Below are 554,693 nucleotides of genomic sequence, written 5' to 3'. Positions count from 1 at the left end.
GTGATTTCGTTGAAAACCAATTTCGATGTTGACACACAGGTAACATTAACCCATGAAAGCCCGACACCAAAAAGTGTCCCGATGTTCCAGCAAAATAAAAACCAAAACTAAGGGAATATTGCGAAAAGCCGAGACCCAAAATAACTGGCAGTCAAACTGGCTGAACCTTTCGATGAAACTGAGCCGCAAAATTGCTTTTTAATGCCACACCGCCGTTCGCCAATTGGAGTGAGTGAAAAGCACACATCGCTGCATCTCCCTCGCTCCCCCTCCCCCTCCCACTCCATTGCCTAATTTCCGCTGCCAGGCATCCGAACTAAGCCATCAGATCAATGGAAAACTATGTCAGCAGAACGGATTTTTGTGTGCTTAAATTCTGTGCTTCTGCACTTCTGGAGGGTATGAACTATTTCGGGAAAAGCATGCTTTTGGGGTAAATGAAAAATAACATTATAAAGCACTTATTTGCTCCTTTGTTTGATTCATATTTGATAATTGTAATTCATCAGCGCGGATTTCATTCATTTGCTGCTTCATTCGCTTGTGTAGGGTATTCAAGCAATCGGTCTGTCCATGTCCTACATAGGTTTCCGCTCAGTTTTCGCTGACTTTGTACTGATGCCGTGAAAAGCGGGCTTAAAAATATTGACTCTGGTGAAAGTTGCCAGCCATCAAGAGCAATTAGAAAATTGAATAAAGGATTGCGGACATGTGACTAGAAGGTGCGTGCCATTGAAAACGGAATTATGGGAACTAGAACTCGAACTCGGCTCGGCAAGTTTCAAGTTCTCCGACATTTTGGCATTTTAGCATCTCAGCATCTCAGCATTTCTGTATTTCGGCATTTCAACATTTTGGAATCTGCCGGGCAGTCATAAAGCCCAGGAAACATGGCCATGGTCTTCATGCCGGCTCAACACTGACAGGTGTAAATTGCCGAGGCTTAACAAAAGCCACTGCGAAGCTTTCAGTAAACAGGAGGAGCAGGATGTACTGGATGTCCTTGGTGTGCGTTTAATTAATTTGACAACACACCCACCCCCTCCCTTCATCCATGAAGCTCGGACTTATCCACCGCTCGCCTCTTCACTAAAACTCTCCAGGAACGTCACTTAATTAATTTGCCTGCTTGCCGGCTGTCCATCAGTCCGCCTCTCCGTGTGCACTTAATGCCGGAAGTTGAAGAAATACGGCCGTATTCGGGGCTCCCTGGCTAAATTTCATCACATTGCCCTGCATAACATGGCCGAAAAGGCAAAGATCTCGGATCTCGGCCTGTGTGTGCGGTGTGTGTAAATCAATCAAAACGCTTCCGCCGGGGCAGGTTGACTACCACAGTGGCAAGCACTCTGTTTATGGGGAATCTCATGCGAAAGTCTAAGGAGCTTACAACGCCCCGAAAATGTTTACGCATTTTTAACCCATTATGTGCCATGTTCCCCTTGCTCGCCGAGCTTCCTCGCGTCGATCTAAGCCGCTTTTTGCCGCTTTTTCTGCGTTTTGTGCTCCACCACCCATCACCCATCAGCCTTTCCTAATGTCCGTATATCTAACTGCGAGCGAGTGTGAGTGATGCCGACAAACTCATTAGAAGCCAAAGGCAAGTCATAAATTTACAAACAGTCCAGAGACCAAACCGAAGCCAAATAGCAACTCTGGAACCCCTTTCCCCACACAGCTCATCCTTCGTGCTCCGTGGATCTGTGTGTGCCTTGTGCCTTGTGGCACGTGGAAGTGCTGTTAAAGCCAACTTCCCCAAACTGTCAGACTCGGAGACTTGAGGTTGAAGAAGGGCCCAGGCATCCTGCCAGTGTTCCTGATTGAAGGCTAACGATAGGCGAAACTATGGCAAACCTGCGGACTCGACCACACTGGCAAGAAATATATGGAAATATTCAATCAATACAAGAACAGACTTTATTATAAATCATTATTTCGCTATTACCCATTAAGTCTGTAAACATGCCCCACATCCTCAGCCTCGACTTAATTAATGGCTGGCAGAGAACAGAACGCATCACAGAGGATTATCCCATCCCACCGGGAACTCCCCCATATCGAAATGTCTTCATTGATGGCGCGGTGTTGGGAAATCACTTCGCTGCACTAAAATCCTATTAAGTCCGCGGATCTGCAGGGCAGCAACAAAGGCGGTGGCAAGAGCATTAGTCAAGTATTTTTTAGCCATTTTTGGCTCACGGAAAATGCAAATTAGTCAGCCCAAACGTCGAATGGCATTCGAGTGCTCGTATAATGAATGCAACTCGTTGTTGCGTAGCTTTCTGGATTCTGGAGTATTTCGAGGAGGTTTAACCGCTGAGTGGGTTGCATTTCCAGCGGCGGCGAAGTGCACGAAAGCCAAGCCATTTGAAATTTAAAACCAACAACGCAGCATTGCAGCATTGCAGCATCGCAGCATCGACTACGCATAACTTACCTCCTCGGTTAAGTGGCAGTGCCAAAAGCTTTTCTTTTTCCCAGTTTCCCTGCGCGGCTGCCTGTCAAATCGTCAGCTCATGGAAATGTTTTATTCCGGCGGCGAGCGTGTGCAATGTGCGTTGTGATTTGATCAGCTGAGAATGGTGTATGGTGTGTGGTGTTTGGTGTGCGTGGGTGGCATTTGACTCAGGATCTGGATGTGGATGTGGCTCAGTCTTGGCACTCTGCCACTAATGATTATGGCAGCTGGCAGCTCCAGTCCTGGCCCCATTGATGGCCTGCATCCACATCCACATCCACCACGAGATGCAGTCGCAAAACGATGGCGAAACAAGTGAGTTTCGAGTGTTTACTGAGCTCGGATGAATGCGATTTTGGGTGGGCGGAAGTGCCAAGTCCGGTGAGTCAGGTCGGGAATTCTGACTTTGGTTGTATAAAACTTTTCAGTTTTCCTCATTTATGTGTGTTTTATATCGAGTTGTTTATTCTGACTCGGTAATAAAGCGCTAGCTTTTATTTTCGGCTGCACAAAAGCTTGATTAACAAATATCAGCAAGGCGAATGCATTTCTCGAGTACCTGCAGGTATGAAGATATATTTTTGGAAATTCTTGCTTAGCTCTTTAAGTATCTGTTCCCTGTCAACTTACACAACTAAGCCGCTAATCCAACACCCTTCCTGTTTTCCCAAAGCCCCCAAGCTGACCCAATTGGCCAAGCTCAGCAGGTTGCGGCACTTGCCCCGCATCCACAAGATACTCGAATACTATATTTCTCCACTGCGAGTTTCTTTCAGCTGCCGGCTGATTCTTCTGCTGGCTGCTTCAGAAATTACATTAAACATACTTTTATTTAATTCTCGCTTTGCAGCCACCCTCTTGACCATCAACCCACTGTTGCCTGTGGTCGTACACGCTGCAGTGCAGTTCTCATAATTTATTAAATTGCAAGTCCTCCTCCACTTCGGGCTTACTATCTCTAGCCCTGAGACCATCCAGCTCACTTTTGCGGCTTCTCGGCCAGCTTGGATCCCCAGTCCCCATCTCCAGTTCTCGTCGGGAATCGCATTAGCTGCAATTAATTAAGTTTCGCACTGGCCATTTGCAGTGGCCCCAGTGGCTGTGTGTGTGGAGCAAATTAACAGTTCATAAATATCGCACATGAAGTCGTAAATAGTTGGGATGAGTCAGTGATTTGGGTGCTTTAAGATAGAGGCTTCTATGCAGAGGTTAAGCTAAACGGAACGATAAGAGACGAGCACTGGAATAGTAGCCATATAATAATTTTAGTTTAGAGCGATTTTTCAATCCAAGACAATCTCCTAAGCGAACTCTGCTCTCTCCATAAGGCGATCATGAGTTTCCAATATTCTGGTTTTCAGAGAGGGCTTATGCTGTTTATAAACCTCAAACATGCCGCACAAATCACGTATTTGTCAAAAAACAAACTGCAAACTAGGAAAACAAATTGCCAAAAAATGTGAAAAACACGCCCAAATAATAAGCCAATGCCTGGGGCCAAATCCCAATGCAAAGCCGAGTTTGAGTCGCTGCACTCGCATCCGCATCAGCATCAGCATTCGAGTGTAGCTCACATTGTCACCTGGCGAAGCCCGGCGATGGTGAATGTCAATTGTTCGCCTCTGGGAACGGGGACTTAGGTCTGAGGACCAAGGACCAAGGACCAAGGACCAAGGGCCGTGGACCGAGCACCAAGGACCCTAAACGGAGGAATGCGGAGAAGTATGTGCCGTGGGGTGGAACACTCAACAAATTGCATGTCAACAGCTCTGGCACAAACGTCAGCGCATTGTGGCCCGACAGGATTATCCCCTGGTGCACCTACAGTGCAGCTCGATCCGGGATTAGGGATGACAAAAAAGGGAGCTTGGTAAAGGGTCTAGTGGTTTTGCAAAGGAAGAAGACCATTTGTGTGTTCCCCATCGGCGGCAAGTAGAAAATAATTACCCAGAGATTCAATCGAGCTGGTAATTCTGTGTTTCCCTATTTCCGCGCAGCTGATGCCTCTTTGTCATCATCATTTGATGACCACTCGAAAATGCTTTGTATACGGATTCCCATTTTTACGAGCTGTCCGAAAACGGAGATGTCAACAGGCTGTACTCATAAATTATTTGAGAGGCCGGAGGAGCACCAAAAAATTAATTGATATCAGTTGGAGTTTGGAGTTTATCGCTCGGAACTTGCAGTTTTTTCTATTATTTCGTTTCTGGAAGCCCTAAGTTCACCGTTAGCGAGTGAAACTAATTAAGTTTCCACAGTTTCATTTTGGTAGTCGGTCGGTGCATTCGGTTTACACTTTTATGGCTTTATTTACGACCTTTCCTCGTTGGCCTGTGAAGAACGAATTGTGTGAGTTTTCCTCGCAACTTCTTTTTAATGTATTTTAATACTAATTACCACACGATCCACTCGTTCCCACCTTTGTCCCTTGCCCATCGTGTCTGTATATCTGCCCACTACCAATTTTTAGTTTACGACTCTTCACATTTTAATGGCCATCGCCACAATCCGTTAAGAGTTGGAATTTTATTTCTCGTAAAAGAAATACAATTTGAGCATCATTAAACGAAAAATGGTTGCCTGCACCAATTTCGTTTCTTAATATTTTTTCAAACACCTGAACAACTGACTCCCAACGTCGGCTTCTAATCATCCCCAAGAAACTTTGGTCTAAGACAGGTTTTTCACTATCTGTCCAACTTGAGTACAATTTTATGGTTCATTTGGTGAAAGATTTGTTTGTTGTTACTTATTGCACTTAATGCGGCGTATCAAAAATGCGAGGGAAAGGAGAAAATTGGATTCTTGTAAAATGAACCTGTTAGCCAGAAGATTTTGAATGGAAAAGTGGAAAAGAGAGTGTTTTTAATGGGCTGTGATTGTTCTGCTTGAAAAGTGGTTCTTTAGTTTTGGTTGAACCAAATTCTTACGGTCTAACTAATCAATCTTGGGTTGAATGGAAATGAAAGAAATTCAAAGCAAATGGGGCTTTAAGTTTTATATTAGTTAAGTGTGAAATGGCAGGGTTCGAAAGAAATTGGGTCGAAATCAAATGGTACTAAAAAGACGTACCTAAAAGAGATACAAAGATATCAAATTTAAACAGAAATGTTACCTAATCAATCACTCACTTAATCGGTTGGAAAACTGTGTCAGGACATCTAGTAAAACTTCTTTAGTTTGTCAAATATGTGCGCTTAACTTTTGCCCGACTAATTATGTAAGACACCTTGCACCATATTTTAATGTAATTTTGACAATTACTAATTTCCACACACCCCGCCCTGCCACTTATCCCAAAATCCTGCAACAAGCTTTGTTGGTTTGGGGAAATTGTGATGGAAAGGGGGGAAAAAGTGCGGAGCCACAAAACCAAATTACTGGCAATTAGTTGACACCAACCCAGCCAGCCAGCCAGCCAGCCAGCCAACTTTCTGTGACAGCTTGCTGGCGGCTAATCTGGGAGGAGCTTTGGACAATTATTTATGGGAACCCACTGGTGGGAGCTGTGACTGTGACTCGGATTTATGAGGGGAGAAGTCAGACAAGTGCATTTTATGTGATTAACTTTTTATCAAATCCGTTCAGGGCAGCCAGCTGCTAAAACACACGACTTGCAATTGCAATTGCAAACGCAATTTTTGCACTTTGCACTTTGCCCGCCGCCCTTGAGTCCTTCGTCCTTCGTTCTGCATCCTTCATCCTTCTGAGTGTTCCCGAGGGAGCTTTTGGCGAATGTTATTCTAAATATGCGTTTATTTATTTACGCTGTGGCCCAGGATGCACACACAGTTGCGGTATGATGTTGCCAGCTGCTCCTCGGCAACCCATCGCCTCCCACGCGTCCTGTTTGCACAATTTTCTGCTCCAAATCATTTTGCTGGGGCAACTGTTGCATCCTCTTTTGGCTGGAGATTTGGCAGTGGAGTGGAGTGGAGTGGATGCGGGCGGATGACATGTTTGCAATTAAGGAAACTCTTAACTAAACGACAATGGCAAACGGATGACACACACACTCCCAGACTCTGAGCTGGCGAAACAGCCGACTCTGGCCAGGATGTATCCACAGGATCCCCAGGATCCCCAGGATCCCCTTGGAGCCGAAAGCTGCCCTCGGTTCGGATGGAATTGTTAACTCGGAAATTATGCCATCTAGAATGAATGTTGACAAATTGTTCTGGCCATCTCCTGCTAGTTGTAATGCTAAGTTATTTTGCATTTGTTTAATATTATGCCTGCGCAAATATTTGTTTTCAGATTGGAAACATTGAGGATAAGGATTGTTTTGCCATTAGCACGCAGTTTTTAACATGGATCAACCCATGTTAAGGGAAAATGTCCACCCACGCTTCATATTCTCAAATTTTCGACGTCTGGTATCAGTCTTTTAAATCGTATATTTTTGCTGACCGGATAAGCCCAACTCCGTGTGGTTAATCCTTATCAGCGACCACATTGTGTCCTGCAAGGCCGATCCCTGCGCCTTTCCCACCCTGCGAGGTCCTTGCCGTTCTGCAGGCTCAGATAACATTTAAAGTGCATTGCGAAAATTGAACTTGACTTTGGTTTTGTGCCCGTTCGCAGGGTCGATGGATCGAAGGATCGAAGGGGTCCTGCCTGTCGCAGGACTGCTGACTAAACACCCAAACACACACGCACAGACTAACACAATTACGGACTCTGATTTTCGGGCTGTCATTTGTTAGAGGTCCTTATCGTGATGCCAACGCCCCGCTCCGAGATGCCTTGAAGCACGCATTAAAAGTGCGTTTTTCGGCCGGGAAGTGATGTGTTTGGCAATCGCAGAGGACAGGACTCGCCAAACACACGAATATCCTGCCGCTGCTCGGATGCACGCCGCATGCTGCTTGCTGCTTGCTGCTTGCTGCATGATGCACGCTTTTATCCTGCATCTGACACTTAACACTTGAGTGGAGATCCTGGCAGTCCATTAGGGGAGTCCTCGACCCCCCCGACCCCTGCGAACCCCACTCTGGCGGCAATATGCTTATCGAGGCAGTAACACAACAATTATTGTTATTATTGCTTGGGAACTGCAGCATATCTCGAGTTTGAGAAACGACACGACTCACCCTCGACCGAATCCTCACTCTAAGTATTTCCCCTCGATGTGATTTTTGATTTGTGATTTGTGCATTCGATTTCATTTGAGTGGACAATCGAATTATGATGCCCAGCGTTTGCGTGGTTTTCCCCATTGTTCAGCCACCGATTTCCGAGGTACGCGCGTTCCCAGCCGTTTTTTATGGCCTCTGCGGCTGCTCATTTGTTGCGGACACGTTTTGGTCTCCTGAATTCAACTGCGATTCAAAGTGTTATTCCCATTGCGTACTCACACGACATCTTGTGCAGCTCAGGATAATGCCGTGAAGTACGCAGGCTACCCTTCGAATGGACGCCTCTGAGTGGCAACTTCCTTCGCCGCAACTTCTTCATCACCAGCCACATCAGTTTACTCCTCAATTCACCGCTGACGTCTGCGCCTGGTGTGTTATTTTAATATTTCCCTGAGATTTTTTATCAATGGAAAGATTTTTCTGGTGGTGATTTTTCAGTTTGTTGATTGTGGTAAGCTGCTTTTAATAGAGTTCACTGAATTAAAATGTAAACTGAAGAATTACTGCATTAAAAGATAAGGTTACCCGACAAAAATGTTAATGTGAAGAATTATTTTAGTAGTGGCGATGAAAAATGCAAGAAGAGAAAACGCCATAGTCCAGTTTCCTGACTTTCAGTGCGATTTTTACTCCACGAGTAAAGGCTATCAAGAGTATAAAGTATAAAGAGTATATATAGCAAATTCGTGTGCTTGAATATGGTTTTAACATTACTGCGTGGCTCGTGTGAAATACCTCATGAAATATCCCAAGAAATGGGCAAAAACTCTATACTTTTCTGGAGGTTCAGCTTCAAATTAGCACCCGATTGTAAATATGTTTGAATAATTTTTAATGCTGTGATATACAGAAGGGAAAGCGGATGCTGCCCTATTCTTGCATTATTTTCAAGGTTCTTTCAGCACATGCTGTTCGTGTGTCGCATCAATAGGGTTCCTTTCCTGAGTTATATCCCCAAGTCCACATCCTGGATTGGATTCCCTGGTGCTGCAGCCGTGTGCATTCGCCCGGGATGCTAATTTCTTGGACAAGCCTAAGCCGATCCACGTCGGCTTAATGTCGATTACACAATCGACTGGCAGGCTACGAGCTTGGGTGCCGGCTTGGCTCCGACTTGTTTGAACTGCAGTCGCCCCTCTTTTGGGAATCGAGAATCAAGAATCGAGAGTTGAGAGTCGGGAATCGGCAGTTCCTCGTATTGTTTGGCCAACGTCGCGCGTCGTTTCAGGAAAAGGTGCATTGGGTTTTCTGGAGACTGTTTGCGAGTCTCGGGATGCGATGCTCGATCTTTGTTTGCTTACTTTAGCGATGTGCTCGGAGAAGTGTGGCCAGTGCAGTTTTACAATCTGAGAATCAACAACTGCAGCATCCAAATATCCAAATATCGTGGTTTCTGTTTGTCCTACGCCCCGAGCCTCGGCTGCCTTTATCCGTTTGCCATAATCAAACATGGAATGCCATCGAATGGAATGGAAAGGAATGGAATGGCTGTGAAGGAGAAGTCTTGGGCTGCATGTGCCACCAGCGACTTCAAAGCGAAGTGCCGATCCAAACCTGCTAGTTTGGATTTCTGGATTTCAGTATTCTGGTTGTTTAATTTTCTCGTTAACACCGAGCTCTTTAATGGACTCCGGGCCGAGGGACTCAAGGGGTAGATTGGCCTTTAGCTGGTTATCCAGCGCTATAAATCAATAATTAAATATTTTGGTCGACGGTGGTCGATTCACTGGAACGTGTGAAAATCCTTTGGTAATGTAAACAGAATAATATTTTTCCGATTTCCAATAAACGCATGCATTGGCAGTGCAAACAAAAACAAATACACATTTTCGACGCTCGAGGGGGTTGCACTTCGAAGGGTGGCAGGCACACTGCTAGAAATAACACACATAAAAGTAAACTATTTTCGTAATTCAGTCAATTACTGGTTTACAACTGTTTAATGAACAATCTGCTTTCTGGTGAATGTAATGCATGTATGTTAAATGCCTCTATTTCTGACTATACATTGTGAAACGTAAATTTTCTCTGCATGCATCTTAATATATTCCTCAATAAGTCGTCGGTCTCAGCAAACAAAGCAAATGATTGCGTTTTATGACGTTTAATGGCCTTCGGTAAATGCAAAGTCCCCTCTGGACATTCGATGATTGCACTCACTAATTTCCGTCCCACACTCCCACACTTCCCACTCCAGTAGTCGAAATCTCCGAGTTGCCTGACTCGGAAATTTGCGAATTTTGAATTTTGATTAGAGATTAAATTGTCTCTGGCGATTAGCATCCAATCGTTCGCTCTGCTCGCTGAGCACTGTGCAAACAAGCGTATGTTTGCATTATCTTCCCGAACGCAATCGACTTCCACCCTCTCCGCAGCCCCTGGGAACGCCGATGAGCTGCACAGTGGTCAATCCACCACCGTTGGGCGGCAAAAACTGCAAAACTGGGAAACTGCAACCGGCAGCCAGCGGCGAACATCGTGCTTCGTTTGATTTAGTTTGAGCTCATTAATTTTGCGGTTAACATTTTCCCTGCGCGATGCGGTACACTTGCAAATGTACGGCTTATTGGTTCGGGAATGTTTTCGATCTCCTGCATAAGAAGGCAAATCAAGTCTTTCCACCTCCCATTTCACTTGTGGGTTATCATTAGTACCTCACAATGGATTTGTTACCATTTTCAGTACTCTTGCTAGTTCAAAGACTTGGCTTAGTTATTCTTGTACATACTCATTTAATTATAGGTTTCTCTTATTAGGGGCTATCAAAGTCGCCCACGTGCGATCATCCCACCGCACATCCCTGATTAAGGGGAATGCATCAACCCGGACACTCGCCGCCTGCTGACGTCCCCAGATAAATGCGGTGCGGAGGGCTTATGAATATAATCCTTAAATTATTGCAGCAACAACAGCGGAAGAGCAAGTTTTGCGCAAAACGGAACAGAATAAGAACGCAACTATTACGTGTGAATAAGCCACGACCAGGCAACACCCCTGCATCCTGAATCCTGGATGGATGGATGGATGGATGGATGGATGGGATCCGGAACCAGGACTCGGAATACAGAATACAGAACCCCGAAACGTGAGCCTGAACCCCCGCGAACCTCGTGTCCCGGCAATTATGAGCAACAATTATGAGTGGGAATGCGCTCTTGATTAGCTTTTTGGGATGCGGCCAAAGGGACAATGGCCGCCATTATCCTGCACATTTACCGCACTATGGACACACATCACATGCCGATATTTTTGCAACGCTCTTACCTCGTCTAATTGATGCGGTCGTTGGGTATTTGGGTTTCAGTTTTTGGTCCTCCGTTGATGACATCGCCGGTCGACGGGCCACGCCCACTGCCACCCCACACACATCATCATAATGGAGGGCGGACAATTATGCGGCAATTAAAAGAGCTCAAACGTGGAAAACGATTTGAGTCCGCGCATAATGGTAGAAAAATATCGCAAACATTCAGCAAGTAATGGCCGCAAGTTGAGCTATCCTTGCACACACACAAACACACACTCGCACACTCGCTGCGTTTGTCAATCAGCATTAAAAATCAATAGAGCTCATATCCTGGATGCAGAGCGTGGCTCCAGGACAACACGGAAAACACGGCTGGGCGACAACATTTGGGCAATCATGCTCCAGGCCCCGAGGATTATGAGCGTAAATTAACCCTTATTGCAAAATATATGCGACAGTTGATTGACAGGCAAATGACAGGACGCATAAAATACATAGCTCCGAAAACAGAGCCCAAGAATTTCGGCTGGCGCAAGGGAAGTTTTTCACTTTTGATTTGATAGAACTCGATGTACATGTGTCCTACACGACACTTAGTAGCGGCTTATTGCTGTTTAGACTCCCGATTGTCAGCCAGGAAATGCAGAATTCAAAATATTGGTGACACAATAGCATTTGGTAGGGAGTTTCGAGGGGCCTTGGTGTAGCAAATTGAAATTGACATGATGTTGAAGCAGTGGAAGTAATATTGTTATTCGCTCAAATTTGATTGTACGAAATGAAAAGGGTCTTATGCAATCTCATTTCTATATATTATGCTCGGTTCTGTTTGCAATGGAAAACCTTAATCTAAGTTAATGAACTAATTGAAATTGCCTTCTTTGATTCTATTCGAACTAGTAAATTTGAATTTTACTATCAAACACATACAACCACCGAATATTAAGTTATCGAATAGCAAATGAATGGCATATGTTCAGCCTGACACCTCGTTTAATTGCAATGTTTTATTCAAATGACAATGCCACTTTCTTCACCTTTCTATCCGTGCCATATATTTAGATACTATATACATATACATATAGCAGACTCTAAACCTTTTCATTTCCCCCACCCGAGACCATTGCAACTTTCACACTTTTCGGGAAACACAAGCCAAGTCAGCATTAACACGATCTTAATGAAGTGTTTCTTTTTAATTTTCTGCATAATATTAAAATTAATTTCAGAGACCGATACCATTGATAACTCCATTTCAGCCAGCCCAAGCCAACAAACCAATTTGGGATTGGGACATTTTGTAGATTAGAGAAACTGAGAAAACCCAAACGGATTAAGACATTTGAAAGTGGTAGGAAAAGCAAACGAGTTGAGATTAGAACAGCTGCCAGACAATAGTGTCACATTTGGAGCCCACATATTTCTGGTCTCGGACGTGGACATGGGATCTTTGCTCCGACTAATAAAGGTAACCAGAAATTAACATATTCCCAGCTCCCATGCATTGATTGCTGCAACTTATCAGCAGCTAATCATCAGCATGCGGCCGTAGACCTGATAGATCTGATATCTCAGCACCTAATTTCCTCGGGTAGCCAGATGCGAGTTCTTTTGACTGCTGTTGTCTGTTTCCCGCCGCGATACATTTTCACGGCCCTTTGTTTGGGCCCAAAGCGAACGGAGGTGGAGCCGCTGATGGAGGCCCATGGCTGGGAGCATGGACAACCCACTGTGAGCGAAGGCACTTGCACTCCGTGTGAGCTGGAAAGCAGCTTTTAATTAAGAGGAAAGAACGAATCTGAATCCGATTCAGACTGCACCTCCACCTCCAAATCGAATGGAATGAATGCGCAGGTGTTCAGCGGGAGACTCCCTTTACGGATCGACACCTACGGTTTCACAGCTCGTTGTGTGTGAATCTGTTCGGGTTACATAATCGGACGCGGGCTGCTTTTATAAATAGCTCAATTATGTTCCTAATAATACCGATAATTCCCTAAGGAGCCTCGGCCTACGCCCACCAAACTGATATTAAGCCGCTTTCAGATTTCAGGTTTCTGCTTTTCTGAAATGCACTCGGAATCGGCTGCTTAGAATGCAAATGAAGTGGCTGATTGGTTTTGGTCTGCCTCTTAGTCATGGTCTTGGGATCTATCTCCGGTTTTAGCCCGCAATTATCGAACTCAAGCAGGCACTTAAGTAGGCTTTGGCTTAGGATAGAATTCCTTTTCCGCAGATCCTCTAATTAGTAAAGAGAGCGCCTTCGCACTGCACTGACCATCGCAGTACCTGATCCTTCCTCAGGTTCTGCAGCCGCCTAATCCCTCTTGGCTTGTCTGCAATTATGCTCTTGAATTTTCTTTAGAATTTTCCTACTTGATTTTCTGCGGTGTTTATTCGATTTTCACTGGCCCGAAACCACCTCCTCGCACTCCTCCATTAACTTCTTATATTTTCTTCTATTTCTCGAGCGCATTAACAATGAGCAGGCAAATTTTCCTGCCGTTTTCTTTGCTTCCGGCTTCGAGTCGCTGGCTGATATACTTTGAAGCTTCGAAGATGGCATTTCACGCCAGTTGCCAGGCATCGTAATAAATTAATATTTAAGCCAGTTCAAATGTGCATATTATTAACATATCGTGCCATTTTAAGCCTAATATTGAAAATACCTTGCTAAAAATTGTTATTGAGTGAGACAAACTGAAGTGATTTCCCATTGCACTGCCGTCATCTCTAATTCATGACTTCCATCATCCAAAGGCAGTTCGCAATATATTCCTATTCTTATTCCAAGACATAATTAAGCGGCGCGGAAAAAATGTTTCCAGCCTCGGGGCAATTCGCATCTTGTTCCGTTCTGGTTGCTTTGGATTCGATTCGTTTGGATTCGCGGCGGTCCCGTGGGTAAATTGATATTCCTGTCATTGCTGTAATGATTTCTGCTTCCTGCGGCAGGAATCGCGGTCCGGCGATTGCCGTGTGCCGTATGCCGTGTATCCTGGCGCATCCTGCCTGCGGTTTGTCGTTTTTTTCTATCCGCGACAGGATATTGAATTAAAGAAAGGCAAACATTTTCTTCGAGATTACACATCGACGAGGCCATTGATAGCACAGCCAAGCATTTAATTGAGTTATTAGACGGACGATGAACAAAGCGAGGGAAATGGGAGGAAGAACCGAGAATAAGGACATAAATTAAAAATGTAAGAGGAGCAGACATCGCAGACTAACCAGGCTGTTGATGAGGATGAGCTGTCGTCTCCTTCGGCGGAACAGAGAAGAGGGGACCGGGGGAACATTTGTAGGACACATGTTAGACGAAAGAACCGCCAAGATAAGAAGAAAGGACCTGAGGCCAGCAGGATAGCAGGCAGTCAGATGCGCTCCTGTCAACAGGATATGCCCGAGTGGCGAGAGAACATTTCACACCTCACAATGCAACAATGCAACAATGCGGCAGTGCCACAAAGGGCGGACCAGCACAGGATATCAGCTGCTGCCGCAGTCCCTGTTGAAAATTGAGATACGAAAGGAGGAGCTGGCACCGCAAAGGAATCACGGGAAAAGAAGGAGTTGACAGCACAAATGAAAAGTCAGCCTCGGTTTCGGTTGATCGATGGGCCATGATTGAGCAGAAGCCAAGAAGCCGCATGACTCCGTTCACTTTAAACCATAATCGCAGATTTGAGAGTCGTCCAAAGTCCGCCCCCGATGATCGATGGCAGGAGGTGTGAACAAGGAGCTGCCACTCCCACAACAATTTCCCCGTCCCTGGAGATTGACTGCTCCTGCTCCTGCTCCTGGTGCTCCTGCTGCTGCTGCTCATTTGGTACGTGATTCGACCGCAAACGGTTTTGTGCAAATTTCCAGGGAACTCGCTCAGATCCAGATACAAATGCCGAGGCAGAAACAGATACAGATACAGAAACATAGACATAGACAGAAACCGAAACAGAAACAGGCTTGCCCGGCAATTGGAGCGCCAGAAACTAATTAAATTTATAGAATTAGACAACAGACCGCCGACGGCTGTGCAACAGAAGCGTTGTGGGATTCAATACCCTGTTCAACGCCAGCTCCTCCTTCTCCTTCTCCTCCTCATCGCATTGCTCATTATTCCGGACAAGTGTGCCTGGGCCAAGTGAAGCTACAATTGAAGAGGGATTCCGATGAGAATAGCATGATGATGGAGTGATGGATCGGAATATGTAAGTCGGTGTGCGCTAGCTAACAATTAAATGGGAGAAATGTCGCAAATTTTATTAATTCTGAGATATCTATCAAGAGAAATACATAGGCTTAATTTCATCAATATCATTTTGAAACCCCTATAAACGATTATCCTATATAAGGAATATATATGTAATATATACCAATAACTACATAAGAATTATGTATATTTTTCGAACGCAATACTATACCCCTCAAAGCCAAACTAATTAGCCCATTCCCAAGCATTGCCAAAAATTTGATTGAGCTGCAATTATGTGTTGAGGTCTTGATGGGCTCAGTGGGGATCCACAAAGGAAGTGCATAGGCAGCCCATATAGGCCAATATCCTGTGGATATATTAAATTAATTACAAAACGAATTCCGAATGGATAATGAAATTTCTCTGTGGTCATTACCGGACATGCTGGGCATGCACAAAACGGAGCCACAAATGTGGCCAAAGTGAAACAAAGTAGCCGCCGGGGCGCAAGGAGCCAAGTGGACAACGGACAATGGTCAAAGGGACAAGGATTCGGAATACGGGAATACAGGGATACACGAGCGCATTGCCGGCGCATAAATCAATGGAGGATGGACAGGAGCAGAAGGAAATGGGAGCTGCCGAAAAAATACACCCAGAAATCGTTGAATTCGTGGCAGGAGGACAGATGTGGGCATGTGAGTGGAATTGAAAATGAGAGCGCAAGGACTCCGGCTCCAGGACTCAAGAACTGGACTCTGGACTCTGGACTCCGGACTGCGGACTCTGGCTTGTCATATGCGACGACTCCCTTTCGCTGTCTTCAATGGCGCGTAAAAACAAAGGACTGCGTTCGGAGGTCAACCCTCTTGGAAAAGGTAACCTCACCGGATTTACTTTGCCGCCAGGACATCTTAAGGATTTAACGTGCCTTGCCGCCCCAATTCCAATTCCAGGCCAAAGCCAACGCCAACCGGCAGCAGGAAGAATGAATTGTGAACGGGCAATAGATTTTTCATGTTTGGGATTTGTGTCCTTCTGTGTGTGTGTGTGTGTGTGTGTGTGTGTGAGTATGAGGGTCCCCGAAGTCTTATTCTAGTGCAGTTGACATTTAATATGGCATTATCCCTGCGCCGCTAAGTTATAAATAATGTTACATTTGCCATTAAAAACATAAAAAACAACGTGCAATAGACCAGCCGAGAGCTTAACCCAAGCCCAAGTCCAAGAAGGACTCATCCTTCTGCCGGGTACCCCAAAATTTCACCCTCAGTTGCTCGCCGGTCATCATGGAAAGGAAATCTTGTTAAAACTGCCATGTATGAGTATTGTGCCATGTGTGCTGGCAAAATCGATGGGTACGGCCGGAAAAGGACTTTAAAAGTGAATTATTCGCTTATCAAAGAGGGGAGTAACATATTTTGAATGTCCTGCGCCCCAGGGGGAAGTAGAGCTAGGTTAAATATGGCTTCCTCTCTGCATGTGATACTACAACCAAGATTTTATCATCGAAGTCATGAAGCTTGTGGTTAAAAGAAAAATTACATAACCAATTTCGAATCTCCACATAATTTCTGCAATCTCTGCATCTTGACGGTGCCAAATGTAATTTGTATACTCAACCCAAATGTATCCAAATCAAACCCTAAGTAGTAATGGCCAACATCCTGGGGAAATCCGACCCCAAAATATTCCAAATATTGTGTTTCCATCTGCAAGTGAAATAAGTGTTACTGTGAAAATCGATTTAATATGCTTTGCGTAATATTTAGTTCCTCGTTTGCTTCTGTCACCATACAATTTACGAGGAGCGGGTCCAGAAAATTTCGAGTGTCCACAAGTAAAGGGATCTGGATCGCCTGACAGGCGTGTGATGGCAACTGCCCACACAGGGATCTTAATGAGCTGCTGATGAGGAACCGTGGGAGGAGCAGGGGATCGGGAACTGGGAACTGGGAACTGGAAACTGGGAACCTAGTTGCTGATGAGACTGGGACGGGATGTGCGCTATCCAATTGCCTCGGGTCCGCTGACACATTTAAATATAAACACGAGACTTTAGGCCGCATCCAATTTCGCTGCCGAGCAGAGCACGACCTTGCAACGCGCGGAAACTGTTGCCACGCATCCGCCAGTTGGCACTGCAGGGGCATAAAATGAGATGGCCTGGGAAATCAAGTGTCGGGTAACAGGCGCGGCGCACACACACATAAACACACTTGATGACGCCACGCAAAAGGACGCACGAGCACATGTGCAACTGGAGCCTGCGTCGCGATGCCAGGAGACGCCACGCGGTTGCACTTAGAGAAATCGTGTTGGAAAAGGTATAAAATGAATGTGCATAATAAATATATATCTGAACTAAGCTATACTACACAAGTAAGTATTTAGCAACAGGTTTATCTGGGAATTTTTCAGCATTTTGTTTGCACTTGATTTCCTCAGTGCTCGCTTGATTTTTTGGGTATAGTGTTGCACTCTCTCATTACGAAGTGACAACAGGCAACGACTTGTGATTAGTAGCGTGTCCTGGGGGACATGGTCCTAAGGACCATGAAAACAAACAACACAGCTGCCGGGACACACACAGATTTGCCTCGATGTCCGGAGAACATGGGCTCTTGCACATGGGCTGAGATTAAGTTGTTCGATTGCAGAGAAATCAAAGCAGCGGAACTAAAGCTTCGCCAGCATCCTTCTGTCGGGGCCGTGACCAGGCCATTGATAAAAATGTTGTAATAAAAGGACCAAGGACCGACCAAGGCGAGCGGAAGACAGGGCTACCTGGCCAGGACAAAGCCAGCTCCCTGTCCATGGCGAATCGCTGGCAGGATGTGAGGTCCTGCCCTTGGCAGATGCGCCGGCACATTTTGCATTGTGGCTGATAAAGGAAAGTCAGCCGAGGCGAAATAAAATACAAGTTCCCAGTTCTCTCGTGATTTTCAAGCTCAATCGCTTTACAATCTTTAAGCTTCAGCTGCAGCTCTCTGATTAAGCATTCAATTTCTGCCCAACTCCAGCTGACGCCCCGAACCCTTGCGGCCCAAATCGATTGGCCATTCAAGTCGCACCATAAAACCAAATTATTCGCAATTCCACCGCAATTCTGCAATTGGCGGCTTGCGGCCGCGAGCGGCAACAAGAATGATTATGGCTAAATCAACAGAGGAGCGCAGTTCCACACATGAAACGGTAGCCATGAAGCCACTGACAACATCATCATAAGACGAACTCCCCGGCAAACGAGCGTTTCGGGGCACAGGGATCCTCGCCAGACGCTGCCTAATTGCCAACCGCGTAATCAAAAGGCAGTGCAAGACTTTCCATGCCGAATGCTCTTCCAAGGGGTATGTGGGTATGGGAAAGGGATATGAGCCATATCCGAAAAAACAACGATTGCAATCTAAGATATATATATTGTATACAAAATTTTTAAAACACATATTCCATTTAAAATAATATTTAATAACAAGACTAGTGCACAGCATTCCGACTTATACTCGTAGGCTGCTCATTTGATCATCCAAATATTTAGTAACATTTCTCTATTTCATAGAGCATCCGCATTCCATAACATGCGTGGTACATCTCCTCGCGGTCTACCTTGTTATTTGTCTTTTGCAGTTAACTGGTCCTCGCTGAGCCACATGAACATCAGTGGCCCTGGAGCCAATTTCGTGGTAAAATTCATTTGTTAACAATTTCGCTTCGTTCATTTCATTTCATTTCATTTCGTTCGTTTTGTTGTCTTTTTGTTTTCGGTTGCGTTGCGTTTGGATTTGGGACTGGTTATGGACTGGGCTCGACTGGTGGGGGAATGGGTTTGGTCTTATATGGTGGCTGCTGGCTGCTGGTTGTTGGCGCGGCGCCTAATTACAGGGTGCCTGTGGTTCGGTTCCCGGGGTGCCGGTCGCAATGCCGATGCCGTTCGTGTGTCCTGGCTGCTGCATGTAAAACCCGCCGTATTAAGACATCAACTTTAATGAGCAACACTAACGCAGTAATTGCGGGCCGTTGTGGGCGTGGTCGGTACAGTTTTGCTGGCTGCTTTGGTTTCCCCCTGTGACGATCGTGTTTCCATTCTTTTCTCTCATTCGTGGTCTCTGCCTTTTTTTGGGCTAAAAGTTCCGGCAGGTGGGCCATCGGTCTGCTGACTACCTTCACTTTTTCGGTGGCTCCTAATTTTGGGTAGAACCCGATCTGCACCGGAGCAGCTGGACTGGAGAAGTAGCGCACCAGAAAACGCCTCTTATTTTTCAACTCTGATCAGCGAAGGCTGCCATCTAATTAAGTAAATTGTGCGTTTTACATATGTTTCCCGGTGCCACTAATTTTTATGACTTTTTAATCGAAAACAATAAAAATACTGTTGGCCAAGAGCGCTGAATATTTGGTATGCCTCAGCCGCATTTATGATAACTTTACGCTTGGCTGAATGGAATTTAAATTTAAGTCATTCCAGAGGTCCTTTGTTAGTGGGCGATAGGCGGTGAAGGTATTTTGGGGAATGCCATCTGGCAGGAGCAGGTGAAGGGTTCTTCCAGGGAGGTCTTTATTATGAGCCACAAAGGACTCAATAAAGGGCATGCAAATGAACTGGAGATGTTAAGAGGAGTAGATAAAAATAATCAATTAACACATCCATTTTATATTGAATGTTCAAAATATGCTCAAAATGCGATTGAATTTTTAATAACTAAAATTCCACTGCTGCAACTCAGCGCGATAACGTTTAAAGTTATTTCGCAGCTATTTAATAATCACTGCCATATTAATAGAATCATTCCCATTCCGATGCATTCACTCATATTTCACCGCACACATGTCTCAATCGAGTCGTTAATCAATTCTCGTGCACCGAAATGCGAAACAAAAACATTCCAAATTCAATTGCAAATTATGCATTTATTATTAACAATTGTTGTCTGATTGCCGTCGAGCAGGGAGCCTCGTCCATGGACCACCCACCACCTACCACCCATCACCCACCACCCAGTCATTACCATCAATTTCCAGCCCCAAGGGCAGTGGACAAGGTTCGGGTTTTGGCACATGGGTCATTTGTGTGCATTTGTTTTCAGGGTGTCCCCGGCTGGATCCTGCTGGCCAGGACATTGCTTATCCTGCCCGGCAGCCGTTGATTTTTCCAGCTTCCTCTGCAGCTCGCCATACACTCAAAATTTTAGCTAATCAAAGAGTAATAATAAACTATACATTTTTTATAGAGATTTCAAGCATTAATTCTTTTTCAACCAAGAACTAATAGTGTAAACGCCGCTTAGATTATATGGAACTTTATAAAATGAGGGGTACATTATGCTACATCTACATACAGCCAAATATTCTTGTTAGATCTCTCCCATTTCTTTTAGTGCACATCTCTTCGTTTTCGGGCCATAGCTCCTTCCACCGAAGTTTGGCATTTGCCAAACATTTGCATATGGGACCAACTGTTTTGAATATTGAAAGCAGACAACCAACTGCTGGGGTGGAGCGGGGGGTTTGGGGCAGCTGGGGGCTGCGGTGATTGCGTGTGGCAGGGTTAACAGAGTTGCCAATGCAATCGTGGAAAAGTGCCATGCATTTATGCAATTTTCACCGACTTGGCTTGCTGCTCGAAAGCCACTCAAATGCCATGGCAGAGCACTCCATCAAGTGCAGCTGCAACCCCCTTCGTGCAACCCCCTGCGGCACCACCACGCCCCTGTCATAATCAAATTGTATTGAACATTTGCAGTTAGCTGATTCTGCTGTGCTGTGGCTCCTTTATTCATGTGATTGGACTTGGCCAAAGCCCTGGAAATGCAGCTTGCAGTGGGTGTACATACACGTACATACACGTTGATATTGATTCACTCATTCACCATTCACTCATTCAGTCGGTGAATGAGTTTCTATAGAGGTGTTCTTACACACAGACGTGCGGCTATCAGCTCCTATGATTGGCAGCCTTTGGCTTATAGAATGGAATAGGGCGGCGTACAAATAAAACTTATTTCGATTTTCTGTGAGCGAGATAAAAATGTGGAAAATGTTTTAGTGCTTCTAATAAAATAACTAATCTGATCACGTCGCTGCTGCTGCTGCTGGTGATGCTCCTCCAGGATAATAGTCAGCTGCCATTGCCACAAGTTATTACACATCCCTTCGAGGAGGATTATTCCGGGCGGAAGGTGAAGCATATGCAAAGCAGCTGAGTGAAAATGCAGTTGGAGCGGCACCCAGGGAAATTGGGTGGCCATGGGCTGAAATGGGGCCATGGGTATGGGGATATGAATGGGAATGGGGTTGCCAGGGGATTACCGTGCATATGGGAGTGCGGGACAGGAATAAATTGCGAGCGGAGCCGGATATAGTTCATTAGCATGCCATCTATGCAAAAGCTAAGATATTAAGTTGCCACTAGAGCAACGGATTAGCAGGCAACATGGGTGTGTGAAATGGGCTTAAATATTTTCGGCAGTGTTTACATTGGCAAGGATCATAGGTTTACGGCAGATTATTGCAGGTTTTTCGGGGGTTTTCAACGTATTATGCGAGCTAGCGGCTCGGGAAATAGTTTTCCGAAAAAATTTTGGAAGGGGGAGCATACATAAATCTAATATACACCCCAATTCAATTATAAAAGGTTCTACGCTCTGTTAAACGTCGCTCAATTCGACTGAGCCAAATTTGTTGTCAGGCAAGGAAAAACAGCAAATAAAGTTCTCCTCCACAACGACAGCTGTCAAAACAGGTAAGAAATTGGAAAAAATACGAAAATACGAAAAAGAAGCGACCACAGAAAGGCTTCAATTAACGCAGAGCCCCACAAGAGGGGTAGTCTATTTTAAACATCATATGACACGTTTATTTCCCCACTCTATCTGGATGAATGACCCCATTTCTCCTCTGCTTGGACCCCTTTTGCCCCATGGACAAGTGACAGAGCCTTCCATTAGCGTCATTTTTGGTGCTGGAAGCTCCCGTTGCCAACGTCTGAGCGTTTGAACGGAGTGAGTGTGGAATTTGGCAAACAATTTGCTAAAAAACGTTTTTCTAAAAGCAAAATGAGGGGGGTTTTATGGGGCACATGTTGCGAGTGCAGAACATTTGACAACTGAGTGGCAACTCCTTCTCGTACTCCTTCTGCGGCTGCATTTAGCTGTCAGAAGCGAAAGCCGAGCAACAAAAGCAAGAGCTGTGTAAAAACGAATGAGGCAGCCACGGCATTAGGCCCCACCCACCCCACTGCCACCCACACACAACACACACCACGCATCACACCCCCACCCCCACCCCGATTTCAAGAGTGACAGCTCAAGTGAAAAAAATGCTTGCTCCGTGCCAAAATACTCCTGGGATCGTGTGCAGCCCAAGGATCGGGCCAATGGAGAGGTGGTAAGGTGGGGAGGTGGGGGGTGTACTAAAAAGTTGCGGCCTCAGAATGCATGAAAATTCATATGCCACAAGAAATGTATTATTATGTGGGAAACAATCGTCTGTGCTCCTGACAGGGCAACTGTCGACATTTGTTAAAGTTTTCCCAATTTCTGTTTGCCTTGGCTGCCTCTCCTCTGCACTGCAATTCAGTTGTCACTTTGACAGCTCACGCAAAGGTTGATGGACGCCAGTATCGAGGGTAGAACTTCCCTCACTTTTCTGAGTTTCCACTGAGTTCCCTGAGTTCCCTGAGTTATTGGCAGGCATGAAACGGAAGTCGGACTAAGACCAATCGGTCGTCATGGCTCAGGAGATTGGACAAACAAAGTAATACACTCTGGTCTGAAATTAATTTGAGTCAATTTAGAGATTAGAGGGGGAAATCTGCTATGCAAGCTTCAATAGAAAGTGAATCCCTTTCAGCCGCATCTCATATAAAATAGGGCTGTAATTCGCATGCAAACGTAACCATGAACATTTCGAAAATTACCGATTTGAATCCTTAATCCTTATGCTTGAAAACATCCCCACAATAGATTGCGTCTAAGTTTTACTATCGAATTTACACTCATAAAACCGCAAAACTTTAAACGCCACTCCCCACGTAAGCTAATAGAATGCCATTTAGATTCAATTTGTAACAATATCTGCAAAAATATTTGACCATGTAAGTACATATAGATGTATTGCTACTCGATTTCAGAGCGTTGAATTTTAAATATTCCGCCCGCTCGCTCATTCGATTTATTTAGTGCTGCAAAAGGGCTCGGAAAAGTGAGTTAAAAACAGAATTGAAAGGCAAAATCGAAATCAAAACTGAAAGCCAGCAGCAGACATTTGAATAAATGTGCAGCAGCCAACAAAAAATCACACAAATTGAAATATTGAATTATTATTGCTTGCATGGGGTCCCCCCCTCTCCCAATGAATCGCAACCCCCCTAAACCCATCACCCCTAACATATTGTTGGAAAACAGATTTATGGCATTTGCCAAATAAACAGAAAAGTCGAGTGCGCATTGAGTGACTCACAGGATATTCACGTGGAGCAGAGCCTGGAAAATGGTGAGAGGTGGTCGCAAATTTATACAGTAGAGTCAATATTTTTAAAATATTGTTTGCTGTCTTTTGTGTTGGTGCGTGCAAACAAAAAGGAATTTTATTTTCAAATTTATTAGGAATTTCTACGTTGGCCATTTCCATTCCCCGAGTGCGACTTTTCCGCTTTCCCCCTCAGTTGCAGTTACCACTTCCGCATTTGCTTTTATGCAATCTAACGCTGCTTTTGAAGTGCTTGCTTCAAATACAGCCAGTCGAAACCGAAAAAAAACCAAAAAAAAAGTGGAAAAAGCCAGAAAAGCGGAAATAAAATGAACAAATAGCAAATGGAAAACAAACAAAAGTACTAGCTAAAAGCATATAAAAATGGCTGTGGCGGCTGATTTTTTATTTCGGTTTTCGCTTCTGCTTCTTTTTGCCATAAATAAAATCTTGCCGGCAAAGTGAAGGAGTGAAAAAGCGGGCGGCACATCGTCTGTTTCGGTCGTGAATTAAGATTAATTAAACTAACGGTAACTGTAGCTGTAACTGTAGCTGCAACTGTAAACTGAAAAACTAAGCTACATGGCTGCCGCCCCCCATGTGTGAGTGTGTGCGCCAAGTGCCAGTGTGTGTGTGTGTGTGGGTGTGGGTGTGTGCGTGTTTGTATGGCAAGTGCACGAAATAAATGTTTATTTATATGCCGCGGCGCAGCGGAAATTGCAATGCGAGTCCGTCGAGTTGCCGAAACCGTAAGCGAATACAAAATGGCGCCCATAACGGTGCATGGGGTATTGCCTTCCCCACGCTGCCACGCCCCCTCCGTGCACCGCCCCCGCCACAGCTGCCATACAAATGTAAATTGCAGTTAGGTTTTTGCTTATGAGAATATATGGCAAACCGAATGGAAATTGCGTTTTATCAGAGCTCTCAGCTGGAAACACTTTCAGATACAGTATCTGTATCTTATCTGTGGCAGCGATCTGCGGATTCATCGCGACCCACATGTGGTATACGTGATGTAGAACTAACTCAGATTGGAGGAGATAAAAGGCAGGATCAACGAAGCTTCCCCAGCACCAATTTATCTGCACTGAAGGTTATTCATCAATAATCATATCTTTAGTATGACACAGTGGTGAATATTCATAGGCTAGTATTTATTGCTTGCAATTTGGATTACGTGTTGAGTTCTTGCAACTGAGGGAAAACTGAAAGTGCTGTGTATACCATTTCGATCCAGATCCACCTCAAAGCTTCTTTATCCGACCAATAATATCTCCATTTTGGTGTCGCCTCCAGTTGCCACGGTGCTCTATTGCTTTAGCCTAGATTCCGTGCGATTCAACCATTATCCTGCTGGCGACTCCTTTGTGTAGCCTTGCAGCCTTGTCGCTTATTTGTGGCCCGGATATAGAAACATGCAACGGAAATGCAAGAAACAGTGGCCGCTGGGAGGCCAACTGGCCTGGGGAGTTGGGGATACGGGGATACATGGATACCAGGATACCAGAATACTAGGCGGCAAGGTAGGTGGGAGGCATGTTTATGGCACACAGAGTCGCATTTGCGGAGCTGTGAAAATTTATTGTACAATTTTCTGTGGAAATACCAAAGAGACCCCAAAACAAACGAGAGCACCAGAGCAACAGGAATGAATTTAAGAGCAGGAATTCGAATAAATTTAAGAAGACTTTGGGCGCTACAAAAAATGAGTGCATCAATGTTCCTACTGAATTGGGACATTCTGTATTTTTAAAGAACTAACGTGCAATTTCTTAATTAAATATCAGTGTTATATATTCTACTTTTTACTTAGGCAACTCGTATATTTTCATGGTTACCTGCACAACCAAAAATTCCTGTGTCATTCTCCATTCATAATTAGTTAGCCCATTCTACTCCTCGGATTCCTTTCGCATTTTTCAGTCCCTGAAACCTTCCATCTTGCATTCCCAGCCAACGTACTCATCCAACATTCCGCAGACCCATACTTCATTAGGGTCCTGTCCATCCACCCCTCCCCTCCCCACCCCGCATCCGTGTGAGTGTGAGGAATGCAAGTGAAACCCTTTAAGTACTCATATTATTTGCACATTCCAACCGAAAATGAGAGAGAAAAGGAAAAGAAAGGAAATGCGAAAAATGAAAACTTAACAAAAAAATAGGTGGCCAGTGGGTGGTGATAGTGGGTGGTGAGGGGAAAAGGAGCAAACGAACCAAGTCAAGTGCTGTTATTCATAGCGCACTCACACTCAGATGCCAACAAATTGCTAAAAGGTAACGGTAACGGTAGCCAAACAAAACCAGCACACACATGTAGCCCCTCCTCACCACCCACTCAACCGCCGAGGCCCCCTCCCCAACCACCCCTCATCCACTCGCGAGTCAGGTCCACGCTCATGTCCTTGACAATCAATTCCCCGCGCACTCAATTAAAAATATGCACAGTGGGCTGCATACGATAGAGCCCCACACGAACTCGCACTCGTACACTGAGAGAATAAGCCACCAACATGAAAGCCATCAGAGCATCCCATTTGAAGAGGCAGCGATAAGGTATAATTTAAAACAAGTTATAATAGGTCAACATAAGAAACTTATATTTTATTCAATACATTCAACAATAGAATTTATTTATGGCATTATTATTTTTAGGATATCCTTTACTTTTAGTCTATATCTGTATGTATATTATTTTAATTTTTGCAACCTAATAAGCGAATGTCTACAATTGGATTTGAATAATAAATATTATAGAAATAATTGTTTTGCGTAATAGAACATTCAATCAATACGGTTTGTGTCACCCATTTTTGTACAGTGCACACCCACGCACACACACAAGTCGACTGCCGTGGGGGTTTTAGGTGCACAGGGGGTGGGGGGCTGTAGTAACTGGTGGTGTGGTTGCTCTGCTGCTGACTGCATATGAATGAATATTCGAGCATTCGCATTCATGCATTCTTTTTTCTCTCTGCAAAGCGTTTTTCTGTTGCTTCCCGCATAAAAGTTCATCAGCGAGAATATTGGCGGGAAGAAGGAGAAAAAAGGAAAGTCTCCAATGTCGGATATTTGTATATTTGAATTATGCGGGGCGGGCATATCAGCTGGGGCATATGCTTTGGCTTAGTTCTAGTTAAAAGCATGTTGAATTATATTACGATCGCACTCTTTTAAGCCTCATATAAATGAGATTCCCTGTATGTTAAGTGCAAGAAAAATACAAGTTTTAAGTAAGTAAAGTCAGATAGTAGTACAACACCAATATTACAAATAACGATTAATCACATGAATTTGCACAATGAAGTAACACATTTTTCAGTGGTCGAGTGTTTCGAAAAGAGTATTCAGCTGTTGCCATTATCCTGGGCCCTGTGTCTCTCCTTGTTGCAATATTCCCGCCACATTCCGCCGAGCACGTAAGCGCGCTTGTATCTGTGTGTGTGCGGTGTACGAATGGGGGTCTCGGTGTGCGTTTTGTATGTGTTTGGATTTGAGCATCCTTGGAGTAATAGTTTTCCACGGTTTATAATTCCGGGCTTCCCCCAATTCGCAGCCCCAACTCCCAACTCAAGCCCCACGAGCGCAGGGATATTTATTATTTACAGGAGTTTTTCCCGCATGCAGCTTTCTTTTAGTTCACTTTATGTTCTTGGCGTTTTCCTCGCCTTGGTTTTATTTCCTTTCGCTCGGTTTTGTTCGCCCGCTGTCTGCTGCCTGCTGATGATTTGTTTGCCAGTGTGTGTGGTGGCCATATAAATATTAAAAATATTGCACAACAAATTCCCCCCTTCCCCCCGCGCCCTTCACGCGGCGTCTCTGCTTAAGCGGGAATAAAAATCGCGGTTAATAAATTTTTAAAAAGTGTGGCAACTTCGTGGAATGGAAAATAATAATTTAGAGGAAGACAGCACTACCTTTCGCTGGGCAAACACAATGCACAAAGGCAGAGCGAGGGGGGGAGCGGCAGGGGGAAGTACGCATAAAAAGATAATAACAAAAGTGTGTGGCACTGGTGACCCCGATCTTCTAACGGAATGGCCACCAGCAGCACCGCAGGAAACCAGATATTTACATCTGTATGGGTGGCAAGGGTTTTTCTCGTAATGGCGCTTTTTCCGTTTTAATACATATATGTACATTTATCGCTTTGGCGTCCTGCAAAGGGAGAGGAATTTATGTATTAACAACATTTTGAAAACTGCCTTTAATCTTCAAACATTTTCCTAAGCAAGCGGATCAAAGGCGATGCATCAGATGTTTTCCTTGAAGTCGCTCATTTGCATACTTAAATCTTAAATGCGATCATGGTCGCAATTGTTTTGTGAAACTTTTCCTTACTTTGCCGCCCCTGATTCAATTTATTTAAGCTGCAAAAATGCCTTCCGCTGGCGCTAATTAAAATAAACAGACAGTGTGCACTTCGCTGGAAGGCAGCTGGGGAATTAAGGACCCGTTGCATGTCTGATGAGTTGACAGGACGGCGGATAAGTTCGGTGGAAAATGTTTTTTATTTGTGTATTTTTATCTCCGCTTTGATTGACGACGCTTCAAATGATTTTACACGCACGAGCGGCAGGAACAACAAAGGAAACAAAATAAATAAGGAAAAACTGGGCAAAAAAAAGGAGCGGGGAAAGCGTTGAAGCAACAAGGAACCTGCTGCAAGGATAATGCGTATACGCTGTGTGCCTTTTTGCGCTAGTGTTTGCACAAGGCGCTGGCAAGCCTTTCGCTTTACAGTCTTCACTTTTCCAGGACTCGAATCCTGTTTGTCCTGCGACGAGTGTGCGTGCCGCCAGTCGCGTGTCTGCTCAGTTGGGACTGCTGAAAAGTTAATCCTTTGCCCGCCGAAATCACGGCCATCGAGTGTTTGCTCTACCAACTCCGGCCAGGCAGGATATTCCCTTAATCCTGCCACTTGATCACCAGCTGCCGGCGCGTTTCAAGTCCCCAATCGACAATCCTTTGCGCCATAGGTAGTCTCGCCAGTCTATTAAGTGGGCCTGGCCATAATTCACAACACTTTCGGTCCATCAAGGACGAGGGGGCTGCAGAGCGTCCAGCTGGGGCCAGCATAAGGCGCATTTCGCAAACACAATGCGAATATATATTATTATTATGCAAATTTTATTATTTTTATGATAAACCGCAAAATTTTCAATGGCTCGCCCCATAAACACAAACAGCAACAGTGGAGCGATCCCAAAAGCCCGCATATTCGCCCAGTTGGGCGCACATTTTTGGCATTTTTATGACTCATTGAGTCGATTACTATAGTGCTTGGCTATCTTTATATATACTCGTATATATATATGTACGAAAGATATATTTTCGCTCGTAGTGAACTGCCTGACTTTTAGGCAAATGAACTCCCTCTGCCGCTTCATCGGACGCCTTACAAAATCTAGAGTGTTTTTTGGCCACTTGAATCGCTTATAGAGCGGATAGTGCTGGCTTAAGGGTATCTTAGTGGATGGATCAACAAATGGTAATGAGGAGATGGGAGTGCTCCAAAACTGGAGCAAGAAGTAAGATATGAGCTTAAGCTGGCTTCAAATTATAGATGCTAGGAATTATGTATACTGCGAGGTAACTTAAGCCCTTTATTCTAGAAATCTTCGAACGATGTGAAAGTTTATTTAAACCAAATGAACAATAATAGTTGAAAAATAGGTAAAAACTAAGCCTTTGAGATTTGTGCAAATTGGTTTTAGTTTACTTCATCGAAATAGGCAAAAAATGTACTCTTCTTTCAAAGAAGCTCGAATAAAACGCCGTATTAAACGTAAGCCAATAAAATCCCAGGCAAAATCAAATCAAAGAATACTTCATAATGGAAATATAAATCCCAGCCAGCAGAGATAAATTGTAAAGAAAATCGTAAATACAAATCCAAGGCAATACGCCACGATGCATGATCTATGGAAATTCATTTCGTTTAGCTGCATTAACAATATTTTGCCAAAGACAACGGGATGCCACTTATTTGCCTAGACGAACATTTTTTTGTGGGGATGGATGCCAAGAAAACATGGCCAACAAATAAATTCACGGCGAGCAAATAAAAATGAGAAATCCCCAAATATGTGTGGGCCAAAAGTAATACGCATAGAAATAAAAAAAGAAGTCTCAAAGTTCCCTTTCCCCTCATTTGCTTTTTGTCGGCTCTTCCTTCGTTTCGAGGGGATATTTATTTAAATTTTGATTTAAGGACATCATCAAAACATTTTTTACGTTACATAAATTTTTGCCTGTTGCCCTTCCGCCCGTCAGCTTTTTTTTTGCTTTTTGTTCGCATTTCGCTTTTCGCTTCGGCAGTCTGGCTGTTAACTTTTCATTTCGTAAAATGGACCACAAAATTTGTACTACAAGTTGTCCCAACTTGAGCATATTTTGTTTTATTTCTTTCTTACTTTTTATTGTTCTTGTCATAATAAAAATTGTTGCTGCTTACATTCCTTGTCCGCTTTATCCTGGGGCAAGACAAATTAAAGACATCAAAAATTATAAGGCGTAAAAATTCCCCAAATTTGTTTTTGCAGCCATCTAAAGCTGCGAACTTGCCACGCACAAAGCGGATGGGTAAAGAGAATGAAAGTAGTTTGACCACAAGAAGTTTGCCAAATTGAAAATGGAATTTCGGTTTTTCTTTCTCATTTTTTCATTTTTTTCGAAAAACAAAGTTAAAGTTTCCTCTGCCGTGCGGGAATCGTTGATGGGATTTCTAAAGCGGATTTGCAGGCAACGGGAAAGCGGGCATGTGTGAGAGCAGTGAAAGCAGCGAGAGCAGCACTTTTCGCCCGGAAAAGCGAAATACGGAAAATTCTTACTCGCAATAGAGACGTCATCAGCAAGGTGTGCGCACCGCACAGTGGGCAACTTTGATTGGGTCCTTTACATAAGCGTTTAATCCTATTTCGCGGTGAAATGCATAAATAGACAAAAGGGGGATGCTTAATGCCCGAAAACCCCAGCATATGGACGACCGACAGCCACTAGGAGAGGGTTCCAAAAAAAAAAAAGAAAAAGATGCAGACGGCGGACGGAAAAGTCCGACTGCAAATGCAATTTTCATGTCACGTAGCATTCGGCTTTCGGTGGGAGGTAGGGAGGGTGGGATAGGTGCGGGGTTGCTAAGCGGTCATAGCCGTATAAAAATGTATTTAAACTAAAGCCCGACAATCATTTAATGCAACATGACAGTAAGTAAGTTGTTGCCCTCACTCCGCTCGCTTCTGGCGCTGACAACTTTCCACAATGCAACCCTTAAAAAAACACACACACGCACACACACACACACACACAAGAGTTGGCTCAGGATTAAATACGCTTAATGCGCAAAATTAAAGGCATAAATGTATGCATGAGGATGCTCCCTTCCCTTCACTTCCCTCCCCTTCCCTTACCTATTTATTTGTCTGTTGAAACCGCAGTCCGTTCTTCAAAGGCCACAACTCATGCGCTTTAGGGCATTTAACTTGAACTTACCTCTGGCCGCCGCCATTCGGTTCACTTTGGGCTCGGCTGAATTTATTGTGCATAAAAGCCAAATTCGTGGGCATAATTTCCCGGGTCCTGCTCACGAACACTTTGAAACACACACCCACACACACACAGATGTAGTGGAGGCTTAAGCAAATATTAAATACATTAAAACTGACATGCGAGGTCGAGTCAAATGAGTAAACAAAACTCAATGCGAGTTGTACTCAGATTCAAGCCACTTAAATGGACTTTGATGTGGCATTCCGCCAACTTTCAGTCTGAGGATTACCCAAGGACCCCAGGCCATCTGGGGCTTAACAATTAAAACGGGTGGGAAGCCACGGCTAAAAGCAAAAAGGTAGTTAAAGTAGAGAGGGCCCATGTCCTGCAAGCAACCCTGAGTTGGAGCTCTCCTATTAAAAACCCGTGGTGAGTCACTTACTCTGAGATGGGCCAAGGTACTGATTAATCCGATAAGTCACGCGAGGATCACTTTGCTGCATCGAGTTTAGCTGACTCACGGGTATGTGATAGTCGATACGCGGTGGTTTCATTTGATAGTGTGTATTCATAATGCAAGCCCTCGAACATTTAACTCTTATAGGATTTCGTACTTAAGGATTGTTTCGTACTCGTGACACTCCAAATACTATTTACGTTTTACTTCCCCCATTTTTGAGCTTCAAAAGAATAAAAAACTAATAGGTGGATTTTTAGCACCTGTAACTTTTCCACTTCGCATTCCAAAACCCTCTGCTCGCTGCGCTTCTGAATAAGTGCATTCATCCGACCACTTAGCGAAGAACTATTCGCCCGCTTAATAGCTACACAATGCAATCTTTTCATTGGCATTTTCCAATCAATTGCATTTCGCTGATAGTGGCAGTTAGCGAAGCTGGCGTTGCCATCAAACTGGCAAACTATCAACCACCCAAGCGGCAAATCCGCAGCCAGCATATGCGACTGTTCCCGGTGATGGCAAAATTGGTGAAAATGGTGAAAATGGCGAAAAACCCACAGAGTCATTATTCGCGGCGTTCATGGTGGACAGGAATCCGGAGACAGAACAGAACGGAACAGAATTCGCGGCACTTAAAATGGTTAAAATACAAAGCGATAAATACGCCACCGACTGAGGCATTAAACCATATGCCTGCGATAGGGCCGGAATGTCCTGATCCTGATCGAGGGGGAGGGATGCACGGGTCGCGTTTCGGGATTTGCAATTCTACCCCTCGCGTAATTGTAATTAATTTCCTGTGATTTTAGTTTGTAGCTGAACCGAATGGACTCACCCTGTGTCCCGCCATCCAGAGCAACAGCCCAGTTCCGCATCGACGTCAACGCGGCTGTAGGTCCTTCGTGCTGGGTCCTTGGTCCTTGCTGTTCGCTTTTAATCGTCAATCGATAAATTTGCGTTAACTGTCAGCAGTCCGTTGTTGCGCTGCTTTGGCGATTTATTTTTTGCTGGTCGGGAGTCCCGCTGCTGCGCTCATTTAATGCGATTAGGTTTAATGGCCAGTCTCGGATTCAGCTGGATTGTTGCTTTTTACCCCGACAGCAGCAGGACATTCGCCCTGTTCGGCACTTAAAACTACTTATTAGCCCTCCATAAAATCGCCTTAGACTAATTGGCAATGATTGATTTGGGGACTTTGGCTTTGGCTTTGGCCAGCTGGCAAGCGGCGAAGAGACCGAGGGACGTCCACTAATTTGACTCAAGTCCCGGGCAAAATATGTTTTTAATATGCAAAAACTTTTAGCCAAATGGCTTTTAACTGTCATTAGGCAACTGTTGCCCGAGCGGAGCCAAAGCCAGAAAATGGCCAATGAAATTTTTATGACCCACCAACATTTTGTTTTCACGTATCCCCCAAAAACGACATCATGTGCCAGCTGTTCGCCAGCTCACTACTTTCAGGGCCACCGCCCAACTGGTGTATATGTATGTGAAAACTGAGGACGGGGTTGGGTTTAGCTCGGTTTAGCTCTGGAGGAGCTCTGGAGGAGCTTCCAGGAGACACACACAACAACTAACAAATAACGCTTAAAAGTGGCTCGCCTCACCTGGCCAGCATCCTTTGGTGTCCTCGTTTCTCTCCGGTCTCTAAAATACTTTTTAATTTTATCAGCAGCACACAGAAGCGTTTACATGGCAAATGAATCGATGCAGGCGGAGAAAATGGGCACGAATTGGGCGAGCTCTAATTAATTTATTATTAATGATACAACTTTAGGGCTGCAAGGACATGAGTGTGTACCCAAATAATTTATCTATGTCTTGAACATATTACTATGTAAATTGAGTTATGTTCTACAGACAGCTAATAAAGCTGCTTGGCGCTTGCTGCTAAGTAGGAATTTATTTATAGGAAGCTATTGGTATTAGCAATGTATTATATTATATACCTTCAATTTTTCCCAGTGCTGCTAAATAGGTGTACGGAACGTGCCCGACAAGCTAGCCTCGTACTTTGTCATCAGAGCGTCATCTGGTGAGTTCTCCTCTCCTGAGTTCTCCTCGCCACTAAACCGACATTACCTATTGGAAAAGTGGCCAACTAATCAACGAGCATTTCGCTGGCATTTCATTATCATTCGCCCGACGTTGAATCCCCATTAGCCCCACTCCGACCGATCCTTTCCGCCCTGGGGACCACAAAAATGGCAGCAGTTGGCTCCCGGACCAGCTCAGCATCGCAATGCTCCTTTTGGCTTCGTTGCATTGGAATTTTAATTTGGTTTCATTTCGGTTTAGGGCAGCTGTTGCAGCAGGACGAAGGACAAGGGACGAAGGACGTGCGACACCGAGGACCAACAAGTTGACCAAGATTTAATTGCATTTTGAGTGGCCGGCAATTAATAATTTATGAAAGCAAAAAGCGCAAGAGTGCAGGGAAAAGTTGCTAAAGTTTTTAATAATTTGCGCTTGATTTTGTTTGTATGTGTGGTAGCTGTATGCTGTAGCATAAAGCAAATAAAGTGTTAAGGGGTGTATTTCCAGGGGTTGGGTTGCAAGTTGCAAGGTATTTTTCTGCCAGCCAGGCTGCAAGGTATTGCTTTCGGGAGGGTTGCCATTGCTGACAAACCGCAGCGAATTGCTAAACACGTGCCCCTTTTTCTGTTTTTCTGGTCGCACAAAGCACCCTGAATGGGGCAATGAAAAATTGTAAATTGAACAAGCTGCTGTGGAGTGGGGGGAGGGGAGCGGAGGTGAGGGGCAGGGTATATAGGCGGAAATGGCCGAAGCTTGAGGGTGCAGGGTGTGGCAAGAAGCACGTGCAAAAATGCGTTAAAATTGCGCATTCAACATTTGAACGCAAACACAAACGCAATTAAGCGCGGCGTCAGTGTAATGAAAGTGTCTGGCGGAGGGCAGCCACCCAACCACCCAACCACCCAACCACCCACTGCTTAAACGCCCGCCAAGGCAACGGAAGCGGAAATAACGCAACAGCCTCAGGACGAGCCCAGTGTGCAGTGTCCAGGACGAAGACGAAGCCTCTGGAGGATGTACTTCGTTGATGGTCAGTGCGTGCGAATGCATCGCTCCTGGTTTGCTTGTCATGGGCTTAGGAAATGGAAATGGTTCGGAGACTACGCATGAAGGGCTCTTCCAGGGCTTGCAGGTATATACTTTTGATGAACGGTTGGCACCAAGCTCTCTCTAACTATTTTAGTAAGTAGATTTAGTAAAGCTTAGTAGAAAAGCTAAAGATTTTTCAATTTGTGCAACTCACTTCTTGAGGGTATTGTTATGAATCAAACAAGATGATAGATTATTAGATGATATCAGTACAAAATGTACATCATTCCCTGGGTATCTATAGGTCTAGACTCTCTTCTTAAGGTGCACGTCCTGTTTAGCTAACATTGGCCTACCAAATTGTGATGTGCTGTTGTGTTTTCATTGCTTCTGGATGTTGGGCGTTGGATGGTGGGTGGTGGGTGGTGGGTGATGGGTGGTTGGAAGGTGGCCTGGCTGGTTGGCCAGACGAACCGGTCAGCGCGGTTTTGTAAAACGTTTAATTGCAATTTGAAAAGCAACCTTCAAGGCCCGGCTGGGGCACACAAGGGTTGCTGCTGATGCTGCCGTTGCTGTGTCCAGGATTTATTGCTTTTGGGTCTATTGCAGTTTCCCCCCACCACACCCTCCACACCCTCAGCACACCCAGCACACCCATAACAGCCATAAAACCCCGAAAAGCCCCGTCAGCAGCCTCCACTTGTTGGGGAGCGAGTGTCTGAGCATGGCGACTGCAATTGAGGAATTTCATTTTGAAACATTTAATTTCCAACGTGCAACCCTTGCCGGCGGACTGGGGATTGGATTAAGGGCCAGGGGGGCTGTTGCTGATAGCCGGAAACGGATATGGGGTCGAGCCTTTCACTCGGCCCGTCTCCTGCTCGCCGCTTGTTTAACATATGTTTTCATTTGCAATGCAAAGTTTAATAATTGACCATTCTTTGGGGTTGCTTTTTGCCAACGGCAGTGTAAGTGCACTGTCGGAATGGGGCAGAGTTCCATGTGCGAGGTGTGTAATTGCCAGATCGCTGGAAATGCTTGATTTTTTCCTGAAAAGTGCTTCTGGGCTCGTGACAAATGAGCCACCGAACAGAATCCTTCGAGGGTTGGGAACGTGAGCTGAGGTTGAGAAGATCTTGTGAATGGGTAAATTGCTACATCGCTGCTTTCATTAAGGTAACAATTTGGAAAATAATGAGCTTTTCACTGGGGTGGCTTTTATTTGCTTGCCTTTGGGGATGTTTTTCACAAGAGTGACGTAAAATTTCTATTAAATACTTTTTTACATTTTATCAGAAAAATGTGTAATGGTTTTTCAAAATACTTATCAATGAATTTGAAGCCAAGTTCACGTTCCTTTAAGTTATGATCTTAAGCACATAAAAAGCCCTTAAATGCTAAACTTTGGTAAGAAAAACAAAGCACAAAAGAGCCATAAACCTTCATTATTAATGCCCAACGATATCAGTTCTTTCGTTCCATTTCGGCCATAAAAAATTTACAATATTTCTCGTGCCAATTTCATTACAAAGCAAGCGTTAATTTCCATTATTCCTTCTTTTTCTGATTGTCATTGTTGTCCTTTGCAATTTGTGGCCGTTATTTGCCCAGCTCCTTTCGGTCATTTTTAAACCTGATTACATGCTAACACAAAATATAACCCTCGTCCTCAGGCGGCAGCTTTCACGCGGCTTTTTTCAATTTGTGTCGCGAAAAAATACGGAAAGGAGGAAAAACTCATTCAACTGTGACATTTTGTGTTTTGTTTTGTCATGCCCCTTTTTTTTGGGGCATTTTTCTGTATTTTTGAATAATTAATATATGTATATCTTTGGATAAAACATATTTGCCATGAAGAATGGGTAATGCAAATAAATGTTTTGGGGTGAGATTATGCTTTGCGTTGGGGAAAAAGTTACTGAGTCGACTTGAAAAACGTTCTATTTGATTATCAATTTTATATTATATGTTTATTTCACAATAAAAACAATTAGAGTTATTAAAATGACGTAAAAGGCGTCTTTATTTTATCTTGATCTGAACTGAATGTATAATATATAGTATAATGTATAGTGGTATCTTCCAAAGTTCTACAGAAACATACCAAGCTTGAACCTTCATTATTTCTTTTCGTAGATTCCATTTGACGTTTGGAAACTAATGCTTGTTTAGAGTATTCCAAATTCCATTAGAAACACGAATTTATGGAATAACCCTAAAACTGTCAAAACCAGCGAAGCCTGCTCTCCTCATTGTCATTGTCCTCGTCCTTGTTGTCATTATAAATGTGCGCTCATTTGCCTTAAATAACCAGGACTTTTGTGCACCACTAAATTAGGCAGCGTGCCTCTCTGGTTCCCTATCCCGAGTTCCAAGCCACCGAACCCCATCCACTGCCAACGTCGTTGACCTTTTGGCCATCAAGTGGAACCAGATGATGGACAAGCGTGAAAGGGTTTCGAGTCGAGGGGCAGGCGCCAGAAAATGTTGACAGCTGTTTGTTCGGAATTAGTCAGCGATGTCGGGTCGGAGCGGAGATGACAACACACTCTGGCTATAAGCCGGCGACATATCTTAGCCATGTTAACAGGCGCGAGGGCGAACCCTTTAACCCCTTTTGGTGCGACACGGCGACCTCTTCATTAGGGTTCAAATCTATTTCGATCCACATGGCTAGAAATGCAACATGATTTCTCTTTTAATTTAGGTCCATTAGTATAGCTCACTTTCAAATTGGAAATCAGTTGTGGCTTGATCAATAGTAAAGTGCTTTACTGGATTTAAATTACTCCTGCAAGTGTGACCCGCCAGATCCCTGCCCCTCGCTTTTATTGCGTTTTAATTTGGCTTGTCCTTGTCTGTGAGGCATGCAAGGACATGCATCCAGGATGTGGTCAATATACATAGGTGGGTGGGTGTTGGGCCCGAAATGTAGCATGTTGTCGGCCTGTCAAAGGCCACTCACGAACCGCCCCCGCACTTGAGGGAAAGTCAAACATGACGGAGCCAACGAGTGGACAAGGACACTGACACCGGCAATGGCACAAGGACTCCCCCTAAAGCCGTGCATCCATGCACAGGATGCAATGGCATATTGCAATTAGTTGGAGGTCCAAGTGGTTGGCGAGACTTGCGGCATGTGTGGAGGGCTAATAAGCTGGGTGGCGGGGATTCCCGCCATCCCGACAGCCCTCCGGCCTGTTATCCTTTTGCCTGGACACACACACACTCAGACGAATTTCCGTAATAACCGTCTGCAGCTTAAAGTAATTAGAACGCCATTTTCATGGGCTCCTTTGCAAGACTGCCCCGGACTCGCCTGCACTTCCGGCTGACCCTCCCATAAATTCATTGGCGCAACTTAAGCCGACTCCTTGCTGCTGCTACTGTCCCGAAATACATAAAAGGACACCCATAAATGCGCAGCTTAAAGCCAAGAGGATTCCAGCCGGCGACTCTCTGGATACTCGAATGCAGCGCGTGAGGGGAGCTTAAACCTGGGTGGAGCTCGGAGTCCTTCCAGCCAGGACCTCGACAGGACCCAGCTGCATTATTACGGTCAAAGTAAATTTATGTGCGCTGTTAATTGAATGCTGCGCTGCCTGCGCGGGGTCAGGACCTCGAGTATCCTCCTGATCCTCATATTGCCGGGCTCTTGCGCTCGCCTTACTTTGCATAAGTCCGAAATTTATTTACAAAAAATAACGAATGCTAAGATGGCTGATTACCGAAGCGGGGATACCCTATCCACGGTCAGAGTTTAACCCTTTCAAAGTGGCTTACAACTGAGAGTGGGATGGAAACAGAATGCAATGTTAGTTCTTGCAGATCAAGAAATTAACTATTAATGTCTTATGTAGTTCGGGGACCATAACTATTATTTTCATTTAAGTAAACTATGATTCAACCCATATGCTTGGCCGATGCAGTAGTATGCCCCAGAAGGGATATTGGTAAATGCACGCAAATATTGCAATGGCGAGGCCATTGTCATGGCGACGGTCGCCTATAAGGAGGAGGCCGCTCTTTGTTGGCCATTTTTCATACATTATAATCAGAAAGGATAATGTTAACGCCGACAGCAGCGATGAAGACCACAGGCGGAGCAGACGCCGCAGCCCAATTATGGAGAACTTTATTACTTGCTGACCTTAAATGATATTTTAAACAATAAAATTTAATTTGTGAAAATTTAAAAGGTTGCTCGCAGTCTCTGCTATGTTCGATTGAGCACCTAACGGCGACTACATCTCAACTAAAGTAATTTTTCCCATATTCCTTCAGGCACTATTGAAAATACTCCAAGCGTAAGCCATAAAGCAATTTTATTGCCGGACTCTTGGCAGCAGGAAAACCAGAAGTCGAGCGAAGAAAATCTCGAGCGGCGCGGCGGCGAAGACAACAATTCCCCCAGAAACATTCCCCACATGCCAAACTATTTGATAATTAAGTAGATGCGCGACCTCGAGGAGCATAAATCACTTAATTAACTTGACGACACTTCCAGACAGGCTGCCAAGGGGAAACGCCACGAATGCATCCTTGAAAGTATTCCAAATATCTGAAAAGAAAATAAAAATACGGCCCTACAACCGTGGCTCTCGCATCCAAAGACTGAGAATCAATGCGAAAGCAGCGGCAGAAAAACTATCAAAACTGAAGACAGCCCACTGGGGAGCCATCAATTCATCAAAATGCTGGGCTCTATAAATAGTGCTGGTGAACTTCGATAAAATGCCAAAAGTTCTCTACACAGCGGCACTTCAAAGCCTTGTCGCTGGTGGGAAAGCAAATCAACAATGACAGCGGTCCTACAAAGGCAGTATTCTATATATACCCATGTAACTAAAAAAACAATGCAAGTTTTCTTAAATAATATATTCAAAATATACAAATGATGCACACAAAAAAAAAATCTAATACCTATGTTATACCTATGCTTGTATCTACTTTATAAAAGAAATAAAGAAGGATTACATGTATAAAAGATTTTATTTGAGAATTTATTCAGTGCGGCCATAGGATCAGAAACAGGGGAAATATTTGCTGATCGCGGCACTCGAAAATGTCAACGACTTCCTCTGCCCCCATCACGATCATCAGTGGACCTCATTACCACGCCCATTTGGTGTTGCCACCAATGAGCGGTAGCCAAAAAAAGATTGAAGTACAAAATGCGAGGAAAGCGGCGGCATCCATCCGTGGCACCTTCACTTCTTCCCATGCCTCATGGAGTGAACTCAACTCTTCCTGGGGGCAGGCACGCCCACTTTTCCAAGTGATCGCCACCGTTTCAGCCATGTGTCTCATCTGGCTGGCCGCGATATTTTCTTCTTTTTTTTTTGTGTGAACAGCGGCAAGTGGGCGTGGCAAGAGACGCCCCCATCCCCACAGCATCCACACATAAATAACGAAAGTTGTTGACAGTCTGTGGCACTGAAAAATATCATTAAAAGTGTATAAAATAAACGACTGCAATGATTTACTGGACAGCGAAATCTGAATATACTGGAGGTACTGAACGTATGCATGATTTTGTATTGGATAACTTCAAAATTTGTTTAAACTATTAGGGTAAAGTGGAAAGCACATCCAAAATAAAAAAAAACATATTTAATAATCAAGCTTATCAAAATCGTTGTGTCTCACCTATTCAAAAATATTTACATCACTTGCATCGCTAACAATAAATCTAATCTATTTCTTGGGAAACCTTTTTCTGAATTTCACAGCAATGACAACGGAATCGCCTCCGATTCAGTGGGCCACGTTGTAAGCTAATCCCGGCCTGAAAGTGACAAAGCCAACGCCTTCAGACAATGAAATTTGCGAGCCGGGAAAATTGAAATGAGGATGAGAATGAAAATGAAAATTCAAGAACTTGTTCACATCCCACGCGATGCTACTGTCAGATTGCTTGATTCCCTGATTCCTTGTCCCTGGATCCTTATCCCGGTTCCCAGAAAAACCACCCAATGGAACAACCACCCACTTTCTCGCACTTTTCGAGATCCCAAGTCTGTGGCTGACACCCGAATGGAAGCAGCCACCCGAATCTGCCTCCTATGCCGAATTTATCTACATATAAACAAATATTTTTCTTAAATATGACAACATTTTCAGGGGGCGTGTCAATGGAAATTTGGGGGCGTCGTAGAAGTGTGTGTTGAAATTGAGTTTTCTAAACTTTCTCCCATCTCCCTTGCGCACACGGGGTACAGTACATACGCTGATTTGCCTTCGTTGTTCTTGGCTGGGCGCTTTTCTGGGGGCGTAAGTGTGTGTGTCCTCTGGGATGGGGGCGTGGTCGTGTGTGTGCCCCGCTGTCATTGCCTGTTTTGCAGTTGACATTGAGTGGCGAACGGAGCCCATCAATGATATGCAGGCTGATGAGTTGTCGTTGTTGCTGCTCATGATAATGATAATGCCGAGTGTGTCTGGGTGCTTTGAGTGCCTGTTTACACGATGCTTATGGGTGTGGGAGTTGTTGTTTCTGGTTATTTTTTTCACTTTTGGGGGGTTTTTGAGGAGAGCAAGCCAGGGGGTTGCTACGAAAAATATTTAATAAAATGCCGGTAGAATTTAATTAGATTTTAATTGCATTTGCTACCGGAGCGGAGTGACAACAGCCAGCTTCGGCAAATTGCCGCTTCTATCGAGGAATCTGTTTTTGAGTGATGATTGCCTGGGGGTGGATAGATAGATGTTCGTACGTTCGTATGAGGGTGGTATTATGATGTATTGTGTTATTAATAAGGTATAAACGTCAATGGAATTAATTCCAATTTGAGTTTGCGTCACAACACAAGACTTGCATCAAATCAACTAGATTGTGTGTGTGAAGAAAAGTAATCAGTTAATCTAGACACGAAATGAAAATGAAAAAATATGGAATGAAGAAAGTGGCAGTGAGCAACATTGGTAGATATGAAATTTTAACATTTTTAATATTTTTTAATTCACTGTACTTATTAGCTTTTTTAAAGAAACCTCTACCTACATTCATCACAATTACTTACCGCAGCAAACATTTTTCATTAGCATTAACACTGGAGAACCTTTTCATCTCTGCCTCCCTAGATTGAGTTAAATATTGCTGCCATTGTTCAACTCCTTTTGATCTCATTAACAGAGACCGAAGCAAAAGTAACTCTTTAAATCTTCTGGAAGACAATTCTTCGGTGGAAATCTTTTTAAGCCAATTACGGATGCTCCGTTTCAAGGCGTTTCGAATCGGAAGTGATGCAAACACGAACAAAACTACAAAAATTCTTCGTGATCGAAATCATCATTTGTGATCTCCTTTGAGCTCCGCACACCTTTTGCCCTTTTGCCGCACGACTTTAATCGCTGCCGAGTCATCAAACGAGGTGCAACGGAGATGACACCTTGGAAAATTGGAATCAGAATGCCGAAAGGGTGACTTGGGGCTATAAGGGAATCGGTCAATTTAACACAATGATATAACGAGCTGAACTTGAAATGTAATAATGCGCTTACCCCGCACTTCAGGTGCAGGGAATAAACGCGGTGTTCACTTATTAAGTCGTTACCTCAATTAGATGAGGAAGTACTGCACATGTGGGTCCTTCACGATAAGATCATCCACGCACGAGGGTATGGCTTACTAATTTCCTTTTAATTACTACTTTCCAACGAGTTGTTGTGAGCTGCGCAACCAAAACTCTTCTGCAATTACTCGTCGACCGCCGGAGGATGGGTGTTATCATCCACTGGATGTCCGGGGATGTCTTTCCGTTGTCGACTTTGCCTTAATAAATATTCAGAAATTAGCAACGAACAAATCTTGTGCAAGTTTTTGGCATTAACACCTTTCAATCTGGCCGCGTTGCGTACAAGATTGCGAATATCACAAAACGAATTGGAAGTCATAACAGTAGAACTCACAACATGCGAATTCTTTTTAATTCTTTTTGTTTTTCATATATTACAGAAATAGCTCACATATAAGGCATTTTAACTAGTTGAGCTAACTACTCTGTTATCTGAAAACGACTTTAATGATTATTTGAGCCCGATATATCCACCATAGCCGGCCAACACTGTACTCGGCCCCCTCGGCGAGCACGCAGGAAATGTCACGACATCCAGCAGAAACGCATCGCAGGAGACTTCAGGTTTTTGCGAGCAGCAGTTGGTTTTCGCACTGCACTTTTGAATATGCATAAAAAATTGGTATTAAAACGTCGCATGTAAGACATTAATCAGCTGGCAAAGTGGCAGCAGCCAGCAGCCAACAGTCGGCAGACAGAAGTGGCTCAATGCGGTGGCTAGGTGAAGTCAGTGAGCAGCAAGTTGAGCGCTTGCATCATGCGCTTGATTAATCTGCATTTCCCCCCCACTCGCAGCACCAACCCCCCCTTCCCCCTCCCCCTGTATCCAAAATCTGCGAAAATCTGCGCATAAGCAGCTTGACTCTTGCCAGATTGGATGCAATGGAGGTGGAGGCAATCCTACCCAGCCCAGCCCAATCCACTGCATCCACCACACTTCGCTCGGCTACGCTGGTTGTGTCGGGGTTTATTTTTGAGTGCCCACACAGCGCGAAGTGCGACCGCAACTCTTTGGCCGAACAATAAATTCACATTAAGGAGCAACAAAAAAACGAGAAGAAATCTACAAGAAAAGTTTGTTTCATTAAAAGCATTAGATGGTTTGCTCCCCAAGAGCAGAGACAGCGAGACAGAGCCATCAGAGCCATACAATAATTTTGCATGCCTGGTGGCTATACGAATAATACGAATGTGCCTGTTGATTGTTTTTAGCATCTGTAGCATTGAGTGATGAGAATCCTCCCCGCCCCTGGCATCTTGCATCTCCAACCCGATTCCCATTCCCATCAGGGGCACATATACACATGGCCCTGCAGTCTGGGGCCCTGCCACAAATATTTCCCCCACAATACTCAGCTGGATCTGTGCCATCGGGCTTTTCATTTGCGTATGCGGGGAGATTTTCCAAAACATTTACAATCCTCAAGATCTCACGGAGGCCTAATGTTTATCGAAAGCAGCGAACTGCTGGAGTTTTTAAGGAAAGCAAATTGAACATTTGATGCTCTTACAGAACTCACATCACTTGATAGAAAAGATCTTGTTTAATAGTTAAAGACTTTCTTTACTTAATATCTCAGGTATTTACCCTATTTTTGTAGTAGTTTTAAAGGTGTACCTATAGACTTTTGTATTCAACTTTTCTTTTTTGACTTATACTAAGCCGAAACTGCGCAACATACCCTTTCCTCGGGCAAAGGAAAAACTTTCAACACAGCAGACATTGGCTAGATTTCGATACCGCAACTCAAGTGGCCAGACTTTGACTACTCGGCGGGTAAATGCAGCGCATAATTCACAATGAGTGATTCTTAAATTGTCCATTAAGATAATTTTTATGGTAGAGCGAGTCCGGTGGGGGAATGGGGAAATCGTGGCAGTAGTCGACGACTGCGGTTGCAAGTTGCAACATCCCCATCTCGCAAAGTTGGCTCCTTCGTTTATCAATTAGGGCGGCAAACACGCGGCTGGGCCGCTCGCTAATTATCAGTAAAATGCCTACACATGGCAAATGCGGATTTCTTCGGTGCTGGTCCAAATTTAGCAATGTGCCTAAGTGCAGCCCATGGATGTGTGGATGCGTTCCGAGACTGCGTCATGCTCGACAATTTTTCACGCTTTTCCTGTGCCTGTTCTCTCCGATTTTCCGACTATACATACCTCTCCCCGCAAAGAAAAGACAAAGGAGCCCCAGACTGCGGGCCCCAAGTTTGCCGGCCTATGATTGATGTGCAGTTGATGACTATATAACTTTGTATGATTTCTGGGGAGCAGGCTTGGTTTTGTAGGTGGACGCGTGTTTAATTAGTTTGGCTTCTTCTGTGGTTTTCGGGCAGTCGGGGAAGGCAGAGTGCTCTGCTCATTTGCCCGGCGTTAAAAATGTTGAATAATTGAAATTTCTCGGAATTTTTCATTACTAGTCGAGCGGGATGAAGCGTTCGAGCGGAGTAATAGTTGTTTTTGTGGTCGCGTTGCTGTCTTTGGTTTTTCTAAAAGCATTTTCCCCGAGTTCCTTTTTCGGGAGACGAATTTCGTTGGAAAGTGAATTCGGTGAGGTTTCCTGTTTAAAAATTAGTGATTGTGACTAATTATGCTGTCGTTGCCAAACTCACATAATTAGTGGGATTTGCTTGTGGAGTAATTTGCTTTGATGTGGAGGGCGCTGGATCTGAAAATACTTGTCTGCCTAGAAGCACATGTGTTACAAATAAAATATATAAAATACCTTTCTATCGATTAATACTTACTTATGTATACTTTGTATTTAAGAAAGAAATATTTTGTGTTCAAAGCTATAAATTGCCAATCGGGTTGTTGCAGGACTTCCTGAAACTCTCAACTCCTCAGGCCTTCATCAATATTTGTCCCCAATTGTCAAAGCCGCCTAAATGAGTTGACCGAAAAGTTTAAAGCTGATCAAAAGGCTTCCTGCACTTTGTCTCCGGTTGCATTTGACGGTCAGGTCACGTACAGCGTGTCATCGCTGAGCGGCTGCCAGCCAAATTGGCTACAGTAAAGCATCCGCCGCATTATCTTCATCTTCATCACGGTCCAAATGGTGGAGTTCCAAAACCAAAACCAAAAACGGGGCGCCCACAATTACGTTTGAGAACTACAAACTGCAAACTGCACATTGCAAATGGTCGGAAAGGTTTGTGCAATTTTTCTATTGAATTCTCGCCGAGAGCTTTGCCGCTGGAGTGGATTCGCCGCCACCCGTTGCTCCTTTTCTCAGCTTGTCTCCACTTGCCTCCTGGCCGGCAGCGAGGCACGTGCTCGGAATCCTAAGGAATCCTAAGGAATCCCAAGGACCAAGGACTCGGAACGAACGCAACGACGGCAACAATGTGGCAGATACTTCTACTTCTTCTACTCCGGTTGCCAGTTGGAGAGCTCAAGCATTATGATTGATAAGTTCGTTTTGTGAATTTTTCATAAATTAGGCAACAGCTGCACCGTCGAGGGGTGGCGACCCATCATCGAGTGCCCAATCGTGCGCCATTTGTCTATTTTAATTAAAGGAACTCGCGCTGATCGCCTTCTCGTCCTCATTGTCCTTCATCCAGGATCCCCGTTAATCCTGGCTCCATCATTGTGGCGCCCTTTGTTTGGCATCACGCACGTCTGGCTTCCTTTCGCCTGTTAATCAGTTGTTAAGCGGTGTGGGAAGTGAAATTTTAATAAGAGCCTCAACATAAATCAAATCTGCTCCTCTGTCCGGCAGATGGCGCTGCTCCATTGAGGAGGAGAGATTCCGCTGTGATTGGCAACTCGTTTCCATTGGCCAGTGCAATTACTTAATTATTCTTCCACTAGTTTGGGATAATAAGCGTGTGTGAGCGATGAACAAAAGCGATGTTCACAATGTACACAAGCTCAATATTTTTGTAAATACGTATACTTAATAAAAATATTTAAGAATTCATGTCTTAAGAACATGGCTTTAATTTATACTTGTACCTCTTATGACCTACTATTAAATCGCATTTACAGAGCCACCCCCTAGTTTCCGCCCTACCACAGGATTCCCTTTGAGCGGCAACCACACGGCAGCGACTTTGAAGGGATTCATATTCTCGCATTTGCAAATAATTAAGTGCCATGGCGGGGCAATTTAAATCGCGTGCTGTCCGAATGAATTAAGGCACATGAAGACATCAAGACATGAAAACCGAGATGGAGACATCGGCTAACCCCAACAGAAGTGTCCTACCATATTCCCCCACTTATTAGCAACAACGTAATCTGAATGCGAAATCAAGTCGCAGTGCACAGTCCACAATATCAGTTGACAACTGTCGACGGTCGTCTGGCAGGCATTTAAACGCTTGTCAAAATTATATAAACTGCTGTCAGAAGTGCCGGCGGGAACTAGGGAACTTTTTCCGCCACGGTCTTCTTTAAAGTGCAGCAGTGCACTGAGCCAAAAACTAACTAAAGATGTAAAGACTAAAGCGTAACTACAGCATTTCATTCAGAAACTAAACCTGTTCTGGGAATCTGTTCTTTTCATAACTACATAGCTGACAATTGGTTGGCTGCTGATTGGGAAAGTGTTCATCATATCAGATTTTATCACACTTATTTTCTGAGTGCAGGAATACGTACTGGACCTGCAGTCGGAACTCGTCTCCGTTTCTGTGGCAATTAATGCGAATTTCGACATCATAATTAAAGTGCATGGTGACGACGCTGGGTCTCGTCTTGCGACCGGGTCCATTATACTTAATGAGTGAACTGAACTGAGCCAGAGGACCAAACCATACTGCACCATATTCCCTATATTCCCTTCCCAGCCAGACCAGATCAGAACAGAACAGAACTGAACAGACCAGACCAGCAGAAGTAGAGCGGGCCAGACCGGTCCCAGACCCATTCATTCACTTTTGATATTTGCATATTTTCACATGTCATTCGGCTTTTTGGCATTTCTTTTCCGTCTTTTGTGCGAATGCAATTGCAGTTGCTGTCTGAGGCGAGATCTTCATGCGGGAAGTGAGAGTGGCCCAGGAGGCAGGAGGCAGGAGGCAGGAGCAGGAAGGAGGGGAATCCCCACTGCTGCATCGCATAATTAGCCGCAGACTTTTGCCGCTTGACAAACTCTTTGAAGAGCTTCCCCGTCCGCAGACACGTGTGCATCTCCCAGGGATTTCACTGTTCACTGTTCACTGTTTGGCTTATTTATTGTGGGATGTCTTAATTTATGAACGACTGTCAGGGCCCTGAGACTTTCCATCCGTTTGTTTGCGATGGCGAAAAAGATCGGCAAAAGACAAACGGATCCATTCATTGCACCCGTATGACTCAACTTGCCAACCTAACCAATTCGACTCCTTGGGCTGTGATTCATTCGCACTGGGAGTATCCGAAAGTATTGTTCCTCAATCGCGATAAGCAATAAGCTTTATCTCCGGCATTTGGCATTCAAAATTTATGACTTGCAAAATGCTTTTGGCCTCGGCTAAGTTCGCACTGCTCAGCCCTCAAGTGCAATCAAATAATTGTAATCTCTTTTAAATTGCAGTTAAGTTCTACTTCCACTTCTACTTTCCCACCACCCACCACCCACGCCCACTTGATTATGCTGATGAGCACGTAGCTGTGGCACAAAATGCACTTCTGGTTGCTCCAAAGAAGAGTGCTTGGCAAACTGAGTTTTTCGGCAATCTTAATTAGAGTAGATAAAGCTGATGGCTTTCGGTGCTTTTCCGGTTTGGATTTATTTGCCCAATTCGATTATAAGTAAGTGTTGGTCAGCGAAGCGCGGGGCAACTTCAAAGTAATGCTTAATTCAAAAAGTTTTCAAAGTGCGTTTTTAAGGAAGCTGTTGAGAGCGTGACAGTTGAACCAGATTGAAAGCGCATTTAGATTCAAAATGTGCAACTCTTTAAGAAGCTCAGTTCCTTAAGGTTTTTTGTATGCTATGTACTACTTTAAACTACTACGTACTATTGAACTAAAAACGTAATTACATGCTTTTTTCTACATTTATTTCTTTAGGTATTCATACTGTTGATCATATTTACATTATATAGAACACTACTTATACTTTATAACTGAGTGCACTATCCAACGCTAGAAGATTTCCCGAGAAGTGATCTGGTCTGCGGAAAGCCCTCGGTGGAACGCACTTGATAAATTGTTTACTTTGAAATTAATTACCCCGCTCATTGTTTTCTTGGCCGACGGAAGTTGCTGCCATTGTCCGCCAGGGAGCGCTGTGTTGGCCACGTTAGCCGAACTCCATTGTGCTGCATAAATCAAGTTCGCAGCGCCCTTAGCAGCACTTTCAACACTTTGGCGGCCCTAGCCAGTCGGCTCACATTTATGGTCAGTACCCCCCTCCCAACTATTTTTTGTATGGCCCGCCGATCGTGGCAATAAAATTGCATTTAATTACACGAGTGCAGTGGCTTAAGTGGGCGAAAGGGGGCGAAAAGGGGGTGGGGATGTGGCATGCCGCGTGGGGTTGGCCATTGGGGAATTGGCCTTGGCTTGGAGCCGGGCCAGCTCTTCATTGTTGCGCGCATTTTTGAGCTCATTAAACTGGCTGCAATTGTTGCCATGCGTTGCGTGAGTACTCTGCTGCAGTTTCTGCCCTTTTGTTGCCCGGCAATCAATTTGCAGTCAGCAGTCGACAGTCTGCAGTTTGCAGTTTGCAAAAGTTGCAGAAATGCAAAAACGAAATTATATTTGCGGGGCCCAGGCACATCATTAAAATGCATCGACCTGCAGAACAAACGAGTCAAACACCTCTCGGCATAAAGCTTCGCCAGCATTTGTGAGGAATTTCAGAAATCTCCCAGCATTTCGAAGAGGAAATGGCCCGAGCCGTAGTCCATAATGTTTATAATCAGGTTGTGGCATGCATGAGTTTTCCTTTCTGGAGTTCTGGAAAACAAACTGCGAACAAAGTAATGGGCAATTCCGGCAGAGGTGAGTGCATTCAAAACAAACGACTAGCCCATGGGTCTTAGGAAATATATTATATTTCCAAACCAATTGAAAAAGGCAAACCTATGTATTTAATATTCTTTTTAAACTGAATTGTTGAGAACGTGCCTTGATTGGCAGGCCCGTATAATAATTAAATAGTTCAACCAATTTAGTTTACTCAAATACATATATTTCCTCTCCGATTTCCCAGAGAATTTTAAGTACTGCACCCCTCCGTTGTCAACATGGGACCTTGTTTTGTTTGGCTGATTGACTTTAGCATGCGATTTCCATGTTTTTGCGTAACGCCTCAATGATTGCCAGCAATGGCGTCAGAAGTGGAAATCCATCCCGTAGTTTCGCCAAGATGGCGTGTGGCAGGGCCATAAAAGAGCCTAAACTGCATAAACTGCTTAAACTGCATAAACAACCTAAACAAGCTAAACCTATGGCGATTGTAAAAAGGGCCAGTCACACACTCGCAGCGGCTTTTTCTTGGGAATGCGCTAAATGAGTGCAATAAACCAACTAGAAGGGTCCCCAAGTCATTGTTTATGGCCACGCTTCGCTGAACTTTGGGGGCAGCTTCGATGGGCCGTCTCTTTCTGGCGGCCTGTCTGCGTCTCTTTCCAACTTATCGCTCTCCGATCGCTGGCAAATGGCAACAATCAGCGTCTGGGAATTGCAACTGCAATACTAAAAGCTACATCCACTTCGGCTTGGACCTCAGCCTGTCCGATTTTGTTGCTCTCGAGGAGCGGGAGCAATCAGCGCATTGTCGACAGGTGGAAAACTTCATGGCCAACGAATTGCAGTTGCCATGTTTTAGCCCTTTCACCCTTTCCCTTTTGTCGGGTATTCAGATTTGGGTCATAAATGGTATGGCATTAAAACTCATTTATATATATATTATTATATAAATATAAATAAAAATATATTACATTTTATTATATTGATTTTATCTTATTTGTTCCCTCTGCCTAAATGATCTTTTCTGCTCAGGAAGGGTATTTAAAATTCTGCTGCTCGAATCAATCGTTGTTTTCCGCTTTATTTCGTTGCCGGTGTATTTTGCATGGCCTGGAGCTGATTTCGCTGTTGCCGCAGACTGACAGCCACAGTTGTAACCTTTTTTTCTCTGTGTGTTGACGTGGCCAGTAATTTGTGTTGTTGCTGTTTGTTGGTTGGCTGTCGGCTGAAGGGAAACGCCAGCAGCAACAACAATGGCCACGAACACACATGCAATTTTGGACATTAAAATTTCACACTGCGTTCGCATGTTTGTTTGTTTGTTGGTTTGTTTGTTTGTTTGTTAGCTTGGCTCGGTTGGGTTGGTCGAATGTTTTTTTGCTTTTCGGTCCCTCACATTTTTTTGGTTTTTGGCCAGGGGAGAGCTCCTTTGGCCTGATGCATTTACTGTTTAATTTGGCATGCATTTTGTATCCGCCTTCGTCCTTTCCCAGCAGTTTCTGTTCCTGTTTCTGCTGATGTCGCCTGCCAGGAGCAGCTGACAACAAAATGGCGATAGTGTCATCCAACCCCTGCTCCTTAACCCCTTCTCATTGCACCTGGCTCGAAAAGCGAGGACATCATCGTCATCGTCATCGTCTCCTGTCAACAGCCACGTTTTTGGCCCTTGTGGGCGTGGTCATGAATGGCTGGGGTGGGCAAAAACGGGTTAAACGGGCAGAGGGCACCTTTAATTTGCCTCAAATTTAATTAAGGCATCTCAGCTGCAGCCAACTCGGATGTCGGCGAACACTGGCCGACAGGAAATGGACAGTCTTCACAAATTAACAAACATAGTTTCGAGTAATCTTGTTACACCAAGCTCTTAAAAAGTGCGAACCACTCGAATTCACTTCAATTAACTCGAAACAAATAAATATAGAACGAACGTAATATTTGTAATAATAATATAAATATTTTTTCTTGTTTCCACGATTTTTGACAACATGTTTCCCGGCAACTGTTGCAGAGATATTTTTAATGAAGGATATTTTTAAAGAAGTGAGTGCGCAAGTAAAGAAGTGACCTCACTCCGCTGATAACCTCGCCTAGTTATAAGTATTAATAAAGTCGCACGATTAGCGCAGATTTCAGTCGGTTTTATTTCTTTGAGTCGCGATGAAATCAGCTTCAGCTGCTGTTCTCGTCGCAATCGCTGTGTGCCATTGGTTTTTCCACTTGGGAGAAGCTAAACTGCTTGAGCCAAATTGCGGAATTCGGGCCAAGACGTCGCCTTACCGATCGAGAATTATCGGAGGCAGTGATGTTGATATCTCTTCCCATCCCTGGATGGCCTATCTGCTAAATGAAGTTGGATATTTCTGTTCTGGCACACTCATAACTCATCGTTGGTATACTTGAGACCTCCTCCTTAGCACAGTACTAATAATCCTTACTTCAGAATTCGTCCTGACGGCCGCGCATTGCATTGAATCCTCTTCAAATATGTGAGTAAATCGATCTGCAATTATCGTATCCTGAAATGGAAACTGAAATGCACAACTCTTTCAGAACTGTTCGATTGGGAGGAAGTGAACTTGCACGCAGTTCGGCATCAATGTGCCAAATCCCAGCTGAGGACTACCCGGTGAGCATCGCCATAAAGCATAGGTTCTACACTCGTTCGATTCTGCTGAACGACATCGGCCTAATAAAGCTTGGGAGATCTGCGAAATTTGAAGGTAGCCTATATTTTACAATCCCCACTTGGCTCCAAAGCGAAGAACATGATCCATTTCATTGCCAGACAACATCAGGCCGATCTGCATTATCCTCGACCCGGATATGAGACTCCTGCTGGAGGACGGAATGTCGCTCACGGCCACCGGCTGGGGATTTATGGACAACGGTCTGCCGGCAACAGCTCTCCAGGAAGCCTCCGTCACAGTGATGAATAGGAGCGTATGTAGCGACCAGTATAATATTTCGTTAGCACAGAGCAACCTCTGTGCCGGGAACAGCGAGACCAACACCTGCAACGGCGACTCGGGCGGACCACTTGGAGGTGTGGTGAACTACTACGGGGATCTGCGGTTCGTCCAGTACGGGTTAACAAGCTTTGGAGATCGCAATTGCCGTGCTCCGAGTGTCTATACGGATCTGAGCACCTACTCCGGATGGATAAGCATGGCTGTGAATATATATGGGACATAATTACTGCATAAATAAATTTACAAATAAATTATAAAAAATTACAGATTATACTTTGGGCATTGCAATTCTGCCTGTCTTTTCTTAGGATTTAAAAGAACTCAGAAACAAATGAGCTTCGATTGGTAACTTCATTTCCCGGTAAGTGAATATGAAATAATTAATCTTGATTCCTGGTAATGCTCATATGATTTTACAAATAAACGCCGTTTCAATGAATATATAAGTTCCCCATAACTCGACTGGGTAACTTGATTATCTGATGGATGAATCGGATTATCAGATTGAGGCCAAGGTGCCACCGACTCTTCTGCCCCATGAATAATACTTTATACATTTAGTTCATATTGGAGTTGCTATCTTTAAAAACGCTAAATCCGAGAATGCAAGCGCTTTCACGGATGTACTGAGCATAACTACCACAAATAACCATTTTTATAGAATTTAGATCAGATAATATATTTTCCTGATTTGATCATCCAAATACTTGTTAAGCAGAAGTAAAATGCAGGTAACTCAAACCCTTTTTACTTTTTTTAGCGCTAATTAATTTTCGATATATGGCCGTGAAGCTGTGGTCAAAACGGTGCACCAGCCTGCAATTGAGTTATGGAAAAAAAAAGAACTTACATTTGCTCCAGTTTTGTTGTGAGTGTTAAACCTGAACAGAACTAAGATATAGACGATGTAATCTGGAAAGGATTATGCTACTGTACGAGTAACGAACGCTTTTTAGCAGAATTGCGATGCATTTTATGTTGAAGGGTGGGTAAAAACACTTATGTTTTCTTCAGAAGGATTTCTGAGAATTTTATAATAATAAATAATCTAAATTCCTCATAAGTCCCATAGTTTCAGCGAATAACCAAGTTCCCCATAATCGAGGCCTGATAAGACCGACCTGTGGTCGCTATTAATCCGAACGCATCAGAAATCAGTAGCAAAATGAATGCCGTTCTGTTAGGGTTTACGTGTCTTCTGCTCCCGCTTCTGGGATCGAGTCAATTCCTGGATATGGCCTGTGGGATTCGAGCTCCTAGTCCCGCATCTTCGCGGGCCAAGAATGCAACAATCGCCAGTCTAACTTCGAGTCCCTGGATGGTTTTTCTCCACTCCACTGACGATAGATTCGTTTGTGGCGGAACTTTGATCACAAACCGTAGATAGAGTGTACATATTCGACCAGCAGCTTGTAATTTCTATACTATTTTGCAGGACTCGTGTTAACCGCCGCGCATTGCTTCCTTGATGGAACCCAGCTGTAAGTTTTGAACTAATAAATTATTAGAAATATTTATATATAATATATCATATCCTGCAGAATTGCTCGACTGGGAGAGTATGATAGAGAGGCATCTGACACGTGTCACGATAGTTACTGCACCTATCGAATCGAAGCGTTCGTGGAGAGGGGCTTCAGGCACCGACTATACAGGAAATCGACGATGTCACACGACATAGCCATTCTCCGACTGTACAAAAAGGTGCAGTACACAGGTTGGTATTACTTAGAGGAAACTTAAAATATAAAAATATTCATCTTACCAACACTTTATCCTGCACAGACAACATCAGGCCCATCTGCATTGTAACAGATACCAGGTGGAGGCACTACATCGACTCCTTGGACCCACTGACTGGCACTGGATGGGGCAGGACGGAGTCTGAGGCGGACAGTGGCAAACTGAGGAGCGTCGACTTGGCTCGCAAAAGTCCGGAGGTGTGCCAGAGGTATGCTAAACTAACCCTGACGAGCAACCAGTTTTGCGCTGGCAACGAGTATAGCAATCTGTGCAACGGCGACTCCGGCGGTCCGCTGGGCGCCTTGATCCCATTCGGAAAATCGAAACGCTTCATCCAAGTGGGAATCGCTAGCTTCACGAACCCGCAATGCCTGATGGTCAGCGCTTTCACCGATGTGCTGAGCTATATCGACTGGATCCGCACTGTGCATAACTTCCGCACATAACAACTTGCCTGGAACTTGACATTGGCTTCTTCTTTGAAATAACTCATTGCTATTTATTCAAATAAATAATTGCCTTCCAGAAATGAAGTGTTTTCAGTTTTAATGGCAGCCCCTCAGTTATCATTCTTCAAGTGCCTGATTCACATTTGATTCAACTTCATATTCAATGCTGAATACTCGAGCACTTTTCACGATCTGTTTTCCCTTTTGATTGTGTCTAAGGGAATGCATTACGCTAATTAATTCTTGATATATGGCCGAGAAGCTGTGGCCAAAACGAGGCCACAAGTCTGCAACTGGGCGTAAAAACGACACGTCGGCAATAAAAGGAAGAAATAGCACAAAAAATGTGAGTTACAAAAATGGAGTTTCATTTGGTGCATTTTTTTGTAGATGTACTGACTGCACCATTCCTGCTGGAGCTCTCTGCAAATTCGCGAAGGCAATTAAAATTTAGCAGGCTTTAAAGCTGCGCTGCGGTGACAGATGCCGCGGTGAAACTTTAATGGCAAAACGGGAAATACATATATGAAAAAATATGAAAAAGCCAGCAGGCCGGGAGGAAACGAGGGGGGGAGGGAGCTGGGGAAACAGCGAAAGTGAACAGTTGCCAGGGTCTGGGCGGTGTATCCTGGCAAGGATTCTGCATCTTCAGCCTTAAGTTTTTTATTCCTTTTTGAGTGCCACATGTGTCCCCGCACACAGAGCGCATTCTCCACTCACTCGAAGTATTTTTAAAAATTCAAACAAAATATATTGCAGACTGATTAAAAAATAGTATAAACATTCAAAACTGTGACAAACTATTGTGTAAGTATGCAAATATGTATAAAACATATAAAGGATTCCTATAAAATATTTGCTTTAATATTGAATTATTTAATATTTTTAACATGCAACATAAGCGTATGTTAGTTGGGTCATTTTCAACTAGTATATTACCTAATTCCTAGGCTGATTTCTTGCAGTGCATTTACACACTTGTGGCAACGTATTTCCGACAGGAAACCATTCGCAGCCACCGCCAAAATGTGGCAACAACGCCAGAGACAACGGAGGATAAAGGAAGCTGACTTCCTATTCCTATATGGTATGTACTCCTCCTCGCACTCCACCCCCTCCTCCTGCTCCTAGTACTCCTCTAACCAACTGCTAAACGCACTGAGAACTTTCCCACACACATACACACACACACACATATACTAGATGCCACATTCTGCCGAAGCGAAAGTGCGCGGAAGTAATAAAACATGCGGGCGGCGCGGGGGCTGCAACTTCGCGACGCTTGTTGCACTCGCTGCTGCAATTGTCTGGAAAGTGTTGCGACATTGGCGGTGCCCGAGGAAGAGGGGGTGGTGCAATGGGGGGCAGGAGAAGGGGGGAGCGGTGGGTGGCAGCATTTGTGCTTAAGTGCCGCAATATTTGTAGAGCGGCAAATATTTTCCATGTAATTTATGTCTGCGGTTAGACAAGCATATGGAACCTAAATCATAAGTACGAGTATATGTTTTGGAATCAGGACGCTCAAGACTATACATTTAAGAATCATGCAGACCTACAAATGTATAACAAACTATTAAGCTCACTTAAATTCAATTTAAAATTGTTTTTTTAAACAGAAAATATTTCAAATAAATGGAACCCCATTTTGGAAATGAATCAATCTTTTTTAAAGACATACCTATGCCTATAAATCACACGGTTCTTCCTTTAGGGCGAATAATTTAGGACCTTTGAAATTGGCATCTTGCAACCGATAATTTCCAATGGGGCAACTGCATCAGGTGCTATTCAGCATGGCTTGTGTTGGTGTGTGTTTGCCAAAAATAAAGTAGAAATTAAGTCATCGAGAGTGAAGTTAATGGCTGGCCGCAAGAGTCAGGATACACCTACTGGCTATACGGAGGAGGAGGAGGATCCTGGACATGGACAACAGCTGCCACACAGGCACCTCGAGCACCCCGAGCACCTCGATCCCGATTCCGATCCCGATCTCGATCTAATTTAGGCGTATTAGTTGCCCCGCAACAAAGGGCAGGGTGAACTCGAATGAAGGCAAAGACAATACTTAGACGGACCTTTTGTGCTGCGTTTCGAGGATCCTTGAGCTCTGCGATAAGGCGCTGCTAATGGCTTCATTAGGCTGTGCAGGTTCAAGTGAAGGTTCATCTGGAGGTTCTCATCTGTTTGCCACATGCCGGGAGGCAAGAACACAGCGATCTGTGGATCTCTATGAGGACTTTGAAGTAACCGCAACTGAAGATCCTTCGTCTTGCGTCTGTTTAGATGCAATGCAATGATTACAATTCGTTTTGTAAAATTGCTCAAGAGGCAGCGGCTAATATTTTGGCATCGCTTGAAGAGCATATGAGAAAAACGGGGAAAACGGGACGAAAGGGAAAAGATTTACTCTTAGAAAGAAATTCCCATAAAAAACCTCTGATGATACAAATCAAATTGCCAACTCATAAAGAGCCATAGATGGTTTGAAACATTTAATGTCGGGAAGTTTTTATTACAGTTTTCGTTTTCGTTTTCATTTCCTTTGCTCCTTCAGCTGGGTGAAATGCGCAGGAAATTCACACCTTTTGGCCACAACAAGGGTCTCTGGTCTGATCTTGCCATTTTATAGCCCCCACTTTCGACTTTAATGGGCAGTTTTCTTATGAAAAGAAAATAAAATTGTATATCCACATATACGAAATATAAATACATTATCCAATAAAGATGTGACCCAGCGAAGAAATCATTTAGGGAAAAACGCACAAATTGTGTTTTTGATTTGAGTGAAACGCATTCCTCGACAAGTGTCGTTAAAAATGCTCTCGACTACACCGCACTATAAATGTACGAAGATATAGAAATTTAGACATTTAGAACCGCATTCACCATTTGTATGCAAAAGCAGTGTCCGGGGTCTCGTAAAGCATCGTCTGAATTGAGTGAGTGCACATAAAATGTGTAATCGCCCGGAGTACTTACATGCATAAGAAATGTTTCTTTTGTTTGAAGGGTTTCTTCAACCAAATTTCCCCCTCCATGTGTTGGTCATGTTACTTGATTAGACAGAGCCATCGTTAAAATTGCTCATGAACTTGAATCGTAAAATCGTATATCGGAGCAGATATGTGCAGTCATAGTATTTTGTTTCATAGCCTTATGATCGCTGTTTGGGTTATGAATGGGTTATGGAAATCGAAACTTGAGGCGAAGTGAATGCACTTGTACAAGATACATATATCATATTTCCGTAAGAAAGCAGATGTATCACTTATACATGGTTTTTGTAACAATTCACTATTCTATCTTTATAAAAGTTATAAATCTTATTCACAAATCAATTCGCATAGCAATCAACACTTGCGATCTGAAACTCTTTCTTTCTTCACATAAACGATGGCGTTTCCAGCTTGAAGTCAGATTGCTAGCAAATGTTTTTTTACAAGTTCACACCAAATGTTCACACTTCAAAACAGAAGGCGGTGCATTCTGATTCTAAGCAACAAAAAAAAAGAAAAGGTGTTAGAAATCAAAGAGTTTGGCGCCGCCTTAAAGATGCAAGAAGTAACCAGCCAACGGAGTGGCATGTGTTGGCCACATACATAATTTGGTTGAAGACTCCTTTTATGGCCTTTGATTACACTTCGATGGCCAATAAAACGTTCAGATTCAGCCAAATTAACGACGGGAAGTGCCAACAAAGCCTACAAAGCTGGCACATAATTAGCGTCTTCTGAAAAGTCGGCCTCTTTGAAGTCCTGAAGTTCAGGAGGCGCCACAAAAAAGTACACAATGGTGGGTGAATGAATGTTGTGAAATGAAACCACTGTGGTTGAGATTACAAATTCAACCATTTTTGCATTGCAAATCCCAGTCGATTAATTTGTAATTTCAATCTCTGCTGCATTTGCGCAATGTGTAATGCGTAAAATACCAAAATTCAGTTTAGTGGAAAATTATAAAAATTATATTTCCACATTTTGAATTGCACTCGGCCTATGCCTAATTGAATATTTATCAAATGGATAGTCTGGGGGCCAGTTTATGCAAATAATCACGGCAAATGAGCAGCGAATGCCCGGCATTAAATGAATAAATTGTTGATTTCGATTGGGGAATTCCGGCCGAGGGATTTGGAGTGTAGAAAGGGTATGTAAACTCTCGATGACAGTTTGAGGCTTATACTTGTATTGATTATGGGATGCGTATCGCAAGCCCTTCCAGTATCGCTTTCAGCTGCTGCACATGGATAAGCATCGCAATTAGTCTGTAAATGGTAATTGTTTTCTCGATAAGTTACCTTTCGCCATCTATTCTAGTAGCCAAACTCCCTCGATTACCGAGTGTGTGGATCCAGCTCATTAAAGTGCCGGTCTGTAATGGTTGCAATCTCCTTAAGCGATTTTACATAAGTGTATGTGCCGACAGTAAGTGTGCCTGGCTTTGGTTACCTCTGCCACTTGAGAGTAATTAAGAATCCTTTAACATATTTCCTTATCGCGTTAAATGGCCTGATGATAGAATGGCATGGCAATCATGGCTGGCGCTTGATTAATCTTGGTATACTATTGAAATACTTAATATTAGCTTCTTAAGAGTGATAACACTCTTGGATGGCTTCTTTCTTCACGATCCGTCTTCAGAATGCTCCCAAACACGAAGCAGCACCTGCCTGAATTATCGCAACCTCGTAACTGCTGTGTTTACCTTGACCAGCCCACTCGTTCTCCTCTCTACCAGGAATCCCTTTTACAAACAACGCCCCTTCAAGTGCTCAATTGTGCCAACTCCTTGAATGGCCAGAAGATGGACCAGGAGATGGGGCAGACCCGCCTCTGCTTGGCCAGCTGCTCTGCCACCGACTCCCGTGGCGGAGTCTCCGATCTTAAGCTTAAACTCAGACCAAGCTGCACATTTACCATTGTGAAATCAGCACTGGGAAAAAATGAATAGTATATAAAATATAGTTAAATGACATTAGGCTTATTCTCTTATGAAATAATGGAGGTGCCCTTTTGTGATATCATTTCACTGCCTAATATCAGGTACCTTCATATTCATAACACATTTTTTCATAGCACATGTGTATTTCTCGCAGTGCACCTCCGAAGTCAGAGGCAGAGGCGCAACCCAACGCATTGATGTCGTTTGTCGTCCGTCTGGCTTATCGCCACGCACTTATCTTCCTGGCTGACGACAGGCGGATAATGGTGGCGGGATCGGGAGCGATGGGAACCAGGAATTGGGACTCGGGACTTGGAGTGGGAATGGGAAAGGCAAGGAGGCTTGTGGAGGAGCGAGAAACGCTTGAGCGATCGCTGGCTAGATGCGATCTTCCTGGCGGAGGCTCCTTGGGCATGTTTGTATCTTAATTTCCAGGCGCGCATACGTGGAATTCTCGTGGGTTGTTGTTGTCCGGCGGCGTCTGAGTTACGGGTTGATGGCGCTGAAAGTGACACAAGTCATAAATTCCTTTTGTTGTCCCTTTTTGTTCGGTAATCGTCCTACTTGAATATTTACCTCCGTTTATATCGTTGACAATTTCGCCTGAATGGAGAGCTGAATCAGTTTGGTTTCGGGTTCTGGCTTTTGGGAATGTTCCTCTTATCTGCAATCCATTGCTCAGCGATCTCAGCTCTGAGCTCTGGATGGGATTACCCAAGGCGATCGATCGGTAGCCATGCCAGTGGTTCCTCCTTTGTTTATTTTATTTGTACGTTTTTATTATTTTGTATCTCTGTTCTGAGGATTGTGGTCAATATTTGAATTATGTTTTGGCGCCTCGATCAGACAGGAAGTGAGTCTAATAAAATCAGTTGTGTGGCTTGATGTAGAACTAGGCTTAGTTGTTTGATGGAATAGATTGACTTGTTGGGTAAGATAGCGTGTTTCGGGGTTCGAACGTGAGGGTATCTGAAATTATCCCAGGAACTACTCACCCTGCTTTCGCCCTGAGAAAGAGATACCATTTTATTTATCTTGACGGGAACTGATGGAATGTCGTGTGGTACACATATTTAAATAGATCCCTTCATCGAATCGTCTTTCTCCATTTTCCTTACCCGTCGATCTATGGCTTTGCCTTCGATCATTATTCATATCTACACCCCAGCATCGCACTCATAAATAAGTATAAGCCGGGGAAATGCATCCCATTGGCACCGGCTACTACTACAACTTGTTTACAATATCCAATTACCCCCAGAAAGGCCCCCCGAAGTGACAACCGCACAAAGCAAACAAACACGAATCGATCCCAAGGAGAGATCCCAAGGAGATTCCAGTCGAAGCCTCGCATGCAAGGAGTAGATGTCAACAAGTCGCCTGACTGGCAGCTCAAAAAGTAATTGTCGGGGGGCTGATGCGATGTTGGACCCCGGACTTCACCTGACTACCTTCTATAAATTATGGAGAGCAAGTCCCGAGCCCCAGAGTCCCCATCGCGTGTGTCTGCCGAAGATCACAGACTCCCTCGACTGCTGAGTCCAGCCATCTCACTTATCTGATCATTGAGTGACTGCCTCCAAGTACGCTGAGCTCTCTGTTATCATCTCGGAACCATCTGGGCATCAATAATGTCTTTGTTTAGGACGGCGAGCCTCGTGACAGCTCTACAGGTCCACAGGTACCGTACCGCCCCCTTGCCACGTCCACGTCCACGTCCACGTCCATGTCCCCGGATCTGAACTCCATCTGCGATACTCCGACTTGGCTGGGGAATAAAAATGCAGTGTTGACATTGCGCCATAAAAATAAAAACAATAAGACAGACTTGAGTTCGGTGCGGTTTCCAGGAATTCTAAGGTCTGTGTAGCAATCTGCCGCGCAACTAGCCACTGGGCCTCATCCTACACTGGGAGAATAAGTTTAAAATTAAGAAAAGTATAGTATATGATAGGTTCTACCTTAATAATAACTCAGTTGCAGACATAGCACTTAAAAAGTGATTAGGAACTAACCATTTAGGTGGTTTCGTTGCGTGGAATACATTATTTTGCTCAGTGTACAGCTGGACAGGTGAGCCAAAGGGGGAGGAAGAGCCCTCGTTGCGTCGGTGATAAATGTGAATGTTGACATGTTTGTTTACACAAACTAATTTCTGGCTCCGTCTGCGGAACTCTCGCATCCAACAGTATTACCTCCTATAGATGTATCTGTATCTAATAATCGGTTGCTCTTCTCCCTCGGAGTATGCCTGTCTCTTTCGACATGTAAATTGCTGGGGCTGTCAGGTTTTTCCTTGCTTATTTTCCATTTCCATTTTTCAGCATTCGCGTGTTGTCCTCCGGTTGAAGTTATACTTTTTTTTTTGCACCCTACATGTTGTTGGGGGACTTTGCGTACTCTGGTTTATTAATTCGGGGATTTGGGGAATTAGCTTGGAGAGCGTGCTGGCAGTTGTGTTTTGTTGTTTGTTTGCATTCGAAATGGACATAAAATAAATTTCGCTTCATAAATATGCATAAATTTATGTATCCGAAATAAATATATTTGTCCAAAAATGAAGCCTCATCTCAAGGGGATCAAATGAAGCGCATAAACAAAATTAATTGGACCAGGGACTGTGGCAAAAAAAGAAATGGGGCTGAAAACAAATGAAACAGATTCTGGTCAAATTAATGCAATCAAATGTGAAATTGTATTAGGCCCGAGTGTAACACAGAAACAGTTAACAGTCTTATCAGATTAACTATCTTACTGTGACTATTTTAGTTGGCTTAAAGCAAATTGGCAATTGGCCAAGTCAGTGAATTAATTGAAGGGCCGTTTATTCAATCATCTCACTGAATTGGGGCACTTAAATATGAAATTAGTGTACGATTACAAACAACTTTTGCCACAACCAAAATTAAATATGCATACAATTATTATGCTGTAAAATATTTATTGGCACACCTATAGCTTATGAAAGGATACTTCATAATTGTTGGCCTACCAAATTGAAAAATTAAATTCAATGCGGCTTAATTAGATTTTAGTGGGTCCTGGCTGCTTTGGTTTCCTGATTGCTTAATTCAATCGAAATTGCGGATTGTGGTCCACTTGCAAAACTGTGCGTGTGTGAAATGCAATATCTTTCCAATTTCCGCCACCAACAGACCACAAATGACACAATTACAGCAGCAACTTGTCAAACCATATGGGGCACATATCAAATCAAATGGCAACTCATAGCTGAATAATTGCCACGAGTAGAGAAGCTGCCACTCCGCCAGTTGCGCCTAATTTAGCAAGTGCAATGGCAATCGCAATCGTGGAGGCTGAGAGTCGCAAAACGCCACAAGTGCCGCATAAATGTCTTGTCAAATGATGCGACTTTTTCAAGGAGCAGCCAAGGGCCCAACAGCAAATTGCATTATTAGCTGCAGCCGTAAAATGCCCGGGCCAGGCACCCAAGCCATCATCATTATCATCATCATCATAGTCATCATCGGCATATTCTGAGGATGACTGGAAGACGCGAGGCGGAACCCCTGGATGCCATCCTCCACATCGAGGCCCATTCAGTTTGATGTCTGCCTTTTAACGGGAATGTCATGCAAAATACTTGCAAATACTTTGAATATTCTTTCCGTGCCTCGTCCGCCGCACTCCTCGATTCTTCTTCTGAAGCTTTGACAATTTGCCTCCATTGAGGCCAACAATGGATGCAGTTGGTGAGTGGAGGCTCCAGCTCCATCCACCAAAACTCGATCCCACTGAAGAGCAGCGGGGCATTGTCAACTCATAATTGGTTTGCTCTGATCATAATGGCTGATATCGCGATGGGCAGATGGAACTCCTTAAATTGCAAAGCAAAGCGTTGAAATTACCATTAAAAGGTGATCACACAGTAATGTTTAATAATTTGTAGAAAGTTGTTTAACTGCACTCAAATACCATTAATCGTTAGTCATAAAAGGGATTTTCTTTTTGATAAGACATCATAAACGAAAACCAGCTGCTTAAAATTTGCAAAATCACTTGAAATTCCCCCAAAACCCATTCATCAATCAGTCTGAACCCAAAATTGCACGTGCTGGAACGCACCAATAGGAAACTGAGCAGTTTGGTTCCAAATCCGAATGTAAGCCACCGATAAGCGATGTATACATCCCGTTGTGCCCCCGTGGACTTCGCCCAGAGGAACTGTTCCCTGCTGACCATCAAGTGCATCCTGCAACGACTCAATTTCAATGCAAGACGCAGCGGGGCAGTGGCAGGGAAACTGAGGAAGGTGCCGAGCTGCTCCCTTTGCCCAAAAACCCGCCCGGAGCTAATGACAGGTTATCCACAAGAGATGCAAAAAAGAAACTGGGAAGCTGTTCCGTTCCAGTGGCCAGAGCCGATCGGCAGCTCCTGGCTACCTGCTAACAGCAATTTTCGACCATCGGACCATCGGAGCGGAGGGCTCCTGCTCCTGACGCTGTTGCCAATAAGTGTCTAATGTCTAAATTTCTGTGTAGCCCCGAACTCAATGGGATCTTTAGCTGGAAATTCTCCCCTTGACGGCGAGACTTGAGTTGGTATTTCGATTTTCCTTGTTTTTCCTTTTTTTGCCATTGCATAACCCATAATTACCCAGGGACTGGAAGTCGGATAGAGTGAGTGATGTGATCCGACGCCTTTTGTTTTTCGTATCTTCCTTCTTTTTTTTTTTTGTTGGTTCCCAACTTTTGCCTGGTTTGGCTGGTTTTGGGCGCTGGGCTGCTGGCTGCTTGTCTTGTTTTTCGGGTTTAACAACTAAATTTGAAAATTTGACACAAACAATGTCCGCAGTCGGGACTCTTGACAACGTCTGAGGATGAGGATGAGGATCGAAACTCTCTGCCTCCGGGGAGTCCGATGAATCCGATTCAGAATCAGATTCCGATTCCGCAGTTGGAGCAGGTCTGGGCATATTTAATTAATTTATTTCCATCCGAGAGTCTGGCTGGCGTCGTGCCTGCTTTGAAGTGTTTCGAAATTAATTCGGATCGTCAGATCGCCGAGGATGAGAATCAGAATAAGGATGAGGATGAGGCTGAGGTATAAAGATGAGGATGCCCTAACCGCAGGGGTGCTAAGCACTCCACTCCAATTTCTGACTTTGGACAAAGGCTTCCTGCGAGGCGCGTGATTTCTCGGCTCTACTGCCCATCTGATTCCTCTACACATACGAACATATATGTATTTTTCGATTGAATTTCTCGTGATTAGCACACGAATGAGAGTTGGGTTTTTGGCGGGGGCGTGTCCATGTGTCTTGCTTCCCTGCAGCTGGGATTCATGATCACAGGAGGAGTAAGTATGCGATTGCCTGATATTTATTTGGGTTTGGAGCAGCAGCATAACTCAGGGTTTATTGGTGTTATTTGGTGTGGCGCAGTCTGGCAGGACTCAAGCAGCATTTTTCTGTATTTCATCCAATTTAAATCCAATTAGTTACAAATGTCTAAACGCTCTACAACAACTTAATTGGATCTGCTTTGCATGGGTTTCCTACACTCTGGCTTGTTTCTAAGTGTAACTCAGCTTCAGACGTTTTTATCCTTTGAGTTTTCTAAAAGTGACACTTTTATTCCTTTCGACACAGCACACACTTCCCAAAATTAATCCCTGTCATCTAGAATCCCCAAACTAATGCACCAAACTCCCAAAAAATGATCCCCCTTTGGGTGAGTGAATAAACCCCCATTGTCAGCTTGCACATCTGCTACAGATTATATAATTATACAATTATATTTACATTAAAAATCTGTTGCTTTCAGTAATTTGTTACACAAATCGAGAGAAAACACACAACATCCAGAGCTCATTGAGTTCTGGCGAAGTAAACACATGTTTCTGGGGAATCCACCCCAGCAGAGGACCACGATATGCGGTCCGCGATATGGACTGCAAAACAGTTCTTATTTTGTATTTTCTAAAATTTGTTCTCTCTTTTTTGTTGCTTAATTTTCGAGCGCGTTGACAAAGAACTTTGGACAAACAAACAGGAAACAACGGAGAGCACCTCGATCGCCCCGGGGTGACATTTGTTATGTCAATTCCCCGTGACAGCCATCAATCCAGTATCCAGTTTCCAGTTTCCAGAGTGCGATGTTCGACGGCTGTCAGCGCTTTTCCTCTCGGGGGACCTCCCTGAAAAGATCCCACCTTGTCTTAGGGAACCATGGAAGACCTTATCTTAAGTGCTTCTCCCTGGCTGCGCTGCAAATTGATTTCTGCGGTTGCGAAAATGCATTAGTTCCGTGCGGCATGCCTAATTGCGTCCCTTCCACGAGGGTCTGACTGTACTTACTTCTCCGGGAAACTCACTCAATCATCTTTCAAGCCGTAGCCAGTGCATAATACTGCCAAAAATCGCCACAGGTAACTGTCCACAGTGGCCGGCTACCTGCAACACTCACTACTCAATTGGGAACTGCGAAAATTGTGCGGATTTCGGTTGGGTTTTTCGGCCCATTGTTGCGGTTTTCCCAATGCGGTTGGATATGCAGTAAAATAATATTTTTCTTATTTAATTTTTAACAACTCGGAATTTTCATTTGCTCTTGTCGAATCTGCCACAGCCTTAAATGCTCATCAGACCAACTGTTGTCCTTGTGCCTCCACGTTTCGTGGGATCCTGGCAACACATGTTGTCCTTTTAATTTTTGTTTTGTTTTCCCCGTTTGCTGATGACAATTTCTGTTCTAGTTTTCATGTCTCTGTCTGTCGTTCAGATTGTTATCTTAATGACTATATACCTTTTTGGACGGCAGACCCACCGAATGTTTGGTGAAAAATATTTCATTTCGTATTTTATTTCAACAACTGTTCTGTTCTCGAATCCTTTTGTTTGGCCCACATTTTCCACTTGGCCGAGGATCTTGAAAAGGAACATGTTCAAGTGTTTCAGCGTTTCTAGGGGGTTTTCTTCTGCGCAGTATGGGTTTTCCGGATTGATTTATCAACAGGCTTAATGCAATAATTTGTTTCTAATATGTGGTTTTTAACAGAAGGCAGGTAGTCGAAGTCTGGGACTTTTCGAGTGGTTCTGGCCACCAGATGGAAGAGATCAATTCCGATGATCTCTCCTGCTCATGGCTTAATTCTGCATGGATTAACTTTGAGCAAAAATATTTTTGACTAGATTCCAACTTTCCGGTGACCTGTCTGACTTTTCATGGCGCCTTCTATCCTGGTGGCAGCAATTAAACCCATCACCGAGACACGTTTATGAGGAGCATTGAGCTCCATTGTTTGGCTCTGGGGGCCACACACATGGAGCAACCCATTCAAGGTGTCCGGGAGTGGCGTCATCCATTGACACACACGTACGGATTCAGGAAACCCAAGTTCAGCCCCCAATGGGGAGACGCTCCCTTCAAAAGTTGTGAAGGGGCAAAGCGTTCAAATCCCAAGCTGCAGTTCCCTTCAAGTACTCATTCCCTATCACTCACAGTGCCTCTCACTCATTCATTCATTGCTTTTCATTTGGGTTTTATGCAGGGTACTTCAGAAATAGGGGTATACTGTATAGCAGTATTATACAACCACTATTTATTGTTATTAAAATTATTACTTTCGTGGTGAAATATTATATAATGCTATTTTATAATGCATTAAATGTACTAAATTGAAGGCAAGCAAGTAATGCTTATATTTTTATATTGAAACATATTCATGTGAGGAGTAAAGTACATACAATTTCTTAGTAATGCTGATGAATAAGGGGTATCTGGTAGTCAAAATCCCCAACCATTTCTTTCTCACTTGCTATTACTGTTTTCATTTCGCTTTCAAAACGTGCCTCTTTTTTCCCCTTCGAGCGGCAAAAACTCGACGCACTTTTCCAGTGCGTTTTGACAAACGACTGACATTCATCAGTGTCAGGCCAGCCCCCAACCCCCCACCCTTCATCCGCCGCCCGAGTCCCAGAACAGCCCCCCGTTCCCCCATACCCCCTCATCCACCACCGCATTGCGGAGCCCCAACAAATCAAAGGCGCATTCCAGCCGCACTCCTCCCGTTTTCCCGTTTTTGTGCGAGTGTCTGTCAGAGCATCTGGAGCGCATTAATCGACACATTTTGTATGAGTTGATCAGGCGGCACACAAGGGCAGGGGGGCGGCGGACGGAGGGGCTTGGAGCTCGGGGAGACACTAAAAAAACCAACGCACATCCTGTACAAACGCTTTGAAGCCGCCCCCCAAAAAACGAAGAAAAAAGGGAACCGAAACAAAAAATTATAAAACACTGCCGCATGAGCCGCCGCACAAGCAACTTTTATTATAAACAAACGGGGGCATCCCTACCACCCCCCGCCCTAAGAAGACACTTCGCCCCCCTCTCCCCTCCCTGGCAATCGCGACTTGGAGCGACAGTAAATTTTTGCATGACAAATTGCCGATAAGATCAGCGGCAAGCAGCCAGCGACAACGGCATCACTTCCACTAGCATCCAAAAAAAAGCAAGAAGAACTTTACTTCGTTTTGGATATTCCCATATACCCTTTCCAAGGATAATTGTCAAGCTAATTATTTAAATATATATTTTGGGATTCATTACAAACTTTTCCTTCATAGCTTATCAGTTGACTATATCTACGTATCTCAGCTTAATTTTCCCGATAAATAGGCTTTACATTCGGGAGCTCTGATCTCCTCAATACAATTTTATATATATTTTATAAAAAAATACATTACAACTCTCAAAAATACTTAGAAATGTAGTATTGTAAATATTTTTTTCTAGTTTGCGTGAGATTCTTAGACCTTTGCTTTAAAGGGTAACGCCAAATTAAAGGGCCAGGAAAACTCTCAGCAGTGTGACGAGCGATGAGTGCGAGGTTCTGCTGCCTTGACTTCTTTGGCCATCCATCTATCTCTTTCGGCTCACTGTGTCTTTCTCTTTCTGCGAGTGCTTTGTCGTGACGTCGTGTGCTGTGTGGGGGCTTTTGATGCCGGTGTTTCTGCTGCGTGGTGCGGTGTTTGTTGTTGTTGCTGTTGCACAACGCAAACAATTTGGCTGCAGCTCGTTGATGTACAGTGGTTGGAGGTGCAATGAAAAATTGCATAAGTTGTAAGGTTTATAAATACCAGAGCGCTAAATTATGATTTAGCTCTCCTGCTTTCCATGGTGATACCTTGAAGAGAAGGTAATAGTTCCCTTTAATAAATACGTCGAGATGGCCGCAGTCTTTTTCGAGCACCTTACCCCACTGTGCTGCAAGTACCGCCTATCAGAGGGGCACGTAACCGTTCTTGCCCCGGGCTTTCGATGCAAAAGAAGGGAGCTCGCCTCCGAAGACAAGACTCAAACTGAGCTCAAGCCAAGCGAGTCGCGATTCGCCATTCGCAATTCCTTTTAACGATCGCTCATTTAACGCGTTTTGCTGTGCATCGTGGTTTTGATGAAGACATTGAGCCCCCTCTTTCCCTCCCTTCTCTCCTTTTCGCGATTCCCCCCGCCCCTCTCAGCGTATGCAGGCAAATTGAGACATTAAAAACGCCAGTTTCGCTAGTTTCTTGGGGCTTCGTGATGATCTTCGTGTGGCCAGGAAATTTCACGGTATCAAAAGGGGGAGAAAAATAATATGGGGGCAACCTGGGCGAACGGAAGAAGGAAAGCAGAAACGAAGGGAAATTTAATTAAGGGCGTTTGCATTTCATTTGTTTTCATCGATGCGAGATCCTCGCGAAGTGAATGCCACATCCAGCTGCATCTTATCTGTGGACAGTGGAAGCTGCATTATCCAGGCCCTTTTGGACATCCTCATCCGCGACATAATCATCATCAGTTGGTCATCAATACGCTATCAATGTTTACGCATACATTTAAACTGCATATTAAGTTACGCCACCCTCTGTTACACGGAGAGAAATGGTTGTAGATTTGTTCAGCCTAGGCTTATTAAAATCTTTTTCGGTTTAATTATAAGTTCTATGTATTATCATATATTCGCGTACAAGGAATAGTAATCACCATTAATCTCTGATATATTCAGTATATTCTCCCAGTGCATAAACATAACAAACTCCGAATTCGACTGCCGCCAGCAGATCTCGCCTTGGTCCTCCCTTTCACAGGGCTAGACATTAACAAATGATATTTGATTATGAGACAAATTGTATGAAGCGCCGACAGAGTCTGGATCTGCTCTCTCTTTCTCCGCACATACAGCCATCTCTATCCCTCTCTTATCAGTGGCCGGCTGCTCATCCTCGCACTCCCAGCCTCCTGGGGATCATCAGACACTAGCTGTTTGCTTTTAATTAGGCAGCGTGAAGTGATAGAGGGTGATGGAAGGGGGAGGGGGAGGGCCACGTTAACGAGAATTTATGGGAAATTATTTTTTGTTGTTAATTTTTAATATTTCCCTGATAGCAGCCAGCGCTTTTCCCTCCGTCCCCCATCTTTTGTTTGTCGAACTCCTCGTTTTGTTTGTTATCGCATTAGGAAGGCGACGGGGGCGTGATGCACTCGTATTGCTTTTCTTTGCAATTAAATCAATTAACACTGGCCTGGGTCAAATGCTTGCAACTTGTTCTGCGTTCTCGTTGTGGTCACGAGTGGGTTTTGTGCAATTGAATTGATATTAATGCTGGATTAATATCGCAATAAATCACAAATTAAGTGCAGTGCCCGAGCAAATACAATGATAGTGCATCATTTGAAAGAGAACATGATCGATACATTTATGGTTAATCTTTTTAAATTGTTGCGCAGTTTGCCGTACTGCAAAGAGTTTTCATTTTACATTTAAACTGGTTTTAAATTGGTGTAACGTATTGGCTTAGGTTTCTGTGAATCAACCGATAAGTTAACCAAATTTTCCGAATTTCGTGAAATTTTTCGCCTCACCTTCGAGTGATATACAGCCCTATCTGCTCAGCTTCAAGCCCCAGAACTGTGTGACTAACGCGAATTTGGCTAACCGTAGAACCTTAGGGAGCAAGGCAATCACCTTGCCAGGATCTTGACCTTGACACCTCTGGAGAGGTCGGTGGAAAACCGAAACCAAATCGGAAACCAACTGTTCTAACCGTCGATAATTTGTTTATGCTCGGTCATCCCGGCATTAGATGGATTCCAGAAACCAGCATGCTGGGAGTTGAGATTTACTCAAGGCTGCAGTTTAGCAGCATCTCAAGGTCGTAAATGTGCAAGGGCAATACAAATTGGCAACTAACTGGGCTCGTAGAAAACGGGGACAAGCTAAAACTGTGGGTAGTACCGATGGATTTACGATCTTTGCCACGTCATAAACCATTTGGGCTCTTCTGCGACGAGGCCAAGCAGCTACAATGACAAAGACCAAAGACCATAAAAATCAATTACGACACGTTTGTCCCTCAACTTTGACATGACCATAGAAGCCATAGAGAGCTGTCTTCCCTGCTATTTTCCTTTCCCTTCGACTCCATCTTCATTCTCATCTCCGCTGCTGACTTCGACTCTGACACTGAGGATTTTATGACAACTCATCATAGCGTGACATGCCTCGGATACACAGCATCTAACATCAGCTATTCCATAAAGTCCGTCTATAATTAGTCATTAAAGCGTGCATTGTGATCGCAGAGGAAACGGGTAGGAAGATATCTTGCTCTACGTTCCATCGGAAATCTTGGGTGATTAGATCGGATTGTAGACCTACAGTTCGGATTGTGACAAACAGAAATTTAATTTTAAAGTCACTTTCGGCACAGAGGGAATAGTATCAGACACTTTTAAGATCATACAGCTTAGTTCGGTAGTTCGTAAAGTTATTAATACATATATTATTTTTTAGTTTTTAATGCGTAACATGCCATGCGATGCAATGAGGGCCCAGTTGGGCTGGGGTTCAGTTTGAGTTGCAGTGTGAGGTTCCATTGCGTGCTGCAGATTGCCGTGTAAATTCTCCACGCTACCATTATCTCGGCATCGACAAGTTTACAGCTCAATTGGCGTTAGTTCGTTTCTGGGATAGTTTAGCCACGCCGGATTGAGTTACCAAACTCCGTTTGAGTTCTGGCTGCACATGGGTAGTTTTTTCCTAAATTTTTGGCCAATATCCCGGTGAGTGGGTCAGCGATGCTAATTGGCTGCTAATGACGTCGGTCGACCGTCGATAATTGAGTGTGAACATTTGCCCAGGTACCCGCTCGCGGTCAAGGACATTGGAAATGTTTCCGAATCCCCGAAAATGTCCCGCTGCTAGAGCAGCCTCAAAAACTCTCAGAAAAGTGGTCACGAATCATTCTCGCCCATTAATTCGTTGCGGTAACAAGGTCGAGACGCAAAGCGACCCACCCACCGACCCACAGCTGCTATTGCTGCACTCGGTCCTCTAATTTCAAAAATCCTGCGCCATAAAGTTATATTTAAACATTTTCGAATATCAAACTAAGTCCCAGGGAATCCCCGGCCCCGTTGGGAGCCCAATGCTCATGGCTAATGCCGCTGCCATCGTTGCAAAGGGGAGCCTGCCCCAAAGGGGTGTAATTACCAGCCATAAAAAGCGACCTGACCCGGAGTCGACTGAAGCATGCTTTGGGTATTTTGCGCCTCGACTGCGTCAAAATATTCCAAATATTCTGACATACTCATGAACAGCACGAGGAGTAGCTATGATACACTTGCCAAAAAGGGGCAGCAGTTCAATTGAGCCAATGCAAATTCAATCAATAGCTGGAAACGCAATCTAGAATGAATGGTTCTATGAATGGTTTACCCCAAAATTCATTCCTTATCCAGTTGAATAATGCAACACTGAAGTTCTTTTCCCAGTGCACAATTCTCTAGCTCACCTTGCAACCTCTCGTCAACGCTGTTGGTTACCTTTGACCCCTTTTCCGCGCCAGGATGGATGCTTTAATCAAATTATGCTACTGTAGTGAACGGTGGTGTGGCCTTGCAAGCGGAATTTTCCGCTTTTCGCAGGCCAAACATTTTTGCCAGCGCGGACATCAATTTTAATTATTTGAAGATGGAGCAGGTTTTGCATTTCACACGGCCGAGGTTAAGGTTGCGGTTTAGGAGCTTTTCCGCGGTTTTTGCCCACCCGATTAACGCAGGCTAACCAAAATCTGCTCAAAGAGATTCCCCAGCGCAAGATTTCCCAGGGAAACGAAGCGTCTGCTTCTAAGGCTGCCGCCCCGAAAATAGTTTTGAGGTAACAATTGTTTGTTTGTTTCGCAGTCAAGCATAAACATTTTGTGACAAACAATCAAACAATTTGGCCTTTGATGTTGGATCGGATCCTCTGCTGATTTCTGGCGAAAATCTCCAACCTCAGAGGAGCCGCCGCCTGCGATGTGACTTGGTTTTATGTTTAATTGTGCCAATTGCACAATGAAGTTTTCGGCGTCTTCTGTCCCTTTGTGCACTGGCCTGTGAAAGTGTCCTTTGAGGTTTTGGCTTGTCCTGCGTTTGCTCCCTACCTGTTTGCCCAGCCTTCTGGCCTCAGATAAACGCCGCCCCAGTTGCGATAGTAGAACGATGATGACAATGTCTGAATGTCTCAATCGATCGATGCCCTGTCCCCTGTCGGTATGCCGTCTTTGACCCCAGAATTGAGTTGTCTGAGCGGCAGGTTAAAGGATTACCTGCTTATGTGTCGACCCAAGTCCGTGCGCCCAAGTCAGCACTTTTGCCTCGCCTCGAATGGAGCGGACCATCATTTGTCAGCGGCCCAAGCAGTTCAGACCAAGTCGCCTGTCACCTCCGCTGTGGTGACACCATAATTTCTCGGCTAACTCTGAATTGTGGCCTTAATTGTTTGACTGACTTGTGGAAATGGGTACGGAATCAATGCAAGTTGGCCGGCGATTGTTTATTGACCTTTGAGCCAGCCGACAAAGCCGATCGGCTGGGATGAAACTGCCGTTTAATGGGCTACTTTAGGGCCCACAAAGGATTACGGATGGAGCGCAAGGAGCCGGAGAAGCTGGAGGAGCTGGAGGAGCATGTATAAGGCACCGATAACGTTGCCTAATGAGAAGCGAAGGTGTAGCTGCTACCTTCTTCCTCTGTCCCGACAAAATTAAGGTGATAATCGATAATCAGACTCGAGCCGAGGACAATTAGTCGACGACGACGGACTCAGGTGGCAAATCAATCGCGTCTAATTCATGGATTATTTTGTCTGGCATTTAGGCGAGCGAAATGGAGTGAAAGTGATTGGATGAATGGGAAATCCTGGGTGTTAACGCTAGATATTTCACAGGAATTCCACGATTATGTAAGCAGAAGGTGGAAAGCTGGCTATTGTATGTATAATAGGGTGGAAGGTTTTGTCCCTTAGGCAAAATTCGCTTAATTTATGAAGAAAGTGTTGAGATGCACATGAAACTCCACTCTGTAAAACAACGTAGGTTGATCTAAATAAATTACGAGTACGAAGTAAACAGGCTTCAAATAAGTATGCTCATGAAAGCAATATCAATTACGAACTCCAATTCCATTTTATTTAAAGCAATTAACGCAGCGAGCAAATGCGATTCCATTTCCCCCAAGAGACTTTCACTTTCATATTTCTCGCCACCCCCGCTCGTTTTCTCAAAGGGGGACACACTTTGTGCGAGACTGTCTCAATTTGACACTTTGCAACTTTATTTCGCAGTGCCAGCCCCCCGCTTTGGCCCACCTAGCACCCCTTTTTTTTGGCGGTGCACCCAGCATTTGCCGGTACAATGTAAAGTGCCGTTGGAAAAATGTTCGAAATTTAATTAAACTACGCTACTTGAAGAGTGTTTGCCTTGGCACTTGCAAACAGCCCGTTGCCCCCGCGCGCCCACTTTTCCGCTTTTCCAGCTGTCAGTTTTCCGCCCCCTCAAACCCCCCACCACGACAGCTGTTAAGTGAGCGTTGCCAATTTCTGCATGCGTCACTCAAAAAGCAGCAACACCAACACAAACAGCCAACCAGCCAACAACTCAACTCAACTCTACTGAACTCAACTCTTTTTTTCCGCAGTTCGGCCAGGAACCCCCTGGATTTTTGCCTCTTTTAGCCAATTTGCCGCGCTTTTGTTGTCCAATGCGACAGAAGTGGCAATTTCTAATTAAATTATTCAGTTTTTTGGCCCCGCCAGCAAAAAAGCAAAACCCCAACTTTGATGGCAACCAAAAGGGGGCGGATACCGCTGCGGGTGGCCATCTCACTTGCATTTGAGAGACAGTCCAGCTGTTTGCCAAGTTTCCTTATTTTAATTTGACGCTGCTCAAATTTTTATGAAATGGTTCGCGAATATTTTCCTCGATTGCCTTTCTTCTCTTTGAGTTTCAGAAGTTTTCTTTGTTAAATCTTGGCATCCGTTGCTTAAATTTCTCATGGGTAATATATTCTTGAACATTGCACATGTTTAAGTGTCTGTCAAAAAGTTTCTTAAGCTTTAAATATGCGCTTTTTTTGTGTTACTTAAATATAAAGAAAATATTCAATAGTTGTATATATGTATTGGGCTTAACGTAATAAACTCGAATTTTCTCGCTGCTTAAAGAACTTGAAGCAAACCCACCGCTTAGTCAGCCTGCAAAGGATACCATCATTATATCCTAATTAGATTGCGATATCTAACAATTTCACCGCAATCCGTTTGCAGCACAAAAAAGACTAAAGAAACTTTTCTTATCACATTGCCAAACGGGGGAAAAAAACTGGGAAAAATACGGAAAATTACATTTGAAGGAGAGGTTTTGGGTGTAAGGGTAGAAATGGCGAAATAAAATTGCAGACGCAGTTTGAAATTGAACAACAAAAATGCATTTAGAAAATATGAAAAGAAAGGATGGGGCAAAAAGGGAGGATGCCAAGGATGGAATGGCAGATAGACAGGCAAACTCTGGGTGGAAAATGTGGGTGGAAAATCCAGAGAAGGGCGAACCCACTGCCAGTTGTCAGATGTTGGGCCCGAAAAGTGTTTTCCACTTCTGCTGGCTGTTGTCTCGCCCGGGTGCGAATATTTCCGTTTCCGCATTTGCCAAATATGTTTGCCTTGGACCCTGCCACGCCCTAACCGCCCTAACAGCCCTTACCGCCCCCTCACTCTTGTGAGACAACAAACACTCGCACTTTCGAACTCGCTTCTCTGGATTTGAGGCACAAACTTTTATGGCCATGCATCGCACATAAATGAAAGTTTTCCTTTTTTTGCCCCATCCCGGGTCCTTGTAAAATGTTGCCAAAGTGTCTTGCAAATGGTCATGTCGCAGTCTCATGATGAGGGGAGGTGTTTGCCGGGGAGTTTTATGTTGGTTGCACTTCAGCCCAGGGGTCAGCGGTCACAGGGAGTGGGCGAAATCAAAGCTTTTGTCAGGCAAAACAAGGAGACTGGGTGTGGAAATACTGTAGTCGACTGAAATGGGAACGGAGTTAAATGAGGATAATATGTGGTGGGCCAGCAAGTTTAAGTGCGGCTTAATGTGGTTGTGAATGAAATAAAATTATTCAGGCGCAAAGCACTCATCGCATGGAAATGCTAACCTTCTAACATTACGGTTTCAGGAGAGTATAAAGTAGTTATAAAGTTAAAACAAGTTTTAAATCAAGGCTATATTTAATGTTTTCAATGAATGATGTAAACTATGCCTTCAATTAGTTAGGCGTGCTTGGTTGTTGTTTGGTTACATAGACCCATTCTAAGTGGCAACTATCCATCCAGTTGATTGGCAAACTTCGCTGATGTCGCCGCATATATCTTTCCTGGCCATCGACAACTTCTGCCTCAACTGACATCATTCGACCCGCTGCTGGGTCATAATTCCTCGCACTTCCCGCTCTTTTCCTCACAGAGTGCACTTCAATTACACGCCTGCTCCGCCCTGTAAGTTCTTAACACTTCCTTGCTGGCCAGTCCAAGTCAAGGTGGAGAAGCCCCAGCAAGCCCACATTCACTCCCCCAACTTAACTGGTTGCCCCATTGAGGCTTAATCGTTTAATTGCCTGGCATAATTACGAAATGCAGCTCATCATCGGATTTCAGCTTGATTTCTTTTCACTCCCTCCTTTCGCAGGCTTCTTTTCCGCTTTCTTTTTTCTCCATTTCACGGTAAAGTTGCTCGGATTGCAAATTGACCCCACAACTCTCACTTAAACTCGCCCATTTGACCATCCGCACCCCCCAAATAGTCATCGAGCTAAATTGTCCTGCCGCCTGTGGGCTTTCCCTTGAGTTGGAAAGATAGAAAAGAAGCTGACGGAAAAGGAGCTGGAAAAGTCGGAGGTTCATAACTCACGTCGATCGGAAAAAAGGGGACTCGGGACAATGAGTGTGGGGGGAGGTGGAAAAGCTTATCTAACTGCAACAACTATAATTCGCTTTCAATTGATTTTGTTGGCACTTTTTTCACTCTTCAGCTCAGCACATTTTTCTTCATTGATTTTTCCCTTTTTTGTGTTGGACATTTTCATAAATCGTTGCCATCCCCCAGTGTTTTTCTTTCTCAGGGTGGGGCTTTGACACTTGTTACTGTGTGTTGTCTGTCCAGCCCACACCAGATTTTCCGGCCTGGACAAATGTGCATTAACGCCTTTGACCTGCATTTGCCGCCTTTCCTTTTTTTTTGGGGGTGGCTTTCCTTCGCTGGGGGAGTGATTGAATTTTGGTTGTTTTCGCAAATATCCTTCTGCCTTGTAATGCACAGCTGACAGCTGCTTTTTCTTCATTAGCCAAGTCAACCCTCGGCCGGAAAATAGTCCTCCCCCCATTCAAATGGAAACCCCCTTTTCCTTTTCACTGGCCAACGTCTTTTTTTGCTTCTTTCGGTGGTGATTTTGAGGCGACCTTTTAAATTAGTTTACATGGCTGCTTGTAATGGGTTTTCCTGCGCCTGCTTCACTCAGTTGGCTGGCAACTCTGTTCGATTTGCTGTAATTTCATATGTCTCAGCCACAGGCGGTCTTTGTGGGCGGGTGGCGAAGGGGGCGGGGTCACTGGAATCGGGGGCAATGAACTGTAAGTAGTTTTGTGGGCAAGTGGCCAGTTGGTGCGGCATTATCTGGCGGGTAGAGGTTTATTATTTGTGTTCAACAATTTGCAGCCAACTGAATGATAATTAGGAATCAACTTTCTTATATCTAGCTCACATAAGAATAGCTTGAACTGATTATAAACTTATATATATAAGTATAATTGTAACGTTTGACCTTGATATGTAGAAAAATATACTTAAATTGCCATTAAAGCCCCTAATTCAACACCTTAAACTGGAATCACCAATAGATCAGGCTTTTAGCAGTTGCACACCGCCCATAAACTGCTGCTCTCTGGATTTCTTTGCAGCCAAGTTCGCCATAAATAGCAACTACTTACAGGACATAAAACACACCTCTGTGTGTGCCTGACCCCGAACAATTTATGGCCGCCACGATAGCAGAGTCGCCACAAAGGGGGTTTTGGGGCCGAGTGGCGAGTGGCGAGTGTAATTATCAGCGGCATTAACACCTTTAATTACGGCCAACTGCAGTGTGGAATGTGGGCCAAAACGGGCGAACGCCTACCCATGGCGGGGAAATGGCCAAGGTGGACGTAGTTGAGAGCTGGCTAAAAATGGACCAGCTGAGTATGCAAATCACTCCCCACAACCGAACGCAGGCACTCGCATTAAGGTCGCAGATCGGACAAAACAATAAGGAAGCCCAATGGCCACATGGACATTAGAATAATGCAACAAAAGCGTATCAAGGATATGCATGCGAGTGCAGAGGGCCCCAGGATGCCAGAATGCAAGGATGCCAGGATGAAAGCATGGCAAAGAAAAACCATTGGCAAATATGCTGAAAACTGGACACAGTTGGAGAGATTTTTGGACCAGTTGCGAAAGTCCCCTCGACTCGCCCACAAAAGGTGACACAGTTGGGCGCTGATTTACGAGCCATATATATCTGCAATATATGGGGGACTAACAACTATATAGGTATGTTGCTATCTTTGTAAAGTGCAGAGAAAAAAATCTAAACTAGAAAACCTAACTCATTCAATAAGCAACTAGAACAGATTGCTTTTTGAACTATTGTTGTGTTAGTTCTGAGCCATGAATTGCCGAAAATTGCTGTTATGCGTTTGTGATTTTCTCGATTTACGTTTGTAGCACATTTATTTGCTCAGTGCATCAATGCTGCGTGTGTTTTCCGCTTCTGGTGACTTTGCATATTCCACTTGGGCGGAAATTTATTAGAAGAGGTCGAAAAACTGTAAAGTCATGTGCCGAAGGACGTGCAGGACACACTTGCACACCTCCAGTCGGCAACCTGTCCCCAGCTCCACCCCCTAACCCCTTTCCCCACCCTTTTTCCTACCCCTTTCCCTTTCAACCTTCCGTTTCCCGATCCTGACCGCATATATATGTAGATACATATATCTTACCGCTCTTTGTATCTTCCTGCCACTCATGCATATGCAAATTGCACTGGCTGGCCATGTGACCCAGTTTGATTGTGGGCGTATAGTCATCCAACCCCTCCCCCCCTTTGCCTTTGCCTACGCCTACCCACCACCCCCTCGTCCTTGCCTCGCCAGCACCCACAATTCGTGCCTCGTTTTGTTTGCGTATTTTTCCCCATTTTGTCGCTGGAGTTCGTCCGCCTGCCGTTTCCCATTGTCGATTGTTTTTGCCTGTTGATGTTTTTGCATGACAAACAAAAATTATAATTGCACTTGAAATTGGCACATTGGGGCGGCTTGGGTGCGTTTGTGTTATCTCACACGGGAATTGTGCGAGATCATTCGAGAGATTATTTCAGAGTTTCATTTTCCTGCTTGCTGCATGCCACAAACGGAATGTGTGGAACCTTGAACTACATAGATTGGGAGAACTCTCTACGAAGGTCAGAAAGTTTGTGAGTGATTACGATAAGATATGATAAATAACACTTCCTGTTTTCTTTAGATATGGGTGCAGATAAAATGCATTTTATCTCAAGTTTGCACTGTTCAATGCTAAATCCTTTCCATTGAAGTTCACATATTATACTTTGCAGTTTACAAAAGATATTCGAGTTCTTTAAGACCCAATTAATTTATTGCAATCAATGTCTGTAAACTTCAGTATTTTCGCACAACTATATTATGGTTCCAACAATTTTGTGGAAAAAATAATATTTTTCTCGGACCTAATGAAGTTACAGCAATAAATGTCAATGTGGAGGGCACATGAACAGCTGTAAAGTAAGCAAAATTTCAATTGAAAGGGGAAGTGGATGGTTTGCAGGATATGCAGCCCAATCATTAACAGGACCTCTTTTCAGGGGCAGGGAGTCGGACTCAAACCCAATCTAAACGTATTTATGCAGATGGTTTTGAGCGTTCCGAAACATTTTTGACTGGCTTACTTTTTCCGCACACAGATTCGAATATTCTAATATTCACGTGCGTGTGTGGGTGTCTTTGTGTTTGGGTTTTTGTTGAACACATTTTTCTCCTCTTGCCGTTTTTGGACCGTATCACTTTGACAAACATGCAGATTATCCCGGAATTATTAATTATTGTATCTGCAAACAAGCCTCGCCCTCAGCTGTCTTGTCGTGTGTTCACGTGAGAGGAGCTGATATACATAAAAGAGCATTTTGCATTTTGAATTTTTGGCAACTGGCAAACAGGCTGGCTAATTGGCAGACCACGTGAGATTCGTTATCTAAATTTTACAGGGCAACGTTAAAGAGTTCTTCTGTGAATATTTGCATTTAATAAAACTGCATATGAATTATATTGCACAGGCATAAAGCTACATTTATTTTATAAGTCATTTTTCCATTGTAAAGATGAAATACCAAATTCCTGATTCTAAGAACATTTATACATGTTTTATAAGTTCTGTGTGCCGGCAAATACTTTGAAAACTATTGTACCCACGAGCTACTTTTCAGCACTCGCATTTTCATCCGAAAGATAAATCCAAGCTTATAAGCATTTTTGATCTTTTGCAAAATGTTTGTTTTGGCTGAAGCAAAAGATAGTTTTTATGCATTTTGTATGTACTTATATACATATAAGATATACTTTTAAGTCGCTCTGCTTTTGTATCTTTGGTTTTGGCAATTTCTCAAGAGTGCTGGCAGCCTTTAGGATACTTTTGAGTTTGCATCTTTTTTGCGGTTTTCTTCCAAAAGTTCACCGAGTTTTCCGAATGTGCGTGTGGTCGCCATTTCCCAGCACTTCCCCGCAGTCCTTCCCCCTTCACTGGTCAATCACTTAATGCGCCTTTAATTTGCGTGGCCTTTTCTGCTTTTAAGCCCCAAGTTGCAGGGAATGAGCCGCTAATGTGTTTCGGTTTGCTCCCCGGGAAACAGGCAAAGGCAAACATATCACTTGACGCGCCTAATGAGTCTGGGAGGGGTGGACTTTCCAGGGGGTGGGATTTTCCGAGGGGGGAGCAGCAGGGATATTGCCGTTAGCGACTTTGACTAAGTTGCGGCCAAGAGCATTTGTCGCTGCTGCTGTCGACAAATAACTATTTATAAAGAATTTCCCTCTGTTCTGTAAACAACTTGTGCTTGCACAGAAACAAAAATTAATTAATTATGCTTTATTATAATGAAAGAAAGAAATAATACATTTTCAATGCTGTTTGCTTTTATAAATAATAAATGCTGTTTTATTTATGTTTCTATTTAAACCGAAGTATTAGACCATAAAATATTTTAAAGGAAATTCCTTAAAGTGTAGCCCATTCAGAAGATAGGCCCCAACATTTTCCACTCTCCACCTAATTTTTTCATCTGCTTTCAGCAACTGGCACAATGCAATTGCATTGAAAACAAACAGTTAAGAATGTTTATAAACAAAACATGGAAGGAATGCGGTGGGTGGGAGGCGGACGAGTGGGCGGGTCTGGGGCCAAAGTGGCGCAGAAGGTGAAAGTATAACGATAAACGTAAACAGTAAGTGGAGGTGCGAAAAAAATGCGTAAACACAAATCGCATTGCAACAAAAAAAAAGTGTGCACCAGCCATCAACATGTTGCTAAGGCACCAGCAACTTCTAGAGAGAAAGAGAGCGTGCGAGAGAGCGAGTTCATTTTCGAAGTTCGAAGTTCGAAAGAGAGTTCTTCTTGTGTGATAGTGATATGAAAAATAACACTGAATTTTCATGCCGGCTGCTGTTGTTGTTATTGCACTTTTACATGCAGCAGAAAAACAGCAACAAAGAATAAAAAACCAGGAAAATGCTGAAATTGCTGCCTCCCCCTGTTTTCACCACCACTCCCACCAGACATTGACCTTGATTGTGGTCGTTGTTTTTGTTGCTCTTCTTCACTTGATTGAACGACAAAAAGTTGTTATTTTTGCTTACCGGCAAATAAAAATGAAATCGGATCCCAATATTATAAAGTATAATTTAGTTTCTTTGGGACATTTTCGCATGATGCATTTTTAATGGGCAGGTGCAGTAATTGATACCCTTAGAAAAGTAATTTAACGAGCTTATTATTCGAAAGCCAAATGCTAAATCTGTTTTCAATCAAGAGTCATAATTATTATTGCATGACTCCTTTAAAATCTGCTTTAAGTTGTTGTTTTTTTATAAACTAATGAATTTATTCTCCAAATTTAAGCAACATGTAAGAAAGTTGAGTCATTATTATTCACATTTTTATAATGGGTTTGGCTGGGATCTCAAATACGTTTATGGTGTTCATCGCGTTATCGAGTGTGACATTATCACAGCTAAGGAACTACCTATGTTTTCTCAAAACTTTCCATAAAACACCTTAATGGGCTTGCTAGATAAACAAAACGAGAACAAATAGCAATAACAAACAAGTGTGTCCATGACACTTAAATGTTCTTTTGTGTAACACCTACATTTAATAAGAATTAATAAGAAATTAAAAAATTCTTCATGATGGCTGTTTAACTGTGGGATTTGTGTATCTTTTGGCAAGAGCACGAGTTCAATGACAGGTTTAAAGTTTAAGTGCAAGGTAAACAAATCATAAACATTCCTTGGGTGGAAATAACCGAGCTGAGCAAAGGTAATTAAATAAAAAAATAGGTAAGCAATATTTGAAGTACATTTATTTATGTTTTTCATCGGTGTCGGCAGCAACATGAACAATTTTCCAGCGCCAGCGAATGGCAACTGCAACGAAAATGTGCGAAAATGCCGATTAGAATGAGCCCGAGTGCCCATGAGTTCATCCTCTCTCGGGAGAGTTCATTTCACCGAACTCTCTCGATTCGGTAACCGACGTCGATGTTGCTGTCGTGCTGCTGCCGCTGCAGATGTTGCAGACGTAGCTGCCGTCGTCAGTCACTCGAAACGAATTTGGAATTCAGTTTTTGACTCGACGTCGCAGTAAACGGACGTGTGTGTCTCGCGTGTTGCCACAAGAATCGAAAAGAAAACTCTGAACGGAATACGAGACTTTTTTCAAGATATGTGAATCATTAGTGGATTACTGAAAACGAAAATAAATACCAGCGAATATAATAATCACAAATTACCAGCAAACGATACGCGCGCCGTGCAAACAAATTGTAATAAATATAATACCACAAATATTCTGTGTTGAGTGATACTCCAAAAGTTTGTCAAAAAGCAAAGCGAAATTCGCAAGGCAATACATTGGATTAATAATTGGCTTGAAACCGATTCGATTAGCTAGCAAAAGACAAGCAGAAACAGTTTATCAAACCACTTGACAAATATCCGTTGGACTATAAAAGCAGAAAAGCGGGTAAGTGGGCAGTGAAATGGGGAATGGAAAATGGGAAATCAAACCTGGATATGCCGCAGAGAAATTGAAAACTTTTACGCAGCGGATTAGTTGGCGATTTGGGTTGAGCCCCTGAGCTTCTGTAGGCGAGTGACAATCTTCTTAGCGCAGATGAAGATCAACGGAATTTCCCTTTGATTCGGAAATTCGGAAATTACAACATTTAAATATGTTTAAAGTTCGGTTTTCTAATCTTCGCAGTGGAGTGTGGTGACTAATTGAAACGCACAGAAAAGAGGCCGTAAAAAGTGAGATTTATGGGAGGAAGTTGGGGGCATTATTCAAATAAGCAAGTGAAGGATTATATCCGATCCGATTCGATTCGATTTGATTCAATTCGATTCCAAACAAAATTCCCCGAAAGTGTGCGATGTGTCTATCAAACAGATATGTTTATGCATATAAAATTACAGCCGAGTGATGAGTGAGTTTTGTGGAAGCAGCAGATAGCCGTGCCAGCTATCATAAGTTGTGCCCCGAACTCTGGTGGCGACCCATGCGGCTCCAAGAGAATGTAAACAAATCATCTCTGGGTTTTCGCTGGGGCTGCGGCTTCTTCCGTTCTTCAAAGCGAAGCAGCCGCCAAAGAGCCGGGAAAATAAAGAGGAGAAAAGACTGAGAGGGACCTTTAATTATAACCAAATACTAGTTGAGGCGACACCTTTGTTTACCTGCATTTTCGAGCGCTGTGTTCTTCGGTGTTCCATTCTGTAAATTTGTTTAAATTATTAGCAAGCGCGCAACAAGTGCAGTCAGTCGAAGTTCATTATTTCATTATTTGATTATTATGCCCGATTCTGCGGCGTGTAAATCCATTGGTAAATAAGCAAAGTATCCAAGTATCCCCCGCCTGTCGACGGCGTAACTCATAAATTCACGCAAAATAAAATTTATGCTTCGTTGGGGAGTGGGGGAAGTCGGACAAGAAGATGTACGAAGGATCGCGATAAGATCTGGTCTTAAATGAGTTGTTAAACGGGAATCGTGGCCGCCATGGATATAAATAATAATAACAACTCGATCTGATGTGGCGTGGGCGTCGAAAAGTCCCCGGACAAGTGAACTGCTTGGTCAACTGCGGTCACAATGGTTCTGAACTCTGAATCCAGAATCTCAATCGGTTTGAGTCGTGTGAATCATGTGAATCATGTGAATGGGAAGCATTCTACCTGTTTGGCAAATTGAATTTTAATTCGGAATTGAGTTGTACACATGTCGGCCCTTTTTCACAGGATTTCCGCTTGCTGTTTAGCCTTTTTTCGAATGAAATCCCTCGCCAGAAAGGTAATTAGTATGCCAAGCGTGTGCTCCCTGAAATTTATAAGCCAACTGACTTTCCACCGTAGCTGAAACATAAATTTCAGTAAAAGTGTCTTCTGCTCTAGTGCACAGAACGAAGTATAGGTATAGGTTTTTAACTCGATGTACCAGTGATGAATATTTGAGTGCGAACAACAGTTGCTAAAAATATCTTATTTGCTTTCTGCGGCGAGTCTGCATCAAAGAACTAAGTTCATTGAATAGGGCTACTTATGGCAATTTCTAAGCTACTTACAAGGTAAACTCCGCTCAGACCTCAAACGGAAAGTATCTTATGCAAATAAGTCGCTATATGGAGCACAGAAACAAAACATTGGCGCACGAATATTAAGCAGTAAGAAATTGTAAATTGTAAACACAAAGCAAAATATTTGTTATACGCTTGTAAATTTATCGCGGCAGCAAAGTCCAGCCAAGCAAAGGAAAACGCAGAGGAAAACAGAGGAAAGCGTAGAAAAGCCGGGGAAAATTCAGGAGGCTGTTTTTCACGCTCAGCTGCCCGGCGGCCGAAGAGGAACTGGCAAAAAGGAGGCGAGCTCGAATAACAAAAAAAAAGAACTTTATCGCAGTGCTCGCAGGACATGAATTTCCCTCTCTCCCACTTCTCTTTCAGCCTTAATGCTGAGTGACATTGATGTGACATGCCGTCATCTTGCCTCTCCTATTGCCCTCCAATCTTTGCTTTATTTAAAACTTTTCCTGCCCTCGCTTTTTTCTCGCCCAACGCCTCGGGGGCGTGGCAAGTTCTGTTTGGTTAGTAGAGCACTCACACCTAGTGGGAAACAAGGCAGCTCGGGAACCTGGCCCTCGCAAATAATAAATGATATGTAAACTAAGTCAAAAGTTGCCGTAGGTTGGCTAAATCACAACTGAGGACCAGATCTCAGTAATTTGTGCGTGTGGCCAGGCCCCCAGGCATTTCCACAGATTAAAGATGAAAAACTAGGGAAAACCGGCTTTAATGTAGTTTAAAATCAAAGCCAATAGGCACTTTTACTACAAAATTATATAGTCCACTGATAAAAAGAGTAATTAAATTTAGAATACTTTTGAAATAATTACAGTATCCAGTGCCAGCTAGATAGTACTTATCTGAATCACATAAACCCTCAAAGATTTTGCAACCATTATTCCCGAGGATAATTCCAACTGTCTGCCACATTTGTTCCACTTACGAGTCCGACAATCCCCCGCTGCGAGCTGCGATATCAGTGCCCTAACTATAATGTCTATAATGTCTCAATATGCGAGCCACAAAAAAAAAGTAGAACGAGAACTAGTGTGACAGAGAAAACGGAGATACAAATTCTTACCTGAGCCAGGTTTTCCATGGCCCAGACAACGACGACGCACCCATATCAATTTCCCCTGTGCGACCCAAAACGAATTAAAATTACACATAGACTGGCGGTCAAAAAAGTTGTGAGGGAAACACATACGCATATACCCACACCCTATAGAAGTTACGGATTTCGGAGATCCTTTGCCTTGAATCCGAAGGCCTGTCGCCAATGCCGAAGAACATTTATCATGGCAGCTAATAAATGCGTTTCCCTTACCTGACCGACACGAACCCAATTGCAATTGAGCCATACAGCCTACTGCCTTATAAGTATATAGCAACCCCCGATATGAGGCCTGACTTTTGGGCTGTGTCCATCTAATTTTACTTTTCCATTCTCTCTTTCTTTTTTAACAATTTCCCAATCAAACAATTCAATTATGAAAGTGTATATGTTCGAGCCAGCTGTTCTTGTACTTGAACCGCAATTGTCTTTGTCAAGTACTGGAAGAAGTTCTCCCGGAATAAATCAACTGCGAGTTGAAAGTGCGGAAAGTGAAAGGAGGAAGAAGATGGGAGAAATTGCATTTCTTTTTGGGGAAGAAATGGTGAAATGGAAAACCCTTTAATTGGACTTGAAGTGTTTGAGTTATGATCAGCGGGGCTGGGGAGTTTCTTATCCCGAGCCGATTTGATTCAATTCGATGCCAGAGACAGCTGTCCTCTAAGCATGGCCAGCTTTAAGGCAATTATCCGAGTGGGCCCGGCTTTAAGACAATTATCAAAGTGCTTTTGCCCCTGCCACTGATTTGGGATCCATTCCCATTCGTTCTTATCGAAACGAGTTGCCCACGCTAATTGCCCCCCGAGCTCCTGCACCTGATTGGGTTAGGACTTTGATTTCCATTACGCTTCCTTTTGAGCCTGTCCATAACATTTCCGTTTTACGCTTCACTTAAGTCCGTTTCTTGGCCGAAAGGGAAGAGGAATCGGGATTGGAATAGGGATACGGATGGCATGGCATGGGATGGGATGCAAGCAGTCGACTTAATCTCAAAACAAATCGATTTCGTTGACTGTCTGTCTTGCGTTTGGGTTTTCTCGGGACTCCCTCTGCTTAACTTGGCTCTTTTTCAACACGATTTATTTCATTATTCTCGGCCGTTGGAGTTTTTTCCTTTTTTTTTTAAGTTTTTGTCTGCTCAAGTTAATCACCCAGACCAGACAATTCAATCGATTTTCAAGAGAGCCTAGCAGCGGCCGTAACTAAAGCTTTAAGTTTGGTGAGCGCACATTTTCTTGAAATTCAATCTTGTCTTTGGAGATTTCTTTTCCCGTTTTTATTTGGATTTTACTTTTATTTTCGTCTGATTTCTTTTGTTATTTATTAGTTTGGTCTGCGCTGGACTTCAATTCAATTCAATTTTCTTTACAACATTTCATCTTTGACATGTTTTGTGTGTCCGTCGGACTGTCTGTTTGTCATTGTGTTTATATCCAAGAGCTCCTCCGCCGTTCTCCTCCCGTTTCCTGCCGCTTCGGGCCGTTGTCGTCTTCGTTTTTAATATCTTTTAATCTCCAATGTCAACAGCGGCTTACATTTGATTGCAAGACAACACACACAGATACACCAGCAGATACAGATACAGATACTGTGTGGTATACACACATATACATTTTTTGTAGAGATCTTATCAGGCTGCAGTGCCTCGAATCGAGACTCTCTTCGCCGTTCCTCTCCAGAACTGTCAGCTAATTAAACGAAGCCAACTGGCAACATATGTTGGGAATGGGAATGAGAATAAGATTCAGCCTCAGAACGAGATTCAGAGTCGGCTTCGGGATTCGGATACGGAATTGGAATTGGATTCGGAATCACAATGCCAACCTTGGACTTGGACTACCCCACACAACAGATGGGGAATTCTTGGGCTGTCAGTGCAGCTGAGCTGCGAGACAAGTACCACAAACAGCAGCCCAGTGTTGGAGTTTCGATCAAAACCCCATCCACTCATGTATCTGTATTTGTATCTGTATATGTATGTATCTACCTACTGCGCCTCATAATATATCGGATTGCCACGCAGGACCATCAATCATCCGTCCTAACTCAATTGAACCCCGAAACCTTAACGCCGAAAAAGGTTTCACCAAGTCAACCGTTTTTTCTCAATTATTTTGTCAGCATATGTGTGAAGAAAAAACACAACCGCAGCCAAAAAAAGAAAGGATAATAATAATAGAAGTATTGAAAATAGAAAACTCGCAACACACACGCTGAAAAAACCTGGGGTAAAACAATTGCCAGTGAGTCGACGGAAATCGGGGTGCAAAGGGATAAATATAGCGGAGCTGGCGAGCAAAGTAAATAAAAATAAATAGCAAAAAACGGAAACGCATTAAGGAAAATCAATAAAAATTAACATTTGGCCACAAAGGGGGTGGTGGCGGTGGTGGTGATGTTGCTGGAGGTGCCAGGGGGTGGTTGGGTGGAAGGCCCTTTTGCATTTGATTTTATTCTTCAGTTTGCATTGGCTTACAGCCGTGTGTGCGGGGAGATGGGCAGGATAAGGCCAATTAAAGATAGAAAACCCGGCAATTGTTACGTGCCAGGACATCCATGTGTGAGATAATTAGCACACAAGAGGAGACAAGGCCACATGCTGAGTACTTTTCAACTAACCAGAGTCCCTTTCTCCCTCTTTTCCTATTTTCAGCTACAAGGCCGCCAATGAAGGCTGTCCAGATGACAGCGATCGGGCAGCGAATTTGACACGCACCCAAAAACTTCAAAGCGACTCGCAACCGAACCGGGAAACTCCCTATATAGTTAATCCCCCGCAACCCCGACGATCGAGGAGGTATACCACCTATACCACACCCCACCCCGTCCAGCCGAAATCCGAACACGTACCCAATGTGGAAAATGCTGGATATGATGGAACTGTCCCAAGCAGAGCTCTTCATGTTCGACTGCGACGATTGCTCGGGCACGCCCCTTGCCCCACCGCCCCAGTTCCTCATCCCACCGCCCCCAAGGCCGCCGGCGCTGGCCGAGTTCACGGTGGTGCCACAGGACTGCAACGAGGAGCAGCTGGCCCAGCAGCAATGGGAGAGCGATGTCTGCCAGGCAATGCCGGTAAGTCGGAAAATCTATCAATTAAATTATTAGCATAATAGAACTCAAACTCAGAACATTGCCTAACATGAAAGACACCTTATGAAGTGTTTGCAAATCTCTTGCTATCTGAATTAGTTGAAGCGAAAACATTACTTATTCAAAGCTCGAAACAGTCGCAGTATATACTGCGTACTTATCCGCAGAGTTTTCATTCCTGACCTCCGTTGACAGTTTCTTCCCCAGTGCAGCTTAGGCTGATTATAATTTTGAGGGCGTTGCAAATGGGATTTTCCAACCCGACCCCACGGGTGGATGATTATGCAACCCAAACTAAACCCAACCCCCTTTCGCAGTGGCATAATGAGGCCTGCATTTTGGCACAGCTGTTGAGATTTTCCCCTGCCTGCTGATTTTCCGCTTCCCGAAACGAGTTGCAAGTGATTTGGCTTTTTGTGAGAGGTGTCAGAATTGTATGTTGCCTTATTGAATTATGTGCTGTATGCATATTACAATAACAAAAGCCTTCTTGTCGCTTCTCAAGTGGTGGGTAGTGGCAGTGGGCGTGGCCGGGGGAGTTGATTATGAGCTGGTAGAGCTGAAAATAAATGTTAGCAGTTGAGTAGGCACTCGAAATGCCAGGCGAAGGATGCGATTTGATTTATTGAAGCAAATTTAATGCCACCTGATCGAAAATCTGTTCGATTTGTGTGCTAAGAGGATAATTGCTGTATTACAAATTATTATACGTATTATTTTTGCTGTTCAATAAAGCCCCTGAAGTGCTTGTGTTATTTCAAATCGTATATAAGCATTAGATTTATATGAAATACTACTAGTGTATGGCATTCCAAACTCGTTGACCTCTTTAAGGCCATTAAACTTTAAGTCTGCCACACGAGAGCACAAAAAAGGACTCGATGAAAAATTGCCAACATGCCACGCCCACTCGAACACACGTTGTCCACAATTCGGGTGGCGGCAGGAACCGCAAGGAATCACTTTAAAGCAAAGTGAAACAAATTTCTTTTCGTTTCAAGTCCTTTTGGCCTCCAGTTGCCGGAGCAACAGCTGTTGCGCCTTGGCGTGTTGTTGCTGCCCCCATCATTATAAGGACGAATAAGGACGATGCCCACGATGCTGGCCATCCCCTTGGACTGTGGAAGCCCAGTAACAGTATAACAGTAACAGTTACAGTGGAAATTACAATAACAATGAAAAGTTAAACGGCAGCCACACACAAAAAGGACAACAAGAAGCATTTTTCGGCCGCCAGTCGTCGGCAACATATGGCCCGAAATCAACCCTCAACTTTAAAAGGTTGTCAGCGGTTACAAAGGCAAAAAACAAAATAGATATTTCTATATAATTTTTGGCCTCAGCACGAAAACGGCCAGATAGATAATTTTCCATGTGGAAAAACTGTAACTCGGCACTCGTCTAATCTGGGGCAAGTGTTTGTTTAGGCACTGATGACGATGATGATGATGACGATGGCTGGGGGTAAACTTCTGGTAAAACAAAGATCAAATTCCACATATCAACACCGCAGCGGTCATTGATAAAATTTCACGTGCTCCAAAAGTGGAAAAAAAAGCGACTCCAACCCCCAAATCTTTCAACTCCAAGTGTTTTCCACTTTTCCACTTAATTCTCAACATGATAAATTTAAATAAATATAACCCAAAACGAAAGGCAACCAAAATGGGGAAAAATGTATCCATATAAACCGGATCTGTGTGTGGTCCCCGTCATCTTGGCGCATTTTCTGTGTGTGGGCACTTGAGGCTGTCGCCGTTGATTTATGCTGACAAATCAAATGTTAATGCTAACATGCAGTTTATGTCAGAAAGTGTATCTCACGGCCCTCGTCTATCTGGGAAATCCTATCCTATCCAAAACTCAGCCAGAATATTATTATGGATTTGGGTGTATTTGAGTAATAAGCGTTTAGATCAATGGGGAATTGCAATTCCGCATAAATCGCAGGTAAACACATTAAAATCTCGACGAAATCAGCTTAAAATCAATTTGAGCAACCGAATCAATTTAATGGATTAGCGTTGACGAATAAAATTCAATGGCGGAAAGCTCTGTCGCCCATCAAATTGATAAGTTTATCGGGAATTGTGCCAATTTGGGAGTGTGCGTGTGGATGTGTGTGTAATTGTCAACTGGCAGAAGGAAAAGCGAAGAAAAAAGGCGAGAGAGGAGAAAAGCTTGAAAAAAAATTCGAGGAGGCGAGGAAAAACCTTTAAAAGGCAAGCGGAAGTGGCATCCTCGCCAGACATGCGAAATTAAATTTCCACCAAGAGTGTGCGGGTATGTGGGTGTGTGGGTGTGCGGGTGTGTGAGCGAGCTAAGGAGCAAAAATACTTGACAAGCAGCTTCTGATTTGCTCCAATGGGCGTGGCAGCAAATAATCCTTTTTCCAGCTTTCGCTTCCTTCTTCCTCCTCGCAATATATGTATGTAAGTACATGTATATGTATTTGAACCTCGCCTTTAAGCAGACGAGAAACTGCTGAAGATGATGACAAAGGAGGGTATTTCGGGGGCCGAAGGACATCCAGACTTGGTGTGTAGCAAATAGCATGACATTGATATCAAATGTCGTGAGAATGCGGAATTCCTCAGCTACTTCTTCGTCTATATATAGCTAAATTCTGTTGCCTTTGGCTTTTGTTGTAGTCTGCTTTTGGGCGCTTTGGCTTTTGGTTTCCGACGAGTGGGTGGTGAGTGGGTGAGTAGGTGGCCAAGTGGGTGGTGTTGGCATGGAATGACAAGGCCGTTGTTGTTGCTGCTGCTGTTTAGTGTTGATGTTGTTTACAGTTGACGTAGCCAGACACAGCTGCAGACAGTCGCAAAAATCAGGCAGAGAAAGGGAGCTGAATGAAAAATATTTGTGCGCACAAAAATTGAATTTTCATGTGCGGATAGATGTCCTGTTCAAAAAATATGAAGGCAACTTTTGCTCGAATAAGTACGATATTTATATGGCAAGAGAAAACACAGAGTTTTGCCTTTAAACCTGAAGAAGCTGCCTTAACCAAGTTTACGTTTACATTTAATTTGTAATACAGATGAATTCTCCCCCATCTTCTTGTTGAGCTGCAAGTAACCCGACTGCCTTTTCCATTTTCCGTTGCACTTTTCTACTTTTCCACTACCCCATTATCCATTATCGCCATCTAGCGCCATCTCAGCCACGGCGGCCCAACAAGTTTCGCAACTCATTACACCCCCCGAACATCTTATGGGAATGGGGCTCAATCACGAGCTGTTTCCAAACAATTGCGCTGCCAAGTGGTTACAAAAACCCCGGGGGTTTCAAGGAGCTCCAACGGGGGAGGCGAGGGGTATCCACCAGGTCGATTCTCGATATGCACGTGCAACGAAATCGAAGTTGGTGCGGGGGTGCTAAAAAAAAAAACAGGAGAGGGGAGGGGAGGGGAGGGGAGGGGGAAAAAAGAAATAGAACGCAAAGGCGCCATCCACACATGCATCGCATGTTCGAAAAACTTTTGCCATGTTATCAAAGCAGCCAAGTTCTGGCCTTTGTTGCTGTTGCTGTTGCAAAATAGTTTTCATCCTGCAAGTGGCACGTGCTTGTTGCTGGCTTTTCCTTTTGTCGTGTTTTGATGGTGAAAACTTTTGTGTTTTTCTCATCAGGCACGAAAATGAAAACGCGCTAGTCGTTGACTTTGCGAGCGAAAAGTTGTTAACTTTAAAGTTTCACGAGCGGTGAGAACTTTTCCATAGGTACGCAATACGTATGTATGTACGAGTATGTACAGTATGGCATTGCTATGGGTGGCAGAATTCATTTTGACGACTGATTTTGATGACTTGCCAAACGGTCTGCCCACAATGTTGCTCGAGCTTTTTTATGCACTTTGGGCACACTTAAAGATTTAGGTCAAAGGCAAACATTTCACTTAATGGCCTACTCAAGCCGCCTACCGCCAGCTGCCTCCCGTTTGCCGGTTGCCGCCCTTGAGCCTGGTGATTTTTCACGATTAAAAAGTTGCCACAAGGCCGGAAAAACATTTTCCGCACACACACACACACAAACACACACACCAGCCCACAAAAGCTCACACGCATAAAAGTAAACAACGGTTTGCAGCTTTGGCCGCGTTAATCTCACTTTGCCTTATTCCCGCTTTTTATTTTTATTATTATTATTTTTTCGGGTGGGTGTAAACTTTAAGCCATAATTTTATATTCCGCCCCACCCGACACCCGCCGACTAATGGCTTTTGTTGTCTGCAACTTGAAGGAGGGCTTAATTATTTTATCGGCCAAGTTGTTCTGGATGCACCGAAAGAAAAGAATGCACGCTGTGGCCTTTGAAATTGCACTTTTAAATTACTTGAGCTCACATAATTAATTGGAAGAACTTATCACCATGAGTTGAGGAAATTGATTTTGAAAGTGTATTGAAATAACCTATTTTTCCGAGTGCCTACTGTTTGGCTTTCCCCGTATTCCCTAGGCATAAATCGTTCAAACTCTTATCGTTATCTTTTGCTTACTATGTCTACTCCTTTTTTCCTGCTTTTCTTTATTTAATTTAATTTATGGAATGCCCAGGGGCCAGGCAGTGTGTGTTTTTGAGGGGGAGAGCGAGGGGTGCGTGCTTATTACAAACGGCCTAGATGGAAAGCCTTCAATCATACCGGTGGCACTGCTTATCTGGGCAAACAGCGAGCAACTCTACTTCTTTCTCTTGTTATCGATAATGCGACTCTGTTTACCTTGCCGCTTGTGTTTTTTATGTTTTTTGTATTTGTTGTATTTTTTGTATTGGTTGTATTTTCATTTTATCTTCGGGTTAATCCGTAAGGCAGCTGCTGGAAGCGTTTCGGTGGCAATCGACAACTGTCGCAATGCATATAGCTATACAGTTATTGCCATTGCCCCCGCCTCGCGATTCCAGAAACAAGCTCCACTCCACTCACTCGCTCATTTGTTTGTTTGCCCCCGAAATGGGCAAATGGGCACTACAAATAGGTAAACTCCTCGTAACACATGTATGTATTTTAGATTTATCGATTATCAACGCACGCAGTCACAGTCATAGTCACACACAATGCAGTTCAAAGTTGAGTGGAAAATGTGTGAAGCGTAAGAAATGAAAGCGGGAAATGTTGCCAGGGCGAGACAAAAGGAAATTGTTTCATTTTCTTTGCACCGACAGAGGAATATTGTGTGGCGCAAGTGTGATTACTATAAATTCAATTGGGAGTGTGGCAGAAAAAGAGGGCTAAGTGGTAGGGTATCGAGCGGGGCATGTGCGTACCCACGAAGGCTTTGTAACATTGCTAGCAACAACATTTTTCGAAATACCTTAGAATAATCTTTATTTTTCCGTTCGCTCGTAACGCCCTTGGCAATTCATTAGATCCGACCAAAGCTCCAATGCTCCAAATTCAAATGAATCGAAATGATCGAAGGCAAAGAGAAAAGACTGAGGGAAAAAGTCGTGTCAGGTCTCATTAATCAAATTGATTACGAGCATTTGAGCAGCCCCCTGCCAGATTTCCAGCTTTTGGCGTTGCACTGCACACACATGCCGCACATAATTGTTTAATTTATTATTATTTGTATTTGGTTTTCGCCTCGCTGCGGAGTCGATTTGTCTCTGAATGGGTTTCAAAATACAAATTTCTTCATTTTTATTTGTGTGCGTTCGGCTTGGCGGCAGTGATAAGCGATCCAAATGCGAGCAGCTTTCGGGGATCCCCCTTTCCCCTCTTCACTCCCCCCCTCTCACTCACCATACTCCGCATATTCGATAATTTAAACAATTTCGCCATGTGGCAGAAGGCGGCGGTTGGGCCTCAATATTTTAATGGCTTATCTTGGGGCTAGATGGAAATGCTCTCTTGTAATGCTGTTTGTTTATGCTCTCAATCCGAGTCCGTATTTGTTGCTCCCAATGAAATATGAATAATATTTATATTTGCTGCGAGCGCATGATTAATTACTGCTGCCCAGCTGATAAGCGTTTGAATCGCTTTGTGAGTAGTGAGTGAATGAGTGGCAAGTGCTTCCGCATTTTGCCGCAAACTGTGCCACTCGTGGTCGTGTTTGCGTTGGTTTTTGTGTTTGATGTGGGCAAATAAATCAAAATCGGAAAGTTGGAAAAATGCTTTTAATAAATTAGAGAATGCACAAAATGCATTACGAATTAAAGAGTAACCTACATTCGAAAACAAAGAGTGCCGCCTAAGTACACACACACACACACACTTACATACACGCATGCATACAGTCGCTGGCAAAATTATTTGCACAGCTGTCAAAGTTTGACCCCAATTCCAGTGTTTGGCGAAGCTGCGTCGCTCTCTTTCTCGCTTTCTTTGACTCCCTCTCGCTCGCACAGCCGGTGTCTCATGGCCAAAAAATATTTTCCGTGTTTTTGAATGATTTATGCCGTGTGAGTGTTTGTAACCCGAACGAAAGGTGCATTTGTGGAGGAGTTTTCCCCACTTCTTCGTTTTTTGTCTTTTCACTTTGCCTTTTCCAGTCTCTGCTGACTCTCGGGTCAAACGCCCAACAAAAATAAAATAAAATGTGAAATAAATAAAAATACTTAATGCAAATATTTCACATTCGGCTTATCGTTTTTTGACAGGGACAGGCGAAGGCGGAGACCCGATAGGCAAATGTTTTAGGCCGAAAGATTAGGAAATGTATTTGGATAAATATTCCATATTTAAAACGTTTTGATGTTTGCTAACATTCTTATTCAATTTGCTTTTTTCCCCATCCTATGTTTTTTTATTTCCATAGATAAGCCATTTCCACTTGGTCCTTATCAATCTTTATTCACTTCCCGTATCAACTGATTTCCCTCATTTATTCCCGACTTCATTATTTATTTAGCAACTTTTTTGCATGCCCAAGCATAAATTCAAAGGCAAATTGCCCACCTTATCCCTACTCCAGCTGACCTTAATTTCCCGAGCCTGGTCAAAAGAAACAAAAAAGGAAAATAGTTGAAAAAGGTAATACGCCCACATTGCCGTTCTGAATTTGAGGAAAAGCCAAAGTAACCGAAAGGTTAACAGCACAAGTCGCGTGCGCTGCGCTTTTGTTTGCATTTCGTTAGGCATATTTACGAAAATATTTTCCTCCTTGCCAACAGCTTGGCTTTGGCTTTTCTTTTGGCCGCGCGTTTCGGGCCTTTGTTTATATGCAAAATGGCTTTGTGTTTGAGTTCAGCGTTGATTTACTCACACTCGCACTCAACTTTTACTCTTACTTTTACTAAGACCAACGTTTTCCCCTCTATTTCTTTGCAGATCTTGGATGCCAGCCTGTACAGCAGTCAGTCGTTGGCCACATCGGCCATGATAGCCGTCTTCTCGCTGCTCTTGGTCTTGATTGTGCTCATCTCGTCGCTGTTCGTTTGGAAGTAAGTACACTTAAAGAATTGTAGTCATAGTTGGGGGAATTTAGTCTGATGACCAATAGAAGAAAGCTTTTATTGAGTTCTTAATTGCATCATATGTATAGAATGAGCATTTTAAGCAAGAAATTATAACTGGCTTTACATATTTCTTTCGGTGTCCTGCACAAAAATATCCGCAATGACTCAATTACTTGGCCTGGCCCACACTCGATGATTTTCCCCTGCGAACGCGTTGTGTGGCTTTGTCTTGACTATTACAACGGCTTGTCCCCTTCTGGCAACTATTCTTTTTACCAGTTTTTCTCTTTGGCTTTGCCGCAGTGGAAGCTGCAGACTTTTGAGGCTTTAAAGGAGGCGTTAACCATTGCCTGCAACATGTTGCTCTTTTGCCTTTATGATTTATGTGGCTCCAAGCCGCAGAAGAAAAAATAGAGTTTCCAGTGGTAGATAGCTGAGATGCGATAAAGAGGCGGAGTTGCTGCACTTCATAGGAATTTCTTTCCTCTAGTATTGCACTGAGGCGAAGCTTTCCCAAAATGTTCGTCACGTAACACGTTTAAGTGCAAGCAATTCAGATTTAAAAACAAAGACCCCAAATTCAAACCTAGAAATTACAAGCATAAACATATTTTAGCGCCACCCGAAAAACTTAATCAACTCAGTCAGGCCAGAGGATAATAAATTCCCAGCCAGCGCTGGCAAATAAAATACAGTGCAGGTGAAATCGCGGTAGCTAAAAGTGTTGAGCCGCAAAAATGTTCACGCCGTATAAAAAATGCAAGCAATGCATAAAGATTATGAAACTATATCAAAAAATGTATGCAAACATGTGAAAAATGTGGGAAATAGAAGAAAATAAACCGGAGGAATAAAAACCCATTTGCTAAAGCTGTCGAAACAGGGCTAGCGCGCGAAAGAGACGGGGCCAATGAAGGAAAGAGAACGAAAAAACGCGTTGCCAAACGAAAATTAATGTAGTCTACTTTTGAGCGGAGCCACACTGACCTATATGGCAATGTAAACGTGTGCGTGTGGGCGTTTGGTTGTGTGGCTGTGTGGGTGCACTTAAAACCGAAACTAAATTAAATTGAAATTTTAAATAAATGTTGCTGCAGCAGCTGCAAGAAAAAAGCACGTGAGAAATGGCTCAGGCACACACACAAATCAACTTTTAGTTGGTGGTGGTAAAAAAAAACACAACTCACATGCACAACACACAAGTAAAGATATAAAACAATTTACTTTTACAGTCTCCGCAAAAAAAAAAACCAAAGCAAAACCCCCCAAAAGAAAAAAAACACTCGAAAAAACCCAGTCGGATTGCGAACGAAATGAAATCTGCTGCAGAAATAAACCACAAAAGAGGAGCTGCAGAAAAGGGGGCGAATGAAACGAGTCCTGGACATTGTTTGCATGTAATGCAGTGTGGAAACAGAGCCATGAAAAGCTGGGAAAGCTGGGAAAACTGGAAAAGATTTTTGCACGCACAGCAGAGTAGAAACCAGAACGAGAACGAGTCGGCTAGATAATGGCTATGGGCAAGGCCAAAGCTTTACACCACACTTTTTGCCCAGCCCTTAAAGGGTTAAAGAGGAAAGCGGAAGGTCCTTAAGGATGTGGGATTTCTGGGGAATACTGGGGGATAAGCTCATGGCCCCCGCTCATTAACATCAACAAGTGTTGAAGTTATATGCTCCGAAAAAAGCCCAAGGCTGTCCCAAAATCGATTTTCCTTTCAACAACAATGCGCAACTTGTTCGGCAATATTCATGGGTATCCATGAGAAAAGCAGAGGAGTTATGGCTACAAGCGATTTTCATACATATTCATTAAAGTTTGCTGACCGCACGCACGCACAGTGGGTGGAAAATGGCTGGGAAATTCGGAAGGAGGCGGGAAAGGAGGCGGAGAAGGAGGAAAAACAACACTGACTGTTGTTGTGCTTCATCATTTTTGAGGTTATGCCTCGCCATAACAAAGGCAGCAAAAAACACAGGACAAACGGGCATCTTTATTACATAGTTATCTATGCATGCGTGTGTGTGTGTGTGCCGGTGTGAGTGTGTTTGTGGGTGTGGGTGTTCCAGCTTTAAGTGTCTAACTGACCTCCCCCGGAAAACTGTGTCTGCATCTGTGTGTGTGGGAGTGTGTCTGTGTTCGTGCCATTTTTGTGGCATTTATGATGTGGCACATTATTTTTGCTTTTATGTGTATGCGTGTCCTGGACGCGAGCAGCAGAGAAAAAGGAAATGCTTGGAAAATAAACACACAACTATGAAAAGCCATAAATAAAATAGCAACTAATTTTATTTATTCGAGCTTCGAAGCAAATCAAATAATCATGGTGTCACTGTAAGAAAAAGTCGATGGCTTCGCTTCATGGAATTCCGGATTCTCGTTTTTTTTCATCCCCCCGCTGTGTTGCGCTTAAATTCTTTATAAATAATTAATTAAAATGCCCCGGACAGATTGCCCCCAACCGATTATCGTATAAATTCAAACCATAAATTGCATTTATTATGATGCATTTTGTCCCTTATTTTTTTTTGCGCAACCCCGCTACATTTCCGCTGGTAATTACCTTAATTATTTTAATAAACCGCCAGAGTGTTTTCAGCACTCTCCGATTGCCACACACTTTGATGCAAATGTTTGCATACTGGAACTTTATTAATTACACGAGATTCGAGTGCCACTCATATATATGTATGTATATATGTACATACCAAAAACCATATGCAACACGTGTGCGTGTGGCGGCAAGCGACAAAAAATGATGCTCTTTGAAAAAAAATCTGAAGCCCTTGTTATTAAAATTGTTAACATTGTCGTCAGTTAATAATAATTCAATAAATGTATATGCTTAATTTGTAAGCAAACATTTTCCCCCAAACCTAGTAAATATGCTGGGAAATTATTTGCAAATTTAAGGCCGCAACAAAGTCAAGGCCTCGGCAGAATGTTCATTCATATTAAATGAGCAGGGCAACGCCGAGAACCATGAGAGTAAGAGCTTTGGCAGCATAAACATTGTTGACTGGTAAATAAGTAAAATCAACTTTTTCTGAAGGCGGACTCTTTTTCTCACTCCCTAGTTGACTGCGGTGTATGGACGTTGTTATCAAGTATGCAATAACAAACATAATTTCAGCTGATTACGGCCAGAAGCGTGGCTAAACACGGTTGCCTTGACGATTTCCCATTTAATCAAATGCAACCCGGGTCTTCCAGAGTTGCCAAGTTACTGTGTGACTCACGCCGTCAACAGCTGTTCCTCCTTCCTTCCTCCTTCCTCCTTCCTCCTTCCTCCTTCCTCTCTTCCTGCCCTCGGTAATTTGATGCCTAGTCGGGTCTTGCCCTGCGGTTTTGTCTCTGCGGTCAGTTTGTTTGTTGGCTGGCTGACTGGCTGACTGGCTGGCCGGCCGACTGCAGTGAAATTATGCAATGGTCATTCCGATGGGGCTTTCGAGTGGGGGGCGATGGCAAGGGGGCGGAGCAGACCACCAAAGTGGCGGTGCTGGTTTTGTGGCCGGAGTAAGCAGTCAAATAGCATTTACTTTGACTGCAGTTCAAACGAAATTATTGCCTGGGAAAATGTATTCATTAACTGCGGTCGCCCAAAAATGCAGGAAATAGCTGACCTGCAAACAGAAGCGAAAGTGTTTGCCTATCTTTTTATTTTTAAAGATTTTATTTTAGTTTGGGAAGTACTTTTCTTGATTTTTCAACAGGCACATTAAACTTTCAATTCTTGTGCCAACATGCTGCTTCATTTTCTTTCCACCTTTGCAGTTTTGAGTTTCTGTTTTCCTTGTTTCACTCTCTTTTCCAGCAATTTCCATATCAAAGTATTAACACGCCCGCTTCTGGCAACCATCTCCGCCCTTTTGGAATACCTTGGGAATATTTGCTGTACTGCTCCTTATTCTTTTGCCTATTTCGATTTGGTTTCGTGCCCTTTGTAGTTTTGCTTTTTTACGTGCCGAGCTTTAGTATTTGCAACCCCCAACAGACGCAAGTGTGAGTGTGAGTCTGGAACTTTAGTTCAGAGTTCATAAATAAAAGATTCACTTCTTGCCAGGCAGTAACTCCCTCACACGCACACAATAACATTGTTGCCCATTTCCCCTTCGGTTGCCGGCTACTTTTTATTGTAAATTGCTTATGCCAAAGGAGAAACCCGTGTCTGCTGCTGCCCCCCAAAGGTATTTCGCATCCGCATTTCGCATTTGGCTTAAGCCTCACTTCAACCCCTTTCTGCATATATCGAGCATACAAATGGTTTACTTTCTTGCCAAATTGTACGACACTCTGGGGGATGGCCCCGAGTTGCAAGGCGTCTCTTTATGGCCAGTTGGCCATAACGCTTAGAAATCAAACAAGCCTCTCAAAGGGTTAAGTCAACAGGGCCTGCTGCTCCTCCCTCCACCACTCGCATTCATCCTTGATTTCGTTTTTACGCCTCGTAAGTGAAATGAAATGAAATCAAGAGGCACGGGGACAAAAGTCGAGTGCGGAGTGCCTTGGCTTGTGGCAAGCCACATTATTTAATTTACTTTTAAGAATATTCCAGCAGGCAGACAACTGGCAAGCAGCTCCATCCCCAACCACCCACTTTCATTCCAAGACATCTCCTCCTTGTCTTACTCTCGCCCAAAAGTCAACAAGCTGCTCTTCAGCTGGCTAACATGAAATGTGAGAGGCGCGCGTGTGTGTGCTGTCTATTATATCCTGCAGGGAATCTGGAAAATTATCCACTGCCAAATAGAGTTTGTTAGTCAGCTCAAACATGTAATCTGTAAAAGACCTTAAAAGCTTCATTTTTAATCTTATCAATACGAGCTTACCTAAGCCAGCTATTCAAAACTATAACATTCAATATACTTATGAGCTCCAGCCTTGAATTCAATTTAAAAGTTTTAAGCTCTACAGAAATGTAGTTTAGAAAATCATAGGTAAACAAAAATTCGTATATTCCCCTTCCTTGGCCTCGGGAAATATCCTGAAAGTAGGCAGGCATTTTTAATGTCTTCCCACAATCAGTTTTCACGTGTGCGTCTGTGTTTGTGTTTGTGTTTGTGTTGGCTGAGGGTTTTTACGAGCGACTTCCGTTCTGACATCGCAACATGTTTACCTACAAGACATTACAAGGATGTTTGGGGCTCATCCTTCCCCAGTTACGTGGCGTCAATTTAATTTCACATTTTTCATTATGCTTATGGCTGCACGACGCGTCGGCAGGAGACGTTCCACCGCACTTCGTCTCCTCAAGGCTCTCTGTGTCCTTTGCCAGGGGCAACACTTAATTATGTTCATTATTTGCATGGCACGCGGTTGTCGCTCCTGGGGAATCCCCAGCTTCTCGGGCTCATCATCATTCTGACAAGCCCGACGCTTTGTGCTCATTTAAATTGAATTTTTGGCTGTGAGTGTTTTGTGCTGCTTTGGCATTCTTTATTAATCAAATTGTTTTCGGGCAATTTCGCAAGGAGGCAATAGCCCGGCCTCTGACTTGTTTACCTGACATTTATCAAGCCCGCTCTACACCCTGTTGGTCATTACAAATCGATTTATCTTTGGCTCGGGCCAAGAACTTATGGCTCTATTAGCAGGGAGAGGGGTGGCGAACCTAAAGCAACGCTAAATGTTTGCTAAAGCCGAGCAACATCATCATCATCATCCGTCTTCTTTGGCCATCGTAGAAGCACTTATTAATCGCTTTCTTCTTTCCTTCTCTTGCAGAAACAAGCGGAAGGTGCAGAATCTGCTGCCCTGCAAGACGCCCAACCGCGGCCCCCTCAATGGAGCCATGCCCCTGGGCGGCGGCACTTTGGGATCGGCGCACCACCATCATCATCACGGGATGTACGAGGATCCCGATGCGCACTTGGGCCACCATAGACCCCTGGTGATGCATCGGCATCACCATCACCAGCAGCTGGCGCACCATCATCACTATCAGCAGCATCACTCCGAGGTTAGTATCTCTGGGCCCATTATCCATTATGAAGTACATATCCTTTCTGGAGTTCCCACCCTCGCTCATCAACATCAACTGACAAACATTACGACAATCGCTGTCAAAACATTGCGCAGTCATTGTCTCGCGTTCAGGTTACTGCTCTGTTCTTGATCCTGTCACATGCAATTCAATTGTAAGACGAAACCACATTTCCTTCTCGCCGAGGATATCCCTTTCTGCATATTATTCATTTATGCCCATTGTACGCCTCAATTTACACTTGAACTTGACATGGCACAACTCACAAACGGCGGACATATTCATAAGATATGTGAGAATATGGCGTATCCTGTGCGGCCCCTACTCTCAACCCCTCAGCCCCTCAGTCAGCATAATTTCAGCTCCTTTGTGTGCCTAAATATTTTACGACTCTGACGCCTCGAAGGCTTTTTCTGACCCAAAACGTGTTTTCTTTATGGCGCGCTCACCCTCGGCTTTGTTCCATTTTTTCATATTTTATGCTCGAGTTTTGCGCTTTTCGAGGGACACATCACCCTATATCGTGTATTTTGCCTGACTGAAGTGTGTGTTTATTTTATTGACTGATAAACAGCTCTTATAGAGGTCTTCATATGAACTGGAGGCCTAAGTTTATTTTCAAGTCAATTAGTTTACACCTTTCATTTAAACCATTATCTAGCCTTAGATGCATATCTCGCATCAATTAGTTAGAGTATTTGACCCAGTTTTTAAACTTCAATTGGTGTTAAGAAAAAACCCTTTAACTTTTACTCTCCATGCATTAAATGGGTCGCTTTTGCCTCTCGTTTTTTCCTAAAGCATTTATTATTCATTTTCTCGTGGCATTTTAAACTTCTTTTTTCTGCCTTTGTCAGCTTTGTTCTGTTTCAACAACTGCTTATGCTGCTCGGTTGCCTTCCCTTCGTACTTGCCTACTTGCCTACTTGCCCCTTTTCCTTCCTGCCGCCTTGTCCTGTCACATTTCAAAGTCCTGCCCGAGGGTACATGGCAGTAAAGCGGCTTACCAAGAACAACCTTCTTCTTTCCGCAAGAGGGTTGCAATGCCACACGGAGCACAAAAATGCCACAATGAAGAGCTCAGCATTCGTTTTAAACATTCCCCTTTGGTTTGTTTACTAAGCTTGCAAAGACAATTGCTTGGTTTTCAGAAAGTGCAGGAAAGAACTGCTTTTAATACAAATTTATGATTGCCAGCAATGTGAATATTTTTCGCAGTGCAGCCAAGAAAGTAAAAGTAACGCCAACCGCTTTTCCACACCCCTTTGAAATTCTCTTTTCTTTTACAACATGTATCTAATTTATTTTCCCTTTTTCTCTTACAGCTGCTCCAAGGAAAGAGTATTCACTATCCCAGCGGCTATCCCATGACGCGTTCACCACCGTTTTTGGTCAGCTCCTCACCTGGACCCGATCCCTATCGCTCCAATGACAATGTCTACGAGGAACTGGGACCGGGACGCGTTGATTCCGATGGTGAATCGGAGCCGCCACTGCATTCGGATGATGACTTCGCCGAGGACGAACTATCCCTGCCTGGCGAGTGTAGTTTCCAGAAGGAAACCAATCTGCCAGCGGCAGCCGGTGCCACGCCCTATCACGAGAGGGCGGCGGGCAGCAGCAGCAGTGGCACAGCAGCAGCAGGCGGAGCGGGAGCAACTGGAGCAGCGGCTGCATCCGCGAATCTGCCACAGGGTGTGCAGGAGCGTCACAGTGTTCTGAGCAGTGGTTCCTCGACGGGTCAGGACACCTCCACCGCGACGGCATCCTCTGCTAGCAATAACAATCACAATCACGAGTTGGCATCGGGATCGAGCAATCGCCGCACAGCCCGCACGCGACAAAGTCGCAGCACTCAGGATCAGGATCTCAACAACAGCACCTCCACGGCGGATATCGCTGACCTGGCGCCTTTGTACGACAACCGCAGCAATCTGATGTCCCTGGGCTACGTGGCTCGCTCCACAGCACCGCAATTCTATAACACTTTGGAGCACGAAGTGGAGCGCCGCAATCGGATTAATTCGCAACTCAGCAAGGCCCCAGTTCCCCCGCTATCCACGATTTACAGGGAACGCATCCGCTACCCCCATGCCAGCCAGCAGTATCCATCGAGTGTGGCCAGTGGCCTGATGGCCGCCACGATGAGGGCGAGAACTCAGCCGAGGGTATTGGATCGTCGATTGGCACCACATCAGCACCAGCACCACCGCATCCACGCCGCACCAATGGCCCAGGAGCCATCCTACTGCTACGCGGAGCCCATGTACAATGCCAACTATTACTACGAAAGTGCTGGTGGCGCCCGGCCCTATGCCTCCACCCTACTACCCACTGCCGCCGACTATAGACATCCCTATGGGGACTCCAGTTTTGGCAGCGATTCGGGATACAGTCACCATACCCCAGCCAGCTCGATTGGGCGGCAGGACTATGACGTGGCCGAGCCACAAGTGCTAAGCCAACCGAAACCGAGCAAACTTAGTTCAGCCCTGAACTTCAGTTGGAATCGTAACACCCGGGGCAAGGCCACCAGTGGAGGAGCTATCGCCAAGACCTCGGGAAACAGCAGCAATAGCAGTGCCACCAGCCCAAACAACAACAGCAGCGCCTGCTCCACCGTCACATCCCAATTGGAGAACAACAACACTGCCAGTCTCTCACCAGCGTAGATAAACTGAAACAAAGTATATCCTATGAAATGTCCTTGTAAATAGGGGTTTGATAGCAAACCCTTGTACAGTTAGTCATATCTCTTGATCTAAGCATACTAAATATCAAAACTGTCCTGCGTGTACATCGTCAAAGCAATAGTTATTTAACTTATATGTACTAAACTCGAAGCAGAGAGCCCAAAGTTTCTTGATATTATCTTCGGAGATGATTGCCATAGCACCAAGTTTTCGCTCTGTTTCAAAAGCAAGAACTTGTCGCAAAGCAAAGAACTTATAGGTCCTAAGTGTTTTTCCAATGTGATTGCCAAATTCTACATTATAATACTAAACTTTATTGACACCTGCAAAACAAATTTATAATCTAGTTATATGATAGATATGTCCATAATGTTACTTTTAAGTTTAACTTTAGTTTTGTTTGTTATTTTAGTTTTTAAGTGAAGTATATAAAGAGAGGAGCTCCTACAAAAAATAGTTGCACTGAAGGTCAACAAAAATATACCAAAATATTAAAAAACACAAAATGAAATCAATGAAATGGATTTTTATTTTTTCGAATTTTTTAATTTTCAGTTTCTAATATTATAGGTTTTTAACGGAGCGTTTCATAAAAAAACCGGCCTTCCCAAATATTTTGTAATTTACAGTATACTTTTCGGCGCCGAAATAAATTGGACAACAGTTTTTTTGGCCTGCATACTTTTCAGAGAAACTGTAATGTTAACTGCTTTCAAAGGCTCTGTTAGCAGTACAGTAAAAATAAATATTATTTCTATCTCATGCAGCGCTCTACTTTTTACAAATAGTATGTGTGCAAATTGTACTGTTGATTTAATAGTAACTTTGTTGGATTTTGTTAAGCATGAATGGCAGTATGTATTGCATTTAACCGCGTCCTTTGATTAACGATAACCAAAGGCTCTAAAAAGACTGTTTACATATAAAAGAACAACATATTTTACTTTTTACCGAAACAATAATGTACTGTATAAACTAAATCCTAGTTGGTAAAGCTTTGTAAACTGTATCTTGGTAAGGAATCCATGCAAGAAGCGCAAACGAAAATCAGATAAAACACCCATTAGGTATATCGAGTGAACCATTTTAGCGGGTGCCCTTGTCAATGAATCCCCGCGACATAGAGAACACTTCCTAGGTTGTAACAAAGTTGTAAATAGCAGAAGGGGAGCACTGCCTCCCCCTGCCCACGTAATCGGTAAAAATATCCATATATCCCTATAGTCCCCCAACCCATCATGCCCCCTTGCCCCTTTTGCCCCAGCGATGTGTCAGCGGAAGCGAAATGTTAAATTTTCTTATATGAGCACAATGCAATGTATCCTATAAACCGTAGTCTATACATACATATTCGTACGTAGAGTACACATAGCATAGAATTGAACAAGTCCAGGAGGAGATATGCTTATATTGATAAGGGCCGATCCCTAGACCTCCCCTCCCACGAGTAGCAACTTAAAAGGATTAAAACTTAGCCTAGATTAACTTCTTCAGCCATCAGCCATATGATATGCAATAATTGCTTTAGATCAAGTTCAAGTCGTTGTGATTTTTCGAAAACAGCCTATCAAAATCGTGAATCGTGGTCTCTATAAACAATATAAGGCGTATATATGTATACAGAAACGGTGTGAAAAGACCCAGACATTTAAAATGCAGTAGCACAATCATCGAGCGAGTGACAAAAAATAAACGAACAGCAGCTTACAAGGACTAATCCTAAAATTAACTAGATGTATGTATGGTTAGCAGGCTATAATTTTATACAAAGTAGTATATTATTAAATTCAATGTTTCTCCCCTTTCCAAATGGTTTCCATTAAACTCCATTTCTAAACTATTTTCATTTGAATTTTACATATCAACGATCGTATTTTTGTAATATAGCACACCTGGTTTCTAATACTATCAATATCAGTACAAACACTATATTAAAGACGACTAACTTTTATCCTAAACTTAAACCTTCCAAGCAAACCAAACTCGATAAGAAATTTTCCTCCATCGCAAATTGTACATACGGATGTCAAAATGAAAATGTTGCTGTAGCTCTTCCAAACAAGTAAACAATAATTATAAAATGTTTAAAAAATTCCATAAAAATCTAAGTTAGGCAGCAATCCAAATTACTGTAGGAATGTAAATAATTGTTTTCTTGTTAATTTACTAATAAATTTTGGACAGCATATCAGGCCAATGACTCTACTTGATGATCTTTCGTATACCAAATCTTTTTCTACAGCTTAGATTTTAGACTATGTGGAGATTATTTTCATTTAGATGCAAATGCAAGTGAAATAACTAAAAGGAGCGATTTAATCGAATTTATAATGTTTAATGGCAGTTAATCGAAGCAAACAGAAGTGGAAAAAACTTAAACATCAATATAAATATCAATTAAATTAACAAAATGATTAGCAATTAATTATGCCCCCAGCAACTAGTTAGTTTATACATTTTTTGTAAAACAGATTAAACAATTAGTTACACCTTTTTCTATAAGCAGATATTGATAATAATTAAAAGAAAGAAAAAGAATATCGAAAAACCAATCAAATTATGAATTATAAAAAATGGCGTTTTATTTTCCCTAAGCTCACTGGGGTGGTAATATTCATTAATGGGTCATACCACTTATATGGTACTATTTGATAGCTTTCAGCTTTTAAAGATTATGATTTTCTTGAGTGTCCTGACTACTTTCTCTACCGCAAACCCTTTCTCCGAATAAGACAGCCTCGTGTTAATAGGACGCGTGAATCTGCAACAAATTAAATATGCGCGCGTGAGTTCCGTGGAGAAAATAGGGGAGAAAGTGAGGAAGTACGAGGAGCTGTAAGGCTGAGTTTGTTTTAGCGCTTGTGCATGCAGTTAATGTGCTTATTTTAAAATTTAAATTGGCTTGCGCAGTGCGCACTTGAGTGGCAACTCCTCAAAGGAGTGCGAGTGTTGGGTGGCAGGATGTGTGTGGAGGATGCACACTCCTACAGGACTCGCTTTCATAGAAAGTTTGCACAGCACTTTCTTTTACTTGGGGTTTTGCATAAAGCTCATGGGGTAATTAACAGTCACTTGCAGTGGCGGAAATGAGGAGCGATAGCTGGAGCCAGTGTGGTTGTGGGTCCTGCCAAGGATATATGTAAATGCATACATATACATACGTATGCCAGCCTTAAGAAAACAACTTAATTATTTTCTCAGGGCTGAGAGATGCACTTTGGCAGCAAAGGGAAAGGGAAAGGAGCCGCACTTCTTGAGAGCTGCAAGCTGTTGATAAAAACTAAAAGTCCGCAGTAATTGATCGTATAACGAGACCATTTGAGCTATTTATGTGCAGAGGGAAGATAGTTAGCCGCTGAATCTAAAATAATGTGAATTTTATTTCAAGCTTTATTCGAAACTATTGTCGTGTTCGCACACGTGTGTGTACTTCTGAAATGATACGCGCACACAATGGACCTAAGTAGCCGAATTGTACTCAGCTGATTTGAAGCAATTTAATTAGAATTGCGCCAAGTTCACCTTCAAAAGTATAACGAAACTGACCTAGCCAACAAACATAAATTGCCTGGCATAGGTTGAGTACTTTGCATTAGCATAAAGAATCTTTTAGATACATTTAGAAAACAATTTTAACATGGTAATTACAGGCAATTTAAAAAGGGCCATCATTAGTTAAAAAGTATAAAAAGTTGGAGGCGGAAAGTTAAATTAATGCAAAAATTAAAAATGTTTTCAAATTGTTTTATTTGTCCTCCTAAACAATATGTTACTAGAACTGCAATTAGCTCGGTCTCCTGGAAACCTCAACTCTAGTCTGTGTTAATCAAAAGTTGCAGTGTTCTCTCACTTTTATCCCCGTAGCCCCTCACCTTTCGCCAGCAAGCTCGGAAAGTTATACTGCCAGTTGTGCCGGAGAGCGTTTTGTCATTCATTACAAATTTTCACACATGGCCCAATTAAATTATTTAGCCCCCTACACACGCTCACCCAGAATAGTTTTAATTAAATAATAGATACAAGCTACCTCAGCTGCGAACTCCAGCTGTGGGCGTGGCAATATTCTGCCAGCTGCTAAGGCAATGCTTTTTTCCTCATTTGCTAGTCAACTTTTGGCAGTTGGAAAAGTTTTCGAGGACGAAACGACTCCCGAGACAAAAGCCTATGGCCGAAATACGTTGAATGTGTGTCAACTGTACCACCAGAGTGTTCGGCACATGTTCATCTACCTCTCCCTCTCTCGGTCACTCTCTCTCTCTCTCTCGCACACCCATCCCAAACTCTTTCTAAGGGAGCTTGTAAGGCATTTAAAATTAATGTGCTATGGAGGTGTTTGGGAGCTTACAAGACATGTCGAAGACAAGTCGAGGACATGCAGCCGTTAACATAATCGCTCGATCTAAGAGCCCACTTGTTCCCACCCTCTACATGGCGCTATTCAACACTGTTCGAAGTAGTTGAAAGTTGGCAGTATCAGCACAAGGCATATTTAATTCGAGAGCTGAAGATTTTATTCGCAAAGCTTGCGGTGGGCTTAGCTACATAGATAAAGTTTGCTTTAAAACTGGTTGAAGCTGGTGTTCAACAATGGAAAAGTTGTTACGATATGGGTCAGTGTTGAGCAGTGGGGAAAAAAACAACTCTCTAAATACTTCAGGTGAAAATACTTGCTCATAGCATAAAGTGACGAATTGCTAAGCGTTTATCGAACAATACCAATTCATTGATGGCATTTTCTTGGTAATGAAATGAAAATAAGTAGTATTGTCCTACATTTTGTTTGCTAAACACTCCAACTGTTGCGTGATACAAAGGTCTTATTGCTTATCTATCTGTCCGTTAGATATTGGAGGCACATGTTAGGCAATTATCATTTGTAGGGGATAAAAGTAATTGCGCCACACAATAGCGTTGATAATGCATACGTAAGGGTCACAAGTCTTTTGATATAGACATAGAACATCTAATGATAGGGGATTTATTAAGATAACACAGGATTATTGGGTAATGCGATGTGTTTTTTCACGAATTACCATATATAAAGTATGTAAATAAAGTGCGGCTCCGGTGATTCATTTTATCACAAATAAATCGTGATCACGCACTAATGGGATAGCACTTGATTGATTACCGACGTATGTCAGACAATCACCCAATTACCAACCGTAAAGTATTCACTTCTTCAGTTCTGGATCTGAAGCCGGGTCAGCAGCAACACCTTCACAATGGTGTCCAGTAGCACGCATGCCCTGGGTCTCCTTTGCCTTTTGGTTTTCCTACAAGGAAGTACAACGGCCCAGGCCCAGAGTGATGACTATGTGGCTCTTTGTAACCTGACCAGCAGCATTGCTGTCGATCTTGATCTGGTAAAAGCGTACACAATTTGGTGAATTTGCTAAGACTAACTAGACATTTTGACAAAGTTCTCCGGAATTTGGTGGGAAGTGGCTCGTCAGCCGTCCGACATTGACTTTTGCACCGAGGTTAATATTACAGTGCTAAATACAACCGACAATAATGTCCTGATCGATACCACATACGCCGTATCTCCTGACTACCCGTGGGTTAACCAAACCATGAATGCCACCATCACTGTGGATAATAACAAAGCTGTCCAGGATGGTTTCAACATCAGCTACTGGAACCCACCTGGCTTCACTCCCTATACAGTGTATAAGGTCCTCTACACTGACTACACCGATGTGGCCTTCCTTTGCGGCTATACGAATAAGACCGATAACGGCACGTCATTCGGAATTATCCTTGCTAGGGATCGTACCCCCACCACGGATGCTTTGAATAAACTCGAGGGCCTCGGTTCCAGTATATCGTCCAACTTTTTAAATGGCTCTATGTCAGTAATAACTCAGGGAGAATCGTAAGTTGACATTTTACTATTGCACTCTGGAATTGGCACTGATGGGTATATGCTAGGTGTAATATATTTAAGAACAATTACAGAAAATTGTTAAAAAATTAAATACATTCTGCATTAGTTTGCACTACACTGGTCTCCAATTTATCTTATAGTTTTGTCTTTTTCAGTTGCTACGCACCATCCGGAGCCAGTCCTGCGACCATTATTTCCACACTGTTGATTGTCATGGCTCTTATTCATGGCATTTGTTCTGACCATCAAATAATTTAGATTATGTCATAGAAGGATGATAACAAACAGCGCAAAAAAATTCCACGTTTTCTTTTCTTAAATGTTCTTTAAAATTGCCTTGTATATAATTTCCATGTAAAGCTCAAATAAATAAAAACCTATTCATTATCGATGTAATCAATTATTGGGTTATTATTTTATTAGAAAAGGATTTGGCTAAAATTAAACATGATTTTTTATCGGCGGAACCTTTCGAACTCTTGGGAAGTATTGTTAATTATTAAAAATGTTTTCTTATCAAAACTTGCGCTTCTTTCGCCTCCAGTTTCTGTTTCTGTGCACTCATGTTTTTGTTTTCACAAATGACTCACGGTCTGGCAGCGATAAAGAAATTTAATCCAGCAACGAAGACGTTTCCTCTTCGTATGAATATTTTTTTTAGGATGATAGATCACAAAAATGCTTTGATAATAGGCCCAGTGTGGAGGGCTTCAATTAAATTACTATTTGTTTTTGGTATCTACTCCTAATGATAAGAACACTTACCTTTCTTACAGCATTGACGATCGCAAGAATGGGTAATGATGAGTAATGGGGAATAGTACACCAAATTTCAGACGGGAAGGGAAGTTCGATAAAACTAAAATAGAGTAAGATATCTACAACGTTTGAAAATTCCCAGTCTGCGACGTAATTTAACCACAGAAATTAACCTTAACGTTGAGTCTTCAAATTAAAATAATTTTTATACATGTTTTACACAGAAAATGGTGCAAATTAGTTGTAAAGATCATAAAAGACAATAAAAGTGGAAAGTTTTTATAGAAGTCACTAAGTTTGTTTATACCTATAAGTTAGCCATTTAAGCCATAAAGATAGTAATAAAAATTAAATGAGAACAAATGTACCTATAATGGGGTTTAAATCGATATCGGGTCTACTGAGCACCGAATCTATTTCTGGCCAGCAGATTCACTTCCTGGAAAACCATGTCAAAGGGATTTGCAGGTAAGACAACCTATTGGCCAATGCGCAGGGGAGTTTTCAGTGCAATACCAACACCATATTATTCGTAGAGCCCCGGGGGATTACTCATTCCACGGAGCGATAACAGACGTCAGATGTACGTAAATCGGTGACAGAGCCAGGCGCCCCACAAGTGCAGGCATCGATAATGGCCGCAAAAATATGGGAAAAGATACAGGCCTATAAAAGCCAGTTGCGGATGGGCAGCCAGTTCAGTATTACGACGCACTCGCAGCGAAACGATCGCAGAACCGGTACCTTAGAGCGGAAGATATAGAACACATTTAGACAGTGACATCATGTGCAAAAGTGCGATCATCTTCCTGGCCATCGTGGCCGCCGTTGCCTCCTTCTCGCAGGTTTTGGCCCAAAACGCGCAAAGCTGTGCTCTAGCCACTGGCATAAACTTTAACCAGACCGCTGTGAGTGAAAGGATTGTTTTGTATCATTAAAGTCATAAATAACAATGTAAATGTACAATGCTTACAATGACCTCGGATCTGCTCTAAATGGAATACGTTTCTAGGATACCTAAATTCCGCAAAGGGTTTAACTGTTATACAATCGCGGATGGATAACTACATAACGAAGCCCAAAAATAATTATATTTTCCCATTTAACTATAACAAATGCCAATAATTAACTTAAAAACTTATGTGCGAATTAAAAAATATTAAATGTATTTTCTCCATTTCCAGTTCAGCGGCCAGTGGATCGAGGTGGCCCGCAATCCCGCCTCGAACGTGTCCTGCATTACCCTTAATGTGGCCTTCTGGAACTACAACTACTTGCTGGTCAATGTCAGCCATACGAGCAACGCCGCCTCCACTTTGGTGGACGTCTATGAAACCGCGAACATTACCCTGCAGGCCAACAACGTGGCCGGATACAATGTGAGGCTGGTGAATGGCCAGAAGCAGGAGTACGTCTTCGTGAAGCTGCTGAGCTACGTGAACTCCACCTACCTGGTGGGATGCACTTACACGGATGCCAACAACGCATCTACCAGTGCTGGCTTCATTCTGGGCAGATCCTCCTACACTCCTGAAGGCGTGAAGATTGCCAACAACGATGCCTCTGTGTCCTTCAGCAATTTCCAGAACAACACCTACGGCAATGTCACTCAGTTGGGGTAAGTCCTATTTTAGGCTGCTATATCATAAACCCTAATTATTTCAATGCCTAATAATCTTTCAGTTGCCGTGCCAGTTCCGCCGGACAGACTGTGCCTTTGACCCTGATTTCTGGCTTCCTGGCCTTTGCCCTGTTGCTGATCAAGGCCTAAAGAAGGAGATGTATCCAAGTGCTGCTTTGCCTAGCCACCATAAATGCAAAAAACTAACAATATCCAATCACTTGCCCAAGTTATTGCGTCATTCTCTTTATTTAGTTTGTAGTTGTCTTTAAACACCGCGCTCCAGAATCGAGGCAAGGCAAAACGTTGTCAATAAAAGTAAACCGAAATGGGTGAGGGCCCATTAAAAAAGCCCCCACTGAAACGAAGACAATTCGATAAAGGCCAAGAGACAAGATGAGGTGTCTCAATGCTGTGGTGCAATCAGCGCTTTAATTTGCTGGCAACTTGTTAGAAGGTGTGCGTGATAAGATAAACGTAAACGATAACAAAATATATGGCTGTGCCACCAATTCTCACTAGCCGTCATAGATATTCTATTTTTGCTTTTTTTTTTTGTTTCTCCTCGCTAACTCATAAATCAATCAATGGCCGTGTGTTTACAGGCAAAACCATCCGATACGTTTCGCCACTGATTAATTGATTGCAAAATCACTGCACTGCAAACTACGTTTGTAATTACCACGGTTTAGGGGCACTTTTGTTATCGTTTATTGGTGGGATTTAAGTGGGTTTATCTGTTCGATTTCATGCCCCAATGGGGTTCATTTTGCGATAGAAGGAATATTGGCTTGTTGCTTGACTGACTTTGATATTTACAATAACTTGATAACTTATAGGCCCGATACATTCGAATTCATTCGCGTCTGACAACTATGTCTAAAAAGAATTTCAAATTGATAAGATGGAAAATTACCGAAAGCAACAATCTACAATATTGACAAGTATGATAGATAGTATTGTCAGGTAAATATCAGTTAAAAATCCAGGAAAATATACATAATTTAATGATAGTCTGATATTTACATAAATGTTACTACCATCAATATATTGTGTCGCAGAAACGTTTGAGAGGCACTCAATCCATTCACATACAAACAACTTTCTTTCGAACTAACAAGTGTTGTATCGTACTTGGTACGATGTCCGAAAAGTAGTCAACTATAAGAAGTAGTCAAACCAAAGAATACGAATATTCAGCAGACACTTAATTGTCAAAAAAAGAAAAGCCAGTTGCGAACAGTAGGAGAACTGAGACAACTGAGTTAGCGCACACACTCGATCCTGTGATTTGTTTGCCACCCCGCTGCGGAAAATAAAACACTTAAAGTCCTGGCCAAGTCTCGAATCAGATACAAAATCCTCGGGAGCTTCTGCCTCTTACACACTTATCGAGCTTCGGGCTGGCTGTTGCTGATTTCTTGTTTATTTATTCAGCTCCAACCCAATCAGCCCACCCACACACATCCCGATCCTGATGCAAACAAACCCACACGAATGTAAACACAAGGCCACTAAATCACTGAACACTCTCAGCTTTGGCATTTACACCACCACCCCCATCCCACCCAGCAGTCCATCCACAGGACTACGGTTACTGCTCCTCCTCCTCCTGCTCCTATTCCTGGTCCTTGTCCTTCTGCTCCTGATCCTGCGACTTCTTTTGTTGCTGCGCTTGACCCGCGGCTCCGGGCCCTCTTCTTTTTGGGGTTTGTTTATGTTTATTTGTTGGCACAATTTGGTTACATTGTTTGCTTACAATCTACTCATTGTTTGCTGGATTCGTTGTTGTTCTTAGAATCAAGTTTACATCGATTAGGTAGCAGTAAAATCTGTTGCCAAGAACAACACAAAGAAAGGGCGAAGAAATCTATAAATTTGCATAAAGGCTTAACAGAATTTCACCACCTGAACTACTTAGATACTTTCCAAGACGTCAATGTAGTTTGCAAAATATTATTTCTACTTCTCTACGCTTCTCTAGACAACGGCGAAACATACCTTGAATAGATGCTACATATCTCCATATTTAAGGCATGGCATTCTTACACCTATCCCAGTAGCAGTATTCATGGCATTTTCTGGCAAACAACCAGACAATAATTACACAGTCTCAAGTAGCTAATCATCCAAGAAGCCCTACTCGGCTCAGAGCCGAGACCAATCCCAGACCAAAGTCAACCGCATCAAAGTCAGGGCCCAGAGCTCTTGGTCAAATGCCAGACAAACAAAGGACGCCTCCAATCAATGCTAATAGCAATCGTCCTGCAATATCCTTAAAGTGCTTGGAAAACCGAATGCCAAGCACCACCACACATACTCGCACATTCAATGTAGCCTAAAAGGGCGAGTCGGCCCAGTGTGAGGAGCTGGAGCAGACAAAACTATTAATTAATTTCCCAGTCACTGCAGGCCATCGACTTTGCGACCTGCCACATGCCGCATGTCGTAAGCCGTTGACATTTCAGCCAATACAGTTTTCGCAACTGATTCCCATCTCTGTGGCAAGGTGTGGTAGTTTAACGAATGTGCCAAATGGTATGAGTCTAATTTTTATGGAAGTTAAGGCAGGGAAAACATTTTCTTAGACATTCATTTAGCATGTTTCTTGGCCCTTCGCACTGTGGATATGTATGTAATGGTTGAGCGTGCTGTTATCATATAAATTGAAATCTTAGTCAAGTTTGTGGCACTCAAGTCTCAAGTATTTGGCAGTGGCAATCGTCACTCAAGAGTCGCTGCTCGTAAGCTACTTAGAAACACTGAGAAAGATAATGGTAGCCCTCTGGAAAACCCTATATAATGCACAAACTAGATTGACTCGCAGACAGTGCCCACATAGCAAGAATGCCATACTAAATCAGTGATTTTGTAATTTTGAATCAAAAAAATATTTCTTTATTTATTTTCCTCACTGCCTCATCTTCGCATCGAAACCCAAATTTATGCTGATCTCTGGCCTTTCATCTAAGCGAATCTATTTGCATAGATTTCCCAAAACTTGGCAACAAAAACATGATTCGATTTCCACTCGGCAGCTGATAATACTTCTCAATACGCTCCATGCATCTGTTTATGCTGTGCCACAGGTGGGGGTAATTGAAAGGAGGTCCTCACTCATTTACATTCAATTAACAGTTGTAGACCAGAGCGAATTGCCATCTATGAGATACTCGTATGTCTGGGCATTACTGGGCGAACACCCGTACATATTCATGGACAACAGCAAGGACGTGGTACAAAAAGGGGCAGGTCAGCAAAATATTTGGGAATAAGTTTGGGAATTTGGGTCATCTAGATCTTTATAATACCACGTGCGATCTACGTAAAGGTTATTAAATATTGATTGATTCCCAGTAAAGATAAGTGTATCGAAATAGTAAAACTCAGACGATTTATTAGAGTATTATAAATATTTATTTGTAAATAGTAAACTGATTCATTTAAAACTCCCAATAATCATATCAAAGTAAAATTTAGACGATAACAAATTTATGAGAGTATTATAAATATTTATTTGTAAATAGTATACTTATCAGAACTTATTCATTTAAAACTCCCAATAATCATATTTATTATTATCATATTATTTACTTAAATATTTATTACCCTATTCAGCGCCGCCCATGGGCAATTCACATTTGTACCTAATTTATGCCACACGAACTAAGGGTTTTGTGTAATGGAACTGTGTTTAGTCTTTAGTTGACTTTGGGCTAATGCATAGATAATTACAGGTGCAGAGAAAGTGTCTTACGCATTACATATTCATCAGCCTTTGATGAACTCAAACTTAGAGTTATGAAAAAGGCGTATTAAAGACGCAACTTCGTATATTCCCAGTTCAAACACACTCTTTATTTAAGGTCGAACAATATACGACTTTCACAAAAATATTATCGAAGGTATTCCTTATCGATTTGATTTATTTGATCAACAACTACTTATCACATCATTTTAGTTGCACATTTCCGGAATTCCTCCTCCCATAGTAAAACCACCTCTTGTGCACTTAGGACACACATTATCGCCCTCCTTTATACTGATATCTCACTTCGTTGTCTCAAAAGGCGAACGTGCGAATCCCCTTTTGACAGCTCGTCACATCTGCAATTAAAGCAATTAATTAAGTTGGTTTACCTCATCGCACCAGCCCGCAAATCTCCAACTGTAAAAGAAAACGATAACCCGAAGAAGCGGCTTTCGGAGCACTCACCTTCAACCCATCCCAGAAGCATCATTTTAAATGCCAATTACAGTTGGAGCAGGAGGAAAGGGGAATCAAGGATATAGGATATGGGCTATGGGATATGGGGTATGGGAAAGGTGCTGGCGCAAATTGCTGCAAATCCATGGCGGATGGCTACCATTCTCCAGCACTTTTGCGCTGTTCTGTTCGCCGTCGATTTTACAGCATTTCGTTTCTATGAGAGTGGGCTGTGTTGGCACAGGCATTATTCGTAACGAGCGACATGATCATAAAAATAAACGCAAAATATAACACAAAACGCAAACACAATAATGGCCTGGGAGTGCCTTAGTTTTTATTTCTACACCTGTTTACAAACAAAGCAACAAAGAGAAAGCTCAACGGAGGACGAGCAAATTTGACTGCGCCAGCACGCACACAATTAAATTTCCGGTACAACACCTACATGGGCATCCAGCCCCTCCCTCCCCAGAAAAACCCTCCAAAAACCCTCGAAGCCCCCTCAAAATACACTTTGATTTCCGTGCCAGAGCTTTCACTGTGTGGGTGGGCTAGTGTTAGTGTGTGTGTGCAGCGTGTTTGAGCCATTAAAATTACGCCTAACGGAGTTGCACAAAACACACCCAAAGTCACACACACAAATACACCAACAAAAATTTCTGGGGACTAAAAATCGGTTTTTACACCCATGCACCTGAATTTGCCTACATTTCGTTTGTTTACTTATGATGAGTGGAAAAGGAAGTTGTTTCTGTTTTCGAATACTTAACCCAATCCACTTGAAACTGGGTGCCCATGAAGTTGCCCAAAATATCTCTTTGCTTCAAAGCATAAATTGCCAATTTTCCCGGTGCACAAATAAGAGACCTAAAAATGTGCGAGGCTCACGCGGCGTATGAGTATTTTTTTGACTCACTCTAACTGCTCTAACACGTTTCATTTGAAATCCATGGCACGTTTGTTGGAGCCAACAACACCAGCAGCACCCGGAGACACGGAGCAATTTTCAATATTCCCGACTGCTGGGAGGTTGGAGGTGGATGGTGGGTGTGGCAGGAGGCGGATATAATGCGGCGACGACAATGCCGCCTGAGTTGCTGTCAAAATTGGCAAAAATCGACAAGGCCTCGGCGCTAACTAAAAATCAAAGGCGCCTTTCCCACTTCGATTCCTTGGAGGGCAGCTACGTGTGTGGGCCATAATATTTATGCTGCTGCACAAACACCCAAGCAAACTCGAGAGCTCCTGCAAACTTAGGCACACATACTGGCACACGTGGCGTATGCGTAATATTTGCACGGGATTATTACAGGCTGGCACCCGAGGAGCGCACACGTCGCAGCCCCAATAAAAATTTATACATGTTTATGTATGTGCCTGCACTTAATAATAAAATTTCGTTTAATTTCGAGTTTTGAATTTCATTTTTATGATTCCTTTCGCTTTCATTTTTTGCATTTCTGCCGCTTATTTATTTTTCTTGCCAGGTGTTTGCCGTAACGTGATAAAATTTTAATTATATTTGCTGCAAGGTAGATTGGATATTTATGCTGTTGCTACTTATTGTGAGGTGATTTTAAAAGCATTTTGCGCAGTGTACTGAGCTGCTCGCGGCGTAATTTGATTTACCAAAAAGGCATTAAAAAGAGTGAGCTTGGGTTCTTAAATATAAAATGGTATATGGTTGTCCTACAATAAGAATAACATAGAAAGTTGACTCACCATCTTTAACTGTCTGCTTATCTTTGGCAACTTTTAATTAAAAACTCCTATCGACATTTTCTCGGAACTGTAGGCGAACAGTAAATATATAAAATATATAGATACTGATAAAAAGTGGAGTAATAAAAATATTTCCCGTACCTTAATTAGTAATAACTTGAGGCCAGTGCATACCTTTGCGGAAATGCACTCTGGGCTTATAAAATTCATTAGGGAAAAGCGAAAACATTTGACATTGATGTCGGCTTAGTCTGTCTGAGGAATTCACTGGACAGACGAACTGCCTTGTCTGCCGTCCCGTTTTCTGTTCAGTTCAGTTTTCTGTTCAGTTTTCTGTTTTCCGTCTGAAGTTTGTTTATCTCCCTTTTGGCGTTGCTTAATGGACGCCTGCCAACAGCTGGCAGGACACTTTGAGCAACTCGACATCGCTTGAATCCTGGATCCTGGATGCTGGATGCTGGCTCCTGCGAGTGGAAACATTGTATTCGAGTCAGGTGCGTTGTGAATTTTGCTGCAACAGTCATTATAATAATGCCACAACGAAGTGTGCTCGGAAATAATAATCAAGTTGGTCGTTGGGGGGGGTTAGGTATTTGGGGTGTTGTGGGAGGGAGGATGAGTTGGAACACAGCTGCTGGCACTTGATGGTCTCGTGTAGGTTGTAGACCAGCCAAGGCACTTAAAATTTCATTTAAATATGGACTCCTCGTTGAATGTGCAATCGTGCATTGTTGCACTTCTGCTGGCGCCGTTGCAAGAGCTGCCAAAGCAATAATCGCCTCAAATAATAACTTTAAGTGCATAATTTTATAAGTTCTTGCCGTAATAGCTATTTTGCCTTTCGCCGTACGTGAGTGCATTTGCCTTCGGCTTACCACAAGCCATTATATCTTTAAGTCAAGGCAATGTCTTACAAGATATATTTTTCTTGGCACTCAATTACACTTATTTTAAACTGAAATATTGTTGGTTGTCTAACCTTACCTTGCTCGGAATAAGTTAATAAATATGTTCAATATGAAACTAATTGACACCCATAATAACATTCGCGTTTAAAATTAGCCATTTTGAATTTCCTTAGCCCATCGCATTTGCTTTTAATTGATTTTGTGTAATTGCCGCCATTCAACCAGCAAAAGTTGACCCTTTCGTGAGGTGAAAACTAATTGTTTGCATTTTTCTCTAAAGTATCTTTTTTCATCGTTTTCATAACAAATCGCGAGCCAATTGGCGAATGAGTGAGTGCGAAAACATCCCCAATTTATTTAAATATTTTTGACACGCACTGCACAAATGGCCGGCTCTGATTAAAAACAGATTGGTTCAGATTGGTTTTTTAATAACCTTACTATTCAGGCAATTGGCGTTTTCATATGGCAACAGTAACAGTCGAGCTTTGAATTGCAAATTCGTTTGGTAATCGGTTACAGATATTACTTTAAATGATTTCATTTTACCACGAAGGTATATATACATCTGCCATTTATTACAGGAATTATCTTCTGTATAGTAGAAGAATACTAATAAATTTAAATTAAGATGAAATTATATTTTCAGGGAGTATTCAATTAAAATGCATAATGAAGAGAAATGTAAAGGCTTTTTCAGCTTTAATATTCCCTTTTTCTATCATAGAAAACTTATGACACGCAACAGATATGCAAAAGTTTAAAGTCAATCAAACTTTTTAATTTTCATTTACATTAAAATTATGTTTGCATCTATGTGCCATACCATTTGTTGGTGTCGCTCGACGCTTTTGATACAAAATTTGCATACAACAATTTTTCTCACTTCACTTTCCGAGAAGTTTGCCTTTTTCCATTTGCATAACTCAACATCCAGACAAACAGAAATAAAAGGAAAGTGGAACCTATGGAATAGCATTAAGAGGGAAAGTCACGAAAAGCAAATATGAATCATACGCCATGTGTGGCAAATGCGTTGAAACAAACACTTCAAGTGCAAAGGAAAAATAATTTGCAAGAATAAACAATTACGCGGAAATTATAGAAAAGTTTCACAGATAAAAATATTTGTGATGTAATGTAATGAACGTTTGGGATACATTATTTTAAACATGAAATATGCATTTTATTTTAAAGCAAGAAAACAGGGACAAATAAATTAAAGATTCCGGAACTAAAGTTAAAGAAAGGTACCTGTTAAAAAATAATCTTAAAACAATCCTTCACATATCAATTTAATGTAAATTAAGATGATAATAACCAATTTATTTGATTATCGCCTCTGTCTATACCTACATATAAGTTTATTGAAAAGATTTTCTTACGTATTGATAATTCACGTGCTAAAATGTTCGCGATATCGTCAATTGTTATACGAGTTAGCACTTTTTTTTATAAATAAATATTGGCTCATTGTCGTTTGTTTGAAATGTGTCTCGTTGTGTTTTAAAAATATTTGTTTTGGCTTATTTACTAATTAACAAATTTTTCGAACACTGATAACGAATTAATAGTGACTATCCTTTGGAAACAGAAAAAAAACTTCTTTAGCCCAGTTGGCCAACAAATCATGCAAGTGGTAACAACTTGGCGATGTCGTCAATTGTTACAAGTCGAATGGCCAGAGCTTTTTGGCACATTTTTCGAGCGTCTAATCAAGATATTATCGAATTAACAGGTCCGAGATAATTGAGGTGGCGTCAAATGGAATCCACCCCGCAGAATTGAACAATCATACGAGGGGGTTTGAACTAGATATATTTTATTACAGCCCAAAAGAGAGCGAGTAATAAGTCGAGCGAGGCGCGGGAATCCAAGTCCAGCCAGCCAGTCACAATGCCAATTGAGGCTCTGATATGTACGGCAAACAAAAGCCGGGCAGAGCAATCTACAATCTGCGATACGATCTCGAGTTCATTATCAGTGAGATGATCTCCGCCTTTGCTATCATTCGACAGTCGCGATTTGCGGCGCACAGACGTGCGATTGACTAAGTAACTTACTCGAGTAACTTACTCTGCGCCATGTATCCGCAACTGGAAACGGAAGCGGAGGCTCTGGAAAAGGCCACGGCGCGGGCTCTTTTACCAGGTGCCACCAGCAAGCCCGCCAGTGAAGCTGGCAAGGCTCCCAGGACAAACAAATGGAAGCGCCGCCTGCATCGCCACATCCCGGTCTTCCAATGGCTTCCACTCTACACCACCGAATGGGGCATCGACGACTTCATCGCCGGCATCACCCTGGGACTCACCATCATACCCGAAAGCATGGCCTGTGCCCTTCTGGCTGGCCTTCCCGCTCGATATGGCCTCTGCTCGGCGTTCATCGGACCGCTGATCTATCTGGTTTTCGGTTCGATCGACAAGGTCATCATTGGACCCACCAGCCTGGTGGCTCTGGTCAGTGTGCAGTTCACCGTGGGACGACCCATCGAATTCGCCTTCCTGCTCACCTTTCTCAGCGGAATTGTGCAGATCATCATGGGCACGATGAGGATGGGTAAGTGGCGACTCACTGGACAAGATTTCCCAGTCATAACTCGAAGGAAAAATTACAAATTCCGACCAAGCTATAAAATTATTACTAAATTTAATTAATTCAGAGCATATAAGTTAGTTGGTACTACTAGCAGAACACACCTTTATCTATCTATAATGCGCTATACAAAATGCTGTTTTAAATTTTGATAATTTTCCCTGAGTGTATGCCGCCCAAGTGCCAGCTGGATTACGTGTGATCTCACGGATAAATTGCCTTAAGTGCGGCATGTGTTACTTTCGCCGTGAACTTGGTCACAGTCAAGACCAATTGAATTGAAATAGATCCGCTTAAAAGCTCACTTTAAGCACCTAATTAAGTGCTCTGCGCGATAAGTGTTATGCGGTTTGCCCGCGATTAGCACTATTTGTATCAATTAACACTTCTTTGGATGGGATTCAGTGTACTCGTATGAACTCGGATACGGAACTGGACTAGATCCGAAACATAAACATCGGGAGGGTGGCCAAAGAAAAGCAAACGAAGGCAGGTGTCATTGAAGCTCAATGAGCAAGTTTTGTTTCCACTTATCATTAGATTTCTGATTACTCAATATTTATCGGTTGTTAGTACTCTTTGGACAAATTTTTGGACGATTAACAATTCTTTTATGCTTGAGTCTATTTCATAAATGTTTGACTTAGTAGGACAAACTAAAAGCTTGTGCTGACTTCAAAATAATATCTAAAATAATCCTAATGTTATACCATTTGTATAGGATTTATTTTCGAGTTCATCTCCATGCCGGTGATCAAAGCCTTTTCCTCGGCCACTGCCATCCTGGTAATAGAATCCCAGCTGAAAGTATTACTAGGCATAAAATACTTAGTGGCTGGATTGATAAACTCGGTTGGAATGCTGAGTTCCCGCATTGAAGAGTCGAATATGGCTGATTTCATCATGGGCGTTTGTGCCATAGTTTTCCTGCTCCTATTAGAGGTAAGTTTAATTAATAGATTTGGTAATTTTGATAAGTAAGCCCTCCATTTTAGTTACTAGAACGCGTGGCCAACAATGAGAAGCGAAACAAAGTTCTGAGGATATGCTGTCGATACTTGTCCACCTCCAGGAACACATTGATTGTACTCATCGCCGCTATCGTTTCTTTTATTTGGATTCAAAAATATGGCCAAGTTCCATATGCTCTGAGCAAGAATGCCCTGGCCACTCTACCCAACTTCACAGTGCCCAGTTTCAATATCGAAACCCCCGAGCGCAGCTACAGCATTTGGGAAGTTGTAAAGGAACTGAATATTGGCATCATAGTTATTCCAATTGTGGGCATTCTAACGAATATATCCATTGGAAAGTTGAGTAAGTGAGGAAAGCGACGCTTGTTATATGTCATTTTAAACTTATGGAACTTGCAGCTCCCAAGGGATTGGTGGACACCAACCAGGAACTGCTCACCGTGGGTCTCTGCAACATGTTTGGATCCTGTGTGCAGGCGATGCCGTCATCAGGAGCATTTACACGATATGCCATTAGCACAGCCTGTGGCCTCAGGACTCCCATGGCCAATCTGTATTTGGGTGAGTGCAGCTGGGTATGAAGTATAACAAGGCTCAATTTCATTACTGCCCCAAAGAGTGAAGAAATTAAGAGTGTGATAATTATGCTTTAGTTTGATTGAACATTAATATATTGGCACTATTCCTGATTAGTTCTTTTTAATTTTTTCTCCCTCTGCAGGCATTATTGTGCTGCTCGCTCTGAGCTACCTGAGTCCGTACTTCAACTACATCCCGGAAGCGACGCTGGCCGCCATCCTGATATGCTCCATATTCACGCTGCTCGACTTCAAGCTGCCGATGCGATTGTGGCGCGATTCCAAGCGCGACTTTGCCACCTGGCTGCTGTGCTTTTGCGTCAGCGTGCTCTTCGGCGTGGAGGTGGGTCTGTTTGTGAGCATTGTGGTGACGGCGCTGCACCTACTGTTCCTGTGGGCACGCCCCGAGATCCGGGTGAAGATTGAGCAGCTGGACGAGATGCAGTACATCCGGGTGACGCCCGGCAATGGCATCTACTTCCCGGCCATCAATTATCTGCGGGAGCGAGTGCTCAAGGCCTGCGAGCAAGCGGACTTTCGCATTACGGTGGTGATCGATGGGCAGCGCATCAGTGGCATGGATTATACGGCTGCCCAGGGTGTTTCGAAGCTATCCAGCGATCTGTGCCGCCAGGCAGACGCCTCCAGCTCCACGCTGCTGATCCTCTTCAGATTTCCGGAGCACCTGCAGAGGCTCATCGATCACACGGACAACCTGGTGTTCTGCGAGAGCGAGAACAAAGTGAAGGAGTTCCTCACACAGGAGTCCCTGCGCAATGGCTACATCAACCTGAAGGAGCACATAAGGGCCTCCATAGATCTGGGCTATAAAATCGACATCGATTAGGTGGGCCCGCCCCCCAGTTAGCTGCTTGTGTTATTTATTTAAGTTTAGTTTCGGAGAAATTGTCGTCGCTGGCTGCAAATGGAAATAAAAGTGAAGGAAAAGTGGAACAAATGCCTTGATGGCAGCAATTTATAAAATCCCCGTCCTCCCCAAGCCCGACAACTGACCTCTGGAGGAGACGGGGGACAGGATGGATGCGGTGCCGCTGGCGACGCCGCCAATGATTGCCAAGCTAATGGATTTCTGTTTACTTTTTCACTTAGACGGGGCGCCAAGGAGGAAAAGCAGCAGAATCAGAAGCAGCAGCAGCAGCAGCAGCAGGAGCACAAGGAAAAAACAAGATTTTGAAAAATAGCGCAAAAGAAATTAGAGGAAAGCGAAAGCGCTCGGCTAACTTCTCTAACCAAAAAGGAAAAATAGGAAAAAAAATAGGAAAAACAAGGTGTGCTTGGAAAAAGGACGAAACACAGCTGAAAAGGAAATGGCGAGAAATTAAACTAAAGTCCTGGCGTAAAGTGGATCAAACGCAGTAAAAACAAGTCATGACATAAATTAAATTATTCCACAACGAACACGGATTACTCTTTGGGCTCAAAAGTATAATGTTACAAATTCAAACATTATACTTTTATATCATACTTTTTAAGTTTTAAGTACTTTTAAGTTTAATTTGCGTTTATAGATTAAACGTTTTTGTTCTATGTAAGATCCCCATTTGGAAGTTACACATTCAGTTAATTTAAAATTTATTTTAAACGTACATAAATAAAAACAGTTTGCTTGAAATATATGTAATATGTATTTTACATATATATAATCGCAAATTTTGAGTCATAAAAATTTTTTTTAGTGGTAGGATTATGAGATTAAGAATTTTTTTCACAACACGGCTAAGCTTTAACTCCCAAGTCAGTTGATTCAAAATAACTTATAGAGAATTAGACCAGGAATAAACGCCTCAGAGCTAGGCTAGTTAATTAACAAAGGTTAAGAGAACGAGACGGACTGAATGAGTGAGAGAGAAGGAAAGAGCTGGATAGTAAGAACGGACCAAGTCGGGCTTCTAAGTAGATTTCGAGCACTTGAGGCGGTGTAAATGAAATGCGGTGCTTCCCCCTCTGGAAAGAGCGCCCAACTCAGTCGTTGTTGATTGCATTGGCAAACGAAGTGAGCAGATTTAATGAAATTTAAAACGCTGTCCGGAACTTGGCCAAAAGGACAGGGCCGATGCAGATTCGCAAGGTGGCCAGTTGGCCAGGTGGTCAGGGGAAGGCTTAGACCTTGGCCACTGCTAATGTTAATTATTTCAACGGACCTTATTTGCCGAGCTTTTCAGTTTTCCCAACGATTTTCTGCATAGTTGGGCTAATGAGAAGTTTAGCCTTCGGCACTGCAAGTAGAGCATAAGCATAAGCAGTTAGGGAAAATGGTAATTAATATGCTAATCGAACCAATTGACGGAGAAATGACTTAATGGCCAAAACCAATGACCGATAACTGCATCAATATTCCGGCCATATCCATGTCCACATGCCGCAAAAACCAAATATCATTCAAATTGCGGTCTACGCAATCAAATTTTCACACACAGAAAAATAAAAACGCTACAAATTATCAAAAGCGTAACAATTTTTGAGTTGCATACTTTTGCGGCCGTGGGGATCAAACAGCACTTGTTGACAGAACCCGCCCGATTTGGTGATATTCCTCTGATAAGCAAACATAAAGCCAAACCGCATTTGTTCTGTGCCTGTTTATTGCCAAATGTGCAATCAACTTTTTTTGCTGCCACATTTTTCAGTTGCAAAACATCAACCAGATGCACATTCCCTGCAGATCGTAGGCTGGTTCAAAAATATTTATTTTCGCATGCGGTTAGCAGCATGAAAATCATTTGCTTTGTGCGCAGTCAGGCTTAATTTGTTTAAAAAACATAATAGTCATTGTTCAATTTCCGAGCAGAAGCATTAGAAAAAAGTAACCTTTGGTCGGGTCTACTGAACTAAACTAAGTAATAAATGCTTTTGTGAACGTACATTATTTTTTTAGATGCCAATTCCACAGAGCACAACAGACAGGCAGACCAAATAGTACAAAAAATACAAATTAAATTTTCATATGAATTATTTTGCAGGTCACGTACTGGGAGGAGTTGGGGCTTATGGACAGGACATGGACATGCGAGGTGGGGTCCCAGCGGGGAATTGACCATTGATACGTATTATGTGACTGGCTGACCAAACTTCATTTCCTCAGCCTGCCCACACGATTTACCATTTCAGCCCACGCCTCCCCCTCGTCGTCCTGTGCCAAGGACCTCCTCCTTTCCCGTTTTACCACCAGCAGCACAGCAAGTTAATTGCTTCGCCTACGTCAATGCGACAAAACGGCAAAAGACATAATTAATAGCAGTGGGAGGGGTGGTGGAGTGCAAGTCCCTCGTCTATCGATTTTCAGGCCGAAAAGAAACTCCGAACTCCGCTGAAGGCAAAAGGACTCTGCGTCGACTGTGCGTCGCAGACTCACTCAACTCGCTGGCAATTGGCCTTTGGCCATAAAGCGTTCTAATATGCGCTTAAGTAGTCAAAGCCTAATGGCAAACCGAGGGAAAGCGGAAAATTCGGGGGAAATGCGGAGTAAACAACGTCGTGTTTGCCCCGCTTAAATTGTTTAAAATGTCAACTTGATTGCGCCTAATTAAATGCCCAAAATCCTCGAGGAAAATAGACTCCGCTGTACAAATTCAGCGGGCATAACGAGACATGGCACACAAAAACTTTCATAACAAGTACAATGAAAATAATTAACAATGCGCACAAAAACTCAATCGAAAGCGATGCCAATGAGACAGCACAATTAGCCTGAGGGGATTCAGTTGTTGGAAGCGAAGTGTGGCTTGAAGGGTTATTGTCAAGTGCTTGGCCACAGGAATTGGTTAGACATTCAATTCCAATTACTCGAAGATTTGTTGCGTAGCAAACGGGGAATTTGCTTGAATTATTTAGTTAGAACAGGAAAACCTAAATGAGTTTATACTTAAATATAAGTTGGTTTTATTTAATATTTGTAGGTATACCTATCTAGGATTGTTTGTAGTTAGGTGGCCCAATTATTTTCGAATGTTTTTTTACCAGAGACAATAAACACACTCGTTCATCAATCACAATGGCAATCAAAATGATTGCTTAATGTGAACAAGCGGACACTTAAGCTGGCAAACATCTGCCACATTAAGTATGAAGTCTTTCAGATACGAACTGCAGCAGCCTGAAGTGATTGCACTTGAATTGAAGGCCCAGTTGTCGGAATCACTCAGAGCTCAAAGTGGGGCAATCAAAATGTGGCCTAAATAAAAGTTAATGCCAGTAGCAGTTGCAGCCGCACTAACAGTAACTCAGTTTAATATACACATATGTACATGTATGCACAAACCACTTAAGATACTAAGGAAGCACAGCTGTGGATCGGCTTCTTGACTGCAGTCACCCACCATCGGCCATAAATCCCCTATTCCTTAGTCTCATTTCTTTATATGCCACTGCCGGCTGGTTTCCCTTGTGGCCAGGGCTTAAAGCAGCCCAAGTTAAACGAACATCAAAAGCCAACTAATTTGGCTGTAAAAATAACATTAAATCACATTCAAGAGCAACGAATAAAGAAGTACCTATTTATATACGTCTTTGTGTATATATTTCGTATGTAGTCGTACATAGATAGAGGAAAATCGAACACACATGTTAGGGTTGCGCTGAGGTATCCACGAAGGTTGCTTACCTTTCGTCGATGCTCCCCTTTCGCTTTTTCGCCCCATCACGATTTGGTCTTTAAGCTTATGTTGCACTTGACTGAGTTTTATGCTTTGATGCTCAATGATTTTATTATTAAAAGCAACTTGTCCCGGTCCAAGGAATCTCCCCCTGGACTGCCATCGTCTGTCTGCTCCGCTTCTCTCTTTTTTGGGGGTTGCCTCCTTTTTAGCCACCCTCGGTCTAGACTCTTGACTCTTAGACTCTAGACTCTGGAAATTGCCAACGGCTTTTCCGGCTGCAGCACCTTCACCTTGGGAGTCGCTTAGCTGTCTAAATATGTCACTTGAATTTGATGACGGCCACTTGCGTAGCAGCCATGAACAAAAAGCAGGAAAAACTGTTGCCTCTGTTCCACCCACACACCCACCCACACATGCGATTAAGTTTCACCCTCTTCGGTTGAGCTGAGTTTTCTTAAAATATTAGTTCCCTTTTTCTTTCGCCCGGTTTCCTTTTTTTTCGCTTGCCTTTGTTTGGGTCGTGGCTGTGGGGAAATTGTTTTGCTGCTTTTTATTGTCATTTTTGTTATTTGTTATGGCCACCCCCTTCCACAGCCACCCTTTCCACTTTTCCGCATCCGCATCCGTATCTCTAGCTGTTATTTGCCCAGACTCAGTTACTGCTACCTCGGGCCATACTCGCACATACTCGCATTTGAGGGCCAGGAGCCAGTTGTCATGAATAATGAAAAAGCAACGTGAATATATTTCCTTAGGTAGTTCGGCAGTGTCGAGGGATCGGCGGAGGTGGACTTGCCGAGGGGGGAATGTGGAAATGTGGAAAAATATTCTATTTCTCACAGAGTATAGTTCATATCGGGGAAATGTTACTATCCCCTTTCTTACATAATTAAGGGGGGGGTAGGGTTTTGAGGGTTCAAAAAAAGTGATTTTTTTTAATTGCATATTATGAAAGTATAGTAACTCAAGATTGTTGTCTGTAAATAGGAAGTCAATCGGAGCAAAACTCACAAAGATATAGCTTTGGAAGTAGGCAGGTCTCGAACGACTACCTGAGTAATCCCTCAGCGGGGAAGACAGCAACAAAAACTTTAAACACGTTTTTCTCAAATCGATGTTTTTTGAGTCGGTGCACTCTGTATCTCAAAATCTATTCAACCGATCGTTCTCAAATTTTTTACAGTATTTCCTTACATAATTTATGAGGTAACCCTGTCGAGATTTTTTCGTTTTTGATTTTAATTTTTTTATTATTAACAACAATAGCCATGAACTTTGGCCAAAAATCGGTATTTTCACTTTCAAGTTTTGTAAAAAGTTCAAAAATTATAATAAATGGAAAAACTCGACAGGGATACCTAGAGGGACATAAAAATTGATGGAAAAACTTTGGGTATTTCATATCAGATTATCCAGTGCTGAGGTATGACGTGCACCGCAAAATGTATTTTTTCTGAGGCGCCTGCGAAGAATTGCTGCCATTCGGTCAATTTTCAATATTTTTCAACCAATATTTCACAGAATATAGTTCAAATACTACTCTTTAATGTACAATAATCAGAAATATATTTACTTTTACCGTACGCCCAAAAAAAAATCTGTAAAAACCTGTTTTTTTCTCCCTTTAAAACCCTACCCCCCCCCCTTAAAGAGCTTATGAAGTGAAGGGTACAAATTGTAGATACACCTTGAGTTGACCTGTGAAAAGAAACTATCTTGTTTAAGTCATAGGCTATTACTACACATATACATACATGTTACTAGTAGAGTAAAAGAGTATACTAAATTCGTTAAAAAGTAAGTAACAAGTAGAAGGAGGTGTCTCCAACCCTATAAATAATATATTTATTTTTGATCAGCGCCAGTAGTCAGTGTTGTTCAATGGGAATTGGAGATATGTAATCTTTAAGTCCTCAATTATGAGATTTTCCACTGGTTTCCCCCTAAAACAAACTCGAATGGTTTGCCAAAGACCTTTCCAACCACCACCAATTGAATTCCTGAATGGATTTTTTGGAAGAAACCCCTCTGGTTTTTATATTTGCCGTAGTTTTGATGTTTTTTCCACACTCAAGGAACGGTCCGTTTTCCTTTTTATTGCACTGCCTTCGATGGGCGCGTTGCTGTTTGCATTCCAAATTCCTTTGCCGACTCGTTGATGAAATCGAAATCAGCTAAGCAAATAAACCTCAATAAAGGAGCCAAAAGTGTCAATCGATGGGGACTCCATGTATTCGTGAATGGGGAGAACGGACGACTAGATAAATCTCAATGCTAATTAAAAGCGAGCTGCGTAAACTTTAAATGAACTGCCAGCCGGAGAGGCCAAATGACAGTCAATGTCAGATGAGTGCAAAATAAACAAAAAGCAAGGAATATTTTTCGCTTAATGAAAAACTTGGCCCAACGCAACGAAAAGTTCAATTCAGGCAAATGTCAGCACAGACAGCAAAAACAACAGCAACAGCTTAGGGGGCGAATGGGACGAGGGGGTGCCCCCTAAATGAAAACTTTTCCCCAACCAAAAGAAAAGGCGATGATATTCGGAAGAGGGCAGAGCAAAGAGGTCGAAGGACTGCAATTTTTGCCTCAAACCAAAGACAACCAAAATGAGTCCCGGATGTGGTGCAAACAAGAAAAACAAAAATGCTAAACCAACAGAATATCACAACAAAACCGGGCAAAATATGTTGCTGTTGGCCTGGCCTGGCCCTCTGTTCAAACCGCAATACAGATAAAGGCCAAATTACTTTCTGGCCAAGAAGTTGCCGCCACGAACCGCAACTTGAAAACCATCGGACAAACAAGGACCCAAGCCTGGGTTATGTTGTACTTTTCCGATGAGTTTATGGGCGATCCTTCGGGGAAAACTTCGCCGCCAGCTGGAAAACCTGCCCTGGGGATCGGGAAAGCGAAAAAGTCTGGAGAAGATTGCTCTAGTGAGTGCGATTCGTAAGGATCCTCGCTGAAGTCGACAAGAGGACGTAGGGGAATCAAAATTACTGACAACCACGAGACAGGAAAGTTTTTACGGCTTAGACGTAAACGAGGAGCTCATAGTGCATAGAACAATATATTGCTTTAAGTTTTGAAAAGAACAGTGAAAAAACAAGGGGATGGAGGAAATTTATTAGAAATAATTGTACAAAGAAGAAAAGTAATTGAAGACAAAATGCTACCAATGGAATTATGTGAATTTCAAGGGATTTACAAACATTATTACAAGCACGAACACTAAAAATTAATGCATTTGCCAAGAAAACCAAGCAAATGGTAAATATTCCCCTCGTAATCCCAAACTTGCTTCATCTACTTCGATTAGGAAAGTTTTGCCTCCGAGCTTAATCCGAGTTAAAAACTTCACCTGCAATAATCATTTGCTGTTGGCCATATAAAGCAGACATTAAAGTCACCTTACCGACCTCGAACCGAATGTAACCGCAAAAACTGGCACACAACCAAGATCCGAAATCCAGCAGTTACCCATGGCAAAAACCCGTAACCAGACAATGTTCGTAGATGGCCAACTGGAAAACTTTCCCATCTCCGGGTGGCCGCTCTATCTGTGCCCCTGTTTTCGGTCGCAAATTGCAGTTGGAGCTCGGTGACAACCACAAAAATAAGTGTTTACAGCATTGATTACAAGAAATGGGCGGTGGTAGTTGAGTTGAGGCAGTGCCTCTGACATCAGAAGCGGGAGTGGCAGCGTTTGATGTTGATTAGAGCTGCACCACGCCGCAAACATTTTTGCATTTCTCAAGATAGTCAGCTGAGATGCGTGCACTTAGAGAATTCAAAGGGATCGATACAAAGTAAACTGAATATACTATTCGAAACCCATTGCCTTCGCTTGGGATTGCTTATCAGAAACTATTCGCTGTTGTTTTCATCCCTGAAAAGGTTTGCACACCTCAAAGGTTTTGTTACTACATAAGCTGCCATTCTTTTTCTTCAGTGCACTCCCGCAGTCAGTTAGCGTGTCAGTAGTGCCAAGGGATTGACCAAGTCTGCAGCTCGGGGCAAATGGGGCTGGATGCGGGGTGGCTTTGGCTGGTTTTGCGGGAATTGGTTTAGGTGTCAACTCTGCGGCCGCACACAATTGACAAACAGTGAAACCCTTTTTGTGGCACTTCCGTTGCGTTTGTTTGCTAGTTTACAACCCTATAACCGCCACCCCATCGCCACCCCTCTACCGCCCACTACCCACAGTCCACTTGCATGTCCTTGCGCCTTGCTGCTGCCGGCTGCCTGTTGTGACAAAAGTTTATACCCCAAGCATTTGAACTGCATTTCATTACGGCAAGGACCCCGGCAACTGGCACTGCAACTGCTTCTGCTCCGGGACTTATTGGCCAGGGGATGGATGTTACGGGATGTAGGGGATGCGGAATGCAAATGGTGTTGGCGCCATATTGAAAGCAAAACTCGGCGGCCCATGCAGCCCACTTTTTCCCCCATTTTCCCCTATTTTCCGCCCTCCCATTTCCATGGCCCGCATTTGCAGCCGCAGCGTCAGTCTTTTGAGGTTTTGCGGGGGGATCCGCAGGGGCTGGAAAACCCCCAACGAAGCGTATAAGTGGCCCTTATCCCCAGCTCGAAGTTGGGGGGCTGTATATTGTATTGGCAAATATTCTCATGACAATAGGAATTTTTATTGAATTTATGCAAAAAATTGCAAATTTCATTTGCCACTAACACAAAAAGAGTGGTGTTCGCAGTTGTGTGTAGTCGATGAAAAACAACAAAAAAAGGAAAACATTTTCCATATTTCTGCAGTACTCACCAAGTTGTTTTTGTGGGTGTGTCTAGCTAAATTTTTTGTTTATGAAAAGTGGACTGTACTTTCCAAATTGAAAGTGACACCAAATGAAATGCATTCCTATTTGATTGAAATAAAAAATCTAAATTTGTTACCCCTTTGTTTATGCTTGATATTCCTTTATTGCTCTGCACAAGTTAGTTCAAATGAAAATGATTTCCAAATTTCACTCGCGATACAAACGCTTAAGAAAGGAGAATATAGTTCTGCTGTCCATTCTAAAATTCAGTTTTAAATTTCTCCAGGAAATAGTCGATGTATTTTTGATCCTTCGGCGATCTGTTGAGCAGTCTAGCATTGGCGATGGCGATTTCAAACTCCGACTCATTGTTCAAACGCGCAAGAGCTCCTGCTCTATAGAGCCAGGCCCTCAAATGGATCGGATCAAGCTTGAAGATGACATAGTCCAGGTCAAAGAGCGCCAGTTTGAACTCCCTTTTCCTAGGATTAGTGGGTTATGGAAGATTGCATAGTTATCATTCCCAAGGAACTCACTTTATTCTAGCCAGAGCCCGGTTGCAATAAAGAACTGGCGAATAAGACACATACTGAATTGCCTTTGAGTAAAAGTAAACAGCCTTTTCATAGTTGGTGCGGCGGTACTCCTCGTTGCCCAATCTGTTTGCGGAGGAAAATATATATTTCTTAAATACTTGAATTATTTGTTTACCTGCGGAAACTGTCTGCAACAATTTCGCGATCTCGTCGAGCTTCGGCTCGATCCTTTGGCGATACGTCCACTTGCCGCATGAAGGATATTTGATTGATATTCGACATCTTTTGAACCCGTTTAAAGTATCGTGAGGATTTCTTGCGAATGTCGCGGGCAATCACTGTGAAGTTGGTGTTGGTAACACCTTCGGAAGGGTCTACCTCCGGCTTTTTCTCCTCCTTGCCCTTGGTGCCAGTGCTGTGGGAAAATCCAGTTAAGTACGGAGGTTAGAAAAGAACAATTACTTACTCCATTTTATTGGCATTCTGAAGGTCATCCAGATGCTTCATCACATCCATTAGCAGCGACCGGTGAGTCAGAAAGCTTTCGTCGGCATCCATTTTTTTGTTTTTTGAGTGGTTTTTCGAGTCGCTTTTAAATGTTTGATCTGTATTTGAAATTCAGTGTGTGAATCAACTGTCAGACCAGACACTCATGTTTTTCGAACGGCCAACTTGGCTAATCTTGTCGAGAAAGCAATTATCATTAGCTTCAGTTTAATGCCTCCTGACTCCACTTCTCTTCCCTTCCCTTTTCCACCCCGCCTGCAACGTGCAACATGCAACATGTGTATGCTGGCAAATTAGACAGACAAGCCAACTGACATCTGGCTCGTTAGCCATGGAGCAGCCTGTGGTTTTTCGGATTAGCTCAATTAAAATTTTGTGGCATTAAAATTGTCTTGGCAGACAGCAGTTGCTGGATTCCGTGTGGCATACAAAATTGTACCAAATCCTCATGCACCCACCGACAACTGCCGCCAATTCACATACATACTTTCATATTTATTTTTCCCAGAAATTATTTAATTGAGTTTGTTTGAAAATTTCTTTTAAATTAAGAAAGTTCTTGCACGTGACGTTTTTTTCACTCTCGCTGGTGATTCACAACTTTATTTGTCTCTGTGAAAAAGGGTAAGTTGGCTGCCAGGATAAAACTGGCAGGATTGTCCGCACGTGCTACCCAGCTGCTGAAGTTTGTGCCCCCTTAGAATTTTTTTCTTCTTTTATTTTCTGTGTCACAAATAGGTTAATCAAAATGACTATAATCACGTGAAATCTCTCATATGTCATTGCATGTGGGAGCTCGGCCAATTTATGGATAAAACTCATTAAAACTACATTATTTTGCTGCACATCGTTTTGCCTCCGTTTATAAAAGTGAAGGAAATAAAGAAATGTAACCTCAATATCACAGCATTGCAAAATATTGATAGCACAAACTATAAACTAATATCTATAAAATGAACTTATTTTTCCAGTTATAAATTCCCGATTGCAAATTAGAGTGAATCTTTTTAACAATTAATTTAAAACTTTCTCCGATGACCTAAATATTACAGTTTTAAGGCAGTATTTAAGTTCCATTATTTTTTATGAGCTCTCCATTTAGACGCATATTATTTTCAATTTTTGAATAGATGTGGCGCACGTCCTGCTGAATTTGCTCATTAATATTGGTTAAGAGTCGCTTAGAGTTCCTAACCCAAGACGGTCAGTGGCACAGTAACCCACTGCGTGTCTTGCAGCGCATCTTAACCCACTGAGCGCGAAAGTATAAACTTTAGTATTAAATAGTTAAATGTGGTCACTTATGAGTAGCCTATTGTTATACAAGTATTCAGAGTTGGTTAGGAGTACCACCAACCTAGGTCGTTAGTAAGAATTCATGAATATGTTGAAGTTAATTTCAGTGGGCTATTTCTCGACCACTGCTTCTCAGTGGGTTAACCAGAGATAGGGCCTCCCAGACTAAATGTGCGAACACTGCAAAAGCTTGGCATAGTTACAGGCGATGCTGCGATGCTGTCACGCGGACATTGATGACTGCGTTGACAAGTTGCTTGGGCAGCAGGACGACAACAGCGCCAGGACAGGATGGGATACGTGGGGATACGTGGGGACAGGAGGCACGGCAAGGACGTGAGATCGTCCCTGGAGAAATGTGTCAAGCGCGGCGACTTGAGCTGCATAGCCAAGCAGGAGGTGGCAGCTCGATGGCTCGATGGTGCAAGTATTTCTGGCTGAACGCAAGGCTCGACATTGTTTCGAACTTTAAACTTTGCTGGCCCGCTCGCCAAGATGCTTGTTTTCTTCACTCTTCACTCATCAACTATGTTAAAGTTCCGGTTAAAGTTGGATGGGCTTTCCGTTGCGCTATCACAATCGCTGACCGCCTGCAGCAGTGCGACTTTTCAGCTCACCTTTTCACCTTAGAAGCGAGAGCGAAGACACAACAGGGGGGAAATTGTTGCTGAAATGCCGACAAAGCATGGGTTCGTATGCACTAATGTATACTCTATAAATCCTTCTAAATCGGCATATAAGGGTTCATAACAAATGTCTTTGTATTTCTAAGCTTTTAATTTAATTTATTATAAATATTATACATGTAAAGTAAAAAGAATGATGCAATTTTGTGTTAATTTTGAAATCTATTAGTGTGCTAGCTACTTCACTTGTGCTTAACTTTTAAAGTGTATTACTACTAAGTTTATTTCCGAGCTTTCTTTCCAGGCTTACCTTTAATTTCATTACAATGTCCTAGAGTAGTGGATAGTGCCCTCTGAACTGTTCGTCTAGTTCCCGAAAAGGGCCTGTGCCAGTCAGGAGTTCAACTCCAGCGACAGGCGGTATGAAGCCAAAGACAAGCAAAGATTATACATTGCCCAGCCGGCGGGCATGCTTTGTAAGCGAGCTGGAAAGCAGGAAAAAATATAAATAAAAAGCCGAGCAAAAGGGCGCGAAGAACGTGCAGAAATAAATTGCATAAACGCTGGCGCGCGCGGAAAAAAGCAAAAGGCAAACATGTTTAAAATGTTGTTATTCACACACACCGAACTGAAAAGAGCAGAAAAAGAGAGGAAGCTGCGACCGCCAAAAGGACCTCCAGCATCCTTTTTGCCTCCCCGCCCCAAAAAAAAAGAGGAAGCCCTTCACTGAACTGACACAAAGATTTGCCTACGTCCTTTTGCAACATTGTTTGTGGGCCTTGTTCCTTGATTTTGGCCCACTTTCCCTTTGTACTCGCCCCACCCCATTTGCTATCCACCTTTCTACCTCTTGGCGTGTTTTATTTACCTTGTTAACCTTTTTATGTTGACAAACTGCGGAAATGTCGGTGTGTGTACGCTGCCAAGAAGGCGATGTGAGAAGTGGAAATCTCTGCAAATTTGTTATAAGCGAAAAGTGTCTTACTGGGACTTTGGAAAGATATAACATAAAATATTGAAAAATGTTTATAAATTGCTTGTGGGTCATAGTCATGCATGCAACTTTGGTGTTGCATGGTTTTTTAGTATATTAAATTTGATTAAATTTCAAACACAATCAAAGCCATAATATTGTTATTATTAAAAAACTGAAAAGCAATTTGACTACACGAATTTAATATGCAACAAACAGCACACAAACAAAATTTGAATTAATTTTTGGCCTCGCCTCTCTGCGTACATATATTTTTTAATAAGTTTATCAAGCGAAATTGAGCGAGTCAAAGGCAGGCGCTCATATTATACTTATCAAGTATACGCCATGTGTTACCCGCAGCAAAGGCAGAAGCAGCAACGCAACGCAAAGGCACCAAATTAAATGCAAAATTAAAAAATAAGATCAAAAGGATTTGGGAGGCTTATGCGTAGGCAGAGCAAGAGAGAAATAAGCATTTTTCAGTTTTCGTTTTTCATTTTTCTCTTGTTTCGTAAATTTTAATATTGCGCCGTAGAATTTGCATTTGATATTTGCATTTTGAGTGTGCGCTGCTGTCCTTTATTGTGTGTGTTTCCCAGCACAGGATAAGCGTATTAACATGCAAGGCATATTAGGGATAACTGCAACACAGCAGACACACACACACACACACACACACACTCGAGTCGGGGGAACAAAACAGGACAAAACCAATAATGCGCATATTAGACTTGATGATGATGATGACAATGATGATGCGCCCACCCGATCGCCTCGAAGCTCCTCCTTTCTCTCCATACTCTATTGTAAAATAAAATAGAATAAAATTAATAGTCTAAACTAAATATCCATCGATTGGCATTGCATCCAGAAGTGAAGCCGAGATCTCAAAAGTATCTTGTAGTTCGTTTTACTACCTATTTTACTCTTAAGGGTATTCCAAGTTTCGATCTCCGAGGTTGAACCTATTGTGGAGCTGCCTTCCCTCCCTTTGAAATTGATGTTGTTGTGGCTATTGTTTCTTTCGAATTGACCGCAGTGAGCTCATGTCGGTTGCATTTTGCTCGTGTGCGGAGCTGGTCTGCATCCCGATGAGAGAAGGGAGGGGGCAGCGGTACCAGATGCTGGGGCAGTATGCAATGGGGCAGGATGCAATGGGGCAGGATGCAATGGAGCAGGAGGAATCTCTGCCGGACGAGGGCCGGCACTTCGTCTAAGCCAAAAACGTGCACAGTCTCTGGCAATCAACTTTAATAACATCACAGAATGTCAATAAATCCACAAAATGGTTGAGCCATCCTTGCAGTTACTCCCGTCTACCTCGCCTCACCTCTCCTCTTCTTTCCTACTGCGTTGATGTGGCATCCTTGCTGCAGATGATGATGATGATGATGATGATGACGGGGATGCTGCTGCTCCTGCCGGGACTTTTGCCGATGTCCAGCAAGAGTATCATTAACAAAAGGAACTGCGTGCTGCAGCTGACCGAAAAGAGATGCCACAATGCCGATCCATCTCGCCCTGCCACTCCCTGTCCCTGCCCACCGATTTTTCCCTTTTCCCCCAGTGCCATTCGGGCAACCTCTTTTAACCGGATGAAAGCAACTCGAGCTGCTTATTGGATAGTCCTCTCCTCTGTCCGCTGTCCACTTCCTCGTCCACGTATGGCCAAAAGGTCTCCGGCAATTGATGGGGAAAATCCTTAAAGTGCTCACACTGAAATCATTGCTAAAACAGAAGCCTGAAATCCGGGACAACAAAGACTTTGGCAGGCCAAGGATATTATTCGTGTACCAACGGATCGAAAAGGGATAACGCTTGCTGGGAAATTTAGCAGTCGCATCATTTGTTGTTTAGGTGCAATCCTAAAAAGTTTTAAAGTTTACTGAAAATGTGTGGGTAAACAGTGAGCTTTGCCCAAATCACAGGCAACAAATCAAGAGTGCGCACTCACACCTAACTATTTATTAAAGTATTTCAACTTATCGGTGGTGCAACACTGCGCTCCAAAGCCCCCGATTCAAAGCTGTAAATGTGCGGGTATTTGCAGAACACACGCTGACCATAATATATGGTTAAATCTGTGTTTTATTTATCCACACAATTGACAGTCGGCGCGACCCTAAGCACATTTATCATCCAACAATAATCCCCCAATGGTGTGTATCAATTCCGCATTCCCCCGCAACCAACTTATGTCGCCTCAATGGCATTTCTCCTTGCCATCAGCTTTAAGCGACAAAATTGTTTATGATTATCATTTAGCGAATATTTATGGATAAAAAGAGGCAGCAAAAATATATCTGAATAAATAAATAAATAAGTGCAATATTATTTTCGTATATATTACATCATCGAGTATTTACATTATCTGCCATTTACCGATAACAAAGCGAGTAAAAAGTGCAACAGTGATAAATCACTGAAAAGCTTGAATACTGCGCACATAAAAAATGCTTCAGGAAATGCATGAAAATATGGTAGGGCTCAGGCCTAAAACCGCTTTCATGTTTGCCTATGCTGCGTAATAGTTGTATCTGATGGCTTCTAAAATACATATACTTAGAGGTAGTGTGACCCGTTTGAAACACCTCCAATCGCAGCACCTTGCCATAAATTCCTCCATGTCTTGGCATTTATTTGAATCCTCATCTCTCATCCTCCGTGGAACTTGGCCGAAAATGCCTGAAATGTCTGGGAAATGTTTGCGCAATGCATGCAACAAATTGCTGAGCAGAGTTTAACCCCTTCTCACATTAGGCCTCTCACCTAATTGTCCAAGTGGAAGGTGTGCAATTTATCATTCTGGCAGGGCCATTTTGTATTGCAGATGGCCAATTTGGTGGGTAGAACGAGGGTAACGAGGACAGTACAGGTGGGACCTAAAATATTCCTAGATGGGAAAAATAATATTTAGGGCCACAGCAAGTTCAATCTTGGCGCAGTCCAATCCAGATTTATCATATGCTTTGGCCAATATGTATTTAAGCCGTAGAACTGTGACTGCAAAGCAAAAAGGCAAAAACCAACTTCACTATTTGTCCAATGAATGGTCAATGCACCATTGCAGCACACACCCTTCTCGGAAACGTGGCGATAATAAATTTATGGAAATGGCACTAAATATTTTATTATTGCTAAATATGCAACAATGCAGTATCGCTTCGGTGTCTGTGCAAACGCATAAAACAATCGCCTGTAACAACTGAGTGCACTGCCAGCAAATGGAGAAGGCCGGAAAACGGGGCGAAAGGTGGGAGAAAGGTGGGAAAAAGGTGGGTGGTTGGGTGGTGGGGTGGGCCGGTAAGCCAAGTGCATGAGAGATGGCAACTGCCAACCTGCGCTCGCTGACAATGCATATAAATTATAAATACACAGATACACCTCAGATACGCAATACGCATGCCAGCAGCGAAATGGTGCGAGTCCAGTGGCGGCGAAGGGGAAAGGGGGCTGCTTGAAACGTGGCCAGGCAAAATTTAACTTTTACTTGCTTAAAAGGTTTTCACTCAACATGAAATTATTAAAATATTCCAAATACACTGGCTTGTAAATAAAATGAAATTCTTCAATAATTGGTACGTTATTAAGGAAAAACAGTCCACAAATTGGTATATATTAAGTCCAAATAATACAATTTAAATCTACATTTGTACAGATATTAAATTTACCCACAAATAAAATGTAATCAAATAGAAATATTTAACTACAGTCACATAAATAGTCAATTTCATTTTAGGAAATATATAAATTTGATATCAATAAGTTCAAAAATATTCGTGCATAGGTATTATATTTTAATTAAAATGCACATGAGTTTAATTGAATTGTGGATTAGCCAACACAACTAATTCAAAAGTTTCCGGTTTACTTCGATTATTGTCTGTGTTGCTATTTAACTAATAAGTAATACTACCGAGTATGTTTAAAAAGTATATTTCAGTTACAAAAATATAAGTGTATTTATCATTGTACATTCCAGTGATTAACCGTATTTAAAATAAAAAGCCCCAATGGTTTTAAATTTCAGGAACCCCTGCGAGCCATTCTTTATCTTCTCACAATGGCTATATGCAAAAATGGGCATACAATTTCAATGCAATTGTTGTCGCTGTGTTTTGGCTGCGGTTGCATTTTGAGTGCGTGCATGGAAACGATTAAAATTTTAAATTTACACGCAATTGTCCAGTGGCCCTTTGGACCACCAAGTGGGTGGGGATGGATGTGAAGGGGTGCCTCCAAAGTAGACCAGGCGGAAGTGGCGTTTATGATTTGGAACTAATTGTAGCACTGCACGACCAGCAAACGCCGCGCAGAGTGGAGCAGAAAAATGGGGTAGAGGGTGGGGATAAGGGCAGTGATTTGGAGTTGGGGTGGGATGGAGTTAGGAGCACATTCTGGTGCGGAACCCATTCGGGGTAATTACAATTGCATTGCGGTTAACGGGCAAGGCACACGCTAAATCACCGAGTGGCTGAGTTGGTGGGTGGGTGGCTGCTGGGTGGGGATTTTCCAATTTTGAATAATGCAACTGCACAGCCCCGGGCCAAAGGAGAATCGAAGGGGGAATTCCCGGGGGAATAAGGGTGCAAGTGCCTCTGCAGGTGGGTCCCAAAAGGCCCCAAGAGGCTCCAAGAAGCCCCAGTCGCTGCATAAATCAACAAATACACAAATAGCCTGGCGGGCAAATTGGCGACTCGGAGACTTTGACCACAAAATCTCCCCCTTCCACCATTGCCATTATCCAAAAGCACGGGAACCGGAGGCAGCCAAGCCAATGTCCGAATGGCATCAACTGGCAGCTGGTTCCAAAAGCCATTCCCTTCCCACAAAATATTCCCGAGCATTATGGAAATCTCTTGTTGACTTCCACAAATGAGCAAATGCCGAAAACGTTGTTCCATTCTCAGGTCTCAGACATATGCGATTTGCGTATAAATATTTACGCGGCTTTGGCAAATTAATGGCCTCCCCTCCACTTTAAGTGTGTCTTGTGTGATCCTTGCTCCATAAATATTGAGTTTGGCTCAGTTTTCAGGCAGAATGGATTTCTTATTTAATGCACGGCTAAACACCATAGAGTCCTAATTGTTTTAATTGCGAATTTGGCAAAACCAAGATAGTTAATGGATGTTAAATAATGTGGATGCAAAGAAGAAAATCGTAGTTTGCTTTTCAATTAACAGCTAGGAAGCTTCGTGGATCGTGATCTTTTATCGGTGTTATTTATCGGTGTGGCTTATTCGAATGTGCTATAAAATTACAAATATTTAATCCAAATGGCAGCACATTATTTAAAGCCGATTTCCTCAAATTTTACACGTTTCTATCTGATTACAAATTAATGAACTCGGCGCAAATATTTCATTATTATTTTGCAATGTCATCGTTTTGTTTGAGATACATAAAACAACCGAAAAAATGTGCATTGTAAACAAAAGAAGGGAAGTAGGCAAATTTCCTCGTTAAAGATTTAGTATAAATTATTCAAAATGCACAATGGACTTTCTATTAATTTATGCATGCCCGAATATAATTAATAAATGCATGCAGCGCCGTAGTTTCTCCACCAACTAACAAATTAAATAATTAAATGCGATTAAACATTTTTGCCTGCTTGAACAAATTGGAGCGGTGGTTTGGTCGAGGGGGAGAAGTGCAGATAGAATGAAAATCGAATTAACAAATTGTGCAGTCATTCAAAGCCTGTGTGGCCTTGGTCGGTGGAAAATTCAATCAAAAATCTGCAAATTGCGCACGGTATGAAAATAACTTAATGAAAAGTGCACGGAGCTGCAGCTTCATTAAATTCATTTAAAACATGTTAGAGGTGAGTTAATGGTGTTCGCAGAACCAATTTAAACATTTTCAATGAACAAAAAACCTGCTTAATAGGTTCTTGAATTTTAAAAAACTTCATTAAATACGTAACCTAAATACATATCTGCGGAGCTTTATCTTCTTATTCTGCAGAGCTTAAAGTTTTAAATAGCCAAATTATCAGCAATTGTTTTCACATTTTCAACTTCAAAGAGTTCTTATCTGATTATCACTGCTGTATTTCAATAAAAATTTGTCAGCCTAAAAGCAGAGCTCCAAAAAAGTGAAGGCGATTTCGAGTTGACAGCAATTTGCTGCCGGTTAAGTTGAATTGAATTTTCTGCGGGTCTTCTGATTCGAACAATACAAAAGGATTTCACAGATTCACAGATTTGTTTTGCTGTTTTTTCAACGGATTTAGTCCCGTCTGTCTGCCGCACCACCCCACTGCCCCCCCCTCTTTTTGGACTTTATCAGGCTGATATGCATATATAGATTTTTCTTTAATTTTATTGTTGCTGCTGCCCAGACGGCCAAATCCAAACACAGACGGCCACAGACGGCCATTCGCATAGACAAATAAACAAATCTCGTCAAGTGCCTGCAACGCACACAGCGGCACGTGGATGCAGATATATGTATGTATGTATATCCTTTTCTATGTGTATCTACATGGATACAGAGTATCTGGCGGATGGCGGATGGCGAATGTCGGATGGCCCGGCAAATGTGTTTGCGTTTGTCACTTTTGGGGCTCTGCGGTTCGAGATTCGCTGGGTGGATGGTGAATGGTGGAACGGCTATGGCTTTTTCCGGGGGAAAGGGGCGGAAAAAGCGGGTAGCTGGCTTAGCGAGCGTCAACATTTTGGTAACACACACTTACTCACTCACCCGCCCATCTCAGTGGGCCACTCGATCCACGCAATTAATTTCTGTATCACAGCGCGAGAGCAGTTGAAGTGGCCAAGTGAGTTGGGGGTTCGGGTTTTTGGGCGGCTTAGAAAAAAAAGATGGGGTGTCGTCCAGCAGGTGTGAGTTAAAAATTCCACACAAGGGCTGCGAAAAAGGGTATTAAAAATGAAACCAAAACAAACAGCCAACATCAAAAGCTGCCGAGTGGCGCGACAAAAGGCAGCTGGGCAATATCCGTCCGCCGTGACCACCCATTGCCCCCGCATCCCCATTTTCCCCACTTTCCATTTTCCCCCTTTTCCACCATTTTTGCGGACCGCCATGGCTGTCTGATTTTTAAGCTGATCTCGGTTTCCGGTTAAGTATATGACAGTTGCAAGGTCCGTTTTGTAACCAAAGACCATGTCACACGGGCAATAGTCGCGTTTGAGCTAGTAGTCCTCGAGTGGTCTGCAAAAATGTTGTAGAAGGTTTGGCAGGTGCGAGTAAGTGGAAAATACGGTCTATGGTATCAGATTAAAGCACATTCAATTTCCTCTAACGAAGTTTAATTGCTGGAAGGGATCCAGTTCTATTAACTCGAATTTTTATAGAAGAAACAGTAGAGTTAGAGTTAGCACAGGAAATAATAAAGGGCGCCCATAGGTAAATAATAATGCACGTCATTAGCAACTTTAACTCGGTTCCAGGTTTTAAACAGAACTTGAAGCTATGCATATGCATTAGACGGACAGCAACGCGACCGCGAAGCCCAAACCGCCAACCAAATCCCGAGTCCCAAAACAAAAAACTCAACCCCCGCCCAAACTCACGCCCCTTTCTCTGTAGAATTACCCCTTTTTGCCAGCAACCTCACAGTTTTGGCCAACAGCGAAAACTGATGTTTTTCACGCGCGAGATTTACGAGCGACGTGCATTTCGGGCTACAACGTAAACGCACTTGACGCTCTGCAAGCCCATCTCCTTCCCTTCATCTTGAATACTACCTCTCTATGATTGCACTGAAAAAAATGACTAGTAAATTAATGAAATATAAAATAAATTTTGAAAGACAACAAGGCGTTTCATACTGTCATATGTAAGTCATAACAAAAAAAGGAAAAGAAGATCCCAATATTTTGACTTAGTAACTTGGCATAGTTGATATAATTTATAAAGGACCATATATTTTCAAGAAATTAAAATACTAATTAATTTATTAATTTAAAGACACATTTTCTTGGAGTGTCCCGCTTCGGATTGAGTATGTTTATCTTGGACTGTGGCTCCTGCTCTGCGGATAGGCCTTTTACCATATGAGGGAACAACAAAAATGCGGGCAGCCGCTTGTACAAAACTTTTGCACAAAAATAAAGCAGTGAAATGCGCTTTTGTTGGTTCGCTGCACAGGGTTTGGGGACTTTAAAGCATTCATTCAAGTATCTGGCCGGGGGAAAACATTTAATTTTAAGCGAAAACAATGATGGCAAACGTTTGAGAGCGATGCACGCGAACTTACGGCCAATGGGCAACATTAAAAACTTCCGTTTCCTGCTGGCAAACAAGCACAAAAGAAGTGCAGCGGAAATACCACAAAGTTCAAACAAGAAAACCGGCGAACAGGCCAACAAACAAGCAGGAAAACCGCCAGGCAAACACTAACAGCATTAAGGAAGAAGCTAAGGTCCTGCATGGAGTATTTTTTTTGGTGTTTTCTTTTTCATTACCCAGCAACTCTTTTTCGAGCTGCACACTCATTACCAAAATTGCAATAAATTTCTGCGCACTGAAATTATTTGAAGTGCCCGCTGCCATACACACATAAAAACGTCCATTTCGGAATTTACGAGAGTGTCCAAGAAGAATGTGCTAAACTTTTATACGCGTCCAGGAGACAGGAGACAGGAAAGCGTAACTCGTAGTTGTGCTTGTAGTGTCAAGTGTTTGGGCGTTCGGTGGCGCCCGAATACTCCAAAACAAACCACCAAAAGGAAAACGTTTTAATTGCTTTTCGTTCTGGGAGGGGGAGGGGAAACTCGAAACTGCTTTCGAGGGTTAAGTCTATACCTCACCAAAGCCAACTGTCGTGATCGATGAGTTATGGGTTTTTGGGGGGAAAATTGAAATATCGACAGGCAATTGAAAAGCTTCGAAGATACAGTTCCTCGAAGTCGAAGTGTGGGACAGTACAGAAGTGCCTACCAATAAAGCGCTGCTTCATGTTCCGGGCATTTAAGTTATTGTTAATTCACTTTTATTCAAAGCACATTTAAAATCAATGCCATCAATTCCGTGAGTTGTGCTATTTGTTAATAGAAAACATTGCTGAAAAGTCATAAAGGATGTGCCACTACAGGGCGCCTTTCTGTAAATGCTAGTGCATTTTCCTGCAACCAAGTGTAGTTTGCTCTGCCCTTTGATGGCGAAAGTATTGAACGAAGGGCTTAAAGCAAAGTTTAAAAGATTTAAACGCAAACCCACTGTTAATTGCACTTCCCAGTGGCGGAACACAAAGGAAGGGCCTCGCACATGAGTGCACCACCAACTGTCAGTGGTACTCGGTGGTTGCTTCCCCACTTTGCCACTTTTCCACTTTTCCACTTTGCCAGTTTGCCACTTTAATACTCTTTGTGGACTGGCCGGCTTGTTCAATTTATTCATATATTTCAGTTTTTTGTGGCGCTCGCAATGATTTATTAATGATGCTTATTATTATTGCTTAATTGCGGATATTTGCATTTCCACACACCATCAGCGGGGATTGGATGCGCCCTTCTGTGCATTACGCGTTATGCGTTACAGCAGCGCATTTAATTGGTGCCAAGCGAAAACATTCAACCGGTTTTTTTGGTTTTCTGGCTGCGATTACCAAAACGATTTCAGAGCTGCGCGCCGATTATATTCAATAATTAAATTTAAATAAATTTGCATTTAATGACATACCAAACATGCAGGCCCACCTAGACGCATATTTGATATGCGGTCGGCTTTTGTGCGCTCAACTTGAAATTGTTTCGGTCTTTTTGTAGACTTTCATTTCGCGATTTGGGCTTTCAGCGTGATATGAAATTTTAATTAATTCGATTAAGTAGCGGATTTTCCACTAACAAATTGCATGCGAAATGCCATAATGGATTAATCAGCGTATGAATAATCGAAAAAATAAGTGATCACATTGATTGTTTTAGGGCAATCAAAGATTTTTTGTTCAATCTTTAAAGAGCAGTTCGTTAAAAGCATTCAAAAATATATGAAATTGGGCTAATTAAATATACTAAATTCTGTTAGCTTTAAGCATTATTTTTACAATTTAAGTTTAACTGCGATCCATTAATTGTTAGATTTTTATCAACTTAATTATCGAAGTACAAGCCAATGATCTGATAGCTACTTAGTAAAACATACTTCATATTATTATCATACTTCATAATATTAATTTTAACACATTGGAGTTATAACTGGAAGTTATTTTATGACACCAAATATATTTCATTTCAAAAGAAAAAATCTAGAAGCCAACCTATTATAAATCGATCTATCAATCCTTCAGAAGAACTCATTTGCAGAATATATATTCATACGCAGAACTCACTATGCACCGCTCATTGTGAGCGATTTTAAAGTGTTTTTCCCTTAAAGCAAATTGAATTAGTGCATTCAAATGAGGTGGACTTAAACCATCAGTCCCCGCAAAGAGATGATTTTCCTCCTTCATTTGCGTAGTCCGATAAATACCATAATCAGTTGTGTGGATCAAATGGAAAAGGCCTGTACTCAATTTACACTCAAAGAACACCGTTTCATTTACAAAGAAAATTTGTTTGCATTTTTGAAAAAAAACATATTTTATTTAAATTTTTAAATTTTCAGGGCTGGATCAGCGGACAGTTAGTCGTTAATCAACGCACTCAGACCTCCAAAGAGTTGAGCAGACTTTATGTGCATTGTCTCGCTTGATTATACCTCGCACCCCTCCACCCCCAACCCATCGAAAGCGCAGTGAATCTGATTCTTATGCAGGTTTTTTACGCGTCCGCGACATGCAGACACATAAATTTACCAGGCGCGAACTCACTCACACACAAAAACCACCTACAGCCAAGTGCACTGCGAACAATGGGCGAAAGATTGCTGGTAGCCCCAACCGAAAAATAAAGAAGGAGCAAATATTTATATGGTAATTTGCGTCTCGAAAAGCGGCCTTAAAGGTGGCCACAGTTGGCCCCCGCATAAGCGGACAGACAATGGGGCTCTCTATGGCAAAAAGAAATGAAGAGCATAAAAGTAAATGCGAATCCGAATCGGAAGCCGAAAAACGAATGGAAATGGAGCGTGTTAACCAACCCCAATAATTTAAGCAGAATTTATGGCATTAAGATACGCATAATAGTCGAGGAGGAAGGACAAGGACCTCGGTCAATGGTCCACTGGTGGGCCAGGCAAATGTTTTTTCGTCCTCTGCCGCCCTCTTGTTATTCTTTTCCCACCGCCCAACCGCCCAGCCACCCAACCGTCTAATCCTTACAGGACACACGCACAAAGGCGGCGGCTCGAGTTGCGCCACACACATAAATCAAATGCCAACACACACTGGGTGCGTTTGTGCGTTTGTGTGGTTGGGTGTTAATTAGTATTTAATCTATGAACCATAAATAAATCCCTTCTGCAAGGACACTCAATTTCCGTTTGCTTGAGCACAGAAGTGAGACAGTGAATTTGTGGCGGGAGGCTGCGGCGGAGAAGGAGAAGGAGAAAAATGCCTTTTGTGCCGTGCTTAATAAATTGGCAATTCTGTGTCACAGAAGTTAAGTCAACTAATTGCACAGTTTACTTTTTTGCGTATGAGACGTTCAAGTGTTTGTGGGGTAGATGGGGTGCTTAGTGCTTTGGAGAAAATCATTTGAGGGGGGTGTTGAAGTATGCTGATACAAAATGACACAAATTCCAGAAGAAACACAAAAATAATTAAAAAATGAAAAATTTTAAATGCGTAACATTTCTGCCAGTACAAATATTAGTCATATTATAATAATATAAAATATTATGTTATCTGCTCACTGAACAGAGTACTTAACACTTCCCAAGGACTTTTCCTTATCTCCTTCTTAAGCGCTTTCCACTGTGCAGTGTGTTGGTGTCAAGTGTGTGTGCGTGTGTGTGTCTGTGTCAGAGGAAAAGTGTCAATAAACCAGTTTAATTGATTGTGCGCTAAGCTGTTGCCAAACATTGCCAGCTTGATCCGCCATCTCACACCGCCCACGCACCGTACTGTACATACACTGCGGGCCATAAAAGTATTTTCATTTCGCGGTGGCGCCATCTGTTGACAGCGGCCGTTAGCTGACGAACTAATGCTTGACATTTGCATTGCAAATTGAGCATTTTGAACAGCGCGACAATTACAGCACACCCCCGACCCCCGACCCTCGACTTTTCACCATTTTCCCCAGTCTGTCTTTAAAAGCAATTAGCGATTAGCAGGCGAAACTTTTCAGCTTTTCCTCGGAAAAGTGCGGAGGGGTGAAATGTGCGTATGTTGTCAGCTCGACATTAGTTTGATTTACATTCAGTTCATTTAATTTCAACGCTGCACTTTTTTTTTAATCTGCTGTCTTGTTTTGCTCTTGTTTTAAGCCCCACGCTTCGAATTTTTCCAATTTGCATTCACAATTGCTCATTGATTTTCGCATTTGGATTTTCTCATGGCTTTTAAATGCATTTGGCAATTTCCTGACTTGCCGTTTTAATTGTGTGTGCATTAAAATCAACGCAATGATGCATTTTTAATTCAAATTAAAAATCGCTCGTAGCGCACAGGATTTTATGCAAAAGTATCCCACGGCTCTGGAGTGAAGAAGCACAATCACAGAAGGAAACTTGCCAATGGGCGGGAAATTCAAATCTGGTTGGGGTTAAATCGGGTTTTTAGCTGGATTGGTTTTGGTTTTGTGGCACAGCGCAAAAGATTCTGGGTCGCGACAATTTAATTTGCTGATGCAAAAGTCAATTAATTTGAAAGGAATATATAATTAGATGATGGCAGGAAGTGGGTGTGAGGTGCAGGATAAGGCAGGAAAAGGCAAGAAATGCGATGACAAAAGGAAGTAAGTAAAATTGAAATTTTAAAATATATATTTTCTTAGCCGGAAAGAATAATTAATTTGGTGAATATCAGCGGCGAGTAAGAATGTAGCATGCTAGTGTTTCGATTTGAAATGATTTAAATGTCAAATTGCAACGTTGTAGGAACACACATAATCACATCTTACATAAATACACACATCTATAAAAAAAAACTATAAAACTATAAAAAAAATAAAAATAAATAATAAAATAAAATAAAAGAAAACAAAAAACTTACAATGCCCTTAACCACCAAAACACTGGACAGAGAAGACGAACACGAAAAACCATTTGGCCTAGAACTCCCAAAACCAGAACTTTTAATACATCAACACCCCGAATCAGATGAGTCGTTTCTTCATGAAAAAACTACCAAAGTAGAAGATATAATCGAGTATCTGGAAGTTGTTGAAAACGCCAACAAGACCGAGTGAGTAGCTAGATAACCGGTGATCATTGCCCTTGGAAATGAATATTGTTTTTTCAGCGCGTCGAAAAAAAGACAAAAATCTACGGTTACCATGGAGGACGTAAAATGTATTGTGACACAGCGAAATCCTTTAAGCACCACAACATTTCGTCGAGGCAAAGCAAAAAGAGTCCTAGCTAACACGAATCAGTTCACGTTTATGCGTCAGATTGACTCGGAACCCGAAGATCGCCTTTTGGCCAGAAAACAGCGCGAGGATGTGGCCGAAACATTTCGCCGCATGGGAAATCGCGAGTATCGCAAACTGAACTTCACTCTAGCGAGAGAATACTATACAAAGGGTATGCAGTACATTAAAGACTCGCCTGTCTTGTACATAAATCGAGCCCTTTGCTGTATCAAGTGAGTTTCCTGCATAAATCGTTTGGAGTTCACAACCAATTTATACATTTAAACCTTAAGGTTGCGCGACTTTAAGCTTGGTATTATAGATTGTGACTATGTGTTGGCCAATATCGACGAAAAATATCTACGTGCCTGGCTGTATAGGGCAGCAGCCTATAAGCGACTGAATGATGAGACTAATTTCGAGTACAGTGTAGATCGCGCAAGGCGATTTAACAGGTCGGAGGCCCACTTTGTAGATGAATTCTTGGATAAAATGAGATCGCTCCTCTAACAAATTTATACATTCAAAGATAGTAAACAAAAACAAATCATAATAAACCATAAATAAATAAATAAATACATCAAATAAATCAAATAAACAAAAAATAATCATAATTAAATATACAATTTTTAATTAAATACAAATTTATCGAAATTTATCGGTGGGGGTTGCGGTGTGGGATGCGGAGTATAGATATATGGATAATATAGATATTTTATTTATTTATAATTTTAAAAAGCACATCGTTTATTAAAATACAAAACATATATTCATTACGTTTACAAATAATTCTCAACTTGTTTTGACCCGCACCCCGCACCCCGGACACCGCACCCCAGACCCCGGACCCCGCACGCCGGACCCCGCACGGGAACTCAACTATCATATTGCGAGTCCTCATCTGATTTTCCAGTCAATTTAGGTGACCCCGCACCCCGGACCCCGCACCGGACCCCGCACCACGGACCCCGCACCCCGGACCCCGGACCACGGACCCCGCACCCCGGACACCGGACCCCGCACCACGCACGGGAACTCAACTATCATATTGCAAGTCCTCATCTGATTTTCCAGTCAATTTAGGTGAAAATCATTTAGTATTTTCCAAGCTGATTTCAGCTCACTTCCTGGGTTACCTAATTTCCGGTTCGAACACCTTTGACTTGACTGCTTGGACAGCATCCAACTGATTAGCCGAGCTGCCCAGATATTTCTCCCCTTTTACTCTTTTATTTCCTAATTAACTGGCAGCTCATAAAAGAAAACCTCCAGCAAATGGATAAGGAAAGAAAAGCAGCCCAGAAGAGCCATTGAGAAAGTAAATTGAAAAAATAAACTTTTGTCTAACTTTGTCTCTCTTAACTTTCGACTTGCTCAAGGTGAGCCGAAGACATTTATTTTGCGCTTAATTTTTTGTGCCATTCGTTTTGCCCCTAGGCTTTCCATAAAATGCACTTCAGATGTCCGAAAGCAATTTTGTAAAGTCTGATAATTCCATCTGACTGCCTGGTACTCGTTTGTAGCCTTCTGCTGGCCATTAAGGCGACTGTCGACCGGCAGAAGTTGACCCAAATATTACTCAGCACATTCGTAGGCAACAAATTGCGACTCGGTCGGTCGGTCTGTGAGTGGGGCTAATGTTCAAGTGGATGCTGGTACTTGGGGCCCGACTTTTCTCTCTCAGTCAATTTGATTTTTTAATTAAATTTATTATGGCAAACAGCATAAAATTTTATGTGGTTAGTCCATTTCTGGGTCACATTGCTAATGACTCTTTGGGCCAGAGTCGGATTTCGATGCAAGAGATGCAAGCTGCAAGTTGGAGCAGGACGTGACCCTCAATCCCCCAGTCCCCCAATTTGCCCCAGTCCCGTCGACTCCTCCCGACAGTAATCTGCTGCTAATGCCTTTTGGTTTCTGGTCTCTTTGGGCCCGAGCTTTGCTCTTGTTTACTTAATTATTTTTTATGAAAACTGCATTTACCATTCGGCTGCCTTTTGAATTTATTGAATTTCCTTGCGCACATGAAAGTTACGTATTCAACTAATAAATAAGTGGAAACTTGTACGTCTGGAAAATGTAAGAAAAGCAATATTTCAAATAGGAATACTTTTCATATATTTGCTTGACCAATTTTATAAAAAGCTCCATAAATGTGTATAAATTGAGATAACATAAAAGACAAAAGCGGTTTCTCTTTCTTTAATTAGGAATAAAGGCAAGTAAATGTATTCGTAAACTTGTTTGAGAAGAATAAACAACTAAACCTCGATTAAATTCGCGGCACTCGCTGGAATTTCAGCTGGAAATTGGCAGAAATTAATTTGTCTTTTAATAAATTTTCCCATTACCACGCACCTGAGACCAGGCTTATGCTACACCACTGGCTGGACATAAAATAAAACGAAATTTAATTGCAGGCTGTGGAGAAAGCCAAGGGCATAGCGGTGGCTAAACATTTATGCCATGGTCGTATCTTTAAAAAGAAATATGTACGCTCGAATGGGCCACGCACCATTTACGAGGCACACACTGCGTATACGCGACATGCAAGCAGCAAAGCGAACACATTGCGTATACGCATCATGCAGGCACCATAAACATTCGCAAGTGAAATGTGTTTAATTGTAGCGAACGGAAAAAACACACCGAGACAGATAAAAAAAAAAGAGAATACATAAAAGAAAGCAAGACACAGGCTAAGTCCTGCGAGCAAAAGGTAATTACAGCTAGCAGTGAAAGTTTTCACTCTCCAACATTGTTAGTTCAATCGCTCGGAATAATTTATTAATTAACTACAATTCGAATGAATGAATGAACGATTACTGGCGCTGGGATGGGCACTTCCAGCTGGACTTTCTAGGAGCCAGAAGCCACCATTCCTATTCCGGATTCTCCAGCGCACGTAACAAGAAAATCAATTAAAAGCGCTTTATGTGCGCGACAGTCTTCGTTTTCGTTTGCGACTCTCGCCGGTCGACTGTCGCCTTCGATTCGATTCGGTTCGCTTGGGTCTCCGAGTTGTGGGACAAGTTTAGCGCCTGCCAAGTGGAACTTTGTTAGTTTCTAATTAATTGTTACAGTTACAGACGAACACTGAAATTGACTGCAGCAGCTACAGCAGCAGCTGCTTAACCATCCCAACTCCCTTTTTGCCTCCTGCCAATTTTAGCATCCCCGGTTATTTATGTCGGATGCTCGGCATTATTTATGTTGCATATTGGGCGCATTGTAGTAAATTAACCAACGAACAGACGGCAGTTTTCCCCCTGCTCCCCCTCCTTTTGCAATCGAGAGACACAGCTGGCGTTTTCCCTCTTTTCCGTTTATTGGAAATGTCACAATAACTTTACAGTTATGACAATTTTATGGGCAAGATTTGTGCCCGAGCGCGGATTCCTTACCGATATTGGTAGCTAATCAAAACGCTCAGCGGTAATTGAATTTTTGACTTGGATATAAATTTCGACTAATGAAAGTTGGACCATAAAAGAGACACTTATTGTGGCTAAAACTTCAGGAACGCGTAATTGAATTTGATTAAGTTACGCTACTGCTGCAGTGCCCCTTTATCATTTCTACTTTATCTACCCATTCAACTTTCTTAATAATTATTCTTCATCTTCAGCAGTTCCTTTTTCCGGATAATCTTCAAAGGGATGGCACATAAACATTCTTGAGATAATCTGCTTTCACATCTTCTTTCTCACATATTGAGTGCTTAACCCTCGGGCTTAATCTTTAATCTATCATTCACTTGCTAGAAGCACTCCCGTTTTCCCCAATGGATATTCAATCATCGGCCATGCCCTCACCCAGGATAGCACATTCGATAATTACCCGTAAAATGTCTAGCTACCAACAATTGGCAACACTTTTCACATCCCAGCCAGCTCAAACACACACATGAATTTGACATCCTCGAAGAGCCGAAAGCCAATTGAATGGAATCCCCATCTTCATTTCCGTGTTGATGGCCATAACCAGGAAGCCCCAGCTTTCAGCCCCCCAATCGCATGACCATGTCGATGGTATCCAATACTATCAATACTTAGCTAGGCGCCAAAGGCAAGTCATGAACAGCACGAAAATAAACGACAACGGAAACGGAAAAGGCTTAACAGCTGCGCTCACCCGTACACTGAGAGATGATGATTGCGATGGGAAGGAAGCCACGGAGTACTGCGGACTGGAGCTGGACACTCTCGAAATCCGTAAGCGCATAATCATGAAAATTGTCAGTACATAATGCCTCAAAAGGGCCGATAGGAAAGCTGAAAAGGCGGAAAAGGTTTTTACTCGCATCTTTACTTACTTTACACGCTTGACTTTGTGTTTGTGGATGGCCAAGATTGCTGACTTCGATGTGGCACAGTGCAACGAAATATGCTTAAAAATTGTGTGCAAATTATTTTAAATTAAATGATTTTAAAAATTTTGTTGTGAGCATTTTCTAGAGGTCATACTTGTTTACAATTAATAATAATTAATAAAAAAGAAAGCACAAATCCCTTATTCACAAATATTGTTTAATCACATATACAAACATTACATTTAATCATTTTTAATGTTGTGATATTTACCATTGCTTAATAAAAGCCCAGTAATTTTCAATTAATCTGGTACCACTGCCAGTGTGTCTCTTACCCTCTCCGAAAATTTGTAGAGCGGAAAGTAATTTTCTTGCGCTTTTTATTCGCTCTCGTTTTTTATGGGTCGATTCTGCCTGTCCTTTACAGTCCACTCCTCTCTGTTGTCCACTCCACGTCCTCCTTTCCCCATCCTGAGTCCTTTGCTGTCCTCATATTAGCCTCCCACGCTTCGCAGAAAAGCAACAGAAAGTAGTGAAAGGTCGTGGCAAACGTCGCCGACTAAAAGATACCCACTACTTTCTGTTCCTCAAACAAAGCTTTAATTGGAAAACACCACACAATTGAATTGGTCATTGTGGCATTCTTATGCCACCTTTTTGCTGTGCAAATATTTTCCATTTCCAGTTTTTCAATGCATTACACGTTCCGCCAAAAAATAAAATATGCCCTTTATCATTTGGGTATGGAAGTAAGTTAACATCCCATGCCTGCCGCCCTTTGATTTTGTTGTCTAACTTTTTTATTTTCCCTTCGATTTCATTTGTTGTTGGCCTCGATGGGCGATTTCTTCAGCTTTGGTTGCTGGCGTTGGCAAAAATCAACTTTTGCACGTTTCGATTGTGTAAAGTTTTTATGGCTTTTTGATTTTTTTCACTTATTGCCCAGCGCCGCTTGGGGCGAATGTGGATGGGCGTGAATGGGCGTGGATGGGGGCCAGCAGACCCACTGTCATCATCAATAAGGTGCCTCATTGAAGGCACTTAAATAATTACAAAATAATGGATGCCAATGGCAAAGCGTCGAAGACACTTTTTAGCCACTTCGATGGCACGGGGGCTATTCGTCGAGTTGGTCCTTAATGCAAATCGTGCCCAAGTGCCACCGACTTGGTTTGCGAACTCTTTCACGTCAAGTCAAAGGGATATATATTCGTTCTCCATTCCCTGGAGAAAAATCGGACGAGGTATGCAAATATTTGGTTAAGCGAAAATCAGTAAAATGTCTGGGGGAGAAGCCTCTGTTTGTTGTCACTTTGATTTGTTTGCCTCATTGTAAATATTTAATGGAGCTGAAATAAGTGTGAAGGAATTGAGATCTCTCAAGAGGTGGGATAGGGTTATAAGAATTGGTTTTTACTTTGAAGCACTCTCCATTTCTGCGCTTACAAACAATAACCGAATGTAGTTAGAGTTCCAAATGAACTGTAGAGAACCCAAAACTCACAACCACCAAATGGCTTTTGTATTTATACAAATGTTTACACATCAAATATAAGTTTGTGTCTTAAAATAGCACATTAAAATGCATTGCGTATTTTCACTGCATTAGTTCATAATAATTTGTTTGCATTTTGAATATTCATGCATTTTAGATTATAAATATTTGCTCAAAGAGCGTACCACTTAACAACAACGACTGTTCACTCCGTTTTAAGCCTTTTTATTGTAATTGTTACAATCCCATTTCAATTCCCCCGAGGTGGCAAACGCACACAAGAGTTTAAGTGAACACAAATAACATTTATTGATAACGAATTTACAGAAGTGCTGCCTTTCACATCCCCCACATCCCCCGCATCACCCCACCGAAAATTGAAATTGCTCAAAATATTAAAAATTTATAGCCCACTCAACTCCTTTTTGATGTTTTTGTATATTTTTGCGTTACTTTTTTCGAACCGTAATAAATAAAATTAAATTTTATGCAAAATGCATAAAAACCATGAGCAATTAAAAAAATAAACACGACTGTAGGAATTTCACAGGAAGAATTCAATAGGAATTGCAAACAAAAAGAATTCAATAAAAAAGCAGTAAAACACAAGATAAATAAATAAATTGTGCATCGAAATGCGATTGAATTTATTTTTTTTTTTTGTTTATCCCTTGATGTTTTACAATTTTTACAATGCTGGACAGTAAATATTTTAAATGTTGCCGTATTTTTTGGTTTATTTATTTATATTTTTTTTCTGCATTTTTACTTACTTAGCCCACAGTGTTTTTCACTTGCACCGTATCATTTATATTTCAATTTTAATTTATATTCATTTGGATATTTGCTTAAGAGCGGGCACAAAGTTTTTGCCTACGTATTTGGGGCACAGTATCAGAAAAAGCTCATAAGTTAATGGAGGTCGAGTGTTGTAAATTTAATTGTCCTCAAAAGCGAACTTCTACCGAAACTACTCTCTGTTTGTTTATCACTACGAATTGGAAATCCGATTGCTGATTCAACATTTCATTCGGAACTTTAAAACTTTTTCACAATTGGGTCAATGCTGTTTACCTTATAAAAAAGGTAAAAGTTAAGTGTGTACTTGTGCTGGAGCAACAGTTTGTTTTGGTGGTCGGAAAAATAACGACACGAATTGCCATAAATAATAATTGGATTTACAAATTTACAAATAATAGGGTGACAGTTGCGATCGATTGAACTGGATGTGCATAATAATTTTTAAATATTGTAATCAACTTGGGATAATGGAATTTAAATATGTTTCAGCAATTAGGCGTGATCAAGTTGTTCTCGAGGGCACTTCCGCTATTTACTTATGATTATCATGTCGAATCCCCATTCCAAATAGACCCAACCAATTCGCCTTTCTCTTTGAGCATTTGCGGTTTGCTGGCAAAAGTTCTGCGGCCGCGTTGAGCTTTGATTTGCAGAACTTAGAATGCGGGTGGATCCCCTTATATTTCACCTTATATTTAAGCATATTACATTAAAGCAAATGGCTGAACCAGACAGACACGCCGCCAGCTGCTGGCTGAGTGATAAATTTAAGTGCTGGCGTCTAAATAAGTGATGTCTTCACCACCGGAAAGACGGGGTTTTGGCTTATGAAGGAGCTGCGGGGCTGGTGGGAAAGTAAAAAGCCCGGGCCGCGACTGAGCTGCTGAATAAACAAATTTTGCATTTGCTTTCATGAACTCCGACTGGAAATCGGCTTAGAGGACATCTGGCAACCGTCATTCCCATTGTCATTTATGCTCTTTCCGCTGAGCGTATTAGCTTGCTTGCTAAGCTTTAGGCAGTTGATTACATTTCCAAAAGTCTTAGGCAATACAGAGAAGTTAATGCAAGGCGATTTCATTAGGAGTTTATTTTTAATTTTTACAATGACTTAGTATCCAAGAAGTGTCAAGTACTTCGGGCTTGTGTTTGTGCTGTAAGGTTACTCGACTATTGTATACCCGACATTCAGCAAAAGAAAGTCGGAGGAAGATGGACTGTTTCCGAGATTGGTAATAAGCACCACCTAGCGGCCATAAGGCTTACTACTCATAACCGTCTAGCGCATTTGACTATTATTCATCATAAATTATTCACCATAAATTATCCACATTTAATTATAAATGTTTAGCGAGGAATCGCCATTAAATGAATAAAGTCTTAAATTCGTTGGTTTACTCATACAGACATCCTCCGAATTTAATCAAGAAATCACCCAGCTTGCTTCAGTGATTTATCGTTCGAGATTATCCCATCCATAATTTCAATCCGTGAGTCAGATAGCAAACCCAGCCAAATACGTCCATGAAGACCATAACCCTGGCCACACGCGAATCGTGGCTACATACATCAACGTCATCATCCGCATCCTCGCAGCTCCAACCATTATCCTTTAAGAGCTGGCTTGGACTCGATGTTTAAATATTTCATGTCCTGTCGAATGGACAAGTGAAAAGGGGAAAGGGGAAAGAGCAAAGGGGAATGCCGAGGAGGCGTCGGCGACAGACGAAGAGAATAAAAACAGAAAGGCAGAAGACGATGGCATATAAATAATGTAAAAAGTGTGAAATGCGCCTAATGGTGTGACAAGCTCTGATGTAAAAGCGGAAAGGCTGGCGAAAGCCGAAAGGAGCCCACGAAATGGCGCATAAAATGACAATTGACAGCTGATGATATTTTTGCCTGAATGCGCTGTCTGCAAGGCAAGCGTCCCCAAAACCAACCATGTATATCATAAATATTTGATCGAACATCAGGTCTATGTAACATTTTCGTTTCTTGTTGCCCGGAAAAGGCTGAGTAAAAATAAAAAGCAACAGTTTCAGTTAAGCTTTCCTCAAAACTCGACCAAAAACTCCTGCAGCGAAAGATCAAAACCGAATTTCACATTACACTGCTGGCCGTTTCTTCCACGTCTCTCCACGAAAACCCACCCACCATCGATAGATATGGCATCATGCAAGAATTGTCCCCCCTACAAGAACTCCGAGTTGGGCATCTTCTTTCCGGATTGCTTCGAACGCGTCGGCGGGCATTGCAACAAGAAGAATCCCGGCAATGTCCAGAACCTGCACATTCTGGCCCACCGGGTGATGCCCAAGTTCTTCGATGGCATCGAACTCGACTACCTCCACCGCCTGGCGCCCAATAAATACATCACGGCCGCCTGGGTTCTCAGCCACATCAGGCCCTCTGGGTTTCGCTTCGGAGGACTGTACACCTTCCGGGTGCAAGATGATACTATGGTAATGTATAATCTATAATCAGGGAAAAGATGCAATATCCTTGATATCTTTGGTAATAGTGCTATATCTTTAATTGATTCTTGCAGTACACCCCAACCATTATGGGCGACATACATCCCACTTCGCTCGCTGCCAACCTGAACATCCTGTACTATCCCTTCCAATCCCTTCGCATGGAGGCCATCCTGCAGAAGGCCAGGGAAACGGCTCCGGTGGAGAGCCAGTACACGATCGAGTGGACGAGGCCATGTGATACTTGGACCGCCAACTTCTACAATGTGCGGAATGAAAACGGACGTTGCACCCTGTCCGTGATGAGATCGATATCCGCGCACTGGGCTCTCGGTGGGGAACTTCTGCTGGAGTGGAACGATCCTCAGAAACTGACTCCGGACCTGGCACTGGCAGCACGGTAAGATTAATACCCTTTAATACCACGAATTGTGAGCCTTTTTTAATCGAGCTTTTTTGTATTTCGTCGTTTTAGTTACTCCCATTATAACTACTCCTTGGCCGCCACCGCATCCAGGCAGGGACTGGACGTCAGCTACTGGCAGCGCATTCATCCCCAAATCCAGATGGCCAATCTCCTGGCGTGGAATCGCAATACGCGAAAGACCATTGCCACAATATGTTATCAATGGAACTTCTGGAACTCCGCCGTGCACGGCATGTTCGATTCGGATGCTTCCGTGGGCTTTATGTGGACAAAGTGGGTATACCACTGCATTCGAAAGACACATCTAAGTATAACTTCTTTTTACGCAGATACCTGAGGCATTTGCCACTGCAAATGGGCTTCAGTGTGGTGATGAATCTGCCCACGGACCGATTTGCCTTCGGCATGCGTTTCGTTTTGGATCCCAGTGGATTGAGACGTGGCGAGTAGTTTTCTGTGTTAGTTTCACTATGTGTACGACAAAATTATCAATTGCAAGTATTAGTCCAGAGTTCAGAGAATTACAAAATTGGCGTTCGAAAGGCTTTTATTTCATCATAGCTACAAAGTTTCTGCTACTAATTTTAATTTTTTCTCCAGTCTCCCAAATACATTTGCAGTGCAACTTAGCTTAGAAATATTTCTTATTCTAGCACTTTTTGCCACACGCTGCACATTAAGAGCAAACACATACTCGCAAGCTCAGAAAGTTTTCCTTTTTGCAGCGAACGAAGAAATCTTGCATGCATTTGATTTATGCGCTGGCAAGTCTAGACACTGTAAATATTTTTTAATGCCGCACGAAAGACCAGAAATCTCGGCTCAAGAGGGAGCTAGCAAATTTATATGTACTTACACATGGACATATGTATCTATAAATCTAAAATAAATACAATTTACACAATAAATTTGCCGCTGCGTTGAGCATAGATTAAGCCAAAAAGATAATGGCTCTTAATCCGATATAGAGTTGAGAGATTCTCGCAGATGCTCCACTACATGACCCATAAACCAAAAGAAAAGCAACAGAGAAAGGAGTGGCCAGGGCTTGGGGCTAACTTTGAATTGATTTTTGGTTTTGGCCGGAATGGGAAAAACTTTTTAGCCAGCTGAATTTTCTTAGGCAAAAATGGGTTGGCTTTAATTTTCTGGGTGCTGTGCGCGCGTATGTGTGTGGCTTAAGTTATGAAAAGTTTTTTGCTCGCACACACGGACATTCTCTTATACATATGAGCAAATAATAATATTTCAATAAATGCTGAAAATCCTTTTCCCAGCCTACCCTGTAGCCCCCACAATCAAGGGGGTAAGGCGTTGTAAACTTTCCCGAAGGACCCCAGGGCCAGTCTGTTTTCCCTTCACACTTTTCCCGCTTATCGACGCCTTTACAAATCATTAGATTTTCATATCCGATGAATTTTACAACGATTTACACAACAAAGAGAAGCGAGACCGAAACAAAAATTTACTGTCTCCTGCTTTTGCAATTTTTTGGCCTCGATATGTCAATTTGTTCTTTTTCCACGCTCATATGTGGGCAGTAAAAAGTGGCATCGTGAAAAGGGACACATTTCCACGGCAGTGCCGCCCATTTAATGTTTATTTAAACGGTAAATTGAAAAACGGAAAATGGATATTCAGAAATCAGCCACCACTTGGAATACCGGAAAAGAAGAAAAGCTGCGAAGATAATTAAAATGCAAAAGTCCCTTACAAATACTTTTTCCTGGGAATGTGCTGAGAGGTGCTTTTTATCACAATGGAATTAAAGTATTTAACTTATTTATAATACCTTATTTACTTAGTAAAATATTTAACTTATTTTAGTTTTCAAACGAAGGAAAACGAAATCTAAGCCATCGAAAACTTAAACTCGGCTAGTGTAGTATATAAACGTAAACTAAGCCAAAGTGGACGCGAATTTTGCATATTCCGAAAGTTTTTCTTCTAAATAGTACCACAACAAAAAAAGGAGAGACGAAAAAAATTGAAAAACAAGCAAAGAAAAGTGAAAAAGAGAAATACTTGTTAGCCTGCCACACCGACCAACATTTATGTTTATGTTTCGAGTGAGGAAAAAATGCCAAAAAAAAATATATACACACACACCCAAAACACACATAATGGCTTGCTTGTTTTTGTTTTTCTTGGCATTTTGGGTTCGCCGAGTGGAAAACATATTTAATTAAAGCTATCCGCATATTAAAAACTTTTCTTCAGCTCCTTTCCCTTCGGTGTTAGTATTTTGCACTCGGCTTGAGCTTTTCCGCTGCATGCTCGTACTTTTCGGCTAGCAAACTTAAGCTCGCCACATTACGAAGCATAAACAAGAAAATTCTGAAAGGGCGACGCTTTAAAAACAAAAGTGCCCCAGGGCGGCAGCGGGGGTCACTCTCCACTTTTATAAATATGCAAAATTTTAATGAATTTTTGTTTGCTGCCCGCCCGCAAATTGCCTCCCATTTGGCCCCCCGAAAGCATAACCCTCAAACCCCCCAGCACAATATTCATTTATTTCAATGGGGTCTGCCGAACATTTAAGCAGCTTTAAAATGCGGGTCAACTTGGTGAACCTGAAGCTCGTCGCTCTCGATAAGAAGGCCAAAAGTGGAAATTAAGGCAAACAAAGGCATGGTAAAGGTAAAAAAAAACGAAGAAAGTGGAAAGCGAAAGGAGAAAGTGTGTATGTGGCCACAACGACCACACAATGCTCTTTAATCAGAAATAAATAAATTAGATATGTAATACAAACAAATGTTATAATTATGTTTTATGAGTAATAATTTCATACATACGAACAAAAAATGATTTACGTATATATGAATAACCCAACAAATACTTAAATATTATTTAATATAAGTACTCCACCAATACTCATGTAGTAATTTTTTTATTATTTATAAACTTTAAGTTTTAGCACATCATTCGCAGAGAAAAAGGAGACTTTTAAGGACTCCTCTTCAGCCATATTAACGCAGCAGATAAGACGTAATAAAAAAAGTGCCGTAAAGCGAGTTCATACACACACTTGCACACACAGACACACACTTTTCCCGCTTGACCTGTTGGCAATTTCACCTCTGCAGTGAAAGCCATAAAATCGTAATAAAATTGGCCAACTTTTATTTTAATTGCCAGCGCACTTTTAACTCACAACTTTGAACTTTTATTTTGGTTGTTCCTTAATTCAATTCCCAAGCACCACAAATGCTGTTTGACTTGCCATCGGATTAAATGGGTCCGCGCATTAACATAATCAGCTCACATGTGGGCGGTCCTTGAGGCGAGCAACAGGTGGGTGGCGATGGGTGGCAATGGGTGGCAATGGGTGGCTTGCAAGGCCACAAGGCGTTCAGCTGAGTGGCAAGTAAGTAAGTAGCTTTCTGGCACAGGGAAAAGTAAATGCGCTTAAACGCATTAAAAGGCAGCAAAGCGTTTGAGCTGGCCAGGTTAGTGGCAATGGCTGCAAAGGGCTGAGCAGACTAATGTCCTTGGTAAGTGGCCAGGCTAATGTCCTGCTTAGCCCCATCTTTGGCCCATGATATGTGCTTAGGCAAAGAAGACAAGTCAAGGAGCTGCAATCTGACGAGCACTTTTCCATGATAGGCAATTATTACTGCAGCTTGTCTCAAGAAATGCTGAGAGGCTTAAAAACATAACATAGCAACTTAACAGACGATCAGAAGAAACTATATACAATCTTAAAAAACAGAAAAACTGCTGTAAAATTAAGTAAGATTAAGCTCCAATATTTTAAGTGCCATTTACCTAATGAGATAACCTTTTAGGCTAATTTAAGCCAATATTGGAATCCAGCTTCGTTTCCACTCTCCAGGTTTACAATTTCATCCATTACTCGGGCAATTCAAGTGTTGGACCCCAGAGGTCCGCACTTTAACCACAATTGGCGGCCATTTTTATTGGCGCTATTACGCCGATGTCTTCGCAACAACAAAAGCGGCAGAGAGAATAGGAAATGGAGGGCAAAGAAGTGGAGAAATCGCCAACGGGGCAGCTGTTCATCTTACAACAGGAAACGGAAATTGTCTATGGGTTCCGCCTGCCGCTGGTTTCCTGTCTATGTGTGTGTGTGTGTTTAGGTGAACAAGTGCGGGTCCACGAAAGTTTTTCTCCCACTAGGTGAGTTTCGTTTCTTTTCTTCTCACTGCTTTGTTTTCCAATCGAAGTTCTGAAGCTGTTCAGAGTCACAGCAGCAATTGGTGGTGTAAAATGGTGGACCCAAAGCGCCTTTCAGTAGGCGTTTTAAGTGACAGCTATAAAGATGCTTGACACTAGTATTCATTATGAAAATATTTTTGAAATGATTGTTTTTGTTTCTTCTAATTATGATCCTTAATCTGTGAGAATATATATATATTTTATTTTATTTTAGAAAAAATCTCACTGCATTTAGCTCCCCAAAAATAAGATTAGAATTAGAAATAGATTACTCGAATCTGAAATGTAGCTCTAATTAGGTAAAACTCCAATTTACTGGCCCGCTTTCAACGAATGTTCATATGAAAATGGCAGAAGAAATGCACTTCAATTACGTTTTTAAGCAACCACTGAAAAGTGAAAAAAATAATTAAACTGTCAGAGGTGCTGGTGCTGTCAATTACAAGCAGCGCTTCCCCAGCGATTTGCAGCCCAAAGGCGCAGCAGGAAAAAATATTGTTCATATAAACTTGGCGGGGCAAATGCCAACTGCAGTTGAATGCAAATTTTTTTCTCATATTTAAATTGAAAATCAAGCAGCGCTTCAGCTGTCGAAATTGTCGATGTGGTGCAATTGAAGTGCTAGCTGCATAGAACTCGGCATATCAAAATAGAATTTCAATTAAATTCAATCAATTCTACCGCATGTGCCTGCCAAATGCATTAACTCGAAAGCCCACGAGTACGAGTGTGTGCAAAAGATGCGTATACGCCGTGTGGGTCTCGCAAAAAACTACTTTAAGTACCCGGGCAACTTTTCAATGGCCAAATGAAAGCGCCGATGAAAGGAGTCGCAATTGAAGCAAACTGATACGCCCAGTCGACTTTTTGCGCACTTTGCCACTTGTTTATTTACCGCTTCGCCTCGTTGCCGCCCAGCAATAGCAACGGCAACAACAACAGCAACTCATCACTTGCGGTTGCAGCTCATAAACGTTTCGCACTACATTAAATTTTATTTAGCACTCTCCCAGTCCGTCTGCTCACCAACTGCCATCACCATCATCTCCATCGCCATCGCCATCGCCAGCTCCCTGGCCCGCATTCATATTCATTTGTGTTAAACGCAGCGTGGCACAGTCTCCCATTCCCAGAAACAGAAGGATGCTCCCGGGAGAACAGCCAGATCCTCCAACTCCAACCCCACATCCCAACCCAAACAGCGTCCTCCACTTTTTAAGAGTCTTTCAAAGTTTGTTTGGGATTTAGAAAGAAACGAACTTTAAGTTGAAACTTATTGTCAAGTTGCGTACTCATCAAATTTGACTTTGATTGCAGTTGCATTTTTAACACGAAATCTGTTGGAAATGGCTTTTTAACCCAACGATATTATTATATAGTTATTTACTTTAGCTAGTCGCATTACTCTAACAATTTACCGTTACACAATTTAATATAATATATACTTTCATAAAAGTCCTGTTCTTTTTATTTGTATATAATATTCATCTTCCTGTGGCAGGCACATGCCTGGTATAAGCTCAATAAACTCCTCATCAGTTCGCCTACAGCTCGAAGCACGCACATGAAATGAACATTACGCATACGCCATGTTGTCATGCTGGTGGACAATACAAGAGCACAACAAAGGCTGTCATTTAAGTCAATTGCCTGAAGTCAACAAACCCGAACGGCAGGCACATGTCCATGTGCACATATACACACGGAGAGAGAGAGGTAAATTTGAGCAGATCCCAATTCCCATCCACTCGTTCTATAGATATGGTCAACAACTCATGCAATTGCGTGCAAATTACCGAATTAGCCAGCGTTCACCTCAACGCTTTTCCCGTGATGTTTTCCTTTCAATTAAATCGACCCAAATGGATCGGAGCGGTGGAGCGGTGGCGCCATGGAGCGGAGTCGAATGTCCAATAAAAGCGCTGAATGACAACAACGTGCTATAGAAAATTAACTTGGCCAGTCCACACCGACTAGACCGGAACCTGCATCGGGCATCATTCTTTTTTCGGCACGTCGATGCTGGCCATTTTATAGCAGCAGTCTTCAGGGATGCTCTCGTGCTAAGAAAAGAATATGAAATGGTTTGCCAAAAGATGTGCCAAATACTGGATAAGGAGTTTATATTATAAACTTAAGGATCAAAATAAAATATCCAAATGGTCAATAATTTATAGATCAATTTTTATTTGCTGTTTGATTGGCACTTAAAAGATTCAGAAGAAGAATTAGAAAAATAGCATCCACCCAATCCGCTAACCTTTCAGGTGTCTTCAACTGCTTGCAACACGCGTGCGTGACGCGCACGTAAGCAATCAAAAAAACAGAAAGGAAAAACTTAAAATAAAATAAGAGAAGCAAACTCTGATGCTTCTATTAAAAGCGTCTGGCACGTTTCGAGTCAAAATGTCATTAAATGGAGTTTTTGCAGCATTTCCCAGGCTGGCATTAAGTTGTCCGGTTTCGGTTTCGGGTTCGGTTTGGCCTTTTAAGGGAAAATCAATTTTCATAAATTTTACAACCATGCGGCAGTTGCATATGACTGCCACGCCCTGGAGCACGCTGCTCTTTTCACCTTTGTCACGAACTTCTCTGGCGGCTTTCGGCCTTTCCCCCATTTTTGGTGGCAAAGTTCGAGGCATTGGTAAAGTTTTTGCAGCACCGCTCAGTTTTTCGTTTCGTTTCTTTTTTTTGTTATTTTGCTTGGCAAACGTGGCGCATTTTTAAATGGTCACGTTTGGCAGTTTAAGCGCCTCGGTGGGGCAACGAAAATACATCAAAGCGGCGCGAAAAGTGTAAACAGGCGCGTGCTGCGAAATGGGTGCCACACCCAATGGCCCCCACCACCTCTCCACACGCCCCAAATCGACTTTACGCTGGCCACAAAGTTGCAGGCGGCGTGAAAAACTGAATTTGCAGCAGACTGGCGAAAAGGAAAAGAAGGAAAGTACGCTGAGAACTTGGCGAAAGTTTGTAAACTTTTTAAACGCGCATTACACGGACTGAGCATGTTCGAGACTTGCGATTTAGCCATGGAATGCGGCAAAAGAAGCTGGGAAATTGTAACTGAAATTTCTGGCAGAATACGGATGCGAAAGGCGATGCTTCGGTATGTTTGATGTATTCGACTGCACAGCGAACCCTTTTCGATTAAGCCAACAATAAACATTCGACTTTGATTGGATCTCCAGCTTGAGGATGGAACTCGTGAGCTCTTCAGGGCTAGCAAACGAGTTTCTGGTAATTGAACTTGCAGATAAGTGCGTAAAGTCCCAAGAAAAATTCGCAGAAAATGCTATTGAAAGTGAAAAAAATCAATTCCTTGAACAAATTTAAAAGTGATTTCTTGATTTTTTTAAGAAAATTGTAGCTTTAGCTAAACTGATTTGCTTATTTAATTAATTTTGTAATAACGTATATATATATATATATATAACCAAAAATATAGCAAACTCTTTGTTATGCATCGTTGTGCCTGCTCAACAAAAAGTATTTCTAGTGCGAACAAAGTTCCGTATCCCAGCTCGGAAATATTCAGCTGATATAACAAGGTGTCATCCAATTTTAAGCCAACTCAAACACCCAGTTAACAGAACCGCCACGGAAGTTGGCCAACCTTCACCTTTCCGAGTAATTTCCCCCTCCTGAAACCCCGGCAACCGAACCACCTGCGAAAAAAAACGAAAAAAAATAATATGCCGCCATTTTGGTGCAACCACTTAAATGGCAACTGTAATTAGCATCATGGCCGCATGGCAGCTGCTATTAAATAGTCCGCACTCAAAGAGCGGAAAGGGCGGAGAGGGCGCGGGGTTTTGGCCAACATAAACTGAGCCGAGGCCGACGTGGCGTATACGCAACGTTGGGCGACAAGCGCGACAAGAGCAGGCTCTGTGTTGTCGTAAACTCTGCTAAACTGTTTGCCACTTTGTCGCGCAAAATGCTAAACTTTGTCGACGGCAATGGCGATGAACTCCACGAAGGGATCCGCAGCGAAAGGGGTTGTGGTGGGCAAACCATGAGGAGCCATCATCAAAAGGCTTAAGCAGCATCAGTCGCAGTCGCAGTTTGCCATCAGAAAAATGGGCGATGGCGCAACGCAAACTTTACGAAATAATTTTGCATAAATTTTCGGGGCGAAATTTGCTTTTGGCTTTCCCAGTTTTCCCGGTTTTCCCCGCCTTTCCAGCCATCCAAAGTCCGTGGCCTGACCTGCTCGTTGCTCCCAGCCAGCTGCGGCTTATTTACAAGTTGCCATAATATTTTGCGTGCCGAGACGAGGTCCGCTTCGCACTGAACTGCCGCCGTTCTTGCGCTGCTCCTCCGAATTTCCCTCGATTTCCCCACGCTTTCCCGCTTGGCGACCATGCTGCTGTCTGTTGTCGACAGCCATTTTCACGCTTGAACAAATCACAAGCTGCTTAGTTTCATAATTAGAAGCGTCACATTTTCGGGGCGCGCGCACTCTTACACTCTTACACTCTTGTGCTGAAACTCGTTGTGCATTATGGGCCAAAATAACAGCAGCCGGGCCCAGATGAACCTGGCCAACTTGCCAGCCTCAGTTACAGCGTTATTTTGGCCAACATCGCCAGTTAAAGTTGAGTCGTTCGGCTGCCCTTCACATGGAGTGCATACACTTTGGGTTGGCAGTGGTGTAGGCATTCCGAAAAGGGGGTACATTTAAATTAGAAATATAAAAGCATAGATGCTGATTTAACGTTTTTCTATGCATTTATTTTTAGTAAAGAAAAAAAACAAGAGAGAACGCTATAGTCGAGTTCCCCGACTATCTGATACCCGTTACTCAGCTAGTGTAAGTGCGAAGGACAGCTTTTGGCGGTTTGTGGGCGTTAGAGTGGGCGTGGCCAAAAGTTTTTTGGCAAATAGATAGAAATTTACAAGACTAATACAAAAATGAAAAAATATCAAAACATTTTTCAAAAGTGTGGGCGTGGCAGCTTTGGGCGGTTTGTGGGCGTTAGAGTGGGCTTGGCAAAAAGTTTTTTCGCAAATCGTTAGAAATTTTCAAGACCAATACAAAAATGAAAAAATATTAAAACATTTTTCAAAAGTGTGGGCGTGGCAGTTTTGGGCGGTTTGTGGGCGTTAAAGTGGGCGTGGCAAAAAGTTTTTTTGCAAATCGATAGAAATTTACAAGACCAATACAAAAATGAAAAAATATTAAAACATTTTTCAAAAGTGTGGGCGTCGCAGTTTTGGGCGGTTTGTGGGCGTTAAAGTGGGCGTGGTAGCATGATTCGACAAACTTGCGCTGCGTCTATGTCCCTGGAGTCTGTATACTTAATCTCAACTTTCTAGCTTTTGTAGTTCCTGAGATCTCGACGTTCATACGGACAGACAGACGGACAGACGGACAGACGGACGGACGGACAGACGGACAGACGGACAGACGGACAGACGGACGGACAGACGGACATGGCCAAATCGACTCGGCTATTGATCCTGATCAAGAATATATATACTTTATATGGTCGGAAACGCTTCCTTCTGCCTGTTACATACTTTTCAACGAATCTAGTATACCCTTTTACTCTACGAGTAACGGGTATAATAATAAATATTTATTATTTTGTAAATAGAAAAGTATACCAGGCTGTCTTCTGTAAATCCATAGCTCTTCTCTAGCAATATAGAACCATCTAAATATTACTGCAGTACATTAACCGCATTTATCGTACTTCCTAAGTTAATTATTCCTTTCCGTGTAAATATAATGTCACTCACAGATCAGCCATACGAATACGAACGAGAACAAAGAACACCCATAGACATCGCAGTCAAGGCCCAAGCCGTCCTACAAAATCCGACCGAGCATCCTTCCTACAGGATCCCAAAGTGAGGGGCTGTTCGTGGGTGGGGAAGGGGAGGGGAGAGCAGCCTTCGCTGGCTTGTCATTATTTTAATAAAGTTATTTACCTGAAAGTATGCAGCAACATTTGTTTGCCTGCCAAAGTACAGCATGAAATTAGGCGCAATTGTAACAGAGTTGCCAACTTGCCATAAACACACCGGCAATGACTCACAAATACACATGCCTGGCCCAAATACAGTGACAAAAAAGGCAAACTTGGTCCTTAAAGTGGGCCGAGTTGGCTGAGTGCGGAGGGGGAAAGGTGGAGAGGGGAGCAGGGGAGCAGAAGAGCTAAGAGGTCGGTGGCAGGGCCTGAGCAACTTTTGCTTATTTATGTTGATTTTGCAGCCAGACTTGGACCTGGACTTCGGTCGGAAATGGCAAGCATAAATTAAAAGAGTTTTTTGACAACCCTTGGAAAATTATGATACTTATTATTTTGAGCAAAAGTTTTCATTACAACTTCGTCTCGAGAGCAGGTGCGATGGCAACAGGAGAAAGCCAGCTACAAAGTTGAGCTTGAGCAAACATTTTTGGCAATTGAGTGGGGCGGTTGCGTCGAGGGCTTAGTGCATAAATTGCCAAACTCCCATGGCCCAGTTTGCGCTTTATGCGCTTTATGCGCCACTGATAGCCTGCTCAGCCAGCACAGCCCCATTTTGCAACTCAATTCCAACATACATTTGCATGTCAGGACACCTAATCACAAACGGATAATGTCCCATTTGTCCATGGAAGACATCCCACTCCGAAAATGCATTCCGTATTCTCCCCGGACAAAGGACTTTGACTTGCCCTCGCATCGGTGACAAGAAATCTTAAAGGAAAATTAGCTTTTGGCTTTAAGGCTTAAGCTTTTTGGCAACGGCAAGCGAAAATCCTTTTTGGCTGTCAGCACGCCACTTGGCAAACAAGGAGGAGCTGGAAGATCCTTGCCAGGCGGGCGGTCGGAGGACACTGGTAAGTAAAAGTGCTTCTGGTGGGCTGCCTGACTCCTGGTCGTTCGGTTGGTTGGCTGGTTGGTTGGTTGGCTGGTTTGCTGGTTGGTGTGAGTCCCAGCATCTAAGTCAGCATAATGCGCTAACAAACACTTTAGTTGCCAGTCTCTCACTGAGTTTGAGACACGACACTGGCTGAAAAATGCCCGGGGGTTGGATGAGATGGAGCTGGTGGCGAATCCCTTACCCCAGAAGGGGACTTAACGGATTCAGTTGTTTTCTATATCAACCATCCTCGCCCTTTCGCTGCAAAATCTCACCATAAATGACCACAAAAGACTGGCAAAAGGACGCTTTGAAATTATATTTTTGAATAATATTCAAGGGGCTAGTAATGGCAATAAAGCTATTTAGTTTAGTGGCTTATTTGTGTTCCACTCATTATTAAATAAAAAAAGTCCTAAGACTTCTAATCCTACTTAATTTATCTAAAAGCTCTAAAATCATATCAACCTATTTTTAATTTAAAAACTTAATTGGGTTTCCTAACCCGCCTCTTGTGTCCTTGCGCGGTTACCAAATTGTATAAGAATTCCTTTTTCGTTGGCCTCCAGCCAAAGGTGTCGCGAATTTCGTGTGCCAGGCAAATTGCCATCTGTTAAGCCCAAATTGTAATTGGGTCAATTCTATTTTGCCCACGTTTGCTTAAGCATTTGCCAAAACTGTGTGTTTTTGTCTGACAACCGCAAGGCGTACACAATTATTTAGCCAGCAATTTGGCAAGATGGGAAACTGCCAATGCCAAACACAAACGACTATAACAACGAAATTCCTCGTTTGCTTCCGTGGGCTCAAACTTTTGCATCAGTTTGCATTTGCAAGTTTTGTGGAAACGACTTTCGGCAGCTGATTCCTTCGGCCCACACACACATACACATTCAAGCACGCACTTCGATAAGGCATCAGAGATCCATAGAAAGTTTATTTTGCCTGGCGGATAGTGGATAGCAGGCCAAACAATCCCGACTATCTATCTATCTATCGTTCATTCGCATGCTCCACTTTATCAGAGATGCAAAATGATCTGTAGAATATGTAAGAGTAAAATAAATAAATAATAATTATAATAATAATAAGTTTGATTCAAAATACTAGCTCTCAATTTATTACCTACATCCTAAATCAATTCTAAATCTTAAATTTTCAATCTCTGATTAAATTTACTTCCTATATAGCCCGCTTAACACACGAACACTTGAAGTATCTCGAATATTTGAAAATCCACATCGACATCTCTGACTCCCAATAAGTATATCCTATTGGAGAAACTTTGACTGGCGTTGACACTGGCTGCGAGAAACAGTGAGCGAGCTGCAGATGGAGTTGCCCCAAGTGGCAAGTGGTAAGTGGCAAGTGCTTGTTGCTGGCCGAGAAGACCGGTTTCTTGCTGCTGTTTGCTGATTAGATTCGGGCTTATGGCTATTTGAGTTTGGCATTTATTGATAGTTGCCGACTGCTGGCAGCTCCATAATTAAATAATTGATTGGCATCGGGCTTTGGCTTATCAATAAATTAGGTGCTAAGTGATGGCTAGACAACTCTTTCGGGCAACGGCAGAGAGTTGGCTTAAACTTTAAACAAGTGAAAATAAGTTGGAAATGCCAGTCGCATGTGTTACTTACTTCTCTATTTGCTGTGCGGCAATTTGATTAGTCCACTCAAAAATGTTGCCGAAAAACAAATCTCACACATGAGTACGTACTGGGTGAAAAACATATCATAAATTCCCAGAAATCGTTTGGGATGCAAATTTTAGCTATGCGGTTAAAAACGAAATGAAAAATGCAGCATTCAAAAGGCCCAAAAATCAGGAATAAATGTTTAAAAATGTATAACTCAATGAACATGCAATGCAAAACAACAATATGCAATAAGCGCAAAAACAAGGAAATGCTTCCACGCAGTCAAAAACCGCTTCCAATTTTTTAGCCTTTATTTGAATCTCTTCTGCCGTTAAGTCTCTGGCAAAAAACAACAAACGGAAACGAAAATGTGTTCAAGTGAAATAAATTACTTTATGTGCTGCCAACACAACGAGGGAAAAAGGCAAAAGCAGCAGCAGAAAAATGCAGAAAGGCAGCGTAAAACGCGGCGCCCACAAAGCGAAATCACAAAAAAAATACAAAAATACAAATAAAATAAGAAACAATAAGGGAAAATAAGATAGAGCCAGCCCGCGAATGGCAAATGAAAAGCGCGTAAAATAAATAAATAAAAATTCAAACTGATTATGCATGGCGGAAAAATCGGATTCTTTTATTCAACATAAAAAAAAAGGTTGCAGCGGGCAGCACTCTACCCGCTCCGCTTTTCCGATTTTCGCGGCCACGCCCACAACTAAACTGCGAAACGGCAGCCAGCAATCCACACAAATCACAACAGAAAGTAAAAAACAGCAAAAAAGCACAAATTTGCATTTTAATGCGCTTCACTTGTTTTGCCAGCGCCAACAAGCAACAACAAAGGGAAGAAAAGCAGACTTTTCTTTTCGGAAAAGGGTGGTCCCAAGCATTCAGCGATTGCAGAGGCAGTCCTTCGATTTTAGGCAAAGGATACGTCTCCTGCCAAAAGAACCTTGGTCTAATTAATATTCCTAAGTGATAACAAATATCCCTTTTATTTACCATCTAATAATAATAAACTAATCAACAAAATTCGGCATAAATCGTGCTTAATACTAAGTTTTACTTCTAAGGCGCATGCTTTTCCTTTTTTGTTTATCAAATTAATATTCAGTTTATTAGTAAATAATATATATTACCAAGTTTCATAAATTCTTATAAAGATTATAAGGTAAATATCAACAGTTTTCCTGCTGGTCAATTTTCCACTCGCATTTTAACTGCACTTTTCAAAAATTTTATAAATAACTAGGTGAATAAAAAGTTTTTACGTACAACTTTCTGGGCCAAATAGCATTTCGAGCATTACGCTCGGTCTTTTTTATGTAGATTACCAACAATTTGTGTAATATTATGTTCAAAGTTTGAACTCGAAAATAAAAAGTTCCCAAATAATATCAGAAATGAAGGCGCTGCATAAGAAAAACTTTTGATGGGCCGGATGGGCAAAAGTGCCCCAACCGATTTTGCCACAGATACTTTTGCACACCTCTTTTTCCGCTTTCATGGTGACCACTGCGGGAGTCCATTTTGATATAAATTCTAACACAATAATCAAAAATCATGGCAACGGACAGTGAAATGACACCTGCCTGCCAGTTGTGTAGTGGTCGGTGTGCAGCTTCGCTTGATTTGGCCTGAAAACTTTGGAATTTGCATATTTTAGTAGCCGGAAAAGTTGCTTTCATATTTTTTAACCCACTGGCTATCGTCTGACAGTTGCCACAGTGCTTTTGCATTTCCCATTGTTCGAATACGAACGGCGAAGGACTGGCTTTTCCGATTCCATATTGGTGCGGTGGCCAAGAGGTGTTGCTGCACTACCTCAGTTATGCATCTAAATGTATTTTACAACGTTCTTTTCATTTCCCCTGCCCCCACAAACTCGCCGAGTTACTGAGTGTCTATAGAATTATTTGGCAGCGTTTCTATGCATTTATTGATTGAGGTTGGCAAAGTGAAAATAAGCAAGAGAGCACAACATCGAATATGATGACCGAAAACATGACAAAATCATAAATATTGGATGCAGACTGCACTGGAAAAATATGTTGTATATACACATACATATTACTATTGTGTTATATTTTGGGCAGTTGCACTGATATAACAAATCTCTAATATACGATGGGCTGCAGATAAGCAGATTTTAAGGACATTTCAATTGATGATATCCTACAATTTCTTCACCTGTTCTAAAACTTCTTCCAAAGACTGGGAAAACTACCAATGTTTGGCAAGTTGCACATGCCAGTGGCCAAAGCTTATTGAATCATACCACAGTAAAATGCAGAGAGACAAGAACTTCGTGCGGCGATGGCAATAATAATCAGCATTTGCAGCTTCGAACAGCAATTGACGTTTGACAGAGGAACAACAATGGGGACGATGGATCCCGGGGGGGATCTGCATAAAACAAAGCAATATGAATGCGATGGTGAAAAAGTTTAACATCTATCTTTTACGTCCATATGCCCCATCACTTTCCAGTTTTCTGCTCCCCCTGCCCATCTCAGTCCACAGTTTTCAGTCCTTCTTATCGGTTGGCTGTCATAAAAGTGCGGAGCGTTTTCAACTACGTCATCATCAGCAACAATGATGTGGAAAAGGCAGGGGATTCCCCCAATCCTGCACATGCTCACCCTCATATCTTGTCAAGTTCTTGGCGGTGAGGTGGTGTGGTGGAGTCGGGCCAATGTTTAGAGTCTATAATCTTCAAATAATGGAAAAACTTTTGCTGTTAAGCAAGAGGAATGCCAAAGCTTAGATTTGTCTCTTATTTTGGGTTCTTCTTTTTTTTTCATTTTTCCTTTGTTTCTGCTTTTACCCCAACCTCAGGAGCTCAAAACCAAGAGTTTTGATATTTTTGTTATTTCTGTTATTTCCCCCCCATGCAGTTGACAACCCTGGCAAGTGGTGTTGTTGTTGTTGCTGCTGCTCCTGCTGCTCACTCGATTTTCAATTTATTTCGTTTGGTGGCTATGTGGTAGTTTCAATTTTTTCTCTGAATTTTCTTTCGTTCAGTTCTATTTTTTGCAGCTGCTTCTTTGAGCGAAAACTTCATCAACTGTTTTGCTTCTACCTGTGGCTTAAAGTCTCCAAGCCAACACCACAATCCGTACATTCCCACACACACACACACACACACCACCCCACCCCCCCTGAGCAATCAGGCAACATTTTTTCGCAAGCATTTTTTCCTCTTGCCAATATTTTTTACTTTTCTCCGTATTTTTGCTGCAAATTAAGTTTGTGTCAAACGAGTGGGCGGCGAGGGTGGCAAGCAGGAGCCAAAGCATTTATGCCTTTGTGGCAAGTTAATTTCAATTTTATTGCCAATTGATTGAGATTTGAATGGAATGGAAAGTCCCGCTTTTGGCAACGTGTCGCCATTAAGCCATTGGCAAGTGGCAAGTGGCATTGGCCCTAAGCCATCGCTGATTAATTTCTCACATTTCGCCCAACGATTCAATTGAAAATTCGACCGTTCAAATGTCAACAGCAAAATGCGAATTACAAATGTACTCGTTTTTATATTTTTCACTTTTGGTGCCGCATAAAAGTCAAGAAGTACTTCGTATTGGCGATGACAGCGCAATAGCCACGATTTATAAAATGCCAACGAGATTAATACTTCCATAAATCGTACTGCTTTATTGCAAAAATAAATTAAACAACATTATTAGTTCGGAGACTGCTGCTATATATAAGGTTTATTTTCAATAAATAATTTGTGAAAATACTATGCAAATATTTCAGCTTTCACCCATCTCTAAAAAGCATAATAAGGTCGAATCGAAGTGCTGCAGGCACTCAATTTTAAGCCACACAATAAAGTGCCCTGAAGCGTGGAAAAATCAACCTTTATTCGCAGCATAATAAACATCAAGAACATTTTTATCGAATTTCCAAAAGTATATTGTTGGCAAAGCAGCTTTGAAAAATGGGTCAAGTGCAACAACAAAAGAAACCTCTTAAGTTCGAAGGTCGAGCAAAGCCACATAGCGTCTGAGCTAATTTCATTTAAGGAAAGTGAGTTAATTAAATCTAAAGTCAAACTCAACCACATTTAATTCATTAACAGCAAAAACGACAAATGGCAACCAACAATTTGGCAGGTTTGCACATTTGTGCTGGCATTAATTTCGCATTGGCCGTGTCAATAAGCCAACAATCAATGCACTCGACGGCATTTTCACGTACCGCATATTGTTGGCCGGCGGGTAAAAAGCAAATTAAATTTCCCTGAAAGGTCTCAGCTGAGATAAAAAACTGCAAATGCAATTTGCGTTTGGCGCTGGTGGCGCCGGTGGCGCGAGCCTCCAAATCGTTGCATCAGCTGCATCAGCATCAGCTGCACTTGGCTGCAGTTTTATTGGCCTCCGCCATCCGCCATCCGCCATCCGCCATCCGTTTTCTGGTAACGTTGACATGTCTTCTCGCCCAATTCCCAATTCCCGAAACCAAGCCCCCGCGGAGCCCCTGTGTTTCTGTGGTAAGTTCTGTTTGAGATTGCACCTGCATGGATATCCGTTGCAGGTCTGACTGCCCCTCCCACCCTCCTGCTGCTGCCGGGGCATTTTCCATTTCCCATTTTCCATTCGCCCTCCTCCTTCAGACCATCGTGGTCATCATCGGCGGCATCGTTGCATATTCATACATACGTCCCATTGTTGTTGGCATGCAGTTGATGCGGGCGAGCTGATTTTTATGTGGCTGACCAGGCAGCAGGTTTGGTCCGTTTGGCCATTTTCTGTTTGGTTTTTATGGTCTCAGCGAGCGGAACAAAAAAGGCCATTCAAGCCAGTCAATTAGGCTTGCACAATAGCCGACAAAAGAATGCTCTTTCTGTTGAATACAAATATTTCGAATATTTCATACCTAAGCGTGTAAAAATGAGTGATTAGGTTTTGTTCAACATAGGATGTGGGTCTCTGCAATTAGTGACTTTACTTTCATGAGTTATGGTGATAACGGGTCAGAATATCCTTATAAGTTAACAAGCTCCCCCAGTTTACCAAAGTGCGCAAACACCCACCAAAACCAATCCTTCCCGCACCAAAAAGGGCATTCGAATAACTCCCGCTCCGTTAGCGAGATATCATGGCGTGTCTGAATGGGATGATGGTTGGATGTACTGCTGGGTGGATGATGTGGGAGCCAAAGGAGCGCCGGCGTGTGTCACGTTTAAAATATGCGCATTTTTGCAAATGACATTTCAGTCGCACCGCACTATCACTAATTGATATCATATGATGGAATTCATGCACAGACACCAACTGACCGGCGATGGCAGACGGCAAAGGACTTTCAGGACCTCCCGGTCCTGCCGATCGGTAATCGGTGCTTGGTGCTCGGTACTTGGTGCTTGGTGCTTTCATGATTGTTGGACTGGCGGTTGCTGGTGGCGGCGAAATTGTCGGGTTCATTTTTGCCCTTTACTGTTGCTGTTGTTGGTCGATTGCCGTTTCGCTTTTTGCGGTTTGTCGTCGCGTCAGGACCGCTATGTGCCCCCATGTCCGTCGTCCTGTGTCCATCGTCCTGTGTCCATCGTCCTGTGTCCGTCGTCCTCTGTCCATTGTCCTGCGTCTGTTGTCTGCTGCCTGAGGTTGGCCGCTCTGCGGTGCCGAGACTGCGGCCCGATCATTCATTTGTCAAGTTGTCAGGACACGGCTCGTTCGGCAGTCGGCGAGATATCCTGTCGCTGACATCAAGAACGCCATTTAGATTTCACAGCTGCCGATGTGGCTGTAAGTTCGTGGTTGTACCTCCATCTTCACCCCACCAAATATCTTCTCAATGCCAGATTAAGTTGTTGAGGTCAGAAAACAGACTGTTTTCGGAGTGGTTAAAGTGGCAATATCAACACATTTTTGTTTGTACATTCTTACTGAACTCATTTCTCAAGTCAATCCAACAAATTTAAAACTATACTTTAAATTGAAAATGGCCACAAACTGTTCGTCATAAACTACAAGTATACTCAATATATCAGATCACTCTAGCTCTCAGAAAGCATTCAATATACATACGTACATACAGCATACCATAAGTCAGTTCAGTTCTAGGCAAATTCAAAGTAGAAAGTTAAGAAAACACCAACAGACACAAATGGAATTCGGTGACAGCGTATTCGACCGCTTAAATGAGTGGACTAAAGGCGAAGTGAAGCCCGGAGAATTGGGCCGCATCTTGGCCATTCTTCTGACCCTGATAGTAGTCTGCATAGCCATTGTCGCTGTGGCTCGCATCGTGGTATCTCTGGCCATACCAACCTTGGTTATCGTGGCCCTTTTGCTGGCATACCACATCGTCACTCCTTCGGAAATGCAAGATGGTCTCAGGGATCTGCCCGATATGCTAAAGGCGTGTACGAACTATATATCTGGCATGTTTTGCAAGTTGAAGACGAACTAAAATCCGTGGCACACGTGGCGCTTGTAAATTATTTATATATTTGATATATAGTAGATAATAACCAGAAGATATATATGATCGATCTAATATGATCGATCTAAAATAAGAAAATCAGTAGATTTTCTTTTATAGGAATAAAAACTGTGCAGTACATAAAGGAGAGCACAGAACGCTACCATTACTAGTAGTAATTTCCAATTGTCGACCATTCTTATGTGGCCTCTCGAATAACCCAACAGCATTACAGTCCTTCACACTGGCCCATTATTTATTTATAGCCCCCACGTTGTTCACATATCGATAACCGAGTTTGCCATCAACATTCCTGTCAGGACATTTAAAGGCCTAACAACCAGACAATGAGTGGGGCAGAGAGACGGCTACAGGACAGAAGTTGCAGCACAGACACAGGATCCATGTTTATGTCCTGGCCGGTCAACAAAAATTGCCAAGCTGCAGTGCGACCCATGGAAACCCCCCTCCCCCCTTCCTCCTTTTCCCCCCTTCTTCACACCCCCATGGAATAGTTTGCTTGCCGTTTTTGCCCAACTCCGGTGTGTGTGTGTGGGCCAAGTTTTGTCTCGCTGTACGTTTCACCATTGACCGTGAGGCTCGTTTCGCCGGCGCGATTGCGAACTTTGTTGCTATTTTACCAACTAGCCCCCCCTCCACCCCCCTTTGGGCTGGGGTTCCATCTATGGAAACGTGCGTTGTCTGCTACCTGACGGTTGACTTTCTTTCTCTAATGAAATGCGGTTACAAATGCAATTTTACATTTTTCACAAAAAAGCATTTTATCTGTCGACGCCAGGCCCGGCCCGAAAACGCAGACTCGAAAACTCCAGGATGCGACTCCGGAGTTTGTAGCACTGCGGAAAAATATACCCCCAAATCACAAAAAAAAATATTTGAAAATATTTAGAAACTACAAATTGGTGGGTTATAATAATTACTTGTAGACTAGCACAACTTCTTGAACATGGCACCTGCAAATAGTTGTAAACTCTGCACTGTAAGCGTTCAAGCATCCCCACCTAAAACTCATATACTAATAATATTTTTTTAAGTGTACTTGCTGCAAAAGCACAGGCAGACAGTCAGTGCACGTGACACTTCCAAGCGCCGCTGTCCCTTTGCCAGTGGGTGGGAATTTCCTCTATTGTGTTTGTGTTTCGAGCGTGTTCCTGTTCGGGCCGCTGCTCCCAACGCTCCTCCCTTGGTCGCCACGTCCATGGTTCCACCATCCCACATCCACTCCCATAGCCACGTTCCATGTCCCGTGTCCCAGATCTCCTCCTGCCGAGCAGTCGTCAGCTTGTTTGCACCTTGTCGAAATTAGTGTTTGTACCGAAATGAACACGATTTGTTTGACCAGCAGGTGTTGAAAATACACTGTTCGCCATGCTCGAGTTGGTTGTCCGTTGTCGGTTGTTTGGCCTTCCGCCCAGTGTCCATGGGTCCATGTCCACCCTTTTTATCGCCCATCTGCTCCGCTTTGGCGTGTCATACGCGGCGTATGGGTAATGTTTTTCAAATTGTTGCGGTCAGTTTGAGAGACATTTGGTCGGAATTGCTCTGTTTTGTTTCGGTTTCTATGCTGGCAGCGGTTTCAGTTGGTTGTTCTGTTCTGTTCTGTTCAGTTCTGCAGTTTTATAAACATCATGAACACTTTGTTATTTGGGTTGTACAATTTGTATGTGAGTTGTCAGCTCGTGTTAAAAGGATTTGACCTCTAGCTATAGGTAATGAATATTAGTCGCATCATTAAATAAATCAAATGAATTTCTTAAGTTTTCTTTTCACATTAATATACGTTGTTAGGCTTGATCTTTTCACAAAGAAACTCAATTACAATATGTCCAACTATATAATCATTTCCTTTTAAGCACTTCAGGCACATCCAGTCAGATGATTTAAAAGGCATCCTCCTCAAGGTAAAATATTAATGTGCAACATCATTTTTCCATTGCCGTTTTTCATTGCCAACGAGCATCAAAATGCTGAAGTGCGGCCAAAATATGTCAGACTGCAAATCAAAATGGCAGACAGCACTGACAAATAAACCAGACGAGTGCAGCAGATGGAGAGAGATATTCCAGACAGCAGGACATTCAGACATTTGTCAGTGATTGCAGGCAGGATTCCGTTTCAATGCCAAATGCCAAAAATGCAGAAGGTAAGTAAGTGCAGCATAGGCCGCCTGTCATGAATGAGTGCTTGATGGTTGGATATGGACGGGCAACCTACACCCCACATCCCGGCAAACTCATTAACAAGTTGGCACATAAAAGCCCAACAACTATTCGGCGGTAACCCAAAGAAGTCAATGCCTTGGCGACAAGCTGCCGCATCAGCAGCCGCAACTAATGGCTGCCAGACTTGTGTCGGTTTAGGAGTTCTCAGACCCCAAAACTCAGACTTCAGTTCTCAGTCCCCAGAACTCAGAACTCAGAACCCAGACCTCCAACTTCCACGGTTTCTCAAAGTTCTTTTTCGACAAGGCCAAGGCAAATACTTGGCGGCTGTGTGCAAGTTTTATTAAAAGCCAACAGTCGGCGACATCCTGCAAGCGGTTGGCCAAAGTTGGAGGTTTTGGGCGAAGGGACAAGGTTTGATAAATACAGCCAAAATTATTGCGGCACTAAATACAGGAGAGATTCCCAAATGAGGTCAGCTAGTCCTTGTTACCAACAACATTGCAAATCATTCCTCTTACACCATATAGTAATTATCTTAAGCAATTGATCAGATTAGGTGTGAATAAAAAAAAGATGAATTGCCTAAAATGCAATAGTTCACCACAGCCAGTGACCACTGTATTTGCCATTCAAGAGGCAAGTACCGCGAAAATTATGGCTCACATGTGTTGCCAGTCGCAAACTACTCATTGGAACTGCGGATTTCTGGAGCGACGCCGGCAGTCGAAGAACAGACGGAGGAAGTTCTGATTTCCTTTGCCAAGATGCAGTTCCCCGTCGAAATTACCAGCAGGATGGAGTGGGCTGGAGCTGCGTTCTCAGTTGAGGCAATACACATCCCGTATACCCTAACCCTGCAAATGGTCCTCACAGCAGGCCGAATGGGTGGCATAGCAGCGGCACTGGCCAGTGGGACAGCAGCACTGCCTCAGGATGGAGGTGCTGTAGGGGAACACGATGATCTTCCACTGCTGGCCCAGTTCTAGGGTCTCGTAGTGATAGCCGCGCTTGTAGATCACCATGGGCGTGTGCTCCATGTAGTGGGGCATAATCTCCAGCAGACAGGCATCCATGCAGTTCACAAAGAACTGCACACAGCTGATCAGCTTGGCCAAGATGTAGACACGCGTGATGGTCTCATCAAAGAAGTAGACGGCGTCGAAGTTCGGCGTCTCCTTGCCAAAGATTAGCGCCACCTCCGACATTGTACTGAAGCTGTGCAGCGTGGTGCATCCCGAGGGTCCGCTGGGAAAGAACAAGTGGGTGACGCCTTCCGTCACCAAAATGGGACTGGCACAGGCCGGCGCATCGGCCACATCGGCCAGGACGTATTTCACAGGTCGTAGCCCGTACTTCAGCTCCTGGACGGCTCTTATGAAGTTCGGATGATTGGCCACGTGTGGCTTCAGCTGCCGGAACCGACTCCTCACCCGCTCGATGAACTCGTCGCGGATCGAATGATGCACTGCCACGGTGGCCATCGGAAATGGCCGAAACGGCTCGTGCATCAACTCCGCCAAGCAATATGCAGCAGTATTCAAGTCTCCCTCCTTACAAACGCACATAAATCGCGCTCCAGGCCAGGCTCTCGTCTTTTTCATGTCTGGCCTCTAATCGGAATTGGAATTCGAACTTAAGGAATTTGGAAACCTATTTGGAAACTTACTATCCTCGGACCGCGCTTAGAGCACTTCAGATTGTGCACCAGATCGTGCGTCACGAAATTTGGCTTTATTTCACACATATTTCACCAGTTCTATACGACCGAATTCACTTATTTACGATAAATTTAGAAACAAAGATTGACGATTAAATACTGGATATAACAATTGCAAAAGGTAAAAGTCTTCATAAAAACCTGTTATTGAAAATCTTCAAACTTTAAGATGTTATTCAAAGCTATTGTCTTTATACCATGGCGATATTTACGTGTTATGATGCTGCGATATAGGTTAGTATATGCAAATAGCAATCAAACTGGAGAATAAGCGGCGAATTTAATATGCAAAATCTCTGAAGCCGCCCAAATTGAGCAATCAAAAGTTCTGGGAAATTAACTCCCAAAGCTGGGAGCTTCCACACTTTGGACTGCCTGCTTTGGGGCGAAGTCGAGTCCCTTTCTTCATAATGTACATCGCATACTCACTTATGCCGAAAAGTTAATGGAACCAAGTAAAGGCGAGAATCCTCGGAAGAAAGCAGCATTTTCCCAGGCACACACAAACAACTATGGAAAACAAATCAAGCGCAAAGTAAACCCAGCCGAGAAAAAATAACATTTTGGCGCGATAAGAAACTTGCTCAGACTTTCCACAAGGAATGCACAGAAATATATGAAGGCAAATAGAGTGGGAAAGGCAGTCAAGTCCTCCAGGATGGAAAGACAATGCTAATGCCATTTGCTCAAGTGCCATCATCGGAGGCAAACTTGTGTCATATAAAGTCTAAACAAAGGTAATAAACAAGTTAGTCTTTGTTTTTCGTACGCTGGCAGAGGGTACTTTAATTTATTCAAAGTGATTCAAGCCTTTCAGTGATTCAGTCATTGGTGAATTGAAGAGTTTTCTTCAGAAAGAAATTCAATACTTTAATTTTCTTATATTTATGGCACAGCCAAGCTGTAGAGCACACAAAGTTCAAACCTTGGCGATTTATAATACAACAGCAATAAATTTGCCCATCATAACACATATTTATTTTACGGATTTTGTTATTTTAGCAAAAGCTGTACAAAAAACACAAACAAATAAAGCTTTAATATGCAACTGAATGCAATGAAAATTAAATTACTAATTTGTTTTGCGGTTGATTTGTTTACTCACTAGAAAATGAACAGTAACAGGTTACAGATACAGCACCGGCCAAGTAAATAGTTCTCTCTCAGATTAAACTGTATAAACTATATAAAGAGGCGTATAGCTTAATATGAAATTAACACAGCTATCTAACATATTTCCGGTTTTACTTAGTTCCAACGAAATTATCAATATAAATGGTTGTGTTTTGCATGGGAAAATAATTTAATTTAGTAACTAAGCGGACTTCTAGAGCCCATCGCTGTGTTCCGCCCACCAATTGAGGCGTGTCAGTCTGAAAGAGAGCGACGATGACAAAAATTAACTAAACCATCCGTCGGGGCAGCTAGTCAACTGCCATGGTCCATTCAATTATTCATTTTGCATGCAATTTCGAATTTGAATTTCATTTATGCAACGTTTTAATTAAATTTTTTGCTTCTTTTGCAGCTCTAGCCGCACTCACACCCCCAAAAATACACACACCCCCATACAGCACACACACACAGATACACTCTAACACAACAGCAGCTGCCGCTTAAAGCCACAAAAATTACGCATACGCACTGTATATATTAAATTAAAAAAGTTGACACGGCGAAAGCAGCGCAGCAGCTGGGGAAAAAGTTGTACGACTTTTTGGATTTTGGTTTCCACATTTGGAAATTGAATTTCGGTTTTCATAGTTGTTTTTGCAATTTCACTTGCTGGCTGAGCGCGCGATGAGGTGTAATTTGAAAAATGTTTGACAAAATGACAGGGGCAGTGATTTTGAAATACAATCTGCTCGCCTAAATGCGATTCACATTTGCCAGCGAAGGTCAAACACAATCAGTCTGCCCCCATGCATTAGGTCTGTACTTAGAGAAAGAAACTAAACTAACTAAAATGTACACATACGTATATTAGAGGGATAACAAAACTAAAACTAAAAACAAAAATAATAACAATTTGAGTTTCATTTATATAGCAGAGTATTCTTGTGACATTAGTTGTTTTAGTTGAGAAATTAGTATTTTAAAGAGGCCCATTGTTTTGCTCAGTGTCGGCACTTAACGAAGGGGCGCTTGGTTTTTGGCTGCGAATCCAGCCAAATAAAATATGAAAATGCTTGTGCCCGGCATTAAACGCTGTGATCACATGGCCCCTCTGCCTTCGCCCCACCAAAACTGGGCGTGGCAGGATATCTGGCTGGTGGTGGCCGGGAATCGGGAAACGGGAATCGGGAAGTGCAAATAACTGTTGCCAAACATTTTCAGCGAAAATGTTCGCATTGCATACATGTGGCGTATATTGGGGGCTGGGCGGAGAGGAGGGGCTGCTGCAGTGCCTGCTTGTAGCAATGCAAGCAAACAAGATTTAACGATAAAATTTTAATTAGTGCATAAATGGGCGCCTGATTGTGTGGGCGTGGTCGCATAGAGAGCGCAAGACATGTTGGCCACACACACACACACACTCGAGTATTGGTAGTACGAGTATAGTAGGAGTAGAGTACGAGTACGAGCCTCCATGAACCCGGAGCCAGACACATTGCGGCTTTGGCACTTCTATAGGAGCATATATGCTTCCATTTGCCAACGCACAGGCATCGCATCGTGTGCCGTGCGCCTGGAAATCGAGATGTGGAAATTCGGAGATGGAGAGCTGCAGATGCAGAGGCCATGAGATGGGCACTCCCCGGCTGAAATTAAGAAATTTTGTCCCGCTGCCATGTGCCGTGTTTGCATTGCCATCGATGCGTAACTTTTCGCTGCACGACTCTCGATAAACGTTCATTTTGAATTCTCCGCGGAGTTTATGCTATATAGTGTATTCAAGGAAAATTCACTATATGACGGTTTATATGCCTCTACTTGACTGTACCGCCATAAACAAGCATGTTCTATAATGACAGGGAAATAATTATTTTTAAAACATAAACGTTCCTTACAAAATCTTAATACAAAATATGTATGAGCTTGCATTAAATGCCCTAAAAAGAGTATGAAGCCTAAGAAATTTTGGATGAAAGAGCTAAAAACATAAAAACCTAGCTTATACACTATAAATATAAACAAAGTGTGCACGATGAGGCGCAACAGACCGCCAGGTACTAACTTTATTCAATATTGCAGCTCTTGGCTCGACTGTTTTACCTTTTCCTAACCTTTTTTCCGTTTCATTTTGGCCGTTACTTGCCTTAGTTTTTTACAGCTTACCTCGATGGCTGCTCGACATGCACTTTGCATACATTTTGCTTTTACGATCTGACGCTGCGTTTAAATATTTAGTAGATAGTAAACTATGCGCTACCCAAGTTCTTCTTCTCTATGTGGCGATGTGCGTGTGTCTGATGAAATATTTATTAAAGTAACCAAAGGCATGCGAAAGCATCGAACAACTCAAAGGATGTGCCTTCAGGATAGAAGATTGTAGTTCATTTGTGTGGATTGCCAGTGAAAATAGCCGAAACTGTGATAAGTGACTGCTTCGCTCTTAGCCAAAATCGTGGCTAGTGATCCTGATCAAGAATATATAGTGTATGTTTTATAGGGTCATGCGTGCTCTTCAATGATCCTGATCCTCTCTTCAAAATAGGCTTTGTTCAACGCACTACGTTTAAATAAAGTTTCTATTCCATAAAACTAAAAGAGTGATTTTCGTCCCACCCACACAAAGCTGAAAGCCAGAAACAACTGGAAATTGAATCACAGTGACCACTTTGTGGCATCACTAATCAATCCGGCAAAATAGAGCTGCATAATATGCTCGCTGGCTTTTCGCACGCAACCGACATTCAACTGTATGGGCAAAATGCAGAATTTATGTTTTAATTAAAATATGTAAATGCGCCAAATCGTGTAGAAGGCTTCGTCGAGAGCCGCTTGGCCGAAAGTGACCAGGCAAAATCAGCCAAAAACATTTCACACATTCACCAATAATGCGATTGCCGCAAAAATGAAGAGAAAATCCGCGATGTTAGAGAGTTTGTGTGCTGAACAAATTTGAAAATGTGCGCCGCTTGTTCAAAAACTGCGAACCGCGAAACAATTTAGTTTATTTGCTTCTAATTGCAAACAACAGTTGTCTGATTTCTTTGCATACACACACTCTATATATTCGCATGCCATATACGAGTTTGCTTGCAATTTCCCTCTCTAGCGGAATAACGAATTTATTTTGGCCAGCGAAAGTGGTGCTCTTTGCTTTTTCAGTTTGTGCAGTCAAGGCTGAAAATCGATCTCAAATCGCAGATGGACAAATCCACTGAATTGCCCGCAATACTTTCAACTATTTCAAAACATTTTCAGACGGGTTCAACTTCATTTCCCCAGTTCATCCTTGACCAGAGCCAGAGCCCAATTTGGAAAGTTCAGTGCCCCATTATTATGCATGCTTCAGTGGTATTCAACATTTGTGCTAAATCCGAACTCAGGCGTCGTCATCATCATGACCAATAAATTCGCCAAGATGTCCATTTTTATTTATTTTTGCATTTCCAGTGTTTAGTTTACGCTTGAGAAAATCGCCATTTTCCCAACTTCATTGCGAAGAAACATTTATATATGTATGCAACTGCAGGCAACATGTGCCCAAGAGTCCTGCGATGAAGCCCAAAGTCCAGGCTCTACTGCCAAGGACAAAAAAAACCAAATAAATAGAGCCCAAGGAGCGAAAGGATCGAAAGGAGCCAAAGGAGCGAAAGGACGAAACAAACTCAACTCAAGTCGACTCTGTCATTGCCGTTTCAATTTCCGTTTGAATTTTGCACTTCATTTCGCAAGTTCGCAATTTTCCTTAGAAAAAATCCAGCTCGAAAAAAAATGCGAAAAAGGACGAAAAAAAAGCAGAGAACAGAAGGCAATGCAAATACGAAAGTGTATAAACAAAACAAAACGAGCATACACTCAATGTGAAGCAGAAGATGACAATAAATTGTCACAGTGGGAAAAAGGAGCGCAGGAAAAATTGTAAACACGAACAGCTCTCCATGATAATGATGGAAAATCATGGGCCCAAGCGGGAGACAATTGCACGTAACAGTGACTGGCAAGTCTTCTGTCTTTTGTTTTCCAGCGATGGCCCCCAAAATCCCCGCCATCCACACTGCAAGAAAATGGGAAATAAAATTATAATATAACAAAAATCAACCAAGTTTTAAAGTCGTATATTAAACGCAGATATTATGTTTTAGTTTTATATTCTTGATAATAAATAACAAAATTATATTTACATACATGTTTATATATATCTAAGTATCCATATAACAGTGGTTAGTTATTTCCAGATTTTGGGTATCCCAATGTTTTGGGAAAAGTATGAAGTTGAGTTTCTCTAAGTGTGCCGACATTGGCATTGCCTGCTGTTTATTTGTTTGACAAATAACGAGCCAAGCCCATAATGAAGGAGGTGCAAATGATGTTGGCATTGTTTATTCGACTGCGAAATGTAATAGGCGCCTTCAAGGAGCAGGACCAGAAGGATCCAGCTGGGCGGGGTCGTGACTCCCAGATTTGCTTTACGTTTTTTATGGCTGATTTGACGGGAAACGGAAACGCGAAATTGCAAAAGCGCAATAAAGTGTAGCATAAACAAAGGCGCGTACGCCGAATGACTGCCTGCTGGATGGAAATAAATATATATATACATAAACATATATACATATATACATATGTACATGGAGTGGCCGGGAATATACGAAATGCTACAACTTGAAAGTAAATTTGTTTGCCACACTGTTGGTGTTTGAACTTATGCTTTATCTTGTTTTATTGCACGCAACGAACAGATTGTTGTTTAACTTTTATCCGCGTTTCACATTCAATTGGTTGGGCTTTCTCCTCTTTTTGGGGACTAGGTAAGCTGCATTCATAGTAATTCCATTTGGCACTTTGCGGTTTAAGCAATACATAAATATTCTTAAATCAATCTCTCCTCCGGTGAAGCACAATTGTGAAGCAGTATTTACAGTTTGCGAATACTTTGCTCTGCTTGGACTGTTGTTATTTTCCACTTGTTTTTCCACTTGATGGCGTTCGAATTTGCACTGGAATAACAAAATTCTACAGTCATGTCTATCACACGAAATACATGTGTTTGTGAGCCATTATGCAGTGTCAGCAGAGTTGAGTGAAAATACGAGAATTCCTAAAGTACGAGCGCCCATGCCAAGGCGTTTGGATTGACGCATGCATTTCTCGCCGGAGGCTGCCTGCATATTTATGATTCGTGTGCGTCTTATAAATAAAGAAATTGCAAAATGAAAATGCAAATGCAAAAACATCAGTTCCTGTGGAACTGTGTCAACAATGCGTGCCATAAGTCTACCTGTGCTCACCCAGCTCGTCACCCAGCACCATCTGACCAGGGTCGTCCTGTACTTCACATCCGGCAGGTATGAAATCATTGTGTATGCTCTGAAATATTTTCAGGTCTTGTCCAGCTCAATGGGAGTAGGGAATATCCTGGAGGTAGCAAGTTATCACAAATTATATACTAACAATGCAATATCATATTTGAAAAGTAGCCAAAATCTATATCGGAAAAAAGTTTGGCATTGAAATATTCATAAATTTGTACTCATGAGTTGTAACCATTCTGAATTGGGAATTGTGATTATTACTGAATTTTATTGTTTAGGCTGTACCATTATTCCCGAATTCCATTAGACCCCAAAACATATTTTAAGGGTATGAAGCCCCACGCAGCTGCTGACATCATCAGGAAAAGTGAGGACGATATCCCAAGAATTAGGGGTGGCTGTTCTGGCGTATCAACAGTTGGTTCCTGGCCCCAGCTACAGTTGAGTGGAGTGCGGATAGAATAGAATACGGGGTAGATAGCATTGCACTCAAGGATCCAGAAGGGGCGCCTCTTTCTGGGCGCAGTGAGGCATGGTCGAACTGCTTTATCGACGCTATGTAGGTTGCCAAGCGACCGTAACCAAGCATTCCCGACCAAAACAGAAAACTGAAAACTGAAAGCAGAAAACGCACAACACACAAAACCCAAACACCGAGGAGCCAGCAAGGCGTAAGGAGAGCAAATCCCGAGGAAACAAACGGCTCTGCGAAAAAATGGTAAGAAATGTGCCTGGAAAGTGTTGTCAGATACTCCGGAGATACTTATGTCCCTGCCCAGATACTTTCGCGCGGAAAAACCGACTCGGCGAGCTCGAGGAACGCCAGCGGAGGCACTGGCAGTGGACTCGGCGTCGGCAGGCAGGCGAGGAAGACCCCGGCACCGGCCTCCCTCGAGGATTTCATCATCAAGCGGGACTACACGGGAGCCCGGGCTTTTCTGGAGGTGCGTACGGATTACTTTGGCCTCCCATTCAGTGGACAATCGTGGCTGAGTTTTCACAATTTAGTTTCTTATGCACCAACAGTAAAGAACTAGCGCATATTAGCCAGCTTAAATTTAATGATTTTTGGTTTTTTCCATACTTATATACATGTTTTTTTTTTGGTAATTTAAGTCAGCTAATTAGTGCTTATCACTAATTTTGATAGTGTACCAAATGATAATCTTGCAAAATACAAATCACATACGAGAGGCAATAGAAACAAAGTTATGTTTATGTAATCATTGGTTTATTTATTTAACTTATAAAGCAGCAGTGCGCAATAAATTATTCAGCTTAATTCGCGTTTGTCGGCATTACACAACGAAAACGAAGTTAAATTATCCAGAATGAGCTTCGAAGGTGTATTCATCGAGGGGAACAGCAGGTGCATCTTCTGGGAATTGGTCTTTGAAATTTTCACACAACTCCGCATCACTTATTTCATCAAGGCATTTTTGGAATGACGGCGATAGAGGATCTGCCTTTGCGGCTATCAACGCGATTAAAAGAAACACAATCAGAGCAAAGAACTTCATGGCAGAGATCACTATGCAATCTGACTATATGTCAGCTGCTTTTATACCAGTTTGGCAGACGTAGAGTTGAAGTTGGCCTAGACTCGTTTTCGAATTACTTAAAGATTAGTGACGCGTATAATTTTGCATCTCTTAGTCCGAATACATTAATCGATTGATAGCCGTCCATTGTATTCTGAACGACACTGTAAAATTTGAGTTTACTGAATTAAAATATTGTGGTTCAAAGACATGTTACCTTTGTTTATTCATAATTGATTTGTGCTACCACATAGTATTAGTATAATATTAGTTTTGTCTGAAAACAACTGGCTATGTTTGCCGAAACGGACCTGATTTATATATGCTAGTCGGCGAAACTTGTTTTTTAATTAGCTCATTTTTGCATTTATACACAGTGCTTTTATTATTAGTCACTATTAAACCAGTGACGCTAAATGTCGTGATTTTTATCAAACATGTGCACCTCTAAATACTGGTATTAAGACTAAACCAAAAGAAACAGACACACTTTTTTGTAAGTTATTTTTTCTTGGTTAAATTTCCATTTCAGTTCGCCAACGATGACGAGGACGAGGAGGAGGGTGCCCAGGGACCCAAGCAGAGCCTGGTGGATCAGTGGATTGCCTTTTGCAATTTCCATTTAGGTGATTACCAACAGGCACTCGCCCAGTACAAGGCCATACAGCAGGGTTCCTCAAGTCCGGATGGGAAATTGGATCTCAACCTGGCCGTGTGCATGTTCTACTTGGGCCTGTACGAGGAGGCCCAACAACTGATGGCCAATGCGGCTGACAACCCGCTGAAGCAGCGACTGCTCTTCCACTTGGCCCACAAGCTGGGCAGCGAGGAGGAGTGGAGCCAGCTGCAGGAGGAGCTGCAGGACTCCTCGAGCTTGGAGCAGCAGCTCAGCCTGGCCTCGATGCACTACATGCGGGCCCATTACCAGGAGGCCATCGACGTGTACAAGCGGGTGCTGGTGGACAACAAGGAATACCAGGCCATCAATGTCTACTTGGCCTTGTGCTTCTATAAGCTGGACTACTACGACATGTCCCAGGAGGTCCTGGACGTATATCTCAGTCAACATGGCGATAGCACTATAGCCATTAACCTAAAGGCCTGCAACCGATTTCGCCTCTTCAACGGTCGTGTGGCCGAGCAGGAAATCAAGAACATAGCCGATAATGGCACCTTCGGAGCGGATCTGCTGCGCCACAACTTGGTCGTTTTCCGGAATGGGGAAGGAGCATTGAGAGTGCTACCAGGACTACTGAATATTATTCCCGAGGCTCGCTTGAATCTGGCCATATACTATCTGAAGCAGGGGGATGTCCAGGAAGCCCATGCTCTGATGAAGGAGCTGCAGCCTACATCGCCGCACGAGTACATACTCAAAGGAGTGGTCCATGCTGCTCTTGGCCAGCAGCTGGGATCGGTAAGGAAACATATACATATCTCTATGGGGAAAGCAGCGATTATACGATGTTTTCTATCTCTTAGAAGGAGCACATCAAGACGGCCCAGCAAAACCTGCATTTGGTGGGCAGTTCGGCAACAGAGTGTGACACGATACCAGGTCGCCAGAGTATGGCCTCCGCCTTCTTCCTCTACGAGCAATTCGAGGAGGTGCTGGTCTACATGAACTCCATTCGCAGCTACTTCGTGAACGACGATGTGTTCAACTATAACTTTGCCCAGGCCAAGTGCGCCACAGGATACTACAAGGAGGCGGAGGAGTTGCTGATGCAGATCACCGACATGGACATCAAGAACCAGCACACCTACTGCATGATCCTGGCCAAGTGCCACATACACTGCGGTCATCCTGAACTGGCTTGGAATGTATTCATCACCAGGGATACGAACGCAGAGGCATTTATTCTACTGCAGTTGATTGCCAATGAGTGCTACAAGTGCGCGGAATTCTGGGTGGCAGCCAAGGCATTTGATATGCTCGAAAAGTAAGTGAAATTATCAAGTGTTATAGCACCAGGAGAATTTTAAAACAATTTCATTTCCAAACAGACTCGATCCCAGTCCGGAGAACTGGGAGGGCAAAAGGGGCGCCTGCGCAGGAGTTTTGTTCGCCTTGTGTACCAAGGCGCAAAGAGGTCGTCCTGGCGGAGGAATCTCCGAGGTCATCGGCATTATACGCGACTCCTCGAACTCGCAGGCTGAGGCCATGATTAAAACCATTAGGAAGCACATTAATAATTTTAAGTAAACCATTATTTCAAGCAAAATTTGATTTTGTTTATCATAAGCCAACTTTACACATACAAATACAGTAAAAAGATACTTATAAATCGAATACGTGTTTGATAAGCTTACAACATCGTGGTCAGCTTTCATGGGAATAAAAGCGGCAAATCGGCTTCAATTCTTAAGTGAATTCACTTAAAATTGATGTCCTATTTCCATAATTAATGAAAATTTGGTTAGCCGCCGCACAAGTCAAAGAAAATGGATTTAGAGAGCTTTTAGAGGTGAAAAATGATACTAATTCATTTGCAATTGGCCTGGCAGCACTTTTCACGTGATTACTGATTGATTTGCGGCATACACGAATATAATTTGTATCCGCAAAACAATTTGGTTAATTAATTGAAGAGCAATTTTATGAAGAAAATTAAGCCTGGCATTTCGAAAGTTATCCCATTGCCAGTGCCAGTGGCAGTGGCAGCCACTGTCCACTTAATAAATCAGGCGCAACAACTTTCAAAAACTAATTGATAATTAATGAAATAAAATCTCGTCTTCATCTTTTGTTGCCAACGAAATTCTCGGCTCAATTTAATTCCCTTGAGAGGCAATTATGCCTGAAAAGTAGCCTCCTCCTCCATTCAAACATCCAAACTCCCTCCAGCCCCTATCCACACGGCTTTCTTTGCCTGCAGTTTGCTTTTGTTCAATTTGCTGGCCATTTCGCCTGCAGGCCGAAGGATTCAGGACTCTGGCCCTGGAAGGAATGGACACAGAAACAGGACCAGAGGCCCAGCAGCAAATAGGGGAAAGCATAATTAATGCGATTAGCAAAATGCGAAAGTGTCACTGAAATAACAACAATGCGGCAATGATAATAGCAAAAAGGAAGCCAATCATTTACAATAAGCCAGCTCAGAAATACACTATCCTTTCAATATTAAATCATAAATGTAATGGTTATTTTTTAGCAAAACAGCTTAAAAACATCTGTAATTTGCCCGTTCGCTTATTTTATATAAAATATTTGCAAGTAATAATAACTAAGGTTATTTCTACAGTGTGAGAAATGGAGCAACATTTTAGATATATGTAGGTGCCAGATTAAATTAACTATAATTATACTTTGTACATATAACATAATTAAAACTTACTTCCTTAAGGTTCATACATTAGTTTTTAACACATAATTTGGTCTTAAATGCATTCAACCTTAATGTAAGGATATACCCCCCTAGATGTCCGTAGTGTTCCCATTCGAGGTCAGGTCAGGTCAGGGGGTCTTGACCCCGGTAGCACTTAACGGGTTCGAGATGGCTCAGCAAACCAGCGGAAATGTGTCGCAGCCATTTTGCCTAATTGGCTTTGCTTTGCTACACCAATAAAAATTAGCCAAGAGATAAACCGGAAATGGCGCAGGCATTGAGCTTAATATATAGATATGTTTATCTACAAATTTCGCCAGGATTTTTTTGCTGCCTTGCCAACACTTTTGCTAATTAGTTGAGCAAATATTTAAGCAAGGGCTGAGTGCAAAACTTTAAGGCCAATGCGGCTGGCATTTTTCACCGATGCATTTTTGTACTCGAAAAACTTTGGGCCGACTATAAATCAGCTGCTACCCCTACCCGGCCTTTCGCTCTTAACAATTCCATTACAAAAATTAAAAGCAAATGCAAAGATAACTTTTTCCAACGAGCCTGCAAGAACAAAACGGAAAAAATGGCAAGAAAATAGTTATTAAATATTTCTTTGGCTCAATCGCTGAGCGAACTTTTTCCAGCACCTACAAGTGAATGAAAAGAAAAACTCACCACCCGAAAAAGCACCCAGAAGTTGATCCTGATAAAGTTTTGTGTATATGTAATTTAATATTCTTGTTGGCTCTTTTTTATACTGCTTTAAAAGAATTAATTCGTGTGATTATCGTCCTAGTACTTAAAGAGCATTAGGTTTCAGGAAGGGCAGTACCGATATATCACAAAATAAAAAATAACTTTAAAAAATGCCACCCGTTTTTAATGCCGATTATTTTGTAGCCCCCTTATAAATCTATTATTTATATATATTTCATGCATTAGCTTTAAGTAAGTTAAGCCAAAGCTTTGGTTCAAAAGTTCAAACTAAATGGCTAATATATGCGCAGACTGGGCAAACATCAAGGTTATCTGCATGATTAACGAGTTGGACTGATTTGGCAAGTAGAGTAAACTTTCCAGACGTTCGTAGAAATCCTGGCCACAGGCCAATAAAATAAGAATGATCTAAAACATTAAGGAGGCTGTGTGAAATATGGACAAACTGAAATTTCTAGCTTCTGCCCACAATTAAACACAAAATCAAATTGAACGTACAGGAATTATTATCCTCATTTGCGTAGATATAAAATTGATAGAGTATACATTTTGATTGCTTAAATTCGCTTAATTCAAAATTCACAACTATGAGTTCCAATGAGAGAAAGCTGGAGGCTGACTACGAGAAGTTGATTGAACAGAATATCAAAAGCCAGTTCGAGAAAAATGGAACCATGGCGGCGCTACGGAGCGAAGTGCACGTGAAGATCCTTATGATGATGCGTGGCCAGCTGGACATGTCCAAAATCCAACCTCTAGCCGGTGGAGCATCTGGTGTAAGCAATCAATCAGAAGATCACAGCCTGGTCAAGCTGATCAACCAGCTGGTTATGGAGTTCCTCGATTGGTTCGGCTACAGACACACCCTGGAAACATTTCGCATGGAGACGGGTGAAAGTGTGGCCCATCGCAGGGAAATGGAGCAAAGTCTGCTCATCAGACCCGAGTCAAAGGATTTTCCCCTCCTGGCACAGCTGGTTATGCGCGATTGGAAGTCCACTACGCATAAAGGGGGTTCCAAAAAGGTGATTCAACTGTCGGATCCTGTAAAGGCACAGACTACACAACAGGGTCGGAAAATTATAAAAGAGCTTACAGCGATGCGAACCCAAAAGTCTGAAACTAAGCAAGAGAAACTAGTACAATACAACCGAAAACTCATCTCCAATGATCCGCTCACAAAAGCCATCACACTCAGAAACACTGCTACTCCAACTCGCTCGTTGAAAACCGAGAAGTGTAAGTCATACGTGGACAGTTCTGAATCCGATATTCTGGAATCGGATTACAGCGTGGAGGAGTCGGAGGATAGTGACGGCTATAAGGACATCCCCGATAGACAGATCTTCATCGACGACTTGCCGCCAGAGGGAAAATATGCGGCTAACCATGGCGAAGAAGGACCCTTTCTTTCAAACAAAAATCAGAGCGATGCTGAGATTCAGCAAGATGAAATCGAGTCACACACCGACAATATCCCTAGCTCATCAAATAAGCCAAAAACACAGAGAAAACCACTAATGGAAAGTTCCGACTCTGAAGATGGGCCTTCGATCAGCGGAAGGAATAAAGTTTCTAGGCAGGACTATTGGAATTCCCCGCGAAGAGTGACACTGCGGAGCAAAAACACCTTGAAGTCTAAGGATGAACCTGATCCGGCAGTGACAAAACCCTATTGTCCAGATACCCACATAGGAAAAATGGATTTTGACAGCGATTACAGCTCGGATGAAGATTGATCAATAGCTAGAGTTCCAAATTTCCCATGTCTATTTGCAGATTTTAATTTCTCGTCCTGCGCTAGATTCTTTTAATAGTACTTTAATAAACGCAAAATTTTAAATGACCACCTTATTTTTTATTAATAAAAGAGAATGGGATCACAAAGGCAGCTGTTCATTGGGGCACATCTGTTACTTGCGAAGTAGTTTTAGAGCTCCATCGTCGATATTTCAGCCACGAGAATTTACTGCCCTGCCGTTCAATTAATGAGCGCTGGAGTTTCCTGCGGGAAACTGGTTTTCTATTTAATATTCGAAACACAAACCAGAAGGTTAACAATTAGTTAACTCGCCTCCGGGGCAACGGGGTTAGGGCAAGGGTAAAGAAAGACCAAAATGGCCGTCAATAGGGGACCTGCGTCCATTGTGTTACATCATTATAATTGAAATCAATATCCCCCAGACGCAGACGATGGCCCCTCATAGAAGTGGAAGTGGAAATGGAAATGGGGGAAGTGCAGGGAACGCGAATCGGATGCCGCCTGTCAATTCGATTGCATTAAAATGGCGTGCGAGTCTTAACACCATTAATTACAACGGCAATGAGTCAATATTATGACAGTTGCAACTGTGACCCCGACAACAAAGCGAACACGGAGGTGGCCGCCCGAAACCAGAGCAAGCCGATGACATCCTCAATCAATTAATTAGGCCTATTGGGAATGTCGACGGAGGTCTCTGACCCTCTTAAGCATTCCGTTGCGATTGATTGATTTTATGCAGATGGTGAAAGGATACTAGCATCCCCACAGGGTCCATCCCACACTCACAAAGATGAATGGGTTGACTGAGTGGCTCAGCTGGGGTTTCGAAACAGAGTTCCTCTCTGTTTAGCTTTATACACTTTTACTAAATATTCTTCGCATATATAAGATTGTCGTATATTCAAGAGGTAATACCTGATATTTTCCAATCGAGGCAATCACATCCTCTAACTTGCTCCACTCCATCAGCACCCAGTAAACGATGGCCAACTGGCGCATCGGCAGGCCAATATACGTATTCGTACAGTATCCATATATACGGATATATGTACATATGTCCACATGGACCATATCAATAACCCGCACGGAGCGTACGAAAAATGCAATTTTAATTAGCCAGACGTGCGACAAACGCACGTAGAACGCATAACCGCAAGATGGTGCTGCAATTAGGCGAATCCATACGAATCGGAATCCGAATCCATTCCGAGTAAGAGTCCGGAGCAGGAGCTGCTCCCCGGGCTACCCAGTTCTCCCAGTCTTCACTCAGTCATCAGCTACGTGCTGCTCTGCCAAACAAAATTATGTGGCCAAATGCTCGCGAGATGTGGAAGGGTAAGTTTGGGTTGAGTTGGGCGGCTATGGCCAAATTACTTTATCGATTTGCCTGGTACTCGTACTTTGTACAATTCGGCTTGTTGCATACATTACCCGCCGAATGAGCAAGCGTGGGTGGCCATGGATGCGGACATGGATGTGGATGAGGAGGTGGGAGTGGGAGTGGGAGGATTAAGGGCTTGTGGCCCCAGAGCGGAGCCCGTTGGATGACCACGCTAACGAGCCTCATTAGTGGCATGCGTGGCATCATTCTGTTCCTCTCGTTGACATTTGCAAACCGCGTGGAACGTGATTTCTTATGGCATTCAAGGCAGTAATGATTCTCCGACGACGAAATATTGGAGAACCATTCAAAAGGAGAAAGAAGAACACTATAAAGCCATTCAATTATTTTAAGTAAGTTGTAAAGCTTTATAGAATATCTTCTTAAAACCAAAGAACTATATATTACCCTTAGTTTTAACTCCGTAAAGAAATGTGGTTATAAAATCAATCCCATTAAATACCTGTTAAGAGAGCTCACCAAATTACACTAAATTTCAAAGCTCTGAACTTGCAATGCGTTCCATGTGATAAACTATAAATTGCCTCTGGCTGATAGGGCTCACTGGGCGTATGTGTGATATTTCAGTGGTCAGTTATCTGGTCTTAGCTCCGGCAGAACTGCCCAATGATGTGCGGTTTCAGTCGAGGTCGAAGGACGAGAGCTTATGAAAATATGTTCGGTTCGCCCACATTGTTTACAGCAATTTTATTGTGGCCAAGTTTCGACTATCATCCTGTGGCTTCTTCCTTACTCGCCATATGAACACATATAAATGTTTAATCCAAACAGCCACGCCCACACAAGCAGTCATTGGGGGCGGGACAGGAGGTCAGTTGAACTTTCATGAGCTCGAACCCTGATGAGTTGACGAAAACCAAAAGAAACCGAATATCAAGGACATGGGCGATCACCGAAAACTTAATGACACTTGAAGTGAGCCAAACACACAAAGTGTGTATATGTGCATGTAGCTGTACGTACAGTGTGCGACATAACGACCTGGTTGCAGTGAAGCGGAAACGCACTTTAGTGATTTTTAATGCGAAAGCAATTTGAAAAGTTTTACTTTATCCAAAAAAGTTCTAACGATAAGGAGGCATGTTGGTTTTTGGCGGTTTGCTTTTTTGCTTTCAAATTTGAGCGCATGCTGCTAAGCAAAGTGATTATCTATAATCACTTAGCCTTGTGGTTATACATAAAACCACATTTCTAGTAGTATAATATATCTAATATATCTTGTAGTACACCGAATTAATGTTAGTAGGGCCTAGCTAGTAGGTGTTTCGAAGATGGAAGGACTTGAGCAACTTAAAGTACACCTTTGAATTGCCTTGACGTTTATAATTAACCTAATCGACTATATTCACACTATTTCCACAAACTGGGAACGAGTCAACCGAAAGTAAGAGGCTTAGAGCCCCAGTAAGTACATATTAATACCTTTCGGCAGGTGTGATTTCCCACAACCCAATTTGGGCAGATCATACATTGCCGTATTGGCAATAGAGTCTGATTTTGTGGGGATTATCTAAACAAGGGATGGCTATCAATTGCGAGTGCAATTGCTGCGATTAACGTCCTTTGGCAGTTTATTTTCGACGACTGTCTATTAAGTTTTCCATTACAACAGATAGCGATCAGGACACGCCTCCTCGGCAAACAGTGCGTCCCTTCCCCATGTGGCACATGGGTACATGGGTACATGGGTACATGGGGCACATATGGGGTAACTTCAAACGTAAATCGAATGAAAGGCCCAAAGTGAAAGCTAAAGACGTCAAGCCTTCCAGTTCCCAGTTGCTTACATGTGTGCGTGAAGGTCCTGGCAAGTGCAGTCGAAGTGTGTGAGAGTATGAGTGTGAGTGCCATGACAACAATGGCATTTTGATACTTTTGTATGAGATTTAATGAAATTTGAATCCTTTTGTTGAGTGGAATGACAACGGCAAGGAAGCTGTTCTCGATGCCGAAGGAGAAAACGGGAAAAGTGGCAGGAAGCAGGTCGAAGGACGAAGAGCGAAGGACGAAAGACGAGCAAAGCAAGAAGCATTCGCCTGTGGGCAAGTTTGGTGCGAGTACACTGCAAAAAGATTACCGTCGTGTTTGTTTCAGCGAGTTTTGTAAAACGTAATCAACTATAACATATAAAACTTCAATGAATTGTAGAGTTTGGATAAAGGCAACACTTTGAAGGTATATTTCACTCATTTAGTGCCTTCATTTCTCTCAGTGCACTCAGTTTTCATGTAGTTAAAGTATCTGCGTGGGTGTGTGGGTATTTATAAGTATAGATAAATGTGTACGTTTTGGGTGTCTTACAACAATAGTAAAACAATCTTCTTAATGCACACTTTGGCCTAAAGGAATTTTTCCACTTGTAAAGCGATACTTGTAGGGCAGAGATATGTGTTCCGGATACGGGTACGGGTCCGGGTCCGGATTCCATCACCATCCCGCCCCTTCGAGCGCCTCATCAGCATCGTCAATTTGGCATTGGATCTATACTATGGATACGTACCCTTGTGCGTGTATTCATAGATATATTGACAGAGAAACATGTTAATAAACATCTGCAAGTTTGGTTTATTGTCATCGGCAAAGCTCTGCACAAAGAGACATCAAGTCGATGGAAATAAATTTGAAGAGACACCGAGGAGTAGACACTGATACAATATGCTCAAGGGAACCGAATGCCGAAAGGGTTCTCTTGTTTGTCCGGGGTTCCGGCGGAGGTATCAATAACATTGTTGTCCTGGGAAGGAGTGGATGGGAGTGCGGGTGCCACAACATAGTAGCTCCTCTCCAGTTATTAGTTCCATGACGAAGATGTCGCTTGGCAGCCAAGGATGATGGGCGTGTGCGTTTTTGCCAAGCAGCCTCATCAACCTGGCTCACTTTTCTCTTGTTTGCCCATAGTTTAAACCAATTTTGTAGTTTAATTCTGTGTTGCCTATACATTGTATTTTGGTTTCCAAACATTCATTTTTGTACTTCAGTTAGGGTAAATGTGTTTACCACTAGGAGGCTGCCAAGGGCAAGATCAAAGGGCCAGGCGTAAAGCTCCACTTATAGTTCTTAGTTTATGGTTTATTAGTTATAAGTTTATTTATACACTACATAATACATCTAAAAGTAGCCAAATACTATTTATTTGAATACAATTTAACCTCTGATTCCCCAATATCCCACTTCCCCTTCAACTCAAGCAGACAACTGACAATACACATTTGCCTCGACTCCGCACATGTAAACCTATGTGCTGGCAAATTTACATTTAATTTTTGGCCAGACAAGACACAGAACATGCAATTACTAGCCCCAAGAAAGGCGGGTTGAGTGCCCCACTTTAAGGCAAGTGGCTGTGAAGCTGGGAAAGGAGGTGTTTTAGTTCTCAACTGACATTTTAGCGGTTTTGGCTTATGCGGAAGGCAACTACCTTCTTTTAGGATTTTAATTAAAAAATTACTCATATCACCGAAGAGATGGAGATGGTGCTGAAGCCAACCCAGCTTTCTTCCCGTTTCTGCGTAAGATAAATTTGCCGGCTTGACGAAATATTCGTGTGGTTGCTCCATTCGGGAAAAGTCTGTGGCAGCGGCTGCCTAAAATTGTGCTGCAAGTTTATGAAAATTCCTTGTTTATGGAAAAGGTGTGTGTGGAAATGGTGTTGGCTTGTTAATTTTGCGCTGCTCCAGCGCTGCTGTCAAATTTATATGCTGGTTAGCTTAGCTAGCAAAACTTTTCGGTTTCTGGGCTGATGAGCGAGCATTTGTATACGTGCTTGTGTGATTTTCTAATTTATGAGCCCAGTTAGAATTGGCACAATGTTTGCATGCCAGCAGGTTCGCCAAAAGCACTTTGAGATTAAGCAAAACTCAGTCGATTATGTTAAAAACATAGAACACTTTTTTATAAAATTTAGTATTAACTGAAGTATAATATCCTTTGCTTCTCCGAGACTCCAAGATTTTTCTAGACCCTTCAAATATATATTTTTGGCATTCATAATTACGAATTTGTAACTAAGAATAATTAATTTTGTTATTTAGTTCATTAAAATGGATAACAAACCAGCTGCAAATAAGTTTGACAAAATTTAAGGTTTCGATACATTTGTATTAACTAAATGTAAGTTAAGATTGGTTAAGCGCAGTAAAGTGTCAGCAACAATTATTTGAGTATTCAAATATGCGCGCCAATTCAGAGAGTGCAGCGAGTTGGCAGCTTCGAAAGAAACAGCTGTTGAGTCCGCAGCGAGTTGGCAGACCTCGCTCAAATCCTAAAAATCTACGTGGAGCAGAAATAAACAAATAATGGCGAAAAATCCAAAAAAGGAAGACGACGGCGGTAACGACTGGGCCCAAAGTGACGAGGACGACAACTGGGACGACTGGGGCGATGACGAGGACAAGTTCGTTCATGTGGAGAAGGAGCAACAGCCAGAGGAGAAAGCAGAAGTCTCGAGCAGAAACGACGCAAAAGGAACGGTTGAAAATCGGGAAAAGCTAGAAACTCCCAAAGTTTCTGCTTCTGCTGTGACAGCACCCGCCTCATCCTCGACCTCGTCCTGGGGTCTGTGGGGCGGAAAACTGAGCTCCGTGCTGAGCACGGCCACTGAAGGACTGGGCACGATAACCACCCAAGTTAACCAGGGCCTGAATCAGATCATCGGAGTGCCTGATCCCGAGGAACTGGCTCGCATCAATGTGGCTGAAAAGGCGGAAAGGGCGGAAAAGGCTGCCAAGGACCCGCTGCAGGATAGGGACCAAAGTCCAGAGGAACCTGTTGACGATAAAAACGAATCCGCGGCCGCCTTTCGCTTGGATTTTGTCACCAGTCTGGGCTCCAAGGTCCTCAACACCGGACTGGACACACTCGAAGGCATTGGCAAGAAGACCATGACCATTCTGCAGGACAACGATCCCAAGCTGATGAACAAGAGGAAGCTGCTGGGCCTAGAGGCCAACTCGCCCAATTTGAGTGCCGTATTGTTGGAGGCGAAGAAGGATGCAGACCAAATGGAGCAGTCTCTGCAGCAGCTGCAGCTGGAAAGGCAGAAGGCCCAGCTGCGTTTCGAAGTCCTTTTCGAGCATTACTGCGGACTGGTGCATTTCGAGGCCCTGGAGATCCTCTCCAGAGAGTCGCGCCTCAAGCTGGACACCCTTCTCGATGCTGTTAGTGGTAACGCCCTTGCCGAATTGCAGGAAACGATAAACGAGGTGAAGGAACTCCTCGAACTGGAGGACCTGGAAGTGGAGAGTGAAGGTGACTACGAGGCGGAGGAACTGAGCGAGCGACTGGCTGCCACGATCAAAGATGCAGAGCTGGGCGTTCAATTCGACGACATAGCCAAGTGAGTAGACCGCAATCGAAAGTATTTGAACATAGTAAACCCAAATCTTTTATGCAGACACTGGACGCAGTCGCTCAGCTGGTTGACCTCTGAGGATGCCACGACCGCCGATCTGGAGCAAGCTTATGCAAAGAGCATCCACGCCCTGAGCGAAGCCTGCGCCCTCGAGATGTGCAAGCTGCATAAAATCGCCGAGCTGTTGCTGGTGAAGCCACATCATAGCACCGCCAACGAAGTGGACGGCGTCGTCAATCTCTGCCAGCAGTTCCATGGGCACCTTCAGGGACTAAGCCACCGTTTCGCCGCCGTTTTGAGCGACAAATCAGAAGCGGAGGAATCTAAGGTTCGGGTCAGCACATTCTTTTCCGAGATGCTATCTGCCGTGCAGTTTATCGAGAAAGCCTACAAGCTATTTACACCCATTCTCCAGATGGGAGCTGTCTGAACGGATTTAAATTTAATTGTTGTACTTTCTACTTTTACTATTGCTTGGTTATTGTCCTAAACTCACATGTTTTCCATATAAATGTACAAAATTATAAATGATTGCGCTGCAAATGCTTGTGATAACATTCCCGAAAGTATTGACAAGTTTTTTCAAAGTGCAAATGGCAGTTTGGTAGCTGCACTCGTGTTTGGTTTGATTTACTAGTTGGCTTAAATTTGTGGAACAATTTTTGAAACCCTACTCTCGATAGGCGCGGCAATAATTCTCAAGCATTATCTATTCTATTCCATTAGTATTCGAACGATATATAACTCAAACGCAAAACACAAACATCAAATTGTCCATTCTTTTCTTAAATCCAACAAAATTTAGCTAGAACCATGGATCGTAACAAGCGTCCGGTTATTCTGCTAAAGGTTCCGTCCTCGGATGATTTCTATGGTTCGGCCTTGCGCAGCCACAATCTGGATCCCATCTTTATTACTCCGTCGCACTTTGTGTTCAAGAACCTTAAGCAATTGCAAGCGAAGCTTCTTGAGCCTCACAAATATGCCGGCATTATCTTTGCGACCCCTCGCTGTGTCCATGCTGTAAACGAGGCACTGGGAAAGACGCCACTTCCAAGTTGCTGGCGGGCGTTACACAACTACTCCTTGGGGAAGAACACCCACAGCGCCGCCTGGATTACATTCCAGAATCTTTCAACTCTGGGCGACCACGCCGTAAATGCGAATAATCTGTGCGACCTGATCGTGGAGACCTTCGGACCCAAGAGGGATCTTCCGCTGCTGATGCCCTGTGGCAATGGCGTGGGTCAGACCTTGCGCCTCCGTTTGGTCGCCCAGGGATTCCGGGTGGATGCCTGCGAAGTGTACGAGAGTCGGTCCCATCCGGATTTCATCAATCAGATGCGGCACGCTCTCAAATTCAAGCGAATGGAAACGATTGTGTTCTTTGGACCCTCTAGTGTCCGCAGTTCCTTGGAGTTTTTCGGGGATTACAACGTTTCGCTTAAGGATCGCAAGCTGATAGCCGTGGGAAGTGGCACCAGAAAGGCAATGGAGGAATCCGGTATGCAGGCGGACGGAGTTGTGGATGCTGCTGATGTGGACCACCTCATAAATATCATCAAAAAATAGTTTAGTATCGTTCATTTTACGTTTTGTTTTTACCCGTTTTTACTTTTGGTACGCTTTCAAAATCTGTTTAGTGTCCTTATAGAAGTGAGGACAAAAATGTGTTAATTAAATTGTTTCAGCAAAGAACTTATTTTACCGAGTTTTTTATTGCCAAACTAATTGGATCATTGGATAAAATACTTCATGATGAGTTTAAATTAGATACAAATGGGGATTTAATAACACAAAGAAATAATGTTCTTAAAAATAACTTGCCAAGTTCAGACAAGTTTTTGAAGAAATACAGATGTTGAAATGATATTGAATTAATTTCTAAACTCCAAATTCTTCTTTACTCATAAAGAAGTGTAAGAAATGAACGTTGATGAGTTCATGATGTTTAAATTGGATACAAATGGGGATTTAATAACATAAAGAAATCATGTTCTTAAAAATAACTTGCCAAGTTCACACAAGTTTTTAAAGAAATACAGATGTTGAAATGATATTGAATTAATTTGAATTATGTTCTAAACTCCATATTCTTCTTTACTCATAAAGAAGTGTAAGAAATGAACGTTGATGAGTTCATGATGATTTCAAATTAGATATAAGTGGGGATTTAATAACATAAAGAAATCACGTTCTTAAAAATAACTTTCCAAGTTCACACAAGTGAAATGATATTGAATTAATTTGAATTATGTTCTAAACTCCATATTCTTCTTTACTCATAAAGAAGTGTAAGAAATGAACGTTGATGAGTTCATGATGTTTACATTGGATACAAATGGGGATTTAATAACATAAAGAAATCATGTTCTTAAAAATAACTTGCCAAGTTCAGACAAGTTTTTTAAGAATTACAGATGTTCAAATGATATTGAATTAATTTCTAAACTCCATATTCTTTTTTACTCATAAAGAAGTGTAAGAAATGAACTTATGTGGTACTGCGTAATTATTTGGTATTCTTAACCATGTCGAACAAATCCATTTCATTTTGTGGCTTTACTGCCGCAGACACTTTTACACGTTTGCCGCTTGAAGGTGCGCTTAAGATCTGGAATAAAAGGTTAAATAATTAAGGTTTGATCATAGGTACAATTAACCAATACCGACTGGCCTATCATCTTCGCTTTCAAAGTCTGAAGCGTATGATATAGATGTTAGACAGCGTAATCGCTTTTTTGCAGTTCTTGACAATTTGTCTGCTGCCTCCGGTTTCACCTTATTTGGGATGCTTTGAGTTTTGGTCGGGCCTTGGGAATCCTTAAGCTGCTTAATGGTGCTCACTGGCTGGTCAATCACGCTATTAATTCGATTCATTTTAAATTGCAGCACGGCCATTTCATTCTGTTGATCACATTAAAATATATAATAGTGTTTTTTAAAGGCTTTATAACTTACGTTCTTTTGACGCTCAAGTTCAATAATTTCAGTTTCTTTTCTTTGAATTACAAGCTCCAATTCAGATACCTTTTGCTATATATAAAATGTTATTATTTTGTACGATACAGACCAATGATATTATCTTACCATAAGGTTATCTTTCTGCGACTTTAATTCCTGGCTAAATTTAACTGTGGCCGTCGATAATTCAATTGCGATTTCCTCATTTTTAGCCTGAAGATTGGTAACAGTGTTGCTTAGTCTACCATGATCACTTATCATGTTTTCCAATTTGTCCTGTACAGCCTTAAAAGCTTTATTTCTTTCTTCCAGTTCAGATTTGAGTTTTTGTATTTCTTCAGCACTGCGCATACTTTCGCGCTCGGCTTCAGTTGCCCTTATATGCATTTCATTTGATAGCTGCTCCTGTTGTCTTGTAAGTTCTTCTTTAAAGACGTGTGTTTTTTCTTGAAGTTCATCGCCAAGACTTTTTATTAGCTCCTCCTGATTGCTGCGATGGGATTCCATTTCAGTAAGTTTTTCCTGAAGCTGGGAGACCTGTAGAGAGGCTTCTTTTTGTTGTTCCTCACTGTGGCTCTTAAGCTGTGCAAAATCAACTGACGCCTTGTCCATTAGGCCTTTTAACTCTTGCACAACAATCTGTCAGTGAGAAGGATTAGTCTAGACTCAAAGAAAGATCATTTTTATGAATCTTAGACCTACCTCGTAGGCATCAGCTTGCTCCTTAATTTCCTGAGAGTGCTTTAACTTCGTTTCAGTCAATTCATTGAGACAACTTTCGTTTATATTGAATAATTCCCCCAACCTCTCCTTCATTTGAGTCAGTTCACCACTAAGGGAAACATGTCTGGTTTCTTTTTCCTCAATGAGAGTTTTAAACGTGTTTATCTGATTCCGATAAAGTTCCAGTTCCTTCGTGGCTTGATCAGTCAATCGTTGCTGCTCCACGAACCGTAATTCACTGGCTTCTAAATCACTTTGCAGTTTCGACAGGGCGTTGTTGGCTTCTATTGTCACCTGCTCATTGCGCTCTGCAAGCTCGTCGCAGGCTTGCATCTTTGCATTTAAGTCGGAGCTTAGTTGTAAGATGTTTGCCTGTGGAGACAGCAATGTTAGTAATCATATAAGTTGATACAAGGAAAACCAGTAACCCACCTCTTTTTTTTTCTTTTGTGCAGACATATCTTGGAATTGCAGGCTTAGGGCTTCGTACATCTGCTTGAATCCTGTGAGTTCTTGTTGAATCTTGGAGTAGGCCACTTCTGCATGTTTCAAATCCGTCTTAAAACCAGTGCATGCCCCAGCTAACTGGATATTCGTTTGCTGCACATTCTTCAGCTGCAACACGAGATACACATATGTATTTAGTTATTAGTGAAGATAAGTTTCTAGCTTATATCTACACAAAAACCCTACCTCTCGCCCCTGTAGGTCCATTCGAGATTTAGCGTCTTTGAGCTCCAAATTTTTCTGCTCCATACACGCTTTAATGATTTCCAGCTCTTTGTCGTAGTATTTTTCGCCGTGGGCATACTTTTTGTTGACTTCCATATACTTCTTCGTGATCTCCGCACTCTTCTCTTGCTGTTCCAGAAGCTCCTTTTTCACTTGGGTCAGCTCCAGCTCCATACTTGACAACCTGAAAGAATTAGCTCACTGCACGTGGGAACTGTACTAAGGTAGCAAGGTCTTACTTTCCTTTAAGGCTGATATTTTCCGACTCTTTCTTCAACGAGTCCATGACGATGGCTCTCATTTTCTTGCTCGCAACCAAGTCTTTCTTCTTGATATTTAAGAGCGAGTCGTTGTATTGTTTTATAAAGCTTTGAAGCATTGCTCCCGTATGTGGCGACAGCTTCTGAATATCTACCCATAATTCTTCGCCGTTGTTGGGAGATTTTTTGATATTTGTTTTGGAAATATCTTCGGTGGCAGCGGAAGATTGGCTCTTCTGTGTTTTTTCCGCAGCCTGAGACATTTGCCCTTCAATTTTCGATGTCTCCATCTTAGAAGCCACTTGCGGAGCCCTTTTCTTGGAGGGTTTTTCGTTTGATCTTTCCGAAATTGGAGCCTTCAAATGGTCCTTTTTCCTCACATTTTGGATCTGACTGCTCTTTTCTTGGGCAACTGTACCTGCCTTTGGCGCTTTTGAATGAACTGCCTCAGTTATCGGTGATCCAGGTCTTTTCTTAACACCCGTCATTTTGCCAGCCAAGCAGATGATTTAGCGCCACTAATTTATTAATGAAGAGTATAGTTTAACATTACTTATTCGTTTCTTAATTAATTATTTTACCTAAACTTTTGCAAACTTTGGCAAGCGCGTCCTGCGTTAAAAAAGAAACGGTAAACTTCAGCTAGAGATGAGCTAAGCACCTGCGATACATCGATGCTCACAAGTGGAGGGTGCACTCGCTAAATACTAAAATCTCGGTATTTTCTACCGCACTGCCCTGGTTTTGTGTTGGCGCCCTGGCTTCGGGAACTATGGCACAATTTAATAATATCTCTGTTTTGGTTGTCATAACACTGCTTTTGTTAGTTCTGTGTGGGAATCTAAGTGCTGTAAGCACGGAAGAGCATCGAAAGTCCGATCACAACAACGCAATGGCAGGGTCTGGAGTTGCCAAGCAGCTATTCGCCTGCAATTTCGAGGTATTTGGACGAGTGCAAGGTAGTCTATAGTTGGCATTCTTATAATCCAACTTACTAAACAACTTATTAACTCTTGCAGGTGTATTCTTCCGCAAGGTAAGTATTTTGAGGATTATATACGTAGTAGCGTGGAATCAACAATAAGCTTATCTACATTTTTAGTACACGGAGCAGGAGGCCAAAAGACTGGGAGTTAGAGGCTGGTGTATGAATACCCGGGATGAGACCGTCAAGGGGCAATTAGAGGCTCCTCTAGCGGAGCTAAACGAAATGTATGTACCATCGCTTTCCCTTAATTCAATCCTTTAACCCTCCCCGACTAATTTGAAGGAAACACTGGCTCCAGTCCAAAGGAAGTCCCAGTTCAAAGATCTCAAAGGCTGAATTTTCGCCAGCCCAGGAAATCGAGGCCTATACGTTCACATCCTTCGCTATAAAACGTTAAAATCAAATGGCTAGCTCGTACGTCTTAAATATTTATTTTAAAAGACATCTACATTATGTTATTCGCGAAACCAAATCAAAATAAAATACCAGGGCTGCAGCGAGGTCTGCATTGCTATCGACTGACTCGATAACAGTCGATAGTTTTGAAATAGGAAATGTTTCGCAAAATTTGGCTTAGCATGATCATAGCGCAAGCAAAAAATAATATTTAATTGAAATTTATAAATTAAACTGCGAATTTAATCGATAGTCGAAAGAACGCACTGCTCCAGAAGCTGCTAAGTATCTACTCGATATATCGCTATCACAATCGATAGTTTTGCAGCTCCCTGCAAAAGACACCGGTCATCTCGCTCGCACACACGGCCCTGCGCCGAGCGACCGCCATAGGCGGCGCGCGTGCAAGAGCGAGACAACCGGCTGGGCGGCAGCGCACTTTGGTCTGGCACAGAAACGAGTACAGCTTCGATACACGTCGTTTTGCCAAAAGCGTAGCAGGGCAGCCTAAGCGATGAAAAAAATAAATGAGGAAAAAAGTCCGTGAAGCGAGAACCGTAACCGTAATTCCCAACAGTGCGAGTCACGCCATTGTGTGCGCAAATTTTATTTGCCAATTGTGCGACGGGCATTTTTTTCGGAACGGCCGAATTGTGCGTATAACGAAAAAAATACTACTTAATTTTTAAGCAATTTACAAATTCTTGCGTGCTGCCTGCCTTCCTGCTGTCGGTGTGTGCATGTTTGCATGTGTTAGTGAGTACGAGTACTTTCGCGCTGAAAACCTTTTTCCACTGCCTTTTCGCTGGAATCTGGGCAAATAGATAGATCACAAAGCACATTTAACTGATTTATACATCAGAATTGATCGAAACATGTGGAATACAGTAAATGCGATTGTGTAAATAACTGAATATAGCTGAGCATACATTTGCACATGTGCGTGTGCTTGCATGTGTTTGTGTGTGTGTGTAAAGGCGCGAGTTTCCGTTTGCTTTGGCTAATTGTAGTGAAAAAACTCAATAAACGGAATTACATAAAAACACGGCGGCCTGGGCGGCAGTTTCCCGCCAGCAAAATATGTAACATCTTGGAAAATTGCGATTTTCGAAAGCAACCGCACAATGATTTCGTCAGTATGTAAAGTAGTCTGTCAGCCCGTCGAGTTCGTGTGTGTGTGTGTTCTATACAGTTTTTTTATTGCGCATCATGGTGTGCAATAGCGCGCGTTCTGACCTCTCTCTCGCTCCCATGGGCTCTCTTGTTGGCCGTAGCGACGCTGTGTGTGTGTGTGCGTATACGTGTATGTAGCATATGTACATAACACGCCGGAAAAGACAAAACCATTCCAAATTCTGAAATCTTATGGTGGCGGGCGGTTCAAACGAGATAAAAAAAAAATAAATATTATTGCTCCTTGCATGATAACGCAGTAGTCTAACAGGGCGTCGGAAACAAAATAGTATGCCTTTATTTTGCTTTCCGAACGTTAAATTGCCGAAATAATAGCACGTATTTGAAAAATTCTCGACAGGATTAGCATCGAGAAGCCTTAGGAGTCGAGCGAACCAAATGCCGCAGCAGCCGGCCAACGCATTAGCATCAGAACGATGGCCCCAGCGCTCACAGCAGAGCCACTAAGTCCCAAGGAGAAGCTAACCAGCACCGCCTCGCCCTCGGCCCGCAGCTCCTCGGAAAGCGGAGGAGTTGGAGGTGCAGTTGGCTTGGTCAAGAAGCCGGCAACGCCCACGCCGGCCACGGCCACCACGCGGGTAACCCGCTCATCGGCGGCAGCGGCCTCAGTGACCGCTTCCCCGCCACAACAACAGCGATCCTCGCCAGCAATCAACAACAAGCGAAAGTCGGGCAGCGTTAAAGCCAACAATGAACAAATGGGGCTGAGCACCGCCCCGACTCCTCACAGCACCAGTTCACCAAATCCCTCGACGGATCCAGCGGTAGCCTCCACCTCTACCGTGGAGCACAACAACAACAACAGCAACAGTACCTCTGCCAGCAACAGCTCCACGCCCAAGGACAACTCCACCGCTCAGCTGCTGGCGGATTTAACCATCAACTTTGAGGAGACTATATCCGCGGAGATTTGCTTGAGGAAAACATTACCCGATGTAAGTCTGGGAAAAGAGCCGGTTCCGCCTGCCTCGGTGCTGGCAGTGGCCACAGGTTCTGCGAGTTCTGGCAGCGGTTTACCCTTATCATCGGTGGACGAGCTGCCTAAGATAGAAACAGATAATATAGAAGGTAGGTCTAAGGACTCACTTCAAATTAATAGTCTAAACTCAAAAATTTTCCTTGCCTACTGTTTCAGAGCGTCTCAGCCAGCTAGATGGGAATGCCACTGGAATGCCAGAGGAGCATGTGTCACCACCTTCGGATCCGGTACCCGTAACAACAAGAGAGACGCCAAACACGCCCACCCGGCCACAGACGCCACCATGTGCCCATCTTGATTCTCCACAGCCGGCGCGAACACAACAGCAGCCAATTCAACAGATGACGCCGCAAAGCACCTCCAGTTCAATAAATTTTCTCAAAGATGGAGCAGCGGGTGCCGTTCTAGAGGATCAGGATATCGAGGAGGTGCTTAAAGCGCTAAAAACATTCGACGGTGGCCATGTTAATCCGGATACCATTTGCGATTTTTTTGACGAAGTTTGGGAAGAGGCAGCACCGGTAGCACCATTGCCGCCCGCGGCCCCTGAAAATGTGGTCGATCTTCCGGACGTGAAGCCCAGTTGCAGCGGCAGCAACGTTTCCCAGCCGAATGTGATTATTAAGCAGGAGCAGCGGCCCTGGCAGGAGAGTCATGCTGAATTGGAGGAGCAGCAGCACGTGATCTCGCGCCGGATCGAGTTTTTGTTACGCAGGATGCGCAAGCTCCAGGCGCGGGCAATGTGCCGCCACACCAGCGAGGAGGTGGCCGGCATCATGGAGTGGTCTGCCCGAAGTTCTCACAAGGCGCCAGTTCCAGCGAGAAGTTCCACACTGACCGAGCAGGAGGCGACTGTCCTATCTATTGTCTCAGGGCGTCCGAGCACATCCTTCTGGGAGGAGCAGAACAAGCATCCGCTGCCGGCTAGCCAGATGAGCAATGTGATCCGGCATATTGCGACGGCGGCAAAGCATCAGCAAATTTGCCACTCAGCCAGCGGAAGCTCCGCTACTCTGGCGCCATCCTCTAGCTGGTACAATAGCTCGAACAGCTCAGCGATGCCGGTGAAGCGTCCACGAAAGAATCAACTGGATGCTTCGTTGGCGACGGGGGCAACAGCAACTGCATCTTCATCAGGAGCGGGGACATCTGGACTGACAGCAGGCACGACGGGATCCGCAACGGGTTCAAATACACCGCGGGCGGACGATATCGTGCCCGGCTACGACACCTATGTGACTAATGAACTTACACATGTGTCTGGCTTACTACACACGGAGCTTCGAGAAGTACAGTGTGCCATCGATTCGGACGCCACGGAGTCAAGTTCTGGTGGAGAATCCGCTGACGAGATGGTAACCTACAACAACACACAGCAGCTATCGCTACCAATGTGAGTACTCCGTATTATATATGTACATACTTATGTGATCGGTAATATTTAACAAGCAAACTTTCTTCCTTCTTTTTTGTGGAGTTTTCAGCTTCTGTCAGCTTTTTAAGATCATTCTTTTGCTCTAGAATTTGTCCAAAAAATGTTGGCCCTTTCAAAATTATTTTTGCTTTGACAGGCATTTTAGGCATGATTTGTGGGCGTCCTTGGCAATTGAAATGTTGTAATAGGCTTTGATTAGAGTTATTGTATTTAATTATCCTAGCTATAAATACACCAATACGCAAATCATTACACTCTAGATACATTTTCGTAGCTTATATATCTTATAGCATTTTTTAAATTTTGCTTCCTAATAATCTGGAAACTTTATTCTTTTCAGCACTCGCCGAGCTGTTTGGCGATACTCGAGAGATCGGGCAGGCATAGCCCTGCGCTGGTCCTGGCTCTGCTCCCAGTTGACCGACTTGGAGATGAAGATCCGTCAGCACAGCGACCTGTACTTGGATCTAACTCAGTCCAAGGGCGAGGTTCAGCTGGAGTCCACAGCTAAAACCTCGCCGTCGCTTCCACCGTCGGCAAATGGCATTAGGGAGGAGCCCGGATCCGACTACCTCTGCAGTCGGGCCCGGCCATTGGTGCTGTCCGAGTTCCGCAAGCGCAAGCTCTTCCAGACCACGAACATGCACACGATTTCCAAGAAAGCCGCACGGCCAAGCAACATTAAGTGTGGCTGCCAGTGGCCGCAGGTCCCATGCACCCTGTGCACGGGTCGGACAGACCCCACAGCGCCCAGGGATCTGGTCGAGACGATGATGCCGCAAAACCGGGTGGCCCTGCTCGATGCTGGCTACCATCCAGTGCTCAGCTTCGCCAGCGGTGAGTGGGAGGTTACACTGAGTGGGCCCATTTGGCTTTCATCCTTGATTATTTCTTATCATCTGTGATTGATTAATATTATTCTGCACGTGAGATTTGAACGGAATTGATTAAAAAGTAACGCTTTCAAATGCAAAACATGCAAATAATTTTTGTTCATCCTCAGATTTAATACTATTTTACAAGTCGAATACAAGTTAAATACATTTTCTACATCAAAACCTTAAATTGTTCGTATTCAACGAACTGAAAATAAGTCTTTGAACGATACTCTGGATTTCAAAATGAAAAGAAATAGTCGGATGCTGAAATCTAAAATGGAAATTTGAGTTTAATCATTTTCCCTTTCCTCATTATTCTTGTTCCTTAGATGTCAGTCAGTCTGTTCACTTGGAGGCCGTTGCCCGCCAGCCGGACTGGCAGTACCGCGTCATGCGCAGCCAACCCAAGGCCATTGTCAAGGCCATGTGGAAGGCGGAGCGAGAGACGCTAGCCTCGGGCGGTGCCGGCGGACAAGGTGGCAGCCGGCGGTCGGGCGATGCGGTGAAGCGGCGTTATATACGTCGCAAGGAGCGCAACAATAACTCAAATAAGGAGGCTGGCAGCGGAGCGAAGGCTGCTGCTGCAGGAGGAGGAGGAGCAGGCGGAAACGGAAGCGGTGGCGTCGGGGGAGGGGATAGCGGAAACGGTACTGGTACTGCTACTACTTCTTCTTCTACTACGCCTACTACAACGCCACTTGTGGCCAACAGTAAATTATTGTAAACATGACGAAATTCGATAATTGTTATTAACATAAAACAACAACAATCTTTTGCATCTCTTCTTCTTCTTTTTCTTTGCATCGATCAACCAAAACACGAAAATCCACAACACCATCAACACCACCACCAACAACAACAACGAAAAAACTCCACCAATTGTTTTATTTTGCCATTCCGTTCTTGTCTCCGTTTCGTCCCTGTTCCGCAAACAATTCACGGATCTATCGCTACACCAGCAGCGGCCAAGGGCAAGCGGCAACCACAACACCCAATTGGAGCGAGCAGTTCCAGCTCGCTGTGGCCAGACTCTCGCCAACGCCAACGACCACGCCACCACAGTCCCTCCTCAACCTCGATCTCGGCACTCAGCGGCGCTAAGAAGTCACGTAAATCCGCAACCAACAGCAGCAGCAGCAATTCCACACAGCAGCAGCAGCAGCAGAATCAACACGGCACCAACATCAACAACCATCATCTCAACGGCTACGGGGATCAGTGGGGGGAGCAGAGCAGGAGTCGTCGCAACTCCTCGCCCTCCCACAGTCACAAAAATGAGAGGTAGGTTTCGGATTCTCTGACCGATTTGAGGGATTCACGATTAGCTGCTCAATTTTATTATAAGAATACTGAATATATATTTTCCTCCTTGCAGAACCTCTGAGCGTCGCGTTCGTCCCATCTACGACATCAATAATATCGTTATACCCTACAGTATGCTAGCCCAGTCGAAAATGGAAATTATTCCGTACAAGGAAATACCCATACCCAAGTAAGTATTCAGTTTTGCCAGCAACTTACTCTGGTAACGGATCTATCCTTATTTTAAATATTTGTAGAAGCCTACGATTTGTGTACGAGTATATATATTACAATCACCCATCCTATCTTTATTTTCAGGTGGCGCATTGTAGACAGTGATAATGATAAGGGAAAACATTCGTCGGATGAGTCAGCGGAGCTGAAACTGAGCAATGGCTGTGTCGCATCAAAGTCAGGCGAGCTACCCGAACCACAGCCACCATCACTAGATCAAGAGCAGCCGGCCCTGCAGCCTCCAAAGGTTAATGGTTTGAAGGAGAAGCGAGCAGTCAAGCACAACAACAACAATAATACAAACAAAAATAATAATAAAAATGGACTGGTTAATGGCAATGCCAAAAAGGATGAACTTAAGGCTGCAGTTAATCACGATACGCAATCAAAAGAAGACGAGCAAAAGGAAAAAGTGGTCAAACCCAAGCTCAACGGAAACTTGGCAAAGAGTCCGAATGATAAAACTGCCGAAAAGCAAGACAAAATTGCTCAGCCAGCTCCAGAACCACCACTGCCTAAGCGACCCAAGCTGGAAGCCCAAGCCAACGAGGTGACCAAGACTAATGGGCAGGTGGTGCAGCTACAGCTGGAATCCCATGAGAGCGAGGAGGAGGCGCATGTCGAGGAAGATCTCTCGGATGAAGCCTTTATTATGCGACATCAGCGAGCTCTTCTCGAGGAGCGACGTCGCTTCGAGACTTTCCTTAAGTTCCCCTGGAGCACCCGATCCCGTGCAAATAGGCGCATCGATAGTCGCGCCGAATCTAGTGGCGCCAATACACCAGATCCCGCCTCACCAGCTCCTCATTTAGGCGGCATTGGTCACGACAACGAAAGCATTCCTTCGCCGCTGGCCCACCCACTGGAAGGTTTCAACGAAAGTGGTGAGCTGCTGGCGGGCGGACAGGCACGCCAGGCTCGTCGTCGGACTACGTCTAGCAAGCTTAAGGATCAGCTGGAACGGCGCAGCACCACGCCCGATCTGCGGGAGGTAAGTCGAAGGAAGGGTTAAGCCAAAGATTCACACTTGTTGAACAACTAATTCAATAAATTCTATTATCACATAATCTGCTTTGCCTATTTCTTTTGCCAATCTAAAGTCGAATTTCGATTTTAAATCCCTAGCATGTTCTTATCTAATATTGATTGTATGAAATAGCTGTCTAATTGAAACCTTTTCTCTTTTTGTATAGTCTTACACTGTGATGCCATCTCCCTTTGAGCCCTTGAGCTTTCCGCTCTCCGACGAGGTCTACCAGCGACTGCTGGCTGAGACATATGCGACGCCCAGATCAATGACCGTTTCAAAGCGGGCCAAAAGCAAGTCAATATCCTCGAACTGCGATGGGAACACCTCCACGGGAGGCAGCAGTAGTCGGCGCAGCAGCAAGTGCAAAATTAAGCCAAATGGTCAGCTTAATGGTCATTCTGCGACAGCGAAGCTAAATGGAACAGAAATGGCAAATGAAGGTGGAATTTCTGAGCCGGAAGAGGAGGAAATGCTGCTAGAAGAAGAGGACGACGACTATCCCAAGCATCATCTGGCGCCGCTGGACGATGAGGAGCCATCGACCCCAGATGTCGAGCAGGATCTGTACGACTCGGCGATCGATGCCTATCTAGGTGATCCGGAGGCGCTAGAGGAGGATATGGGTGAAGATCCCTTCGAGGACGATGACCCTAACGATCCGGAATGGAAGACACGAACCGAGGGCGTTCGCAGCAAACGCATCTAAGACCAAAATCCAAAGCATATAATTTTCGTTTTCGTTATTTAAGTCTTTTAAACGATTTGTCAATTTTAAAGCCACAACACACACACACACCACAAATCAGCCGGAGCAGAGCAACAATTTTAATTTGTTTTAAACGGTTTGGTTTGCACTCACAACAGCATTGCGTACTCTAAGCAATCGTCTAAGTTATTTAGTTCTACGAGCCCACAAAAAACACAGATAAGCAGAACACAAGTACACAACAAACGAAGCAGAAGCGAAAATCTTGAAATAATGTAAATACAAGCTAAACGCATAGAGCTAAGCAGTTACTGATAATTGTACACTAACCAACGATCAAGAAATCATCGAACGCACCCACCGAGCCGCGTGGGCGTGGTGGATGTGTTCGGTTCGAGCACTGGTCAGCGGTTAAGTAGAAACACTAGAAACACAAACTCACTTGGGCTTCAAGCCGAAGTGCGCTAATGATAAAATATTAAGCTAATCTAAATATATAAATACAAACACATTTAAATATAACATATGCATACATAAACGTGTAAATGCCAAGAGAGCAGTTAGCAGAAGATTTGAAATGTATTCGCACCTGCACACAAACGATATAACAACTAAGCTAAACCAAGCGTCTATCTGTAAATTGATCAAGCTTAACCATTAGCCTTTAGCCCAGCAAGTAATCAGGCGGCTTTGGGGCCGTATTTCTTATATTTTAAAAAGTTTATCAACTGTAAATGTATAGAGAGGAATTCGAAAGGCGGTATGTGAAAAGCGATCCGATCGAACGATAAATGTATGTATATGTATTTTAGTTACTTAGGCGTTTTCATTTCTACCTTAAACGTTAGTGGCTAATTGTAGCAATTAATACCATAAAAAAAGCAAAACAAAAACCATGAGCAAACCTATCGCGGCTATGTCCGTGAAAATGTTTATTCTAATTTCGTTTTTACTATATACTGCGTATGTTTCACCGCAAAGCTAGAATCCAGTTTAATTCGTTAAAACTTGAAAAGAAATACAACAAGAAATGTGAAGATTAACTAAGGACCGCAAAAATACAGAATTATATATTCTTAAAAATGACACATGGAGCGCCAGAAGCGATCTATTGGGACCATCACCAGATGGCGGAATCTGGCCGACATGTGTGTGGAAATGTTTTAAGCTGACTTCACCAGTTGGCGATTGAATTCGGAATCGAAATGGTGGTAAGGGCGGACAAACGGCGGACTGGCTTTATGGATACTGACTCCCTTTAAAGAAGGTTTCGTTGCTGTTTCTGCTCGCCTGGAGCTCTGTATTTCTGGGAAGCACTTGCTCTCTAAATCGGATTGGGAAGTCTGATATAGGCCTAAAATCCTTGGAGGAGCTGGTCTTGATTAGGCGGACTTTGGATGCACAGGCACTCAAGCTAAGGGGCTTGGAGATCAATATCCATCGTGTGCTCAGCAGGGTGGTGCTTCTCGCCGATGCAGATGTGCATGCACCAGGAAGATTATCCTCCAAAGAAGATACCTTAGCAGAGCTATCCAAGCGTCTAGATATGTTGCTCGAGCGACTGAGCCAGCAAGATAAAATATCTACGAAATTGCTGGAACTAAATGAAGGGTCTATAAGAGTGTGCCATGAACCTTCCCTAAACCAGACCTCACTAAAGGAGCTTTCTAAAGATAAGGACGAACCAAAAGTGGGCAAGTTGATATACTTAATCCCTTAATTTACAATCTGCAAGTTTCATCGACTCACCCGGTGATATTTTCCAGATTTTTACCAGCCCGCCAAATCCGATTGCCATGAACTTGATACAGATGTCCGGGTGGATGGCGTCTATTGGTTTCTGGTTCCGGAGCGCAATGAAGTCCAGCGGGATTTGCACGAGCGCTATTGCGCCTTCGCCACCGACGGTCCTGCCTGGACAGTGATCCAGAGCAGAGGTGGCTCCCTTGATTCTAGTCCACCCGAGAACTTCAATCGCAGCTGGGATGAGTATCGCGCAGGTTTCGGTAATTTATCCCGAGATTTTTGGTTTGGCAACGAGTTCGCGCACAAGATTCTCTACCGCGACGATCATGAGCTGAGAGTGGAGCTGCAGGAGGAAGGGGCACCACTGGATTGGGCGGAGTATCCACTCTTCTGGCTGGACAGTGAGAGCTACAACTATCAGCTTTCGGTGGAGGGTGAATTCCGTGGTTCGCTGCCAGATGCTCTGGGGCAGCACAATCGGATGGATTTCAGCACTTACGATCGGCGAAGGAGCCCTGCCAAATCAGCAGATTCCACCTGTGCCGAGGATTACGGCGGTGGCTGGTGGTTCGATCGCTGCACACAGTCCAATCTAAACGGAGAACATGGTGTCCACCAGAGAGCAAGTCCAGCCATTATCTGGATGAGCTGGCGAACCGGGACCGACAAAATGAAAAGCTCGCGGATGATGATTCGACCCGTAATACCCACTGCGGGTGATACCGTCGACGAGGATTAGGCGGCGGAGAACTGGGAAATTTAAATAGCAATTCCAATCAAATGTTGCTCGTATTCCTGCAATTGAACGTTACCGATAGTGGGCACTGCAAATAAACGTTACCGATAGCAATCGAGTTTACTGGCACTTTCTAAATAATGTTCTGTTTATTTCAGTTTAATACTGCGTCTGTTATTACAACTATTGTAATTTCTTTAATTTGTGTACCAAAGGATTCCCTTAATTTGACTTAAGTTTAAGTAAATCAGTCCTTAAACATTTATCGAGTGTTATCGAATGGATTGGAGTGAAAGGGACAAAAGAAGCAAATTAAGCATATGGGCGCCAAATTTATGAATTTCAATTAGATGTGTTTAAAATAATGTTGGCGAAAATGTATTAATGCTATTTTTTACGCTTTCATCTCAAAAAAACGCACTTTTAGTTTAGTGTTTTGTTAGAAAAGGAATTCCACTTATTGTCTCTAGTGTAAAGTGCAAAGTAGTTACCACAGAACAAAAGGTATTTAGTTTTATTCGCAAAATAACTTGCTCTAAGCTTCTCTAAACACAATGGCTTTAGATTGTTGAAAGGAAAATCCAAAAGATTTTAAAATTTCAATTAAAAAATGCAATCAAAGTTTCCCTTTACGGCCGCATTGGCGCTCTAGTGTGACCGCAGAAAAATACCACAAAACGACAGACTCGAAAATGTACTACAAATCACATACGACCAAACAAACGGCAGTCGTCGATAAATTTTCAAATCGTTCGGTTGCGGAGCGGATACGTTTTGAGTGTTTTAGTCCTAACAACATTGCCGCTCGGACGCATTGCGGCATTTTATTGATTCGCGACGACGCGATAATCCTCGAGATAATCAAGCGTTGCTTTAGCTTTCAGCCATCAGATCAATTTTACCAATAAAGCGCATTTTATATGTCCCGTTGTACGCCAATTGTAATTGCTTTTGCGCGGGTGTAAAGTGCACGTGTGTGTGTGTCAAGGATTACGGCTAAATTGTAACTGTTTCGCGTGGACATGTGTGTGTGCGTGGGAGTTTGATGGAAACCAAAAAGTTATAAACAAATGCTGAGTGCCACAAAAGGTGAGAAATCGAAAGCGGTGACTTGCGGCACTAGCTCCAATCAATGTAGAAACCACCCTCCAAAAAGCGTCTGTTTACCCTGTCCAAAAAAAAAAAAAACGGATGAGAAAAACCGGATTTCTCAGTCTCGAACAAAGGAAATTGGGTGTCTTTCTGGGCTCGGGGATCCCAATTAAGTTATCCGTCTAGACCGATTCTGCACTCGATTCGCAATGGGATTGGTTATAAATAAAAGCAGCATAGGAATCGGAGCAGACAAAGTGTTACAAAATTGCAAACGGCAGAGGGTAAATAATGGACATGCAGGCGTCTTGTCTTTAATTTATGCAGCTCATCTTTATTTAGCCCTACTCGATTCCCAGCTTATGCCCACCACTCACCATTCATTGAGAATCGTTTCATCATTTATGTACCATACTACCTTACCACAGCATATTATAACATACTATAGCTCATATCTTTAATGGGGGGCACGCTAAACCCGTTTAGGCATCTCGTTTTGGTTTCATTTCCACTTTTGTTGTGCCATGCAATTCGCTTTTATTTGTGCTCGCCGAGTGCTGGCATTGTATAATTCAATTTAAATTGATTTTTTCATTGTTGCGGTGTCCGTTTCACTTTTCTCGCGCAACGGGCGCTTACTATTCTACTCTTTTTATCCCCATTCCCATCCTCATCCCCACCTTGGAGCCCCCTTCTTATCCAACCATCTGGATTTTGGGTCCCCTGTTTGCTGTTTGTTTCTACTATTGAATTTTCGCACGCCTGTTATTTCTACAACAGCTATGTGGTAATTAGAAGCCATTGGTCTCAGTCGCTTTCAATCCACTGCGCCCACTTTGCTTTTACTTTAATTTGTCAGTATATGTTAATATTTTAAATAAATGCGATCAGTTTATAGTTGTCTTCAGCCTTTAATTAAGTTATTATGTGGCTCGGTTGTATTTAACTTATAGTGTAAAAACAAGTAATAAATATAATAATAACAATACATAATATAAGCAAAACGAGACCAGGAAACCATGCCTAACCAAATATAATCAAAATGTTACTAGCAAATGTTCTTGGGGAAACAACTACGGATTAGAAAATCTCAAAACAAAAATTTGTCTGCTTTTAAATTAGTATACTTATTGCAATTTATTCTTCTTTCCACTTTAATGGCCTTACTCAATTCTTCAGAAAAAACATTACCATTTTTTGGACAGGTAGTAAATCTATTTCGGGTGAGATTTTATTTCCTTGCGTGTCGCGTCGAATTTAGTTATCCACACTAACTTTTCGATTAGGATCTGACTTTGGCACTAACATATTTCTGGAATTCCATTACCCAGATTCTGTTCTCATGGCGACTCTTAGATCGTTTTATATCTTTTTTTGCTAATTTGCAACTTTTTGACATTAGCTTGTAGCATTTCAAGAATCATTCACCTCATTTGCATGGACAGGCCATTTCACTGGCAGGGGGCTAAAATTCTCCCATAATCATAACAATCGATATGCCATAAAATGTAATGGGCCAAAATTGAAAGCCAGGCCTCGTCATCGGTGGTCAAGTGGCCACTGGTCAGGTTGCCCATGGAGCTGAAAGGATTTGGTGTGGGGTTTCAATATTTGAGCCTGCCAGGCAGGTTCATTGACTTCCCCGGGGTGTTTTAGACGACCGGGGATGACGGTGACGATGATGATGACGTTGACGGAACCGCAACAGTTACTGCAGCAACTAAAGCAACAAAAACCCGGCCAAAACAGCAATAGCAGCAACAAAGCCAGTGGCACTTGCACTCAACAGCTGGCAAAAAAAACGAAAATCAAATACCAACCACAAAAAATAAACCAACAAAAAGTCCGGAAGAAGGGCCAAGTTCTGGAGTGTTTTGTAACTTTGAATACTCTTGATGAGTTTTCCTAAACATTTTTGAATTGTTATATACGTTTTGTCAATTTATATTAGGACATTTTGGGTTGACTTTCTTGAAGGAGGAATACATAATCCAATAACTAACTATTTGTTGTGTAAGTGGTTTAATCAATTCAATTCAGAGAGGCTGTATTACTTGTAGCAAATAGTATAAGAATCATTTCACATATTTATAGAATCAACTAAATTGCATAACAAACTAGTTTGGCATTTTAAAACCGGTTCTGAATCGCAAGTGCAAATACGTTCCATTTCTAAACCATTCGATGAGTAATTTACTATTAAATCGTAAATCTTTCGATGAAGGTATCTATGAAGGTATCGTATTCCATGAGAAATTCCTTATACCCTCACATGAAGTGTATGAACCAAAACAATAAAAGAGATTTCAATGCAGGAATTTCCATTACAAATGTTGCGGTTGTTAATGTTATTGTTGCTGCCACCGAAGTCTGGATTTGTCAACCGTCGTTGGGGGCCATTGGAGCGCTATACGGCAAACGGAGGATTGGGGTCTTGAAACGGGAAAACTGCACTCTCGACGGCAACTGGCAATTTGACAAACGTAGCACGCACTTGGCCGGAATGGGGCTTTCATTGGAGGAGAATCGTCGTCGTTGTTGCACGTTTAGGCCGAGTGCAAAACTCAAATGTCGCTTTGGCTTCGAGTGGTGCCAACAAGCCGGCAGGATGCAATTGACCCGAAAACCGAACACTGAAAACCAAGTGGACAAGCGGGGGCAAGGAGCCACCATCAGCACCATAACCACCACCACCAATGAGCACTGCAGGCCGCAGAAACTCGTTCGAGTTGATTTGGCATCTTTGTATTCATCTTGTGGTTCAATGAGTCAGGCCCCGCAGTCTGGTCCGGGTTTTCGATGCTTGACAACGTTCCGTCTGCCGTTCACCCGGCCATTCCTTTCAGTCCGAAAGCCAGAAACCTCCTCCGCTCCCAGTCGGAATCTCTGCCCTCAATCGCTCGGCCAACGGGTGCCAGATGGCCATTTGGCAGGCCGTAAATGCAAAAGGGGATTGGCCAGGGGATGGAGGCCACAATAAAGGGCTTCGAGTGCAGATGTTCTGATCCATTCAGAATTAAACTTTTATGCAGAGGTGCTGGAACAAAGTTATCAATATACACAGCGCATTAAAACTTTGCAGACGTCTATCTGCAGTTTAATCTGTATGAACAAAATGCGAATCATTTATCAGCAGGAATATAATACATGATTGGTATTTCAGGATTCAATTAAGACACAAATATTTAGCTGTTTCCGTATAACATGGGTTATCTGCCATCACTTTTTGGTTGGTAAACGATTATCTAGAGTGCATGCCAGACTTTGATCCTAATTCGAGAACCTTCGTCTTGCCATTCCTGCTAATGCCTTCACTTGCACTTGTTCCGCACGCCGTCGCCGTCGCCATCATCATAATTATCATCATCGTCTTTGTGGCCCATCTACGTTGTCGTTTGTCGTTTGTCGGTCGTCGCCGTCTCATTTGCGTGGGCTTATACTCAGCAACAAACAACAAAACAACAGAAAGAGGACCGAACACTGAACACTGAAGACAACAACAGGCAGTGGCAACAACTTTTTCAAGGGCCTGTGCCAATTCTCGATTGCTCTCTTTCCGTCTCTGTTTTGTTCGCCATTTCTGCTCGGTCTTGGCGCTCCCTTTTATGGCTGCTTTACTTGGCAATCGATAAACAACGACCTTCTGCCCCACAACACCCCCCATTTGGGCCAAGTAAAATGGCTGGAAGTCACTGGGATTACTTGGAGGAGCATTCTCCAGTGTTCTGGTCGGGTTCCTTTGTCTTGTCCCGTTTAGGAGAGCTTATTCGCCACTTGAAGCTGCCAGCCAAGTCAGCCACTCGAAATGCACTCTCTCACTTCTTCCCACTTCATCCAACCACCCATCTTCCATCACTCATCAGCCATCAGGGACCTGGCCTTCTGGCTTTATCCTGCTTCTGCTCCTTCTGCCACTTGTTTCCAGACATTTTTCAAAGTTAATTGCTCGCTCGCTGGCAGTCGGCCGAGAAAAAGTCCTGAAAGTCCGTCGAGGGCGAGTCCTCTCCAGAGGCTAAACAAAAGCCAAACTCCAAGCCAAGAATTCTAACTGAAACTACTGACATTCATTATCTCACCAGGCGGAAAATTTCAAATTATAAAATGTGGATTAAAAACCCGTCGAGATTCCATAACTCGTACTAAGCGGCCGAGAATTTTCTATAGCAAGCACCAAAATGTTTGCCTAATTAAGGCAGGAGCAGTGGAGGGCTCCAAACTTCAAAATAAAAAAAAGATTGTGTCATTAATTCGTCTCAATATAAATACACACAAGTTAAGAAAATAACATTAACAAACTAAATCAGCATTTTGCCTTAATTATATTACCTAACATAAACTATAACTATAAGATAAGCATTGACATAAAAAAGTCCAATGTCACGAATCAACAATTATCACCAACCAATTACCAACTAAATTGCTTTTTAAATCATTAAATGACGTTCTTATGCGTTAAAAGAAAGTTTTAAGCGAACGAAGTGCTCTTAAATTTCCTGATCCCACTTCTGGACTGGAATAAACACCTTAAGTGAGTTCGCAGACTAATGCCGAAGTAAAGATTTCCACGTTGTGGCTGTAAAGGAACCGAAATGGGTTCGCCAGTAGCCAAAGACGTTCAAGAACTTTACAACAAATTAAAAAAATATTATGTGCAAACTGAAATGCCATAAAAGATAGTGGAACACAATAGTGCACATGAAATAACTTTTAAGTAGTTGTGTAAGTGGTTGGTTGCAAATAACATTTTAAAACACATTTTATTTACACATTTTTTATTCAAGTCATCACACTTTTCAATCAGTCGGAATTTCTTTCTCAAATAATAGCAAGAAGCAACAGAAATAATTAATAAGTACAGCTGTCAACACTTGAGAAAAAAAGCAACAACCCAAAGCAATTCCTTCCTACCTTTGACAAACAGGAGGAACCATCGGGAATCCCAGTTGATGCTTCCCACCTCACCCAGCTGTAAAACAAAACTAATTCCAGCTGCTGCTCCAAGCCAAGATGAGAAAAAGGGGAGACTTGGCGCACACCTCCGCACTCCACGGCGGTCTAAGGGGCTGACCTGGTGGGGCAGGGGAGGGGTTTACAGGTGAGGGGCGGTGATTACATGGCGCTGATGTTGACGGCGCCGACAAAGCAAATACTAAGGCCAAAACTGGTCAACAGAACGGAGCCAGCAGCAACTTGGACGAATGGATCGCAGCTGTCTTACTAGGGATGCATTTTATGGCTTATTTAAAATAAGCTAAAAAAAATATTTAAAATACCTACAAATATTTCATTTTGTTTTATATTACGTACATTCCTATTTTGTTCTTATATTGACTGTGTTGTGATGGTTAAACATTTTTCACCCAAATGGTTTAGCATTCCTTTTATATCAGCACAACAGAAAAATATGCAGACGCTTTAAAACTTGAACAAAAACTTATCAAGTTCATTGTGTTTATCTGGATATTTGAAGTCCCATATATAAATTTATTCCCCAGAGCTCTTTTGCTATTAAAGACGAACTTATACTTTAAGAAATAACTTTATAGCTAAAATACTTTGTAAACTTAAATACCTTTACTTTAAGAAATAACTTGGTAGCTGAAATATTTTACTTTTGACCAAAGGGATTTCATGTATCATTTACACGAAAAGAGAGAAAACAATGGATTTGTCCTTTCATACTCATGATATCTACGGACCCTTCATGTTTTTTAGCTAGATTACGTATAATATTTTATCATTCAATTTGTTAGTGTGTCCAAGTGCACATCACTGGTGAAGGGACCTCCACTTGTTGGCGGGGGACGTGCGGCTGCTGCAATTGCCGGCTGCTTGCGAGCCGAGGTGACCCGAACAGAAGCCGAGTTCCGGCGGAGAGGAGAGCCTGCCACGATTCCTGAGGCTCCTCGTGGCGCGGCTCAGTTGCTTTCGGTCGCTGGCAGTGGGTGCGTCGCTGGGCTCCTGCAGACGGCTGTTCGATTTGATCCTTTTCGCGCCGGCAAGGACAACGCGAGTGGAAAAATACAAATAAATTGAGGCGGAAGCCTGGAGGACGGGGGAATTGTTACAGCAAATCAGAGTGAAAGGTCAACAATGGCTTTGTAGCTTTGTCTCTAATTACGAGTATTCCATTCAGAGCCAATAAAGGATTCAATCCGACGTGCATTCATTTAAATTAAGCGAGAGAAACGTGGAAACTTTTCGCATCCTTTTTCTAGCAGCATTGTGTGAAACAAGGAAAAACTTTTAGCCCAGCGTTTTGCGAGTGTCCGCTTGGTTGTGTCGTTGTCTGTGTTAGTTTCTGTGTCTGTGTGCAGGCGCTGATTTATGTGTTTTGTCCTTGTTCCGCGCCAGGACGAAAGGACTTTTTGCCATCCCGATTCGTGTGTAAGTTGGTAATGTAAGTTTATGTAATAGACATGTAAATTGCAGTTTATTTTAAGGTCTAACAATGAGAAATGCTGGGTTGCGATTGCAAAATGGGTTTCTTGCGGTTTCTTAGGTGATTCATGCTCCTTAGATCTAATCTGTAAAGCGTTGCAGTATATAAATAGCTTTGAAACTTCTAAGAGATACGACTTTTTGGAAGTGTTATCGAACTTTTATATTTTTTTTGCATCGTAAAGCCGTTAGTCTTTCAGCATTTCAATTTATTCATACTAGCTATCTTGGAATTCCATTCCACTTTTTATTTTCCTGAATAAAGCTCGTAGTGACATTCGTATTAATTATAAGCCACACATCCTAATCAGCATTTCTGTGTAATGCATATTTTTCACATCGCATTGAATATCTTCATCAGTCCAGGAATAAAAACCTAGAGTTGATGCCCTAAGTTTCAGGTTTCTGCCACAAGCTGGGAATCATTCCCCTTTCAATTTCCTGGCCGCTTGTCACTGAAGACAGCTGGTGTATCGATTTCCACGATAAGTGTATTTTCCCGGTTTCGTGCCACTAAAATTAGCTGAATCAAACGCGACCCCCACAAAGACAAGAGTCTTCGGATGTCGGATGGCGACTTATGGAAGTCCGACTTCGACTACAACTCAACTCCATGCGGTTATTATTTATTTCCATTAGCTCATACTCAAATTTCCCCCATCCACGTTGGTTGGCGGATGGCGTGCTGGTGCTGTCAATTTTCCGGTGGCAGGTTTTTGGTTATTGCGATGTCATGTCATCATGCAATCGTATCGCTTTACCGCATAAACCGACTCGCACAAAATAATCATTTGATTTCGATCCTCCCTTCCCCACGCGCGACATGGTGATCTGCCTGGAACAGCGTACATATATATAATATATAGGAGTATGTACAAATTAGTACCAGGCGGCTGCTAATGATGCGTAAAGAGAAACAAGCGGGGAGTGCGCCATGAATTGGCCAAAACGTATGGGACACGTTGCCGATGGATGTTCCGGATGGATGTTCCATTATTATCGGAGTTATCCCGGTTAGCCACGGCTCGCTGTTGGCCATGTGTCATTCGGCTTTGGCCACAGTTACACTTGGTTGGCGGGCACAAAAGCTTCCATAGTAATAAGCTGGCGTTTTAGCGTTTTGCTAAATAGTGCAGAACCCGCTCTGGACTTAAATGTTCATCTTTGACCAATCATCGTTGAACATTGAAATCGGTCGCCATGGAATTCGTTTGGAAATCTGTTGGCAGAAGGCAACAATTGATACGTGAGTGAATATGCAGCCACAGAATATTCAAAAAATGTCATTTGCTTCCATTTGTAACTTAGCAAACAAAACAATAGATTCTACCAGTCTATTCTTTGCCATTTTACAATTAATAATTCATAAATTCGTTTGCAATTTGCAAATGACTAGCAGCCATTAATTCAAACACCATTTAATTGGCTCTGGCAATTATGAAATAAAAGGCCAAATATAAACAGCACTATAAATTATGTTGTTATTTATGTGAGCTAATTAATAATAATAAAAGCTGAAAATTTGCACATCGAAGCAAAAATGCATTTTCGCTTGCAAATTTGTAGCAACCATAAACATCGTTTAACGTAAAGTAATTATTTGTTTTGTATTTCAATGAGCACATTTTCTGCCAACGAAGGCCTAAATTCGTACTTCCGAATAAGTAGTATTTTTTATATAAAACGACTTTACCATAAATCATGTTGGAATATATAACCATAAAGAGGCCAAAATTATAAACCCTATTATAAACGTACATACGTTTTCTACCAAACAATTTTATAAACGGTGATATAAAACGGTCTGTGGCTCTTAAACTTCCTAAGAAATTCTTCGTTATTCGAAGGAAATCCGCTTTGGAGACCTCATTACCTTCAAGCTCGCAATTAGTTAACACTTTAAACCAACAGTGAGTCAGAACTTTTTTTTCGTTAGGTAAACAGAAAGGAGACAATAGACCCACTTCACATCAGTCTAGTATCTGGATCTTTGGGGAGCGAATGGTGTCAAACGGCTCGAGGGGTTCCAATTCACTCAAAGTTCCCACCATATGAGGACCTATGTTATTTTTACTTATATGGAAGCGATCGGTAACTGTAAACCTGCTTTATATACATTACAATCTAGGGGAGTGAGTCTTTTCCCACCGTTTAGCTCCATGAAATTGAAACGGAAAATTTCATAATCAAAGCCATAAACGTTGTTATTGTTCGCAATGCTACCCAAGACCTCCGCCCATTTTCCTTTTGTCTTGGTCTTGCGTGAAAAATATGGAAAACAAAAAACAAGAATTAATTTTCATTTCATTTTCCTCTGCGTACTTTTCGCCAAACAATGCAAAAACCAGACCAACTCAAACGCCAAGAAACCTTCCGCACAATGTAAAAAGTCTCACGTTCCGGGAAAAAAAACGCACATTTTATGAGGCGACTTGTGCTTTGTCAGCATCTAAAGCATTTTATAGCTTTTGGCGTTAAGGTCTTAGTCCAAGCCATATCAATAAACTAATGGGGGAACCCCTACGAAATGGAATCATAAATTGTTGAAATGGTCGCCTTAAGGAAACTGAGAAAATCAAGAAATTTCTGTTGGCATATTTAAAGTAAAAAATCAACAGTCATTGGGTTCTTAAAACTCTAATTTATCTACTTTTCTATCATAAACCGAACATAATAAATACAGCTTTTAAAGCATCATTAAAGTCATAAAAAAGAACGGCTGCTTTTCAGTCATTCTGCAGACACATATAGCTTCAAAAGCAGGGTAATATGAAATTATTTGCAATAATCTGATTGGCGCAATCTACACGGCTTGCATAGAGATTCCATTAATTAGTGGCAAATCAATTGGACTCACCTAATTGGCAAAATGTACCGTGGTCTATTTGATTAGTGTTCAAGTGCCTGGAACGGAAGAGCTCTCTACTTATCTCTCTGTGTGGACCACTTTTATGCCAATCAGTTGCAGATATTAGCAAATGAGTTTTGATTGCTTAATAACCGAAACCGCTAGAGCAAATCAACCATAAACCATAGCGATCGAGGAGCAACTTTCTCCTCACCAGCGATGGTGGGTCGCAATTCCTGTGGGAAGTTGGTAACCCATCGATATTGATATGTGGTTATAACGTATGCTCCAGTACCGCATATAGCTCCGCTCGTATATTGTTTTTCCTGTTGACATTTAATCAACATTGGCGCTACTCCCGCTGGCTTTTCCCTCCCACCGCGCCACCCAATCCCTATATGGTCCGGACTCCGGACTGCCGTGTTTTTGGCCAAGTTTATGGGCACAGCCAGTAATGTTTTTGCTCTTTTGTTTTTTTTCTGGTACCTTGATCCATATGTCACGTATGGCGTCGCTGCATAAGTGAGTAACTGTGAATTCGACGGGCTAGCTCCAAAGTTCTGCTTGTCTAACGGCATCAAGTCCATAGCTTTATACACAGCTATGTATGTACATGCATATGTACATCCATGCTCCTCGGTCCCCTCCAAAATTTACTCGTTCGCTTCGTTGGCTTGCCATTAACAGGGGGCCCTTCAGCAGCGGGAGTGCTTTTTTCAAATTCTTTTATTTTGGTTCCATTTACTCAATTGTGGCTGAGTCGCCAAAGGTGTGATATGTGGGGAGCGACTTTGTTTTATGGGTTGTGGAACATAAAATAGAAAAGCATAAATCTTAAGCAGAAAGCAACGGGTAGGTTTTAATGAGATTTCTAACACAAGGGTAATATTTTTAGATGTCGTGTTGTACCGCACAGAAATTTAAAAAGAATAACAAAAGTGATTAGATTATGTTGAGAAAAAGTAGAACATGTATACCATGTTTATAGTAATTGATAGTTGTATCATGTTATATATATATGTATAATTGCGTGTACTAAAAGGTAATTGCTTTCCATAAATTAGTTAGCTAAGTGTGCTATTATAATCCAAACAAAGCTTCTTGCAACTATGGATTCCAAGTACAACCACAATTTACTGCTATGCGTCTTTTGATGGTTAAAATGCAATTATAAGATGCGAAATGAAAAGTGGAACAATCTTGATTACAGTAATCTTAAGCTAGATCTTGACAACTTCCTCTGGTAATTGCCCTCCATATGTCGCCCCCACCCGAAGTTACTCATCATTTGTAGGCCTGCTTTTGGTTTTTGCTCCGCTGACTATGCTAATGACCTGCTATAGTTTGGCCCAAGTTGGCCCGGATGGTCTAAAGTTATTTTTTGGACTTGTTTCTTTTAAGTCTCATATGATTATATGGTGGGCACATGCCAAGCCCACACGCTCTACTGGCGGCTTAACCGGCGCATTACTCATGCTAATCTGCTCCGGAAAATTGCCATAACTGGTTGTTCACCCCTCTGTGCCCCTTCGGTCGCTCTGGTCGCTTTGGTTGCTTTGGCAGCTCTGGTGCAACGTTAGTTTCTTTAATTAAAAAAGCATGAACTCTTTGTAAAGTTCTGGGACCTTGCTAAACTCCTTGCCCCTTTGGCGCGGCTCTCTCATTGCCCATTTCTCTGACATTGGCAAATGATGAGAAGGGGGAACCTCAGCTGCCACTCCAAAAGTCCGAAGTCAGAGTTGAAATTTGTTTTAGAATACTTTGGTTAAGTTTTAGGCAACGTTTTAAAGTTCTTATAGGCTTTATAAATGCAGAACTTAATTTTAGATAATTTGCTAACAGCCAATATTATTGCGCACCTTTGAACTTCCAGGGTGTTTTTATAATCTGCTTTAAAGCAACCATACAACTTTGTTACTAATAGTTTCTATAGGCTATAGAAGGGTATAAAAACTGCGGCTTGTTCGCCTCGATTTCACCTTTACGTTTTTTCTTCGCTTTTTTGGGGAATTTTTTGCGTTTGCCGCTAAGAAAACAGTTTTTTAACCATTTCAGTTTGTTGAGGCCCTCTTTTCCTTTTGCCTTCAGCTGCAGCTGCAATTTCCGTGCTATTTATGCAAACTATTGTTTTTGTTCTTGTTGTTTTTTGGCCCTCCAACGTTTACCATTTTTAAACTGAATTTACGTTCACAGTTGCCGCCTTCTGTCCTCTTTCTTGGCCTTCTTTTTCGGCTTTCTTAGGTGATTGCAGTGACTTTCAATTAATTTTTTCAAGAAACTTTTAATTAAAAGGAAATTACTTTTTTGCCATTTAAAGGTGTCGTGATCGTGATTATGTTCCTACATAAATAATGGCAAAAAGCGACTAATTTGTTTCCCTTTTCAATTGAAGAAAAGTTTGTAAACTAAAATTCGATTGGAAAAGTATTATGAAATTGAATAACAGCGATACAAAAGTTCCACTTCCACCTATAAAAAGAGGAAAATAGCTAACAGCAAAGTTTACAATTGATTCGTAGGGCTTTCAGAAAAGTTTTTCATACACAAAAACTACAAATTTGGTTGGCAGGAGAATAAAGAAAAGCAACCGAGCCAACCAATACATCACAGACACAATGTATAACAGGGGATTAGACTATTAGATACCCTTTGAGGTGTAGGCTTTCATTTACTTCAGCCACACACTTTATACTATATAAGTAATATATAAAATAAGATATAAATAATAAAATAAAGAAAATATATCATGTGGTGCCTTGAGTCAATATACCCTCTTACATACCCTTGCTTTTCCCACTCAACAGGGTGGCAAATATATCCATTTGCATTGAAAGCATTCACATGGGCGCCTCAAGTTGCAACTCCAAACGAAATTAAGCTCCTTCAGGGGGATTTCAAGGGGTCAATGGGGGCACAAGAGGGAAAAGAAAACAGCAGAGCAAAGGGCAAGGACGAAAAGAAACTGGGATATCAGCAAAGCTGACTTTTTGAGTTGGGTCCCCTGTTGAATAGGAATAGATGGAATATCACACAAACTCGAACACCCACAATCAGCAAAAGACAGGAAAGGAACTATGGCAAAAGGAAACAAAACAAAGTCATTTTCCAATTCGAAATTATATTGGGCAGAAGGAGCAAAGTGACGGAAAGCAGCCACAGAAAAAAAGGATAACACGTCAAAGGAAACCGAAGGAGCTATACGTGCTGACTCCCAGATGAAGGATGTCATCCTTTCGGCGCTGGCAAAATGGTTGACAAAGTGCAATTTGCAATGGAATCAAATTTGCCAGAAAACTCTTCTCAAAATTCGTGATGACAGCAGCACGAAGAAAAATTGTGGTCTTTCTGAAGTAGTTGCACGGTGGAAAACATCATATTATTTTTGTAAAATAAATTATGTGTATAAATGAACTTATAAACGAATCAGGTAAACTGCGTCTACATTTTCGGTTTATTTCTTCATATCTTTTTGATATTCGAATTTGGCATTTTTCTGAAACAAAATGTGTTTCTGTGCACTTTTTGCTGGATAAATGTACTGGGAAAACTCTTTGACGGGGGTCAAGGACGAGCTGCCCGGAGCAGTTGACGCTTGCCATCTTTGGTTTCCTTTTGGCAGGAAGTTATTTAGCTCCTTGGTCGGAAGGAAGTGAAAATATTCGACTAATTGAAATAATTGAGGCAAACTTTGTTGGGAATTGTTGCTGAAGAGAACTTTTACAGTATCAGCAGAGATCTCAAAACGCTGGTTTCCCCACAGCCAGAATCTCTAACAATTTCTACCATCTGGGCGTTTTCTAGAGAGCTTAAGCTTTGGTTTCTCTGTTCTTTTATTATTATTTTTTTCTGCAGCACGCTTGCCACATTTCTCTGTGGAGCGAAAATGAATGGGGGAATGAATGGGGCTCTTGGGACAGGGGAACCGCTTAAATTACCATAAGAGTGGTTGGAGGAGGGGCTATGTGAGTGGGGGCCACGGTGGTTCCGTTGGGTGACAGGTGGTGGCTTGTGGCAACATCAGTTAATGTCCGCTGATTAGCATAGGACCCCTTTTTAGTCCAGTGGAACATTTGAATGGATGCAACTAAGCTGCTGCTCGTTGGACCTTAAATGCTTTTAAATTTTAATTAAATTGAATTCAACGTTCAGTTGGCAGGAGATCATGTTTTTTCTCTGCGTGTCGAACTGAAATAAAAACCTAAATTATGGAGAATGGCAAATAAAAGTGAATAAATCATGTGCAGCTGTGGAAATTGTTAACTTGTTCAACATGCCTTTTTGTCTCTCATTTGTGGGCCATTAATTTATTTGCCCGCAATGGGTTGGCCATGGATTGTGTGGAGTTCATAGCTCCATTACGGTAGAGAAAGTTTGTGGCAAACTATGCAATAATTTCATCATTGCAAAAAGTTCTGCGAGCATGTGAAGAGTTTTTGATTGAGTTTTCAGTTTGCATAGTTCGTTTCGTTGGTTTGACTTGCGGGGCTGGGCAATCCCGAAATGCTGACGTTTCAGTGCTGAACTCTGAACTTAATCACGAATCACAGAAGATTATGGATTTCTACATTTTTTGTCAAGTTTAAATTTGTATGGCTTTGACATTTTCAAGTAAAACGTGGTGAGAGTTAGATATCTTTATCTTTTTCGTTCTATTGCACATTTCCTTGTTTGAATTTAAGAGGCATAGAAGCACCTTGCTTAGAATTCCACTTATTCCTGACAAGCATTTATGCAGGCCCCAGGCACTTGCTCCCCTTCCTCGCACTTGTTATGGTTTAATTAAATTCTCCACTAAACTTCCTGCCCTCTTCCGTATAAAATATTCAAACACTCTTGCGGCAAGGACAGCCCAGACAGGATTAGTGAGGGGAAAATAAAATCAGAGGCCGGATTCAGCTTGGTATAAATGTGTGGGAAGCTACCTATTTTTAACGTTTTGTGCATGTATAATCGGCTTAACTGCTGGTTATTTTGGATTAAATGCCGTGCAGATAAACAAAGCCAGACTTGGAGTATCATAATATTTTCTTTCGGTTAGCTATCTATAATAAATCTTATTATACCATTTCAGATGTAGAGAACAGTACAAGTAAAGAAGAAGCCCAGCAGCGAGATCTTTCCGGGAAATCCCTGCCGGGGATAAGCAAGCGCAGTCCACTGACGAGGATGTCGTTCAAGCTCTTTCGCCGCGGATCGGCGCGCTGCATCGGTCTGCTATCGGCGTTCGTAACGATCCTGCTCTGCCTCTACTACATCTCCATTGGCCAGCCCAATCCAACGCCCATTTCCGAGACGGGTGCCCCATCGGCGGCATTGCGGGGATCGCCACTAAGTGGCCTAACTGGTTTCAGCGTCGGCGGAGGTGCATCCTCGATCATCCACCAACAGAAGCAGCATATGGTGATCGCCTCAAACCAAAAGCGATCATCGGAAACAAAGTCGGCGCAACCATCGGGATCGCCGGAAGTTCAATCAGAGGAGCAGTACACCAACGGTAATTGGGGTGACAAGTGCTACGAACTGATTCAGAGCAATACGAACATAACCGCTAGCGAGGAGCACAGCAAGTTTGACTTTCAGGTAAGTGGCTGTTCTGTTACTTTAAGAAACACATTAAAAATAAAATTTTTTACAGCCGGAATGGATGCGATCGAAGGAGTACTGGGATCGTGGCTTTGAGGAGCGATTTGATGCGCAGAAGAAGGACAAGCAGCGCCCGCCACTGAAGATCATAGTGGTGCCGCACTCCCATAATGATCCTGGCTGGCTAAAGACCTTCACGAACTACTTCCAATCGGATTCCCGGCAAATCCTCAACCTACTAGTGACTAAGATGCAGGAATACACAGACATGACGTTCATTTGGTCGGAGATCAGTTTCCTACAGCTGTGGTGGGATCAGGCGCATCCCACCAAACAGCGAGCACTAAAGCGTTTGATCGACGCTGGTCGCATTGAGATCACCACTGGTGGATGGGTGATGACGGATGAGGCGAATGTCCACATCTATCCGATGCTAGATCAGCTCATCGAGGGCCATCAGTGGCTAAAAAACAACCTTAATGTCACACCGAAAGTGGGCTGGTCCATAGATCCATTTGGTCATGGCAGCACTGTGCCTTATTTGCTGTCCGGAGCAAATTTCGAGGGAGCCATCATCCAGCGGATTCATTACGCCTGGAAGCAGTGGTTTGCACGCCAGCAGTCGGGTGACTTCATCTGGAAACCCTATTGGAGAAGTAGAAAAGACAAGGATAGTGTCACTGGTAGCCTGCTCACTCACAACATGCCCTTCGATATATACTCGATTAAGGGATCGTGCGGCCCACATCCCTTCATCTGTCTAAACTTTGACTTCCGCAAAATTCCGGGCGAGTACACCGAGTACTCAGTTAAGGCGCAGTTCATTACTGACGACAATCTAGAGTCAAAAGCGCAGCTGCTGTTGGAGCAATATGCCCGGACTGCCTCGTTGTTTCCACATAACGTGGCCCTCATTCCAGTGGGCGATGACTTTCGATACAACAAGGATCGCGAGGTGGATCAGCAGTATCAAAACTACAAAAAGCTTATCGATCACATCATGGCCAATCGAAGGCTTTACAATGCTGATATCCGATTTGGCACTCCCAGTGATTATTTCGAGGCCATCAAGGAGCGCATGAAGGACCGTAGCCCAGGATTTCCCACCTTTAAGGGTGACTTTTTTGTTTATTCCGATATTTTTTCGGAGGGCAGGCCGGCATACTGGTCAGGCTACTTCACCACACGTCCGTTCTACAAGCTCCTGAGCTCCGAGCTGGAACATCAGTTGCGATCTGCAGAAATTGTTTTCACCCTGGCCTACAACACTGCTCGTCAAGCGAAGCGCGAGAATGCGATTAAGATATACGAGAAGAACTACGAGCTCATCATAAATGCAAGGCGGAATTTGGGGCTGTTCCAGCACCACGATGCCATTACTGGTACTTCCAAGGCAGCGGTAATGAGGGATTATGCAATGCGCCTGTTCGAGAGCACCCAGAACATGGTAAGGATGCAGGAATCCTGCCTAGAGCTCCTCCTTCAAAAGGGCCAGCCTCGACATCACGGTTTCCTACTCAGCGAATTCGAGCGGGATAACTTTAACAAGCTGCCGCGCAAGATGCCAATTCAGATGGCCAACGGGGACGAATCCACACCCACTGTTCCGGCGGGAGAAGGCGGAGCGGCCGGGTCAGCTTCCACCGGTTCGATAGGCAGCTTCGTTCTGTACAATTCGCTGGCCCAGAAGCGGTTGGAAGTCGTCACGCTACGCGTCCAACACCCAAATGTAAAGATACTTAACGACAAAGGTGTAGAATTGAATCACATCCAGATCAATCCAGTGTGGAACATCACTGATACCTACGAACAGGGTCTGGGCACTTCCGTATCTGGCACTGTGGGTCGCATTCGCACCTCGACGCGCCAGTTCGAGGTGATGTTCGTGGCGGAGCTGGAACCTTTATCTCTGAGCACTTATCGCGTCCAGGTGGACGAGGTCAACTTCAAGCGAAACATAGCAACTATCTACTGCGACGATTGCACGGAATCGCAACCAGCAGCAGTGAGTCCGGCTGAAGAAGCAGAATCCCCACCGGCTTCAGTTTTTGAGGCGCGTGCCAAGCCAGCGGGTGAGTTTCGATTAAAATGAATAAATTCAACAAGTTACAATAACGTGTATTATACAGGCGATATACAGTTGGAGAATCCTCACATGCGATTGCTGTTCGACGAGAAGAGCGGTTTTCTGAAGACCATCACGCGTAAGAACCAGAAGAAGGAGTTGCTCAAGCCGCTTCAATGCAACATCAAGTTTGCCGCTTACCGCAGCGCCCAATTCCACTCTGGTGCATATCTCTTCAAGACCGATCCCGAGCAGAGTGAGGCCGAGAAGGAAGTGCTAGAGGGCTATACGGACGTGCGCATCATTATCACCTCGGGTCCAATAGCTAGCGATGTGACTGTCATTTATGGACCCTTTTTGGCGCACACAGTGCGCATCTTTAATACAAGAACTCACCTAGATGCAGCCATTTATGTTGAGAATGATATAGATTTTGAACCCCCACCCAAGAATCGCGAGACGGAGCTGTTTATGCGATTTGTCACCAACATAGATAACATAGCTCAAGTTCCGATGCAACGGGATCCACTTAAGGAACCAGTTGATGCGGCTACCATGCCGGAGCTTCCCGTCTTTTACAGCGATCAGAACGGTTTCCAGTATCATGAGTAAGTCATGTCACTCAGGAAAAAATTGCATAAAAACAACAGTTTCTAATTTTGTCCTCCACACTATTAGACGTATCAAAGTGCCGGCCATTGGCATCGAGGGCAACTACTTCCCGATCACCTCGGGCGCTTTTATTCAGGACAGTCGCGTTCGCCTCACCCTGTTGACAACTCATGCCCAAGGAGCGGCCAGCTATGAGCCTGGACAGCTGGAGGTAATGCTGGATCGGCGCACACTGTATGACGATTATCGGGGAATGGGTGAAGGCGTCGTGGACAGCCGTCTGACGCGGCACAAGTTCTGGCTGCTCGTGGAGGACCTCCCGGGTGGCCAGCATGTGACTCAGCCACCGAGCTACAAGGTACTCAGTCAGCAGGCTCAGCACCTGGCAAATGCCTTGCGTTACCCGCCGAATCTGTACTTTGTAAGCAACCTGGAGCAGCCAGAACTGGCCTCTGCACTTCTGCCTTTGGTCAGGCTTTTGCCTAAGGGACCGCTGCCCTGCGACGTGCACCTGACCACGCTGCGCACTTTATCCGATCCGGAGCTGCAACTGTTTCCGTCCGCCTCGGCGCTGCTAGTTTTGCATCGCCAAGGATTCGATTGCAGTGTGAGCGCTGGCAGGGAATTGTCTATGGACTCCATATGCCCTCTGTCCAGCAAGGGATTGGGTAATGTGCAACTGGGTCGGCTGAGCCTGCATACAATCGAAGCCACCAGTTTGACGGGGACGGAGCAAAAATCGACCAGGGAAAGCTTCCACATACGCTCTCTGGGCGAAATCAGTCTGGAACCAATGGAGCTGCGCACCTTCAACCTTACATTCCGCTCGGAGGTGTAAGGTGGCTACAGTCTATTCGGCGGAAATGGTTATCATATTTATTTTTGGGTTAGTTCTAATAGTTAGTGGTAAAAGCCAAGTGCAAAGTTTTCAGCTTTATTTAGTTCTCGTCACGTCTACAGTCTGTCTCCAACAGTTTTGAAAGTACAAAGCACACGACATAGTTATAAAGATACAATAGGGTGGTTAGGTTTTTTTTTGTTGAATCATATGGAATGAAAGTTAATGAATAATTTTAATCATGTTCGTATGTTTAAAAGGTCAAAGCGCAAGAAGAAACGAGGCTACGACTAGTTACTTGTTGACTTTTCTGAAAACTTATATTTCATTCAATAGGGTATAATTATACATCCAACATATATGATCAAAGTTAAAAATGCTTAGGGGTAGCCAAAATATTCTTTTAGCTCATATAACCTTTTAAACTTCTTATTTATACAAATCGACCCACCCAAACCAACTTACAGCTTGACTTAGTGCGATAGGCCAAAACACCCAACTCGACTGCCTATAGCAATGCATTCCGCTTAATCCTCCCAGCTTCATACTTTAATATATATGTGCAATAAACTTGAACTAAATCGCACCATGGAAATGAAAACAGCTTAGGTTAAGAACTAGCTTGATTTTAGAATGAAATATTTAGACAGCAAATTAAATAAATTATCATTTTCGTTTGCGCGATTAGCGTTCGCATCGATTTGTTTAGACTGATTAGCCTAAAACGATTGCAAGATTGGCATGTAATATTAATCTCAATTATTCTATTCAATCCTAGCCCTTATCCAGAGTTAACCAAAACACAAGCGTATCTAGGATATAAGTTTTAAATGAGCAGCGTAGTGGGGTAGCAAAAATATAAGCCAAATATAACCTTACATTCACTAGCAATATTGTAAATAGTCGAATAGGATTTTCAGGCACGGTAAAAATAGCTCTAATATTCGATAAACCACTTAGATCTAAGCCCTCTCTCAGCTCTGGTATTGTCGTATACGAGAGTCATTCAAATAGTTACTACTGACTACAGAAACAAAGCATTCAAAGGAAGCAAGACATACACTTTAGAATATTCAGAACGTAGGGATTAAAAGACGATATATGGGATGGATTACTCCTAACGGATAAAACTGTTTTGTGTATTTATTTATAAAAACTTATTACTATATATCTAATTGTATGGATACCAGAAAATAAAGTATTAAATGAAACCAATTGCGGAAAGTGTGATTTTCATTGCATTAAATTGAAGGTGGTTGGTTACAATTCGGAGAACTAATATTACTAATTAATATAATCCCAGAGAATTTTCCTACTTTCTTAAGGCAAAGTAAATGCAAGTAACATGGTCTTCATCTCTACATATTCTTTTGAATAAAACTAGTGGGAAAGAATATGAAAATGTATATGGTCCCAAAAGTATGCTAATTGTAATTTACAAATGTTTTGTATTATGGTAGCCCGGGATTTATCAATTGACCTAGTATTCTTTAAAATCAACATAACTATAACTATAACGTAATGGTGTGAATTTTAAGCAGAAAATGAGTTTCTTAATATTTACTATTTATTGCTAGACGCCTTGGATAATTTTAGAACCCACTTAACTAATAGTTAACTAGAAAAATAAAGCACAGACGAAAGGCTAATATTGACACTCTCGCTTGTCATTTACTCAGTCCGGAACCACTTCGTACATGTTTGCGCCCTTCATGAGCAAATGGCCACCCAGGTTTGCCATTTCCACCACCTGGCTTAAGCCGGTCAAAATGCCAGCCCGGGTTCCGATTTCCTTTAGCTCATCGAATTCGAAGATGCGTCGTCCCAAAGCCGCCGAGCGCTTTTTCATAAGCTCCACAAAATTGCGCAGTTGAGCGCTCCTTCCGGTTGCTCCTCTAGCGCTGCCTCCTCCGCGAGCTTCGAACCTGCTGGAGTCCGCCTTGAGGCTGGTCTGGGTGATGCTCTCGGTCAGCAGGGCGATCACATCGCGTACATGCTTTGAACTGACGACGTGGGACAAATCCAGACGAGCACGTGCCTGGGACAGGTGAATTATCCCAAGAAGTTGTCTTAAAAAAAGAGTTGACAAATGGAAGTGTTACAGCATTATTTGCGGTTTTTTAATATATCTCACAGTCGTATTAAATGTTCTTTAGCCACTTCAAAGCCAACACAAGCCGACTGAAAACACCATATTCAGCAATATTCATAGTAATATTCAGATTAGTAATTTTAGGCATGTATTAAGTCCAAAAGAAGAAAGCAAGTTTGGTGCCTAAGTCTTCTGATTTTTGGCCTTTTGCCAAACGGTTATCAAACGTGTATTCCATTTTGTTTACATCTTCAGCTTAGTTTTGATAATTGATGGCCCAAGGCCGTACGTGGGCCTCATCTTCTTGAACCCCAATTAATTTCGCATTTTGTTCTGCTCATCATCTACGTCGTAGGTAAACAGTTCTTTACAGAATTATGATAACATATCTCCATATTTGCCGAAAACTTGTTTTGGCTGATGAGTATTTTGAAGGGTATTCGTAAGTCCCCCGCCCAAATGGTCGTAACAACACTGTTGCCGATTCAGCTTTTTTCCCGACTATTCTGGCGTTCTTAAAATACATTTTCTGAAAATATATCAGAATTTTTAGATGGAAATTTCAGCTCCTTTCGAATTTTTACCCAACAAAAACAGTCATTTATATGTGGGCAACAGTGATGCCCAATGACCACTAGCTCGATCGGAAACCCGAAATGTAATCATAAATCAGTTGGATGTGGGCGACTGAAGGGCCCAGCATCGAACATGTTCCAACGCATTTTGCCTGTGCGTTTTCTTTTATTTTTCGGTAACCAACGCATTTCTCGGGGGAGTTTTGAAACCCATCATCATTACAGAAACTGCATCGACAGAGGCAGAGACAGAGGCACATTTCAACCAGAGGCACATCTCATCCAGAGGCCCTAGACGCACGCATCTGTTTGGACCGCGTTTCATTCTCGGCTCGCACGTTGGCCCAAACGGTTCATTAGCTGGCGGATCATTCCATTCGGTCGGGTTTCGGTTAGGTATTGGGCCAAAAGTGCATTTCCTAACATCGACATTGGCCGGACAGCAGAAGCCCCTGGGTCTGGTCATCTGCTTTGTTTTTGCTTCATTTACCTCGAGTCGTTTCGGTTTCGGTTGATGAAATTCAGCTTCTTATTGTTATTGGTGCGCTGCCCGTGCATTTGATTGGAGTTCGAGTGACGAAAGTGCCAAGAGTCGAAGACAATCAATTAGAGGGTGCATTACGATAGGCGATTCGATGCATCCCATGATGATGCTTCACATCGTGATTTTAGCAGCCACTTTTACGGCTGCGCAGTGCTTTCAATTGAACAGTAAGTATGCATTGCAATCAATGGGAAAGATTTAATGTCCGTGTTAATTTTGTTTATGAGCCTATAAAAAGTTCTGATAGTTGTTAAATAATCAGACTAACAATAAGTAAATGGTGTGAGAGGGTTTGTGGTAAGCAGAGACTATAATACTCTTTTCAAATTATAAAACAACCATTTTGCAACTTAATAAATGAGTTCAATATTTATCGCATGTCTGCCTAGAGTTATAGGCGAGCTGCAGAACTGGTAAATGTATATCTAAAAAAAAAAGTATTAAGCCGTAGTTAAAACCACAAATCATGTAAAACCCATGATTAATTTAAGTTGAATAAGCGTTTTTCGTGCTTCCTTTAGCAACGGGGAAGTTTAAACCGACAAATGGAAAACCATTTTGCAGTTCCATTTGTTCAGATTGCATGTTATGCTTGTCAATCGATATAACTATAGAACATATGCACCTGATCCGCCTATTTGCGTGTTCTGCGCCAAAAGTTCCCCTCCCGAATTCGGTGTACAAAGCCCTGTCGACAATTCGATGATGGAGCAGTATTTTGACAAACAATTAACTCAGCTGGAGTGTCTGGAATCTGCCAAGAGATAGAGGCACTCACACTTGACTTGACCAGCAAAAAACAAAAAAAAAAAAGGCAGAACAATTACAATATTGACATATGCTTGTTTGATTACTTCCCTCAATCGGAATAGAGATGAAGAATCTTCCAGCAAATGCAAAACAAGTTCAGGCTCGGGCAAAGGAAACTAGTTTCCTTTCACTTGACTGAACAGCCAATGAACCCGGACTGCGTTTCTAGCGAAAAAAGGACCTGCCCAGTTCAAAAACTTGTTTCCCACTTAATGAGCCGATTAATCCGACTGATTCACCATATTGTTTCTCGATCTGTTCCCTTCCCTCCCTTCACTTTGCAGTGACGCAGTTCTATGAGATGCCCCCGCTGTACGACTTGGATGACTATGATCGCTGCCTTCAGGAATTGAGTGGCCAGAGGTCCACATACTGCTTCGTCCGCGCGGAAGTCCAGCCCGATGAGTCGGTGGCCGCCTGGCGGGCAATTGCTGAGATTTCGCAGTACGATCGTCATCACTTCGATCACAGACAGCTATATTTTGGTCTATGTCTCCGCGAATGTGAGGCTTCTTTGGCCGGATTAAATAAAAGCGAACTGGAGGCCCTGGAAGCCGGCCTGCTGTCGGATAATGCGAAGGTAAGGCCACACGGAGGAGACACCTCATTGGGAGCTGCGATTCAGATGCGGCTAACGATCGATTTAATTCAATCTTCAAACTCGCGGCTGGGCAGATACAGATAAAGATATTTCAAAACCCATCCATCCGCTGGCCGAGGCGTCGGCAGTAATGGTCAATCAACAATCAGCGGACACAGAAGCCGGGATAACAGCGCCAAAGTTTATTCAACTCTCGCTCCCCGTGAACTGCATATTAGGTGTACAGTGGCGCAGTTGGGGGTTATTGGGCGTATTTTTGGGGGGGTTAGGGGGTTTTTAAAGAACAGAAATAGGTATGTAGGTTTTCATCTGCTTGCTCTGCATATATGTATGTCCGTTTTTATCTGCTTGCCATAAAGAGTTGTCATGTTTTAACTTTTTAAATATTCGTGTAAATCTATAAACACGTTCATTGTTTTTTGAAAGTGGCAATTTCAAGGCCCTTAAATTTAATGCTAATTCTCGATACGAACAGGAAACATACCATTTCAAAGACCCCCTTGCAGACGCCGCTGGCTAAATGTGTGATCTGTATCATCATTACCTATATATATTGCATAAATTACTGCCGGAAAATCCGCTGATTAAACATCGGATAGCGGGGCAATGGGTGTTGGCAGCAGATGAGAGATGGGAATGGGGAATGGGGTATGGTGTGGCGATGCCATTGATGCAGTCGCCATCAAAATGCATTTACGACGGCTGATTAAACAAAGCTCTTGTGTTGACTTAGGCGTTGGCCAAAAATGGAAATGGGCGGTCAAACAGTGAAATTCGATCCAATTCAATCAAATCGAACTCATTTCTTTCAAGGCCAAGGGCCTGACGTTGACATTTGGGTATTTTATTGATCGCCCCATGGTCGATGTAATATTCGGCAGGTGAACGTATATCTGGACTTGTTCTCGATGGAAGCCAACAACCGCCAACGGCACCAGCGTTTGACGAATGCCTGCCTGAACTGGCGGCTGCAGCGTCGTGGATTTGGGGTGCTGGCCAAGAGCGTGGTGGAGTATTGCGATGAAGCGGGACATCAGGTGGAAGATGGTGAGTCAGAGATTATATCATTGTGTAAATAATGTTTCTTTGAATTAGCATTCAAAAAGCGTTATGCATTCATTTTTATGGCGATGAGGTAATGCTCACGAACGGTAATTAAATATTCCTTCTTGGCTTTAGATGCGTGGAACCTGACCTTCTATGGGATCTTGGGCACTCTACTGGTCCTGGCTTGTCTGGGAAGCTTAGTGGATCTGCATCTAAAGCGAGGCCGACATGACAAAATGCTCAAGGAGCGAGATCACTACAAGACACCGCCCAAGAGCACTGCCCAACAGGTGCTGCTCACGTTTTCGGTGGCCCGCAATTGGTACAGACTTAATCAGGAGCCAAGTGGCAAGATCGGTCGCGAGCTGAGGTTCCTCGACTGCTTCAAGTTCTTCGCCATGTTCATGGTGATCTTTGCCCACACTAACTGGGTGATTTACGAAAGCGCCATCAGCAATCCGCAGGATCCCGAGCGACTGCTTCACACGGCGGCGGGCACTTTACTCGTTTCAGGATCATTGATCACCGTCACATTTTTTGTAATCAGTGGCTTGTTGCTAACCATTAATTGGTTGGCCGTTTCTCGTTCGCTATCATCTAAAAGGGACACCTTCAGCTTCGGCCAGTATGCTCTGCTCTTTGTCAAGTTTAACATCTTCCGATACATTCGGTTGACTGTTCCATATGCCTTCGTACTGCTCATGAGTGGCGTTTACTTTGAGAACGCTGGAGGTCCTCTGTGGCGGCACATCTTTGAGCGGGAGCAGCTGGCTTGTCGACGCAACTGGTGGACCAATCTGCTCTACATTAACAACTTTGTACGCACGGATGAGCGAGTAAGTAGTGCTCATTCTAATATAGAATAATCCACTCAAAATTCGTTTCTTGATGCAGTGCCTGCTCCAAGGTTGGTACTTGGCAGCGGATACTCATTCCTTTGTGCTTAGCTTGGTGCTGCTGATGCTGGGTCATCGGTTTGCAAGATGGAGCAAACAGCTCTATGCGGGAATTTTGGGCCTGTTTGTGGTCTTGCCAGGGGTGCTCACATATGCCATGAACTACTATCCCATTTTTGTACCCACGCCACAGTAAGTAATCGAGGTCAAAAGTGTTAAAATTCGATTACAGTCATTCTATCTATCTCCTCAACAGAACACAGAAGGATTCGTTTATCGGAGATCGCCAGTTTACCGAGTTCTACACTTCGTCTATTATGAATTTCGGGTGCTATTTCTGTGGAGTTCTGGCCGCTTTGGTTTACGATCAATTGGCTCTGAAGCAATACAAGCTACGAGAGTCGAAGGGCTTCCAGTTCCTCTGGTTCTCACTCATTCCAGTGGGTATTCTATGGCTGTTTAGTGCTCATCCCATCTTCCAGCACTACTACGTGCATCCGTCAGCAATTTGGGGAGCATTGTATGCCGGCCTGCAGAGGAACATTTGGGGCTTTGGCCTGGCAGCCTTCATCGTGGGCATGGCCAGCAAAGTGGGCTGTAAGCATCAACTGCGAGATATTTGTGGTATATCCTTGGTAACTTTTATTTTGTTTTCACAGGGATTTTCCGTAAGTTCTGCTGCTTGCCCATTTTCCGTATTTTGGGACGCCTCACCTATGGAGCCTTTATCGTGCACCTTCTTGTGGCGAGAATAGTGTTGGCCACAGTGCGGGAGCCCATTTATTTTGGCACTGGCATGATGGTAAGCTCATTTCCGCCATTGAATTTTCAAATGTAAATTAAATGGTTTCTCATCTTATCCACAGTTTGCTTTCATCTTTTTTACGGTGACCGTGTCCTATCTCTGCTCCTTCTTGCTGGCCATCTTTCTGGAGCTTCCCGTCTCCTCCTTCCTTAAGCTTATGAGGTAGTGCAACGTCTTAACTTATAGATTACTTATAATTAGAATAAAAAACATAACTTAATTAAACCCGTCACCAAAAACTCTGCACTTACCCTGCGCCAATCTGGATGGAGTCACTTTCATCCAACCCGCTGCTTCCTGTAAGCTCCAGGAAGTATCTCAGAATAGCATTGCTGGCCTCCTCGTTTAGGACCGGATTTACTTCCTGGCGGGCATAGGACAAGAACTTCTTAATCAGTATAGGTGGCAGCAGGTCCAAGTCCCCCTCCTCCGGGAGTACCTCCAGACGTTTGTCTAGATCGTAATCCTGCTGCATAATGCTGTCATTATCGTCCTCCGTGTTGATTGTTTCATCTTCTCTTCCCGCTGCCGGCACATTAAAGGTGACCTCGCACATGGAGTCGCTCATCTTGGGCTTAAGAGCATAGCGGGCTGCAATTCTGGCTCGCTTCTTGGCCCCCGCGTGGAGAGCTCTTACATGGGCTGTCAGTGACATATCTCTCTCCGAAGGCTTATCCAATAATATGTAGACTAAATGAAACTCCCGGAGCAAGGAGGGTGTAATATTTATGTTTTGCAGGAGGTAGCGCCCTTCGTCGTACTGTCCCCTTTGCGGATTTGCGCACGCTATCACCGAAGGCTGCGCCGGGAATGAGGCAAAGGCTCCTGGAAGTGGAAGATTAACTTCCTCTGATTGTAGGCACTGCAACAGTATCGCCTGCTTGGAGGCAAGTTTATCCACATCATCGAGGGTGCAGTGACCCCCACCACTGGCCATCATCAAGGAACCTGCTTGTACCACGCGCTTGTTCCGCCCAGCAAACGTAATACCCAGCTGTTGTGCAGATTGAGCCCCACGTTTGCCACTTACGTGGCTCCCGTATTCTGCGATCTGAGCGCAACTCTGCAGGATCTTGGTTTTTCCGATGCCAGGATCACCCACCAGGAGCACGTTAACGGCTTCAGGCTCTGCTCCTTTGCCACCGAGAAGGGATAGTAAACAGGCGGCTTTGGGTAGCTCATGTCCGTACACCTCCGGGGCAATAGATTGCACCAGAAGCCTAAAGCTGTTGGTTTCCGCATTGATCATAGCAATGGCTTCCAAGTCACGTTCGCTAAACTCCCGCTTTATGCTGCCCGCATCTCGAATGTTGACTGCCTTGAGATAAGGCTGCATCTGGTTGGATGCGTCTCCTGTAGCAGTATCGTCGCCCAATTCCTGCAGCTTAAGGATGCCAGTTATCACGACCTCCTGCCCAACGCGCACAGCATCTACTAAATCATGTCGCAGCTCCACGTCCATTTCTGCAGGCATGCTGGTCTCAAAGTCATGAACCAAGCCCAAACTGGACTCCTCCACGCGTATAATCTGTCTAATTGAAAGCCTGGTGTATGGAGAGTTGCGAAGAGGTACGAATTCGTCACGAGCCACGCACTCCGATCGCTTGCATTGATACGGACGTGGCTGGAAGGTTCCCCGTTGGCGCATTGCCATCTCCATCTGGCAGCGGCTGCAGCGAAAGGCTTGCCACGTGAGGCTGTAGCTGGGCTCGCCCACATTGCTCACAGTGCCCCGGATGGAAAACAAAGTGTCTACACGGGTATGGCTGATTCCTTCTACTGTTTCCACGGGCACAAAAGCCTCCGGTCGTGTATAGATCTTGCGTATGCGCGCAGATGGAGGGACGTACTGTTCCGGAGTGGGGACTATAGCCGTGTTGGAATCATTAGAGTCCAGCAAGTGGTTGACGACCACAGTGTGCATGGCTAACGAAAGGGTGCCCAGCGTGCGAAGAGGGTGCTCTCGGATATCTTCAGACAAACTAGGCCAAACCTCCTTCAGCTGGGCATCCGATATAATGCCTGGAGCGCAGAGAGGAAAGAAGCCCCGATCCCGTATCATCACGAAATCGAAGGTGTGAGGATTACGTTGGTAGTATGCCTCCACGGCCATTACTCTTGCGGCCAGCTCGTTGCCCTCTTCGTATTTCTCGCGTAAGAAGTACAGCCGCCAGCCTGGATAAGCCCGTGGATTGTCCACCGCAATACTCTGAACCTGGAGACCGTCTTCCGGAGCGGCGTAGTTTTCCGGTCGCAGAAAGCTGCAGTCTAAGTGTCCATTGCGTCCTCGCTTGCTGCCTGGCCGGTTCCAGCCCCTGGGTTGCCGGTTTGCAGGCGAAACAGACGGAGCGTCTGGTGCTCCTTGTTCCCCCTGGTTGGGTTGTCGGTTGCCTCCGGCTGGGATCACACGTCCGTTGCGCCGAAAATAGAAGTACGGACGATAGGCTCCTCCTCCGCGACCACGCCCACGGACAAATCGCGAGGTGGCCCGCCCCCGGGAAGGCGGAGGATTCATTTTAGTTCGGAAGTTTACAAATTTACGCGCTTTTGAATAGAGATGATACTTATTAACGTAACATAAAATATCGATAAGCGATATTTGCTTAAGAAATGGAACCTGTAACGATTTTTCAAACTGGATGACTTAGAATAATTCGAGAGTTTTCCTAATTCCGATATTATTTCATTATATTTGTTGTTATAAATCAAAATAATGAAATTATTTTGAAATCATTTCGCTGGACATTTGCAAAATCTTCGATTCTTGCTTCAGCATATCCAGCTGAGCGGGAAGGTAGCGCTCAAATACGTCTGATAGCTTCGACTTGACCTCGCGAAATGTTTCCAAAACAATTTTCTCCTCGCAGTCATTAGTCGGCTGAACGGCATTAAGTTCCTGGAGGAAATCTGCGCAGCCGTCGAGGAGAAACATCTGCTTCAGGTGAAGCTTAAAGAGCTCCTGCTGAAGAGCCTTGATGCACCGGATTTGGTGATCCAAACGCAGTGGCATTGTGGAAAGAGCCAACATCTGGTCCAAGTGCGTTTTAGCCTTCTCCACCTCCATCTCGGGAGAACTTTCCTTGTTTTCAGATGGTCTTGCTTCAATATCCTTCGGATCCATAGTGCCCGGAGTTTCCGTCTTTGTTTTTGCTGGAGTCTGTAAAAGTAATTATGACTTACAAGCCTGGGCAAGCCTTAGAAACTTACAACTTTCTCCTTCTTATGGTGGTCTACAGATTTGTATTTATTTTTTTTTACCATTTTTTTTTACCTGCTACAAGCACTAGCGACCGTATGACACAAATGATAAATCTGAATAGCATATCGAATATTTAGTCAAAGCCTCCTTTTAATAGGAAACTCATACTTTTTATAGAATATACAGAGCTATCTAGGGTGCTGGTTTCTGTTCACCTTTTTCCGGGAAAAGAGCGCTCAGATTGAAGGGACAGTTGTCCAGGCGAGCCAGTTGCTTCACCATGTCCTCCAGGAGCAGGCTGTTCCGCTTGTCAGAACCCTGGATGAGCCCGTAGGCCTCTGCGTTGGCGATTCTGTGCTGCAGAAGTGGCATGTAGGGTCCTTTGAAATGCGGCTGTCCGTTTGCCAATTCCGGTGGAGGCTTTGCAGTGGTGGTGGGGCTCGTTTCCGACTTTAGAGACCGACCAGTCGGTTGGTTCGGCCGAAACTTGGGAGCCCTGTAGCCAAACTTTCGCTTTTTTTCCGCCTCCAAGTGATTATCGCTCACGTCCACGGCCTCATAGTGATGGTTATAAAACCGGAGGCCGTAGATTGCCGGCTTTGGCTAGGGGAAGTAGATTTAGTAATTTAATGTTATAGTTTAAAGGTGCAGTTTTTGGAAAGTGTATATATTTTGTATCACACTTACAGCTCTGTTGCGCTCCTCATCGTAGCCATCGTCATCCGAATCCTCATCCTGTTCATTGTCCAATTCAATGGAAATCCGCTCACTGGTCTGTGGCACTTGGGGCACGAACTCTGAAGCACTTGCCCGGAGTCCTTTGGTGGGAACGGCAGCAGCCAAAGGAGGAGATGTCGGAGGAGTAACGGCTGGAGTCACCGTATTGCTCATGGACCCCAGTTCCAGGCATAGACGCTTGTAAGACATTGTGGATCTTTCCAATTGGTTGAGACTCAGCTGGTCAGCGAAATTGGCCACGTTCTGCAGGAAATTTTTACTCCGATCCATAAAGAGCGAAGTCAAAATCGAATTCCTTTGTGGATGGCGCACACATTGAAAATTTTAAACTTTTTACTTAAACTTGTTTTGTTTAACATTCGATGCTTTGATTCTGACAGATAAAGCAGATAGCTTAAAGCTTTCAAAGCTTCAAAAAACGTAACCATTATTTATAAATATTAATTACCAAATATAACATTTTTATATTATATTTTTTTTTTAAAATTGAGCTCTTTTAATGGTAAGTGTGACCATAGTGGCTAAAATCTACTTAAATAGGTCGATCTATCGAACGGGTCGATAAGCCAGGGCTGACAAATCTGTAAACAGTGGACGCCTACAATTGTTTTTATTTAACAACGAAAAATTAAATAAGAGTTGGAAACGTTAATTTAAATCTTTTATATTATCCAATTCAACATGCCGGTGAGATGATACTTCCATGTAGATGGCAGATAAACTCACGGCGTTGAGATATTACCTGTTCTTTCCACCTGCCATCGTGATCCCCTGCCAGGCAGCAAATTTTTGGAAAAAGATAATTTTGTAACTTACCAATGTTTTCAGGCCTACCACTCGCAGATCAAGGAGGTGCGCCAGCAGGTGGGCAACATGGCCATCCTGCCGCTGAGGACCCAGGTGCGCGGACCAGCGCCCAGTGCGAATATTGAGAGCGACATCATCGATGAGTCACTTTACTTCTTCAAAGCCAATGTGTTCTTTCGCACGTACGAAATCAAGGTGAGGCCACAAACCGGGATTCAGGACTAACCGGGTCACGTGCTGGTTATAGTGAATCCTTACAAATGAGCAAAATAAACTCACCAACTCTGGGTTACCTCTTTCAGTCCGACGTGGACCGCGTGCTCATCTATGTGACGCTCTACATAACAGAGTGCCTCAAGAAGCTTAATCGTTCCACGAGCAAGGCCCAAGGACAGCAGGATATGTACAGCCTGGCCATCTCCAAGTTCGACATTCCCGGCGATGCAGGCTTTCCATTGAACGCCGTTTATGCGAAGCCGCAAACGGCCCAGGATGCCGATCTAATGCGCCAGTACCTTCTGCAGCTGCGCCACGAAACCGGCAACCGGGTACTGGAGAAGGTCTTCAACACCGAGGATGGCAAGCCCAACAAGTGGTGGACCTGCTTCGCCAAAAAGAAGTTCATGGAGAAGAGTCTGGCTGGACCCGGACAATAATCAGCTCGCCACAATATCAAGATCTTGTTTTGCTTCCACGACCGGTGAACATACTTTAAAATAGGATTCACTGCAGCAGCGTGGTCCAATTTTTAGTGTCACTGCCAGAATATTACTATTAATTAATTTCTTTAACCACTATAAAATAAATTATTTACATTTGTAGACCTTTCTGTTTTAAATAATTTGTGTAAATTGTTTTTACAAATCCCAAGTTAGACTGGAAAAAAACTATAAGCAGCTTTCAAAACAACTGGCCAGCATGAGGAAATTATAATCTAAATTTGTGTAATCAAGATCGGTATAGTGAAATGTTAACTAAGTTTTATTTATTGTATTCGCTTTCTATTAGCCTGTTTATTAAATAAACTTTGAAATCAGTTGAATACAAGGTGGAACTTTTTCAATATAAATAATATAGGTATGTATTTTGACGAGTATAATATTCCCAAATCTGGCCGGTCGAGCCGTTAAATAAATCATATATCTGAACCCTTCAATCATTGTACAACCACACAATCGCTTAAGACGAAGCCACAGCAACGATCTTTAATTGGAAAATCGTTCTAAACAAGGAATTCTAGGGGTACAAGAAGCTTTAACGATAGAGATGGTCGGCCTGCAAGTTCGAGGCAATCTCGGACTCCCACTTGTCGCCGTTGCAAAGAAGCTTCTCCTTGTTGTACAGCAACTCCTCGTGCGTCTCCGTGGAGAACTCGAAGTTGGGTCCCTCGACGATGGCGTCCACGGGACAGGCTTCCTGAAGGGGGTAAGGAAATGCAATTATTTTCCCGTAAACAGTGGCAAGAGTGTGCTCCTCCTCACCTGACAGAATCCGCAGTAGATGCACTTAGTCATGTCGATATCGTAGCGTGTGGTGCGTCTGCTGCCATCCGCGCGCTCTTCCGCCTCGATAGTGATTGCCTGTGCAGGGCAGATAGCCTCACAAAGCTTGCAAGCGATACAGCGCTCCTCTCCACTGGGATAACGACGAAGGGCATGTTCGCCGCGGAATCGCGGGCTCAATGGTCCCTTCTCAAAGGGGTAGTTGATGGTGGCCGGTTCCTTGAAGATGTGCGCCAGGGTGACGGCAAATCCGCGAAAGAGTTCGCCGAAGAACATGGTGGAGGCTGCACGATCAGTGATGTCGGCAAATTCCATGCTCAGCTCCTTGTTGTTTACATACACATAGCCCTTGGGAACCTCGACGATATCTTTGGGTTCTGCTCGCTGGGCGGCCAGCAGACGGGCTCCATGGCTGCCAAACATGCGCTGTCCTGTAGGGAGCACATTTTACCATTAAGTTACATTCTTCAATCGGAAAGTAATCCTCAAATAAGCGAATTTAGTCTTTTGTTTTGGTATGACATAAGCTTACATAACCTCACTCGGCGTGATTTTCACGGAAATTTTAGATATTCCGGAAAACGATGGATGTGAGGTGTTGTGTCTCCACCTACCGTTGCGCGATGCGGTGAAGATTCGCATAGATAGCGACATGTTTGCGACCAAATTAAACTAAAATTGCCAAAAAGTTGTTTTGCTATTGAATTTGCCCGAACAAATTAGAGCTGGGATAATTTCGATTATCCACAAAAATTCGATATCTAAATATTGTATTGAAAGTTATCGTATTTAAATACTTTTATTAAATTATAATACGAAAAGAAAATATGGAAGAAAGAAATAAATAAATATCCAAATGAATATTATTATCCGAAAAGAGAATTTAAAAAATTGCAACACATTTGTTCTTATAATACGAATACCGTTTATGAAAAGCTTACAACGCCGATTATGGCACTATCGATATAAATCAAGTTTTTCAATTCCCACCTTTGATATCAAAAGCCCCACCACTACAATTTACCGTTTCAAAAAAGAACGCTACGCGGTTTTGCGAAATATTGGTTTCATTGTTTGACAACGAAAAGGGCGAAAAATGGATCAGGATGTGATGGATTTCTTTGATTTCTCGAAGGAATTTAAGCGCGAAGTTGCCCCGCAAGGCTACATCAGCAGCGATCCAAAGATGATGGCCACGGATTCCATCGACTCCAAAGTGCCCAAACGCGAAGTTATCGGCACCGAATATGTCACTGAAATCGTAGCCAAGGAAAAGGGTCTTCTCAACAGGGTGAGAACTAAAAGTCTGCGTCAGCGCTTTGTTTTGTTTATTTGTAATTTGATATAGACGCTGCGCGACGAATGTCCCCAAAGCAAGCGCAAGCACACGCTGGACGATTTGGACACCGACGATGAGGAGGAAGAAACCGAAATTCGGCGGGATGACGAGTACTACAAGAAGTACAGATTCAATCTAAACCGCGACAAGAATTTGCCCATCTACGCCAAGCGCGAGGAAATATTGGCGGCCATCAATGCCAATCCGGTGGTCATTCTCAAGGGCGAAACAGGATGTGGCAAGACCACGCAGGTGAGTGTTGCCACGTTATCAGGAGTTATTTGCCATTCCTTAAAGTTTAAATGCGAGTTGCATAGCAAAACCTAACCTACAAATGAAATCTAAGCCTTGTTTTCTTATAAGAAAAATTATGTTTCTGCAGCCCATGCAAACGAATTATAATTGAACCTTATGGCGTTGACTTTTAAAAGTCAGATCCATATAAGTTGAATTTAGTAATACTTAATCCAATATTCCTGACCAGATCATGATTGCAAAGCGCAAAAATACAAAATGAAGTCATAGAATTATTTATTTATGTAACAATTTTATAAACTAACTAAGTACCCAATAGTTCTCTGAATTCTTCATCTGTGACCTCAATTTCTCCCACTTCCTTTTCCTCGTCGTCACTGAAGTCAAAGATCTCATACTCTTGCTGCAGCTCATCTGGCAATGCCTTCTGGAATACGGTGGCTGAGGACATCCTCCGTTGATAAGTCTCGTTGACCTCCAGCTCCACTTCTAGTTCCTCTGCCTGGTGTGGCGGTTCCTTTTCCTCGATGCCGTACATCGCCTTGTTTCGTACCTTTTGTCGCACTTCCAACTGATTGCTGGTAGATGTTGTGGGGCATTCCTCGTCTGGAGTATTCTTTTTAGCACCCAGAACTCTTTGGATATCGGCAAATACGTCTCGCAGATGGCCAAATATTTGAGTGGGCGGCAAAGCGTGCTCATGGTCAGTTGCCAAATGCTTCTTTTGGGCATTGTATGCTGATTCCAGTTCACACAATGGCTGACTTGCCTGGTCCAGTGCTCGCAGACCCTCCAGTTCATATGACAAACTGACGTTATTCTGTCGCTGTTGCTTCTGCATTACGGCACTCTGTCTCTGTTCCCTGGCCCCCGCTATGATCTCCACACGGTCGTAGTCCACCAGATTGTCCAGCCCCTGGCAATAGTCGAGTGCTGTGAAGCGGAAGGCCTGCTCCTGGACCAGGCGCCACAACATGTAGGCAACTTGTTGGGTGTCCTTCCGCTCCGGATTATCCTTTCGCAGATCAAGAGCGTAATCTGTTAGTTCCTGCCAAGTGCGGGGAGAGACCTCGATCTTAACAAAGGTGTGGGTGGGCTGCTTGTAGTAGATCACATAGAGGAGATAGAATCCTCCAATCCTTTGCGCGCGGGATGCCGGGAAAACGTCTCCGGTGGTGCGTCGGGAGCACGACAGCCGCTTGGCCACATGCAGGGCCGCCAGAGTGGTGGCTATCACCTCTGTGTGGTTCGTCTGGGCAGTGAAGAGGTGCTGCAGCTGCATTTCCCGCCAGCACCGGCAGAACACCTCGAATTCGCAGGTTTCTCCATCGTTGACCAATCGCTGGAAGCGTTGCACCAGCTCCCAGCAGTCGTCGAAGACATTCAACTCCATGTTGGATCTTGTTTACGCGAAATATCGGTGCATCTTACATCCCATCCGCTTCAAAATGTAAACAACAACATTCGCCGATTATAATGTTTTACAGCACTACCATGAACTATCGATAAATATGTAGTGTTCATAATCAATGGGCTACTTTCAAAAATAGGCGCAAAATGATAATCTTCAAAATATTAAAAATAACTATTAAACATTTTACTTTACTTAAGGAATAAATAGTATTAAGTATTAATAGTTTTATTTATAAGTAGCTACTCAATTCAATACTTTTTTCTTGCAGGTGCCCCAATACATTTTGGACGAGGGATATAAGAGCGGCAAATACTGCAACATTGTGGTGACACAACCCCGCCGCATAGCTGCCATCTCCATAGCTAATAGAGTGTGCCAGGAGCGCGAGTGGCAGCAGGACACAGTGTGTAGCTACCAGGTGGGCCTGCACCGCCCGACGTCTCTGGAGGACACCCGTCTGTTGTACTGCACCACCGGGGTGCTGCTGAACAACTTAATAAGAAACAAGACGCTGACCCACTACACGCACATTGTGCTGGACGAGGTCCATGAAAGAGACCAGGACATGGATTTTCTACTGATCGTGGTGCGTCGCTTGCTGGCTACCAACTCGCGGCATGTGAAGATTATCCTGATGTCGGCCACCATCGATGCCAGGGAACTGTCCGATTACTTTACCACAACGAACTCAATTCCACCGGTGATCTCCGCCAGTCATGGACGTAAGCACTCGATCGAGAAGTTCTACCGTGACCAGATGGGCAGCATTAAGTGGAAGGAAGAAGAGGACGACCAGCTCGTTCCACAAATCAACGATCACGGCTACAGGGCGGCGGTAAAGATCATAATGGTTATTGACAACATGGAACGGGAGGGTGCAATCCACTCGCGGATGAGCTATGACGAGGCTCTGCGGTATGGAGCTGTGCTCATCTTTTTGCCCGGAATTTACGAAATCGACACAATGGCAGAAAACATAACTCTTATGCTGGAAAACGAGTAAGCAGTAGCCAAAGTTGTACTATTTTCATTTTCATTACTTGTTCTAAACTTTATGGCTTTATTGCAGTCGTAACGTTAAAGTTTTTATTGTTCGTTGCTTCTCGTTGATGACACCGGAGAATCAACGGGATGTCTTCCACCCCCCGCCTCCCGGTTTTCGCAAGATCATCCTGACCACAAATATCGCTGAGAGCTCCATCACAGTGCCAGATGTCTCATACGTAATTGACTTTTGCCTAACAAAAGTGCTGGTAACCGATACGGCTACCAACTTCTCTTCGCTTCGCTTAACCTGGGCCTCCAAGGCCAATTGTCGCCAGCGTGCCGGTCGTGTTGGACGTCTTCGAAGTGGACGCGTTTACCGTATGGTTAATAAATCCTTTTACCAGAGGGAAATGTCCGAGTTTGGAATACCAGAAATGTTGCGCCTGCCCTTGCAAAACTCGGTGCTCAGGGCCAAAGAGCTGGAAATGGGGTCACCGGTTGAAATTTTGGCATTGGCTCTGTCTCCGCCAAACTTGTCGGACATCCAGAATACAATATTGCTTCTGAAAGAGGTGGGCGCTTTGTTCCTTACAGTAGACGGCGTCTACAACGCGATGGATGGCGATGTTACCTACTGGGGCACCATCATGTCCCGGCTGCCGTTGGACCCACGTTTGTCCCGCCTCATCATATTGGGTTATGTGTTTAACCTACTCGAAGAAGCTATAATCATGGGTGAGTGGGTAATAATAGAACATGGGAATATTATAAGCTAAATACTGCGTTTTCGGGATTATAATTTACCTTGCATTTAAATTATTTAAAACATTTTGTAGCTGCTGGCTTATCGATGCGTGGCTTGTATGTGCACGAAGGTAGTAGTAGTAGAAGTACTAGGGCACAATTTGATTCATTTTGGATGCACTATATTTTCGCCGATGGATCTGGCTCCGACTTGGTGGCCATATGGCGCGTGTATCTGGTAAGTTCTGCGATGAATTGCTAATATTTTAGTACAATATAACGTGTTACTCCGGCAGACATATTTGAACATGGTGGAAATTGGTCACGAGCAGGAATCTGCCATCCGCTGGGCTAACCGTTTCCATGTCTCCTTGCGGTCACTTAAGGAGATGCACTTGCTGGTGCAGGAGCTGCGTGTGCGATGCACCAATCTTGGTCTAATTCCATTTTCAGTTAATCCTAGCCAGATTATGGACGATCGTGAGAAATCGTTTATTCTCAAAGTTATCATCGCCGGTGCGTTCTACCCAAACTACTTTACGCGTTCTAAGGAGATGTGGAATGAACACGACCGCCATATATACCAGACAATATCGGGGCACGATCCCTGTCGCACCGTTTATTTTACCAACTTTGGGCCTTCCTGTATGGGCGAGCTGTACACTAGGCGCATTAAGGACTTTTTTCATGATGCGAGGATTCCGCCGGAGAACATGGACGTTACCTTTCAACCGGGTTCTGAAAAGGTCTTTGTCACATTTAAGCAAGATGATTGCGTTGCAGATTCATCTAAGCTTGTTAGTGTGCCGGGCAGAGTTCAAAGTGAAGTTTACAAGGCAGTTAGGATGCGACTTAGTTGTATGCAACGTATAATACGTATAATGAGGTGAGTTTTCTACGTTTTTAATATTACCCAGCTTATATTTCATTATTTCAGACCGAAACAATTTATGAACTACGTACAGGAGCGAGGGATTGGAGATGTGATTGAGGGTCGTTGGATTCCACCCACAAAGCCTTTAAACGTCGAGCTTCTTGCCCTGCCATCTGTCTTCAGCAAAACTATTACAGGGTTGATTACTGGCGTGAGTGGCTGCATCTCTAAAATGTGGAAGATCTCTGAGTTCTTGTATTTTCCTAACTTACAGATCATCAACTGTGGCAAGTTCTATTTTCAACCCCTATCACTTGCAGAGTGCATTCGGAATATGTCTGAAATCTTCAATGCCCCACAGCAACTAAGAAAATACGTAGTTGACGCGTGTGACATTTCAAAGGGCATGATGGTGCTGGCCAAACGCGACAGTAATTTCCAGCGCGCCACGGTGATCCGACCTGAGAATCAGAGCAATCGCCAACCAATGTTCTATGTTCGCTTCATCGACTATGGAGACTGCGCTTTGCTGCCCATGCAGCAACTGCGTTTTATGTCGGAAGAGCTGATTCAACAATACGGCGACCTTCCGCCACGTGTTTTTGAGTGCAGGCTGGCACTGGTTCAGCCCTCTTCGATGGTGCACGGAAATTATAGCTGGCCCACCGCAGCTAATGATCTGCTCCAGTTTGTAGCCAAATGTGGTCGCATTGATATTGAGGTGTATTCGCTGTTCAATAATGTAGCAGCTGTTCTTATTCACATGAGAAATGGCACAATCAATGATAAGCTTGTAGCGCAAAAGCTTTGTCGTCGGTCCGACGAAGATTATATGTCTAGAAAGGATCATGATTTCCGGCTGCGTAGTCAAGAATCTGGCCGGTACTTGAGCTCGGCGGAGCGTCAACAAATCAATGAGGAGTACCTACGATCCTGCCAGCTGCCGCAAGATTTCGACCTACCACCGCCTCCGCAAGACTTGTGCGGCACCAATGTAAGGTTGAAAGGACCCTACAGTCCCTTGGAATGTTCCATGCAGTCCATTATTCGTGTGGGCTCAAGTAAAAGGGTGAATATAGATTCCGCTTCCGTTAATGCAGTTCTGCTAGACACTGATCCTCAAGATCATCACGATCATTTGATTGTGGCCCACGCAACCGTGGAGAGTCCAAATGGACAGACACTGACAGCCCGTGGAACCACATTGATGCCCAATGTGCAGGGATATGGTGCACTAATGGTTATGCTATTTTGTCCCACTATGCAACTTAAATGCAATGAAGAGGGCACATCATATGTGTCTATTCTGGCAGGTTTGGGTTGTGATCCGGTAACAGGAGAGCCCTACTACGCAGAGCATGATGTGTTGATTAATTTGGATGTCAACATTCTCGAAGATGATTTGGTTTTGGTAGGCACGCAGACTACTGATATATATGCAAAACAATTTTCAATTTTTTATGTGTATTTTAGATTAATCAAATTCGCTACTATATAGATAGTGTCTTCTTCAACTTTAAGGAAGAAAATTATCCAGCTGTCAGTGTAAATGAACGTGAATCTATTTACACTCAGCTGCGCAGCCTGATAAAGAGGTAAGATTGCTACGTTTATAGTCTTGTTATTTAAATGATTTCACTAAAATTCCTTTCGAAGGCTTCTTTCCAAGGATCGTAGTTATATTGGAAAAAATATGAGCAATTCGGATTTTGTATGGGAAACCAATCCCGAACTGCCAATGCCGAATGAGCCTTTTGGCAAGAGGGCAATATTTCCGATGCACTCACTTACTGAGCTCAAAGAGGACGACATGGGTCGCTTAATGAATCTGAGAGAGAACTGTAGCATGCTACACAAATGGCGCAACTTGTAAGACTTGTTATTTACAAGAATATATAGCTTTATATAATTTCACCTATAATTTTAGCGAAGGCACTTTACCCCATATGACTTGCAAACTGTGCAATCAGTTGTTGGAATCGGTTCCCCAGCTCCGTTTGCATCTTCTGACCATACTGCACCGTGATCGCGAAAAGCAAATCGACTTTTGCAATCAATAAGAATGGTTACATCGTTCGAATTGACAAAAGCTTGTTTTGAAGTTTTTGAATAAGGTTTTTTTTGTAAAGGACAACATTTGAAAGGCACAAGATTACACTAATTTACATACCTGAAGATCAAGAATTCATGAAGATGAAAAATGGTTTTCGTTTCCATTAAAATTTAACCAAATTGATTAAGAAAGTTTCTGATTACAGTAACTTCTTAAGATCAGTATTTCTTTGTCTTACAGAGAGGGAATATAATGTGAAATATAATTTTTGTTTTTAACTATATCGTTATAGCTATCATTAAATATAAAGACTTCTATTCAGCAAAGATCCACAAACTGCTCTGCTGTTTATAAAAATCAAAGCCCCGGGACTTGCATGTTCTCCCTTTTCGGGGCTTCTTTTTTATTTTAGATTAAACTCACACATTATATTTATGCAACTACAACTACATCGGAGGAATTCTGCAGCGGCACAGGAGTTGGAGTGCTTGCCTCCAGCTCGCAGATCGTATAATTCTGCATGCGGTTTAGGGGCTTGCTGCACAGCCCACACATCTGGTGCTTATAAACGCCGTATATCTCAAAGTTCAGGATGTTGTACAGATCGAACTGGATGGTGGATGACAGCTGCGTGCACTCCACAATTAAAATATTTTGCTCGTTCAGTTCCACGCTGAAAGGGTATTCATATTAATATTATTCGGGTTCATGTGACAGCTGGAAAGCATTCTTACCGGAAGTCGTAGTCACTAGTCTCCATTGGCCATTGATAGGGCTTTTTGCGCACGTTGTGCGGTGTTTGATCCTGGTTGAGATATATGAGCACCGGTTCATCCGACGGCAGGCTGGTGTTGTCTGTGCGGGCGCGGAAATCGAAGTAGTTTTGCCCGATATGGATTCGTAATCCATAGTTGTTGGTCAGTCCTTGAGCAGGCGAAGGCGTAACAAACACAGCAATCTGGGGCAATGGCGAACAGTCAGCCACCAGCAGAGTTAGGCAATCGGGGCGCACCGCAATCTCTCTGAGATTGATTAAGTAATCGTCGAAGGTATTGACCATGCCATTGATAACAGAGCAGGAGCGCTTAAGACCCGAGTCGAAGGTGAGCTCGTGGGAAGCGTCGAACTTTGAGTCCAGTTTGTAGAAGAAGGGTATCTGATGGAAGCGCCACTTCACTCCGTTGACTTCTACTGCCAACCTAAACTGGTCCTGAGGAGCTTGCATTGAAATATTTATCTCCTGGCTCATATGCAGGCTGTCCACCTTGTCGGCGGATAAGGCGGACACTAAGTGGTCTAGTCGATTCGACCACAGCTCGAACCAGGCGGGCATCTTAAAGAAAATAAAGGTGAGTTTGAAATTTAAATTACTTTTATTAATTACTGCAATTATATATCTGAGCTACTTACATTATTAAACTTCAGGTCCATGTCGTATTGTGTGATCGAGGTGAAGTTCTCAAAGTTGCTGCGCTTGCAATACTTGGATGTGGGGATGGGCGAGAACTTGAGCACCTCCTTGGGACAGAAGTCGGTGTCCGTCAGCGAGATCTTGTCGGAGCGCAGGAAGGCACGGGCATGCTCCGAGGGCTGCAGAGTTGGACACATTAGGTTAAGGGAGAATACACTTCGTGGCCTCGTGGGTTTACACTTACACCAGCTCTAGCTGCGAACTGCACCGTGGAACCCTTCTCCGGGCACTCGCTCTCCTCCGTGGCCAGGCCGAACACCACATCGCCATTCAGAGTGTGGGGTCGCTTGGTAAACACCAGCGGTTCATAGGTCAACTTGGTGCAGGCCTGAGGAAAATATGCAAATGAGTGACAATAAATTGTATCGGTAAGTGCAATACCCTCGGTTTATTTGAATACTACTATGCTAGGTCTACAATCTGTCAACTAAGATACATTTAACTCCGCATGTTACGAATTGATTTTTGATAATTGTGACATTTGGAATACCTTATTATGGGTAATGGATGCTTCTATTTTCCTAACCGCGGCGTTTCCATGCTTAAACACCCAGTAGGTCATCAGTCAGCTAGGCTCGGCACAAGTCAAGTGCTCTTATTGGGTGGCGGGCGTAACACGCTGTGGGCATTATGTAGTTACACTGCTGTCCTCAAGCGTAGAGACAAGAAAATGTGGGTTCAGCTGTTCGCTGGGGCTCCAGGCGAGTGGCATGGGCCACATTACCATGACGAAACAACAGACAACAGAGCCACAACAACTGCAGCAACGATTAGCGAACCCACACACACACACATCCTGACTAACTGTAGTACAGGACCAGGACCCTTCCTTCTCTGCCTGCGTGCCACTTTATTACACACACACACCCACCACACATCCTTGCAACCACTCAGCCAGGCAGTCGCCGCAATTGCTGGCCCACATTCGTGGGTTGTTTGCGTCCCGGAATCGAGACCGAGAGCCGAGAGCCGAGTCTGGCAACCGGACTAGAGGGAAGCAGGCCTGGCGGCGTAAGTCGCCCCGTTTGATCAATACGACTCTGAGGGAGCTCAGTAGAAGGCATCCAGTTACGCTACTGTTCGGACGAATTTCTCCTGTCGTAAATTTTTTGGGAAAAAATTACATTTTCTTTTAGTTTGTAAGAACGCGCTAAAAATCTGAAAAACAGACCAAGTGCTCTCGTTTTTTTTTCGGTACTGCCATCGGGAGCATTCAACTGCGTTGCGTTTATAAATTTATGTTTACTTGATTCTCGCTCGGACAAACTGCAAAATGACTTCGGTAAGTGATATAAGAAGTTTAATGTGCATTAGTTTATAAGGGATCGTCCGCTCCTTCTTCAGATCGAATCAAAACGTGTCCAATATCGAAAGTATTTGGAACGTGCCGGCGTCATCGATGCCCTAAGCAAGGCATTGATTAAGCTGTACGAGGAGCAGAATAAGCCGGAGGATGCCATTCGCTTCGTGCGCAAGTTTATGTGCGAGAGCTGCCCGGACGATGCCCAGTACGATGTAATGAAGAACGACCTCGAGGAGGCCAAGACCCACATCTCGAAGCTGGAGCAGGAGCTGGAACGGCTACGCGGACAAATGTGAGTTCTTAAGGTCGCACCTTGTCCGTCGATTCTTGATTCACATTTTAATTATACACAACAGCAAGAAGTCACCGGAGGAGTACCAGGAGCTCACCACCGAGGGCTACAAGTCGCTCATTGATGATGAGGAGAACGTGAGTTCGCTGCTGCGCAAATACCTGACTCCGGAATTGCTGGAGGAGTACATGCTGGTCACCACCCCTGCGCCAGTGGATGCCTACCTATACGATTGCGCCGTGTCTGGATTCGAGCACCACGACTCGACCGTGGGCATTTTCGCGGCAGATGCAGACAGCTACGATGTGTTCAACAAGCTCTTCGATCCGATCATAAAGGACTATCATGGCCAGATGGACAACGAGAACGATGTGCTGCAAAAGGACCCAGACTTTGGCAATGTGGACGAGATCGAGAATTTGGATCCGGAGCGCAAATATATTCTATCTGCACGCATTAGATTGGCACGAAATATCGAGGGCCTGCCCTTCTTCCCCAAACTGACTGAGAAACAGTTCATAGAAGTGGAGGAGAAGGTGCGTTCGGCAACGGAGACAATGGATGGCGAGCTGATTGGCTCCTATCTGACGATGGCAGACATCGATGCTGAGAGTCAGGCTGAGATGGTCAAGAGACATATATTATTTCAGCGAGGGGATGAGAAGCTGACCACAGCCGGCTGCTATCGTTTCTGGCCAACTGGTCGTGGTGTCTACCACAATCCCGCCGAGACCTTCCTAATCTGGGTGAATCGTCAGGACCATGTGCACATTATGTCCATGGCACAGTGCGGTGACTTGGGCGATGTCTACAATCGTCTTGTCAACGGCTTAACAGAGCTGGAGAAGACGCTGGCCTTTGCGCGGCATCCGCGTTACGGAAACCTTACGGCCTGTCCCACCAATTTGGGCACCACCCTGCGGGCTTCGGTGCATATCCGTTTGCCGCTGCTCAGCAAGGACCCCGACCGCCTAATCGCCCTCGCCGAGGAGCTGCAGCTGCAGGTACGCGGCCCCGATGGCGGCGAGCTAGCCACCGTGGAAGATGGCGTCTTGGACATATCAAATAAGAGGAAACTTGGTTTCACTGAGTTCGAACTGGTCAAAACTGTGCAGGATGGCGTTGTGGCCCTGATCAACGCGGAGGAAGAGCTCGAAATAGCCGGACAGGAGGGTTAGAAACTAAACAGCGAACACTAAAACACCTTGTGAAGCAATCAATATCACTACACAGTACTCACGAACACAGACAGACGGTAGAGAAACAGGAGAAACGTATCTTTGGTTAAATAAATTTGTCCCCTAGTCACTGACGAATCACTCACCTTCCAGTCGTCCTCGTCGTCCTTTGAATTTCGCTGAACTTGGCCGGTCAGCTTAAACCAATTGGACTTGGTTGACGCCTGCACGTCCAGGCTAATGTTCCACCTATGGAGGGCATCCGCAGCATGATTTTCGTCCATGTGGTCGGTGTGCTCCAGTGTGAGACCAATCTGCTTGCCTTTGAGGTCCGACGTCTTCAACACGTCTTCGGCACAAAAGTTACCCTCGATCTAGACAAAATAGGGTATAAACTTAAAATATTAAATTGAATTTTATTTCTCACTCTGGTGGTCTTTTCGTTGTACATAAGCATCGTAAAGTTGCGGTCATGTCCCAGGTGTATGGAACTAAGCTGGGTAAAGCCGAAGATATACATCAAAGCGGTGACCACCATGTTGCCGGAGAACCCACTGGAATGGCAATGATTAGCTTAACAGGAAGGGGGTTTTTTAGATACGAAAATTACTTTTCTGTGAACTCAGACTTCAGCAGCATGCCCCTGTACTTGATTAGCTCGTTCAGATTGGTGGTCATGCTCAGTCGGACGCCCAAGTCCGGCATTGGGTAGCTAAATAGTTGAACCTAGGAGCTAGACTTTATTATTATTCTTCATTTTACTCATTTTGATGTGTTAAAAGTAATAAATTTTTCCAAGAGCTTTTAAATTTAATTTGTTCCGTTAGTACATTTCTCATCCTCATCAAAGCACTTACCACATCGTTTCGACCCTCAGGGACCATGATCTCCTCGAAGGGCGCCGCCGCAGTCTTGGTGATCAAACCTCTGGTCTTGGTCACCGCCCGCGATTTGAAGGACAGGCCGCTGGTCAAGTTCTGGGGCCGGGAGAAGGAGTAGCGCCTGCACTTACTGCCACTCTCGTTGAGATGCAGTTCGCTGCTGAAGGGGATGTAGATGAGGAAGCCCTGCTCCCGGTTGATCTCGTGGTCGAGGTTCAGGAACGGATTGTAGCTGCGACTGCGCACCGAGGCGTATGAGGAGTACCGAGCATCGATCTCGAGTGTGTGCTTGGTTATTGGCGAGTTGCGCTGCTCGGTGATGTTGCCACGCAGCGAGGTGAGAACGGTGGTCTGCAGCAGGACGTCGGAGGAGGTACCCAGCACCGTGGGCACCGTGTAGCGATTCATGAAGGGCCAACGAACCGTCTGCATGTTAATGTGACTGTCCGTCCGGATGATCTGCTGCATTCGTTCCAGAACTGCGAGAAACGGGTATGATTCGCACTTGGTGGTTGATGGTCAGGAGGTTAATATACTCACTGTTGTCGTAGGTCAGCTGCCGGAACATCCGCTGGTTGAGATAGTACGACAGCACCGTCTTACCCTCCATTTGCATGATGAACTCCAAGTGCAGGTCCTTGGAGTTGATGATCGGAGCCTGCAGCATGGCCAGTAGCGCCTTGATGCTCTTAAAGGTGAACGGATCGCTGCCATTTCGCGATTGCATCTTGTTCAGGATGGTATCTGGCAAGCCACGTGCCTTAATGTATAGCTGGAATAGGGTGTAATTATTTATTAGATTCCCGATAACCTGGGAAGATGTACTTACCGCCAGTTGACCTGTGAATTTGCCTAGAGCTTCGGTGTCGAATTTGAAGAAGGCCACCACCGGCATGTCCGACTTTGGATCGCCCACAAGGAAGGCCTGAAGCATGGCACCGATGCCGAACTTGGAGTCGCGATAGTCGAAGATGTAGTTACCAGTGACCCAGTAGCGTGACTCTGGCTTCTGGGGCAGATGGCGATGCATGTAAGACAGCAGACGGCGTCTGAGAAAAAAGGATATTTTACATATTTGGATGGTGGTAAGTCAGGCTGATGACTTACAGGTGCTGGTAGCAGGGATACGTTGTCTCCGAAATGCTCGTCACCGTCGTCCGGTAGTAGTTGATCATGTGAGGGTCCGTCTCGCTCTGAATGATGCGATGGATGCTGATGAGCCGGGCGGCCGTGGGGTTGGAAATCAAGAGCAGGGTAACCGCTGCCACACGAAGTTCCAGGCTGGCATTTCTGGACTCAAAGATCGGCCAGTAAACCTCGTATATGCGCTCCGCTCGCCGATCCGCCAGTGCGAGGGTCGTCCAGGCGGCCTGGAACTTCAGGTCCTCGTTCTCGTTGGGGTCCTGAACAATGGGCTCCAGATAGTTGGCCACGTTCCCCAGCTGCAAGTTGTTTAAACCCTGCAGATACAACATTTTTTGGTCGAAGTCGCGATCGCCTGGAAAATCAAACGGGAATCACTAGTAAAATGTCCTAGAAATCCAATCACTATCATCGTTATGAAGAACACTTACTGAGATAGGCATTAAAGTACTTCTGGACGTACTCCTCGAACTTATCCTTATCGATGCCCTTGGCCACATAGACATTATGGATGAGGGTGGCAAAGCTAAGGATAGCGGCCTGCCGCACATCCGGGCGATCGGGTCCGATATTGAGGAAGTCCTCGCACTTTTGCACCAACTCCGCCGAGAGCTCAAAGATGTGGAACGGCATGGGTATGAGCAATTGCACAGCGATTTGCGGCTTAGTCAACTTGTTTAGCACGAGGTGGTGGGTCAGGAAAACGGAGGCTTTAGTTCCAATGCGGGGAATGATTTCATGAAAGATGTTGCGAATGGTCTCCTGGCGATAGGAGGTGCCAATGTCCACCTCCCGATAGAGCTTGGTAAGTGAATCAAAGTCCATCTCGCTGAGCAGCTTAATCACGTCGGAAAGAGTTGAGTCGTAGGGTTCAGAGAACTTGAATTCCGTAGTCTCTAGGGCTTCGGCCAGACTGTCTAGGAGTGTCCCCGCCTGGGCAATCAGGGTCTCCTGCTGCTGCGGGCTTCGTCCTCCAGTGGGATCATTGGGATCCAGTCGCTGCAGTTCCAGGTTAGAGGGCTCTGCCGCCATGGAGGTTTCAATATCAATGGCATTGTCGATAGGCGTCTCGTTGAGGAAGTTAAGGAGCAACTCCGAGTTTATGAATTGTGCTTCGCCCGTGGACTCGAACGTGTGGATCAGGGTTGTGCCCTTGGCATGGGCCATACTCAGGTAGTAGCCCGTCTCGTTGTGGGGGGACATCCCGTAGATGGCCTCATTGCCAATGATCACGCTCTTCTGGTGATCGAATTCGCACGTATTGGGAGGCACGTTGCTGCGGGTAGTGTGAACCGCCTCCGAGTACGGCTTGCAGGTCTTAACCTCCGGCGTTTTGCGGATGGAGATGTAGTTGGTTCTGTTGGACACAAAGTACTCTGTGCGGCAGGTGCCGTGAATGCCCAGCTATCAGTAACAGTAATATTATCATCGTATAAATTATGACGGTTTAATACGAATACGATATAATCAAATTCGTGGAGTAATACTTACCTCATCCACGACGAAGGCCCCACTGGACTTCATCTGGAACTGCAGTACCGATGCGATGGCCCGCTTGAAGTTCATGCTCCAAATGGGGTCGCCCTCCTTAAAGACCACATGTGAGATGGCGCCGTCCTCGGTGAGGGCGATCTTGAAGGGCTTATAGGGCGGGTACATCTCCTTGTTCTGCAGGAACTTCTCGCCAGAGTTGTTCAGCGTTACATCGTCTATGACCAGCTGTCGGGCAGAGAGCAGAGCAGATGATTAGCCGGGAAAGCCCTGCAATAATGCTGTAATCTTCGATTGACCAGGGTCGAGCCCAACTGAACCGGCTGATAAGACGCGCCGCCATTTATCTGGCAAGCAGGTCCCCAGATTCCCGATCCCTGATAAGCGAAGGCTACTCCTAGAGAGTCGCTCTCAGTCAAAACAATCAGAGCTGATTAACAGAAGGGAGGAGAAGGGGAATGGCATTATCTGTGGGGGCTCAATGAAAGAGCAGAAAGAAGTTCACAACAGAGTTCAGTTTATTGTGGCGACTCGGCTCCGATCTTTTCCAGAGTCGCTCCCGCTCTGTGAAAGGTTAAATTGTCTTTAATTCATCTGCGAATTCTTCTTCGTCTGCGGAGACTGAAAAGAAGTCACTGGAGATGGGGAGTGGGGGCTGTAGAATGCGGCGATTGGATCGTATAAATTGATAATGAAATCAATAAATTGATTTGATTTTTCACTGATTTCCAATTGATACACAAATTCCTGTATGTTACATACAAAAAGTGTAGTACATAAAGGCGATCGATTTGTATAAACAAAAATATAATTAAGATTGCCAGAGATCAGCTGAAACATTTCCTAAGCATTTCTGAAACTGGAACTGATCCTAGACAACTCACCGCCGCAGCCAAGACCAGCTCGCTTTGTCGCTGGAGCGTCAGCTTGCCCCGCACAATCCATCCGGTGGTGGGTGGCGATTGGTGGCCCTCGTCCTGGGGCTTCGCACCCACCAGGACATTGCCCTCGTACTCGTAGAGCATCTGTTTGTTGAGGCCGATGATGCTGAAGGCATGGCCGGCGTCGAAGATCAGGAACAGATCTGCCGGATAGATAGATAAATGGGAAATTGAACTTCAATTCGATGGATGCTCTTCCCATCCGCTCGTCTTTGACTTCGTCTTCGTCGTCGCCCTCCATCTCTGTGTCGCATTCTCGCGGATGGGCAATAAACTCTTCAATTATCAATTGAATTTCTTATATATACTAAATGTGCATGTGTATATATAATATATATATACATATTTGAATGATCGCAAAACGCTTTAATGAATGTTGCTTCTAGGTTTCTTTTTGATGCGCGCCTCGTCAATGAATAATTACGTCATTTTCTTTTATTAGTTTCTGATACAGTTGGGATTATCAACTAGGTTGATCTCACGTACACACAAACACGGAGCACTTGAGTAGCCTCATGGCCTGCTACTTCCTTCCGAGGTCGTGGCACTCGCTTTTCCACAGATTTCCCGACGCTTTTCACTTCGCGCACAGTATCAGTCAATATATATATATTATATATAATATATATCAACGCGACAGTGAACTATCAGATTTTACAAAATAGCCGACGCTTTTCCTCCTTTATCGCCAACGCGTCTTATTCCCGGAATAATTCCACAGCTCGACACGTCTGCTCTGTTTGCGATCCAAGCTCAAACTGTGCGGGCACAACAGCCGGATGGTTGGCCTTGCTGGAGGTTTCGTTGATAAGAATCATTGCTGCGAACAGCAGCTTGGTTTGCTTCTCTTACAATCTCTGGGGACTACTCTTTTGAAATGTCCTATAAATAGATTTTTGCCGCGTCCACTTGAACAATGTGTCACGGACCAGAAAACAGATTCTCAAATTTGACACTGTTGTTTAAAGGATTTTCTAATCTATTTTTTCTAATTTTAACACTACCACAACTATTCCCAAGGACTTTTTTTTTCCAAGAGTCAATAAGTTAATGACTAGAGCTTTAGAATTACACAATATTGCGTTATTTATTTGGTACCAGACACTTTGAATTATTTCAAATCTTGCGGATTGTCTATAAAAATCTACGTTATTTATTAGTATAAGAGTAGCGTATAAGGTTACTTATAGACGAACTAAGACTCTGACGAACTGCTCATACGTATAACAATACACCACAAATCACATGGAATCAGGAATATCAGAAACTACTTTGTATGTCTCTTAAGGCTAGCGTGCTCCCCCATGAGCATGTCCCGCCCTGAAGTGGGCACCACCCGTTCCAGCACCACTTGGTCCAGCACCACTTGGTCCGGCTCCTCCTGCCCTGCGTTTCTCCGGTCCAGATTCTGCGCTAGCGTCTCCGTTGTCTGAACCACCACTCTGTTCCGCATCTAGGTTCTTGAGTTGCTGTTGCCACATGTCCGCGTAGATGCCATCTTCGCGCAGGACAAGCTCTTCGTGCCGACCACGCTCCGCTATGGTTCCCTGCTGCAGGACCAGAATCTCGTCCGCATGGATAACGGTGGACAGCCGGTGGGCGACAATGATGGTGGTACGGTTTGCGCAGACCCTTGCCAAAGCAGCCTGAATATTGCGTTCCGTGTGGGTGTCCAATGCTGAGGTGGCTTCATCCAGGAGCACAATAATGGGCGCCTTAAGGAGCGTTCTCGCGATGGCTACTCGTTGTTTCTCACCTCCACTAAGCCGCAGACCTCGTTCGCCCACCTTTGTCTCATAACTGTCCGGAAAGCCGAGTATCCTTTCGTGAATGTCGGCTGCGCGAGCAGCCTCATAGACAGCTTCGTCGGAAGCGCCCAACTTGGCATATTCTATGTTGTAGAAGATGGTGTTGTTAAAGAGAACCGTATCCTGGGGCACCACTCCAATGGCCTTTCGCAGACTCTGCTGCTGCACGAGCTTGATGTTTTGTCCGTCAATCAGGATAGCTCCAGTCTGCACATCGTAGAAGCGGAAAAGCAGCCGCATGATGGTGCTCTTGCCGGCTCCAGAGGGTCCAACGATTGCCACCGTCTTACCAGCGGGAACTGTGAAGCTCACATTGCGCAGCACTATCTTCTCAGGTGAATAGCCAAAGGTCACGTTTGAGAACTCAATTCCACCGCCAGCAGTTAAAAGGGGCGAACAGCCTGGCGCGTCCACGATCTCTTCCTCCTCTTTCAGCAAATCAAACATGTTCTCCATGTCCACGAAGTTCTTCTGTATGGCTCGGTAATATGTGCCGAACCAGTTCAGCGGCATGTACAGCTCCATCAGATAGGTGGAGAAGAGCACAAAGTCGCCCACGGTGAGAGTTTGATGGTGAACCACCAAGTATACACAGAGCAGCGATCCGGCCAGTAAACCCAGGCAAAGGATAATATTCTGGGCTGTGTTTAGCATGTTAAGGGTGAGCATTGAAAGAAACTCTTCCTTTTGGTACTTGAGAATAGCCTCCCTATAGCAATCCACCTCGTAGTTCTCCGCTCCGTAGTATTTGACTGTTTCGAAGTTTAGAAGGGAATCCACGCTGCGAGCACGCTGCTCATTGTCCGCCAGGTTCATTCTCCTCTGGTACTTGGTTCGCCATTCAGTGATTGCAATGGTAGAGGCTGTACAATTAAAGGATAGATTGAAATATGATTGGGATTAATATAACTACTTTTCTCACTTACCTATATACAGGAACATGGTGAGGAACACGATTAGGCCAAACCACCAATTGAAGGCGTATATAAAGTATGCAACTGCAACGAGTAGATCCAGAATGGTGGGTGCAATCGAAAAGACAATATAGTTGAGGAGGTTGTTGATGGAGTCCGTGCCGCGATCCATGACACGCAGCACCTCTCCCGTTTTGCGTTGCAAGTGCCATCTCAATGAGAGCTGGTGGAGATGCCGGAACAGCTCAATCTCGATCTCCCTGGTCGTGTACTGTTGAACCCGTATCCAGAGGAAGGTGCGAAGATTATTAAACAATCCCATGCTGCCAGTGCCGCCACCCTGGAGAAAGGATAATGCCACATAGACCAGCACAAAATCCCAGCGAAAGACGATCGGTGCAATGGTAAGACTGTCAACTGTCGAAGCAGGAGATTAGCAATGAATTACTTAACGATCTGCGTGCATAATTCTTGACCTACCCAACTTCTTGCGATAAATCGGCAAAAACAGCTTTATGACTCGACCGGCAAGCAGGAGTATAATGCAAACGATGACGGCTAACTGCAGGACAATATTCTTCCTAGGCCAAAGGTACGGAAAGACGGTGCGCAGCTTGCGCCACCCGTTCCTGAACGCAGATCCTGTCTGCACATTTCCCTGCGATTCGTTGGCGGCATCATTGTCCAGCCGCTGATGAGGATTGTACGGAGCCATGATGCCAGGAGCTTTCAGACCCAAAACGAAGATGAGCAGGGAGCAAAGGAACCGGGTGACAAACAAGCCCATCTCAATTTGATCCTTGTTACTGTGGGTAGTTAAAATGGTACTATAGATTATCCTTTCCTTTGTAGTCGCTTGCATTACTTACGTTTTTAGGTTGAACCACCAATCCTCGTGGCGCAAGTTCATGAAGGCCAGCGACTCGTTGATGAAGGCCAATGTCCAGAATAGCAATAGAACAAGGCCGTGACCTCGAGTGGGCATAGAGGGCAGCTGGTAGTAGCGCTCTTTGAGTATCAAACAGATGCTTAATGGGTAAGAGAAGCACACAACGGAAGTGGAGAAGATCTGCAGAAAATAATGGCATCAGTAATAGGCAACCCATGTTAATTCTCATTTTTACCATATACCCGTACACCGCACTATCTGGATAGATACGTGCGTTCATCAGAAACCGCAATAAAGCCAGAACTGGGAGCAGGAGCAAAAGGAAGAGCTGCAGGGCAAAGAGCCGGGACTTGGAGATTTGCGTGGGATCCGTTATCCGGGTGGCATACCTCCGGTACATCAGTAATTGAATGCAGCCGAAGAGCAGCAGGAATCCGCCGTATACCGCCGGTCCCACGGTGTCCATGAAGCAATGCGATATGCCATGCTGCGTCCAGACCTCGCTGAGGGTCACGTTGGGCGGGCAGTACAGCATGGTGTGGTCCGGGTTCCTGCGCGGCGACGTGGGAAAACAATTGCGGAACGATAAGCTCTGATAGAAACGTGCCAGATAAAGTGGAGCTGTGACTGTAACAGCTCGGTGAACACAACTGCTTTGTTTTATGGGCTGGCGGCAATTTCGCAATTAATCACCCAAATTATCAGACGCCCCCAAAAGGGAAATCACTATTTTTTGCCCACCAGGTAAGCGGAGTGCAAATTGTGATTTGATAAGTATATGTAATTTGGTGACTTTTCAGCACGGCACCAGGAGACACAGGAGATCTAGGTGATACCCTGGAAATCGGGCGCCGTGGAAACTGCAATTCATCCAGCCCATTGGATATGCTAAATTATGCAATGTTGCGTATGCTCGATGAGCCGCTGGGTCTTGTACTCACCTCTTGCCCGCTGTAGGAAGTCGCGATCTCGAGGGAACTCCGCAATCAGCAGTGTGACAGGTGATAACTCAACTAATGGACAACTTGCAGGTAACTCCGGCCCACTCAAAACCAACGATCAACATAAATAATCTTGGCCAAAGGGTCAGTGTGGCTGTTTCTGCTTGCCCGCAAAATACCACATGCGCATGGTGCATTGGAAGCAGTTGAGTTTCAATTCATTTGTTTATCATAGCTTTATCTGAAACATTTTAGATTTTCTAGATCAATTTAAGAAGAGTTTGCTAAAATATCTCTTCGCAAAACCAAATTTATGCGTTAAAAGGCTTAACGTTATTGCTCTTATCACAACGTAAGAAAGATATATCTGTCAACGGTCACGCTAGTTTCCATCCCTGATTTTCATCTTGGCGCGCATTTTTAAAACCACTCTCTTATCAGAATTTGAATTATTTCTCCATTCCTTGTTCTTCCAAGCCGATTTTCGACACATTTTGAGTAAAGCACAATTTCATTATACAGTTTATTGATTATATGGATTTCTTTATTCGTCAATTCTCAAAATAAATATTCAATGTTCATCTAATACTTTACATTCAAGAAATTTTCACAAATTGTCTACGCTTATCCTTAAGTAATATCTACTTTAAGCTAATTTTTTGAGTTTGGAGAGAATGAATATTCAAAGCACAAGAAACAAATTGATTGGGAGTAAATTTCTAGTTACATCTAGTGTTTCTGTTTTATTTTGTTTTTGATTTAAGGTCTTGATTTTAGGTTCGGTTACATATAAAATTCGCTACTTATGAGTAAAGGGAAGGGGCGATTAAAAGCTAGGAAACATTTTAGAAGATTTCCCGTACGAATTTCGAATTTGATTCGGTCGACTATTGACTAACCACTAACTTGTTCAACTTGGGTTTAACTTATTATCACAAACAAGTACATTTAATATGCATATGATTACAGTGAAGAGGGAGTCGACTCCCCCCCATACAGCTATGAGTTGATCTTGGCCAGCAGTGGTTGGGTGACGGCACTGCCCGCCACTGGTGGGCACTGCGGCTTGTAGCTCTTCACCAGAAAACCGTAGTGGCTGCTGTCCGCCGGAATGTTCTGGCCACTGGCGCTCCGTTGCGGAGTGGTGGCCACCATTTGTGGAATCGGTGGAGGAGCAGACAGTGGCGGCGGTGTGGGCAGCAGTGGTGTCTCGTCCCCCTCAGCAAACTTGATCCTCTGCTGCCCACTGCCCATGCTGCCCGTTTCTGGGCCTGGAGAGGCATTGGCCTCACTCCTGGCGCTCGTCAGCAGCGTTGAGATCGTGGGCGAGGGCTTCAGCCGGGTCCGTGGGACACCCAGTGGCGGTGGTTGCAGGATACCGCTAAGATTGGAGCTGGAATTCGAGTGCACATAGCCGTGGCTATTGTTGTTATTGAGGTGATTGTGGCTCTTGAGTGCTCCGCTCAGCGGCAGCCGGAAGTGTGCCAGCTCCCAGCTATCGGAGGTCTCCTCCATGTCCCGCAGGCTGCGGCTGCTGTAGATGTCGCAGTTCCTCTGGGCCGCCGCCGCAGTATCCAGATAGTGGTTCTCAGTCTTGTGGTAGTCAAAGCCGCCGCCATTCAGTTTGGGTGAACTGGAGCTGATCTTGCGTTTCACGCGGAGATTGGGCGAATCCTTGGACGGCGACGGTGGCGGTGGCAGAGCTATCGCAGGTGGCGGTAACTGAGGCGGTGGCGAGGCCACCACTAGCTCGGAGTACTGCTTGTGCAGATTATGCGACTGGCTGCGCTGCGGCTGCTTCAGTGAGGAGCGACGCGTGAGCATCAGCTTGCTGGGCGAGATCAGGGAGTTGGGGCGGGGCACCTCGCCCTCCAGCCAGTAGGTTAGCATCTCACCTTTGCCCTTCATGGGCACAAAGCCCCGCCGGGTGGTCACAAAGGTGCCGAACTCGTCCAGCGCCGCCTTAGTGGTTTCACTTATGTGGATCTTGAGCGCCTCGCCATTGGACTCCATGCGGGAGGCAGTGTTCACAGTGTCACCAAACAGGCAGTAGCGTGGCATCTTCAGACCCACCACTCCGGCCACACAGGCTCCGGTGTGCAGGCCTATTCTTAGCTTCAACCGATCCTCCGGACGATGGTGGATGCGGAAATTGTGCACCGCCTCCAGGAGGGCCAGTGCCAGGCGGGCGATCTCCCGGGCGTGCTGGTTGCCATTTCGAATGGGCAGTCCGGACACAACCATGTAAGCGTCTCCAATGGTCTCCACTTTATACACATCAAAGTTTTCCACAATGGAATCGAAGCAGGTGTACAGGTCGTTTAGGAACTGCACCACCTGCATGGGCGTGCTTTCCGCCGAGATGGCAGTGAAGCCCACGATGTCACTGAAGTATATGGTCACCTGGTCAAAGGTCTCCGCCACCACCGGCTGTCCGCTGATGAGCTGGGCGGCCACGCTTTGCGGCAGCAATTGGTACAGCAGCTTCTCGCACTTCTTCTTCTCCTCGTGGTAGTCCTGGGTGCGCTCCTCCACCAGTTCCTCCAGATTGTTGGCGTACAGTTCCATGCGCTTCAGCAGGTTGTCTACAATGTTTCCCGTCTCGTTGTCTCTGTAAGCGAATGAAAGAAGTAGGAGCAGTTTGTAAGGATTCCATAGCTTTGGAGTCAGTAGTACTTACTTATTAAACCTGCGTATCATTGACTTCAGGGTATTAAAGTCGGGACGCTCGGCAGGATCCTCTGCCCAGCAGCGACGAATTATGCCGTTGATGTCCGCCTTGGTATCACCGTTTGGTTCCAGTTCAGGACGGAATGGTTTCTGCATTCTATGAGGATTGTATCCCTTAACCAGTTCGATGATTTCTGAGCGGGCGATCAACAAAATAACATTGAATTAGCCTTCAATTTAGAAATTATTTTGTGCAATTAGGTTATGTAAATTATTCGTGTTAAGTGTATTTCTTTGTCAACACCAGATCCGATCCTTTGGCGGATTTTGCACACGGACACCTAAACACTGCTTCCACAATGTGCACGGGAAAGGAATATCTGGAGCTGGTCAGCATCCTTGCACAGGCAAAGCCTCCGCGACCCCAGGAACTTAGGCCATGCAACCAGCACGAGATCCTGCTGCATCTCATCTGCCATCGCAAGGAGCCGCTGACCAAGAGCCAATTGGCGGATCTCCTGTGGAATATGACCAGTGGTCCCAAGAGGAAGTTCAGGAGGAGGCAGTGCGGCGGCATGAATGGCATGGAAGGCAGGAGTCCAGCAGAGCCGACCGATGTCGAAGTGGTGTTCGGGTGCAGGGAGAAAACACCACCTTCCTCCATTTCGCACAGAGGCTGGGGAAGATCACGCATCGAGTGGCTGCGCAAGCTGGAGGTCCAGCAGAGGCAGTACTGCCACCCATGGCAGGAAACACCAGGAGCCGAAGCCACCAACAAGGCAGGTATGGAGTCCAGCAAAAAGGAGGCGGAATGCGGTAAATCCACCAAAAAGGACAAGGCATGCGAGAAGCACAGCAAAAAGAACGAGGCCGGCAGTAGAGAGAAGGACAAGAACAAGGAGAGGACCAGGAGCAAGAGCAAGCTACCCGGCTACTGGGCTATGCTGCACTTCGGTTGCGGCCGGAATCTCACCCATGATTCCAGCTGCCAGGACGTGCCGCACCGCAGGAAGAGTTCGTGATTTGCCTTTTCGGTCTCAACTTTTTCGACCAGGCTGCAGTTTGATTTCGATTTGCAGTTTCGCTGGCACCGCAATTAAATTCGTCTGCAGACACAAGTCGCGTCTAGTGCCAGATGCCTGATGCCAGATGCGAAAGTTGCATTCTGCGGCTGACGAGTGCCTCCGCCGCAGGACGAGTCTGATTCCAAGTCACGGCCTAATTTGATGAAATCGTCAAGTGCCAAGTAGAAGGCAAAGTTTTTGACGCCAATTGAAATCGGCGCGGGACTCAAAGTGGCTCTGTGGTTCAACAGGGCACTGGGTACTTCAGGCTGGATGATGGAACAGCAAAAAGGCAAGCATATCTACTTCAAAATACAACTACTTTGGGTTTAGTGTTAAGTCGAATGACCTTTGAGGCAGCAACTTTAATTAAATATATGTGCTAAGCCGAAAACTCGTACCTTGGTAAATTTAAATGGGTAGAACATTGTGCTTAAAATGATTTGAGTGAAAATTCCAGCTAATTTTTAATGTTTGCCCTACTCAAGATTATACAACCATATTGCCATTGGACTTAGCTTTCACCATTTCGACCGCGTATTTTGCAGAGCTCCTCCTGGCTCACGACCACAACCACAACCACAACCGCCTTTACCACCAACCGAGTGGCCAACTGACGGACGAAATAACCGCAACATGTGCAAAAATCTGGCATTAAAATTCCGCACAGACAAAATCGGCCGCAACACGAAACACGACCAAGTGAAAAGGACACTCGAACGATGAGAGTGGGGTCTAGAATGTGAAACACTTGAATGGCATACCTTGTGGCGATTTCTCGTACGCACACCTGCCCAGGTAGAAGGGTCCTTGTCGCGTGGTTATCTCGTGAACAATGATTCCAAAGGCGTAGACATCGCCCTTCTGGCTTCCCTCCGGCGGTCGATTGTGCTCCACTCTCAGCAGTTCGGGGGCAGTCCACAAGAGCTCTGCACAGGAAAAGAAAAGGAGTTATTTATTTTTATTACAATATATCTAGGAATCTAGGAAATCCTTGGAATGTAATATTATTACATGGAAATTGCTTCATTCAACCGACTGTTTTGTTCAGTGCACTGCAAGCAATAGCAAACTTTGACTACTTACTGCTCCAGTAGGCGTGGCTGTTGCAGTTGCCCCCATCACTCTCCAAGTCGAATCTCGTCCGCCGCAGGGTGTGCAATCCAAAGTCGGTGATCTTGAGCACGAATCGGGAGTCCACCACGCAGTTGGAGGACTTCAGGTTGCCGTGCGAACGAATGTCGGAGCTGTGGAGGAACTGCATACCACGCACGATGTCGTGCATCAGCGACAGGCGGAACATCCAGTCCAGCTGGAACTGCTCGTTCTCGAGGATATCCTGCAACGACCCCTTTGGGCAGTATTCGGTGAGCAGGAAGCTACGCCTCTGATCCAGACAGGCGCCATAGAACTTGACCAAGTGGTCGTGCTGCAAGTCCTTCATCCGCTTCAGCTCCAGCATTAGGCTGCGGGTCAGCAGGGCCTGAACGTTGTCCACCTCCACTGGCTTTATGGCCACTTTGCTCTTGCGGAACATGCCCACCGGTATGAAGATTTGGCGGTCTCCGTTAATGGACACCATGTCCTCGGACATCAGCGTCAGCTGGGAGCTCTGCTTCACCAGCGAATGGAAGGAGCCTCTCAGGCCACGCTCCGCTGCATCTCGGAACATCACATCCTCCAGCGACACCTTCCAGCTCATTGAGTTAATCTCCGCCTCTGCGATGTAGTGGCGATAGCCGAAGAAGAAACACACGGCCATTACGACCACCATGGTGCCCAGGACTATGGACAGGATGGCATAGCCAGGCAGGGCTACAATGAAACACATGCATCAATTTCTTTTGAAGATTACAAAGTATGATTTGTCTAATATCTTTCAACGTAACAAATTTCATATCTATATAGATTTATTATCTATATAGATCTTAAATGCTTATGTAATCAGTACCAAGTAAACTTACAATTGTCGGGGCATAGGGCGCCATCGTAGCCGCAGATGGGTCGATCTGGAGGCGCCTCCTCCCGGTCGCCTGCCCAGTGGATCTCCTTGTTGGCCTCGAACTCCAGGCGGTTGTGCAGGAAGTGGGCCACAATCTCGAATCTGCCGGTGGTGGGGTTCATGTCCAGCAGCGAGTAGGCCGACAGCCGGTCGCCGTTGGCATCGATGGTCACGTTGCCGGTGATGCCCGTGAAGCTGCGGTTCCACATGCGGCGCACCATGTCGGTGCCGTTGATGGGCCGTGCGAGCATCGTCGGATCCTCCCGGATGCTCTCGTTGAGGGCATTGGCGTAGAGCAGGACGCCGTCGAAGAAGGAGGTGACGAATGCCGAAATCGGCTCGTTGTCGCTGAAGGTGTAGTTGTATTTCTCGGCGGCAATGGCTTTGATCTGCGAATGGCAACGGGCAAATCGAAACGCATTAATCTTTCTGCAGCTGGGCGCGCTTAGCTTTCCACCCGCCCTTTCTAATCCTTATGACTCTATTCTATGCCGCGGGGCATCAATTCATGTCCGCTTTCTTGGCACTTTTCCCCCTTTAATTGCTTTGGCCCCCGTGAAAATTCAATTACGCGTTCGCTCGCTCGGAACGATGGAAGAAAGGAAGGAAGGAAGACGACGGTTGTGGCCCAGAACGTTTTGCCACAATCCATGTGGAAGTTATTGCATACCCCACTCCGATGCGCCAGCGGCGGATTCCACTCGGCATTCTCCTTTGACAAGCGGCGATGCCGGGATTTGGCCGGAGCTGCGGTTGCAAATGTCCATTGAGCGTAAGTTTTCTGCCAAGAAGGCCGACAATTTAAGCTGCAATGCTTAAATGTGGAAGGATGGCATTGTATGCCAGGTGGCCAACCGAGTTCTCCCAGCTTTTGGCAAATGAATACAGCTGTGAGGGTATTCTTTCTGTAGGCTATCAAACTTAAATCTTCAAGAATGAAGTTAATCCCAATCTACATCTTTAATTATTTCGAGTGTGGTGTTTAAAGAATGTGACAAAAGCAGACAATTTGTAGACGTTAATCTTGTGAAAAGGGGTGAAAACAAAGAAGATTCCTAATAATATGAACTACATAAGTTTGTATGTTCGCAATAAAATCTACACATGTGTGTATTAAAAGTATTCACAAGTATTGGACAATAATGCAAGCTTTCGCCAAACAAAAAGGCTTCCCTGGTTAGACATATCTCATATTTGTATCTTAAATGCCAGCAAACAGTGTGCTAACTTGTACATATAAGATGTTGCCAAAGGAAAACGATGTTGTGTGCACTTGCCCCTCTCCCCGCCTTTGAATAAGTGGAAACATGGGGTGTAGAGCGTCATTAGCCAGACGGACTGGAGGTCCAAGGAAGCCTCTTTGGAGGTGGCCACTCCCGTAGTTGGCCATTCTGCTTATCAGGTGCAGCAAAGAGCTGTAAGAGTGAAATTCATTCGGTTTTCAGGTGGCTGCCCCTGCTTTTTGAGGGCTCTTCGGAGAGGGCTTGGAGTTGGCCAGCAAATGCTCTTAGGTGCTATCGGCTTTGTTTGTTGCACATTTGCCAGGCAGCAACAGAAAAATGTTTACAATTCCTAGCCCAGCGCCCTCGCCACGTTGCATGTTGCCTGTTGGGAGTTGGCTGGCAAAATAAGTTGCGGCCGAGAGGGACGTGGCATTGAGTATGCATGAGGATGGCCCAAAAAATGTGGAAAAACACACACAAGAAATCTGCACAAATTTTCAAATTGGCTTCCACATCCATTTCCATGCAAATGCATGCAGCCCCCTCATGCAGCTGCATGCAGGCTCATTCCCGGCCTTTCCTCGTGCTTTTCCCAATTTTACACTCACCTCATTGGAGACCCGGGTGTACTCGTTATCATTCGGCTGTTTGGGGGTTACGGTCAGCATGGCCGTGTAGGCCTTCTGGGCGCGCTCATTATTTAAATCCGTATCGTTCTTATCGTACCACGGCTGCGACGTCAGATACTGGACCCTGCGAGGTGAAAATAAAGATATATTAAGTCTGTGTCTACAGTAGTCGCTCGAGAGGGTGAACAACAGATGTCAAATTATTTGTTATTACTCAAGCCAAGTTAAAGAGTAGTATTTGAAGACTAAAAACAAGTAAGTTAAACAGCTTTCTAAAATATTTTGTATACTAATTTTCGGATATTTCGAATGCATGTGAGGCTTCTTACTTTTGTTTTGCCTTATCAATGCCTTTGTGCCGCCTACGGCTTATGTTTATTACCAGCTATTGATATGCGTCATAGATTGTTTATAAATAGAATTGTTAAGTGTTCGGATGCACCACACACTTGCACTTGCTGGCTTTTTTCAGTCCGATTCCAAGTAAATGCATTTGGAATCCATTAGCCCCTCCCCAAATCCATTTACCCTGTTATCATCTGAGCTTCGCATGTGTTTCATTCGCTTCAATGTTAGCGGCTAGTGACATTTACGAATATTGATTATGAATTACCAACCTTACTTGGGAACTATAGCCGTGTGGCTCCAAGAAATCCAACATTTTTTGGCGGATTCGTGAATTGAAAGACTGACTGAGGCAATACACGCAGTAGTGTTGATCCTAGACTTATGATATTTGATTTATAAGTGGTCGTCGATGTGAAATAATTAATAAGTAACAGTGGCAATATTTTCAAAATTTATAGGTTTTTAATCATCAAGTGGCTTACAGTGATAAATCACAGTTACAAATCAAAAGGGATTCTATTAATAAGTTAATTATCTTTGCGTCTGTTTGCTTTGAGCTCTTGCGAGCAGGAAATTGTTTAGCTAATCCATATACACCGGCATTCACACACGCCTCGTCGCACTAGTATATAGATTAGTATATATACGCAGCATTTTTCCATTGATTGCGAGTGTCATGAAGGTCGGGCGATTAGAATGCATTAAATGCACATGCAAAACCAAGTCGATTGCAATAAGGCGAATGCACTGAGGTTTAGGAAATGGAAAATTGAGCCCATCTACTCCGAACTTTTCCTGGGATGGAACTCCACATTGGGCTGGTCGAACAAAGAGTTAAAAGCTCGAAGGTTGAACAAAGAAGCTGTGGCATTACTCAGCACTAATGATTGTGGATAATCATAATGAATGTGACTCCGAGTTGGAGTCGAAGTCTCTGTATCTGAATCGGAATCTGTATCTGTATCTGAGTCTGAGTCTGAATCTCAGTCTAAGTGCGAGGTGGGCACTTTGCTTGTCGTCCATTGTTCGGGTACGGAGGTTGACTGGCTTTAATCGATCTAGTCATGTGCCGAAATATGGAATTTCCTCAATTTATAAATAGTTAGGCTCTTGTGAGGTAAATGCAGAAGCTATTTATAAAGCGCGCTTGGTACATTTCAAAACATTAACAACCTTGACTAATGCTGCTCATGCGCAGTTTGTAAAGAATATTTTTCGAGAGTGCGCGTGGATTTTTTACCCATTTTTACTATATATATTTTTATATGATCAAAGTGAAAGGCAGCAAATTGTTCGGCAATTGCCATAAATGATCACCTTTTGTCCGCGATATAGTGTGTGTGTTGGTGTGTTGTTAAGTAATTCATATATATTTACTTAGTGCTGCGATACTCACCGCGAAAATAATTCAATATTGATGAAAACATATTCGCCGCTATCGATCATATTCAACTCCTCGGCTGTCAGCATAATTTGACGTATCGACTGCGGATCGGCGCACATTATCACAACTGCAAAAATGATATAGACGGAAAAAACGAGACGGTCAAAACGAGATGGTACACGTTGTACGAGTAGTATGTAGTATGGAAGAATGGGGGGAGTCTTCTTTTTGGAAGCCAGCAGTCGAGACAACTCAGCTCTTGTCATTAAAAATGTATTAATTTATTAAAAAGTTGTCGAGCTTCTCGCGCCTGAAATGAGACTTGTAAACTTGTCAGTTTCCTTGACGTCAGCCAGTGCGAAACGTAATTGCGAGAGGGAAGCACACAAAAACACATTGTTTCCTAAATTAAAATCCAAAAGATCACAATGGTGCTTCAGTTTCGAGTTGATATGTGTTTGACAGTACTCGAAGGAGTTCTCGATATGTTGCGGATCACAAGAGAAGGGGCTATTCAATTTCTATACATTCATGAGTCAACAAGTTAATATTGCTCACAAGAAATCATTTGTTGAATACTTTCTGATGAGTAAAATCAAGAATCTGGCACATATCTACCTACTCAAATAAAACTATGTTAATCTAGAATTTGATTTCCCCACAAATTCCGTGTTAATTTTATCAATTACAAATTGCACGTCATTGAAACTTATAAATAAACGTTCATGCTGCATTCCATAAGCCCGCATAAGCTGGTAAATGTAATTGCGCATACGACATGTTGTGCAGCAAGCATGATATGCAAATAAGCTTGAGTATTTGCTTGTCAAATATGTTGCAGGCAAATGCTGCATTAATTGTGAAACCTTTGTTTTTATGGATACCTTGATATCGGCCTATGTGTGCACACAAGACAATCAACTGCAATTTTGTATCTTCCCTCTACGAATTCCTACGTCATATTTTGCCTTTCTCGCTGAAATTTAATTACTCAGAAAACGAATAGAAGACGACTACGCCAGACAATTTCAAGTTCAGAGCAAAAATGTGCAATTGACTTGATTTAATTATACAATTTTTATGTTCTATTTTTTTCCCCTGCTTTTAGATATTGCATTTGCACTTTTGCTTTTGCTTACTTCCGAGCTGTCACTTGAGTCATTTTGAAATGGAGCAATTTATGTTTGGTTTCGATGTGGTTTAATTCCAAAAACTCATCATAATTGCAATATCGGAACTTTTCTTAACCCGAACAGTGTGCTTAATTGAATAATAAATCACTTTGCAAAGCAATATGAATTTGTCGAAGCAATAAAAAGGCAATATGCGAAAACAATGACTTCGGGAAGATATCAAATTTTGGATGCAGTAATTTAATAAAATCAAAAGCTTAAATTAAGAATGAATATACTTTATATGAATTTCCTGAGCTGTAAATTCAGTTTTGCTGTGCGGCACCAAGTGGGCAATAAATCATTAGTTTATTAAGAACACCAATCACGTAGAGATTTATTAAAAAATGAGTGAAAAGAAAGTATCGTTACTCTGCCCTTGAACTCAGCTCCATTGTTAGATTTTGTGCCAAATAAACTTTTCTTGTCGGCATCTTGAAAATATTGTTCTATTCGCCAATTGAAATTCGGTGCACATCAAAGCCATAATTATGTGTTATTTAAAAAGCCATTAAATTCGCCATAATTTATTGGAATTAACGCAGCGATTTGGAATCTATCAAACCTATCAGCAGCATTTGACAATAAACTAGCATTTTAATTTGCACAAAAATTAGAGTTTTATATCCGAGGTTTATCATTAAAATGCCATTGGATTAGTCACATTACAGAGGGAGTTCCCTGGTCGATTACTATTACTTCTTTTCGGTTCGCATCGGTTTTCCATTAAAATTCAATTAGCATAGAATTGTGAATCGTATGGTCGCGACTGCAGCACAAAATATGCATAACGATTGTAATTGTGTACGGTGTTAATTGTCAATAAATGAAATTAAATGAGCTGTAATTAAACAATAGCATTCGATCGTATGGACACACGCTGCGAATGCTTGATACGCGATATAATTGGTGTCTGAAAAGTAAGTGCGACAGTTGACGGCTTCATATCAGCATCATTTACCAATGAGACGAGTTAATTAACAGCATTGATTCTCCGACAACATTCAATCCATCAAATTTCACATCCCACTTTGCCAATAATAACTGCCCGCCGACATTTCCCATGGCCCCCATGGTACGTAGTGCATGGGCTATTTATAAATCAAATCGAACTTTCGTATTCACTGGTTGTGAGCAAATGAATTGCCACTAGCCATATATTTGCCGTCTCTTTGGTTTCTTGAACTTATCTATGTCGCCTCTGCCAAATATAATTAGATCGATTTCACTTTCAATGTTGCACGCAATGAGGTTACAGAGTTCGGGGTGAATGCATGCTAGAATTGGCAAGAGCAGTTGCATCCGATGGCGGGCGAATCTGACAAGGTCTTCAGCGTATTCATAATAATCGTATTTAAATTTAAAAAATCTATTATTACCTAAGATTTTCTTTCTTTATATGGTCTATGGCATAATAGAATTATTTAGCAAGATACTTTGGATTTATGACTGGGAGTTTTTGCAAAGTAAAATGTGTGCTCATAAATGAGAAATAAAAAGAATTCAGGAAAACTGTCAGTTAGACAGTGGAATTTGTTTTCAAGTTTGTTAAATCTGATTCTTACTTATATGTATGTTTGTGCTTCTTGCTGTTCTGTTAGTTTAGGGATTAGAAAACATATAAATGAGCAGTTCACACCAGCCAGCACTTACTTCTCGACTGCATGGCCACATTCTTCAGCATCCGCGTTATGTCCGCCTTTGTCCAGGTGGAGGTGTCGAATCCCAGCTGGTAGACGGAGTGCTCCTCGATGGTGTCGTGGATGGCGGCAAGGCAGAGGAAGCACACCGAGTTGCCCTTGACCTTGGCATTCTCGTTCTGGTAGATGAGTGCGGTCCGTGTCCAATTGAAGCTGTTGAGTATTGCCCGCACCACGTTGCCCAGATTGTTCACCTGAGCTCCTTTCAAGCGGGTCAGAGTGGAGTAACTCTCGGATTTCTTGTTGAACTCCTTGGCATTGCCGCCGGTGGTGAGGACGGGCACTTGCCAGACATCCGCGTACCGCGAGATGGGCGCCAGTACGTACTCGCAGGGCAGGCCAAAGACGGCATTCACCTCCGGCCACTGGGTGTAGATCTCGAAGAAGCCAATGGGGCCGTACTTCGAGGAGCAGAAGGTGTCGCGCGATATCAGCTGGATGTCGAAGTGGCTGCCGCCCACGAAGCCCATCCGCTGGACATGCCGGATGCCCAGCTCAAGCACGGGCAGCACCTTGGGCATGATGCAGTCGTTCTTGTTGTCCGACTCCACCGATGGCAGCAGCGCGACGAAGACCAACTGCTTTCGGGCACCCAGGCGCCGGTGATCGGGCGACGGAAGGCTGGGAAAGTGCTGGACCAGTTCGGTGCTCTTGGACTTGTGCGAGTTCTTGGTCTCCGGCGTCTTGAAGCTGTGCTCATCGGACCCGGCTCCAATGCTGGCCACGCCGCCCACGGACTCGGCATCGTAGAACCAGGCTGCGCTCGGAAAGAGGAGAACCTGCAGCAGGCACAGGATCAGGAGCAGGCTCAGTCCTTGGCCAGCTTGGGGCATCTCGGACGGAGAGGATGTCCTCCCGCGCGCGTGAAGATTCTTGGAATTTTTTTGTATCTCGTTCGTGTTTGTCAAGCGTTGCTCTTTGTCACTGATTTTGATGGCATTATTTATGCGAATGTTTTTACAACGCTTTCAACACACCGCTCCCCTTTAATTCATTTTGCAGCGAAACCTGCGGCAAATTGAAATTTTTGTTTATTAATTGCACTGTTTTGTTTGGCTCAATTTTTATTAATCACCGACGATTGTTTAAATTTAATTAGCCATCTCGGACTTTTCGTTAGCAAACTGGTTTGTCGTACGTGTTTTCACCCTTTTTATTTTGGGCAATCGATATTAATTAGCACTTTTACAGCAGGAAATTCGGTTTGGCATTTATTTTGTGATTGTCTCTCCAATTTACTGAAGCATTCAAAGATGCTTTACGCCTGAGCGCGTATATGCACAGCCGCAGATGGCAATTGAATGGGAAGCCGAAATTTCAAAACAATATTTACTATTCGTATTTTTAAATGCAACCCCCGAACAACTGGCCAAGCCACATTGCAATTTTTCCTGTAAAAACACTTGTGTGGGCATGCAAATTGTTTGTGGAGCCACAATAACCAAAACGAAGGGCATTTTCAGCAAACCGTAGCTGAGACACACTTTCTATTCGAGAAAAGTATTTTTATATCAATATCGCCTACGGGAATTGGCTGAATTTGAATGCTGGCATTATATATTTTTAGCCAGCAAGACGGCCTTTGAATAAGTTTGGCTCGTTCTCAACCATTCATAAGTTGTCCCATTGTAAAAGGGTTTAATATACTGTACAAAAGAATGAATACCGTTTGGTTATTTTTAGCAGAAGAATGAATGAAGCCATCGCACATATGTATGTATATTCGACTATTTTAGACGCATAGAAAATCCAAGTGATTCACTTGCTGTTCAGTAAAGTATTTCATATCAAGTGAAGCAATTGGAGTTGCTCCTCAAACAACAATACAATGTGCTAATTATGATGCAGAAAAATACGTTTTTGAGTAAAACAAACTCGCCCGACATCTTTTTTCGCCTGAACTTTGTGTGTACAGAATACACGAAATAATTGATTGAGAGTCGTAAACAAAATATAATTTTTTTAAAAACCCACTCCAAGCTGACAACGCATTTAAAAACAAAAGGGCTAAAAATAAACCGAAATGCCGTATTTAAAATTCGCTTGACCTTCACCTGAGCGGGGTAACATTTTGTTGTTGCTGACACGTATTCGAGTGGCTTATTTTTGCGGTTGGATATTACAAAATCGGGAAGCATATAAGTCCCCCTAGATTCAGAATTCGTTGCAAATTTAACGGCAATTAGGGAAGTAAGTAAAGAACGTGCAAAATTGCTATTGTTGCAGAATCAGCAGAATGAATCGACATCTAATAGCCCAATCTCTTAATTGGGGACAGTTCCTGTTCGCAGCGCAAGTTCGGTTAACTCTTGACCAATTTTTCCATTCGCCGATTATCATCACGGCTATCTTTTTTCGCCGTTCATTAAACTTCTTTCCAAAGCCTCTACAGCCGCAAAGATATATTTTTATATCTAAAAATAGAGCCAGACAAAAAGAGCCCTCCGAGGCATTCAAATGTGGCAAAAGATCGTCTAAGACAAACAAACAATGGCAATAAATACAATGCGAAATAAAAAGAGTGGCCACAATGCCATTTGCCCGTAGGAAATCTATAAAAAACAAATGAGAACTCTATGGTCGAGTACCTCGACTACCAGATACCTGTTACTTAGCTAGTGGGGGAATTTTAAACTTCTTGTTATATAAATATTAAAATTCAAAGTCACTTAAACCATTCCTTCCACATGTTACATACTTTTCAACGAGTCTAGTATGCCCTACGAGTAATGGGTATAATTAAAACTTCGAAATGATACCCTTTGTTTTCTATAAAAGTCGCTATTTTGGAGTCAAATATGATGATATATGATTTTCGACAGTCTAAGCAGTAAATGGAGTTCTTCTATTTATTTTCGAAAATTTAGCACTCCAAAATGTTGGTTTTTGAACATTTTCAACACGTTTAAATGATTGAGACCTGGCAGACATATGTTAATCTATTTCTCAAGGTTGTCGCATTGGTCAGCCAGCAAGCAATTCATCAAATGCCAAAACTTACGACGAATATGGGTCAACTACAGGCTTGAGCTGCTGCTCTCCCCAAAAATTTCGGAGTGGAGAAAGGGGCATTTGCAGACGGAGATGGAGAGTGTTTTGTTCGGAGTTTTTGTGCCTTTTTTTATTGCACAAATAAGCCTTTGTTTTTCCTTGATATTTTATCATTTTTGTTTTGGACTTTACATGTTGTACGTTATGGATTTTTTTGGGTCTTAAGAGAGTACACGTGCCGCGGATTAACAAAGCGAACCCCACGATCTCCAGCTGTCTTCGGGCTGCCCCGTCGCTAATATCATACTTCATTTAGGTAGAAGCAATCGATACACGAAAAGAAATAAGGCAATAGTATACCAGTACTAAGCTAAATTATCATCTTAAGTCTTAAGAATATATCTTTAATATATGTCTTCAGGGAATATGGCTTTACGAATAAGTACATTATCATAATATTTTCCTTTAAATTTTTAATAGTTTGAACTAAGAGCATAATTCGAAGGCCCATTTTTTCCGTGTAGAACTGTCTTTCAATGCCGTTAGCCCCCCAGGTCTCTGATTGAGCCGAATGATTTATGAGGTTTTAATCTGCAATTCGCCCATTTCATTGGCCCCAAGTCGCGATGGGTATCAGTCTTCTAGCCAGCTGTTCACCGGCTTATGCTAATTCACTCATTTGTATCTCTCGCCTCTGACTAATGAAGTTCACGCTTTATTAATAGGTTGTTTAACTGGTCAACTGGGCAGCCAGTCAAACGTCACCTGTCGTTTTGTTGTGGCTATTTTTGGAGCGTAAACCCCACGTTTAGTGCCGTATTCCCCCCCCATCTTGGACCCTTGGCATTTTCGCTGTCATCGCCTTGGTCATGTTGCTTAATTACTTGTCGGGGCTGAAACTATGCAAATAAATCGGCACTGCTTTGCTTTCCACTTTAAAAAAGCTGACAATTTGGAACCGTTAACTGTCGTTAATTCGATCATTTGGGCAATTAAAAAATTAGTTTAGATGGCTATTTATGGATTAGTCATCGCGCTAGATTCAAATATTCATTCATGCTTATGCCTAACATTGCTTTCGATCGAATGAAACCAGTTTGATGTTGACTTCTATTAATTATCGCAAATAGGGTGCTAGGGTATTAATTAGTCGATTTTTATCTCAGCTTAATAGCCTTCTTCGCGGTCATTACTACTCTCTTTATTTGTTGACTAATATTTTTGTTTTGGTTTCTCCGCGGCGGATTTTGTGCTGGCCAAGCTGATTTGGTTGTTTTGGCTTGTTTTTTCGGTGCGAGAAATATGAGCTGCATATTTTGTGAGTATTTTTTATTTTTAGCTCTACTTGAAGAAAATGAAAACACAATTGAACGTCGCGTAATATCCAAAGTTAGGTAATCGAAGGCGTAATTGTCGTGGAATTGTTCTCAGGAATTAGGCAAAAGAAAATACTGTTCCAAAAAGTGTAGATCACTCGTTGATTACAAATAATCGCACGAGAGTAGTATCCATTTCAGCGATTACTGTGCTCATTTACATCAGAGCTCTGGGAATATCAATCAACGGAATTAGCCGTTAACATGTTTTGATTCACCTCAGACACCTGAGACAGGTGACTGAGTGTCGCAGTAAAGTGACCGGGTGAGCATGAATTAAGTGCACTTTTCGTAGGAGTTTTAATTGCCCATTGTGAATGAGCAATGTGCCAGGTGCCAGTTGCCAGTTGGAAGTATTCCATTTGCAGGGAAACTCTATGCAAATATTTGCTTAGAACGTTTATTTGCACATCGCCCTCTTCATGCTGTGAAAATTCACGAAAACGGAAAAACCAAAACAAAACGGTGTAAATGAAAACAAAAGTGTGAGCAACGCTGAATATTCCATTTAGAAATCGAAAATCATTTAGTGGAAACCGGGCTTTGAAATGCTTCGGTTGAGATACTCCTTTTAATTGAAATATACTCTACATATATTCGGTGAATAAACTGTGGATTGTTTGGATTAACAGTATAACTTATTAATACATACTTTAAATTTTAATAATGACTTTGGGAAGAAGTATATTACTAGTCAAACAATATGGAGACATTAACTATTTATTATGCCACAACCCATGCTTTAAAGCCTTTTTTCTGCCCAAAATTTGTGAGCTTTAAAAAAAAGTTATTCTTGGTTACAACATTTCCGCCAGTAGAATAAACCGTCGTAACCCCTTAAAACTGCAATAGCAAACCGTTTTCGAATAGCAACGGCAGCGGCTAAGTATTTTGCAAATTGTATTTCAAGTTCAACACGTCTGTCAGCACCGCCGAGTTATCCGGGGAACTGCTCCCCCACCCCAAAGGGGTCCATCCCCTTGGGATGTGTTCACTCGCATCGGTAGCTTACCCCATTTTTGCACTTTGCGTGGTTCTTTTTAAATGCAATATTCCGGCTTGCTGTCCGCCCTGTATACTGGTATGATACCGGGTCATAGCAATTAAACGAATCGGAATCGAAAAACCGACCCAAAAAATACATAAGGCAAATAAAACATGCAGGTCGAAACCCCCAACAAATTTTGTTTTGCAGTAGCAAACACGTTTGGCTACTGCGACTGGAGTTCACTTGCAAAGTACTTGTATTTTGTTTGCTCGGCACACAATTACAAACATTAAGAAGGTGGCAAACAAATCAGGTGAAATTTAAATTGCCACAATCTTAATTCCTTTCTGGCAGCCGTTAAAATGTAAGAACATTTAAATTTTCAAACTCAATTCATACAATGAATAGTGCATTTAGCCATGGACAATTAATTTAGAATTTAGTGTATAGCTGTGGCAAGCTTGTGCCATTAATCAACATTATTTGTTGGCACAGTGAACTGAAATGGTAAACAAATCCACAATGACAAACAAATGAATGCGAATTCCATAAATATTGGGAAACCAAATCCAACTAGAAGCAGAACGAATAGATTATGGTCAGTTCCAAAGGTGTTTGTGAGTATCTCGGCTTATTGATTAACATTAATATCGATGCGAGCCATGTGTTAATCGTGAACATGGTTCAAGCACTTCGATTCACTTATTCGCCGACCGGCGGACTGCCACTATTTTCAATTTCAATTTCACTTTTTTTTTGAAATGATTATTTATATCTTGCTTGCGGCTGCGGCTGCACCTTTCTCAAGATCCAATTGTGCCTGCGTTATTTACTTTTAATTATGCGCTTTTTATCTTATCGCGTTGTTGTTGTTATTGCTACAGCTGCTATCGAAAAGCCAATACCATTGAGCATACAGTGTAAAATATAAAATAGCAAAACTGGTGGAGCACTCAAAACACTGAGTATCTGCGAATTTTGAAAACGCGCCGCTTGCCACAGATTTCCACAGATTTTCCCGTCGAACTCTCGCTGCGTTCCGTGCGCAGTTTTCTGAGCGCTTCGCACACGCTCGACTCGCCAAACCGAACTGAACGTCCGCATCCGAATCCGAATCCAAGTCGGATTCGCAGGCGGTCGGTCGTCGGCGATTCCGCCGCTGAAGTCGGACGCAGCCGTCGGCGGTGACTGCGGCAGAGCTGCGACTGCGGCAGCGACGCCGGCTGCTGCGTAGCTGATCTGTAGCAAATATTTAATATTAAAATGAAATACATTTATCTAAATTCGAATGAAAGCACGCTATTTAAACAGTATGTTTGAGCAAAATATGGATTTATTTTTATCAAAAAAAAAGAGTTATAAACAAAAATACACTACAGATAAGGCTCTCGAATTTAAATATTTAATCTCGAATTTATGTATTAATATATAATATATATACGATATATCGAAAAAAAATCCTACAGATAGGGCTCTTAAATTCAAATATTTAATCTTGAATTTATATATAAATATAATATAAATATATATACGATTAAAATACATACTTGAAATATTTTTATGAATAATTACTAAAGCAAACATTACATTTCTGAAATGTTACTTAAAGTATACTCCAGAGCAGCCTCAATGGCTGTTGCATCATAAATATTTATCCATCTTTAAAATGACAGTAGCTCGTAGCCGCTTCATAAAGTAGATAGATATAAAAGTTGCTCTTCTTGCCTATGACTTGTCTCTTTCAACAATACAGTAAACCATATTTGCTTCTTTTCTTGGCTACTGTATTACTTTTCAAAATCAATTCATGACTGTTTTCGATCGCAGATGAATAATAAATCATAATCAAGAATGAGTCTTGGGAGCAGGCATGTGTTCAACCTAAAAGCTGTTGGCTCTTCGCTCAGAACTCTGAACTGTGAACTCTCGCCGGACTGCATACTATACATATATTCCTGCCCGTTGTCCATTACATTCGCAAATCCAATTTGAATTTCAACTACGGACCAGGCACACTCGTCTGCTCGCCTGTCCGCCTGGTGTCCTTGGTGTCCTTGGTGTCCCCGTCCTCCTGTTCTGTTTTGGCTTAGATTACACACGCATACATGGGATGGATGGATATTACGCATACGCAGCGTGGTACGCATGAAGTGTTGGACACCGGGTTACTCCGGTCGGCATCTTTCATATTTCAGTTTTATCTTTGCCTTTCCACCTCCCTGTGCCCGTTTCTGGCACTTAAACTTAATAAATCACCAGAATGAGACAGAATTTTCGAAGGAGATGGGTGCGAATGAACAGCACTTGTTGCCCATCATTTTATCCATAGTAGTGTGCATTTTTTTCGGTGAGTGCTAGGGTTTACTTTTCCATAATTGTTTGCCATACATTCGAGTTAGTAGTGCCAGCAATTTTCGTGTTAAACCAGCTGCTTCAGCTCGTGTAGCTCGTAAAAGGATTGCTTTGTGCATAACCAATGGTGGCACTCATCCTGTCAGTTGAAAGGACATAAATTAGATTCTTCCGGCCACGCATCAATTTCAATGCCGGTCGCAACTGCAATTTCCTATTTAGGCTGTCAATCGGATGCATCCAGATGGTTTGTTGGCTGCTCGAAAAGATAAGCAGCTAACTACTATCAAAAGGAAATCTTTTACGTTGATTCCCGATCGATGTCATTGATGGATGGGTAGGCGTCTTAAGCCCGCTACGGCTTTTACTCACAATGCATTCAGTGGCTCCTTTTGAAAATGGATATTATATTATATTCCTATTCATTTTTGCCAGCCACTTGGCGCCCGTTTTTATATTCAGCGAGGCTTTTACATTAACATTTTACTGACGTTGCAGACTGCTCGACAATCCATATAAATTGTCAATAAAGCGCAAATGAGTCAAATGAAGTTGCATGGCAAAAATGTTAAGCATGCTTCTGTCCACTGCCGTCGAGTGTCTCTCTTCCTTCCGGCAAATGGAAATGGCTGCCGACGACAAAGAATGGATGGTAAAAAAAGGATAGAGTTCTGCGTGAATGCCGTTGAGCAGAGGGCAAGCCGAAGAATGCCAATGTTGATTGCTCTGGACAAGGACACGACCGGAAAAAGAGCACAATGAATGGCTTAAGGGACACTGCTGCACACTATTGCACTTCTGCCTGGGAGAATGTAAACATTGAAGGGAAATTGAATCGATTCTTTAAGCATTATTCCTATTGAAATTAATAAGTAAAGCGACTTAATGCCGGGCTGTATCCTGCTGCCTGCTGCCTGCTTATTGCATTGCGTATACGCCGCGTTGCCACCATTCAATATGCGGCATGCCTGTAGCTCCGCTTAAACGCAAATGTAAATGTGAGTGTGAGTGTGCGTGTCATTGTGTCTGGATGCCTCTGTGTGCGTGTGCGTGTGCGTGTGCGTGGGTGGAACGCTTCGAGCAATGACTGCAAATGAAAACAACAAACAAGTCCTGGAATGTCTATAACAATACCAAGTAAGAGTCGCGCTAGCGGAATATGCCATACCCTCACATTGCAAAATAGTGCTAAAAATTTGTTGCTCTCGAAGGTATGCAATAAAAACAGCAGTAAATGTACTTCTCTTTCAGAATAAAAAAACATGTTTGGTCTTTAAAAACATTTTTAATAGGCGAACAGTAGGTTACCAACTTAACGTCAAGTTGCATGACGCTCACATTTTTGTGGCATAAGGCCCACTGGCAAAATGTCACTTTTGAAAGTGTCATAACACCCAGAAGGCTAATTTTGGCCTGCGCCTTGAGGTAAGTTAATGTTAAAACAAACATGTAGGTGAAAACAAACATGTATAATCTTATTGATTTTTAATAAGCCTTAAAACTTGTGACTGTTGGTTTATAGATTCTTGCAAGATTGTGGGCATTATGATCCTTTACATATTTTAAATATTTTGGTATTTCAAAAAATGTGATTTTTTTAATTGTCTCCAGTCGACCCGCATATGAGTATTCCCCACACTGTTCATTAAGTGGAATCAAAGGCATTCCACAGTAGTGGCAGAAGGACTTGGAAATCTCACAATCAACTCTTTTACGAGTCGATGTCTAACACACATTTTATCGCAGCCCAAGTGAGTGGGTGTTGCTGTGTTTGGAGCAATTGTTCTACGTTTTCCGGCGGGTGTGTGAAATCCTGCATATGACAGACGAGACAGCCAGCTGATGTGACTATGTTTACGGATTTAATTGTCTGAGCAATTAAATCGAGCCCAGGCGGGCACTTATACGAGTCGAGAACGAGTATGTGCCAGCTCCCAGGTGGGATCTTCTGGCTTTCTTTGTTCAATTAGTATTATTAGAGTTTGACTATTTCCCCAAACTTCCGGTTACTGGCCCACGTAATTACGGCATTCTTCAGCCTTTGAGCGACTTAACGAGCCAGGACTTTATTGGATGGAAAGCGAAACAATGGAAGACATTTATAATTAATTCTATTTGCATGTTCGAGCTAAAGGTTGCGGCGTCCTTTACGCAAACTTTACAACAACTTTTCCGGGCACTAACCCAGTGCAGTGAAGGGTGGCGTGGTATCCAAAACTTTGACTCTGCAGGAGCTGGGTAAATTCGAAGGAAAAATTCAGCGCATCCTTAGGCGCAGTCATCCGGCACAAAAGTGAATTCTCTCTATCATTTTCTTCTCTCTGTCAGTTGATCCCTTTGGGCTTTCCGCTTCCACTGGTGGGTGTGACTATTTCCCAGCTTAGCCTTCTGTGTGTTGGTTCTATCAGCTTGTCTCTGTGGTTGGTGGCAGTTGCCACTGTGCCGACCGCATATCAGCATTGCAAACTATAGCCAGAATCCCCAAAATGGCTCAAAAATATGACTTTTCGATACTCTGCTGTGCAGGGAGCTTTCCCAATTAGGGAAGGCATAAATTATCGGTATAACTTTTGTAATTATAAACCTGTTAGAAACTATAATCCTTACCATCCTATAAACTAATGAAATTATAGTTCTTAAGTTTGAGATAGTATTACAACATATTTGCTTCTTCTTAAGATTGTGTTCTAAATCGTTTCAATAAAATAAATACAAAACTGAAGCATACAGTATCTAGCTGCTACCCTTGAAGATTAAATTAACTGCACGAACTTCGTAAGAGAAAACTCAATTTCTCTGTAGTGAGTTCACACTTCGTTAGTTTTGGCCAAATTCGATTCCGGGCTCAGATGGGTGGGGTGAGCGATGGCCACATCTGTTGTCGGCATTATTACCCAGCTCAGTGCTGTTAATGATGCACTGCGGCTGGCTGACAGGCAGTTCGGCCATGACACCAACCACATAGTCACCTACTCCTTCCGGCTGCGACCATCCCACTGAAGGGTGCTCGCAATTTATAGTTCGGCCACTTTAATGATTTCAACAGTACCGCACCGCAGTGCCCGGAGGAGCATGAAATTATTGAAAAAGTCATCTAGGTTACGGCAAAATGGAACTTTTCTCGTTTTAGCCCCGCACAGGCAATTAATTAGTGAGGCAAATTGAAAGAGGATACAAAAATGTTATATTTTCTAGTGGTTAAGCCAAAAAGCTAAAATATTTCGGGCGAAAATGGAAAGACATTTTCAAGATTAAAATGTGATTTTTGTGCAATAAATTGCACAGATTTTTGTGGCATACAAAGTGGTTATCTCCAAATTGAAACATTTCGTACAACATCTCTAAAATGTTTTTAAGTTTAGTTTGCTTTAAAAGTTCAACAGAAGAGCATCAGAAACGAATGCGGCGAATAGCCTTGTAAAATCCCTTTTGGGTGCAAATTACATGCGGAAAAAGTATGTTCAGCCATTTTAATGCTTGCCTTCGCAATTTGCATTTCGGGGCTGCTTTTGATTGGTGAAATTTCCTCAAAAACAACACGCAATTATATAATTTATGTGCAATGTGTGGCTGATTCCGTTTTAATTTGCTAATTGGCATCCAACAATTATGGATTCTCTGGATGTTTGGCTCAACCAATTTGTGAGCTACACGAATTTAACGAAAGTATTTACAATTCAAGGGTAGATATGCAGACAACACCGATGAAATGGATTTATATTATTTAATAGCTTGGAAAAACAGTGCATAAATGCAAGCTGATAATCTTTAATTACTCCATAAATTAGTTGAAAACAGTTCTGTTACACTTAATTTCACCAATTTATCTCATATTTATATTAGCAGAGTGTTTAAGTTTTTAATAATTTATATTTCTTGGTTTCTCTTCGAAAAGCCCTTGGATACCAGAATTTGTGTATGTTGCCACCCGCGACTGTTGGCCAAAATAACAAAAGCAAAGCTTAAGGCCAAAATGAATTGGTCAAGGAGGTTTGAAATGTGATGTTCGACATTTCAATAATTGATTACTGCACGGGTTCATTTCGGTCACGAGGTCCTTGTTTGACATATTGATAGCCTTGTTTTGGGTAAACATTAGTTTGTTTATAATTAATGCAATATTCGCTGGGTATTCATTTCGTTGGTATATCGTACGTTAAAGTCATATAAAGTTTTTTAATTTCGCTGCAGTTTTCGTGGAAAATCGAAATATCTGCTTAACTTTCGTAAACAAATTATTGAATTCAGCTACTGTTTCGAATTTGTTTTTTATACCCGTTACTTGTAGAGTAAAAGGGTATACTAGATTTGAAGAGAAATATGTAACAGTATGTGTTTCAGATTATTACTCGTCTGTCCGTCCGTCGGGTGCTAAAAAAACTACAAAAATTAGGTTAAGCATATGCATGCTGGTGATACGACGAATGGGTATATGATAGTCGACTTACTCGACTGCACCAATTTCATTAGTTTGTTCTATGACTTTTTCTCTTCAATTATTTGGTGCCCGTTGATATTGACAGAGTGTTTAGGATACCAGTACAAGTTAGAATGCAGTAACTGCATAATAAAACATACCATGTATGCCACATTGGTTAGTCGCCCACAGTTTTTGTTTCTATTCAAAGGTTGTGGAAATTATTAAATAAATAAAAATGCAAGCTTTAAAATAATGGTGCATATGGCTGTTGTGATGCCAGTGCTCAAAGACAAGAAAGTATTTAATTAAAACTACATCCAACAAAGCACTTTCTCTCCGACACTGAAAACTTTATTTATGTGCTATCTGCACACAATCAGCATGGCCGGTGTGTTTTTCGAAAGTAGCATAAAACAGTGCAATTTGAATTTAATTCGGTGTCGTAAAAAATTATTAGAACTGTAGCGGGCAACCTAATTTGCATACATGCATGGCGGTCTGTTTGCCAAAACTGGAAAGTGGAGGATGTGGATGAGGACGAGGAAGGGGCAGTCTATTGTGTTGCCAGTTAATGAGGTTTACAGTGTGCTCCTCGCTGAAATTGCGAGCGGTTGCATGCAGCTGCAACTTTTGTTGCCACAACATGGCAGCTCGGAGCACAAAGTAATTCATAACCGAGTCTCATTTTAAGGACGACAAATAAATGGTATAGTATGTATGGTATGTGTATGCCATTATTGGCATTGGCGGAGTTTTCTTTAAGGATGCCCGTGTCATGTGCATATGCACCAGCTGCATTAAAAATTGTTCACAGCGTGCCGAAATTAAATAAATAAGTTAAACTTTTCGCTGGCTTTAACCGGATATTCAGCTGCGAACATGGCTTTTCACTCAGCGATTCTAATTGTATGCATTAAAATGAAACTTTTTCCAATTTAACACCCCATCAAGTGGGTGGTGGTGGCCGTGTGATAATAGTGGAGCTTTTATCTGACAGTTGCCACCTTAACGTTTAATTTGCTGCCAAGCGTTAGTTCAGCTGGAACAAATTTGTTATTGCAGCGAGTTGGGCTGGGAAATTACTGGAGTAACTATACGAGTAAGAGGGAAATAAATTAGGTATGAAAATTGGAGCTGTCAATAAACTTCGTTTAACTTGCAAATTTTTCGCCAAATATTTGTTGGACTTAATCCCATTTTCCAGTCACCAAAGTGCTGGCAAACACAATTAGTTGAGTGCTCAGCATTCCTCAAAGATTTTCGCATTTTCTGTTGGCCAGAAGTTTGTGCCAAGAGCTGGCAAAGTTTCCGGCACACCATTTTCATCATTTCTCAGATAAGAACGTATTTTAATGGTTTGATTGTTTCAAATTCTGAAGTGAATTTCATTTGATTTTTGTTACTGGTTTCCCAGTCACGATTCTCGCTGCACAGATGAAAATACAATTTTCCGCTGGCTGACAACCGACAGCTTAGCATATGCACACAGACAGTAGACAAGCTCCGGTAAAAAGGGGATTTTTTATAAATTTTGTATGTGAAATGGTGCGAAAATCCGTTGAAAAGTTATCAGCAAAACTGTCCCATTCTTTCCGCTCGTCATTATGAAATGAAGGACAGCTAGCACAGAAAGGTGCTGAATGGAAAGCTCTCCAGCTTTCCCAAATTTAAGTTGAGTTTAACCAGACGGTTGAGTAATGCCCAAACAAGGGAGGGATTCAAGGAAGTGGCCACCGAAATAATAAATTACATTGAACGCAATTTTATTGCATACTTGCAGGGGCACTGCAAGATTTCCCCATTGTGTCTCTACAGTTGTGTACAAACTAATAGGATACGGCTGAGATAAAATGAAAAAAAAATAATGCAGCTTTCACCTACTTGTATATACATTACTCAAATAATAAATGTTCAAAGCAACTAGTTAAGCTGTTTCTACACAAGTGATGCACACATCTTCTGAAATTCTTTGAGTTAAAACTATGATGTTTAAGAGAAAACTTGCAAGTTGTTTGGTTTTTATAGATTATTACAGACATTTAAAATTTCACTTTTAGTTTATAACTATTATTTTGAAACTGGCTGTACGTGTGTGCTGTTTTTTTATTGGATTCTTCCTGGCTGGGGACTGCAAGCTGACGCCAAAGCCAAGTAAATAAAGGCAATGCAAAAAGAAGGCGAGCAGCGAATGGGAAGACTAGCGGCCGTGAAGAATGGAACCGGAAAAGCAACGCATTTCACGGCACTCTGGGTGGAAAAATGCATTTAAGTGGCATATAAATTTCCCGTTCGCAACGAACCGCAGACACTCACAAGCCAGACTCAGACGGTGGCTTTGTAGTGTGAAAGTCTCTGAGCAGTGATAAGTGCCAGCTGAAACAATTCGTAAGCAATACGATTGTACAAATAAAGTCAGCGAGCGCGATATTTGAAATCTTTAAGATGAAGAAGATGCCTGAATATTGCCTTCAAGACTGGCTTTCTAATTGAGTTTGGCCATTGCGCCATCGCGCCAAAAGTAATGAAGTGGTGATGAAGTCACTTTCTATGGTTTCCCAGCAGAGAAGCAAAACTGTGGGAAGACGGCCAAGAAAAGCGAAAACTGGCAAGACATCTGCGGCCGAACAGGGCAATTAAAAAATAATTTGCATTACTCATCTTGAAGAAATGCGAAGGGTTCTGAGAGCGGAGAAACTTGGGATAAAGATAATTAAATCGTAATGTATAATTAAGATTTCCAGAACTTTTTAATCAAACTGTTTTACGTTGTAGAATGTTAATACAGATAGCCTAAACCAAATTATAAAATATGGTAAATGTATATTTTACTTTCCAGTTACTTTCAACTTCTAACCTAATAAAACAGAAACCTCTTCTATGGTGCTTTATTATCGCTGGCAAACCACTTGGAAACTCAACTAATTTTTGACCCCACCTAGGCAAACACAATCGCGGCAAAAAGGCTTTTACGGTCAACGTCAAGTTGTGGCCACGTTTTTCCATGCATGACCACCGGCCCTGCCACCGCCTTCCTGCCACTCCTGGTAACTGGATGTCCCGACTTCCGGAGGCGTCGTGCTTCGAAAAAATCGTGTAACGTGGCGGACCGAAGGGATGGCAAGTGCATAAAGCACCGACAGATAGCTTCAATGGGACACCAAACCAGAACGGAGCCATCGGAGCCAGTGGCTCAGCGCCATCGATGATAGCGCACAGGCGGTAAACAAAACAAAAGAGCAAACGGAACGGAAACTAAATAGGGTTAACAAGCGCCACAGAAGGGCGGGCAGACCTAAAATCGAAAGCTTGTTATTTTACTTAATTGCATGGCCAGGATGGCAATTTTCATATTTGTCTAGTGACAGCGAAACAAATGAAAGAACTAGAACATTTGGCTAATTCAGAGTGGGTTACTCTACTTTCTTGCCGAGTTCATCGATTACCTATTGAAACGATGATTAAATGTGGGCTTATAATAAACTAAATGCTTTCTTTTGGTAATTCTTAAGTAAAATATTATTTTCAAATCATATTCAGATTGAAGTACGTGCACTTAAGTATGCACACTAAATTTTAAACTAAAGAAATGGAAAAGTTTATGATCTACTGAGTTTGCCGTTCCCTGGACAGTGTTTTAAAATAGCAATAAAATAAAACGTTTTTCGAGGTCCGTAATCTATGACCTCCGCTTCAATCATTTCCGTCAAATTTCACTTGGCGTATTTTGTATTTTTTTCATTCGATTGCCGTACCCCCCAACTAAACCAACGCGGCGTATGCGTAATCTCGAACAGCAACGATCGACAAATTGCACAGCGGCAAACAGAAAATGCTCGCTACGTGACACGCAACTCTTTTTGTTTATTTACAGCTCAGTGCAATTTTCATTTGTCAAAGGCGCACATGAAGAGGGAAATTGCAGAGAGTGTCGGGGAAATGTGAAATGTGTTTACCCATGCCACATTAGCAGACAGCATTTAAGGGTTTTCCACCCGTTTTTTTTTTGCTGCTTCGCATTCCCGGGAACCACAGTTCATGCTAAATTAATTGCATCGTATGCACCGTTTGGTAATGGTTTCGCACCCTTTTTGATTTATTCATGATTATTGTGCACTTCATTAAAAAAGTGTTAGACTTTGCGGGGATTTCAGTTAAATATTACGCAACAATCTGTTAAATGTGCATCATGCATTTACGTGCTTAAATATTCAGTAGAGAGCAATTGTTTAATTGTGCTCAGATGCTTGTGGTTTTTGGGGTTAACCACTAGATAGAGTAGTGGACCCATAAAGTTGTTGGCCAAGAACAAACGAATGGTCGTCGCAGTCATAACACTAAAACTTTCGTTGCTCTGTGTTGTTCGCTATCTGGTCCAGGCAGCAGTAAAAGAAATTTATTTATAAACATTAGAAGTGCATGCAGATGCGGATAAAATCAACATGTTTTGTTGTCTTCTGCGGCGACAAATTCAATTGGATATCCTATTTTGCAAAGGATACATGTGTTGTTTACGTTCTATTTGGGGAAAAGATGTGCGAAACTCATTAAATCGAAAAAAGTTGAACTTCTGGCCATATATCAAAAGGTTCGTAATAAAACGTCGTTTGACTTTCTCATATGTGTGCCTTAGGCTTCAAATTTAGTTTATTGCCAGCAAAATATACACAAAAAGTTCGTAACAAAAATTGCATCCAAACGGCGCCATCAGCATCGGAAAAATACTTATTTATTTATTTTATTTATTTAATGTCTTCAAAGCATTTCCTCCATGGATTTCTTGGCCCAGTTTTGTGTTTAAGGCAGATGGAAAATCGCCCACGCTTGATTTATGACAAAATGAAAATTTGAGGTTTTCCTTGCAAACTATGCGTAGTTTGCTTTTAAGCTTATTATATTGCCTTGTCAAGCCTTTTGTCAACACTGAACTATGAATAGTTATGAATAACCCATATAATTAAATGGCTTGAATCTGTTTAAAAATTAAAATCAAATTCATGCAATTATTAAAGGTGGAAACTAACATAAATTCGTTATTATGTCGCAGTTTGACAAACACCACGCAGGTTGAGAGGGTAAGTACGGACTTGGGTTACGTCTTTCTTTAGGAGATTCATTTCTTCACATGTGGCAGGCAGGGCACTTTGCAAATGACAGCCATGTCGGCTCACGTGTTTACTCACAATCTGCCTAGGAAGTCTTAGGATTCTTCACGGCGCATTAGCCATATCCTTTTCAAAGGAAGCGTGTGTGCTGAAAACTCTGACAAGGTTTCCTGTTTCGCCCTTCAATTTCCCTTCTAAACTCTTATGCGCAAACATTTGTTTTTCACTTTGTCGCCATGAGTTCTTACAAGTCCTATTTTTTTGTAAATTGTGCTAATAAACTCATCGTACAAAAACGTGCAGCGGTGGTACCAACTGTACCCAGCTCCCCCCCCCCCCCCCCTACCCATCACTCGTCACCATGGACTGGCAGGCCCCCCCGCGTGCCATCAAGCTAGGCAAATTAACGCCCTGCAAGAAGGCCCTTAGATCAAGGGAGCCCAGCACCAGTAGTGACTCCAGCACCTCGCATTCGGAGCCCGGTGAAGTCAAGCGGAAGCCTGCGCGCAAGCGCCAATTGGAGGAACTTGACGTTACCCCCAGCACCAGTGCAGCTTCGCGTCGTAGGCTTGCAAACAATCAGTTTGCCATCCTCTCGAGCGAAGAGAAAGATAATGACGACGACGACCAAGCCACCTCAGACGAAGTACCCGTACCCGCTGCCAACAAAACCCCGGACAAACCCAACCCGACCCCGAAGACCATCAAGCCACCCCCGATCTACATCCCTGACGTGACCAACATCACAGCGCTGGTTAAAATGATTACGACTCTCGTCGGTGCCCAAAAAGAATTCTCGTACAAGACTGAGAAGAACAACAATGTACGAGTAATGATGCCTGACAAGGAATCCTACACAGCCCTTCGTAAGCAGCTCGTGGCACAGAACAAAAGGCATCGCACATTCCAACCCAAGGATGAGAGAGCGTATAGAGTTGTCATCAAGGGACTGCATCACTCAACCGACCAAACCGAGATTAGAGAGGAACTCTCGAAACACGGCCATACTGTCAGGGACCTGCACAACCCAATCGGCAGGAAATCTAAGGAACCCCTGGGGATCTTCTTTGTAAACCTGGAACCGGCGAGCAACAACACCGAAATATACAAGCTGAAGAGGATCTGCAGGTCGGTCGTCACCATTGAGCCGCCTCTGAAATTCAACGACGTACCGCAGTGCTTCAGATGTCAAGGGTTCGGACACACCCAGCGCTACTGCTTTCTTGAGTTTCGCTGCGTCAAGTGTGGTGGCCTCCACGACTCCAGGGCGTGTGTAAAAAAGGACGACGAGAAAGCATGCTGCCTACATTGCCAAGCCGACCACCCAGCGTCGTTCAAAGGTTGCCCCGCATACAAGAAGGCTAAGGCTCAACAAGCGCCTAAGCCCAAACCAAGGAACACGGAAAGCAACAACAAGCCCTCTTTCGAGCTCCCAAATATCACAAAAGGAATGAGCTATAGAGACGCGCTTTGTGGCACAAACAAGCCCCAAGGAAGCATTCCCCCACCGACACCCCCAACCCCACCTGAAGCCCCTCAACCTAATCACATGGAGGCCATGTTCAATCGATTTGAGAGCCTGGTCGAAAAAATGATGGAGAAGATGTTTGCTCAGATGACGCAGCTTGTTGCTTCCATCCTCAACAGCAAGTCATGCAAATAAGTCTCAACATTGTCTTCTGGAATGCGAACGGCTTGCAGAGAAGCAAAGCCGAAGTCGAGCACACCATCAAAACCGATAACATCGACGTCCTATTGGTCTCCGAATCCCACTTTTGCCCCAGATCCCACTTCACCATCCCCGGATACGAACTCATCACAGCCAACCACCCATCAGGCAGAGCACGAGGAGGAGCGGCCATGCTCATCAAAAGCGGCATCCAGTTCACTGAACTGCCTGCGATACAGGAGGATTGGGCACAGTGTGCAGTGGCCAGAGTCAACAGCCTACAGGGAGATATTACGGTTGGAGCGGTTTACTTCCCCCCCAGGCACGCGATTACAGAAACTCACCTGCATGAGTTCTTCGAGTCCCTTGGACCTCGCTTCATTGCAGCCGGAGACTTCAATGCAAAGCACTCCTGGTGGGGGTCCCGCACAAATAACCCCAAAGGTAAAACGCTCCACAAGTACCTGATACGCAAAAACCTGGACTGCCACTCTACTGGAGAGCCCACACACTGGCCCTCGGACCCTTCTAAGCCGCCGGATCTGCTGGACATCGCGATCTGCAAAGGCATAGGTCGTGCCAAACTCGTCTGCACCACATACGACAGGCTCGTATCGGACCACAGCGCCGTCAACCTGCTCCTCAACATCCCCGTCCTCAGGAAGACGCCGCTCCGTAGACTCACGGGGAATCGTACCAATGCCCCAAAGTTCACGTTCTGGATGCTCTCCTCACTAAACCCAGACCCAGACCTCTCCACACCAAGCAACATAGACGCGGCCATTGATGACTTAAACAAGGAGATACATAATGCCGCCGAGTTTGCGAAGCCTCCTCCCCCTACGACCCCGAGAATTCCAGCAAGGGACCTGCATCTGTGGTCCCCAGAAATAGCCGCCCTCGTGGCCGAGAAAAGACGCCTCAGAAGGGTATGGTTCCTCTCGCGTAACCCCAGGGATAAGACAGCGCTCAATCGTGCCTCCAAGGAACTGAAGGAAAAACTGACGACCCTACGCCAAGACTCGTTTCAACGTTTCCTTGAAGACCTGGAACCTGGAGACCCGCAGCACAACCTGTGGAACGTCACGCGGCATATCAAAAGACCTGCCAAGAAAACGGTACCAGTGCGTAAAGCGGACGGCACCTGGTGTCGGTCTGAGGCAGAAAGAGCCGAAGCTTTTGCTGACCACCTCCACACTGCCTTCACACCGTTTGACCGATGCACAGCTGCAGAGCAAGCTGACACCATCAGAGCTGTTGAAAGCCCATGTGCTCCAGGACCAGCAATCCAGCCCGTTGCACCAGAGGAGATCGCGCAGGAAATTGCCTCACTGAAAAACGGCAAGTCCCCAGGCCCCGATCGCATCGACGCTACTGCACTAAAAATGTTACCCACATTTTGCTCACAGCTGATCGCAAACATATTTAACAGCTGCTTCCGGCTAGGGTACTTCCCGAAACTATGGAAACGCGCCGATGTGATCACCATCCTCAAGCCCGGTAAACCTGAAGCCAATCTCGCCTCCTATCGTACGATCAGTTTGCTGGCAATCCTCTCCAAAATACTCGAAAGAGTATTTCTGCGCAGAGTGTTGCCAGCACTGGACGAGGCTGGTCTGATCCCCGATCACCAGTTTGGCTTCAGGCGCTCCCACGGAACACCAGAGCAATGCCACCGGCTTGTAGAGCAAATATTGGAGGCCTTCGAAAGGAAGCAATACTGCTGCGCCGTCATGCTGGATGTCAAACAGGCCTTCGACAAAGTCTGGCACCCTGGTCTCCACTACAAGATCAAGTCGCACCTTCCCGGATCCCACTTCGCCTTCCTCAAATCCTTCACCGAGGGTAGAGAGTTCCAAGTTCGCTGTGGAACAGCGACCAGCACGCCTAGGCCGATAAGAGCCGGAGTACCCCAAGGCAGCGTTCTTGGACCAATACTGTACACACTCTACACAGCAGACCTTCCTATCACACCCTCCCGAAGCCTAACAGTGGCCACATACGCCGATGACACCGCCTTCCTAGCCTCCGCCTCAGACCCCCAAGAAGCATCAGCCATCATTCAAAGCCAGCTGGATGCCCTCGACCCATGGTTGAAGCGATGGAACATTGCCGTGAACGCAGACAAATCCACCCAAACTACTTTCACCCTGCGCAGAGGAGACTGCCCCCCAGTCACGCTCAACGGGGAAACTATTCCATCTTCAAGCACCCCGAAATACCTCGGATTGACGCTAGACCGGAGGCTCACTTGGCGCCCCCACCTAATCGCCAAACGACACCAGGCCGACCTGCGCCTCAAGCAACTCCATTGGCTCATCGGGAAAAGGTCCAAACTTAGGGAGAACCTAAAACTCCTCCTGTACAAGGTCATCCTGAAGCCAATTTGGACTTATGGGATTCAGTTGTGGGGCACTGCAAGCGTCTCTAACCGAATCCGCATACAGCGCTTTCAAAACAAGTGCCTAAGGCTAATCTCTGACGCTCACCCATACCACGAGAACTCGACAATCCATAAGCAGCTAGGAATACCGTGGGTAGCAGAGGAAATCTCCCGGTTCAGTGCGAGATACGCCAAGCGTCTAGACAACCACCCAAACCATCTGGCTATCAACCTCCTGGACAATAGTGAAACCACCAGGCGCCTCCAGAGGAAACACCCGCTTGATCTCCCCCACTTATAACCCACTACAATGAACCCCCGACCTATCTACAACTTTGTAATCCCTTAAGTTAATGCCCCCCCCACCCAAACATTTAATTATTGTCCACATGGACAGATTTTAAATTAATAAAAAAAAAAAAAAAAAAAAAAAAAAAAAAAAAAAAAAAGTTTGCAAGCTGTTTTAGATATTTCCGATAAAGTTGTTTGGGGTTTCTTGGGAACTATTATGTAATTATTGGCCTTCGGGATATTAAACAATTAACATTTAAAAGCAGAGAAATTTAAAGATTTGGAAAACTTGAAAGAGATATTTTTTGTCTGTTTTGTTAATAAGTTATATACATATGTATAAATGTAAGAGTAGTCCGTAGTTCCGTAGTCCTAAATATTTTTTCTTTGCAGCTACCAGGTGCGTTTTCAACTCTTCATCATCATCTTTTCGAAGAAATTAATTCGAGCAGAGAGGAATAGTTATTAGACTAATTGTTTTTGCAAGAAGCCACACTGACAACTTGGGTAAAAGTTTCGTGTCATAAGTTTGGAAAAGTGGGTAAAACCAGTGGCGAAGACAAAAATCCAAACTATTTGTTGCTGCTTAAGGAAATCCCAATTAATCGGGTCAGTTGTCGTATTTCTCATTGCTCATATTTCAGTGTTTTACCATTCAGCATTCAGGTGCTGTTAACTGTTAACAGGTTTTGGCTTTTAGACCAACTGCTGCGAACACGTGAGCATGGCTTAATAAATGTGAGGTGTGAGGTGGTCGTCTGCGTGTTGGTTAGCCTCACATGTACTCAACTTTTTGCGGCTGAGTGCAGTGCCCGTGTGTGCGTAAAGCCAAAAATGTCGAACAACTGGCAACAGCGGCAAAAAGTTTTTAATTCATCTGCAAGTCACACGTAAAACTGCATGAAAACTGGGAAAATGTTCAGTTTTTAAGCCATGCAAATTCTAATTGGGAACGGGTAATTTGATTGTTGTGTAAATGGAAATGCGCTTACGGATTAAATTTGCCGTTTTCATAATCCCAAATAGATTTCCATTTGCAATCGATTCTGTACTAATTCGATTTTTCGTTTGGCCTGCCGTCTAAGCCCAATCGCTCGTGTGATGGCTAATTGCCTGTGCACTTTGCAACCGACCCACCTCACACACTACCGCCTTCTGAGCCACATTTGCATGTGGAGCTCGGATCCATTTGGTTCCACCATTGGCCACCTTGAGACGGGGCTACCCCGCGTTGGGAATGGCAATCAAAATTTTCCATCTGCCTGCCAATCCGTGCGATTCCGCATCAAGGTTACAGTCCCTCATTGTTTTCATTTCCTGCTTGCGAATAAATAAACGGAATTTCGAATTTCCCGGAAAGCTCTCAAAAATGTATGGTTGTTATGATGTTTTGTTTAGATTTCGGGTATATAGGCTATATTTTGTTGGTTATTAGAGGAGAATGTTGTTGAAAAAGAGTTTCGTTGAAGTTTTTGGCGAAATAAATTCCACGAAATAACCACATTAATCGCTGGCTGTACTTCATCCTGCTGAAAATAACTGCTAGCATATGCAAATTTATGACTCGCTTGTGCTCCTGTTCTGTCAACTTTGTTAGTTGAATCTTGTCAGGTTGTGATGAAAGAGCCCTCTGCGTCGGCAGGATTAACAATAAAAATGGCAGCCATAAAAGCCAAGTATCGACTGGGACTGCTTCCATTGGGAGCAGAATTTTGTGAAGCTAAAAACTAGTTTTAAACCAAAGAAATTGCGTGAAATTTGATTTACGACGCGCTTAATGTTAGGTCTTTAGTTTCCTCGCGCGTTGCCAGCGATATTTCACACATTCTGAGCGAATGTTTTCGGCTCTAGAAGCATTTTAATTGTTCTTTTTTAGCTGCCTGTAGTTGTATATATCTTGGCAGCAGCTGGGTCTACGGACATGTGCCAAGAGCCAACCGCCAATTGCCAACAAGGAAGCAGCCTTAAATGGCAGCTAAGAGTCGCCGAAAAAGAAGACGTTCACTGCATGACAATGAGAGTAAAAGCCAAAAAAATTTGGCTTAAGGAAGAAGATGTGATGCTTTTTGAAGACACTTTTACACTAAAATGTTCAAATATGATGCACTCAAAGTATATTATTATGGCTGTGATGAAACATTGCTTATTTTATTTATTTTGCTTATGTTAATAGGACGTATAAAAGTATAAGGAGTGCTACATAAACCTGAGCCTTAATTTATAAATGCCATAAGAATGCAATTTCTCCTTGGACTAAAGATACAAAAAGGACTAAAACTGCACAACGGAGGTGAAATTGCCCATCCGCAGACCCTATCCCCACATTGTTCACACAATTGCCGATCATTTATCAAATAGTGCAGCTTTGGCTTGTCAGACGGACCAACGCTTGCCGTGCCATATGCATCAAATTATTCATTATATTGGTCTTATAATTTGATTTATTTCCACTCTCTGTATTTTTATTGGTATGGCTGTATAAATCCATAAATCATTACATTCACTTTACACTTTCAGTTCGATTAGGTTCGCGTCAATCTTGTTCCACTTTCACTTTTTTGTCGATTTCCGTTTCCGGTTTCGTCCGTCTTTGGTGTTGTTCACTTAACGGTTTATCACCGGCTTCTGGCGCCTTTTCGCGATGGCCCGAGTCGATTTGGTTCGTTCTCGATTCGAAGTCGAACATTCGAATCTGTGTGCAACCGGCATTTTGCCAACAAACAGCTGATAGGCTAGCTGCACGTGGCACGGTCACAAAGCTTTCTCAGTGAGTGGGCGGTGAGGAGCGAATTGTTTATGTTTAACCCGAGCGAGAGTTGGCATGCACATTTGTGAAATAGTCATACAGTTTTGTAAAAATGCTTAGTATTGCAATTAAAATTGTTCATATAGCGACGTGTTTAAAGAATTGTTAGTTCATTCTTTAGACACGGGCTTATATCAGATTTGTCATAATTACTTAATTTAAAAATGATTAAAAGGTGAGTTATTCCTATACCTATAAATTTTTTAAATATTATTTCGTTCATGATATACAGTGCAATGCAGGTGCTGAAATGCATTAATGCAACTGTTCCTATCTTAAACTGCATAGCCCATGGTTACCACTGCAAAAGCTACATAAGTAAAGTTTCCTCGCCAAATGCACTGGCTGTTGGTTGTTGTCTCGACTAAGTCGTTGGTGAAACTACTCTGTTAACAGCACCCATGTAAAGTTAACAGTAAATCCCCCTGTTATTTGTGCCACTCACTTGCATGTTTATTGCCAATTTCTCGACGCATTTCCTCCGTGCGATTTGTCAAGTTGGGCTCGAGTGGAAACTGGGCGAATGTCATGTTCTCGTTACGCATTTGTTTTCCCAAGGATTTCATCATGAGGAAGCAGGTGTGCATTCCGGCCACACTCCGCTGGCCATCCCGTTCATAGTAGAAGATTGAATGCGACCAGTTGTGTCTGCAGAGAGACTTGATAAGCTGGCAAGTCTTAGGATGGCAAATTTATGGCACTTACCGCTTCATCACGTTTATGGTCAGCTCGGAAATGGTCTCGAAACTGAGCATTCCTGTTCGCAAGAGCATATAGAATTCGTCATTACAATCGGTTTTCTTTTGTTCAAAGTCGTAGGTGGAACCTCCCACCGAAATGAGCGGGGTGCCCTGGCTATTGAAGTATTTGGTAATCCGGCTTACTGCAGCTGCAAGGGATTAGCAAGCAAGGAATTTATTTATTTGAAAAATAAATCATATACAAATAACTTTCATAAGAACACTCACCCAAGGAGTAATCGCAGACGGGTCCGAAGATCACCTGGGCGCACTGCTTGATAATGCCATCCATGGCCTTGATCACGCCGAGGGAGGCATCGCACTTGGTGTCGTGGGCCAGCCACTCGAAATCGATGTGCGGAGGTATCAAGGACTTGGAGCGGATCTGCTGCTCGGCCACTTTCAGAATTGGCAGGACACGCGGCAGGGAGGCCTGGTACATATTGTCATCGGGCAGCAGAACCAATGCCCGAATTGTGCAGTTCCTGCCACTGGCATCGCAAATAGCCTCGCAATCGCGGGCTGGCTCCTCGCGGCAATCGGCAACACAATCCTGGGGGCCGAAAACGAGGCCAATAAGGAAAAGCAGAAAGAGCATTGGGAACAGGCAAGCGCGTCTGCTAATTTGAATACTGTTGACAACTTCTCTTGCAACTGGTACTTCAATCAAATCGAGCGATGCGGGTCTGGGTTTGGCGCTGGCGCTTTCAGTGTCATTTTGTTTACCAATCTGTCTCTGTGAATTGGTTTGGCTAATTTGCATAGTCGCAGCGCTGCTCTATTAGACTACTGGCTCTGTGATTGCGGTCTCTATATTTCTGCGCCTCTGTGTGTTGTCGCCGGAGAGTTCTGGAGTAATTAAGTTGCTTTGATTGCGCGCATAATTGAGCCGAAGTTTGGCCGCTGCATGTCGTCGAAGTGCCTTCAGCTGCTCCTGCGGGTGGTGCGAATCAAGAAATTGAAGTCATTAGCAGTTCCCTCGTTTCCTGCTCCTCAGGAATACATAAATTATTGAAGTTTTAATGCGCTGCCCTTGGGGGGCGATGTGTAAGTGCGACATGGAGAAATGAAACGAGCTTGTGCTTGAAGGGGGGGTGAAGAGAAGTTGGAAAGTAGTTGGGGAAGTATGGGAATGGGTTTCGATGTGGTGGACTTTTTATAAATCACTTCATTGCCCGTATAACTCAACATGATATATACAAAGTCAATTATTAAACAATTCACGCCTCTACAAATCGTAAGATCCCCAGTCGTTAAAATAGAAGCTTCCCAGTCGTAAATTTCTTTTTCACTGCACAGCTATCACTGCCTCAATTAGATACGCTATTTAATGATAATAAGGAAATAACAAACTTTATCTTTCATTGAACTGCATTACTTCCCAGTGTCTCCGAAAGTAAACAGCACCTGAATTGCAGAACAGCGACCTCTTCATATATAGTACACATTTTTATTTACGATTCCAACCATAACAGTGCCTTAACAACATTAGTTTGTTGAATGGGAGCTGGGTTTTATGGTTCCCAGGTGCTGACTCACTGCTTCTGGTGCCCAATTATTTGCTCAATTCCCGTCGAAGCCGATGCATTAGATAGTGAGCATGGAACCTGTGTTGTTTATGGCAAATTCCCTGAATTGCTGTTAATTGCATGGGGCCATTTGATAAGGACCGCATGAAGGGTGCCCAGTGGAATATTCATGGAAATCTCTAATCAATTGGCCACTTGAACGACTCCAAGTTTCGGCGTCACAAAAGATTCGTCTGCAATCTATTAAAACGTCATCAAGGTGGCAAACTAACCGAAAAACAAGCTACACCTACAAAAAAAAAAAAACGTGTCAAATGGTAGTCAACATGCTGCCAAGTCTAGTTAAACGTTCGGTGATTCCTAATCTAATCGCGACAAGCGGGGAACTTATGATTGCTGAGTATCGAAGCGAGTTGTTTCAGTTAGTCATGCGGATCGGAACAAATGCTGAACGTTAAGAGCTTTTCTTGGAATGAACTTTGCACTGGCGGATTGAGGCGCTTAATGCAGATCATTAATTATTAAACGTATCTAAAGAGTAGATTACAGCAATCGGTCTTTAATTTATATATGGTTGTAGTTTTAAGCATATTCAAAGGTAATCATCTGCTTGAGTAAGAAAACAAGTCGGTTAAAGGCTAAAATAATATATATTCTGATTAAGTGAGTAATTCCGGATATACGAGTGAGCACAATAAAAGGACCACCAGAGGCAGTTAGCTATTTTCGTATTTCCCCCGGGGCCAGACAAGAACATTTTATCTTTTTCCCGATAATGCGCCGTGTGTAGGCTGAACTTGAGATTGCGTATACGCCCGATTGTTCTACTTCGATGGTGCGTGGAAAACCCCAGTGCGAATGGGGAGCGACCTGGTGATGATGATGATGGAACGGGAAAGCCGCCGGGCCAATCGCTTTGCAAACTCCAATCCAACATTCGCGGGCAATCGGAGCTGTCGGCAATTAATAAGAATTCATCACCCGCTCGATGACAATCCAAAAAATAGAATGCCAAATGCCAGCAAGATATGAGGACTCTGTGTGGGTCATGTGCCTGCTGCCAGCGATATCAACGATCGCTAGATCGTTGAATCGTTGAATCGAAGGAGCCTCATTTCATTGGCCATTTCAACGGAGCCGCAACCGACCGGACTACCAGTTCGATCCGACATCAATCATACTGAAGCCCACTATTTGCATTGATAGAAGGCCAGAAATAGAAGCCGGGTAAATAATTTTGCAGCGAGTCAAAATAAATTTATTAACAAATTGGCATGGACATCATCGGCGGCCTTATCAGTTTGAGGCGCAGTTCTTCAGTCGAACGTCAGTTTATTTATAGCTGCGGAGCGCTGAGCACTGAGCACTGACTGATTAAGATCGCCGACCGCCGGGCGGCTGAATCAATCATGTCCCGACCGCAAACCGCCAACCGCACCGTCGAACCTTTTGCCACTCATGGTGAGTTTCGACGCTTTGCTTTTGGCCCGGAGCCTGGCCAAATCGTAAGCCCATTGGGCGTGCTAAGCCCCGCACTCAGACACACACACATGGAGGCCGTCCGTGTTTTTATTCATGCTTTTCTGTCTTCGCTTTATCAGGCACTCAACGTGTAAAGCAAACAAGTCTAAATCGATGTGATTTTGGGTTTTGCATGCCCGCTGTAACTGTGAGCCGCAAAACAAACTCGTTGACCATAAAAATTCTTCACTGCTCACTGTTCAATGTACACAGTGTTAAGGGGATTTGTATGTGTGGCGAGTCTTTTAATACTAAAGTTAAATATTCCGATATTTTTGTGAAATTATTTGGGGGATCTGTTCTCATATTTAAGGTATGCATTTCGTTATGGTTTTAAGCAGGCTTAAGCACAAATAACAATAATGAAAACTTAAATACGTAAATATTGCACTTAAAGTCACAGCTTTATCCCATTTATTCTTGTTAAGGATTTAAGGAAGTGTGCTGTCTAACACCCAGTAAGCCAAACTTGAGTTTACCAAGAAAAAAGACATTCATGTAAGGGAAAAGATAAAAAAGCTGTCTTCTACAGTCAAAAAATAACAAAAAATAATATAAAAATATTGTCAAAGTGTTCGCAAGTTTCTGATAGTTTATGGCATAAAAATAGCGTCAAAAAGTTTGCAAGATTTTGCGAGAAGCTGTGCCAATCGAAATCGAATTTATTTTTCAACCCACGACCAGAACTTCAACTTAAATTAAATTATTCAAGTTATTCGTGGTGCGAAAGAAAAACATCTAAAGCCAGTTAAATAGTGATGTTTGCAAAACCGCATTCAAGGGAAGTCAAGTATAAATTTCAATGTTACAAGCGAAAAAAGGACTGAAAACTATTTTTACATAGTTACGTCACTCGCGTTTTCACTCGGCCTTTAACCAAACGCAAGTTCTATTTATAACTGAAGCTCCTCAATGTCAACAATGATTAATTGCAAATAGTAAACCATAAAAACTTAAACATCGATTAGACCACTTCAATCTAAAGCTACTTCAGAAATTTTATGTTCAATAACAATCAGTGTATCGGTGTATTTTATTGCGAATATATAACCTTTGCCAAATAGACAAGGCGATCGAATGGAAATCGAATGGAATCGCGAACGCCGTCGGAAGACAAACCGTCTACGATTGGGTATTTTAGGTCTATTTATAGGCGTTTGTTTATTTTTAATGTGCAATCAAGCCCAAGCCGCTTTTCTGCCGTCTGCCTGACCTGCTCGATAAGATTACGGAAAAGTCCATAATAAACAGATATTCCTACACGATATTCAGTGGGCGAATCCATTTGGGGACATCAGTTGCCAACCCCATTTTAATATCTCTCGATAGCCTCGCTTTTGAATTCGAAAATACAAATCGGTTTTAGATCTCCTCCATTTGCATGAAACTTAAATGCCCATTTGTCATCAGCTAAATCGAAGGGCTTTAGCCATGCTAAATTTATATTATTTATGAATTTTTAATGCTGCCATGATTTCTGATTTCGATTAAATTTAGACTGTCACATCGGTTAGGTGAGCAAGGTAAAATTATAAATAAATCTGCCTTTCTCTGACCCCTGGCTTATTGTCTAGACAATAAGTAAAGCAAATAAGCTTAAACTCTGACACCATCAATGTTTATGGTGAAATGCCCAGGGTTTTGTGTAAATATCCTTGCAGCCACACAACGAACATGTGGTGGCATGCATGGCATGTGTGTTAAGTATCTGGAATCAGTGCAGTCCACCGCCTGCAGTTTAATGACCTGCAATTAAATTGGCGCTTAATGGATTTAATTAATTTTGAACGTATTTCAGAGCCGGGTCCAGTGTAGCTCGCAGCTACGTAGCTGCGATTCGAGTACTTTATGGAAGAGTACGCCGTGAATTCTGGCTTCCACAAAGTTTGCTACTTTAAGGATAAGAAGTAAAACTTGAAACTTGAAAATAGCACTCAAACATCAAAGCACAAGACGGCTTAGTTGAGTTTAAAAACTTCTCTTCTCGCCACATATCGTCGAAACAATTTGGAAACTAACACAAACAAGTTAAGAACTTTGCCGAAAAAACAATCGCCACAAGCATTTGGGCGGGGAAAGTTTGGTTTATTCTATTAGCCTAACCCTTTTACAAAAACATGGTCATATTTGTTCGGGTGTTGGCTTACCAATTGATTAATGAATATTTACGTTATCGTGCGGCTATAGCAAATGCACATATGCCACACGGAGGTGTGACCAGTAGACCACTAGATTTGGCCCTGCCCTCGCCAGTATTATGTATACGCAGTGTGGTGTTTGATTTACTAAGTGCTGCCTACTTCACAGCATCGCAGCATGGGGTGCTTGGCAAATACTGCTGAAAATATATGCTAAAAATGGCTTACAAGTCAAGTTGCTGAAGGAGAACGCCATTGGAGGGATACCAGTCGCAAAAATGTGTGCAGCGAAAAGAGAAACGGATAATTGATATTATCGTACAGCGGGAAAATTGAATTTTTACATCGCTGACCATGACAATGTAAATGTTTTTTTGATTTACTTGAGTTTCGCTAAAAGAAAGGGCACTACGAAGCATTAAAACAAGGGTTATATACACTACATTTAATAGTAATGTCTAAATCTTTATAGTAACACTATCTAAATATTTAACACAAGCTCAAGGATATAAGTTTTTGATTAGTTTTGTATGATGCTATTAAAGCATTTTGAAGCTGACACCTTTTGGCTCTTAATCCAATCAGGATTTCATAGTTTCCATCGCACAACCAGTAAAGTTAAGTATTTATGCCCCCAGGCAGTAAATTCCATTTTGTGCTTATGCAGAAATCCCCATTCAGCGAAGCTGAAAAGAATCCGCTTCAATGATTTATGCAAATTCAATAATAACAGTATCCGATGTGTGGCACAAAGTCAATGTGGGCCTCTTACCCCTTCTGCACTACAAAGTTACTTTGTGTATTGCCACAGCCCGAGGAGAATTTACATCTAGGTATTTTACTTTAATTTCGCAACTAGGGGATAGGAACTTTGCGATATTTTCCCTGGGGACAGATGGTGTTTTGCAATCATTTGCTTTTATCATCACAAGATGAAGGGGGTATGGTGTGAGGAAGTGAATTTGCATGAAATATTGCTGATGGGCGTGTCTTATACGGAGCAGGAGGCTCCCTCCTCAGCAAAATGTTGGGTAAGAGCTTATAAAGACTTGTCGATGAATGTTTGAAATGCTTGTGACATGCTTGAGAGGAAAGTATCCGAGCTGCCAGCTCACCTTTTTCTTTGTCGCACAAATTTCAAACGCTTTGGATTATTTTCACAAATTGTTCCCCCTTTATGCTTTAGAACTATTCATGTTTTTCAGGGGTTTTCAGAGATCGTGCAATGAGTTTTGCTGGTATATTCACATTTATTTTATATTTTTACGCTTGACGGCAACCAAGTTTGCACAGCACAAAAACACACAATCACAGTGGCGCGTGAAAATATTATATTTTGCAGTGGACGGCAGGAGAATCCCAAAAAAAATATATCACAATATATATCGCGCGAGGTTTGCTCGTCAAAAAAGAATTTCTCGCCCACTTCGGTACGCGCGCGTTGCCGGAATTGAACTGAAATTCGCGGTCGCTTTGGTAAACTGTTCACTTTGTTATTTTTTGTTCTTGATTATTGGCCAAACTATGGAAAAGCTCGTCGAAGGCGTTTTGGTGGAGCATTTCACCAACGCCACGCACATTTCACCAATGATAAGAAGACAGTCCGATAACAGTCGGTCATAACAGTGCCGCTGTTAGCTCTGCATGCTCTGTTATCTGAAGTCGAAGTCAATTGGCTGATGGATTGAAACTCTTCGCCATGAAACGCCCCCAATTAAAGCGAATATTCCAGTCTTTAAAATCTAAAAAATGTATACTCAAGCAAACTGTTACTGTACACACTTTCTTTCACCCATTTAGCTAAGGCCCACTTCACAATTCCTTTGTTTTATTTTGTGATTTTTGAAGCGCCCTTATTAAAACGCGCTTTTCATTTGCAAATGCGCTCGTGGCGTATACGCAATGTCACGATGCACATTGTTTTCCGGCTCACGCATTTCGGCTAAAACAGCAGCAGCTTTTCCCATTTTCCGCGTTCGCCCCACCAAAGCCCCGCATGAGCATTTAGATCCACTGAAATTTATAGCATTTTCAACGCGGCCGCAGCTGAGCGATGTTTGCAATTGTTTGCCCAACTTTTAGTGGAAGCTGTGGTGGCGGAAAATCATGTGCGGAAATGGTTTTCGAGTGTGCTTAAATGCTTTCTGCGTTGTTCTAGTTATGAGTGAGTGGACAATTATTTTAATTATGATTTCATGTGCACTCTGACAAACCGAAACACATATTCTATGGAGTATTGGACACAATTCTAAAATATGGAATTTCATATGAAAATATGGAAAGTGAAGTTTGATTTTGTTTTGTTTGTGACAGTTCAAATTTTAAAATATTGTTTAGATAAACGAACCCATAAAACGTAATATTTTTTGACAGCTCCTAATATAATGAAAAATGCACTGTAAAAACCCGGTTTAACATAAAGACGTCATTTAAGTATTACAAAACAACTTAAAATTTAATAGGATATGCTTTCAAACTGGATTTTATTCATAAGCTTTCTTATTTCTCCTTTGCTGATTCCATGTATTGTTTGCTATCAAGTGCTTAAGGCTGACAATGGGTTAAAGCTTTACAGAGCAATGCAAGTGCGGGTGTATGTGTGTGTGGGGTGTGCGCGTGTGTGAGTAGCTCTACGCAGACATAAGTTTTCACTGTGTGTGTATTTTTGTATTGGACATTCGCATTCATTATTACAAAACGAGAATAGCTAACATTTATCAATTACTTAGAACTACATAAGCTGTGCATGTGTTGCAAGTGCCACCGCCTGGCATCAGTTGCATCCTTCCACGGATTCGGTTGCATCTCCTCCAGCTGCCTCATCTACTTGGCGTTGCCATCGTCGTCGATCGCCTTGAAGATGATTCCATATACGTGGTCCACAAGCTTAGCCCACGTGGCCGCTTGACTCTCGTCCAGACTGCAGGCTGCTGTCAGAACATCCAGGATTACTCCTTTCAGTTGCTAAAAGAACAAATAAATATTTTAATTAGAATTTAGAGTTTTTCATTGCCTACACTAAGGTGTATGGTGTAATGTTGTTGGTCTTGCTTTTAGTGTCCGACTTACGTTGTAAGACTCCTTGGAAATGGTCCGCGGAATGTGACTAACGGCAATTTTGGTCCAGATCTCGTCCAGCTTCTCCAGATCGCCCTCCTGGCCCAGCACCTGGATGGACTCGTCAAAGACTCTAATGATCCTGCCGGCATGTGCTCGGAAGCGAGCATTTCCCTAAAAGCAAATAGAGCAAGTTAATCTTGAGTTGATTTTTTGACCTATGCTTAGAGTTTAACTCACACTTAGCTCCTCCAGTGGAACATCGCGGAAGGGGAACTTCTCCAAGTTGGACGGAAAGCGGTTGAAGAACTGCGTCAGTATCGCCGCTCCAGAATCTGTGGGTGTTGCCACGGGGATTTCCCAGGTCTTCTTGATCAGTTGCACCTCATCGCTGTTCATGTTTATGCTCCGTTTTGGTTCTCCTCAGCTTTCACTCGATAGCACTCTTTAAGCGTTCGGCCCTCTCTTAATGGCTTTTAGGCTGAAAGTGAAGGGAGAAAATGGAATTAAGTCAATTTACTTCGGTCTCTTTTTGGCGCTCTAATTGAAATTGACAGTTTTACAATGCAACTCAACGAGCCCGGTCACAAGCAAAATCAAAACAACAAACAGTGCCTTATATAAATAAGTGCACAGCACGTGCTAAAAGTCAATGCCTTTGCCGTCAAACAACAGAGGCAAAATAACATCATTATCATCATTATATCCGAGCTCAAATTAACGTCTGTCAGTTTAGCCGCAGCAAAAAGCCCAGCAAACCTGCCTTCCCGCACCTAAAGCCTCTTTTTATTCAGTTTTCAACATACCCTTGTCATAGAGATGGTAGCGTGATATTTCCAAGGGTATAATAAATTTAATCGGTAGAGCTTTAAAATATTACCTGAATTAAATATAATAATTCGAAATCTAGAGCAGAGTTTAGATTTAAACTAAGATATGCCATTGTTAAAATGTTATATCTTTTCATATGCTAACATATTTTTATTTTTTTTTTTATTTTTATTTGCGTAAATACCAGGTTCCTAGGCTTTATAATAGTTTCCCATCTCCAGTCTGCATGGCCTGCTCTCGAGTTCATTAGCTGACCCTACCCCTGCCCTCGACCTGCCCCGAGTTGACCCCCAATCCGGCGAGCTTTGTGGCTGGCACTCGGCTGCGAAAATTATCATGCCCCCTGTGTGCCACGGAGAGCTGGGGAAAATGAGAAAGCTATTGCGAATGGGAGATTGCGGGAGAATTCTCTGGGCGAAAGGCGGAAATGTAAACAGCAAGAGCTCCCTGAAATTGCTATATAATATGCAGACCACAATAAAAATGGCGAGACATTCAATGGAATTGCACAAAAAATTAAATGTCTTTCGAATTGCTAAACAAATATTATTGTGCCACATAAATCAAGTAAGAAACACGAAACAAATTTCCATAAGGCAAATTTTCAAGCCGCACATGAAAAATAATTATTTAGACGAGCACTGGAAAAATGTCTAATTATATGCATAATAAATAAGTAATTAGCGTTCTTTACTTGACTTTTCCCGCTTATCCGAATGACAAAAACATTTTACTACAGGGAAAACCAGCAAAAACAGAAGTCAAGCCAAGGGAAAGTTATTTCTAAAAAGTAAATACAAAAGTTTATTAAAATTGCACAAAGTGAGCGACAGACAAACGGAATAGACATAGATATGGTTGCAGGGGAAATAAGCAGGCAGTGGAAAAGAAAATAAAACAGGGAAATCGACTCAAGTGCAGCCGCAGCAGGTGGCCGCCATGTTATTGTTGCTTTTTGCTGGAAAATGTGGGTGGTGGCAAGTGGGTGGTGGCAGGTGGGTGGTGAACGATGGGCGGTGCAGGCAAAGATTCCACTATAAAAAATTTGCCATCTCTCAGTAACCTTGTCTACAAGACCCCTTCGGGGAGCACACCAACACCAACACCAGCACACTACATATGCCAGGATGTGCGCGTCTGTGTGCGTTTTGTAATATCCTTCATGCCAAAATGGCCTGTGGCTTTTGCGGTTCAAGTCTGGGCCTGTAAGTGTATAAGTGCTGGCCACTGTTGTGTGTGCGGGTGTGTGTGTGTAGTCGCGCGGGTGTGTAAGTGCGAGTGTGTGTCTGCTGCAGTCAAGAGTGAAAAAAGGCAGCAACAAATCAAGCGTTACCTTGTGGTCCAGCACTCAGAAAAAATGCGACCTCGATCACAATGCTTCTCTTCCTCAGAAACCAATTCTTTAAATCATTTTTTTGGTCTGCTGCTAAATTTAAAAGTTTATTTTTAACTGATTAGTGTTAATCCATTCTCCTAACACACTTAGCTCGATCGAATTAGGTAATTAATTTCCCTCAGTGTGTGCTGCCATTGTGAGTGCGAGTGAGAGAGTGTTGCCAGTAAGGACATTGAGCGCTTAATTAAATTAAGGCAAACTTGATGGACAGCTACTAGACAGTCAGCCGTGTGGAGCAGGTCCTGGGGGCGTTGGGCGGTGGGTGGAGCAGTTGGGACAGATGGGGTAGGCGTGGCAGGCAGGCAGGTCAGGTGTTGGCAAAGTGCCTCCAACAGGAGGACTGTGTTTGTGCGAGTGTACGTGAATATTTGTTTTGTGATGCTGCCACTCAAGTGTCGCTATGGATTTGGTTGCAATTCTGTCCCTCTCTGTTTTTTCCCTCGGCATGTGAATTTATTTTATAGAACTCAAAAACAACATTCTCTCGGTTGGCAAGTGCCAGATGTGAAGTGTTGTGAACTCTTGAAACACGAGCTGGTTTTTTAACAACTTTAAAACAATTTCAAAGGGCTTTGAAAGTATTGCTTGAACCAAGAACATTTGTATAAATTGGTTTTTGACACATTTCAGACTCTGACACTTGGTATAAATTTTGGAGAACTTAAAGAAAAACTTTTTTAACTAAATAATTTGATTTAGATTTCAAGGCGAATGGATAAGTGGAATAAAAATAGTTGTATCGAAAAAGAATAGTGCATTTAATAAGAATGGTTAAATTTAAGTATTCGGGTTACAAAAGGAGTAAAACTGAACAATTGAATGGTAATCACATGTAAATTACGATGATTGTTACATGTGATGCTTCAGCTGATTAAATTAAATGAATTCCTAACTCTTTTGAGTCTCTGAAATTGTCTCTTAAAGCCAAAATGCCTGACTTGAACACACACAGCCACTTAAAGCACACAGGCGCACTTATGTCCTCATCACGGGCATTAAGGATAATGACTGTCACAACAACAACAACAACACAAAAACAACAAATGGTAATCACAAAAAAACAACAATAACAATCTGGCTCTGCCAGAGACGACACTTGTTTGCAAGGACACCACAGAAATCCATAAATTCCCATCCAAGTCCGCTGCTGAGCGGCTCTTCTGTTCCTTACGGCTTTGAAATGCAGAAACTCAACGAACCCGAAAAATCCGAAATTTAAATATACAATGTAGGAAACGCACAGAATGGGCGTTTAATCAGCTGTTGGTTGCCTGTTGAGCGCCGTCGATGGGGAAGATAGCGCGTATTTACAGTTCGTTAGCCGTGTGCTTTTATTCACCGAATTCTTTCATAATTCCGCAAGGCTTCCACTTTAGTTTCAATTTCTCCTCTGATTATATTATTTTCACATATATTTCCCCGTTACTACTTTTTTAATTGGCGCACTTGATTGGTTTTTGTGCCGTGGAAAACCAAAGACCGGACCGAACTTTTGGGGGCCTGCAAAGAACCACACACGTTGCGTTCAGGTTGAAAACTGAGCGCGGGCAAATTGTGGGGCCTTTTATGGGAGCGAACTCACCAAATTCACACTCTCTGCCGGCAAAGATTCGCGAGAGAGAGCCCGCCAAAACCTTGTGGAGCAAAAGCTGCCGAAGCAAGAGAGCGAGAGTTTGTACAGGGGCGTAGTCAGAGGGGGGCTTTGAGGTGTGTCACCTGCCAAAAAACAATTGATATTCCGATCAGGCGTAGATTCCACTTATGGACACTCCACCGATATGGTCTCTCATTTCATAGCAAATACCAAGTAGCACGGCACCCGTCCCAGTAACACGCCCAAATCAAACATTTTCAAGTGACACCTGTGGACCTTCCGACGTTCTAGAAGAGCGCAGTCGAAGTGCGGGCTCCAACAAAGCTATCTCTTAAAAGCTTGGGCTCAGAACGGGGGAAAGCTTACATAACCGTTGGGCTGTGGCTTTCTTCAAATGTGCAATGTAATCTAAGCTTTACAAGCTATAAACAAATATTGGTTGTTAATAATCACTAACGATTGCGGATTTCTGAGCTGTCTTTAAATATAAATAAGGAATTTATTCGAGATTTCAACAAAGCAGGAATTTAAATTTTCAAAGATTTTTAAAACTAGTCATGAAATATTCTGTTTGGTTTATAAACACTTATCGAGTTTTAGTTAAATACCTACGAATCCCAATATCATTATAATTTTCAAATACTGATTTTTAAAACTAGTTTCGTGAATTACAGTCAAGAAATATTTCCCTTTGCTTGAATTTGTTTGTTTACATTTCTGTTTGGGCAATAAATTCTAATCGGGTTTTAATTATATGCCAAAGAATGCCAATATCATTATAATTTTCAAATACTGATTTTTAAACTAATTCGGTGAATTATAGTCATGAAATATTTTCCCTTGCTTGAATTTTTTTGTTTACATTTCTCTTTGGGCAATAAATGCTATCGAATACTGCTTCTACTTTTATGTGTTATTTTATTCTTCACTTCAACAATAATCTGTTATTTACTCTTATACAAAAATGTCAAGCACAAATGAGCAAATGCGCTTTGCCTTATCGCGGCGCTGTACTATTTGTACTATTTTTATAAATGTTTGTTCACTATCACTAACTTAATAAGCCTCCCCCAGTAATTTCCAATAAACCAAGTGGCAGAAAAGCAAACAAGCACTTCCCATTTTACACCCAACAAAATGAGTTGCATTCAAATATCACACCACACACGGATTGTTTATTTTGCTCCTATGTGAATGGAAATTATAAGCAGCGTCGATTTACGAACGCAATCACTCAACTACAAATATTTGCATAAATATAGATGGAATAACACACTATTTTTCAATTCACACTCACAGTTGATATGAAATGCCGAGAACTGCTCACGACGCCGATAATGTTTGAACTGAATACAATTTCTGGCCCGACTGGCCTTTATAAAAGACTTCCGAGCGGCAACAACAACTGCCACTAAAATAACGCAGCAATCGTAGCTACAAAACTTTCCGAGCTGATAATCTTCGTACACTATCATCCAGAGGGGTCAACTTGGGTGAAAGTATACGTCTTGGTCTTCCATTTCGTTAGATTTGGTAAATATTGCCTAAGAATGTTTGTCGATACCTTACAAAAAAATTGATTAATGAAATGTGCGAGGCAATAGATAAAAAGAAGCTTCAAAAATCCGGTTTTCGGCTAAGCTTCATAATTAATATATTTACTTTCTATATAAAGAACTAACAGAACAGATTTACCTATACATATATAAAAGCTTGAAGTCGTAAATCTTTATATGAAATCAATGGCTTATGTACAAACAGATTTAAATAGGCAAACATTCCAACATATAATAACAATGTTTATTATTTGAAAAACTTTTCTTTGGCATACCGAAGTCTTAATCAAGGTGGATCCAATTCTTACAAACTGCAAACCAATTACACCTTTCGTGTCGTGCTATTTGTTTTCCCGTGTCTTAAATAATTATTCATCAAGGTTAATTTAAACATAGCATGTTGGATATGTTGGTATTAAGTTGTGAATGTTTAGAAGTTCATATTATTCCCTCTTTGGCGACAAAGTATTTTATTTTATTTACTCTTTAGAGACAATTTGTACCTAATTATAGGCACTGTAGACCAAACGATAAAATAGTAACGTGTTGTTGCTATTAAAACAAAATTTCGCACTATAATTATAAGTGTCGAATCATACCATATTTTGTTCAGAATTTATTTGTTAATTTTTTTTCTAATCACGTCACAGTTTCCTGTTGAAGTTTTTTACACACAGTATGGTTTAAACCCAATTTGGAGGTAATTATATTGCAGTCGAGACTTCAATACAAATGACGATGTATATTCGTTGAAACAAACAAATTAGTAAATGCGTGATTAAATTATTTGTTTAGTTCTCCCAGATGACTGAATCAAGTCACGATGTTAGTATTTTTCAGCGCCTTAAGTATCAAAAATTTGTTAGCTTGCCTGCCATATGTTCCCACAAAAATATTCATTAAATTTTTAATAACTATAGAGACTATAAGTATTTTGGGGAAGAATAACTTACAAGTTAGTCTTTCTTAAAATGGAAATATTTATGAATATCAAAGCAACCGGAGAAGAAACGAATAATAAACACAACCATTGTAAAGTTCTAACAATATGCAGTAGAATTCGTAGTTCTGTTAAATTTCCATGTGTTTTATTTCTTTAGGAAACTAATCGAATTGACTGTTTTCATACTTGGGCTGACCGCTTTCCTGGAATCGTGCCACCAAATAAATTATACCATATGTTGCATATTGCCATTTATTTCCTCCAACCTGAAATTTGGCAACGGGGCCCAACGAATCCGCTACTGAGCAAACAAAAAGCTGCTCGCATGGGGAAAACAAACCCCAACAATGATCCCCAAGAGAGCCCCAAAACAAATCGAAAATAGAGGAGAAACGTGCTATCCAAATTTTGGGGCTCTCCTCATGTGTTCAGCATGTGAGCGGCTAGATCCGCAGTGGAGCAAACTGGCTCAGTGTCGTTTTGGCTATAAAGACAGTCGGTCGTAAAGAGTCGTAAGGGGAGGATAAAACGCGATCAACGCAAAAGTTTTGGCTGAAGATAAACAGCGAACATCGGGAAAGTAAACAGAGGTGCAAAAACAAATGTTTGACTAATCGTAATTGGATAATTATATCACAATGGACGCAGTGCAGCAGCAAACAAACAGCAGCAGCAACATCGACAGCGCCAAATGCCAGAAGCTGAAGAGATTCGTGATCGTGGGCCTGCTGATCACCATTGGCATCTTGAGCTGGCACTTCTACGGTCAGTTGTCTCTTTAGCTCTAGCTATTATTTCCCCTAAGCGAATGCTCATCGTTGTTTTTCCCTTAGAGTACTTTCAAAGCAAACCGCTGCCCAAGACGCCCGATGACGTCTTGACGCTCTCGAAGAATCTCTACGCGGAGGAGACCGAGGTCAGTCCATACCTCTACAAGGTGAATATTCAGGGGAAGACCACTCCGGGCGCTCATGATGATCGCGCCCCCAAAAAGTAAGTACCTAAATGTACGAATGTAAAATGTACAAAAATCAGATATAAGTCCATTTTAATAATTATTAATTCAATTTACTTATGAACCGAAATATATATTCATCTTGTGAATGAAATTACTTCCAACCCTTTAGCCTCTTTGAACTGCACCAGGATCTGCTGGCCAGGGATGCCAACTCCACCACCGCTCTTCTAATGAGGCTCTTCGACAACTACGAGTTGGACGTGGCTGTGCAGGAGCATCCAACGCCGGAGCACGTCCAGGAGCAGCACGATTTCCTAAGGGCCGTGATGGGAACGCGTGTGATGAAGCTGACCATGCGTTTTTTGGTAAGCAAGGGTAAGTTGCTTTTAATTGAAATAAATCAGAAAGTACACACATCAAATGCCCTCTAGATATTGTGAGCGTGGAGTATGACGATCAGCTGCGCCTGCTGCAGGAGCTCTGGTTCACTCCCATCTCCAAAGCTCGTGGTATTTGGGGCAGTTCCAGTTTCGAGCACGTCTTCATGGCAGAGACTCAGGACCAGAAGGTCCTGGGACTGCATAACTGGTTGTACTTTGCAGATCAGGAACAACGCGGCAATGTGGACTACAAGGGTTGGCTGAGCCACAAGGAAATGGGAAAGGTAAGGTTTATAAACAGATCCACTGGATGAGCCTACAAATCATATATCCTATTCCTCAGCACAACCAAATGGTTTTGGGTATGCGCCACACGTTCCACAACATCAATAAGCCAGTCAACGGCTTCTTTGTGGGCACCTCGCCCGAGCTGGATATGGCCCTGTTCACCGCCTGCTTTCTGACCACGGAGGAGAAGGAACCTTGCAATATCCAGCTGGGCCACGTCTCCGTCAGCATTTTCTCCGCCGGTTGGATATTGAATGGTACGCGCCGGCTTATAACCGCCTATCCTGACGGCCTGTAGATCGTGCCCCACCCATATCGCAAACTCAGTAAAATTACTTACATTCTTGTCGCTGTGTAATCCCATCGAAATCAGCAAAAGGCTAACCTTCAAACTCAAAGTCAAGTTCATTTTATGTTGCCACTTTATGAGTGCTTGGCCCAGTTGTCGCTGCCAATTGACGAGGATGTCAGTCAGGACATGAAGAATGCCCGCCTGCCTATCAATTTGGTTGTTTTGACAGGATTGCGTGGCGCACAGCACTTCCATCATGAAGTTGTTTATTAGTTCTAACATTAATAGTTATTTCTGGCGGAAATTAAGCAAACGCCAAAAACGAAGAAAATGGATAATGACGTTTTAGTATAATGCAGTCATTAAACTCTGTCTCACAATGGATTCATCAACTAAAGCTATATCTAACATGGATCTTCCTTTATCCAGACCAGTCTAGTTTTTATACCTTTAAATCTCTTAGCTAGTTAAAAATAAAATAAAAAAATTAACATATTTTTGTTGGATTTATTAGTTATAAAACATGAATTTCCCGACATTGTTTAATTATGGAACACATGTGTAGAAGTATGTTGATTGAAGAAACTGTTGCTAGAGAACTCGGTGCTGACCCCTAATCATGGGCATCTAGATGGCGCTCGATGGTGACTGTCTCGTTGGCAATGTCCACCTGCTGGACCACGGCCGGAGCACTTGACCTTCTGGCCGTGATGATGGTGGTGTGGGCGGGGGACAAGCTTTCCTCGTCCGAACCATTGGCGCACAGGACCACAAAGGTCTCGCTGAGATCGGCTAATTCCGAGCAGGTTTCATCGTTGGACGAGCGCATCAGGCTGGGACTGCTGATGGAGCACTCCAGCGTCAGGCGATCCTCGCAGTCAGGACTCCAGCTACTTCTTGCCGGCGGCGGACGCGGCAGGCTGTTGTGGCACAGCGGATTTTCCGCCGCCGACTGCTCCAGCAGCAGCTGCTGACCCCACAGCTCCACTGCCCGGGCGCGATTGTGGTCGGCCCGTTCCGGATACACCAGCTGCTCCGCCTGCTCCGGCTGCTCCTGCTGTTGATACTGCAGGTGTGGCTGCTGCTCCGCTCGCTCCTGTTGCTGGCGGGGACGTGATGCCCGCTGCCGGCGCTGCCAATGGCGGTGGCGACCTGTTGTAGTCCGTGGACACTCGCTGGGCGGCAGCTGGTGCTGGTGTCTGGTACTGGGACTGGGACTGGGACTGTGCCTGGCCGGCTGCGGTGCCTCCTGGCGTGGCGTCATACTGGTATCCAGACTGTCCATAGTCAGCTGCTCCATAGTCGTAGCCGGCTCCCGCATCGCCGTAGTCGTACTGCTGCCCCTCGTACTGCTGCTGGCCATAGGCATTGGGATCATAGGCACTGGCGTCGTACTGCTGCTGATCGTAGGCACTGTAGTCGGTGTTGTAGGCGGCCAGATTGGCGCTGTCTGCATTGGTAATGCTGCTCTCCGCCAGAGGCTGGGACTGTGGTTGCTGCTCCGCCTGCTGCAGCTCGGCCTGCTCCCGTTCCCGCTCCCGCTCGCGTTCCCTTTCCCTTTCTCGCTTCTCGCGCTGCTCGCGGAGTTGCTGGAGCTCCCGGTCGCGTTCCTCTCGCTCCCTTTGCCTGTCCAGGTCCTGCTGCTGCTGTTGTTGCTGTTGCTTCTCGCCCAGGCCAAGGTTGTCCTTGAGATTCTCGTCATCGTTATCCTGGAGTCCATAGTCGGCGATGCTGCTCTTTCGCCCTGCGGCCGTGGATCCTGTTCCTGCTGCTGCTGCTGCAACTGCTCCTGCAGCAATGCTGGCTGCAGTGGCTGCTGCTGCTGTTGCGGATGCAGTGGCTCCATCGCCCAAGCCAATCCCTCCGGACGTGTAATCACTGTCGCTGGCGCTGTTGTGTGGTAGTGGGGTGCTTTGTATGGGTTCGATTGGGGTGCCATATGTCGCTGCCTGGTAGTCGTAAGCGGCTGTGTGGGTACAAGAATTTAGATTAGAGTGGTTCGCCAATCGAGTGTTATCGGTGTGTGGATGGAGTCGTGTGAGAGGGTCTAAATAGGGTCTTTATCGGGCCGATCCGCCTCCTTGACTTCAGCTTCCGGTTCTGATGGGGTGGTTAAATCAGTTTAGAATTAGGGACTATGGGATGGCGGTGCTCTAGTTGGTTATTGGGGGAATTTACCTTTTCCTGGTACTAAGCTAGTATAATCGTGGGGTGAGCTATCTAATTTACTCATATGCTCCTCATTACTCAACATGCGATTGGATAGATACTCTAGATTCGATTGTAAAGCAGATATTTCCTCTCTTCAAGAAGGTTTAAATATTAGGATACAGATCGAGATACGGAAAGATAGGAAGATAGAGAGAGAAGCAGATGGAAGAAAAAGAGAGGGAGAATGATATTAGTTAAATACTGGTAGGTACCGTCACGGATTTTATTGGGTGCTCCTCCCGCATGTCCTGGAGGCTCAGCTCCGGGGATCCCTGGTGCACTGGCAGTTGTGCCTTGTATTTGCCCCATATTTGCCTAAGGCGTGACATTAGCTGCTCGTTTGTGGCACGCAGCTGCTGCTTCTCTAGACTGTGGTTCATCAAAAACGGAAAATATGTCAACGTAAATCAGGTCAAACCAAAAGTTTACCAAATTATTACCAATTAGCTGCTAGTTAAAGTATTAGTTGTAAGGTGCTGTAACCAAAATTTACTAGACTTTATAATTTAAAGCTCCTATGATTGCACTTAATACTTTTGATAAGTGATCTGTTCTCAAGTGCCTTATTGTGAAATAAATTAAGTGGCCTAAATATTCTTATAAATGGAAATGATCGAATAGATAATACCTATGCATATACCTAAAACTTAATACTATTCTTGTGGCTTAGAAAAACTCCATCAAAGCTTGGTGGCCTGCTCCTGCTCCTCCGTCTCCTCGTCCACCTCCTCGTGATCCTCGCGATCCTCGCGCTCTCGATTGCTCTCCAGCTCCGCCAGCTGCTCATCGATCTCGGCCAGCTCTGGCGACGTCTCCTTGACAAAGGTCTCATTCATGGCCTGTGCCACCTCGTCCACCTCCTTGACGAACGTCTCGTTCAGGGAGTGAGTGACCTTCGACCTCGGCTGCTTCTGCTTGGGCACCAGTCGCACATTGACGTCCACTTTGACGGGCGGACGTGGCTTCTTGTGGCAACCGTCTCTTCGCAGCAGCTGCTCAAAGTACAACTTCGGCTTGATGCTGGCGCTCAGCGCATTGCTGCCAGGACCGCGGCAGGCAGTGGATGTGGCATCTGCCGATGTGGCTGCCATGCTATCAGCATCCACCGTCAAGTGTTGCACTTGACACGTGGGCTGGCAGGCGGTGGCACTACTCGTACTACTGAGGATCTGGTTCAAAACTAAATGCTGTTGCAGCCAAGGCAACGGATCCGTTTTGCATGGATGGCAGCAGCCGGCGTTGGTGGTGGTGCTGCTGCTGCTTGTGGTGCGGTGGTGCTCGTGCTGGTGGTGCGTGTCTAGGGTGGATGTGGATTCGTGGCCGTGGCATTTCATGCTCTTGCTGTGCGTGGTTTGTGTACGCGCTTTGCTGGCCGATGTTGCTGCTGCTGCTGCTGGCGACGCCGATGTTGCTGTTGGCCTGCTGTTGCTGCTGTTGCGACTGCTGCGGCAACATGCAACATTCGTCTCGCTGCTGCAGTTGCTGTTGCTGCCGCTGCTGCGTCTGCGCAACGTGTGTATGTGCTCATGCTCGTGTCTGTGTCGCATGAAACTGGGGCAGAAGCATTTAATCTTGGATGTCGCTGGTGTCGCTGCTGTTGCTGCAGATGCCGCTGCTATTGGCGTTGGTGGCTCTGCTCTGCTTCTGGACTTCTTGTAGCTGGAAATCTTGGGAAGCGGCGGCATCTTGGCCAACTCCTTGGCCAGCCGCTCATTGCTTCTGATTATGTTCTGCAGGATCTCGTCGCCCTCGCCGGCAACAGCATCCGCGGTTGTGGCAGCAGCGACATCAGCAGCCACATCCCCTGGAAAATCGGCCAGTTGCAGATCAGGCGGCAAAGTGAACTCGTTTGCGCTTTCTTTTATTGTTGTAGGAGCCGCTACTGTTGTTGTGGTCAAAGGAGCGCTTGTTGTTGTTGGCATCGCAAGATCGCAAATTGGTTCTAATTACCATGAAATTTGCGTGGCGGGTAGGCAGCAAAAGAAAGGTTTGAAGAAGTACAAGTACAGCGTGTTAATCCAGTCTCAAGCTAGGTCGAGATGTTTATGTTATTGCGTTTGCTTTGGTGTGGAACGAATCTCGGAAAAGAAAATTGGTGTTCGGAATGTACTGGTGGGAAAACTTTGGTTTGGCCTTGAATTTCATATTGCGCAGTGCGGTGGCTTCCGTATAACGTATGTCAATAGGCTTTCAATCAAATGCTCACATACCATTGGGTGACATTTTGCAATAATAAATTGTGGCAATAGAACTTAATTGAGCTGGTATTATTTAGACTTAAACTATATAGTAGTATTAAATAGATTTCTAAAAGCCAAATGGATTTGAGATTGCAGAATTGCTAGGTGATACGCTTAGGTATTATTTGATCATAATTACTTGTGCTTGTAGGTCGTGTCCTCTAATTTGCCCGTTAAGGTCTTACACTCGCTGGTCAGTTTATCCATGAGTTGCTTCTGAGATGTTATCATTTCCTCAAGCTCATTTACCGTTCCCGCTACAAACAGACATTTAACGGTTTAGTTACTATATATATGTTGTTATATACTTTTAAATTGATTTAATGGATTGAATGCAACGCGCTACAGAACAAACTCATGGATAAACTATTGAACATTTCTCTGTAGTTCATTTCGAGTTCGAATCTTTGCAATATAGTTGACTTTATATCATTTGACACACACGCAGAACACAATAGGAGCATCAATAGCTTAACCAGAGTTCATAGAGAGGATAGTGATAGGTGAAGAGGGTGTTGACAGGTAGAAGTGATCCAGTTAAAGTGTTAACATTACCCACTTACCATGCTTATCCTGCAACTCAGAGATCCTCTTGTCCAGATCCTTTTTGGTGGGTCGTATCTCGTTCTTCAGCTCCCCATAAGCAAGCTGAACAAATGTGATAATACAATACAAAGAGTGCATAGTTTTGGAGCCGGGAGTTCTTATGACTTACCTCCTTTTCGAGATTGGCTATCTCGTCATTGAGCCGCAGTACCTCTCGCTTGGAGTGCAGGAGATCAGCATCCCCACGATCCAGGCGCTGCCTCAGCGAGTTTATTTCCGCATTAAGACGAGCTGCCTCCGTCTTGGACTCCCTGGCAGCCCGATCCAGCTGAAGGCGAAGCGCGGTGATGTCCTGCTCCAGAGACTGCTTCTCTGCATTCACCTGCGCCATGTCCGCCAGGAAGGTGGTCCTGTTGGCTCTTAGTTCCATTTTCAACTCTTCGATCTGCGAATTGCGACTGGCCACATCCCGCTTGAGATCCGTTTCATACCGCTTCTGGCGCTCCAGATCCAACTGCAGCTTGGACACCTGCTCCCATTGGCAACTCAGATCTCCGCCCAGTTGATCCACCTGGCTGTTGTAGCGCCTTTCGGCACTGGCCCGCTCCTCGGCCAACCGCCTGGCCATCTCGTGCTGCAGCTCCCTGACCCGCTCGTGCTGGCGATCCAGTTCATCCCGCAGGTGGCGTACCTCCAGCTCGGCCTGGGAGCGCTCCATCTGCACCAAGTCGTTGATATACCGCTTGGACGAGGCGCTGCCCTGACTCTGGGCCTTTGCCTCGTCGAGTAGTCTCTGCAAGTGGCGAACACTCTCCTCCAAAGTTTGCTTATCCTGCTGCAGGTTCTCCAGCTGCTTGCGGTGCAATTCGCAGTTGGATCCTCCCGATAAGGTGGCCACAGTGGTTAGAGGATCCGTATGTGCCAGCTTCCGCTTCAGCTCCTCGTTCTCCGTACGCAGACGCCTCAGATCGATGCTGGCCTGCATCAGTTCGGCTTCCAGTTCGCTGATCCTGGCCTCGTAAACAATATTCGGAGCGCTGGCATAACGAGGACTCTGCACCTGTCCCTTGGAGGCACCCTTCCTCGGGGTCAAAGGTGTCTTACGTCCACTGGCGAACATCAAGTGCTCGTCACTGTCCGAGGAAGGACTAGTGGTGGCAATGGGATGCTTGGAATTTCCCGAACCAAGACCCACCAACTCAGAGCGAGCGTTCTCCGTCAACTGCTCGTTTTCATTGATCACATCCTTGACTTTACCCAACAGATTGGTCAGCTCGTTGCGACAGTACTTGGATTCTTTCTCCAGCTGATCGATGTAGTCCTCCTGCTTCTCGATAAAGCTGAAGATCTCCACAGGGGCCGGGACACTGTCCGCGGGAAGAGGAGCAGCCGGAACTGTGGCGCTCGGGTAGAGTGAAGGAGTGGAAGCTAGATTCTCCTTGGAAGCCGAGAGATATCCCGTGGTATAGCTCTTCTTGGGACGATAGGAGCTAATCCGCGACTTCTGACTGGGCGACAAGTACTTGGAAATGTCCGAGAAGACGGGTCGCTCAATTACCTATAGAAATATAATGTTGCAGGATTTCTTTGCACCGAATTGGTTGGCAAACGCACCGATAGGTTGTCGGAGAAGTTGTCGCCGGAATCCTCGTTGAGGTTGCGCAAATAGGACGACACACCTCCTCCTAGCTTGGGTGCAACGTAGGAGTTGTCGGCCAGCATTACCTTGAGGCGACCCACTGCCTCATTGTAGGCGTAGTTGGTGTAATCCATGGTCTTGCTCTTCTTGGTGATGCCTCCCTTCGAGGACTTCATCGGGAAATTTCTAAAAATTATAGGGAAGTAGGAGGGCACTTCTAGGATCACATTTTTGGACAGAATTTAACTACAGAACAAAGTTGCTCAGCAACTGAAGTGGAAAATGGAACTGTGCCCGCAACGAAAAAAGCCTATCTGAAGCTGTCTTTTGGGGTGACAATTGGAGTTGGTATTGCAGTTGTTGCCAGGACGACAGGTTGGCCAAAATAAAAATTTAACCCTGCTCCTGTGGCCGAGTGCATGCGTCATGGTTGAGCAAACACCTCCACAAGGGTTGTTAAATCCTGTATGCTTCATAGGAAGTGTTTATAGATCAACACATAACTCGATGATTCAAAGAAACTTATTTATCACGGCTGGAATACTTTGAGTGAACTGTGTAGAATTTAAGGCCCAGATTTATATAAAACTAAAAACCGTATGCTATTTCTTAAAACAATCTGTAAATGAAGTTTAATATAACTCAAGAAAATATATGGCTCAGATTTTAAATTGTATAACAGAATATATTAAGACATTATTTTTAAAAATGTAATTTTTTCTTAGAATAAAATATAATGGTTTCTATATCTCGCGTGACTTTGAAGTCAATCTGGTAAATCGGACTTACATTGAAAAGGCTAGAAAAATAATTCCTATACAACGCAGATATAGGAAAATAAATCTATACGATTACAAAATACACTTTCGTAGTTTCATTCCAACTGGTGCTCTTCGGAGACTTAACCCTACAATGTTGTGCAACTGCTTTGTTATTCGCAAGAGAAGTTGACGCAAACTGCATCTGTCAGTTCCTAAAGAAACTACTACAAGGACAACAACTTGTGACCACAACTCAAGACATCTCGAAAGTTTGAGCTGCCACTTTCACCCCCTCCTCCGTCCGGCAGGATTACCTCGATCGCCTCTTTATCCGGCCACCCGCACTGCTCACGCTGGCGAGGCTCTCCCTGTCCGAGTATCCGGTGGACCGCTGCTGGGTGAGATGACGCAGGTCGTCGCTCGTCAGAAGCGGCGACGATGTCAGATGGCCGATGTTGCCGGTGTGGGCTTGCGGTTGGTTCTGCGAGTGCGAATGCGAGTGCAAGTGGCTCCGATTGGTATTTTTCGGTTGGTACAAAGGGGCGCCGTACTTGAAGAAGTTGTCTGCTTTCATTTTACACACAAGGGCATGGGGGCACGGGGGGGAACTTGGCTCAAAGTTTGTGGCACAATCAAACATGCAACTCGGGGCGGGAGCAGGGGAATCACTTGTGGTATGCACTTCCTTCCGCCTTGCGGTTGCACTTTAATTGTTTCTTTGCTTCTGCAAAAGAGTGAGCGACAGGACGACAGGACGACGACGCGATGAAGTTGAACTGAAACGGCGGCAAACACGAGTCCTGGCTTTTATAGACTCGGTCGGCCCAATATCCCCCATCCAGGGGTATATGGTTTACTGTGCCTTGGTAATGGGTTTGGTGCCACGTCGTGCCCTGTCAGCAAGATTCCAAAACACTCCCATTAGCATTTCCTTCGCAGCAATGCAATTGTCGTCATGGCAGCTCACCAATTCGATGGGGGCTTGTCCTGGAATCTCTCCGGTATTGGCTCGTCTTCTGTTTGATCGATACCAAAGGGGGACTCGTCAATGCACTGGAGACACGCTCATTTGTGCCAATATTTGGTCATATACATGGCCACCACTCTGCTCCTCTTCTGGGTTGTTCAACTTTGGGCTTGTCTTTCTGCGCGAATCGAGGCCAAAAACGTTTTCATTGCATATTTTAAGGGCTCTTAACTGGGTTTATGTCTGCAGTTATTTTTAGTTTTGAGTTGCTTTATTTATTGCCTACATTGCTATTAGCTTCAGTAATTTAATTAGAAACATTTAAAATGTATAACAGGGTAACAAGGTCAAAGTGTCAAAGGGATATAGCATTTGCAGTAAAAAGTTTAACACGCTTTAATTAAACCAAACACCTGATAAAGTAATTTGATACAAAGAGTAATTCCATGAATTCAATTGAAATGGTCAATCGGGTTTTTCATTTTAAATATGAATATCCTTCGGTGAGTACTCTTACCGAATTCCTTTCGAAGACTATTAAGTTTCAGTATTCAGTTGCCAGGGGCAAGCTACTGCCACATGTGGTAACCGCCTAGACTCGCCAACAATTGATTGTCGATGTTCCTATAACTTATGGCCAAATCACAGACATTTAATAGCCCAAATAACTCAGACTCGGTAGCCGTCGATGCAACAGCTCCCAGGAACCCAGCGACCCCGCGGCCCCCTCCCCAAGCCCCCCTAAGCACCCCGCAGCAGCCAAAGCCTGATCAGGAGATCCGAGTCGTACCCAACCCGAGTGCAGCCACACAATCAATCAATGCAATCTCTGTTATCATGAATAATTTCCTAGCGGGCAAATGCACAGCAGCAAGCGCAGCAGCGGCAATTGCAGCGGCAGAGCCAGAAAACCCTTTTGGCCAAAAAAAGGGGCAAAACAAACCATTTTCCTGCACACTTTGAGCCCTTTTCCATATATTATCAGCTTCTTGCGATTTAATTACCCAGGCCATGGAAAACAGCAGCAATAACAGCAACAATGAGAGCGGCAGCAACAGCTACAACGGCTACAACAGCAGCAACCAGTGAAATTAACCCTCTGAGATAAACGCATAATTCCGTGTGCAAAAATCTGCAAGACAATTCATAAACATAACCTACACGAAAAGCCCGTCTCTGAAGTGGCCGTGTGTGTGCGAGCCTTATCGATCGTGGTCAAGAGCAGCGGCAAGCGACCCGAACCCAAACCATGTCCAGTCCCAATCCAAGTTGGAAGCCCTCGGGGCGCTCTCAGCAATTTTCATTGCTCCAGCTTTAGCTCTGGCAACAGCAACTTCGACATTTACACAGGGAAAAATATCTTTTTTTTGGCTTTACAAACTGATTGTCATAAGTCTAAGCAATGATTTGCTAGAATATTTTGATAACCACATTTGCATAAGGAAGGCGTGCTGTTTTAATCCCAATTCAGTGTGTTCTCGTAAGTAAAAACAATAGTTTCTGCCGGTGCACAGCTGCAGCTCGAACTCTCCGCTGCGATCGTTGTCGCGATCTGTTGGCCCGGTCGTCCTCCGACTTGCTCTGATTCTGCGCCCAACAACAATGTGGTGGTGCGGACCGCTTGCATTCGCTGCTGGCGTCGCAGTTGCCGCTTACGTCGCTGCGGCCTTAGCTATTTAAAAACACTGCATTCCTGCGCCGCAGTCATTCAAGAAGAAGTTAAGAGCTGGGCTGGCTTAAACGCAGCAAGACGAGAGCGGACCAAAACTGAGCTGCCGCAGCCGCAGCCGAAGTCGAGCGCTGAACTTGTTTCATGCTACTTGGGCTTAGTGTGTGCCCGATCGATCCCCTATGCCGAGCCCCGCACCTTTTTGCCTCTTAAATGCTGTAATAAGCCAACAACAGCGGCCAGAAAACATGTTTATGAAAAGAAAGAAATTCCATTGCAAACAAAGGAGGGAGCGCGAGGGCAAGAGGCGTGCGCTGCGCATGCACGCCTGTAATCCAGCTCACACATACACAGACCCACTCAACCATACTCTTAAGCCTCTTTTTTTCAATTTTCAGCCTGGAATCTTGAGGGGCTCTCTTCTTGTATGCCAGTTAAGCCCACAGGCACGTTTAGTTATGCCGTGGTGGAAATATATTTGCGAGCTCAGCAGCAGAACAACAAAAACGGAAAAGTAGCACAACATGTTCAACAGGCGTTGCTTTACAAGGGGGCGGTGAGAGCGGGCCAGGAGTTTGGGAACACGGTGAAATAGTTCGAATAGGTGGTGAATTGAGATTTCCTAATAAATATTAATATTATTTAATAAATGTATTACTTGAAAACGGATTCAAATATGGGTTATATACTCAAACAAAACAAATTAAATATCCCTTTGGAAATAAATTTTAATTGAATTAAATTTATGAAGAAATTTTATCCGAAATATATTCATATTTTCGTGTTTATTAATTTAAAACCTGATCACGCTTTTAGGTATGCAACACATAAAAATTAAAAAGAGTTCATTCAAGTAATGCTTTCTTGGTTCTTTATTATCTATTTTGAATTCGAGGATGTAGTTTTCCAACTTTTAAATTCAACAAGTTCGTTGCCTAAGTCTTTTGTTTCGCCTGGCAATGCCCACCTCCCACTACCTGTGGTGTGTTTCCGCCTCGTCCAAGAGAGAACGCCGCTCTCTTCGCTGCTGCCGTAGTTGTCGATCGATGGCCAACACTCTGTAGTCTCTGCGCTGCGACTCGGACTCAGTTGCCATTTACCTGTCGACGGAGACGGATCCAGGTGCCCGCGTGTCCCGGTGTCGTAGAAGCGGATCAAACGGTCTCAAGGCGCCGCTCTGCGTTGCGTGCCTACGTGTCCTACGGGTGTGTGTGTGTGCATGTGTGTACGAGAGTCTGCGCTAGTGTTGGTGCCGTGAGTCAGTGAGCGCAAAAAAGATAACACAAAGAGCCATAGTGAAAGATCGAAACGCACACACTCTCACGCGACCTGCAATGAAAATAAAGTAGAGAAAAGAGTGCGCTAGTGTGTGCGAGTGTGCGAGTGGAATAACAGAGAAAATAAATGGAAATTAAATGAAGCTGCAAAAACTGCCAAATAAACAAAGTGCTATGCGATGCATAAATGAGAACCCAAACGGAGTTACCTGTATAATCATCAAGGTAGAACGGGCGATCACAACTTATTAAATTGCAATTCGAGGTTCAGGTTTTCAGGCCCTCTCTTTCGCTCTTCCTCTCGCTGTCACTCTCTTCGTTTCTGTATGGCTTCGTTAAGCATACGAGTATATTCCATAGTTTTCTTTATTAATATTGCACGATCGTAAAATTGTAATGGAATTATTCGTACGCCCATTCCCTGTGACACCTCGCGCAAGAGGAAAACTCTCGACCCCAAACCGAAACCAAAACCAAAACCCAAACCAGTTGCAAAAGTTGTCACATTAAAATCACACCTTTGGAGATATATATTTATTGTTGTTGCTGCACCACTTTGGCATATAACTCGTTCGCGATACAACCACCGATGCAGATGCAGATGCGGATGGTGCTGGAGCTGGAGCTGGAGATACACCCTCTCCGCGAGGTGGTTGCATGCAAATTATACACGTAGAGGAAGTCGGGATCTCTCGACTGGTCATTAACTCAACTAGGAGTTGCTGCAACGGATATGTTTATGGCCAACTGATTGAATTTCATCCTCACACAAACGCATACCCGCGGCAATTATACGCCGAACGACTTTCCTTTTTCCCCCGCGAAAATAACTATATTCATATTTTTCCTGGAACTCCGCCATGCCCAGATAGACAGATACATAGAGAATTCTACCCAGCGTTGGGAGTTCGCAGCTATGGCACACGTGTTGGCCAAATGTTTTCGGCTCTTCACATCATTAGCAAAGTGCCCGAGGGTTTGCCCCTGTAGTTCGGTTAGCTGGAAACCATATATGTATATGCTTTATACCCAACAGAAACCAACCGAAACCGAAACAAGCAGACGAATTTATTATGTCTGACTTCTCCCTTGTAATTTTAGCATGTTAAATGATTACAAATTGGACATTTGATATCACAACATTTTGGCATTTGTGTCGGGCTCGCACTTTCCCAGCCAGCGGCGATTCGAATCGAAAGCGGGCAAAGATCGCCCGCTTACTCGCGCATTTACCAGCAATTTCAAATATTTCCTACAAAAATGTCAACATATGCGCTGCGCAATGACAGCCCAGCCAGCTAGCCACTTGGCCACTTTGAGAGCCAATGCAATCCACAATCCAGAGGTCCAACAATCCAACAGTCCAACAGTCCAGCATTCAGCCATGGCCCGCAGCCCCAATCAAAGCCAAAAAGCTTTCAAGCCAAAAGGCTGCCGCCATCGCAGTTGCCGACATGGAAAAGCCACTCGCCGATTTCATGAGATTTTCAACAGTTTCTTTTTTATATTTATTATTTTTTTATATTTCGAACTGCCTTGGCGGGGATCCATCAACTACTTGGGGAGTTTTGGAATTTTACTGTAGCTTTCCAATATTATACTCACTAAAATTCAATTACCATTTTTCCTTACATTATTCTTAGATCAAATCTTCGACTTTTCATTTACATTATCTGGTTTGGGTTTTTTGTTTAGATTGAGTTTCTCAAAAATATAAATAAAAATATATTTACAGATTTGTTTAAACCAAATTATATTTATTGGTTAGTAAAATATTAGTGGAAATGTAGTGCATTTTCCGTATGAATAGTTGAATCCTTAAGCCTCTAATCTAAAGAGCACTTCCAGTTCGGTGCTTTCCTCCGGCTAATCGACTTTCCTTTCTTGTCCGCAACTTTTATTGTATGTCTCCCTGCGCTGTGTGAGTGCGGGTATTTATGTGTCTGTTTGTATGATTTCATAGCTCTTGCAACAGTGCAATCAGCAAATACTAAAATGCAATGCGACGTATTTTTTATTATTTATTTTTCCTTTATTTTCATTTTTCTTGGCGTTTTCTTTTTGCTGTTGTTTTTTTTTGTTTTGTTGTCTTGAAAGCCAAAGCTTGCCGCGAATCGTGGCCAAGAGAGCTCGGTGGTCGAAGTTGCAGTCTCTCACGCCACAAGCGACAGTTTTGTATTAGAAACGGCAACTTGTAGCTGCAGCTAGTTACGAGCTTGACGATTGCCTGGTGGTGGAGAGGGCGACGGCGCAGGTGCGCAGGGGGAGGCTGGAGCTGGAGCTGAAGCTGGAATGTTGTTTCTACTTGCTAGTTGGCCATGTTGCCGAGTGACTGACATAGTTGCTGCCTCAATTGTTGCTGTTGCTGTTGCTGTTGCCGTTGCCGTTGTCGCAGGGCATTGCGGGCTGAACTTTAAAATGAAATTTGTTAAACAATTTATGTGTAGCATATTAGATGGCGGAAAGAGGCAGATAGAGCAGATAGATCTATGCGGGCGTCTTTTGGCTTAGACTTGGGCTTTTGGCCATGCGGGCCACCACACACACACAGATATAACCTGTTTCGCTCTCCTTCTCGACGGATTCCGATTTCCGAATGAAAAGTGGCCAAGAGTCGGGGACAAAACGGTGCTTTTCTCTTGCACTTATCACTTGATCATGGCCATCTCTCTCTCTGTCTTTCTCTCTCTGTCTTTCTCTCTCTTTCTCTCTTTAATGAAGTGTAATTTGAAAAATTGCGCGCGGCAAATTGTTGGCTTCTTGTTAGAGAGACCTCGTTGTCTTGTGCAGAATTTCAAATATTTTGTCTTAATTAAAATTATCCGATCTCTGTCTTCGTTTAGCAGCCGTCTAGCAGCGAAAAGTCGGGCAATGCTTTTAGATAAATTAACTCTGACATTTGGTCCGTCAAGCATTTGTCGCTTTTTTGCATTTGCCCGACATTTTTATTGGTCTTTGACTTGGCCTGGATTTATGTGCTTCGAATTCGGGGATCTCGGTGGTGGGGATCTTGGATCTGTGGATCTGGGTATCTGGGGATTAGCCGTGGTGCCATCATTCACGTCCGCAATTGTGCTGGCCCCGTCAAAGTCAGCGCTGCCCCTGGAACAGCATGTAATTTGCAATGAGCTCGCCTTGTTTCTGGGTCTCATTTTGTGATTTATTTTGCCCGGGCTGGCTGTTTAATTTCAGCTTAAGGCACAGTCACTGCCAAAAGTTATTTTCGGGGCTGTGGCGCAGAACAAAAGACTCAGGCAACGAACTGGTTCGCCTGGAATTTGAATTATGCTCGAGTCGGGGATGAGAAGCTGGCCAAGAATCTGCCTTTGATTGATGACAGTCTCAATGTTTCAATCGCCGCGACTGCGTCTTCACGGTTGTTATTGTCTTCACGGTTCATTATATAAGATTCGGTTTAATTAGTTCGACTGAAATCTGCGCGTTCTTCCTTAATGGCTCGGGTGAAATTTTTAGTTACAGATAATGACGAAAGAAATGGCACAAAACCATTAACGAAATTTCAGAAAAACTTCAAAAGCAGGTCCCATTTTAATGGATAGCGCGTAGACGTCAAGAAATCAATTTATATATTAAACATTTTTTACACTATCAGATCAATCAGCGCTGAACAAAAAATGAGCGATGGCCAAGTGGAAATTCAAACGAGTTTTTCCACAGTCACTGAGCAGCTTCCTGAGAAAGTTTTTTGCCTAGGTAATTGAGATTGCAAAATCTACAAATTGATACAAAATTCCAATAATTTACAGTTAGCGGGGAAGAAGCACTATATCCGCCGATATCGCATAGCTCGAAAGCAAGTCGAATGCTCTAATTATTTTCGCTACGACCACATTGAATCTTCATTCGTTCCATTCAATACTTTCTACCAGATCAATCTCTTTCTCCAGATTCCCATCTACAGCCTATTGAGCTGGAACCTTGATAATGAGTGCCTATTTATACATGCATAGGCAAAAATATGGCCCATTCCAAAATGCCGCCCATACATATTTAATAATACGAGCACATTCTCCCCTCTTTCTCGTGGCGAAACATTTCAAATTCTTTGTGAACTGTGTCAACTTTCAATTCTTTTCATCGCATATTTGCATAGAGACAACAGCAACACGAGAAGCCACGGAATTCGGGTTCATTTAACTTAACTGAACGGTTAACCGAGTTCAGCTATTGTTGCGGCAAATTAAATGTGTTGAAATAAATATTTAAGCAACGCCTAATTGCCACAAAATGGCAGTAAATAAATAAATTTCGGAGTTCTTAAAGGTAGTAAGTGGGTAAGCCAGTTTCAGAATGATGTTAAGTCCGCATAATGGGATATTTAATTACCTTATGAATACAAATAATGTTTAATACAAAACGAACGGTAAGCATTTAATAGGGTATTTAGATTGCGGCTGTCGTTTGGCTCATTAATTCGTCTATAAAAGCTGTTTAATATTCGTACCTTGTGCATTTATCAACTTACAACTCAGTCACACATCAAAAATGCTATTAAAATGGCTATATCTCGGTCTGATCTTGATAGTTATTACACGTCAAATGAGCAGTTGTAAGTACATGTCCGAAATATATTTAAGACACGTTGAAGTAATCAAATTCTGTTTAGATAGAGCTCTATGTCTTTTGCCTAAAAGTTCTGGAAAAGGAACGTTTTGGAAAACTCGCTGGTACTACGAAAGAAATAGGAGAGCCTGTCGGAAATTTAGGTTCTACGGAAAACGTAGCAGTGGAAATGGAAATGCAAATAACTTTGCCACCTGGTGGCAATGCAAACAAAATTGTCTGTAAATTAATACCCGGCAGCATTACAAATTTAAACTATATTTAAGCTATGTATTCATTAGCCGTGTTTTTCATTTGTATTGAGGTTTTACATTTCACACTAACTGTATATTTCGTTCACACCTGTTTTTGTTTATTTTTTACAAATGCTTAAAAAGGAGAATAAAAAGTGAATAATATACACTGCCCCAATATTTGGTTATCATAGGCAATAATTAGACAAACAGTTATGTTTGTTGTATGCCACCTGATTTAATATTGCTCTCTAGCTCGAAAACAATTGCTGGTGGCATAAAAGTCGTCGATAGCTATTTATTGTTTTTAGTTTCTTTTAATTTCTTCACCATGCTGTTCAAGATATTGTGGCTCCCCGTTCTTTTGGTGCTCTGTCTACAGCAGAGTCTTTCGAGTAAGTGTGGATAACCCTCAAATATGGTATTGTGAAGAAGTAACTATTAAACTCATCTGCCATGCGATTTAAGTCAAACCCAGATGCCTTAAGCCACTGGATGTGGGCAAAGGTAAGGCGTATCTGCGCAATTGGTTCTACAACTCCACATCGCAGCGGTGCCAAAGGTTCATCTTCTATGGTGGTGAGCGGAATGGCAACAACTTCAATAGCCAAGCTCTTTGTCGCAAAATTTGCCTAGCCTAAGTGTCTGCCAATTAATTTGAACTCCACTGGTGTTTGAAAGGAACAACGATTTGAATCGAACAATACCTAATAAATGAGACTTACGAGTAAATAAGTTAAGGCAAGTCGAGCTAATTGCATTTTGTGTGAAATCGCTGAGAAAATCAAGTTGATGCTGCGCCCATTTTTGCTGGCAAGAAGTATTTCATATAATTTTAGCGCATATATTGTTATTCTTGTTTTTTGTAAAACTTGTCAGCGCCACCCACTTTCTAGGCAGCGCCGGCTATTTCCACAGTGGGTGTCTATTTGCCCAGGAGGTGTTTGGCGGGTGCGCTGACAACCCAACTGCAGCAACAAAAGCAGCAGCACCATCAACGTTTTGCTAAATCAAAATTGACACTATGCAAAAAGCCAACCCACAGAGCGGCAATTGCTGGGGAAAACGGTAGCCGCACACACACAGCCACTCCGTGGAGCACATGGCTCTGGGCCAAGACTTGGGGCCAGGCGCTCAGCATGCCAAGCCATGGAGGCCAAAAGGTGCCCCCTGTCCGTGGCGCCAAGATGTGGCCGCTGTTGTTGCTGTTGCTGTTGCTTTTGCTGCTCGGCGTTAGATTTCAACCATGTGCAGACAACGGTCGCCACACACAAACGCTGGAAATAGCAGTTATTAGTTTGACACAGCGCACAGTGTGCCCGATGGGGTTTATAAATGGATTCGGGGGGAAATAAAGTAATCAGGGAGGTGATAAAACGGGCATTGCATATAATGAGAAGGAAGGAACAAGACTGCCCATCGAAACTCTACTCAGTTCAGTCAGTTAGGAAAAGTCTTAGCTGAAGGCCACTACTCGTACATTTATTTGAATTACACACTCTGAGGTGGTGCAGTTCCCAGTTTAATTGAATATCTAACTATCTTATTTTATCAATCGCCCCACTGTGCCGAAGTAGTCTTGCCATGTTCGAGTGCACCGTGGGCACCACGATGGCGACATTTGCTCATTAAGCATATTAAATAATTAGTACTTGTTGTTGTCATATTTTATGTGCTCGTTTGTGTGCTCGTTGAGCTCACTTGAAGAGGCTTGGCTCGGAGTCGGACAGGGAAATATGGACAAGCACGTAAAGATGGAGATAGGAACATAGACACAGATCGAGATAGATACAGATACAGTGCTGGACCAGTTTCCAATGGACGTCCGCCGATCGCTGGCCTTTGCTGGCTTTTTAATTTTTATTTCACCAATAAAACTTGCGAAATATATACGCGGCTTAATTGAGCAGCAATTGATTGAGCAACTTGACAGATACGAAGGTAATCCGGGATATAAATTTAATGTTGAGGACACCTAAGTGCAATGGTTATAAAAAGGCAAAAGATAATATTCATTTAGTCTAAATAAAATAAAGCGAAATTGCTTAACGCATCGTAAATTCTCAGTTAATAATAATTCTATAATAAATGTGAAACTAATCCGGATTATTAATATATATTTACTGTTACATTAGGTTTTATTTGTATAAAATGTAGATAAATGTACAAATTCAGGGTAAATGATATATTTATAGAAAAACTTTCTCCTAATCTTTCTTAGGCCAGGCTTAAATCCTAATCTGAGTTCCAAGTGTTGGAAGACAAGAACTTTACAAGCTTCGTGCGTTGTTTACAACACTTAATGCGTTACTAATGATATTTTAGGCCCTTCAGTCCAAAGACAAAGCGTAAAACAAACAAAATGAATTACATTTGCATGTAAATTTATGCAAATTCCATGCTGTGTTGCCCAATGAACCATTTGACACTTTTGTCCACACACCGAGCGTGCTTTATTAATTATTTATTGTCCAACTATTGTGAATTATGGCAATGGCTGGCCATGGTCTAGGAAAAAATCGACTGCCTCTCCTCGAGTGGATTGAATTGGGCTTGAGTGGAGCAGAGTGAAGTGATCTCTGGAGCATGGAGCTAGTGGCTTGGTGCTTGGAGCTTGGAGCATTTTCCTTTCTTTCTTCGGGGATTTTCGTTTGGGCCTTCGAACCAGTTGAGCGACATTCCATATGAGGCATACGCGACAGGCGGCGGCTCCACTTCACTTCACCTCGGATTCAGATTTAGATTCTCAGCTCTGCTCTCGGCTGGGGTTTGAATTTTGGTTTTGGTTTTGGCTTCGGTTACGGAGATGCTAAGATTAATCAGCTGCCATAAGCCAAATGACAAGTCATATTTCCGTGGCTCCAGCAAATGTGCTAGAGCGCCGCGTTATTATTATTGCCATCCTATTTGTGTTTATTTATGGCGTGGCCACAAAATGATACAACACAAAAATAAGAAATCGAAATTAATTTCAAATTTGATTACAATAAAAATAGAGCCGGGCGCGGAGCTCCACTTGTGAGTAGCTTGTGATTTACTCGTCCCAAAAGTATGCCACCCCAGCCCCTTTTTCCGTAGGTGTGTCCCGTAAACAAAAAAACGCTGCCCCACCCAGAAATGCCACGAAAATTTGAAGTAAATTTATAGTTTTCTATTAGGAGATAGCACAGATGGGCGAGTAAATTATGCAAAGCCCCTAGCCGCAGAACGGTTATGGCTTCTGCCCAAATCTCTGGTTCCTGTTCCCAACTTGCCGAATTGGGTTACTTTCGGCTTAATTTAAGGTCTTAAGGTTAGGCCAAATTGCGGATGGCCACAAGCCAGCCCACGCCTCCGCAGCCTCTGCAGCCTCTTCCTCATCCAAATACACAGGTCTCCATACCCCAAACCCCCTTCCCCTGCCGCTGCCCCAACAAACTGGTTCCGGACCAACAACAATGAATGGAGCTTGGAGCGCGACTGAATGGAAATGACAGCATACGTGTGGCCAAATAAAAGATATACCCGTTGTTCACATATAAAGCTAAGCAATGATTTTTGTTCGGAGCGTGGGCGATCCCCTTATTAATTGTGAAAATATATACGTGCGCAGAACGATTTGTTTGCCGACAACCGATAATTCCAGCAATCCCCAACTCACCCACAAGAGTCGATTTGGCTGGATTTAAAGGGTCAACTGCAGCAAAGTTTTGGAGGAGTGGTGGGCACAGAAATGTATACATACATATATATATTTTATGACTCCCAGTTATGCCTCACCATCGCTGCTTTTTTCTCCAATAATTGCGAATGGCATGCAGACCCACAAATGACTACCCACACACAAATCCAAGTCGCCAGGCATTCCGTGTTCACCATTGCCATCGCAGATTTGAATTCCATTTGCCGTCTGGCACACATATTGTCTTGATTGGATGGAGTCTTTGGAATAAAATGATTATAAATCAATGGGAAATAATCAAGCATCTGCTTGCAGTCTTAAACGGTTTTTAAATTACTTAATCTTAGGATGATAATTATCCCCTAATGCTATTTCACTTTAAAGGTAGTTGCTTAGACTTACTCTTATGCAGCTTGAGTTTCCCATTTAAAACATTTTTTAACACTATTGAAGTATTCCTAATTTGTCTATTCGACCATTTTGCAGACCTTCGTGCCACTCTAGAGGCATCTAGCTGATAGACAAAGGATCCAATCCGGAGAGGAACCAACCATGTCGCACAAGACGAGCAACCGTCGCAGCAGCGACCTGGAGTGTCCACTTGCCTCATTGGGCCGCAACAGCAATGCGGTACGCGACCACTACCACCATCCGCATCCGCTGAGCTCCAGTCCGCTGGATCCACAGGCGTACAAGATGATGTCCCGCAAGTCATCCAATCCCGGCCTGGAGGTGGCCGAAGCGCTGGCCTCGCGCAGCTCCACGCCGCCCAGCGACCAGGCGGCGGCATCCTCGACGGCAGCAGCGGCAGCGGTGCTCCACATGGTGCAGCAAAAGGCGGCCACCTTCGAGCTGAGAGGTCGCCACTCGCGACCAGCCGAGCAGCAGACCAGCTATGCAGCCCATTCCACGGCTTCTGTGGGTAGGCATGCGAAGAAGTCGCCCGAACTACCAGCTCCGGCCTCGAGGAACGTGGCTCCCGTACCCCAGCCGAGGAACTTTCTAACACTGGAACATGTCCTGCAGTTCGGAGCCCAGCGGCCCAGTTGGATGCACGGCAACAGTGCGGACACAGAGGATTCGAGTGACAATAACGCGGGTGGCGGTGCAGCGGGAAGTGGCAGTGGTGGAGCTGGACCTGGAGCTGGAGGACGGAGACGTGCCCAAGGTGGCCGCTGCAGTGTGCCCACTGTACTCAGCAGCAATGGCAGCGGCAGCGGCGGCAATGGAGCCCAGTACCTGCTGGACAAGAAGATGGAGTCACTGTATCTGGGCAACGCCCTGAGAGCCCTTCCCTTGGGCGCCGAAGCGAGTCAGTTCCAAAACGAACGCTACTACCTGGAGGATTACAGCAGCGGCAGCGGGAACGAGCGACTGCCAGGTGGGTGGACCGTAATCCAAGTTCTGAAAAAATGTACTAACCCTTATTCGTCATATTCCCAGAACGCCTGCATCACCCGCGCACCTCCAGTCCCAGCGAGACGAGTGGTTCGGATCGCTACCTGCTGAACCGGAGCTCCAACTCCAACCACCTGCACTCCAAGGGCCAGAGCCTGTCGGACGGGCTGTGCAATCTGGGTCGCTTCTCGCCCAGCTTGGATCAGGGCTATGCCACACTGGTCTCACCCTCGCCCACTGGTCACCATTCGAGTGGCGGAGCAGGCAATGTGACCAATTCCACCACGGCCAGTGGAGCGGGGATCATGGCCAGCAGTACGCCAGCCACAACGCCGCGACGTGGAGCATCCAGCAATGGATTGGGAGGAGGACCAGCGCCTGGCACCGCCATTGGACCGCCGCCCTGGAATCGCAAAGGTCCCTTCCGCTGCGGTCCGCTCTTTGATCGCTTGCCCGACGAGGCCGTGGTCCGGATCTTCTCGTGGCTGGACAGCTGCGAGCTGTGCAACGTGGCGCGAGTATGCCGGAGATTCGAGCACCTCGCCTGGCGTCCCATCCTGTGGAAGGTGATTTCATTACGGGGCGAGCACTTGAATGGCGACAAGACGCTGAAGATGATCTTCCGCCAGCTGTGCGGCCAGAGCTGCAATGGCGCCTGTCCAGAGGTGGAGCGCGTCATGCTCGCCGATGGCTGCCGCATCTCGGACAAGGGTCTGCAGCTCCTCACGCGCCGCTGCCCCGAGTTGACCCACCTCCAGCTACAGACCTGCGTGGGCATCTCCAATCAGGCGCTGGTCGAGGCGCTGACCAAGTGCAGCAACCTGCAGCATCTGGATGTGACGGGTGAGTACGGATAGCTTATTGGATTTTGGATCTTTTAAGCCGAGATTTATCCAAATGATGTCTATTAAAAAGATAATCACTTGATAAAGGGATTAGTTTATTTGCATAATTAATTCTTAATTTTATTTTTTCTCAGGCTGCAGCCAGGTGAGCAGCATCAGTCCTAATCCCCACATGGAGCCACCGCGTCGCCTGCTGCTTCAGTATCTGGACCTCACGGACTGCATGGCCATCGATGACATGGGTCTGAAGATTGTGGTCAAGAACTGCCCCCAGCTGGTTTACCTTTACCTGCGGCGCTGCATACAAGTCACAGGTGAGCTGGAGTGGATTACGCTTATAAGAGCATACGAATAACATTGTTTCCTATATGAAATAGATGCGGGTCTCAAGTTCGTGCCCAGTTTTTGTGTTTCGCTCAAGGAGCTGAGTGTGTCCGACTGCCTGAACATCACGGACTTCGGATTGTATGAGTTGGCCAAGCTGGGAGCGGCGCTTCGCTACCTCTCCGTGGCCAAGTGCGAGCGGGTCTCGGATGCGGGCCTAAAGGTGATTGCCAGGCGGTGTTATAAGCTGCGCTATCTGAACGCTCGAGGATGTGAGGCCGTTAGCGATGACTCCATTACGGTCCTGGCGCGATCCTGTCCACGTCTGCGTGCTTTGGACATAGGGAAGTGCGATGTGAGCGACGCGGGTCTTCGAGCTCTGGCCGAGAGCTGTCCGAACTTGAAGAAGCTCAGCCTGCGCAGCTGCGACATGATCACGGACCGCGGGGTGCAGTGCATCGCTTACTATTGCCGCGGACTCCAGCAACTGAATATTCAGGACTGTCCCGTATCCATCGAGGGCTACCGGGCGGTCAAGAAGTACTGCAAGCGCTGCATCATCGAGCACACCAATCCGGGATTCTGTTAGGATGCCCCATAACTGGCGGGAGCCACCACAAAGCACAGAGGCAGGCCATATGAGCACAGACATAAAGGGAATTTATGGGCAAAGAATACTGTTGGAAAACAAAAAAGTGCCAGGCAAATGTTAGCACCAACCACAAGGACTTTTGGGATACAAGTCCTCGAGTTTTAGTTCAATGATGATCCACTCAAAAGGAAGGGAGCTCAGCAGAGAATCTCTTGGTTCGGATATTATTTATATAAAGAGCATATCTTAATCTTAAATCGTTCTCTGTAAACTTGCCACGACTTTGCCCGAGCTAAATAAGATTATTGTAAATTGTATATATGAAACCGACGCAGGGCAGGACTAGCGTAGCATAGAGCATGTTCATTAGACTATGTCTAAGTAGACTAATTCTTGGAGTAATAAATTATTTTCCCCACCAGAAATGGTTCGGTTCAGTGCTTAGTTTTTGTTTTCTTTGCCTTTCTTCCCAAACCCTCGAAAATGTTGGGTTTCAATTGCGGCACATGGTCAAGGATGTACGGTGGACGTACGTCCATCAGTTCCCGCGTGTATTGGGTTCCGTGCTTGGTTCTGCGCAGCCGATCCAATTCGATGGTGGCCTTTATGGACGACGGTTTCGAGCCCCGCGCTGAATCCACAAATGGAGTGATCTTTATGTTGGTGCAGTGTCCCCGCTCCAGATAGTTAATAGTAGCCATCAGGGAGCGTATATCAGCGATGACGGACGAGGTCTGAGCTTGGATTCCTTGCAGGGCTTTCAGATTGGCATTGATCATGGCCAGCCGCTTGTCCACGGGGGATAGAATCTGGGGATCGCAGCTCTTTCTTTGATGCGGAACTGTGTACTTGGTGAGCTGGTCTCCATTGGTCCTTGAAGGAGCAGGTATGTCCTGGCATGGCTTGGGCACCAACTGCTCCGACACTTCCATTAGACGCACCTGCTCCTCCAAGGTGCTCATGGGCAGCTTTCCTATTATGCGGCGCAGTTGCTTGTGCTTTTTGGGCGAGAGTAGGTGCTTGTTCTTCCTAAAGCGCTCCACTCTGCGGTGCAAGTTTTCCATCATCTTCATCCAAACGTCCATGCCCTTTCGCTCCTCCTCGATTTCATTCTGCAGTCGCACGCGCTTGGACCGAAAGTGCCGTAGTTGTCGCTGCAGCAGATGCACCCGATTCTGGTCATTTTGGTGCTCACGCACCAGTTGGTCGTAGGCCTTTTTCCAGTTGGGTTCTTGAGTCATTGGCTTAACTGGGAATTTTGAATTTTTGAATACGATAACGGACAAATGCAGTGATGCTATCGATAGCACAGTAGTCGTCTTAAAAACATTTGGCTTTTTCGTTTTTAAAAATATTTCGTTACTCAATAAAACCTATCGATAGCTACCGATGACAGCCGTGTACCATCACCACCCAATCAGCTGTTACACCTGCTTTTCGCCGCCTGCTAGTTTGTAAATATCTGGAGTAAATGCTAAAATTTACCTGGTAGCTAAATAAAATTATAAAAAACTATTTCAAATTACATTTTAAATGTTATGTACCCATTTTTTTAGAAAGACGCCTTTTAAATAATACGATTGGAACACTGAGAGCCAGTACGGTGTTGCGTAATTTAAGCGACACGTTTTTTGAGACCCCAAATTGAGCTGTACACATAGAGTGCCGGAGATTTACGTACGAAAAGCAGGGAGCACAAGAAACCGACGCCATGGCCAAGTATATCGCCCAGATTATCGTGTTGGGCGCCCAGGCAGTGGGAAGAGCCTTCACCAAGGCGCTGCGCCAGGAGATCGCCGCATCCCAAGAAGCGGCACGACGAGCTGGTGGCGGCAAGCAGGGCGACAAGAGCGCCGAGTCCAACCTGCGCACAGGTAGGTCTTGGTCACAGTTATCCTATCTACCTCAGTACTAATACTTATCCCTCCAGGCATGACGCTGGAGGAAGCCAAGCAGATCCTGAATATAGATGACCCCAAGAACGTTGACGCCATAATCAAGAACTACGAGCATCTGTTTCAAGTGAACGAACGCTCCAAAGGCGGCTCCTTCTATATCCAGTCAAAGGTTTTCCGGGCGAAAGAGCGGCTGGACCGTGAGATTAAGGCCCAGGAGCAGCCGAGGTCGTCGAAGACGGAAGCAGCGCAAGAGGCGGAGGAGGAGTCCCAAAGCAGAGCGCGGCAGCGGCGCTGAGTATCATTGTTGCCTCCAATCGAACTATTTAGCTGATAATTGATTTAAAAACTACGTGTTAAGTACAAAAACTAAAGTCTGTTGATGTAAATAGAGATTTACAAACAAGAAGTCAGCTGTAATCACTTTGTTAGCTAAAGCCCAGTGTACCGGGCATAAACATGTAATCGAATTCTTTTAGATTAACACGGACTTGCTCAGATGGTTAGGTATAAATATTTTACCCTTAAATAAAAGCTAACTAAAATTCGATAAACGCAATTAGCTAGTAGGGGTGTGAAAATAAAAATATTTTAAGCATCAGCAGAGTTCTTTACATTGATCTAGCTTTATTAAGCTCTACGAATGTAAATAAAAATAATGCTGCAATGGACTTTCTGATTTGGGAAATAAGAAATTGAAAAATTTGAATTTTATAATCAGCTGTTGCGGAAGCTAGAGATGCAACAGCATATCGATATAGTGCGCAGCTATCGACCGACGGCAGTCAGCTGTTCGATGGGCAGCACTGGCCGAGAACCAACCGAAAATATTCATTACTGGTGCGCAGTTGTTGTTTCCACAGACGTGTCAATTGTTTGTCTAATTGCGCCAGCAGCAGCAAAACGACGCCAAAACACACATGCGCATTCCAGCGCACAAGTCTCCCACCCACGAAAATCGCAATACCATTGCCCCAGCAACGCGGAGGAGGGGGTGGACTCCACTTTTCCAGGGAGAAAGCGAACGCACGCATACAAGAATCTAAACGGAATCAGAGAATCTGAGAATCGAGTCCCAATCCGAATCCGAATCCAAGAGAGCAAAGACGCCACTCCAGCTCGGTATTTGAGCCATCGACATTCCGCTGCTCCGTCAGTTTTCAGAGGACCTTCGAAGTGGGCAGCCGAAAATCCAAAAGTCTCCTGGCAACGAACGAAATACCAAGGAGAAAAAAAATAAGAAAAGCTAAATCTAGTTGGCAGAGAAAAGCTCAAGTGGTAATTGGCTGCGACTCAAATTACTTTAGTTGTGCAAATAGCGAATAGAGCTATAAACTAAAAACAAAAGAAACTCGAGCGTGGCGTGTGTCCATGTGGAAAATCGATCGAATCGCAGAGTATTTATCGTGTAATTGTGCCCAATAGCCACGCAATTCCCAGTCCGTTTTATTGATTTTCCCCACCGCCTCGCCAAGTAGCAATAAAAACCATTCTTTTCCCTTCCATCTCGACCATCTGGCCAACCCAATTGCAGCGTGCAAAATTCAAATAAAAAAATTGCAAGTTAAATGCGAGAATTTACATAACGCCGAGCGTTGAAAGTGAAACTTCTGTGGTGCGAACGAAACACTGAAAGAAAGGAAAACCCATTACAGGACATTCTATCTCTGCCCCTGCCCAGTGTAGTAAAAGTTGGAGCGCCAGGAGCGGGAGAGCAGTGGAAGACCGTGAGAACCGAGAGAGCCAGAGCACCTAGAGAGCGTTGAACGTGCGCACGTCTTCCCAGTCAGGACACACCACCAATCCTTGAGAGAATCAGCAGGAGCAGGAGCCAACATGTTTTCGGGCCTAACAAATCAATTCACCTCGCTGGTGGGCGCCGTTAAAGGAGGCGCTGGCGATGAGGATGTGCCCGCGCCCACAGGAGATGCGCCCGCAGCCGCTCCAGCAGCATCCACATCCGTGGAGGCCACAGCCTCCTCCTCCGTGGATCCGGAGGCAGCAGCTGCCGCCGGTGGCGAAGGACTCGAGGGCGAGGAAGCAGGCAAAAGGTGAGTGTGAATCGTACACTGCGCCCTGGGTAATCCTTCGGCCCATCTTTCTAGTCTTCCGTGACTGTGACTTCAAAATCCTGACTTCAGTCGACCTGACATGGCGTGCCAAAGTGACCTTGCTATTTGTACCTTTTAACATTTTGCCCTATGGAGCGAAGTGCCCTCCTGGCAATTGCTCCCTTACGGCACATTCATCATTGTTTTGACACACTCCGCTTATCCTGCATTCTACGTTGCATTCCGCACGCGCTCACGTGACTGAACATAATTGCTTAAACTGGAATCCAAATGCCCGATAATTTCCCCCCCATATATATCCTATGTGGCTCCGTTTCCTTTTGAAGAAATGATCTTTTTTCCCTGAACATTTATGGCTGGCCATTTCGATTTGAAAATGCATAGCAAAATGGCTTTCAAATGATTCGTGGAATTGGGAAGAGACTGTTTTGCCATTGTTCAAATTTAGGGTTGTGTTATTTTATTATTATTATTAATTGAATCGTCTTACAATCTTCACTCATTCAGTCATAGAAAACTTTTTAAAGCTTACATATTTTACTTAGCATGGCAAACCAATTTATGTGCCCTAATTTGGTTGACCAAAAGAAATTCCTTGAACTGTCAAAAAACGGAAAGGAGCAAGCTTCCGACTGGTTTCTCGGTCTGCTTCGCTTGAAATGAGTGATAGTACTGCCCCATTTCTTTTCGAATCATTTGACCTCGTCGTTCTCGCTTCCTCTGGATACTTCATCAATCTCTGGGAAGCCTTCCACACCCAATCTGCGTTGAGTTTTATTTAGCACACAAGAGTGTAAGCAATGGTAACTGCCGTTTACGCCTTCATTTACGGAAATAAATGAAAGTAAATTCCAATTATCCGGCTGATATTTTGGACAAGTTAAGCCCACTGTGATGGCTCGTTAATGCCACAAGTTGCAGGCTAATCCTGAAGATCAGCCAAAGTCAACTAACGTTGTTTTTCACTTAATTCAGCTCGTTAATATTTAATTGTGTGTGTGCTGGATGCCAGGATGTCAATCCGGGGCACGTTTTTCCAACCAGCTGCCAACAGCTGGTGTCGTCGTAGTCGTCGTCTTCGTCGTCGTTGTTGTCTTTGAAACCCAAGTCCGTGATGTGTCACGCCTTTTCAGCGGCCCGCCGTTCTCCTTTTGCCCCGCAAGTCCTTTCACTATCAATTGACATTGACGAGTTTGGACCACCTTCGTGTTGTTCTTTGTATCTCGCCTATATGTTACTCTTTTTGTTTTTCGTACGTTCCTACGTTCCAATGAAAATAATTTGCACGTGGCTCCTGCATAACCACAAAATGTTGAGTCATTCGAGCTGGCGGCTGTCCCTCCGCCGCGCTCGTCCGCTTTCAGCACTCGTACACTGAGCTTTTTTTGACCATCTTGCTGTGTGCGAAATACTGTCACCAATGTCGAGAGGGAGGTGGAGCATTTTAAGGGGGAAGGGGGCGTACGAGGAGGCAGGATGTGTTCCTTTTGGTGGTTGCTTTCCAGTTTCCAGTTGACTTTTGCTCGTTTTGCGGATCGATACGAGAGAGCAGTGCGAAAGGACGCTCCATGCTTCTCTCAGCGAAATGTGCACATGTGATGTGGCCAAAACGAGTGGAAACGACGATGTCGGCCGCTCTAGAGGATTTGCTACTTCTCCTCCTGCCCCGCCCCCTTGTTGTCCTTTTGTCAGCCTATTTAATAATTGTGCATTCAGAAAACGTGTGTGCTGGCTTGTTGCCTGTCTTTACGCCTGTCCTTCTGTCACTGCCACTCCTCTTCTCATTTCCTCGCTCGCCAATCAGCGTTAAATCTCTATAATTTTCAATGAATTAATTTATTCAATTTTCGCTGTCATGCATATTGAGTTGCTCATAGAGCGAAGGGTCGGGGACTTAGGCCAAAAATCGTTCAATATGCCAATGGGCTGCCCAAAAAAGTAGGCTACGCCGGAGTAATAACCACATTAGTTAAGCCCTAGAAATCCCCACCTGTACAAGCGCTTCCTCGCTCCATTTCGGATTTTTTCTCTACTTTCGCCAGGGCCAAAGTTGTTGGCGCTTTCAAGGACATTTGCACTATTTGCACTTGCTCTCTGCGAGTGTGTCTGTGTGCGTGTGCCCTTGCCTTTGTTGCTAAAATTATGCCAAAATAAAATGAAAACAAATACGAAGGGAAGCGAAAGGGTAACTGGTAACTACGTGTAACTATTTCATCTTGCGCCCAAATTGCTTGGCAAACAAGCTGGACAAAGCGAAAGTACGCATTGCATTCTTAGCGCCGCTTGACACAATTTACAATCTACTCGCCAACAATAACAGCAACTCTTGATTGCCAGCAGTTGCTAGAAGTTGACATGCCATTCGGGTTGGGTCGGGTCGGGTCATCATTAGGCACACAAGAAGCGAGGCGAGGGCAAACAAAAGTAAGGAATTAAATATTTGCACATGTCGCTTGGTCTTGGCCTGATTGAAATATGCCCTGCCCCCTGTATGCAAATAGCCATTCCGAGTTCTATTCAAATTATATAAATATTACATTTGCGCCAAAGTCCAACAAAGTCCAACAAGCAGAGCAAATCAAAGTCCGGCTGAGATTTTCCTTTTTTTTTGCATTTCCTTTCCGCCCACCTGGCGACGGCAAACATAATAGAATCAAAGCAATGGCCTCAAAATAAATAAATAAATGCGAGTCAGGCGAAATGGAGAACCCACGGAAATTTATCGAGCGGCATTTGGCCTCCCGAACTGAACACACACATACACTTGCCAAGGATATAAAAATATAAATAACAGAAACGAGACGGTCGGCGGGAATCCAATTGAAACGCTGCCAAGCCGAATGCAAAAAGCCCCACAGGCTACTTAAATTTAAAGGCGGTATTAAAATTTCATGTCAAGGCAGGACACCGCCGGACATATCGCCATTCGCCATTCGGCAGCACATGGCGTGGGCGCTAACGACGCCTTGTGTCCGAGCACTTGCCATTTGACATTTGCCAGCCAAATTAACGCCCTGGCCAAACAATCCCTGTGGTCAGCAGCTCCTCCTCCTCCTCCTGCTCCTCCTGCTGCTCCTCCTCCACTCACTGCAATTTCTGCTCGTTGCGGCAGGACCTTAATTGCCGCCTGCGCCCTGGGTGGGTCCTGTCCCGAAACTATTTGTTTTGTGTATTTTTGCAGCTGTCGCACTTAATTCAATTTATACGCCGCTCGAATCTTTTCTGGTGCGGCATTGTGTGCTTATTGTTTGCACCACGAATTAATATTTATGCCTTTGGGCATTCGCTTCGTGCTAAATCATTCGGCCCATATAAATAGTAATTTTTATGCAAATTAGGTGTTTGTCACACGAGTTTTTCACTGCCTAATTGCTGGCCAGGGATTTCGCACGCCCACTCGAAGAAAAGGGCGGATTAACAATGCGTGCCTCACGGCAGTTTTTTCACATTAAGTTTGATTTTTAATTCCCAGAAAGATTAGTACTGCATTCAGTAACAGTATGCTATTTTTAGTGATTTTTAGTCATAAGTCTTGTTATTAAGAATCTAAATAATTCCAATTTGCGTGCTACATATTTTAAATATAAAAATTCGTTCTAATGACTGCGTATTCTTGCGCATTGGCCAACTTTTTCGAGCTGCGAAATGTACATAATTGGCCACCCAGTGGCTCCACTGCTAATCAGAGGCCATGAAAGTGCCCAATCAGCTTAACACCGATTTTTATAGATCCACCTTTTGACCCCGACACGTTGGCGCTGTCCGTGCCACTTCTGCCACACCAATTGGCGGTCAATTATGCCAGAAAGCAAAGTGGGCCAAAGGACTTGCCAAACGGATTTTTATGGCCCTGCACGCAGGAGCAGAGAAACCGGAATATCGAAAAAAATAAAATTTAATGCTCCTCGTAAAGTGACCCCTAAGTTGGCCAAGGTGCGAACGACGCAGATGGAGCATCTGCCTGGTCCGATTTAAAGCGCAATGAAATCAGGACACGGCAGGAGCATATGGAAATGTAGGAAATAGGGTGGAAAACATATGTTAGCAGTTGGACTTGTGCTCGAATAAAGATAAATGGAATGTCCGCAGGATGGGAAAGTGCACGACCGGAAGTCAACTAAAGCGAGGCAAGGCAACCGGAAGGCCAGTCACTGCTAAAAGTTAGTGTCCTGTTCGAGCCCTTCACGATAATGTTGCCATGTTGCCAAGTTGCTGGGCCTGCTCCAGACGCAGACGATGATAAAGTCGCGTTAAGAGCCAAGACAAGCGCTGGCAAAACATAAATATTAACGGAGCGCGGAAGTGACAGGCCAACCGGGTAATGGTTGGCAACAAACGATGCAACAGCCGGGGGCGGAGGAGCCACATCCTGGGAACAGGAAGCGAGGGACTTTGTGTGGGCGTGTGTATGTGTGGGCGCAGCACGCACACACATAAAATCCAGCAGGCAGGTCTCGCAGGACCAGGACTTGCGTCAAAGTAGCAAATTACGGCGTATCGTAAAAACGGCAGCCAGACTACGTGCTTTGTTTCTATTTCCCACTGTCCTCGCAGCATGAGAAATGCTCTGCCAAAAACTTTGGCGGATGTCAGAAAGGCTGGCATTCCTATATTTATGGTCGCGAGTGTGCGACTGGCACGTCTAAACTCCACAAACTAACTTTCAACTGGTTGAGTGCTTTAAATTGTCTGTTTGCAATCTATATGTTGTATCCTGTTGGATAGATCTCCACATATGATTTAATATAGTGTACTTTTTTAATGAACAGCATTAGTTTCGCTTTTAAGAAAATGAATATTTTAAAATAAATGCAAGCTCCCCGGATTATCTGTTTAAACGCCCATCATCTGCGTCAGTTTGCAGCATGGAGTGCACATTCCCAGTGCTTATCCAACTATGCAAATGGCTGTAGATATCACACTTCATTCCCCCTCGACCGTAATCCCTGTTGGAGTCCTGTCAGTCACAGTCATAAAGCCAATGGTGCCAGCAAATAAACCGCCTCTTGAGTAATATTTAAAATTTACATAAAACCGGCACGCTCTATAAAATAAAAAGAAAAACATTAATAATACAGCAGAGCAAAAGTGGAAACCATCGCCGTTTGATAAGCCACCCACAAGCTGTGAAACTGGAAAACTGGATAACTGGGAGACTGCGAGGGTTGTATTTGCATTGCGTTAATGGCAGCTCAGTTGGCAGTGCTAATAGCCAGACCCAATTGCTCATATGTACGTCTGGCTCTGGCCCCACATCCTGATGGGGTGTGTGATGATTTGGTCGAGTATAAAACACATAGCCCCAAGCTTTCACAACGGCCATTTTGTTTTGTGCTGTGCTTCATAAATTTCTGCCTGGCTCTGCAGTTGAAATTTATGGCTGGGCTTTTTTCGGGCTCCTGCCTAATCACGGTGACGGGGCGTATACGTAATGCGGAGTGTATGTGGACTAGGTGGCGTTGGAGTAACCATCTGCCTTGTCGGTCGAGCCAACAGGACAACTTATTGTCTCTGGGCATCAATTCAGGTCTTTTATTGGCGAAACAGCCTTCGGCTGGCTTTTGTTTGCCGTTGGTCTAATGCAATTGCGTGGGTGAAAGTGGCGCAAAAAGTGTGTATGAAAAACACGCGTAATTCAATTTCAGCTTCGGAAGCTGCAGCGGCAAGATGGCTGGCCTCCTTTGGCAGCCACGTCGCCAAGAATTCAATTTTCGGTTTCGGATGCCGCCACCCGCGAAGCAACGTTAACGTGCGCAATTAATTCTGTCAACAACAGGCTTCTAAACGTCTACGAAAATGGCTTGTGGCCATGGTTTTTGGGCCACGTTTTCTGCGTCGCACAATTTGCAATTTAAATGGCACACCAGCAGCGGTCCAGAACTGACATTTCAACTCTTTTGGGTTAGGCTCCTCGAATTTAATCCAATTTCGGAGTCCTTTTTTGGGGGAATAATATAACTTTTAATGAGCATGGCTTGTGATTTGGACGATTGTAATCAGGTTTCCGGAAAGCGGTATCCTTGAAAGTTTCGCTCACGCCTTTTCAATAAACAAAATTACTCAACTTCTCTGCTAATGACATTATCCAATGTTATGTTTTGGCTTCTCGCAGCTCTTGAGCTCCCGATAACGCAATCCTTTAAGTGAAAATTCACACATTCCAGGGCTGTACGTGACAGGCAAAACCTTTTACTTACCAAATTTTCGTGCCCAACGGCCTTCTTAAGAGGTTTCTGACTTTATCTACAAATGGCTGTCAAAGTTTCCCGAGCGATATTAAAGGCTTGCCTCCCCTACTTTTTGGATAAAACTTTTTACGGCTTCAACGTTTATAACCAGCAGCCTTTTCAGCTTTTTCTATCTGAGGAATATCGATTTGGTTGTACTTATTGCCAGTGCCAGGAAATACGTTAAAGGGAAGGTATTTCCACTTACTGACTTGACAGCAGTGGCCGCATACCGGAGTCAAAGCATTTCTTAATTAAATGACGACCTCCGCCTGCGACCCTTTTGCATTAGCTCAGGGTCAACCCATCCTGCCATCCTACCATATTGCATCTTTCATTAAATCGGCTCGATGCTGTGGGTGTAGTGGTGAGTGCTGCAATTCATGCTTTCACCGATTCACTCTTCATTCATTCATTCATTCGTCTGTGACTCAGCACGTCGTGTGTTGTGCAAGTTGGCCGTTAATTGAAAATCGCAAACGGCTTAGTCCTTCCATTTGACTGTGGCTCTTCAAACAGTTTGCTTTGTAATTGAGTAATGAAATATGCCGAGTCACACACTGCGAAACGAACACAGTTTCGCCTGCATAACAATTAAGATAATACGACTAGGGGGCACACAAAGTGACAGTGAGAAGGATTGCTGCGGAAAGTGTGCTAAAGGTCAACACGTTGCTGCATCGTGGCGCAGTCCTTGGATGCTTCATCGCAGTGTGCGGCAGTCGGGATTAGCAACATTCGTTGCCAATTCGAGAGCACTGAAGTCGGCACTAAAAACTGTTGCCCACTTAGCGGGGCTTATTCCAAGAATGTATCCATATTGGTCCATATGCTTATTGATTTCGCTTCTATGAGACTATTCTCTGTGTGTACACTTGTTTTCGTACTCCTCCGACTATTCATTATATCCGTATGCTTGAGTCGGCTCAAATCATATTCCACTTGAAGGGCATGCATGCCGTGCTTTATTTATCAAGCGCAATAACCCATTATTATCTCATTAGTTTCAGGCGTAACCTCATCAAAACTAACGCTCTTGCCATATGTGCCCAAGTATTGGTGTAGAGCAGCAGAAGTAGAGCAGCTAAATGCAAACAGTGCAGCGTGCACTGAGTGGCGGAGCTCACAACATGGCGTATACTTAATTAGCCCTATAATGAATGCCATGTTATGTAAAAGGACGCAGGAAGGAAACTCTCGAAGGCGACGATCCTTTGCTGCTGCTGCTGTTGTGGCGGCTGACAATTTGCCATAAACATGTTGGTGGCCCGCGAAATGGAGGGTTGCTAGATGAATCGCAGAGCTTCACTTAATTGAATAAAATTTTCAGTTGCCGCTGAATCGGTCGGCATAAATTACGCATGGGCCACTCCCCAACATTGTCGCTCCACCAGCAGCAGTAGCAGTAGCAGCAGCAGCAACACAACACCACCCTCACCACCCACACCGCCCATTGGGTGGCCTTGCTTGCATGCATTTTGTTACATTACGTATACGCGAAGTGTGCCAGCTTAGACTTTTATCTTGGTTGCCCTTTGCAAGTTGTACGCCATACGAATACGAGTGCTGTTGTTTTGCTATTCAGGGCCTGTATAACAGGACACGAGCCGCAAACTGTATGGCATTTTTATTGGGTCAAGGTCGGTGTACTATTTGCATTTTTTTTTCTCCACCTGCCATTTGATACGATTCGATTGGTATTGTTTATCAATACAGTGCGGCTGTCCTTGTCGGCAAATTGGTACATAAATATCTGGAAAGCATCTACCCGCAATTCACCCGTTGAGTTGATTTATGTTGAGAAATTGTTTTTCTCCGCTCAGCTGGATAACTTGCTGGATACTCTATATGTACGAATGGGCCACTGGGTCCGCTTGAGCGTGAACTTTGGTCTTTTATTTCGCTTTCATGTTGCGCCCGGTCCTGTTTCGCATTTGTAATCATATCCCTTGGCTTAATTAGAGGGTCAGGTCAGGAAGCATTTTAGTTTGGTTGGGCGTTTCGCAGGCTTTTCTGCCCCAACGGTTGCCCTGCCCCAACACGAAATGATCTAATTAATTTGCCTAACACATTCAGAATCGCTCGTGATATACATCTTCATTAACTTTGAAAACTTTTCACTCTTTTGCAGGTAATTATCCAAACGGCGAACAACGAACCAAAACTGGACGAAAATGTAGTTTGGGACGGAGGAAGGAAATTAAATAAATTTATCAGTGCTTGCCAAACAAACTCGGCGGGAAACAGAAAATACCATTTCCATCTTTTTCCTTATTTGACTTATTTGTGTAGTTTGCTTTCATTTAATTCAAATGGTTTTAATTTACCTAATTGTGAACCCTTCTTGATTCCGTTTGATCAGATATATTTTTGTTTATTTTGATTTACACCAATATAATTTTCTTTTAGAATTCCCAAGTCCGCCTCCCTGGTTGATTCACTAGTAACCGAAGCCACGTAAGTTAATTTCGTTTTATTTTGATATTATTATAAGTTTATACTTTTGCAATTATACCTAATTAGAAGCCATTATCCCACCACTTGGACCCCAACAATAAACTACGAGTATTTACCTTTTTTCCAACGCAGTAAGAGGAAAACTTTTGCTCGCAGTCGTAAAATCATTAGCACAGAAACTTTTTCGCAAGCTGAGTCGCGACCACGCCCATTTGGGCCATCAAATGGTGTAAAGGTAGAGGGCTAAAAGTAACTAGAAGGGCTGAAACCATAATCGCCGAGGGAAGTCACAAAGCTCACACAAATTGCTTGCCCGTTGGCTACAAAAGTTGAAGTGGAAGTCACTTTCACATGTGTAGTGACACTTTCGAGAGGACTCCTTGCAGGAGTCCTTGCAGGTTGGCGAAACTCTGCCAATCGCCGTGGGAAATTCGAGTCGCAAATGTGAGCGCTCGCCCACGTGTTGAGCATTAAGTGGCCTTTGTGTGGAGCCCTGTCTTTGATATTCATTTCAAGTTAATTCATCTCAATCAGCTTAAATATCAAGCTAAATAATTCATTTGCATTTTCGGGGCGTGCTCGCTGCGTATAATTAATGCGCATAAAATTCCCAACACTTTGCACCTTTTTGCTACCGGTTTATTTCCGCCACGGCCCTTTGGGCCGCCCCCTGGGCTTTTGGCACACGCACTCGCCATTCAGTTTTTTGATTGAGCGGCAAGACCTTCGCAATTCAGGAGCCAAAGCCCCTGGCAACAATTGTCCCAATCCTTTGCCGTGGGATGTTTATCATTTCGGGGGCTGTGCCATTAAATTCGGGGCTATAAATAAATGTGTGTATATCCCCAAATTGAAGCACAAAACAGTTAATCACGAGCCGAAAGGATATCCTGCCATTGAGTAACTCGTTTGACCCTCTTCTATATATAACATTTTCAATCAGTGCACACACTGCTGTTACTGTCTTGTTGAATTCCTCAAAACGTATGTTATCCAAGAGAAGTGAAAAAGAAAGCCCTCATAACGAAGTTGTTTGACAAACAAATGTATACTTTATCAAATATATGTTTGCTTGATTTTCTAATATCATATTTATTTGTCTATATTATATCTTCTTTGGCAAAAGAAGATTATTTTCAACTGTACTTTAAATATTAGATAGGGATGGGTAAAATACCTGAAAAAGGTTTATTTTTAAACAGAAAAAGCACAATTGGCAGGCATCCTGAAAATGCGACAAGTGAAACAAAAAGGACTCTGAAGAGCTCGGTATTCACCTTTTCAGTCCACCTGTCATTTGCATGCAAAATGTTATTTTTCTTTCCGCTTTCCTATTTTAGCCGTTGCCGTCAACTTTCAGTCTAATTAACCTTGCTCAACCGCATTATGTTGGTTATCCTTGAGTGCCGGGTTAAATTCATTTCAAACTCTACTTAAATTGATAAAGTGTGCAACCTCTCACCTTCTTAAATCGGCCTACGCCCAAACAGCTATGAATATTTCGCCTCGACTTGCTTTGATGATTATGCTTCTTTGTCGTATTACTGAGTTTATCGCAGTCGTTCCTGTAAATGTATATGGCTTAGGTGGTCGTTTCCATTAAATGTTGAAGCCTCGGTAGTTGCGACAGCCATTAGGCAATCATATTAAGTGGTTTAGAGCGGGGGAATGTGAACAAGGCGCCTAATTATTCTAGTATGATAATGTTTAAACGGTTGGTGATTTTGTTCGAGTTGTTTTCGGTGGGACGTACTTGTAGTTGTCGTAATTGAACAAGGCATAAGTCAAACGGGCCAGGCTTGGGGCTGATACAGAAAAAAGCTCAATTTTATAATCTGCTCAAAGTTGGTTTACTTTTGCCGCCATTGTGGGCAAACGGATCTGGCAATGAATTACCAATCGCCCAACAATCCTGACCGATTCCGTTGATTGGGCCAATTCCCCGCGCAAAGAGTTTCAATCTCTGTTAGCCAGTTTGTTCATCAATTCTCGCTTTGAATAATTTATTCTCGGCATTTTGCCTCGACTCGCTTCTTTCCCCCATACAGAGCTCTGCATGAATATTTGATGGGCCACTTTCCACCAGATATTTATGTTTGCGCAGCTCACTTTAATTGAAAATAAAATCAAATAAAAAGCCCAAAAAGTAAATAAGCAAATAAAGAATGGAGAACGAGGAAGAAAAAGCAATTTTAAACGCGATATGAAAATAGAAATGCGAGAAAATGCCGAGCATGAAAAGTCAAATGTCAAATGGCGAAATCGTAAGGAAGGCAATCGTGCCGATGGATGGATGACTCACGTTTATGCAGGCGTTTAATGTTGCGTTCATCTTTTATTAATAGCCACACATGACCATGATTATGTAGATGTCCTGCCCGCGGCAACCCTGCACCTCTGCCACTACCAAATTTCCCGCCTGTGGCTGTTTTCCTCCGTTTTCCCGCCTCCCTTTTCATGGACGGGCTTATCCGCCTTCTGTTTACCTGCTCGCTGGTAATTTGTCAAATGTGGATTTTTCTCGCTGTTGCGCCTCTGACAGAGTGTGGCATTTGCTAAATAGCGAGGGTAGCTCCAAAAGTATCGTAAAAAAGATAGCTAAATTAATAGTATTATTTCCCCCATATCGCGTAGTCGGTTTGTCTCAAGGTGGACTTATATTTTCCTTCCAAAACACTGGCTTATATGAAAGAGCTCAAAAACATGCAATAGGTTAACTAAACATCACTTTATGACTGCTGTACCTCCCCGCTCAGTATAAGCCTACCTTTGGTGGGGGTTTCAGATGAAAATGATGATGGCGGAGATTCTTTGGCGGCAGATGGAATGGGGAGACTGGAAAAGCTGGGAGAGCTGGGGAGTGGAAGCTCAGCAGGTGCCTTTAGCGGGGTATCATTTCTCTTTGCTTTATACACGCATTTAGCTTTACTTTCCCTCGCATTATCCACGGCGAATGTAATAAATTTCCTATAAGCATTATCTTTAAATACAGGCCATTGTGTAGCGGCGGCAGAAAAGAGAAAGGGAAGGAGGAGGGAGGACAGGAAGATGGAGGGCTCAACATGACAACGGATTGTGTTGCCAGGGTCTTTAGTTATAGGCCCATCAGCTCTGCCGTTTCGTGACTTGTTCCGATTTAGACCCTTTGAAACTGGATAAATCCCAGCTGGGCGCCAACGAAATCTCAATCCAATTAGAAAATACCAATGAAAGGGGATATGCAATACTTCATAGTACTCCAATTAACGACTACGACAATTAAAATGGCCAATTCGCTAGAAAAGCCGTGAAAAAGAGTGCACAACAATATGGAGCAACTGCAACAGTTGACGCCGTTCTGTGCTGACAATGCAATTTTCGCATCAGAGGCTTGGGGATCAACAAGGGATTTTCAGAGTGGGGTATAAAAGTGTCAAGCTGGGTGGCGCACACTGCACAAACACCAAAATCCTCACCCAACCCCATCCCATTCTATTCCTTTCTGCTCTTTTTGTCACATTTGCACTCCTCCATTTGCAGTTGCAATTGCAGCGAATGCTTTTCCCCACCCACAGCCACCCACTTCGCTTTTCCCAGACAGGCTGCAATTTACATAAGTGCCATGTGCGATGTGCGTTGGCCGTTGTTTTGTCATTCACTCTTTCGAAGGGAACGACACCATGACTCCACGACATTGTTGCCATAGAAAAAATTGAAGAGTGAAAAGTTCCAGCTGGGGAAAAAAGCGCAAAAATATTCTACCAACACATCGCTGTTTACTATACTAACTATTGTTGGCAAACTTCGCGTGTAAAGTTGGTTATTTTGAATTCTTAAATTTTCCATAAGATTTAGGCATTGTGTTGTCTGCAAAGTTAAAAATAGCTATGAATAAAATTTAATTTCAATTAAGAGCTTAGGAAATTTCATATGCACTCCTTTGACAAATTACAGAGTCGATTACAAAAATCGATTGACGGCGCCTGAAAAGCCAATTAATTAGTTTTTGCTGGCCTTGTTTACCCTCCGGATTTATGATGAAGATGTCTGAAGAATTGAGGTCAGCCTGGGCTATAGAAAATTCACTTCACTCCTTTGTTTCCACTGATTTCTGGCATTGCGGCATGTCGTATTTCTTGTTCTATGTGTTTGCCGCAGTGTTGGCCCGAACTTTTATAATTAAAACTTTTCACGGGAAAAATCTGGCGGCAGGACAAAAAAAAAAGTTAGCTAAAAAAGAATGCTTAAAAGCAGCAGAAAGTCGATATGAATGCGTACCACATACATAATTAAAGTAGATGGAAATTTATGATTCGCACTTGGCAAGGTTTCACAGAGTAAAGTAATTCCGCCGGAAATGTCCGTGGACTACTTTAAGAAACCATCTCTCAAGTGAATGTCCGACCACTTATCGGTTTGCTCGTGCTGAGTTATGCAATGTCCAACTGGGAATCCTTGGAGCCATAAATAAGACCGGAAACTGTTGCCGCCGCTGTCAGGTTAGCAAAACTGCGTAGATGCCAGCCCCTCGCCCCTCGCCTCTCAACCCCTCAGCATCCTTTTACCCAATGATGAGGACATAAATCAGAAAAGGAAAGCCCTGGGAGAAAGTAGAGAAAAAGCGAGGAAGGAGTGCTTCACTGGAAGTCTGGCCCACTGCTAATGATAAGCTCCATAGCGATAGTCATTGTCGTTCCATATACCGAAGCGGTATAACTTTGGCGATATGCCCATCGAGTTGGCTTCCTAATTGGGCTGGCCAACATGGCGTATGCTCGCTGCGGCTCGACATATGCTTCTTTAATCTCATGACCCAGTTGGGCACAAATTTAATTTGCCGCCTCAATTAAGTGCAGTTTGGAAAAAAGAATTAATGGGTCCTGGCTGCAGTTTTATTCGATTTACGGCTGCGATTTTTCACTACTGCTCTGATTCCGCATCGATGAGCACTCATACAACGCGGCGTATGCGCAATGCCTGTCCACTATTCCGCTGGCCTTGCCCCGTCATAATGAAGCATAATGCACATGGATGTAAAGATATATACATATATATATATATGTGAGTGCAGCCGCGCTACTCGAACCGCATAGCGATTGAAATCCTTTGCTTGCCATTGTGAGTTTCATTCTATTTCCCCTATATATAGTTGAGCTCGCTTTTTATGTGGGAATGTGCGAGTGCTATATCTGCACCACCATCATCATCATCATCATCATATATATCCTAGGCTCAAAGGGGGCGTATCCCTCTGCTCATTCCGCGTCATGTCCCTGCTCCTTGTAGCGCCGCAGGCAGAGCATTCAATATTGCAATATGTGCATGGAATATTTGTGCGAGAAAGGCAAAAAAATGGAAAGGAAAAGGACGAGGACGAGGACTAGTCTCCAATCGATTGTTGTACTTGACTGAATAGGACCCTGAAGCCCCCAGTCAAGCAATTTGATCGGAATTCTCCGGTTTTTGGGTAACTGAAATAGTTTTTGACAATTTAAGTTTGGCGAGCTGTTACTGTTAAACTTACCTTGGGAGTTAATAGCATTGCACTTTAAGCTATTGAATTATTAAATCCTGGCTTGCAATATGTTACTTGTGATTTGAATATTTATAAAATTAAACAAAATGAAATAATTTAAAACATGCAACTATTGAATTATTAAATCCTGGCTTGCAATATGTTACTTTTGATTTGAATATGTATAAAATTAAACAAAAGGAAATAATTTAAACATGCAACAGAACAGCAGAAACCATTTAACTTTGAAACAAATTTAAATTTAACGATGGACTACTTTAAAAGAAGACAAGTCTCACTGAGCTGAGCAGAAACCATTTAACTTTGAAACAATTTTAAATTTAACGATGGACTCTTTTAAAAGAAGACAAGTATCACTGAGCTGTTTCTCTTGCTCTGCCCCAAGGAGATGGAAGATATTATTATTATTATTAGTATTATTGGTGTACTATTTAAGAACTTACGATGTAGTACTCCAAGGGAGCCCGGCAGAGGGGACAAGCTTTGGCGGGGCTCTGTTTGTAGACCTTGCAGAGACAGTTCTTGCAGAATGTGTGCTTGCACGGCGTCTTCACCTGGCGACGAAGTCTGCCCAGACACACGGGGCAGCACTCATACATCGCTTCAGCTTGCTTTCCTTTCCGTTTTAGTTTTCAGGTGATCTTTGTGTTTTTTTAGTGATTGACACAGTGTCGGCCTGGGGCGAAGTGTACGGCAAAGCCGTCTTCACTGACATTCTGGTCACAATGCCTACCACACACTCCTGTAGGCTGGATGTCACGTATCGAATGTCAGCTGGATTTTATTTATGAGGGCGGTGAAATGGTTCAATGAATAGCGCAGGACTATCAGCGAAATAGAAAGGAAGCGAAAATTGTAAAATCATAAGTCTTTAAAAACGTAATATTATATTTAATAAGTGCACTACCTAAGCAATATTTCTTTCTTGAATCTGAAGATATTGACAAAAACCTTACCCAAGCAACAAACAAACAAAGTATCGAAAAGAAATCAATTAGTTGCCACCCTGTATGAGCTTTTATATGTGTAAGCACGAGCTTGGCGAGTGGAGGCGCCTGCTTATTGTTTGACATGGTACATTATAGATTTTTATCAGGCCCTTATCCAACGCCAACGGCAACGCCACCCACATGCAAGCATTGAATATTGTCAAATTAGGGCAAAGATTGATTGTCATTTTGTCAGTCAGTCACTCAATCGCCAAGGACTAAGGACCAAGGACCCACGACTAATGCTCCTTTCTGTTTGCCATTTCTTACAGCGGATGGCTGGGCAGTGCCAAGGGTTGGCTGGGAAACGCCTCGATACCGTCGATGCCAGCCATGCCGTCGATGCCATCGATGCCGGCCATGCCAGCGATGCCGTCGATACCATCGATCCCGGGACTCCGCAAGGGCGGAGCAGCCGACGGAGCTGAGGGCGCCGAGGGAGCTGTCGCCGGAGAGGGCGGGGCCGCCGCCAGTGGAGCCGTGAGTGGTGGCGAGGATGACGACAAGTCGAGGTATATTAGGTATGGGTGCCAGCTTGACAATGACGGAATTATATACCAAGCAGCCGTTTAATCCAAAAAAAAAAAACCAAGCCAAAAAAAATTATGAAATAAGATGAGAAGCGTCTTTGTACTTCAGTTTCCTGTTGCGTCTTTGGTTAACCTCCGTTTAAGCCACTCTAAGTTCCTTAGTCTTTTGTTCAACTTTTCGGGGTACCTTTTGTTTGAAGTCTCGGGCGAAACGTTTTCCTCCCTCCAATGGAAGGAATTCAAGCAGAGGCTTAAGTTTTCGTTGGTTTTATTTACAATTAGTTTGCTAACCGAAAGTTGAAGCCTTTTCCACACGATTTACTTTAATACTTACCCAAATACACACGAGTTTCTCGTAAAGTATATTATAACTATTAACGATTTTCCTACATACTCCACATATCTTTCATATATTTAGTTGAGATAATGTTCCGCATTCCCACTTAACCAATATATTTATATACTTATTTATTTGCTATACACGAATTTTCTTGTGCTGGTTCAAGTTTCACTATTTCACATACTAATAACTTTTTGTACAAATCAAATATGATCTGTCTCTCTATAAATTTCTATATCTCTTAACCTATCTATCTCTCCCATCTGTAAAACAATACAACATATTTAAATCGTTCAAACGTTTTTGTATATAAAAGTAAATACTTAAACCCACCTGAAATCGGCTTACAAAAACCACAAAATTTTGTCCTTTCACGAGAGTTTGAAAATATTTTTATATTCTGACTTTAGATATGTTCAGCATTTACCTAAAAATATAATATTATATAGTACTAAGAATATAAACTACTTTTTAGTGTAGCTACTGATATATATCTGTAAGTGGTAAGTTGAACATTTTTCTAGTCTTGAAAATGGACACAATTTTGAAAAAACAATAACATACAAGTCAAAAACTGAAATTACCATAACTCATTTCATTCAGCTCATGATCAAGTACAATTTTCATTTGACTAGGTCAAACCACTGAATAGTTTTCTTTCTCAACACCAAACACATAAACCATACAACATACATTTAGCAGTCCCATTTGATATTTTCTATTACTTTAAAACATTTCGCTTCTATTTATTTCTCAAACGAGTCGAAATAAAAAATGTTAAGTCTTCATTTTCTCGACATTAACAATTGCCCAAAGTATCAGATTCCATCATTTTTGAGCGGCCCATCGAACCAAGTCAAGGAAACCGAATGAACACCATAAAAAAAACTATTTGGAACCAAGTCCTTCGTCTACGTATAGTAAAACCAAGCTCAACCCTAATTGTTGTTGGTAGATGTGTATCATTGTCCTTATTTCGATCATTATCATTATCGGTATCATTATCATTGTGTTTTCATTTCATTGTCTCGAATCCAAAATCATCTCGCTGTGTTGCTGTGTAGCTCTCCTTCCTTGTACCAGTTTCGTTTTTCATGGCCTTATTTTTTGATGTAGCAGCTAACAATTACCATCTCCCAGCTCGATGCTCGATAAGTGTCTGTCTTTCTCGGGGACCAGCTTGAAAGTTCCGAAATGGAACAGTATGAATCCGTGATGCTAAAGATGCTAATGATGCTATTCAGTCCTCGCATGACTTCTTAGTGTGCTAACCCATTTGGAATTCACTTTGTTCTACTCACTTTTAGTTGTGCCCCTGTAGTATTCGTTTTTGGCATCATTCATCCAGACATTCATATGAGATTTCTTTATTTCATTTTGCAATCACGAATCACTAAAAAATAACAATATAAATAAATGGCTGTATACAAAAACTTAAATACGTGTAAATATACATAAGCGTTTTAAAAATAAGCGAGAACCAAAGATTATATAAATGTAAATTTACCTTAAAAAAGATTATTAGTTCAAGAAAATTGAACATGCGGAAATTGGAATTAATACTCGAATAATGAAAACGAGATCATTTGATAAGAGAGACAGAACCCTAAACGAAAGTCTAGTAGATGTTTGTATTCAAAATATGGCACGCTTACTGGCTGTTGATGCATGGTTAATTATATTGATTATGTAATATTTATTATTTCTATTTGGTTATGTGTTAAGTTCATTTGGCTTGCTGCCTGCTGCCTGCTGCATGACTTGTTCTTGGAGCTTCACATTAACTATACTATATGAATACTCCAACGATATGGAAATGGCAAAACTTTTCACACTCTTTTCTTCTGCTCCCTCTCTTTCTATTCCGCTTCACAACAAATGCCGCAACTGCAGCGCCACGGAGGGCGCCGACTCGCATCCTGCATCGGGCGGTGGCACGCCCACCGGCGACGAGGGTCAAATCGGACAGGGTAAGGGCGATGAAGTCAAAAGTACGTGTCACACTTTGATTGGTAACCAAATTACAAGAGACAACTTCAAACACATTGTGCTAAATGTCGAATGTCGAATCAATGTCAACTCGAATTGCCAATTCAAAAAGATTGAGATAGAAAGCGGTGACAGGTTACTAACCCCGAGTTACAAGTAGTTTGAAATAACCCAGTACTCCCGCTCCCCTCTCACTCAATCCCCTAGTGAAACGTTTGCTTTGTAGTTTCGTAGTGTAGTTTAGTTTAGTTCCGTTGGTGGCAAGTCCCATTTGGGCTGATTGTCGTCAGTGGAGTGAAACTTATCGCATCCTGATTTCAATGTATCCGACAGTTACCACAAAAGTAACACAGCAGGCCAAACACTTTGGGTCCTTCTTGTCATCGGCCATCAGCAAGGCTGGCAGCAAAATCAAGGAAACCGTCAAGGATAATGTGAGTGCATGCCACTGCTTCAATGGGGCCAACTTCTATTCATTCTTGCATATTCCCAGACCATTCTCGACTCGTTCAACAAGGAGCAGGAAGCCTTCATCAAGGGCCAGGGCGGCGTGGGCAATGGAGCCGCCCCCTGGATCGGACACGCCAACGAGGCCAAGATCAAGGAGGAAATCCTGGGCCTGTCGCAGGATCGCCGCAACTTCGTGCGCGCCCCGCCCGCCGGCGTGGACTTTGAGTTTAGCTACGACACCGCCTATCCCACGGCCATAGCCATCATGGCCGAAGACAAGGCGCTCGAGACGATGCGATTCGAGCTGGTGCCCAAGATGTGAGTACACTGCTAGCGTAGTCAGGAACAAGCACTTGATCCACGCCCATATGTTTCACCAGCATCACCGAAGAGAACTTCTGGCGGAATTACTTCTACCGCGTCTCACTGATCATCCAGGCCGCCGAGTTGGGCACTCTGGGCGCCGATGGCGTGGGCCAGGCTTCAAGCGGCGAAGATGGTAAGTTGGTTTTAGCTCCTGCTACTCCTTAGCTCGACCACTCTGGAAAATATATATAACGCAAAGAGATGCAGGACAAACAGACTGCCTCGCTCACCAAACACTCACAGTCGTTATTCGCGCGCTCTCTATCTATCTATATCTATACCTGTATCTATAACGTGTATCTGTACCTATAACGACCTGCCTATGAACTCTGTCTATCTTTCTCTAAGTCTAAGTCTTTCATTTTTGTTTCACTTTAGCCACACGCGCCTGTTTAACTTATGATTTCCTCTTAGTCCTTTTCACACACGCTAGCTATCCAACGTTTTCCGTTCTCTCGCTCTTTCTACCTTACTCTTTAAAGTTTAAACATGCCTACTATCTCTCGAGCCTCGATCTAACTAACTTGGCTAGCGTCTGTACTACACCGCCTATGAGTATGCTCATGTCTTAAGTTGAATTAAACCCCTTGATTTGTAACCGTCCCTCCACCCGCACTGGCCTGTATCGTCGAGGACTCGAATCCTGGTTTTCGGTTCTTCCTCACTACCCCCCCAACGTTCATCTCAATCGCGTCTCGAATCTCTATAATAGTCTCTATAATCGCTCCACGAACGTCGCCAGCCGCCCAGCGCCTCACCTCAAATCGATTTACTTACTGTATTTCCTCTTTTCAGTTTGTTAATTATTCCCTTTTTCGTTCTATTATTATTTTTATGAATCCCACCACGAAATTACACTGTGAAAACGAACTTGACTATCGAAATCAATTCGAAAACTGAACCGTGTTGTACGATCAGCCAACGAAGTGGTCCCCAAAGAAAATAATTCCAAGACTGTCGAACCAGCCAAGAGCGATTCAAGTCCCAAAGCCATTGCCGAGCAGCCGAAGGCCGTGATTGAGCCGGAGGCGCAGGAGTGCGATGTCCAGGCAGCCAAGTCAAAGGCTCATGCCGGCAAAGAGCTGGGCCAGAAGATCTCCGAATCGGAATTCGTTTCGGATGACTTCCAGGCCTCGAGCGAATCGGACTTGGCTGAGATCCAAGACGGCATGCGCAAATTGGGCATCGACAGCATGACCCAGCAGGCACTAGCTGCGACTGATGGTAAGAGTTTGTACTCGTATTGTGTTATTTCCCCTATCAGTTAGTTTTTATTGTTTCGTTTCTTATTTTTATTATTTGTGGTTTGAGTTAAGGACTAACATTTTTTGTACATACATGAAATTGATCAAACGAATTTCATTGGTGTTCTGATGCACACGAAACATTCATTCATACACATGTCACTGCATACATACAACATGAGTAAACATTTAGAGTATCTAGTTATTTTGCTTAGGCAGCGAGCTTGAGCTCTGATTTCATCTAGACCTTAGAGATCTATCCAGGCACACTCCATTGCCATTTGAGCACAATAATGTCTCTTGTCTGAGTCGCGAATTTGGTTTTCCCAACATCCCATTATCTATTTTGCAACCAACCAAAGCCACACGTGAAAATATATAATTTCTTTGTGCCAAACAAACAGAACAAACAATCTAAAACAAACCAAAATGTGTGTACAAATCAAGTGTAAAACCGAACAATTCTCTTTCTTCTCCTCTGCTCTGTTTCTTTCTTTTATGTAAATTACATTTTGTATGAAAATCGTTTTTACTTATTATATGACAAACAACAACTCAAGCTCTGGCATTTAATTACTAAAGCGAATCTATCAATTGAAAGTAATATTAAACCAATAACGAAATCACACAATAAATAAATATAGAAGTAAAGCAACTAATGGATAACAAGAGTATTATAAATTATATAAACACATATAAATATATATCCTGAATTAAATTGAACTCGACAAAAACTCTCATTTGCCATTTAGCGAACTACAATATAATATATATATATATATACATAAATATGTATATGTAACATATGACATATAATTTGATTTAAATTATCCAATAACAGTTTAAGAAAGAGTTAAAGCCACAAACCAAATTTCGAACAAGTTGAGTATGACCAAACTGATCAAGAAATTCTTATATACAACATATATCCTATTGATACAACTTTCGCTCTCTCTTTGCAATTTCGTGCTCCTTTTTATTCAATTTGCAATTCAAGTTAATTTACAAAAATTTAGCTAGATGTAATTTTCGTTGTCTTCCTTCCTTCGATCCAATTATAAGTTTGCCTTTTTTTTTTGACACATTTCTCCACATGTTAAAAACTCAAAAACTATATTCTAAACTAGCCGCGACACGAAAAGAACCTCCTTCCTAGCAATACACAAAATTTTCCAAAAATATCTTACCATGAATATCTGATAATGAATTTGTATGGGAAACATTTTAACAAAACATTTATTTTTCTTCATGTATTTCTTGATTTATTTACGAATCATCTTGCAGAAGATTGAATGGATTAAAAACAAAAGACAAAAACAAAATGCTAAATCTAAATTTTCAAAATGCAAAAAAAACCCAACTAACAAAATAAACAAGAACAAAATTATAAAAAAAAATACTACAAAATTGCCCACAAGAAAGAAAAGAAATTGTTAAGCGAAACAAAAAAAGTACTACAGCAACAAAATTATATAAATACTTATAAAGATATTCACTTGACAACAATGAACATTTGAGTTGAACCCAGTAAAGGCATTATTTATATAAACCGAAGACAGAAAAGCAAAAAAATGTTACTAAAAAGACAAAAACCGAAACAAAATTTTGTGTGGTAAGTTAGAAACTGTTGGCTGAATTAAAGCAAAAAATATCAAAGTGAAATATATACAAATTGCAACACGTTTTAGTTGTGATAATTTTTGGTTCCATGTTGGTTTTCAATTGCATAATGTTTCTGTTCAGCAATATTCAATATTGTATGTAGATACTCGTATTATCCTACTATTCAAAGTAGTTGCAATTTCAATCATTTTCCACTACGCTCCTGTCTGTGTCTATATAATCGTTGTGTATGTTTTTAGTATGTGTGTGCAAATTAATTCGTAGTCTTAGTCAACAAAGCTTTGTTTTTAGTTTAGCATTTCCATTATAGTTTACATTAAAGTGCGTGCGTTGAAAAATCAGCGGGGGGCAATAAGACAGAAACCTTTTTATACAAATTTGGGCGCTACTTACGAAACCAATTTGCTTTCTTAAACTGCACAATGATAATACGAATCGGGGATCATTTTCTAAACCAATAAAGTCGTTCCTTCTTTTGGACCAACTCACCACACAAAATCAATGGAAACTAATTCAAAACGATTGAATTCTCTGGCCAAAACTATTAAACCCCAAGAAGCCGCCTATGACTCAGTTTCTTTCCCCTGTTTCTCTCTCTCTATCTCTTCATGGCATTTTTGGTTCGATTGATTTGCAGCATTTGGTTTGCCGGCTTATAGAAAACCTTATACTTGGCAAGCTTCGTCAGTTATTAGGCGTGTAAATAAGAATAATTAATATAACATGTTCAGTTTGCTTGCTTTTTATGCGTAAATGCTGTAAATACACACTGAATATGATTTTTGTTGTAAACATTTTTGTTAATTGATGGAGTGTGAAGCAACAATAAACCAACAACAAAAACAAATTGCAGTTTGGGAACTACAAGCAAGTCATGGACTGGGTAACCTCTGGGTGCACGCTATCCGTTAATTAGTGCTAGATCGACATTGGTGTGAAGCCTAGCCTATCAACTAATCCACAAATTGGGCCGACTTTGTTAATTGACCAAGTGAAAAATAAACCAAATTTCCAACTATTTGTAGACGGCTATTATTCAGTCACGGTGCGAATACCCAAACGTATAACAGTGTGTGAAAATCTATGTCTTAGCTATATCCCCAGAGACTAGCCGCAGGTAAACGTAAGCTGATTGAAGATTGAACTGATAACAACCATGTACTTGCTTGGGATGGTCACCTAACCACAATTCAATTGCTTGCCTACACACTTTTGATACTAAACCTATATAACAATATTCCAATATTCCAATATACCCATATACCAATATACAATATGTGTAAACCATGTATGCTAAACCTATTAAATTATTATATATCCGTACATAAGCAGATATCCGTTACCGTGCTGCTAAGCCACGCAAATACTAATCGATATTCCGCTTGTTGCTCCGTCTTTTGCCAGAGGAACAATGGGAAAAGGATCTGGAAGCTGAACTCAAGGACTACGAGGTGGTTGACGAAGGCGGCACTGGCGGCGGCGGAGGACGCAGGAAAGGCAGGGAGGCCGGCGAGGACGACGCGGAGCCGGAAGAGGACGAACCGACAATATCAAACTTGCGCACACGCTCGACTAACAACGATTGGGAGGAGTACGCCGATTTAATTGAGGATACCGATGATTTAAAGTAATTAAGAGCTTATATCGTAGTTTCTTCTAAGTTGGCTCTAAGTTTATAACTATCTTTACTTTATCTTTCTTTCCATTCCTTTCTAACCTTGTTTCCTCCTTAATTGATTACCCTAATATTGTTAACCCAAACCCATATCCAAATCCAAACGAAATACAAAACTATTCGAAACCACAGAACTTTGAAGTGCCTAAAGCGCACGATGTTGGGCTATCCATGAGACGAGGCAGTCCCAGCGCTCTTCTAGTGCCAGTGGTCCACAATCCCAGACATTTCCCTGGGGGTCTGCCTGCCTTGTGGTGGCCTATTGGAAAAGTTGATTGAGATACTATTGCCTATTGCCCCCAACACGCACTCAATTATTGGTCTCAGAGCAAAGCGTTCTATTCAGTTACGTTCAGACATGATATAAGACACTAAAGCAAAAGAAAACGATTTTATTTAACCTTAACGTTTTAACTGAAAACTAACTAAAAAGTAACTAAAGTAAAAAGTAAAAACCAATCCCCAGCCAATCCGGTATTCAAATGTAACTACTATATTCTCTTTTATTTGGTTGACACACCGAGTGGCAGCGGTAGAGGGAGTCGTCGCTATTACTTGCCAATTGTTCAGCACACGAAGCATCCGAAATCTGGCAGTCAGTAACCAACCTATCAATAAGTACTTATATAGACACACAACTATGAGAGCAGGCTAGATGAGAAAGTGGCTAATGCTATATATGCAGATCATATTTCAATATAGTGACTAACAATTGAGTAAACAAACATGCTTCAAAGGGAAATTTTGTTATTTATATTTATAAATAAATTATATATAAATATATATACACATATATATATACAGATAAATTAATGCATTTGAATTTAATGTGTAAAAATTATTATAATAAAAGTATAGATATAAAATATGTAAAGATACGAGACACCCAAAAAAAAAAGTTGAAAGTTTTCGTTTTCAAATCCTTAAAATGCTCTTTTAGAAATTTTAAATTCAAAACAAGCGATATAAAAAAATAGTAACTTATTAGTTGAGAGCAAAGAAATAACATTCGAACGTATTATTTATCCCTCGATAGTTTATAGTCAAACCAAAATATTAAACACAGAGTAAATTATCATTAATTGATGCTTAAACAACACGTTGAACAATAAATAAATAACAATGCATATAAATACCAATTGTTTAGCTCAATTTAAGGCGCGCCAACAAGTTTTCTTTTCCGAACGTTTTCAGTTCGAAGCAAACTTCTTTTGGGATTTTTTCTAAACAACTCTCACCTTGCTGTTCCACTACCAAGACACGAACTTCCTTAAACAAAACTAAAAACAAATTGCCAAAACAATAATAAACTGATTGGACTTGAAAGATCAAGAAACTTAAAACGCAATTAATAAATTACAAATAACAAATGAAAAGTAAATGCAATTATAAACAATAAGCAGTTCAAAACCTTTGAAACAAATATATACACATATATATTTATATATTTCACTAGACAAATTTTTATGCATAAACTAAAAACGAAACAAATTCTATATTATCAATGTTTTTGCTCTAAATGTCTAACTAATTGTTAATAAAACCAAAATAAAATTATTTTCTGCAGACAAACGTTATATGAGTATGAGAATGCTATGAATGTGTAATTATTTGTTAGCAGTCACGAAATATATGAAAAACAGGCGGATGATACGGAAAAAGTAAACGTTATGACATTAAACTGTATATTGTACATTTACTTTTAAACAAATGAAATGTATTTACACGAAACGGCATGGAATATGACAAACTAAAGAAATTTTAAATTTTATATTTACTTTGTGCGTTTTTAAACATGTTGGCGACACAATGACAAGCAAATTAGTGCATAAACCGCACTAATAATAACAATAAATATTAAAAATTAACGATAAATAATGTAATGATGTTGACAGCATATGTATTTTACGAGGCAGAACAACCCAACCCCTAGATCCAATCCTCACCGAATCCTGAAAGATATATCAAACCTCCAGCATTGACTCTCACACACATTTTTTATTGTCTGCAAATAGATTATTATTATAATTATTATTAAACCGTAAAGAAAGCAAAAACGAAATTAATGTTTATGAGCAAAGTTTGTTGAGCAGCATTCCATTAATATACATTGCAAAATGAAGTAAAATATATGTAAATGTACTAATTAAAGTATATCACCCCCGAGACGGAAAACCGAAAAAGTATAATTTAGTTGTTTAATGATTGATAATATTTAGACACCAGAGGATTCCTCGTAGCATCTTCCGGATGCAAAAATTGTCAGCAAGAAGCAGAGGCACTCCCTGAAATGCCATAGAACATTTTCCACTCAATGTAAAACCAAGGGCAGAACGCGGAGTTTCTCTGACGATAGCACCCTGAAAACTAAGCACAGCAAACGGAAAATAAATTAAACATTTTGTGTAAAGTTCGATGACAGACCGAAGACGACAGCATGAACACGTACGAGTATATACATAATAAATATATATGAGAACAATTTAACGAGATTAAAATCAACTAAAGTAATAAAGGGAAAGTGTATAACTATTAAAACTAACGAAACGCCAAGCTCTTTCATTCCGATTTTCGCATATTGCATTCAATTTATTCACTATAATTTTCGATACATAAATTACAGGACCTAACACTAAACGGATTTAATAAAACATATTTTTGGACAATACACAATGAATTAACAGTGGGGTTAATAAGCATGCGATTGTGTGCCAGTGGCAGACCAATTAATAATTTACAATATTGCAATTGACTAAAATCTGTAAATCTCATAGGTGCCCCCATATTTGCGGAGCAAATACCTTCGGACTCGAAGCGGGGATTGGGATTGGCTTCGCTTTGCTTACGGCTAGTAACACAATTTCAATGATTTTTCGTTGCCCTTTCACCTCGGAACATTTTGCTGGATATTAATGTGCTTTTAGTGGAGGGTCACCACCGGGGACTACGTCGATTCGGTTCGGAACGTTCGTACTGGATGCTTTTGAAGGCACTATTTGCCCCCAGCTGGAGATGCTGCTGCTTCGGAACTGGCTGTCCACGAGTTACAATGTCCTTCCAAATCATAGTCAAAAGGATGAAAAAAGCGCCCACTATCTTGTTCAGAAACTCGATTAGCTTAAACACTATTGGAGTGGCGGTGTGTGTGAAACGACTCAGCTCAAACAAGAATCGCACGGCGAATACGCCTAGGAATCTTAGCGCTAGTGCGGCTCCACCCACGGCAGATAAGATAAGTAGGCCCAGAAACCGAATGGTGCCCAAGATGTTCCTCTTGTTGACATCGTTAGCCATAAAGTCGTACACGGTCTGTTTGACTCCATCGCCCCACTGTTGGAACACAGCCAAAAAGTCATTGAGGCCCAGCTGAATTTGCTCCGCCGCTTCGTCCGTCTTAGAGGAGGACCCTTCGCCCACAGTGATAGCCTTGATAGGGCTACTCCTGTTCAGTGTCAGGGACCTTCTCGGCGTTGCCATCGGCTCTGGGTCCACGGGCCTCACCATCTTCAGTTTGAACTGCACTTCGTGATCCCGGAAGCGCAGGCTCTTGATGCTGAACCAATACTCTCCAAAAGCCAGGTCATTCATCTCCGTCCAGATGCAGGTCTCCAATTGACCAGGTTCTGCTTTGTGCTGGTAACTTCCGAAACTGCCGTAGGTGATACCCACCCACATATTGGGCACAAAGCGTTGATAGAACTTTTGCAGCTGGCCGGCGCTCGAATGCAGCAGCTTCTCCAGCTCTCGCTCGCTGCGTTGCAGCACCACCACGTCCCGGTAGCCGGACACCTGCTCCACGAAGCAGCGTTCCATATAATAGCCGCGGAAGAGACGAGACTTGTAGAGCTGCTTGGTGAGCGCCTGCATGGCCAGTTCCTCGGGCGATATTAGTCGTCCGCCCGCCTGTGGCATCACCGCGCTGTTATCCATGGCTAGCTGCGTATCAAAGCCTTTATTACTGGTCAGTTATGGTCTGTAGTGACCTTACCGATTGATAGTGATTGGACTTTGCTGCAACCACTTTCGCCGCTTAGTCAGCACGGCGCTTTTGTTATTGTTTGCCCGGGCAATATGTGCGAGTTAAGGGTGAAATAGCTGTCAGCTGTTGTTTATTTCTTATTTTTTTTACGACCATGCATAATGCACTGCAGCTTGGGCTTAATTAACTTTAAAATACAGGCATTTAAACATAAACTAGGTAGATACAAATTAGGCAAGCAGCTGTTAAGTTCGATAGCCGATAACAATAGGGGCGACCATACACAGCCGATTGGCGGAGTATACAATTTTCAGTGGACTATCGCTAATGTGACGAAAAAAATTATAAAAAACATTTTTGATACTCATTTTTCCCAGTTTTTCCACCCGGCCACGTTGGTTTTTCACCCACATCAAGATTTCCTCCCAACAGCGTCTGCTCGAGTGCTTCAGGATGACTTTGGTGGGCCTAGCAGCCCGCAAATTGGCGCAGAAGAAGAGGTTAGTTTCGTATATAAAGTATTCCAGCCGGCTTTTTAATTGCAACCTTCGATTTCTGTAACAACAGATCCGCCAAGCAAGCAGCCGACTTTCCCAACGGCATCCGGTGCCAGAAGTGTCTGCAGATCGGGCACTGGAGCTATGAGTGCAAGGAGAAGCGCAAGTACGTCCACCGGAGCTCGCGTACCAAGCAGCTAAGCAAGCATATGTCCCAAAAGGAGGCTGACGCACCCAAGAACCAGGTGGAGGAGCACTCGGAAGTGGCTTCCTCCGAGGGAAAGAAGGTTCGTCGCAAGCGGAAACCGAGCAAGAGTTCCTCGTCCTCCTCCAGTTCGTCGGACAGCTCAGACAGCAGCAGCGAATCAGACTCCTCATCCGAATCGGACTCGAGCAGCTCCAGCTCGGACTCGGAGGACGAGGAGGGCAGCTCGTCGGGCTCCAGTGGCAGTGGCTCAGACAGCGACAGCAGCGAGGATCAAAAGCAGGGAGCGCCCCAGAAGAAGAAAAAACGAGCAGAGAGTTCACCTGAATCTTCTGACGATCAGGAGTAATTGTGAGACCGATTTGTGGTCTGTAGCATGTAGCTTTACTAGTTTAGTTATTCCCATCTTTAAACCGAATATGAACCTACTTTTTGTACTGTATTGTGTTTATTTGTATGCCCCCAACATGTACGTTGTTCGGTAAAGTTCCAGCCAAGATGCTAATCATAATAACAATTTTAATCCGAGTCGACTTCCTCATCGAAACGCCTCGTTTGGCTTATGAGATCCAGATCTATTCGCTGGCTGTTGATGAGCTGGGACTCCATCACAGTAGTGACTGGGGGTTGCTCCTTCGTCAGATCAATGTAAAGGGAATCCTTTGCAGGAGCGGAGTCAGTTTTTGTGTTCTGCTGGCCCACCACCTGAGACTTAAGATGCAGTTCCTCTACCTGTGAATCACTAATTATTGAAATCCGTTATGGAAACATGAGAGTTTTAAATACCTTTAGTGAATTTAATGCCTCCTGAATTACTGGGAGCACACGGTCGAGTTTCTTTTGAATAGCAAACAGTTCAGCCTGCTCTTTTTGAAGGACGCGATTTGTTTGCAACATTTTGAAAACAAATAATAAACGTTAACCCTAGAGTGACACCTTTTTATCTAGACTCTAAATAGTATACTTCTAATAAACATTTTAAGTCTATTCAGATATCTTGTAAAAACCAAAAACCTTAAACTCATAAATATATTTTTAAAGACATTTACTAAATAAGGAAATGTAATTAATTACTTTATAAGTGACAGCAATGGATTAAATATTATCTATCGATAGAGCCGTTCGCACAAAGGCATCCCTGCTGCAAAGAAAAAACTCGATAACAATGGCGGTGAGGCGGCAATCGAAATCGTTCGCGCCTTTCTGAAATTTGCATTTTGTACAGTCAAAACTGGGATTCTCGTAAACTACGCAGAAATATAAACAAACAAAAGTTAGCAGATCATAAAACATAAACAGTCCTATACCAATGGACACTTGTGAAGTGGAGGGAGAGGCGGAGACGCTGGTGAGGCGCTTCTCCGTCAGCTGCGAGCAGTTGGAGCTGGAACCGAAAATTCAACAGAGCGCTTTGTCCACCTACCATCGCTTGGATGCCGACGGCGGGCTGTCCACCAGCGAGGGAGATGCCCAGGAGTGGCTATGTTGCGCTGTATACAGCGAATTGCAGCGGTTGAAGATGCGCGACATTAGGGAAGAGTCTACCAACGAGGCGAACGATTCGGTGGCTAAGAACAGCTGCTGGAACATGTCACTAACCCGTCTGCTGCGCAGCTTTAAAGTGAACGTGTCCCAGTTTCTACGTCGCATGGAACATTGGAATTGGCTGACCCAGAACGAGAACACTTTCCAGCTGGAGGTTGAGGACCTGCGCCGCCGACTTGGTATCACTTTGACCCTGCTGCGGCACTATAAGCACATCTTCCGGAGCCTGTTCGTTCAACCCGACAAGGATGCAGACCCGGATGCCCTCAATCACTACCAAGCGCTGTATGAGTTCGGTTGGCTGCTCTTCCTGGTCATTCGCAACGAGCTACCCGGTTTTGCGACCACAAACCTGATCAACGGCTGCCAAGTGCTCGTGTGCACAATGGATCTACTCTTCGTGAACGCCTTAGAGGTACCCCAATCCGTAGTTATTCGCCGGGAATTCTCTGGTGTGCCCAGGAAATGGGACACCAAAGACTTCAACCCTACGCTGCTGAACAAATATAGCGCGTTAGAAGCGCTGGGAGAACTGATTCCCGAGCTACCAGTAAAGGGGGTGATGCAAATGAAGAACGCCTTTTTTCACAAGGCTTTAATGCTGCTCTATATGGACCACAGTCTAGTTGGAGACGACACCCACATGCGGGAGATCGTTAAGGAGGGTATGCTTGATATAAATCTGGCCAACTTAAATAGGAAATACACCAATCACGTAGCCGACATTAGTGAGATGGATGAGCGTGTGCTGCTCAGCTTCCAGGGGACGATGGAGACCAAAGAAGACTCTCAAATAAGTCCACTGCCCGCCTTCCGAAAAAGCTCCTCACTTTCGCATAAGAAACTGTTCTCTCAAGATCTACCAGAAACTCTTCCGTCGAGCATTATAAAAGCTATCCAAAATGAGGAAGGCGGAGATGAAATTGTGAAATATGTGGATCAAATTCTTCAAGAAATGAATCTAACTTTTAGCATTGCCGCGGAAGATTTTTTGGATGCTGAGGTGTCGGCTAAACGATTCCGCCAAGCCAAAGGTCTTTACTACAAATTTCTGCAAAAAATTTTGGTCCCGGAGCTGACTCAAAAACCCCAGCTGAAGATTGGTCAGTTAATAAAGCAGCGCACGCTTACTGCCGCACTTTTGGCATGCTGTCTGGAACTGGCTCTTTACGTCTACGACAAACAAGTGGAGGGTTTGAGGTTTCCCTTTGTCCTGCACTGCTTCTCCCTGGACGCCTACGACTTTCAAAAGATTCTGGAGTTGGTGGTGCGCTACGATCATGGGTTTCTGGGCAGAGAGCTGATCAAGCACCTGGATGTAGTGGAGGAAACGTGCCTGGACTCGTTGATATTCCGCAAGAGCTCACAGCTGTGGTGGGACCTGAGGCAAAGTCTTCCCCGCTACAAGGAAGTCGACGCAGAAACTGAAGGTAAAGAGAACTTTTCAACAGGCTCAGCCATCTGCCTGCGAAAGTTCTACGGACTGGCCAACCGGCGGCTGCTCCTTCTGTGTAAAAGTCTCTGCCTTGTGGACTCCTTTCCGCACATCTGGCACCTGGCCGAGCACTCCTTCACTTTGGAGGGTGGCCGTCTGCTTCGAAATCGCCACCTGGACCAACTGCTGCTGTGCGCCATACATCTTCATGTTCGACTCGAGAAGCTTCACCTCACTTTTAGCATGATTATTCAGCACTATCGCCGACAGCCGCACGCGCAGAGAAGAGTTTACCGAGAGGTCAGCGTGGGCAATGGCCAGACCGCTGATATTATCACTTTCTACAACAGTGTGTATGTCCAGAGTATGGGCAACTATGGTCGCCACCTGGACTGTGCACAAGCACGCAAGTCACTGCAAGAATCCCAGAGTAACTTTGGTATTCTGAAGGAGTCAACTCATAACGAATTGAGTCTGAGAGCCAACATCAGCATATCTTCACCGCCTCCTCCCAGGGTATGCCAAAGTTCATCCTGCTCCAGTCTGCCACCTCCATCTCCCGGCGCATCCCCACTTTCCTCGCAGAGCTCGCCCAACATAAAGCGCGCTGCTTCGAGTAGCGAATTGAGAGAGGTCAAGCGACCCAACATCCTGCGGCGACGCCAGCTTTCAGTGATCTGAAAACCAAACAAAAAAGCTTAAATACTTGGGTGCATTTTACGCAGCTACCATAATATATTTCTATTCCCTAAACTCAAACATTGTAATTGAACCGAATGTTTAAGTATTACATTTTATGAACTTGTTCTATCCGTTTTGAGTGCGGTAGAAGAAAGTTAAAAGCTGTCGCTTTTGTGAGATTGTAAAGACTTTGATTGTAACAAAAAAATAACTTCCACCTGTAGTTTAAATAAATTTTTATTGAATGCCAATTTTCGGCTTTGAAACTTGGTTCAAAATATTTGTGCAATTGCTTGTTAACGCGACAGGACACGAAACGAAAACTTACACGAAACTGGAGACGCGCAAGATGTAGTGCATCTCCTCCAGATTACACACAAGAGTTGGGCTTAAAGTGGAGTATACATAATACATACTGAGAGCGTACGACTTAGAGCTATTTACTTTAACGTTTTCTTGCTTATGAGTAAGAGTTAAGAAGAGGGAGCTACGCCGGCGATGGGAGCCGGGTTCGCTGGAGGAATGCCGCCTGGTGGCATTGCCGATCCCGGCGGTGCGTTGGCATCTGCAACTGGGCCGCTACTCGGCGGTGTGGTATCTATGACGGAAGTGAAATATATTGGAGTAAGTACAATAGTTTATGAAATGTTATCCACAGTGCTCTTACCCATTGGTGTAGGTGCTTGAGATTGCGCTGCCCCCGCTGCGGCTGGTCCTGTTTGGTCGCCCGGATTCGTGACAATGGCCGTAGGAGCCCCTGGCGGGAGTCCTCCCGTAAGAGCAATCGGTGGCGCTGCAAAGGGAGCCCCGTTGGGCGACGGAACTACGTGCGGGGGCAACGGCTGATGCTGAGCGGTGGGACCCGCCAGCGGTTGGGACTGCGGCGGCAACTGGTGCGAGTGTGGAGCTAGCTGCTGCTGCTGCGCCAGGTGCGGATGCGGCGGCAGTGATTGCTGTTGCTGCTGCTGCTGTGGCTGTGGTAGCTGCTGTTGCTGCTGCAAGATCATGGATCCCGCGGCAGCCTGGCCTTGGAGCTCTTGCTGAAGGCGATGATGTGCTTGCTGGCGCGCACGGAACTCGGCAGCCTTCAGCTGCTCCAGGTGGAATTGCTGACGCTCTGTGATCAGCTGCTGACGCTGGTACTCCAATCCCTCGCGCTCTCGCTCCATGGTGGCCTCCAGTTCCTCAAAGTGGCGCAATTTGATCTCCAGTTTCTTCATCTGAGTCTCAACGAGGAGCGCCACTAGGGATTTGATTTTGCGCTCCTCCAGAGCAGCCAGATGTTTGGCCTTAACTGCTGCCGATGCCAGAGCTGCCGCCGCCGCAGTCTGCATATTATTTTCGCTAAAGGTTCCTTCTTTTGCCACCGCCCCTGTCCCGGTTCCCGATCCCTCCTTGGCCTCAGTGCCGTCCTTGGTCTCGCCATCGCCACTGCTGTCCTCCGTCTTGATGTCCACTTCGCCGCCACCTGCGGATGCTGCGGTTTCTGTGGGTGAGGATTTGTTTGATTTGTCTGACTTGGTGGCTGACTTGTCGCCTGAAGGCGAGGAGCCGGACGACTCCTTTGGTTTCTTGTCAGTGTTGTTGGTGTTGCCTGTCGCTGATGATGATGTGGAACTCAAGTCTGTGTTCGTGTTGGTCTTATCCGATTTTGTATTGTCTTTGGACTTGGCATCGTCTGTGGTTGTTGTTTGTTATTTGGTGGTTGTGGTGTTGATGTAAGTTTGGTAGATTGGGCGCAACACAAAAACGAAACAATATACGAATACAGTGCCAAATGGTAAACATATTACGAATTTTGAATGAAAGCAACACAAGATTTCAACAAAACAAACAAATGCAGAACCAACAATTGAGTAAATGGCTTTAGAAATCGATTAAAAGAGAACTCGCTCGATTTAGCAACTTTTCTCTTAACCGACATCCATTAACCCGCTTAACCGATCTCTAATGGTTGTGGCTTACCGTCTTTTTTGCTTAGGTCCTTCATTTCCTCATCAGAGCCGCCAGCGGATGCAGATGTGCCACCCTCCTTGCCTTCTTCATCGTCCTTGTCGTTTCCGGTTCCAGCGATTCCACTATTGGCTAGCCCAAAGTTGGGATTAAACTTACCACCTGCCGAAGCTTTCTCCACGTTTTTCATGTGGTTGTCCATTATTGTGGCGGGCACCTCATCCTAGCATACGTTTTAGATTTATGTTAAAATCATAGTTTAAACCAGATTATAATTTAACTACCTTAATAGCTGCAAACTCCTCCATTGCAGCCTTCGCTGCTGCAGCGGCTACGCGAGGATCGACCACAGATGCCAGAAATGCGACGGTGGACATAATGGGATTGCCGCTCTTACTGAACGGAATGGGTTGGCATCCCAAGGGACCAAGGAAACCACCATCATCCTCTAGATAAGGGTCCTCGATGGGAAGCCGCAGGAAATGCAGAATGCACTCGTCTTGGGTGCGAGAACCAACGTGCTCGCAGACCTTGTTCCAGTCGTCCTTGTGCATTTCCAAGCCCTCAAGCAACAGCAGGGTCTCCTGATCGGTCCATTCGCGAGCCATGCTTGCCGCTGTGCGGTTTCTCATGGCCGCCGGCTTCTTTGCGTACTGATCTAGCTTGAGTCCAAACTGGCTCACACCGGAACTTAATCCTCCGGCAGCGCCATTCTCAAGAGCCTCCGTCTTGATGCCAGTCAGACCACTTTTATCGCCTAATTCCAGGCCACCATCTTTACCCAACGGCTTTTTGTCCAGATCCAGCAGCGTCTTTGCCGCCGACGGCTGTTGCGTCTTTTGCGGATTTATGGACTGTAGACCCGATGGTGTATCCGATAGAATGTGGAAGTGAGAGGTTGGTGGTGGACCCATTGGGGTGGGGCGGACATCCGCATCGATCTGGTAGTTAATCAGGCCCCACTGCTCCAAGAAGGCATGTACCCGCATTATGGCGCATACATCTCCGGCAAGATTACGCCTACAAGCTGTGCTGGTCAAATACTCCGTCGGATTAAGCCTAAAATTGATGAGTAACTTACTCAAAACTATTCTTTGCCAAACAACTGAAGTTTCAGCTTACCTGTATGTGTCAATCATAAAGTTCCTGTAGGCCATATAGATTTCCGGTGTCTTCGACTTATTCTTGCTGTTGAAGAATTCTGGCATGGCACGTTTCTCGATCACATGGATGGAGTTGTAATCAAACCAAGCCGAGTACGAGGGGACGATAATGTGGTGCGTCTGCTCGGTCACATTGTCCTCCATGTCCTCTTTGGCCGACGAAGAGAATTCCTGCGTGTTGCTGTTATCACTTGTCTTGCCTGTCTGCGAGTTGTCTCCATCTCCGGTAGACATGGCTTGAGCAGCGCTTCCTCCAGTCATTTCGTCATCCAGATCGGTCATAGTGCCACCTAGATATCGGTTTGTTTAGTCCATGCAGATAACAAGATAACAAGTCTTACCCTTAATAGGCATCATGTCGTTGTCGCCACGAGATTTACCGCCTGGAGCTGGACTGGCGGTGGACTGCAAGGCGGCGTTTGCCTTATGAACCTCCTGAACATTGGGCTCGGCTGGCGGGTCATCCAGATCGCGGGTTAGATCCTCGTCGTCATCATCGTTGCGCGACTTTTTGTGCACCACGGCGGGAGAACGCTTACGCTTGCCCGGCTTTGAGGTGGATGCCGAAGTAGCGGGAGATGGTGAGCGACGTCTCTTCTGCTTGCCTCCGCCCGAGCTGGCAGGCTTCTTCTTCTCGTCGCCGAAGGACATGATGTCGTCAATGGACATTCGCTGTTTGTGTGTCTTCTTTTTGCCCTGTTCGTCAACCTCGTAGTCCTCCTCGGCCATCCACTCATTGTACTGCTCCAAGTCCACGATCCAGGATGCAGACACACGCCAGCGTTCCGCCGGTGACTCGGGATTCTCCGGAATGTGATCCGGCAGGTCAAAGTTATTCACAGCCCAGGAATCGTAGGACTCCGGGAAGTAGTACCAATGCAGCATCACATGGCCGCCGCGCTTAAAAATAGGCCGTGCATACTCGTCGGGATGTGGGTCCACGACGGGATAAACGATATGGGTGGCGTCCTCCTCATCCGAAACGATTTCCACCCGTCGATTATCGAGGATTTCGCGCAGTTTCCCCTCGAAGCCCTTTTCAATCTCTGGCCGAATGTAGATGTACGGTATGCGGTACAAATCCGCCTCGACCAAGGCCTGCTCGATCTCGATCAGCAGCTGGATGTTGGGATCCTTCCGCGTGGGATTCTTGCCAATGGAGAAGTCGAACTTCTTGCCGCGTTGCTCGGCCCGGAAACGGAACATGGTCGAGAAGATGATGCACAGACCACCGCCGCTCTTGAAGTCCAGAAAGCAGCGCATCTGTGGGTGGTAACATTATTAGATATATATCATAATAATATATTTATAATAATAAAAAAAAGGTGGGGAATATCTTTCTAAGTTAGGCTACAATTGGCCATTGGAGGGTTAATATTTACGTGTACACACGCAACACAGAGCACCCTGTCTCCCTCACCCACCGCAGGCACATTCAATACTAACCGGAATTCTGGTTGCCGGCGGCTCCGCTGAATTCTTCCCCAGCTTCGCTTCCACATACTGCAGGAAGTGGATGAGCAATTGGGCCAAGGACTCCTTCGTGATGGGCTCCGAACTGTGGGCCAAATACTGCAATAAATACGAATGTGAATAAATCGTTTTTTTCGCCGCCTGACAGCGCCATTTTTGTTTGCGGCGGCGTTGTTGTTGGCACGCACCTTCTTGCAGTTCTTCTGCAGCCACTGGCGAATCGATTCGAAGCCCTGCAGCGTCTCCGGCGACTGGAAAAAGTCTATATTCGGACTTCCGTCCTTCTTAGGACCCAGTGTGTTCATGGTGCGGCACTTTTGTGGACGTTTTGTCAATTATTTTTTCACTTTTCCACGCCAAAAAGCCAATAAACGCTGCGATAAAATGGAGATGGTGTTAAAATCGATGTCTTTGTAATAGTTGTTATCGATATTTTTACTATGTCATCCGCAGGAAGTCACATTTCGAATCTATTTTAATATAGGTTATATATATATGAATATATTCGTGAACGATACGATATATACATTAAAAAGAAACGCATTATCAGGTAAGTTGTTTATATAGGCTTCGGAAAAGTTATAGCTATGTAACTGTTCGTTAGCTTCATTTCTTAGTGAGAACAAGCTATATAGTGACATTTGCGTTATTAATTTCATTTTGCGTTCTGGTCACACTGGCCAGGGTGCTCTATCGGCGTCCCGCTCGCGCCGCCTAAAAACCGATGCACCACGATAGTCAGGCCGCACATATAAATGCGACTCCATCGCGCTAACATGGCTGCTGGGAACCGAAAACTTAAAAATATTGTGCTGTCGGAGTGTGTTTGCATCAGCGTGAAGCCCAGTGTTAAGTTAAAACATTGACTGCCCACGTCCACCAACGACAATTGCCGTAAATCTAATTCTGCCGTAATTCGCAACGCCGGAGTTCCATCCGTGTTTCCGTCGCGAGTGTGCCAGTGTGCGTGAAAATAAAAAGTCAATGGTGCGTGAGTGCGAGTGAGTAGGAAGAAAGCAAAGGCGAATGGATTGATTTGTGACGCTGCTGGCGAATAGCAGTACCCCTACCCCATCCCGTGGGCCCAAACACACACATACGCACAGCTATAGTAACGCAGCATCGATTGTACAGTTTTAGAGCAAACAATTCAATTAGAAAATGCAGAGCGCATGAGTTGAATTGTGAGTGGGCGCCCCACAAAAGCTGACTGCTGCCGCACCGCGAAGGGAACGAGAAAGAGGAGTGTGTAGTGCGGGAAGCAAAGAGAGCAAAGGCGAGGCGAAGAGGAAGAGAGCAACCATTGCCAAAGGTGAGTGATATAACATTCGGGGATCTGAAATGGGAAGGCGAATAGGAACAGAAGGAATCCCCAAATTCTTATCCTCTATTGCAACAGTATTTATATGGCAGCCACTTATCGCTTCCGCTTGCGTGTGTGTGTGCGAAAGAGATAGATAGTGGGGCCAAGGGGCCACTCTGTTTGTTGATAAGAGAGGAGAGCGAGAGAAAGAGAGGAGGCGGGCGCCAACGCAGCAAAACAGCGGAAATCCTTTACAAAAACTTGGCCTACCACTAGCTCTTTGTCTGCGCCTCCTATTCTCTCGCCTCATCTCCTCTTGGCAGCCAGTTCTAGTGCGCGTATTTTTAGTCGCAGCACATTGCTCAATTCGCCAGCCGCTATTTGTGTCGTCCATTTGTTCATTCATCGGGCTCTTTTTCCGATTTCAGTGGGTGGCATTTAACAATAATCCCTGCGTTCGCTGTCCACGTCCACATTACGATACGTTTAGTGCACGGAAAGAAATGAGTATGTGGTTTGCTGATTTCGCAAATAATTCTGAGCCCAAAACTATTTATAGAAAATAGTTAATCATTTTAACTCACCCCGTTTTGGTGAAGCAAATATATTTTGATTGTACATAAATATTCATCTGGCCACATCCTTTTCCGCTACCAATCACCTCAGTATAGCATCGTAGTGAATTTCTCTCTGTGCACAACAATGCCAGGCGGTACAAGCACCTGTATTTATTTATGGTCCGCTGCCGTAATCGACTGCAGTCGCCGCTTCCCTCTCTCTTTCGCTACCAACAACTTGGGGTAGGGCACCTGAACTAGTTTCAAACGGCGGCGCTCGGCCTTTTCAGCTTTTTCGCATTTGCCATTTTCCCGCGGTTCGCAACATCAGCGACATTTGTCACAGTTTCGTTAAGAACATTTGAATATCCAAAGTTTACTTGCCGAACTTGACTTCGGCGTTGCGTTGATGATGCTGCATACGTTAAACAGCCCCTTGTTTATCACGCAGCCCCATTTGTTAGAGCCCGATCTCTGCCATATGCATTGTGCAGAATACGCGGCAACACCTGTCCCAATATTGGCCAAATATGGTGCAAATATGAAACACTTCGCAAATATAAAACGCATATGGCGCGGTTGCTGCCGAAATGTGTGTTTTTCGGCGAAATTTGAGCAGATGACCTATTGATCAAATGTACTTTATTATATATAAAATATATAATAACATTGATACATAGAACTTAAAAAAAACCAACCTCTAGGGATTATGATTGTAATAGTGGGCGGATTTAGTGCTCATATTGCTTAGGATTAGCAATAACAAGTTCCCTCCATAACCAATGAGGACATTGTTTATGCCTAAAATATTATATTTATATAATTAATTTATTTTCGATAATCAAGCGACATGGCAATGGAAACAGCCGGGCTTATCTTTAGTGTAAACAAATGACCCAGCATTTCCGCCTGGCCCATTTTAATCTGTACAATACAACCGCCTATAAATAACAAAAGCTCACAGAACTTGCCACAAAAAATTCGAAATACTTGGCCTATCCTAATCGGCACTTTACGAGTGCCATTTAGTGATAATGAAAATGTGAACATATTCGCGGCTTATCGTCCGATGAAAATGTTTAAATAATTGCGCGACACGCAAAACTGGCTAATATCAATATGGCAAAAACATCGCATAATATTGTGAAATGGTCGTAGCGATCGCACTTTCAACAGAACAAATTTTGTGACGAAAAATTGAACAGTCGCAAAGTATGTAATCATCTTGTCTGCATCACTACATACTGTTGTAATAAAGAGAGATTCAGCCACATTCTCAAGGTGCGCTTCGTCACTATGACGAATACCACCATCCCCATTGATGACTGCGATTTCTTTTATGGATGTTCATCTAATGGAAACTTAATTACCCAGCCAGCGGGGCATTTTCCAGCATCCAATCCAATTCAATCCCCATTTAATCCCCATCCCCCTCGCCTCGGTGGGTGGCTTCGACAAGGTCGCTGACAAATCGAAGTACAGCAGATTTGTCGCCGATAAATTGGCTTTATGGTTGGTCGGACAGTCCAAACGGACATGCCATATGTACAAACGATTCAATTATGACTTTTACGTCGTTTTTATTATTATGTATTTCTTTATTGGCTTGATTACCTTTCCTATGGATAAACATTGTCAATAAATCTGCACATGCCTTTAAGAGTCGCCGTGTTCGTTATTACTTATTCTAATCGTAAATTGAAATATATTCTCAAAACGGTTCAGTGAACCGTGGTTTTTGCAAGTTCTTATCAGCCACAACGCGCTGCATTGATAACAGACATTCAAAACTGAAAGCGCCGAGAGTAAAAGTATGTGTCACTTTGAAATATCGTAATCTCCTTGTAATAAGTCGAGGTAAACGGGCTTTAAACCAGGCCCCAGGTCTAGGCCCCTGGCTGGCGTATCGTACGTAATACGGGGGCTCTAGTCCAGAATACGGAATATGGAAATGCCGTAATTTGCTCAATTGTCACGTTTTGCTCTAAGCTGTTAGGAACGCCTCGGCGGCCACAACGAAGTCATTACTCGCCATTCGCGTTTAGTGACTCAATTTACACGGCCTAACCCCACTTGGTGACGGAGCTTTATAATGCTTCCCAGGAAATCCAAACCAGCACCGACTCGGTAGTCCATGTCTTTTGCCTTTCTCGACCACGTGTCCAGTATTTATTGGTCGATTGGATTGCGGTGGAAAAGCCTACATTTTGAGATTGCGACAGACGTCGCGCAAAGCTATGCGGCCATTAAATAGTACAGTACAGTAATAAATCGTACTAATTGGTTAATTTTTAATTTGGAAATATGTTATTGTTCCTTTCAAATTCATCAAAGAATGAGTCGGAGGATAAATGGTCGATCTGCGGTTTGGACGTAAATATTAAACATGTACATAGTTACCTGTCGACATACAAGTCTTGACACCATCTGGTGAAACCAATCAGGTTGGGAAATCACGAAGTAGCTTCAATCGACCAATTTGATTTATTTGAAACATTGAACACACTTCCTCGATGAATTTTCTGGCATATTGGGTATATTTTCTGGAAGTCCCATCTTTTTTCGCACACTGTGTAATAGTTGTACACAATTTGGTATGGATATTAACATTCTTATAAATTCGCGCTATAAAGACAACATTCCACGAAATGATTCGCTTAATTCTATTATCAATTGACTTTGTTATATGGATGTACTGACTTGTTATTGTTGGTGACGCACTTAAATAATAGATTTAAGTTATATGAGAACCCTTGCCTAAGTGGGGAAATACAAAAACAGTAGACAACCAGGCACTTTATCTATGCCTCTAATAATATATTTATATAATAAATAACAACTTATATAATTTATTGAATATCTTTTTTATTTACAGATTAGTTACTTAGATTATTATATCAACGGATCACAAAGGGGAACACAAATTACCATTGTATAATGACATCTAGGTATGTTTGTCAATTTAAACCCTCGAAGATGTAAATTGCTAATTTTATTTAACATTCTTTGCAGACTTGATCGACTGTTCATTCTACTGGAGACCGGCTCCACAGCGGCAACTCGCCAGGCGGCTGCCAAGCAGATCGGCGAGGTCCAGAAGCTTTATCCACACGAGCTACATGCTCTGCTAAACAGATTGGTGGGCTACCTGCACAGTCTGTCGTGGGAGACGCGGATAGCTGCAGCCCAGACCGTTGAGGCCATACTGAAGCAAGTACCGCCCTGGCAGCCGGAACTGCAGGTGCCGCCCAAGAAGGAGCGCTGCGCTAGTAATACTGCCCCAGCAGCTGCAGCTGCAGCAGAAGAGGACAGTTGCCAGTCAAGTGGTTCCAACTCGACAACGACCAGCGAGCGACTACTTAGCTTTGATGAGTTCGATCTGCAGCAAATCCTCCACAAAGGTGCCAGGCTCATCGGCTCCGAGGGCAACGAGTTCGATGCGCAGGAGGAGCTACCGGCTAGTGGCGGCGGAGAGGAGGACAGAAGTCTCGCCAGTCGTCTAAGCCGCCAGCGTGCGGTGCTGAACGACAAACTGGGTCTGACCACGGCCGCCAAGCTGGGCGTAAATCTTACTGATATGATAACAGACGAGGACGTTGCACTTACCAGGAGTGGCAGCACTTACAATGTCAACGCGGAAAAGCTTCCCGTCGAGCACTTACTCAACATAAAGCCAGCGACGAACGGTTCTGGCCAAGCTCCGCTCAGTTGTCGTGAGATGAACAGGGCCAAGCGCAAGGCTCGTCAGAATACAAGCGGCTGTTCGGCCACTGCAGTTACGCCAACTTGCAGCCGGAGGAACTCCAACAGCAACCACAGTACTGGCAGTAACCACAGTAGTAATGGCACCACGTCAGCAGCTGCCTTAGATGAACCCGAAAAGAAAAAACTAAAGTCAACGGATCGGCAGGAAATCTTCTATAGTTTAAATGGTGAGTTGCCGAGACCCACATTGCTATAATCACATTAATATTCATAAAAGGGGCTTTTATTAATTTAAATATTTTATCAATATTTCAGCTGCTGTGCCAGATGCCACAGGCACGTGGGTGGATGCCGTCTCCTGGCCACTGGAGAACTTCTGCTCACGTCTATTCATTGATCTCTTTCACGCCAAATGGGAGGTGCGTCATGGGGCGGCAACAGCTCTACGGGAACTGATTAATCAGCACGCTCAAGGAGCGGGAAAGGCAGTACTACAGACTCGCGAACAGATGGACGAAGCGCATAGCCGCTGGCTAGAGGACGCTGCCCTGCGTCTGCTCTGTGTGCTATGCCTGGATCGGTTCGGTGACTTCGTCTCGGATCAGGTAGTGGCACCAGTTCGCGAAACCTGCGCCCAAGTCCTGGGAACCTTGGTCAAGGAGATCGAGGCGTCCAAGGTTCAACGAATCGTGGACATTCTGCTTCAGCTCATCCAGCACAAGAACGAGTGGGAAGTGCGGCATGGTGGACTACTAGGCCTGAAGTATGTGTTTGTGGTGCGTGAGGAGCTGCTGCCCATCTACCTTCCCCAGTCGATATCAAACATCCTCATCGGTTTGTTGGACGCTGTGGATGATGTCGGAGCGGTGGCTGCAGCAACACTGATTCCAGTTTCTTCCTGGCTGCCAAAGCTTTTAAATCCGGCGCAAGTGTCCTCCATTGTAAAAATGTTGTGGGATCTACTCCTGGATCAAGATGAACTCACGTCTGCATGCAACAGTTTCATGGGACTGTTAGCGGCCATTCTATGCCTGCCAAACGCTGCCCGTTGGGTGGAGATGGAGCCAATGGCCATTTTGGTACCGCGCCTGTGGCCTTTTCTTTCCCATAGCACTAGTTCGGTGCGGAGGTCAACGCTGAAGACGCTTATGACTCTGACGAGTGCGGATAGGGTCAAATCCGAGCCCAAAGACGAAAATCAAGTTGAAGAGGAAGCAGATAAGGAAAAAATGAAACTTAACTTCGGAGTCAGCGACTGGAAGTGGCAATTGCTGCAGCAGGCACTGCGTCACATATATCAACGTATCCTGGTGGAGCCGCAGGCGGATATCCAGGCACTAGCCCGACAGGTGTGGTCTAATCTTATCGAGCATGCAGATTTGGGTGCGCTATTGCATGCCGCCTGTCCATTTGTGTCCTCCTGGATATGTCTTTCAATGCAACCACCTAGACTCGCATTTGATGCAGGGGTGCTAATCAGAGCAGGTGGAGATACAAGCACACCAGGAAGCGCCTCAAGAAAACGAACGCCCCGCTTAGGAGACGAATTGGGCGGTAACATTCTAGCGCACTCGAACGCCTCATTGAAGTTATTCCTTGGTGGTAGCGAAGCCACGCCTTTGGAAGTGCGGGATGCTAATTTTATGCGAGCCCGGATTTCCTCATCTCGGGCACTGGGTGCTCTTTCTCATTACCTGGTTCAGCCAGCCCCTGGAGTGGTGTATACTCCACAAACAGAGAGCCCCACAGACTGTTATACAAAAGTACTATTGGGTCATCTCAATGCCCACTCCGCTGTCCAGCGAATCGTGTGTGGTCTGATCATTGCGTTTTGGGCACTAGAAGACGAGCCAGTACGACCAGGACCGCCTAATCTGCAGGAAAAGTTACACCAGTGTGTGAGCGAGTACGTCTACTATGATGAGGTGGCCATCTCACTGACACGACTACTACAAGAGGCACAAGACTTTATTGCTACGCTGAAGCAGAACAAAATCCCGATTAAAGACTTCAACAACGCCAAAATCCTTACTCTAGACCAAATCGAGGCAGTGGCAACTACGTTAAGCGAAAATCTGCGTTCTTATCCCCTCAAGCCGAAATTGCTGGACATGTTGGATGAGCGTCGACGCAGTCTTCAGGCCTCCTACCTGCAGACCACTAGTGAGCAAAGCGCATATCATGTTAGTGCTCAGGCAGCTCTCGCTGGCGCCATTTGCGCTCTTCACTGCCTGCCCGATAAGCTGAATCCGGTGGTCAAGCCATTAATGGAGTCCATTAAGCGGGAGCAGTGCCTCCAGCTGCAGCAACTGTCCGCCGAGTTCCTGGTCCACCTTATGGATCAGGTCTGTGATAGAAATCCTAGTCCAAATAGCAAGATTTTAAACAACCTTTGCACGTTGCTAAGGAGCGATCCCGAATTCACTCCCAAACTGGTAAGTTAAAGCAATATTGTTGATAACGTAATTTACTAATTTGTTGATAAAATCTCTTTTAGGTAATGCCACTTGAAACCCTCAAACAGACGCCACTTTCGTCTGAGGTTATTAATAATTGTGTTTATTATGGTATCCTAGCACTGGCACTTCAACAGACAGTGACAACCAGTAACACGCGCAGCGGTGGAGGCGGTGCAACCACTACCACTGCTACTACGGCCACCAGGGGCCCTGGACGGCCGCCCACTGGCGAAATACTGTCCGCCACCAACGCCACCACTCACATTGAGCTAAAGGCGCAGCAAGCCAAGGAGGCGGAGGCGAAGCAATGCCGCATACAGCGCCTGGGTGCGGCATGTGCCATAGAAAAGCTGTGTAGGATTTTTGGAGAGAAAATCATTGAGAAGGTGACTGTTTTCCAACAGCTGATGTTTGGAAAGTTGGAGCAGTTCGTCAAAGAAGCACTCGACTGGCGATTGGACTGCATTCTTCCAGATTTGGGAGTGTGCAATGAGCTTGTCAGCTCTATGCAGCTTATTGAGACAGCAGCCCCTCATCTACATGTTGCACTGCATCCTCAGATGTTTGCCCTTTTGCCATCCCTCGGCTTTGTCGTTTGCCATCCTCTTAAGGCAGTTCGACACATGGCCGCTCGATGCATCGCCGCGCTGGCAGAGATCGATGCTTGCCAGACTATGCAGTTTGTGGTTCACGATCTGCTACCGCTGCTTGGGAAGATTGAGCAACTTATTGAACGGCAGGGAGCAGTAGAGGCTATCGAACGCGTGGTCAGCCGGCTGCAGATAAAAGTTGTGCCCTACATCGTGCTGCTGGTGGTTCCTCTACTGGGCGCAATGAGCGATCCGGATGAATCGGTGCGACTGCTTTCCACGCACTGCTTTGCAAATCTCGTCCAGCTAATGCCCCTGGACGGAAAGACGGAGCAATTAAAAAGCGATCCGCTGCAAGCGCGCAAGACGCGTGACCGTGAGTTCCTCGACTATCTTTTCAATCCAAAGAGCATTCCCAATTACAAGGTTCCGGTACCAATAAGTGTTGAACTGCGCTGCTATCAGCAAGCCGGCATTAACTGGCTGTGGTTTCTAAACAAATACAATCTACACGGCATTCTTTGCGACGATATGGGGTTGGGCAAAACGCTCCAAACCATATGCATCCTTGCCGGGGATCACCTGCACCGTCAGACGGCCAATTTGTCGAATCTGCCTAGTCTGGTCATTTGTCCGCCCACTCTGACCGGTCATTGGGTGTACGAGGTGGAGAAGTTCCTTGACCAGGGATCCGTTCTGCGTCCCTTACACTACTATGGATTGCCAGTGGGAAGGGAGAAGCTAAGGAGTGAGATCGGAACAAAGTGTAACCTGGTGGTGGCCTCCTACGACACTGTGCGCAAGGACATCGACTTCTTCAGCGGCATACACTTCAACTATTGCGTTCTAGACGAAGGCCATATTATTAAGAACGGAAAGACAAAGAGCTCTAAGGCCATTAAGCGACTGAAGGCAAACCATAGACTGATCCTCTCCGGCACGCCCATCCAGAACAATGTACTCGAGTTGTGGTCCCTGTTCGACTTTCTAATGCCCGGCTTTTTGGGCACTGAAAAGCAGTTCGTGCAACGCTTCTCTCGTCCCATACTGTCTTCTCGGGATGCAAAGAGCTCTGCCAAGGAGCAGGAAGCTGGAGTGCTGGCCATGGAGGCGCTGCACCGGCAAGTCCTGCCCTTCCTGCTGCGCCGTGTCAAGGAGGACGTGCTGAAGGACCTTCCGCCAAAGATCACCCAGGACTTACTTTGCGAACTGAGTCCGCTCCAGCTTCGATTGTACGAAGACTTTAGCAATAAACACCTGAAAGACTGTTTAGACAAACTGGGCGACTCATCGTCGGCATCCATGGTGACAGAGAATCTCAGCGCCAAGACACACATTTTCCAAGCGCTTCGCTACCTGCAGAATGTATGCAACCATCCCAAGCTGGTCTTGCGCCAGTCTGAGGAGCTCACAAAGGTGACCAGTCAGTTGGCGCTGTCAAATAGCTCATTGGACGACATTGAGCATTCGGCAAAGCTGCCCGCCCTGAAGTAAGTGCACTCTTGTTAATCAGACATAAATATTTTATTTAAAATATTGTTTTTCCCTCCAGACAACTTCTTTTAGACTGCGGTATTGGTGTGCAGACGGAGTCGGTGAGCCAGCATCGAGCGCTAATCTTTTGCCAGCTGAAGGCGATGCTGGACATTGTGGAACACGATTTACTGCGCCGCCATCTGCCCAGCGTCACCTATCTGCGGCTGGACGGCAGTGTACCCGCCTCTCAACGACAGGATATAGTCAATAACTTTAACAGCGATCCCAGTATCGATGTTTTGCTCCTGACCACTATGGTAAGCAAAGAAGGGCTTCTATGTTTTGATCAAACTTTAATCGAAAATCAATTTCTAGGTAGGAGGCCTGGGTCTAAATCTAACGGGTGCCGATACAGTCATCTTTGTTGAGCACGATTGGAATCCAATGAAGGATCTGCAGGCAATGGACCGCGCCCACCGAATCGGTCAGAAGAAAGTGGTAAATGTTTACCGGCTGATCACGCGCAACTCGCTAGAGGAAAAGATCATGGGACTGCAAAAGTTCAAGATACTCACCGCCAATACTGTGGTGAGTGCGGAGAACGCCTCGCTGCAGACAATGGGCACTTCGCAAATCTTTGACCTCTTCAACGGAGGGAAAGACAAGGGAGCTGAATCTGGATCATCAGCGGTGACAGGATCGGTCTCGGGCGGCATGTCCATGAATACCATAATCGAGAACCTGCCGGAATTGTGGTCAGAGCATCAGTACGAGGAAGAATACGATTTGGGCAACTTTGTGCAGGCACTAAAAAAGTAGACTACTGCTTCCCACTCCAAGACTTCCAGTTTTAGGCTACGTTGATCATATAAATGCCCTCTGTTCCTTTATAATCGCGAAAAGAACTTTTAGAAATAAATATTAATAAAGCTTGAAATGAAATAAAAAAGTCTCACGTACTAGTTTTAATCCTTCCTAACAATTTTGAAATCTTAAGGATAATTTAGCTATGCTTTAAACCTTTTTGGAAGAATTGTTTGAAGAGTGGCAAGAAGTGTTGCATAATTTACGGCGGACTGAAAAAATCGAATACAAATATGCTTGGCAATGGAAATTGTTTTCAATGTATCGAAAAATAAGAGAGAGAAAAAGAAAATTGATATTTGGTTGTTTTTAAAAAATCAATTATGCTTTGGAATGTAGATTGTTTTCAATGTTTTAAGAATACAATGGGAAAATAAGAATTCTAACTTAGATGTTTTTAAAAAGTCCAATATCCTTCAGTGATTCTTATCAGAAGTTGTTTGTCCAGAACAATTAGTGTTTGAGTGCATAGTTTGCTTAGTAAATATTTACTCCTGTCCCACACAATAAGACACCTAATTTCACCCTGACCAATTGTTTCCATCGGCACGGCTCATTTTATTGACTGATGTGCTCATATTGCCACAAGTTATCTGATCGATCGGTGGAAATCGATTTCGTGTTTCATTTATCAGAAGAGCTATTTGCTCGCTTGGCGAGGAATATGTATTTTCGGTTGTTCTCGTTCGAATCAGTTTGCCTGTCTGTGACCCTAGTACCTTGAAATTTGACGGGGCTATCAGTCGTGTCAGCCCATTAAAAGTGCCCCAGCTAGTAAATTTAGTTACTTGACCCTTACCACACAGCATACTCGATTTATTTTTCAATTTGGTTTGCTTTTGATTAATACAAATCCCGGCTTATCTCTGCTCCGTCACGATGAAATGGCTGCGGATTATGGCATAGGCATCCATGGAGTAGATTATTTGTGTCTACGAGGGGTGCTAAACGCGACCCGGTCGTAATGGAGTCTGTGTTTCCATACTCAAAAACAATAATTCCTGCAGCAATGCGCGGGATTCGGTGCGTGGTACAGGATAGCCTTATCTCTGGTCTGTAGTAGTGCCCGTCTTCCCCAGTTTCTTTATATGAATTCCATTTGAGTGGTCATTACTATATTGTGTTATAAAAGCCAGCTCAAACAAAACAAAAGCAAGACCCGAGCTAAAGTCGGATGCTGATAAGCCACTAATTTTCTCTTGCTTCATTACACTGTGAGAAAAACATAATAGATCTTATGCGCATTTGAAATGGGGAACTTATTAATGTAATTAATTTTACAATGCCATTGGTAAATGGTAAATAATGTTTTAACAATCTGCATTTATTAAAAAGAAGTTGATGGAATATGCAAAATTATAAGCAGCATGAATATGCGATGTATGGTATACAATCTTCGCGTCTGCATTCTTCTCAGTGCATTCCCTTTTCACTTACCCACCCACTTTGGCCTTTTATCTTCTGACCACAAGGCATCTTCCGGACTTTGCAACTGCTACTGCCACTGCTACTACTGATAGCCAGCACCCGCACCCGCACCCTTGCATCCTTATCGCAATGCCTACTCCTCGGCTCCTCCCCGCATGGGTGACCCGCACCCTGTGGCCAGGGCCTCCTCCCCTCCCTACTAGCTGGGTCGGATCTTGGTCTGCCCGCCGAGGAGCCGACTTAAAGTTTTCCACCAGGTTATTTACCTCCTTATCTCGCCGGCATTGTTTTCGCCTCGTCACCCGCTCCTCGCTTCTGATTCGTCTGGTTTTATCAATGTTTCTGTTTGCAATATGTTTGTTCTCAGCTTTTTGTTGTTGTTCCTTGATTACTGGGCTCTCTTATCACTCTGCGTGACGTCATAAGAACCGGCATTTTGTTATTAGATAGGAATTTCTTCACACTCTGTTTATCGTTTTTTTTTTTTTTGGGGAAACCTGCTTGCTTTGTAGTTTTTTAAAACTACCAGACTCTTTGGCATTGCCCCGGTTGTTTCGGTTGTAGCTCTGCGGTTGAACTTCATCGATAGGGGAGTGAGCCGGAATAGTAGGAGTGCCATAGATAAGCAAGGTCGCCTCCCAGACTTCGTTATCAGTTTACAGGACGGTCTTGCCATGTAGATAGTTTTTCATATGTATATTCACCGCAAAAAAGGATACCTTTTTATTAAAATAACTTTACAAAACCAGTCAAAAAGATATATGTACATATATGAAAATCAAATGAAAAACGGCATTTATTTTAGGAACTTTTATATTTAGGAAATTTTAGGAACTCATATCGTTTGTGAATTTTGAATTATATGCTATAAGTTGGTTAAAGATCCTTTCCCAGTATGAATACTTTAATCACACCTGTTTTTTAGGTAGGCCAATACCTCTTTGCGCCAAGGAACTTACATGCCGCGATAGTGGCAATCTGGTTGGATTCCCGAGGCTGTGTCGTCACCAAATCCAAATCTGGCCAAACCAGGCCAGATGATAAGGACCCGGGTGGGCATATGGCTATGGCTATGGCTATGGCTACACGCCAAGTCGGAGAGCGAGAGTTGCCCCGATAAGGATAGTCGCGCAACCGACGCGTGATGAAACTTAATCAAATCGTGTTTTGGTATCGCCCACCCTGCCTCTCGCTCTATCTGTGCCGGCGTCCTGCTCGCTCCCGTGTGGCGTCCATGCGGCGGAGGTGGCGCCTGTGGGGCTGGCAATCGTGGAATCGGAATCGGGAACCGGGCCCGGCTCAGATAGCCATATCTTGGCGGCGTCCAATCAGCGGAACCGGCGACAGCCAAACTACACCAAAGTACCGAGTACACGGCGCAATGAGTTCGACGGTTGCGTCGCCGATAATAAGTACAATCGTTACTTTGCTGTTGTTTCGTTTTTGAAAAGGTGATATGAATTGTGCTCTGATAAGTTTTAATCAAGAATATTTTACTCGCATTGCTTTGGGTGGCTCCCGGCCGAGTAGCATTTGAAAAGTTGTAGTAGTAGGTCGGAGCTCGGATGCGGGTCTGGTCGGGTCCAGCCCAACCTAGCTATCACGTTGGGATTGGGTGAGTGGGTCGAGTCCGGCGATTATCACCGTGATCTGATGGGCGTGAAACCGAAGAAAACCCGTCGAGCGTGGAAAAGTGAGAGGAAAGTTGCGCCGGCGCAAGGGAAATCCTTTAAATGTGTGTTTAACCACAAAAGCGACGTGAGTTTAACCAACATAATCGACGGTTGGGCGCCCGGAAAAGCCACCACCCGCCTCCTTATCGTTCTGCGAAAGAGTTGTGATCCGTCGGCGTGACCTGTGTGACACTTTCATTTGCCGGGTTAACGCCCCCTCGAAATCCGGCCAGTATCGAAACCGAAAATTTAACGCTTGCTTAGCGCGTGAGATCGCCAGATGCCCGGGGCTCGGTCATCATCGATGAAAACCACATGGGCCGAACGAACGCCCCTCATAATGAGCGCAACGGATCCGAGCATCGATCGATTCTGGATTCTGAATTCTGAATTCTGAACCTAGCCAAAATGGATTTTCAATCGCTGGCGGATCGTGCATGGGAATCTGGCTGTGGACCGCTGTGTAAGTTCCCCGAGTCGATGTGTTGGCCTTCGGAAGAAGTTGCTCTCAATTCAGCCTGTCATAACTAAATAATAATATTGGAATGCCACATACATGCGAAATGTAGCAAAAATGTTTAGTCACCATTCTGTTGAATACATGGGTATACATATCACTATGGGTCATTATATTTATTTTTGTATTTTTGCAAACAGTCATGTTTGTGATGCGTTTAAAACTTAAAAATGGCTTCTAAGAATAAGTACATCAGTGAATGTCGCAGTAAGGTTATTTAATGTTTTAAAAACAAAATCTATTAATGGGGTGCATTCTAAAGGTCCCAACAAAAAAAGATAAAGAAAATGTGGCTAAGAAAATTTAAGGAATTGAAAAGGGACCGACAGGGAAAAGTAGGGAAAATTATGACGATTACACGAAACCAGCATGACGATCAACGAACCCGAAAAGCACAAAACTCCGGATCCCGTCCAGTCAGGGGGTGGGGCATTGCCTTCCAGCTCCAGGCAGTGGCACCCAACAAGTGCCCATATATATGTGTATACGCGTACTCGTACCATTTAAATTGTGACCGTGTATATACATATATATACATATAAATATATAAGGCGCATGGAGCGACTGAAAAACAAAATGCGAGTCGAGCGATGGGGCCCGTTCCCTGGTACCGCTGCCGATCCACTTGGCGGTCATACAATTTGCCTCTGCGGTCGTTGAGTTGTGGCGACGACAACAACGAGGCCTTATCAACATCGGCTTATACGTTGTATATATACATACATATATATATACATTTGTGGGGGGAAAATAAAAAGAAATAATTATTCAAGAAAAATAAGCATTTAAGAAAAGAATTTCAAAACAAAAGAAGTAAATGTAGTGGAGCTTTATACTATGTACCCATAAATTCATTGCTATACACACACATGACTTCCTGCCATAGGTCAGCCATATTGAAAATTAATTGTACAGAAAAAAACATAGCCACACATATTATTGTCAAGCGAATTGTCGTAGTTAAGCGTCAATTGCCTTTTGTTGTTCAGCCAGTGATTTTCCAGGGAAACCCTGGATGCATCCCACACTGCCATCCAACTCCCCTGACACGTGCATCTCTATAGCGAAATGCATCCGCAAACAAGTGGGATTTACTTTTGGGTGCCGCGAAGGAAACCGCGACAACAAACACCGCAAAAACCCAAAACCAAAACCAAACCGAGGACAAACAACCAACAATGACGGACAGTCACATACATTAAACATTAACAGAACAAGTAAAGTAAAAATTGTAGTATAAAAGAATTTTTGTGAAATTCCGAAACGCAAACAAACTGCACGGCAAACAAGAATCCACCAAAGACAAGATACAAGATACAAGAAACTCGTGTTTGTCTTAATTGTTAATTGCTCTGGCCACGTCCCTATCCCTGTCCCGATTTCAGTTCGAGCTCGAGCTCGAGTTTGAGTTGGAGTTCCAGTTCCAGTTCTTTGTGGTCGGCACACATCCGAAGAGTGCGCCAAACTCTAGGAAAAACCGCACCTACTCCATATAAACATAGAGCCACAAGCACATAGGATGAGCCGTATCCGCGCGTGTCTCTTACTTAACTGGGTCTGCAATGAATACCTGTTGCTAGTGCGTTGGTTACCTGTCCACCTTCGTAATATAATGTGTGTTTGACAGGATATGCCCAATCCCAGTTCCATTGCAGTCCCTATCCCAAACCCAGACACCGTGCCCCGTCATCGCTCCGACTTGCATTGTTCTACGCTGCCGAACTTTAATTACCCAACCTTACTTTCACTGTCCGCATAAAAATTAATGAGTTTAGGACTTGTCCGTTTACCGTCCGCCATTCCGTCGTTCATTCATAAATTTTGGTTGTGGCCTGGGAAATTCCCGTGTGCTGATTCATTTGCCGATCCTTTTATGAATGGATGTGCTCTATTTTCTGAAATGCTCAGGATCGGTTTTTAATGGGGGAATTCCGTTTATCTGATTGGTAAATGTCCGTAACCGCATTTGTACATGGTAATTGCAAACAATCCTTCGGCTGTATACCATGGACCCCGATAAAGTTCTTTAGTGTTTCGAAAATCCTAAAAAAGGTTCATATGCACTGTATTATCTAGAAATATATATATATATATTTTATTTAAGTTCTGGTCCTAACTTGATCTAATTTTACATTTTTTAAGAGACTTTTTCATTGAGCTATAGTAGGAGATATTTAAATTTAAGATATGCATTCAAATAGTCTCCGCATTAGAGGCCCACCTACAGCGATTGTCACTTAAGCGCACCATTAAAAAATCATCAAAGAAGCCATTCGAAAGGTTTTTCAAGTGGACGCCCTAATTATAAAGCGCCAGCGCTAGGTACGTGGCAAACGACGAAAAGTAAAAACATATTTTCCAAAATTATATAACCCAACAATGGAAGGGACAATATTTTCCCTGGCGTTGTCAGCGAAAACAAATTCATAATTCTGTTTATTTGCTTGGTCCGAGAGCGAAAGGATCTCGAAGGACGTGGAAGGGACGTCGAAGGGTCCGAGGGAACCAAGTGAGCACGAGATGCGGCAATAACAATAACAACCGCATCCCCTGGGTGTCCTGTCCGCTTCCCCCTCCCCTTTCCCTTTTTCCATCCCCTTGCCACGATCAATTTGTATCGTGTCGGCGCGTGTTGCCATTTTGTCCTGTTTACCTTGCCACAGGCCTGCTTACCTGGACAGTCACTTGGGTCACCCCAAGTGGGAATCCTACCTGAGCGGGCAAATGGCAGCCGTCTGCGGCTTGGCCGGCCGATTAGCGCTGATCATTGCGGCTTAATCGTGGCTTCTTGACAGTTTCCAATACAAACTCTATTTAAATAGGTTCAATTGACGTTTTTTGTTTGTCCGGCTGTGGGAAAAACTGCTCTCAGCCGCGGCAAATGTGCAGAAAATGTGTTCGCCTTGTCCAGGAAAGTCAGTTGGGGATTGTTCTAAGCAAATCCTCTTGAGCATATTACCTAATGATGTGTTTACTCATTTAATTCAACCTCACATGTGAGGCAATGTTGATCCTACAAATTGGATAAGTATGCCATGTAAGTTCTATTTGCATAAAATGGGAAAATTACTAAGTTGGACAACTTAGTTGCATGTGGACAACAGAAAAATCTTCATTTAGGATGTTTGTATACCAACTGAAACTATCACTTAAAATCTAACTCAACGTTGGACCGAGAATTTTTAGTTGGTTTACTATTTACATTTAATATTTTTTAAATTCTAATTCAATTTTATTAAATGTGGCAAATTCGTTAGTTTTCCTTTTCTTTTATCTCCGCCCAGCATCTGAAGATAGCCCGAAACAATTGAGTCGGTTATTGTTGCATTAAAAGAGTGTTAAAGACATGTTCTCAATGGCCATTAAATGGGTTTGATAAGAGCACGACTTTGGGACAGACCGCAGGCCACTTGAATCGGATCGCCCCGGTTTATTGTAGGAATTTTATTTGAATGCCTACCGCATAACGATGCAGATAATTGGCGCTTAAGGAGTCAAACGACTTGTATCCAAAAGATAGGGGAACACTCAGCACTCAACAAAGAGCTCTTCATGAAATGGATCCGTGGCGTATTGGATTACCAGCGCAATATTTATGGCCGCGATGTACACGAAAATATTAAAAATGCATAAATACATCGGCACCGAAACTATGCCCGATGATCGTCCTGATATGTGAGACACTCGCCACGGCTGACACTTGTTTGAGGGGAGTGGAGCGGGGAACCTGCCCCAGAGTAACCCATTTTCGGCCACCATAAATATGTCAAAATAGTTTGAAGCCAAACTTTGTGGCAGCAAACTCGGGATTTCGTGAGTACGTGTGGGTTTTACTTTGGTCTCGTGGGATATTCAAATAATAATGTTCTCTTTAAATTGGCCCTGAGTGGGTTTACTAATGTTCCGAATACTGTATAGAACTTACTAAACGACTTTTCGCCATAAACAAAGGCTATTCGATATGTTTCCCCCCAAACAAAAACCAGAGAGCTGTGCCACGGCCCATTGACAATCGGAGATCGAGTGTGAAACAGGGCACCTCCTAGCCCGCAGACCCACAAGATTATCCTTTCCCAAGGACTTGTAATAAATCACATCATTAGCATAGCATCTCTGGTGATTTATCGCTTCGGGAGATCGCTCTGGAGGGAGATCCTCATGTTTGTTGACACTACATGCTCGTCCAAATCTTCGCCACACACATCTGAATGGCCCAATCTTTGGAACTTTTAGAAGTCAGCCCTGACTCACATTTTAATGCGTATTTCACTATTGGAGTCGTGGCTTTAAGGCCGCTTACCGTTATTTGCATGTGTACTCAATGCATTTCGTTTATAGAACCCCCGACTTATCAGACCTAACTAAGCATAACATTGCCAGCTTGGGGTCACACTGAAAAAAGGGTCAACTAGGTGAGCACAGAGCTTAAGTGTGAGAAAGTTACAAGTGTGAAAAGAACATAATAATAAGATCCAAATAGTAAACTCCTTTTAAATGCATTTTAGCTACAGCAGAACTTTTCTAACTCGCTTTATAAAGACTAAGAAGAGCTATTGCTGACGTAGAGTACTGACAAATAGGGAAAACACAGAAATGTGGAAATGAACATTTTGAAATTTTGAAATATTTCAATTGTAATTAATTGGGTGTATTTTGTTATTTTTTAGGTTTTAGACATGCGCGAATCGCATGTTCTACTAAGTTGATCACCCGTGTGACGTCGGCGCCAGTTTTTCAAAGTTGGCAATTAATAATTTCAAGGTTAAAGTTCCATTATGGATCCCAGGCACATGCAGCCACTGAGCTCGAATCGAACATTTCGAAATACTTGTTTTTGCCTCGGTTGAAAAATTGAAATTTGTGCGATCCCGGTCGGGATTGTTGGGCTAACCGAGGGCGCTAGGCGAACAAAAAAACATGTGAATAAATTATTTGAAAAATATATATGTATATACGAATAAATGAGGCGATCGCGGAGAGGCGTCAACCTCAGTCCCCATGTGTCTGGGGAAAGGTCCGGTCCAGTTTCCCGCTCCAGCGCGGCTTCCAAGCGATCCCAAGAGCACCTTATCAGCTTAGATTTTTCGTATATTTAATAACGTACACTTATTTGATTTTAATACCGACAAAGGTTAAGCGATTTATGTCTATGAACGAGTGCGCATGTCGCCTGTGCTCCGCGTTGTATGTAGCATTTAAAATGGAATTCGGTTCTGGTTTTGGTTTCGGTTTTGGTTTTGGAAGCGAAGCACTTGAGTGTGTCGCCTACTATGTACACCAATTGATCAACGATCGTTAAAATGTTCCCAAAATGTCCAAACAGATCGTTGGTGCCGCCTATTCAAATGACGATAAAAATGCCATAAAAACACCGCCCCAGCCTCATTCACCCAAGATCGCACTCGAAAATCGTTTTACGACTCGTCCTGGTTCAAATGTAACAATTTTTTAATCAGCCATTACAGCGCAGCTGAAGTGCATTGTTTTATGTATTTTGGCGCGACGTCTCGGGAATTTGCAAGGGGCCACGCAGACGGACTCTTGGGGAAAGTCTTTCCTTCCCCTGCATTTTTCTCACGTTCACTTGTCTCGCCGCGCGATTTGCCCTCCGCCCCTGTACTTTGTCCTGAAATTCTACACGCGTCCCGGTTGGATTTTAATGTTCTCGTCCTCGCGATAGGCATGAAAGTGTGTCTGGGTCCTGGGTTCCCCTGTCCTATATGCATGTAATTTTGAAATTTTTGAGAAACTTCATATTGGGTCTCTCATAAGGCGGTCTGATTTATGCGTAGATTTCACGATTGACTTGTAGAACTAACCGTGAAGAGTATTGAGCCCATTAGCCACGACGAAAGTAATGGCTTAGGCAAAGCCCGACTTATTTTGTATTATTTCTTGTATGCAATTATATTTTAAATTTAATTAAATTAGTGTGTTTACTGGAAACGCATTCCAAACCTTTAGCCTTTATTAACCATATTTTATTTATGTATTCATATTTTTGGATTATGTATACGTATATTTTATTTGTTTATTTTTATTTTTTGTTTTGTTTTTTGAAGCTTAAAATTAGAAGCCGATTAGATAAGCGTGTTGCTAATGTGTATAAAAATGTTTTTCTTTTTAAATTGTACTGTTTCTTTAAAATATTTGCGGAATCATACATTATAACATGCATTATACTTTTCATACATTTTAAGAGTACGTTTAAATAGAAATTCTTAGTCAAAATTGTAAATTCCTTAAACTCATTTTAACTCAGCTTACATTTCAAACGTTACTTAATATAAATGGATTGTTTTTTCATTTTCTTCACAGATTTTGTGTGTACTTATTTGCGGTCGCTGGCAGCCGACAGCCAACCAACCACAACAACAGCGACCACAACAACACCAATCGAGCAACAGTTGCTGCCGCCCCAGCAACAACAACAAAGGCATTCCGGCATGGCCTCTGCCTCGGCCTGCGCCCCACCAACCCACCCTTCTCCTACTTTCGGCGCCTGTTGTTGCTGTTGCTGTAGTGAGAGGCGGAGCAACGCAGCACCATGCGGAGGCAGTAGGTGCGATAAGGCAGGCATTAGGAGCAGCCACATACGAATAGCAAGCGAAGGAAGAGCGGAGCCAAAGAGAGGGATCCCCAAAAAGAGCAAGAGAGAGTGGGAGAGCGTGGAGCTCGAATCGAACATTTCGAAATATTTCAAGCTGTACACAAAACGAAAATATTCATATTTTTTTCGAACTTAAATTGATCCCTATTGCAATATGGAATATTTGGGAACTATGTGATAAATGTATTCATAGTGAATATATATTTTATCAAATAAAATATGTGTATTCTAGTGCGCAGTTTAGTTAGTTTGCTTATAGAGTTCGATCTTAAGCTTGCTTGATATAAAGATATAAATAAATACATGTTGAAAATAAATGGTGATCTTAGGACATGGATCAAATTTAAGATGATAATAATTTTTATTTCCGTGCACCAACTTGCGATTACGAGTGGCGCTCATGTAACGGCATATGGAGCAAAGCGCTAAGCAAACGCAACTGTAATCAATGGACAGAGATGGCGAGAGGGAGAGAGGATGCTCGCTGAGATTTGTTCTCGATTTGGTTTTCTAAAAAACAATTTTAACGAGCTTTATTTTTTCATGTTGCTTTTCTGTTCCGTATTTCGAATTTCGAACCGCAAGCCGCTGAAATCAAATCAGTTTGTGTGAAAATCGCGCCGGATACGGACACGTACGTGGATTGCGGCGGAGAATCCGGATAATCGTGTGGAGCGCCGGAATCATGACGAAAACTACAAAGCCCAAGGAGAAGGCAGCGGCGGGAGGGGCGTTGATAGGGTCCGGATCGGCATTGGGATCGGGGGCCAAGGCGGGCGGCGGTAGTCTGCTTACGAATGCGGCGGACAGTAAGATCCGCACGGCCAAGTCCAACAACAACAAGCGTCAGGCAGGACGAGCGGCAACCACTGCAGCGGCAGCAGCAGCAGCAGCTACAACAACAGCAACAGCTATAGCGGCAACAACAACAGTGGGAGCAACAGGACCAAACGCAGCAGCGAAAGAGACGGCAATAGCGATCGAAACGGAGAACGGAGAAGCAGCGACGCCGACTGCGGCAGCAACGCCCGTCGCAGCGAATTTATCGTCACTTGAGTCCGCTCGGTCGCAGGCTCTCACTTCAGTTGTCAGCGAAACAGCAAGGCAAGCGGTTACCACAGCAAACGCGTCGGCAACAGCGACACCATCATCAACATCAATATCAACAGTTACAGCAACAGAAATAGCAACAGCAGCAGCTAGCGACAACTCAGCAACATCTGAAGCAGCGATCGATGACGATCCAAGTGCGATAAATACTAATATTATTAATAGTAAAGCGCAGAACGACGCGAGTGAAAGTGTTAAAACAAAAGTGATAAGCTACCACCAGTCAGACGATCAACACCAACAGCAACAAGCCCAAATCTACGAGCACCAGCAGCAGTTTCTTAGCCAGCAATTAATAAGCCACCATCAGCAGGAGCAACATCAGCAGGCGCAGCAGCAGCAGCAACAGCATCAGCAGGCGGTGCAGGAGCAACACCAGGCCAGTTGGCTGGCCTATGATCTGACCAGCGGATCAGCGGCAGCAGCAGCGGCGGCAGCGGCAGCAGCCTCGCATCATCACCTCTTCGGGCAGTTCCCCTATCCGCCCAGCCATCATACACCCACCCAGCTCTACGAGCACTACGCCAGCACGGATCCCATAATGCGAAACAACTTTGCGTTCTACAGCGTCTACACCGGAGGCGGTGGCGGCGTGGGAGTGGGCATGGCTAGCCACGAGCATTTGGCAGCGGCGGCGGCTGCAGCGGCAGCAGCGGCCCAGGGCACCACGCCCAACATTGACGAGGTCATCCAGGACACGCTGAAGGACGAGTGCTTCGAGGATGGCCACAGCACCGACTACCATGTGCTGACCTCCGTTTCCGATCTGCATACGCTGAAGGACCCCAGTCCCTATGCCCTCACCCACGAGCAACTCCACCAGCACCAGCAGCAGCAGCACCAGCAGCAACTGCATCACCAGCAGCAGCAGCAACAGCAGCAACTTTACCACCAGCAACAGCAGCAGCAGCAACATCATCACCACCACAACAACTCCACCAGTTCGGCGGGCAGGGACTCTCCATCGTCCTCGCACGCGTTGTCCACCCTGCAGAGCTTCACCCAGTTGACCAATGCCTCCCAGCGTGATAGCCTCTCGCCGGAGAACGACGCCTACTTTGGGGCCGCCCAGCTTGGCAGCAGCTTGCAGAACAGGTGAGTCTTGCCGCGGAGCACCGTAATGAGCTCACTATCACGAAGCGGGCGAGCGCACGTGCCTTTCGCCCGCTTGGCGACACCGTTAAAAGTCATGATCGGAGCTCCGATCAGCGATCAGCGATCACCTAACAGAGAACCGCGCCGGCTGATTCATATTTCTCCCGTCTTGGCGCGATTTCTCGGGCGGAATGACGAACCGAACAGAAGCCCCCATTGTGGGTATTGGTTCCAAAGCTCGGACTTCGGTCTCCCTTTTCTTCCGCCGTCTCTCGCAATCCTAAGTCCATACCCAAACACAGTCGGTTATGGTTATGGCGTTATGACATTCCCAGGTGGTTTACCCAATATGCGGAATGCGAAAATCTGTTCCACTTTCATCTAGACACCAAGTTAGTTCTGCTCCAAGAATGTGTTTCCAGCGGGCCAACGAAAACATAAACAAAACACAGTTGTGAAGCTTTAGCAGATGTCTCATGTGAGGAGCATTCCAGTGGGAGCCGTGTCAGTGGGGCAGGACTTTCGGTTGAGGGTACAAAAATCCAAAAAAATGTATCTCTAAAACAGACATATTATTTGTTTTAAATTGTATAGTTAACAATTACTTAGGCGATTTTAAAAGTTAATGATAGGTTTCTAAATTAAAAGAATGTTTAGGATGATCCAATATTCGCCATGCCGATCACAGCAAATTGTATTTCATCTTTAAGAAACCCCTTTCCTTCCTTTCAAAGTTTATTTTTATAAAGCTTGGAGATGGATTCTTAGAGAGACTCTTTTAGACACATATCATCTTCCTGAATTTTTAATATGGTTTTCGGCTTCTATTAGTAAAACTAACCTTGTCCACAACCAAAGTAAACAATGCGAGACAACAAATAAAGAGGATTTGCACTTGGCATTTTATAGCGTCGCCTCTGGCTTCCCCCAAAGAACTCATCTGCAAGCTCGAACTCAGCAGAATATACATATACAAATTGGCGCTCAAATTTCGTAAACAAGAATATGCAATGTCTTAATTATTGACGCATGGCTTTTCTGACTCATGAGTTTTCCCTTTTGGGATCCTAGTCCGAGCAGAACCGACTTCCCCACCAGACGCGGGAAATCTAAATGGTTCACTAAGTTTCTTAGTTAGTTTTTTCGACCAGCATGCGGCAGCTAGTACTGCACGTGTCCAGGCTGCTGCCACATTTGGCCTAAAACTAGCACGTGCCACAAACTGTGGCAAGCTAGCTCCTAACAGCCAAAAAAAAGGGGGCACGACCCGCATTTGATCGGGCAGTCGAAACTTGGCGACTCTTCAGAGCCGAAAAAAAGAGTAAATGCAAATTGCAATTGTAGCGCATTTTTCTAGCTTGTTTTGGGTGCTCGGGTTGCAAGCTCTATTGCTTTCGAGGAGGTGAGGATACCTTTCGTGTGTGACTGTTGGAGAGTTGGGGTAACCCAAAGCCATCCCGTGACATAGAAACCCCCGAACGAAACCCAAACTGGAGCCCTCTGAAACAGAAACAGAAACAGAAACAGCCTCAAATGCATGGCAAAACTCTAGTTTTCGTGTTCAGGGCAGCCGCTGCTGACTCAGCAGCCCCGAGTTGCAGTACACCTTGAAGGGTTAAGGGAAGCGGTACGAGCGGTAGGAGGGGCAGGAGCGGTACGGTAGTATATATTCGGGAAATTATAAATACATCGGTGGGAGGCAGCGGACCCAACGCACCCGCACATTGCCGATCGCGTTTTACTCGACTATTTTCTGGTAATTCGCATCCACACTTTTTGCCTTACACTTTATTGTTTTGCTGTATTTGTTTGTTTTGCCTATGTTATTATTTAAATTGAAAGCGTGTTTTGCATATGCATATGGAAACAGGCATGAATGCACATTCAGTTGAAGTATATATGAAGTCATGTGAGGAGCAGACTAAAATGCTAGGTTTTTTAAGGCATAACATGTTACAATAGCAATTAGGTGATATTAGAGTTATTTAATATGATCTTTCTTGCACATCATGGATCGATTTTCGCATCACCCACCGTTGGTGGAGATATGCAATTGTATGTACATATATCTGGTAGCAGAACGTCATCTGCTGCCGGATGATGGTGATGGTGACGCCGATGTGCCCCGCATTTCGTATGTGACTTTTTGGCCAGTTTCGCTTTTGTGGCAGTGAGAAACCAGAAGAAGATATCACGCTGCTGGCCAGCTCACATGCCATTTTCGCCATGCATACATTCATAAGTATGCGAAAAACAAGAACTCGACGCAAAATACTCACCTGCGACAAACAACAGAAGTGAACCGAAGCGGCGATAAAGTTATATCGTTGTCGTGCACTTTTTCTTGTCACTCAGACTTCCTATATATGCAGCTATATATTATAGCTTGGCTATAGCTGTGGGTCATCTCGGGCTGCAAATACTGCCGCTGTTATCAGAGAGCGTGCGCATCTAGCTGCAAAAGACTCGGCCGTATAAATTCTGGCAACAAAGACTAAATTATTTGCAAGCCGTTTGTTTGATAATTGAGTACATAAATAGATATGCGTTTTTTTCGGTTGAGTTTGTTCTTTAGTCACTTGATCACATTGTGTATGTGTGTGTGTGTTTTGTGCGATGGATTGCTTTGGGCCAACACTCACTGCAACAACAATAGCAATCGCAGTTGCAGTTGCTGCACCAGCAGCAGCAGCAGCGACAACTGCAACTGCAACTGCATTGGCATAAAACTAAACCCGACTCAAGTCATTATGCAAACGCGCGTGCCCCGATTCGGTTGTGCTTTCTTCTCGGTCTCGGTCTCCATCTCCATCTCCACCTTCATCTCCATCTCGTCATCCAGAGAACTCGGCCCGAAATAAAACTGAAAACTAAACTACAAATAAATCAAAACGAAAATGAAAACGCTAATGCTGAGCTGAGCACTTCCGCGGGTTTCCTCTCTGGCTATTTGAAAATAAATAGATAGTCGCACCTTTCAACAAAAAATAATATCTGGTTGTGCCAGGCAATCGATTGATTTTTAAAGAAGGACCCAGTCCAGTGCGTAATAAGTGTGCACCTGTAAAAACGAAGCCCCCCAAACGTCGATCCTTGATTCGCGATCTCTTCAAGATCGATGGCCATACGAAAGTTTTGCCTACGCAGCAACTTGTTGTCCCCCATCATTGTTTATTGAAAGTCTTTCCGGGTCTTGGCAAAAATATTTGCACAGGCTACTGTTGGCTAAGGCTAACAAACAAAAGACTACGTACGTTTTTATTTTGAGGGGGAAAACAACGCTGCAAACACTTTTATTCTTTAATTAAAAGTTTTATGGCCACACCCGCACAGGCTCAACTGCAAACATGCCAAAAACTGGACGCTGGTGGTCCGTCCCAAGCAAAACCAGCTCATTATTGTAAAGTAAACAAAACCCAGGAAATGTTAATAGCGCCTCGAATTCCCAACAGTAACCGTATCAGTAACAGTAACAGTGCGACTATACAGCGGGAATAACAGCAGCAGCTGCGGGTAAAAACGCTAGCGAATCGCGTGCGAATGTTTGCCCAGCGATTTTAAACGCGTACAAAGTTTTCGTTTATCTGGGCAAAAATCGACCAAACTGTTAAAATGTTTTTCTCGAATTACAACAATATGTATCTGAAGAACTATTGCTATAGGTATAATTGCACGGTCAAAGCAATAGAATTTAACAATATCTAAATGCTTAATTTTACTTTTCTTCCTTGATTACAGCTCTGTTTATGCTGGCTCATTGCTCACCCAGACAGCCAATGGCATTCAGTACGGCATGCAGTCGCCCAACCAAACGCACGCCCACCTCCAGCAGCAGCACCATCAGCAACAGCAGCAACAGCAACATCAGCAACACCAGCAGCAGCAACTGCAGCAGCAGCAGCAGCATCATCACAATCAGCACCACAACTCCAGCAGCAGCAGTCCGGGGCCAGCGGGTCTGCACCACTCGAGCTTGTCGGCGGCCACGACGGCAGCGGTGGCTGCGGCAACGGCGGCGGTCAATGGACACAACAGCTCCTTGGAGGACGGCTATGAATCGCCAAGAAGCAGCCACAGTGGCGGCGGAACCGGTGGTACTCTGCCAGCATTCCAACGGATCGCATACCCCAACAGTGGCTCGGTGGAACGTTACGCTCCGATACCCAATTATCGCGGTCAGGTGAGTGCTTCCCCCACTTCCATTGTTGCTCTGAGCTCCCCACTGACCAGCATACATCCCACTCCCTTGCAGAACGATACCTGGTTCGATCCCATAAGCTACACCACCTCCGCTTCCGGACAGACGCAGTTGGGCGTCGGAGTCGGAGCCGGCGTGGTCTCGAATGTGATACGGAATGGGCGGGCCATTTCGGCTGCAAATGCAGCAGCCGCGGCCGCGGTGGATGGAACCACTGGACGCGTAGATCCTGGAGCCTATCTCTCCGCCTCGGCATCGTTGTCAGCAAGTAAGTTACCGTGCGGATCGAAAAACCAAGAATTAGTCTAGACTAGGACATAAGCACTCAGCAAACGTACACACCACAGACCAAAATCCTTTTCGATTGTTTGTCTCCCTTGTGTGGGCAAACGAAAGAGAGAGGGTTTTAGGTAGAACTTCACACGCACACCAGGCGAGAAGGAATCCCATATTTGCATAACCTAAGCAAACCCAGACCAAACTGGGTCAGCAATTGGTGGCCAACTGTAAGCAGCTGTTGAAGTGCCCATACACTACTACACTTTCTAGTACATTTTTATTATTTATATACTTAGTGTTAAGCCTACGTCTCTATAATAAATTCAATTAATTTTATTTCAACTCTTGAGATAAAATCAAAGCAACAAAAAGACACCACAGAAGCAAATCTAAATATTAAAAACACACACAATACCCAAATGCAAAAACAGCAAACATTGCAAAACCAACTCAATCAAATCAACTCAACTCAAACACCTAGCAAAAACCTTATGACTTATTCCGATATTTCTATGTCAATCTTTGAAGCATTATTCGATGCCGATTATTTCACTGAGGGGCGAGAATGTGTCAATTGTGGTGCGATTTCAACCCCATTATGGCGACGCGATAACACGGGACACTATTTGTGCAATGCCTGCGGCTTGTACATGAAAATGAACGGCATGAATCGACCCCTAATTAAACAGCCTAGAAGATTGGTAAATGTCTAAAACAAATTCACAAAATCACAAAACTACCACCAGCAATTACTACTAACCAATACCAATCAATCAATCAATCAATCAATCGAATCAAACGCTTTTGTGTGGAACAAAATTTCTGTGTGCGACCTCTCAGTGTTTAGTGGGTAGTGGGTATTCCTAACTTATAGAAAACTGCATCCGCCAGCCTCAGCACCACCGCCCCACCTTTCCCCGCCCCCCCTGCAATGCTCGAAAGCTCCAAAAGCGCCAAGAGAGTGAAAAAATTAATTGAATTTATTATTTATTACGCAATGCCAACTAGTTTAATCGAAAAGAGACATCAAAAACAGAGAAAATCTGATCAATCTGCATCTGCATCTGCATCTGCTTCTTGTGTACTACAACCAACAACATTCTGATTGCTCAATTCCAGTGGCCGCTGAATCAGGCGGGGATTTCTTTAAGACCAACTCATTTAATGTGGGCGGCGGTGGCCGTAGTAAGGCCAACACGAGTGGTGCCGCCAGCTCCTACTCCTGTCCAGGCTCGAATGCAACCTCGGCGACTTCGGCGGTGGCGTCGGGAACGGCAGCAACTGCAGCGACGACGCTCGACGAGCACGTTAGTCGCGCCAATTCGAGACGCTTGGTAGGTCGCCCATTAATTACCGATACCGAAACCAAAAACAAAACCAAACCAAATCAAACAAAACCAAACCAAACCAAACCCATACCCATACCCATACCCATACCCATACCAAAAACCATACCAAAACCCAACCAACCAACCGAAACCCTTCTGAATAGCAAAACCAACTAACAGAGGAGAGCAAGTAGTCACTAACCTAGTCCAGAATCGATGCTAACTACTTTTGACTAACCCGTAAACCCGTAAAACCGTAGATCTGTAGATCCGTACACCCGTAAACCTCCTTGGCCACTGAGTTGCCATAGAAAACGTTGTTCCACACGAAAAGCTACTGCCTTCCGAGAGCTTCTAGTCCTAACTAATTCGTTGATTTCTTGTTGCCACATCTAGAGCGCCTCGAAGCGAGCCGGACTTTCCTGCTCCAACTGCAACACCACCCACACGTCCTTGTGGCGCCGCAATCCCGCCGGAGAGCCCGTCTGCAATGCCTGCGGCCTGTACTTTAAGCTCCACAGTGTTCCACGGCCACTGACCATGAAAAAGGACACCATACAGGTAAGTCATCCAGATACGAAAACATTGCAGCTGAAAGTTCATTCTTATTTATTTGCTTGAAAAGGAACTTATCTACTATAATAATCATAATAATAAAATATTTGACTTAAATAACATAAATTTTACCACATGAGACATTATTGTATAAATCCTTATTTAAATTTTAAAAATAAGCCTACGATTACCATTTCATCTTATTTAAATTTTTAAGAAATAAATAAGAATACAGCTCGCTAACATTATATAAGGCATTTAAGTTCGTACCCTTTAACAATATTATATTACCATTACAGAAACGCAAGCGCAAGCCCAAGGGCACCAAGAGCGAGAAGTCCAAGTCCAAGTTGAAGAACGCCTTGAATGCCACCATGGAAAGTGGTTCCATGGCGACCAGTTGCCACAACGTTGGCGTGGTCCTGGACAGCAGCCAGATGGATGTCAATGACGGTGAGTTGCGGCGACTTTTCATTCCACGTGCATGCCTAATTAGTGATGTTTGCTTTCTCTTTGTTCCCCGCTCACCTGGTCAGATATGAAAACACAGCTTGATCTGAAACCATACAACTCATACTCATCGCAGCCGCAGCAACAGCTTCCGCAGTACCAGCAGCAGCAGCAGCTGCTTATGGCTGATCAGCACTCATCGGCGGCCAGCTCGCCCCATAGCATGGGTTCCTCCTCATTGTCGCCATCAGCCATGTCACATCAGCATCAGCATCACCATCAGACCCATCCACATCAGCAGCAACAGCAGCAGCTCTGTTCTGGGCTGGACATGTCGCCCAACTCAAACTACCAAATGTCGCCCCTCAACATGCAGCAGCAGCAGCATCAGCAGCAGCAGCAATCGTGCAGCATGCAGCACTCACCCAGCACACCCACATCCATCTTCAACACCCCATCGCCTACCCATCAGCTCCACAATAATAACAACAACAACAACAGCACGCTCTTCAACAACAACAATAGTAGCAATGAGAATAACAACAAACTTATACAGAAATATCTGCAAGCTCAACAACTGAGCAGCAGCAGCAACAGCGGCTCCACCAGCGACCAACAGTTGCTGGCCCAACTGCTGCCGAACTCCATTACGGCGGCAGCAGCAGCAGCGGCGGCGGCAGCGGCGGCGGCAGCGGCGGCGGCGATCAAGACGGAGGCCTTGTCGCTCACCTCCCAGGCCAACTGCTCCACGGCGTCGTCGGGACTTATGGTCACCTCAACACCGACCACGGCATCGAGCACATTATCGTCCCTGAGTCACAGCAACATTATTAGTCTGCAGAATCCGTATCACCAGGCCGGAATGACGCTGTGCAAGCCCACAAGAGCCTCACCACCGTACTACCTGACCCCGGAGGAGGATGAGCAGCCGGCTCTCATCAAGATGGAGGAGTTGGATCAGTCGCAACAGCAACAGCAGCAGCAGCATCAGCAGCAGCATGGGGAGATAATGCTCAGCCGATCAGCCTCGCTGGATGAGCACTACGAACTGGCCGCCTTCCAAAGACATCAGCAGCAGCAGCAACAACTGCAGCAGCAGACTGCAGCCCTCCTGGGACAACATGAGCAGCATGTGACCAACTATGCGATGCACAAGTTCGGCGTTGACCGGGAAACAGTGGTGAAGATGGAGTAGGCGCGACACGCTGTATGTCGCCATGACCAAAGATACTGTTGTTACATTAATCTCATAGCTCCAAAGAATTTATAGCCTGTATACCAAGAGCAGTTCTCAAAGAACACTCGCCTATCTAAACTCTATCGAATCATTAGTTGTACATACGGTCTAAGTCGATTGACATTTACATTTTCGTCGAATTTTAATGGTCCACTACTCGAAATTTGTTATACTAGTAGTTTAATTGTTAGCAAAACGCCAATAGCATGAAATCGATTCAGAAATTAGGCTAAGACTATTCATATAAATTTTGTTATCAAATCGAATACCTTTTGAGATTTCTTACAATCAAATTCCACTTAGATATTAGCCACAAATCTTAGTTAAGTCAACCAAAAACGGCAAATGAAAACGAAAAACAAAAACAATCGAAGTAACCAATAATCTCATGCAATTAGCTATTAATTTATCTATTTTCCATAGCATTACCGATATATATTTAATGCAATTTAAGTTTTAGTCTGGTATATTTTTTTACATCATCTTTGCAATATTAATTTTATTTCTCTTGAATTAATAAAAGACAATTGTCCCTGAAATGTTCTAAAGCGAAGTTTTTGTTACAAATGTGGTCAATGAAAGTTGTAAGCAACGGGGCGTATGTGGAATATTACCATGTAGCTTGTTGTTTGATGGTCGTAAGTATTTCAATATCGTAAGTGTTGCATACATCCTGAAAGTATACACTTTAATTTTGGTTCGAATGCATGCCCTCGTAAGTATGCTACATTTTCTACTTTACATGTAAGGTAAAATTAGCCCTTATAGTAAGTTAAGTAAGCCCGTTGGTAAGTTAGTAATACTTTAATATTTAGTAAATAATAAATACTATTATATTTAGAAGAACTACAATTTCATAGTTAAATAGTTACAGAATATGAATCTATAGTAATTCTCCCTAGTACTATTATAAACACAAACAACTGAAACACTTTAAGCAGATTAAATTCAGTTGTCACATAGCTATGTGATATGCATAGGTAGGTGCGTTAATCAACAAAAACTTGTTGATAAAACAAAAAATTAAGTTAGTGGGCAAGTTCTGTTCAGTGTTAAAAAGAACGGAATTCAGACAAGAATTATCAGAACGGCAAAGGCTGTTTGCAAATTGTATTTATTCAAGAAATGTGGAATAGAAGAAGAGAAAAAGGGGTAGATATTTTGTGGATCACAAATTAGATAGGATTTAATTATTTTTTATAAATGCTAACTCCTTTTAGGGCACCCCACTTGTACTTTGATAAATAAACCGATTTTTAGGAAACATTTAGAGTGGGCGTCCGCTACTCAGAGCCACTCTAGAATTGAACAATTACAGAGGAGAATAATATAGCAGGGAGTGTGTATGTGTAGGGGGATGTACGTTGGGGTGGGTGAGTGTGTATTATATTATTTTGTGCGCCGCCATTTACGAAAGCGACATTTTCAGTGATAAGATAACGTCGCATTGCTGAGTCCCCTCCGTTTTGTCTCTGTCACTCCCTGGCCCTCTACTTCTCCCGCTCCCGCTCCCGCTCCCTCTTCCTCTATTTATATTTTTCGCTCTATTTCTTTTTTAATAAACTTTCAGTACGCTGGTTGCCGTTGTTGTTCTTGTTTTTTATGGGAGTCACGCGTTACAAAACGACAACAGCAACAAAATCTGAAAGTCATTTCATGTGGCAAAACAGTTTTTGTTTATTGCCAGCTAGGGTTGTTTGTTCGTCGAGTTGTGGGGATCCACAGGGAAGGTCTGCGGTAAATGTGGAGGTGGAGCTCGTGGGTGTCAGTGGGAGGTTCGGGGTGGCTGGTGGGTGGTGGTGGAAAGCAGCCGCGCCTGACTACGTGACTGTACAAAAGTTGGGCATGTCGCGAGGGCCGCTGCTTGAAATGGCTCGTGCAGCACTCAAGTGGCGCTGAGGAGGCTCCGTCCAGAAATTTGATTGATACCCCTGTTGATTAGCCGTGAAATGAAGTCCATCCACCATAAATTACTTTTGTAGGCAACGATATTCTGCTTCAAACTGAATTGCAAAATGGCTGCCTTTCTTTCATACAACTGTTTATACCGATCCCATGTGTTTTCAAGATCTAATCGGTCGTTGCTCAGGTAAATTCGCATAACTTTCTCTCAAAAGATTGCTAGTTTTTTGAGTAAGTAAAGAAATAATAATGCCAAGCATATAGCCTTGTCTTGCACGATATCAAAAATGAACGATAAGATAAAGTTTGTCTATGTTTTCGTTTTCAATCTTTCGGGAGCTGCATTAAATGTAAATGGTTTCCTTTGTTTTTGTTACTATACTCGTAACATTTAAGCATTAGAACATCCAAGAAGATGGGAAGTAACAATAACAGTGCGTTTAGAGAATCATTACTTTAGATGATGGTGGAAGATTTTCAAACTTCTTGACACTAAATTAAACCTCATATTGGTATATACCACATGAGTAATACTAATTTACTTAGCCATGGCATCTTTAAACTGCTGTTTGGTAATAATTGGGCTTATTTTGTTGACTTTTATAGGAGCTTAGACTTAAGTGTTTGCTGCTGGTAAACATGACAACTATTTGTGCACAAACTAGGTTAGATATATAACAATGTTATAAACCTGATATACGTATGTGGTTATATATGTTTGTTTATTTCAAAGCAAAGCACTGGTGTACAAACTATGTGCTTTAAATTTACAAAACAAATCATTAATTTTGGGGTTTTCTTGCTGAATCATAATGATAATCATACAGCCTACCAATGGGTTTCTTTTATATGATTCAAGCAAATCAAAATAATAAAATGATGAAGTTTCGCCAGAAAATAAAATAAAATAAGATGTTGATATCATAAAATTGTTGAATACTGGTACCAAGTGACACCAAGGAGATTTAATAATCAAATCGGAAGCGGGATAAAACTAGCAATGTTCCGAAATATCCGGCGATTTCGAGGCAAAGAGTTCACTGACATTTTTGAGGACTAGAACGGTCACAATTCACATTGGGCTTAGTTCGCACTCCTTGTGTTTGCCTATATACTATACGTTTTCTGTTTTCAGGCAGCTTTTACGTTTTTAGTACACACACTTGTTGTCCGTAATTTACGATGAATTCATGTTCAGCCTAACGCTCTGTATTTTATGGCCGTATTTGTTTTATTACACGCGTTTGTTACTCATTTTTATTTTAGCACTTTTCTGGTTCGTCACTTTACGATCTGGCTTCTCTCGTTCAATGCTATAATGCATAATTATTGCTTTATAATTGCGACACGGGTTGGCTGGGGAACGGAGCGCGTTTTAATGGAAAGTGCAAAACTTACTGTGCCAGCAACGAAATAACCACACTCGGTAAGATATCTGAGTATATATGATTTTTTTACATGCCCATTCCATAGATAGGCAATCTGTATCTGTGGCACGATAATGCTTATAAATAAGATAATATGATTTGATAATGGTATTTACCATATGCAGAAACTGAAGCCGCCAAGCAGCTCAGCTGAGTTGTGTAAGTCGCTCGATTTTCTGCCGCCTATATACCATATAGTATAGTGTTTAAGAAGTTCGCGTTTTCCCTGGTTTTTCTAGGCTGCGGTGCACCTAATTAAATGTTTGACATCTGCCCGATTTGTTTAGCGTGAAAATGCTGAAAATTCCCCGATTCCGGGCAGCTCAGGTATAGGTAGACCATGTACCACATATGGGTATGGTTATGGGTATGGGTTCAGGTCGGTGTTGTGCAAACAGATTGCATTTAGAGCAGTCGGATCCCCCGCCCAATGCTCGATTTCCACCCTGCGCTCCTCGTTTCTTTCGGTTTGTTGTTGACTTGACTGCTTTTTGATGTCTTCTTCGGGTGGTGTTGCTGTTTTTCCGTGGCCTTATCGCCAACTGACGTTTGTACCTCAGAATGTGTACTTAAGATAACGAAAACGAGGAAGAAGCAGCCAGGCCTCAAAGTGACACGAAGGGGCCACATCCACATCAGCAGCAACTCGAATGAAAAAGAATGTCACCGGGTACGGATTGAAATTCCGAAGAGAAACACAAGCTTTCATAGCCAAACAGATGGATAAGATCGATGGGTAAACCATGAAAATGGTTAAAGTCGGACCGAAAACTGCACCTCATGGGTGTTTGGCGATTTCTTGGAAATAAAACTTGAGGTGCCTTTGTGGTATCAGGCAGTAGTTAATAAGCATATTCTAATCTAATCAGCGGATCGTTAATTAACTTCCAAAGTTGACTTTCGCTTTTTCAAGTGTTACTTGAGCGCTGCTTTGGCAGTTGGAATTTATACTCAGGGCCCAGCAGTATCTTATCGATGAGCCAAAGATCAAATTTTCGATTCCCGCAACACACGCCAAAAGTTTCACAAATCATTGGAAGCTCTTATATAAACGACTGATTTTGGTAGATGCACTTTGTGGATAGCTGATAGCCTTTCAGTAATCCGAAATTGATATATTTTTGTTATAACACATTTATTATATCACTTTGTCACAGATTTATATCCTTAAAGGCACAGCGATGTGCTCTTATTTTCGTTTCGGGACGAACGCGCAAAGGCAATGTTTCCATGTTGAAAATCCCAGTTACACTCACCAACTGTGATTAGATTCCATGGCGCTGGGCGTCCAAACTTAAGGAATTACTGAAAAATTCAAATTATTATCGCTTATTATCTTGGGACATTATCAGTTCAAACACTGATATACTGATACAGACCGCGAGAGCGAGCCATGCCCAGGCCCAGAACCAGAACCAGAGCCAGAACCAAAACCAGCACCTAAACCCCGACCCAAACTGGAAATGGAACCTTAACTGGCTGCAGATACCCCAAACTGATACCGATATCCTACCAACAGTAACAGCAACAGCAACAGCAACAGCAGGAACGGCTACAGCAACAACAAGCACCTAGTCCAATTGATAGGAAATCTTCATTATCTTATAAATACGGCTGCATTGGTGGTCGTGTATCGCTAAAAAGCCAAGATTAGATACTTTTATCTAGCTGGGTCAACCTCGTTCCCCTGTCCCCTTGCCCCCAACCCATCCCCAATCCCCCGCCACATAAGGAATCGGCGACGTCACAGATAGAGTTTCCCCCCATTATCGGTTAAGCAAATTCCCAGACCCACTCGGATGTTTGTCCAAGAGGAGGAGCCGTGTACTGGGTTAAGTAGCCGCCACCGATTGAGTTGCGATTTCGGACGGGCCTTGTTGGGGGCCTGCCGCCGGGAGGGATATCTCTAAATTCTAGTTGCGGAGTCCAAATCTCTGTTAAGATACGTTAACTTATCTAAGGCCACTATCTATTCTCAGATATTCGATATGTCCCTCTATGTATACCATATACATACATATATGTATGTATGTACACAAGTACGGGCTGTATTAGAGGCGCTGGCGATAGGAAAAATCGCTTTGGTTGATAGGAGCAATCAGCGGGTGTGCAACAGCCAACGGAGTTTCCATTCCAGAGGAGCATTTTTCCTCAGACAGCCGCGGAAAAGTGACATGGTACACCTCGGTCCAGTTTCGACTCAAATCGTTGGCAACGAAAAGCCATCCATAAATTTCTCATGGCTAAATCGCAAGGCTTTGAAAGCAACGTAGAGCCAAAAGGCGAACAACAAAATGTCAGCGCTCATAAGTAATAAATAATGTTTGTATGCGTTTTGGGGTCGCTGGAGCCGTCAGTTAACCAGCTACCTACCCAAAACCGAAACGAAAACCCAACACAGCCCGTACTCCTCCCCACGGGTACCCACTCCAAGTGGCGATCCCAATCAACCCCAGTAGCCATGATTGTTAACGTTAATGGCGTCGATGTCGTTGCTGTTTTGTGGCCGTTGTGGTCTCCGTTCCACGTTCCACGTCTCACGTTTCCCAGCCAAAACAATGCCCGGCAGCCACCGCACTGAACACCTCTCGCGGATTATTATGGATTGCCAGTTATAGTGATGAGTCACGACCTGGCCCCATTGGCAAACAAAGGTGCGTATACTTAACAAACAGTCGAGAGAGCCTCGCAAAAAAGACACACTGCCAATCGCAAGTGGCTATGCAGTTGGGGAACCGGAATGGAAGATACCTTAGATCCAGAAGGTATGCTAATTGATGCTTTCTGCTCCAACAGAAACAAATTAATTAAAATTAGAAAGACCTAGCATTCAGTAAACATTATACGAATATATTATAATATTCATATATTAAATTGCTTTTGTAGTGCAGTACACCATTGATGTGATAGAATGAAATTGATATCTCCATTTAAAAAATAAGGACATATTTATAAAAATCTTTCAAGGTATACAACATAGATGGGTTACACTCAAATTCTCACTTGGGTTATAAATAATTTAATATTGGTATAATAGCATTAAAAGCCTAAGTTGAGCTCCTCCACAAAAACTCCCCTTCTTCTTCTACTTCTTTTCTGATATCCGAACTTTCCCCTGACTCACTCGAAAGATACATCACTGTCCGAGTGTCCAATCCATAAATAAACGAATGAACATTCGTTAGCCAAATGACAACTCCTCGAAGCGTAAACAAAGAAAGCTTAACTCTTTCCTTGCCAGCTCCTTCTGCGGAATTGGGCCTCCTGATCTTCCAAGCAGATCTGGTAGGCAGTATCTCCTCCTCCTGGGACCCGGGAAATCCCGCAGTGCGGAGTGCGCAGTTCCATTTCCATAACTCATGTCCGAAGTCGGTAGCGTGTTTTAGCCGCATGATTTATGACCTCGGCGGGTTAATAGAATTTACTTGAACCCAATTTGCCTGCGGTTGAAAAGCGCAGAGTGCAGCCGCCCAAAAGGGAGAGCCATTACGGCACTTCCATTTGCATCGCCATGGCCATCGAAATCGCCATCTCCGTTCGGTTCCGTTTTTATTCGATTGAGCCACGCCATTGCGGCTGGCGGGGATTGGGCAACATACGGGGTGGGACTTTGGATCGAATCGGATCGCACCCCTGCTGCCGGCTATAATTAAAACTATGGCGCACGCCTTTGTTGCCACTGGGGCGTTTAATTTCCAAAGAGTTCTTCCCCTTATCAGAACAACCCGCTTGCGCCGCCAAACAAAAATGGGAAAAATACAAAAACGGAAACGTAGAAAAATAATACAATTATAACCAAAACAAGAGCGCAATAAACAATATATAAAAATTAAATTCCATAGCGTCATTCCAGCCAAAGATCGGCGATACTGTCAACTGGCCGAGAACACTCGAAGGTAGATAACTCTTTGACTACGGTTTCTTGGGGGTTTTTGGTTTGCTTCCATGGGCGCACATGGGAGCACCACTTGAAAACTGCATGAATATGGACAAGTTGAAGGGTGTACGATTCCGGGCAGACGATACGCCGTGGTCAGCAATCTTAAGACTCTGTCTGTTTCGCCGCCCCTAAGTCTTCCGTCTTAGGGTCGTAAATTCGCTGGCAAAGCACCTAAAGCTAGGCGCGGCGGTACCATCAATTAGGGTATTAATTGCTCGGGTCTGGTGCGGCAAAAGTGCCACCTCGATGAGTCAATCCAGTGAGCGGGGATCCAGTTTGGAGTCCTCTGCTGCTGCATTAATCTCCTGTAATGTTGAATTCGTGTAGCGCCATTTGTAACGATCGAAGCTGGCATAGCCGTCAACTTTTTGAGTGATTAATCACCGCACAGATATTTCGCGACACGCAGCGGCAGCTACTATTAGATACTTTTTGTCTGACGGTTTTGCTCTTAAGATTTGGCCATGATTTATGCACCACATGCGTTGCAACAATTAAAATTATCGCCTCAACTCGATTTCCATTCATGGGAGCAGCGGAAAGTTGCCCGTAATTGTGGCATTATGAGCAACTGCGAGGGGATTGTGCATGTTAATGGCCGTCATATATCTGCTTGCTTTATGACTTTAACTATAAACAATTTATGATTCGCTGGGCCAACTTGGCTGGGTGGCCAAGATATGTGGCCAACTTACAGATTGCAGCTCTTCAAAGAAAGGAAAGCTGGAAATTTGTATGACTTGAAAGATGGGTTTAGCTTTAAGCAGGGAAGCAATGTATCGCTTCGAAATGGATACGGGGATACATTAGAGTAAATTAGCTGTAGAGTATTTAAAGGTACTATGTTACTACTACATCCCTAATGTTCTAGCTTGAGTATTTTAATATATGTATGTGTACAGCATAAATTCACACAATTCATCTCTGCTTACAAAGTATCTGCAATTGACAGGTTGAAGGATATATCAGATTTCTGATCAAGCACCCCAATCACGCAGCCACTTCAACTCAATATTTTCCTGGCTGGTGACATTTCAGGGGTTTTGCAATATATTCGCCGCACCTGACCCTCGTCCACGTGTGCTCCTGTCCTCCAGCTCCGCCTCCTCCGGCAATGTTCATTAGTTACAACACTCGAGAGTGGATTGTGATGTGTGGAGAACTATAGAACTACATATATAACTGCAGAAGTGGAAGTGGATGGCAGCCACGGAGCAGTCGAGTTGTCAAAGCGGCCCACATTCGAGCGACTGTTTGTGGGGTCATATAAAGTCTCCAGGCAAAGGCCCATACCCATGTTCATACCCGTGTCCATGCCCATGCTCATGCCCATGCCCAGACCCACTTTCCAGGCCCAAGCCCGATCCGATGATATTCTGTTGACGTTGACTAACGCTGCTCGAGTTTATTAGTTTGCCAGAAAAGTGTTTTATGAGTGCAATTAGAAAATGCGCTAGACTAAATTGCACAATTGACAAATAGCTGAGGGCGGCGAGGAGCGCTGGAGGGTGGAAATGGAATCAAATGTGGGGCTGGCTGAACTGTGCCGGCTGGTGGGCCTCTTGACGCCACTCTTCGGAAACTTCAGAACATTCGTAACATCGGTGTATAGGTGTATATATGGAAGTATAGGAAAATCGGCCGAGCACGCAGGCGCAATTTGTATCTCACGGATACTTATCGCCCAACTCGTCGCGTATCTTATCGCATGTGAGGCGATAAGATAACCAATACCAGGCGAGCCGCAACAGAATAAATCATAACGCTGCCACACCGACAGGACCGCGCACCCACACAGGTGTGAGACCGCCCAACCGCAGAGGCGCTGGATCTTCATCGGTGTGGGTAGCTAATTGGGCGGCAAACGCGCGGCAGGCACCGCATTGCGTCGCCGTCGTTGTTGTCATCGCAAGTGAGGTGCTTGCTGCTCAGAGTGCTCAGTGTTTAGTGTTCCGAGCCCAGAGACCGGAGACCAGTACCACCGCCAGAGTCGAGTTGGTCTCGAAAAAATAGCACTTCGTATCACTGCTTACTGGTGAAGGTTGCGCGCGGGCCACAACCACAATCGCTCCACGGATGTCAGCATTAGATCGCCCCCAAAGTTCCAAAGTTCTAAAGTTCCGCGATTCCAAAGATCCTACTTTCCGAACCTAACAATTTACCAATTTTCCCAACTTGCCCGCTTTTTCACTTTGCGCGCCACTTTTCCGGCCGCCCAGATTGATAGGAGAAGTGAACCAAACACCTGGACACGCCGTGCTTGTGATAAATTTTTGAAAACACAACAGAACTAAAATCAAGTGATAAAAGCCAATCTTAGATAAAGCGCTGGAGCAAAAGCAAAGAAGCGCCGTTGGTAACTCAATTTGATGGTCTGCAAAACTATCTCGCCGAGTGTAACAATGCAGCTGAAGGTGGGTAAAATAAACTAAAGTTATTCAAAAATAGTCCAAGGTTTTTTTTTATTATTTATTAAATTCAATATTATCGAGTTGGTCTACTCTCTTTTTAAACCAATTCTATTTGAATTCCATATCCGAATTGGGAATATAAACCAGCCCATTTAAAAAATTGAGCAACTATACGTGAACTCGATTAAAGCCATTTAAATACCTTTTTGAGGCTCAATTTACGAGATCTGTATAAGCCTATCTATCATTTCAACTTTGTTGAAAAGACGAGATCATAAAAGTTTTTAACGTTTTCTCACACAAGTTCATTAAGCTAAATAGACAAGCCATATGGGGCCATAAAAAGCAGATAGTTCACGTTTACAGATCACTCGCAAGACACGAATAAATATTAATTTATTAATTAAGGTAGACTAAACAGCTTTCAAATGACTTTACAGCTAGAAAACAGTTTTACGAAGCCATATAGATTTCAAATCCTTCGGTGTACCAAGCCAGAAAATGATTTTCAGCCAGCAAACAGCAGCGGTATGGATTTTTTTTCCAGTTCTAGCGCCAGGCAATAAGATAAGACAAATTGATTTATAATGAATGAGTCATCTGGGATGCAGCGGCAGAACTGCGATACTTATATTTTGGTGTCGTCTCTTGGAAGAAAAACCGAACCGAACCCATTAAGGAAACGAGAACGGGACGGGAACGGGAACGAAAACGAGGCAACAAAAAAGCAAGTTAAATGTGGAAAGATGGCCTATCTTTATGAGGCCCGAATTCAGCTGCGATCGAAGGTGGCGTCAAAATACCTTTGACAAAAATAAAATTTGAAACACGCTAGCCGACTTTCAACTGCGCCACTTCATTCATGAAAAAGGACAGTTTTTTCACTTTTTGCTGCGCACGGATAATGTGAAATTTATGTCAATCTTATCACCTTGCTTTGGTCCTGGTCCTGGTCCTGGTCCTTATCCCTGTCTCTAGCGTATCCTTTTAGGGTTTGGGGTGGGTTTATGAATGAACCGGCCGCTGCCAACCCCTGGCTCATCTGGGGGTACTTTTTACCCTGCCGGAAGTGTCCTTTCGACCAATGGAAGAAGAGTGCCTTAACAGTTGCTCAATGGCGGCATCGATAGTTGCAGTTCCAGTTGCAGATACTTTTATTAGACACGCGTCGCCAGTTGACGCCTGACAGTTGATGGCTGATAGCAGAGAGCCGAGAGGGCTAAGGTTGCGATTGATGGCCCTTTAATAGAGCTGTAAATGCAGCTGGCAGTCGAAGGTCTTATCTCACTTTCATTAGCCAACTGCAATGGGGTTTAATTAATCCGAGGATCTTCCAGCAAAGTCCGATAGATAGGTTGTAAATACCGGCCTTTTGTGTAGGTTGTAATTATAAGATGGGACGTATCATTATTTTTCATTCTGGAGTTAATTTTATTGTTATTTAGGAACGGTTTTCCCATGAATTGCCCTAAAGCAGTGTTACCCAATTTATTTACTTCGAAAGCATTAAATAATCATATTTTTGTGTAAGCCCGCGATGAAAAGTAAAGCTAGGATAAGACTTGCCGAAAAAATATAAAATTTAAATAAAAATAAAATAAAATCAATCCTAACTAAAACATAACCAAAAAATAAGGAACAAATGTATTCTAGCGATCAAAGGCATTATTATTCAGTTCTAAGTGTCTTTAAATGTTGGGTCAGAGCTGCCTTTGAAAATTGCTCAACCACAAACCCAAGCTCAGCGAAAGCGAAACGAGGTGCGATTATATAGTCAATATCTTTTGTTTATATAGATAAAGTCCGGACGCGTGTGTGTGTTTGTGAGTCTGTGTGTGTGACTGGGCAGATTTCATTCATAAGTTCAGCGGGCTCCACACCCTCGCAACGATTCTTGACTAAGCCGAGCAAATAGCACATGCCATTCTCGGGTGACAAACAGCGCTTGCCCAACTTATTGTAATTCTTGGATTTATCTGTCCCTATCGATGACGTAGCTGCAAGTGGGACAGTGGGTGCGGGCAGGTGGGGGATACCAACCATGACCTCTCAGTCTCAGCAGTCCCAGCAGCAGCAGCTGATTATGTACATTGATAGCGCCCGGATAAGATATTGTCCGTATCGTTCGGCCGTAGTATCTTAACTTTTTCGCGGTATGATGATGGCACGTGCATGGGGGCATACCTATCGTACTACTATATACACACTCAAAGTCGGGTTTATCTGCATTTCGGCCAGACGATTGACAAAGTGACGTTTGCACCACATTATCTCGCACCCTTTCCATTCAGGGAATTCTTTGAACTTTGGCCAAGACGGCGAAAACTTGGCACAGTCAACATCGCCGACGGAATGCAATCAATTTCCATGGAACTCTTTCTTCTTCACCCATATATATGTAAAATATATGCCATATTCCACATAAATAGTTTAACTTTGTACCTAGTAAGCGGGTGATTTTTCATTTTTACGATTTGTTGGCTTACCAACTGAATCACCATTGAAATTTACTCGTGTCCACATAGAATATATATCAATCATTTTTGGCAAGTCAAGCTAGAGTTTTGTGAATCAATTTTAATTTTATGGGAGGTAAATAATTAGTTGAGGTATAAAAGGGGAATCAATTTAGAGTGGGGAATATTTTTGGGAACAAAATAATACATAATTGCATGGTTATGATTAAATTTATTTACCAGTTTATATGCTGTAAATTATCGTTGTATTTTATTCCATAGCTATGTACCAAAGTTATCCTTGAGTATGGGTGTGGATTTCCCCAGCTTTATTCGGTATATTTATAGCCATGGTAAAAATGGAACCCAACTGAAGGCCTCTGAGCTATATGGCACTTGTCATGAGCGGACTGGCGGTAAACTCCGGCCTGGCCGCATCGTGAATCAGGTGACAGTGACGATCGAATGTGTTGACACAACTTCGAGGATGGGACTGGGGAGGGGGGTATGGGGAAAGGGGAATGGGGTATGGGGCCACGGCGAGGAAGTGGAAGTGCCACCCCCAACGGAATGAGGTCATAAACCCAAACCGACTGACGTATGGCGCATGGCGGGGAAAGCAAAGTGATTTTTATGGCCAAGTTTAATTTCCGCCAAAAGCCAAACTAAACCACAAAACCCAAAAAAAAAACCTCAAACACACAAGAAAAATGAAAACGAAACCAAGACATCGCGCGGAGTTTAGGGTTCTGTGAGCAAATACTTCTTCTGGTGGAAATGAAATGGAATAAAAGTGAAAAATGTGTTCGACAATGTTGACACTGAGCAAGTGAGTGGTAGAAAGGTGGAAAGGAGAGGGGTCGCCTCCAAGCCCGTCTCCGTTCAGTTCAGTTTCTGGTACTTTATGGTTGTAGGCGACAAATTGAGCTGTGAGTCGAGAGCGAGGGCGGTGTCTTTGAAGTCCGACTCAGTCGTCTTGCCGTCTTGGTTGGGCTTGCGTCTTATTGACTTTTGTGGCGGAAATCGAGGCGGCCAGTTCGCACTGCCGCGGCCGGAACTGGAGCCACACTTTTGAGACAAGCCGAGAAAAACGCGAAACATGGCATTCAACACTTGTCGCTTGCTCATTGCAGATGGAACAGCAGACAACGCAGCAGCAGCAGCAGCAGCAACAGCAACAATTGCAACAGCAGCAGCAGCAGCAACAGCAGCAGGCTCTGACCAAGCAGCAGCTCCAACTGCTGGACAAGATCAAGCTCGAGTCCAGCAACGGCGCCGATCAATTGGCCCAGCAGGCGGCCAGCAATCTGGATGAGCAGCAGCAGGAGCAGCAGCAACAACAGCAACAGCAGACCGCCACATCGGTGGGCGTGGTGGTGCAGACTGGCCAAGCGGGCGTCAGCGAACCGGAGGAGCAGTACGTGGTGGTGCCGCGCATCCAACGCCGCATCCTCACCACAGCGGGAACACTGTAAGCAACCACTGCAGCTCTTCTGTCCCTAAAATTAGATAAATATTCTCTAATTTAAGTTAAAAACCCAAATACCCAATAATACATAGTTACTATTCCCAATTTCATTGCCACAGTATTAAATATTAAGAATATTTCAGTGAACTAAACGAAGCTCGTGAAGGAGAGCCGAGCACAAACGCCAGCAACGCCAGTTCAGGATCCGCTCCGGATAGCCACATCGAGTACCAGCGCAGTGCGCACCAATCTCCCGGAGCCACCCACTACGTGCAGATGGCGCCGCGCAACGCAGAGTTGCCGGAACAGGTGGGAGCTGCTGCCGGAGCTCCGCCGGGCACCATCTTCGCCTATTCCTCCGGACAGATTATCTGCAGCGCCGACGATGTGGCCGCGATCAAAATCGAGACCATCGAGAAGGGAGAGGCGGCGGGAGAGGCGCAACAGCAGCAGCAGCAACTGCAGCAGCACCAGCAGCAGCAGCAACAGCAATGTCCCACGCCCAACGGAGCCAGCTACGGCGAGACCATAGTAATCAGCAGCGAGGCGGAGGCACTGCAGCATCACCACCAGCAACAGCAACAGCAGCACCAGCAGCAGCAGCAACACCATCAGCACCAGGCGGCAGCTGCAGCATCGGCGGCGGCCCAGACGGTCCACATTGCCACCAGTTCACATGGTGGCACCGTGCGCTTCATCCCGGAGGATGGACGCTTCACCACCGCCGGACCGGAGACGACAGCCTCGAATCTGTACTACGATGCACCCGTGGTGGATGGCACTGTGCATGCTAACGAGTCCAAGACGTACGCCGATCTGGGCAACGCATACGCCGTCTTCCCGCCCAGCTCCAGCTTCAGCAGCAATAGCTATGCCGCCACACTGCAGCAGGGCAGCGCCATCTACAGCGTTCCGGCCAACGGACAGTTCTTGGCCAAGTCCGAGACGGGACTTAATCAGCTGCGCCAGGCTGGACCGGCCACCTTTCAAACGATATCTTTCGAGGCCGGCAACGGCTTGGAGCCTATGTGGACTCAGGGCCCGCCGGATTACCAAAGTGTTCAATTCGTAAGTATGATTTAGGTTACAGCCATTAAAGCTTTAGGACGCAACTAACTGAAACTAACCCTCGTGCTGCACAGGGCAACTTTCATCCGCAAGTTGTTGAGGATTACGGGCACGGCAACATGAGCACCACCCCCTGGCCGCCCGCCAGCAGCATAGGGTACGACGCTAGTCTGGTGACCGCCTCGTCCACCTTGTCGCCGAACCACGAGCTCAAGTGCGAGAACTGCCACACGCCGTTCATACGAAAGGGCAGCGATTACTTCTGCCCCAACTGCCCGCCCTTCATGCGGATGCCGCCCCGCATGCCCCAGCGGCAGGCGAAGCCCAAGGCCGCCGCCGCCCCCAACAACCGGCGCAACGGGGTCACCTGCGCCAACTGCCAGACCAACTCGACGACCCTCTGGCGTCGCAACAACGAGGGCAATCCGGTCTGCAATGCCTGCGGACTGTACTTCAAGCTGCACAACATGAACCGACCGCTGTCGATGAAGAAGGAGGGCATCCAGAAGCGCAAGCGGAAGCCGAAGAACAATGGAGGAGCACCCATGCACCGAGCACCGCTGCCAAGTAAGTATAATCAACCGGAAATTACCTTAATTACAATAAGCTAATCCTGGTTCCTATATCCATAACCAGGCATGCCGCAGGGAGTCAACCTGATGACCAACAGCACGCTGTATCCCTCCCAAGTGCCGGTTAGCATGCTGAACAGCCAGCAGAATGCCAGTCCGGAGCTGCACGACATGTCGACGACGGGTCCGGCGGGTGGGCAGCGGGTGGTGGCCATTTCGCTGAATCCGACGGCTCCGCCCACCACCGACGGTACGCTGAACATGTCCGCCCGTCATCACGTGACCGGCGAGAGCCATTCTCCGTACAGTCAGCAGTCAACGCCACAGAGTCAATCGCCGCATCTGCCCAGCACGGTGGCGATAAACCGTCAGATAGTCCAGCCGTAAGTAACAGAAACAGATGCTTTGATTCTATGCCGAACTCTTCAATGACAGATGATTACCCATTACTTATAGAGTACCCACCATCGAAAGCAGTCGCAGTTCCAACACCGAACTGACCCCCAGCGTAATCACGCGCACTGGTCTGCCAGAGCGATCATCGAATAACTAGGCTCTAAAGTATAACCTATAGTTAACCTAACCCAAATGTCAGAAATTGCCAAAATATTTATTTAAGCCCTAGCCGTAGTCATCTAGCCAAGACCAATGTCCCAGTTAGAGGAAGACCTATCCGAGTTTCCGGGTTTGCAGTAACCATTTTACCCAGATGTCTTCCTCCTTTTAGTCAACTGCTTACAGCAAATAGTTTTGAAATGATTTGTGCCAACCACTTAGGATCGCTGTACTCTATAGAAGTATAGAGGTATAGAGTAGAGGTAGTTTAGCCGAAGACAGCACAAGCCCATAATGAAGCCTACGATTTTGTATGTATAAGCCTCTTTTTAATTCTACAAAATAAATAAGTTGTAAACGCAAGGCACTCGGACTTTGATGGCTCTACCAGGATGCGATGCGATGCGAGGGACCTCGCCGGCGATCGTTATATTTCATTGTCAACAATTTGGCAGCCAACCAAATTGATCCAAATTAATTTTAATGACCCCCACAGACCACAGCGCGAGACCATAAAATCTTAACAAGTTGGCAGGCAAGAGCAGCCCAGCAACGAGGACCCCAGATCTCTCGCGGATCACCGAGCCAGTGGAGCAGTGAAGCAGTGAAGCAGTGAGGCAGTGTCTAAATAGCGATTTGGTGTCATCGCTTAAAAGCCTGTCCGACGCACAGTAACGCCACCGCCCGCAGCCGCTGCCTTTGATCTGCTGTCGGCGGTACGGATGGCACGATGGTTCTGATGGTTCGGATGGTTCGGATGGAACGGTACGGCATGGTATGGTATGGTATGGTATGGTATGATATGGTGTGGTATGGCAAAAATGCCCCAAGAGTCCAGTTTGAGTTGGAGCTGAAGGAGGCATGGTATTAACGCCTTGCGCTTGGGGTCTCTCTTTGTCCGAGCCTTCTTTTTGTTTTTGGCGTACGCTCGATCAATTAGGCAAACTTGTTTTACGACCGCTTTTATTAGCGTCCGCTCTGGCCGGCGCTCCAAGTTTACCCAGTCGGACCTAAGCCGCGGCTCCTCCACTGGGAAGTCCACCACCACTGGGGCCTGGGCCCCAAGTCGGTTGTGCTTTTCAGACTGCGCTGCGAATGAGTGCGAATGAGTAATGAGACGGCGGCCCCAGCACCCGGCAGCTATGGAATGTGTTGGCAAAAATTATGTGCAGCGTCAGGTTGTGCAAGTGGAATGGAATGGAATGGTTTCGGGCAATCGAAATGCCGTGGTCGGAGCTGGTAGAGCACTAATTTGGCTTTGTCGAATAAAATATATACAAAATAATGCTCAACATAGGAAGGAACACTCCTCTACTAGCTCTACAGATGCTCAAGCTGATCAACTTGCAGCTATCACTTCTCTTACCAAAGTTAAGACTCTATTACCTAATATAGAATTCCCCTTTTGCGCGCAATGTTTAATAATTATTATTTTAATCCAATTTTTTTACTCGTTTTGCTTTGTTTTGAGGTAAAATTTAATTTTATTTGGACATCTTCATTGTAAAGTTCCTCCAAAGACGGTTGGAATCATATTTGAAGTTGTGAGTGCCTACAAATGTATCTTTCCATATCGTTGATGTTTATCTTGATATTCATTGATTATTTCGATCTCTGAAAGTAAGTATCGAAATTAGTTGTATACACTGCTTCCTGTAGTAATGCAACTTCATAATCTTGTACCGCCCTTTTGCATGAACAACCGTCTTGAAAGGAGCTGCTGCTACCGCATGCGCGTTTTAATTAGCCTCGTCAGACACATAAAGTACGAGTATATCGGAATCGCAATTGTATTTATGCTTTAGTAACTCGGCAATCCATAATAAGCGAACCACTAATAGCTGCCGCACCTGTGGCCAGCGGCACATCCTCTGCAGCAGCGAATTAAAACATTAGCGACCAACCTGTTCCATTTCCCATTTTCCCTGGCCAAAGGCGTGGAGCAAGCGGCGGGGAGCGGAAGCGGTGAGTTGGCGAGACCGTAAAATAATAATTCAATGTGACAGGCAACAAGATACGACAGCGGGCGCCATTTTTCAGATGCCACAACGCCGCACTCCCCTCCACCAGCGATCTCCTGGCACACTTACCTACCATGCAAGTTGCAACGCTCTGACATTATCGCCGGAATTATGACAGACGTACAACGGCGCAAGAAGTGTGTGAGGGGGGGAACCGCCGGGTGGGGTGGGGGCAAGAGCGATCCGCTAATCTCCGGAGCCTTGCATGCATTTGAATTTCTATTAAGTTAATTGCAATTGGCCAAGGCGAACGCGCATTTGTTCATGTCCAATAACAGTTAAGTAACGATTGTTGCTACAGGGAGAGAAAATTATAAATGATGTGATGGTATTTGCGAAATTTATTAGTTCAAATAATCAGCCAGCTTTTTGCTTATGGCACAGCCTATTCCAGACGGTACTCTGGCAGATGAAATCAAAATATCATATCATACCTATCAAACTGCTTTTCTCTCCGTGCAGATGCCATCGCGATAGAGTGGAGGGATAGAGGGACGGCCATCATCTAGTGTCATCTAGTGGGGGATAAAAGCCGACATAAAGTCGAAACTGTCAACTCCCCCACTCCCTGTGCATTTAATTAGCCAGCACTGACCACCAAGCACGGCGGCCTCTTGAACCCGCCTCGGAACTGGACTGGATCTCGAGCTGGCCCGAAAACCCTGAGCCAGCCGGGACCATAGGCGCCACTTAGCCAACTTCAAAGTGCGGCCGCAGTCGCGGGTCGCTGGTGGTGCATCTCGCTCGGCTTGGGCCGCAAGCTACCATCATCGTCAGCGTCATTTTCATGGCTGGCATTACAAATCGACAAACGACACGAAAATGCGCTTTAACAACTCGCAGTTAAAATAGATAAAAGCCGATAGTCCGACGACGCCGGCCAACTGCAACTTCTTCCATATGCAAGAATTCGGGGGACTCCGGAATAGCAAGATTGGAAGATGGGAAGATGGGCAGAGGAACCCTAAGATCGTTTACGAACGCGACTATCATTTGTTTTGGCCAAAGCTTGGGAGATCCCAAACAGACAGATTATACTAAAAAAATGGTTTCTATTAGTTACCTGTATATTTAAGCTTTCTAAACAACTCGACGAGATTAATTGGACCTGGTGGGCAGGCTGATATGGTATCGGGGGTATTCTACCCATCGAAAAGTAGTAATACATAAGAAATTCACAAGATCCTACAAATATTCAGATATCTTGGGAGACTTACGGATTGTTATAACTCTTCTGTTTGTCATAATATATACATACGTAGGATCATCTATCCGAAATATATTTGTCTACTTCTCATTAATTCGAAATTCTATTAGTAATACGATGCTGTTTTGAATTCCATCATATACATATATAGTATTGCGCTGCAACTCCATCACATGATCATAACCACAGACACACCCAAAGTCCCAGTGACGTCACAAGAGCCACAACACAGCATCATCGACTAAACCGATGAACCGCTTCGATTCGAGTTCTAGGAAAAAATATCGAAATTCCGAGAATTCACACGAAAGACAAAACGCGATTGCTTTGGAGGAGCCGCAGAGGTAAGAACCAGAGGCGGAGGAGGAAGAGGAGGAGGAATGGATATGGGATATGGGATATGGGGGATTTGGGTTAAGGTATTCCCTTGTCTCGGTTCCCTTATCACAACTCACGCGCCGTCTCGTTCCATTTCGGTTTTCGGCTCGGACCGACCCGAAATCACATTATCTTTGCTCTCCGTTGCGAGATGGCGACGCAGCTAATGGATACGCCGCATCCACATCCATATATATATATATACGAATATATGCACATACATATATAAGGCATAACATATCACAGATGACGACGATGATGATGATGGGCCTTCTGTCTCGCTCTATCTGCCCCGTCTCTTTCGCAGACGCCGCCCGGACTGGAGGAAGATTGAAGATGCGGCGCTTATCGAGCAGAAAAAAGGAGCAGGGAACGAAAAGATGAAGCCCGAAAAGAGTTCACGATGGGAGTTGCAGCAGTCCCATCTCCTCCGCATATTTCTGTGTCGTTCCTTATCGCCCGAGCTGCAGACTTTGCCCCTTCCCCTTACCCTGCCCCTGCCCCTCATCCACTCCACCTGGGGCTCCTGGGCCATCGCATTTGCATCGCATCACGGAATGCAACTTGGGCGAAAGGAGCTGGGAAAGGGTTCGCAGGGCCTCAGAAACGTGGCGCCAAAGGAAGCGTTGAAAATGGTACTTGATCTTGATCGCGATGCCTCTCGCCGACTGTAATTTAGACGGCGCCTCGATCCTTGCTTCACACTAATGCACTTGCAGCTTTTAAATGTCGCCAGGGGCAGTGGCACTCCTCCAGTGCTATCACGATCACGATCCACGATCCAGCTAGGCCACTTTGTGATATTGTAATCCCCTGGGCTCTGGGCCGCTCTTTTGGCCCGCTCTGAATGCACTGGACATGCAAGCTGCTCGTGTGAATTCAATTGGAATAATTAGTGATATCTTTTCTTATTGGTTTGTATTCAGAGGAGTTTTACATATGAATGATTGTCTGTCTTGGTCTCTTGGGAAAAGCTAGCCCCTAGAGAACTTTAAAGGTTGGTATCCCTAAAATTGATATTTTCAAATAATACCAAAATTTTATTTTTTAGTTTTTTAATGGGAAATACATACAATTATATATAAACGAATAGCAATGGCAAAAATTGCATGACGGCCAATATTTAATAAAAATCTTGGTTCGAATCACCACTCGATAATAAATAAGAGGTTGCCTGAATAAGCTATAAAAAAACCATTAACATCTGGTTACTTAACAACTTTGTTGGCAGGCGCCGACTTAACCACAAAACCACAGTGAAAGAGAGCCCAGATATTGGCCATAATAATTACAATGTATGGCACCCACTTACGAAGAGCATCGCTCATATCGAAACCGGGGACCAAATCTATGATTGGCATCCTCTTCAATTAGGTGCCCGCGAAAATGCTGCAGGGCTTTTCATTAGTTTATCGAACGGCGCTGGTGGGGGAAATATTTCAAATGCTGCCTCAAAAGTGGTCCCAACCAGTTGCAATTAAGGGGACGACTTCTTGGGGCCCTTTTCACAACTGGCGCCGCTTTCTGGACCCTTCAACGTGAGAAAATTCCGCTCGGAATTGTATAGGCAAAATGTCTCGTTATCGAGCGCCAGCATACCTGAACAAAAATGTATGTGCGTATGCCTGAGATAGTGGCCAGAAACCACAGCCACATCCAACAAAAAGCGTAAATGTCAAAATGCCAAAATTAATTGCAATGGCAGTGCGCTGGATAAGAGTCCAGAAGGCGGCGAAAGAGCCCGAGCTGCCACGCCACCTCAAGGAGTCGGACTCGGAGTCGGAGTCGGAGTCCCAGGCGAAGTCCCAATCAGACCTGGTCGTAGGCCACAGCCCACTTTTCGGGCGCCACAGAAAAGGGGCAGGGAACTGGGCGCAGGTCAATGGTGGGGACAGAATCGGGCACAAAAGGGGGTTACAAGAAAATTTTAAAGGAAGACAAGGTATTTCTATTAATCCGAAGGTTCTTTAAGGCAGCACAAATATTTATATGGTAATTGATATATCTAATTTTTAACAGATAACGAAAAGGAATTTTAGCCAACTGTTAATTATCAATAATATCATTTATATGCTATTTTTATATCACCAGTCGGAACTGCATGCAGGTTCTTAAAGGACTTAGGAACAAACCCCTTCTGGAGCGCCTCTGCTGTTGGCCTGCAGCTTGTTCTTGGCCACCATTACAAATTCTACCACTTTTGACCCTGCTGCGACGGAGTGGCGGCTTCTGCCCCGGCCCACAACCTCGGCACGCCACACCCCGGAATCAGAACCACAATCGAAACCAGACCAGACCCGGGCTATGGCCTCCCATGGCCTCCCATGGCAGTGGCTATCGCGCCTGGAGATCAGCAGGACGCCGCTGCAGGCCGACGGGGCAGCTTGCAACGGAAACCCGTTTCGGGTGCCAGTGCCACACAATGCTGGTCCCCATTTTGAGGTGGAGTCAGACCCATGAGGCAGCCGTGCGGCGATTGGCCAGTGGTTGTGCCTTTTGGTAGTGTTGCTGTGCTGTGACTCCTGCAACCCCCGTCCTTCCACTCCTTCGTCTGGGTTTCGTTAAAGCTTCGCATAAATTTTGTTGCATGTTTGGGGCGCTTCATGTCCGTGCCACAAGAGTCCGTCCGTGTATGGGTATATCGCACGGCTACACGCGTTTCAGGTCCAATTCATTTGCAGTTCGCTTTTCATTCCTTTTTCCGTCGCCCTCTCCTTTCTGCCTTCCTTCGTCTGTGGAAAACTGGTGGGGGAAAACGCATTTCGTGTCTGCTTTTTTCTTTATGATTTCGCCTGCTCGTATTTTGGCAGCTCCAATAAATAATTGAACTTTATCGTCTGCTGGCCCACTGGACATTTAATAAATTTAATTTGTGGTAATTGAGCATTAGGCTTTAACCAGACTTCCACACGAAAATGTTCAACGCGTAGTTTATCGGGCTGTTCCCGCCCGAAATTCCAATTGAAAATGGCCATTTTTTAGTGCTGACTCGTAATTAGTAAACGAGGAAGTTGCTGAATGCGTAAGAGAGTAGATTACACACTTTTTGTCTTTATTTTGGCGGGTGAATGTGTCACGAAATAAGAATCTTTTGAAAACGGAATCTTATTTTCATATGACTATATTATTGCGTGGGTAGAATTCAAATTAGTCATACCGATAAATGACACAAAATGTCATACCATGACAAAAACGCTCCATCAAAGATAACAATTTCTTTACAGAGCAGCGATATTTGCGTCAATTTATTCATACATACATACTTTAAACACTTCAATCTTAACCAATCAAATCAAAAGAATGTTGGTGTTTTTTGACAGAAAACGTTTATTTTCAATTGTTTTCAACTATTGCATATAAAGTCATTCTTAATAATTACTTAAAATGATGTAATCCAAAGTTAGTTTTCAAATGTTCCGAAAAATACAATCTTATTACAAAATATTTGTTAGGCAATTTTTAAATCTGCTATATTGCAACAGTCAAAGTAACTTGCAACCGAATAATTTTCGCATAGAAATCTTTTTGCAGAGTAGTAATTAAAATTTATTCATTGGAACCAGCGTTAACTGATTGCTTTATCTGCATTATGACAAATGAATGGCACAGGTAATTTGTAAATCAGAAAGATTTTGTTTATTCTCACCTCTAAAGTTCGTTCCGATTGAATGTATGTAAATGGCATCAACTTAATGAAGACATTATCAGATAAATAAATCAAAAGTGGGCGTTAAACCTATAAATTGCAGGCCAGTACTAGTGTACGAGTTCGGATATATGTGTACAAAAGTAAGTGTATATAGCATGGCCGTTAATTGCGATGGGAGAGGAGTTATGAAGGTGCCAATTAAAAAGCATATAAAGTGTGGATTTTACCAGCGGAAAAAGGAGTCTTGGCCTATGGCTTTGATATACGTAATTTATTCCTTTTATTAGCGCATATAATGGCCTTTAAGCGGCAAAGGCGAGACATTGCGCATACGCCGCGTTAGCCAGAGCAAAGTGGGCTGTCCCCAAAGAGTCGCCCTGTCTCTCTTTGTTTCTCTCTCCCTCTCTCTTTAGCTCACCAATATCTAAACAGCAAATCAAGCTAACTTTAATATGGCCACATTTTGATTAAGTAAGCGAGCGAGCAAGCAGGACGGGCTGCTAAGTGAGTGTGAGCGAGAGTGAGAGGGAGAGCGAGTGCTGGCAAGGCAACACCCACTTTTATACCGATAGCGAGTGAGAGTGTGTGTGTGTCAGGCGTGCGTGTGAATGGGAAACCCGTTTGTTTGCCCGCAAGAGTGCAGTCAGTCGCTCTCTCAGCGCACATCCAACCGGAAGCCCAAAAGAAACGCGCGTGTGTGACCGTATACCGCGTATGTGTGCCATATGTGTGCCAGAGTTTCCCCATTCCAATCAGAACGAACACACACACTGACGGAGGCGGTGCGACAAGGAGTCCCCGTCGAATTTGAAATTCCTTGCCTTCAGTTGGATTCCGAACGTTTATGCGCGACACGCGAAACGGAAACGCAGCGTATGAAGCGAGCGAAACGCGATTTTGCCGTCGCCAAAAACGAAAAATAGGAGTGATCTATAACAGCTATCATCCATCGATTGAAAACTGGAAAACTCACCGTTTTTAATAGCCCGCATTTTGATTAATTGAGCGGGTTTCGGTTCTCGCATCCGCTGTTTCATTGGCCATCTTTGGCTAACTCAATAGCTGCCGAAAGCAATAGTGTATCTGTGAGTGATCTGTGATCTTTGCCTTTTTTGTTCGTACCCATCAAAAGTTTGTGGATTTCGTGTGATTTGTGGCGCTTTTATTTGGACTTCAGCATTCAAAATCAAATCAAACCGCGCACACATAACAAAAACTCACAAAACGTTTGCTGTGAAAACAATAAATGCGATTTAAAAGCAGTTTACATTTCTGTTTAACCGCCCAACAAAAAGGCCATTAAGTGCCATAACTGCCAATTGGCATACGAATCTTGATTAGCATAAATCACACAAAGCCTTTGGAGATACGCAGACGAATCAAACGGACAGAAAATACAGATAGTCTCTGTTTATACAAAACTATGTAAGTTTAAATTAGATTTAATTAATTTTAGTTATTTGGCTTTTACTTACTTATAAGTATGTTTAATTTGATACATAACACGTTTATTAAAAACGGAGCACTCAGTCCAATCCTTCAATCAAACAATCCTTTTTGGAACTCTACTTACTTAAAATACGGTAAGGATCTTATAATTATAGCTAATCATCAATTGGAAAATCCTTCTTTAATCTTTATATCAACCAAACATCTTGATTTTTACATCCCCATTTGTATAAACATCAGAAAATTAAAAAACTGGTTTCAACTCCAGTGGCGACTCATTAGATCGCTGTTAAGTGCCATTCAATGATCTATTTCAATGATTGGCGAACTGCAACTTTGTGTGAAAACAGTTACAGCTTAAATTAGACATAAGCAATATGATGTTATATCAATTAGCTAAGCTAATGATCAACCACAACACAATCTTTATTGATCAACAATGAAATTAGCATGGGACTGATGTAAAGCCATGTAACATGTTAAGACTGCGTTAAGATAGCAATCTAAATAAAGAAACTCGTTCACGATAGTCTATGATAAACCTAGAAGAAATCATTTTAAATGCATTTTGAGATACCCAGAAGCCAACAATGTGAAAGGGTCGTAAATTTGGCCCACAAAAATTGGCAACTAAATCATTTTCGATGGTGCCATTAGCGGCTGGGCGTATATCAGATTTATACTGCCTCGGGCATTGTTGTATTTATCAATAATTTAATTGAATTGTAATTTATGCGCTTGAGTTTTATATTCTGGCATTAACTGCCATAAAATATAGCAAGAAATGCCATAAATTTCCGATCAACTTTTGAGCTGTCAAGAAGGAAAGGAAAGGGGTTGTCCCCGGAGAGGTATTGATATGAACTTGGCGTCCATTGGCAGTTGACACGAGTGCAGTTTTGTTTCGATTAGCTCCCCTTTGAAAGACGCAGTGTCAAAAATCTTTCAGACTTCCATTCAACAGCCAGTTGGCCGTTATTGATGGGAGCCAGCCAAACGGCAGTCGAATGCTAACAGCCGTTGAAAACAGTTGAAAACTGGCTCTTGTTTCATGCATTTTTCAACACTCACTTGCCACTGGCACTCCAGTAGTTGGCATAATTACTTGCACAATTGCACTGCAGATACATAAATTGCCGACTCGGGCCAACCCCAACAAAAGACTCCAGTGCAAAACTTGCGAGAACAACGGACGGCAGTCATTAACATTCGAATTACCATTAACATTAGCTGGTATCACTATTCATTAGGGTCTCGACTCCTCTCCGCTCGAAACATGGCCAAAACTCTTTGGTAATGCACATAAATTAGAGCAAGGTGTAAGCAGCTGACAAGAAAAGGGGCGAGGGGGTTTTAGACAGAAAGAAAAGAAATGAAATGGCTTGGCAACAATTAGGCATCTTAAACAGACTTTTTCGATAGTTTGATTACACTCAAAGTGGTCTTATCGCCTACAATTTGTGCTATATGCATGCAATATTGTAATGGTAGTAGTAGTGGGATATTTATATTTTGCAACCAAATCTATAATACTCAAATTCAAAGAATTGGTTTATGCATATTCTTGGGATTAGAAAAATAAAGATTTGGACTTCAAAATTAAGAAGAATCCCATTACTAGGAAAATCGAAATGTGGAATATAATCTTGACAAAAATATCCACGCTTTTGGTATATCTAATCGCGATATCGATGCGAAATAGTCCTTGAATTGTAAAAACCCATTCTATAATCTTTATGCTTATCCTTGACCAGACCAATTAGTTACCTTGCAACCCTTTGCTACACTTTCACTTCCGAGCAGAGGCCAAAAACTTGTCGTCCTTCTTAAGGTACTAACAAGTGTCATTCCATAAAGCAATTAACTGCTGGCGCCACCACTAACAGGACAACAGAATGGATGACCCAGACATCCGAGAGGTCGGAGAATGGAATCCCATAGGGCCCGACCGTGTTGACAATGACACAACATGACGGCAGATTCCCGAACGCAGGAAAATATTGCAAAAAGTGCCATAAAATCATTAGGTGGAAAACAGTAAAGGCAAGTCCGTAGGGGCCATAAAAGCAGGCCAAAGGCTAGCCAATCTCATGGCCTTTCATGCCCCGGAGGAGGTCATGAGTCAAAAGCGCTGCGTGTGACCAGTGGCACAGGTTACATGATCCCTATTCCTATTCCTGTTCCGTCCACTTGCAGTGGGTTTGTGGATGGATCTGTGTGCGTGCTTAAGCGCCTTTTAATTTATGACACTTTTATGAGACCAACAGAAACCCATAAAACTGAAATTGGCTTCAAGCATCAGGAAAGAAGGCAAAACAAAACTAGTTAAATGGCTCTGACTTTGTCTCCAGCTATGGCCGAAAGAATTTTTGGGAAATTGCATCATAAATCCTAACCCAAATTGATGTGCGAGGCCAAGTCAAAGGCTATTTAGGGATAGGGTTACCAGGCACTCAAATGAATTATTCGATATCTAATACAGTAGAAATAATAATTATATTACATTTTATAAAAATTCACATGAGTCGTACAAATAATTTCTTACTTGTGCTTGTAGATTAGATAAATGTATGTAGTAGATTTAAAGAAAGCTGTATTTCTTCCACAATTTTATATAAAAAGGGCAACGTCTTAGTAGTCAATAATTTCTAATTTCTTAAAGCAACTTGACAACTCTGCTCAAGCAACCCCCAGGCAAACCTGGTTGAAATGCAAACTGCACAACCCAACCCAACCTAATTATGCAACTTCAACACTCGCTCGCCAGGCTGACCACCACCAGCCCACACAGCCCAATCCCAAGTCGACCAAACTGAACTGAACCCGGCATGTGGACATATCCATAACCATATTCATTCAGGTAGAGCCGGCTCCGAGAATGCAGCACGCAAGTGGAAAGTGTATCGGAGGCAGAAACAACTGGCACTGGCAGGCGGATGATAAATGCCCTGGCTGCACTTTGCATCGAGCAGGTCAACGGGCCAGGAACACCGAGCCCAATAGGAAGTACAGCCCTGGTCTGGAGACCCATTGACCCATCGTCCTGGAAGTCCTGCCGTGCCCTGCAAGACGGCGGCTAATTGCGTGTTAGCCAAGGACCCGGCCAAGAGCAGATAGGAGATCCTGGCGAGGTCCTGGTACTTCTCGGTAGCCGGGAACTTGGCGTCAGCAGTCTGAGCTGCTTGCTGTGTGGGTTATATGTGTTATATGCGCTATATTTGAAGGTATTCTGAAAACATTGAAAAACTACTCACAGGATTTCTTGAAGTAAAACTTATCGTACATTTTATTTTAGTAAATCATCCGTTGTTATTTAGAAATAGTTTGCAAGTCATTATTGTTTTTTTTTCAAATATGAATAATAAAAACATAATAGAACATTCGGTCACTGTTCTCCAATCCTTATCCGCAAATATTGTTTACCAGTGGCGCAAGATTAAATTCCTATCGCATTTCCACATTAATCATATATGGTATAAGTTTTAGTCTGAATACAAAGAGTCAGTCCGATAAGCTCGCCTTACTCATGGCCTTATGGAACCCACGCAAAAGAGGCATAATCTTCGGACTTATCGGTGGGTCTTAGGGGAAGCTGTGGTGCACAAGCTCCAACAATAAATTGTGCTGGAGAAAACTGATTTCGATACCGCCTGCAGTTGAACCTTATCGTGATATTTCTCAGGCTTAAAGTTCATCTGTGGCTCGGATCGGCGCCAAAGGCTCATAAAAAACTTTCGAATACTGCCGAATGCACATTTGCCTTCTTCATTAGGTGGCCATAATTAGTTAATTAAAGGCTAGAAAAATTAGGCGACATCTTTTCACAGTCAAGAGCGCCGATTAAATCTTGATTTTTCCACAGCAATTAATTCCCTGCGGTCCCCCTCTTTCGCTGTGTGTTTCTCTCTGATCTCACAAATGTAAATGTCACCCAAGAGGGAGCGAGACGTGAAGACATAAGCCGCGCCGACGCCAAGACACTTAAAAGCTTTGCTCAGGAGCCGACGGAACGATCGGCGGAGTGGGGCCAAATCGAGCGACATATTCGAGGCAAATTCCTCGAGAATCTGAATATGTCGGACCGCGTGCCGAAAACTTGTCACAGCCTACACACAGAAAAACATTTGTATATATGTAAATATATGCACATACATCTTTAGTATTTTAAACATTTTTCTTAGCTCTTAGTAATCATATTAAACTAGTAGTTGAAGCTCAAACTGTATTTATCAAAAAATAATTTATAAATTTTTTCAATTTGCGATCTTTGTTAATATGACTAGCCGTTTTTTTCCAGTGCATTAAATTATACTGCATATATCAGGGAGAAACGGGGACACCTTCTTGGTATCGTTGTATCGGCGGAGACCAAAAAGGTCAGATATAGACGCCATCCGCCATCTATGCTGGCCACTAAGGACACCTTAATAAAGTTTGTTGCTTGAGTCTTTCGTTATTCACACGCCCCATAGCCCACGAACAGAAAATGGGCCAACATAAGTGCGCTCACTGAACACAGATACGCGTATCGCGCTTGTAATTAATTATAAAACAAAATGTACAGCCAAATGTAATATTATCAGAACAATAGTTGCAATAAGTCCCCATTTCCGCCATCAGTTCCCTGCCGAAGGCACGGTGATAAGCATTAATGCGCCTCTATCCGCAGCGATGTTTATAGACTGACACACACTAAAAATCAGCGATTGGAACAATCATTACAGAGAGGGGCGGGGGGCTCACTTATCTTTCCATATTCAAATTGAGTTCTTTGCTAGTACTTCGTTTTTTGTTTTTGTTGTTCGGGAATTTGTAAGTAGCCGTCGCACTTCAACTGCGTTTTAGTTGCCATGTCAAGTGCCTCCTTGAATTGAGTGCGGGCTGAAAAAGGAGGGGGGCAAGTGGGGTTGACGCTATGAAAACTGGAGCTCGGGAAGTTACTTTGATGAGTAACTGCCGCGGCTGTTAAAAAAGAGCCCCTAATAGTAATGCGATAACGAAACCAGATCGCAACTTTCGTGGCGCTAGAAAAATAACTGAGCCATTTGGGTACTAAGCATTTGGAGCAGTAAATAAAAACTAGTTTACATATATGGTATTCTGAAATACGTGGAATTTTTGATAACAAGTTGCTGATAAATACTATTAACTACTATTATACAAACTCAGATCTCTTAAGAATATTATTTATAGTTCCTTATGCTAGTTTAGCACACAGATTACATAGATATAGGTATTCTTTGTAATTATTTGTATGACTTATATAATTCTAAAAAGCATTAAAATGTGTCATATTAATAACCACTATTAAACGCTTTCTACTCACTATAAACCGCCTGATAGCCCGTCAATAGCCACACTGGCCTCTCCCAAGTTGCGATGGAAATGCCATCGAAGAACCTTGCTCATCTGAACCTCCATATTTCCTCCCTCAGCTAGATGCATTTGCGACATTAAAGACGAACCAAAGTCCATAATTACAAGCCTCAAACGACCTAAAACACTCAACAGCCGTGGGCCAAGTATGTCTTCGTCTGCCGACGACAGCTGGAAGATTCTCATAATTACGCATAAAGAAAGAAATAAACATACAAATTTGAATAAAAACGATATAACCGCAGAGACATCGCAGCCGCGGCCGCGACCACGGAGGTTGGAGTTGAGGCTGAAGCCGAATCTGTGGATCTCTGAATCCGAGGCTGGCCTGGCGCACTTCGGCATTAAGAATCGAACCACAAATCCACTTAAAATCACTACAAAAACCAATAAAGATCGCTTTCATCTTTGCCGAGAGGGAGATCCACATACCCAGCGAGCGGGGTAGAAAGACGTCGATGATGGCGATGGCGATGACGATCAATGGGAATTGTGATCATCGAGATGCAAAGTACCCGAGAATTAGACTTCACTGGGTTCCCTTCGAGTGCAGGGGTAGCAGATAGTCGGAGAAAGGGGTCGGACGGGGCGGATAAGCGGTGACGCCACTTTGAAAATTCTGGCGACATTTCCCCGACTCCAAGAACGGAGTCAATTGAAAGGTTTTCCATGGCTGGAAAAGGATTAGAGTGGAGCCGTGGCAATTATCATTTGTCTGCACGTTATCAATGGGCTCAGAGTATGAGCCCGAGAATGGCTCTCCTGCACTTTCTCCAGAGCCTTTCCCCTGGCGGTTTTTCCCATTTCCAGGAAAGCGCGTGCCTGCCCCATTCCGTTCGATAAGCTCCATAAAAACTTTATCGCCAACTCCGACTCCATCTCCACCTTCAACTTCGCAGTCGCCTTCAGATCGTGTGGATGATCACATTAACGGTCTGGCGCATGATATATAAAGCTGTTCACAAATTAAGGTCCATTAGCGCAGCAGGATGTGTCAGCGCGGATTGAAATATGCGCATGTCCGCCTCCTCTGCGTTCCTCCTCAGAAAACGCCATCCCTGCGGTTTTTGTTTTGACATCTTTCCTACCTCACCTTGGATTCGCTTGCTGACTGACTGACTTTCCTCGCCCTGCTTTTGTTTCCTCTTCTTTTTTCTGCCACCTATGCTTTGCATTTTAATGGAGTGAATCCGAGAACCTTTTCTTGTTTTGGCCGATTGCCAGAAACTAAGGCAAATTGCTTGATTAATGACGACTCCTGGGGTCTCCGGTCGCTTTGCGAGTGATTTGTGGTCGATTTGTGGTGGTGCGATGCGGAATCCCGAAACTAATGGCTTAGGACTTGACGAATTGAATTCTAGAAATTATCTCTAAAGATTCATAAAAAAAAGATTTACAAAAAAGGTTTGCCTTAATAGAGGATTAAATAATGGAATTTTAAGCACAATTATGTGATTAATTTTCTTTGTTAATATTCCATAACTATGCATGTATAGTATTATAATATTTATAATATTTATTGTGTACTTTGGATTGAAAGTGTGTGGATATACTTGGAAAGTGGTTTCCAACAAACTCTTTGTGTTTCCTCTAGCCCTACTTGCAACTCGATTCAACTGAATTAATCGCCTACCATTAGGTGCTATATAAACACAAGCACACACAGGGCTGAGCGATCAATTAATTCGAGCCTGTCCAGATCCTGTGATCCTTTCTCGGGGATAGACACACGCCCAGGCCATTTAATGAGCTGCTGACAATGGGCTGGACCTTCAGTGCCCACAATATCGCCTCGGTTTTCTGATTTGTGATACACACAAGAAAAATTGTATACGTTTCCAGTAGATATTGAGATTAAATAACTAAGAAGTACCTTAAAAAGATAGAAAATGGATACATTCACATACATAACTAGGTTGTTTAATTTGGAGAAGATAGATTCGTATCTTTCTAAGTTAACAAATAAATTTACATTTTTAAAAAAATATATTTTTAGGAACTCTTTGCATATTTCCATTTCATTTCTTTCTGTGTTAGAAATGGATAAAAGAAATGGGCATAGGATTCGGGATCGGGATCTGGAAAAGCGGATTAGGGAAGACGAGTGGTAGAGTGCCTACCGTTTCGGGTCTCAAGTGCCGACCTGGACCTGCCTCGATTTCCCGGCTCAAGTGTGCGGGACATCATTTTTCAAGACTTACATGAAATTGACTAATTTTCGAGTCAGCGCCGCTGCCGGCGTCGCTGCCGACGTAGGCGTCCGGAATGCACCTACAAATTTTTACCTGTCAGCCCAGTGCATCCCGCTCTGACTCGTGGAGATTGGGTGACATTGTGGCGGTGGACGGGGGCAGCGGGAAAGAGAGGGGCGATGACGACGGACTGCCTGCCCATTGATGAAATTGACTTTTTATGTTGTTGCCGTTGACTTCTTGCCGATCCGCTGCCCGCGTCGCAGTCGACGTCGACGTCAACGGATGGAACTGGATCTGGATATTTGGGATTAAGTTTTTGTTTACTCCGGGGCGTTTTTTAGTTTGTTTGTTCGCCTCAAGGAAGTCGGATCGTTGTGCTCCCGCTCTCAAGAAAAAAAAAACAAAAAATTAAACAAGAGACAACCAAAATTAAGAAAACAGGCACAAAAGCCCCGGAATCGGTTAAGTGCTCGTAAATGGATTAAAACGAAATTTATCGCTTTATAGGCCACATTAATCAAATGTCTTACAACAAGGCCCATAAAATGTCATATAAATAATAAACAAACTTCGTGTAAAAGTGCAATAAAACATTTCTGAGCTTGTTGCAATTAATCTGAATGTATTTGTGATACGATTATTTATTTACGCTTCCCAACGCCAGCGTTCATATCAATAACTAGCTGTACAGAATCGAATCAAATCAAATATATCCAAATCGGAAGCCCAATCCGTATCGGTTTCAACCTCAACTTGAACTGAGCTGCTTGCGTGGCCCATTAATCATTCTAAAAACGAGCTGCGAATCGCGAACTTTTCGGCCATAAATCATGGGCATCTTACTGAGTGATGGCGATGTAAGTTTACTCCAAGTTTTTCACGTTTTTGTTTATATGCCACCGAACTTGTGCTACAGCTTCTTTTTGGCTGGCGTATCGTGTTCCGAACTTGTTGAAATCTTTCAATCATAAAAAATACTTTTTAAATTTATTCTAACTATACTGCTACATTTAAGAAAGCAATTCATAAAGTAGTATTATTTTTAAGAATATTTTGGTCTTACTTAGTTTTCATATTACTTTAATTTCATTTATGATTTTAATTGGATTCCTGATAAGAGTAAATACTACTTTAACCCACTTTGGTTTCCCCCAATACCGCTGAATAGTTGATCAGATTCCAATAGTTGACTCAAATCGCATCGACGTTAATAACTCCTTAATCTACTTGCATCAATTAGTTGTAGTAAAATGACTCTCCTTAGACGAAATGAGCCTCGACAGGCGGCAAACTTAAATGGCTTAGCGATTAGGCCAAAACAAAATTTAAAATCGAAACAAGCTGCCAGGTTGGGGTAGGATCTGCTGCGCGGGGGAAGGGGAAAGAAAGGGGCAGTAGAAAGCACGGTGAGAGCCTGGAATAGCGAAGATCAATGAATGAATGAGTCAAGTGGAGGCGGCTGAAGTGGCGGGCAGTGGTGAGCAGTGGTGAGCGGTGGCGAGTGGAAAACAGGATCCTCCACTTGACGGCCGAGCGCCAGCTTAAGAGCGGGATGAAAACAAGATACAAGCACTCAAAGCGCCGCTCATCCTCGTTCTCCACTTATCCACCGGTCCCCCGACTCATCCTCCTCCTCCTCCTCCTGCTCCTGCTTGGGTTCCTTCTTTTCATCCTGGTTCTGGCTCCTCGGCCTTTGTTTTGTTTGTTGTTTTGCGCGGCCATTCCCGCTCAAGTGGTTTTCTCTGTTTGTTTTTGTTCCTTCATTTGCGGTGACAAATTATTAACGTTATACTTGGTATAGCTATAGGTTTCGGTATCCTCTTTTGATTCGCTTCTGCTCTACACTTGAAAACAAAAACAGAAATTATTACATTCATTATTTAGATATTAAAATGTTAATTTGAAATTTAAAGTATAAAGAGTAAATATGCGATTCAACTCGATTATAATGGATTATAATCATATTTTTATATTTATAGGAATCCCTTATTTTTAAACCAAATCTTAAAGTCTCATAGTTTTGGGTATGTAAATAAATTAAAATTTTACGACTTTTTACAAAAGTAACATGCACTTCTCCAAGTGCACTTTTTTAAATTGATTTTTTATGGCTGTTAATTTGAATTCCTCGCCTCCTTTGGGGATTTCGCGGCTTGTCCCTTTTGCTGATCGCTTTTTAATAAGCGCCAAGCCTCCTACCCTCCTTGAGTCGCCCATCGGGATCCCATACGTCATGATCCCTTCGATCCGTACTAAAGGCGACCTCTCATCGCTTTGCCTTTGCTTTTGCCTTTGTCTTTGCCTTTGTGTTTGCCCGGCTTGTTGACAATTTTTCGTGTGGTCGCCGCCTCCTTTGATCTCGCCCTGCAACTTCCAATCCCACTTTGAATCCATCGGCATCGCCATCGCCATCGCATCTCTCACTCTCACTCGGCGCTCCTTTGATCGAGTGATCTTCTGAAGGGAGCGACGTCATTATGCACGCGTGGTCAACTCTTTGATTGCCACCGTCGTGCCGTCCCTTTCGCACCCAGGCTCCGCTGGAATTTGGGGAGTTGCAGCCGAAAATGCTGCACCGATACTCACCTATCCCCTCTCCCTCCCCCTCACCCCCTCCACTTCACTCAATTAATTTGTTTTGACAGTTGCGTGTTGAGTCTTAAATATTATTGCTCATACGTCACGTTGCACTCGATCAATCTGATGGATTATCCCAGTGTGATTTAGCGCTGGCCAATTAAAGTTAAAGTTAGTGTTTAAAAATGTTTAAATTCGTTGAATAAATGAGTTTGCAGCAAACAAATGATACATATACAATTTACAATTTTTATAACTTTTAATTAAAACCATTTTACTTATTTTATAATCAGCTTAAATTATTTTTATCAAGCTTTAAATAGCGAAATACTTATCGTCCTATCGTCCTTTAGAAAACTTAAGTTGCCGCCGGCACTTTTATCCGGTAATACATTAGTTAATTCTTGCCCAACAACGCGACTTCCAGCAATTACATTCAACTGCAATTTAAATTTTTTAAATCCATGAATATTCCCAAACTGCCATTCCGAATACCCCGCCCCTTAAGTGGCCATCTGTTTACAAGTAAAATTTATTTGTAGCCCCCTCGCGGCAACGGCAATGAGAAAAATTAAAAATTTCATACATCATCGCATTAAATTTGTGGGATAAGATAAAGACGTCAAATGTTTTCCCCTCCTTTTTCGATTTTGCTGGTGCTGACTGTAAAGGCAATTTAAAAATATATTGGAATATATCCGCATAAATAAAAATATGCAATTGGCGCCTTAATTGAAAGCGATGTGAAGCACAGATTTCGATGATCGCTGTCGAGTTACGTTATTGTTTTTTATTTTGCCCGCGCTTTTGATTTCTTGGCTGTTGAACTTTTCTGAAATAGGAATACAAATATAAGAGTATGTGGGGAAAAACAGCCAACGCCACTTGAAAACATTTCCCTCATTTGGTGCAAAAATGTTGAATGAACAATGAAAATCTGTAGTGAAATAACAAACAATTGCTCCGATGAATTTGCAGTGTATTGATTAAGTTTAAAGATAATTCGCAATAACAAATTTGAAATGTTATTAAATAGTAGATAGTTAGGCTCTTTTACTACTTCGGGCGCTGCTCTACCTTCATCTTTTCTTCATGAAATCATATGTATGCGCAGTTCTCCAATTTTCATTTCGAAGTAAGAGTACCCAGTGCCTTCAAATGACACTTTATGGCATGCCCCTCAATCTCCTCCCTGAAATCGAAGTGCCTACGCACCAGATAAGTGCTGCGAAGCCAAAGATACAGATGCACAAACTCACGGATGCCCAAATACACGATACACGAGCAGTGTGGAGATGCAAGACGCTGAGCGCCATTAACTCGAGTTGCCAACTCGAAAGGGCGCAGTCCGGGAAAACGGGTTCCCACATGGAGGAGGGGGCGCCGCTCGGGGCAGGGGTGTTGAGCAGACGCAGGAGCTGCAGCAAGAACCGAATCCAAAATGGCTGCCAAGCAAGGGGAGTTGCCCAAGTGGCAGAGCATCCAATGGCAGTCCCTGAAGGAAAGAGATAGAACTGGGAGTTGGGCAAGGGATTTAAGGGGATGGGAGGGCAGATGATCTCTGGGAGAAGTCCTGCCCAAATTAACTATTACTTTTGGGTCGTTAATAACATAACGTTACTTAAGTTCTGCGAATTAAATCATAACAATGTATATATATATAATATATATACAAATGTCACAAACATATGGGACATATATAGGCTTGTTTTATTCAGTATTAACATACAGCTTAAATATTTAAAAATATTTAAATATTACAAAAAGTATTTTTGAATCAATTTTTTAAAGTTAGAACATATATTTTAATAAGAACATTATTCCTAACATGAAGTTGATATATATTTGTCCTTTCTGCTTTCAGTCCACCTCGGATCAGCAGTCGACACGCGACTATCCTCACTTCAGCGGCGATTATCAGAACGTGACGCTGCCGGTGGCCTCTGCTTCCACATCCGCATCCGCATCCGCCTCCGCCTCCGCTTCTGCAACCCACGCCGCCGCCGTAAAGATGTACCACAGCAGCGCCGTTGCGGCATACACAGATCTGGCTGCCGCCGGGAGTGCGGCTAGCGCCGGAGTCGGAGTCGGGGTGTCCGGCTATCACCAGCAGGCGGTGAACGCTCCGGTTTACGTGCCATCCAACCGACAGTACAACCACGTGGCCGCGCATTTCGGAAGCGCTGCGGCGCAGAATGCCTGGACCACGGAGGGATTTGGATCGGCCCATGCACAGTTCTACCCTCCAAACGCCGCCGTGATGATGGGCTCGTGGCGCAGTGCCTACGATCCGTCGGGATTCCAGCGATCCTCGCCCTACGAGAGCGCCATGGACTTCCAGTTCGGCGAAGGACGCGAGTGCGTCAATTGCGGCGCCATTTCCACTCCTTTGTGGCGGCGGGATGGAACCGGACACTACCTGTGCAACGCCTGCGGACTGTACCACAAGATGAACGGAATGAACCGGCCGCTGATCAAGCCTAGCAAGCGCCTGGTGAGTGCAGTGAGTAGACCCCTCGCATCCCCTCAAAATCTAAGTGCTAATCTGAATTTGCCTGCCTTTAGACTGCCACCAGGAGGATGGGCCTGTGCTGCACCAACTGCGGCACCCGAACCACCACACTGTGGAGGCGCAACAACGATGGCGAACCCGTGTGCAATGCCTGCGGATTGTACTACAAATTGCACGGTGTGAACAGACCGCTGGCCATGAGGAAGGATGGCATCCAGACCAGGAAGCGAAAGCCCAAGAAAACAGGCAGTGGTTCTGCGGGAGGAGCGGGCACGGGATCCGGAACAAGCTCCACCTTGGAGGCCATCAAGGAGTGCAAGGAGGAGCATGGTAAGTGGAGCATGAGCCACCCCACTTTAGATTTCCCAGACACTCATCACCTCTTTCCAATCTACAGATCTCAAACCCTCGCTCAGCTTGGAGCGCCACAGCCTCGGTAAGCTGCACACGGATATAAAGAGCAGCACCAGCAGCAGTAGCACCTTGATGGGACATCACAACACGCAGCAGCAGCAGCAGCAACAGCAGCAACAACAGCAACAGCAGCAGCAGCAATCGGCACACCAGCAATGCTTTCCCCTCTACGGACAGGCGACGACGCAGCAGCAGCACCAGCAACATGGCCACAGCATGACTCCATCCTCTGGACAGGCACAGTTAAGTGCCCGCCAGCTTCACGGAGCGGCAGGAACGCAGCTCTACACGCCCGGCAGCAGTTCCGGCGGAGGCAGTGCGTCTGCCTACACATCGCACAGTGCGGAGACGCCGGCCCTGAGCAACGGAACTCCCTCGCCCCACTACCAGCACCACCACCACCTCGGCGGATCCCATGGACACCATGTGACGGCAGCGGCGGCACATCACCATTTCCATGCCGCCGCCGCTGTCGCCGCTTACGGAGTGAAGACGGAGGCGAGTGCCACCAACTACGACTATGTGAACAACTGCTATTTCGGCGGCACCTTCGGTGCGCTCGGAGGAGCTGCATCCACAACGGCCATGGCAGGCGGAGCGGCCAGTGAACTGGCAGGCTACCATCACCAGCACAACGTCATCCAGGCAGCCAAGCTGATGGCCACCTCGTAAGGCTAGAACTTTGGGCTCCGGACACTGGCTCTGTGATGTGATCTCCTTCCTTCTCCAAAACTGCACCCACACTTAAAGCCTTCCTTGGAATCATGGCATTGAAAAGACTTTAGACATTAGGACTACTCGGTCTCGGTCTCGGTTTTGTTTAATTAAGTTTAGCTAATTGTGTTCCCTATCTGCAACGTATTTTGGGAATAAGATTGATTCTAAGTACCATTAACTAGCTAAATTTAATTGAATTCCGAGTCGCAAATAGGCCCTTTCTTAGTTAAGAGCTGCCAGAATGGCACTTAGTTTGTATTCTTTGTAAATAACTAATAGCAATTCTTGTTGTACAAATCTACGTCTATATGTATGTGCTTATCCATCAAGTTTTATGTGTGTACAGATATTGATTATCGCTTCGCTTGTAATGTATAATGTAGTTTCATTTAGGTCCTTACATAATCTCTTGTTCAAGTAGCTTAAATATTTTATGTGTTTTCCGCACTTCCCCACCAAACCCACTTAATAGAACATTTAGAAGTCTAGAATTAATATCATAGCTCTGCTCCATTCAATATGAACGCTAAATAAAGATTGTATTAAAATAAACTTTGAGTTTAGTATTTCTCCTTTGTGGGTCTAATATATATAGCGATAAATCCTTTCAGTATCTCATACAATGAATATAGTATACCTTGGCAAAGATTGCAATTCCTTTTGGTCAAAAAATGTGTATCCGTCCTTTTCTACCGGCTAAGTAGTTTTACCGTATTTGAGAGCTTTTATTCGAGCTTAAGGTGGATAAAAAGCGTTGCCTACTTTTAAGCGCAGCCTAAATTACCAATTTTACACAACATTCATATCTACATCACCTTACTTTCATACTAAAAAAGCCATTTAAAGTTTTTTTACAAAGTATTTATTATTTGTATGCAGCCCGCGAAATTTTATATGGCGAAGTAAACTGAAAATCAGTTAAATAGTTTTGTTCCAACGGTTGCCAATTTTTTTAAACATTTTCCCAATAATCGCTGTCGGGCTAGTTGGTCAATGTCAGAGTGTCAAAATGTACCATAAGCCAAGTGATAAACAATTAAATTACAGGCGTGACTTGCCTGCCAAGGTGCCAATTTAACAAGCCCAATCGAAGCTATTGACCTCTTGGCGCCAATTGCACGTGATCAGGTGCGGATTAGCCAAAAGCCACGGGAAAGCCCATGCAATTATTTGTTTTCTTTGCTTTTATGACACTGCTAAAAAAAATGTAGCAAAAAGTGATGGAGACGGCTGATTGCATCACTTGCGCTGACAACCTGGAGGTATTGAAAAAACTGCATAAAAAACCAGGAATGCACCAACAAGTGTGAAAATAAACGCCAATAAAACATAAATACAAAAAATCAATAGCGAGCATTAAACTCGTTTGTTTGGCGTTTAAAGAAAATAAAACGCTGGTTAATAATTCAAGCCGAACGTTGCGCAATCCCAGGCTTTACGAGTGGGACAACTTTTGCCGGTTCGACAGCTGTTCGATCTCGGCTGGATTTTATTTATATTGTTTTTATGGGCTAGTCGGTAAGGAAGCAGCTTCAATTTAAGATATCGCAATCCGCAGACACGATTTTCGGTAATTTCCGCACGCAACTTTTAAGTTCAAACACATGAGAGATGAACATGGATGATATTCGGATATTGTCACAACATGCAACATTGAAACCTTGGGGGAGAAAGATTATAATAATAATTATAAGTCACATAACAGTGGAATTTGCATATTCATGTTTTCGTAAACTGCGGCAATTAAGTGACTTTCAAATGACAAATGAGTGTTAGAGATGCAAGCGTGAGAAAAAGTAAAACGACAACGTTTTCAATAAACATTTTATTTTTATAATGTAAGAGAATTTTAAAAGCAAATACAAATTTTCCTACTTAGTATTTTAAAAGCAAATACAAATTTTCCTACTTAGTGTCACGAGATGTACTTTCTGGACCAGCTCTATGATAAGAATTAATTGGGGAGACTGCGTAACAGAAACTTGCAACCAGAGTGCACGCGACAAGCTCCACAGGTGGGGAGATTGTGGGGCATGGGCAGACTCGGTGGCCCTAGGCATTGGAGCACGAAGAGACCGAAAACCGGACAACACCCGTGACAATGAAGGGGCAAGGCAGTGTCGACGATCCCAGGCAGACAGACAGCTCCAACTCCAACTCCAACGCCCGGTGCCATCGAGCCACGTCTGCGTAATACCAGAAGTAGTCAACAGGTGAACAACTTCGGGGGAGCTCTGGTGGAGCTCGAAGCAGGCCAGCCCATACAGACATACTTCATATGTGTGTTGTATGTATGTATGTGTGGCAGCGTGTGTGTGGCGCAACGTTCATAAACATAAACAAGCTGGGAATCGGTGGCGTTTACGCGGCAAACGAAAGTAAAATTTAAGGCAACATAAAAGCACAAATATCAATACAACAAATAAAACATCCCAAATATTCGGTCAAGTGGTGGAGCTTCATGTGCACTACACTTGGGAAAGTTGGCATAGTACCTGCAGTAATTAAAGCCGATGAAGCTCAACGAGTTGAGTGGCTTTTATAAAATTAATCGTTCACACATTGGGCATTAAATATAATTAAATAGCTTTCTTTTCCCTACAATTTCTTCTTTGAAGTACCTCTATAAACTAGCGACGTTCCCAGTAACATCCGTGACTTATTCTGTAGAAAGAACAATTCTTTTCAACACCAAAACGTATGCTACATTTTTGGTTTAACATCTTGTACATTTCTTTATAGCCTTGTCCATAAAAAATGTAAAATAAAAACTATTCCTTAAAAGTGCGTTGCTTTTAAAACTTTTTTCATCTACTTTTTTCGGTGGTCACTTGGCAGGCGGGCAAACGAGTGGTACCGAAATTGCGGAATTCGTAACGCCAGTGCGGGAAAAAAAGTGTATGTAAAACTGGCCGCAAAAGCAGCACACGAAAACACAACTATTGTTGGCCATCATGGCCTTCGATGGTTTCGTTCGACTTTTCTCTTGGCTATCCCGGCACTTGGTCTCGAGCCATCGTCGCCAACGGTCGCGCTCAACGGATAGCGGATTTCACGCCACGGATTAAAGTGCCGAACCAAAGGATACCCCTTGCTTTAGTTTCGTTTGCCCGTAAACATGGCTAGCACATCATACTGGAAGTTGGCCGTTAGCTTGAGCGTTTTCGGTTCTATCTGCCTGATACCAGGCTCCCACGGGGCGTATACTCGCGAAATTGTTAACGACAAGCTGCCGTTGCAGGAGAGGCGTAAGTAACGTTGGCCGACAGACCTGACAGATGTTGTGCTCAACTCTAATATTTAACTAACAAAGAAAAATTTAAAAAACTAAAAAATAAATTCGACTGAAAAACAAATGTATAACCCAATATCCTTTGTCTCCCAGCCCCGTGGCTGCAGACGTGCAAACGCTCTAATCCGAATGAGGACAAGTGCTTTCGGCAACTCTTCGAGGGATGCTTTCCGGCACTAGCCGCCGGAATTCCGGAGATCGGGGTAAAGAGTTTCGAGCCCCTAAACATTGACCAGGTGTCGGTGTCCAAGGGCAGTGGCAACCTCGTGCTCTCGGGAGGATTTCAGGACCTGGTCATCCGGGGACCGTCTAACGCGACTGTGCGACGAGCCAGGTAATAAAACATAAACCACTGAAATGAGTAATAAAATTGATTTAAATTAAAGTACATAAAACCAAATAGCTAATAACACACACAATCATTTTTATCCGCTACTGTTTAGCTTGGATCTTGAGCGGCGCCTGCTAAACTTCGAGCTGGAGCTACCAAGGCTTAGAATCCGGGCCAAGTACAACCTGAAGGGAAATATCCTACTTTTACCTCTTGTGGGCAATGGAGACGTGGCTATGGCGCTGAAGAACGTACACACAACCGTGTACACAAGGATCTCTCTACGGAACGAGACTCGTACGGGCGACGAGATCATCCATATAGATGAAATGAAGGTGGGCTTCGATGTGGGCGCCATGAGAATCCACCTAAAGAATCTATTCAACGGAAACGAAATTCTGGCGGCATCGATTAACTCGTTTCTCAATCAAAACGGCAAAGAGGTGATAGCGGAGCTGCGTCCAGACTTGGAACTGGGACTGGCGGACATCTTTCATGGACTGTGGAACAATGTCTTCTCCAAGATGCCCACCAAACTTTGGCTGGTTTAGTGATCTTCAGGACCACGTCCGCCGTTTTTGTATTATATTTATAATTTATTTCGCTTTTAATTGTGTGCTTATTCCGTAGGCTACTGTTTGTACTACGATTAAATCTTTAAGATAGACAAAAAAATATGCTTCACTCGATATATTACTTGGGCAGCAGATCATCGTAGCTAAAGGAAGCAAACAATTTATCCACGGAGGCCCTCAAAATATCCACCAGCGCCTTGGTCATCAACGGACGCACTTCATCGGCCAGGGCCTTCCAGTTCTCGTTGAGGAACTCGTTCATGCGATCGCCCAATGCCTTGTCCCCGTTGAAAAGGTTATCCAGATGAATGTGGACATCAGATAGCTCGTACTTGACCGTCACAGTGTTGATCTTCAAGAAGTTTGCTCCATTCTTTTTGTACTCCTGTCCAATCAGCTCGGTTCGCATGGTGATGTTAACTGCAGGATTATTACCAATGAATATATATCAAAGGTCTGGATCATTTATCTTACCCAAATCCACATTGCAGTGGCCATCGCCCAGAAGTGGCATCATCATAATTTTTCCCTAAAATAATAGAACAGTTTATAGTTAAGCTAGTTTAGTTTAGATTTTCGAACAGACAAATTTCATACTTCTCTACTGACCTTAATGCTGTAGTCCGATTCCATATGCAGCTTTGGGAAGGTCAGAGACACAATGAACTTTAGTTTTGAAGGCTCCAGGCGCAGCTCATTGACCGTGTGCCTCGAGATGCCTGTGACTTTGACGTTTCGGTACACCGAGTGCAAGTAGATGGCCCCGGAGTCCTGGTCCATCTTGACCTGAGGAACAACCAGTGGCTCCATGGCCGGTATATACAGCTCAGGAATACCCTCCATAAGACGTGGACGCAGTGCTTCATAAGATTCCCGAGCGCAAGTGTCTAGGTCGGGTGCATTGCGATGGCATACCTTAAGAAAAGATGCTAAAATGACGAAGCAACAAAATTATTTTACGATCTTCATATAAATTGAAGTTTAATCTAAAGAAAACCATTATAACCATTCCCTGAGTAATTATTAGGAAAAAGATAAGAAAAACAAAACTAATCTATAAGTAGATTTTGATTTACGTACGCAGCTGATCCGTCTTTTTCGCCTGAGGTTTGGCTGTTGTCCACTCTATATGTAGTACTACTCCTAGGACCAAAAGCAAGCCCGTCAAACTGAATTGGTTCATTTCGTGTTTCCTTGCGATCTCCTTAAAGTTCTGACTATGGTCACCGGCTTTCGGCTTGTGGTGGCTGCCCAGTTGCTCGATTCGCTTTTATAGCCACGTCTGGCATGGCCAAAAGCCGACTAATTCTCTGTTCTGCCGCATGTGCAATTTCCCGTGACATTGCAATCCTCAGCAAGTTTCATTTCAATTGACCAAGCCAAGCTATATACAGCTGTTTATTCAGAAATTAAGCAGTCTGTTATATACATATATATCAACAAGTTTTTGTTTTGTCTTTAGCCAAAAGAAAAATACGTTCACTTTATCAGCTGTAGTGAATATATATGCTTTTGAAAATAACAAAATAAAATTGTTAGAAATTTAAGCTAAGCTGTACGAAAAGTCATACATTTAAATATACATAATTGTAAATAAATAATTCAAATATATATATACTGATGTTTAAATATATACCAGGTAGTGATATAGGAACAAAGACATCTGGAAAGCAGACCAATACCTAATGCGGCAAACTGAAATTAAGTAATGTAAACATTCGGATTGTCCAGTGCAAAAGCGGAGCTAGTAAAAATACTTCAATTTTTATAAGTATTGTCATTTATTTCAGTGCTCATAACACAGAGCACATAAGCATATAACAAAATAAAATTCGTTTCAAAATGAGAGCATGCCATGTTTTTATAAAACTAATAAAGCTACATAAATTGCCAATTGGATGAGTCGGTAATAACAAAATAAAACGAAAACACATATTTCAACGACTTCGAATAGACAAATATTGATGCAATTTTGATTAAAATCAAATACAAATTTCTGGTCGACCAGAATGCACACTAATAGTGATCAATGTCCATTTCACGAACAAGCCTGTTAAAACAAATGACTCATTAGTAAATACCTAATAAAGTATTTAATATTTACTTACATCTTGTTAATCCTTTCAGCCTCTTCGATAGCGTTTACCGTGCCTAAAGAGTCAAATGGACCCGAGCTGGGTAAGCTAGAGCTCATAGTAAGGCGGTCCATCGCTGAGCTTAGCTGAAGAATCGGATATTGTATGACAGGGGCTGGCATCAACATCTGCAAGTGAAGCTCAAATATCTCCTTCTTGATGTCGCAAAATTTTTGTAAGAGGGCCGGTACGGACTCTTTGCTTTTATAATAAAGGTAGTGCAGGCGATCGATAGACTTGGACAGGGATCTAGCCTCGCCCTTGTTATATAACTGAGAACGAGTGGTTGCGAACTGCTCGGCGACCTTCTTCAAACCTGACGGTGAAATTATCGCGCCATTGCAGAGATATTCCTTATAAAATCGAGTGCTAAGAAAAACGAAAAATACTGCATTTATTGCGGTGGACCTTTTATATAAATACCTTACCAATCGAATAGATCTTTCTCGTACACCCCCTTTAGTAGTTGACTAGTGCTTTTAACCATGCTTTGGGCTCCCCGCAAGGAAGCGTCCAAGTGAGACCTAATGGATTTTGAAATTTGTATAATGGCATCGTAATTATGCGTAAGCTTCTCCAATTGTACGCTTCTGTTAAGCTGGAAGAAAACAGAATTACTACGGGATTAACTATAATAGTGGGAATTGCTACCTGAAAGGACGGGATCTTAGCTTGGGCTTCTTTTTGCAAACTTATAAGCTGCTCGTAGGCAAAAGAGATTATGTGACGCTGCATATCGATGCTATCTATGAACGAATTTTCGATCATTTCGTCTTCCAGTGACAGCGCACGCTCGTTTATTGCTGACACAAACATTTCATAGTTAGCTTGCTCCTTGGTAAGCATGTGGTGTATATCCAAGACCACACGTTTTTGCAGCCATCTCTCCCCCGACTTAATCTTGTTTGCAATAAACTTCCGAGCGAGAATTGATAGATGGACTTGTGGTTCACTGTAGTCACACTCTTCCTTGCCCTGAAATATGTACAGCATCACAGGTGGATTGCTACGCCTATTCCACTTTTGTGAGTCTTTACTTGTGTCACTCCACTCCTCCACATACAATTGCAAAGGCGGACTTTCAGGCGTAATCTTTTTGTGCGGATGGGAAGTGGGCAGCACGGAGTACAGGTCTTTTCCGTCCATTCCGGTGTCCTTGATAATCAAGCCAATTAGATCCTTCATAGTCATCTCCTCCGAGACAGCATATTCAAGTCGTTTGCAGTAGTTAACAGCAAAAATAGTTAGCACCTTCATATTGAGAAGTTTGTCCAGCTCAGCGAAGACGACTGGAACTGATTGTACCTCATCAGTTGCTAGTTGGCCGCGTTCCTTGTAGTTTGAGTTAAGCGGATTGCGTAACCATTTTGTGAACTTAGCAGCCCAGGGCACCGACAAATGATGCTCCTGTGGCAGTTCGAACTGATTTACAAAACGACTACTATTCTCTGGATCCTCCGTGATAGCAATGCATTCGGCGGGCTTATTCATCAGATTGACTAAAATGTTTTTTGGAGTTTGATGGGGAATGAAAGGCAGCTCACCAGTGGCCAGCTCGTAGGCAATTATTCCGAGGGACCAGTAGTCCACGGCCGAGTTGTAACAACCCGTCGCCACCACTTCTGGGGCGAAGTAGTGTCGGGTGCCTACCACGCTCTGCACCATGGTCTGGTCGGGAGTTCCTCGAGCGAGTCCAAAATCAGTAAGTTTATAGACCTTCTTCCCATCAGTTCCCCGCTGGATTACTATGTTGTCCGGCTTCAAATCTCGGTGGCAAATCCCACACTGCGAGTGCAGGAAATGCAGGGCCTGGCGTAGGGCGCCCAGGATCTGTCGCACCTCAAATTCCGTTAGACCATTAGCATTCTCCTGGCTTTGTAGACGCTTCCTCACGTCTCCTCCGTTACAGTATTCCAACACAATCACAGGCAATGTGTGCATGGCATTCAAGTAGCTTAAAAATGCCGGATCCTCGTTGTCCAGGATCACGCCAGCCACAATGTGGGGAAAGTATTGAAACTGGCGGGACCAGTTTAACTCCTTGTTCCAACGCTCGCTAAGCTTGGCTTGCTGATCGGCACCCAGGGACTCCAACTCCTTGATGTGCTTGGTGGCTAAGTGGAAGATAAATAAACACCGACGTTTATAAGTATCTGCGTCGCACAGTTTGGCTTTCGGCTGACTCAGCCGAAAGGCTATAAGCTATCTCATCCGGGGACCACACACGCACGAATTTGCGCGGGCGGCCCTGCTATCAGTTTCAGTGCAGCACCTCGAAACGCTTTCAGCCCGTTTCTAGGAATTGCACATGTCAACATACTAATAAACATTTGTGTTAGACCATTAGATGTTTATAGCTCACCAATTTCACGGCCCGTAGTCCGGTTTCGCCAGTGGATCACTTCCCCAAATCCGCCCTGGCCCAATTTCTCGCACCGCTCCCAGTTCCCCCACAAGACCATCGCGTTGTTCTTTTCTAGCTTTTATTTTATGATAAGATTTTATTTTTCTTAGAATCTTAATCCTTCCATGGCACAGAGAAAATCAACACTTCGAAATGATCATTAGAGATGTGCGATTGTCGAGTTCTCATGCACTCGTTACAGAATTCAGCAGCACCTGCGGTCACAAGAAAGGGGCGCGCTCAGCAACGAACACTTTAAAATAAAATGAAAATTTGGCATTAAACTAAACTAGTTGGAATACCCCAAAATTTTTATAAATTGCATGTATAACAAAATTTGTGTTTTTAATCATATGAGAACTCGTTTAATAATTAATTTTCAACTGCTACTCAAGTCACACTTGGAATATTTGGTTACTATTTGCTTCGCTCACCTCAATGATTATCGATAAAATTATCGCAAGAAGTGGCATCGCTAATCAAACAGGTTGTAAACAAAACTCTGAAAAATAGCTTCAGTTTAGTGAAAAAAAAAGTAATACTCCTGCATGCTTGAGCTAAGATGCGTTTCCACATGAAGAGCGGCAGCGAGGACAACGAAATTGTGGCGGCCACAGCCACCGCCGAGCATATCCGCAAGTTCGTCTTCAGCGGATCACCCGCTGAGCGACTGGAGATCAAAATACCCGAGGTAATCCTTAGAACCATGTGTTCTTGTAGTAACTAAAGTATGGTAAATCCACCTACAGCTGCTTCAGGGAGCCTATTCCTTCTACACGTGGCCCTGCGCCCCAATCCTAGCGCATTTTCTGTGGGAGCGACGACAGTCATTGGCCGGAAAGCGCATCCTAGAGCTGGGAAGCGGCACCGCCCTGCCCGGCATCCTGGCAGCCAAGTGCCGAGCTCAGGTGGTACTTACTGACAACTGCATTCTGCCCAAGTCACTGGCCCATATCCGAAAGTCCTGTCAGGCCAATCAGCTGCAGCCAGGCGTTGACATCGATGTGGTGGGTCTGAGTTGGGGCCTGCTGCTAAACAGTGTGTTCCGGTTGCCGCCTTTGGACCTCATCATTGCAGCAGACTGCTTCTACGATCCCAGCGTGTTCGAGGATATCGTGGTCACAGTTGCCTTTCTGCTGGAACGAAATGCCGGAGCGAAGTTCATATTCACATACCAGGAGCGAAGCGCCGACTGGTCCATTGAGGCGCTCCTCAAGAAGTGGAAGCTGCAGGCTTTGCCCATTAGCATGGACGACATTGGCAAGGAGTCGGGTGTGGATCTGCTAGAGTTTATGGGTGGACACACCATTCATCTTCTGGAGATCACGCGCATCGAAAGCGATGGCACAATAAATAATACATAACATTTATACAAATTGTTTTTCGATGTAGATGCTTATGTCCTGACTTACAGGGGTATTTATTACAGACAGGTGTGGTCATCATTTGTACACAAAACGAATTTGCTCCCAAAACATAACTTTATTCGAAAATAATTTGGGAAACACGTTTGGAATCCATGTTGGTCAAATAAGTATTGAATATATATGTTTAAAATTTGGCGCGTACCTATCCAAGTTTACCACCCAGACACACTAATTCAGGGCTAGCAGGGAATGCTACAAATGTGAGTAGCGGTCACACTGGAACGGCGGAACGACGCTGTTGAAGAACTGCGAAAATTATTATTTATTTACCTCTCGCGAAACCTAGTGAATTCCGCTGCACAAAAGTGCCTCGAAGTGCTGGAAACGTAGTTAAGTTATTATTTATTGTTGCTACATTACTAGGCATCCCGGAAAAACGCCCGTCGGTGTGTCTTTGTCAGATTAGTGTGCGTGTTCTGTGTTGTGCCGTGTGTGAGTGTTGGTGCGTGTCGCCTGCGAAAAATCGAAGTTATTGCATTGCGCAGCCCTTTTAAACCGCTGTCCCTGGCCAGCTGTCCGCCCCTCAGCCTCTTGTCCAATCACCACTCTACGGCGGTACTTGAATCGTAATTCTGATGGTGAGTGTGCTAGTGCGTGTACCGGAATGCACTTGGGGGCATCGCGATTTTGTTCCAGGGCGTCGCTATTTGTTTGTCGCTAAAATGGGCGATATGTGGTTCATCTGCGGCTCTCAAGTTGCAGCCACTGGAAATTGATAGCCGCAGCAACCATTAGCGGTTGGCTGGAACGGTAAACGACGTCATATTCCCGACGCACAGCCCACAGGAGAAACATTTGTTGTTGCCTGCGGTACGATCCGTTAATTCGAACTTGAGAGCGTCGGTGTGCGTGAGAGCTTAAAAGAGCGCTTAAGAATAAGATTAAAAGAGCGAGAGAAAGAGAGAAGGAGAAACACAGCGCGGGTATGTCCGACTTGAATAATGCTCTACTGGAACTGGAGCACAGTAAATCTAACTCAGGGACGCATCAAAACAATATTGATGAGGCAAATGCATGAATAATATATGAGAGTGATAGAAAATACACGCCTGAATCAGACGCAGGCTTGCGTGCGCGTCTGTGTCACATTTTGTAGTGTTGGTGCAGGGGGGAGGTGGGGTAGGTGTTGCCCTGCCCCTGATTTATTGTCTGAATAAAACGCGCTTTTCAGAGACATGATATCACCCATCCTGGGTGACAAGCCCACCAACCTTTTCCGAAAATCCAAATTTACACTCTCCTATTTCTGTTTCTATTTGCCAAATAACTGCACTTAGAGAACGACAATCTAAATATGGCCGACCCATTTAGTTTTTGCCGCCCCTCGAGCGGAACGGATGGATGATGCTGATTCCTTGGCCTTCGGTATTTCATAGACTATTAAGCTCAATTTTAAAACATTAGCTCGATGACTCCTGACATCCAGAATAGTTCTGCTTCATTGGGATTTAACTAGTTTTTTGTTTAAAAATATTTCGATTTGAGTTGCTTTTTATACATATTATTTTTTCTTTCGTAGAATGTTGGTTGAGACAACTGCTTGCGCCCGAGACCATTGAGGAGAACCCGCTGCTCACTCCAAATCGAGTAGCATACGCAACACGACACCATGGCCGAGGATACGGAGTACAAGAAGTTGCCGGTGGAGGAGCGGTGTGTCCATAAACTATGGAAAGCCCGCGTCGATGGTTACGAGGAGGCCGCAAAGATCTTTCGCGAGTTAGATGACGAGAAGTCGCCAGAATGGTCTAAATTCGCAGGACTCATAAAAAAGATGGTGGTGGATTCCAATGCCCTGGCCCAGGAAAAGGGTCTAGAAGCGGCCCTCATCTTTGTGGAGAACAGCGGTCTGGCCGGACGCACGGTTGGCGACGTGATGACTGGCATCGTACAGAAGTGCATTGCGGCGCCAAAGACAAAAACCAAGGAGCTCTCCGTCCAAGTTGCACTCATGTATGTGGAGATAGAGAAGCAGGATGCCGTCGTCGAAGAGTTAGTTAAGGGTATGGAGGCGAAGAACCCTAAGATTGTGTCCGCCTGCGTGGCAGCTACCACACTGGCCCTCCGGGAATTCGGACACAAGGTGATCGGCGTCAAGCCATTGATTAAAAAACTTGCCCCGCTAATGTCTGACCGAGACAAGGCGGTTCGAGATGAGGGCAAGCAGCTGGCTGTAGAAATTTACCGTTGGATCGGAGCTGCCATGAAGGCACAGATCTCAACGTTACCCCAGGTAACGCTCAAGGAACTGGAGGATGAGTTCGACAAACTCAAAGGCGAACGCGTTGAACCCTCCAGGTTGGTTAAAAGATTTCCCTATCTTACTACTATGCTGAAACACTCTTTCTTTTAGATATCTAAAGTCACAGCAGGAAAAACAAGCGAAGATCGCCGACGCAGCAGCGACCGAAGATGCCTACAATGGTATGGACTCCTCTATTACGAAAGAAGTGAAATATTAATTTAATTTTTGTTTCCGTATGCAGAAGAGGATGGCGAGGCTGGCGTTGAGGAAATCGATCCTATGGATCTTCTAGACCCCGTTGACATTCTCTCCAAAATGCCCAAGGACTTTTACGATAAGCTGGAGGAAAAGAAGTGGACTCTGCGCAAGGAATCGCTGGAGGTCCTGGAGAAACTGCTCACGGACCATCCCAAGCTTGAGAATGGCGAGTATGGAACGCTGGTGAGCGCTCTTAAGAAGGTTATTACCAAGGACTCCAACGTAGTCCTCGTTGCAATGGCCGGTAAATGCTTAGCCTTGCTAGCCAAAGGACTGGCTAAGCGCTTCTCAAATTACGCATCCGTAAGTAATTCATAAATTTTTCCAAATAACGCCCTTATATATGTGTACTATTTTAGGCTTGTGTCCCATCCCTGTTGGAGAAATTTAAAGAGAAGAAACCTAATGTTGTGACAGCACTGCGTGAGGCTATCGATGCCATTTACGCCTCCACTTCTCTAGAGGCCCAGCAGGAGTCCATTGTAGAGTCCCTGGCCAACAAAAATCCAAGCGTCAAGTCCGAAACGGCCTTGTTTTTGGCCCGTGCTCTAACCCGCACCCAACCAACCGCGCTAAACAAGAAGCTACTTAAGCTACTAACGACCAGTCTAGTGAAAACGCTGAACGAGCCAGATCCAACTGTCCGCGACAGCAGCGCCGAAGCTCTTGGTACTTTGATGAAGCTAATGGGAGACAAAGCGGTGACTCCCTTGCTAGCCGACGTTGACCCACTCAAAATGACCAAGATTAAGGAGTGCCATGACAAGGCGGAGATCAAAATAAAGGTTGCAGGTCCAAAGAAGGAGGCGCGACCTGCATCTGCCCCGACTGCGAAAGCGGCTGCTCCTGCAAAGGGTGGTAGTGTCGATCCTAAGCCAGTAACGCGACCGGCCACTACAGGGGCCCGTAAGGTTTTGAAAAAGCCGGCGGCTGTTGGTGGAGGAGGAGCTACATCTGCCCCTGCTGCAGCTTCTAAAGCGGGTGGAAAACCTTTAGCCACGGAACGCGAATTAACCCCCGAGGACTTGCAAGAAAAATCCGAGGAAATTTTACCAGCCGACATACTTAATGGGTTGATAGACTCCAACTGGAAGAACCGCCTTTCTGCTGTAGAACAGCTCCTGGGCGAAATAACAGGCTTTGATGCAAAACAGGCTAGCATATCACAGATCCTGATCCGAACAATCAGTGGACGCAAGCCGGGCCTCAAAGAAATGAATTTCCAAGTACTAAAGTTTAAGCTAGACATAATCCGGAGTGTGGCTGAAAATTATCCGCTGACGACGACAACCGTTGATCTGGTGATTAACGAAATAACCGAGAAGCTAGCAGACGCCAAGAACGGTGCAGCAGCTGCCGATGTTTTGTCGGCCTTTGCCGAAGCCACTAAACTGGAGTACGTTGTGGGCAAAGTGTTGAGCTTTGCTTTCGAGCAAAAATCGCCTAAAGTGCAATCAGAGGCCTTTAACTGGGTGGGCAAGTCAATCACAGAGTTCGGCTTCCAACTGCAGCCGAAAACACTCATTGAGGATGTACGAAAAGGCGTGCAAAGCACGAACCCAACGGTTCGTGCCTCCGCCATTCAGTTGGTGGGCACCATGGCTATGTATATGGGCAAAGCTCTAATGATGTTCTTCGACAGCGAGAAGCCTGCACTAAAGTCTCAAATCCAGGTAGAGTTCGACAAGAATGTGGGCGAAAAACCACCCAAGCCTGTTAGAGGAGTTCAACGTAGCAGCGGTGGATCCGGCGGTAATTCCCCGGACAATGAGGACGATGATGGTGGGGCAGCCGGAGAAGAGGAGCCCATTAACATGGCAGATCTTCTACCACGCGTTGACATTGCTCCACAGATTACGGAGGCACTGCTGAAGGAGATGTCCGACAAGGACTGGAAGACTCGCAACGAAGGTCTGACTAAGCTGCAGGCTATTATTTCAGAGGCGCGGCTTATCAAGCCCAGCATTGGCGATTTGGCTCCTGCTCTGGCTCACCGTCTGGTAGATTCAAATGCTAAGATTGCCCAAACAACACTTGCCATTTGCGAGCAACTTGCCACGGCCATGGGGGCTGGTTGTCGAAACCACGTGCGGACCTTGTTCCCTGGATTTTTACACGCTCTGGGTGATAATAAGAGTTTTGTAAGAGCCGCTGCCCTTAACTGCATAAATAGTTTTGGCGAGAAGGGTGGCTATAAGGAATTCTTTGAGAGCGAAATGATAGCCGATGCCCTTAAAGGAGGATCCCCAGCTTTAAAGACCGAATTGTGGGCTTGGCTGGCAGACAAGCTGCCCGGCCTTCCCCCCAAGTCAGTATCGAAGGAGGATCTCCACTCAATGGTGCCGCACTTATATGCTAATATCTGCGATCGAAACGCTGATGTCCGGAAAAATGCCAACGAGGCGGTGCTGGGCATTATGATTCATCTTGGATTTGAGGCTATGAACCGAGCTCTGGACAAACAGAAGCCCGCCTCCAAAAAGGACATACTTGCGGCACTGGAAAAGGCGCGTCCTAATCTTCCGGTAAAACCGCTTCCCAAAGGCAAGCAGCAGGCCCCAATACCTGAGGAGCCAAAGCCAAAAACTGTGCGCGGCGGTGGAGCAGGGGGTGCGCCTGGAATTCAGAAGAGTGCTTCATCCCGGGCCGCTGGAGGACAAGAGAAGCCGGCACCGGCGCGCAAGAAGGACGAAGATATCGATACATCGCCGCTACTGTGCGCCAACAGCGCAAAAAACCAGCGGCTGCTGGACGAGCAAAAAATGAAGGTGCTGAAGTGGACGTTTGTAACACCAAGAGAGGAATTCACCGAGCTGTTACGCGATCAAATGATAACCGCAAATGTAAATAAAGCGCTGATAGCCAACATGTTCCACGACGATTTTCGGTAAGTCCTTCTAATGTTCCTTTCGCATTAACGAAAAAACTATTTCAATTGCCTTGTAGCTACCACTTGAAAGTCATCGAGCAGTTGAGCGAAGATCTGGCTGGCAACAGTAAGGCGCTAGTGTGTAATCTGGACCTAATACTTAAATGGTTGACTCTGCGCTTTTACGATACGAACCCTTCTGTGCTGATTAAGGGTCTCGAATATCTAGTACAGGTTTTCCAGGTGCTTATTGACGAGGAATACATTCTGGCCGAGAACGAGGGAAGCTGTTTTGTGCCACATCTGCTTTTGAAGGCAAGTTCCAAATAATGAGGGATATACAATTTTCTAAGCTTCATTTTTCACACTTAGATCGGAGATCCAAAGGATGCTGTTCGAAACGGCGTACGCCGCGTGCTGCGGCAAGTCATATTGGTCTTCCCTTTCGTCAAGGTCTTCGGCTATGTGATGGAGGGCCTAAAATCCAAGAATGCCCGTCAGCGTACTGAGTGCCTTGACGAGCTCACCTTCCTAATTGAGAGCTATGGCATGAACATCTGCCCTCAAGCGGCGGTGCGGGAGATTGCTCGCCAAATTTCGGACCGGGATAATTCCGTACGCAACGCAGCACTCAACTGCATTGTCCAGGTGTTCTTTTTGTCCGGAGAAAAGACTTACAAGATGATTGGCCATCTAAACGAGAAGGACCTCTCAATGCTAGATGAGCGCATCAAGCGAGCCAAAAAGACTAAGAAACCCACGCCACCACCGTCTGTTGATGTGCCGGCCAGCGGAAGGTCGGCTGCATCTCAACGGCATGACAGCATCGAGATCGAAGATGCTGAAGTGGGCAACGGTTGCGACGAGCTTCCGCCACCGGATGAGGACGGGTAAGTGAGTGGGGACTTGAGAAGGCTGGCTTAAAAGGCAATATCCCTAGACGTATTTACCTAATCAGTTTGGCGAGTGCCCTGTGCAGCCGAGGGTTGGAAACTGGTGTTATCATTATGAGCCTTCTGGGATACCAATAATCCGAATAATCCACAAGACACGGATACAAATTTTGATGTGCGTCTTATGTATAATTTTTGTCGCCCACTTTTATGTACGTGTCAATACAACGAATCAAGTATCTGTAGTTAATGGATCTTTTTGGGAATGAAAATTTTTATTGTTGGTTTATAAATGAAGTTGTGGTATTTATATAACCTCTACACAACGACGTTATACATAAATAGGTAAACCTTATAGGAGGTACGAAATTAAGACAATGTGTTTCTTTAAGTGCTTTTAAAAGATGCGGTAGTGGGTTCCTCCCTCGGATGCACCATTAGATGAGCATATTATTTTTATTAATTTCGGTTTGTTTCTGTTGATTTTCGTTTTTATTTATATTTTATTGACATAGTATGCAGCGGGAACTAAATGCGCGTGGGCAGAACAACCTCACAGAGCGGAGCGCCACAAACGTGGTTGCCTACCTGAGCTCCCTGACTCGACAGGCGTAAAGTGGCTTTCTTTATACTTGTGTTGTTTTGTTATTTTTGTGTTGCTTGTTGCCGACATTGTTTGTGAAGTCGCCTTTGCATTTGTTGTTTGTTTTTGTTCCTCTCTGTCTATTCAGTTTAATTGTATGCGATTAAGGTTACAAAATTTTCTCTCTTTGACTATCTAGAACTTTCGATCAAGCGCCTTCGTCACAGCTGCTTCTACTCCAGCAACAGCTTCAACAGTTACAACAGCAGGCTCAGCAACAAAAGCCCAGCGGTCCATTTGGCTTAGACTCGCAGGTAATCAGCGAGATCGAAAGAGATTGGGTCCGAGTGGACCAAATGGAGCAAAAGCCCCTGCTGAACGTAGACATCTCATCGCTGGACGATCCCATTAAGGTGAGGCCCACGCGAGCCGGCATTCACTATCCGCAGGAGAAGTTCGATCGGCTGATTTCTCGACAGCACTATATGCAGCAGACTCTAACCACGTCCCCGTCATCCACCTCCGGAATGACCAGTGGAGTCTCGCCGTATCGCAGTCCCATGCGCATGCAGCACCAGCCGCCACCACAGCAGCTGGAAAACAATATACCAAAGTAGGTGCTCCATCAGGCTATCCCACACATCCGGTATTTTACTCTTTCTGTTTATACCAATAGTTTGGCTGATGTTTTGCCCAAGCACGATCCGCAGCTGGTAAAAGTTATAAAAGGTGTGAGCAGCACGGACACGCTCAAGGCGCGCGCTTCTATTAACGAGCTTGCCGCCATTATCGAGGCTCCAGAGAAGCAGGCTGTGCTGCGCGACTACGAAGAAATCTTTATCCAGAATGTGCTGGCACAGTTTAAGGTATGAATAACGTTATTATATTATTATAATTTTTATAAATTATTTTCCTTTCTTTCTGTCAGAATCTCTCACAGATACCATCGGCTCAATCTGTGGTCGTTTACCAGCCGCTTTTATCAATTCTGTATACATTTTTCCATGCCAACATTCTGGGCAAAACGCTGAGCGTGGCCTGCATCAAAAATCTAATGTCGGCGTTGTTAAACCTTATGGCCGATCCCAAGCTGGCCGTGGGCGATGATAGTCAGTATAACAAGGTTATTAATGGCATATGTCTGAAAGTGTTGGACAAGGTAGATTTTACGAATTTAAACTGGTAAGAGTATTGAGTCTACTATTTATTTAACCGCATTGATTGAATTTAAAACATCATAGTGCTTTGATACGACTATTGCGGGAGACTTGTCCTGAGGCAAAGCTGCCCAAGTTTACAGACCTGCTGATGAAGTGCATATGGCGCAACGTTAAGATGTTGCCAGAACGAAGCAACGAGCTCAACTACGACGCCGTGATTCTCGAGGTGCACGAGTTTATGCTCGCGCTGCCAAGCACTTGGTGGCAAAACCGACCGTCGGACACTCCAATGCGAACGATTAAGACTATTCTGCATAACATGGCAAAGGTGAAGGGAAATGCCATTCTGCAGCATCTCAACCAGATTCCCACACACTCGGAGCTACACACGTATTTGATACGCATTCTTAAGGTGAATTCATTGAAATAATTTAATATTTTTGTGCAAATAAAAAATAAACTTTTTTTCTAGAATTTCCAAAAGGATGGCTCTGCTGCAGGAATTGGTGCCTCCCCCCAGAGGGCCAAGGAGATTGCCTCCAAGCGAATTTCGCACCAAACACATGATACAGTATCGCAGATCTTTAAGCTGATCTCGGATAGAGATACCAAACAGCAAGGTCTGCAGAAGCTTTACGACTTTAAGGTTTGTGTTGTACAAATATTATAATTGATTGTTGATCTGAGGCAAATCCTTTGAACATTTTAGCAACAAAATCCTGATATCGATCTAAGTACCTTCCTGCAAGGCTCCAGTGCCCCATTTCACAAGTACATCGAGGAGGGCTTAGCCGAGATTGAGAGGAACCAGAACGCTGGATCCACACAGGAGCCGGATAATCGGACGGGTAAGGGCAACGCACGGACCGGTTAACGCCCAATTCCATATACTAACCACACGCACATGCATTTATGTTTGTTATTGAATCCGACGAACTGCAGCAGCTACTCGTTCTTATCTCACAGATGTCAACTACCAGAACAACGGTCCCGATCCCGATTTCTGGATGGACCGCCTACAGTTTCATATGACCGGAGGAGCCGCAAAGCTAGCATCCGCACGTTCGGCAGACGATGGATCCCATATGCTGGACAATAAGGTGGCTGACGAGAATCTCTGCCTGAACGGAATGAACGCGCAGAAGGCGTCGCTGATTAAGCGAGAAGTGAGTAGACTTAATGAATAAATAAATAACCATTACCTAATGTTTTTTAATTAGAAAAGGGATATGTCACCAAATCGCTTGCAGCATCTCCAGGCAAAATTGGCTCAAATCAAGAAAGAGAATCATGCCCAATAAACTGTGCGCTTCCCGTAGCTGAAAAACCTTAGCTATAGACAGCGGCAGCTAAAAATTATACGAAAAAAGAGACCCCTCAAAACACACTGATCGAGCAAGACCTCGTAAACTACATGAATCATTTATTATTTAACATAGTTGTATGCTTACGAATCGGCACATATATATATTCACGGAAATAATGTGTAGTAACAGGAGCAGCAGTGAGTGTCGAAAGCAGGTTAACAACAGTAACAATAATTAACAGATTACACTATTACTATGTCTCATCCAACTATGTATTGTACTTTTACTAATAACAAACGATCGGTCTATGTATTAGCACTGAGTTGTGTTCCGTATGCGATTCAATAAGATTCGATTGGCTGAGTTGAGATTAAAGTGGCGACTGTGACTGTCAGTAAAAGCAGTAGCATGTTAAAGGTTTGTGTATACTTGAAAGGTCATTGATTTTGCATCACGCGCCTACTAGGATCGATTCTTGTTATTATTATGTCTGGTTATGTTTTTAACACTTTCTCAACACGCCTCAAATTGTTTCAAGCCAAGCGTTGGGCTCAGTGCGCGCTAAAAACTCTAATTTATACTCATATTAGCTAACCATAGTTCTTACCAAATAGCAGTTACCCCTTAACCATTTTTTAGTTTAAGACCCATTCAGTTTTAACCGCACATACACACTGATTTCGATGCCGAGAGCACGCAGTACACGCAGGATAACACACACAGTAGACACGCAGCGTATTTTTGTAACATCCTCATGAACTATATGCGAAAATAAATGTTATATTTATAAATGAACTAATTGAGTTAATCGGCCACTGGCACGACAATGTCCTCTGTAATCTCTGTGAGCAGCTCCTCCTCGCCATCCTCTCCTCCCTTGCTGGATTTGGCGTAACGTGAGGAAATTGTGGCCACACGAATTGCCGCTTTGAATCCAACCCGGGCCTTCATTTTGGCCAGCTTGGCCTTCCAGTTCTCGTCGCGGGAGGGCAAATCGTTCAGGTACTCATTCATTTCCTCCTTCTTGGGATCAACGATCGCCAGTACCGACATACACCCATCTACAGTTCCCAAAACAATAGCGCGTCCATCTTTGCTGCTTTTGATCGCCGTAAGCTCTGCCTGCAGCCGGTAGTTGGCTATCATTTCCGTGTCAGCGGTGCGGAAAACGCGAATCGTCTTGCGACCGCTGTGGTAATAGGCCACGTACTCGTCGTTCTCCGTGAAGATGCAGATTACGGAGAACACGCCCTCAGCCACTTTGGGTATAAAGGTTTTAACTGTGGTGCCTTTCCGCAGTTCCAACATCTCCAGTCCGCCGCGGGTGGGCGCATATAATCCACACTTGCCGTCTCGCGTAATGCTTCCACCCCACTTGGCAATGGAGCGGACGTGCTTCTTCGTCTTGATGTCCATGACGCTGCCCTTCTCGCTACTGATCACCGCCACCTGGTTGGCTTTGTGCGGCATCGGCACTAGAGAAATTACCTCCTTAATGGAACAACCCTTCAGCAGGACTTTGGAGACAAATGCTCCGTTGGTGGCGCTGTAGACGCCCAGGCAATCCTTGTTGGACTTATCCACCGTAACCACCACAATGTACGCGTTGTCGGCGGTAATAACCGATTGACGAAAAGGCATGCCCGTGATCATCCGTATGGGGAATTCGAATCGGAATAAGATTGCGCCCTCTGTAATAAAGTAATCGGTTAAGTTTTTTACACTATTTAGCCAAATTAGTATCGACGACTAACTCACCAGGCACTGACCGCATAGTCGTTATTGCCGTGAGCCGGTTGGCTTCGTCCGCCGAACCTCCAGCAGCCGCTGCAAGGATATCCCGCTGATTTATGTTCGGCACAGAGACGGTGAGAACCTTATAGCCGTAGTCCATGAGGGTGATTTGCTGAATGCCGGGCTGGTCGTCCCTGAAGACTACCTGCTCGGACACACGGTTCCAGACAAGGAACTTGCCCGTCTCCGAGGAGATGATGTAGCGTCCATCCGGAGTGATCTCGGCATGTGTGACGATGGCGCCCAACGGACTGTCAGCCAGCTTGGCCAGAAGGCGACCGGATCGGGTCTCCCAGACACCCACACAACTGCGGGTGACGGTCACGGCCATGTCAACCTCCGACAGGCTGATGTCGTCGATTTGCAATTCGTGACGGTCGATGACGTGGACCTTCTCGAAAATATTGTTGATGTTCCACACCTTTACGGAACGATCAATAGAGGATGTGACCAGGTTGTTCCAGTTGCCGATGGTCAGCGGCTCCAATTGAATAATGCGTCCAAAGTGGGCGTCCAGGACCTTTGCCAACTGACCAGACTGTAGGCACCACACATACAGGTTCTTGCGCACTCCCGCAACAGCATAATCCAGTTTGGAGCTGACCATGATCGAGTTTGACTGCATTATGCGAGTGGTGATATTGCGCACTCCGTGAGGTAAGGCCAAGTACAGGGCGCCTTCCCGTAAGCGGGACTCTTCCGCTGCATCCTTATCCTTGCTGCCAAAGTCCCAGATTACGAAACCCTTTCCAGCCGTCCCCAGAAGCATGCGATCATGTTGATCAAGCCGTAGCTGCAGCAGCATCTCCTTGTCGTCGTTCTCGAAGCGCGGCAAGCTCTCCACCAAAGTCCAACATATCTCCCCAGTAGCCTCATCTTCAATGAAGTCGAACACTGAGACCTCAAAGTTCTCTTCGTTGGCACATCCGTAGGCCCGGGTCCTATCTTTGTTCATCACCATGGCGCTGAAGAGCCGCTGGCAGTTGGAGTAGTGGCCACCCCGACACGAGTCCAGTCTAAGACGCATGTCGTTAATGGAGCCAGACCAAAAAACTACATTGTAATCCGCAGGATTGAAGAATTCCATGGCTTAATAAAGAGATGTGTTTTCATATTAGAAAATGTGAAGCATTGTCCCGATATATTTTACTCACTCAGGATCTCCCAATCTTTATTTTCGCCGGGAACTTCAAACGTATCTACAAGATTGCCGCGCATATCAAACTGGGCCCACCGAAGCTTGCAGGTGATGAACAAACTTAAACCAAGAGAAAAGAATGAGATGCAATGTCGCGAGATTCCTCACAAAGCTTACTTTTGATTGAGCAGATAGAGGCCGCTGACTGGTCCATGGGACTCCTCGAATGGACTGTTGATCACCACAAACTCGCTGGAGAGCATGTTGAGCAGAACCGTTTGGTTGTTGTTCGAGTAGGCGGCAGCCCACTTGTTATCTGGACTCAAGACCAATTGCTGCATAATGCCCTCGATGCCGGGATTCACGTCACGCGTCAGGTCGGAAGTGGATAGGTCGAAGGTGATGAAGTGCGTGGATATGGAGACCATGTAGCGCATGTCGCTAGTCAAGCAAAAAGCAAACACCGCAAACTGGTGACCCTCAAGGGAATACTGCAGGTCAAGGTGGCTTCTTATTATCAAGTGCAACGGTTACTTAAATAGAGGACACCTACTTTAAGTGGTCCACCTGGCGTGTGCAGACAATGATTAACTGGAATTAAAGCGCAGTCCTTAGGGCCACTCCGATCGCAAGCTCGTAACAGCATTTTGATATTGGGATTACCGCCAATCTCGGGCAGAAGACGACCGACCAGCTGCGGTGCCAGCATGTTTGGATAGATGGCCAGGATGGCGCCACCTAGACGCAGTGCATCGGAGACCAGCATAAGTTCTCGCTTGGCCTCCTTGTCGTCTGTGTTGCTGGAGGCGTCCTCAAAATCCGCCAGCACCGCTTGCAGTGGACAGCTGGATAGCTTGGCGTGCAGCCAGTCGTAGTTGAAGAGCACGTGCTCGAACAAATCCTTGAAACGTCGCGAGCGGACAAAGTGAAAGGGCAGCTCACCAAACTAATGAGGATCGCATATTAATATGATATGGGTATTAGTATATTACCCTGCCCAGCTCACCTTGCGCAGATTGTAGCGCTTAGAGAGTCCATCCTTGCTGCTGAAGACCAACGGCTGAATGGGCACCTTGCGATCCGCCGATCCCTCCTTGTCCGCCAATCCGAACCTGTGCCGCTGAATTTCTGTAAACTTAAACGGCTTCGGTACCCCACCGCCCCAAATGCCAAGATAGTAATCTGCAATCATGGAGTGAAAGTAAATGGCCATGTTCATGTTCTTAAAGTAGCGCTCCTTGGCGGTGTCCCGGAACTGCCGGTGATACCAGTTCATCACGTTGACACCGTCCGCCTCGCGTTCACTGAGATAGTTGGGCAGATCGTTGCGGATTCGGGTCCAGAGAAGTGGCGGAATACGCCTCGTCGGCGGCAAATGATATTGGTAGACATCGTCCAGCACCTTGTCGTCCAGCGAAATGAGATCCTCCAGCTCGCTCTCGGAAAGTCCCGATTTGGAGGCGGTTATGTAGGCTAGAGCATGGAAAACGAGTATACGGCCATGTTGTTTCTCTACTCTTTCAAACAGCAGCATAATAGAATCCATTACTGTATTGGCCAGATGCGTCTCCTGGGGACGCGTGTAGCTCCGCCACCGGCAGATCTCGGCAAAAACAAGCTTAACAAAAATTGGCAAGGAGCACTTGCTGATGGCATTTGCCACCAGACGCCACTGGTAGTTGTTAAGATCCCGGCAGGCCGTCTTCATCCACATCTTGATCACGTTCATTGCCAAATCCTCGCCGAGTGCAGTGACCTCTATAAAGTTCTCCTCGACATCGATCATCTTGCACAAGACATGGTATTCGTGGGACACCGTCGGATTCGCCGGTTCGTTGGCGCAAGAGATGATGATCTGCAATCAGTGGGAATGGGTTCTATATACAAGGTCATTGGGATTGGGTGGATACCATACGAGGGTCGCCTCATGCAAAAACGGCTTCCTTGCGATGTCGTTTTGGGTGAGGTGCCTGCAATTGCTCTGGTGGCGGTGTCTAGTGATTTTGCTTAGCACGCACAGGTCAAGCAATTGGAAAAACTTACTCAGTTTCCCATCTAAATTGGGGCATGCGGATTCATGCAATGTAAATGTATATACAGGGCGTATGAGCAATGATAATGGGACAGTGGATTGAACAGGGTATTTTAAGATACATGCTTTGAAGTTCACTGCTTGTTTGATTTAAATGATGCACTAGGCCAAAGAAGGCAATAATATTTCATATTTCCGCAGAAGAATAGAATTATATCTTTAAGTTGTTGAGGTAAAGTCAGCCATTTGTGAGAAATTTGTATTTACAGCTAACGATTTTATCATTTCTAAGTTCCTAGCAATATTAAAACTATTCTAGTCATTAGAGGGCTTAGGTGATTAGCAAGTATAAATTAAAAATATCATGCATAATTATATACAGTGTCAAGGAGATAAGAAATTGTTCGAATGTTAAAAATTTTTTAAAATCATGCACTAAATGGTTACATTCACAAAAGTGTTCACAGTATCATGCACAAAGAGGAAATGAAGGCAAACAAGAAAGTGGACTAGGAGTGGTGTCCACAGCCTCATCGGTGTAGGGGGCTCACCTTACAGTGCGGGGGCAGACGCGTAGGTATCCATGATACCTTGTTCGAGTCTTGGGTGCCCGTCAGCTGGTCGACTGAGTCGAGGTAGATGGTGAGCGGCTGGGTGGGGCTGGCGTAAGTTAGTAATTGCTTAAAGTGTGCTGTTAAGGGAACAAGATCATCGGGTATGTTCTCGAAGGGTAGCATGTAGTTGTAAGATATCTGATTGGATTGGATTAGGGGTGTTCGTGTTTCGGAGTAAGAGGTTAGAAGCGATTAGAGTTAGTTTCGGGTCTGGATGCTAGCTGGTACTGGATGGACTTCACCTGCTGACAGATGGAGATAAGGGTGGCCGTCAAGGCACTGGAGTCCGGCGTGGTGCCCAAGAAGCGGATGACATTGATGGGCCTGACGTGGGCGAACCAATCGGTGGCCACGAGGGAAACACTCTTGGAGAGCAGTGAGGTTTTGCCGCAGCCTCCGTCGCCGAAAAGGACAAGTGGCTTATCTGAATCCCCCAGCATGTAGCGCTTGATACGTTCGCAACTTTCCTCGCGCCCGTAGAATATCTTGACCGAATTGTTGCAAGCGTGCAGATGCTGAAGGATCTCAGTTACTATCTGCCCCTGTGCACTGGAGTCTTCTTTGCGCATCGCCCTATCCACCAGTTTCACTACGTTCTTATAGAAGTGAGAGATGAAATGATTCAGGTACTCCTCGTGCGTCTCAATGTCCAGTCCCTCCCGTCCGATCCATTCCACCGTGTATCTGCAATGTGCCCCCAATCCCCACACAGAACGAATTAGCATCCTTATCTCGCTCCTCCTTCCGCCGGGTTTCGGCTCTCGTCTTATGCCTTACTTCTGGGCGTTAACGGCCTCGATCTTGGCCGGCAACCGAACGTCTCTCAGGTCACTCAGCAACTTGGCCGACTCCGTGTCCAGGCTGCGGTTGATGATGTCCACGAACAGCGAGGCCTTTTTCAGGTTCTGCAGATTAATGTTGTTGATGTATCTCACATAGGACAGGCAATGGTTCTTTGTATTCTTGACGTTCAATATTCCGTTGATCACCTCCCGCTCCGTCACTAAACGCGGACCAATGTTGGTTGAGCTACCACTACGTTTGCTACTTGCTATATGCTACGCACTCACCCGACATGAAATAGTTGTGGACGTCCTCCTTGGACATCTTGTTACTGGCCCCCAAGGAGGCAGCTGCCTTGCGCAGCAGCTTCTGCATCTTGTTTAGGGTGTCCCACCACACTGCCTGATCCTCCGCCTGCAGCTTGGGGACGCGCTGGAGAATGGAGTCGTACATAGTCGGTTACTTTTCAGCGGGGTAACTGGGAAAACTTGCTTAAGAAAAACAATATTCTAGTGCTTGTATAGAATTTAAAAATACTTTGTACATATATACACTCATATCTGATAACTAGTTGAAAAAGTAATCTAGCGTTCTTTAAAAAGACTATTACTCACAAAAGTCCTTCAAAATGGGTTAATATTATAAAACAGTCAAAACTCGAACAATTCACTTTAAATTTTTAAGGATGCTGACTTCACTTCTGTACAATTCTTAAAGAATTTAAATCTTTTCACCAGAAAACTCACCTTGTTGTTGAAATTAATTAAAATCGACGAGATGGGCTGCAGCACCGAGATGGGTGGCACTGCATTGCTGTCCTTTTTGTACCACAAATCGAGGATGGCGCGGTCCACGCCCATCGAGGTGAGTTCCTCGCAGATTAGGGCCAGTTCGGAGGACACTATGTAAGTGGGAATGGGCCGGTAGCCGTACTTCTGACCCAGAAATACGATAAAGTTCGGTCCCATCGAGAGTCGCTGACAGTTCTTGATCTCGCGCATGCAGAGCTCCGTGGTCATGTGATCGTCTGTGGCCTCATCTCGCACACCCCAACGCATGTCGACCACTTGGAACTCCAGGCCGTGTTTCTCGCGACAGTAGTCCTTGATGCGCGGATAGCACTTGGCCATCAGTGTGTTCCGCTCCATTGTGGTGTCTGTGAAAATGCGGATTACATAACGAGTTCACACTTATCCGCCACCCGGCCACACATGGCCAAAGGTAACTTGGTTGTTGTCGGACCCACCCGTGAACGTGGAGCTGGTGAAGATGCGCACGATTTTCGAGCTAACCGGCGGCAGGGACTCCAGGGAGCCCAGGAATATGGAGTCTATGGTGCGGTCATCCATATTGGTGCTATCTTTAGCTACTCCGAGTGCCGCAAGTGCAGCTCTGCGATTCCGTTCCGCAGCCTTTGAAATCCAATATGTGTCTGCGCCATAGCGGAGACCCAGAAACTGGCGTAAAGTCGCTGCTGTTTGATCGATAATCCGGATACGTGGCGCATTTGACAGTCGCCTAGTTGACGGTTGTTTTTGAGTTCAACTCGACTGACGGGCACGCGGCATGTGCCTCAAAACAGGGAGACCGGGCAGAGAAGTTTCTCCGAGTAAGCCACCTGTTGCTTCCGCCTGGATTGGAAAGCCATCGCTTCGCTTTATGGATGTCAGACGCCTGATTGATGTCTGGGCCTCTGGCTTTGACATACAACAAGTGTTTTCAAGTGCTCGGGCCCATCCCCCAAGAGCGGTAAGCTTGCGTGCCTGGCTTTCATTCAAGCCCGATTCGGCATTCCAGGCGTGGGCGCAGGATTGCGATTGTTGCAACTTTCAAAGTCACCTGGGATGGTAAGTGCCGAATGGTGCCACTTAATGGGTTTTCGGCTCCCAATCGGGGGTAAGTGGGTGCCAGATTTCTAGCCCCAGATCTGGCATGGGTACTCGGTAATGTCTTACACATTTGACCTCGGCCTGGCCCCGTGCGTGTTTCCCTAAATAAATCAATGTGCCGGTGGAGCTCAAGAGTTGTCTTACTTCTTATCCGGAAGTTCAGTTTTGGGCCAAGTGCAGCTTGTGCGCCATTTTGCGGTAATAACCTTTGATTGCTGTTCCTTGATTATAAGTTTTGGGCAAACTAAATGAGGAAGGGCTTTAACATTATCAATTCAAGCTTAATTTTAGGATTTTAATAGGAGAATATAGTCGAATTTAAATTCTGACACGTGGATTTATTGAATTTCCACGCAGGAACGCAGGTAATACGCAGTAATACCCATTTTAAAAGATCGCCCAAAAGTATGCTTTTCTGTCCGCAATTGAATCATTCAATTTTGTAAAAACCAACTAAGAAAAAACGTGTTGTAAGTTTTATAACAATATATTTATTTGTTTATACTCGTTTTGTTAGTTTTTTAAGGGTTTATATGAATCTTTCCCGTTACTTGGCGTTCTTTCTGCAAAATTTCGTGTTCAAATATTAATTATGTATTTATTAATTTTTATTTTAAATATTTTGTTTCTGTATGTGATGAATGAAGCTAATGATGTCGTTTAATTACTGATGTTGTGAAGGGGATGATGATTCGTATAAGAATATGAGTTATTTGTAAAATACTCGCATTTGATTAAATATTCAATTTATTGTATTTGCATACACTTGCCTATGATTTTGAAACGCGTTTAACTAATTTTATTTAAGTTGGCTATAGGATAATGGACTAAATTCTATAGGTGTTAGTTCAGTTTTGTTTTTGTTTTTTGTTTTGTTTTTGAGAGAGATAAAACATGTTAATCACTTTTTGTATAGGGACTGTCGCGCAAATTAAATTAACTACAAGTCAGCATTGTTTTCAAATGCCTATTGGGTTTTATATTAAATATTATCATGTAGCTATATTTCGATAATAAATAGTTAAACGTATTGAACTAAACAGTAATAAAATAATAATCATAAACAACTAATAAATATCCAAAAAATAAAAGTTACAAATTACAAGCTGCAGCCCCAGGTGGACATGCCCCGAACAATGGATGGATCTACGGCTTGGCCTGCTAGGCATTATGGCCATTATGCTGGCCCGCTGGCACTGTTAACTCCATCCTGGTAGACGCTGCAGGTTTTGTGTCCGGTTTGTGGGCCGGTATGGCTTTGGCCGCCAGTGCCAGCTTATGAATGTGTGGCGACGATGGCGACGTCACTGTTATTCTACAATAAGAAAAAGCTAATGGTTTACACGCACACACACGCGGAAAGGAAGGGGCAGGTTGTCGTATTTGCGGAGCGGAGCGGGAGCGGTACAGCGGATCAGAACGGAGCGGAGCGGAGTTAGGAGTTTGTGTGTTTTGGTTTTTGTCACATACGCATTAACATATTTACACGCATCGTTTGTTTTGGGGCGTTTCGTTTCAGTTTTTATGATTTTGTTTGAATTGGCGGGAGTCGTTGAAGAATTGCAGCGTTAAAGTGTTGGCGGCGGTTGTCGAATTGGTTTTTTGGGTCGTTGGTGGATGTGGATTGAGGCGGATGGTTTGCATGTATGGTTTAATTATTTAAATTAGATAAGCCGGCAAATAGCAACAGACCTTACAGACTAGCTAACTAGCGATAGGCATATTAAGAGTCAGACAAATAGAGGGTGAGAGAGTCTACGCTGTGTGCTTGGGCCTTAATGCTTGTGCTGCTTTCTGCTGTTCGAGTTGACTTCGTTATCAGCGTACCTCGGGCTGTTGTCGTCCTTTTCAAACACCACGGTGCGGGTGGAGCTGACAACGCTGCCGCCTCCGCCGCCGATGCTGCCGTTCAAGGACTGCTGTGACCTGCGTTTCACATTAACTGGCCGAAGTCGATCCTCCAGATCGCTGATAGAGCCCACCGAGCTGAGACTTTCATCACTGCAATGGATTGAAGTATAATCATTAAGATTCCTAGGCTTATTATTCATTAACTTACCTCTCGCTGAGCTCCTCCTCGCCCTCTTCCTCCATAGCCTGCTGTAAATCAGCTATTCGCTGTAAAGCCAGTCGCAGATCGTTCTTAAGCGCCGCTCCCTCCGACTCCATTTGCTCCATCTTCTTCTCGAGGTCCTTGCGCCGCGTGAGCGACTCCTGCTCGCGACTGGAGACGGCGTGGAACTCTTCGCGCATGTCGCGCAGACTCTTTTGCGATTTTTTGATTACATCCTGGGCCTGCATCTCACGCATCTTTGACTGCGTCACCTCGTTCTGCAGTTTTTCCAGGGCCTCTTTGTGACGGTTTACCTGCACTTCAAGACGAGCCCGAGTGGCCTGCTCTAATTCCAGCCGGGATTCTAATTCCTTGGTGCGCAGCTCCAGTCTGCTCCATGAACACAATAACATTAGTAAAGTTGGTTAGAAATATGAACTACTATAACATACCGCTTAGACATCATGGCCATAGATGGATCCCCTAAGTTCTCAACGTTGTCCAGACGGTGTTGCAGCTCGGCCACCTGCTCCTTGAGGTTATTGCGCTCTGCCTCCATTTCATTGAGTTTAAACTCAGCCTCGGATACGTTGATCTGCTCTGTGTTCAGTTGCTTTACTGTGGCACTGTACTTCTTCATCAGCTCGCCCAGCTCCTCTTCGTTCTCCTCAATCTGGGCCTGCAGCTCAGCCCGATCTCTGTGTGCCGCATTGGCTCGCTCTTCCGCGTCATTCCTAGCTCGATGCGACTCCTCGAACATGGCCTGTACTTCAGTAAGTTCTGCTTCCGCTGTTTGTCGCGCTTTCATAGCCAGGGAACGAGCAGACTCGGCATCCTCCAGTTGGTTACGCAGTTGTCTTATAAGCGTCTTGCCAGGAGTGTCAGCCTTAAGACGCTCCAACTGTGTCTGGGCGTCCTTGAGCAGGGCCTTGTACTTGCGAAGATCCCGTCGCAGTTTTTGGTTGAGCGCTTCATCGGCGTCGCGATCAACACGATCGCGATCCTCCATGGAGGAGAGTCGCCGCTCCAGCTCGTGCTTCTCGCGCAGCAGCAGAGTACGCTCCTCGTGCTCAGTTTCCAGCTGACACTCAAGGGCTTTAATCTTCTTGTAGCCGTTACCGCGCACTTCTTCCAGCTCTTCGTCGCGCTGCTGCGACTCACGGCGCGCTTCCTTGCGCATTGTTTCTAGAGTCATTTCCAGGCGAAGCTTTGCTTGCTCGAGCAGCTGTATCTGTCCGGCCATCTCGTCCAGCTCCTCCTCCTGCTCCTTGGCGCGACGCTCTGTTTCATTCTTGGAGCGCCGCAGTTGGGCGAACTCCTCTTCGGTGCCACCACCAAAGGTCATCTCCTCCAGCTCGCGTTGCAGTGATGCAAGTTTCTCCTCTTTGAGGTCAAGATCCAGACGGGTGTCCTGATGAATATATAATGCAAAGATTAATTTCAATTAAAAAAAGTGAGTTCAAAATCAGAATTTGCCTATGCAATGCTTACTAATGCTTAAAGTTCTTATTCTTTGAAAACTACAATTGTATATATGTATATTTTCACTCCGATAAAAACCACTTAGTAATAAAGGCAGCTTCTGCTCATTTAGACAGCTAAATTGCTTCTGTATTCTGGAGTTTGGAGCTCGGCTCTGTGCCCATTCAGACTTACTGGAATCAGCTGAGTTGAGTAGCGGAAACTCATGGCTGTACTGGCCTGGGAATTTCTGTTTTTGTGCCTCTGACCCTCGGTTTGTGCTATCTAAATCGCAGTGGCCAGTTCAGTTATCGCCCTTCATGGAGGCTCTTCTTCTTCCAGCTAATTATGAGTATCGAAAGCGTAATGAGAACGCCTCCAACGTTTTAATTTCTTTTTCCAGACCGAACACAATCAGAACACAGAGACACCGGAACAGATGGAGACGGAGACGGAGGGATCGTAACACACTATGTACTCCAGATATCGCACGTTGACGTTCTTCGAGCTACTGTCGAGCGGAACCAAGAAGAAAGCAGCAAAGCGAAGATCCATAAATGTGTGACCAAAAGGCCGACAAGAGATACAAATACAGAGACGGCCGGAGAGGCAGAGAGTGTTCGGAGTACAGGCCGATAAAAACATGAAACTCCAAGAATCGAGAACCCAGAACCATAAAGATCTCGGTCTTGGTATGGAACAATGCAAGAGAGCGGTCGCACATGCCGCACATGCGTACATGTCTCGAATGATCGGTGTGGGCAGGTAGGCAGTAGTCTAGGTAGACCATGGAGCGCACTGCCTCAGAATGCGCATGGAAAACGAGCCGAACGAGTTTCTGAGTCGGAGATATTCAGTATCTCTAGCTGTATCTCAACTGCAATGTGCGCAACGTGCCGTCACTTGCTCAGACACTGTGCAACCAGTGATTTGTCAAATATATTTACTTCCTAAGCCGCATTTATTGCACAAAAATATTCTAATAATTTCCTTGTTTTTTTTTTTTGTTTAACTTAGTGTCATGAATTACTAACATAACCTTTCGATTTTAATTGGCAAAACGAAAAATGTATATGAATTTGCTGACTAGTGTTCGAGAAATGTTGCTCGAGACTGTTATCAACATGTTGCCAAAACTAAATGAAACTATGTTGCAGCAACCACTTACCGCCAGCGTTTGCTCCAGAGTGAACTTCTCGGCCTGCAGGACGTCCTTTTCGCGACCGTAGCGCTCCTTGGCCTGCCGGTCCTGACGCGACGCGTCCTGCAGGGACTGGCACTCGGCATCGAACTTGCGCTGCTTCTTCTCGAGCAAATTGTTGCGCGCATTTTGCTCCTCGAGCAGCATGCGCAGATCGTTCATCTCGTTGGTCATCTTCTGTGCCTTGCGCTTCCATTGGCCCACAACCTGACGTTGCTCCTCAACTTCTTCGTAGGCATCGGAAAGCTGAATTCGAAGGGGTGGAACATATTAAACTTCCGTGGTCTAGATAATGGGAACCATGTTAACCGACCTTCTTCTCCAATTGCTTCTTAAGCCCGACCAGCTGTTCCAGATCGTGCTCATGCTGCGTGTGCAATCGCCTCTTGGTGAACTCCAGCTCCCTGGCCACCCGCTCGTACTTCAGCTTGTAGACTCCGCCGCCGACACCGTCCTCGTTCTCTGCATCCTCGTCCTCAGAGATGCCATTCAGATCGGACTTGGCGCATATCAGCTCCATTTCCAGCTTCTCCGTCGTCTCCTGAAGGTTCTTCACCTTGTTGGCTTGATCACCCAGCTCCTTCTCCAGCTTCAAACGTTCGGCGGTTTCCGCCTCCAGCCGCTCGGTGGCTATATGAGCCGTAGATCGCTCCTCGGCCAGGTCCACCGTCAGCTCGGATAGCTGCAAGGAATTAAAAGCATCAACAAAATGTTGAACATTCATGATTATGTGCTGGTTTTTTCCAGGAGTTTATTTTCATTTTATCTGACTGTTTACTTAGTTTGAACGATTTCTGACTAATTTGGGTCCAAACAAGTGAAATCATTATTTATAAAACTTTGTCGGAGTGCCGAGATATAGTGAGTAAACGAATACATTTGTAAAACCTTGATCCACAAAAGTGATAGCAGGAAGCACTTGTTTTATCTTTTTATAGATGTGTTTACTTGTATCTAATAAAGTCATAGTTTATTTCATAAATTAAAAAAAAAGGCCCTAGTTGTGATAAATAATAAAATATTAAAATTCAATATATTCCTATTTAAAACAAACATCTCATCGATGTCATCCGGCTTCTTTTGGCATTCCCATGACGTTAAATATACTAGAGAACCAGCATACATTGAAATCGGTAAAAAATAAAGTGAAGCGTAAATGGATTTTGGATCACATAAAGTGACAAAAGAATTACTCACTTTCAAGGATTATTTCCTACAACACAGATCAAAGCATATCTGTCAAAAAAAAGTACCACAATTCAATCTTATTCGTATGCCACATATCTAAACTGACTCAATAAAATGCAGAAGGTCGGTTCAATGCCCACAAAAATATGTGATTCTATGATTTAAAAATTTTCCAAATAATAGAATTTCCAGAAAATACTATGGAGAATCTATTTTAAAAGTATCCAGCCCACCTTAACTTTTGATTTATTCTATTTGGCCCCAAAACGAAAAACAAAACATTTTGAATATGAATATGGAATATTTTCCTCCCGCCCAAAAGAATTCCAACTTGTGAATCACACAGTATTTGATTCCAAAAATAGATCCTCCACCTCTTCAACTCAGGTGTGGGGAAAGGCGGAGGAGCTTCGCCGCTGTCAATGTCAGCATGGAAGCCCCGTCCTACCGCCGGTGTGTTTGTTTAGGAATTTAATATTTATGATGAGGAGACATCATCACCCCCACTCAGCGATGGACGTAATAGTAGAGAGGCGGAAAATTGTGTCAACGACAAGCTCAAGGCTAGCGCATCTGGTACCTCATCATCCTCCTCACGAATGGTGCGATCATCATCATCGTCATTGTCCCCTGCGGTTAGACTGATGGTGGCCACAGATGACTCCCGATCCCGGGCAACCGAATTACCACGCGACGTTGGCGTATGGGGAAGCTGTTTGGCCAGTTGAAAGGCCTTGGTCAAGATGTTCTGCGAGGAGCGAGTGCGTCCCACCGATCCGCAGCGCTCCATGCTGTTCCTCTCTCGCTGACGCTCTATCAGCGATATTGTATCGTAGTCATCGTATCCGGAACAGGTGCTGCCTGGGGTGGTGCAGCGACTGTCCGATCCTCCTCCTGCACGACCATTGCAGGTGGTTCTTCGCGTCCTCCTGCCCATGGCGGTCCACTCCTCCTGCACATGATCCGTGCGCTTCAGGAAATTCTGTATCTTCTCACTCAGATAGGCGGAGGAGGTGCGCGGATCCTCGAAAGAGGGCGAGGCACGCATCGACTGATGCACCGGTTGTCTTTGGCATCCGAGCACAAAGGAGAGGTTGCCATCAAAGACCACAGGGGAACTCTCCAGCTGTCGCATTTCGTAGGGATCGACTCCACCCGATCCCCGCGTGTAACTCTGCGGGAAGACTCTTCGCGGTGGCGTCTGTAGACGCGAGTTGGAGGTAAAGTTGGAGATCGATGACTGGGTGGAGCAGCGCGAGGACACAGAGAAGGCCGGACTGGGCGAACGGTTCACCAGGCGATGATGGTCACTGTCCGATCCTGTGGGGGGATTCAGTGGCAGTTTCAGCGAGACCTCGTATGGTATTTCAGAGTCCTTATTACCCAGCAAGGACGATGAAAGCGACGAGCTGCCGGCACTGCCACCAGTGGATTTGAAAGTGTATTTGTTGGTGGTGTGCTGGTGGCTGAGTGTGGAACGTGTGGTGTGGCCATTGCTTAGCACAGGACTCTGCTCCCGCTGCTTAGGCAGCAGGCGGAGCTGCTTCCTGGCTTGGCTGGCAGGTGGTTTGGGTGGACGTGCCAGAGGGGCGGATCCGCTCAACGTGGAGTTCAACGATGAACCGCTGCTGTTGTTGGATGCCAGGACTCCTGATCTAGGGCCGCCGTTCATGGCTGCCAGTACGCGAGCCAGGAACTTCTCCTTCTCCAATCGGTCCGATTCTAGAGGTCCTGCATTCTCCTCTCCTGAAGCTGCAATGTCAGCAGTAGCCTCATTAGCAGGCGACAGGGGAGGCATGGGTTCGGATTAGTGGCAAGCGGGGCTGAGGGGGTTAGCTTTTTTGGGGTTCGTTTTGGGGTCGATGTTGGCTCGATGGTTTGTTTCTGTGCAAATTTCCTTGGCCAATATTTGTCGGATTTTCGTTTCTGTTCGCAAATTTCGAAATTTATGTGTCGTTTTTGTTATATCAATCGAGTTGGTTTTTTTGGTGTAGTTGGTTTTCGTGTGTCGGTGGGGATTATATTATGCTAGGGGCTGTCAAAAACTTGAGACCGTTGATGCAATTTAAATTTATCTCGGACTGAATTTTTCTGTGGCTTGTTGTTGCTGCATTTATTTTGGCCTCAGCACGCGCGCGCTTCAAATTGCCAGCTTTTCAGATTTTCCTTTGTTTTCGCTGGCTTTTTATTGCTTTTGGCAGCGATTTTTCACACACGCACGGCAGGGAAACGAATCGAGACAGATCAGATCGGATGGGATCGGATCGGATCACATCACATCGAATCTCCCGGTCACGGCGCTATGGGCCTCAGGCGAACGCGACGTTTACTCGGCAACTAAGTGATGCGTACGGATTTCGCTTGGTTCTGGCCAGCAGAAAAGCTCACCGGCAATTCGGCTCTCCCATTTTGGCGAACCATCAGCCAGATAAATCTCTTTTTCTCGCGAGGCAGAGGAGAGGCGTCATCGGGCCAAGTCAATTGCAATATCGGAGCAGTTCCGACTATCACATAATCTACGGATGTCTCTTCTTTTCGGCCAACTGTTGATCCCATAATTTGGCAATCCTTGGCAGTATTATGTAAAGTTTATCGCATCACCATCCCAGCATCCCAGCTGCAACTCAACTGTTGCGCGACAAAGTGTTATTAATGATCTTTTAGAGCATTTAAAAATACATCTGGCTATTCTCGTGTGCGATATGTGCGAAACATTGCCCAAGTATCCACATCCACTTCCACATCCCATCCCTTCCATCCATCTCCACCAGAATATGTACGCTCGCACAGACTCTGAGAGTCAGAGTCGGTTTGGTGTTCAATGCCCAAAATGCTATTTTTAGCCCACTTCAAAAACGAAATAATTCAAATGAAAGAGAATGGAAATTCACTGGCGAAATGTGCATCTTGATTACTTTGACTTAGGAAAAGGCAATCGATCTCTACTTAGTTAAGCATTTGTCTGAATGCAAAAAGAAGTATACAGTAGGGCCAATGATTATATTAAATATTGACTTGATAAACCATAAAACCATTCCTCTATAAATACTTATTTTTCTTGCAACAGAATCTGTTTCGCGATGAGGAACCCCCACTGCAATACCATCTAAATATATTAAGCATTCATTTTCTTTTGGCGCCCCAGATATCCAAGCACTTTGGCAGTGCAAACATGATCTCGCAGATGACTTGTCATGTCATATGGCGCAATTTTAATTGCATACCCACTCGAGCACATGCTCATCAGGATTTTAAGAAATTTACCTTGGCTTCCAGCTTTTGGTTTTCCGCCTTGACCTCGCTGCGATCACACTCGATCTTCTCCAGCTTGGCTCGCAGCATTAGCAGCTCCTCGTTAGCCGTCTTCAGCTGCTCCTCGGTGCGATGAACGTTGAGCAGGGGAGTGACCCGCACCAGGAGACGCCACCAAGGCCAGTCGCGAACGGCAAGGAATGCCTTCACATTGCGTTGAATGCATCGCACTGCCAGTTCCTAAGGCGTTAAATGATATCGGTTAATACTCTCTTTCTGAAAATAGTTAGGTTTCATTTACCTGAACTCGTCGTTGGGACATCTTCTTGCGGGCCAAATAGCCGCGGCAGAAAGCTTGCAGCTGTATAATGCGATCTGAGAGCAGGACATCGCGCTTGGCTTCCAGATCACTAAGGACTCCTGAGCGGAAGAGGATCTGAAATAAATAATGTATTCTTCATAAGTATGAGATTGTAAGCAGTATACAAATATTTTACGATTCAATTACTATTTGTTATCAATAAAACGATCATATAATCAGAACGAATTGCTAGAGCTAAACATTTCATAAAATATTTAGTTTACAGTTTTAATATAATTAAAATAGATTGTTGCTCAGTGGTCATTTGTTTACAACAAAACATTTCATGGATTTTGCTGTCGGCGAGTACCAGAAACACAAATGTAAACCTAAAATGAGTAATTTGTTTATAATTCATGTTCAGCACTTTAACACGAAATAGTGCATATAGTCTGAAGTAATTTAATAAATGTACTATAAATAGAGCTTCATTCCAATTAATGGTCACGTTAATTAAGAGGGATTTACAATAAGGAAACCTGGACCCACCCTATTATTAGGTTCGTGATAAAATTAAGAGTCCGGCGGAAAGTGAGAAATCGAAAAACAAAACCGCATCATTTCCTAAAGTGAAGGTCAAGGTGGGCTGACTCAGCTCAGATAATGCAGATTAATGGAGCGACACAAGGGGGAAAATTCAAATTTTGAGCAATTCAAAAACACCTGTGTGCAAAAAGATGCCACACTCTGACAGGTGTGAAAGTGAGAAGAGGCAACGTCGCCGGCAGTGGGCAATGAAAACGAAAACGAAATTGTAAACAAGATATGGCCATATAGCAAAAACACACTGGAATGGTGCCCTCCTAATGGCGGATCATGCTGGTGGAAATGCACAAAGTCGACGGGTGTATCCATCGCATATGTGTTTAGCATATTTAGGGCCACCGGGTTCCCATACAAATTAGCTGCTGAAAGACGCACCTTCGAGGTGTGGCCCCCATCTCAGGCCGTCTCTGTCTGTCAACGCCGAATTCGCGACCGAGTCGAGAAACTATTTTCTCGAAATTTTAATTATGCCCGGCACGTAGACAAAAATGAAAGTAAACCAATGTGAAATGGCAAACTAAACGGTCTTGTGCCGCCAAGTGCTGATTGTCTGTGGCACAGTCATCACCTGCTGGTGGTCGGATGGATGCCTGGACACTCGGATGGGTCCATTTGGAGCCAGGGAGTGGTTGGCACAGAGCGATAAAGAGCCATATGAAGTGCTTGTCTGGGATTCAGCCAACCGATAATTCTAATTTCTTAGACAAAGAGAAAGTTAAGCTCAACGCTAAGAATATCTTTATAGGAAATGAAGGAACAGGCAAATACAAAATAAGATTAATAAAATGTCGTATAGCCACCAAAGAATTTTTAAAGAGGAACTTTCAATCCGGGAAGTGTGCCCCAAAAACCAGGTGTTAGGACCCCGGAAAGCAAAACTAAAGCGGTGAAAGGAAAGGGATAGTGCCAGAGGAGAGGAGGAAAGATAAACCCATAGCTAGTGGTTTTGTACAATAAATATTTATTCCATATACAGCATACGTTGGATAGAGTTAGATATAGACAGGTGCAAGACAGTAGATGCAGCTGAGAGCTTATAGTGGAGTGGCTGGGGAGGATCGGAAGCGGGATCGGCGCTGCCGCTGCCAAGTCAGTGCAGCCGCATAGTTACCTCTTTTGTGTAGGTGGGATAGATCTCAACCTGTGTCTGGATGCAGCGCACAGCTTGCACCTGGGCCACCACCTTGCTGGCCACCACAGTGGGGCAGTTCGACGCGGCGGTGGCACTTTTTTTGCCAGCCGCCGCAGCTGCCTCGAATTTCTGTAAAAGCTCCGCGATCTTGTTGGATTTGGTACAGCATTTTGCATCCGGCGGTTGTTCCTCCGCTTCATCGCCTTCCGATTCACAAAGACTACCGGTGGAGTTACTCGTGGACGTAGAGAGCTGGGTGTTGCTTATGTGTCCCGAATCATCCGAATCCTCTTCTTGCTCTGCGCGGATTTCCTTAGTGGGTTTCTTCAGATTCTGTGGTGGTGCGATCTTTACATCCTGGACCACTTTAACGAGTAGTTCCTGATTTTTGTCGGAGGTTTCTCCCAACTTCGGGGGTATAATCTTGCAGGACTCCAGTTTGGGTCTGCCCATCTTCTCCTCGTTGGCGTAGTGCAGCTTCTGTAGCTTCTTCTTGCTCTTCACCAACTGCGAGTGCTCCTTAGTTACTCCTCTACTAGTGCTCCTTTTGGGCTTGGCACTCATGCTCTCCACCTGACGCAGGATATCCTGGCCCTTGGCCAAACACTTCACGAGCAGTTCATCGCTATTTGCATTGGGAGACTTTGTCTTTACCCCTTCCGGTTTCAGTGTGGAGTTGGCTCTCCTGGCCGTCGGTCTGGCGGTTATGTGCCTCTTCTCCAGGCTGGAGTTGGCTCGCTTGGGCATGGCTACAGCAGTTGGAATGGCTGCTCCTGCAGGTGCAGTAGTATTTAGGGTCAGCATGGACCGAGTGCGTTGCTTACTGGATGTCCTGGAATTAATCGGTTGCTCCAGGCAAAAACTTTCGCTGCGTTTGCGAAGACTCGATTGTTTGCGCACCGGTATCCTGCTGCCACTTAGATCACTCAGGGAGTTGTATCTGGAATCGCCTCCTGCTCCCCGTAGTAGCAACACTGATCCTGCCAGTTCCGGGGACTGGTAGACCTGCATCCTGGGCCTGCCCATGCTCAGTGTACTGTGTGACTTGGACAACATGGGCTGGCGATCGCTGAACTCCGCTGGTGGAGCGGGCAGCTCCTCTTGAGAAGCTAGCATAATTCCCTCCAACGGTGGATACTCGCTTAGTATGTGGTCAAAACTTTGAAGCACCTCGTTCAGTTTGCTCTCATCGTGAGCCACCTTCTCCAGCTCCGCGAATATCTCATCCTCCAACGACTGCTGCGCCAAATTGAGACTCAGGCTCAAGTGACTTTCCTCATCGCTGTCCACATAGGTGCACACACTGCTGCTCATCTGGCTGGACATTTGCAGCGGGACGGGACTTGTGGGCACCACCTTGGGCGTGTACTTCCCACCCACACATCCGCCATCTACCGTGCTGATTGCACTCATGGATCTGGTGTGCTTGCTGCCCTTGCAATACAGTTTTCCACTCAGCTTGGGCGTTAGATTATCCTCGATTTTGTGGCGTATGTGGGAGAAGAACTTCTTGCCCGCCCCCAATCCGTGCTTGGGGGTAGTGGGCGTGGCAGCGGCAAGGGGCGGCGGGTTACTGCGCACCTGGCTCAACTTGGACTTGACCGTGTGCTTGTACATTGCGGAATTATGTAAAGCAATGGTCCAATGGTCCAGCGACTGGCGACAACGGCGAGTAAAAGTGCATATAATTTCGCAATAAATTGCAGTTTCCTTTTCGATACTCGAAGGCGACTGACTGGCCACCACTTTCACGGCTGGGGCGGCAACTACTGGTGCTCTCGGATGTGGTAAGGTGTTTTCTCTTCGGGCTCGGCGACGCAACTGAATTGGCCAAACAGACGCAGCCCGAGACCAAGTCCAAGCCAAATGCTGGCTCTGCATTCGAAAGTGGCTTATCGAGAAACGGCTGGCACATAAACACAGCTCGAAGCACCGAAACACTGAAACACCAACAAAAACACAAACTTGGCTGAGGTCGCGGCCGCTGGTAATTGGCCGAGGGAAAGGGGCGAGTGAATGCAACCAAAGCAAAGAGCCACCGAGCAGCGACCCCCCAACCACTAACAAATCACCGATCCTCCGGCTGGACCAATGATGCTAATTACAAGCAACAACAATTGGCCACACATGCTCGACTTGCGGCTACCCAGCATAATTAGTCACATCATCGCCATCAAGGCAATCACAAAAGAAAAGCGAAACAAGTGAGGCAATGGACTAGGTCTGGAACTGCCCTCGGCTACTTATTTGTTATTCCATTTTGCCTTTTCATTGCCAGCAATTGGACAAGCCCAGTGTGCCTCACAAAATCACAAAAGATTCAAAGAGATCCACGAATGAAGGGGGCAAAAGTGCCATGTTCATTGGGGAAAAATAAATATTGGTTTAGGCTGCACTGGTCTAGACTTCAGAGGTTGCAACATGGATGAAAGGTCGTTAGCCTGGGTTCTACACCCTAGTAAATTGTAATGGTCTTTCAAATGGGCTTGTTATTAATAGTATCTAAGAAGAACCCTTTAACAATAATGGTACATTACAGACAACCAAAGTCAAGTCATAATATAAACTATAACGTAAGACAGGGATAATAAAATGGAAATTATTTGAAATAAGTAAGCCTGTGTGTGAGGCAAATATGAATAACATACAAGTACAATGTTTCATTTTCTGTCATTGGAAGGCAAAAAATAGACAAACGATTTCTGGAATTTGAAGTATGATCGTTTAAAGTTAACTCTTAATAGTTGCGAAATTTACACCATTGAACTTTGTGATCAGTTTACAGCGACCTCAGATGGCATTAAATTACAGCCTTCGTAGTATCGACCAAATCTGTGAAAACAATTGCACGTCGCACTTCAAGATCAGGAAATCCTTGATCCCCGCAGTCATTATTACCATGATCGTGACAGAAGCTGCAGTAACGATGTCATTGGGGCTTCCCTTACCGATTTCGAGGCAATTACAAGAAACATAACTGAAGTAAACAACAACCCACCGACAAATGTCGATGGGATTACACGGTCTGAGGTCCGTTCGAAACGCATCTCTCGCAGCTTCCTGGTTATTGTTTCATAATTAAAAACTAGTTTACATATGTATGCATATATGTAGGCAGGGCTCGTCAGGGGGCCTGTAGATTAAGGCTAAAAAACCAGCCGCGCCCCCTTCCAAAGAGAGGCGTTAATGAAGTTTTCGTGTCTCGATTGCGTTTGGTTTCGGCTTTATTTTATATTTTCCCATCCATCCGAACGGGAGAGCTAATTTAAAAGGTATTTCCCCCCAATATCTCCTCTGTGGCGTTGACAGAACCCGCCACAATCGCGTTACATAATCATGTTCGGCTGGCAGAAAGCCATCAGCCATCAGCCACGAACCACTCCCCATTTCTAATGAAAGCGAACGCTGGAAATTTCACTTTGGTTTAAAAAGAAAGAAAAAAATTTTAATGTGCACTGGTCAAATGTGGTTTCCCAGTGAGGCGAATGCAGGTTGCAACGTCATTTTCGATTTTTGTTTTGGTTGCCGTTTTTTCTTTCTTTTTTATTTTTGGTGAAAGTCGGCGAGGCGACAACGCCGCCGTGCGTGTGTTCGTAATCATAATCGGAGGAATCGGTATTGGATTCGGATTCGGATTTGGACACTTTCCCGTACGTACAAGGCGGACGCAAGCGATGGCACAGCCGATGGTGAGCAGTCCCAGGATTGGCTGCGGCGCCACCAAATCCTCCTGCCCCTCGCCACAGAATAGGCTCAGGATTTGAGCACTGTTGCGAAATGATGCGGCGGCACTCGCGTTGCCACTCCACGGCAAACAAACTGCGCTTTTATCCGACCACATCTCGACGAGCTCTCGAGAGCTCAGGCGATTTCCATTCGCAGACATCAACTGAATCCCAGCGCAGCGCTGTCCATCTGGAGCCCACCTCCCAGGCGCAGAGATTACATCTGGGGAATTCTATACCCCGGGACAGGCAACAATGCCGAGATGAACTTGACCGTGAAAGTAACCAGCGTCATCGGCGAGAGGAGAAAGAGTCGCTGGGGAAGACGAGCAAACTGGAATCGCTGCAAGTGACGTCAAAGTTGCTTTATTACGATCACTTCACTGGCCACTGGGCACCGACATCCACTGACCAGTCGAAAGCACAGTTCGGTTCACAGTTGCACCGCTGAGAACAGGAAATACAAAACTCAAGCGGGCAGCCGAGTGAATCCAAAGATGTTGCACGTAACCGATATCTTCCCAGAAAGACAAGACACCGGGGGACAGGACTTTAGAGCCAGACAGGCTATGGTAAAGTAGAATTACTTAAAATATAATAAATTATCTAGCCAAAGGATTAGCTGACATAAGTTATTAAAACTTGTATTTTATTTAAAAATTCCTGTAATGGATCTTACTTAACAAACATCTAAGCCGCAAATTTAAAATGCGAAATAATTCCATAAAAAAAAATCGCAAAATTCTAGTTTAAGTTTACGATTTTTTAGAGAAGCAACATCAACAGCATCGAAGTGAATTAGTCTTCATTTCAAGCATAAATTATTCAAATGCTTTTATCAATTCCCATTTAAAACTAGAAGCTTAAGAAAATGCCTACATAGCTGGTGAAAGAGGCTGAATACAAATCAAACTTGTGGTCATTTGGCAAAGTCATGCTTACTTCGATAGGCTCCAAAGTGGAGATGAGTGAGTAACCAGTTTGAGGTTTCCTCAAAAAGTGAACGCTGCTGTGGTGGATCCACCTAGAAAGGGATCGCGATGATTGAGAGGTGCCCATTTAATATAATAATTGCAGGGTAAGTCCAAGTTAATGAAAGGATCCTGACGAGGCTGTGATGGTTCGCATGCCATTAGCAATTACAGGAGACTGCAGTTGGAAAACGTTTCAATATCTGCTGACTGACAAATGGCAGCCAACGAATTCCAAGGTAATTTCTCGATTAGATTGAAAGTAACAGCCAATTTGTTGGACAAATACACGGTACAATGCCAACGGATTCCGTTGCGATGCGTTGCGTTGTGTTGCGTTTCGTTTCGTTTTAGATAATGGAAATAACAATAAGCACACATTATGTGTTTGCCTTAAAACGTAAATCCTGTCAATAAACTTTTTGTAACAAGTCGGCGCGAGATCAGCACACACGACAACGGCAACGCCACGCACGGGTTTAACGATCTCTAAAGAAATCTATATAAATGTTAACATGAGCATGAATGAGTTTTAGCCAAAAATTCGAAGAAGAGGAAGAGCACGAGCAAGGCAAGTCGTAAACCCAACTTAACACCTGCTAAATGCTTGGCAAAACAGAGCTGAACCCTAACCCACTTGGGATCTTTTGGCCCAGTCTCCAAAATCTCGGCCGCATTTCGTGTGGGGCAGGTGAAAAGTGCGGAAGTGTATAGTTCTAAGTGGGATCAACGACTCCACGCCCTGGTTTTCTGTTTACCAACCTCATTTTATTAATTGGAATGTGATCTGAATAGGGTACAACAAGCGAGTTATTTACTTTGAATTCTATCCGTGATTTATTTAATAATTAACCAATAATGGCTAAATTAACTAAATTATTAGCCATTAAGTGAGATGGCAGGTTCAAATGCATTTCCCTATTATTTCGATTATCTGGCGTGCAATTATTTAATTTATTTAATCCAATCCAACATGTTGTAATGCACAATCCCTTGCGAAACGACAGATCAAATTATTGACTCAGAGTGCGATCATTTTCCAATTAATATTAATGATATCTCAGGCCAACTTATATAAGCAGGCCACTGACAGAGATCAACCAACTGGTGATGGCGTTATCGACCCGAAACCGTAAATCAGTTAAAGATATGCGTGTCGATTATATTATGCTAGCACAGTCACTTTTAATCAATGCATAAATTAATAAATTATGAAGATCCGAGTGCTCAGTGAAAGCCTATTGACCCACTATCTGTCACTGTCTATGGCTGAAAAGGTGGTTAAGAGTAGCATCGATACCCCTTGAGTTGCGTGTTCCGTTCTCGAGCATCCCCATTATTGACACGCCGTGAAGTGTTTGCCTGCACTTAGCCACAAAACCTGCGGCTTTCTGCCACTGCAACAGCCGCAACAACGATAGGTTGACTGCACTGGTATCGGCGCTGACCAGCCCGCCGTTCCAACCAGTTAGTGGTCGTTCATCATGACAGTGACCGCTCTGCTGCCGCTGCTGCTGTTGCTGCTGCTGCTGCTGATGCTACTGCTGTTGCTGCTGCTGCTGTGGCTGCTGCTCCCGCCGCTGGTGGGCCGCCCTTGCCGGTCGCCGGCGGCAGAGACAGAGACAGAACGCAGCGGGCTTTATTTAACCAAGCCTCCGTTTAGAATTTAGCAATACTTCGGTTCGAGGCTTGTAGCGATTCGGAGGTGTACGACAGGTTAGCCCCGCTCAGATCTGCTCTGCCAGGCTCAGAAATTTCACGTTCTTTTAGTGAGCACCGCGAGTGAGTGATAAAATTTGGATCGCGCATTGTGGCAGAATTTCGAGAAACAACAGAACATTTTAAATCGCACTTAAGTGATTCGTGAATCTTAATTGACGCCTGGTCGTGAATTGTCATCGCGTTTTTGGCTTTGGCCAGTTCGGGATCGTTTATGGGATCGTTAACGGAAATGCATTTATTACGCTGGTCGCTGTGGACGTGGCTGCTGCTCCTTGGCGCAGTGGGAAGTAAGTGATGATCGCACCCATCCGATTTTTGTGTTCGATGTGCAGCTTTTGGATCGTCTGTTCTTTCAGTGGATGCGTCTGTTGACTACTTCGCCTATGCTCCCGGCAAGTGCGAGTTGTCCATTTCGAATGTGATCCAGGACATGATTACCACTGAGGCTGGCCTTATCCTCGGAAGGCCACGTCCCTCGCAAACAAAGCTGTTGCGATACGATCTTTATACGCCCCTGAATCCCGAGGAGCGTCAATTACTGCGACCAGGCGATCTGACCATGCTAAGGAACTCGCATTTCAACCCCAAATGGCCAGTTAGGTAAGTGCGTAAAAGACACTCAATTTGACCAAGTATAATTATCCTATCAGAATGTGTCGTTTCAAATAATATTTTATAATATTTTATAATATAATATAATATATTTCAAGCAATATTGATTTAGAACGTATTTGTGCCCAGTTTTTATTTATATAATTAATAAGTGGTTTTAATTGCTAGTGCTCCATTGATCGTTGTGTGTCTTTTTTCTTAGGGTTTCCATTCATGGATGGGCGGGAAAGAGTGTCACCTGCTCGAATGCCGCCATCAAGGATGCCTACCTATCCCGGGGCAATTACAACGTAATAATTCTGGACTGGAGTCGCCAGGCGTTGGACATCAGCTATCCACGTGTGTCAAAGCAGCTCCCATCGATAGCTGGCAATGTGGCCAAATTGCTAAGGTTTCTCCATGACAACACAGGAGTACCCTACGAGCAAATCTATTTGATTGGCCACAGCGCCGGGAGTCACATCTCTGGATTGACTGGCAAGCTGTTAAAGCCGCAGCGCTTGGGTGCCATTTTTGCCCTGGATCCCGCTGGCCTCACTCAACTCAGCCTGGGACCCGAGGACAGGCTGGATGTCAACGATGCCTTGTATGTGGAGTCAATTCACACGGATCTAACGCTTCTCGGCAATCCGAGTACCAAGCTCAGTCACGCCTCCTTCTTCGCCAACTGGGGCCTCGGGCAGCCACATTGTCCCAACGCCACGGCCACGGAGTTCGATTTTGTCTGCGACCACTTCGCGGCCATGTTCTACTTTGCCGAGTCAGTCCGTCAGCCAAAATCATTTGCCGCCTTGCGCTGCAGCTCAGCGAAATCGGTACTCTCGGCCACCTGCAACTGCAACGTCGGAGGCAGCGGAAAATATGCAGTCCAAACATGCACCGGCAACGAGTTCATGGGCGGTGAGCCGGCGGTCCCCAAAAGAGGTATCTTTTATCTGAGCACGCTGCCCCAGTCTCCGTACGGCTCCGGCGATGGGCTGGTTCACGTCAAAAGACCCCGGCCGTCCACTGTTCGGGAGACGGCAAACCGACGCCCATTTGGCTAGATCTAGATCGGAGCAAGCCAAGATTGCTACAGACCAAAAAGTGATTTTTTTTTTGTATTTAAGTCTAGACTAAGCGAAGAATCTATCCTCCCAAAGAATTCGAATTAGGGAAACATTATTTAACACTTAACTAATCATTCGGTATTTCTTTAATAAAGTGGATCACTCCGCAGGTTTATGGAGGTAATTAAACGCAGCCTATTATTATTTGCCCTTCTTAATTTTCATCAACTATTGAACGTGTTGAGTCAATGTCAACTCTTCGGATTAAACAGCCTAAGTACGCGTGAGTAAAAACAATTAGATGTTAGTTGAGTTGCCTTCGACTGCGAGTAATTAATCTTAGGGGAACGTGGTATGGAAAGCCAACATAGAGGGGAGAGAAGGCAGAAAGACATCGGTCAAACTGGTTCATCGACAGCCAATTTCAGAAAAAAATCAGCAATTGAGATGAAATATATTTAATATACATTTACGAAAACCTGTTGGACTAACTGCTGACGCAATTAGAAACTACAATATTTAATTATATAAAGAAAATAAATGTTGCACATAATTGATTTTTGACATTTGGGTTTTTTTAACCATTCATTTTTATTGGGGCCGTTAATTAAATATGCGCGCTTTGGGGCGTCATTTGGTGTATGCTATTCTATGTTAAGCCTTTGCTTTGTAGAAAGTTCTAAGCAAATGCTTAATGCAAATAAAGAGTATAATATTTAGAGAACTCACCTGACTAGGTCCAATGCGATAGCTGGCTACATCCAGTTCATTAACAGCTAATATTTGCTCCACGCTAACATCCTTATTGCTGCCCAAGTCCCCGGCCAAAAGACCGAAACGCCTGATAAACTCCAATAATGGCACTGATTCGGGAAAACCAAGGCGATGCAAACGAGCCGCTTCTAGGACTTGTGAGCCACGTAGCTGAGCGATTAGGAAAATGAAGAAAAATTAAATATGATTTATCAATTATAAAAAACTCAGCTTTGGCGTACCTGACTCCTTAACAGTGGCACGTTGACCATTTCCTCCTCACTGGAGGCCTGACCGGCAGCTGAGCTGGGCGATCCATTGGCGGTGTACTTGGTGTGTTTGCCAGCGTTATGTTGCAGCAGATAGCAGTGCACAAAGTGAGTCCCAGTGCGGCGCAACGTGTCGATAATTCCATCCACGGTAAACTTTACCTGCAGCATGATGGAGTTGCGCTTCACTCCGGCCGTTGTGAAAGAGCGACGAATACTGGACACGCGACGAAGTGACTGAGTGCCTTCTAGACCAGCAAAGGAGCCACAAAACACCATCGCTCCCGATCCCCGGGTCAGTGAGCCGATATACAGGCGGTTGATCTCCTCCCGACTGCTGTCCTGTAGCAGGGATACAGCATTCCGAATACCCGGGTGCTCCCGGCTATGCCGCACCCAACCATCAACAGCATAGAGCACAGGATTGGTGCCTTGCAGATGGTGGAGTACAAATTGTCGCGGCCCAGAGCATTTCCGCAGCAGGTTGTGATGTTCCCGGTCGCCGTAGTGCGAGAACAAACGTTCAAGGAATGTGTCGTCGTTGAAGTTTGGATAGATGGCTTCCTCATCCAGTAGCCTGAAGCATAAATGGTTGCCGTGAATTTTGAAATTAAAACTGAAAATAATGAACTCACCACAACAGGCCTCGACGATCATGATCTCGTAAATCCCGCTGAGACGAGCGCACTACATGGTTCTGGGGTGCCTTGTCGATTAGCGAGATCAGCGGTCCCGGATGACACTCCGAAGCCTGGTCCATCTCGATTTCCACCAGCTCCTGGGCGTAGCGATCGCGGGGAGCCACTAGTGTGGTGTGATGGAAGAGCATCTGCAGACGCTCCTGCAGATAGTTGTGACGCAGATCCGCTAGAGTAGCACCCACTTGCTGGCCACAGCTGGCTGGATTTTGGAAGCCGGGCGTGTCAATTAGCATAATTGAGGCTATGGTGTGGGCAGATGTGCAGATCTGACGATTGATCAAAGCCACCACTGCGGCCAAAGCCTCCGAGTATAGACCAATGACCAACGCCTCGAGACATTCCCAGGCCCATTCGTGTCCAGTGTCCGAGGTGGGCGATTTCGAGGGACTCAGACCACCGTTGGGGGCATTTGGTTGGGTGAGACCAAAGGCAGCTGATGACAGATCCTCTAGATTCACGCCCAACAAACCCGAGGCCTTTCGAGCGGCCGTGGGATTGGCAAACTGAGTTCGGGCTGTTGATCCAGTGCCCACTTTCGTGACACCCGCAATGCCAAGATGGTAAATGGCCGCCAGAATGCTCCATATCCCCCGTACCGCCTTTGCATCAATGTTCAGCGTCTCAAAGGCCTGCACAGTGCGCATAAAGTCATTGGCAGCTCGATGCCGGTCCTCCAGCTTTTGGGATAACGATATAAAAGGATGACTGTCCTCGGAGGTAATGTTCTCCAGGTGCAGCTCCTTCTGTAGCAAACCAGCGGCGCCAGCCAAGAGTCGTGTCATGATGTGGAAACTATGTTCATGGCTCAATCGTCGGCCAGCTCTTTGTCTCTCTGGGAGGAGAACCTATGCAAGAAACCAGGCATTTAAACCACTTGACTGTATGTACTGAGGAAAAACTTACTTGCAATGAAGCAGATGCAATCTGGCCGGTTTGATCGAAATCCAGGCTTAACAGCTGCGTCATCCGAGTGGCATTCGAGTTTAGGCAAGTTTTCGTATTTCCAAAAGCCTCCAGAATGGTGCAGAGGGCATTCACCTTTTCCGCGTTTATAAAATTATTGTAGGCACCTAAACAAAAAAAAAAAGGGTTTTAGAACAAATAGCTTTTGAATTGAATATAACAAAACAAAAATTCTCATTTGTGTATATAAGCGTCCAATATTGTTATTTCAGTTTCCAATGAATTTATAAAAGCCGAATTAATAAGTAAAAGGGAAAAGCTGTGGCTTTTTTTCTAAAACCATCGTTGACAAAACAGGTTTAAATTATTATTCAACATTTTATGTTTAAATAAGATATTCAAATTACTAAACAAAATAGAAATGTCGATGAAGCAGAATTTTTTTTTGAAACTAGAAACTTATCCAGCACCAATCAAATTAAATATCAATAATATGTAGCTTGCCAATTTACATTTTCATTAGCCTATTCGCCTTTTTTGGTGATATATCTAACAATGGAACCGAATTTGAGGCTTGTCTAATTGCAGCTGCATTTCTTGGCCAACAATGCAAATGAGCCAATCGAACGCAGATTGAATTTTGGTGTGGCACCGCCCAAACTGGGCCAGCCAGCAGGCCGCAGCCTACGGCCAAAAGGAAAACAAACAACAAATGCAACTGCAACTCGAGTGCGAGTAGGAGCAGCCACGACAATAAGACGGTGGAAACGCATACCAGCTGCCAACGCGAGGTAGTTGAGTGCATGCTTGAAGCTAGTGGATTTGCCAGAACCAGATCGGCCCATGAATATCAAGCTCTGGTCGCGCCGCGTCTCGACCAGGCTCCTGTAGGCGGTCTGGGCCAGTGAATAGACGTGGGGCGGCATATCCTCCGTCTTGCAGCCGCGGAACATGGAGACAACCTACGAACGAAAGACAGCAGCCGATAAATAACCAGCTCGGGCCAGTAACCAGTTGGTAGCTACCTTCTCGGAGTACAGGGACAGCGGTGCCATGGGATTGACCACGAGCAGCGTGGGCCCCGCCTTGGTGTGGATGAGATTGCTGGCGTATCGCTGACGGAGGCAGTGGAGCACAGACGCCTCGTTCAGATACTTCAGCTCACAGATGTCCTCGACAAGATCCAGGGCAGGGCTGTTCTGCTTCTCCACATCGTCCTCGTCGACGGTCAACTGCTCCCCATTATGCAGAAGACGCAGGCTAAGCTTGTGCTCCTCATCCCGGCCAGAAGACGCAGTCGGCAGACGGATGGCAGAAGTGAAGCCACCGCGGTGCACCAGCCAAACGCGCTCCGGCTGACTGGCATCCGCAACATCCGCCTCCAGATCGTGGACCACTCCTTGGGCTCCTTCCTCTTCTCCTCCGCCATTGCCATTCTCATGGCGGCTCTGCGAAAAGATGGAAAACAAACAAAGCAGAAACGAAAATTAAGTTAAATTGGGGTCAACATTTTGTCGGCGCAACTTCAACTGAAGCAGTAGTTCGGCGGTGTGCGGGTATTGAGTGCGGGGTACATTGAGTTTATTTTCGGATCGGCGTGGATCGGGGCACATTTTCACGCATTTATTCCATATATTATCCCTACTCCACCGCCGCAGGCCAGCAGCCTGCAGAGTTGCGTTCAGTTTATTTCGGGTGCATTTCTAAATTTGATGGTGTTTCTAAATCCTAATTAGCCGCCTAGACGCGCCAAATGCTATTGGGCTAGACAGCCAAACCGACGACGACGCGGATGCGCCATTATGCAACCCACCAACGTCGTCGCCAGCGTCAGTTCACATTTGTGGCTATAAATGGCATTTAGCCGCAGCCTCCCAAGCAGCCAGCTCACTAAGATCTCCCTCCTCGCGCTATCCTTAAGATAGATCTTCTCCCGAATTATGAAAATATTGTGCAAGGTTCAATAGCCCTCAATTAAAGGCACGTTTCGGAAGAGTGTGCGCGGGGAACTAATTAATTTTGTGGATGTTGAGAAAGCCGGAACGAACAGAAAATCTAGTGTAGTCTTTCATTAGGCTCTTAGTCGCTTTATTTTTATGGCTTTTCAACAGTTTCAAAACGACTGGTTATAGACGTTTCGTTTAATTAAAGCATTTCTTTTAAGAATGACTTCAGAAACTCTTTTGCCGAAGGAAAGTTTCTAAAATAGACTATTTCAGTTCAGTGAATATTTAAAAATGACTTTGGATATGGCGAAATTTTTGTTGATAGTAATTTATTAAAAGGATTTGATTCATTTGACCCTCTTGGTATTCAACTGGGGCATAAGTTGACCGCCTAGTTCAGTTTGCAGCTCGCATACACACATCAATCGGTTGGAACTTGTTTGGAGGAATATTAAGATAAACAAAATAGTTCCCCGGGCGCATGTCCACTGTCAATCAATGCTGCACTCCACTCCACTACACGGCGAAGTCAACGAACCCGCAGCTGTTGATGATGGTGAGCACACAAATTAGACGGAGAAGAGGCGGAGCTAGCACACAGAGACATGAGACCTGGCTAATTAACATGGATAGCGGATAGGATAAGAGCGTGGATAGATGGATGCGCCTTACAAAAAGCTACCGTCCGGATTGCATATCCATCTATGTATCTTTAACTGAATTATGCAACCCGATTCCAGTTCCAACAGAACTTTGAAGAGGCGGCCACGCAGCGAAGCTAGCTCGAACCTAAATGAACACTTCCGCTTGTCGGCTTCTCAGGCGTATTGAGCCATAAAGTTATACCACCATAAATGCAGCGACAAGACGACGACCGTACCATGCCGTAAATTATGAGTTGGGACTCCACAGCCCACGCATCGTCCGAGCATAATAATAAAAGGTCTAACAACTAAATCGTACATTGGGATATGGTTCGGCGATCTATCGATCGATTTCGTCTTTTGTTCATTCGTCGGCTTGTCCATTGGTTTTTTTTTATTGCACCCATCGATTTCGGAGAGAAGTACTAGAAAGTTTTCATGGGATATACATACAAATGTATTTCTTGTGCCCCTTTTCCGTGCTCCTAGAGGTAAGTTATGAGGTTTAGGTTATTTAAATGCAAAATTACCACTTCATTGCTATTTTCAGTAATCTGTAGTTAATAGAGATTTAGATTTATATCAGAAAGTATGAGAAGCTATAGTTTAGAGGTTTTGAGCTGAACTTCTAACGACAATAAGACCTTTGGCACACCTGTGATGTTATTATGCGCACCTTTTGCTTTACAATTGCATCGTAGTTTTTATAGCTGGCGGCCAGGGAACTGGCCAAAATGGCTGGCCACTGGAGACCAGCGTTCTGGGCATCACGCCGTCGTCGGAACGAACTCCTCGTGCTAGGATTGGGCGACTGTGGAGCAGTGGCGGCTGCAGCGGCGTACTTTGATGCAGCGGCGGCGGAAATATTCCACGGAGGACGGATTGAAGGACTTGCTACCGGAGCAACCTTGGCCTCCGTGGTCTTGCTGTTGCTGCTCCTGAAGCTGAGCGAGCGTTTTGTGGAGCGCTCGAAGGTTGGTGTAGACGGAGTCTGTACGGGAGAACAAGCGATGGCAGCGGCTTCCTTAGCTTTAGTGGCCGCCAGACGCGGAGGTTTCGGAGGCGGGACGGTAGCTGGAACAGCTGCCGATGAGGAGGATGGCCAGCTGTTGGAGTTCTCCGAGCCACTTTCGCTGATCGTCTCCGAGCTGATGCTATTCTTTCGCTGAGCCTTGGGCGTATGTCTGCCAGCCCTGGATCCGCCAGAGACTGCAGTCGCCGATCCTGCGGCTCGATGGGATTTGTTGGTGCCGCAGGCATGCGCCTTGCCCGTGCAACCCTTATGGAAATTGGGATTTAGACCCGATCCTGGAGCCGCTGGCACAGCCGGCACGATACCGCCGCGCAGCGACTGTTCGAAGCTTTTAGTCTTGAGGAACATGGCTGTTATGCGATCACTGGGCACACACAATTGTCATGGCCAGCTTGCGGAGCATGACCAGAGCGGATTAGCAAACAGCAAACAGATATAGAGAAACAGATATAGATACTGATGCGAAGATACACAATAGCCAGAGTCTGAAGCGGAGCGGGAAGTAGGCGACGATTAGGTAACTGGAGCGCCCGCGGAACCTTGGAACTGTTAGCTTTATGTGGCTGGAGCACTTAGCGCTTTGACATTAGACAATTGCGCGCCTGAAAACGGCCAATCATCGATCGATCGATCGATGGACCGTACCGAACCAACCCGGACTGATTGATAGATTGCACTGCAAGACTCAAGTCACGAACACGACGACGACAACGACGACGCCAGCGAGTTATGAATTAAAGCCAGTCCAGACCGAATGACAGCCAGAATCGTAATCGTCATGGCGCACAAAACACCAAAATCCACTCCGCTAGTCAGCAGGCACTACAACTGGTAACAACATCGGAGTTCGCCGTGGGCGTCGCGCAGTCTTTCCTCGACTTCGATTTCCGTACCGAACCTTGGCAAAGTTTTCAGCATACTGACGGCCCAGCTCCAAGCGCAGCGACTGCGAACCGCCCGACAACAACAAGCCGCGAGACGCAAACAAAAACAAATCCAAAAACAAAAAAAGAAGCACAGACGAAAACACACTGCGTCGACAACGATGCCGCTGCCTCAGCCTCTGCCCATGGGATACCCGGTAGTTGGGGAGGCCCAGAGCATACTGGTACTAGACTAGGAACTCGACACTACTTTCCAGCCACGAAAAACAGTTTTACAACCACCTCACTGAGTACTTATTTGTACATATGTATGTATATATCATTGAAGTTGACTGTCGAATACTAGTTACTTAGCGAGGAACAAACCATGAATAACCATGTAAAACAATTCTAGCATATTATCTTTCCACTCATGAGAAAAAAATTTCAAAAAAAAATCCTGGATGTAGTAACTTTTAAAATTTTTATAACGCGTTAATTTTGTTATCACAAACCCCCTCTTAAATGTATTATGTTTGTACTTATTTTCCAAAACCGGACTTTTTACGAGTTAAGTAATATTAGGCGGTTTTCGTACGAATATAAATTAAAAAATAAATACAAATACTTTAACAGAATAAATAAAGCGGTATCTGATAGTCGGGACCTAAACTCCATGGAGTTGTTTCATGTTTTGTTGTGGCTTTGCCTGCTATTTGTGTATGCAGCTTCAAGTGGGTGTAGAAATGCACACACAGCTGCAGTCACCGCCGACGTCGCTGCCTCTGTCGCAGTCGGCGCTGGCAGCGCTGTTTTGGCTAGAGGCAAACTCACGGATCGTGAAAATCCACGGATCGTCGTCTCTTGGACTCTTCGACGTGTGCTGCTGTTGCATTGCTTGGCCGAATGCAAAAATGCATAAAGTCCATGCCAAATGCAGTTCGAGTTTTTCCAGTGTTGCCAAATCGGTGCGGTTTTATTTTCGTCTTCTTCAATGGAAGCGAAAAAGGCGATGAGATATGTCAACGCCTTATAGCACCACCCCACCCAAGTTGCTCCACCAACAACACGTGCATATTTATAGAAAGGGCCAGGCCATACTGGATAGGTGGATAGATAGATAGATACACACATAGGTGAATAGATCGCTGGCTAGCCCGGGCTTACGACCATATTTCACAATATTTGAGCCAGTTAAACACGGCGAGAAAATGTCAAACACGTTTCTAGCATAGTCAACAAGTCAATAGGAATTGCAATCTACCAGCTGGGCAAGGAAGTATGCGGTTACGAAATGCTCTCCTAGCGATTCTTAAATAAATATCCTATCAGTAAGAATTTTTAACAGTGGTAACATTGAACTTTCCACATACAGATGACTTTGCAAAGAAAAACTTTTCATTTGGTTATTTTTTAGCCACAAGACATCTGTCACATATAAATTTAATAAATAACTAGACAACTAACTCCACACATTCCGCGCACAACTGGCATTGAGTCATATGAGAAAAGCTTCTAAGCAAATAGGGGAATATTTGCAAATGAAAAGTAAACCCAAAACAGGAAACGCCTGACGGGACTACCAGAACAGTCATCACTATGATTCCTATAGTTAATAAAGAAACCGATTTTGTAATTTAAGAAGCGCATTGTCAGTTTAGAACATCATTTTCGAGATCGTTATGAATTCCTAAGATGCCTCTAAGCTGCTCATAATTGATCGCAGTCCGGTGCATTCTAATGGATAATGTTGTTATGCAACCAAAGCTTCGAGGTTTGGTTCATTGCAGTGCTGCGATGACGAGCTGCCTGCTCCATCAATCACGTGTGTAAGCAAGAGCCACTAATGGATGCAAACTCGACTCACCTGACGCTTGAAGCGCTTGCTGGCACTGCGTCGCAGGGTGTTGCAGTTGCCGTTGGTAATGGAATGATCGATCTCCTCCACGGTGGCTGTGCTGGGTGCCATGCATCGCTTGCTCAGCTCCACCAACTCAGCGACTGGTTGGACCTAGATGGGTGGCAATGGATTCGAAGATATTAGTTTGAAATAAAGGTTAATATTTTAATATTCAAATTACGAATTTTATACAGTCCAAAGGTAGACGGATTGCTTATAACGAAATAAACATAATCATATTTTAACCATTCATGCAAAACTGTAAATAAGTTGTCAGGTATTTACCTCTGTGAACCATAAAATTAGAACACCTTATGAAAGGTGCTCTTATCGTATCTTTCTTATCATATTTTGGTTCTTACTTTAGCGTATGCACATGAAAGGAATTAGGGAATTCTAAGAACTACATACCTCCACGGTGACAGCCTCGCCGCTGTTCCGTATCATCTCAATGATGATCTCGCGCGACAATTCGCCGACCGGCGTGCCGTTGACCTTGATTAGGCGATCGCCGGGCAGCAGACCCGTTGCTCCGCCCCCAGCACCTGGCTCGGCGAATATAACCGGCCTGAAAATGGGCGAAGTCAGGGATTCTGTTCTGTCCAAGCAGATGGCCTTGCGCAGGCTAAAGCCGAAGTCCTGGCGCGGCGACTTTTGTCGCCTGATCACCAGCTGCCTTGGTGGCGGAAGTTTTACCAGCTGCACCGGCGGAAGCGGCAGCTCCACATCTTCGAAGGCATGAACGCGGGCCCAACGGTCGATGCCCTGGGACTCGCCTACGGGACTCAGCGAAAATGGGGGTGTGGCGAAAGAGGAGTTTGTGGTATCTGTGAGACTGTCGGCGCTGGGCGACGGCGAGGTGAGCACATGGAGGTGCGATCCTTGACTGTTGCCCTGGGGTAAAACTCCATAGCGGGCGTTGGCCGGCAGGGTCATGGCCCGTTGCTGACCTCCCGTCTGTTCACCATCGCTGCGCAGGCTCTCCACGGAAGTAAACGAGGTTCCATGCTGACTGGAGTTTGAGCCTATCGAACCCGCTCCCCTGGCAGCGCCCTCGTAAAGTGATTCATTCTGGAAGGTGTTGCGCAATAGCATCTCTGGCGTGCCACCTGCTCCTCCGGCGCTGCCCGCAAAGCTGATCTCCTCATGCACATTGGTCATATTGCTGCGGGAGCCTTTCAGAATGCCACGTTTGGGAGGTTTTGGGGGTATAGGTGGAAGAAAGCGATTCTGGAATGTGGATACAAATTCATTTAATACGATTTTTAAATAAGAAAACGACAAAGACCTCACCTTTAGCCCTCCTGAGAGAAGAGAATGTGTGACCTCGCTGTAGTTGACACTCACGCCGGCGCCGTTGGACGCTCGGCTCTCGATGTGCGTCATCACAGATGCTACAATCTCCTCATTGCCACGATCCTGTTCGGGATCTGCAGCTCCCACTGCTCCCCCGTTGCTTCCACCGTTTGCGTCTGCATTGAGGGCGGCAAAGAAGTCTGCGCTATAGTCCGCCGTAATTCCGCTGGGCAGCTTTTCCTTTTCCTTGCGTCGCCCGCGGATTTTAAGTGATCGCCGCACCTCATCCAGGCGGAGTAGCTCGTCGGTGCTCATGCTGCCGGTGACGCCTGTCACGCCTCCCATTCCCGGGCCACCAGAGGTGCCCTTAGCCTCTTTGCGCAGCTTCTTTTCGCGCTTGCGACGCTCCTTGTCCTCATCCCCGGCGCTCTTCTTCATAAAGTTGAACATCTTGTGTGGTGTGTGGGGTTCTTAGGTGCTAGCTGTGGAGTGGGGTTAATGGTTAATGCGAAGTTCAAGGGCGTGACCAAAAGTCTGGACTAATTCGATTTGCACTGTTCTCTCTATTGCGCTCTATCCAGGGGCGGATCAACATAGATAAATTTGCGGGTGCTGTTTTTGTAATAATGGAATTTTGTTCTTATATTCCATTGATACCTTTTATTTCTAAACTTGAAATTGGAATTTCTGTTTTAAAGATCAGAATTATAATTCGTATTAAAATGTTTTATTTTTATTTGATTTTACGAAAACATTTAAGAGGTGCACAATCTCCACTTAAGGTCCCCTCGATCCGCCCCTGTACTACTCAGTCCTGTTCTCTTCGTGTTGCTGTCTCGCTCTTACAAATGCACAGCCCTATCGAGCAATGCACCCGCCCGCACAACAACCGTTATCTTGCAGCCGTGTGTGTGTGTAAATGTGCACATTTGCAAATCACATAAACAATGGCATATTTCTTCACTTTTGCAGCCACACTTCTTGTGCTGCGGTGGCGGCTTTGCTTTTGTCATTGAGTCGTTGCCATTTGCCCTGTTTCTGTTATTATTTATTATTCAATTATGCGCTTTCTTTTCCACAGCTAGCATACATTTGTTTTGTTTTCACACGGTCACACACACACAAAGGCTGGTGGCTGCGTTAGTATTGATTGCCTCAGACTGCACTCTTCTCTTCTCACTACACCATCTCTTCCAATTTTCCATTTCTCCAACTAATTGAATGCACTCGATTCTGCCTCATTACTTATGTTCATGCTATTCCAATTGCTCATATTCGGCGAACGCTCTTATTCGGCCACAGCCCACAGTGATACACACGAAAGGCAGAAAAAGAAAGTTGAGAGTCAATAACACCTTTGTTTTTGCACTTTTTTACGCCTTTTTTGATAACACACACATACTGGGAGGCACTCACGCACACACAGAAGCACTGGAGCCTTATTTTGTTTATTTGGGGGTGGCAGGCGATGTTCTCCCTTCCGATTGGATTGCATGTTATTTACCTCGTTTTGTGCCAATGGGGCACTTTATTCGCTTCTCGTTTTCTATTTTTTCGGCTCTAAGGAGACTTCGCGTTCTGCATAAACAAATCTGAGCTAGTGTGCCCGAAGAGGAATAAATCAAAACACGTCAGCGTAAATGGGAAAGCGAGACGACTTTTTCCACCCACTTAAAGATGGTCATACTTATCAGAGTTTCGAACCTCTTTTTAGTGCAGACTGGAACCATAGTGGAATGATAAGTTGGACTGCCAAACTTATAGATCAAGAATATTTTTAAAAGTTAAAATAATAATCGTAAATGCTAAAAAAAAGTTTCGAGTTTACATTGCATAGCTTGGGATGTTTTTGAATAGACGTAAAATAATAGTCCAATATTATTATTATGTATGCACTGCATATGTTAGAATTATTTGAAAGGAAATAGTTGGTAAAGCATTTGCCCAGACAGTAAGACTATTAAAGTTTATGTTAACCACAATACTGCAGAAAAAGTAATTTTTTAAGCATTAGTATTATATTTAAGCGATATTTGCGCGTTGTACAGATCTAAATTAGGGTGCTCATCTGGCATCTCTATGACTATCGTCTAACTCTAGCTAAAACTGGTGGCAACGCGTCTCGAATCAGTTATCGAGCCAGTAATCGAAAAAAAGTGAAGCGTAAAAACTAAACGGTACTTGGAAAATTTACTTTGCCTGTGTGCGTGCTTCTGTTTATGAAAACTACGTTTTTAAGCATTTGTAATTGTTGCAACGTAGCGTTGGAAGGAAAAAAAAAACGAGTGAAAACGCCCGGGTGGCGGAAATCGACTTCCAGTGCGCGAGTGCAAGATTGTGTGTGTGCTTCGTTCCGTCCTCTGGTGTCTGGCACCTTAACACAACAACAACTACTGCAGCAGCAGCAGCAACAACAATAGTAAGCAGCAGCAACAACACACGCACAATAATAAGAAGGCCCGTGACGTTGTCGCTGCCGTCACCATCAAAAGGAAAAAAACCAAAACGAGCAGAAAAACAAACCGCAGTGCAGTAGGGAAAGCTAAAGTTGCGTTATTTTACAAAACTAGGTGGGTTCTTGTCAGTTTTTCCACCAGCATTTCCACAATTTCCATTTCCACGAAGTGATTTGACATGTTGCGCTGCTAGGTCGCCGCTGCCCACACACACTCACAGACTCGGTGGCTCACTCACTCAGTCACTCACACCCACACGGCCAGACACTCACACACACACGGCCAGACAATCGCGCACACACTCACACTCATACACCTTTGTGGCAGACACGCGTACTGTCTGTCTCCCTCCCCCTCGCACCCACAGTCTGGCCTCACTCGCACTTTGCAATGCAGCCCTGTCTGTGTGACTGCCTCGGTGTGCGAGCGCTCGTCCGCTAATGTGTGCTTGTGTGTATTTTGTCGATTTTTATTTTATGTACATTTGTTTACAGTTTTAGATAGATAGCGAAATTTGTACAGCCGGCGGCCATCCGTCGTTGACATTTTCGCAAATTGTAAATGAATATGCTTTTGCTTTTGCAGCTGTGCGAGTGTTAGTGCGAGTACGAGTGCGAGTGCCGCCTGCGAGTCCCCTATATATGTACATATGTATATGTATGTATATATGCATATACATAAGTTCATGAACAGTCGCCGCCGTCGACTTGTTTTGATTTAATTTCGCGCTAAATGCAATCGCGAACAATTTTCACTCGTATCGCTGTGGCGCTGCGTAACATGGCGGGGAATTTCGTTTGAAGCCGAAAGTGCCAGCAACAACAAGGCGACGATGGCGCCTACATCTGCATGTGCCAGTGACTAAGAATCCAATCCCATACCATACCATCCCATAGCATACCACACCATACCGACCCATCCAATTCGATACAATCACAATCACAGTCCTCAATTCAATTCGATTCAATCCCTTTCTGGCGGCGAAAATGCCGCAAATGTTTTGCACCAGCTGCTGACGCAAGCGCCAACTGCATTTGTCATAAACATGCAAAATGACAATAACAATTGTTTACTATCAGCGTGAGGTAGGCGATATTGTGGGAAGTACATATCTGGATAAACTTGGCACCCTTTTACTTGCTGTTTTCCCTTTTCTGAAAGATAGCTCATTTGGGAACTTTATTTGTCCACTTGGATTAGCTTATGCCCACAGTCTACGGAAAAGGCATTATCTACATGTTGACCCCCTGAAGGTAACCATTTTATTAGATATACCCCCTCTGCTAAAGCCAGTTTCTTCTTTCTTTTTTCCTTTTAGTGCAAGTTAATCGCATTCTTAGTTTAAGTATGACACACTCAACATGAATATAAAGGATTCACTGTTCTCCTCTTACAGGTTCTTCATTCGCTTGTCCCTAGGGTTTGTGAAACAGCCTCAACACGAATTTCCTACCGTTTGCCCATCAGCGGCGATCGACTGTGGTTGCCAGCGCCCCAGCGCCAGGATCTGCCTCTAGGATCCCGGAATCGCCCAGCACCACAGGGAGCAGCAGCATTAACATCATCTACAGCAAATCCACCCATCCAAATAACAGCCACACCAGCGGCAGTGCAGAGAAATTTAGCTGGCAGCAATCCTGGCCAGGCAGGACCTCCTCAGCCCTTACAGACGAATCCGGAACCATGTCAGTAAACACAACTTTCGACCTCAGCTCGCCCAGCGTTACATCGGTGCGTGCGCCACCGGTACAGGTCGTAAAGGAGGGGTGGCTGTCGAAAAGGGGCGAGCACATAAAGACCTGGCGCCAGCGCTACTTCGTGCTCCACTCCGATGGGAAACTGATGGGCTACCGCAGCAAGCCGGCAGATAGTGCCAGTACGACATCGGAATCCGTGCTCAATAACTTTACGGTGCGCGGCTGCCAGATCATGACCGTCGATCGGCCAAAGCCATACACCTTCATCATCCGCGGCCTGCAATGGACCACGGTAATCGAGAGGACATTCGCCGTCGAATCGGAATTGGAGCGCCAGCAGTGGACGGAGGCCATTCGCAACGTATCCAGCCGGCTCATTGATGTGGGTGAGGTGGCTATGACGCCATCTGCTCAGGCAGACATGAGAGACGTGGACATGGAGAACGTGGACTTCGCCGACATTGCCGAGGACGAGCTTTCCGAGCAGTTTTCCGTACAGGGAACGACTTGTAATAGCAGCGGCGTTAAGAAAGTGGTAAGTACCACTGACAACTGGTCAGTCATTGGCCAAGGGCGTGATCGATCTGACTCCACCTTATCTCCTTGTAGACTTTGGAGAATTTTGAGTTCCTCAAGGTGCTTGGCAAGGGCACCTTTGGTAAGGTTATTCTGTGTCGCGAGAAGGCAACCGCCAAGCTGTACGCGATCAAAATTCTTAAAAAGGAGGTCATTATTCAAAAGGACGAGGTGGCCCACACCCTGACGGAGAGTCGTGTGCTCAAGTCAACAAATCATCCGTTCCTCATTGTAAGTATTGCTAGTAATACATATATAACGTACGTAAACCATCTAAAATATGTCTTTCCTATTCTGCAGTCACTCAAATATTCGTTTCAAACCAACGACCGCCTCTGTTTCGTGATGCAGTACGTGAACGGTGGCGAGCTCTTCTGGCATTTAAGCCACGAACGTATATTTACAGAGGATCGAACCCGCTTTTATGGAGCAGAGATCATTTGTGCTCTGGGCTATCTGCACTCGCAGGGCATCATTTATCGCGACTTGAAGCTGGAAAATCTTTTGCTGGACAAAGATGGCCACATCAAGGTCGCAGACTTCGGTCTGTGCAAGGAGGACATCACCTACGGCCGCACAACGAAAACCTTCTGCGGTACACCGGAATACCTAGCTCCGGAAGTATTAGATGACAATGATTATGGCCAAGCGGTGGACTGGTGGGGCACTGGCGTGGTTATGTACGAGATGGTGAGTCCGTTGCATCTGTAAATTCTATCAACTAGTATTTAACAGAAATATAATTTTTTTTCAGATCTGTGGTCGTCTTCCGTTTTACAATCGTGATCATGATGTGCTCTTTACATTGATTTTGGTGGAGGAGGTGAAATTCCCGCGCAATATCACAGATGAGGCGAAAAATCTGCTAGCTGGTCTCCTAGCTAAGGATCCCAAGGAGCGTTTGGGAGGTGGAAAGGATGATGTCAAGGAAATACAAGCACATCCCTTTTTTGCGAGTATTAACTGGACAGATCTACTGCTAAAAAAAGTAGGGAACAGTAAACGCTTACCTATCTATATATATGTACTAACCGAATTTAAAACGCATACCGTAGATACCGCCGCCTTTCAAGCCTCAGGTCGCATCCGATACGGACACAAGGTACTTCGACAATGAGTTTACGGGAGAGAGTGTGGAGTTAACGCCGCCGGATCCTACTGGACCGTTGGGTTCCATAGCCGAAGAACCGCTTTTCCCGCAGGTAAGAGATAGTTGGCAACATTTAAAGCGGGGATCTGTATGCTCATCCGATTTTTTTGGTTTCCCCACCACAGTTCAGCTACCAAGGAGACATGGCCTCCACGTTGGGCACCTCGTCGCACATTAGTACTTCCACAAGTCTCGCATCGATGCAATAGAACAAGTTTACAAACTTCTACAAGCACACATCATGTTCTGCTTCATCACCTATTACTATACTATACCTATAACACATAGAAATGGGCAAAAGAAAACAACAGCAAGAAATATATTAAATATTAATTATACCATGATAACGAAGGCAAGCAAAGGGTTTTCTTGCTAGTTTATATACACCAATAATAAGAGAATTGAATTGATAGTAACTTATTTTTGTATAACGAGAAAGGGAACGTTGAAAGAAAGGGCAGCAGCAGAAGCCGAGGAAAATAATTTACTACATATGATTATACACATATATATATATATAAATATATATACATAATTATATATACAACTAAATATAACACTTGGGGCATTGCGCTTGAAGTGATTAGTTAATTTTAAACGCAAGTAAAACATTTAACCAAGCGACTCAGAGCGGTGCATTCTAGTGGTAGGATAAGGCATGCATCATAGGATCGCATCGTCTGGGGCACGCTTAAGCTGATTGATTATACAGATTATTCACGCAGACAGCACTCACACAGCCACTTAGCATATAGCGAACATGAAGTTTAGTTAACTGGACAGCAACAAATCGAAATACACATATTCAACACCGCCCCCACATGCAACACTCGTATATATACATTATTTATACTCCAAAGAAGCAAAAAAGAAACAGAAACAATTACAAGTTATATATAATGTTAAAATTGCCTCTAATGTGCTGTGCTTTATGCAAAACTACAACAACAGAAACAAACAAACTAATAGTTAATAAACGAGGGAAACGTACATCAATGCAGTTTATAGGCGCCAATAATTAGCAAACAACTAAAAGTTATATTCAGGCATAAACATATTTCGAAACAATAACGGCAACAGCAAAATTATTACAATTGACGCCATTTTTATTATAATTTTTTACGGAAAATATATATTTGTAAATATTTATAAAAAGCAAAAACTTTTAAATGAGTAAATGCAAAAAAAAAAAAAACTGTCGGGTGGAAAATGGAAGTCACCATTTGAGGCCACAGAAAAGGTTTAACCTTTGATACAAGAAAAAATGTATCTTTGTCATTTCATTTTTGGCATTGAAAAGTTCATAACAAGTTTTGTATACTTAGAGCAAGTCAATAAAAAACAAAAAAAATATATAAATCAACCTCAACAGACTTACAAATAGTTCCAAAAGGAAGATTAAAAATTATATAAACAGAAAAAAAACCTAAAAGAAAATAAAGAATTTTTGATATTTTTATATGCGCAATAAAAACAAAAATCAAGAATAAAACGAAACAAAAAGGTTATTTTATATTTCGTAAAGAAAACAAAATAAATATTGTAAATAAAAATTATTAAATAAAATCAAGTTCGGGCATTTCAACTGAAAACAAAGAAATTGAAAGCATAATCTCTCTTCTAAATGTTAAACAAAACTTATCAATCGATGAACACAATAAACAGCAAACAGTAAATCGAAAACGAAGCGATATAGAAACGATATAGAAATGCCAAAGAAGCGGCGAAGTTAGGTGGAACTCGAGGAGGACCGACAGCAGCTAACAGCCAGCCAGTTGGGATATTTCGGTTGGAGTCTTGGACTTGTGATGGTTCAAAGTCATGACTAGGAACGAACTAACTAGCTTAAGCCAGCCTAAGCCGAGGAGAGATATCAGTTAGCTCCGATTGAACCAAACTTTATATCCTGGAACAGCTTGGAGTCCTTGCTTTCTGCTCACCAAGCTGACACCAAGCGGCTGACATCTAGGCTAGCCAATATCAATCTCAGATCGATCAAGCAATACATAGACAAAATATAGAACCCCTAAGCATGGCTTACTAGACATACAACCCGAGAATCGACTTCAACCAGCCCAAGAGCCCTAGAACACACGAACCCTTCTGACAGACTCGTTAGGCAAGTCTGGCCGCATAGGGGGAACCAGCTAGAAATCTAAAGCAAAGACTTAGAAATCGGTTAGGGACATCCAAAGCAAATTGATTACTAGCCTTAGTGAACGTCAACATCTCTGGTATCCCAAATCGAAGCATTTTCTCCCCGTCGAAGGGGATGGAAGAAATCTTTAAAAATAGTTGTCTAAGTTTACTGAGTTTAGTGAGACAATTTTTGATTTCGATTTTTTAACCGAATTTTTAACTTACACGAACTGCAAACTACAATGTGTTCTAAAGCAAAATAATAAAACGACATGGTTTAAAATGGACTATATACTCGTATAGACAGAAACCGAGAGAGATATAACCAGTCAGATCGTAGATCATCTCGCGTAACTTGAGCTGTTTTTTGTATTGTAAAAATGAAAAACATAACCCCGTTCCAACAACCGAGATCCAGATCCAGATCCAGGCCCCAATACTAACCGAAAATTTGATTAGGCGTAATTTTTGATAGGCGAAAATGCGAGTTTCGCACATTTTTAATTATTAATTATATTAAATAAAGATAATAATGACTAAGCTGATTTATAAAACGATTCAAGATCGAACTAAAACATACATATACATGCATTCAAACCAAGTTTATTATACAGTGACAACATAGTAATAAAACTACATAAAACAAACCTAATGTGTAAAACGGTTTTTTGGGAAATCGGAATCCTTTTATACTGCTGATTTTCAAGCATTTTTCGTTTGATAATCCTTTTGCTTTAGTGATTGCCGGATATCTTAATTATAATGCAACGTACGAGTGGTAATAGAAATTTGAAATAAAAATCCTAAGCCTCTTTTCGGATTACCTAACTGTTGCATACGATTCGCAGCAATAAAAATTCTATTCCCCTCGTCCTACAGCAAAATTGGGTCAAGAAAACTATGGAAAAACCAGGGAACATCTAAAGTGGATGGAAATGGAGGAAGCGGAAAAAACGCACTGGCCAAGCGCCAATGACCGACTTAAGTATTCGGGAGCAGCAGCTCGAATCCGAGGAGTGGGCAGGCCCGGAGTCCGACTTCCACCTTCCAACTCAGATCCCCACGCCCGATCCCATCGCCAGTGCCAGGGAACGCGAACAATGCGTTTTGTCCGATGATTAATTGCATCGCAATCTTGGGGGCCACCGAGTGGCGGACGCAGTGGCGGCAGCTTTCCCCTAACCTCAAGTACATGTGCTTGGGATATGACTGTTCGCCACATATAGCATACATATATACAGACGGACATACAGAATGTGTGTCGCTCCAGCCGGCAAATACAAGCGGATATAAGCGCGTACTTACCGCGACACAAAGCTATTAATTTTTAGCAACTGCGCCCATCCAAATTAGCCCAGACAAAGCGAAGAAATTAAATTTCGAACGCAACGAAAGCGAAAGTGAATCATATTGAACTTGAGATATGCTTTATGGACTGGGCTGGGTTCGAGACGAGCTCGTTTCTGGGTTGGGTTGCATCCTTAGGCCAATACTGCATTGGCTAGTAGATTGTGCCAATGGCAAGCCCTAAGTGCTTAGGAAAGTGCGATTTGTACTATACTTTCCCTTTTCGGAGCTGCCCGTGTCATGTTTAGCTTAACAACTGAGCTGAAATGGAGAGCTTATGACGGATAAGACGACAAATGAAATTGCAAACACCGAATCCGAATGAAAGCCAGCATTGGAAAATAGTTGCTACGAATGAAAAATGCTCTGGGCCGACATTTATTCTGGAATTAGTTTCAAGGTAGTTAGGATTGGATCTAAAATTAAATTGATAAAACCTCTACCACTATCTAATTAATAAAGTTTGCCCGACATTTGTATCGTCGTGTGATACTCGCTATTGTTAAAGTCTTCGACATGCATAAACTTAAAGTGATCGGAATCTCTTTTGAAATATTTTAAAAATGCAAGTTGAAGAGGTAAGTCGGCACCAACTTGATATTGATGAAGCTAACAACTGCTAATTAAAGACGTGTGTGCACTTGGGAAATCGGGTACGTATTTTGAAACTGTGTACTGGACCCATCATTGTTTTCCTACCAACTTATGGCCTCATCCCATCCGAACCCTCCAATAGATGTGTTGGCTGGCAGGAGGGAAGCGGCTCGTTTGCTTTGTTCGCTACGCGCGTTTTTCGCGCTTTTCATTTGCCAAGCAATTTTTCTATTTTCACCTCTAGCTCTTGGGGCTCTGGCTCTCTTTGCTTTATAGTAATGTGAAAATTTCTGAAACTAGAAAAATAACAAACAACTATTTGTTGTTGCTGTTGGGCAGCTCCAGCAACAGCAACAGCAGCAGCAACATAGCATACATATATGAACGTGAGTATGTGCAGGCACTTAACAACTCCAGCATGGAGTCTAGGAAAAGCGGAGAAGAAAAGTGAAATACATCAAGGCACGTCACATCCATCAGACATTTATGAGCAGCACGAGAGCACGCCCCACTCCAGAGCGGATCAGGTCTGGGACCAAGAGTACCATCAAGACCGAGACCAGGTCCACCAAAAACAGGCTTCCCAGCCATCGCCAAAGAGGCCCAAAAGCCCAGCCAAAAGCGTGGCTAATGAATTGGAATTGTTTGAAGATCGGAAGAGGAGGTACTGGTGAGGATGAGGAGCATGGAGAGAATGGGGAGGATGGGGAGGATGAGGCCCTGGTCTAAGTGTCGTCTAGCTGCAATCGAAATTAATGAAAAACTTTCGTTTATTTAATTGCACAGCCGCCCAGACCAGACAGAAGATGGCTCGGAAGAGCCGGCCCCTGGTTTATGGGTTATGGCCATATCAAATCCATAGGGCAAGAGCAGCCGGCTGGATCCAACTCAATCCAACTCAAGCCATCGACATCCGAAGTGAAAATGATTGATTGATTGATCGGCGTTTGTGTTGCTGTTCGCTGGTCGGTTGTTAATATTGTTTGCCGCTTATACTATATATATAGTATAGCAATCGGCATTGTCAGTATTTGGCTGTTGTTACTCCTTTTTGGTGTTTGCCGAAGATTTGTTTGACTTTTTAGCGGGCAATTATTTATTTGTTTCGCGCGTTATTCGCCGATTTCGCTGCAATTTTGTTTGTTCGCTTTTAAGGGGATCGCTTATAGCAGCTGTACATCGGTCCATCGGACAATCTTTGATTGAGGCTGATTGAGAGGAGGCTCTGCGGTAGCCCCACGTCCGTCCACGTCCGTCCAATCGAATGGGGAATAGATGGCTCTCAAATCCGGGGGCTAATTGCTGCCGGAGTGGGGGAAAGTGTGGCGACAACTGATCCACTTTTTTCGTGATGAGTTATGTGTGATCTGCTAATAATCAACTAATGGCCTAACGATGATCCACTTTGCCATTCGTCTGCAGATTATAGTTTAGATAAAAAAGCTACGATCCGGGAATGGCTAGTTGTTGGATGCTTGTGTGACCAGCTAGTTAGTGAAGCTATGTACATACAAAAAAAAAAAAAATTATTCAAAAAAGCATGAAAAACCATCCTAAGCACAGGATATTTTTTAAAGTGCTTAATTCACTAAACTCAACACTAGCCACCTATATACATACTCCGAACTTGTTGCAACTACCTATGCGATTGCCACTGGTACAAACAACCACTCACTCCAGATTCCGATTCAGTAGCTTACATTTGTTTATCTACAAACAAGCATTCATCCAACCACTGGCCAACTGGATGCACTCTCACCAGCTGCCGCGAACCTTTTCAACTTTGACCGCATTGCGAATATTTTGGCCATGTTCAACAGCTTTTTGGATTGGCTTCGGTGCACATGTCAAACGTTCCAGTTGGCCACCGCCTGACTCCACTGCTCTTCTGCTCCTCCCGCATGTTAACATAATAAAAACGGGTCAACATGGCACACATCTCTACTCCCATTTCGAAGGAGAGTCTTTGGCTCCGACTCTGGCACCGTGGTCAAGTTGTGGTCAGCAGAGTGGAGGGATCTCTGGATGTGGTGGGGTTCTGTATTCCGGGTTCGGGGTTTGGGGTTCGGGGCAGCACAGAACACAGCATAGACGCCAAATATAGACGTTGGACAATTTCCGAGCATGCCTTGGAACGCCTTTATTATATGACTCCGTCTAAACTCATAGTCGCAGTCCATGAAGTATGACAAAAAGAGCCATGTACAAGTTGTTAAATGCGATAACCTAGAAAGAGAAATGGCAAAAAATACCCGCAACATATTCTTTTTTATCTCTTGCAGGAGGGGAAATGCGAATGGCAATCGGAATGGTATGGTATGGTATGGTATGGTGTGGTATGGGATGGTCGCAGATGGGCCAGAATGGGCTGGCAAGACAGAAGAAAGCTGCTCGAACACACCTCGAAAATGTCGGAAAGTGTGCGCCGATAAGCCAGCGACACGACAAAGATTCTAATTGCAACGTGGACAAAGGATCTGATGCAGCTGCACTTGGAGAAAAATCTTCCAAGTACTCATCACCACATCGATTGTTTGGGGTTCGCGTTGACATTGGAATCTCCAGTTGAGCAATTGTGTTTTAAGAATTAATAGAAGGACTATATTAGGGTTTTTCTTAAGAGCAAACCTTTATTAAAGGTTTCCAAGCATCGTTTGCTTATTAATATTTAACAGCATTTAACATTGTTTAGTCAGATTTAAAATAGATTTTTAAAATCGAAAAGGGTAACAAAAGTGATGGGCCTTGTGTAGAGATCCACGCCCGAGCACGAGGCTAAGGTGGTGCAATCTTGAAGGAATATATTGTATACGCTGTGTGCGGTAGCTGCTGACGATGATGAGCTGACTGATAGAGATGCGATGAAGACTTGGATGTGAATGTAGACCGGGATCAGCGGGCGGCTCACTCTGCCGTTAGGCGGGGAATCAATTTCCCAGCCGGAGTTGTTCCACCTACCAGGTAGGTGTGGCACCTGCCCAGCTCCTCTTTGCAAACAAACGTGTGTGCTATCTTGGCGGACTTAGTATCCACTATTCGAGTACACCAGTACACCACCTTTGACTGGGGAACGGCCAAGACGACGAAGACGTCGGCGGCGCCTTGCATGTCCGCCCGGCCACTTGCAGTCCACTTGCAGCTGCCATTATGCAATGTCACGATTCGCGAGCGCGCATAATGAACTTTTGATGCAGTTGCTGGCCAGAGCCGAATCTAGCCACCCATACAACACATGCAAACACACACACACACACCGCCCCTTGGCGATGCATCTGCATCTATGTACAAACATATCTATATCCCAGCAGCAACTACAAAGTAATCCCTACAAAGTAGCAGCTGACCGTGGCCAGAGATGAGTAAGTGAAATGGGCTAATTCCAGCTGGGAGAGCGATGGGATCTAGTGCAGCATTATAACAAAATCCCCAAGGAAGTACTTTCCATAAAGTCGCTTCTAATGAGTGTAATTTATTAGCATATGCAATGTATTGCCATAGCCTAAATTCTAGATAGAATTCATAGAACAAAACGATCGATTCTAGACCGAAAGGTGATATATTTGGCACAGACTATATATGTATATTATATATCGAAGCCCTCTTAAACAACAAGCACTAGATCATCTCTAGCTCTGATGTAACACCAACACAGTCAGCGCCAAAAGAGTGCGGCTTGCATATGATACGAAACACGAGCAGAGATGGTAATTGCTATATAAACGTTGGGTAGTTTTTACGTCTTCCACTTGTGCTTCTTGCCCAGCTGGGTTTTTTTTCTCAAATTTGGTAGTTTGTTTTTATTGCCTTCGTCGCATTGGGTGGCATTGAACCTGGCTGTCTAAAAGGTTGCCCCATCATCCGACTCGCTCCCGCACACCTCTCCCTTCCTCTTCGCTTTTTAGCCACTCTGGCTAGCCGTTAATGCGCCAAAAAGGCCAACATATTGTTGGCCAGGAAGAGGGGGCTATGGGTATGGCGGTGTGGCAATGTGGCGGAGTCCGATGCCTGACCCATCATCATCATCATTCGCATTGCCATGGCAATCACTGTGATCTGGGCTTATTTAAGGGTCTGTTCTTTACTTTCACATGCATATCTGCATCTTTCGGCCCATTCCACCTCTTTTGTGTAAGACATTTTTTTCGGCAATTGCATGGAAACCGCTGATTAAGCCCAACACCGTGGCATCCGAAAACGTGCCACATTTGGCGAGTCTTGTCCGAGTTGCAGCACAAGTCCCATTCTCATTCTCATTCCCGATCCTGTCCGAATTCCGTTTCCCATCCTGTCCCTTTTTGATTGGCGTTGCTGATTTCGGTTTCTTTTCTTTTTTTTATTTTATTTTTTTTTTTGGCTGACAACATAATATTTAAGCCAATTAAGGCTAAATTTATGCGTACAGCACCCGGCCAAGAGCATGCTGGGCTGTTATTTAGTTGCTGGGTCCAGCAATTATTGGGTCCAAGTGGAGCGGTCCAAAGTAAACATTTCCTTGTTCTCGGCATATTTTGGGCGCATATCTTAAATGTGTTGCCTGCTGCCCCTTTCGGCCAACATCAGTGATTAGAGCTCCGATTCTGCCTTGTTGCCGATCGTTCCGGGGCATAACTGCAGTTTTGTGGCAACATGTTAATTTCTTTATTCCCAGCTTCGGACAGCATGTAGGCAGCCAGAGAACTTTGCGGCTTTGGGGCAGGGGAAGCTTTCCTCAGGTGGTTAGTGCACGGATCCACATCTGTGGTATGTAAATAAGCGATTTAATCTAATTTAGCACTGACAGCTCAGATTTGTTATCAGGCACCTAACACTTTTGTATTTATCTTTCTTGTCCCACCTCATAAAATGCATATTGTTGTCCAGTTTACCAAAACCTTTTTTGACAAACTTTTTGCGTTTATCAATACAGTATTTATAAATGAATTTACAAATATTTAAATATTTAATAAAATATTAAATATTTTTAATTCAATTCAATATGTAGATTTATCCAACAAATTAGCACTCACATCTTTTTAAGTATTTATTATTTAAGTTCTGGATATTAACTTCCAATTCAAATTTGCCATCCTACTTTTCTTAAGTTATTTTACGATATTCGCATGCATTTATTTTTGCATAATAAGTTTGTTAATAGGATTTACCACTTCAAAGCTGGAATAAATTAATTTTACGATCTCTTTATCTATCTTTGTATCTCAATCTCTTCCACGTCATAAAAAATCAATTCAGCTTGGTTACTTTATAGTTCTTTGTTCTGCATTTTATTATTCATTTCTCTCCGCTCAATAAACAAGACGCAGCTAATCCTAATCCGCAGAATGTTATTCATTCCATTACCTCCAATCTGTAGTCCAAAGCCCTCCCCCCTTCCCCGCCCTCCTCATCCAGTTGATTATGCAACGAGGTAGCAGATAGCATAACTTAATTATTCCCGTGCCACACCGACTTGGCTATATAGGCCATATAGCACACAGCATTTCATTTCGCATGCAGCTGGGAAGGATTAAGAGAGAGAGGGGGGATTTGGAGGCGGATGGTGCCACCCGTGAGCTGGAGGTGTGGATGCCCCATGCGGAGAGGCCAGTGCCACCGTTACAGTATCAGCAGCGGGGTGTCTACTCATGCAACATTGCAATTAATTAAATTTTATTTTTAAATAATTGTTTTTAATTAAATTTTAAGAGATTTGCGCAAATTCATGCAACACCCCAGCGGCCAGCGAAGATGGACAGGTGGGTGGTTGTGGTTGCCGGCGTTGCTGGTGCATCTGCCTCGTGATCATGCAATCATTGAATCATTCACGTATGAGTGATGTTGTCTGCTCACTGCAGCAGACTGCAGTCGCTTTTCGGCCGAGATGTGTTGCAGTCGATGTGCACAGCTTCCCAGGAGTCAGAGGTCAATGGAATTCGCGCTTTCCCGCTGGCGGGTGCATTCAACTGCATTTCGGTTTCGGCTTTGGATGATATAACCGGGAGTGACAGCTGGATAGCTAGAAAGCTGGATATCCGTACAGCGAACCCATCCCACCCCATCCCATCCTATACGATCCCATCCCATTGCGGCACTAATTGGAGCATACGAGTGCCAGTCAGCCAGCCAGCGAGCCAGTGCAGCGCAGCAGTGATCCCATTTTGAAATTTTGAGCATCCAACTAACCGTTTGGCTTGGCCCAAAATGTGACTGAACTCATACATAAACATCAGGCCGCTGGACGTCCAGTGGCGTCCAGTGCCAAGTTGGGAGTTGGGTTTTTTTGGGCCCGGCTTTCGGGTTGCGTGCCAAGTGCGATGATCTTGCGGTGAAATTTTGTGCTCAGTCGGCTAAATTGGTCAGTGAGCGCTGAAATGCTGAAATGCTGAAATGCTGAAATACTGAAATGCAAGGCATAAAATCACTTGGCTCGCAATGTGGGCTTGATTAAAAGGCAATGTCCAAACATCCACATCCACATCTACAGCCACATTCACATCCACATCCCCAATCACGTTCGCAAAATGTTTTCGCTTTTGGGTAGCGGGAGAAAGGTTGAAATATCACTCTGACTCCATGTCCCAGTATCACCTGCAACACTCGCTGCTCGCTGGGATGGGACAGCCTCCAGTCCCTTGGCCAACTTTCCCTTCCTGTTCTCGGCTGTTCTCGGACGGCCGGTGCCGGGCCATCAACATTTGGCCAATTTAAAGTGGCATCAATTATTGCGAACCCATTCATTAACCGACCAGTTATCCCTCATTCCGTGATCGCTTATCGCAGCCCATCCATATCCCTAACCCAATCCCGATCCCGATCCGCACATCGGAACATCCCCACCTCCCAATCGGACACATTTCCAGTCTTGTGGGAATCGGGGTCACGCATGAAGCTGCGGACGTGGAAAGTCTGGAGGATGGGGCCCGGTTGACGGCAGCCGGACCGCGGGAGATTAAAGACCCCGATGAGGGTACTCGGTACTCGGTACTCGGAGCCGAGTTATGGCCAAGACAAAGTGACTGCAATGATGCTTGATGGCAAGTACTTAAGGCGGAATTTGCACTGTATTAAGGATAATATTGATGGGTGGGGTTGAATCAAAGCTGAAATCAAACGAAATGGCTTACATTAAATGGTGGGCTATTAACTGCCAAGACTGCGTTAGGTTCCGTCCTGGTATTATTAGCTAGCCCATAGATAAGACCATTGACGGCCTGGTTATTATTTTAAAGTCATAATGGCAGGAAAAAGGTTAATTCATTGAACTTAAGAGCGTATGGGAGTCCGCATATGGTGAGGCATACATTAAGAAAACTATAGAGATAAAATAAACGATTTGTACACCTTTTAAAACGTTTTAGCATTTTGCCTTAAAGATAAGAAACCTAAGTTCAAATAAACTATCTTAAAAGGCATTGAGTTACGCTCAAGAAATCATTAAGACACACCCACTGCAATAAATTAGTCAATCGGTTAATCCAGCATCGGCCAATCCAAGTTTCCATTCCCATTCCCATCCAAACAATTCCCCGAAAGATCTCCATCAGTCCATCAACGGGTTCATAAATTCTCCACCCGCTCCCGTGGACCACTAACTCTAGAGTTAGCGACAAATGTATTCAGATTGTTTCTGAAGCCATTTACTGGCGGCCAAGAAGGAGTAAGTGGAGCCGGAGGAGGAGCATCACTTGGCCGCCCATGTACGCAGTTCGGCGCGAGATTCGCCCGGGCTGAAAGAGAAAATTTATTGTGTTAGCTGCGGCACGAGTTTGCATCTTCTGTTGCCGTTGTTGCAACTAGCGACTGATGTTGGTGTTGCTGTTGTTACTGCTTTTTGGCACTTGGCGTTGTCCCCTTTTCGCCGCTGAGTTCTGCAGAATTTGTGACACGACCTTTAACGAGACTTTTCCTCTCCACTTGGCGCATCATCACGCGACTTTCCAGCTGCAGTCGTTTGCCGATTTGTTGCAACACATGTTGCAGAAGCCGCCAACAGCAACAGCAAACATTTGTTGGGGAATTAGCAAGCGACAGACAGCAAATCCAGTCGCGAATAGCGAACCGCAAGTTTGGAGTTTGGAGTTTTGAGTTCGGGGGTATGGTGTATGCAGTATGGGTTCTTGTGCGACTGGCGACTCCAGCTTTGGTTTGATGCGGGAGGCTGGGGAGCATCATCAACGTCAGATCCACCTCTGGCTCCGTCTGAGTCTCCAGCCTCCTCCATCTCGGTGTCCCTGCCGGCTGCTCCTGCTTCTGCTTCTGCTTCTGCCATTGCATGCACATTGAATTCCAATTGGGTTTGGCAGAGTGGCGCAAACTTAATTGTCAAGGTTCGTTAGTTCTTTTTCCTTTGCAGCGTTTGCAGCATTTGCAGCATTTGCAGCTCTTAGTCGTCTTCTGCTAATGTTCGTTTCTAATGGTCGGTTTGAGTTACGGCTATGCCACATCCAAGACTCAGACCCAGACTCTAACCGAGATGGAGACCCCGTCGAAGTGGCGACTAAGGAATTCTCAATATTTCCATTACTTTGTGGCCAACGTCTGGGATTTGTTGCGTTTTTAGCGGAATTTGAGCTCTCTGTCGCCTCTCTTTCGGCCAACTATTTAATTCACATTGGTGGAAACTCGATTGTGCTGCTGCCCCGTTGCTCTTGCCCCTGCCCCTGCCCCTCCGCCTGTTTATGCCCCTGTCCATTCCCCTGCCATTGCCATTGCTCCACCTGCTCCATCTGCACCACAGCCATGCCACCACACAAAATGAGCAGCACCGCAGAACGCTGCTTTTCTTCCACACTTTGTTGTGCGCTACATGGAGGTATTTTGGGCTCCTCGGTTTTCTAAGAGCTTTCATAAATAATGTCAACGGAGGATCAACACAAAGTATTGGAGTTATGACGTGGAGGGAATTCATTCAGGTTTTCCTTTGTGAATTATGTCGAAGAAGGACTTAATCTGCTATATGAATCATTTTCGAGGCAATCTTAGCTCTTTATATACGTTGCGTATTCCTACATTCTGCAGTTTGCCATTAATGTAGAAAATATCCTATAAATTGCTAACATTATTTCATAATTTAGATTATAAACTACAAGAGAGGTAAAGAAACATTCTGAAATTTCTATGATATCTCTAAATTCTGCCTCCACATGCGGACAATAGCAACGTTACCCGAAATCTTCTGAATACGATCTCAGGTTTTCCATCACTTCCATAGGGTGGTCTAGATCCCCCACTCAAGCGCCACTTTCTTTGGGACCTTTTAGATTGATCTTGAATTCAAGCGGGTTTCCCCAGTTTCTTTTGTCTTACGCAAGCGATAGGTTCGTTCTGTGGCTCCGGGAAAGCTATTGATTCATTGGGAAGACCCACGATCTATTGAGTGGCTGCCTTGTAGAGCATTTCTCCGGACGGCCATAGCCCAAGCCATAAATTCTGCACACAGTTCGGTTTGGCTTAGTTTTTTGTTCTGTTGTTTTGTTTTTTGTGTTTGTATCATTCTGTTTCTGTTTCTGTCTTATTTATTTTGTGAGTAAAACGCGATTTGGGTTGGGAATGCAGTTCGCTGTCGACGTGCACGTCGGCGTCGTCGTCGGCGTCGCAGTCGACTTCGACGTCAGCGCCGGCATTCTCCACTTGACTTTAAGTTGAAATGCGTCCGATCAATGGCGATCGAGTTAGTTTTGTTAAGATCTCGTCCAGGCGAAGAGTTAAGTGCAGCCGGCCGGTACTCGAACTCGTATATCGCGGCAGCATCTCCTCCCAGTACGAAGATATATCTGAGTCAGTTCGGTTCTACGTGTGCGTGTGTGCGAAGGATCCCAAGCAGGATGCGAATGTCGCGATCGCTAACGGTTCTCCGGCGGCTCTTTTAGCCACGTTCGGGTCTTTCTGTCTTCGCTCAAAGGCAAGCCTACAAGTCTGGATGGCTGGAAGTGTGCTAATGTGATAAGCCGCTTTAACCGCAAACTGCCTTTGGCTGCCACTCTCAGCCAGCTTGGAGTTCACTGTGGGCCAAAATTGGCGGCCCCACCTGGCGATCACTTTTTGGTATGTATTCGAACGTCAGTTCTGCGGTTCTTCAGCTTGCAAAGCTACAATCAATCACAGCTTTTGGGCAGGTCTTTCAAAAGAATATGCCACTCTTATGTACAACTGAAGTCTATTCTGTAATAACATTTTTGCATACAAAAGGGGGAAACAATTTCTTTGAGATATGTTGGATGTGTTAGAAATATTGTTTAATTTAAAAAAGAGTTCGTTCTTGAAGTTTATGCATGCTTGTATAAAAAAGTAATTATCCACGGGAATGTTGTTCGTGAATTGCAGACATATACCTCATTCCTCGAAAAGTACATAATTACCGGCAGCAGTTGCTTCCGTTCGGAATGGCTTTCGCCTGGTGCCAGCTTTAATGGGAAGTTTGGCCATGCAGTTCGGGATCTGCAGTCACCAGCACCGTCACCGTCACTCAAACTTCTGGCGACCCCGTGACAGTGTTGGTGTACCATCCGACTATCCTATCCGATCCCATCCCATCCCATACTATCCCATCGGGGTACGCATATTTAAGGCCCGATATCAATCTTTCGCCGGAATGAGCAATGACACTTAATGGCATTTCGTTCCTCCGGCTTTCCGTCCCGGCCAAAGTTCCAGCTCCAACTTTTATGGCCAGCTTCCCCGTGCACGGTGCATGGCCCGAGTTTCAGGCCTCGGCCAAGACAGCCACGACATTGCCTTGTTAAGTGTTAACGTTAAGTGCCTTGTTACTTAATTCGCCTCTCTTTTATCTCCTCGTACATTTTTACCCGCTCTAATTCCATGTGTGTGAGCGCGGGGGGTGGGCGGTGGCACTGCCGCAGTGGCAGCAAAAAACAAAAGCAACCAAAGGAAGCAACAAAAAATGCTCTTACTCTGCGATGATCTTAAAGTGTACCCTACCCTATCTACGGGTAGTTGCAATTTTGAAAAGCGGAAACCATCTTAAACAGGTTGGTTCATTTCCTAAGCCGAGCTTTCAAACTTGTTTAATTTGATCCAGAAAATCTGCTATTTACCTATGAGTATATGAATCATACACTTTCTTAATTTTGGTTTTAGACTTCATGTTTTGTATATATCGTATTATATACAAAGGTGCACCTGTTGGTTAAAGTATTCCCCGCTTCGGTTTCCCAATTTGACCAGCTTCGCAAAGTCGCACTGAGTGCCAGAGAAGATCTGCACCATTATCACACGCGACATTAAGTGCAGCCATAATGTAAGCGAGCATTTTCTTTAATTTACAGTTAATTGAGTCTTACGGGGTAATTATGCAAGCAGCCGGATTCGTCTTCCATCCCCACCGCACTCTTAATTGTGGCCATCCCCACATCACTATTCCTGCCGTCGGCCAGTTGGCAAGCGTAAATCAATCAAAGTGCTTTAGTTTGGGCCTTAATTAAGGCTTTCGGGGTCATTAAGCCTCGTTGCGTGCGATCCCATTGCCGGTGGATGAATCCCTGCACCGTCCTTCAATCTCACTCCTTAGTTCTCTTAGTGAGGCGAAGGGGCGGGCATAAGGCCACTTGTTGCGACAGCAGCTCGCGTTGAGGGGCATCTGCACCACCACCACCAGCAGCAGCGGCGCAAACAAATTGCACTGATGCGATAAGCACAGCTCCACTGACAATAACCGAGTGCCCAATCAATCTTGGACAGGCGGCCGCGGAAGCCACACGCAAACGTGCTGCTGCTGCGAGACAGTGGGGCCTCGAGAAGGAGGATCTCAGAAGGGTTTTGCTAGAACAGGTGAAATGGTATCTGTGACGTAAATTTGTCCCAGAGGTATCTCACTGAAGAATAAGAACTAATTTAATTACTCGTGCGCAGCGTTGGCTCATTCTTCTTATATTATGATATCTTAAGATAGCGAAACAAAATAAGACATCCAATAATTATTTGTGGTTTAATTAGGGCGTAATTGGTTAATTAACTAGTAGTTTTAAGTAATGTATTGTCTTTCGTATGATCATTAAATAGTTCCTACAACCGATCAATAATAATTTGAACAATCACTGGTCACCGATCCTCACCGCCCGTTCTCACTGTGCCGCAGGTGAAGTGCGTCGAGATCTGCAGATGGCAGAGGAGCAGAGGAGCAGAGGCTCCCGGCGACTTGGGCGTTGCAGCGGTAACCGCTGGCTTCCTTTCCTCAGCCGCAATCGAAACTGCGGCAAGTGTCTGTGGAACCGTTAGCGGTCATTAGCAATGGAATCAATTGGCGGCCCATATCCAAGTGGCCAGTGGTTAGCCGTAATAAAGGTGACTAGGGTGGTGGATGCTGGATGCAGCTGGATGAAGCCACTGGCACACAGGAAGTTCAAACCGATAGTGTTAGCCGACCATTGATGGATGATTTTATATATGATTTGATTTGCAAACCACTGCCTTCTTCCACTTTGCGGTAGGAAATCAATATGAGAATGTCGGAATGTTTTCAATGCGATACGGTATTAGTTGCCTCGTCAGCAGTTCTTACTCCTTTTACTTTGACTTCTACATTAATAATCCCTTTTTCTTATTAGAAATATACTCACCATTAGGCACCTCACTCGAGAGGCTTTCTAGATCGCCCTTTTATCTCATCAAATCTTATGCCTATCTGCGTTATATGGTGTTGTATCCTTCGGCCCCTCATTATCTCCCATCGGCAGCTTCTATCAACCTTTCTGCTGTACCATTTTGCCTCCCCATCCGAAGGGGGCTGTGCCCCATCTACGATTACCCAAGCTAATACCCACACAGAGCGAGATCCACTTGGCACTTAGCTATCATTCCATTCCGCACTCTCACTCCAGGGGCAATCAGGTAGCTCGTTTTGGTAGCTCGGGGTCCACTGCAAACGCTGATTATCTCCAGGAGCGGCTGGCAAAGCAGCACTCCAAATCTTTGCCTAGAACTGGGGAAATGATTTGGCAAACGAATTGAGCTGAAAGGAAATTGCGTGCAATAAAAGATAGATATGTTTGGGTACCGACTATCAGCCGTTGATCATCAGAACGAGTGGAGAGCACCGCGTATACGTATGCCAATGCCAATACCTGGCATACGCTCGGCTTATCTTGGCCATTTTTGGTAGTCCCGACTATGTCATACCCTAGTGGAGGTTATTCCCATATTTTTAATGCTTCTGAATCATTTGTTTCTTTCTCTTGTTAATAAACAAATATTGTGTAAATAATTCTGCCAAAGCTTTATTTTTATAGGCGTACCATTACTAGGTATTAGATACTTCAATACCCCCAACTAGTGCCTTTCTTGTTTTCTTTTCTGTGCTGGCAAATGACTCAATAGTAGCTGCTGGTGGAACTAGTTCTGTTGCACGCACTCGTCACGAATCTAATGTAATTCTCAATTACGAAACGAGTTATGCCACAAATTAACCGGGAGAGAGATGGCGATAGAATTTGCGCGACTGGGAGTGCTTGGCTAACTGGACTTTGTGGCCAAAAGTCCATGCTAACAAGCTGACCGCCAGTAATTCGCAACCGAAACCAAGCCAGAAAAGGGCGTCAACATTGGGGCGCCACCCCAAATTAGGAGCACCTGTTTGTGGCAGGAAAGGGGAAGGGGTTAGCGAATTGGGAATGGGGGCCCAGACAAAGGTGTTTCGCTGTTATTAATTAAATACAATTCGATTTGTGGCCACACTTCGGGGCACAGCCCAACTGGCCATATGCAACTGGTCCAAGACGCGACTTGGACTTGCATTTGGTTGGCCTGGCCTGGCCTGGTCGCTCGTGTGGTGGTCAACCAGGCACCAAACTGCAAACAGCAAATAGCAAACACGTTTCCGCGGAACGAGTTCGAGTGGCGATCCGCGATCCGCGTTTCGCGATCCATGGAGCAACATGCCTCCAGACCCGTTCCACCCTTTATGTTCTTCACCGCAACGGCGATGAGGAAGCATCCGTTAAACTGCGCTGTGGGCCATTGTCCAACTTAGCCCGCTTAGCATTGGGTCAACCGCGAGTGGTTTTCGCTGGGAAATGGGACCACGCATGGCCCAGACAAAATACAACGGACCATGTGCCATGCATGGACCAAAGACTGCTGCGATCCACTAAAGTCCACGGCGAGTCCACTCGACAAGTGGCGACACCGATGCGGACGCGATCCTAAATCTGAGTCTGTGGCTTATTTGAATAGAGGTGTTGCTGCCTCCGCTGATGGCCGTTGTTAAGAGGCTCTCATGACAGGTGTCTCTCCAGGAACCGTTTTACTTTTTTTTAGTTGTGTCCCAGCGGTTTTCTTGGGTTTTCTTGGATTGAGGTCTTGCCATCATCCGACATAGTCTCCTTCCCGCGCATCTCCTCTTCGCAGACTTATTTTATTATTTTTCCTGTTGCCTTTGGCCAAATTGCCTGGCTAATAAAAATAGATGCCAGCCGCAGCGGTAAATGAAGTTGTTGCCATTGCCAAGTTACTTTGGATGCGACTGTCTTTACGTTTTACTGGGAAGCAAGTTGCAATTCAAGGGACTTCTTGGAAAAGTTATGCATGACTTTGAAGATTAAGGAATTTATTTTTGTTTTAAGGGTTGAAGGGATGAATATTTTAACCAGAATTGCAGTAAGAAGTACAATATTCTGATACTTTATTTCTGTTCCAATTAGCTTGTAATTAATAGGTCCTTTAGATCTTATTTATGTACATGTGTCTGTTTCACCTCTTGATTTTCCCGAATTCGCAATGGCTTTCGGTTTTAGTTCCAGCCAAAGTAGTTAATCACATATTGCAATAAACAGATCACTACGCCTAGAATATCCGAAAAATGCGAAACAGGAAACGGGTGATCAAGTAAATCGGCCTGCATCCACTTTTCCGAAAGGCATTCGCCCGATGACCAAATCACCTGGCCAAACCCAGCCCCATTTGGACAATGGTACCGCTGGCGAGTGTTGAATTTCACTCGGCTAATTGCCCAGAGTGGCGTTGAGTGATGGGACCAACATGGCTGTGCGGCCATATATTCATACCTGTGTTTATGGCGGCTCCCTGGCGCAGATCCGAGCTGGAGGCGCCTCCAGAAATCAGATGAGGGCCCAGGAGAGTTCAGGAGTTGGCTGCGTTAATGGGTTGCGAGGCTGTAAACTTGCATACGGCTGTGCCACTTAATTTGGAGTAATGGCCTTGCACTTGAGGCTGGCGTTTGGGGATTGGGAGCGGTGCATGCAAAAGGGGGCTTTGATCGGCAGCGGATGCATCAAGACGATGGGAATTGGATTTGGGTGAGCCATCGAGCCATCGAGCAATCGCATTGGATCTTTCCTCGCTGACCATAAATTCTGTAAATTCAAAGCGCGAAGGAATGCCAGTGGCCAATTATTAGAGAATGTCAGCTTGTCGCTGATATCTTGGCCATGTTTGTATTGACGATCTCAACTCTTGGCTTCAACCGAGCGACAGAGAGAGAACGCTCCACTTATCGCTGCCTCATATCTAATATAGACAAGCAAACAGGTTCCCCACTTGCAGTTCAATCACGTCCGTCTTCTGCAGTTTGCCACAGTCTCAAGTTCCCAGCATCTCAACATCACAACAACCCAACATCCCAGCATCCCAGCATCCCAACATCCCAACGTCCCAGCATCCCAGTTCGAATCCCAGTGCTGGACTCTCTTCTATTTCTTTTTTAATTGCTGCACTGCATCTGCCGGCTGGTCGGTCGGTTAGTTGCTGGGCAAAACGTTTGACAAATGCCAATGCCAACAATTACACGAGCAGCGATATCTCATGGATGCAACTGTGATTTGAACTCATTACGCTGCCCCGCCGCCATCCCCATCCTCATCATCATTATCATCCTGAACATGATGATCATGAAGAGCAACATCATTATGAGCGGCAAAGGAGTTGGCAATGAAGATGTTCACGGGCAGCAGGTTTTCCCGTGGCAACATCTCTTGGCATCCCTGGCCCAAAACATCTTCATCTTCAACATCTGGCTCACAGCTCACAGTTGACCTTGTGCCACTTGAAGTGGCTGGCCGGCGACCCAGACACAAGTGAAAACAAAATCCCTATTCAAATCGCTCCCTCCATAAACCTAGTACCCGTATCCAAGTTGGACCACCGCCCAGCTCCACCTTCGTCGCTTCCCTCACCCGAAAAGTGGCCGGCCTGGCCCGAACCTGAACTTGAAGTGCGGAACCAGATGCATGTAAGTAACGGTCCTGCGGCAGATGCCGCGTCTGCCTCGTGAGAAATCAAACTGTAAAGTGCGACGCGGTCTCTGACTCCATCTCCAGCTTTAGCCCCATCCTCATCCAGCCCCATGGCCTAAACAGGTTGCAGTGGTCGTATACCATTTTCGGTTTGTTGCGCTTCCTCACACATGCAACTGCAGCATTGGCTGCATCGGCCTCCGAGTTGCACAGGCGGTTGGCTTTTCCATGTGCCTTCTGCCTGGCATTAGCCCAAAACCAATTGCACAATTTGTAACAGCTTTTGACGCTTGCTGCCCCCTGTCTCCCGGCCCCTGCCCCCGTCCCGTGTCACCTGCCCCCGTGACATCATCCGCATTTCCTTCAGCCGGGAGCTGCAAAATGCAACTGCTACTGCAACGGATTGCAACAGACTGCTGGACCACGCCCTTTCAATCCCTTCTTGCCATGGCCTTTGCCAAACCCCATTTCCACTGGACTGCTACTGCTGCTGCTCCGATTGTGATGTGTCACCTTTGGGAATAGTGGGTGTTGCTTTGGCTGCTTTTTGTGGCACGTGGAATGCGGTTCTGGACGTGTGGATACTTTCTTCAAGAGGAAGCCTTTGAAAAAGTAAAGAATTCTAATGCCTTTAGGAGCGACGTTCTCTACAATCAACTCTAATAACACTCGTTCAATTTAATTCAGTAGCGCAACTTTAGAGGTTGGCCAACAGATAAAAAAGACCAATAAACAACAATGAAACTTATATTTGGAAGCTCTTCCAACTTGCAGTTGCAAGTTTTCCAATTTGAATATAAATCTAGTACTTGCCTTGATCAATAAACCTTTGCAAGCTGCTGCTTGAAGCTTTCTAGAACTCTTCTATCTGCAATCTAAAAATATTTAATTGCGTGCCTGGAATTTCTCAGTGCGTGTACAACCCAATTTGTAAAGTTTATTTTCCACAAGACTTGACGTTGTACTTAAATCTCTAAGTTTAAAGGAGCCTATTATATTCTTATTAAATATTAAATATTAATATTATTAAATATATTTTACAAATACAGATGAAATGCAGATGTAAGAGCATAGCTCAACAGAATTTGGATCAAAACTCAATCCTGTTCCTCGTCCTCCTCCGAGGCAGCGCCATCCTCAATTTCTTCGGCCATTCGCAGTTGCACCTTTTGCCGGACGTTGGCATCCTCGACCAGGTGCGCTGGCTGGATGTAGGTCTTGTTGGCACAGCCGAGCACCGGACATAGGATGCCAATGTTGTCCTTGATGATCAGCATGACCGAGTCGCGGTCGTAGATGTGGCCGCACACCTTGTTTCGCACGGGGTTCTTCATCAGCGCCTTGGACCAGGGATCATAGAGCGAGAAAATCTCGCCGCCGGTCTCTTCGATTCCTTCAATGATAAGGTCCTCATCCTGGTCAACGCCATTCGCCTGACCATTGACCTCCGCACCTAGCTGGGCAGCTGCAGATTTCACAGTTTTCTTGAAGTTCTTAAACTCGGCTATGTTTTTGACATTGATGCGCTTCTGCTCCACCACTTCGGAGCGCTCCTTCCAGAGGTCCTCGAACTGCTCGATGGTGGAGCTCGAGTTTTGCACTTGCTGCATAGCCTGGTTAAGTGATTGGTGCTTGCTCTTCAAACGGATAAGATTCTCGGCGTGATCCACGCGCAGACGCGCGCTTTCCTCCAGCAGCTTCTGGATCTCCCCGTTATCACTGAAATCGGAAACGACGTCTACCATTTCCCTGAAGAACTTTGTGTTGTCCACAAAAGTGGTCAGTGCGGAATCCACATGCTGATTAAATTCCATTTTAAAGCCTAAATTCAATGTAGATGCAGAGTATTTGGAGCCAGATGTTTAATATCGATAGTTCAATGTTCGATAGGCAGGCTATCGAAGGTCAAATCGCTATCTTGCGAATTTTAATACTTCGCGTATTACTTTGAGTTTTAGCTTTGACATTGAAATAGAACTAGATAGCTGCTGCAGTGACTTAGAGCTCTATCAGCTCTATCATCAATCCAAATGTGTTGAAATGAACTTCTTCGAGGACGGGCATTTTACATGCAGATCCTGTTAAGTACTTCTAATCACCTCTAATAGAAATTAAATATGTAAAATTACAGGCTTACGATACGAAGCTATCTGATCAAAATTACAACTAGCCTTCTCAACCCCAGCAAGTTGAGTGTGCTATCCACTAGAGAAATATGTGTGAAATTCGCCAGGTATCCCTTGGGTACATTTAAAGGTAATGCCTGCCCAAGAATCCCTTTGCCTGACTGTTAACTTTCAATCAACTCTATCATCAGTCATCAGCTGCCCCATCCTCCTCCGCCGGTCGAAAACTGGGCGTTCACCCAATCGCACCGACGTTCTCCCTCAACTGGAGCTGGGTTCTTGATGCCCGATGCTCGATGCTCGGGGATCGGGAATAGGGATCCCATCCGGCTTCACACCTTTCGCGCTGGCCACCACACACCTGTAATTTACACCCAACTCAACTCCTGTTTACGGATCGCGACGAAGACAATTTGTAGGACCCTCTGGGGCCGGTCCAGTCCAGCGGACGAGGCCAACTGATTCGGGCAAACTGATTGCGATTTCTAACTGCAACACACGCTGCAATAATTTCGTAATTTCTCACTCACTTAATTTAGCACAATTAATCTCAATTTCAGCTGTCAACCGGAGTAGAAACCTGGCAGAGTGTTTTTCCACATCGCTCCACTTCAGGTTGGGGATCTGGTTGGGGCGCACGCATGACTTTGCGGGCCAGTGGGAAGATTCCCATAAATATTGTACTGCCGTTAGAAATTCATGTGTAATTTGTCACCTGAAATTAATCTGCGTCCAACACAAGTCCGCCATCCAGAGTCGGAGTGTTGGGTGATTTGTTTGCGACTACTCCTCCTATGTTCGCTCTGACTCCCAAATTCAAACGCATGCCAAAGCGCTGACTGCTGTGACTCCAATTCTTCCCTGACATGACCTGGCTTTAATCTACCCCATCAATCTGTTCCAACCCGGTCCCAGCACTCCGTCCCACTCGCTGGCACCGTCACTGTTTATTATATCATCATAACGCCAACTGTTAACTGACTGTGACCGTCTGCCTCCGACTAAGAGTTCACCAGGAGAGTCACTGCCCCGCCGGTTATACTCGTACTCAGGCAGTCCGGCCTCCGATCTTGGGGTTCAGCACATGGTGGTGGCATGTTGGTGGCATGGTGGAGGTTCGAGGAGAGGTGGGCTTATCAAAAGTGGAACAACGTGAATGGCAATTAATAGGCCTTCTGTTGAATATTAATCATAGGTTGGCTGGCTCGGCTAGGAAATATTTGCGTAAGAATATTCCGTCAAGTTTATAGCACAACCTTTTGCATGGTGGAGCAAATTGTATCATTTTTAGTTTTCAATATAATTTCTACAATTCAAAACATTTCAATGATACAGTATACCGTTATGAGTTGTCTTAGACAAAATATTGTGTAATTGAAATGGTTTAAAATGGTAGGGGATATTTTTTATATTTTAAGCTTGCGTTAATTTGGTATTTTAGATTTTTTTTAAATAAAAGCCTTTTGGATAGCGCATACAATATTCTATTTCTTCCTGTATTCATGCCCTTCTGGGCGTCAATTCCCTCGCATTGCCTCACATTTTGGGCCTTTTGTATTCTTTTTGGCCATTAGACAATGTTTAGGTTTACATTTGTGAGCGCTTTTAATTTAATATGCCCCCAGAGCTTGCTACCACTTTATTGTTGTTATGGTTCTTTTCATTGTTGCTACTGCCACTGCTGGTTTTCCACATGGTGTGTATTATTATTATTGTTTTTTGCCACATTTTGCGGTTTTTGGCCTATGTTTTCAACATTTCTCTGCTGCGGTTTAACAAATTTTCTGGAGATGTGGCTTGGCCTGGCCTGGTTCTTGTCTTGGCTTGGGTCTCGGCCTCCGCCTCGGTCTCTGTCTCGGTCTCGGTCTTGTCTCTCCATACAGGTTCTCCCTGTCGCTGTTGCGCTGGCAGTTTTTCTCTTGGGCTGCCGTACACTTGCTTAGATATAGATATGGTCTTGAAACGTTAGCAAACTCGCACACACACCGGAGGGGGGTCGCTGGCAGTGGCTAGGTGGGTTCGTTTCGTTTGCAGCTCCAGCTATAGCTTCAGTTTCAGCTCCAGTCCCGGCTCCATCCCATGTCCATCTCCATTCCGTCCACATTTATGGCAGTTGGCAGCCACAGCCATAGCCGCAGCCAAAGCCGCAGCCCCAGCAAGGTGTTATTTTCATTTCTAGGTTACTGACCCATGTCACATGTGTGTGCGGAAAATTCAATATTGCTGTGAAAAATACTTACACAACTATTAAATAAAGACATGGCCAAGACGGCCAAGAGACGGTGGTAGCAATGGGGCTTAGTGCCCAGCTGCCTGGCTTGTACTTAATAATTACGCTCATTTCATGCATGCAATGTTTGGATTCTTAGGAATCGACCGCCCACCATGTCCTACCCTACGTCGCCCTATCGCACCGCTTCTTGCTCGCTTTTCCAGCTGAAAATGAGAGAAAAATACTTCGACTGCTGCTGCCGTTGGCAGTTCTTGCTTTTGGCTTAATTAATTACCGCATTCCACCGTCTTTAGCCATCGAGCCAGCCAACTACATCTCCGCATCTCTCTTTTTGCGGAACCCGAACGAAAGACTTAAGGCACAAACTCGCCTCGCTTTCCACTTCCTACTCGATAATCGATTGAGTTCGTACATGTCATTTGCAGCGCTTTTGTGGCATTGTTGACAGCACAAAACGATTCCAAATGAAAATGACATGATGTGCACGCCAAGATCGGGCTAAACCAGAGCATACTCTTCTATCGACTGGAGAGGAGTGGAGTGAGGCCTCATTGGCATGACAAATTACGACCCATTAATCTTGACACTGACTTTCACTTTGAACCAGCCCAGACCCAAAGCCCGTAGTTCACACACGGCTCACGAGATCTTCAGCGATCTTCCTTATTATGCAAATGTCAATCAGAGAAGCGTTGACAGGATCCTAAGCACCAAGGTCTACACTAGCATTAACCCAAGTTCTGCTCAACAAGTGTCACGAAACTAAATGTTGATAAAATTTTATAACGTAACATATATGTATTTTCATAATTAAATTTTAAAATGATAATTATACCCGTTACTCGTAGAGTAAAAGGGTATACTAGATTCGTTGAAAAGTATGTAACAGGCAGAAGGAAGCGTTTCCGACCATATAAAGTATATATATTCTTGATCAGGATCAATAGCCGAGTCGATTTGGCCATGTCCGTCTGTCCGTCCGTCTGTCCGTCTGTCCGTCTGTCCGTCTGTCCGTCCGTCTGTCCGTCTGTCTGTCCGTATGAACGTCGAGATCTCAGGAACTACAAAAGCTAGAAAGTTGAGACTAAGCACACAGACTCCAGAGACATAGACGCAGCGCAAGTTTGTCGATTCATGTTGCCACGCCCACTCTAACGCCCACAAACCGCCCAAAACTGCCACGCCCACACTTTTGAAAAATGTTTTAATATTTTTTCATTTTTGTATTGGTCTTGAAAATTTCTATCGATTTGCAAAAAAACTTTTTGCCACGCCCACTCTAACGCCCACAAACCGCCCAAAGCTGCCACGGCCAAACTTTTGAAAAATGTTTTGATATTTTTTCATTTTTGTATTAGTCTTGTAAATTTCTATCTATTCGCCAAAAAACTTTTGGCCACGCCCACTCTAACGCCCACAAACCGCGAAACCTGTCCTTCGCACTTACACTAGCTGAGTAACGGGTATCAGATAGTCGGGGAACTCGACTATAGCGTTCTCTCTTGTTTTTTGTTGGGAACAGAACTACCTATTTTGTAAAGTATACTGCTGGAAATTAGATAAGATTTGGAAGGTTTTTCTTTTAATGTAACCCAAACTTACTTAGTCCGCAACCATGGGAGCCAGCATAATTGGCAAATATATTGGCAGCATTTTGTTTCAAGCTCGATTCATTGTGTTACCCATTTAAATTAACGATTCGAGGTTTGATTCACGTGTAAACGATTAATCAAGTCCCAAGCAGAGAGTCCGACTCCAACTGGCTCCCATCCTTCCACCTGCCCCTTTACCACTGGTAACCACCTCTTCGCCAGCCGAAGAGTGCCACTTGCTGCGTTTGGTTCGCCAGCCGCGGGGTTGAGGAGCTGGATAAATGGGTCAGTAAGGTGGAATTCGATTTTCGGCTTACATCGAACGCTTAGAGCCAAATTAAATATTGGTAAAAAAAAAAGATGTCATGGGGAGTTTTTATGGCAGAATTGAGATATTTTAGTTTCGGGCTAAATTGGCAGACTCATAACAGTTGAAATTATGGAAAAAAAAATGGGAAAAATGTGGGTAGAAGAAAAAGCGTTAAACCAGACCCATTAAACCGGATAAGCTGAATTAGCAGTCAATTTTATAATAAAAGATACATGCTTATTTTGTTTAATTATTTATAGAAATCACTAGAAAATTATGTTTAATTGGTTAAACTAATGCGTAAATAAAACATTGTGAAATTTGTAAAACTTTTATACCAAAGAACTTTTTTCTTATTTCCAATAGCTCGCTGTTACTCCTTGTATACAACTTCATTCTCAGCTGATTTATGATCGTTAAGAAAAGACAGTGTTAAATGATCTGGGCGCATTCGATGTCTGAGTAATTCAGTAGTAAGAACTCAGCAATCGGCATGGATCCTCGATCTCAAGTCGTCGACGATCAACGATCAGTGTTGAGATGTCTGTCATTGAACTGCTGTGCTGTGCTGGAATCCATTGGAAGATCTATTTATCACCGCGCAGTCATCCATGAATGAATGTTTCTCTTCATTTGGCCAAGATCAGCGTTCGAGAATCCAACAACGTTCGTTGAACTGCACTAAACCGATCAGCAGACCATTTACAATGTTCGAGTGTTAATTTTTCAAGCCGGTTAGCCAGAAGAGATTATGGGCAATTTCATCTGAATTTGTTAGGAATTCGCGAACGCCGTCATGCAAATCGTAATTCTTTCCAGAAATTTAGAGTGATAAATGATATGTGCAAAAACATAAACGTCGGCTTTTTAGATATGTGATCACTAATTACCCCATTTGTAAGAGAAATATTGCGAATAATTTATGTTTTACTTTTATTTCATGAAAGTAAAAGTAAGCTCTTCCTTAAGAGATGGCGAAGTAGCAATCGGCCTAACAGTAATTATAGTGTCTACATGGGCGATTTCTCCTATTTAAAAGACGCTTTTAATGCTAACTGTATTTACATATATGTTTCTTGGAAAACCCATTTAAATGTGGAATAACAGCTGAACCAGGAGTGGCCATAATAATTCCCCCTGTGCTACCAGTATTTCAGCATCCCAGCGTGAATTGAACTGAATCATCGGTTCGACCGCTCTTGGCATCCCCCATAAAAACGTCAACAATAGGCTGCACTCAGTGTTATGTAACAGTTATACTGATAACTCATAAAAAATCCCAACAAATGAGAGGCGAAAAATCTTTAACACTGACCCACTTTCAAAAGGCGGTGAGTCAATAAAGAAACCGCACACGGGTCGAAAATAAAAGAGCTTGCGCTAATACGGAGATTAAATAATCGCCGATCCATGAATCACCCCAGAAGGTGGGGGTGTGCTTTTCTGGGTGGGGGAGGGCGGTATTGCCAGTTTAGTGACAAAGTCTGGGAATGGGCGGGAAAGTGGCCAAAAGCAGTCGGGCCTAATTGATGGCCAAATATGTGTGTGCGCACGGCTATTTGTTTACCAGCGAGCCTGGGGGGTCGAGGTCGCCGCAGCCGTAAACATTTGTGCACTTATCAATTTGCCAGGCAAAGAGCTCGCAATCAGCTGTTTAAACGAAAGACTTAAGGCACAAACTTGTCCGTCATAAATCTCTCTTCGGCGCTGAAGTCGGCTAAAGTCTGCTTCTGCGGTCTGGCTTCGGCTCTCTTCTTTCCAGCACTCTTCGAGCGTGCTTTTCTCTGGGCACCTGGCGCAGTTTTATGCGCTGGCTGATGCTTTGCCGGCCGCAGTTTGGTTTTCACAGCGCTCGAGTGCGGTTCAGATCGGTTTCCGATTCGGATTCGGTTTCGATTTCGCTGTTTGCTGTTCGCTGTTCGCTTTTCGGTTCGCACACTTGCAGCTCCATTCTATGTGGGGAAAAAAAACACAAGAAGAAATTCACAAAAAGGTGCCTAATTTTGTTACACACTTTAACATTCAGCCCAGCGGCTAGAAACCCTCAAACAAAAAAAAAAAAACGATAAAGACACAAAAAAAAATTAAAAAATAAAATAAGAAGAAGTAACCGAAACCGACAAGACATTTCAATCAATCAAAAAGACTAGGCTAAACCTAATCGAAATTGTTAATCGAAAATTACACAAAATGGAAGAAACTGTTAAGAAATAAAGCCACAAGACCGAGCCGCCAAAAAGTGAGAGTTTTCCTCGTTCGTGCCCATGTTCGAGGTAATTTTGCCGTAGTTTCTTCATCTTGGGCTCCCTCTTCTCGATGCTTAAACAAACTTGCGACTCAATCACGACTAATTGCGCATGCGAGGCCCCTTTGTGCGTATTTAAAGCGCCGCCTCGACAACTTATGCCTCACATATGCATACTCCTCGTATATTACAAAACCGGAGCTCCACAATCTGCTTAATATGCGTGTCACGTTGCCGGCCATCAAGTTCAAATTGCATTCGCTGTCAACGCATTGCAGCTGAGGCAGCAGCATTTTCTGCTTGCGGCACGCGTTGAGATTTTGAAATTAACACCCCGAGGGGCGCACAAACTGGAGCACTCGGGCTGCTAATTAAGAAATAAAGCCTTATCGGGCGCAGCAAATGCTGACAGCAGGATAACAGAGCTAGACAGGATAATGAACTCCCGAGCTGCCAGTCGATAACTTTTGTCAGGCGACATGAGCACTAATTAGTCGCAGACTCCTGCTAAATGCAAACTGCAATCGCCGCTCAACTTGGCACTTGTTGGCCAAAAAAAAAAAACCAAAAAACGAAGACAAAAATCACGAACCGAGAACAACGAAAAACGCTTCGCTTTTCAGCGATAGCTATTGCTGCAACTCCAGCTTTAGCATCAGCATCAGCTTCAGCTGCAAATGCAAAGTGAGTTAATGCCGCGGCAGCCAGTTTTTCCTGCTCCCGACACTGTCAAATGCCAACTCGCGGGCTGGGCGACTTGCTCGTGAGGCATTTAACTGCCAAGCTAATGCACTCACTCACAGATACTCACCAACACACAGGCACACGCGCTGCCAGCCGGTCAGGGATCTAATACAAGTGCAGTTAATTAATTTCTTTGTTGTTCTCTACGGTAAATCATGCCGTGTGTGTTGGCTCTTTGCTTCGTCGGGAGAATTTTCGCACAGAGAGTACAAGTGGCACATACGGAAAAAACACGTATGAAGGGCTTTTAGATGTTCCCAATATCAAAAATTAAAACAAAGTTCATAAAACAGTTAGAATATGTTTCATTAAGTTCTGTAGTCTTTTAAATTTCGATCTAAATCTCCGAAAAAGTGCCTGTCAGAACTTTTTCTGCAAAAAAACAACCTTCTTTTAAACGAAAGAACTCTTGGAAATATCTCCTTACAAATCCGTGGTTTGCTTACGAAAAGCTCAGTTGTCAAATCAAAATATGCCATATGTGCCATATGCCAAGCAATGTTTTTCTGTATATATAATATGACGATCCCATTTCTTGCCGTGTACCGAAGGCAGAAGAACTCCGATCAGAACACTGCTTACTTCCCACTGTTTATTGAAGTCAAAGCTGGTGTCGTGGATTTTTCACCAGGCACTCCACACCAAAGTCTTTGACTTTGTCTTTTGTTGCAGCTACTTGAACTGCATTTGCATATAAATTAGTTTTGATAGCGCTCCACGGAGTCGCCAGTACCAATACCACTACCAGTACCAGAAGCAGCAGCAGTTTGATGTTTGTTCTGCAAATGCGTTGCGAAAAATCAACTTGCGGCTGCAACTGCCTAACGGGATTCATTAAGTGAAGTACAACACAGCAGCCGCTGGAAATGTGGAAAAGAGGGTGGGGACAGCAGGGAAATCTCCAGCGATAAGTCGGCAATAAAAATTGGCACCACTTCGGCACAATTAAGCCAAGGGGATGGGGCAACAAAAGATCGGGTGGCCAAGTGGCCGAGAGCTAACTAGCCAGCAGCGGCGTGGCAGAGGCGCTGCACCAGTTAATTGTTGGCCGTTGACAACTTCCACTCGTCGTCGTCTTCGTGCCACAAGGAAGCATACCATTAAGCGGCAAAGAAGTGCAAATTCACATTTAATGAGCCCCCGGGCAGCAGACGGGGGGCGCGAGGAAGGGGCAAAGGGGCAGGAAGCTGCGGCTTCAGCTAG

At 44.0% G+C, this 554,693-nt stretch overlaps 65 protein-coding genes and 4 long non-coding RNA genes across 137 annotated transcripts in view; 39 read left to right on the top strand and 30 right to left on the bottom strand.

The window, feature by feature from the left end:
* Window positions 1–39,491: 39,491 nt before the first annotated feature.
* LOC120321793 lies at window positions 39,492–40,598 on the bottom strand. Its single transcript, XR_005561513.1, has 2 exons — window positions 40,168–40,598; window positions 39,492–39,954 (listed from the first exon to the last, which is right to left on the bottom strand). It is a non-coding gene; the product is annotated as an uncharacterized LOC120321793 (long non-coding RNA).
* A 10,410-nt stretch (window positions 40,599–51,008) lies between these two features.
* On the top strand, window positions 51,009–52,414 carry LOC6537154 (kallikrein-4). Its single transcript, XM_002097679.3, has 4 exons — window positions 51,009–51,384; window positions 51,439–51,484; window positions 51,549–51,718; window positions 51,784–52,414. Exons 1-4 carry the CDS (start codon window positions 51,156–51,158, stop codon window positions 52,188–52,190), a joined length of 852 nt encoding a protein of 283 aa, XP_002097715.2. The 5' UTR covers window positions 51,009–51,155; the 3' UTR covers window positions 52,191–52,414.
* A 181-nt stretch (window positions 52,415–52,595) lies between these two features.
* LOC120321944 (chymotrypsin-like protease CTRL-1) lies at window positions 52,596–54,221 on the top strand. The gene is made up of 4 exons (XM_039376292.1): window positions 52,596–53,346; window positions 53,403–53,448; window positions 53,509–53,684; window positions 53,753–54,221. Exons 1-4 carry the CDS (start codon window positions 53,133–53,135, stop codon window positions 54,154–54,156), a joined length of 840 nt encoding a protein of 279 aa, XP_039232226.1. The 5' UTR covers window positions 52,596–53,132; the 3' UTR covers window positions 54,157–54,221.
* A 28,140-nt stretch (window positions 54,222–82,361) lies between these two features.
* LOC6537151 (lateral signaling target protein 2 homolog) lies at window positions 82,362–105,554 on the top strand. Its single transcript, XM_002097676.4, has 5 exons — window positions 82,362–82,765; window positions 88,124–88,545; window positions 95,837–95,949; window positions 101,689–101,923; window positions 103,273–105,554. Exons 2-5 carry the CDS (start codon window positions 88,324–88,326, stop codon window positions 104,617–104,619), a joined length of 1,917 nt encoding a protein of 638 aa, XP_002097712.1. The 5' UTR covers window positions 82,362–82,765; window positions 88,124–88,323; the 3' UTR covers window positions 104,620–105,554.
* A 4,268-nt stretch (window positions 105,555–109,822) lies between these two features.
* LOC6537150 lies at window positions 109,823–110,930 on the top strand. Its single transcript, XM_002097675.4, has 3 exons — window positions 109,823–110,006; window positions 110,064–110,518; window positions 110,686–110,930. Exons 1-3 carry the CDS (start codon window positions 109,866–109,868, stop codon window positions 110,786–110,788), a joined length of 699 nt encoding a protein of 232 aa, XP_002097711.1. The 5' UTR covers window positions 109,823–109,865; the 3' UTR covers window positions 110,789–110,930.
* A 1,058-nt stretch (window positions 110,931–111,988) lies between these two features.
* On the top strand, window positions 111,989–113,278 carry LOC6537149. Its single transcript, XM_002097674.3, has 3 exons — window positions 111,989–112,197; window positions 112,474–112,907; window positions 112,973–113,278. Exons 1-3 carry the CDS (start codon window positions 112,075–112,077, stop codon window positions 113,058–113,060), a joined length of 645 nt encoding a protein of 214 aa, XP_002097710.1. The 5' UTR covers window positions 111,989–112,074; the 3' UTR covers window positions 113,061–113,278.
* Window positions 113,279–121,745: 8,467 nt separating this feature from the next.
* LOC6537148 (sodium-independent sulfate anion transporter) lies at window positions 121,746–125,534 on the top strand. The gene is made up of 5 exons (XM_002097673.4): window positions 121,746–122,309; window positions 123,067–123,287; window positions 123,341–123,662; window positions 123,719–123,880; window positions 124,041–125,534. Exons 1-5 carry the CDS (start codon window positions 121,835–121,837, stop codon window positions 124,742–124,744), a joined length of 1,884 nt encoding a protein of 627 aa, XP_002097709.1. The 5' UTR covers window positions 121,746–121,834; the 3' UTR covers window positions 124,745–125,534.
* Window positions 125,535–133,423: 7,889 nt separating this feature from the next.
* Window positions 133,424–134,480, bottom strand: LOC6537147 (tetratricopeptide repeat protein 12). Its single transcript, XM_002097672.4, has 4 exons — window positions 134,294–134,480; window positions 134,003–134,242; window positions 133,828–133,950; window positions 133,424–133,773 (listed from the first exon to the last, which is right to left on the bottom strand). The coding sequence occupies exons 1-4, from the start codon at window positions 134,383–134,385 to the stop codon at window positions 133,551–133,553; spliced, it is 678 nt and encodes a 225-aa protein (XP_002097708.1). The 5' UTR covers window positions 134,386–134,480; the 3' UTR covers window positions 133,424–133,550.
* Window positions 134,481–150,166: 15,686 nt separating this feature from the next.
* Window positions 150,167–151,208, top strand: LOC6537145 (tetratricopeptide repeat protein 12). Its single transcript, XM_002097670.3, has 3 exons — window positions 150,167–150,496; window positions 150,554–150,898; window positions 150,959–151,208. The coding sequence occupies exons 1-3, from the start codon at window positions 150,306–150,308 to the stop codon at window positions 151,173–151,175; spliced, it is 753 nt and encodes a 250-aa protein (XP_002097706.1). The 5' UTR covers window positions 150,167–150,305; the 3' UTR covers window positions 151,176–151,208.
* Window positions 151,209–159,246: 8,038 nt separating this feature from the next.
* Window positions 159,247–160,806, top strand: LOC6537144 (mitochondrial import receptor subunit TOM40 homolog 1). The gene is made up of 4 exons (XM_002097669.3): window positions 159,247–159,738; window positions 159,825–160,150; window positions 160,226–160,450; window positions 160,507–160,806. Exons 1-4 carry the CDS (start codon window positions 159,442–159,444, stop codon window positions 160,625–160,627), a joined length of 969 nt encoding a protein of 322 aa, XP_002097705.3. The 5' UTR covers window positions 159,247–159,441; the 3' UTR covers window positions 160,628–160,806.
* An 18,018-nt stretch (window positions 160,807–178,824) lies between these two features.
* LOC6537143 lies at window positions 178,825–179,459 on the top strand. The gene has a single exon (XM_002097668.4). It carries the CDS (start codon window positions 178,963–178,965, stop codon window positions 179,266–179,268), a length of 306 nt encoding a protein of 101 aa, XP_002097704.1. The 5' UTR covers window positions 178,825–178,962; the 3' UTR covers window positions 179,269–179,459.
* A 2,585-nt stretch (window positions 179,460–182,044) lies between these two features.
* LOC6537142 lies at window positions 182,045–183,290 on the bottom strand. Its single transcript, XM_002097667.4, has 2 exons — window positions 183,133–183,290; window positions 182,045–183,076 (listed from the first exon to the last, which is right to left on the bottom strand). The coding sequence occupies exons 1-2, from the start codon at window positions 183,208–183,210 to the stop codon at window positions 182,315–182,317; spliced, it is 840 nt and encodes a 279-aa protein (XP_002097703.1). The 5' UTR covers window positions 183,211–183,290; the 3' UTR covers window positions 182,045–182,314.
* Window positions 183,291–190,208: 6,918 nt separating this feature from the next.
* LOC6537141 (intraflagellar transport protein 56) lies at window positions 190,209–193,439 on the top strand. Of its 2 annotated transcripts, XM_002097666.4 has the most exons (5): window positions 190,211–190,323; window positions 190,385–190,549; window positions 191,679–192,563; window positions 192,629–193,089; window positions 193,154–193,439. In XM_002097666.4, the coding sequence occupies exons 1-5, from the start codon at window positions 190,321–190,323 to the stop codon at window positions 193,350–193,352; spliced, it is 1,713 nt and encodes a 570-aa protein (XP_002097702.1). In that variant the 5' UTR covers window positions 190,211–190,320; the 3' UTR covers window positions 193,353–193,439. The 2 variants fall into 2 exon arrangements, with proteins under 2 accessions (XP_015048172.1, XP_002097702.1); XM_015192686.2 differs by having other exon boundaries at window positions 190,209–190,549.
* Window positions 190,830–191,282, bottom strand: LOC120321901. The gene has a single exon (XM_039376070.1). The coding sequence runs from the start codon at window positions 191,123–191,125 to the stop codon at window positions 190,928–190,930; it is 198 nt and encodes a 65-aa protein (XP_039232004.1). The 5' UTR covers window positions 191,126–191,282; the 3' UTR covers window positions 190,830–190,927.
* Window positions 193,440–195,639: 2,200 nt separating the features above from the next.
* LOC6537140 lies at window positions 195,640–197,033 on the top strand. The gene has a single exon (XM_002097665.3). The coding sequence runs from the start codon at window positions 195,774–195,776 to the stop codon at window positions 196,923–196,925; it is 1,152 nt and encodes a 383-aa protein (XP_002097701.1). The 5' UTR covers window positions 195,640–195,773; the 3' UTR covers window positions 196,926–197,033.
* A 5,553-nt stretch (window positions 197,034–202,586) lies between these two features.
* On the top strand, window positions 202,587–204,269 carry LOC6537139 (protein FAM114A2). Its single transcript, XM_002097664.3, has 2 exons — window positions 202,587–203,688; window positions 203,746–204,269. The coding sequence occupies exons 1-2, from the start codon at window positions 202,649–202,651 to the stop codon at window positions 204,131–204,133; spliced, it is 1,428 nt and encodes a 475-aa protein (XP_002097700.1). The 5' UTR covers window positions 202,587–202,648; the 3' UTR covers window positions 204,134–204,269.
* Window positions 204,270–204,384: 115 nt separating this feature from the next.
* On the top strand, window positions 204,385–205,405 carry LOC6537138 (uroporphyrinogen-III synthase). The gene has a single exon (XM_002097663.3). The coding sequence runs from the start codon at window positions 204,517–204,519 to the stop codon at window positions 205,273–205,275; it is 759 nt and encodes a 252-aa protein (XP_002097699.1). The 5' UTR covers window positions 204,385–204,516; the 3' UTR covers window positions 205,276–205,405.
* LOC6537137 (paramyosin) lies at window positions 205,406–219,412 on the bottom strand. Of its 3 annotated transcripts, none has more exons than XM_015192672.3 (9): window positions 219,274–219,412; window positions 208,362–208,900; window positions 208,084–208,306; window positions 207,823–208,005; window positions 207,370–207,762; window positions 206,794–207,306; window positions 206,665–206,739; window positions 206,373–206,610; window positions 205,406–206,317 (listed from the first exon to the last, which is right to left on the bottom strand). In XM_015192672.3, exons 2-9 carry the CDS (start codon window positions 208,868–208,870, stop codon window positions 206,253–206,255), a joined length of 2,199 nt encoding a protein of 732 aa, XP_015048158.1. In that variant the 5' UTR covers window positions 208,871–208,900; window positions 219,274–219,412; the 3' UTR covers window positions 205,406–206,252. The 3 variants fall into 3 exon arrangements, with proteins under 3 accessions (XP_015048158.1, XP_015048159.1, XP_002097698.1); XM_015192673.3 differs by having other exon boundaries at window positions 206,377–206,610; XM_002097662.4 differs by lacking the exon at window positions 219,274–219,412 and adding an exon at window positions 208,964–209,000 and having other exon boundaries at window positions 206,377–206,610.
* LOC6537136 (acylphosphatase-2) lies at window positions 209,134–209,900 on the top strand. The gene is made up of 4 exons (XM_002097661.4): window positions 209,134–209,341; window positions 209,402–209,418; window positions 209,485–209,594; window positions 209,653–209,900. The coding sequence occupies exons 1-4, from the start codon at window positions 209,155–209,157 to the stop codon at window positions 209,765–209,767; spliced, it is 429 nt and encodes a 142-aa protein (XP_002097697.2). The 5' UTR covers window positions 209,134–209,154; the 3' UTR covers window positions 209,768–209,900.
* Window positions 210,216–218,567, top strand: LOC6537135 (mucin-5AC). 9 transcript variants are annotated; one of them, XM_015192678.3, is made up of 9 exons: window positions 210,221–210,419; window positions 211,301–212,028; window positions 212,096–213,332; window positions 213,715–214,211; window positions 214,582–214,899; window positions 215,215–215,533; window positions 215,628–215,744; window positions 215,873–216,779; window positions 216,982–218,567. In XM_015192678.3, exons 2-9 carry the CDS (start codon window positions 211,377–211,379, stop codon window positions 217,522–217,524), a joined length of 4,590 nt encoding a protein of 1,529 aa, XP_015048164.1. In that variant the 5' UTR covers window positions 210,221–210,419; window positions 211,301–211,376; the 3' UTR covers window positions 217,525–218,567. The 9 variants fall into 9 exon arrangements, with proteins under 9 accessions (XP_015048170.1, XP_015048161.1, XP_015048164.1 ...); XM_015192674.3 differs by having other exon boundaries at window positions 215,212–215,533; XM_015192676.3 differs by having other exon boundaries at window positions 214,582–214,905.
* On the top strand, window positions 218,600–220,144 carry LOC6537134 (techylectin-5A). Its single transcript, XM_002097659.3, has 3 exons — window positions 218,600–218,735; window positions 218,789–219,218; window positions 219,291–220,144. Exons 1-3 carry the CDS (start codon window positions 218,730–218,732, stop codon window positions 220,007–220,009), a joined length of 1,155 nt encoding a protein of 384 aa, XP_002097695.2. The 5' UTR covers window positions 218,600–218,729; the 3' UTR covers window positions 220,010–220,144.
* A 580-nt stretch (window positions 220,145–220,724) lies between these two features.
* Window positions 220,725–240,700, top strand: LOC6537133 (alpha-mannosidase 2). 2 transcript variants are annotated; one of them, XM_015192670.2, is made up of 5 exons: window positions 220,725–221,095; window positions 235,459–235,967; window positions 236,023–238,042; window positions 238,100–238,643; window positions 238,714–240,700. In XM_015192670.2, the coding sequence occupies exons 1-5, from the start codon at window positions 221,077–221,079 to the stop codon at window positions 239,483–239,485; spliced, it is 3,864 nt and encodes a 1,287-aa protein (XP_015048156.1). In that variant the 5' UTR covers window positions 220,725–221,076; the 3' UTR covers window positions 239,486–240,700. The 2 variants fall into 2 exon arrangements, with proteins under 2 accessions (XP_015048156.1, XP_002097694.1); XM_002097658.3 differs by lacking the exon at window positions 220,725–221,095 and adding an exon at window positions 227,033–227,485.
* LOC120321881 lies at window positions 228,139–228,495 on the bottom strand. The gene is made up of 2 exons (XR_005561610.2): window positions 228,426–228,495; window positions 228,139–228,374 (listed from the first exon to the last, which is right to left on the bottom strand). It is a non-coding gene; the product is annotated as an uncharacterized LOC120321881 (long non-coding RNA).
* LOC6537131 (DNA replication licensing factor REC) lies at window positions 240,701–249,440 on the bottom strand. The gene is made up of 2 exons (XM_002097656.4): window positions 247,107–249,440; window positions 240,701–241,554 (listed from the first exon to the last, which is right to left on the bottom strand). The coding sequence occupies exons 1-2, from the start codon at window positions 249,368–249,370 to the stop codon at window positions 241,161–241,163; spliced, it is 2,658 nt and encodes an 885-aa protein (XP_002097692.1). The 5' UTR covers window positions 249,371–249,440; the 3' UTR covers window positions 240,701–241,160.
* On the top strand, window positions 242,343–247,094 carry LOC6537132 (nose resistant to fluoxetine protein 6). The gene is made up of 8 exons (XM_002097657.4): window positions 242,343–242,863; window positions 243,791–244,086; window positions 244,989–245,154; window positions 245,287–245,990; window positions 246,049–246,242; window positions 246,307–246,647; window positions 246,710–246,852; window positions 246,917–247,094. The coding sequence occupies exons 1-8, from the start codon at window positions 242,788–242,790 to the stop codon at window positions 247,019–247,021; spliced, it is 2,025 nt and encodes a 674-aa protein (XP_002097693.1). The 5' UTR covers window positions 242,343–242,787; the 3' UTR covers window positions 247,022–247,094.
* Window positions 249,441–249,508: 68 nt separating the features above from the next.
* Window positions 249,509–250,150, bottom strand: LOC6537130. Of its 2 annotated transcripts, none has more exons than XM_015192668.3 (2): window positions 250,063–250,150; window positions 249,509–250,012 (listed from the first exon to the last, which is right to left on the bottom strand). In XM_015192668.3, the coding sequence occupies exons 1-2, from the start codon at window positions 250,114–250,116 to the stop codon at window positions 249,575–249,577; spliced, it is 492 nt and encodes a 163-aa protein (XP_015048154.1). In that variant the 5' UTR covers window positions 250,117–250,150; the 3' UTR covers window positions 249,509–249,574. The 2 variants fall into 2 exon arrangements, with proteins under 2 accessions (XP_015048154.1, XP_039231867.1); XM_039375933.1 differs by having other exon boundaries at window positions 250,066–250,144.
* Window positions 250,151–250,179: 29 nt separating this feature from the next.
* On the bottom strand, window positions 250,180–251,182 carry LOC26535005. The gene is made up of 2 exons (XM_015192667.3): window positions 250,742–251,182; window positions 250,180–250,657 (listed from the first exon to the last, which is right to left on the bottom strand). The coding sequence occupies exons 1-2, from the start codon at window positions 251,060–251,062 to the stop codon at window positions 250,247–250,249; spliced, it is 732 nt and encodes a 243-aa protein (XP_015048153.1). The 5' UTR covers window positions 251,063–251,182; the 3' UTR covers window positions 250,180–250,246.
* A 147-nt stretch (window positions 251,183–251,329) lies between these two features.
* LOC6537129 (actin-related protein 2/3 complex subunit 3) lies at window positions 251,330–252,641 on the top strand. The gene is made up of 3 exons (XM_002097654.3): window positions 251,330–251,479; window positions 251,621–251,794; window positions 251,902–252,641. Exons 1-3 carry the CDS (start codon window positions 251,474–251,476, stop codon window positions 252,253–252,255), a joined length of 534 nt encoding a protein of 177 aa, XP_002097690.1. The 5' UTR covers window positions 251,330–251,473; the 3' UTR covers window positions 252,256–252,641.
* Window positions 252,642–252,773: 132 nt separating this feature from the next.
* Window positions 252,774–253,874, bottom strand: LOC6537128 (NADH dehydrogenase (ubiquinone) 23 kDa subunit). Its single transcript, XM_002097653.3, has 3 exons — window positions 253,716–253,874; window positions 253,081–253,532; window positions 252,774–253,015 (listed from the first exon to the last, which is right to left on the bottom strand). Exons 1-3 carry the CDS (start codon window positions 253,753–253,755, stop codon window positions 252,854–252,856), a joined length of 654 nt encoding a protein of 217 aa, XP_002097689.1. The 5' UTR covers window positions 253,756–253,874; the 3' UTR covers window positions 252,774–252,853.
* A 242-nt stretch (window positions 253,875–254,116) lies between these two features.
* Window positions 254,117–261,103, top strand: LOC6537126 (probable ATP-dependent RNA helicase spindle-E). Its single transcript, XM_002097651.4, has 11 exons — window positions 254,117–254,392; window positions 254,450–254,692; window positions 256,378–257,108; window positions 257,179–257,831; window positions 257,933–258,078; window positions 258,137–258,726; window positions 258,778–258,925; window positions 258,989–260,125; window positions 260,188–260,309; window positions 260,371–260,583; window positions 260,642–261,103. The coding sequence occupies exons 1-11, from the start codon at window positions 254,198–254,200 to the stop codon at window positions 260,772–260,774; spliced, it is 4,311 nt and encodes a 1,436-aa protein (XP_002097687.1). The 5' UTR covers window positions 254,117–254,197; the 3' UTR covers window positions 260,775–261,103.
* On the bottom strand, window positions 254,955–256,165 carry LOC6537127. The gene has a single exon (XM_002097652.3). It carries the CDS (start codon window positions 256,086–256,088, stop codon window positions 255,000–255,002), a length of 1,089 nt encoding a protein of 362 aa, XP_002097688.1. The 5' UTR covers window positions 256,089–256,165; the 3' UTR covers window positions 254,955–254,999.
* Window positions 261,104–261,139: 36 nt separating the features above from the next.
* Window positions 261,140–270,224, bottom strand: LOC6537124. The gene is made up of 15 exons (XM_002097649.3): window positions 269,954–270,224; window positions 269,411–269,610; window positions 268,527–268,754; window positions 267,467–268,439; window positions 267,000–267,390; window positions 266,722–266,941; window positions 266,433–266,664; window positions 265,869–266,371; window positions 265,622–265,737; window positions 265,439–265,565; window positions 265,158–265,385; window positions 262,423–262,566; window positions 262,178–262,357; window positions 261,502–262,100; window positions 261,140–261,440 (listed from the first exon to the last, which is right to left on the bottom strand). Exons 1-15 carry the CDS (start codon window positions 269,982–269,984, stop codon window positions 261,200–261,202), a joined length of 4,413 nt encoding a protein of 1,470 aa, XP_002097685.1. The 5' UTR covers window positions 269,985–270,224; the 3' UTR covers window positions 261,140–261,199.
* On the top strand, window positions 263,276–265,163 carry LOC6537125 (arginine kinase). Its single transcript, XM_002097650.4, has 3 exons — window positions 263,276–263,520; window positions 263,583–263,833; window positions 263,898–265,163. Exons 1-3 carry the CDS (start codon window positions 263,512–263,514, stop codon window positions 265,009–265,011), a joined length of 1,374 nt encoding a protein of 457 aa, XP_002097686.1. The 5' UTR covers window positions 263,276–263,511; the 3' UTR covers window positions 265,012–265,163.
* A 311-nt stretch (window positions 270,225–270,535) lies between the features above and the next one.
* LOC6537123 (ATP-binding cassette sub-family B member 6) lies at window positions 270,536–274,180 on the bottom strand. The gene is made up of 6 exons (XM_002097648.3): window positions 274,020–274,180; window positions 273,314–273,629; window positions 273,059–273,258; window positions 272,670–272,995; window positions 272,202–272,606; window positions 270,536–272,138 (listed from the first exon to the last, which is right to left on the bottom strand). The coding sequence occupies exons 2-6, from the start codon at window positions 273,611–273,613 to the stop codon at window positions 270,757–270,759; spliced, it is 2,613 nt and encodes an 870-aa protein (XP_002097684.1). The 5' UTR covers window positions 273,614–273,629; window positions 274,020–274,180; the 3' UTR covers window positions 270,536–270,756.
* Window positions 274,181–274,541: 361 nt separating this feature from the next.
* LOC6537120 (atrial natriuretic peptide receptor 1) lies at window positions 274,542–317,947 on the bottom strand. Of its 4 annotated transcripts, XM_039376217.1 has the most exons (11): window positions 317,633–317,947; window positions 311,558–312,263; window positions 311,295–311,478; window positions 311,035–311,237; window positions 283,352–283,466; window positions 281,587–281,731; window positions 279,718–280,144; window positions 278,840–279,568; window positions 278,518–278,682; window positions 276,700–276,883; window positions 274,542–276,630 (listed from the first exon to the last, which is right to left on the bottom strand). In XM_039376217.1, exons 2-11 carry the CDS (start codon window positions 312,090–312,092, stop codon window positions 275,019–275,021), a joined length of 4,299 nt encoding a protein of 1,432 aa, XP_039232151.1. In that variant the 5' UTR covers window positions 312,093–312,263; window positions 317,633–317,947; the 3' UTR covers window positions 274,542–275,018. The 4 variants fall into 4 exon arrangements, with proteins under 4 accessions (XP_039232151.1, XP_039232152.1, XP_039232154.1 ...); XM_039376218.1 differs by lacking the exons at window positions 311,035–311,237; window positions 311,295–311,478; window positions 311,558–312,263; window positions 317,633–317,947 and adding exons at window positions 286,165–287,219; window positions 310,282–310,408; XM_039376220.1 differs by lacking the exons at window positions 311,035–311,237; window positions 311,295–311,478; window positions 311,558–312,263; window positions 317,633–317,947 and adding exons at window positions 286,165–287,219; window positions 310,293–310,383.
* Window positions 276,896–278,153, top strand: LOC6537121. Its single transcript, XM_002097646.4, has one exon. It carries the CDS (start codon window positions 277,049–277,051, stop codon window positions 277,709–277,711), a length of 663 nt encoding a protein of 220 aa, XP_002097682.2. The 5' UTR covers window positions 276,896–277,048; the 3' UTR covers window positions 277,712–278,153.
* On the bottom strand, window positions 285,107–286,158 carry LOC120321936. Its single transcript, XR_005561671.1, has 2 exons — window positions 285,891–286,158; window positions 285,107–285,839 (listed from the first exon to the last, which is right to left on the bottom strand). It is a non-coding gene; the product is annotated as an uncharacterized LOC120321936 (long non-coding RNA).
* Window positions 317,948–318,971: 1,024 nt separating the features above from the next.
* On the bottom strand, window positions 318,972–324,767 carry LOC6537117 (globin CTT-VI). 4 transcript variants are annotated; one of them, XM_015192664.2, is made up of 4 exons: window positions 324,693–324,767; window positions 319,815–320,055; window positions 319,587–319,748; window positions 318,972–319,481 (listed from the first exon to the last, which is right to left on the bottom strand). In XM_015192664.2, the coding sequence occupies exons 2-4, from the start codon at window positions 319,971–319,973 to the stop codon at window positions 319,341–319,343; spliced, it is 462 nt and encodes a 153-aa protein (XP_015048150.1). In that variant the 5' UTR covers window positions 319,974–320,055; window positions 324,693–324,767; the 3' UTR covers window positions 318,972–319,340. The 4 variants fall into 4 exon arrangements, with proteins under 4 accessions (XP_015048150.1, XP_015048152.1, XP_015048151.1 ...); XM_015192666.2 differs by lacking the exon at window positions 324,693–324,767 and adding an exon at window positions 323,001–323,323; XM_015192665.2 differs by lacking the exon at window positions 324,693–324,767 and adding an exon at window positions 323,043–323,323.
* Window positions 324,768–326,056: 1,289 nt separating this feature from the next.
* On the top strand, window positions 326,057–328,307 carry LOC6537116 (poly(U)-specific endoribonuclease homolog). Its single transcript, XM_002097641.4, has 5 exons — window positions 326,057–326,659; window positions 326,728–326,887; window positions 327,022–327,227; window positions 327,284–327,516; window positions 327,576–328,307. Exons 1-5 carry the CDS (start codon window positions 326,533–326,535, stop codon window positions 327,816–327,818), a joined length of 969 nt encoding a protein of 322 aa, XP_002097677.1. The 5' UTR covers window positions 326,057–326,532; the 3' UTR covers window positions 327,819–328,307.
* On the bottom strand, window positions 328,306–335,974 carry LOC6537115 (cingulin). 5 transcript variants are annotated; one of them, XM_002097640.4, is made up of 8 exons: window positions 335,524–335,964; window positions 334,424–334,634; window positions 332,979–334,367; window positions 332,827–332,911; window positions 332,403–332,520; window positions 329,991–330,115; window positions 329,006–329,778; window positions 328,306–328,914 (listed from the first exon to the last, which is right to left on the bottom strand). In XM_002097640.4, exons 1-8 carry the CDS (start codon window positions 335,847–335,849, stop codon window positions 328,426–328,428), a joined length of 3,516 nt encoding a protein of 1,171 aa, XP_002097676.2. In that variant the 5' UTR covers window positions 335,850–335,964; the 3' UTR covers window positions 328,306–328,425. The 5 variants fall into 5 exon arrangements, 4 of the variants coding, with proteins under 4 accessions (XP_002097676.2, XP_039231648.1, XP_039231647.1 ...); XM_039375714.1 differs by lacking the exons at window positions 328,306–328,914; window positions 329,006–329,778 and adding an exon at window positions 329,786–329,912 and having other exon boundaries at window positions 335,524–335,974; XR_005561514.1 differs by lacking the exons at window positions 328,306–328,914; window positions 332,403–332,520 and having other exon boundaries at window positions 329,637–329,778; window positions 335,524–335,974.
* Window positions 335,975–338,925: 2,951 nt separating this feature from the next.
* LOC6537113 (F-box/LRR-repeat protein 7) lies at window positions 338,926–351,199 on the top strand. The gene is made up of 5 exons (XM_002097638.3): window positions 338,926–339,347; window positions 348,087–348,981; window positions 349,044–349,841; window positions 349,978–350,157; window positions 350,221–351,199. Exons 2-5 carry the CDS (start codon window positions 348,153–348,155, stop codon window positions 350,754–350,756), a joined length of 2,343 nt encoding a protein of 780 aa, XP_002097674.1. The 5' UTR covers window positions 338,926–339,347; window positions 348,087–348,152; the 3' UTR covers window positions 350,757–351,199.
* Window positions 342,704–343,760, bottom strand: LOC120321883. Its single transcript, XR_005561614.2, has 2 exons — window positions 342,888–343,760; window positions 342,704–342,832 (listed from the first exon to the last, which is right to left on the bottom strand). It is a non-coding gene; the product is annotated as an uncharacterized LOC120321883 (long non-coding RNA).
* On the top strand, window positions 344,231–344,679 carry LOC6537114 (kappaPI-actitoxin-Avd3b). Its single transcript, XM_002097639.3, has 2 exons — window positions 344,231–344,334; window positions 344,408–344,679. The coding sequence occupies exons 1-2, from the start codon at window positions 344,271–344,273 to the stop codon at window positions 344,578–344,580; spliced, it is 237 nt and encodes a 78-aa protein (XP_002097675.3). The 5' UTR covers window positions 344,231–344,270; the 3' UTR covers window positions 344,581–344,679.
* Window positions 351,113–352,015, bottom strand: LOC6537112. Its single transcript, XM_002097637.4, has one exon. It carries the CDS (start codon window positions 351,998–352,000, stop codon window positions 351,194–351,196), a length of 807 nt encoding a protein of 268 aa, XP_002097673.1. The 5' UTR covers window positions 352,001–352,015; the 3' UTR covers window positions 351,113–351,193.
* A 112-nt stretch (window positions 352,016–352,127) lies between these two features.
* Window positions 352,128–353,208, top strand: LOC6537111 (mitochondrial import inner membrane translocase subunit Tim16). Its single transcript, XM_015192659.2, has 3 exons — window positions 352,128–352,247; window positions 352,316–352,633; window positions 352,690–353,208. The coding sequence occupies exons 2-3, from the start codon at window positions 352,471–352,473 to the stop codon at window positions 352,950–352,952; spliced, it is 426 nt and encodes a 141-aa protein (XP_015048145.1). The 5' UTR covers window positions 352,128–352,247; window positions 352,316–352,470; the 3' UTR covers window positions 352,953–353,208.
* Window positions 353,209–353,500: 292 nt separating this feature from the next.
* On the top strand, window positions 353,501–380,678 carry LOC6537110 (synapse-associated protein of 47 kDa). Of its 19 annotated transcripts, none has more exons than XM_039375941.2 (11): window positions 353,501–353,932; window positions 354,189–354,705; window positions 363,363–363,410; window positions 370,187–370,426; window positions 372,678–372,775; window positions 373,107–373,207; window positions 373,267–373,541; window positions 373,604–373,722; window positions 374,508–374,813; window positions 377,861–378,083; window positions 378,264–380,678. In XM_039375941.2, the coding sequence occupies exons 2-11, from the start codon at window positions 354,491–354,493 to the stop codon at window positions 378,304–378,306; spliced, it is 1,668 nt and encodes a 555-aa protein (XP_039231875.1). In that variant the 5' UTR covers window positions 353,501–353,932; window positions 354,189–354,490; the 3' UTR covers window positions 378,307–380,678. The 19 variants fall into 19 exon arrangements, 18 of the variants coding, with proteins under 18 accessions (XP_039231875.1, XP_039231873.1, XP_039231872.1 ...); XM_039375939.2 differs by having other exon boundaries at window positions 353,503–353,932; window positions 354,341–354,705; window positions 370,187–370,435; XM_039375938.2 differs by having other exon boundaries at window positions 353,503–353,932; window positions 354,336–354,705; window positions 370,187–370,435.
* On the bottom strand, window positions 367,253–369,015 carry LOC26536067. Its single transcript, XM_039375951.2, is given in 4 exon segments — window positions 367,253–367,591; window positions 367,668–368,756; window positions 368,759–368,860; window positions 368,914–369,015. Coding segments are annotated over 3 exon segments (222 nt in total). The 5' UTR covers window positions 368,932–369,015; the 3' UTR covers window positions 367,253–367,591; window positions 367,668–368,654.
* On the bottom strand, window positions 369,207–369,655 carry LOC26535177 (E3 ubiquitin-protein ligase TRIM68). Its single transcript, XM_043207137.1, has 2 exons — window positions 369,369–369,655; window positions 369,207–369,300 (listed from the first exon to the last, which is right to left on the bottom strand). Exons 1-2 carry the CDS (start codon window positions 369,522–369,524, stop codon window positions 369,262–369,264), a joined length of 195 nt encoding a protein of 64 aa, XP_043063072.1. The 5' UTR covers window positions 369,525–369,655; the 3' UTR covers window positions 369,207–369,261.
* A 10-nt stretch (window positions 380,679–380,688) lies between the features above and the next one.
* On the bottom strand, window positions 380,689–382,348 carry LOC6537109. Of its 2 annotated transcripts, none has more exons than XM_002097634.3 (2): window positions 382,120–382,348; window positions 380,689–382,063 (listed from the first exon to the last, which is right to left on the bottom strand). In XM_002097634.3, exon 2 carries the CDS (start codon window positions 382,059–382,061, stop codon window positions 381,063–381,065), a length of 999 nt encoding a protein of 332 aa, XP_002097670.1. In that variant the 5' UTR covers window positions 382,062–382,063; window positions 382,120–382,348; the 3' UTR covers window positions 380,689–381,062. The 2 variants fall into 2 exon arrangements, with proteins under 2 accessions (XP_002097670.1, XP_015048143.1); XM_015192657.2 differs by having other exon boundaries at window positions 380,689–382,067; window positions 382,120–382,346.
* Window positions 382,349–382,420: 72 nt separating this feature from the next.
* On the top strand, window positions 382,421–383,240 carry LOC120320442 (zinc finger CCHC domain-containing protein 10). The gene is made up of 2 exons (XM_039375950.2): window positions 382,421–382,610; window positions 382,678–383,240. Exons 1-2 carry the CDS (start codon window positions 382,564–382,566, stop codon window positions 383,159–383,161), a joined length of 531 nt encoding a protein of 176 aa, XP_039231884.1. The 5' UTR covers window positions 382,421–382,563; the 3' UTR covers window positions 383,162–383,240.
* Window positions 383,231–383,860, bottom strand: LOC6537108. Its single transcript, XM_002097633.4, has 2 exons — window positions 383,599–383,860; window positions 383,231–383,544 (listed from the first exon to the last, which is right to left on the bottom strand). Exons 1-2 carry the CDS (start codon window positions 383,707–383,709, stop codon window positions 383,332–383,334), a joined length of 324 nt encoding a protein of 107 aa, XP_002097669.1. The 5' UTR covers window positions 383,710–383,860; the 3' UTR covers window positions 383,231–383,331.
* A 132-nt stretch (window positions 383,861–383,992) lies between these two features.
* On the top strand, window positions 383,993–386,751 carry LOC6537107 (retinoblastoma family protein). Its single transcript, XM_002097632.4, has one exon. The coding sequence runs from the start codon at window positions 384,122–384,124 to the stop codon at window positions 386,471–386,473; it is 2,352 nt and encodes a 783-aa protein (XP_002097668.1). The 5' UTR covers window positions 383,993–384,121; the 3' UTR covers window positions 386,474–386,751.
* LOC6537106 (SWI/SNF complex subunit SMARCC2) lies at window positions 386,695–391,466 on the bottom strand. Of its 2 annotated transcripts, none has more exons than XM_015192640.3 (8): window positions 391,251–391,466; window positions 391,036–391,161; window positions 389,931–390,852; window positions 389,549–389,879; window positions 388,711–389,485; window positions 388,439–388,649; window positions 387,141–387,959; window positions 386,695–387,071 (listed from the first exon to the last, which is right to left on the bottom strand). In XM_015192640.3, the coding sequence occupies exons 1-8, from the start codon at window positions 391,365–391,367 to the stop codon at window positions 386,947–386,949; spliced, it is 3,426 nt and encodes a 1,141-aa protein (XP_015048126.1). In that variant the 5' UTR covers window positions 391,368–391,466; the 3' UTR covers window positions 386,695–386,946. The 2 variants fall into 2 exon arrangements, with proteins under 2 accessions (XP_015048126.1, XP_002097667.1); XM_002097631.4 differs by having other exon boundaries at window positions 387,141–388,151; window positions 391,251–391,465.
* A 324-nt stretch (window positions 391,467–391,790) lies between these two features.
* LOC6537105 (TATA-binding protein-associated factor 172) lies at window positions 391,791–402,101 on the top strand. Its single transcript, XM_002097630.4, has 7 exons — window positions 391,791–392,374; window positions 395,798–395,870; window positions 395,935–396,854; window positions 396,943–399,062; window positions 399,125–401,166; window positions 401,229–401,469; window positions 401,528–402,101. The coding sequence occupies exons 2-7, from the start codon at window positions 395,860–395,862 to the stop codon at window positions 401,969–401,971; spliced, it is 5,778 nt and encodes a 1,925-aa protein (XP_002097666.1). The 5' UTR covers window positions 391,791–392,374; window positions 395,798–395,859; the 3' UTR covers window positions 401,972–402,101.
* Window positions 402,102–412,671: 10,570 nt separating this feature from the next.
* Window positions 412,672–423,035, top strand: LOC6537104 (box A-binding factor). Of its 5 annotated transcripts, none has more exons than XM_039375191.2 (7): window positions 412,837–414,449; window positions 418,188–418,629; window positions 418,702–418,915; window positions 420,046–420,260; window positions 420,651–420,815; window positions 421,109–421,262; window positions 421,816–422,229. In XM_039375191.2, the coding sequence occupies exons 1-7, from the start codon at window positions 412,930–412,932 to the stop codon at window positions 422,091–422,093; spliced, it is 2,988 nt and encodes a 995-aa protein (XP_039231125.1). In that variant the 5' UTR covers window positions 412,837–412,929; the 3' UTR covers window positions 422,094–422,229. The 5 variants fall into 5 exon arrangements, with proteins under 5 accessions (XP_039231126.1, XP_039231125.1, XP_015048124.1 ...); XM_015192638.3 differs by lacking the exon at window positions 420,046–420,260 and adding an exon at window positions 419,455–419,627 and having other exon boundaries at window positions 412,842–414,449; window positions 421,346–423,035; XM_002097629.3 differs by having other exon boundaries at window positions 412,843–414,449; window positions 421,346–423,035.
* Window positions 423,036–431,360: 8,325 nt separating this feature from the next.
* On the top strand, window positions 431,361–438,658 carry LOC6537103 (ecdysone-induced protein 74EF). The gene is made up of 6 exons (XM_002097628.4): window positions 431,361–432,179; window positions 435,766–436,103; window positions 436,244–437,168; window positions 437,243–437,735; window positions 437,805–438,123; window positions 438,197–438,658. Exons 1-6 carry the CDS (start codon window positions 432,135–432,137, stop codon window positions 438,291–438,293), a joined length of 2,217 nt encoding a protein of 738 aa, XP_002097664.1. The 5' UTR covers window positions 431,361–432,134; the 3' UTR covers window positions 438,294–438,658.
* Window positions 438,659–446,255: 7,597 nt separating this feature from the next.
* Window positions 446,256–461,342, top strand: LOC6537100 (GATA-binding factor A). Of its 3 annotated transcripts, none has more exons than XM_015192635.3 (4): window positions 446,256–446,975; window positions 459,012–459,650; window positions 459,713–459,989; window positions 460,057–461,342. In XM_015192635.3, the coding sequence occupies exons 2-4, from the start codon at window positions 459,159–459,161 to the stop codon at window positions 460,743–460,745; spliced, it is 1,458 nt and encodes a 485-aa protein (XP_015048121.1). In that variant the 5' UTR covers window positions 446,256–446,975; window positions 459,012–459,158; the 3' UTR covers window positions 460,746–461,342. The 3 variants fall into 3 exon arrangements, with proteins under 3 accessions (XP_015048121.1, XP_002097661.1, XP_015048120.1); XM_002097625.4 differs by lacking the exon at window positions 446,256–446,975 and adding an exon at window positions 454,888–455,427 and having other exon boundaries at window positions 459,012–459,641; XM_015192634.3 differs by lacking the exon at window positions 446,256–446,975 and adding an exon at window positions 454,896–455,427.
* A 2,566-nt stretch (window positions 461,343–463,908) lies between these two features.
* Window positions 463,909–465,088, top strand: LOC6537099 (circadian clock-controlled protein daywake). Its single transcript, XM_002097624.3, has 3 exons — window positions 463,909–464,038; window positions 464,176–464,416; window positions 464,526–465,088. The coding sequence occupies exons 1-3, from the start codon at window positions 463,909–463,911 to the stop codon at window positions 464,962–464,964; spliced, it is 810 nt and encodes a 269-aa protein (XP_002097660.1). The 3' UTR covers window positions 464,965–465,088.
* LOC6537098 (protein takeout) lies at window positions 464,989–466,246 on the bottom strand. The gene is made up of 4 exons (XM_002097623.4): window positions 466,069–466,246; window positions 465,598–465,917; window positions 465,463–465,517; window positions 464,989–465,408 (listed from the first exon to the last, which is right to left on the bottom strand). The coding sequence occupies exons 1-4, from the start codon at window positions 466,169–466,171 to the stop codon at window positions 465,107–465,109; spliced, it is 780 nt and encodes a 259-aa protein (XP_002097659.1). The 5' UTR covers window positions 466,172–466,246; the 3' UTR covers window positions 464,989–465,106.
* A 504-nt stretch (window positions 466,247–466,750) lies between these two features.
* Window positions 466,751–469,704, bottom strand: LOC6537097 (inhibitor of nuclear factor kappa-B kinase subunit beta). Its single transcript, XM_002097622.4, has 5 exons — window positions 469,486–469,704; window positions 467,775–469,237; window positions 467,552–467,721; window positions 467,097–467,492; window positions 466,751–467,038 (listed from the first exon to the last, which is right to left on the bottom strand). The coding sequence occupies exons 1-5, from the start codon at window positions 469,583–469,585 to the stop codon at window positions 467,005–467,007; spliced, it is 2,163 nt and encodes a 720-aa protein (XP_002097658.1). The 5' UTR covers window positions 469,586–469,704; the 3' UTR covers window positions 466,751–467,004.
* Window positions 469,705–469,905: 201 nt separating this feature from the next.
* Window positions 469,906–470,893, top strand: LOC6537096 (methyltransferase-like protein 23). Its single transcript, XM_002097621.4, has 2 exons — window positions 469,906–470,218; window positions 470,277–470,893. Exons 1-2 carry the CDS (start codon window positions 470,090–470,092, stop codon window positions 470,889–470,891), a joined length of 744 nt encoding a protein of 247 aa, XP_002097657.1. The 5' UTR covers window positions 469,906–470,089; the 3' UTR covers window positions 470,892–470,893.
* A 260-nt stretch (window positions 470,894–471,153) lies between these two features.
* LOC6537095 (protein mini spindles) lies at window positions 471,154–480,581 on the top strand. Of its 7 annotated transcripts, none has more exons than XM_039375875.2 (16): window positions 471,157–471,532; window positions 472,474–473,252; window positions 473,308–473,378; window positions 473,441–473,760; window positions 473,817–476,344; window positions 476,404–476,641; window positions 476,699–477,216; window positions 477,735–477,830; window positions 478,002–478,415; window positions 478,479–478,668; window positions 478,731–478,984; window positions 479,044–479,374; window positions 479,435–479,608; window positions 479,672–479,810; window positions 479,908–480,128; window positions 480,183–480,581. In XM_039375875.2, exons 2-16 carry the CDS (start codon window positions 472,564–472,566, stop codon window positions 480,261–480,263), a joined length of 6,264 nt encoding a protein of 2,087 aa, XP_039231809.1. In that variant the 5' UTR covers window positions 471,157–471,532; window positions 472,474–472,563; the 3' UTR covers window positions 480,264–480,581. The 7 variants fall into 7 exon arrangements, with proteins under 7 accessions (XP_015048118.1, XP_015048117.1, XP_039231809.1 ...); XM_015192629.3 differs by having other exon boundaries at window positions 471,158–471,532; window positions 479,929–480,128; XM_015192633.3 differs by having other exon boundaries at window positions 471,158–471,532; window positions 479,905–480,128.
* Window positions 480,520–488,826, bottom strand: LOC6537094 (NACHT and WD repeat domain-containing protein 2). Its single transcript, XM_002097619.4, has 12 exons — window positions 487,877–488,826; window positions 487,377–487,786; window positions 486,918–487,062; window positions 486,625–486,850; window positions 486,090–486,531; window positions 485,785–485,985; window positions 484,208–485,056; window positions 483,755–484,147; window positions 483,379–483,692; window positions 483,218–483,321; window positions 482,028–483,152; window positions 480,520–481,960 (listed from the first exon to the last, which is right to left on the bottom strand). The coding sequence occupies exons 1-12, from the start codon at window positions 487,977–487,979 to the stop codon at window positions 481,074–481,076; spliced, it is 5,199 nt and encodes a 1,732-aa protein (XP_002097655.1). The 5' UTR covers window positions 487,980–488,826; the 3' UTR covers window positions 480,520–481,073.
* A 164-nt stretch (window positions 488,827–488,990) lies between these two features.
* Window positions 488,991–519,757, bottom strand: LOC6537090 (unconventional myosin-XVIIIa). 11 transcript variants are annotated; one of them, XM_002097615.4, is made up of 18 exons: window positions 519,605–519,757; window positions 518,098–518,582; window positions 517,216–518,034; window positions 516,772–516,915; window positions 511,444–511,866; window positions 511,194–511,380; window positions 510,419–510,585; window positions 509,450–510,360; window positions 508,788–509,391; window positions 508,522–508,716; window positions 497,976–498,110; window positions 497,687–497,914; window positions 493,548–493,916; window positions 493,202–493,480; window positions 491,025–491,983; window positions 490,579–490,962; window positions 490,347–490,520; window positions 488,991–489,082 (listed from the first exon to the last, which is right to left on the bottom strand). In XM_002097615.4, exons 2-18 carry the CDS (start codon window positions 518,548–518,550, stop codon window positions 489,067–489,069), a joined length of 6,447 nt encoding a protein of 2,148 aa, XP_002097651.2. In that variant the 5' UTR covers window positions 518,551–518,582; window positions 519,605–519,757; the 3' UTR covers window positions 488,991–489,066. The 11 variants fall into 11 exon arrangements, with proteins under 11 accessions (XP_002097651.2, XP_015048107.1, XP_039231807.1 ...); XM_015192621.2 differs by lacking the exon at window positions 488,991–489,082 and adding an exon at window positions 489,140–489,834; XM_015192623.2 differs by lacking the exon at window positions 488,991–489,082 and adding an exon at window positions 489,696–489,850.
* LOC26534811 lies at window positions 499,526–503,365 on the bottom strand. Its single transcript, XM_015192628.2, has one exon. It carries the CDS (start codon window positions 501,592–501,594, stop codon window positions 499,672–499,674), a length of 1,923 nt encoding a protein of 640 aa, XP_015048114.1. The 5' UTR covers window positions 501,595–503,365; the 3' UTR covers window positions 499,526–499,671.
* On the top strand, window positions 506,066–507,981 carry LOC6537091 (lipase member H). The gene is made up of 3 exons (XM_002097616.4): window positions 506,066–506,418; window positions 506,488–506,731; window positions 506,946–507,981. Exons 1-3 carry the CDS (start codon window positions 506,343–506,345, stop codon window positions 507,787–507,789), a joined length of 1,164 nt encoding a protein of 387 aa, XP_002097652.1. The 5' UTR covers window positions 506,066–506,342; the 3' UTR covers window positions 507,790–507,981.
* Window positions 519,758–520,243: 486 nt separating the features above from the next.
* Window positions 520,244–526,765, top strand: LOC6537089 (RAC serine/threonine-protein kinase). Of its 3 annotated transcripts, none has more exons than XM_015192616.3 (7): window positions 520,244–520,519; window positions 521,953–522,788; window positions 522,863–523,060; window positions 523,130–523,519; window positions 523,584–523,817; window positions 523,885–524,031; window positions 524,105–526,765. In XM_015192616.3, exons 2-7 carry the CDS (start codon window positions 522,240–522,242, stop codon window positions 524,186–524,188), a joined length of 1,602 nt encoding a protein of 533 aa, XP_015048102.1. In that variant the 5' UTR covers window positions 520,244–520,519; window positions 521,953–522,239; the 3' UTR covers window positions 524,189–526,765. The 3 variants fall into 3 exon arrangements, with proteins under 3 accessions (XP_015048102.1, XP_015048101.1, XP_002097650.2); XM_015192615.3 differs by having other exon boundaries at window positions 520,244–520,670; XM_002097614.4 differs by lacking the exon at window positions 520,244–520,519 and adding an exon at window positions 521,739–521,809.
* An 18,378-nt stretch (window positions 526,766–545,143) lies between these two features.
* On the bottom strand, window positions 545,144–546,120 carry LOC6537087 (E3 SUMO-protein ligase NSE2). The gene has a single exon (XM_002097612.4). It carries the CDS (start codon window positions 546,052–546,054, stop codon window positions 545,338–545,340), a length of 717 nt encoding a protein of 238 aa, XP_002097648.1. The 5' UTR covers window positions 546,055–546,120; the 3' UTR covers window positions 545,144–545,337.
* A 6,220-nt stretch (window positions 546,121–552,340) lies between these two features.
* The window catches only part of LOC6537086 (serine proteinase stubble), a 16,743-nt gene continuing 14,390 nt past the window's right edge, over window positions 552,341–554,693 (top strand). The window contains exon 1 of one of the 2 annotated variants that reach the window (XM_039375636.1): window positions 552,341–552,494. The gene's annotated coding sequence lies outside the window, so the exon portion shown is untranslated. Of the gene's footprint in view, window positions 552,775–554,693 lie in introns of both variants that reach the window. The other variant, XM_002097611.3, reaches the window with a different exon arrangement.

Source organism: Drosophila yakuba, chromosome 3R (genome assembly GCF_016746365.2).
Source record: "Drosophila yakuba strain Tai18E2 chromosome 3R, Prin_Dyak_Tai18E2_2.1, whole genome shotgun sequence".
NCBI lineage: Eukaryota > Metazoa > Arthropoda > Insecta > Diptera > Drosophilidae > Drosophila > Drosophila yakuba.
Note: the sequence above shows the minus strand (reverse complement) of the source record. Positions and strands in the feature narration are given on the sequence as shown.

Excerpts from the sequence above, each read along its gene's own strand:
- LOC6537154 (XM_002097679.3), top strand. The coding sequence starts at position 51,156 with ATGAAATCAGCTTCAGCTGCTGTTCTCGTCGCAATCGCTGTGTGCCAT. Across the intron at positions 51,385-51,438 it reads TGGCACACTCATAACTCATC|AATTCGTCCTGACGGCCGCG; the intron begins GTTGGTATACTT and ends TCCTTACTTCAG. Across the intron at positions 51,719-51,783 it reads GAGATCTGCGAAATTTGAAG|ACAACATCAGGCCGATCTGC; the intron begins GTAGCCTATATT and ends TTTCATTGCCAG.
- LOC120321944 (XM_039376292.1), top strand. The coding sequence starts at position 53,133 with ATGAATGCCGTTCTGTTAGGGTTTACGTGTCTTCTGCTCCCGCTTCTG. Across the intron at positions 53,347-53,402 it reads CGGAACTTTGATCACAAACC|GACTCGTGTTAACCGCCGCG; the intron begins GTAGATAGAGTG and ends ACTATTTTGCAG. Across the intron at positions 53,449-53,508 it reads TTCCTTGATGGAACCCAGCT|AATTGCTCGACTGGGAGAGT; the intron begins GTAAGTTTTGAA and ends CATATCCTGCAG.
- LOC6537151 (XM_002097676.4), top strand. The coding sequence starts at position 88,324 with ATGTGGAAAATGCTGGATATGATGGAACTGTCCCAAGCAGAGCTCTTC. Across the intron at positions 88,546-95,836 it reads ATGTCTGCCAGGCAATGCCG|ATCTTGGATGCCAGCCTGTA; the intron begins GTAAGTCGGAAA and ends ATTTCTTTGCAG. Across the intron at positions 95,950-101,688 it reads TCGTCGCTGTTCGTTTGGAA|AAACAAGCGGAAGGTGCAGA; the intron begins GTAAGTACACTT and ends CTTCTCTTGCAG.
- LOC6537150 (XM_002097675.4), top strand. The coding sequence starts at position 109,866 with ATGGTGTCCAGTAGCACGCATGCCCTGGGTCTCCTTTGCCTTTTGGTT. Across the intron at positions 110,007-110,063 it reads TTGCTGTCGATCTTGATCTG|TTCTCCGGAATTTGGTGGGA; the intron begins GTAAAAGCGTAC and ends ATTTTGACAAAG. Across the intron at positions 110,519-110,685 it reads GTAATAACTCAGGGAGAATC|TTGCTACGCACCATCCGGAG; the intron begins GTAAGTTGACAT and ends TGTCTTTTTCAG.
- LOC6537149 (XM_002097674.3), top strand. The coding sequence starts at position 112,075 with ATGTGCAAAAGTGCGATCATCTTCCTGGCCATCGTGGCCGCCGTTGCC. Across the intron at positions 112,198-112,473 it reads TAAACTTTAACCAGACCGCT|TTCAGCGGCCAGTGGATCGA; the intron begins GTGAGTGAAAGG and ends CTCCATTTCCAG. Across the intron at positions 112,908-112,972 it reads GGCAATGTCACTCAGTTGGG|TTGCCGTGCCAGTTCCGCCG; the intron begins GTAAGTCCTATT and ends ATAATCTTTCAG.
- LOC6537148 (XM_002097673.4), top strand. The coding sequence starts at position 121,835 with ATGTATCCGCAACTGGAAACGGAAGCGGAGGCTCTGGAAAAGGCCACG. Across the intron at positions 123,288-123,340 it reads TTTTCCTGCTCCTATTAGAG|TTACTAGAACGCGTGGCCAA; the intron begins GTAAGTTTAATT and ends CCTCCATTTTAG. Across the intron at positions 123,663-123,718 it reads TATATCCATTGGAAAGTTGA|CTCCCAAGGGATTGGTGGAC; the intron begins GTAAGTGAGGAA and ends TGGAACTTGCAG.
- LOC6537147 (XM_002097672.4), bottom strand. The coding sequence starts at position 134,385 with ATGGATGCCGACGAAAGCTTTCTGACTCACCGGTCGCTGCTAATGGAT. Across the intron at positions 134,243-134,293 it reads CAGAATGCCAATAAAATGGA|CACTGGCACCAAGGGCAAGG; the intron begins GTAAGTAATTGT and ends ATTTTCCCACAG. Across the intron at positions 133,774-133,827 it reads CGGGCTCTGGCTAGAATAAA|GAAAAGGGAGTTCAAACTGG; the intron begins GTGAGTTCCTTG and ends CACTAATCCTAG.
- LOC6537145 (XM_002097670.3), top strand. The coding sequence starts at position 150,306 with ATGCCCTTAACCACCAAAACACTGGACAGAGAAGACGAACACGAAAAA. Across the intron at positions 150,497-150,553 it reads GAAAACGCCAACAAGACCGA|CGCGTCGAAAAAAAGACAAA; the intron begins GTGAGTAGCTAG and ends TTGTTTTTTCAG. Across the intron at positions 150,899-150,958 it reads CGAGCCCTTTGCTGTATCAA|GTTGCGCGACTTTAAGCTTG; the intron begins GTGAGTTTCCTG and ends TTAAACCTTAAG.
- LOC6537144 (XM_002097669.3), top strand. The coding sequence starts at position 159,442 with ATGGCATCATGCAAGAATTGTCCCCCCTACAAGAACTCCGAGTTGGGC. Across the intron at positions 160,151-160,225 it reads GACCTGGCACTGGCAGCACG|TTACTCCCATTATAACTACT; the intron begins GTAAGATTAATA and ends TCGTCGTTTTAG. Across the intron at positions 160,451-160,506 it reads GTGGGCTTTATGTGGACAAA|ATACCTGAGGCATTTGCCAC; the intron begins GTGGGTATACCA and ends CTTTTTACGCAG.
- LOC6537143 (XM_002097668.4), top strand. The coding sequence starts at position 178,963 with ATGGAATTCGGTGACAGCGTATTCGACCGCTTAAATGAGTGGACTAAA.
- LOC6537142 (XM_002097667.4), bottom strand. The coding sequence starts at position 183,210 with ATGTGTGAAATAAAGCCAAATTTCGTGACGCACGATCTGGTGCACAAT. Across the intron at positions 183,077-183,132 it reads CTAAGCGCGGTCCGAGGATA|AGGCCAGACATGAAAAAGAC; the intron begins GTAAGTTTCCAA and ends AATTCCGATTAG.
- LOC6537141 (XM_015192686.2), top strand. The coding sequence starts at position 190,331 with ATGTGCCTGGAAAGTGTTGTCAGATACTCCGGAGATACTTATGTCCCT. Across the intron at positions 190,550-191,678 it reads GAGCCCGGGCTTTTCTGGAG|TTCGCCAACGATGACGAGGA; the intron begins GTGCGTACGGAT and ends TTTCCATTTCAG. Across the intron at positions 193,090-193,153 it reads GCATTTGATATGCTCGAAAA|ACTCGATCCCAGTCCGGAGA; the intron begins GTAAGTGAAATT and ends ATTTCCAAACAG.
- LOC120321901 (XM_039376070.1), bottom strand. The coding sequence starts at position 191,125 with ATGAAGTTCTTTGCTCTGATTGTGTTTCTTTTAATCGCGTTGATAGCC.
- LOC6537140 (XM_002097665.3), top strand. The coding sequence starts at position 195,774 with ATGAGTTCCAATGAGAGAAAGCTGGAGGCTGACTACGAGAAGTTGATT.
- LOC6537139 (XM_002097664.3), top strand. The coding sequence starts at position 202,649 with ATGGCGAAAAATCCAAAAAAGGAAGACGACGGCGGTAACGACTGGGCC. Across the intron at positions 203,689-203,745 it reads CAATTCGACGACATAGCCAA|ACACTGGACGCAGTCGCTCA; the intron begins GTGAGTAGACCG and ends TCTTTTATGCAG.
- LOC6537138 (XM_002097663.3), top strand. The coding sequence starts at position 204,517 with ATGGATCGTAACAAGCGTCCGGTTATTCTGCTAAAGGTTCCGTCCTCG.
- LOC6537137 (XM_015192673.3), bottom strand. The coding sequence starts at position 208,870 with ATGACGGGTGTTAAGAAAAGACCTGGATCACCGATAACTGAGGCAGTT. Across the intron at positions 208,006-208,083 it reads TGGACCTACAGGGGCGAGAG|CTGAAGAATGTGCAGCAAAC; the intron begins GTAGGGTTTTTG and ends CTCGTGTTGCAG. Across the intron at positions 206,611-206,664 it reads AACTTGAGCGTCAAAAGAAC|AATGAAATGGCCGTGCTGCA; the intron begins GTAAGTTATAAA and ends TGTGATCAACAG.
- LOC6537136 (XM_002097661.4), top strand. The coding sequence starts at position 209,155 with ATGGCACAATTTAATAATATCTCTGTTTTGGTTGTCATAACACTGCTT. Across the intron at positions 209,595-209,652 it reads CTAGCGGAGCTAAACGAAAT|GAAACACTGGCTCCAGTCCA; the intron begins GTATGTACCATC and ends ACTAATTTGAAG.
- LOC6537135 (XM_015192683.3), top strand. The coding sequence starts at position 211,377 with ATGGCCCCAGCGCTCACAGCAGAGCCACTAAGTCCCAAGGAGAAGCTA. Across the intron at positions 213,333-213,714 it reads CAGCAGCTATCGCTACCAAT|CACTCGCCGAGCTGTTTGGC; the intron begins GTGAGTACTCCG and ends TATTCTTTTCAG. Across the intron at positions 214,963-215,211 it reads AACGCCACTTGTGGCCAACA|CAGCGGCCAAGGGCAAGCGG; the intron begins GTAAATTATTGT and ends TCGCTACACCAG.
- LOC6537134 (XM_002097659.3), top strand. Across the intron at positions 219,219-219,290 it reads TAAGGACGAACCAAAAGTGG|ATTTTTACCAGCCCGCCAAA; the intron begins GCAAGTTGATAT and ends GATATTTTCCAG.
- LOC6537133 (XM_015192670.2), top strand. Across the intron at positions 238,043-238,099 it reads GGCGCGTGCCAAGCCAGCGG|GCGATATACAGTTGGAGAAT; the intron begins GTGAGTTTCGAT and ends TGTATTATACAG. Across the intron at positions 238,644-238,713 it reads AACGGTTTCCAGTATCATGA|ACGTATCAAAGTGCCGGCCA; the intron begins GTAAGTCATGTC and ends CCACACTATTAG.
- LOC6537132 (XM_002097657.4), top strand. The coding sequence starts at position 242,788 with ATGCATCCCATGATGATGCTTCACATCGTGATTTTAGCAGCCACTTTT. Across the intron at positions 244,087-244,988 it reads TGCTGTCGGATAATGCGAAG|GTGAACGTATATCTGGACTT; the intron begins GTAAGGCCACAC and ends AATATTCGGCAG. Across the intron at positions 245,991-246,048 it reads TTGTACGCACGGATGAGCGA|TGCCTGCTCCAAGGTTGGTA; the intron begins GTAAGTAGTGCT and ends TTCTTGATGCAG.
- LOC6537131 (XM_002097656.4), bottom strand. The coding sequence starts at position 249,370 with ATGAATCCTCCGCCTTCCCGGGGGCGGGCCACCTCGCGATTTGTCCGT. Across the intron at positions 241,555-247,106 it reads TCCATCCAGATTGGCGCAGG|ACAACTTCTTGGGATAATTC; the intron begins GTAAGTGCAGAG and ends TCTTTTTTTAAG.
- LOC6537130 (XM_015192668.3), bottom strand. The coding sequence starts at position 250,116 with ATGGTAAAAAAAAATAAATACAAATCTGTAGACCACCATAAGAAGGAG. Across the intron at positions 250,013-250,062 it reads ACCATAAGAAGGAGAAAGTT|ACTCCAGCAAAAACAAAGAC; the intron begins GTAAGTTTCTAA and ends TTACTTTTACAG.
- LOC26535005 (XM_015192667.3), bottom strand. The coding sequence starts at position 251,062 with ATGGATCGGAGTAAAAATTTCCTGCAGAACGTGGCCAATTTCGCTGAC. Across the intron at positions 250,658-250,741 it reads ATGAGGAGCGCAACAGAGCT|CCAAAGCCGGCAATCTACGG; the intron begins GTAAGTGTGATA and ends TACTTCCCCTAG.
- LOC6537129 (XM_002097654.3), top strand. Across the intron at positions 251,795-251,901 it reads TTCGCACGTACGAAATCAAG|TCCGACGTGGACCGCGTGCT; the intron begins GTGAGGCCACAA and ends TACCTCTTTCAG.
- LOC6537128 (XM_002097653.3), bottom strand. The coding sequence starts at position 253,755 with ATGTCGCTATCTATGCGAATCTTCACCGCATCGCGCAACG. Across the intron at positions 253,533-253,715 it reads CTTCACCGCATCGCGCAACG|GACAGCGCATGTTTGGCAGC; the intron begins GTAGGTGGAGAC and ends TGCTCCCTACAG. Across the intron at positions 253,016-253,080 it reads TCTACTGCGGATTCTGTCAG|GAAGCCTGTCCCGTGGACGC; the intron begins GTGAGGAGGAGC and ends TACCCCCTTCAG.
- LOC6537126 (XM_002097651.4), top strand. The coding sequence starts at position 254,198 with ATGGATCAGGATGTGATGGATTTCTTTGATTTCTCGAAGGAATTTAAG. Across the intron at positions 254,393-254,449 it reads AAAAGGGTCTTCTCAACAGG|ACGCTGCGCGACGAATGTCC; the intron begins GTGAGAACTAAA and ends AATTTGATATAG. Across the intron at positions 258,926-258,988 it reads TTACAGGGTTGATTACTGGC|ATCATCAACTGTGGCAAGTT; the intron begins GTGAGTGGCTGC and ends CCTAACTTACAG.
- LOC6537127 (XM_002097652.3), bottom strand. The coding sequence starts at position 256,088 with ATGGAGTTGAATGTCTTCGACGACTGCTGGGAGCTGGTGCAACGCTTC.
- LOC6537125 (XM_002097650.4), top strand. Across the intron at positions 263,834-263,897 it reads GAACGGCTACGCGGACAAAT|CAAGAAGTCACCGGAGGAGT; the intron begins GTGAGTTCTTAA and ends TATACACAACAG.
- LOC6537124 (XM_002097649.3), bottom strand. The coding sequence starts at position 269,984 with ATGAGGCTACTCAAGTGCTCCGTGTTTGTGT. Across the intron at positions 266,942-266,999 it reads TATCCCTGCTACCAGCACCT|ACGCCGTCTGCTGTCTTACA; the intron begins GTAAGTCATCAG and ends CTTTTTTCTCAG. Across the intron at positions 262,101-262,177 it reads TGGACCTGAAGTTTAATAAT|ATGCCCGCCTGGTTCGAGCT; the intron begins GTAAGTAGCTCA and ends ATTTTCTTTAAG.
- LOC6537123 (XM_002097648.3), bottom strand. The coding sequence starts at position 273,613 with ATGCTGTACTGCCCGCCCAACGTGACCCTCAGCGAGGTCTGGACGCAG. Across the intron at positions 273,259-273,313 it reads GTGCGGTGTACGGGTATATG|ATCTTCTCCACTTCCGTTGT; the intron begins GTAAAAATGAGA and ends TATTTTCTGCAG. Across the intron at positions 272,139-272,201 it reads CACCATGTTCCTGTATATAG|CCTCTACCATTGCAATCACT; the intron begins GTAAGTGAGAAA and ends TTAATTGTACAG.
- LOC6537121 (XM_002097646.4), top strand. The coding sequence starts at position 277,049 with ATGTGCACGGGAAAGGAATATCTGGAGCTGGTCAGCATCCTTGCACAG.
- LOC6537120 (XM_039376217.1), bottom strand. The coding sequence starts at position 312,092 with ATGCAAATTAGCCAAACCAATTCACAGAGACAGATTGGTAAACAAAAT. Across the intron at positions 311,238-311,294 it reads ACCATAAACGTGATGAAGCG|ACACAACTGGTCGCATTCAA; the intron begins GTAAGTGCCATA and ends GTCTCTCTGCAG. Across the intron at positions 281,732-283,351 it reads AATATTGAATTATTTTCGCG|GGTCCAGTATCTGACGTCGC; the intron begins GTGAGTATCGCA and ends TTCACCTCGCAG.
- LOC6537117 (XM_015192664.2), bottom strand. The coding sequence starts at position 319,973 with ATGAACAGCGATGAGGTGCAACTGATCAAGAAGACCTGGGAAATCCCC. Across the intron at positions 319,749-319,814 it reads TTCCACTGGAGGAGCTAAGT|GGAAATGCTCGCTTCCGAGC; the intron begins GTGAGTTAAACT and ends ATTTGCTTTTAG. Across the intron at positions 319,482-319,586 it reads TTTCCAAGGAGTCTTACAAC|CAACTGAAAGGAGTAATCCT; the intron begins GTAAGTCGGACA and ends TTGTTCTTTTAG.
- LOC6537116 (XM_002097641.4), top strand. The coding sequence starts at position 326,533 with ATGGACGCAGTGCAGCAGCAAACAAACAGCAGCAGCAACATCGACAGC. Across the intron at positions 327,228-327,283 it reads GCGTTTTTTGGTAAGCAAGG|ATATTGTGAGCGTGGAGTAT; the intron begins GTAAGTTGCTTT and ends AATGCCCTCTAG. Across the intron at positions 327,517-327,575 it reads GCCACAAGGAAATGGGAAAG|CACAACCAAATGGTTTTGGG; the intron begins GTAAGGTTTATA and ends CCTATTCCTCAG.
- LOC6537115 (XM_002097640.4), bottom strand. The coding sequence starts at position 335,849 with ATGTTTGATTGTGCCACAAACTTTGAGCCAAGTTCCCCCCCGTGCCCC. Across the intron at positions 330,116-332,402 it reads GACACGACCTACAAGCACAA|AGAGGAAATATCTGCTTTAC; the intron begins GTAATTATGATC and ends ACCTTCTTGAAG. Across the intron at positions 328,915-329,005 it reads AGTCCCAGTACCAGACACCA|CAACAGGAGCGAGCGGAGCA; the intron begins GCACCAGCTGCC and ends CGTCCCCGCCAG.
- LOC6537114 (XM_002097639.3), top strand. The coding sequence starts at position 344,271 with ATGCTGTTCAAGATATTGTGGCTCCCCGTTCTTTTGGTGCTCTGTCTA. Across the intron at positions 344,335-344,407 it reads TCTACAGCAGAGTCTTTCGA|TCAAACCCAGATGCCTTAAG; the intron begins GTAAGTGTGGAT and ends ATGCGATTTAAG.
- LOC6537113 (XM_002097638.3), top strand. The coding sequence starts at position 348,153 with ATGTCGCACAAGACGAGCAACCGTCGCAGCAGCGACCTGGAGTGTCCA. Across the intron at positions 348,982-349,043 it reads CGGGAACGAGCGACTGCCAG|AACGCCTGCATCACCCGCGC; the intron begins GTGGGTGGACCG and ends TCATATTCCCAG. Across the intron at positions 349,842-349,977 it reads GCAGCATCTGGATGTGACGG|GCTGCAGCCAGGTGAGCAGC; the intron begins GTGAGTACGGAT and ends ATTTTTTCTCAG.
- LOC6537112 (XM_002097637.4), bottom strand. The coding sequence starts at position 352,000 with ATGACTCAAGAACCCAACTGGAAAAAGGCCTACGACCAACTGGTGCGT.
- LOC6537111 (XM_015192659.2), top strand. The coding sequence starts at position 352,471 with ATGGCCAAGTATATCGCCCAGATTATCGTGTTGGGCGCCCAGGCAGTG. Across the intron at positions 352,634-352,689 it reads CGAGTCCAACCTGCGCACAG|GCATGACGCTGGAGGAAGCC; the intron begins GTAGGTCTTGGT and ends TTATCCCTCCAG.
- LOC6537110 (XM_039375939.2), top strand. The coding sequence starts at position 354,491 with ATGTTTTCGGGCCTAACAAATCAATTCACCTCGCTGGTGGGCGCCGTT. Across the intron at positions 354,706-363,362 it reads GGCGAGGAAGCAGGCAAAAG|AATTCCCAAGTCCGCCTCCC; the intron begins GTGAGTGTGAAT and ends ATTTTCTTTTAG. Across the intron at positions 374,814-377,860 it reads GGCACTAGCTGCGACTGATG|AGGAACAATGGGAAAAGGAT; the intron begins GTAAGAGTTTGT and ends GTCTTTTGCCAG.
- LOC26535177 (XM_043207137.1), bottom strand. The coding sequence starts at position 369,524 with ATGTATGAGTGCTGCCCCGTGTGTCTGGGCAGACTTCGTCGCCAGGTG. Across the intron at positions 369,301-369,368 it reads CTCCCTTGGAGTACTACATC|AGCAAGAGAAACAGCTCAGT; the intron begins GTAAGTTCTTAA and ends TCCTTGGGGCAG.
- LOC6537109 (XM_002097634.3), bottom strand. The coding sequence starts at position 382,061 with ATGGATAACAGCGCGGTGATGCCACAGGCGGGCGGACGACTAATATCG.
- LOC120320442 (XM_039375950.2), top strand. The coding sequence starts at position 382,564 with ATGACTTTGGTGGGCCTAGCAGCCCGCAAATTGGCGCAGAAGAAGAG. Across the intron at positions 382,611-382,677 it reads AAATTGGCGCAGAAGAAGAG|ATCCGCCAAGCAAGCAGCCG; the intron begins GTTAGTTTCGTA and ends CTGTAACAACAG.
- LOC6537108 (XM_002097633.4), bottom strand. The coding sequence starts at position 383,709 with ATGTTGCAAACAAATCGCGTCCTTCAAAAAGAGCAGGCTGAACTGTTT. Across the intron at positions 383,545-383,598 it reads AGGCATTAAATTCACTAAAG|GTAGAGGAACTGCATCTTAA; the intron begins GTATTTAAAACT and ends AGTGATTCACAG.
- LOC6537107 (XM_002097632.4), top strand. The coding sequence starts at position 384,122 with ATGGACACTTGTGAAGTGGAGGGAGAGGCGGAGACGCTGGTGAGGCGC.
- LOC6537106 (XM_002097631.4), bottom strand. The coding sequence starts at position 391,367 with ATGAACACACTGGGTCCTAAGAAGGACGGAAGTCCGAATATAGACTTT. Across the intron at positions 389,880-389,930 it reads CGACATGATGCCTATTAAGG|GTGGCACTATGACCGATCTG; the intron begins GTAAGACTTGTT and ends ACCGATATCTAG. Across the intron at positions 389,486-389,548 it reads TTTATGATTGACACATACAG|GCTTAATCCGACGGAGTATT; the intron begins GTAAGCTGAAAC and ends CATCAATTTTAG.
- LOC6537105 (XM_002097630.4), top strand. Across the intron at positions 396,855-396,942 it reads AATCTTCTATAGTTTAAATG|CTGCTGTGCCAGATGCCACA; the intron begins GTGAGTTGCCGA and ends TCAATATTTCAG. Across the intron at positions 401,167-401,228 it reads GCAAAGCTGCCCGCCCTGAA|ACAACTTCTTTTAGACTGCG; the intron begins GTAAGTGCACTC and ends TTTTCCCTCCAG.
- LOC6537104 (XM_002097629.3), top strand. The coding sequence starts at position 412,930 with ATGACGAAAACTACAAAGCCCAAGGAGAAGGCAGCGGCGGGAGGGGCG. Across the intron at positions 414,450-418,187 it reads GGCAGCAGCTTGCAGAACAG|CTCTGTTTATGCTGGCTCAT; the intron begins GTGAGTCTTGCC and ends CCTTGATTACAG. Across the intron at positions 418,630-418,701 it reads TACCCAATTATCGCGGTCAG|AACGATACCTGGTTCGATCC; the intron begins GTGAGTGCTTCC and ends ACTCCCTTGCAG.
- LOC6537103 (XM_002097628.4), top strand. The coding sequence starts at position 432,135 with ATGGTCTGCAAAACTATCTCGCCGAGTGTAACAATGCAGCTGAAG. Across the intron at positions 432,180-435,765 it reads GTGTAACAATGCAGCTGAAG|ATGGAACAGCAGACAACGCA; the intron begins GTGGGTAAAATA and ends TGCTCATTGCAG. Across the intron at positions 437,169-437,242 it reads ATTACCAAAGTGTTCAATTC|GGCAACTTTCATCCGCAAGT; the intron begins GTAAGTATGATT and ends CGTGCTGCACAG.
- LOC6537100 (XM_015192634.3), top strand. The coding sequence starts at position 455,401 with ATGGGCATCTTACTGAGTGATGGCGAT. Across the intron at positions 455,428-459,011 it reads TCTTACTGAGTGATGGCGAT|TCCACCTCGGATCAGCAGTC; the intron begins GTAAGTTTACTC and ends TTCTGCTTTCAG. Across the intron at positions 459,990-460,056 it reads GGAGTGCAAGGAGGAGCATG|ATCTCAAACCCTCGCTCAGC; the intron begins GTAAGTGGAGCA and ends TCCAATCTACAG.
- LOC6537099 (XM_002097624.3), top strand. The coding sequence starts at position 463,909 with ATGGCTAGCACATCATACTGGAAGTTGGCCGTTAGCTTGAGCGTTTTC. Across the intron at positions 464,039-464,175 it reads GCTGCCGTTGCAGGAGAGGC|CCCCGTGGCTGCAGACGTGC; the intron begins GTAAGTAACGTT and ends TTTGTCTCCCAG. Across the intron at positions 464,417-464,525 it reads GCGACTGTGCGACGAGCCAG|CTTGGATCTTGAGCGGCGCC; the intron begins GTAATAAAACAT and ends GCTACTGTTTAG.
- LOC6537098 (XM_002097623.4), bottom strand. The coding sequence starts at position 466,171 with ATGAACCAATTCAGTTTGACGGGCTTGCTTTTGGTCCTAGGAGTAGTA. Across the intron at positions 465,518-465,597 it reads AATCGGACTACAGCATTAAG|GGAAAAATTATGATGATGCC; the intron begins GTCAGTAGAGAA and ends CTATTATTTTAG. Across the intron at positions 465,409-465,462 it reads CCACTGCAATGTGGATTTGG|TTAACATCACCATGCGAACC; the intron begins GTAAGATAAATG and ends ATAATCCTGCAG.
- LOC6537097 (XM_002097622.4), bottom strand. The coding sequence starts at position 469,585 with ATGGTCTTGTGGGGGAACTGGGAGCGGTGCGAGAAATTGGGCCAGGGC. Across the intron at positions 467,722-467,774 it reads CTAAGATCCCGTCCTTTCAG|CTTAACAGAAGCGTACAATT; the intron begins GTAGCAATTCCC and ends GTTTTCTTCCAG. Across the intron at positions 467,039-467,096 it reads GCTGAAAGGATTAACAAGAT|GCTTGTTCGTGAAATGGACA; the intron begins GTAAGTAAATAT and ends TTGTTTTAACAG.
- LOC6537096 (XM_002097621.4), top strand. The coding sequence starts at position 470,090 with ATGCGTTTCCACATGAAGAGCGGCAGCGAGGACAACGAAATTGTGGCG. Across the intron at positions 470,219-470,276 it reads TGGAGATCAAAATACCCGAG|CTGCTTCAGGGAGCCTATTC; the intron begins GTAATCCTTAGA and ends ATCCACCTACAG.
- LOC6537095 (XM_015192633.3), top strand. The coding sequence starts at position 472,564 with ATGGCCGAGGATACGGAGTACAAGAAGTTGCCGGTGGAGGAGCGGTGT. Across the intron at positions 473,761-473,816 it reads GCTTCTCAAATTACGCATCC|GCTTGTGTCCCATCCCTGTT; the intron begins GTAAGTAATTCA and ends GTACTATTTTAG. Across the intron at positions 476,642-476,698 it reads TGCCACATCTGCTTTTGAAG|ATCGGAGATCCAAAGGATGC; the intron begins GCAAGTTCCAAA and ends TTTCACACTTAG.
- LOC6537094 (XM_002097619.4), bottom strand. The coding sequence starts at position 487,979 with ATGGATGACCGCACCATAGACTCCATATTCCTGGGCTCCCTGGAGTCC. Across the intron at positions 483,693-483,754 it reads CGCCAGGTGGACCACTTAAA|TATTCCCTTGAGGGTCACCA; the intron begins GTAGGTGTCCTC and ends CTTGACCTGCAG. Across the intron at positions 483,153-483,217 it reads TAAAGATTGGGAGATCCTGA|CCATGGAATTCTTCAATCCT; the intron begins GTGAGTAAAATA and ends CTCTTTATTAAG.
- LOC26534811 (XM_015192628.2), bottom strand. The coding sequence starts at position 501,594 with ATGCAGAGCCAGCATTTGGCTTGGACTTGGTCTCGGGCTGCGTCTGTT.
- LOC6537091 (XM_002097616.4), top strand. The coding sequence starts at position 506,343 with ATGGGATCGTTAACGGAAATGCATTTATTACGCTGGTCGCTGTGGACG. Across the intron at positions 506,419-506,487 it reads GCTCCTTGGCGCAGTGGGAA|TGGATGCGTCTGTTGACTAC; the intron begins GTAAGTGATGAT and ends CTGTTCTTTCAG. Across the intron at positions 506,732-506,945 it reads AACCCCAAATGGCCAGTTAG|GGTTTCCATTCATGGATGGG; the intron begins GTAAGTGCGTAA and ends CTTTTTTCTTAG.
- LOC6537090 (XM_015192621.2), bottom strand. The coding sequence starts at position 518,550 with ATGTTCAACTTTATGAAGAAGAGCGCCGGGGATGAGGACAAGGAGCGT. Across the intron at positions 511,381-511,443 it reads TGTCCCTGTACTCCGAGAAG|GTTGTCTCCATGTTCCGCGG; the intron begins GTAGCTACCAAC and ends TTTCGTTCGTAG. Across the intron at positions 493,481-493,547 it reads AGAAGCAATTGGAGAAGAAG|CTTTCCGATGCCTACGAAGA; the intron begins GTCGGTTAACAT and ends CTTCGAATTCAG.
- LOC6537089 (XM_015192616.3), top strand. The coding sequence starts at position 522,240 with ATGTCAGTAAACACAACTTTCGACCTCAGCTCGCCCAGCGTTACATCG. Across the intron at positions 523,061-523,129 it reads CAAATCATCCGTTCCTCATT|TCACTCAAATATTCGTTTCA; the intron begins GTAAGTATTGCT and ends CCTATTCTGCAG. Across the intron at positions 523,818-523,884 it reads CAGATCTACTGCTAAAAAAA|ATACCGCCGCCTTTCAAGCC; the intron begins GTAGGGAACAGT and ends CGCATACCGTAG.
- LOC6537087 (XM_002097612.4), bottom strand. The coding sequence starts at position 546,054 with ATGGAATTTAATCAGCATGTGGATTCCGCACTGACCACTTTTGTGGAC.